This window comes from Eublepharis macularius, chromosome 1 (genome assembly GCF_028583425.1).
Source record: "Eublepharis macularius isolate TG4126 chromosome 1, MPM_Emac_v1.0, whole genome shotgun sequence".
In the NCBI taxonomy this organism is placed as follows: domain Eukaryota; kingdom Metazoa; phylum Chordata; class Lepidosauria; order Squamata; family Eublepharidae; genus Eublepharis; species Eublepharis macularius.
In genome coordinates this window covers 72,695,467-73,272,182 of record NC_072790.1, presented here as the reverse complement: position 1 = coordinate 73,272,182, position 576,716 = coordinate 72,695,467, and the positions used below count along the sequence as shown (strand labels likewise).

At 42.5% G+C, this 576,716-nt stretch overlaps 1 protein-coding gene across 4 annotated transcripts; it reads right to left on the bottom strand.

The window, feature by feature from the left end:
- Positions 1–142,903: 142,903 nt before the first annotated feature.
- On the bottom strand, positions 142,904–575,749 carry RIMS1 (regulating synaptic membrane exocytosis 1). Of its 4 annotated transcripts, XM_054998012.1 has the most exons (36): positions 575,577–575,749; positions 439,647–439,860; positions 432,866–432,877; positions 385,483–385,823; positions 382,767–383,638; positions 312,798–312,865; positions 312,299–312,409; positions 309,821–309,920; positions 308,707–308,830; positions 304,131–304,177; positions 302,528–302,640; positions 301,339–301,469; positions 299,708–299,879; positions 299,428–299,584; positions 296,301–296,372; positions 292,791–292,947; positions 286,749–286,874; positions 284,489–284,551; positions 282,958–283,035; positions 282,297–282,413; positions 281,698–281,787; positions 272,556–272,639; positions 268,657–268,734; positions 260,188–260,259; positions 253,779–253,961; positions 252,213–252,325; positions 246,932–246,961; positions 229,592–229,704; positions 212,922–213,088; positions 207,056–207,199; positions 185,133–185,368; positions 162,715–162,856; positions 160,508–160,620; positions 157,525–157,626; positions 151,803–151,942; positions 142,904–143,237 (listed from the first exon to the last, which is right to left on the bottom strand). In XM_054998012.1, exons 1-36 carry the CDS (start codon positions 575,747–575,749, stop codon positions 143,019–143,021), a joined length of 5,274 nt encoding a protein of 1,757 aa, XP_054853987.1. In that variant the 3' UTR covers positions 142,904–143,018. The 4 variants fall into 4 exon arrangements, with proteins under 4 accessions (XP_054853987.1, XP_054854064.1, XP_054854150.1 ...); XM_054998089.1 differs by lacking the exons at positions 253,779–253,961; positions 282,297–282,413; positions 282,958–283,035 and adding an exon at positions 401,449–401,502 and having other exon boundaries at positions 301,336–301,469; XM_054998175.1 differs by lacking the exons at positions 185,133–185,368; positions 207,056–207,199; positions 212,922–213,088; ... (1 more) ...; positions 246,932–246,961; positions 253,779–253,961 and adding exons at positions 302,879–302,905; positions 306,802–306,858.
- Between the last annotated feature and the right edge of the window lie 967 nt (positions 575,750–576,716).

The following is a 576,716-nucleotide window of genomic DNA, read 5'->3' as shown; positions in this document are numbered from 1 at the left end:
TTTACTTATCAGTTTTGCACAGAAATGTCACAAAGCAGTCCTTTCAACCCAGTGTTCACCCCTCCCACACACCTTTTCTTTTTTATTATAAAAATCTGGTTTCCAGCAGGTTTATTTCACTGCATCTGATGAACCAGTCTCAAGCCCACACAAAGTTAAGTTACAGTAAATTTATTATTACCGTTTAAGGTGCCACAGAACATTCCATTCATTTTGCTAACATGGCGATCTCACTGGAACTTATTCTTCCTAATGTATTTTCCTAAGCTACCAGTGATGGCAATAGAATTGTAGAGGAAAGATTGGAAATCTTCACTTCGGCCGTTTCCACACACGTTGAATAATGCACTTTCAATGCACTTTAGTTATCCTTTAGAAGTGGATTTTTTGTTCCACACATGGAAAATCAGTTACAAATGTGCACTAAAGCGTATTAAAAGTGGATTATCTAACGTGTGTGGAAACGGCCTTCTTGTAATAATTCAAATTCAGGTGGGAGTTTTTCTTACCTTCTCTTTGTACCTTACTAAGCATGGACCAAATTAGAGTTTATATGTAGGTGCAGACACCTCCGTAATTCCAAATTCATAAAAAAACTTTAACTTTTGAAGGAATGGCCATTGCTGGTTATCAGTCAAAAATGCTAAAAAGTGCTACATGTCATGAAGGAGACCTGAGCATCTATTTGTACATGTCATGAAGGAGACCTGAGCATCTATTTGTACGTCAGGATCCAACCACTTCCTCAGATTATGAACCTACTCTTTCTGAGGGAATGTTCAACCTTCTCAGAAACAGGCTGACTCCTGGCCATCATCCATTCCATTATCTTTTCTAAGTATTTGTTCAGGACCTCCATTGAACCCACCAGTTAGGGAGAAATGAAGTCGGGTATTTTCTACATATTGGTGGCACATCTCTCCAGATCCCCTGGCAATTTCTTCCAGCAGTTTCATGTAGACATTAAACAGTGTGGAGAACAGAAGAGAATCCTGGACTCCATAAAATGCCTTAGGGCCAAGCAACAGACCACAAGCAGCACCTTTGGAAAATAGCTAATCAAGTAGATACAGAACTAGTGAAGAATGGTGCCCACCACTCCTAATTCAGAGCATACATTCAAAGAGTACAAAGAGAATTAGCTGCTCTAGCTTCTAGGCAGAAGCAGTGGTGAATGCCATCAAACAGCAAAATATATTAAACTGGCATTGTTATCCTTTGCACATCATTACTCAAACTAGCCACATTCGGGCTAGATTTTTGGAAATATAGATTGAACCTGTAACTTGGAACAAGGAAAGGGAGTAAGGGACTGATGAAAATAATCTACCAGGTAGCCTAAGGCTGTTTCAGTCCCAATCCCAGGGTTGAATCTAGTTTAGATAATATATCTCTTACTGAGCCATAGCCACCCTTCTGCTACCATATACCAGTTTTTCTCCCAAAAGTAGCACTGTTCCTTATAAAGACATCACCACGGTTCCATTCACACAGAGGCTCTACCCCATAATGAAACAGAAACACTAAGTTCACTCATACAATCCTATGTTTTGATTCAAATATCTCTTCATCTCATGTCAATACTGGAACATTTGCTAGTTTGTATGCACTGCCATCCAGATCAAGAAAAACAGATTAAGGTTTATTAAGCTGTAGCCTAATTTAGATGTTGTCAAACTACTTTTTGGCAGGTCTTTATCACTTGCTCTGTTCTGCAGATATTGTGTGTAATGGAAACGTTGTGGGTTTCTGTCTTTGCAGTATCAGTACTGAACTTCCATAAAATGTTTATGCTGCATTTGCTGTTATGGCAACTGCAACCAAGTCTTAAAAATGACACTACAGAAATAAAGGACCCTTGTATGTCAGGGTTTCTATGGAAACACTTTTTCAGAAAGTAGCCTGTTTAGGACAGCCAATCCCTCGTGCCACACATCCCTTCGGGAAATATCTGTATTATGACCTTGTGAGCATTCACAAACTGGACAGCATAACTTCCATAGACCTTTAGTGCCATAAAAGTTTGCTTTGATGGTTAACAGCAGAGGACAATTAATTTGAACAAGGAAATCCTTAAGGCTAACTCATCTAGGAGGGATGCCATTTTAAAATTCCAGCAGAGTGGGGTGGGAGGAGCAAAGTGGTGGGAGGCTAAGGTCCCGACAAAGTGCGAAGGTCTACTCTTTGACAGACGCATAATAAAATGATTGCTCCGCTCCAGTGGAAATCATGAAAGGGAACCAGGACTTGCTCACATAGCCATTTTTAAAAAGTTAAAGTCACATTCATCTAATGTTTGGCAGGAATAAGGAAGCAGGAAGTCAAATTCTTACTCTCCCTGATACTATCCCTCATCACCTGTCCCGAGACCACACATCATATCCCCTGTCCTCTAGTTGGTCTAGCAAGGCCACCACTTAATGCCAGTTGTTACACATTCACTGCCAAGTCTCTCAAGGAGCATAGTGGATGTAATCCTAAGCAGGTCTACTTCAGAAGCAAGTCTCATTCTGTTCAATAGGCCTTACTCCCAGAAAAGTGTTCTTTGGATTGCAGCCAATGTCAACCATTTGAACATTTCCCCTTCATCTGTGGAGTCATTTAAAAAAATGTTTTTGTAACAGAAACCCCAAGAATCCATACAATGGGACTAGTTATATACAGAAAGAAGGAATGTTTCTACAAATCTGAGGGAACCTCCAGGATTCTAGAAAAAAATTATTTTATTTATTTATTTTATTTATTTCAAATTTCTATTCTGCCCTCCCCACGAGAGGGCTCAGGGCGGATAACAACACATTAAAATGCAATAAAAATCCGTCTACATTAAAACAACAGTGTATTAATGCACATTTAAAACAGGATGGTGGACAGCCTTCACAGGGAGGGTTAAGATTTTATACACCCCTTTTTTCAGGCCAGCGGAGGCTCAGCCTCAGCCATATGTCTGGCGGAACAACTCTGTCTTGCAGGCCTGGCTAAAGGATAGTAGGTCCTGCCGGGCCCTGATTTCAGCAAACAGAGCATTCCACCAGGTTGTAAGTTTATGCTGAGGGAGATCTATGCTCTCTCCTCTTTCCTCAGTTAGCCTCATGGAAGTACTGGCTGTGGACAATAACTTCTTAAATTTTATCTTCCATAGACTGTTAAAAACTCAGGGCCAGTTCTCCTTAAAATCTGGGTACCCTATGGACACTGAGGGTGGAAAAAACATGAGGCGAATTATACCTGAAGAGCACAAGTTGGGTTGCGCAAGCTTCCCTGGGAGCTGCAGTCTTACCCTCCCCCCTCTCCATTTCCTGGAGGAAAACTGAGCTGAGTGGATTTTCTTACAAAGAAGAGCCACTTGACTGGAGAAATTCTCTGTTTCAAAAATCCATTCTGTTTTTAATTCAGAAGCTCGGAGACAGGGTGGGGTGGGTGGGGGAGAGGTGAGGGAATCCCTGCTGTGATTCCCTGCTGGGAGAAGAAGAATGGGAGGGACTGGGTTTCTCTCTTGCTCGCAAAACACATTGGCTTTTTTCCTGCCTCTTGTTCTCCATCCCCTCACCCTCATCCCAAGCTCCCAGAGGATTTTTGAAAGAGAGAAAGAGAGAGAGTATGTGTGAAAGAGAAAGTCCCTCCAGTTGCTATTCTCTCTGGCTGAAAATCACATTGAGTGGCTGGATTTTTTCAAAAGACTACATTTTCCAGGGATCCTTGCGGGATTCAACACGCACCTATGCATCTCATGTGGTTCCACTCTGAAACATTCCCCTACACAATTCTCTGGCTACCAGGGGCTCTACATTTTAAATATACTTGGTTTCTGCAGTGGCTGGCAACTCCTTCAGGATTTTTGTGATAATTGCCAAATTCCTGTGTCAGCAATAAATATCAGAACTGCAGCAATCAAGCAACAAGATAGACCTAACCAGCACCTCACAAAATGAAGACATTAAAGCAGAGCTGAAGTCGAATAAGTGTTCGATACGGCAGATCCATGTGTTTGGAAGGAAAAAGCAAGGGGAATAAAAAACAAACAAATCACAGGACTGATTTTATCACAGAAGTTTTTAAATTACATTTGGACACATTTATTGAGTAAAATTATTTTTTTCTGAACCAGAACAAGCAAAAATCAAAAAAGATAAAGTTACAGCTTTTATAGGTGAGAGCCATGAATGAAAAGTTCCACAGAACTTTTAATAGCAAAGAATCCAGCGTTGAAATGTTATCAACAAGTTGATAGGCAGAGTATGAACATTGCATATCATCACAGAATCAAGGAGACAGATTTGATTTGGGGCTGGATTAACCTTCATGCCCTGATCTGGATAGCTCAGGATAACTTAGTCTCCTTAGATCTTAGAAACTAAGCAGTGTCAGCCCTTACTTGGAAGGCCGACCACCAAGGGGGTCTAAGGTTGCAATGCAGAGGCCAGCAATTGAAAACCACTTCTGAATGGCCTCTTCTGCACGCTCACTTACAGTGGTGTTTTGGGCATTCAGCCCACGGGGATCAGATCTGCATTAGGCTTCTGTAATGTTGCATTTTAGGCAGTAGATCTCAAGTGGTGTCTGGTTTTAATTTCTGCACTTAGAAGAGTGGCCAGTTTCTGCTACAGTCTTTCTGACATCAGCGGTTTTGTCAGTGTGTTGATTGGCTGAAGAGTTCTGATGGGAAACTTTAAAATATTAAATAGGAGTTTCTGATCATCAGAAGACTTCAAAAAAAATTTTAAAGGGAGAAAAACTGGTCTAAAAAAAATAAAGGAAACACAGAGACTCCTGATAGTTTTTGTTAGTGAGAAGACAATTTACTGCAAAGATTTAATTAAAAAAAAATTATTAGTGCAAAATTAAACAAAAGAAAAGATTAACTGCCAAGGTTAATGTGCACACACAACAAATAACAAATGATGGTTGTTGTTTTTTTAAAGTTGAGGGCTGAGAATGGCGGGGGAGAAGGGTGTGATTGCACATGGCTATTCTACCAATCAGGAGACAGGGTTGAAGGGGAGGGTGAAAGGCAGGGCCAGGCTTACACGGAGGAAAATATTTTGCATAATGTTGCCAACTTCCAGGTGGGGCCTGGAGATTTCCCAGAACTATAAGTGATTCCAGATGACAGAGATCAGTTCCCCTGGAGGGGAGAGTCTATGGCATTATAGCCTGCTGAGCTCCCTCCTCTCCCCAAACCCTGTCCTCCCCAGGCTTAGGCTGCCAGTCCCTCAGTGGAGGTGGGGGATTCCCTGTTTCCAGCTTCTGCCCTGTGCCACCATTCACCTGGCTGGCAGGGCGGGGGGAGGCCTGAGGTATGGGCCCAGGAGGCAAAAAGTCTCCTGTGCCCACATTAGCGGCTGTGCTCCCGCCGATCACAACAACGTCACTTCCAGATGATCAAGATAAGTGCCAGGTCCCCCCTCCTCCTACCAGGAGGGTAAGGGGACTCGGCAACCCTACCTAGGCTCCACCCCCAAAGCTCCAGGAATTTCCCAAACCAGAGTTAGCAACCCTAATTCTACACTTCAAAAAAGCTGTCTTTTAATTTTGCTATAAAAAGCCACGAGTATCTGTGCAAGGAGAAATGTCGCAGAAAACCCAGGGAAAGATCATTTCTGCAACAGATGCAGCCTTTCAACCATGAGAACTTGAAAGGCTATGGGGAAGTAGTCTGAAGACTGAATCAACTGCAGGCAGAGCTCAGGGGATAAATTGAAGCTATATGGGGGCAGGAACAATGAAAAGCCCAGTACAGAAAAGGCCAACATCTCTTGCCTTGAAAACCCTACAGGTTCACCAGAAATTGCTGGGTTTGACAGCAACCCCCGCCCCCGCCCCATCCTTCATATTAAGTATTCTACAGTAGATAACCCTAGTCAATAACTACAGTAGATAACCCTGGTCAATTAACCCTGGTCAATACAGTAGATAACCCTGGTCAATGAGAATAACTCATTTAATGGAAGTGTTAATTTCCTGTTTTCTTCTCATGTGACAGGAGAGCAGAGACGCAGTCATCTCTCTCTCTTTCTCTCTCTTTCTTTCTTTCAAGTTACAGTACAGGAAATAGCCTACTCCAGTTTAATTTTAAGAGCCTTTTCCTCATTAAAAATCCATTCCTAAACAAAGTTATACCCTTCTAATCCCATTGTCTTCATTGAGTTTAAAAGAGTATAATCCTGTTTAAGGCTGCACTATAAAGTTGCAATCCTAAAAATACTTTCTTGGGAGGAAGTCTCATTGAATGAAATGGGACTTTATTCTGAGTAGACCTGCTGAATATTATTCTTAAACTATTCACCTTCCTCAACTGTAGTCAATAGTACCTGCTATCTGTATTTGAAGGGTATATTGCTAGCCGAAATTCCTGTTGCCAAAAACGCCTATTGCTAAAAAAGTAAAAATAAAATCATAATATAAAGTATTACAGCTATGGCATTCTGAAATCTGATTCTAGAACATCTAAATATTTTTATTCTAATTTGATTATTTGAGTTAAAGTTGTTTATGCCAGTGAGTGTTCCCTGTAAAGTGCCCTCGTGCGCAATCGCACAGGAAATCTCACCTCTTGGCACACAGGATTCCTTCTGGAGCTCAGAGGAGATTCCTCTCCAGTGGCCTCGTCTTCCTGTTCAGCTGGCTCCCTCTGAAAGGTAAGGAATGGATGGGGCAGGATTGTGCCAGGGTAGGCTTGGCCCACACCACTGAGGGCCCATAGGGGAAGGATGGCAGAGGATTGTGCCTGGGCAGGCCTGGGCCGTGCCTCTGAGGGCCCATGGGCAAAGGATGGCACCGGATTGCACCCAGGCAGGCCTGGGCCACGCCGCTGAGGGCCCTTGGGCGAAAGATGGCACAGGATTGTGCCTGGGCAGGCCTGGGCTGTGCCTCTGAGGGCTCTCAGGTGTAGGATGGCATAGGATTGCCCCCTGGCAGGCTTGGGCTGTGCCTCTGAGGGCCCTCAGGCGAAGGATGGGACAGGATTGTGCCCAGGCAGGCAGCCACGCTGCTGAGGGCCTGTGGGTGAAGGATGGCACAAGAGTGCACCCAGGTAGGCTTGGTGTGGACCTGTGTGGTGCATTCTGCGTGCAAAGCAGTTGTTTTCTCCCCAACATACATCCTTCCCCTTTATGGTTGCCAGCTCCAGGTTGTGAAATTCCTGGAGATTTAGGATGTGAAGCCTGGAGAAGGCAGGGTTTGGGGAGGGGAGGGACCTTAGCAGGGTATAATGCTATAGAGATCACCTCTCCCCCAAAGCAGCTATTTTATCCAGGGGAAATGATCTCTGTTGCCTGGAGATCAGTTGTAATTCTGGGAGTCTCCAGTCACCACCTAGATGCTGGCAACCATACGTCTCCTGCTCATGTAGAAGAAATTCTTCTTCTACCACCTTTGAGTTTGAGCATAAGGGCATTTCTCTGAGCAATTTCTTTCCCCGTTTTTTACCTGGGCCGATTCCAGACGGGCACAAATAAAGCGAGTGCTTTCGCTTTTCCAGCGACCTCACTCGTAAAAACCCGTAATGTCCTGTCCCTGCTTACCTCCGGTTCATGGTGCTGTGTTGCGCTCCAGAAGCGGACGGTGTGAACGCCGTATTGCGGGTTTGCACACTTCTGGATGCTTCGTCGCTGTGGAGAGGCCCTCCCCTTTCCCTCCTTTCTTTGCTGGCTGGCCGGCAACAATATTCCCTTAATTTTTTTTTTAAAACCGGGTGCCATTTGCGCAGTTGCATGTTTGCGCACATCAAACTGCGCAAATGCACACAAATGCACAAAAGTTGACGCTGCGTATTCGCATACCTGCACATTTGCGCATTTGTGCATTTGCGCAAAACACGTAAAAATTTTTTTTTTTAAAAACTGAAATGCGAACCAATGAAGGCTCCCGACGTCAACTGTGACGGGGAGGAAACAACCAATCCCGGGTACCTCAGTTGGCCGTGCGAACATCCGGAAGCGGGATGGCACGGCACGCTGCGAGACAAAGCGGATGGAGACGAAAGTGAACGTGTGGCTGGTAAGCGATTATTTCCGCAGAAAAACCGCAATTTCTGGCCATCTGGAATCGGCCCTGCATAAAACGGACACCTTTGTTTAAATTTAAGTAAAAATGCACCTTTTGTGGCTTGTTACAAGCACAAAGCAAGCTCTCCATCTCTTTCTCCCTCCTTTCCTTTCTTCTTCATAACATGAAATCTCAGGATCTGCCTCACCAACAAACACCCCTGAGTTTGGGTTGAGGAGGGTTGCCCTAAAAGTTGAGCATTCTGGGAGAAGGAAGGCATGTGAAATTCTAAACAGGCCCACTCTCCCTTGTTTCTCCTTTGGTGGCAATGGTGGAGGGAGGGGGCTGGGGTGGGGGGAATAATCCCAGGTGAGCAAGGGAAGGGACCAAGGACGGTTGGGCTTCAAAGCCCATCAGATGCATCATCCTTGGGCCCTTTGCTATAGATCTTGGCTCCCTCCCCCCTTCCTTCTTGCTCCACTACAGTTTGGATTCCATTCAGAAGCAGCATCTTTATTCTCTTTGACTCACCCATATCCCCTCTTAACTCTGCTGCCAGGGAAGACATTTGTCCTGTATTTTATAATCTGGCCCTTTTCACCCCTTTCTTCTACATGTCTTTTTTTCTCAGCCCTATTTGGCTTGGGGTTCATTTTTTCACATGCATAGCTGCTCCAGACTCCTTTGGCTCAATACCAATAAAATACACACAACATAGGTAGGACAGGGTGCTTGGACTCAGTGTGACCCACTGCTAACCCTAACCCTTAATTCTCAGGTTTTTTAAAGGCTGTGATTATAAGCTTCTAAAAACTGGTTTATGTGATAGTCAAATGTTTGTTTGTATATTTGTATTTTTGTATGTTTGTGGACTGCATTTTTTTTTAAAAAAGGCACTCTCAAAACTTTTATGCAAGTCAGCTCACAAAATAAATTTTTATGCAAGTTTCAGCTCACAAACTAAATTTTTGGCTCACACTGCACACCTTAGAGGGAACATTGGTTACAACATCATGTAACTAGAACTATAGACTGTAGCTTCTAGTTTTTTCCCCAATAAAAGAAGTTATGGAATTTCAGCCATATGTTATTTTATTTTCCTCTACTTCCTAGTATATTCAAGTATATTAAATCATTATTAGTATTCTCATTTTCTTTGTATATCTGAATTATTTTCCTTTTACAAAGAAAAACGATCATAATATAGAAGTATGTATGTGAACTATTACAGTCACATAAACAATAGCAATTGACATCCCATAGTTATAATAATACTCTGATTGAGGGAACCACTTAAATGGCCAAGGAAAGTACTCTTATTAGTTGTGCTAACTGCACAAAGTCAGTTTTAATGAGATCTCTGAAGATTTGGTCTCTAGTTAACGATTTTAGGCTTTAAATCTTATCTGCAAAAAGCCTTCTACTTGTCTCAGTACTTGCTGACTTTCTAGACAATCTATTCAATCCATTTCCCAATTTTCCAATCTCACTCATACACAGTGTTTTTTTTAATAAACAAAACAGTGCCAATCTATATATATATATAAAGTGTCCTGACTGACTAATCAATGCCCAGACCCCTGGACCTAGAAATGTGAAATTTGGGGAGAACGTTCCTTTTGTAGTGTAGAGGCTCACTAAGAAGGGATTTTAAGAAATTTGCCCCCTAAGGGGGTAAAAAGGGATAAAATGTGTTTGCCCATAGGGATAGAGCTTCCCTGTGTGGCTGGGAGGCTGCTCATCCCCCTCCCTGCCGCCAACTGCCAACTCAGCCACTCTGCCCTGAGGTCTTTTGCATATGCGGCCTTGATTGGCCATCAGCCCAACATTCTAAACAGCAGGCAGGACACATACAGTACTCAGGACACATTCAATGAGGTCCTAGTCATTGAACGTGTCCTGAGGTAAAAAATACACCTCCCCTCTAGGGTAGCCAATCTCCCTGTGGGGCTTGGCTTTCCTGTGTGGCTGCCAGGCTGATGGATCAGCTGTGGAACTGTGTTCTGAGGTAAAAATTACATCAAGGAAACTGCAAACTGTTGAAGAAAGACAGTACAAGACTCCTGAAAAGGGATTTTATATAAAAGTCAGTATGGCAGCTGAGTTTTTACATGTTCATGGGGAGATGGTACGCAACCTTTGTAGGGGCTATTTGAATGCAACCTCTCACATGAATCTGCTGAAGTGCCCACCACACCACCCCTCCCTCAATCCAACTCCACCTCACACCTCTTGCTGCCATCACCTCTTGGTGCCGCCAAGAAGCCTTCTGGCAGATGTTGTGAAAGATACACCAACGCTAAAAAGAGTAAGCAACTTAGAGATGCAGCAAGGAAATATGCACGTCCTGCTCCTGTGGTGCACCAAGCAGTAGTGGCCAAGTACCAGCAAGATCACCCCAAGGTGCACAGAGTGGCAGAGTCTCTCTATGAACAAAGCAATCCTGGAAGACAAGTAGAGAGGTGCTCACTTCCATGAAATGTCAAGGCTCACTCAGGCATGGCATATGATCCTTCACTACCTTCAAGATACCTCTTAACCTCATCCATGCAGAAACACCCCTGTTCAGCATCTCAAAACAAAGCAACATGGCCCAAGTGCTGTGGAACTGTAAGCTCATTGTTTGGGATGAGAGCACCATGGCACTTAAGGGGTGTTTTGAGGCACTGAGCATAACCTTCAAAGATATCAGGGGCAATGAGAGAGCGATAGGGGGAGTCACAGTGCTGTTGGCTGGAGAATTCTGGCAGTCTCTGCCAGTAATCCCAAGGGAAACTCAAGCTGACGAGCTGACGAAGTTACTGTGTGTGTCAAGGCATCGTATCTGTGGCCCCACATCAGGAAACTCACTAAGAAAGAACATGAGGGTCCACTTGAGAAATGAGGTGTCCGCTGGGGAATTCTCTGAACTTCTACTAAAAATAGGGGACGGAGCATATCCCGAGTCCAAAGGAAAGGTGACCATCCCTGCAGGCCTGGGCACAGTAGTGACGACCCTAGCAGACCTAACAGCCACAATATACCCTGATATGGTCACTATCATGGAGAAGCCCATGGACTGTCTGTGCAAGCGTGCCATTTTGACCCCCCACATCGACAAGGCTGCCATCATTAATGAAACACAACTTAACTCACTCAAAATGAAGTACAGATCTGTGGACTCAGTGGTGCAAATGGATGATGCTGTCCACTATCCTGTGGAGTTTCTCAGTATGCTCAACCCACCTTGCTTCCCAGCCCACAAGCTTCTCCTCAAAGTGAGGGCTCCAGTGATGCTGCTGCAGAACCTCAGCCCACCCAAACTCTGCAATGGCACCAGACTATGAGTGGAAGCCTCCACAGGAACATCATTGAGGCCACATTGTTCACCGGCAGACCTCGGGGGGAGGGGGTCAGTGTTCATACCACGTATACCACTCATACCATCAGAGAACCCCTTCAAATTCAAGAGGTTGCAGTTCCCCCCCAAGGCCTGCTTTGCTATGACGATGAACAAGTCCTAGGGGCACACACTGAAAGTGGCAGGAATTGCCTTGAGGGAGGACTGCTTCTCACATGGGCAGTTCTATGTGGCCTGCTCCAGAGTGAGCTCACCCAGCAGCCTGGTGATTCTAGTACCTGAGGGGAAAACCACCAATGAGATCTACAAAGAGGTCCTTCAGTAGAAAAAAAAAGGTTGCACGCATTTTTCATTTTATTTATTGCATTACAATCTTTTCCTTTTAAAATATCTTCGAGAAATGTTATATTTCGAAATTGACTTCATCAGTTTTCGGCATCAACATGCTTCGCTTTATTCAAACACCTTTGTGAAGCCCGAGTACTATGATATTATACTACAAAACCAACTAACCCCCCCCCAAACCAAAAAATGTTACTTACCCATAAGTTTTATAACTGGATTTAAAGTAGTTAAATACCATAACAAAGCATCAAGCTAGTCTCTATATATAAAGACAAGAGTCCTGACTGACTCATCAATGCCCAGCCCAAACCCCTGGACCTAGAAACGTGAAATTTGGGCAGGACATTCTTTTTGTGATGTAGGGGCTCACTAAGAAGGGATTTTAAGAAATTCTCCCCCTAAGGTAAAAAGGGATCAAATGTGTTTTCCCATAGGGATAGAGCTTCCCTGTGTGGCTGGAAGGGTCCTCCCCCCCCCCCGCCAACTGCTACTCTTTCCTGAGGTCATTTACATATGCAGCCTTGATTGGACATCTCTCCAACATTCTAAACACTATGCAGGACACATGCAGAACCTCAGGACACATTCAATGACTCCCAGTCATTGAAAGTGTCTTGAGGTAAAAACACACCTCCCCTCTAGGGGAGCCAGTCTCCCTGTGGGGCCTGGCTTTCCTGTGTGGCTGCCAGGCTGATGGGTCGACTGTAGAACTGTGTTCTGAAGTAAAAATCAGGTAAAGGAAACTGGAGACCATTGAAGAAAGCAAGTACAAGACTCCTGAAAAGGGATTTTATATAAAAGTCAGTATGGCAACTGAGTTTTTAAATGTTCATGGGGAGATGGTGCATGACCTTTCTAAGGCCCATTTCAATGCAAACCTCTCACATGAACCTGTCAAAGTGCCCACCACACCACCCCTTCCTCAGTCCAACTCCACCACACACCTCTTGCCACCATCAACTCTAGATATACCAATGCTAAAAGGAGGTAGCAAAGAAATATGCACATCATACTCCTGCGGTGTACTGAGCAGCAGTGACCAAGTACCAGCAAGTCCCAAGCCCAAGGGAAAGGTGACCATTCCTGCAGGTCTGGCCACAGTAGTGACAACCCTAGCAGATCTAACAGCCACAATACACCTGATATTGTCACTATCATGGAGAAGTCCATGGATGGGCTGTGCAAGCATGCCATTCTGACCCCCAAGAACGACAAGGCTGCCATCATTAATGAAACACAACTTAACTCCCTCGAAGGGGCAGAAATGGGGTACAGATCTGTGGACTTAATGGTGCAAATGGATGATGTGGTCCCCTACCCTGTAGAGTTCCTCAACACGCTCAACCCTCCTGGCTTTCCAGCCCACAAGCTTCTCCTCAGTGGGGGCTCCAGTGATGCTGCTGCAGAATCTCACCCCACACAAACTCTGCAATGGCACCAGACTATGAGTGAAAGCCCTCCACAGGAACATCATAAGGCTACATTGTTCACCAGCAGTGCTGGGTGGGGGGGGGAGTCGGTGTTCATACCATGCATACCATTCATACCATCAGATAACCACTTTGAGTTCAAGAAACTGCAGTTCCCCCTCAAGGTCTGCTTTGCTATGATGATCAACAAGTCCTAGGGGCAGATACTGAAGGTGGCAGGAACTGACTTGAGGGAGGACTGCTTCTCACATGGGCAGTTCTATGTGGCTGCTTCAGAGTGAGCTCACCCAGCAGCCTGGTGATCCTAGCACCTGAGGGGGAAACCACCAATGAGGTGTACAAAGAGGTCCCTAAGGGGAAAAAAGGCTGTACATTTTTTTCACTTTATTTATTGCACTACAATCTTTTCCTTTTAAAATCTCTTCAATAAATGTTACATTTCAAAATTCACTCCATCAGTTTTCAGCATCAACACACTTCACTTTATTCAAACACCTTTGTGAAGCTCGAGTACTATGCTATTATACTACATAACGAACTCCCCAAAAAAACCCACAAACCAAAAAATGTTACATACACTTAAATATTATAACTGGATTTATAGTAGTTAAATACCGTAGCGAAGCACGGGCATCAAACTAGTATTCATATATAAAGTTGCACTGATTTCGACCAGTTACTCCCTCTGGACTTGGGAGATCCCTGAAAAAAAGGTGCCGATACTCAGCAATGGTGAATATACCATCACATACACACAAAGCCCTCTCCATACAAAAGGAGAAGTTTCAAACACTCTTCATCCCAGGACTTTTTAAATAAATTGAATCTGATTTTATAAATTGAATCTAGTTTTATTATGGTACCTGTTTATATATTATGATATAATCCACTTTGAGCCTGCTCTGCAAGGAGAGCAGAATATAAATATAATAATAAATAAACAATAAATAATGAAAAGTGTTAGAGAGGTAAAAAGTGAAGAAGTACAGTGTTCACTTGGTATATGTCTACTCACCAATGATGGCCTGATTATTTAGCTAGATCCAAAGTTGTTGACTCTGTAATGTTATGTATGCCCAGGCGTGGTAATGATTTGAATATGTCATTCCAGATTAGGGGAGCCTTTTCCTTCTTCCAGTGTTTTGAATAGAACAGATGTATTTTAGCTTGCAGCTACATCTTTAATGATATGCTAGCTTGGGGTCTAAAACATGAAACATGGTGGGCGTGGGGGGTTCTAAAACATGGTTTTTTTAAAACAATGAAATTTAAAACTTAGTAATACTTTTCTTTAATTTAAAAACATTTTCAGTTTGGTGATAGGAAGTTATTTTGCGTTTAATTTTGCAATATTACATTTTGTCTTGGAGCAGTTACCTTGGAGCAGTTTATTAGATTGGCAGGATAGAAATGTTTTAAATAAACAATTAAAAAAAACCAAACTACTTCTCTTTCTACTTTAAAAGTCTCTTATGTGAAGGCAAACAGCATACCTACTACCTTTTGTGGTAGCATCCTTCAGTGTAGTAGATTTTGAAGTTCTTAAGTATTATATATATCCACTGCTTGTTTTCTAAAGCTGCAGCCCTGCATTGTAACAAATATTTTACCATTTCACTGCATAGTGGTAGACATGCTGCATCTTGCAGAAGCTTTCTCAAGGACATAATATGCTCACAACTATTAAAGCTACCTATTAAAACATTGTGCTAAAAAACTGAGCTGTAAAAGCAGACCATCAGGCAAATTAAATGTAGTTGGGGGGGGGAGTAGAGAAGTCCAACAAGGTTTATGTAGTTTCCTAGACTGTTTAGAAGCAACAGTTTTTTCTGATGACACTTCCCCATCATAGTGTGCATTGAGGAGAAAGGTCAGTTCCGGTAGATTTCTTTACGCAAATACTTGGTTTGTTTTTAAATAAACATGTATTGTATCATCCAGTAGTTTAACAAAAATAGTCAGCCTACTGGCAAGGTTCCCACATCTCCCATCACTTTCCGTCCCCCAACGCTTTCCATGTTTCAGCAGCAACACAATTCAAGCCATGCACATATCACATTATACAGTCCTAGCAAAGAGAAAATAAAACAGAGAAAGAAAGACTGTATACAGATATAATGAAGAGGAACCCATTTTCAACTAGGCTTCCCAAATATAATTTGAAGTAACAATAGGAGTCGTTGTTATTGTAGAAGTTCAGTCATGTTGTACCTGGCAGAATTCCTCTGTTTTGGAGCTTTACAGTACAAAAGAGTCCAGGCCTGAAAACAGGTTAAAAAAGAGAATACATTTTAAACCAATTAATATTCTTCATTTTAATGATACTCAGAATAAAAAAAAATCTATGCATCATTTCCTTGATATAAACAACTCCTGGGCAGTAGATACTTCATTTTTGAGAAAGCCTGCAAAGTTGCTTTTCAGCTGCTTTAGCCTAGGAAACTGACTATTGAAATATAAGAGTATGTAAGACGGTAAGAACAGTTGCTATCTTTGGAAGCTAAGTAGGATTGGCACAGGTATCATGGTGGGAGACTGTTAAAGAATTTTTAGGCCCCATTTAATAAAATCTTATTCTGAGCATACATTCAAGTACAAGCACACAAAAACATGTAAACAAGCAGTTGGGCCTTGCTACAGTGTTAAATAAATAAAACTTCGACTTTGATTACATTCTTTCCTCTAGAAAACATCAGACATATGGCTCCAGCTTCTCAAATGTCTGTATATTTCATTTGTCACTTAAACTTGTAAGATGCCATCTTCTCTGGGAAAATGTCATTCTACGTCACTTTTGACAGGTGTATGCGTCATTATATCATAGTTTTATCCTAATCTCTGATCTTTCATTCTGTAAACAATTAGAAATTATTCTGTAAGCAATCAGTACTGAAAGTATATAAAGCCCTCTAATCCTACTGGTCTTTATACATATGATCCTAAAGAGAGGTATTATGTGACATGGGGTTATTAAATAAATAATAAACCCATTTTTCTTCTGTAATCACGGTGTTTGGTGTCTTAAAATATATGTGGGTAAGTGGTAATATGGGATTTAGGAATTGGCAGCAGAGTATTATTACAAAAATTCCCCTATCAGAGACCGCCTAGAAGACCAGGGTTACTATGCAGAGACAGACAATGGCAAATCTCTGTTTGTCTCTTGCTTTGAAAACTCCATGAAGTTGCCATAAGTTGAGTGCAACTTGATGGCAATTTACACTCAAGCAAGGGGACCAAGTCTGAATGTGTTTCTCCTGGAGAAATGATATAGTACAGTGGGAACAGAGAACTAGGGCATCAGGGAGTGTTACCACTAGAGTCAGATTTCTGGACAGCATGGAGATGTAACTTCCAAAAAAGCTTCCTTTTGGAATGCATGATTGATACGTTTTTGCTACAAACGCTGTAAACTTCCCTTACCTTCAGGATCATGATTGACTTCCTTGCTTTTTACAGGTGTGCCTATTATTCTGCAAATATAATTTCTATGGCTCTGTACTCCCATGTTTGTTTTTTTGGATTGAACATACAATAATACCCTGACCTGGATCTTGTTAGATCTCAGAAGCTAAGCAGGATCAGCCCTGGTGATGGGAGACCACCAGGGAAGTCTAGGAGTCTATGCAGAGGCAGGCAATGGCAAGCCACCTCTGTTTATCTCTTGCCTTGAAGATTCTAAATCACAGCTAGCTTATGAGTCTCTGTAATCAGACTGCAACTTGATGGCACTTTATATACACATACAGATGTGATAATGATTTAGAGTTCATCTGAGGATTTTTCTCCACCAGGAATCTCTGTGCAGTGAGAGTGAAGTACACTGCACCCTTTCTAAATTCCAATTTGCTTCATTGGGGCTTGAACTGGAAGCACTGATCAATCATACATACTGAGGTTTGTCTGCTAGATTCAAATCCCTGAGTAGGGTTAGGAATATGTCAATATATACAAAATAATAAGGGCTTTTTGTGTGGTATTCACTGGTACTCACTGAGTACCAACACCTTTTCTTGGGGATCTCCCGTGAGGGAAATTGGTGGAAATCAGTGAAACAATATCTATGAGTGCTGATACCAATTCTGATAAGAAAGCACTGGTGGTGGTGGTGATGACGACGACGACAACAACAACAACACCCTTTAATTGAATACGTTTAGAAAACCATCTCTCAATGGCAATCTGCTATTTCAGCAAGGATTCCTGTTCTACTTGAAATTCAAACACAGAAAAACATTTTCTGTTGAGGGTGTTTTTTTTGTTTGTTGGGCTGTACAAAGACTGGCCAGTACAAAATACAGTGGTTAGATTTATTTTAAAAAATTGTAACCTAGCAGGTCATTTTCATATGAATTCCTATTTGTACAGTTCTTGCCCAGCTTCTTGATTAAATTGCCTGTAGTGTATGAAATTGCTTTTTAAAAACGCAAAGCAGCCCATTAGCTACATCCATCTTATCTCACTGACATTTTGCGCCCTACATTCTGAGCAGTTTTTTCAGTCTAACAAGCCGTCTTTAAAATCTTCCAATACAATGGAAAGACCTTAGCTTGTTTTTATGGCAACTGAGGTAACCTTTTCTGTTTGGTTAGAAATGTTTATACTTTTTGAACGAAAATTTTACTCAGCTAGCTTAATGGTGACTTTAAAAAAAGAAACCTGAGCTTGTTACCCCGACCTGGGCTTTAAATACACAGAATACTATGTGTAATAATTATAGCAACTCTAAAGGTGTTTTAATCACATGTAATGGTAGATCTGACTTGTGTATTGGCATAAGGTGAATATAAACCATATTTTGATTGGAATATATTTTTATTTCAAAACATCTTCCTTCTTGTCTCAAATGGTGGCTGCTCATCTTTGACTCTTCTTCCTGAATCACATCCCCCAACTACAGATGTACTATTATTTCAACCTAAAGAGTGTTTTTGCTTTATTGACCTTTGTAACTGATTTTGAATACTGGGATTTTGCAAAGAAAAGTCACAAGAGTGGCAGATGAGAAGGTGCCACCGTTTGTAGACTCCACCCCTAGGTAACTTCAAAATATGAGTAGATACTTCCCACTCTGGTGGGTGAGGGTAAATATAGTCTTATGGGAATAATTTGGAGCGTATAAATGGTAGTCAGGAAAAAGGTTAACTATCTACACTATCTCCATTAAAAATCTCCTTAAGTAATTTTTGTTTTATATAACATATGTCAAGTCCCACACCAGGACCACTGTGTAGGTGAAACACCTTCCCTTCGCTTCAGACACAGTAGGGCAGGGATTGAGCAGTACTACTCTATTCCACCTTCTTGTCTCCAGGCGTGCTCCTTTCTGTGCTGAGAGCCAGGCCTGGTATGTTGTCCTCAATCTTCTCCCTAAATGCTTTTAAAGGACCTAGCCATACTCGGGCACGTTCAGTGGCCTCCTTTGATCTAGAAGCCCCATGATATCATGTTCAATCCCACAAGAAGTCAGTAACAGCCTTGGAACAATCTCTTTCCTACCACTCCCTTTTCCTGTCCTGAGGGTGAAGCTGCAAAATAGCTGATTGTCAGACAGTTGGCTGTTGAAGGCCCAACTGTTGTTGATCAGTGGGTGGATCTTTAAAGGAACGTGTCTACAAGGTTCATGGGGCTTGGTGGACATTAAGTTTGGCACTGTGGGATGCAAAAGAGAAGGTTTGTCCAGTATCATCAGTGATCACTACCACACCTCCCACTCAGCAACACACACACACAAATCACAGAACTTTAAGGCTCGTCACAGTGAAAGAATAGCTGTTAAATTAAGCAGTTGCACCATAAGTGAATTTGCTAAAAAGTCAAATAAGATTTAAATGGAATAACCTTTTCTTAACTTCATAAAAGAACAATAATATGTCATGTTTCGAACAGATACTACTTCTATTAGTACTAGGTATGCTTCAGAAGCTTAAGGCTGTGAACAATGAGGATGGAATCTGGGACAGCGTTGTGATTTTTTGTAGCAGACCCAGAAATGCTTGATGTATCCTAGAAGATGGGAAAGGATCTAGTTGCTGAGATAGCACTCCACGATGGCAAGAACCCATCGTGGCTTTAGTACTAATTTGGAAGGCAGTTTTGAGCTATCTCACTTGCCAGAAGGAAGTTACCAGGGGAGAGAGATATTTTAGGATCTTGATACTGAATCTTTCATGATGTTCCATTTATGGCTGATATACGCTTTAAGTCTAGCAGTCATCTGTTCTGTGAAAATACTAACTATAAAGTCTGCTTATTTGATTAACTTCACTTCTTTTATATTCAGGCAGAGCTCAAAGAACTCTAAATGGTGCCAGTAGCTCTACTGCAACAACATGTCACTTCACTCTAGCCCTATGGCTAGATGGGTGCTCTGATAAATTGATCTGTAGCTTTGCTTTACTTTGATTACTCCTGTCTTCCCCTTTATGATGTAGAAAATCTAGATTTCCAGATGTCATCCACTCATGTACATGGGAGAAGTTGTTCCAGAATATCATCTTTTCCTCTAGCACAGGCTGTTGCACTGTGCAATATTGTCACTTTTGAAGAAAAGCTGCCCTATTGTTTTGTGCATGGGGCATATATTATGTTTATTTTATCATTTATAATCCTCCCTTTCATCCATAAAACGGATTCCTAAGTCTGGTTACAATGCTCTAAACCAAATAAACAAACCTAGAATTATAATAAATCCTCAAAAAGCTGGCACTGTATAAAAAGCAGCAATAGAATCAACATCAAGTTAAAAATCATCATTTGTTAAAATGTCATCAGTTCATCAGTATCAATAAAAATCAGCAACAAATAAAACTAACATCAAAAAATTGCAACCAGTCCCAACCAGTTATGCAGCTGTATAAAATACAAAATGTAAACATGTGTCCTTTACTTTGCAACACTATTTTTGGATGACCATCACTTTCTTTTTCATGCATTCATCCCTCACCCTGCTACTGTCATGTTAACACTAGAGGTAGGCACGATCCAAAAAAAATTACCGATCAAGCTGATTGGGGATTGGCGCCGGCAGCAACCCCAAATCACCGATCCACACCGGTCATCTCCTGTTTCTGATGTGTGGATCGGGGATCAGGGAGGCCAATGCGGAGGGGCGCCCCGCTGTTCCCAGTTATGTGGGAAGGTGGGCGGTGGCGGCGACCGCCGGGTATGGCGGGCATGGGGAGGCGGCAACGAGCTGCCTCCCCTCAGGGAGGGGAACGTTCACACACACACACACACACACACACACTTAGAGCAGACGGGGGGGAGTTTTTAACCCGGCGACGAGCCGCCTCCCCTCAGGGAGGGGACGTTCACACACACACTTAGAACAGAGGGAGGGAGTTTTAACCCGTCCCTGCCTCTCCAAATAGAGAGAGAGACACCCTGTCAACATGTTTCAGCCAGCTTTTTAAAAAAAAGCAGGGACAGAATCCTCCATTCCTCGCCACCCAATTTTAAAAGCAAGCAGCCAGTCTTCCAAAAGCATATTTTAAACACACACAGAGCCGTGAATGAGGTTTTCCCACAAAATACAGTGTTTTAAAAGCAGGTTAAACACAGAGAGTGACAGACAGAAGAACAGCCATTCCTCCTACAAAGCCCCATTTTTTAAAAAAGCAAAAAACGTTTGGAGTGCCCATGGCTACAGAACACCCCCTTCCCCCTCCCTCCCCTGGCTGTCTTCCAACTGGTGAGTGCGTTGCTGCTCCGTGGTTGGAAGGAAGCCCTGCTGATCAAGGCAAGCTGGGCTTCTATTCGGGTTTCCAGGATGACAGAACGAGGGCAAACTCAGCTCAGGCATTCCCCTGGCTCCATTGCCAGGGGAATAGATTACTGGCGCCAGAGTGACTGGATCTCCAATCAGATACCGATCGCCCCGATGAAGCGCCCCCCCCCCCCGAACGCTGGATCGGTTGCCATGGACAGCACCGATCCGCCGGATCCTGATATCGTGGGTATTTTTCTATCGTAATGCCGATCGTGCCCATCTCTAGTTAACACTGCAGCTGAAATTCTTGCACAGCTAAGTCTGCTTTCCTATTTAATCACACTTCTAGTGTTGGCATAGCTAAACTGCTCCTCTCTCGAGCTTCCTCCTCCTCCATCAAAATTTTAGATCTCTTCGTGGCTGATAGCCGCTCTGTTGTTTTTTTTAAAAAAAAACACCTTTGCAATATCAATGCAGCTCATAGAATCATAGAGCTGGAAGGGATCTGAACAGACATCTAGTCCAGCTCCCTACAGAGTACAAGAAATTCACAGCCACACTTCCCACACTTCCCCAGTGACCTCTGTTCAATGCCCAGAGGAAAGCAAAAAATCTCTAGGATCCCTGGCAAATCTGGCCTGGAGGAAAATTCCTTCCTTCCTGACCCCAAAGTAGTGATAGGAATGGGCACATGAGAAAGTGCCATGCTCTTGCTTATTCCTTCCTTCCCTCCTTCTCATAATCTGCCTAAGTTTATACTGCATCATAGAATAAGCATTGTTGACAGATGGAAAGTTGGAGCATGCTGTATGCATATAATGTACTGGAACTGTTGAGTTTCTGAACATTTGCCCGATCTATTTTTTATAAATGATGGGATTTCCACTGTCTTCTCTTAGAGAAACTTGTTTCTTTATTTAACTACTGCAGTTTAGGACATAAACACTTCCCACTAGAGATGGGTTCATCACCTTTCATGAACCACGAACTTTCATGAACTTGACCTAGTTCATGAACTGGTTCATTCAGTTCATGAAAACTTCACTTCTGGGTTAGCAGCAGTTCTTCAGAGAGCCCGCCCCCCCATTGCCTAGAAAATTGATTGATTGTCACCAGGCTGTCTGCAGTGATGAACCAAAATATGAATCAAACAAACCAGGCTAAAATTCATCACGGTTTGTGAGAAATGAGCTCCCATGAACTGGCCCAGTTCTTGACAAACTTCAGTTCATATTTCGGTTTGTGACCACCTCTATTTCCCACCCATTTCATGTAATGAAAACCTTGCAACTCTTTTCTTTCCCATTTAGACCTTGTGAATATAGCTGTGTTTTTGTAAGCCTTGTTATATATTCCACTTAGAACCATAATGGAGATAATTTGGTTTCTTAAGCTTGTGTAGAATTTAACTGCTCAGCCCCAGAAGGGTGACCAAAAGCACATAATGTGCTCCAGCATGCACAGTGGATGCCTTCGGACCATAAAACAGAATGCTGATTTTAACATACTGTATTATGTTTCATTGTGAGGCTGGTTATTAATTAAGATAGTGCCTTTTTATCTATACCACTGATAGACTCATTTCAATTCCTGGTGGCTTCTTGACAATTACGCAACAACCTCTGTCAAGTAGCCAGTCCATTTCCAGAAAGCCCCTTTTATATGACTATTCTGTTCAAGCTAGTTTTCACTGGCCAAGGCCATGTTGGGAAATGGAAAGCTGGTGGGAGAGAGGATTCTCTCTGTATGAGGACCAAGTTTATGCTTCCTCTGCTATGTCTGGACTCCTCATTCCTATTTCAGCTTCCATGGCATTGTATTACTTATTTCCCCTTTTCCCTTTCCCATCTAATTCCCTTTTTCTCACCCAAGATCTCTCTATTTAATTTTCTGTGTGGATCTAGTTTTCAGGACAGCTGTCCTCCTATCTGTCTGGATGCAAGTTGGATTTCAATTGTTACAGCTTATTATCTTCAATCAAACCATTTAATATAATATCTTCTAGAACCATTTAATGTATATTTTATGCCGTGTTGCAAGTCACCCTAATTAATCCTAAATAAATACTTTGTAGTTAATACATGGTTCTTGTCGCTGTGCCTAAAGCTTATAGGAATCATCTGATCTACCTTGTTCCTACATTTTTCAAAACCTAATCTTTCTCCCTGTTCCTCTTTGCCATTAAATCAGTAAAGTTGTTGCAAATCAATCTACTAAAACCTTTCTGGAACTCAGCTAACATTTGTAACCAGTGAAATTGGAAGATGCCACATTTAGAGATCATACCATTCTCCCACTCCCCAAACAGATTTAATCTGGGAGAAAGTCAACGAGTTTCAAAGAGTTCATTACATGCAGCAATCAGTGAAGCATCCTGTAGTCTGACCCCGAAGCATGGTCAATTCCATTATCATCTGACTCTCTATTATTCTCCTTGCTAAGGCAATGATTTTCTGAGCTGCTAAGACTGGAAACTTTCACTGAACCTGCTTACGTTATTCCTTCTACCAGAGACAAATCTATTCAGTTGAATGTTATTGGAATGAAAACCAGAGCAATTGAATAACAAAATTACAGAGGGCTGTAGAGTACACAATACTTCTCAAAGATGAGCCTCTTCACCCACATTATACAAGCAAGCCCTGTGAACATAAGCCACGGTTAGGGTCAACCTACACATTATATGGAAATGTGTGCAATTCTTGCCTGGTGGCCATTTTTGAGAAGAAACTGACATCCACTAGACAAATAAGAAACAATGAAGTGATAAATGGGGGAGAGGGTATCTTTGCCAATATACAATTGAAACTCCTCAGGTGATGGGAGTAGTGAAACATTTGGAAGGAAGATGAAGTACAGTCTGGAAATGATTGATTAGGAAAGGGTTAACCCCTCTCCCCCAACCCATTTTTCCACTGGTAATCTTCTCGTCCGCTGGCAATCTTCAGTTTTTCTTCCTCCAAAAAGAGCCATTGGACAACAGCCATGTGCATTTATGTACAATGTGTATTTTGCTCTTGTCAGATACTGGAAGCTAAGCAGGATCAGTGTCGTGAGTCAGCCTCAGCCACGACTGGCCACCTTACCTCTTGCCCCAGAGTCCTCCTCAGAAGACGTGCAGGAAGAGCCAGTAGAGGCTACTCTAGAGCCAGAGCCAGCCATGGAAGAGCTAGCAGGGTCTACTCTGAAGCCAGAGCCAGCTGCTGCTCTAGAGGAAACTCAGCAGGAGCAGCCAAAAACCTCTGTGCAGGCTGGTGGAAACAAAGACTCCCCCAGAGCAAAAGAGAAGCCTGAGCTCCCTGGGCCAGCAGAGAAGAGGAAGAATAAAGCAAAGGCAGCTCTGTGGGAGTGGAGGAGTGCTCATTTGCAGGCTCAACACTGGCTGGAGCTGTCAGGCAAAGAGACAACACCTGCTCCTCGTTAGGTCAGTATAAGAGAGAGAAGCTGAAGAAGCCAAGCGTGGAAGCAAGTTTGCTCATCACTCCCTGCAACTGGAGCCCTGTGCCTGGAAGCTGCTTGCACCTTGCCCTGCTGAATGACTTACTGGACTCTGACCTTGGCCTGCCTCCTAGACTCTCCCTGCTGCCTGCTCCTCCATCTGACGGGCTCCTTGAATCTGACCCCTGGCTTGTTTGTTGGACTCCCGCCTGTCTGCTCCTCTGCTGGACTGACACCTTGGCTCTGACCCTTGGCTTGCTGTGACTACTCGCCTGCCTGTTCCTTAGTTGGACTGCTGCCTCTGGCTAGGTTGTGACAATCAGCCTTAGTTAGTAATTGGATGAGAGACCTCCAACAAAGACCAGAGTTACAGAGGCAGGCAATGGCAAACCACCTGTTAGTCTTTTGCCTTGCAACCCCAGCAGGGGTTGCCATAAATCAGCTATGACTCAATGGCACTCTCCATCACCACTGGGCACGCACAAATCCCACTGACATCAAGCACATCCTTACATGTAGCTAACATGTTTCTTGGGTTTTCTTTTGCCTTATTTAATAATCTCAGCCATATTAGTTTGGAAATGGTTATTTGTGCATTTAAACTATCTTTCACACAGTGCAAAGATATGTCTCTTATCTTCCTACATCCGACCTACGCACCCAGATATAAGAAAAAAATTGAAATAAGTGAATAGATGTAGCACTTGTGAAAACAAATTGGATGTTAATGGTGAGAATTATCTATTGAATAGGAACCAATGATGCAAAATGCTCCTATAAAAGAAGCAAATATAATTTTCTATCTGATTAGCAGGAACATCTTTGAATCAGAACATAATTGTTTCAAACCCATTGGAGATGCCTCATTTAAACAGCATCCATTTCTGAAGATTTTTAAGAACAATGCTGACAAATTGGAAGTATTGAAAGGAAAGCAATAAAGATGCAAAAAATGTTTGGGTTAAATGAAAAAACTTTGAAGAACATGGAAATGTTTAGCTAAGAGGATAGATGATAGTAGTAGGTGCTGGGGAGTGATACCAGACATGTATATGAATACAAGGTAAAGGTAAAGGTAGTCCCCTGTGCAAGCACCGAGTCATTACTGACCCATGGGGTGATGTCGCATCATGATGTTTTCTTGGCAGACTTTTTACCAGGTGGTTTGCCATTGCCTTGCCCAGTCACCTACATTTTACCCCCAGGAAACAGGGTACTCATTTTACCGACCTCGGAAGGATGGAAGGTTGAGTCAACCTTCAGCTGGCTACCTGAACCAGTTTCTGCCAGGATCGAACTCAGGTCATGAGCAGACATGGGCACGAACAGCATTACGAATGAAACCCCCCCCCAAACAGCCCGTTTGTTCGCGAACAAGCTGTTCGTGAGGCTCCATTCTAAACGAACAAGTGGTCATTGCAAGCCTCGTTCGTTGCCTTCGTCAGCCGTTCATCAAGCCAGACAGTCTGGGACCTTTCAATCAATTCCCTGGCAATGGCAGGGACTGAACTCTGTCTGAACTCCTTCTGGCTTTAACGCTTCAAAGTACTTCCATCAGAGAGTCCTGTTTTTGCCACTGTGAAGAGAAAATAATAACAAAGGGGGAGACCCATGCATCATGCCTTTCCCGAGGTGCAATCTTTCTGAAACTTGGGAGGACAGTGAGGACTATGTCGCCTGCAAATTTGGTGGGTATTGGACATTAGGAAGGTCAGTTTGTAACACCTCAAAGTAGCTTCCACCAGAGAGTCCCGTTTTTGCCACTGTGAAGAGAAAATGACAACAAAGGGAATGACCCATGGATCATGCCTTTCCCTGGGTGCAATCTCTCTGAAACTTGGGGGTCTTTGAAGGACAGTGGGGACTATGCCCCCTGCAAATTTGATGGGTATTGGACACTGGGAAGGTCAGTTTGTAACCCCTCAAAGTAGCTTCCACCAGAGAGTCCTGTTTTTGCCACTGTGAAGAAACAATGACAACAAAGGGAAGGACCCATGGATCATGCCTTCCCCTGGGTGCAAGCTCTCTGAAACTTGGGGGGTCTTTGGACGACAGTGAGAACTATGCCCCCTGCAAATTTGGTGGGTATTGGACATTGGGGAGGTCAGTTTGTGGGGTGTTTAAAGGGCCATGCCCCTTGCACGTGGCAGAAAAGGGCCCTTTAAACTATCAGCTGTCAGGCAGCAGGGGGGAATTCCCCCTGCCACCTAATAGTTTAAAGGGATCTTTAAGGGGCCACGAACAACAAACATGTTTGTGAACAGGGTCATGTTCGTTACTGTTCGTTGTTCGTGGATGGCAACAAACAACAAACAGTTTGTTCGGGGTTTTTTCCAGTTCATGCCTATGTCTAGTTGTGAGCAGAGCTTGGACTGCAGTACTGCAGCTTACCGCTCTGCACCACGGGGCTCCTAATATGAATACAAACACACACAAAAGCAGTAGGTTATTTGTTAGGAAGAGTGAGGTGTAAAGAATAATAAAAGTTAGGAAATGGAGAAAGTAAAAGAATGTGGTTATGCAATGCAAACTGGATTAAAATCCTTGTACCAAAAAGACTGATCCAGATCTGTGATCCAGAGTTATTATGGGAATAGTCTTTTTTCAATCCACCCCAAACCCTAGATGGCTGATTAATCTTGCCTAAATTTAAAAATAAAATTTTAATGAAAAATTCTAGGCCAGAATCCAAATAACTATTTTTATCCCTAAGAACTTGTGTTTATCTAATAGAATCGACCACCACCCTCTGCCACAAACAACAGGCTCACACAAACTCTCACAAGAGGTTTTTGTTAACTTTGAATTACTGTTATAGAGACACAAGCCCAAAGCTTCTGGAACTTATGGGATAATTCTTTAGACTTAGACTTTTTAACTTCTGCTTGTTGTTCTATGCTCACTCTTTGTGTTACCTTTTATTCTTACTACCTCTCTTTTGATATACACAGGTGCCAACATTTATGGAAACTCCCATCTGGCATGCAAGATGGCAGTCCTTGCTGGAGGAGGGAAGGATGAGGGACAGACTGTGCAACACCACAACCAGACAGATGACCAGTGCTGTCATTTTGGACAATGCCAATCACCTGTTGGGGATAAGTGAGAAAATTCAATGCAAACATCTCCCCCCCCCCCCCACTTCCAGTGATCAGCATTGTCAAAGTTCACTGCTCTGGTCATCCATCTGGTGTACAATTGCTCAAGTGTAACAATGTGCTCTGAATCAGCTATAAATTAGGATCTCCTGGTCAAGGACCAGGATGTATGGCTACATCAGTATGTAATTTCTGATATTTGTACATCAGAATACAATTACTTGTATATTACTATTATTGCACTATATTCTGTCCTTTGACTACTAATCCCTTTACTCCTGGATGCCTTTTAATAACATCTCTTGGAAACTTTATATGGATAAAAGTCATTATAGGAACCTATAGTAAGCAGGAATAAGAAGTTCTAGATGTAAAACAATTCAAGAAAGATTTGGATTGTTTGTACCCAGTGCGCTTTACCTTGTGCATGGTGGTAGAAAGTGCCTGCACGTCATAGCTAACTTACAGTGATCCCCCCCTGGTGGGGTTTTCATGGCAAGAGACTAACAGAGGTGGTTTGCCATTGCCTGCCTCTTCATAGCAACCCTGGTCTTCATTGGAGGTCTCTCAGCCAATTACTAACAAGGCCAATGCTGCTTAGCAGCTGAAATCTGACCAGATCAGGCTCACCTGGGCTATTCAGGTCAGGTCACCTTATACATATCAAAATGCAATTCCATCTTTTGTTGCCTGATAGTCTGCTTAATACTCAAAGGTCTCAAATAACTGGATCATATGCAACACTTGCCACAACACAACTGTGAAGCTGATTTTCAGCAATAGAGTATCCTGACCTTGCCTCTGGAAAGTACCGCTTTGCATGTGAAGTATTTAATGACAGAAGGATGTGCGTATCTGTTTGTAGCATGCATAACTCATTAGAAATTAATGCTACAAGTTTCAAAATTGGCCACCAGCTTCAGGATGAGCATGGGAGTTGCAATGCCAAAAATTAAGGGAGCTCCTGGCCCAGATTATTTCTAGGACATTTCTCTGCTTCGCAATGGATGTGATGGTTTACTCACTAGAAGCCAGGAAAATAGAGGCAGCACAGACAGGTATTGTAAAGAATATCCTTTACAAAACAAATGAGGCTTAAAAACTTCTCTGATGAATACTTCAGAAGCCACTCCTCCCTTTGTGACTGCTGCCCTGGCAACCACTCTCCCTGGTGCCTGATTTTAGAGACTTCTCCTGAGATCAAACGCTTCCCGCAAGCTGAAGTGAACCCACAGCCACAGCTACATAGATGGGGAAGAAGGTATGCTGATTGATTTCTTTATAGAATAGTTATTTTTGTCAAACAAAATGTATTGAAAATACTTAACAATCTAGGATAAAAATATGGCTAAATATTATTTTGGGATTAGCCCACAGAGTGTGCAAAGGCAAAGCCCCTATAAAATAAAATGGGGAAACAGTGCGCTATGAAGTTGGGGAGCAAAGGGAGCAGGGCCTAGCTTCTAGTCTTACTATGTAATTGAGTAAGCATATTTCAGACAATTCACTTTATACCCTGGTGCGCCACCAGAGGGCACTGCCATGAAGGGAAGCCTAGGCAAGGCACCATGTCCCGCCAAAAAAAAGTGCCATGCTGGGAAGCCCAGGCCGGGAGCAGGATGGGAGCAGGTGGCAATGCCACCCCCTGCCTTCACCCAGCTGGTATTAGGAGCGGAGAAGGTGGCAATGCCGCCAACCCCCACCTTAACCCAGCTGGTATTAGCAGCAGAGCAGGTGGTAATGCCTGCCCCTGCCTTAACCCACTTGGTATTAGGAGCGGAGCAGTTGGCAAAGCCCACCCCCCACCTTAACTCAGTTGGTATTAGGAGCAGAGCAGGTGGCAATGCCCGCCCCTGCCTTAACCCAGCTGGTATTAGGAGCGGAGCAGGTGGCAATGCCTACTCCCGCCTTAACCCAGTTGGTATTAGGAGCAGAGGAGCTGGCAATGCCCGTCCCCACCTTAACCCAGTTGGTACTAGGAGTGGAGCAGTTGGCAATGCCCACCCCCACCTTAACCCAGCTGGTATTAGGAGCGGAGCAGGGGGCATTGCCTACACCCTCCTTAACCCAGTTGGTATTAGGAGCAGAGTGGTTGGTAAAGCCCTCCCTCACCTTAACCCAGTTGGTATTAGGAGTGGAGCAGTTGGCAATGCCCACCCCCCACCTTAACTCAGTTGGTATTAGGAGCAGAGCAGGTGGCAATGCCCAACCCTGCCTTAACCCAGCTGGTATTAGGAGCGGAGCAGGTGGCAATGCCTACCCCCGCCTTAACCCAGTTGGTATTAGGAGCAGAGGAGGTGGCAATGCCCGCCCCCACCTTAACCCAGTTGGTACTAGGAGTGGAGCAGTTGGCAATGCCCACCCCCACCTTAACCCAGCTGGTATTAGGAGCGGAGCAGGGGGCATTGCCTACCCCCTCCTTAACCCAGTTGGTATTAGGAGCAGAGTGGTTGGCAAAGCCCTCCCTCACCTTAACCCAGTTGGTATTAGGAGCGGAGCAGGTGAAAATGTCCACCCCCCGCCTTGACCCAGTTGGTATTAGGAGCGGAGCAGGTGGCAATGCCCATCCTCTACCTTAATCCAGTTGGTATTAGGAGCGGAGCAGGTGGCAATGCCAGCCCCCCAAATAACCCAGTTGGTATTAGGAGCAGATCATGTGGCAATGCGCACCTGTGCCTTAACCCAGTAGGTATTAGGAGTGGAGCAGTTGGCAATGCCCGCCCCCCCACCTTAACCCAGTTGGTATTAGGAGCGGAGCAGGTGGCAATATCCATCCCCCGCTTTAACTAAGTTGGTATTTGTGGTGAAGCAGGGGACAATGCCCACCCCTGGCCTTAACCCAATTGGTATTAAGAGCGGAGCAGGTAGCAATGGCCACCCCTCGCCTTAAACTAGTTGGTATTAGGAGCAGAACAGGTGGCAATGCCCACCTGCACCTTAACCCAGTTTGTATTAGGAGTGGAACAGTTAGCAATGCCTGCCCCCTGCTTAAATCGAGTTGGTATTAGGGGCAGAGCAAGTGTCAATGCCCAACCCCTGCCTTAACCCACTTGGTATTTGGAGCGGAGAAGGTGGCAATGCCCACCCCTCATCTTCATCCAGTTGGTATTAGGAGCGGAGCAGGTAGCAGTTGCCACCCCCCCCCCACATACCATCACCCATTTTGGATCAGGAGTGGAGCAGGTGGCAATACCCCCCCCCCCCCCGCGCCTTAACCCAGTTTGTATTAGGAGTGGAACAGTTGGCAATGCCTGCCCCCGGCTTTAACCAAGTTGGTATTAGGGGCTGAACAGGTGGCAATGCCCACCCCCACCTTAACCCAGTTCGTATTAGGAGTGGAGCAGGTGGCAATGCCCACTCCCTGTCATCACCCATTTTGGATCAGGAGTAGAGCAGGTGGGAATGCCCACCTCGTGCCTTCACCTCTCTGGGATCAGGCTCAGAGCAGGAGGCAATGCCCTTCTTCCCTTCACCCAGACGGGATATGAAGCAGATCAGGTGGCAATGCCCGCCCTCTTCAATCTACCGGAATAAGCCACTGAGCAGGCCACAATGTCCACCCTGTCTTCACACTGCCGGAGTCAGGAGCCAAGCATGCAGCAATGCCTGCCGCCCCTTCAACCTGCTGGAATCAGGAGCAGAGCAGGTGGCAATGCCCGCACCCGCTTCACCCAGCTGGGATCAGGAGCAGAGCAGGTAGTAAACCCCTCCTCCCATCTTCACCTGTCAGTATCAGGCACAGAGCAGGAGGCAATGCCTGTTCCTCTTTTCACCCAGCAGGGAGCAGGTGGCAATGCCCACCCCTCTTCACCCAGCTGGGATCAGGCTCAGAGCAGGCGGCAATGCCTGCTCCCCTTCACCCAGACGTAGTCAGCCGCAGAACCGGAGGCAATGCCCCCTTTACCTGGCATGTATCATGCATGGATCAGGTAGCAAACCCACTACCCCTTCACACAGCCGAGATCAGGCAGATTAGGCATGGAGCAGATGACAATGCCCACCCTCCTCCTTCACCAGCTGGAATCAGTGACAGAGCAGGAGCGAATGCCTGCCCGCCCACCCTCCCCTTTCTAGAGCCCGTTGTATTTTTTTTCTCACAACGGGCTTTGTTGCTAGTATACAATAAATCACATGACACACAACCAAGTCAGTCAGCCAAACAGTACCTTTATTGGCATCATGGATGTTTTGCAGAAATAAAGCTGCCTGACTAATTTGGCATTTGCACTAAAGAAAGGACTTTGAGGAGGGGCAATTTCAAATCCTTTTCTGAAAATCTTAGTATATAATATCAGTAGGACCACCTTTTTGTTTCATTTGTTTATTAAACTAGCCAATGACATTGAATCAATTCCACACTTTAATTGTAACAGTCAACAGCTTATATTTAATGTTTATAAACTTTGAAAGTTCTTAAAGTGCCAGTGCAATATACAGTGCAAACTTTTAACATGAAAAGTATCAAATTCATTCAAATTACATTCATATACAGAAACATAAACATTCAGATAAACTCTACAGTAGTAGTTATAAACATTCAGATAAACTCTACAGTAGTAGTAATAATAGCAGCATAGACAGAAAGTGTCCAGAAGTATGCACAGACTACAGAGGTAAACCCCTCCTAATGACGATATTCTTGCTGTCCTTTATTCCATATTCCTCCAACAGGGATATATAAGAAGCTAAGACCTTTTTCCTCCACGCTCAATCTGGGGCCGGCTGCAAATCACAGATTTCGTGCCCACTTCATCAGGAGCGTGATTTCTATCGTGAAAAAGATTATATCAATCACTCCCCTCAATATATCAACCTAACCCAATTCTCACTGTTCCCAATTCATTTCCATACTCACATATCCCATCCATTATTCTTATTCACAATAAAGATTGCTAATTAGTCAACCTGGAGTCTGGCTGCTGCCTGTTCTTTAACGCGTGCATAGTCCCCTCATTAGACCTTTTTGTCTCTACTCCTTGATTGGAGACTCACAACTTAAAGGTACAGGCTTACAAAATACAAGTCAACTATGATGTGCAACTTACAGGTAACAGTTCAGTAACAGCTCATTATTCAAGCCCTTTGGTTTCACACAGTCAAATTTGAATATCCAGTAAGCCTCCCGTTGGAGAAGCCACGATTGTATTCCCTCTCGTTCACCCTTGGCAGCCACTTCTAAAATTACAATCTTAAGGCTATTAGCTTGGTGCTTTTGCTCCTTAAAGTGCTGAGTCAGTGGTGCTTCTATGACATTATTCCGAATACGTGCCATGTGCTCCAGTATCCTGACCTTGACGGGTCTGAGCGTGCAGCCGATGTAAAACAAGTTGCAGGGGCATTCCAGAGCATAAACCACTCCTTTACTCTGGCAATTGGCAAAATGGCCAAAACTATGCTTAAATCCCCTGATGGAGATCTCTTTACCCTCCACAAACAGATCACAAATCTGGCAGTGCCCACATTTGAAATTCCCCTTAGGGAGGCGGCATAAGTTGGTCACACTGCAAACATCAGCCCTAACTAATACATCCTTAAGATTCTTAGTTTTACGGAAGCCTACCCTTGGTTTCAATTCACAGCCTTTGATGCTCTCTATAATATTCCAATGGTGAGAGATGATCTTCCTTATCTGGTTAGCCCTGGGAATGAAGTCCAAAGCCCAGACTATCCTATCTTCCTGTGTTTTTCTTTCTGATTCAAACAGGGATCTTCTCTCTCTCACTCTTGCTCTCTGCCAAGCATGCTCCACCACTTTCTCTGGGTAATTCCTCCTCAAAAACTGCCTACAGAGGGATCTGCCATCTCTGTCAAAATCCACTGCACAGGACGAATTCCGTTTAATCCTGAGCAGCTGCCCAAAGGGGATGTTCTCCCTTAGATGCCGGGGGTGAAAGGATTGGAAATCCAAATATGAATTTTTATCTGTCTCCTTACTGTAGGTCTTAATTTTAACCAAATGGTCCCCACTCCTGTATGTAACCACATCCAAATAGTTAATTTGTTGTTCATTATGTTGCCACGTGAACTTGACATTAGGATCCTGACTATTCAGCCACTCACAAAATTCTTCCACTCCCTCCATGTTCCTATAGATGAAATAAAGGTCATCTATGAAACGGAAATATTGGACAATATGTTCTCTATATGGGTTTGAAGGATGTAGTATAAAGTGATTCTCCCAGCTGCCCATGAATAAGTTGGCTATACTGGGTGCCACAGAGCTGCCCATCGCTACCCCTCTCAATTGAAAATAGAAATCTTTCTCAAAGCGGAAATAGTTTTTCTCAAGTACCAAGTCCAACAATTGTAACAGGAAAGCCCTAGAATGCCCATGGCCCTGCTCCCTAATCAGCGCATCCTCCACCACCATTCTAGCTGATTCATGCGGGATGATTGTGTACAAGGAGCACACATCCATGGTGAGGAATCCAGCCCCTTCTTCTAGATGCGTGCCTTCTATACGTTTAATGAAATCTCTAGTGTCCTGCAGAAGGGGACGTATATTAAGCACTGCTGGACGAAGTACAGAGTCAATCAATATTGCCAATGGCTCCAAGATGGATCCACAACCTGAAATAATTGGCCGACCAGGGGGAGGGTCAATTAAACGTATAGAAGGCACGCATCTAGAAGAAGGGGCTGGATTCCTCACCATGGATGTGTGCTCCTTGTACACAATCATCCCGCATGAATCAGCTAGAATGGTGGTGGAGGATGCGCTGATTAGGGAGCAGGGCCATGGGCATTCTAGGGCTTTCCTGTTACAATTGTTGGACTTGGTACTTGAGAAAAACTATTTCCGCTTTGAGAAAGATTTCTATTTTCAATTGAGAGGGGTAGCGATGGGCAGCTCTGTGGCACCCAGTATAGCCAACTTATTCATGGGCAGCTGGGAGAATCACTTTATACTACATCCTTCAAACCCATATAGAGAACATATTGTCCAATATTTCCGTTTCATAGATGACCTTTATTTCATCTATAGGAACATGGAGGGAGTGGAAGAATTTTGTGAGTGGCTGAATAGTCAGGATCCTAATGTCAAGTTCACGTGGCAACATAATGAGCAACAAATTAACTATTTGGATGTGGTTACATACAGGAGTGGGGACCATTTGGTTAAAATTAAGACCTACAGTAAGGAGACAGATAAAAATTCATATTTGGATTTCCAATCCTTTCACCCCCGGCATCTAAGGGAGAACATCCCCTTTGGGCAGCTGCTCAGGATTAAACGGAATTCGTCCTGTGCAGTGGATTTTGACAGAGATGGCAGATCCCTCTGTAGGCAGTTTTTGAGGAGGAATTACCCAGAGAAAGTGGTGGAGCATGCTTGGCAGAGAGCAAGAGTGAGAGAGAGAAGATCCCTGTTTGAATCAGAAAGAAAAACACAGGAAGATAGGATAGTCTGGGCTTTGGACTTCACTCCCAGGGCTAACCAGATAAGGAAGATCATCTCTCACCATTGGAATATTATAGAGAGCATCAAAGGCTGTGAATTGAAACCAAGGGTAGGCTTCCGTAAAACTAAGAATCTTAAGGATGTATTAGTTAGGGCTGATGTTTGCAGTGAGACCAACTTATGCCGCCTCCCTAAGGGGAATTTCAAATGCGGGCACTGCCAGATTTGTGATCTGTTTGTGGAGGGTAAAGAGATCTCCATCAGGGGATTTAAGCATAGTTTTGGCCATTTTGCCAATTGCCAGAGTAAAGGAGTGGTTTATGCTCTGGAATGCCCCTGCAACTTGTTTTACATCGGCTGCACGCTCAGACCCGTCAAGGTCAGGATACTGGAGCACATGGCACGTATTCGGAATAATGTCATAGAAGCACCACTGACTCAGCACTTTAAGGAGCAAAAGCACCAAGCTAATAGCCTTAAGATTGTAATTTTAGAAGTGGCTGCCAAGGGTGAACGAGAGGGAATACAATCGTGGCTTCTCCAACGGGAGGCTTACTGGATATTCAAATTTGACTGTGTGAAACCAAAGGGCTTGAATAATGAGCTGTTACTGAACTGTTACCTGTAAGTTGCACATCATAGTTGACTTGTATTTTGTAAGCCTGTACCTTTAAGTTGTGAGTCTCCAATCAAGGAGTAGAGACAAAAAGGTCTAATGAGGGGACTATGCACGCGTTAAAGAACAGGCAGCAGCCAGACTCCAGGTTGACTAATTAGCAATCTTTATTGTGAATAAGAATAATGGATGGGATATGTGAGTATGGAAATGAATTGGGAACAGTGAGAATTGGGTTAGGTTGATATATTGAGGGGAGTGATTGATATAATCTTTTTCACGATAGAAATCACGCTCCTGATGAAGTGGGCACGAAATCTGTGATTTGCAGCCGGCCCCAGATTGAGCATGGAGGAAAAAGGTCTTAGCTTCTTATATATCCCTGTTGGAAGAATATGGAATAAAGGACAGCAAGAATATCGTCATTAGGAGGGGTTTACCTCTGTAGTCTGTGCATACTTCTGGACACTTTCTGTCTATGCTGCTATTATTACTACTACTGTAGAGTTTATCTGAATGTTTATAACTACTACTGTAGAGTTTATCTGAATGTTTATGTTTCTGTATATGAATGTAATTTGAATGAATTTGATACTTTTCATGTTAAAAGTTTGCACTGTATATTGCACTGGCACTTTAAGAACTTTCAAAGTTTATATACTGATTGGTGTTTTGTTTGGTTTCCGTGGGGGTTTCCCCTCTATGTTGCTCAGCTTTCATTACGGAAACGGCCATTCTCTTTAACTCCTATATTTAATGTTTGTCTGAAAATAAACAGCTTAGGAAGGAACTCACCATCACCATCACCATCACCATCACCATCACCATCACCATCACCATCACCATCAATAATAATAATAATAATAATAATAATAATAATAATAATAATTTGATTTATAGCCCTCCCTCCCCAAGTGGGCTTAGAGCGGGTTACAATAAGAAGTAAAAACAGAGAAATACAGTAAAATACAGTAAAATCACAGGTTCCAAACACAAACATATCAGTAAGTCCACCTGTTCATCATATAGAAAAAGGGTGGAAGACTGGATCAATGTCTTATGACTGCTCATGCATGGAAGGGCGGATGGTCATATAGCCCCCCCCCAGTAGGAGACCGGCAGGGAGGCTCATTGATGGATTTAATGTTGGCCTCAACCATATGCCTGGACATCATCTTGTGCTTCTTTGATTGTTCCTGATAATCTTGAGAACAACACCAAAAATTATTATTATTATTATTATTATTATTGTTGTTGTTGTTGTTGTTGTTGTTGTTGTTGTTGTTGTTGTTGTTGTTGTTGTTATTATAGAGCAGAGAGAAAACTTGGGGGCTTCAAGAACAATTTTTACAAGGATCTGTGTTCTCAAGTGGCTAGAAAATGAATTCCAGTGATAGCTGTGCTTACATATTATAGTGTCTCTTAACCAATCTGCATCTGGTTTAACATTTCCATAGACTTCTAGAAGCCTCTGCATGCTTGGACCAAGGCCACCAATGTGATGATAGTTGACTGTGAAATATTAATGGAATTTATGGAGGTGCTTTAGAGGCACTTTGACACATCTAGACAAGTGAATGAAGTGGCGCAAAAATATTATTTTCTTTCTTGTCTACAGATCTTCTTTCCAGTTACTCTCAAGAGTTCTCTCTATTAGTTTTTCCAAGTATCTCTCAATTGATCCTTCATTTACCTCTCAAGACAGATGTCGTTTCTGAGTTTTCTCCCGCTTCTCACTGTTATTGGCTGAAACTGTCATTCTTAGGCATAGCTATACATGGATCAACAGAGACCCAAACTAAAGGTGATGGAAACTTTGTGGATGGGTTTGCTGTCATCATTTTAAAGTGATTTTAAAATGCTGTGAGGGCCTGATGCTGATAAAGCCTATGACATGGAGTTGCAGGCGAGTGCTGAGTGGGGGAGGAGAGTGGAGAGGAGGCACGGCGACAAAACACACAGACACAGTGCTGGAGGTAAAGAGGCCACAACTTTATTGAGATTACAGCTCAGGGAGCAAAGGCGCGCATAGGGCACAGATTCGAGCATCGGCTGACCCGTCTGCCAAGCCGATGACCCACACACCCCCTCAGACCCGTGCTGAGTGGGGGAACCATGGGATGACAGTCAGTGGGATGCCACATGGGTGTACACCCCTCTGTGAACCATCCCCTGCCACCTGGGAGTGAGGTGGACTGACAGCCCCCGACTGGGCATGCACCGGCCATTCCTCCCTCCCCAGACCCCTTATGGGGATCTCCATAATAGGGAAACTGAGCCTGAGGGCCCTGTTTCCCCCCAAACGGATCGGTGCCCAATGCCCAATACGCCACAAGAGCCACAAAATGGCTCACCGCCAAAGCCCCTAGAGCTGCAAAACCAAACCAAGAGGGCCCCGCCAGAGCCCTGCAACCACATGTCCAGACCCCAGTCGGACAGTCTCCACCAGGTGAGAACCATCGCTGTTCCACTCCAGCTGACCAGGGAAGAATCACCCTGCAGGCTCCACTGGCCACCCCACGGGCTCAGCCCCCAGCATCCTGTTCTATCGAGTCTGGGCACTGTGATCTGCTCCAGTCCCTTGTCCCAGGAGGCACAACTCAAGCTGCAGGCCCCTGAGGAGCTCCCCTCTGTTGGTCCTGAAGAAATGCAGGATGCCCCTTAGGCCACTGTTAGGCTCCACTGTGCTGTTGCACCCCTCGAGGATCTAGCCACCTTGTCACCACTGGACCTGGCAGCCGCATCCCCTCTGGCAAGTCCGCACTGGAACCAGCAGCACCTGCAGCTAAAAGAGAGAATCAGCAAAGAGCTTGGTCTTCATCACTGCAGCTCGGTGCCTCTGACTATATGAATCCCCTATCCACAGCCGGGGGAACCCCAGATCATTCCACCGGTGACCATCTCCCCCAGGAAATATAGGAGAGGATGGACCACCCCAATAGCAAGGACAAGCCATCCATGGTGACTCCTGCTCTCTGCCCAGAGGAAGGCAAAAAACCTCCAGGACCCCAGAGCCAATCAGGCCTGGAGGAAAATTCCTTCCTGACCCCAAATTGGCGATCGGCATTACCCTGGGCACATGAGAAAGGGCCACATGTGTTACCCTGAACCCACCTCTTTTGATGTTGGAGGGCAAGGCCCCGTGCCCTCCCCCGGGAAGATCAGCACATGCATAGATATGGCTATGGACGTTGGGTAACTGAAGCCAAATACTAAAGCCTCATCTTAGACGGTTGCCGGGTGGAGGAAGCAAACAGTCCAAGAACCCTCTTGCACCCGCGAGTGGTTACAAATTCTGCCGGTCCTTGGTAAGTCCCGCCCATAGCTTCGCCCAGGATACCCTTGAAGCACCAATCCCTTGGCTTCCGAAGTGCGGAATCTGCATCCTGCCACAAATTGGACTGAAGAACACTTTTGTTAGCTGACAAAGTAAGATGCACTTGCGCACCATGTGCCTGAATAAGACTGCAGGGTGTGCACCATTGAACAGCGTCGAATTGTTCCAGACTCCCCGAGAGCATGTTGTTACCATGATATCCCATTTCCAAAGTAAATCATTTAATGCACATAGAGGCTGCATATCTATGTCTACCTGTCTCTATAATTATATATCTAACTGCCTATACAAATATTAGACTGATCCACAAAGGAATCTTGGAGGTAAGAAAAGAGAAAGCTGGGAATTATTTACTTACGCTCAGAGAACAAGGAGAACTGGCAGTACGAAGGGAGGAATGAATATGGCGGCAGAAACCCCACTGCGCTCCGAGTGAACTCCCAGCCTACATTTTATTTATTTAAACATGTACCCCAAACCACGTACCAAGGGCAAGCGCCTTTACAGTAGGCTTGCTGGACTGCAACCCAGTGCTCATGTTCCTGACATCAGTTTACCGTTCTGTGCCTGTTCTGCCAGGAATCTGTCCATGGAATGGAATTAAGGCTAAAGCACTAGCTCACCATAAGTTTTATGTGCTACTATGGAGCACAGATCGCAGAAGGGCCTGACGCTGGATACCTAAAAGGGGTATGGGACATGCTAATCCATTATTTCCATTTTACAGGGCAAAACATGCTGCATCTGATTGCAATGGAGAATCAGCACTTCCAGCCAAGGTTATGAGGATTTCAGACCCCTCCACGGCAGCAAATACTGAGCCATTTCTACATTGAAGCTTACCGTAATGCTCCCCACCAGTTTGGAGAGCAGCAATGTGCCATTACTGGCCACCCCACGCACCCCGAGATCAAGACATGCATGCTGAGGGCAACTGAGTTAATCAATGTGCATTAATTACCTTGCACCAAGTGTGTTCTACTTATTCTGGGTATTATACTATAACGTAAGGAAAAAATTGAGAGACTATGTCACCGTAAAATCTGCAGAGACAAGATGGAGATGTGTGTTGGAAAAAACTATGATCCAATCCCCCATGTGGGAATGTGGCTGTGGGTGCAATAGACAGAGATGGGTCCTCCTAGCACCAAGCCACCGGGCATGGGATCATGCCTAGCCTAAGTAGTAGCCCTGCAATGCGTCCCACGCACAACTGTATAATCTAATCACTTGTGATTGTGCTCATGCTTCCTGGCCAGCAGCTAGTGTAGCCGGGAACAAAACAGTAGCGCCAACTGCCTGTGTTGAACCTTTTAGGTAGCTAACCAGCTTGGAATCTCTTCTCTAGCCATCTACCCAATAAGGGCACAGAAACATGCCAGACATTTTACGTGAACACGTCATAACAGAGGAACAGAGATGCTAACTAGATACTGCAACTTTAACAAGAAGCTCGGCAGCACGTTGGTCCCCAACCAGATAATTCCAGCACAACTCTGATCTTTTTGTTTGTTTGTTTGTTTGTTCTGTTTTTGTTCTTGTCTGTTAGTTGCTATTCATTTATGTATTATCTAATTCTTTAATTAATTTGTCCCGGAACTCCCTTCACTGAGCTGTACCCTCTGACTCGTGCTGGAAGTTGAAGGTGCCACTGGCTATCTGTTTCATTTTATCTATACCGCATGCCTGCATTTAACTCTGCCATTTCCTGGTCAGCATGACTGCTGATAACTTTTTTAGCAAGTGCCGTTCAGCCTGCCTTCCCCGTTGGTGACAGGAGAAGTAAACCCCCTCTGAATGCTGGTTACAGGTTTGACTCATTTTATAGCTGAATCTGAAGAAGTGAGCCGTGGATTACAAAAGCTCATACCCTACCACAAATTATGCCAGCCTTATAGGAGCTCCTGGACTCCTGCTCTTCCCACTGCCACAGAGATTAGCTCGGCCACCCATCTTGCCAAAGCAGTCAAAGTGCATCTATCCTCCCCTGAGAACTACCCCGTTTTACCTTCCTCAGTAGTCTGGGACACAAAGCTGTTTTCCAGCCTGTACATGAGTGTCATATCTCTCCAATGTGACTAGCGTTGTAAATAACTGCAGTAGTGTATATGAAATATGTGGCATACCGAGCACTACAAGAGCTGATCCTTAGCAAAGTCCAATGCCCCATGGTCAATTGTTGTACCAGGGGGTCACCCATTTAATACCTGGGAACTGGCTGTCTCATCATTAAGACAAACCTGACTGCAATAAGCCAATGGCTGCTTCTCAGCAAATAATGACTCTCAATTGTTTAAATAGCCTTTCTCTTTTCAGTACTGACCCTTTAGCTACCAATACCAGAGGTTGGGAAGAATAAGAATCTAGCAGGTATCCTTGAATACACTGCCTTTGTAGTTTGGTCTAGCATGCACGTAAGAAAATAAAAATCACAGCCTTATTCTCTGACGAACTGTGATTCTCAAAAGCTTATGCTACTGTGAAGTTGGCCAGCCTCAAAGGTCCCACTGGACTCTTCTCTACTTTGCTGCTACAGATCAACATGGCTAACTCCTCTGGAGCCGTACTTCTGGATTTAGTGCCCCACCCAGAGCAGTAAACAAGGGATGACATGTTATTTGCCGTTCATACAAAGGAGGCTTGCCTCCCCCCCCCCCCATTAAGACAACTTAATCTAGTGGCACTTGTGGGACTAATTCTCCCTTATTGCCATATGAGTATGGGTGGAGTGCCACCCACTGCCTCAGAGCCCTTCCAAGCACCCTCTGTGATTGACCCAGGAAATGGAACTGGGCACCTCGAAGTTGCTGAGAAATCTTCTCACTGCTCCATGAAAACTGAAGTGTGCGTGTGGGGGGGGGATGCCTCTGTACTGCTACTCCCACTGAGAGGCCTCCCGACTGCTCGAGTGAATGGGTGGGCAAGGCAGGAGGAAGGAGAGAAAACTTCTTTTACCCACCGCGGCAGCTCCCCTCCTGACAAGGCAATCTCCTCTTAAGTGCATGGCTGGGCGAGGCAGGAGAAAGGAGAGAAAAAATTCTTTTACACACCGCGGGAGGAGAGCCAGCGCTGCGTGAGACGGAGGCGCTGTGGCCTCTGGGGTTTCAGGGGAGAAGAACCCGCTGCCCGCCTGCACGCACGTGTGCCCAGCCCAGCTGCTACCCCCTCCTGCCTCCAAAGTACGTGCTCCTGAGAGCCTGCCCCAATCGCTCCCATGCTGCCGCCTGCTTCGGCTGAGCACGGGCAGGAAAGCAAAACCCCGCAGCGTGTGCCAGCGAAGCCCAGCTTCGCTCCCGCCCCCACTCATACCTTTGCGTCTTGCATTTGGAGAGATGCCTGGCCTCCTGCCTGCCTCGCCGCAGGTCAGGGCTAAGTAGCCAGGCTGGCCGCCTCACAGCCCAAGCACCGTAGCCGGCAGGGCCTCGGGGGAGCAAAAGCCGCTGCTGCTGTGAGCCTGCACAGCACCACTCGTCCTCCGCAGGCCTGCTCTTGTCGGAAGGCCAGCTTTCCTCTCTTGCCACCGAGGCGCCGCCGCTGGGGCCTGCCTGCCTAGCTGCGGCCTGGCTGCCCTTCTACTTGGCCCCAGCACGTCTTGCTTCCTTGCCGCCATGGGCCAAGTGCTGAAGGGCGGGGGCCAGCTTCCCAGGCCTGGGGCTGCACCGGATGAACCTGGGCATGACCCCTGGCCTTTCCCCGCCCCTCCACATCATGGCGGCCACCATGCCATCTCCCCACTCGCCTCCCCCGCAACGCCCGCAATCCAGTCCCCCAGGTGAGTCTGGGAGCCGTTGCTTCTTACCCCACCTGTGCCTTTTCAAGAGCCCAAACAATCATGTTTAGTTAAGCTCAGAGACACAAACCCATAAACCAAATCCTGAAACAAGCCTAGATGCAAACTTTGTCCCAACATATACTCAGCCAATATTATTACAGGGTACCAAATTACAGGACATCATCAGCCAAGCCATCTCGGACTCATCCACTTGCATGTCTTCCAATTCAATATATTTTATTTATTTATACCAGTTGTATGCTGCCTTTCTATGCAAAATAGGGTCTCCAAGGCAGTGAACATTTAAAATACTAAAAAACAATTTAAAGCAACAGTTCAAAACAGTTAAAATTTAAAACAATATTTAAAATAGTATAAACATCAATTCAATAAACACACACACAAACACAAAAAAATATATGCCATTACGTATCAACAATGTCCTTCTATTCTCTACACTGTACAAACAGCCAGTTCTACTCTCACTGGGCAAAGAGAAAAAAATCTAAACATGCACAAATCTGACATTAAAAGCACATTGTTCTGAAAACAATGGGGGAGCCTTTTAACCTTTCAGGACATACTGTGAGTAGGGTTTTTTTTCCCCAAAAGAAGTTCATAGATAGGATCTAATGCAAAAGTGCTGAATTCACAAACTGAAGACAATGTACCTCTCAGGGCTGAACATGGAGTTTGAATTCCTAACCCATTATGGCGCAACTATCTTGCATGACCTACTCCTTGCATTTTGTTCCAGTATCTCACTTCATCCTGCATTAGGTATGACATTTATTCTCTCTGCAGTTGTTGTCTGGGAGTGTCTCACATCTGCTCTGGGTGAACTGATTTGTCTTTTGATTGCATCTTGTATACACCACTCTATCTTTGTAACATTTCTCCATCCCTTCTGCTGAGTATTTAACTAAGCCTAATGGATATACACTTCTAGCATTTGATGAAGTAAGTGCTGACTCACAAAATCTCCTGCTGAAATAAATCTTATTGTAGCATAAGCTTTCGAGAATCAAGTTCTCTTCGTCAGATGCATGATACAGAGACTGGTCAAATACAGAAGAGGAGGGAAAGAAGGGGAGGAGAGAGCATCTGACAAAGAGATCTGTGGTCCCCGAATGCATCTCTTTGTCAGATGCATCTGGCAAGGAGAGCTGTGGTTATCGAAGGCTCATACTGCATTGGAATTGGATGGTCTAGCTGTTTGGCTGCTACAAACTAACAGGGCAAACTCCTTTGAAGCCAACTGATCCACACACCAAAAGGAGATGTTTACATATACTAGTAAAGGAATGTTTTGGTTTCCCCCCCTAATTGCCTCTTCTCTCTCCTCCCCTTCTTTCCCTCCTCTTCTGTATTTGACCAGTCTCTGTATCATGCATCTGACGAAGAGAACTTGATTCTCGAAAGCTTATGCTACCATAAAATTGGTTAGTCTTAAAGGTGCTACTGGACTCTTTTTGATTTTGCTACCACAGACTAACACGGCTAACTCCTCTGCATCTGCTGAAATAAATGTTAGACTTTAAGGTGATACTGGAATCCTGTGCACTTTTTGCTATCACAAAATAACATGACCACCCCTCTGGAATTATTACCGCTTTATATATTGCTCTTGCTAAGGGTGACAAAAAGGCCATTGGATTCTGAAGTAAGGCTCACACAAATATTTGGTTGGCAAAGGGAGAGTTCCAAGAAAATTCATACAATGGAGAAGTATTTTTATGTCATCATACTTAAATTAATTATTCACTGGACCTTTAGGTCAAATGAACAGTGAACCTACACTGACAAAAGGCACATGTGCAAGGTGTCTAATATTAAAATATAACAAGAATATTAACACAGAGATGACCATCAATCATTCCATATACTTTCAGTAGCAGAAAAGGCCTGTTTGTCTCACTGCCAGTTCCATGTGCCTGCCCACAAATAAACAGAGCCTAGAAACTTCCAGCATCTCTCAAGTTCTTTATTTCTATCTTCCATTCACAGTGCAATCCTTAGCTGAGTTACTACTTTTTAAGTCAAATGAAGGCAATCACTTAGGAGGATATAACTCTGCTTTGAATTGCACTGTCGGTCCCTGGCATCTCCATTTAAATGATATGAAAGACCCTTCTCTGTCTCAGACTTGAGAAATCCAATTTGATTCAGAGTAGACAATGCTGTGTTAAATGAGTCACTGATCTGTCTAATGAAGGTGTTAATACTAATGATGACTTTCCTCTTTCTTTCACACAGGAAAAGTCTCGAGAATGGAAGTTACAGAGAAGGAGACAGACCCTGCACTATTAGGGTTGCCAGCTCCAGGTTGGACAATTCCTGGAGATTTAGGGATGGAGGCAGGAGAGGGTGCAATTTAGGGAAGGGAGGGAATTCAGCAGGGATGTGATGCCATAGAGTTTACTCTCTGAAATTGCAGTTGTCTCCAGGGAAACTGATTTCTTGCCTAGAGATTGATTGTAATTTGGAAAAAAAAATACATGGCTCACCTGTAGTTTGGCAGCCCTAGCTACTGCTGGTATTTGTAGTAGATTTAAAGTTTACTCCAGAGTTTCTAGGTACTCTGATTCCTCCTACTGTGAATCAGAGTAAGGAGACCACCTCAAATGATGCACTATGGATAGGGATCCTAGGTGCCAGCTGGTGGCAGGCAATTTCCCAGTCATTTGCCTCCTTGTTCACCAGTTGCTGGTGACAGCAGAAGGTTTTGGCTGCCTGGAGTTTGCTCACAGCAGGTACCTTGGGGACACGCACAGTGCGTGCACTCACGGGGGGCACAATTATGTCACTTCCTGAAGTGATGTAATTGCACTGTCTGCAGCATGTTCCTGTGCATCGTTGGGGTCAATATTGGCCCCAAATGGTCCAGAATTAGCTCTGTGCAAAGTACAGGAGCATGCCCGTAGCTAGCATGATAACATCACTTGCCTGGAGCACTTTTGCACAAAAAAAAGAACCTAAACAACACACGAGGTAAGTGCTAGATTTCCCCCCTCCTGCTGGGAGGGTACTGGGACTAGAGATGGGCACGAACAGAAAAAAAAGGAACATGATTTTGGTTGTTTGTTGCCATCCACGAACAGGGACTCACAAACAACCACGAACATGGCCCTGTTCATGAACATGTCCATGGTTGGCTGTTCTTGGGGGCCAGCAGGCTCTCCTCCAGCCATCATCCAAGTCAAGATACCTACTGCACCACTCCCAGAAATCTGACCTGAGCAGGCACCAGGAAAGGTACAAATAATAAATAATAGCTTGGCCCCAGAGCCTGGCAGCAGCCCTGGAACTTGAAGAGGTAGATCCCTACTGCACCACTTCCAGAAACCTTACCTGAGCAGGCAGCAGGAAAGGTACCAATAATAAATAATAGCTTGGCCCGGAGCCTGGCAGCAGCCCTGGAACTTGAAGGGGTAGATCTCTATCCCACCACACACACAGAAAATTCAAGCTCCAATGCACTCTATCAAAATGCCAACAGCAACTGTCTCTCCACTGTCTGCAAAGTCAGAGCTGGGAGCCCCCCTCCCCCCTGCTCTTTGCTCCCTTGTTGTAACAAATTTGGAGCTCCACACTTGATAGGAAGACCTGCCTATCAAGCTCAATTGGGCTTAGATAGGGGTTTCCAGGGCAACAGCAGGAGTTCAGACAGAGTTCAGACAATCCCTGCCTAAGTTGCCAAGGGAATTGATTGCAGGTGCCAGACTGTTTGGCTTGACGAACAGCAACAAATAGCAATGAACGAGGCTTGTAATGACCACCTGTTTGTTTAGAATGGGGCCTCACGAACAGCTTGTTCACAAATAGCAGATTGGGCTGTTCGTGGCTTTTTTTGGTTCATATTGCTCTTCGTGCCCATCTCTAATCGGGACCTGGCAACCCTAACTATGGGCAGCACTTAAGGGAAGGAAATCATATGTGCATCCATCCAGATCTCAGTCAGGGCTGGCCTTAGGGTGGATGAGCTAGTGGGCCAAGCTGCAGGGGGTGCCAGGCTGAGCTTGGTTGCTCACAGCCAGCCCAGAGAGTCTAAATGACAAACAGCAATTAACATAAACATTTAATAACTTTTAACAATATTTTAATCTGCATTTTTATAGAGATATAATGGCCAAAAAAGGAAGTGGTCCAAAAACCAAAAAGAAACCACTGAAAGTAAAGCTAATTATTTGTATGTTACATAATCTGCTTTTGAAGCTTTCTGTTAAAAAGGAGTATATGAATATAACAAACTGACAGTTCCATGGTATTCTCTAGTCCACTGCCGCTGCTCATAATGAGGTTTTTTGGCCTTTGCTATGTGCAAACTCTAGTACAGTGGTTGAGAGATCAAAGTTTTCAATGATGTCATTCTTGAGGTATAGGATAGCAAGTGAAGTGAGTCTCTCATCTCCCACAATAAATCGTAAGTACATTTTGATGGGCTTCAAGTTTGAGGACCTATGCTCACCACTGACAAAAGTGTCAGGAGAATTCCTTGTGCTACCCAGACATTTGGGAAGGCATCACTCATTTCAGTATCACAGGGGTACTGCAGGGCATCTTTTGGTAAGCCTTACCTAGGAGGTAGTAGGTGTTGGAAATTGTCCAGCTGTAAACAAAGATCTGCACCACTGATGTCAGAGTTGTCAACATCACTGAGCACTCTGTATAGATCCATACAGTGGATGATAAGTAGAGACGGGCACGAACAGAAAAAAACCGAACATGATGTTGGTTGTTTGTTGCCATCCACAAACAGGGACTCACAAACAACCATGAACATGGCCCTGTTCACGAACATGTTCGTGCTTGGCTGTTCGTGGGGGCCAGCAGGCTCTCCTCCAGCCATCATCCAAGTCAAGATCCCTGCTGCACCACTCCCAGAAACCTGACCTGAGCAGGCACCAGGAAAGGTACAAATAATAAATAATAGCTTGGCCCAGAGCCTGGCAGCAGCCCTGGAACTTGAAGGGGTAGATCCACACACAAAGAAAATTCAAGCTCCAATGCACTCTATCAAAATGCTGACAGCAACTGTCTCTCCCTCTCCACTGTCTGCAAACTAAACCAGAGCTGGGAGCCCCTCTCCCCCCCTGCCCTTTGCTCCCCTGTAACAAATCTGGAGCTCCACACTTGAAAGGAATACCTGCCTATCAAGCTAAATTGGGCTTAGATAGGGGTTTCCAGGGCAACAACAGTTCAGACAGAGTTCAGACAATCCCTGCTTAAGTTGCCAAGGGAATTGATTGCAGGTGCCAGACTGTCTGTCTTGATGAACAGCAAGACGAGAAGCAATGAACGAGGCTTGCAATGACCACCTGTTTGTTTAGAATGGGGTCTCATGAACAGCTTGTTCACGAACAGCAGATTGGGCTGTTCATGGCTTTTTTTTTGTTCGTATTGCTGTTCATGCCCATCTCTAGTGATAAGTATCACCTATGATAGCTTTTCAAGGTTGCGCAAGAATCTCCATAGTTTCTTGAGAAACTTGAGCTGCTCAAATCACTCTCAGCTGAAAAAATGAACAATATCTAGAAGAGTGTAGAATAACTTCCATTGGAAGATTTCTTCTGCAGTACATGCATTCACCAGGAGTCTGACTCTTGTAGTCAAACTGCCTCTTCTTACAGTTCATATGCAGGGCTCCTTCAAAGTGGCATCACTTGAAAGTGACATCAGTATCAACAGCTTCTACAAGCTCTTTTGCAGTAATAACTGCTGCTGTATAGCCACTTTCTCTATACGATGTTATGAACTCTACACATTTCTTCATGGGGGAACAGTAAGGCATTGCATAGCCTTACTTCCCATAGCCACACAGAACAAAAAGTCACAGCTGATGTCAGGAACAAAAGATATGTTACTCACTTCCACAGTAGTGGAATAGTTAAGAGGCAGAATAAAAAGGTGCAACTGGAACTTGAGTTTTAAGATGACACTGAAAAAGTAAGGTAGGATAAATTTGGGGCTAGAGAAATGAAAAATTTATCCAGCTTTTAAGATAAGTGATCTTCAAGAAAGAAAGAAAAGAACGTATTGTCGAAGGCTTTCACGGCCGGAGAACGATGGTTGTTGTGGGTTTTCCGGGCTGTATTGCCGTGGTCTTGAAGACCACGGCAATACAGCCCGGAAAACCCACAACAACCAAAGAAAAGAACCTTGATGCAGCTAATTTTCTTCGGCAACAGATATAGCCTACATTTCTGAACAGGCTCTGCTTCCTCAGCCTTTTCTTGAAATAAGGAAGTTTTCTTCCATTGGTAAGTAGGGTTGCTAATTCTCACTAAATGTATTCCTACAGATTGTTTTTTCAACTTAATGTAATGTTGGAAATTCCTGAAGCCCAACAGTGTTTAATTCTTTAGAAGGACTAGTTTTAGTAGTCTCCTGGAGATTTATACTGATTCCTGGAGATTCCAGGCCCATCATAGAGGGAAGGCAACAGGATTGTTTGGAGATTTCTAGAGATTTGTGAGAGGAGCCTGGGGAGGAAGGAATTTTGAGAAGGGAATGAGTTCAGCAGGGATGTGATGCCTGTCATTTTCTTCAAGGGATCTGATCTCTGTAATCTGGAGATCAATTTTAATTCTGGGAAAGCTCCAAGACCCACTTGGAGGTTAGGAACTCTAGTTGGCAACCTTACTATTAAGGGTTGAGCTGGATAAAAGAGATGGCGGAGAAGACTTGAACAGAGAGAAGAAGAATGAAGAAGCTACAGGCTGGGAAGCTTCACTGGGATCTCAGAACTGAAGCAGGAAGAGAGCATTGAAAGGAAAGCAGCATGTGCTCCTTTTGGGTCTTTTTCACAGCCGTTGCTGGGGAAACCTCAGAGGCATTGTCAGGGGCGGCGCAAGGTTTTTCGGCACTCGTGGCCGGCCGGCTGGCTGGGTGCTTCCCTGTGTGCACTAGCGTGCGCTCCAGCCTACATGATGATGTCACGCGTGACATCATCATGGGAGCGTGCGCACCGCCACCAGTCATTGCTGCGGTGGGCGGTTCTGATGGCGTGCGGGTAGCACAGCCGACGCAGCCTGTCGAACTCCTCCTGCGGGCGAAGCAAAGGGCAAGGGCAGCCGACGGCCTCCCGGGCCCCCCCAACACACACACATCCCCCCTTTACCTGCCCCGCTGTGTTGCAGAGCTGCAGCTTCAGCGGGGCTCCGTCCACCTCCACCACGGCTGGAAAAAAGAGACTGAGTTGGAAGGTGGTGGCGCAGGGCAGGAGGGATAGGAGAGCTCTGTGGTGCGTGCTCCCACCCCCTGCGCCTCCTCCGGCACTCCCTCCGGCACCCCGCACCTGAGGCCACCACCTACCTGGCCTCAATGGGCATGCCGGCCCTAGGCATTGTAGGGCCAGTTACTAGGGTTGCTAATCTCCAGGTGAGTCCTGGAAATCTGGAATTACCATTAATCTCCAGACTACAGAGATCTGTCTCCCTGGAGAAAATGGCTGCTTTGGAGGATGGACTTTATACACCCCACTGAAGTCTCTCCTATTCCCAAACCCCACCCTCCCTTGGCTTCTGCCCCAAATCTCTAGGATTTTCCCAACCAAGTATTGGCAGCCCTACCTGTTTCCCTGCTAGGTTTTGCAACTTTGTGCAAGCTACACAACATGGCAATATTGCAAAGCTAACCAGGGTGATGGTTAAGTTCCCAAGTGCCCGCTGCTGATGGGCAAACTCCTGGGGGTTTACTCCCTTGTCCACCAATCTGACAGTGATAGATGGGAGGTGGCAAACCCCTCAGAGGTTGCCTGCCATTGGCAGGCACCCCAGGAACACATGCAGTGTGCGAGCTCCCAGGGGGCATGGTGATGTCACTTCCAGAAGTGACATTGTCGTGCCAGCCATGGGAGTTCTTCCATGCTTTGTTTGTGGCTGATTTTGCCCCCAAATCGACAAAATCAGCCCCGCACAGATCACGGGAGCACTCTCATGGCTGGCATGATGACATCATTTCCAGAAGTGACATCATCACACAGGTGCTGGACGAGGTGCTTAGAGTCCCCTTTGGTTAGTTATTTTGTAGAAAAACAACATGGGGTGAGGGAGTTGAAAGTTTCAGTATTACATGTGCTGGATTCCAAATCGCATCTAGACCACGCGCACAGACTGTTGCAGCTGGAAATGACATTTATCCACAAATTCAAGAGCCTTACCCCTCTTGGTTTAAATCAAGATCTAGACTTATCTTGCTTTCTGTGAACAGGACTCATATGTGCTCTGAGTGTTATAGTAATTTCTGGGTAGTGTTCCTTTAAGAGATCTACATAAAGGGGCTTGTTAGAAAAGGAGCGGTTCGGCATTGTTCCAAATCGACCAAATCAGCCCCGCACAGATCACAGGAGCACTCTCATGGCTGGCATGATGACATCATTTCCAGAAGTGACATCATCAAACAGGTGCTGGAATGTGCACATGCAAATGAAGAGCACACAACTGGCACGAGGTGAGTGCCAGGAGGACCCTCCCTCTCCCACTAAGAGGGTATAGGGACCTGGCACTCTTTGCCTAGGATTCTATATATCCTAGGGCTGTCCCTGCTAACACGTCAGGGGCATCCCATTTGAGCTAGGCAAAATGAGCTAGGCAGGCAAGTCTGCATCTTATTTACTGTAAGACAACTCTGTAAAGAAGAAATCTAGCAAAAAGGTGGAAATTGCAAGCTCTTGCAGAAAGCAACCTTGGTTTGGAATAGGAAAGAGGAACAATTCTTGGCTTGCAGCTTTGGCAGCCTCATGGAAAAACCTTTACTTTCTCTACAGCTCTGATTTATAAGGAAGTATTTGGCCTGCTAAACTGAATACATTGGAAAAATAAAATTTAAAGCAGCCATATGAAAAATTCCCGTGTATATTAATACATCATCTTTGCTTTCCTCCCTGCTCCTTTAAATTCTTTTTTAATTAACTGCATTAATTATGTTGCAAGGTGCTTCCTTAACTACCAGCAACTAATCCTTTGCCACACCACTATAAATAGTTCAATTTCATTAAGAATGACTAACAGAGAGGCAGTTGCTCTCCCCCATCTCCCCCATTATTGCTGAAGCTTCCACCTACACCTCAGCTTTTTCCCTCAGTTTTTAAATTGCTTACATAGAACTTTCCCCTCTCATATCATTAAACTGTGTGTTGCACTTTTTCAGCCAAGTTGAGCTCCTGACACTTGAAAATGTTAGCTATATTCTTACTATAGTGTGCAGTCCCTGGTTGTGGTTGTTCTTTACAGAAAGGCTGTGCTCCAGATGAGAGCACATTTGATGATCATAACACGTCCGCCTCCCCCTTGGGTATTATGTAAAAAAAACCAAAACCCCGAACTTCTCACTATCATCTCATTTTTGTAAAACTGGCATTTTTTGATGGGGCTTTCTTTTGGTGTTCTACTAAAACAGCTGGATAGGTCAATCTGGAGTCATTAAGTTCATGAGATTATATCTCACTATGTAAAAGAGATGTGCTAGCAGTCCACTCACCCACATGAGCACCAATATGGAACCAGAGTTGCCAGTTCTGGGTTGGGAAACTCCGAGAGCTGTACAGGGCACAGCCTGGGGAGGGCAGAGTTTGGGGAGGGGAGGGACCTCAGCAGGGTACAGTGCCACATAACCCCCAATCCAAAGCAGCTATTGTATCCAGGGAATTGATCTCTGTAGTCTGAAGATCAGTTGTAATTATGGGAAGGCCATGTCTTGTGTACTCACCAGATGAACTTCTTTAGTTGAAAGGAGGGCTCCAGGCAGCTGGGAGGAGTTGAACACAGAGGAAGTGGCACCAGAGCTACCAGAGGCCTGTTCAACAGAGACCAAGGGAGAGATTGGAGACAACAAGCCCACAAGGCCTAATGCAGCCTAGGGGGAGTGCAGGAAGGCAGCAGAGCAATTAGGACTACCAGAGGCAAGGGCAGGGGAACAGCCTAGAGGCCAGGGAGAGGCTGAACCCAATTCAACTGATAGGATTGCCATCCCCCTGGGGCGGGGGATCCCCCAATCCCACCCTTTCCCCCCTGCACCCATTTACCTGGCCAGCGGGGGGGGGGGGCACGTTCCTGTGCCGTGAAAGCGGGTGGCGGTGGCAGAGAGAGAGCAGGCAGCGGTGGCAAGAGCAGGCCACTCTCACTGCTGCTGCTGCGGCCACTGCGGCCCGCTCTCTTGCCACCGCCACCGCCCCTGCCCCTGTACAGCCCACGCCAGCAGTGACAAGGGGCATGGCGGTGGCGGTGGCGGTGGCAGTAAGAGAACAAGCTGCGGTGGCCATGGCCCGCTCTCCTACCACAGCCACTGCTGCCCCTCTGCAGCCCGCATCGACAGGGACAAGGGGCACGGCGGTGGCAAGAGAGCGAGCTGCAGTGGCCACAGCCCGCTCTCTCGCTGCGGCCACCCCTGTGCAGCCTGCACTGGAAAGGACAAGGGGCACGGTGGTGGCGGCGGTGGCAAGAGAGTGAGCTGTGGTGGCCACAGCCTGCTCTTTCACCGCAGCCATCACCGTCCCTGTGTAGCCCGCGCTGGCAGGGACAAGGGCGTGGCAGCAGCGAAAGAGAGAGAGCTGCCTGCTCTCTCTACCCCTCCCTAGCATGCGTGACATTGTCACACGGGGCACCCTTCGACCCTGCGTGATGATGTCACTCCCGGAAGTGATGCCATCATGCATGCAGGGAGTGCACACGCTCTTCGCGCGTGGGGTGGAGAGATCCAGAGCAGCGACAGAGTAAGAGCTAGTGTCCCAGTGTCCTGCATTTACCTGACTTGAGGGACCTAGCAACCCTAACTCCTGAAGGGGTCAGCAAGGCAGCCAGGCTTGGGTGGACCTGAAGGCCCTGGACAGGTAGGAAAGGTTTGGGAACCCCCAGCCAGAAGGAGGGGCAAGACCCAAGGGCAAGAGCCCTCCATGAGGAGGATACTGAGCAGAGTGGCAGGCAGACCTCCAAGGGTTAAGACACAGAAGTGGGAGGAAACAAAAAATATACAATAAACAAAAACTAGAAGAAAAATAGTAACTTGTGAGCTAAGGAAGAACTCATGGGGATCAGTATCTAGGACTTATTCACGCAATAGAGAGTGTGAGACTGACTTTGGATCAAGTCCATATGGATATTCACAATCCCAGTTCTTAACTACATGTGCAAGATGGCCTAGTAGGGTTCCCAGGTTCCCACCAGTGGTGGACAAACTCCCAGGGGTTTGCCTCCTTGCCCGCTGACCTGCCAGGGGGAGGTGGGAATCCCCCTGTAGGTCACCTGCCATCATCAGGCACCTTGGAAACATGCGCGGTGTGTTTACTCTGGGGGGGGGGGCACAACGATGTCACTTCCAGGGTCAGCCATGCAAATGCTCCCATGCTTTGTTTGGGACCAAATTTGGAAGTGATGTCATTGCACATGTACCCAGAAGTGTCATCATCATGCAAGCACTGGGAAAGTGTGCATGTGCTTTCTGCATGTGTGAAGGACAACATGCTACCAGCACAAGGTAAGTGCCAGGTCTCCTCACCTCCTGCCAGGAGAGTAGAGAGATCTGGCAACCCTATGGCCTAGCAGTGTACTATTAGTTGAAAACCATTTTTCATTTAAGCACTTTGGGGGCCTAGATAAGAGAAGGAACAAAACTAGAAAAAATGGTTTCTCTCCCTTTTTAAAATCTGGTTTTAAAAAAAAGGGAAACATTTTTATCTACTAAAAACATCTTTTAGAAAAGGGCATCATCTTTCATATTTATGTAGCACGTGCAGATAAATAGTGGTTCTTTCTCTGCAGAGAAGTTGGAAGAAAGGCTGTGAGTTTATTTTTTATTTTATTTTTAACATTTTTTATTCTTTTTATTAACTACATTAACAATACAAAGGAAAAGAAGGGAAACAAGGGAAGGAAAGAGAAAAAAAACCCAAACAACAACATATAACATCTACACTACACAGAATGCTTTCCCTTCATACTGCCATTATTAAAAACTAAAGCTTTGTATAATATTGATGGAGTGGTCGACCTTACATAATGCAAATTACAATTCAAATTCAAATTAAGTTTTCCTCCCCCTCCTGGGTCCCGGACGCAGTTCTCTCTGAGCAACTGCAGCCGCAGTGCTCATTTCCTCCCCCCGCCCCTCAGACTTCTCGTTTTCTTCTTGCTTGGTGTCTCGCTGGAATTCCGGATTTTTATCCTCAAAATCCCTTAGTTGATCTTCTGATAATATCTTGTAAGCTGGATCTTTGTAACTAAACCAGATGCCTTCAGGAAATAACCATTTGTACTTTATTCCACGTTCCCTCAGAAGAGCTGCAAGCTTTTTATACTTAAAACGTCTTTTCCGAACTAAAAATGGGACGTCTTTCAGTATCTTGACCTTGTTACCCAAAAAGTCCAGATCCGCATTGTATGAGTTGTATAGGATGATGTCTCGGATCCTTTTAGATGAGAAATCAATGATGATCTCGCGAGGCAGCTGACGCTTCGTTGCATATTTTGAAGAAGCCCTACGGACCTCCAAAATGGCGCTTTTAACCTCTTCTTTAGTTGCCTTCGCGGGTGTCGCCAATAGTTCCGAGACCAAACCCCATAAATCCTCATTTTCCTCCTCTTTCACATTCTGGAGACACAAAATTGTTTGTGTTCGTTCCACTTGTAGCCCGATCAGCTGGTTCTCCACCAGCTTTAACTCTTTATTCGTAGCCTTCACGAGTGATGCACTTTCCTGAGCAGACTTCTCTGCCCCCCCGCTGCTTCCTTAATGGTTTTCACTTCGCTCTCAATTAAGCCCACCCTTTGATCTGTTTAATTCAGCTTGTCAACAAAGGGTTTTATGGCTTCGGTAACCGACCTCCGCACCAGTTCTTCGAGCGACTCTCCCTTCCCCTGCAGGGCAGCCGAGATTGACTTGCCCAGGGCGGGACTCTGTTTTTTCGCTGCCATTTTAGGGGGGGGGACCGTCAGCCAAATTCTGAGACTCAGCGAGGGGGAAGAACTAGCCTTCTTAGCTTCAGATCCCACCACTCCTTCGCGAGCGCTTGTAATAACAGAAGGGATTCGCTTACTTGCAGGCTTCCGCCTAGTGCCGCTCTTTGCCGTTTTCCATGGCCCGGCAGCACACGAGGCGCTGCGCACGTCTGCCGGCCTCCATAGGGACAAACGGGCAATTTACCCCCCGCATAGGTTTTCGGAGGGCTCTTCCCGCAGCGTCCCGGACCCTGCCTCCCTCACAGGGAGTCCTGGGGGCTAATCTTCGCAGATCAGCCGCCCGGTCAGAGTGCTCGGGCGCTTCCTCCCGGACCTGCGGAGAGGAGCGTCCGACATGGCCGAGAAAACGAAACCGACGGCTGTGAGTTTAGATGTGTTAATTTATATTAAAGCTAAGATGGTAAAAGTAATGCCTATATTCTTTTGAAGTTATTTACCTAGTACACTTCTTAAGCAAGGGTGTCTTAAGAAGGGAGGTTTAACTCTCAAAAGCTTTACACCCTGAAAATCTTGTTGGTCTCTAAGATGCCATGGGAGTCAAATCCTGCTGTTCTACTGCAGACCAACATGGCTACTCAATTAAAACTATTTACCCCACAATGTGATGTTTTAGTGCCAACAACAATACTGGGTGCTCCCATGACATGCCAAACTGTTTTTAAAAACCCAAATATTGCTATTTTAGCATTATCACAAAGCTGAGCAGCAGTATTTTGCTCTGGGCAGCTGTAAGTATTAATGTATGTCATAAGCACCAAACTACAAGCTTATAAAATACTGACAAGGTGGTACCTTACCCCCAAGAAACTAGCAATAATTACTTCTTCACGGTCACCTTTTTGTTGGAAGAATTGTGGGGAGGTAGGTTCCTACGCACACCATTGGTGGAGCTGTACATACATATTAAAGCATTCTGGAACAAGGTTCTTTCACAAATATCTCAAATAACAGGAAATACAATTCCATTGCTTCCTGAGCTTATTTTTCTAAATCCCTGGCAAGGTATCTCTATACCCAAAATTAGATGTGAATTAATCATCAGCCTCTTAGTAGCAGCAAAAGCAACAATTGCTCAAAAATGGAAGTAATAATTTGCTTCAGCTATATCCACATTGTATATGAAAATACGGGTTCATATAATAATGGAAAAGATTTCAGATGGTCTTCTCCAATCTGAAATTTACCCTAGAACAACTGGGTTCATTAAGAAACAGCTCCTATTTCTTGAACACATTACCAAAGAGGATATCCTACCCCCAAACCCAGCCTATCTGAAACTCATATCCATAAAATTTAGCTATCTTAACAGTCTATCTAAGATGTATTGTCGAAGGCTTTCACGGCCGGAGAACGATGGTTATTGTGGGTTTTCCACGGCACGGCAATACAACCCGGAAAACCCACAACAACCATCAGTCTATCTAAGGTTACTCTCTGTTGTGTGCAATGTTCAGCTGTGTGGAGTACATATTGATATCATTAGTAGAATGTTACTGATCATATCTCTCTCATTTGCTGCTTGTTGCATTAGCTTAAACGTAATATGTTTAATTGGCTCTGATAATATGACCTGATATCTGTAATTTATCTTCAGTTAACTCATATGAAATGTCAATATGATGTGTTGAAAATTCTAGAATCAAAAATAAAGTTTGGGGGGGGGAAGTATTAATGTAGCAGAAAGCAAAATTAAAGATATCTTTACATTGCTCTAGTAACTATCTCTTTACTGTGCTCTGTTAGAGTTGTGCAAATGTTTCATTTTCATTTCACTTTAATTCCCAGTTTCAATGGGAAACATGTTCCCCAGATGTAATTCTGTTTTTTATCCAATTCAGATGAAATTTTCAGAGGCTGTTCCACTCATACAAGGAATCTTCCCTATCAATGAACAATATATGGCCCTGAATGTTGAGAGAAGTAAGGAATGCTTCCTCTTCAAAAACTCAAAGATATGTTTGAAAAAGGGAGGTGAGAGAATGGGAGGGGAAAGGGACGGGGAAAGGAGAACAATCCATCTCTCTACCTCAGTCTCTCTCTATGGAAAAGAATATTATCTCTAAGCACTCCTGGAGGTTCCATCAAGAGAAGAGAAGGGGGGAGAAAGTGAAAGTCTACGTTTGACAGATAGAATAAATTTAAAATGAGTAAGGGAAAAGGGACAAGGGGTTGGAAAACTGTTGGAAGTCAACAAAAGGGGGGGAAAGGGAGGGGGTTAGAATTGGAAAAATTAAAGGAAACTGATTGTAATGTACAATTTAATGACATCTAATCCAATAAAAAATTTTATAAAAAAAAAAAAGAAGAAGAAGAGAAGGGGTATTCTCTCCATTTGTGGATAGTCTAGTGCTAGGTTAAGACAAAAGTCCTTGCAGCTAGAAAATCAGTGTAGGAAGTTGAGAGCTGGGGAACCTTTCTCCCCGCTATGCTAGATTTCTATTTGAGTGGAGGTCTTTTCTTTTTTTTAAGGCAAAGGAAAATTTAAAATGGAAATATGCCATCCATCTGCAGTCTGAAATGGTGCAGTCTGATTTATCACCTCAAAGCTCTGAAGACTCATCATCATCCCATTTGCTTACATGACTGTGAAGTAGCCTGAGATGGAACGTTGGAAGAGCCTGACAGGAACAGGCTAAATATGATGATGGTAGGTAGATAGGGAGGGAGACAGGCAGGCTTGTAGGTAGGAAATCAGGGAAGCAGATATCATCAGCATTGCACAGGAAGAGTCACTATTGGCATCTTGTTCAGATTTCCCTCCAAAATACATCAGCTGCAGATAAAACAAATGAAAAACACTGTTGCAATATTTATAGTGAATTTTTAAAATAATACGTTGAACGATAGATGAGCTACTTCTAACTGCCTTTTTTCAATTGATACTTAATGCACGGGGGGGCGGGGATTTAACTGAACATTCAAAGTAAACTTTGCTGAGCACCTAATTTTTATGATGTATTTCTAACCTAGAAGACTCTGCCAAATGCCCTGTAGTGGAACTGAAAGAGCCTTCTTTACTGACATTTTTTATTATTATTATAAAAGGGCAGATCTTCATTTTCAGTCAATTTTTGTATAGACAGCTGAAATAAATTGCCAAATGTTTGAGAGGAAAGGCCAAGATCTTTAGCAAGAGAAATGAACCACAATGTATCTGTCTCAGGGCCAAACTAGATATTACGGTTGCCACGAGTCTTACTCATGCCCACTAATGTCACTGTAGAGACAAATTCGGCTATTTAAAAATGCTGCAAGGGTCCAGTCCTGATTGAGTCCACAGCACAGTGGGAACAGTGGATCATGCCTTCCCCCATTGAAGCAGCTATTTTTGCCCTTGAAAATGTGCAGGGTGGGGGCACAATTTCCTGTAGCGCTACTAAACCTTGTGGCATTTTTAAATGATTAAATTTGACTAAATTTGTCTCCAAAACGGCATCAGTAGTCATGGGTAATGTCTAGTTTGGTCCTCACTGATCAAATTATTTCTTCAGCCCAACCATTGATTTAATAAAAGTTATCACTGGAATATATGTTATAGGGAATTTGGCCAACGCAGTTCACTTACCATGAGTATTGCAGAAAAACATAGGCTGGGCTTGTTTCTTCTAGGGTAGCTATGTTGAAAGTTAAGTTGATGTGCTTGGTTTAGAGGTTCATCTCCAGGGTAGATCAAAGCCAGTGATTGACCATGGCTATCTTTAAAAAAAATTAAAATAGTCATGCCTATTCCACAGAATTATTCCTAATCCAGAATCCCGGCTGTGCTTCAATTCAAAAAGGAGCTACTTTATTTCGTTGAGAAAGGGGGAGATCATCTTCTACTAGTGAAATATATGGGGAAGTCCTCCTGGGCTGATTTCTGAATGTAGACTCCAGCTCCTATATCTGGAAAAACTTGGAACTTTTGGTACAACCACTTTTAGTAGCACAATAATTAGTCACACGGGTCCTGTGTCTTTTGATAGGATTCAGAAACCATTATTAACTTTTGCTTTCTTGGGCCTATTTTTTAAAACATTATTTTTAATATTGAAATTGATTAAATCTCTCTCCATTTGGACCCTGAACCACAAGTCATGGAATATGCTAAGTATAGAAGGTGAGGCTATAGAGTCAAGATACTTTTTTTAAAAAAGTGGAATTTAAGGGAGAATTTTATGTAGTGCTGTCAATTCACTATATTCCAAATGATAAGTGATTGAATTTTCATTGACTAATAAATTATGTTTACACATACTAGAGCCTTGACATAGGTAACTTTTTGAGGATATTGAAGACATTGCATAGTTTCTTTTGAATATCAGATAAGCTACTACTGAATTAATAAAAATTACCACTCTTTGTCAGAAGAGAAACACATTCCCTTTTTCATCACTTTAGGAATCTGAACTACTTCCTGTTACAGTAATTCATGACCAGAGTCCCAGGACGAATGTAAAAAGGGACTCATGAGTAGACATGGTCACGAACAGCATTACGAATGGAAAAAACCAATGAACAGGCTGCTCGGCTGCTCGTGAACGGGCTGTTCGTGAGGCGCCATTCCAGCCAAACAGGTGCTCGTCACAAGCTTTGTTCGTTGTACTCGGCTGCCGTTCGGGAAGCTAGACATTCAAGCGCCTTCACTCAATTGCCTCGGCAGTGGAGGGAGGGACTGCCTGAACTCTGTCTGCACTCCCTCTGTTGCCCCAGACACCCCAATCAAAGCCCAACTTAGCTTGATGGGCAGGTCTTCCTTCCAAGTGTGGAGCTGCAAATTGATTACAATCGGTATTGTGGGAACAGACACCAGGGGGGAGTGAGAGAGGAGGGGGGTGTTCTGTGGCCATGGGAACTCCAATCTCATCCCTGCAAACCTAGTTAGGCAGTTCTGACTGCCAACCACAGGTCTCCTGTGTTTCTCAATGAGACCTCTGCTTATAAAAGGGCACTGCGCTCCCAGTTCTGGTTTTCACTTTCAGCAAGCAGTGGAGTGGGACAGAGCTGTTGATAGCCTTTTGGGAGAGAGAGTGCATTGGAGCTGGGCTTTTTTCTGTGTGTGATGGGTGGAATACGAAACTATCCCCTCTGGTTCCAGGGCTGCTGCCAGGCCCTGGGGCCAAGCTCAGTGGGCACCTCGGCTGAGGGCTCACCCTGACTATTATTATTATTGGTATCAGTGACTGATCTGGTGGTCAGGCTTGTGGGTGTGCTGGGCTAGGTCTCTAGCCTCAGCCTCCGGTTCCAGGGCTGCTGCCAGGCTCTGAGGCCAAGCTCTGTGGGCACCTTGGCTGAGGGCTCACACTGACTATTATAATTATCAGTGCTTGATCTGGTAGTCAGGCTTGTGGGTGTCCAGGGCTAGGGCTCTAGCATCAGCCTCTGGTTCCAGGGCTGCTGCCAGTCCCTGGGGCCAAGCTCAGTGGGCACCTTGGCTGAGGGCTCACATTGACTATCATCGTCATCATCATCATCAGTGCTGGATCTGATGGTCAGGCTTGTGGGAGTGCTGGGCTAGGACTCTAGCCCCTCCCTCTGGTTCCACCAGGGCTGCTGCTAGGCCCTGGGGCCAAGCTCAGTGGGCACCTTGGCTGAGGGCTCACCCTGACTATTACTATTATTAGTATCAGTGCCTGATCTGGTGGTCAGACTTGTGGGTGTGCTGGGCTAGGACTCTAGCCTCAGCCTCTGGTTCCAGGGCTGCTGCCAGGCCCTGGGGCCATGCTCAGTGGGCACTATGGCTGAGGGCTTACATTATTATTAGTGCCTGATCTGGTCAGGCTTCTGGGTGTGCTGGGCTAGAGCTCTAGCCTCAGCCTCCAGTTCCAGGGCTGCTGCCAGGCCCTGGGGCCAAGCTCATTCAGCACCTCGGCTGAGGGCTCACATTATTATTAGTGCCTGATCTCATCAAGTATCTGGGAGTGCTTGGCTAGGGCTCTAGCCCCAGCCTCTGGTTCAATTGCTGCTGGTAGGCTCTGGGGCCAAGCTCTGAGGGCACCTTGGCTGATGGCTCACAGTGTTCTCTCCTTTTCTGTCCTCCTTAATTCTAGTTTTGTGGCACAATGAGTCTTCATGTTGTGGTGGCCGCCACAGGTGGTCATAGGGTGAAGTGCAAAGGCAGTCCTCCTGGTTTACTTGTGGAAAGCAGTACTGGGTGTGGCTTGGGGGCAGCAGAGAGTGCTCCCGCTCCCCCAGATTTACCTTTGGGGACTGTAGAGGAGGCCAAAGAGGTCTTTCCGCTGGGGGAGAGAGGATCTCTCTCAACATTTTGAGGAGGAGATGAGTAACGGATCCCTGGTTTGTGTTTTATGAAACATCCCTCCTGTCCCCATCCCAAACTCTCGATGCTGTCCCTGCCTGCAGACCCCTCTCTCCGTCGTTCGTGGCCAGCTCCACAGCGCAGCCTGTAACTGTTTGTCCTCCTTCCCCTGTGACAGCAGTCCACGTTTCAACACCTCCATATGAAGGCACTTTTGGGCCCTTCCTAATGACCCCTGTGTGGTGCGGTGCCGTGCCTGTGATGTCCTGGTGCTCAGGGGCAAAACCCCGAAGCACCTGTTGTCGACAGCCCTGACTAGGCACCTGAAGATTCACCACCCGAGCCTGTGGTCTCCATCCTCACCCAGCGAAACATCCATTGGGGGGAGAAAGGGGGCGACCAGCTCTTCTGAGCGGGGATCAGTGGGAGGGTCACTAGAATCCACCCCAAGCAAGAATCCTTGCACTTAGGGTGACGCTGGTGGGAGCGGAGCGCTCAGGCAGGCCATGCTTGTGGAGGTTGTCCCCTCGGAGTCTGGGACACTGCCGCTTACAATGGCGAGGTTGAGAGCTCAGGAGGTGGGCCTTCACGTCTTGGCTGAGACAATTGTCCTACATGGCTTGCCCACATCCATTGTGGAGTGCGTGGGCTTCCACAGGCTACTAAAGCATCTTGGCCCTTGGTTCTCCATGCCATCGCTCTGCACCCTTGCCCATCAAGTCCGGCGGGTATCTCAAATGAGGGCTGGCACTTTTGGTCAGGTTTAGCCAGGCCCACTCCCACTGCTAACAGGCTTCTGAGGCCTTGCTAGGCCTTCCTGGTACAGCCAGATCATCATGACACCTCCTTTCTGTGAAGGCAGGAAAGTGGGTGATGCTGGCTGCAGCCTCCTTTGGGCACTTGTGCAACAGCTCAGAAGCTGTTGCACATGTAGTTGAGCCACACGGTGGCCCTATCCATTGCAAACGTTGTGCCCTCTGAGTGGGGGGGGATGGGTCCCTCAACTCATGTCCTTTCCGCAAAGGCAGGAAGGTGGCTGATGTCAGCTGCTGCTGCTGCCCTGTTTCTTTCTCTCCCTCTCTAGAACCACTCTGACCCGTCCAAGCAACCTCTCCTGTCCTGTCCATCTCCTCCTTTCTGCGAAGGCAGGAAGATGGATGATGCTGGTGGCTGCCTCCTTCGGCCAATTGTGCAACAGCTCAGGAGCTGTTGCACATGTAGTTGAGCCACATAGTGCCCCCGATCCATTGCAACCGCTGTGCCCTCTGTGCAGGGGGGAATGGATCCCTCGACTACTGTCCTTTCCGCAAAAGCAGGAAAGCCTCTAGTGCCTGCTCAGGTTAGGTGTCTGAGTGGTGGGTAACCGCACTACCCCTCCTCAAGTCTCGGGGCTGCTTCCACTCTAACCTTTTCTAGCAACCTCTCCTGTCCTTTCTCTCCTGTTCTTTCCATGAAGGCAGGAAGGTGGTTCATGTCCTCGCATTTCATTGTCATGGACCAACCTGGCCCAGCGGGGCAGAGAGACTCAAAGGACTCTTCTGAGGAAGAGGCAGCTGATGAACCTGACCCAGATCCACAGCCAGGGGTAGAGGCACTACAGGAGGAGGCAGGCCCTGAAGGCTCAGATACTGATCCACAGCCAGGTCCCAGCACATCGGTTCCTCAGCTTCCCAGCCCTGGGCTGGCAACAGAAAGCCAGGTGCAGGCCAGCTCTCCCCCTTCCTCACCAGAGCCTTGGGAGCGCTGCCAGAGGAGGGCTAGAAGAGCCCTCCAAGCCAGAAGGCGCAGTGCCAGGCTAGCAGCACAGCACCGGCCCAGCATCGTTAGTGATGATGAGTGCTCGCAGGAGCAGGACTGAGACAGCCGGCAGGTGCTTGCTGTAGCACAGGCAGCTGAGCACTGTGAGGGTTAAAAGCAGCCAAAGAGGGAGTGGCTGCGTGGAAGCAATGAGTCTGCTTACTACTGACCTTGCTGCTGTGTTTTGAACTGATTCTCTTGTCCCTGACCTTGGCCTGTTCCCCCCTTTGGACTTGAAGCCGTGAGTGTGCGCAATTGGTGCCTGAACCTTGGAACTGGGTGCTGCCCTGCCCAGACAACTTGGGAGTTTTCCCTTGCCTGCTGCCAGTGTGAGTCTGCATCGGGACATTCATCATCAGCCACACGGTCCCCATTTCTCCTTCTACAAACCCTTTGGAGACCTCTGCTGTCCAGTCCATCCCATGCTTTCCACAAAGGCAGGAAGGTGTCTGGTGTCTGGCGGTGCCGCCCAAACTGTTATGAGTAGTGCCCGTACTGCCTGCTCAGTTGAGGTGTCTTGGTGCAGTGTGGAACTGCTCTGGCCCCCCTCATTTCTCGGGGCTGCTGGTCCCTCTTTCTACCTCTCCCTCTGTGGAACCACTCCAACCCTTCTGAATGACCTCTCTTGTCCTGCCCATCCCCTAATTTCTGCGAAGGCAGGACGGCAGGTCATGTCAGCCACCGCTTAACAAGGGACTATCCTGTTACTGCTGCCTTCTTGGTCATGAGGGACAGCTCAGCTGCGATTGCACATCTGATTGTACAGTATAGGGATACAGTATGGTTGCACAGCATGGCGGCTCCCCTGTCAACAGGACTGACTGGACAGCTTTGAGGTGGGGGGGGGGAATGTGTCCTGCGACTCCCGTCCTTTCTGCAAAGGTAGGAAGGTGGGCGATGGCAGCTACTGCCACTGCCCTGTTTCTTCCTCTCCCTCTCTGGGACCCCTCCCAACTACCTCTCCTGTCCCATCCATCCCATCATTTCCACTCACGCAGGAAGGTGGGTGATGGTTGCTGCCACCACAGAGTCCCTCTGTAGGTTCCGCGGATGAGGACTTCGAATGCTTGGGAGCTTTCCCGGTCCATACCTCTCCCTCTCGGGTACTAACATGACCCTTCCCAACAACTTGCACCGCCCCGTCCCCTCCTTTCCGTGATGGCAGGGAGGTGGTTGATGCCAGCAGCCGCTGATTCAGGCTCTTTCCATCCCCCTCACAGGATCTTCCAGGTATGGCTCGTTGCCATGGCTAGAACTCCTTGGTCCCCCTCTCCCTGACCACTTCGTGTTCCCTCTTTCCACCTGTCCCTCTCGGGTACTGCCACGACCCTTCCCCACCACTTGCACCACCCCATCCCCTCCTTTCTGTGATGGCAGGGAGGTAGTTGATGCCAGTAGCTGCTGATTCAGGGTCTTCCCATCCCACTCACAGGATCTTCCAAGTATGGCTCATTGCCACGGCCGGAACCCCTTGGTCTCCCTCTCCCTAACCACCCAGCAGTCGCAGTCATCAACCACCTTGCTGCGTAAGTGGATAAGTGTCTGCCTCCAAACCGGAGGCCTGGTGGGTGGGCACATGGAGGTTGTCACCAGTGAGTGGCCAGACCCCCCGCACTCAAGAGGGAAGGCAGCCCGCCACCTCCTCCCTGAGCCCGCCAGGCCCAGCAGCCGCAGACATCAACCACCTTGCTGTGTAAGCGGATAATCTGTCTGCCTCCAACTCAGAGGCCTGGTTGGTGGGCACATGGGGGGTGCCACCAGTGGGTGGCCAGACCCCCCCTGAGAGGGGAGGCACCCCACCACTGACTCCCCGAGCCTGCCAGGCCCAGCAGCCACAGGTGTTACCCACCTCGCTGTGTAAGCAGATAATCTGTCCGCATTCGACCCAGATGCCTGGCGGGCGGGCACATGGGGGTACCACCGGTTTGCAGCCAGACCCCCCCACCCCCAAGAGGGGAGGCAGCCCACCACCACCTCCCTGAGCCCACCAGGCCCAGCACCCGCAGTCATCAACCACCTTGCTGCGTAAGTGGATAAGTGTCTTTTTTTTTTTTGTAAAAATTTTTATTTTTAATATCTAACATAAAAAACTACAAAAGACTATAAAGATATAAGGGAAAAGGGGGGGACTGGGGAAAAGGGAAGAGCAACATATAAACAAAAAACGCACACTACTCTACATGTCTTGTATTCCCTTCATGCTGCAATTTTTCTTTAAAGTTAACTTTCTAATATGCTATCAGATTGGTAGATCTTATACAATACAGACTATATTCAGAATCAGGTCTTCTTCCCCCCCCCCCTGCGTCTTGGTCTCAGTTCTCTCTGCGCAGCTGCAACAGCTGCGCTCGTTCTCCCCCCCCCCCCACTTTCCCCTTCAGACTTTGAACTTTCTTCTTGCTGAAACTCCTGATGGTTGAACAAAAAGTCTGTCAGCTGTACTTCCGATGTAATCTTGTAGGTTTGATCCTTATATCTGAACCAGACGCCTTCCGGAAACAACCATTTGTATTTTACATCACATTTCTTCAGGAAAGCCGCAAGTCTTTTATACTTAAATCTTCTTTTACGAGCCAGAAATGGAACATCCTTCAATATTTTAACCTTGTTGCCCAAATAGTCCAAGTCCACATTGTACGAATTATATAAGATGGTGTCCCGAGTCTTCTTAGATGAAAAGTCAGTAATAATCTCGTGAGGCAGCTGACGCTTCATCGCATACTTTGAAGATGTCCGACGGACTTCCAAAATATCGCTTTTTAACTCTTCTTTAGTTGCCTTTGCGAATGACGCCAAAAGTCCCGACACCAGATCTTTTAAATTTTCACTTTGCTCCTCTTTTACATTCTGAAGACGCAGTACCGTTTGGGCACGGTCCACTTGCAATCCTATTATTTGATTCTCCAAGAGCTTCACTTCTTGTTGCTTTCATGAGTACTACGTTTTCGCGTGCAGACTGCTCTGCTCCAGACGCTGTTTCTTTAATGGTTTTAACTTCGCTTTCCACTGAATCAACCTTTTGCCCCATTTCATTTAACTTTGCTACAAAGGGCTGCATAGCTTCAAAGACCGTTCGTCTGACCATCTCTTCCAAAGTTTCCCCCTTCCCCTGTAACATCGCCATCACCGATTTACTCATTGCAGGGCTCTGCTTTTTCATCGCCATCTTGGGGGGGGGGGCGCCAGCTAAGTTCTGAAACTCCGTGAAGGGGAAGAAATCCACACCTTCTTAGCTTCAACTCCCACCAATCCTTCGCATGCGCTTAGAAATCAGAAGGGATTCGCTTACTTACAGGTTTTCACCTTAAATCTGCTTATTGCCGTTCTCCATGGCCCGGCTGCACGCGATGTGCTGCGCAAGTCTGCCGGCCTCCGTTGGAGCAAACGGGCAATTTACCCCCTGCATTGCTTTCAGGGGGTTCTTCCTGCCACGCTCCGGACCCTGGCTCCCTCACTGGGAGTCCTGGGGGTTAACCCTCGTGAGTCAACTGCCCGGTCGGGCTGCTCGGACGTTTCCTCCCGGACCTGCGGAGAGGAGCGTCCGACATGGCCAGGAAACCGAAACCGAAATCGTAAGTGGATAAGTGTCTGCCTCCAACACAGAGACCTGGTAGGTAGGCACATGGGGGGGGGGTGCCGCCGGCCAGTGGCCAGACCCCCCCGCCTATGAGAGGGTAGGCGACCCACCTTCAGGACCACTGCACAGGGCCAAAGTGAACTGGGGAAGGTGTTTCCATTTATGTTGAATGGGCGTTTCCTGGGGGCATCGAATTTGGGAATGTATAACTCTGAGATCCATATTGCAATCTTGACCAAACTTTGGTGATGGCTGGAGAAGAGCCTGATGCACATTCCCTGCGGGTATGGGCTCTCTAAGTGCTAAGGGGGGCACTCTGGTGCTGACAAACACCGGACACAGAACACGTTTGTTAACGGGACATGTTCGGTTCCGTTCGTCTGTTCGTGTTCGTCGTCGGGAATGAACGACGGACAGCCTGTTTGGTTTTTTTTTTCCTGTTCGTGCTCATATCTACTCATGAGAACCCCATCAATAATATAACAAAGCCTGAATGATTTCAGTAAGTAATGTGCACCAAATACACAATAGCAAGAGAATAGAATTCAGTAACAGCTTTATAAAAAGTAAAAGCAGCACAATATGCTCCAAATGCCTCCTTTTAACAGGGACATATGTATCCTAGATATGGTTCCCAGCAACCCCATCTTGTCCACCACTTCCACTGTCTGGTTCATAGTCTTGCAAAAGGTATTTTAGAGCCAAACCTAAGGATAGCTTTCACTTTCCTTCCACAAAGATCCTAATCTGTTTATAGCTTTCAGGGGACCCAAAAATGTCAGAAACTCTCTCCTCAAATCATTTCAAGGTGGATTGTATGGCTCATCAAAACCTGTTATGCCCAATTCAACCAGCCTTGCCTGCTACAGCTCTGGAGGACACACTACACAAGCCCCTTCTGCATCTTCAGCATTCAAGCAAAGTATTCTGCTACTGACATCTGTAAAGCGGTCCCTTGGTCAACACGTCAACTTTCATTAAATATTGTACCATCTGTAGAGGTTCCCAGCAAGCCTGCCTGGGTCCTCAGAGGGGCTGCCAGTCACCTTTAGTGGTGACAGAAGGCAAAGTTCCAAAAGATTTGGCAGTGAAGCCTCACTGCCAGGGTAGAAAGCGGTCACTAGCCTCTCTTAACTAAACCTTCAGCTGTGTAACTGAGGTGCAAGTTCCCAGCCCTACCAGTTTTTAAACAAAAAGTCAACCCAGCAAGTTAGACTACTTTGCAGATTGAGTTCCTCTAAACAATTATTTGGGTAGCTGTGACCAAAATGGGTAAAAGTACTGAGTTCAGATTGAACCTTGCAAATTCCCAATGAACACACAGAGTTATACTCACAAGAGTTTATTAACAAATGTGCAAGAAAATACAAATATACAACTGTGCAATAGAGAGAAAAATAACAAAACTAGCTTGTCTACCCTAGCACACATAAACAGACTTGTGGTTTTCCCACACAAGGTTACCTAGAGTCCAAACAGAGTTCCAGAGTCTCAATCCAGAGGCACAAATCCTGGGCTGGCACCAATCTAGGTGATCAGGTCCAGAGCACAAAACAGGAAACAGACATTTCTTCAGCAACCACAAAGAATCCAAAAGCAGTAGGTATCCAAACAGCTCAAGGGCACAAGCTAGAATGAGAATCCTTGTTTTACCCAAAACTGTTGCAACCGGCCCAATTGGCCCAATTAGCCAATCAATGACAGTGCATGTACTCCCACCCAAGGTCCTTTGCTAGAATGATGTAACATAGGTACAAGACCTTGAAGCTATGACATCCTTGCACCTGTTTAGTTCAATCCCAGCTCTAAAACTGCAGAGTCACGATGACTTTACAAGCTTCTATCAGACCCAAAGCCTGAACTGAACCAAGAATCAGACTGGGACAAGTCAATCTCTTTGACTCCATCGATGTAGATGCCAGACAAGATGGGGCAGTAGGTAGAGCTGTCCTGAAGAGTCTTTTCAGTTGATGAGCATCATGTCCTCTTCCAGGGTAAATCAGCATGCTCATCTCCCATATGGGACTGCACAGAAGCTGCAATAATGAAAACAAGATTGCACTTGCCTTTGCCTGTTGTTTGTTGAATGGTCCAACCCTGCAATGAGCTCCTTTTCCTTCTCTGGTGGCAGTCGGTAGAACTGAGGGAGGGAGCCACTTGCCCACTCTTTAATAGGCACACTGAGGAGGGGAAGGCGCATGAAAAAGATGGGTGAGCATCTCACACTTCTAGGAGCTTTGGAATGTTCATGGCTGGCCTGCACTTGTACAGTTCTTTTGTGTGCCTGCACAAAAGACCACTTGACAAACAACAGTTACCAATATGAGCAATCTTGTTTTTCAAGTAGCCACTTCTTTTTGCTAGAAGCTACAGTAGTTTCATCCTGCAATATAAATATTTTGCAAGGTTTAGACACATTAGAGGGAAACACAATCTTTAAAGATCTTTTCTAGCACTGTGCTATAGAGAGATGAAATCTGGAATATGTATGCATGAGCTGCAGCATATTATCATTAATCAAAATCCCATTAAGATATTTATTTATTTACTTCATTTATATTCCCCCCCCCTTTCTCCTCAGTGGTGACCCAAAGTGGCTTACCTTCTTATTTACTCCATTTTATCCTCACAACAACTCTGTGAAGTAGCTTTGTCTGAGTATGACTGGCTGAAAGTCTTCCAGCAAGCTTCCATGGCAGAGTGGGGTTTCAAACCTGGGTCTCCGTAATTTGACAGTTTAACCACTATGTCACACTGGCACATTGGTTGATAAACTACTGATTATATCAGTCAAAGTTATAATCCTGATTTAATGCAGGTGATTTGAAGAACATCACACACAAAATGTTATTTTTCCTCCCTTAGAAAAGACAGTCAAGTTTCTTGTAAGTATTTTGTAACGCTTAAAGGCACCCATAAATCAGCTGTAGCTTCATGGCAAAAAAAAAAAAGAGAGAGGCTCACAACCATTTACCAGTGAGCTGAAACTTTCAAACATCCCTGCCCTGACTGCAGGACTTGCACAATTAATTAGCAGGAGAGGTTGCTACTGGCACTCAAATCCAAGATCTTCAGTTATAAAAGCAAGAGCTATGTCATTGATCTACAGGGAGTTCTCTATTAGCTTTGGCCAGCAGGCTCTCTATTATCCTTAACCCAGATTTTGTGAAAATCCATTTCCTTTTGCACTTTGCCAATGACAAACTCCTCGATACTGAAAAGGGAGTCAGACATAATGAGAGGAAGTTGCTAGAAGGGGGAAAAAAGCTGATCACAACTTCGGACCCCACAGAGCCTACTTCTCTTTTTCTCACTTAATGCAAGACTGAAAACAGAATGTTTAAATCTCTCAGAGGAGTCACTGCATAGAACTAATTTAACTTAGTATGCAAAGCACTCAGTTGACTGGCTGTCATTAGTGATCCATAGATCAATGAGAGCCCACAGAGTCATCACAGCTGATCCTAGGAGAGGTAACTAGCCATATGGTTGAAACTCTCCTTCTTGCATCCATCTGCTAAAATCTCATCACTAGATATGTAGATTAAATACCTCAGCACTCAGTTTAATTTTTTCCCAGGTAAACAATCGTGGTAGTTGGCAGTAGAATGATACTAGACAGCAAATTTGATAGTGGGAAGGATGTATATATCAAATAATGCAAGTAATAAAGACATGTAATGAGAAGGCTTATTCTGGGGGGTGGAATTAAGAGCTCTGGGTTAAACGCTTTAAAAGCCTTTATTAATTTTTGTCAGGGGTAGTGGATAATCACACATTTTATGGTGTGAGAATTAATTGGCCACTGAGAAGCAATAAAGCAAACTCTAATACCAATAATGAATTGCCAGCAAATGCAGCAGAAAATGAGTAGATTATGATATCTCATTTTTAAAATGAACAGACTTTTTGTTAGGAAGCTGATATGGTATCAATTATATTCTGTCTAACTAAGAAAAAAAGTAAATGCATTTTTGCTTTGCAGTGCATCTGATTGTACAAAATAAATCAGTATTTTAAATGGAGGAAAATCCATATATTTTACAAAAATAATCAATTGTGCCTGAAATATTTTCCTTTATTATAGTTAAATAAAAATCCTATAGCAATAGTGTTTGAGGGGCAGGGATGATGCAAACTTTACACTGCGCATGTGTTCCGTTTCAGTAGCCCAATCCACTTTAAGTCAAACACCCCATATGCCTGTGGATGGTTCATCTTCAATAGCTGTTGAACGGCTTTGCTGCTATGCGTTAGCTGTGCTTGAAGAGAATTTTGCATCTGTGCTATAGGTGAGCTGACTCTATCCATGGTATTGGGTCAGGTCAGGTAATGGGGGAGGGGGAATCTTACCTTAAAAAGAACAAAATTAAATATGCACAATATAAAGTTGATAACATTGATTTCAATGAGCACCAAACGGAAAGCCTTTTTTATTGAAAAAACCCTCCAATGTTTATATATAAACACTGGCTGACTGATTGATTTGTTCTCTGTTTATTTACAATTGGCTGCTAAGGGCAGTGGACTCCCACTGGGCTGTGTGGGAATCACTACTGATGATGACACTGTAGTGTACCACCTCAATAAGTGACAAGTCATTTGATAAACATGTTTCAACTGTTTGAAAATGAACAAACTGATACAAAAAATGGCTCCTTGTTTAAGACTGGCATACAGACAGTGACTGGAATCAGTGACTGAGCATCCCTAGTGTGGGTTTATCTCCCTTCATTAGCTTGAATAAGTTACTCTTTCTGATATGATTGTCAGATGGGGTCTGGAGAAATATCAGACCTCAAGTGGGGGGGGGGAAAGCACTCGGCTCTTAAAAAGTAGTAGCGCACAGGCTTTGCACATGTGTTCCCGCCCCTCTGCATGATGGTGTCACTACTGGAGTGGTCATCACACTGTCCCTCTTCTGGAGTGGCCAGCCTGGTCAGCCACTCCTGGGTGGTACTGAGGAAGAGGCTGGGTGGCTAGCCAGCTACTCCCAGGTAGCACCAAGCAAGAGGCCAAGCAGCCAGCTAGCCACTGCCAGGCGATGCCACACAGGTGCCCAAGTGAGTGGCTAGTCACACAGCTGCACCTGGTAGCCCTGCTGTCTGAGCCTCAGCTTTCCATCTATTAAATGTGAACAGTAAATCCTTGTTTCAAAGAAGAGATAAAAAGTGGTCTGTATTGTAAGCTTAGACAAATTTTATTTAGCAGGTCCATAAACCAAAGTTCACAGCAAAAGAACATATTACAAACACAAACATATAAAAACAAAAAAAATGCATAACCAATCATCACAAGTTTTGTCATAGAGCTATAATTACAGCTAATGACTTACACTTATGTCTCAGTTACCATTCGTTTTAGTTTTCTGTATATGGAAAATTTTATATAAATTATTATTCCGGCACAGAACTATTAGTATGCATATTGTAATCAGTCAACTATGCCTCAGTGTACAATATAATAAGATCTTGTTGTACTTCTTGTTCCTACAAAATAAAAACAACAGGTTATTTATGTCTAATGATATTGTAGGTTGATGGTCTATTTAAAAACATCCTGCAATTTTCAGGCTTTTCAGTCACACCTTTCACTGCTTAATACCAACCTTGTTTTCTTTCATGGACATTCTTGCAATAGTACAGGGACACACTTGATTGTTAAGGGCAGCCACATCTTTATTTAGCGCAGGAAGCTGGATGTGTAAACTGTTACTGATAGAACAAGTTGTACCTGAATACCATTCTTAACAGAAAGAGTTTTCCATTATGATATCAAGTCCAAGCAGAGCCATGATCAGCCATATTTAGACCTAAGATCTTCAAATCAGGATCCCGATGGTGAATGGCTTGAACTGAAATCTGGGACCTGAAGCACAGCAAGCTGAAGCAGACAAAGGCAGAAAATCGGCCAGCAGGGTCACCAGCACAGGTACCAGGCCCTGCAACAGACCCAGATGCCAGCTCTGCCCCTATATCTACCCAGGGAATACAATTACAGGACCCAATGGCATCAACTACACTGTCTCTGGCTCTTACAGCTGCTCATCCTCCAATCTGATATATGCCCTCATGTGCCAACAATGTCCTTCTGCTCTGTACATTGGACAAACCAGCCAACCTCTACGCAAAAGAATAAATGGACACAAATCTGACATTAGAAATGGAAACGTCCAAAAACCAGTGGGAGAACACTTCAATCTACCAGGACATTCCACCAAAGACTTAAAAGTCGCTGTGGTTCAACAGAAACCCTTCAAAAACAAAATCCAACGGGAGGCTGCTGAATTGGAATTCATATGCAAATTTGACTCTGTCAAGCTGGGACTGAATAGAGACTATGAATGGTTATCACACTATCACAGGTAACAGATTTCCTTTACAGAGGCATGGTCTGGGGGAGCCCAGAGACGCCTGGTGTGGGCTTTGTTTGTCAATTATCTCAGCCTGAGTACGTGTGGGCTTTTGGGGACCACAGTTCTCTTTGTCAGATGCAGCTGGCAGGGAGAGCTGTGGTTATCGAGGGCTTATACTACATAGGAATTGTATACCTTCACTGCGGCAAACTAACACGGCAAACTGACTCCACACCAAAAGGAGATGTTTACATTTACAAGCAAAGGAATGTTTTGATTGCCTTCACACTAATTGCATCCTGTCCTCTTGTGATATATGTCCCGTTCTTTCCCCTCCCCTCCTCTTCTGTATTTGACCAGTTCGGATCAGGCATCTGATGAAGAGAACTTGATTCTTGAAAGCTTATGCTACAATAAAATAAAATTGGTTAGTCTTAAAGGTGCTACTGGACTCTTTTTGATTTTGCTACTACAGACTAACACGGCTAACTCCTCTAGAAAAGCTCCTAGTTCTCTCTATCCACTTTCTCCATGCGTGATTGCATATATCTCTTACCATGTCCCCCTTTAGTTGCCTTTTTTCTAAACAAAAACATCCCATACTCTAGTTTTTCCTCATAGAAAGAGGTTCCAATGTATTAACCAATACCAATATAACTGATAGGAGTTGAGCAGTTTTTGATTCCTTTGTTTTGCCTTGTTAAGTGGAGTGTGTGACTAAACAGATCTACAAATTGTCTTCAGAAGACTGAGAAAAGTGGCTCTACTGGTTGTCCTAATATCTTGCTGAATTTGTCAAATGAGATCATCCGCTATACTACAAACATGACTATGGAATTGGAAACTGAATTATTTCATCTAGGGCTGCCACTCTTACAATTAGAAACACATTATGATACCATATGAAAAGTATGTATTATATGTGCCATTTATAGTACTTAGAATACACCACGCTTGTAAATATATGTGTGTGTGTGCATGCACGAGTATGTAAAATTACTTTTTGCTGGTACAGTGCATCTCTCCTTTTCCCTGAGTATTTCTTATTCTATAAATAAGGAACACTTCCTTGAAATAAGGCACAGGGGGCCAGCCTAATTTCATCCCTCTTTGACACAGTCTTGTGCCAAATACAATATCCTTTGATAGAGTAGATCATGCCATCTTCTTGAAGTGTTTCACGGCTGAAATGCCTCAAATGTGCCTTGGAATGGTTTAAATCATTCTTCTTGGATCAGACTCAAAGGGTTGCTGTTGGAGATCAACTATGCTCAGTATGGAAGCTGACTTGTGAGGTTCAAGAGGGTGCAATCTCAGCTCCCATGCTATTCAACTGCTAGGTAAAGCCTCTAGGAGAAGTCATATGTAGTTCTGGAATTGGATGTCATCAATATGTAGATGACACTTAACTCTGTATCTCGTTATCGAAATCCCTTGGTGATTTGATAGAGGACTTGAGCTGTTGCCTGACTATGGTAGTCCAATAGCTGCAAGCAAATAAATTGAAACTGAATGCAGACAAGACTGAAGTGATACTAGCTGGGAAGCCAGGGATTTTGAAGGACATTGTGCTTTCTACCTTCAATGGGGTTCAGCTAACCCTCGCTAACTCATTTAAGAGCCCAGAGGCTCTTAAATGAGTCCAGCATTTGGTCCAGCATTTCTTTTGGACTACAAATAAATGCAGTTGCAAAAACCACTTTCTTGCAGCTCATTCTGGCCCACAAGATACCCCCCTAATTTGACTCTGCATAAGTCTTCCCTCAGACTCAACTTGGAGACTCCAGTTGGTGCAGAAAGCCACAGCTTGACTATTATCAGGAACCAGGTGGAATGTGCATATTAATTCCATTTTGCAATTACTCCATCGGCTTTCCATCAGTTATTGAGCTCAGTTCCAGGCATTGACTATCACATACAAATCTCTTCATGGCATTGGTCCATCATATCTGCAGAACATCCTTTCTCCCTATGCTCTGCCAGGACAGATTCGCAGGGCCTTCTGCAGATGCTGCTCTACAGATGGGCAAAATCAACAATTGCATGTACATGTGCTTTCTCTATTGTGGACCCCACATTGGAGTGGCCTGTGCAACAAGGTTAGGACGGCTCCCACTCTTCTAGTTTTCCCCAAGCTATGTAAAACTGAATTATTCAAGAGGGCTTTTTTACATAGGTAAGAGTGGTAAGCTGCAGTACTGCAGCCCAAGCTCTGCTCATGACCTGAGTTTGATCCTGGCGGAAGCTGGGTTCAAGTAGCCAGCTCAAGGTTGACTCAGCCTTCCATCCTTCTGAGGTCAGTAAAATGAGTATCCAGTTTCCTGGGGATAAAGTGTAGATAATGTAAGTGTAATGTTGTTATCCGCCCTGAGCCTGCTTGTGGGGAGGGCGGAATATAAATATGATAAAATAAATAAATAAATAAATAAATGATTGGGGAAGGCAATGGCAAACCACTCCATAACAAACAGTGCAATCCTAAGCAGAGTTACACCAGTCTAAGCCCATTCATTTCAATGGCCTTAGACTGGAGTAACTCTTCTTAGGATTGCACTGAAAAAGTCTGCCAAGAAAACATCGTGATGTGATGCCCCCCATGGGTCAGTAATGACTCGGTGCTTGCACAAGGAACTACCTTTACCTAAGAGAGCCATACAGAAATGAAATGCTTCTGAAAGATCCTTTGGCAAAGGCATAGGGGCTATGGTTTATACTACTGTGATCTGCCTGTTATTGCAAGTATGCTCCTACTATTTAATTTTACCATTGTTTAATGTGTCAGATGTAATTGTTTATGCTTAATTTCAGGTTCTTTTGAATTCTGTTTCAGACCATTGCTTGTTTTCAGATCTCTACAATCTAAGGTCTGCTGCTATGCTTCATTGGATGTCCCATGGTGTTGATTGTATTTAACCTCCACTATGTGATCAGAATCTCAGTACCAAAGGTGGACTATAAATAGAGTAAATAAATAAATAACGATAATCTTTGGAAGCCAAGGGAACCTAACTCACTTATCAGCTTCAGGGGTTTAACTAGATTTTCACTGGACACGTTATTTCTTTGAAGATGTTTTTCCAGATAGTACAATTACAATTTGAACAGCCCTTGTCTCTTGTGTAGAATAGCATACAATTGCGTGACTGTGCATCTTTCCCCCACTTTTGGACACATTTAAGCTCTTCAGAGGTAGATAAATAGTCCATCTAGTGTTTGGCTTCCATGATCGCTAGTCAGGAGCAGGACATGAGCCAAAGCAGCAAGTAACTGTGTGTCCCTGGTCCTGATGACATGGGCAAAACAACAAGAAAACATCTAAGGGACCTAATTTCTAAAAAGAGTAACCATGGAAGTAAAAAATGACCAGTTGCTACTGCAGCTATTCTAGATGTATTGTTCCAGAGCCTTCAATGTGCAGTATAGCCCAGCTATGAGTTAATGGTATATTGTTTCTTCATGGTGTCATTAAGAAAAATTCTTTACCCATTTTATCCCTCAAATCCAACAATATGTTTCTTTCCCTCTTCTTAGGAATTTGGGGTCAGTTTTGATCTATTCAGTTTTGATCAAACAGAAATTTGAAGAGATGAGAGGCAAGAAGAGAGGTTCTGCAAAATTTCAGAATTTCCTCTATAGGCAGGCAATGTTTTCGCAGAACTTCCTAGCCTCCTGACAGAGCGCCCCCTTGTGGTGTGTAAAATAAAAAAAACTGCAGGGGATGAAGTTACTAAAAGATGCATTGATTTCTTTATAAATAGAAGTCAAAGAGACATCCCCCTTCATAAATAGAAAAAAGAGCAATTAATGTCTATATTTAAAAAAGTGAATTTTGGAAAAAGAAGTCCCCCTCTACTTCTTCATCATTGCTGCCCATTATTAGTCAGTAAGAAGAGCCAGGGGAAGCTTAGAAGTTCATGGCTGAGAATATTTGTTTGTTCTAAGATTGTTTGTTCTAAGATTTGTTCTATGTAAGTTAACAGCCCCATCTTAAGGCCCTGCCTGGCACCAGTGGCCGCACATCAGTGTAAATGCAGTTCCATTTGTTTGCTTTCTAAGGACTTTTGCAGGAGAGCTAGGCCAGCCAGCGGAACCCAGCAAGGTGCAGCCAGGTGTGAATGTGCTATCGTTGCCCAGACAATGCCGCTAGGATCGACCAATTGCAGGACAGCAGCAGTTGACAGCACCATTAATGGCAGGGGAAGGCATAGCCAGTCCTGGGCCGTGTTTCCTGTCCCCAGCTGCCATGCCCCCACCCCACAGGGAAAGATCCCCACGTTCGGGCTTGCTGCACCCCAACAGAAGCACCTGCCTTAGAGGAGCCCTGCCCCAGGAGGGTGGGACACTGATGGTGCAGATCAGGTGCGCACCCACCCACTCATCCAACCCCATTCCCAACAAGGGGCACGCTGGCAGTGGAAACACCACTTGTTTGCAAACTTCACCACCACTGCTACAGCTCCCCCAAGGAATATGGCCCCCTCCCTGAAAAGTGAACCCAGAAAGGTGGCAGGACCCGATGAGGGCCACACTCACAGCCTGCAGCACTCAGGACAAGGCCCCAGGTCCCAGAGAGGTGGGGGGTCCTTAATGAGTGACAGGAATGGCCATTGGAATCCACATGAGAACCAGAAGGCCCATTGGATGTGATGGGAGCAACAAACAAATACCCGCAAACTTGTGGCAGCTCCATTTGAACACATCTCTGCATCACAAAGATGTGAGAACATGGGTTGAATCTCGAGAGCCATGGGTTCCTGGGTTGATAGCCTGAGTTCCTGGGATGACCCCCCCCAAGTGGAATGACGGCCTGTGGGACCAGAGAAACTGCTTCAGGGGCCATTATCTACCCCCTGGCCAGATTTCCCAAGTCCATCCCTGCCTCTGCAAACAGCGAAAAGGAGGGTGGTCCATCTTCCCAGAGGAGAAGCCCCAGAGATCCCAAGAAATTGCTCCACATCCCTCACCTCCTGGGAGCAACCCCCTCTTCCCCTGCATGCAGCGGTCATCTGCCTGGCTTATCAGATGCCAGCAGCTCTGTCTATCAGAGAACCCCACTATCTGCAGTTACATTGAGGGGGCAGGGGGCAGGGAAGCTGGATGGGGCCACAGCACATCATTGGACACATGGTCCTTCTGGCAGCACAGCCCACCCCATCCATCCCAGCTCTGAGCCAGGAATCATTCACTAGGATGTGTGAAAAGATATCCCTATGGGGAGTTGTAGGTGGGGGAGGTAGCTACTGTCATCTATAGGCAAGCAAACAGATAGGCTGTTAGTTGTTTTTCAACACATTTTATTAATCTGGAAAAGGTGAAGAGGTTGTCTGGACACGAGTCTTACCAATGTCTTTTGGCTGGAAAGGGAGAACAGGCAGTTTGTGCAGCAGTCAGAGCCGCAAAATCCATTCCTTTTCCTGCCCTCACAGGAGCAAAGTTGAGATGCGGGCTGCCTTGGGGAAGTGCTCCCTGTGCTGAGCCTGAATGGCACTTGAGGAAGTTTACCTGGGGCTGAAACAGATATGCTCCTTGGACTCCCTGATGAGTTGCGACCTGCCTGCAAGGGAAAAAGACATATGTGTGGCAAGGGACCAAGCCCTGTCCGAGCACCAGCCCAGCCTTCCACATTCTGGGAGGGTATCTATGGTTGGGAGCTGCCATTCAGGAGGGTACAGGTGAGGGGGCCAGCTGGCAGAAATGAGCAAGTCAGGGTGGCTGCCGACCCAGCTCCTTCTTACCTGTCAGTGCTCCCTTGACACCTTCCTGAGCCAGAACTCCAGTGTCAGATAACCTGCAACGGGACTTGGGTGGAAGTTGTTACTCAGACATTCTGGGAGGAAGTTAGTCAGACAACTTGAACCACACTTATGCCTCCATTCGGCTGCCAAGCATGGCCGCTGGTGGTGGCCCGGAGTGGTGGCACACCCCGTCCAACCACCAGCAGCGGGGGGGGGGGGGTTACGCCCGTGTAAGTGCAAGTTACGCCTGCATAAATAGTCTTTTCCTTGAGCAGTTTCCACCACCCCACTTAAGATTGCTCAAGAACAGTCCTAAGCAGGTCTGTTCAGAATCTTACTCATCTCCATTCAATGGGTTTACTTCCAGGAAAGTATTCCTAGGATTACAGTGTAACTTATGCAATAACCTGTCCGATCAGACTATTAAATGCGTCAGAATGTAGGCATTACTCTTCCCTCGCAAAGTCTTCTCATGCAACTTTTTAATATAATATTCTATCACTCTTTTGAAAATGCTTAGGTCTAATGACAAAAACTGTAAATCAAGGGAAGTGGTAATTGGATTATGTAGAATAATATATATGACTGCAGATGTTTTCGAATAAATGAAGTTTGTGACATTGTGATCGATGTTATATTCTTAAAATTAAATAAAATGTTCTTTTACAATTTTCCCTTAATGATTCATTTGGAAGGAATAAGAAAGGTAATACACTGATCTAAAATAAACTTGTTTCTGAGAAGGAGAAACCCAGAGAACTGCAATACTCCTGAGGGGCCTGGAAGGTGAGATGGGTCTGAACAGAACAGTGCTGAATATATTGTCGAAGGCTTTCACGGCTGGAGAACAATAGTTGTTGTGGATTTTCCGGGCTGTATAGTCATGGTCTTGGCATTGTAGTTCCTGACGTTTCACCAGCAGCTGTGACTGGCATCTTCAGAGGTGTAACACCAAAAGACAGAGATCTCTCAGTGTCACAGTGTGGAGAAGATGTTGGCAGGTAATTTATATCTACTCAGGAAGGTGGGTTTGGGCTGAGTCATCCTGTAAGAGTTTCCCAGGGTGTGGAATGCTAATGGGGGGAAGCTTCACTGTATCCTGAGGAGGTTCTTTTGCATATGGATTGGTGCTTGATATGCTAATCTTCTCTGCAGGGCTATTGTAGGATGTAGAGTATTTTGTTAGCCTGGTGTTTTTCAGGACTGGAAACCATGCTCTATTCATTCTTTTTTTAAAAAAAATGGGGGGGGGTATAGTAAACGGGGGGTTACAACAAGACGTAAACATTTAGCAGATTCATATACAAGACACATATCCATCCGTCCAGATACAAAAAGCCACTATATATGTAATTAGCACCTCACATACCTTCAAAATTCCCTTTTATTTTCTATAGTCTTTTTAAAAATTTCTGTACTTTTTAATCCACTTGCTCTGTTCCTTATATCATTTCTAATAATTTTTTCTTTTGTGCATCTTATAGATAGATCACATTTCACCTCTTTTACCTTTTAATCAGGGATCTTAAATCCTTAATCATTCCAGGAGTGGGAGATGGAAATAGCAAAACATAAAGTATCCGCAGGACAGTAGTATACATCAACATAAAGAAAAGAGCAATTTTAATGCTAATTTCCCCTCTTTCTTGTATCTGTTCTGGCCATGCCTTCCAAACTTGTCTACTTGAATTTTCATAATAGTAAGGGTGGAGAGGCCAAATCAATATTTAGTTTAAAGACAATTTTATATTCTATAAAAATATCTCTTTCATCTATTTTGTTCCAGCCAAACTTATTTGCTTGGGTTTTCATATTGATAAGGCTAGGGTGACCACATAACTATATAGCTAAAACACAGTTTTGCATTTTAAAAATAGTAGCTCCTTCATCTGTTTTATTTAGACCATCTGCACTTGTTTACTTGGATTCTCATACGCGTAAGGTTAAGAAGAGCAGATGGTCATTTAGCTTAAACACTAGTTTGTATTCTGAGAAAGAGTACAGTCTAAGAACAATTAATACATTCCAAAGGCCCATTTATCACATTATCACTATCACTTTAACAGTAGATATACGAAGTCTGTTATAATATAGAGCCTCCAAAATTTTCACTAAATCTATATTGCATATCATTAAACATATAAAGGAAGTCTAAATCATAATCCATATTTCTCCTTCTTTCTTACTTTCAAAATAAAAAAGGAAAAGAGAGAACAATCAAAACATATACAGAATATATATATATATATATATATATATATATATATATATATATATATATATATATATATATAAAAATAATAAAGAAAGAAGGGAAGAGCTATAAAAGTAAGAGGTTAGGTCTGCGTTATTGGGTCCTAATCTGATTCTGATTCTTGTTTTTTCTTTTTTCTTCCTGTAAGTAGTACATCCAATCCTTAATCCATCTGGGCCACCAAAGGTAGATTCCCTTGTCTTCCAGCCATTTCTGAAGGGGGTCGATATGAATGTTGTTACTCCTCTGCTTGTTTTTCTGCTTTAAGATCCGCTGGACTCTTTTTTCCCCTTTCAGTAGTGGCATGCTGAGTTCTCTCCATGCAGGTCTGTTTCGTGGCTTCGCCTTTTTGTTGTTGTTGTTGTTTTGTGTTTTTGAGGAGACGTCCTGGTAGAATCGTCCATTTTGTAGACTGTGTCGCAGACTGTTTCCCCCCTCATTTGGCTCTATTTTTCTTTCAGTGAGATCTGTCCCTTTAGAATTTTTTTCTGCATTGTCATTTCTTGTCATCCTTTTATCCTTTTCCACTCCAAATATCCCGTCTGCTTTAATTAGTAATTCAGTCATTAATTTAGATATTTCTTGCAAATTAGAGAGTACTTCTTCTCAAAAAGCCATTTCAAAAAGTGGTTAAAAGCTTTGTTTTCATTAATTATGTTCAAAGATTTGTAGCTTTCCAGCAATCTGCTGAGAGAGTCTCTTTAGAATTCCTCTCCTGTCTCTGCCCCTCCCAGCTCGCTCGAGCAGCTGTCTCGCAATCAAGCTGGATTGCCCTTGTAAAACCATAAAACAATCTCCTTACTTGATGGAAAGCTGTGGGATCACTTGAGCTGTCTTGAAGTTATTTTTTATCTGTCTTGTTAAGAATCTACTTTTCACTGTGGTTCATTTTCGCTTGCCAGACTCTCGGTTTTGCAGCTTTGTAGCCATATTGGCTCCTTCGTTGGTCCTCGCTATCAGAACCTGTATCAGGGCTTCTGGGGGTTTGCCGGACCCCCTAAGCTCTTCTACTTTGTTCCAGCCTGCCTCCCCTCTCCAGGGGGAGGGCTTGGGGGCTCGATCTCTTGAGTCCCAAGGAACCAGGAAGGTCACGGCAGAGAGCTCATAAAACTCCCCTGTCGTAATTTCACTGCCTCATCCCGGAAGTCGTTCTATTCATTCTTAAAGTCTCTTCTTTCCTGTTGAAATTGTGCTTATACTGATGAATTTCAATGGCTTCCCTGTGCAATCTGACGAAGTAGTTGGAAGTGTTGTCCAGTATTTTAGTGTCCTGGAATAGGATACTGTGTCCTGTTTGAGTTAGGCTATGTTCAGCCACTGCTGATTTTTCCGGATGGCCAAGTCTGCAGTGTCTTTCATGTTCTTTTATTCTTGTCTGGATGCTACACTGTGTGGTCCCGATGTAAACTTGTCCACAGCTGCAGGGTATGTGGTATACTCCTGCAGAGGTGAGGGGGTCTCCACTGTCTTTTACTGATCGTAGCATCTGTTGTATTTTTCTGGTGGGTCTGATCAGATATAAATTACCTGCCAACATCTTCTCCACACTGTGACACTGAGAGATCTCTGTCTTTGGTGCTACACCTCTGAAGATGCCTGTCACAGCTGCTGGTGAAATGTCAGGAACTACAATGCCAAGACCATGGCTATACAGCTCGGAAAATCCGCAACAACCATCAGAACAGTGCTGAGCTGGTTCTGGTCTTTCTTAGCAGGTTGGAATGGAAGATGCTGACAAGGGGGAATTGGTGGATGCCACAAGGTTCTGTGTTTGATCCCATGCAGTTTAATATCTATGTAATGCCCCTTAATAAGATTGCCTGCAGTTTTGAAGTAGGCTGGCATCAATATGTCAGCTATACATTATTCTGAATATGCAATTAGTGGCTGCTGTCTCTGTCTTGGTCCACTGTCTGAATGCTGCTGTCAAGTGGCTGAGGAAGAACAAATTAAAGCTGAATCTAGATAAGTTGTGGGTGATGTCACAGCTTTAAACAGGGTTGTTCATACTGTTGATGGTTTGCAGCTTTTGTGGAAAGATTCTGTTAAGAGCTTGGGAGTCTTGCTGGATCCTATTCTCCTGCCGAACAGCAAAAAATACCTTTTTCCTAGTTGCATCTATTTCAGAAGTTGGCTTCCTACTTGCAGTGTCTGATCTGGCCACATTGATCCATGCTTCAGTAACCTCAAGGCTAGATTACTGTAACATAGTGTACATAGGACTGCACTTGAAGATTATCTGGAAGCTGCAGCTGGTGTCAACAGTAGCTCATCTGTAATCTGGGACTAGCTAGTAGAAACATTTACTTTTATTCTGAGGTCCCATTCTTGGCTGACAGTTTCCAGGTCCAATTCAAGATGTTGGTGCCCCCCTCCTTTAAAGCCCACATACTTGAAGGACTCCCTCTCCCTCATGTTCCTATGTGATAGGTCCACACTTCACACCAGATCTCTTCCTTTGAAACTATCTGTTGTCTAACACTGGCTCTACCATGGTCTGTGCTCAGGTTTTTTCACTGGCTGCCCCAAGATTGTGGAACCTCTCAGAAGATGTCAAGGGGCTCATACTCTCCTGAATTTCCAGTAAGGATGCAAAACAGAATTGTAGCCTAGAGAGCTTTGGGGGCAGCTGGAGCCTGGACAAATGGGAAATATTCTGCAGGAGGCATAAGTTGTTTTAGAGCCAGTTTGGTGTAGTGGTTAAGAGCAACAGGACTCTAATGTGGAGAACCGGGTTTGATTCCTCACTAGACATGGGCACGAATGGGAACAAAACGAACACCCTGTTCATCGTTTGCTGCCATCCACGAACAACGAACATGGACGAACATGAACTGTTCCTGAACATATTCGTTGTTCGTGGGGGCCAGAACCCCCCCAACCCCAACCTCCCCATGTAGCCCCCCTCTTCTCAAACCCACTTATCTGGCCCTTTAAAGATCCCTTTAAACTATCAGCTGGCAGGCGGCAGGTGGGGTTACCAACTGACCTTCCCAATGTCCAATACCCACCAAATTTGCAGGGGACATAGTCCTTACTGTCCTCTGAAGACCCCCCAAGTTTCAGAGAGACTGCACCCTGGGAAAGGCATGATCCATGGCCCCCCCTTTGCTGTCATTTTCTCTTCACAGTGGCAAGAACGGGACTCTCTTCTGGAAGTACTTTGAAGGGTTAAAGCCAGAAGGAAAGCCAGATGGAGTTCAGACAGAGTTCAGTCCCTGCCTGTTGCCAGGGGAATTGATTGAAAGGTGCCAGACTGTCTGACTTGACAAACGGCTGACGAAGGCAACAAACGAGGCTTGCAACGACCACTTGTTCATTTAGAATGGGGCCTCACAAACAGCTTGTTCACGAACAGATGAACAGGCTGTTCGTGGGTTTTTTCCATTCATAATGCTGTTCGTGCCCATGTTTATTTCCCGCTCCTCCACTTGAAGCCATATTGGTGACCTTGGGGCTTGAGCTCTCTCAGCCCCACCCACCTCACACGGTGATTGTTGTGAGGATAATAATAACATACTTTGTAAACCATTCTGAGTGGGTGTTAAGTTGTCCTGAAGAGCGGTATACAAATTGAATGTCATTACTATTTTGTTTTATAACATATTATTTTTAAGGTTTGTTGTATTCATGTGTTTTGTATTGTTTTTACACTGTTGTTACCCACTGATCATTTTTTAAATTTCAGTTTAGGATTTGATTATAATGTTACATTTAATCAGTGCTGCTCTTGTTTTGATTTTTCTAACGTAGCTTCCTGTCTTTTATATTTTATATTATTTTGTTGTATTCATTTAGATATTTAGGTCCTGTTTTTCTCCCCAACAGTGACCCAATGCTTACAACAGTTTTATCCCCTTCTCCATTTTATCCTTACAAAACCAGTCCTGTTAGGTAGGCTGTGACTGTGACTGGCCCAACGTCATCCAGAAAGCTTCGTTGGCAGAGCACGGATTTGAACCTGGGTCCCCCAGATCTTATTTCACCACTCTATCTACTACACCACAGTTGGTTTCAAAAAGTATATTTTTATTATTATTGATAACTTGGATCATTAATTTTAATTCTACATATATGTTATGCTGCTGTACTTGGTTCTAATGCTGGTATTTATATATTTATCTGCTTGTGTATTTTATCATGTATTTCATTTTAAATTGTAAGGTTTTATTCTATTATTGTTTGTTGCACTTAACTTTTTTTGAAAAGTGAGATATAACCATTTTAAATATAGAAATATTTCTTATGATAGTTTTATTTCTGTCATGTCCTGATGAGGTTTTGCTAGTATAATGGCAGCATCATTATACAGTATGGAAATCTTGTAGCTGCCCTGTTGTGTTTTGATAATTTTATGAGTAATCCATTTTAATATTTGTATTGCACAATTTTGATTTTAAAACCTTAATCTGTCCTATTTCCTCATGAATTCATCTTGCTTTCTCATGCTCCCATAAGGAAAACAATTCTATTGGTGTCTGGATGTGCAGGAGGGGAGCTAAGGGAAGATGGCTGCCAGCTTGAAACAGCATTTTTCTCTTTCCTGCTGCAGGTATTTATATAGGGATACCATATCCCCAGTGGGGGTAGGGGATCCCCCACCCCTCACACCCCGCCCCCACTTACCTGGCCGGCAGGGGGGCATGCACCTTCTGTGCACGCTCTCCTGCAACACTGTGCACTCCCGTGCGCAGCAGCCACCTGCATGTGGCTGAGGGAGGGGAGCCAGAGAGCAAAAGCCTTTTAGCCTGTGGCTCTTAAATTATGGATCACTGCCCATTTCTTTGGACAGAAGAATTACCTGATGGACATCAGTCCAGGATGTCTTATTTACTTTTTGCTTTTTATATTGCATCGTACATAAATGTATTTAAAATGTATTTTTGTAAACCACTCTGGGTCCCCACTTGGGACAGAAGCAGGATAATAATACATTAAAGAAATAAACACATATGCAAATGCTTTTCCATAACTATTGGAGAAAAAAATATCAGCAATTGGACATGCAGGATCTTGTTCAAGCTTTAGAACTTGTGCAGCAGACTAGCCAAGAGCAGAAGTAAACTGACAAAACTCTCCTGTCACCTCTGCAGAGGAGTCTGGAGAAGCCCTTTCGATGCAAAGGTGGAGACATTTTTACCATAAGCCAGCAGATTGGCAAGTAACAATAAACACAAAACCAGGGAGAATAATAATTAAAATAAACATTGTAGTTGGGTTTGGAATCAAGGAGATTGTTCATGGCTGGTGCTTTTTATAATCATTCACCAGAAAAAGAAGAATATGCCATCGAGCTGCAACCAACTCATGGCGACCCCATCTATGGGACCTTCCAGACAAGAGATGTACAGACATGGTTCACCATTGCCTTCTTCTGCATAGCAACCCCATCTTCATTGGTAGTCTCCCATCCAAGAACTAACAGTAGCCAACCCTGCTTAACATCCAAGTTATAACTTGCTTGAGCTAGACAGAGCTAATCCAGCTGCTATCACCTAGCAATCCACAAACATGTTTGCTTCAGCTGAAGAAGTCCCAGTCAAAGGATCATCTGAATGTATTGTCGAAGGGTTTCATGGCCGGAGAACGATGGTTGTTGTGGGTTTTCCGGGCTGTATTGCCGTGGTCTTGGCATTGTAGTTCCTGACGTTTCGCCAGCAGCTGTGGCTGGCATCTTCAGAGGTGTAGCACCAAAAGACGGAGATCTCTCAGTGTCACACTGTGACACTACACCTCTGAAGATGCCAGCCACAGCTGCTGGCGAAACGTCAGGAACTACAATGCCAAGACCACGGCAATACAGCCCGGAAAACCCACAACAACCATCGATCATCTGAATGTTCATCATTTCTTCACCCTTCATCATCATTTCCATCATATGCTATAGCATACCCTACAATGCCTCTGATTTCAAGAGGAAAAATGATCAAATCCAGAATATTTGTTCATTACTAGCCCTTTTCAGATGTTCGCTTTAGGTGCTCAAACTGCATAATGAGAGTGTGGTAGTGGAGAAGTAAAACTTTTTCACTGCCGTCATTGCCACCTCGTAGGATTTTCAGTGGGCTCTATACTGTGTTCCGTCATGCTTGACCCAGGTTTTCCATCACCATGTCTAGCAGCCCTTTTTACACTCCCGACTCCCCTGTAAACCTATCATAATTAGACTATCCTAAATCAGTCCCTTGCAGTGATGAGGTGCCATCATCAACCAAGCCTTCAGCAAGGGCACAGGCTGATTTTTCAAACCCTAAATCAGAAGCTTTCTCAGTACAGGGGATTAGATCAACCATGTGACCTTTTTCCATGTCTTGGGCCCATTACTACCTGGGATAGCTCCATGGTGGTCCTGGTGAGCATGGAGTATATAGCCAATCATGACAAGAAAGCATCTGCATGGATATCGAAGTCCCCCAGAAAGAACCAACAGCCTTGATTATTCCAACATCAAGTAAGAGATCATCTCTGCCACCTCAGACATGGTATCCAGTATCAAGCTAGGCAGACAGTAAACCAAAAAGATAAGAGCACACAATCAGTCTGCATAGTGAGTCTGTACAAGGAAAAAGTCTCTCTGAGGACAATGGTCAGCTCACCAATTTGAATAACAGGCATGTATCCCAGTAAATGAAATACTGAGTCAAATGCCCCTCCTTCCATGTTCCAGCTGGGCTGTTAGCTATCCTTTTATATATCCATCCTTCGCCTTATTGATTTTTACCGAAATAAACTGCAAATCAGCTTTGAAGATGGAAAGATGTCTTGGTGACTGTTAATGTAAATAAATTATAGTCTGCCTTTCTCAGTGAGACTCAAGACGGATTACATAGTGTAAGTCAATATAAATTACGTCTGGAAAATCCAATAAACAATATAATGGGTTAACAGCAACAGTAAGCCCCTATGCCTTTTCAGAAGTATCTTTTTTACATCGGAATGATGGAGAGAAATCTGGACTTCAAACATACTAAACTCAAAAATAATCGCATCTCATATTCAATCCTATAAAATAATTCATAGGTAGTATATGACACCAAAAAAACTTTCACTGATAACTAAAACAAACTCACCGCTTTGTTGGAAAGACTGTGGTAATATATGGACATTCGCACATTGTTGCTGGGAGTGCCCTTGAGTAGAAACTTTTTGGAACAATATATTGGATCACATAAAAGAAATAACAGGCTACAGAATCCCTTTCGATCCGGTGATTTTATTTTAAAATCAATGGAACACAAATGAAATTCCACAAATTAGAAGAGAATTGATCAGCAACCTTTTAGTTGTAGCTAAGAGTTTGATAGCTTTAAATTGGAAATCAAAGAAGGTACCTTCGACAGACAATTGGCTGGAGAAAGTATGCGACTATTATATACGAGAAAAAATATATGACAGAATATATCAAACTGAACACTATCCAACAGAAACTGACTTTATAGCAAAATGGTTACCATTCATTGAATTCATAACTGTTACAAATCAACAACCCCCTAAACATTTGCTCTTTAACACACAAGACTGAAGAAATGGACACTAAGTTTGTAATTAAGCTTTAGTTTTCTTTGTATTAGCAAACTGGTTTATTGATCATCATTTTTTTTGTACAAAACTGTTTAGAAACAATAAGTATATATTTATATATGTATATAGTTAACTATTCATTTACAGTTATTTATCAACTTTGTATATTGAGTTTGAAACATTAAAGGTTAAAATTTCAACAACAAAAAAAGTATCTTTCTGAATGCCTCCTGAATAATTTAGTTTTGTATAGTTTGTGAAAAGCCAAGATAACTTCATTAGACAGTCCATTCCACAAGCTGGGGGCCACAACAGAGAAAACATATGTACGGGCACTTGTTGATATTGCTCATATGCAGAGTGGTACTGTCACGGGCTGGGCTAGCCCAAGCAGGGTGATCCAAGTCCAAACCTTAAGGCCAAAGTCAAAGGGGAGTTCCAAGAGCAAAAGCAAAGTCAAACCGATGGTCAGTCACCAATAGCATCAGATCCAAAAGCAGGCATAGGCATGATTCACAGAACACAGACCGGTTGCAAGCAATAGACACATTGCTTCCACGCCCAGCAGTTCCTCCAGACTGGCTCTTATAGCCAGGCGTGGTTTTCAGCCAGCTGCTGGGGCTCCATCCTGACGCTACTCATCATCACTCTCCAGCAGCTGGCGTTGGCTCAAGAGGCGAGCACTGCGCCATCTCTCCTGCAGTTCCAGTCTCTGGTGCTGCCTGCGGCGTTCCTTGGGCATGGGTGAACCTGGGGGGGTGGAGGCTCTTGGTTGCGCTGCACCTGTAGAAGTCCCTGACTGAGCTTCCCCTGTGGTATTGGAGCTAGAGGGTGCTGGTGTCTCAGCTGCTGGCTGCAAGCTCTGAGGAGCAGCTGTTGCTCCTGATTGCTGGCTTCTGCTGAATCAGGGCTAGGGAGCTACACAGGGCTCCTCTTCTCCTGAGGAGTCCTGGCTGGCTACACGAGGCTCCTCTCCTCAAGAGGAGACCTCACTCTCAGACTGGGCCATGACTGGTACCCTCAGAAGGCCCTGTTCAGATGAGCAAAGCTGATGTGGCAGGGCATAGGGAGAGAGGCAGTCTCATAGATATGAGGAATCAAGGCCAAGAAGGGCTTTATATGTGATAGCCAAAGCCTTGAACTGAGCTTGGTAACTGATGGGAAGCCAATGGAGTGACTGCAAAATGGGAGTAATATGCAAGCTCTGCCTAGCACCTGATAATAATCAAGCTGCAGCATTTTACACTAACTAGAGTCTCCAAGTTGACTTTGAGGGGAGACCTATGTAGAGTGCACACAGTAATCTAGTCTCAACGTTACCATGGTGTGGATCCAGGTAGCCAGATTGTTGGTGTTAAGGCTATCTTTTGGGCTAGACAGAGCTAGGAGAAGGCCTTTTTTTGCAGCTGCATTATCTTGCTTCTCTCACAGCAGTGCTGGATCTAGGATAGCCCCTACTTAGTCAGCAAGGGTCATTTGAACCCCATCAAAAATGGGGAGAACAAATGCCAGCCAATCAACACTGTCCAGAATTAGTAGTTTGTGTTGCAAACTTGCAGCTGAAAACTCTTTTCAGAACTTGACCTACAGATGACAGGAATGTTTAGACTGAATACAGTGTGGGTGTTTCCAATTTATACTATAAAAGGTTGCATTTATTTTTACCCAGTCTGTCTGAATAAGATGCTTGAACTTGCTGATTGTGTGTTTGCAGCAGGTATCCTGCCTTGAATCACGTGAAGATCCTGCTCCCACTATAACTGCTATATAGACTTGTCACAAGGACCCAGCTAGACTTCATTATTGATGCCCTTTCCATTTTGCTGTAATGTCGAGCTCCTTCTGACCTTTCTGCTGCCTGCATCTTGCTCCTCCTTTCCTCACTCCCTTTTCTATTTCCTTCTTATGTTTGTTCTTCAAACTCAAACTTCTTTTTAAAAAGGTGTTCTTGTAAACCCACTTGTTCCTCATACAACTCTTTTCTCTGCTCTTCTGGCTGAAACTCGTAGCTGCTAATGCCATCTGTTTAGCCCTCTTATCCATCTATCTCCCTATAAAATTTCCCCCTTCGTTCTTGGTTTCCCATTTGGATCCAGTTTTTTCTGTCCATTCCTCTTTTCCTTTTGTTTGTCTCTCCCTCCACCCTTGTTTTTCATTTCTTAGTCTTACCTGCTTCTGGCAAACTTGCCCTTTCCCTTCTGTCTTTACTTTCCTCCTATTTTGGTTTCAGTTAAAAGCTGAACCTGTGAGCAGAGACATGTGAGTTCCAGTGTTCTACAAAACTAGTATGTGTTTATGTATTCAAAAAATATTAGGAACTCTTGATATGGAATATAGTTTTTCATCTCTGTAGCAGCTTATAACGATAATTTGAACACAATAGAGATAATGGGGATCAACATAAAGATCAGGACTAAAAATATACACAAACACACACAGGTAGCAAACAGACATAGTCAAATTTTTATACATTTTTTTCCTGAAAACTGAACAACATTCTGTCAGATGGGAAACAAGTCATTCTATTTAAAATAACCTGGTTCTTTTATTCTGTCATTTTAATATTGCTTTTTTCAATTAAAAATTGAGTGAATTTGTTTATGCTGTTTATTGTATTTCAGTAATGCCAGAGGCTGCTTTCTAGCACAAAACAAAGCCCATTTATTCATGCCCCATTGATTAAAATGGGATTTATGCACGCATCATTGCATTGGATTGTGGCAAATGTGTCTGTCATTTTGATATTCCCACCCCTAACCACATTGTCCAGCCTTAAGGCACCCTTCCATATTATGATTGTGTTGATTAATTTCTCAGGTAGCAGGGCTTTGTTTTAGGAAGCAATTTATTTTAGAGATATTTCATACAGCTATGGTGTAGTTTTAAAGGGGCATGGTTGAAAGAATTCAACGAAGATGAGTCAGTACAGATAGAGGGGTTTTTGCATCCATGTAACTGTACGGATGTTCAAAACCTGCTGATTTGATGTCCTGTTTGCTGGTTGTGAACTTGTGAACACTGAGCTGATTTTTCAATGATTGGTTTGACCGTTCATCAATCTCTTCACAGCTGTTCAGCAGGTTGCTTAACTGGATTCCTTCCTAACCATGCAATAAAGTGCAATTGGCTTTTTGCACGTGTGTTGTCACATAGCCTGATTGATCATAGCCTGATTGTGTAGTAACATAGCCTGACTCCTCCCACCTGTCATTTCTGCACGACTGCTCTGCTCATGAGGCAAAAAAGTCACAAATCATATAGTCATAAATAAATACTGTTTTTTCATAAAATCCTACTCATCGGTGTTTATCTTAGTCCTTAGTGACCTGGGCTGTTTCCAGATGGCTTACTTGCACCCGGTACGTCATGCCATGTTGCGGGGAAAACGCGAAATATCGCGCTTTCTCATGTGAGTTTTGTGCGACGTCGCGCAAAACTCACACAAGTTTCGCACAAGTCACAATGGCCCAGTTTGAATCAGCAGCATCTTTAAGCCTGCATGCATATAAAACTCCAATGCAAGTTTGTTTGGCATGAACAGTTCACATCTGATTGACACTTTCAGACACCATCAAGTTCAACTGTTGAACACGTTTGTGGTGAAATTTGCAGTATACCTAATTTCGTGCACTAAAAATGTGATTGGTGAGCTTAAAAAAATATGGTTCATTATAAGAATGCTATGAGTGGTCAGCTGCACAGTCTTACGAGTACACTGGAATCAGGAAAAAAATTATATTGACTGAAGTATGATTAACTTTCTTTTTTATTCTTGTGACTTGTACATCAAGCCTTCCTCAATTTAAATAAAGCCCACTCTAAATGTTGTGACTTGGAATTAAAAAAACACCTAGTCAAAACCCTTTCTATATGACAAGATATATCAGCTGTCTAATATGTAAACTAACATATACAGCACTAGCACATTTACCTGTACAATGGCCACCAATGAGCTGCCTCACTGTTTTTCACAGTGTAACTTTCTGCCACTGAGGTGGGTGTTCCTGAGCCCAGAGTAGCTTAAGGAGCTGACTAACACTCCGCCCCACCCCCTACACTAGCACAGGGACTTGTGCCACACTTGTGTCTGCATCTGACCACTGAGCCTGGGTGCCCGTGGGAGGCCGCGGCAAACTGCCACCACAGCCATGCATCTTCATGGGGGGGGTTCATGGGGGGGGGTTATGCTGCTGTAAATCTGGAATACACTGGTGTAATCCTTAGTTCGCTTCCTGAGCACTTTCACCCCCCTCCCCCCTGGATTAAGCAGAACATGTCCCTTAATTTTTTTCACATTTCCAACATACAGTTGGGATATTTGTATACATTTTAGCTAATTTCTCTGGTGACATATACCATCAATCCATCATTTTGTAAAAATCCTCTATAAGAATGGATCCTAGGATAAATTCAAAAACTTTCATCCATATATATTATCATTGCTCCATTTGTATATTATATCCAAAATTTTATCCTGTTTTATCTTAGATGCTTTTACTCATTCTTCCTCTATCTCAAATGTCAACAAAAGTTTCTAAATTTTAGCAATAACATAGTCATCATTTGTACACAATTCTGATTCAAATTCAGTTTTTGTTTTTCAAAACCATAAGATCTTTTATCTGCTTTAAACATTGGCAAATATATCCTTTTATCAAATCTTCCCTTAATTTCATTTTACAATTACCTTAAGAGAAATCTAATATGTCACAATATGTTAACCATATGCTTAATATGCTTAGTTATCATTAGAGGTGGGCATGAACCACAAAAAAACCTAACCATGAGGTTCGTGGTTCGTGGGTTTTCACAAACCAGGAACCATGAACTGGCACAGAACTGAGCCCAGTTATGAACCAGTTCGTGGTTTGTGAGGTTTAAATGCCCCTTTCCAGCTGCTTAGCAGTGGCAGGGAAAGGGGCATTTGACAGTTTAATTCGGCTCTCCCAGCCGCGGCTCGCCGCGTAAGCTGGGAGCCGGCAATTGGAGCCCTTGGAAGGAGAAGGAGGCAGACTCCCTCCCTCTCCATCCGGGTTCTGGGAAGGGGCGGAGCTTGGCGCTTTTGTGCGCGTTCTGCCCCTTCCCGGCGTCAGTTCTTTCAAGCGCTCGGAGGACTTGCTTCGTGCTCCGGCGCTTTGCAGCACAGCAGCAGGGAGCTTGGCCGGGCCGGCTGGGCCTGCTGCGGGCTGTGCACGGCCCGGAGTTGTTGAGCCGCCGCCGTGGTAACGGCGGCGGAGTGTGTGGGGCGCTGCCGCCGCGGTATCGGCAGGCTAGGCGCGGATCTTTGCGGGCCCTGGGGTTTTGGGTGGGCTAGCCATTTCAGGGCCGTTTACGGGTAGTGGCCCTGGTGGGCTTGGCTTTGCCCGCGGCATTACTCTTTGCCTGGTGTGCTTTTCGGGCCCGCTAGGGCCTCCCCCCCGGGGCTTTTATTCCCCCCATTGCCCCTCCCCCATTGCAGAAGTCCGTTGGCTTTGTAAGTGGGGGTCATTTGGCTGGGTGTGTGCGGCTGACACCATCTGGTGGGTGCTAGCCGCACTGCAGGTGACTCCTGGTCCTGTTGCTGGGGAAAAGTGGTGTGACATCTTTGGGGGTGTGGTCACTGCAGCCTTGGCTTGTTGCTGGGGAGGTTTGGGCGACTCCTATTGGAGAGAGCTGTAACTGGTCTGGCAAGGGCTCCTGGTGACACCTACTGGGACAAGGCTGTTACTTTTGTTACTTGTAGTGCATCTTGAGCTTGCTAAAGCATGCCACCCAAAAAGGGAGGGGGCCCTGCTAAGGGCAAACAGCCGGTGAAACGGCCTGCACCCAAGAAACCTCCTCCAACTCTGTCCTCATCGGATGATGAGGATGGCCCTAGTAGGCAGGAGTTGATGGAGCGCATGGCTGCCCTGGAAAAACGGGCAGCGGGTTTGGCTGCGGGTGGGGATTTACCCCAGCCGCGTAGGGGTGCGAAGCGAGTCGCAAAAGTGGGATTTAACAAAGACTTTGCCTCTCGTCTGTTGGCACTAGAGAAGATGACAGCCCTGAGTACAGGGGAACCCAGCTCCAGTCATCATTATCCTACTGCGCCTGAAGCGGAAGGAGAAGGCTATCTGCCTGGGCCTGGGGACTGTGGACAGGTGGCTGTGGCGGTGGACTCTCCTCTGGCTGAAGGTACGGAATATCAGGCGCACTTGCACACACACCAGAACGCTGTTTGGCCGTGGGGGGCTGGAGGGCAGTCCACTCCTTCTGGGGTGTCGCTTCCTTCTACCTCTGGCGGTTATAACGCACAAGTTTGGCCCCCATTAGGACAGCCCATTTGGCCTTCGTGTGCCAGTGGCTCTTTGTACCAGCAGTTGCCGTCAGGGGCCGCTGCCTGGGACGGGCAGGGGCATAATCCATCGAGCACTGGTTGGCCCTATGGTTACGGGACTCAGCCTGGCCTGCCCCCCTATGGGATGCAAGGATTTGGTGTAGTTCCGTATAGGGCCCTACCTACGGGGGATACGGCGCTGCCATTGGGGGATCACCTGACGCAGGCCACCCGTGAGAAGATTTTGCGGGGAGAATATGTCGATGTCTTTACCCTTCTCTTCAGGGAACTGGAGAAGAAGGATAAAGATGATCTTGAGGATAGGGACAAGGAGCGGATCCGCCGGAGGCGGATCGATAGAACCTGGGCCCACTGGCTTCCAGGGTTTTTGGTGTATGCGGGTGTTCTCGCCAGGGCGCAGCCGCATAGGGCCCTTCCCCTGTTTCAATACATGAACATTATTTACAGGGGTTATACTGATTTTGAGGGTGGGGCCTGGCTGCGCTACGATGAGGAATTTCGAATGCGGGCCGCCTTAACCCCTAGTTTGCCGTGGGATCAGATTTGGGTCCAGCTTTGGGTCCAGGTCATGACTCCTTCAAAGTCAACGGTGGGGGATAGGACCGATAGCGGTCATTTGATTATCAAGCCAGTTCAAGGTTTGGGTCCCCGCACCCCTGCGGGGCAGCTGGTTCAATCACGGCTGCTCTGCTGGGACTTCATGTCCAAAGGGGTCTGTTTTAAGCGAGCATGTAAATTCCGGCACGAGTGCCCCACTTGTGCTGGACCCCATGCCCACTCTGCCTGTCCCAAGGGACGGCAGGGTGGCCAGGGAGGAAAGCGATTTGGGGGCGGCGGCGGCCAGCAGCCTGGTGCTGGCAAAGGGTCCCAGCCCGGTAAGGCTGAGGGTACTTGAGGAATGGCTTCAGGTTTACCCGCGGCGTCGGGACGCTGAGTATTTAATTTCGGGTTTTAAGTTTGGCTTTCGTATTCCGTTTCACGGCCTTAGGACACCTTTCATGGCAGCCAACCTTAAATCAGTGGCTGGCATGGAAGATGTGGTGCGTGGTAAGATATTAAAGGAATGTGCTGAGGGTAGGGTATTGGGCCCTTTTGATGCCCCCCCTGTCCCGTCCCTCAGGGTTTCTCCTTTAGGGGTGGTGCCGAAGAAGGCGCCGGGGGAGTTCCGCCTCATTCATCACCTCTCTTTCCCAAGAGGGGGCTCGGTGAATGATGGCATACCCGAGGAACTCTGTTCAGTGCATTACACCTCCTTTGACCAAGCAGTCAAAGTGGTGCGACGCTGCGGGGTGGGAGCCGAGATGGCAAAGTGCGACATCAAGTCTGCCTTTCGCCTGCTCCCCGTTCACCCGGGAGACTTTGATCTCCTGGGTTTTGCATTTGAGGGCAAGTTCTATATGGACAGGGCCCTACCCATGGGGTGCTCCATATCTTGCTCTGCATTTGAGCGCTTCAGTTCCTTTTTGGAATGGGAGTTGCGTCGCCGCTGTGCCTGCAAGGACACCTGTCACTATTTAGATGATTTTATGGTGTCTGGGCCTGCGGGTTCGGGGCAGTGTGCCCGGCTGTTGGCAGCCTTTACTGAGCTTGCTGAGGAGCTAGGGGTCCCCTTGGCCCATGAAAAAACGGAGGGACCGTCGGTGATCCTGACGTTTTTAGGTATCGAGCTCGATACCATGCAACAAACTCTGCGGTTGCCACTAGAGAAGGTGGCAGACCTTAGAGCGAGACTGGAGGACTGCTTGAGTAGGGACGAGGTGTCCCTCCTTGAGTTGCAGCAGTTAGTTGGCCATTTAAATTTTGCTTGCAAGGCCGTTGCGCCCGGCAGGCCCTTTCTCAGACGGCTGTGCGATGCTATGGGGAACTTACGGCTACCTCATCATCGCTTACGAATTAATAAAGGTATGCGGGAGGACCTGCTAGTCTGGAAGGAGTTCCTTGCCGCATTCAACGGGGTGACTTTCTGGAGGGAGGATTTGTTGCTAGAAGCTGAACTCCAAGTCACCTCTGATGCCTCCGGTTCCACTGGTTTCGGAGTCTTTTTTAGGGGGCATTGGTGTGCTGACCAATGGCCCTCTGATTGGGTGGCCCAGGGATTGTCCAAAGACCTTACGTTTTTGGAGTTTTTTCCCATGGTAGTGGCGCTTTGGCTGTGGGGGTCTCAGTTGGCAAACCACGCTGTCCACTTCTGGTGTGACAACTTGGCGGTGGTACACGTGGTCAACACCATGACCTCCAGATCCCCCAGGGTGATGCGGCTGGTGAGGGCCTTTGTACTTAAATGCCTACAGCTGAACATACTTTTTAGGGCCAGGCACGTTCCAGGCGTTAGCAATGGTGTGGCAGACGCTTTGTCTCGCCAACAGATGGAACGATTCTGGCAGCTTGCCCCTTGGGCCGACAGGCAGCCCGCGAGGATGCCATGGGAGCTGTGGGAGCTTGGACGGCAGAGGTAGATAGAGCAATCCAGCTGTCCATTGCTCCTAGCACACGCCGGGCCTACGACCGTGCGGTAGGACAGTTTCATCAGTTTAGGTCGTCAGCCAACCTCCAGCATGTTTGGCCCATTCCGCAGGAACATTTACTGCACTTTTGCGTCGTGCAGAGGGACAGGGGACTTGCAGTTAAATCTATTAGGGGCCAACTGGCCGCTCTGGCTTTTGCCAGCAAATCACGGGGCTTAGCGGAATTTACAGGGGCCTTTAGGATTAGGAAAGTGCTGGAGGGATGGTCTAGGGAAAAAAGGACGCCCCCTGACCCTAGACAACCCATATCTCCTTCGGTCTTGCGGGGACTTGGGGCGGCATGGGCTGAAGTATGCTCATCCAGGTTTGAGCATAAACTCTTCCATGCAGCAGCGTTAACTGCATTTTTTGGGGCCCTGCGAGTTAGTGAGTTGGTTGCTTCATCGCGCTCTGATTTATCGGGTAGGGCCTTGATGGCCAGGGATATTAAATTTGTGGGAGACAACGTCTCCATTTGTATCAGGAGGTCTAAGACGGACCAGCAGCAGCGCGGAATCACCTTCCACTTGGGCCCTTGTTCTGAGGCGGGCTTGTGCCCGGTTAAAGCCCTCAAGGAATACACCGCACTTAGGGGTGATGCCCAAGGGCTGTTGTTCTTACACGAGGACCAAGCCCCTTTGACCAAGTATCAATTTTGGACAGTAACTGAGAGGGCGCTCAAGAAACTAGGCTTGTCGGGGGTCAAATTCGGCACTCATTCCTTTCGGATTGGTGCGGCCTCCACGGCAGCAGTTTTGGGATACCCCCCTCAGGCTATTCAGAAAGTGGGTAGGTGGCGGTCGAGAGCTTTCAGGTCTTATGTCCGACCCCTACAGCAATTTTAAATGGCGAACTAATTGCTCTTTCTCCAGGTGCCGTGTCGGGCCATGAGAGGAGGAGGATCCTGATATGTGGCCACAGCATGGTGTTTTGGGCGGCCAATCAAGCTAAGAACACGCCGATTGGATCCCAGTTGGGCCTGAGTGCTGTGGCCACAGTGGAGTGGCAGGGACGGCGGGGCCTCAGGTGGCCGGGCCTCTTGCCTCTCCTGTTTAGGGGGCGGTTGCAGCCGCCCCCGCACATTGTGGTCATCCACCTGGGTGGGAATGACCTTGGCATGGTACAGGGTAAGGCCCTGTCAGTGCAAGTAGCAGTGGACCTAGCATACATAAACGACCGATGGCCTGGTGTGCTGGTTATATGGTCCGAGATGCTACAACGGCGAGTTTGGCGGGAGGCTTTGAATCCCAAGGCTATTGAGAGGGCCCGCCGTAAGACCAACCATGACATCAGGAAGGCCTTGGGGCAGGGCTTGGGCATTTATCTGCCACACCCCAGGATTAGGGCCGAATTTGCCCACCTCTACAGAGGAGATGGTGTCCATATGTCACCTGAGGGCAATGATTTATTTGTAGATGACCTGCGGCAAGGGCTTCGGGTGGCGCTATGCCACCTGTGGGGCGCGAGGGTCTAAGCAGAGGCTTGACCCTTGCGTTGGCAGGAGTTTTTGGGAATAGGGTGCGGGCTGGTGAGCCCCTGTGGCATTCCCCAAGGTTGGGGAACAGGGTCTGCTGTTAGGGCGGTATGCATGGGCGGCTACCGTCAGGGAGGGCAGACGCCTGAGGGGATCCCCGGGAACAAGACCTCACCTCATGCTTGGCGGCTGGGGCGCAACAGGTGCTTGAGTGGGATCCCAGGGCCTAGCTGGCCGGGTTGCAGCCATTCAGGAGATGGCCTATACCCGGGGCATTGGGGGCTCGCCCAGACAGGCAAGGCGGTGGTCAGCTGCTGACCCCAGGGCTTGACCTGTACCGCTCAGTTAGCCCTTGCCGAATGTTATTGTTATGGTCATTTAATAAACGGCCCTTTTATCCAAGCCTGTGTCTGTCTCTTACTTCCGACTGGGGGTACAAAGGGCCCTTTCCTGCCTTGCATGTTCGGCCTCTTCTGCATGTTTGGCCGCTGCTGCATGGGCCCAAAGGGCAGCGGAGCAGGCAAAAAAATGTCCTTGCCGCCCCTCAAATGGCTGCTGCGGTGGCCATTTGAGGGGCAGGGAGGCCATTTTTGGCCTCCTCTACCATCCTATGGGCCCATGCAGCGGCAGAGGAGGCTGAAAATGGCCCCCCTGCCCCTCAAATGGCCACCGCAGCAGCCATTTGAGGGGCGGCAAGGCTGTTTTTGGCGTATTCCACTGCCCTGCGGGCCCACACAGTGGCAGAAGAGGCTGAACACGGCCTTCCTGCCCCTCATGGGAGGGGGAGGAGGATGCAGTAGGCCTGCAGGCCAAGGTAAGTGTGGGGCTGGGGGCAGGTGGGGGGCTGGGGTGGGGGTTGGGGCTCGGGTTTTTGGGCCATTTAAAGGGCCCTGCCGATTGCAAGCAGCAGGAAAATTTTAAATGGCCATTTCCTCGGGGAAAAGGTCATTTAAATACAACCCAAATGAACCAGTAGACCAGTTCATGGAAGTTCGTGGAAACCAGCTTCCACAAACCACTGTTTCGCGACCCACAAACCGGGCTAGTTCATGGGTTTTTTTGGGTCGTATTCAGGTTCGTGCCCATCTCTAGTTATCATTTCTTGTATGTAGAGTGCTTCTTGTATAGAGAGCCACAAAGGTGTTTTTGGACACAATCTACATTTATATTTATTCCATATTCTCAAAATAGCACATCTGATATAATGGTTTTTGAAATCTACATTAACCTTATCTTTGTCATAACCATGCCATCCAAATCTCAAATCATGATCTTCTAACTCCAATAACCTTCTATTTCTCATCAGCACCCATTTTTTCATTCAAATTAAACAACAAGCAGCAAAGTAATCCTGTCCTCTTCTTTCCTTTGCACCTTGTAATACTTCATATTTCACTCTTGATTCCCCCCCCCCATACAAATTTAGATATATCTTTCTGCCATTGTTTAAATGGAGCAACAGTTGTCAAAACAAGTATAGTCTGGAACAAAAATAACATTCTAGGTAAGACATTCATCTTAATCACGGATATTCTCCCTAACAAAGACAATTGCAGTCTGTCCCATCTTAACATATCTTTTTAAAATTTCATTCCATGTCTTAATATCGTCATTTTGAAATAACATGTAATTAATATTTGTCAACACCAAATCATCTCCAAAGGCTCTTAGCTTGTAGGTTTCTTTTTAAATCTTTATTCCCCCAATACTCTCATTCCATCTTATATCTCTATTCAATATTTCAATAACCAATATAAACAAGAGAGTGAATAGTGGACAACCATGTCTTATTCCTTTTTGACTCTCACATTGTTTAATCAAATTGCCGTTAACAATTATTTGTGCTGTTTATGAAGCGTAGATCGATTTCAGCCATTTTATAAAATTCTCTCCAAAATTGGGTGGGGCATGGTTTCCTGCCTCTGGGCGGGCTAGGCCTGTGTCAAGCTCACTGGCTCCTGGGGATCATGGGTCAACCATGGCTATGCCTTCCCTTGCCCTCCCCTGGCTGTTACAGGGCCACTGAGCCCATTGGCTGAACAGGGTAGGGATGCTGGCAGAACATCTGCCAGGCCACCTCCTGGAATGGCTGTAGCACTCCTTTCTGGCCTCCACTGCCACTTGTTCAACAATGTCCTCTGGGAATTGACAGGTGGTGTCATGGCCATATTGACACCCTGCTACCATGGCAGACCTAGCCCTTTGGATGGCTATTTATCATTTATGGTGGGTGTGTAATAAATCCAAAAAAGTTTGGGTACAAATTTATTCATTAATCCAAATTCATCATTAATGAAAACAAAGGCTTTTCTTTGGGGACTAACGGACAGACAACTAAAAAAAAAGTAATGGAACTTTATTTTTATATATGACAACAGCAGTAAGATTATTATATGCACAAAAATGGAAAAGTTCGATATTATATACAATGGAGAAATGGTTGATGAAGATGATGGAATTTGCAGAGATAGCTAAACTTACTTCTTTTGATTAGTGATGTAAAGAATATGCTCAGTCAAGCCCTGTATTCCTGTCAAAAGTAATGGAACTTTGGTTCAGGCTGTAAGTTGCTGCAAGCCTGGTTTTGTCCTAGCTAGAAAAAATGGTGCTAGCTTGTTAATTCTGAACACCTGCAGGCCGTTTCCCTGGAGATTCAACCTTGGGAGACCAGCTCTCACAGCTCTTCTCTTTACTTCCTAATTTCACATGGCCAATTAAGCAAATGAACATGTGAGCAGTCATAGACCACTGAATCTAATGTGCTTCAAATCGCATTAGCAAGCCGCCTGGCTGAGCAAAGTGTTGCCAGCTCCTGCCCAGGAGAGTGATACATGAATGGAATGCGAGTACATGCTGAGTGACTGGGTGTGATTAGTTTCTGCCCTCCCAAGCTGTGGACAGTTGATAAGAAAGGTGCTCATGAGTCATCTCCCTGTAAACATTCCAATCTACCCTCTTTCCATTAATTAGATCCTGCCTGGCAATCAAAGGCCATCAATCAGCTTTGATAAGTTTGAAACTCTTCCTGGGAACATATAATCAAAACCCTAAATTCATCAGTAAGCTCTAGGAACATTTAATAAACTGCCATTTCTTTGTAAAGCACCAGTTGCAACCAATCTAATTCTTTTGTCATACCCCGACAGCACCAGTCAAGGTACTCAAGCCTTTTGTCCGTCTCAGGAGACGGACAAAGTGTCTGATTTGCTCTATAAGAATACGTGCTCAGCCCCACTCATATTGTACACGCTTACTTGGATCCAAGCTCTGTGCCCGCAGAATCTATCTGAGCCTCTCCTGGTCGAGAACGTTGGCCATTTGAAGCCTTCTTCCTCTGAGGACTACTCTACTCCTCTGATAGGTAATTATCACCTAAAAAAACTGAAATCTATTCCCATTTTCACCACTGCTTTCTTGGGAATCCTGTGTGCCTGTGATTTGCTTCTTGTGTGTGTGTGAGTTTATCTCTTTAAATAAAAACTACTCTTTGTTTTCAAAGAACGCTTGTCTCATCAGTTTCATTGGGGAGGGAACTCCGTAAAAATTGGTAGAGGATCTTGCTTGTTACCACTCTTGCATAGCCTTCTCCTTGCTGCTATTCCCCCTACTCACCAGGAAACCAATTCCAGTAACAGGCCCTGATTGTTTCTTGGTTGATAGGGTGATGTTGGCAGGCCTGAAAAGATGGCTGCCTAGCACATAGTTCTTGCCTTCTCTAACATTATTCCTTTACCATCATGTGAGAGAAAAGACAGGTTCGGGGCCTCTTGTAATCAATGTGTCTCTTGCTGCATGGCATGGAAATGGACTTCTTTGCTTAGTTTAATGCTGAGAGCCTACCAGCTAAGAAGCTTCATCAAAGAAGCAGAAGAAGCAAAATATAAGTGTTTTTAGACAGATAGCTGTCAGCTAGCAATATCAATGTTTATTTGTTTCCTTACTTATTGCTCGAATTAGATTGTTTTATGCTCAACAACACTCTCTGTATTTTGTAACTAAAAATATTTTATTCAAGCTTTTGTCTGGAGTTACTAGTTGCTCATGGATACAACCTCATAGACTGAACCTCACAGACTGAAAAGTCTCACAATTTAACTGGACAGGCACCCTCCTGCTGCCTAAGGGGTCTGGTGTTGCTGTTTTCAGCACACAGAGTAGGAGTTTGAAGGTGCCTGGTTCATACAAGTGAAAAGACATTATTTATATTTATTGCTACCTGGAAATCCCTTATAGACTTTTTTCATGAAATGGGAAAATGAATTAATGACTTGTGATGATGGGGGGTAAGGAAGAAATTGGATAATAGAAAAGGGAGAGCCTTATTTTTTGTAATGATAGAGTAAGTGTTAAGCTTGTGATTTTACTTGTATTTGCCATAGAGAAAATCAAAAACCACCTCTGTATATTTCTTTATATTTTTCTTTTTGTATTTATTGGGAGGGAGTGCCAAGTGGTGGTGGTTGTGGTATAGTTTGGAGAGGAAAATAGTAGGTAAGTTGCCCCCTTCCTTTTCAGTAATAAACCATTCTCCTGCCTTCTACTTCTCCTCCAAGGGAAATACCCCCATGGCAGTTCTATGATGGCATTCACTCCTCTTTCTCTAATCCCCAAAGGCTCCTGCAACAATCCTAACCTTTTGTAGTAGAAAATGAGCTGATGCTCTCAAAAGAATTTGGCTTGAGGCAACTAAAAAAGTTAAAGGTAAATACTGATATTCTTTTTGGCTTCCTCATATGCATAATCTGTTTATGAGAGGGCTGTTTGTCCTAGACATGATTTACAGCTCTATATTGTAGTTGCAATAGTGTTAAAGAATCTGTCCATCATACATCACATTGCAATAACATAAAGTGTGTTATTTGTATTTTTATATGTTTTCCTTTTTTGAGACAGAGAGTCAATATTGCCTCGATATCCTGTGTGAGTTATAGCCAACATTAATCTCTCAATTAATTCCATAGAAAGCATAAATCTCCCCATAGTTATGACAAAACATATACCAAGAAAATGGTAAGTTACAAAATCTCTGTTGACTTCAATTTAAATTTAAGTTATTTTCACTTTGTTTCAAGAGGACTCAAAGGGATTACAAGTGAATGTCTTTTAAAAAAAATGCATACATCAGCAACAGCAGCAAAGAGTTTTGGCACTGCAGTGATGACAACAACCCACATACAGTCATATTTGTGATTCTGTTGCCTCTCCCTCAATGGAGATAAGAATTGGGGAGTTCCTGCCTCATATTTTGGATGTACAAATATACTCTTGTTCATTTCTTTTTGAATGTTTTCTTTCTATGCCTTTCTGTTTCACACATTTTTATTGCGGATGTGACCAAATAATTTTTTCTTTTATGGCATTTTATGCTACTCTTGCAACATTTTAATGCCATTTGTACACTGCTGTACAATACTAACAAAGTATTTTTGCCATTTGCAAGCAATTGATGAAAAAACAGAGACTGTCGTTTCATGTGGGGTATACTCCCAGAAGTTTACAGCAGGGATATGGAGAATTCACCACAGGCATGGCCATTTTCAGTGGCATTAACAGCATAATAAATAGCCTGCTGTTAGACACAATGTCACACTAAGACTGTACTTGTTTTAGTCTGTCTCACAAATTATGGATAAGTGTAGCAAAAAAAGTTGCTCTCCAGGCATTTTTCGCTTGTCCAACCATTGTTTATTTAGTTCAGCTTGCTGAATGTTTAACCTACCCAACAATGATTGCCAGCCACTGTCCACCAATATGCCAAATGCCATAATATCTTTCTCAATTGCTAAATCGTTCATTATCACAACTCTGTCTACTATACATGTTCTCTACCAACAAATTTGCTCTCTGACAGTTTTCTCTGATGTATTCCATTTTAGCTTACATTTTTCTAGCTTTTACCCAAACTGGTGATAATCTGCCTATTATTTGGTGATATTTTCAAAAGAATGCAACAGAAGACTAAGATAGGTTGAGCATATGTTGAGCATTCTGCTGAGCTAAGTTTGTATTTGAAAGGCAGTACGAATTCTTCAAGCGTAAAGAAAGAATAGACCTCTTCCTCTTTCTTTCATATGTACAGTACTGCATCAGCAATAATACCTGCAAACATCATTCCTCCATGAGGATTTGTAGGCTGCATGCTGCTGCTTAGATTGAGCGACAACTCCTAAGCATGCCTTATGTCATTGTAGTTTTAGTACAATGAGCTCTGTTACCTGTTCGACTATGGCCTGAAACAAAACAAGCTATATGTTTTTTTATGACAGAATGTGTGTTTACTGTTCACCTAGGAGACTGGAAGAAGCTGGGCAACATCTTTAAACTTCTCCAGTATTTGTTGAACAAATGAGACACAGTAGGATGTGTTTGTTCTCATATGTTGTCCAAGACGGAAGTTGTAGAAGAATATGGGTAAGGAACATTAGCTTTATGGAAAAAGAGAATTAAATGCTGTGTAATTGAATTGAAAATGTATGAGGACACGGGGAAAATGCATGACTTTGTGTGTATAAGAATGTTTCATCCACAAAGGGAGTTCATTTTATTATGTATGCTTTAAAAAAATGTATCTATGTTAAAAATTGCCTTTGGCAATTTCCAAATACCATTTTTCAATGCAGTCGGAAAACTTGTTGCTACAATGAGTTGGAGAAAAGGGAATTAAGATCCAAAATGGTTCTCTGTTCTCATTGTGTTTAATATTCTTAGAAAGATGAACATGCAGATGATTATCCATTATTTATGCTTTTTAAAAAATATGGCATAAGAAGATTTATTCAAGGAAATGATAACAGAGTATCTAAATTAAAAATCAACAGCAAGGCACAAAATATAATTATTATTCATATGCCACAATATCTATCTGCACAATAATATGGATAGGTAGAAGTGCAAATAAAACATGCCCCATTTGTCAAATTTTGAGGAACTATAATACTGTTTTGTTTTATTTCATTTATACCCTGCCTTTCTCACCAAAGGGGACCTGAAGTGGCTTGCACATTACTTTTTAACAACAACAACTGTGCTCATACATTGTTCTTCTAGACAGATTAGTGCCCCACTCAGAGTAGTGAACAAAATCAGTGGTATTTTTATCCCCAAATTAATGGGGTAGAAAGTTTCTGAAGGAGCCAGACCTTAGGCCTAATGGCCCAATAGAGACTTAATGATTCGTCTCTTCTTCAACATGTTAAAGAGACTGTTAATTGGCCAAAGATTCATGTATTCTTTTCACCTCCATGCTTGCCCTTCTCATATGAATCCCCCCTCTCCCTTGTCAGCATTATCAATGATTTTGTGTCATTTCAGCACAAAAATGAACTAGGGTTTGCATATCAGTCTTGAAAGAAGTTGCCAGGCCCCCTCAACCTGCCGGTGGGGGATAGGGACCTGGCACTTATCTTGAGGGAGAGGGGCGTGCGTGCACATGACGTGCGCATGCACGCCCCCACAAGCACGATGATGTCACTTCAGGAGAGATGTCGTTGTGAGGCCCCTGGGAGCGCGCCCAGGCTCCACAAGGGCTCAAAATGGGCCCAATTGATGCCAAAATGGGCCTGTTTTGAGGTGCTGTGGAATGTAGGAGTGCTCCTGTGCTCTGCAGCACCCAAAAACGGGCCCGTTTTGCCATGGATCGGGACCATTTTGAGGCACTGTGGAGCGCAAGAGCCCTCCTGCACTCCACAGTGCCTCAAAATGAGCCTGATTTTGGCCGAAATGGGTGTGTTTTGAGGCTCTGTGGAGTGCAGGAGTGCTCCCATGCTCCACAGTGGCCCCGATCTGGGCCAAAACGGACCCAATACTGGCAGCTTCTGTGCACGGGAGCATGCAGCGCTGCAGGGGAGCACACATGGAAGGTGCGCCCCCGCTGGTTAGGTAAGTGCAGGTGGGGTGTGGAGAGTGGGGGGGGGGATCCCCCACCAGGAGTCTGGCATCTCTAGTCTTGAATCATGGATTCAGACACTTAGTCTCTCAGATAAGCATAAATCTTTGTTAGTATTGTTGCAATCATAACAGTAAGATGTAATCAAGGATGGAGGAAGTTAGTATGCAAGAGAGGTAGTAGTTATGATCCTGTAGTCCCAAGTTTTCAATAATGCAGAGTTCTCAGTAACAAGAAGTAAAAACCTTTTGAGAAGTTTGTAAAATGCTGGATTTTTAAATGTGTGGAAGCAATCTTATCTGTAAAACACTGTTATCGTAAAGTTAACCAAGAGATTTTACTTCTAGTGGAGCACTTTTTCTTTTGAATGATTTCCTTTATGAAAAATCAAGTTGACCAAGTACCAGCATTGTCTCGAAAATCCATTAGCTACATAAAGAATGAAAAAAGAACACTGAAAACAGTACCATGCATTTCGTTAAAATGTCTTTATGGGTTCTAAATGTACATGGTAGAAAAATGTGTGTGAAAATATAACAGCAACGATCACACTGATTCCAATTGATTATCATTTTTGTTCATTTACACAGGGAGCTCTGTGTAGTTCCATCTGAACTTCTGGAGTTCTATATTTGGTATTAAAGGAGAACCATTTTACCTCAACATCAGCATTTCAGTCACATTCAGCACTGTTCATTGATGTCTAAAGAGTTCGTTCTTTAAGAGCTCAGGGACGACTGTGGGTTCTGTCTTCTTTTAGCTGCAAGTCATTATCAAGCTCTTAGAACATAGGAAATGAGTGCTTACTAGGAAGGTTGGATGGGGAATAATTACTCAGTACAGGCAGTCCTTAGGGCTAGCACTTGTCAATGTGTTCTTGAGAAGTTTTCACTTTCAACAGTTATAGACAGTGTTTGCTACTGAAAGATTTCAGAGTCTCTTTTCCCCTTCCCAGTACTGTGTGCTACTTGTCAGGAATAATTTTCTACTTGGAATTGCAAAATGGTGTGTTTCTTGTTCGTAAGATCTTGCAAAATATTCACTTACTACATATAAATTGCATATGTGTCTGTGTTATGGATCCCTGGTCCCCTGGTGGGAGCGGGAGATCTCCCACTCCCACCCTCCACCTCTTGCCACTACTCAACTGGCCAGCAGGGAGGGAGGGTGGGAGAATAGGCCTCCTGGGCGGGCTCCTGGGGCACTGTGACAACATCACTCCCAGGACTGACATCATTGTATGGGGGCCGAGAGCACTCCTGCACAGTAGGCTGTTTGGGGCCCAAATCAGCCTGCTGTAAAGCGTAGTAGCTCTCCTGGCCCCCAAGTGATGACATCACTTCCCAGAAGTGATGTCATCATGCCACTCTGGTAGCACGTGTGCGCTCAAAGTGTACATGCAAAGTCTTCCAAAAAGGTGAGTACCTGGTCCCCGTTTCCCACTGGGAGGGTAAGGGTACCTAGCAATCATAGTGTGTGTGTTAAGTGCCATCAAGTTGCAGCCAACTCATTGTGACCCCATAAGGCTTTGAAGGCAAGGGACAAACAGAGGTGGTTTGCCATTGCCTTCTTCTGCATAGCGTCTCTTGGTGGTCTAGCATTTTCTTATGCTTTTTGGGATGTGTTGCTAGGGTAGATTCGGCTGTTAAACAGCCCAGGAGCAAACTGAACTGAGGCTGACAGCAACAATGAATACCTCCTGTTGCCTCCTTCCATGCTGCTGCTGGCTGAAGCAGCTACTCTGTCACAGCAGTAAAGCTTGGCTTGCTCCTGGCTGCCAGCATCCCTCTAGGGCAGTTTCTCTTTTGGACGTTAAAGGACCCCTGCAAATTGTTATGGATAGAGATTGTCACAATTCAAGGGTCTGATAGAATATATGTAGAAATTATATAGAACAGGAGTGGCCAACTTTTTTTTAACAATAGCTACTTCATAGTAATAAAAATATCTTGAGCTACTCCCCCCTGGCATGCTACCAATATTTGTTGTGACCTAGAAAAAAACTCAGATTAGGGAAAAAATTAGAAAAGAAGCCATTAGCTAAGCAGCACAGAGAAAAATCCTATGAAATAAAAGTTTTTTAAAAAATGCAAGAGCAGATCTTTTCACAATCTTTTCCTAGGTCTTCTAAGGGATGCATGAACTGGTTACTCTGCAGCAGCGGGCAAGCTACCAGTAGCCCATATGCTGCCTGATATAGAAGCTTCAGACCTAGGAAGAGAGAATTGCATTGTTCATTTTATTTTCTGTTTCCTCAGTTGACTTTTGTTTAGCTCAACTGTGTAATTTTTCCCCACGAATGGTCTTGTTTGCAGGCACACACTGGGAATACATACACACAAGCCAGCTATGGAGAAGATTTCCAGAGCTTTCTAGAAGCCTAGGAGCACCCCTCCTCCCCTTGGTGCTTTCCTGTCAAAATCACCACATGACCAGGAGGAGGGGCGCTGTTCCCTGTTTTTGCCACCATGGAGAGAGGCTCTCCACTGCTTTGAGGCTGAGGAGACATTTTTCTTAGAAGTTTTTTTTTCACTATCAATAGCAGTTCTAGTGAGGAATAAAACTACATTTAAAGAAGAAAAGTTTGTTTTTTCCTTCATTGTTATAGTCCAAGAGGAGCCACGATTATGCCAATTGTGCCTTTAAAATGACTCCGAAAAACATCAATTCTGTGTGCCTTATCTGACTGGAGATGGCAAAATACAGCTGCCCGCTCTTTCTACTACCAATTTACCATGAAGGCATGATCTGACAGAGCCTTTGGCTGGCTGCCAGCTTGAATAATGGCCTGTATTGTTTTGCATGTAAATAGGTTTGTGTGTGCTAGTGTGTGTGTGTGGGGGGGTGACTATTGGTTACTGTGGGTTTAAATGCAGGCCTCTGAGGAAAGAGGGAGGGAGGCTGGATGGGTGAACGGAGTCTGCTGTGATTGGAGGGTAGCTGTATCCTAGAGAGTGAACTGTAGTTTTTAACTAGTGTGCTGTGAGAAAGTATTCATTCTGGCTAAGTCAGGCAAACTGTGTGGGAATCTGTGTGTAATTCTGGCTATCCGTGTAGAACTTGAGCTGTCTGTGTGTATGGCTTAGCACTCTATCTTTACTTTGAAGACTTCTGACTTGGCCTAAGGAGATCTATGGGCGAAGGAAAAAACTTTCATCTTGATGTGTTGCCCATACTGCAATGTAAGGTGTTTTGTGGGAAGCCACTTTGAGTTTCCATTGTGGCTGAAAGTGGGGTTTAGATAAACTCCACACCCATCTTTTTAAAGGACATCTTATGTTTCTACTCAGAAAGGATATCCCAGGGCAAGAAGTCCTTGATACACACAATTTCATTAAATTGGCTGTTGTCAGGGCCCCTACTGCAATCCTCAGGATAGTGCATATGTTTTCTGTGTGCAAGAGGCCAGATTATATCTCTGGCATCTCCTCTTGGAAGAGTTGCTGATACCAAACTTGTGAAAAATCCTTTCAATTCATTTGTCTTTCCTTACTAGTGATTTACTCTACAAGAGAAAGTAAACATTCAGTGGTCCTCTGCCTTGTCCACCACTCACAGGTGTCCTACAATTCTTTTTCATATCTGTATTACTTGTGGGCTCAGACCCAAGGCCTTCCCCTTCTCAGGGGCAGTCACCTGTCCTCCTATTAATTGAACTATTCAGCTCAGTTCTTTCCTTGACACAGAAAAAAGGGTGTTATTTTTTATTGCTCCTTACTTGTTAAGGAGGACAAGTGAAAAAGCCTATTTTAGGTCCAGGTAATCTGTGTCTTGTAATCTTTATAGTTTTGCTTGGCTGCCTTATTCATACATTTCTCTACTGTTCCTGCAGAAAGCCCTCTGCTGTTGTGGGTCCAGACTGCTACTGAAAAAATTCTAGTGCTTTGGCTGTTCATAAAATGCATGACAGGCCCTCCGCCCCCTCCTGGCGCAATACCCTATCAAGCTAGCGGCCACTTTTCTGATGGAAGGCTTCTCCAAAGGCTTCCGGATTCCTTTCACGGGCCCCCGTGTGGCCACCTCCTCGGGCAACCTCAAGTCCACCAGGGAGTTGCCCGAGATGGTCGCTGCTAAAATTGCCAAGGAGGTGGCGGCTGGCCGGGTCTCCGGCCCCTTCTCCTCCCCCCCGTTACCCAACCTCAGGGTCTCCCCACTGGGGGTTGTCCCCAAGAAGGCCCCAGGGGAATTCAGACTCATACATCACCTGTCATACCCGCGGGGTTCTTCAGTCAATGACTGCATCCCCCAGGAGCTTTGCTCAGTTAAATACTCCTCCTTTGACCAGGCGGTCCGCCTGGTTCAATCATGCGGGTGGGGGGCCCTCATGGCCAAATGTGATGTTGAATCCGCTTTCAGGCTACTTCCAGTTCATCCTCAGGACTTCTGCCTCTTGGGCTTCAGGTTCAGGGAACAGTGGTACGTGGACAGGGCCATGCCCATGGGGTGCTCCGTTGCCTATGCCGCCTTTGAGGCGTTCAGCACCTTCATTGAGTGGGCCGCCAAGGATCGCATGGGTTCCCCCCATATTACTCATTACCTCGATGATTTCCTGATCATGGCGCCCCCTGGTGGTCACACTTGTGCCATCCGGCTTAGGATATTCCAGGACCTGGCCGACGAATTGGGGGTCCCGCTCGCGCCAGAAAAGACGGAGGGCCCTGCCTCCCGCCTTACTTACCTGGGGATTGAACTCGACTCTGAGGCTGGCCTCTCTCGCCTCCCCCCAGACAAATTAGTCCGGCTGCGGGCCATCATCGCGGCCACGCTCACACGGGAAAAGTGCACCTTAAGGGACCTCCAGTCCATCATCGGGCATCTCAACTTTGCCTGCAGAGTGGTTTCCCCGGGCCGCGTTTTCTGTGCTCGCCTGGCCAGGGCTTGCAGAGGGGCATCGGCATCGCACCATCACATATGGCTCACTCAGCCATCTGTGTGGTCTCTGTTTGTCGCCGTGCCTGCCGCCTCCACGCCATCAGCACTAGGTTGCGATTTGGCTGTTCATAAAATGCATGACAACTAGGACATCCCACTTGAAGCTGAAATATAGTTTTTTCTCTGCTCTGTCGATGGTTGGTTATTGACCATTTCCAGGACAACCCCCTCTTTTCCCCTACTAGTTGAAATAGAGTTTCCCTTTGCCTTTTCATTCTTAGACAATCCACATTTTACTAAGGTTGTTGAGTTTTTTAACTTTCACAATTGCACTCCCTGTGTTCTTACATACCTGTATGTGACACTTCAGCAGAATTTGGTCTTTGGTTTAAGTTTCACACTTCGGAAGATACCCAAATTTGTTTTCTTCTTTCCTAGACAGAGCATATGTGCATCATTCTCATGCTCCCAGCCCTCTGTTCTTCCCAGGGTACTGTTTTGATGCTGTGCCTCTGGAACTTAGTATCATCTCAGGGACCATTTCTGCAGTACAGGAACCCCACTATGACTGTGTGTCTTCCAGTGGCTCCTGTCTTCTGCAAAATTAGTTTGTCATACTACTACTATTACTACTATCAACCAGAACACCAGATGTACGTTACTTTTCTTTGTCATTTTTAATTGCTAATGCTCCACATCATCGCAATGTCTTGCAATTATGTTTTCCCTTAACTAAGTGGTGCCAACTGCTAGTAGATACTCTGATTGGAGGCATGGGCTATTTGGCCTTGCCACACACTGTAATGGTCCATGACCTGACATTTAGTTTGCTTCTTTGCTGCCAGGGACCCCCTGTCATTGGGTAATGCCCTTGCTAATCTATGGGCAAGGTAATCTGTTTTTATGATTTTCCCCATGGCTGTTTTTGTTATGCAACCTGCTCTGCTAGGTGTTCACTGTCCATCCTTTTATGGTGCTTTTATTTATAGTGCTTACTGTCCATCCTTTCTTTGGCTCCATCATGCCTGCTTCACTGTTTTCATTATTCTGATGCAGATCTGCTGTTTTCACTCCCCCTTACAACTCTGGCAATTTTGGTCAGCTCTTTTTGTACCTCCCCGGCACTTCATTTTTAATGTGCAGGACTTCCACCTGAGAAAACAGGATAATGTGGGTTCTACCTATGTCCCCCTTTTATAAAGTTTCACAGTGTTAATATGTTCAGTGCCCTAGCCAGAATTCCCTACAAGGAGCTGGTTTTCAGCCCTCATGTCTTACAACTCTATCAGTTGTATTAGTCATTCAGGCTCCAAGAGACACCTGGCTGTATCCTGACCTAAGCCTTCCTTTGTGAGTTGGTAGAGGCCATCACACTCTCTTGAGCACATGACTGTTCAGTGCCCTTTATCTAGCACAGCTCTCTCCACTAGAGTGCTGTTTTTTTCTATAGTGCTATAACATTATAGTGCTATAACATCGTAATGGTGGGCATAGCAAGTTCTCTGAATTCTGAACATTCATTAAAAACACACACACAGGTTAGTCTCTAGCCCTTTCCCTTGTGGATATTTTTTAAAAAGGCATATTTCCGAAAGGGAAGGGGCTATAGAATTACCTTTTTGTTAAAAAATGAAAGCTTGGAATTCAGAGACCCTGCTACACCTATCATTACAATTCTACCGTGCTCCAGTGCTAATCCATTAAAAAATAGAACACGCTGGAAATGGGCAGGAAATGAAAAAAGGGGCACTGGTGAAAGCACTGCTAACATTTCAAACTGCACACTTCAGTGAATCAGAAGCACACAGAACACTTGAGAACAGAAAAAAAGAGGATATTACAAAACCCCTGGCTCAATCCTGCTAAAGGAACACTAGAGCCTTTGTCTGGAAATGTTTTTTAAAAAATCCATTGCCGACCAGCAGTCAAACTGGTTGTCTCTGAAATGGCACAAAACTCCAGTCGCAGCTAGCAGCCAACACAGTTTACAAAGCAGTGTGAAAAGGGTGTTAAATGCGTCATGTTAAACAATGCAGAAATTATAGAATAGTAGCATACCTACAACAACAGGCAGATCACAGGAGTATAGTCCACAGTCCCTATCCCTTTGCCAAAGCATCTTTTAGAACAATTTCATTTCTATGTGACCTCTGTAAAAAAAAGCCCTCTTGAATAATTCAGTTTTGCATAGTTTGCAAAAAAATCTAGGAGAGTGGGAGCCTTCCTAATTTCATCAGACAGGACATTCCACAATGTGGGGACCGCAATGGAGGAGACCTGTGTACGGGCAGTTGTTGATTTTGCCCATCTGTAGGGTGGCACCTGCAGAAGGCCCCGCTTCAATGAGCAAAGCTGTCGTGACAGGGCATAGGGAGAAATGAGGTTCTGCAATACGGTGTGTTACCAGAACTGCTATTTTATGGGGAAATTAGCTGCAGTCTGGGTTTAATTATTGCAGATCTTAACCAGCTATACCAGAGTCCCTCTTCCAGATTACTCATGCAATAAAGAGGCAAGACTAATAAAGATCAAACATGTTTTTACTAATAGTGTTGCGTATGCCTGCAATAACACACACAAGCAAGGTACATACAAGAACTAGGAAATAAAGAGTAGGAAAGATAGAGCCGTTTGCATTAGCAGGAAAACCCACTTGAGATCGAAGGAACTGGGCAATACGCACCTGGTCACGGCAAGGAATAAAGATGTAGCAGCGAAGCGTGGCGATATCTAATGCCTGTACTAGACATACAGAGTGACAGTTGAGGTTCAGGATAGGAATGGCACGTGCACCTCATGGCCGGGGAAGCCCGCTTTAAGTACCCCATAACATACCCTGAGGCGGGTGCCGTCCATGTGGTTCTCAAAAGGGGAACAAAGGTTTAATGGGTCTACAACTATCCCTGATGGGCCATTTTAGTGTCTAATTGTGTGATAGTGACACCTTGGGAAGAGGGGACAAAGGAGGGGAGGGGAGTGCCAGGCGGGTTGATTGAATCTGCCAGGAAGCTGGAGTTGTCTTGATGGCATCAGCTCTGGAATGCCGTGGTTGTATTGAGATGCGTCCATTAGGTGCTCTGTACAGTCGGCACGTAGCTTCCATTCCGGGGCGGCTTCCAAGATATGCATAGCAGGGCGAGGCTGGCCGCTGCGGACGTGACAGGCATGCGTTCACGAAATGGCAACTGTCCCTGTTGGTTCCTTGCTGCCTGGGAACATGGCTTCTTCCTTGGCACGGCTCGGGCTTGCAAGCAGGTTGCCCAGTGGTGAGGGCAGACCCAGTGACCGTCCTGCAAGGGGCTCTCTGCAGGAACTGACCAGGGGGCGCCTGGCCAGGCCCATGGAGATTCCCTCCGGCTGGCACTGTGCTGCTGGCAGCATGGCTCTGGGCCCAGGTGAGGTAGGTGCCCAAGGAGGCAGGAAACAGGCATGGGTGGCACAGTCCATTACAGCAGAGAGAACAGGAAACAGGCATGGGCAATGCTGCCCTTAGACAGAGTCTTTGGTAGATCTTTAAAACAGCAACACAGGAAACTGACACAGTTCATGGCAGGCCCCATAACAGGAGGAGGGGGGTCCCTGGCAACAGGTGGACCATAACTTATCACTTTGTGATTCATTTGTAACACTTTGTTGTACATAGGTTACCACTTTGTAACGACACTAATTTGGAGGTGTAAATTACCAGACATCTAGGATGAAAGTTGAAAACAGGCAAGACAACATTTGCAGAATGAATGATAATACATACCAGTGCTCACCAAAATGAAGCCAGCCTTGTCTTCTGCACAAAATAGAGCATTGAGTCCTTTAGAACGGTAAATGGGTGGCTCATTAGAGGGACGGTAATAAAACAGGCTGAACATTACAGCCTGTTCTAAATGAAGAACTAAATAAGGAATAAAAAATGATTGAATGTTTCATAAATGCTAAATTGGGAACCATTATAAATCTGCCTTGATTACCAGATGTGTTTGTCTCTTGATGTGAGGTTCAATTCAGCTCTAGGTCTCTAAAATGTACATTATGCTAATTGCACACGCACACTACAGTCATTTTATTCTCTCCCACATCCAGAGTGAATCCTTAACATCAAAACAATATTTTATTCTTCTTTAAACATATTCAAATTCCTTTTGGAATTTTAAATATAATCTGCAAAAAAATGCACATTACTTATAGTGCTGAAAATCAAAGCACTCTCTGCATGTCAATGTGTTTGGGGATGATTTAAAGTGCCTTTGTTTGTATTGTTACTTGTGCCCCACTTCTCAAGAGGTGTGAAGTTCTGGGCTAGTGCTGGGCTAGTGCTGCTGGGTTTAATTTCCTTTGCACTGGAGATTTATCCTGCCTATAATCGTTATTTATTTACAAATATAAAAGGATATCATAAGTGGAAGCAAAGAGGTGCTTTTAGAAAGCAGCTAATCTACCACCCCACATCAGGGCCCCACAAAGACGCCCTTTGCGGTGTCCTGTCAGGTGTTCCCTTCCTCCTTCCATTTTCCCTCTCTCCATTCAGAACTGCAAAGCACGTAACTGCAGGGGCTCATACACAATCTACCAAGCACTCTCTTCAGTTCCCATCCCTTGCAGGTGAATTGGCCATTCAAGGAACATTGGCAAACATGAAAGGAGCATGATGTTTAAACTGTGATCCATAAAGGCAAACTTAGGATGTGATCATACATGCATGGTGAGTTGGGGTAACCCCAACACAATTCACATTTAATGTGTGACAGCACTCACCTTCAAAATGGGGTGGGGGGAATGGGCCCCTAAGGGTGCATAGAGACAGACGCAACATCAGCACTCCCTGCAGTGCCCTTTTGCCGATAGAAGAGCACTGCAGGAGGCAGGCTGTCCATCTTGCTGCTCAAGACATATCTGGCTAGCCCGCATCAGATTCAAAATGAATCTGCTAACAAGCCAATAGCCAAGCCAAATATCAGTCTAACCAGAAAAGTTTAATCCATTCTCCTAAAAACCATAGCTACCGGCTACATTTCACAGGGTATACATTGCACAATCTCAATGTCAACAGTGAAAATGCCATATCATACACTGCAGCCCACCAAACTCTCAGTGCAATGGCACACAAAGGAGAGCTTTGCTAGATGAACTCATTGACTGTATTGACTCATACATGAGAACTATTGAGGGATTTAAGGATCAAAACCAACTCTTTGAATTGGGCCTGGAAGCAAACCAGTAACAAATAAGAGTTGGATTAAAACTGGTAAGACATAATTCTATTGAGTAATTGTTTAGCTATATTTTGGATTAACTTTTCAAGGCAGCTGGGCATAAAGTGTGTTATAGTGGTTTAAACTGGAAGTTTCCAGGGTATGTGTTATGGGGAACCTACATCCTTAAAGGTGACATCATCATGGTCACTACAGTGATGGTGACAGTGATGGTGACTGACCAGCTAGGAGGAGGCATCATGGCTGGGAGAAGCCTCATCAAGCCTCATTGAACTGTATGGGTTTGATCAGCAGAGAAAACAACATGGCATCTTTTTGATATGTTAGCACTTTTTTATTGGGCAAGCTGGGCTTGCTGGGCTTTTGGGCTCCAGAACCTAAGCCACAGATTGGTTAAGGCCTTTTTGACACACCTGGGAAGAGACCTGAAAAGGAGCTGTCCTTTCTGTCTGTGTGTGTGTGTGAGAGAGAGAGAGACAGACAGACAGACAGACAGACTGTGTAGAACTGTGTGGAAGCTGCGTGTGAAGCTATGCAAACAGACCAGCATCCACTCCATGCAAGCTCCCATTTGCAACTCCCAGCAAAGAGGAGAGGGCGAATGCTTGGGATTTGTAAACCTTGACTAGAATAGCAACCTTTCTTTGTTACTTTTCTTTTCATAGTCTGTATACTAGTCCTGAAACTGTATTTTCTCTAGAGTTATGTATTGTAGTTTTAAAGTTGTTTTAGTTGAGACACATTGCTTTGATTCCTACCCACAGCCTTGGCTGCATGCTCACGTTACACAAAATTCCCCTAGATCATTGTGCCTCTTGGCAACAACCAAAGAAATGGGTGGGGAGGGTCAGAGACAGGCAAAAGGTGGTGGCACATTACCCAAGAGGAAGCTCCAAATCCTGCTTGATGAGGATTTGGGGAGGGAAGGAGTGACTTCTGTGTCAGCCTCTGAGCTAGGATGTGTGGGGAGTGAGAGTATCCCAATGGGGAGCTGGGCAGAACCGTCATAAACACAATTAATTTCCTTACCAGTTGCACAAGTGCCCACGGTGCTTTGGGCCAAAATTGCTCAGGGACGTTGCTCATCTGTTGAGTGTTTTGCATCATCTTTCTCACTCAAATGTAGCCATTGCTTCAGAAACCTAGGCTCATATTTGACTTGCAATTTCCCAGGAATTAGGAAGTCCATGGTCTGATTATTTCCAGGTATTTGTTTCTCAAACTGTGGTATTTCTCGCCTTTCTACCTCTTCCAAAATTCACTCAGAATTCTCATGTGCTGTTGACAATGTATCTATCCAAATTCCAGCTTATTGCGGTTACCTAGGCAACCAGCACTTGGGCACAAAAAAAAAGCTTATAAACAGAATAAACCAACACACCTCTTAGGGTTTCACCTATTCTCATTTTGAAAAACTTGGTCATCTATAAAACATAAATGGCACAAAGAAACAGTGTCAGCACTGTTCATTTCTCATTGATTTTTTAACATATCTCTGAGAGAGATTTTCTTCACCAAGAAAAAAATAACAACTCCCATTTTATACCCTCTACCCCACCACAGCTCCAGAAATTAGACCCAACGAATTCGATGGGCAGCTAAGGAAAATTCTTCACACATATCTTTAGAGGCATTTTTATTAATTCATATGCTTCATATATTGCAGGATTCAGTTATTTTATTGACAGCAAGTTCTATGACAGAAAATTCAGATTCAGCCTTCAAACATTCACACAAAGCAAATGTGAGAGTAAGCCATAATCAACACATTGGGACATACGGAAAATGATGTAAGCTGTTTTGGACCCCCACTGGGGAGAAAGGCAGGGTATAAACAAAATAAATCCAATTTCCAGCTAAACATGCTAGAATTAGAGTGCATGAAACAGATTTGTATATGTTATGTGCCGACAAGTCATCTCAGACCTATGGCGACCCTATGAATGAAAGACACCATATCTTTAACAGATTTGCTCAGATCCTGCAAACTGGAGGACGTGGCTTCTTTTATTGCGTCAAGCCATCTTGTTTTAGGTCTTCCTCTTTTCCTACTGCCTTCCACTTTCCTAGCATTACTGACCTTTCCAGAGAATCTTGACTTCTCATGATGTGTTAAATTTTATTGACAGGTAAATTGTTCAAAAATGTTCTCACAATTCAATAATTACAAGACTTTAGACTTACATTTTAAAAAAGAGTAAAAACCAGAAAACTCCCAAAGCAGTAGTGTCTGGCTTAAAGCGAGCCTCCAAGATTCTGAGAAGGTATCATCAAACACCCAATATGACATATTAAATGTTGACTAGAACTCAGCTTAAACTAGAGAGATAAAAGCCTGGTCCTCTATAGTGTTTCAGGAAAGAGAATTAGCTGTTGGGAGAGTGTTAGCCCATAGAAACCAAATTTTAAAACAAATGATTTCTGACTGTCAAATTGGCACAGAAGGCACACTAATATGACTACAACAAACTGGATATGCCAGCCACAGAATTAATTACACACCTGTTAAATAAAACATGATCACAAGAAGGGGAGGGTGTGGGAAAGTGGGACTAAATGTATAATACATGGGAAGCATGGGATTAAATACACTCACAATAGGCAATGATGTGACCAAAGTATGATAGCCTCAGTTTTGTCATTTTGGCTTCTAGGAAGAAATCAGGCTTGATTTGATGTAGTACCCACTTAGTTGTCTTTTTGGCCGTCCATGGCATCCGCAAAACTCTCCTCCAGCACCAGCACTTTTGACAACAGTCAAAGCCAAATAGTTTTAATAGGAATGGAAATGGTCTCATCCATAAAAAGGTTTTCAATTCAACGTATTGAATCAAAACATGAGTATCCAAGCCCTTGTTACCCTAATGGCTACCCAAAGTTGTCCTCTGGCCTATTAGCATGTCCAAAGTAAAAACCAAAACAATGCTACCAGGTGAATTATATTGGAATCCTACCTGTGTATACTAGGTGGGTGCACCAAAACATTTGGTTGAATCCAGATGTGGGTCTCAGGGATAACAAAAAAATTTAGTATCCCTGAAATCCAGGTCAAATTCTCTAATCCTGTTCAGGAAGATTAGAGAATCTCAAATTTATCTTGCCATTATTCCCTATGAGGAAATCTATTCTGGGATGGGGGAGCATTTTTCAATAAAATTCCACCAGATTTTCAGGGAACTTTTTCCTTCCTGTCCACTAAAGAACCCCCTCCCCCCCAGGTTTCAGGAAGAGTGTACCCTAGGGTCCAGTTCTATGGGCTTCTGAACAAGGTGCCCAGCCATACTCCATTGTTTCCTACAACAGGAAAAAATTCCAAGCTGGCTGTCAGGCAAAAAAAACCCACAGGGAAAGGCAGCTACTGGACAAAGGCACCGTCTCAAATGGAAGATGAACCAAGAGAAAGCTCAACAGAATAAAATTGAAGCAAGGGACAAAATCCCCTCCAAGAACCAAAGTGAAGCAAGGGGACCGACATCAAACCAGAGAATCATGTCAAACCAGTGAATTCCACCCAAACCAAAATGAAGCCAAGGGACACTGTTGCAAGCCCAACAGAACTAGTGCCACCCACAGAATCCAAGCAGAATCCTTGCCCAATGGGAGAACACCGCAGAACAAAACCAAATACCTAGATCATCAGTCCTACAGCAGCTGAACCACCAAGCACAAGGCCACTGTCTCAAACATCTCTCGCTGAAGCTTCCCATTCCAGTGGCAAAAGAACAACATTTCTGGTGCTGCACTTAATTTTCTGCACAGATTTGTGTGAAGATTCAAGAGTGTGCTGGCCGGGTTGGTGTTCTTGGTGTGTGTGGGGAGGAAGAGAGATTCCCACTTGGAGTGTGCATTTTATGGTGTACCTATTGCTCAAGCTTCCCTCCTGCTGGTTTTCTACCTAAGTTTGACTTTGGGAAAAGCACATTTCCCCACCTCCTGACACAGACTTTCAAAAACCTTTTGAAAAGTTCATCTAGTTCTCTGAACAATCCAAGAGCACCCCAAAAGCCAACTAGTGGCAAAAACAACAATAACAACTGGAGTAGGACAACACACCTCTAATTGGTGAAAAGCAATTCCCCTCCCCTCCAAATCAGAACAGGAACTCTCAACAACAAATAGCAAGCAGTAACTCTTGCCTTCAAACCAGAAGCAGCAGCAACAAGAAAAGAAAAGCTCTGCCCCCCAGCGCAAGAACAGCAAGTCTCTTCAGTAAAAAATGGCAAGTATCAGCCATTTGCTTGCCTTTAAACCAGCATGCAATCAGCAACAAGAGGGAAAAAGATACTCCTAGAAGAACAGTCAGCAAATACATAAACAGCAACTGCTGGTGGTGGAAAGTGCTGTCAAGTCATAGCTGGCTTATGGCAACTCTTCTGATGCTTTCAAGGAAACAGAGAAGGTTTGTTGTTGCCTTTCTCTGCAACCCTGGTCTTTGTAAGACTCCCTTCCAATTCCTAATCAAGGCCGAGCCTGCTCAACTTCTAAGATCTGACAAGGTCAGGCTTGCCTGAGCTATCCAAGTTGGGGTGAACAGCAACTAACTGCAAACAAACAATTTAGAAAAAGCCAAAGCGCACACACACTCCACTACAGAAAAAGCAATTATTAAATATAAACTGGGGGGGGGGAGTGTCCCTTCCCCTACCTTCCCCTATTCCTTCCAGATCACCAGGCCAACCCCATACTTCCAAAGACAGGAAAAAATCAGAGAGTCTGTTCAACTCTTAAACCAGATAGAAGTCCTCAAGGCAGGCACCACAGGCTCTCAAGTCATTCTCCAGGCAGGCAGCAATCCAAAAGATTCATGCAGGCAGTGCACCTAAGATAGAAAGCAGCCAGAGGCTAAGCAGTAAGCACTCACAGCAGTCGTTCCAATTTATGACTCAAAATGGAGTCTACTCTGAGCCAATGCTACTTTTAATCTCCTTTGCAGAATTGAAAGAAAGCTCTGTACCATCAGAGAATCCCGATTGGCCAGACAGCCAAGCTCTCTCTCACCATTGGCCACTCACTCCCCCCATCCCACTGGGAAACCAAGGAAATGCCAAGAAAGAAGGATGGGAAAACCTGGATTTGATGGATTTAACCTAATTAATCTGGTTAATTCTAGCCATCCTTTTCTGACTTCCCAGATCCAATCTGGGATTCTCTCATGTGAATGGGCACAGCCCGATTATATCAAATCAGCATAAATCCAGCTATATCACCAAATCAAAAAAGCCAGACTTCACAACCCTAGTGTGGACCAGGGCCCACTGAAATGGCTGTTCTTGATTGTCAGGGGGTAACACACCACTTGGAAAAGGAGAGAAAGATCTCATAACTCTCCTAAATTGTAGCATTCTATTGGGGAATTAATATCCTCTGACCAGCTTCAAAAAAGCCATGTAGACAACTCATGAGCTGCTGGTATAAAATGTTTACCAATGCAAGATAGACATATACAGGAACAATAATGCAAGCAATAAACAAAAACCATATTATAACAAACACAGAACAACAAAAAGGCCAATCTACAGTACAGTTCCCTTTATGTGTAGATAGAACTGTAAGACCTGTCCTGAAGAGATGACAATTGGGAGATACTTTTCTGCTATTCTTATTGATGGTATTCCAAATATGGTGGGAGGAAGTAAGAAGTTGAGCATCACAGCTGCCAGATAGGGAAGGATGATCCTGGAGGTGGTAAAAGTGAGACCAAACTGAATTTATGAGAAGACTAAAAGTTGCCTTTCACATTTACAATGAAAGGTAATCAAAGAGCAAAGATAGAAAAAGCGAATTACTTAGGAAAAGAAGTAAAATATTTCCAGAGAATGTTGAGAAAGTGTTAGGCAGGAATGCAATAAGGTGGATGTGCAGAAGGGAAAGCAAGCAAGCAGATTCCAAAGCGACTGGGCATAGACACAGTTAGTCACAGAAATATAGGATCCAAAGGACTTGATCCACAAAAGGAAAGGACAGAAAACCTGATTCACAAAGAGGTGGTTTGCCGTTGCCTGTCTCTGCATAGCAACCCTGGACTTCCTTGGTAGTCTCCCATCCAAATACTGACCAAGGATGACCCTGTTTAGATTCTGAGATCCAATGAGATCGGGTGACCTGAACAATCCAGGTCAGGGTAGGATTGGATATAGACAGGTTTAATATGTCACGGGAAAAGTTCAGAGTCTCTGAGTTACGACATCTGATATTTTGTTGGAGAAAAGTCTGTGTGTAAATGTAAGATGTTTTGAAATCCCTTATGTGTAATGTCTTATCTAATGGCATTGAAACTACTCCAAAAACCCTTTTAAATGAAAGATCTACCCCTTGATTTCTCTGGGATGAGGATGAAGAATCAAACTCATAATGTGCATAAATTAACGTTCTTTATAATGTTACTAGAGGTAGTCTCTAATAGGTATTATGACAGTTTGATATGCAAAAGACAAAATAGCAACTGGTTGTTGGAGGGTCTTCTGTGTCAATAGGACTCAGGAAGAGTAATTACTCTTTTAAATCAAAACAGTGACCAAGTATGATGAACGTTTGATCTCTAAAACGAAGCAGTTTCCAGTTCACTCTTAGATATAGGGGGGGGGGGAATCCCTTATAAAAATAAGACATCTAGCTATCTAAAGTGACCAGATTAATCTTTGTGCTCTTAAATGAAATATGCTTTGATTATGAAATGGGGGGCAGTTGAGGTAGCATGCACAACTGTGTCACAATGCAGGCTTCATACTGCCTTGCTCACAGAAACAAGTGGGTGTTTTTTTTTTTTGAAAAATTTTTATTGGATTAGAAATCAATCAATATTATATTCATTACAATCCATTTCCTTTAAATATTCAAGTTCTAACCCCCTCCCTTTCCCCCCCTTTTGTTGACTTCCAACAGTTTTCCAACCCCTTATCCATTTCCCCCCTACTCATTTCATATTTATTTTATTCTAATAATCATATACTTTCACTCTCTTCTAAGCTTGTCTATTATAACACCGTGCTATCTCTGTTCCCTATCCCACTTAACTTATCAGCTAAACATTACATTCCTGGCATATACCCTTTAATAATAATAATAATTTATCTGTTTTTTGTACTCTATATTTTATCTCATACATTCTAGTCTCATCAATATGGGACAAACAGTTCGTCTCACATTCTACATAACTTTAAGTACTTCTATAAACATAATATACATTCGACATAAGTCAATCAATCTAACCTGTACTCTATATGTTACTCTTTACTTCCTTCTACCTATCTTATGTTCATTATATTTTAATTATATAATTTCTCCATTATACAGTTATCTGCCAACAATAATCAATCAATTTGACCCATACACTGCATATTTCTGAGTACCTCTATGAACACAATGTACATTCGGCACAGGTTAAACAATTTAACTCATATTCTGTATGTTACTGTATATTTCTTTCCACCTTTCTTATATTCATTCTGTTTAATTATATAATTTCTCCATTAAAGAGTTATCTGCCAGAAATAGAACTAATTAATTTCTATCCTTATAATTCTTTATAATTATTATAATAACACCTCTATTGCTTAATACTATATTTAATAGTCAGATAATATAATTGCTTAGAATTTCTCCTTTAACTTTCCTCCCCCCGGTAAAGTCACTTCCCCCTTCTTTTGTTATATTTCAGTAATTTTCAAACTGCCACAGTTCTCCTCCCACCTCCCATTTTTTCACCAAATATTGTTTCAGCTTCTCCCAATCCATGTTGAACTGTCCTGGATCAAGGTCTCTCAGTTTCCTTGTCATTTTGTCCATTTCCGCCATGTACAGCAATTTGTAAATCCAGTCCTCGATAGTTGGCACTTCTTGTACTTTCCACTTTTGCGCATACAAAAGTCTAGCCGCTGCTGTCATATAAAATAACAATGTCCTGTATTGTGCCGGAATATCCTCCATTCCCAAGTTCAGTAGCAGGAGTTCTGGGTTCTTATTAACTTGAAATTGTAAAATCTCACTTATCACTCTTATTATTTCCCCCCAGTACTGCCTAGCTACCTCACAAGTCCACCACATGTGATACAACGATCCTTCATGCTTTTTACATTTCCAGCATTTATTAGACATGTTCAAATTCCCTAATGCAATTTTCTTTGGTGTCAAGTACCAGCGGTAAATCATTTTGTAGACGTTCTCTTTAATATTAGTACATGTCGTAATCTTCAATGTGTTTTTCCACAAGTATTCCCATGCCTCCATTGTTATTTCTTTATTAAAATTTATAGCCCACTTCACCATTTGCACTTTGACTATCTCATCTTCTGTGTACCATTTTAACAGCACTTTATAAATCTTAGAAATTTCCTTTTTGTCCTCTTGTAGAATTACCTCCTCTAATTCCGAATTCTCCATTCTTACCCCTCCCTTCGCACAGTCCGAATTGTAAAGATCTCTGATCTGTCTATACTGAAACCAATCGTAACTTGGAGACAACTCATCTTGCGTCTTTATTCTTACTTTAGAAAGTTCTATTCGTATTATCTCCTTGTACGTTGAGCGTTGTTGTTCATTATCGACAGTTCTCGGATCTATTACTTCGTAAGGAACCACCCAGGAGGGAATTCCTTCCTGTAGGTAATCTCTATACTTCTTCCAAATTGTGAAGAGGCTTCTCCGAATATAATGGTGTAAAAACATAGAGTCTGCTTTTACTTTGTCGTACCACAGATATGCATGCCATCCAAATATTTTTTTATATCCTTCTAAGGCTAGCAATTTGCGATTTTTCAGCGTCATCCAGTCTTTCAACCACACCAAACAGATTGCATCATAGTAGAGTCTTAGATTGGGCAGTTGCATTCCACCTCTCTCTTTTGCATCCTGTAGTACTTTCATTTTTACTCGAGGCTTCTTGCCTGCCCAGACAAAGTCCGATATTTTCCTCTGCCATTTTTCAAACTGCTTAGAGTCCCGGATAATTGGTATTGTTTGTAACAGAAACATCACTCTTGGCAACACATTCATCTTCACTACTGCAATTCTTCCCAACCATGACAAATTCAATCTATTCCATTTAATCAAGTCTTGCTCTATCTGAGTCCACAGTTTTTCATAGTTATTCTTGAATAGATCTATATTCTTTGCAGTCAGTTCAATTCCCAGATATTTCACCTTACTTGTTACTTCACAGTCTGTAATTTCCATTAATTGTTGTTTTTGTTTGGTCATATTCCTACATAATATCTTTGACTTCTTCTTGTTTACATAGAATCCTGCCAAATCTCCAAATTCCTTAATTTTCTCTATTACCTTTGGCATATTCTCAATTGGATCTTCCACAATTAACATTATGTCATCCGCAAATGCTCTAACCTTATAGGAAAAATCTTTTATTTTTATTCCACGGATTGCATTATCTTCTCGAATCTGTATCATCAATATTTCCAAAACCAAAATAAACAACAGTGGAGACAACGGGCAACCTTGTCTTGTACCTTTACCTATAATCAATTTCTTAGTCACCTCGTCATTCACCACAATTGCTGCACTCTGGTCTCTATAAATTTCTTTCACTGCTCTTATGAATCTTTCCCCCATTTGTAGCTGTTCCATGGTGGCAAACATAAAGTCCCAGTTCAAATTGTCAAATGCCTTTTCAGCGTCCACAAAGAAGAAACCAACCTCCTTGTTGCAACGCTTGTCATAATATTCAATAGCATTTATAACTGTCCTTAAATTATCTCTGATTTGTCTGTTTGGTAAAAAACCAGCTTGTTCCTCCTCAATAACTTCGGAAAGCCATCCCTTTACTCTTTCCGCCAATATCTTCGCAAAGATTTTATAGTCATTATTAAGTAACGAAATAGGTCTGTAGTTTTTGACATTGGTCAAATCCTGTCCTTCTTTAGGGATCAATGATATATTGGCTTCACTCCAAGTCTCTGGAATCCTTTGATCATTCAAAACACCATTGATCACTTCTTTTAGAAATGGCACCAGTTCATTGGCCAGTACCCTATAAAATTTGGCTGTAATTCCATCAGGTCCTGGCGCCTTTCCCAAATTTGTTGACTGTATTGCTTTCTTTATCTCTTCCTCCGTTACTTCACTATTCAGTTTATCTCTCCATCCTTCCGAAATTATTGGGAGCTTCATTTTCCCCAGATATGTCGCTATTAAGTCTTTGTTCACTTCTTTTTTGTTATACAATTTAGCATAAAATTTATAAAAGGCTCTACTAATAGCCGTCTGTTCCAGATGTACTTTGTTGTCTTCACATATTTTATTTATTGTCTTCTTCTCCTTTCTCTTCTTCAGTTGCCACGCCAAATATCTCCCAGGTTTATTTGCACCTTCAAATGACTTTTGGTTCATTTCTTTATTATTCATTGCCGTCAGCTGTTCTTGAAGGATTTTAATATCCTGATATATTTTCTTTTTCCCTGGTCTTTTCTTTAATTGTATTTCTTTGGCTTTTATTTTCTCCATAATCTCCTGTCTCTTCTTCTCTCTTTTTTTCCTGGCTCTTCCGTTTAAGTCCATTAATATGCCTCTAATTACAGCTTTGTAGGTATCCCAAACCTTATTGGTTGGTACTTCTCTATTCATGTTGTGTTGTATGAAGAACGTAGTTTCCTTTCTCAACCTCTCCATATTTTCTCCCTCTTGTAACAAGTCCTCATTTATTCTCCATCCTTTCCTTTTAGTTCTTTTTCCAAACTTCCACATGATCGGGTTATGATCTGAGCCTACCATGGGCATTATTTCCACATCCTTAGTCCAAAGCGCTAAGTCTTTCGAGGCCCAGATCATATCAATTCGTAATAACGTAGAATGTCTCGCGGAGAAAAACGTATATTGTCTACCTTTTGGATTCTGTCTTCTCCATACATCTTCCAAGGTTTCCTGTTGCATTAGTGCAAAAAAAGTCTTTGGTAGCAGTCCTCTTTTCTTTTGTGCAGTTGCTGATTTTTTATCCAGTTCCACATTTGTAACTCCATTGAAGTCTCCTGCAAGAATTATCTGGTCATAAGAAAGTTCATCTAATTGCTTCCTCAAGTCCTCAAAGAAGCTTTCTTTTGCTCCATTAGGTGCATAAATTCCAATCACCAACACTCTCTTTAAATTCCATGTACATTCCACTGCTAAAAATCTGGCTTCCGCATCTCTCATCACTAATTTTGGCTGTAGCTCCTCTTTTATATACAGTACCACTCCCCTTTTTTTCTTCTTTGAGGCCGCTACATAGTCATTGCCCAATTTATTCAATTTAAGATATTTTACATCCTGGTTTCTAATATGAGTCTCTTGCAAACACACAATATCACATTTCTGTTTTAATAGCCAGTGGAAAATACTTTTTCTCTTATTCGGTGAATTAAGTCCATTTACATTCCAAGATAAAACTTTACACTCCATATTCATAACCTTGTTGCTGGTAAGTCCTTTTCATTGTCCCTCAAAAACTTTTCCATTTCTAATTCAGATCTGATGCGCTTTTTCACTCCTCCAAATTCAAAGGATATTCCTTCCGGTAGTTCCCATCTATACCTTATTTTCATGTCCTTCAGGATCTGGATTAAGGCTTTGTATTTTTTCCGATCTAGCAACACCGATCTGGGTACCTCCTTCATGATAATAACCGTCTTGCCATCAACCTCCAATGGTTCTTGAAATTGTTTACTCACAATCATTTCTCTTATGTTTCTAGTCGTAAATTGCACAATCATGTCTCTTGGTAATTTCCTCTGGGTCGCAAATCTTGAATTTATTCGATACACCACATCTAGGATAGCCACAGTTTCCTCCTCCTCCTTTCCCAGGTATTCAGCTAACACCTCGGTAATCTGTTCTTGGGCCGTCTTTCCTTCTACCTCTGGCAAGCCGCGAAACCTCAGCTGCTTCTCCATATGCTTGCTCTCCGCAACTGCCATTCTTCCCCTCATCATCTTCATCTCTGTTCGTTGCGTGTCTGCAAGGTTCTCCACCGCATTTTCCACTACATTGACTCTTTGCTGTGTCGCCTGCAGGTCATTCTGTATTGTTTCCATTCCCTTCTTCACTTCTGCCAGTTCATTCTTTACTGTCTCTTTAACCTCTTTAACCTCTTTCACCAGCTCAGGTTTCATATCCCTGAGTTCTTTAATCACTTCTAAGAGCTTTTTATCCAAGTTCTCTATGGCCGATTGCCACTCTTTTTTCGACATCATGGGGCTCGCTTTACCTCGCTCCCACGAATCCGCTCGCTTCCTTAACTCCATGGCACTTGGCTTAGTGTCCTTTTATTTTAAATGTCCCGGTCTTTTTGCAGAAAAAAGTGTTTAAAGAGTCCAAAATGTTGGGCGTCTTTTCTCTATGGTTCCTCTATGGTTTTTGTAATCCAATATGGCTTACTTCCTCTTCCGCTGAAGCTGCAGCTCTTCCCCTTTCAAAGATGGCGATTCCCTTCTTCCTGTCTTCCGGTAAGGGCCGCTTCTCTCCAGCAACTCTATCACTGTTACGAACTTCCTGTTTCCCGACTTCCCCCAACAGTTCTCGCGATGTTAAAGCTTTCTCACAGCCTGATATCTCCTTGCAACCACAGGTATGCAAAACAATAGTCCAATTTCTTCTATAACTCCTTTTAATTTAGTCCTTTTTTTAGTATAGTTCTTGCCGGATCCTCCCCTCCTTATAATCTGTTGCAGTTTAAAAGTCTACTTTAATGCTTCCTTGTTTTAAGTAATCTGTCCCGTTTCAAGAGATAGTGATCTTTACCTTCTCCAGCACTTTTCGCGGGTTGTAATCGCTGTTTCAATCTCAAAATCCCATCAGTTCTTCTTGCCCCTGTTGAAGCTTGGGCATGGGGGTCTTATGCCAACCGCATTGGCTCCAGGACTGCCGCAGAGATTTTAGCCGACCTGTCTTCGGGTGGGACCTCAAGGGACGGGAGAGAGTCCGTTGCGCAGGACCCCCCCTCGCCCGAGATCAATGCGCCCTGAGGTTCTTGAGCGTTCTATGCCTGTTCTCCGCCTGAGAACAGTTGGCCGCGAGCTTGATTTGCCTCGCCGGCCGTTAAAACGGCTGCCTGGTCAGCTCAGCACTTAGAGCTGCGTTAGACCTCCATGGATCCCAAACCGGAAGTCAAAACAAGTGGGTGTTGAAAGGTTCCCTTTTCTCTTTGGCTGCTTCCTACGCTCATCTTCCTCCACAGATCTTCATGGCCCATTCTGAAGGGGGAAGGGTTTCACTGCAACTGTGCCCTGTTTTCCCTCTCTCCCTTGCACTTGCATTGGACTACACTTTGCCAGCTACAGAAGCAAATATGAATAAATGTCCTTCTCTCTTGAGAGCATAAGGTAGCAAATAAAATGGCAGTGATGACATCACAGCCCTCAGGCTTTCCAAATTAGGCCCTTTCAACTTCCATGGAAGTGAATCCAGGTTGCCAAATAGCCAGGGGAGAAAAAACAGCCTCTGTCTCCTGCTCATCTTCTTTTAACAGAAATCTGAGCTAAAGAAATCAGAAGCTTTTCCCAGTACAGAGCTAAACATTATCACCAAATAATTGTTGCATATCAAACTGCTGTTAAAGGGATAGCTACAGCAGTCACTTCAAAAGTTTTGTAATGCTAATATATGTGAAACAATTTTCAGTCGGTACCTGATTTCCAGTGTACCTAACACCAGTTAGGTACACAGTGGCCCTTGGTGCTGAAACAGTTTGCTGCTGCTGCTGTTACTGGTTTTATTGGAACAAGTTCTGCGTCAAACCCCTCTGAACACTCAGTTCTCTTCACCATCGTATATGTAATATCCCGGATCTAGATGTGCCCTCCTCCTTTATTTTAATTGGGTAGTTTTAGCCATGGTTTCTCACTAGCCTTAGTGACATCTTGTGGCATATCAATCTAATTACAGACTCAGTTTTGTTGTAAGTCAGTTGTTTCCAAATATCAGAAAAAAATTAAATAATGAAATACTCCTGAAAGGCCAAAGTACTCAACCACAGCAGGTGACTTCTTCTGAAAATAAGTCATCCTGGTACAACTCTGTATCCTTTTCTTGTGTGGTGAGATCATGCCCAATAAAAAAAGTATTGAGCAGGGGCTGCCCATTGTGTCTATGCATGCCAATGCTCCTGGCCTAATTCCTTCCAGCCCAGGGGATGTGATTCTCTAACGGCAGATAATTCTGACACACGTAAAGCAAACGCTTTCAGGTATATTTTTAGTTCAAGAGTAACAATGAAGTCTGCCTTGATTTTTAAGTCAATAAAAAAGTGTGTCAGCTATCAGAAGTTCAGAAATACTGTTCCACTTAGCAGTTCTCCTCACAGATAGGATTGGAGTCCAATATTAAGAGAAGTAAGATGAATTTATAACTTGCAGAAGTGGCAGTTTTATTCTTTTGCTATTGTGCATTTCCTCAGACGTAATAAAATTATTTGCTAAATAATCTCTACCGATTCTGCTAGGAATTCCAGCCATTTATTGGTTAATGACAAAAGCACGTACATGTAATAAACTGTCGGATTGTAGCCTCTGGTGGTTTCAAGTAGCAAATATTTCCAATGGATTGAGTGAAGCTGGTTGGCTTTAAACAAGGAAAAGAACTTCATGGGGCATTTGTGCGCTTGTAAGTTAAGCACACACACACTTTTTTGAGAATATGATGTTCATCTGCTGGGAAATTATCCTTCTATATCTCCCAGAATGAATCTTATATGCCACCTTGTGGCAATATTTGGAAAATTCTGTCTTGGATTGTATTTACAGGTATGCTGTTATTTATAGTTTTGATGAATATCTATTGCTCTGTAATTACTGAAGAAAATTTACATTTGCAGGTGGGCCTTTACTGGAATAAATAAAACATAAATGTAAGCCCTCTGGAGGCACGAGTGCTAGCTTCTGGTTGTCCGTCATCCTGTCCCACAGGTCCCTGATGGCTCCTCGCAGGCCACAGATATGGGAGAGTGGGGGTAGGTTCACTCCACCTTCATCCCCCGCCCACTGGCTCCATGGGTGCTTGCTTGCCTTGGGAGGTGGCATGGCAGCATGCCTGAGCCATGCTAGCTCCAACTGCCTGGGATGGATTGTGGCTGCATGCCTTGGCGGTGAGGCCACTGGAGGCCTCAGTGGCACTGGGGCTGGTTGCTCAGGCACAGGGAGGGCCACTTCCCTGGGTTCCAAGCGGTAAGGCTAGGGCGAGCGGAGGCGGCTGGTTCTGGCTGTGAAGGAGTTTCCCTGTGCACTCCTGAGTCGGGAAGGCTGGAGCGAGAGCCAACTCCCTGAGGCTGTTGGGTGGGGAATGCCCTCAGTGGCTGCCAACACCATCAGTAAGTTCCCTCCTTCATGGCTGCAGGGCAGGGTACAGGCCAAGTCCGGGGAGCCCATGGTGGGCATCCTCAGACAATAAAAGCCAAGTCAAATTCACTCTATACTTTACAGTCCCAAATCTAAAAATCTTTCTTCAACTGGAAGAAGTTTCATTGAGCTAAGGCTTACTGCCAAGTAAATGCTGAAAAATACTAGACAAGGCTTTACTTTCTTCTTGAAGGGAAGACTGTTTTGGGGAAACAGGGAGAGAGGAGGTGAAATGGATTAAATTTCCTTTCCACATATGCATAATCCCTCATTGTTTTCTGGTGGCAATGATAATTGTGAACCCGTTCCACCATTGTGGGTACTACCAGTCCCTGGACTGTGTGTGTTTTTCCTAATGTTTAAATGAAATCTACCTTCTTGATCTTGAGACAGAGAAAAATATGTTTTGTAATGAAAGTTGTTTTATGAGCTGTATACTACTTTGCTCCCCTGTGACAAAAGCTCTGTTCCCTAACAGTCAGCGTGGCTTACTTTCATTCAACAAACTGTGCTTGTTGCATCATGTGGTCTTTTATGCATGTTTTTTCCCCCACTTGGCCCCATACTGCATTGATTTATCTCCAGAGTACTGCACACAAGGTCAAAATACCCCAATTCAGTCTCCAAACTGCTTCCCAGACTTTTTTGCGTTCTGCAAGGGGAAAAAGGGTACATCTGCTGCAGAATCAGCCTTTCCCCGGCTTTTCTGCAGCTTTTGCCTTTGCACACATGCCCCAATTTTTTTTTCTAGCGACGTCAAACATGGCTTTTTTGACGTGTAGAATGCTTTCTTCAGTGTGAGGCCTGACCGTGGCCCTGCTTTTTGCCCTCCCCTTTATTCACTGCATCCTGATTAGTTGAACAGCAACCAATCCAGTTTTTTTTTTAATTACACAGCAATGTTGCGATATTGGTGCTTTAAAAAACAACAACAACCTTGCAACTGATCTGGGGAAAAGGCTGCAATATGGCTCACACAAAAAGCCCTGAATCTCAACTGATATTTTAAAATTTCCCTCTGTGCTTCCTGTACTTTTTAGTCCATTCTTTTTTGGCATTTTTAATTTTTTTAAAAACAGCAACAAGAACCCTGCTGAGTCCCCTTTCAAGAATGCAGAGTGTGGGGGGTGTTAATCTCAAGTCCCTGATCATTTCCTATACCTGACTGAAAGCCCTGTGAGTTAAGGGGGATTGAACTCCAAACTTAAAGTTAAACCTGAATAACTGGTTCCATCATACTCAAGTATGAGAATTCCCCTCTGTGTGCCGTATGTCACCACTGTATAATAAATCATTCAGATTGCATAAAATATTCTTTCAGATATGTTATACAGGTGCTAGGATTTAACACTCCATTACTTTGAATGATATTTTCATCCCTTTTCTTCTCCTCTCAGGAGTATTGTTAATACCTTTCTGATAGCATATCATGTTCCTCTCAAATATAACTGCCTAGCAAATTACATTGCACATAATGGCCTTAATGAAGCTGTCAATTATACAAGCATTACTGAATGTTTCGTTCTCATGTTAAAAGGCATTTCCTCAAACCATCCAAGGTCATCTTTGGCTGTTTCACCCCAAGCACATAATTCAAAACTAAATGTTGAATAGTACTTTAATTTGGGAGATTACGTTATAATCTTTCTCTGTATGTGCCAAACAAGATGAGACAGGCATCCCCAAGTTCATGCTGTAGATGCCCCACCAATTTAGAGAGTGAGTTTTGACGTAGAAATTTCTTTTACCCAATTAGAGGTTCTTGGGAACGGGTTCAAATGAAGAAGAATGATATTGAAGATGTCTCTTTAATAGCAATGATATAACCACCCCAAAAGGGTCCCACTGAGGGCTTTCAGTTTCAACAGCACATACTGTTAAAACCGTTTGCTCAATGCATGCAGCATTTGTTTCAACATCTTTTAAACTATCATTTACATAAAAAAATTGATGTTTAATATATCAGCATGATTAGCATCTCCCCCCGCCCTCCAACCAAGTTTTCCCTGGAGCCCTGCAGCAAATACAATTATAAGGCAGTCATTTCAGATTCTACACATGAAGTCTTTTTAAACTGCGTTGTGGGGACGCAATTCTGGTCAGGACCACAGTAGAGCAGGGGGAGGAGGGGGTCGTGTACCCCCCATGCCATTTTCCTTACCCAAAATAGCTCTGGGAATTTACAGGCAAATAACACCCCCAGTACCTTTTGAGATCAGAAAAACAGCATGGAGGTCATAAGACCCCCTCCTTCCCCTGTAACTTATGTAGGCTCTGGTATATCTTAGGAATGATCTTGAGTCTGATTAAGGAGTGAATGAAGAGAGTTTATTCAGGAACTACAATTTGGATAGAAAGCAGAGAAACAGAATAGATACTAAATACCTTACTAAACTGGGAGACAGGGACTTCCGGGAAGAAGCAGGAAGTAGCGTAAGAATACAAATCTGGAGACATGCAAGAAGGACAGAAGAGAGGCAGAAAGGATCTTATTTGCTATCTATCTATCTGTCAGATTTGCTGCCCCCAGCAGGTATTTTGTGTCTTCTACCTTCTCTGTACACAAGACATTTTCAACACTTTAGTGATTCCAACCAGAATTGGACTCCTGTGGTGCAGTTTAAAGGAGTTTCCACATGGGAATTCACTCTCTAAAATGGTGGTGCATCCCCAAGAAGCACTTGGGGACACCCATCTCATCTAGTGTGGACCTGTGATTGACTGTACATATGAAAATGTCTGCAAGTGCTGTACACACAGCTGAAAGACTGTTAAGGGTTAATCCCTTGCAGAATCAGAGAATTTTGAGTGACAGGCTATTCCAAAGGATCTGATTCGGTAGCATGAGTTGGAAAGAGGAGAGCCTTTTTTCAGTCCTAGCAGAGAGAGATTGAGTATGGGAGAGGAAGTTCTAATGAAGAGCAGTTTTAACATTGGCAGGAGAACTGGGGAAAGTTGACAAGGATGTTTGGGAAGTACGTGCAGACTCCCAAACAGGCCAAAGAAAGGGGATAGATCTTCTAAGGGGAGGAGATTTCCCCTACCCAGTCAAACAGAAAGGAGAGTGAAGAGATCCCTGGTTGGGTGTAGTTGAAAACTGCCTGTGGAAACCTTCAGATTCAGTTAACAACTGAAGGAAAGCACTGATGTGTGAAGAAAAGGGGATCGGGGGTACTAGAATGTGGGCACCAAAATACCCAGCTCCAAAAGAGAATACTAAAAGAAAGTATACTACAGTGTTTGGGGAAAAACAAGGGAACCAAAGTCTCAAAACATAAGCTTTTAAAGTATCTGTGAAGAGCATAAAAATTAAAGACTGTGCATGTTCTCATTTTACCTCATATGAAGTAAAATATATATGAGGTAAAAATATATATGTTATGAGGTAAAATATATATGTTGAATTACCTCAGAAATTTTCAACCCCTGATTTCATCTTACCTTTCCCCACAAAATCACTAAACTAGTTAGTGATTTTGGAATTTTAAAAATGCCTCTGGTGTCATTTCTGTTGTTTAAAGCCAAGGAACGTCATAGGCCCCAAGAAAAAAGATACTCTTCTTTACACTCTGTTTCATTTTTGCATACAACCAAGGAATAAGTTGCTTGAAAGGAGCAGTCTAAGACCATAATATATATATTCTGATTTATAGTCCTGTCTCTGCATCAGTTAATACTATGTGTAATGATTTGCCATTTGTTTTTTAACCTTTTAAAACCTTTGCTTTTGAAAAACTACCATCTATAACAAGCTTTCCTATATTACCAGTTAAACAGATTTCAGGTGGCAGCCTGACTAAAGCAGAGAACACCTGAAGCTCATGGAAATATAAGGAGTGTTGATTGAGACCAGGGTTCTTCTAAGGAAAAATTTTAAGGATAAGCTGAACTCAAGGGGTTTCAGAATAGTTCTTAAGCTTGTCAGTTTCAAAAATATTTATATCCTCTTAAAGGTATATTCACAGACTCAGTCACATTGGCTAATTTTCAACACAGATCTTTACTAACAGACTAAACTCTCTTTTCATCTACACAGACATAGATTCACTCAGGCCTTTCCACACAGCTTGCCTGGCCTAGTAAAATAATCTCTCCCTCAGATATATACAAACTGGCTCAGGCTCATATATGGTTTGCCTGATATAAATAGAATTAGGCTCTCAGTTTGCCTGATTTAGCCAGAATCCTTTCTCAGAGCTATACAAAGGTTGACTTAACCAGAATTTCCTTACTGGTTAACTTTCTTTCAGAAACACACAGATTCTCTTTTAGGCTCCACACAGTTTGCTCAACTAGAATAACCTTACTCTAAGATATACAAAGGCTGACTAAAAAGCTTTCCTTCTGCACTGACTAAAAACTGCAGTTCACTCTGCCTCCATGATACAGCTACTATCCAATCAGATTATACTCCACTTACCCATCTAGCCCCCCTCCTTCTTTCCTCAGAGGCCTATATTTAAACTCACTACAACAATTTTAGAAACCTCACATTAGCAAGCAGAAATAAAATCCAAATTAAATACATCATGTGCAAAACATTACACTATAGATGTGCTGTTGGAAGTTTACTAATGAAGTGCCAGTGTGGTGAAAATGATGACCAGGGAAGCCAGGATTCTAATTAGGGATACTATGACTTTCACCACAAACGTGTTCAACACAGTCAAACGTACTGTGATCAAAGGTGCTGATCAGAATGATGAACAGCTGCAAATGCCTGCTAAACAGCTTTGTACTGGATTTTTTTGCAAAAATGTGCAATTCAAATACTTTTCAGCCACTGGCATCACGAGGAACTACTTAGATGAACACCAAAGAGTAGGATATTATTTAAAAATACAGCCTTTATACATTTTGTATAATTTGTATGATTTGTGACTGGTTTCATTGTCCATTTAAACAAATGCTTCCTGAGTGAAGCATTATGCAGAAAGGATGCCTATCAAACCAAACACCCCATCTCAAGCCTATCCCATGAGAGCATCCACTACACATGAAAACCCCAAACCATGAACCCTGGAGTAAAAAGGGGAAACTTTCAGTCTGTTGTACACACAGTTCTCTGCTTGGCATAATACTCTGTGATGATGAAAGGATGGAAAGGATACAAGCACTTAAGCAAGAAGATACAAACTAGAAAATGAGAAATCTGTATGTAAAGGCAAGATAGAAGCCACTCATTTTGCACAATCCTAATGCGTATCTGCGCCCTGACATGGATAGCCCAGGCAAGCCTCATCTCCTCAGGTATCAGGAAGCTAAGCAAGGTCAGTCTCGGTTAGTAATTGGATGGAAGACCTTAAACAAAGACCGGAGTTGCAAAGGCAGACAATAGAAAATTACCTCTGTTAGACTCTTGCCTTGAAAATTGCAGCAGAGGTTGCCATATATCATCTATGGCTTCATGGCACTCTCCATCATCAATGTGTGTCTGTATTCCTTTTGCTAAATACCTAACTAAAGTTAATTCCCCCCCCCAACATTTCCAATTTGATGGTAGGCTACAAAAAGAAGCCATCCTTTCCTTGGGGAGGGGAATTGGGTGCTATGATCTGGGGCAAAGTGTTCACTCAATTTACTGGCACTACTGAGAAATCGTATTGCTGCTCAGGTACTATGCTTTCCACCTTTCCCCTTTACACAATAACAGAATGATGGTGGGAAGCTTTAGCATCCCCTGTCAGATTTAGCATCATGATTATGTCACATAACCAATCAGACTTAACTATTTGATGATGTGTCAAAGCCAGTTTGGAAGAGAGGGCAAAGATCAGGCTTTGTGATAACATCACATTGTCATTCACACTGGCTATGGAGCCAAAGCAGAGTGAGAACATCGCTTCCTGTCATCACTTAGGCATTGTGTTATGATTTGGGGGGGGGGGGGGAAGGGCAAATGGCACTGATTAGCATAGTCACCAGTGCCACCACTACCAGGATCTCAAACAGGCAGCCAGTGGAGCAAAAAAAAAAATAATAGGAAAAAAGGAATCAAGAAAGTTTTCAATAAACTTTTTGCTTGTGAAATTTTTCCTATTATGCTGGAGGTTAACTGTAAAACATTCAATGCAAACTTATGTAAAATATTACTTGGTTGTAAAATACAAGGAAGTATTTGTAAAATACAAGTAAATACAAGGAATTATTTGTAAAATACAAGGAAGCTTGTTCTTTGTTTCTGGTTGCTGCCTGCTGGAATTGGTCAGCAAAATGCCAAGTTTACACATCTTAGCAGAATACATAGATGTTTTGCGCTTGAACGGTTTACTCAGAAACTTGTTCTCATGCAATGTGTAACATATGAAACAGTACTTTGGTGCACTTGAGAACATGCAACAGTAACAAGCTGCATATTATTCTTTAACACGTTTGTGCAGATCAGAGGTTTCAGGATGGCTTGAAACGTGTAGCCAGGAGAAGTTTGGCCTGAGCAGGGGCTGCAACGTCAGTGTCGTCTTGCAAGCTAGCTTTCCCAAAACAGCCTAATGAACTTTATGAACAAAGCGCATTCCACAAGAGGAAGCATGATTCTATGAGTTCACTTCTTGCACACTTAACACAGAGAATTTATTTCCATGAGAAGACCACCTGCAGTAACATCTCTGCTTAAGCTCTCCCTTCGGGTTGGACTTTAAAAAAAGAAAAGCAATATGTAAAAGGTAAAAAATAAATAATGATAAGAAGCCATGAAAAACAATGAAGTCAAGGGCCTCTCTAACCAACCACATCTACTTTGTCTTATGAGCCCTTTTATTTTTTACTTTTTTTACTTAATTTATATCCCACCTTTCTCCCTAATGGGAACTCAGTAAGAACCCCTTATTTTCTCATGATATAAATATAAAGGCATGCTGAGAACTTCACCATGAACATGATTGCCTTTTATGAATCTTGCAATGATACTTGAAGAGGGCTCCTGCTTGTATGACCTCACTGTTCCCTTGTGAACTCTGACTTACCGGCAGCTCTGGGTCAAGCAGCTTTGTGGCTGTACAGTAGCCTTTTACTGCAACTTTTGCCCAGTTCAAGAACTCAATATTCTAGCAGAGAAGAGGTAGTATTGCCCAGAATTGTGGTGTTCATTCAAGTCATTAAATTGACTTGTGTAAAGTATACAATTGCTTGCCATTCAATCTCTCTTTCCATCTGTACCATCAGATGCATCTTTTAAGTGAGACACTAGACTGAATGCATTTCCTGCTTTTTGCACTTAACATAGCAGCATCCATTCAAGAAGTAACGAGAAGAACTGATGATGAGATCAAGTTAATGGGCAAATGTTGAAGGAACACAGAAACACTTCAATTGAGATTTCTTATGTGCCCTTTTATTTTTTATTTACTTAATTTATATCCTACCTTTCTCACTAATGGGAACTCAAAACAGTGACCCAATTTGGAAGAGGTAACCATGCCAGATAAAACAAAAAAAAAAGTTGTAGTCATGCAAATGGACCCTGCCAAACTCATTTGAATGTAGCTTAGTAACGGACCAGGCTCCACTTGACTGGTGAGCAAAAAGCTAAACTGGTGGGTGTTAGAGTGTGATACAACCATTCCACTAAAGGGGGGGGGCGGGTTGTCCTTGGGGCTGGTCCAGCCAAATCTTCTAGGCCTGAGGGTCATGTAATGCCCTTGGAACTGATTAATGCGGATGAACTGATATGGCCATGTTAATTTTTTTATGCCGTACATTATAATTTTTATCAGTTTCAGCCAACCTCATTTTAAATTGCTTTTTGTTCTTTTTCCTTTACCTCATTTTTATGCCATTTATACAGTCATGCAAATTTTATGACATAGATGTCATTGAGGCAAAAAATAATATTGCAAAAATGTATCAATTTTTAAACAGGAAAAACTCAGTGTGAGAAAACAGAAGTGGATAAATAATGACTTGTGGGAAGGAGAATCAAAGTCAAAATGCAAATGCTCCAACTGAACCCGCAAGCTTTCAAATTTCAGTCTCATCCATAACAATGCTGCCTGACTGTATCCTTGGAATCTCTTAGTTTGCCCTGCTTTCTGTTGCTTTTGCTCTGATGGGTATGCCACTCAGGCTTCAGATTGGATTTTTTTTTCCGGACCAGAAGAATGTTGGAATTACAGAGTGACTCACTCCCCAATCACCTCTGTCTTTTTCCCCTTGGTGTATGGAAAGAGTAGAAGCAGGCACTGGGAAGCAGCAAAGGGGAGAAGTTAACAAGAATTCTAAGTCTAGGAAAGAAGATGGACCACAGCCAGAATGAAGATAACACTGACACAGGTATTTCAGTGGTGAGGACTGGTCTTCTACGCAGTATAGCTGAGAGAATAGGAGGGAAACCCCATTGTTCAGGCTTGTAGAGAATCTGCATGGCCTTCCTTGTGGGATAGAAGCACTTCATTTTTGCATGGATGAGAATACTCGGCAGGAGCAAATCTAGATGTACCTGTGTAGGCCACAGAAGCGCAATCCAGGGTTGAGACAAGCCTCCTTAAGTTCTGCGCAGACCACTTTCACACACATTGAACACAAAACCACAACTACACTGAACATGAAAAGGAAATTTTATTAAACATGTCTACATAACATGAGTTGGAAGTTTCATTTAAAAGCACAGGGGAATGTTAAGACAAGTGGTCAAAATAGAAAGGTACTACCGAATTATAATTAGTTCATTTTTGGCCACTAGAAGACGGAACGGAATCTTGTTAGTGCACCAGTGCTCCAGTTCTTCCTGCTCAGCAGGTCGAGCAGTAATCAATCTATGCCCCATGGAAACATGGGCAGAATAGTTCTGGCAATGTTAAATAATAATTATAATAGTTAATAAATAGTTCACTTGGTGCAGGCAGTTATGTCTATGAAGGAAAACCTAATTGTGTACACAGTTTCTACATGTGTTACAGCCCCACAGTAGGAATCTACACCAAAATATTTATTAGAAGGAATTTGGTCCGTACTACGTCACGTTTTCCATAGGGTAAAAAATAAAGTCCATCTATAGACATTTAGCGCCAGACTGACTGGCACAGCCTGGCTAAAACCTGCAAAATGTCTATAAGAAAAAATGGATGGCTTAGATTTCTTGGTTACTTCATTAGAGTAATTACGAGCAAACTGTACAAGTACATGCAACATACAATCTGGCCTATGTAGAACTAACATACATTATTAAATAATCTCTTCTGTTTCTTTTTCCTTTTTTTCTTTTTTTACAAAACGTGCATGCAGCTTTGAACAGTTCCACGTCATGCTGCTCTATTTTGTGAGATCACAAAATTAATGGCCCATAAAAGGAGGGATAACTTCTCAATGCACCTGCACATTCTGCAGTTTTTAGCACATTTACAGAAAAACACAAGGGATTTCAAGGCCAAGAAAGAACCAAAATGAAACAAAATGCAAGGTTTTTTTTTTACTGCACTTCGCCACCCTCCCAACTACCCTTTGTTTAAAAAAATCAAGCTTTGTGCTTGCATCAATCTCAAATAAGTGTAAACTGAAATCTAATAAAAAACATTAGTAAGTGCAGAGTATTTTAACTGGAATTTCCAGTGACAAACTGAACAACTCATACCATGCTCTAACCAGGTCAGACAAATGTGTCAAAAAGTGACACATTATTAGAGAAGCCTGGGTACAGCTGAAAGTGTCAGATGCTCAACTCTATTCCATGTCACTATTTGGGAAGTCAGTTGCACGTTTAAACACATGAAGACAATGACTTAGTTCTCTTCAGGTCTGGTTAGACTATCTTATTACAAATATCTTGTCGAATGTCCAAGAGAAAACCAAAGCTGTTTTTTTAAATCAAGTCCCCTGCATTAGTTGGAGTACAAATCTCCCTCATTCAAAATGTTCATAAAACATAAGAAATTATGATATACAAATGCAAATATATTCATTTTTACATTGAATAATGATGAAAAACTCTAATAAAAAAGAATACATTAAATTACATGTTGGTCATTTATTCTGGCTTTCCACACACGTTAAGATTATGAAGAACCAGAACTGAGGAGCAATTAACATATAGTTGGCATATCATATGGCATTTCTGGCAGGTGAACACTTTTAGAGATGCTTACAGAGATGTACTTCAGCCCTTTTTGGTTCGACTTAGAAAAAGAAAGGAAGGGTCTCTATTAGCATCATGAAGACTTTCACCAAACTGGCGGAATAATACAGCAAAAAAACAAGTGGAAGTAACATGTACAGGAACACTAGGAAGTTAACACTGTCTGTGGTCTCTGTAAAGAAAAGAAAAGAGTGAGCATTTCCAGTTTAATCTAAAATATCCCTCCTCATTACAATTTTAAGCATTAGGGACTTTATGCCAAGTGGATTGTATTTTGATATAGTGCTTTGTTAGGTCAACTTAAGCCACCTTGTAACAAACAACTCAGACATATTTTTGGATAAACTACTACAGGCAAAATTGAAATGATTGTCTCTTTTAAAAAAATGCTCCTCATTTGTTGTAAATAGCTTTCCCCCCCATTGTTATCCTGGGTGATAACGGCTTTGTTAGAGAGCACCTGCTGTTTTGTTTACTAAGACCGGATGCAGGGAGGCCCAGTAGAACTCTCCAGAGACGACTGAGAAGCCCTGCGAGTCAGAGGAGTCAACGTTGGATCCACCAGGGAGGAAGGTGGAAATAATTTATACCAGCCTATTACAACACTGGACAAATCAAGTTCTTCCAGCAGGATCTGTGCAACTCCCATGAAGCATTTGTGATCCATCCGGCCATAGTCTCCCCAGACTATCACCTGCAAGGAAGGACAATAGACAGAATCAAAGCATGTTTGATAAATATATTACTATGTCCCCCCGCCTCCTGAGCAGTAGAAAGGTCATGGAATAGCATTACTGAGTTTAGTTTATTTTGTATGAGATAGCATAGCATAGTACAGTACAGACAAATGTATCACTATAAGAAGATAACATATTTGTATGAATTTAAAATGGTCACATCATATTAAAAAGCTTAAAAACAAACTTAGTGTGGGGAAAGAGCAAAGTAATCCTCCAGATCACACTGGCTCCCCTGATATATGACTGAAAATGCTAGAGACAGACAACATTCACATCTTGCTATAACAACATTGAGTATCCAAAGAGAGCCACAGCATCCCAAGCGTCATATACTCCAGGGGTGGGGCATGTAGGAATGGGCTTACCTCAGCACACAGGAGACTTGGGCAGTTCCAACATAAGGCTTCTTTATTACTTCCAATGAAGGAAGAATATTGGCACTTAGAGCCTCCTATAATTATAACTCACATACTTAACTGGAACCCTAGTAAGGCTGCGGCCCTACATCCTTTGGGGAGTGGAAACCAAAATAGTTTACAAGGGTTTATTTAAAGGCATACACACATATACACATCACACCGAGGTGGGTGGCTGTGTTAGTCTGTCTGTGACAGGAGAAAAGAGCAAGAGTCCAGTAGCACCTATAAGATTAAAAAAATTGTGGTAAGGTATGAGTTTTCGTGAGCCACAGCTCCTGTATCTGAAGAAGTGAGCTGTAGCTCACGAAAGCTCATATCCTACCACAAATTTTGTTAGTCTTATAGGTGCTAATGGACACTTGCTCTTTTCTACTGCTACAGACAGACTAACACGGCTACCTATCTTGATGGCACCACATTTAGCTGTACAGAATAGAAATCCACCAACCTTGTGAAAAAGCCGTATCTGAAGAAGTGAGCTGTGGCTTATGAAAACTCATATTCTACCACAATTTGGCCCTCCCAGACAGCAGTGTAGCTACTTAAGGCTGGGGGCCACCTTTTGCCTCCCCGCAGGAAGAAGAGCTGACAGACAACTTCCCAGCCAATCTGGGGATTAAGGAAGGGGGAGAGCCAAGAGCTTTATAAGGTGGCTCTGCCACTGCTCCCCTGCAGTTGCCTTGAGTTCAGCCTGAGCAGAACATACTTCAAGCTGAGCTCCTCTGAGGCTGGTTTTATTGAAGGTCCTCAGGTCTAGGCAGCAGTAGCCTCCAGGATGAGAGCCAGGGCCCAGCGCCAGGCTCAGTGGTTTGGCAGGGACTTTTTCTTATTTACATTTGGGGCCTGTTGTTTATTAGTCAAGAGGGCTAAAGCAGGGTGAGGCCCAGCCCCTGTAGGTCTCTGGCCTACCTAGGCTCCTCTTCTCCCCCACTTTTCACTTTGTTGGGAGGGAGTACTTCCAGCAGCATCAACAAGGGCTTTGCTGTAGGCTGCAGGGGTGAATTGCAGCCATCTGAGGGGAAGATGGCTTCATATGTAATTGCTACTGGCCTAGCAGGGTGGATACTGGTAGGCCCCCCCCATCTAGGCTACCCACCAGTTACACTTACTTGGGAGGGAGTATTTTCAGCAGCAATAGCTCAGCCTAAGGTCTTCAGGCAGCAGGGGCCATTTTGTGGGAGGGCTTGGCAGTTTATTCAGTTGGGTATGGCCATTTTGAGAGTAGCACCTGGTGGCTAGCTTAGCCTCCTGGCAGTGATGGTCATATTGTGAAAGAATCTACAATATGTACAGTTCTGGGGGTGGCCATTTTGAGCATGGCATTTGTGTGGCCTCATTTGCCTTCTGCTTACTGGCAGTAGCAGCCATTTTGGTGGCGCTTTTGCAGCTTATCCTGTGCTGGGGGTGACTATTTTGAGAGTTTTGGGGATGCTGTGTTCCTATTGGGCTTTGAAGCTCTATAAGCAGTCATTTTTTAGTACATTACATTACTGTACATTTCCATCATGCAACCCAAAAAGGGTAGTAGCCCTGCTAAGGGCAAGCAGCCAGTGAATAAGCCTCCTGCAAAGTGGCCCTGCAGGCTCATCCTTTGAGGATGATGTAGTGGCTGAAGGAAGGAAATACTGGGCTATCAGTCAAGAGGGCTGAAGCAGGGTTAGGCCCAGCCCCTGCAGGCCTCCAGCCTATCTAGGCTTCCCCAACTGTTTTCACTTTATTTGGAGAGAGTACTTGCAGCAGCAGCAGTGAAGGCCTGGCTGAGGCTGGGGTGGGTGGGGCTTGCGGTCATCTAAAGGGTGGATTGCTGCACACATTATTTCTACTGGCTTAGCAAGGATCTACAGTCCCAGGGTGGTGGCTTGTTAAACCCCTTCCACCTTTTCCCTGCTCAATTTTGTAGCTTTGCAGGCCTAAAGAGTTGTTTTTAGATTTTGTCACGCCACCTAATGGCATGCTGTGTTTTTGCATCTGCTGAAATCTGCAAAGCTGTCATGCAAGGCACAGAAGTCTAATATGTGATCTGATCTTTCTAACAGATTAGCACAATTGGAAGGACAGTAGCGGATATGGCTGAAGCTGCCGCAATCTTGTCCTGTTCAGGTGACAGTGGACCTGATTGACAAGGTAGGTAAGTCCACTGGCCCCTAGTGTATGGCTATGGGGGCTCCAGGGGTCAGGTGACAGTCTCCGGACTCCCATGATTAGACTCTTGGGTTATATTGTCTTGAGTCTTGTCTTTGGGTTTTGCAGTTTGGCCACTGAGTTACTACTTGACTTAGTCCACTAGGGACATAGTCATAAATGGAGCAGCATATCAGGGGTTAACCTCCTCTTCAGGAAGTGGAGGAGAAGGATGAGGTGGACCTGAGGAGAGAGACAAGTAAATAAGACTTAAGAGGTTTGCCTCACTGGGCCAGGTGGCTGCTAGCTGACCTCCTTTGGGAGCTACAGCAGCTGGTGGGGCACCGAGCCTTGTCTACAGGGTGTTGGCACCTAGAAGTGGAGTTTCCTTGGAGTTTCCACTGCCTTGGGGCCCAATGGCTTCTGGGTTTAGTTCAGGGGCACTGGTGGGCTGAGCAGTGGCCCATTGACCAGTCAGAATGGGGGACTTACTATAGACCATATATGCTTGGAATTTTCCAATCCTCATGGCAGTTGGATTGTGGGGGATGGAACTAGATAACCCCTCAGCCCTCTTCACGTGGATGATTAGGCAGTGGTGCCCATACCTAACCCTCTTTCATCCAAATGGCATAGGATTTGGAGACCGGTCCTGGAGACTGGTCCTGGTGTTTATGTTTTGAAGCAATTCCTGGTCTCGCCTGCAGATGGAACGGGCAGCTTGTCCCTTGGATTTTCTCTGAGCTATGCTTGCAGGGAGGGCCATGGTTGCTTGGCAATCGGGTTCCATCGCCCCCAGCATGCAGTAAACCTATGACCAACTGGCCAGCAGTTGCTAGGCTGCGGTGCAGGTTGGTCTGTAGGAGTTATGGCTGAACTGGTGCATCTCTCTCTCAGTTATGGGGGAGTGGAATATTATGGGGCTTGCCTCATATCCATTGGCAGCTATCAGGTGACTTAGGCACCTTTAGGTTTGCCCATAAACCTCTCAGTTTGATGTAAGCCCAGGCTATTTCCGGGATCGCACGACATTAATGGTTGGCACGGGAGTTAGATTCTGAGGGTTAGCACAGCGATGGCCCAAGCCCTTAAGGAAGGGTCTGGCATCTCTGCACTTAGCCACTGTGCCGGTGATGGCCAGGCTGCTACTACTGTTTGATGGGAGGTGAGGTCCCTTTGCCTTACTCCTGGTCCTTCATCTGGGGGTAATGAGCTGGGCTTCTCAAGGACACAGCCCTTCCATTACAGACCCCACAGACATGCATAAATAGGCAATGTGGCCTGGTGCACTCGAGGGTAGGAGCAGTCCTCCAGCTCACATTCTAGTCATTCACCTGTGCAGAAATGACCCTGGCTGTGGGGAATGGCCCTTCTGATATAGGCTCACGCAGACTTGCACTTTCCTCACAACAATAACATGTCCTGGTCATTTACCATGTGGTAATGACCTTGGCTCACAGGGCATGGCCCTTTCCTTACAAGCTCAAACAGGCTTGCAGCCCCCAGGCAAGTAGTGGTCTGATGGTTTGAGGGGAGGTGTGGTCCTCTGCCTCACGTCCTGGTCATTCACCACATGGTACTGACCTTGGCTCACAGGGCATGGCCTTTTCCTTACAGGCTCCCACAGGCTTGCAGCGCTGAGGAAAGTAGTGGCCTGATGGCTCAAGGGGAGGTGCAGTCCTCCACCTCACATTGGTCATTCACCGTGTGGTAATGACCTTGGCTTACAGGGCATGGTCCTTTCTTTACAGGCTCACACAGACTTGCAGTGCACAGGCAAGTAGTGGGCTGATGGCTTGAGGGGAGGTGCAGTCCTCCCTCTCATGTGTGGTCATTCACCTGGGTGGTAATGACCTGTTTCCAGCCTTTGCAGGTACACACAGACTTGCAGTGATAGGCAAGTGGTGTCCTGGTGTCCTGAGCCAAAGGGGTAGGCGTAAGGCCAATAGAGCCTTATTTAAAGCATTAGAGGGTGAGCTAGGGATTTATCTGCCCCACCTGCAAATAAGGGCTGGATTTGCTGACCTCTACAGAGGGGATGGTGTCCACCTTTCGGTGCAGGGCAATGACATTTTCTTAGAAGAATTGCAGCAAGGGCTCCGGTTGGCAATAGGCCTCCTGTGGGGTGCAAGGGCCTAAGCAGAGGCTTGGCCCTTGTAGTGGCAGGATTAGGAGGGGGAGAAATGAGCAGAATGAGAAATGAGCACCTTTGGAACATCCCCATTTGGGGGGAATTGGGGTCTGTCAGAATCGTTGGTACTGCTTGATGGCTGCCAGCTGAGAGGGCAGACTGCTGCGTGGCTCCCCCTGTAAAAGTAAGCCCCTCCTACTTTATGGCGAGGTGCTATAGGCTTGGAGGGGGGAACCATTTGCCTGGTCGGCTGGGTCCCAGCCATGTGCTTGGATGACTCGCGCCTGGGGCAGCGTGGCTCACTCAGACAGGTCAGGGCGGAGGTCCAGGGGTGACCCCAGGGCCTGACCTGTACCGCTAGTCAGGCCCTTGTCATGTATACATGTTCAATGATATGTTGTTGCAAAATAAATATGGGTCATTAGTTCCCTGTCTCTTCTTTCCATCTGGGGTGGCAAATTTTGCGAGTCTTAGAGGTGCTACTGGACCCTTGCTCACATCACACCAAGGATGTTTTGCTTCAGTGAGCTTACAGCTCTTTCTGCCTTTCTCTTATTTTGAACTTCAAATAGTTACAGATAATTTCTTTGCCCTGGAGTGTGTCACCTTTCCTAACCTCTGATGGGTATCATGTTTTTAAAAGGTGGAGAGAAATTGTTACTATCTGGAGAACACTTTCTGTAGCTCCCACTGACATAAACAACCACTGATCATCTGTGATACCTAATGACATATTCAGAAGCAGGATAGGAGGCTTATTGACAGAGCACACAGTTTACATGCAGGGCCGTTTCCAGATGGCTTACCTGAAGCCGCTCCATGCCGCAATGTTGTGGATCATGCCGGGGAAAACGCAAAATATCACGTTTTCTCACGCAAGTTTTGCATGACGTCGCGCAAAACGCGTTTTCCCCGGCACGATCCACAACATTGCGGCATGGAGCGGCTTCAGGTAAGCCATCTGGAAACGGCCCAAGTCTCAGATGTGATCCCTGGCATTCCAGTAAGAACAGCTTACTGAGCAGCAGGAATTGGGAAAAGCATCTCTGTAGTTTCCAATCATAATAGACAATACCACTGTAGACGAATGGTCTGTCTCAGCTTGTAAACCTTTGAAAACAAGATTAAGGCTGTTGCTAGGTGGAGAGGGATAGCAGATTTCTTGGTAGGGTTCAGAGAAATGAATGGAAAGGAAATGATTTCCTCACAAGATCAAGGTTTTGTATTTATCTTAGCATCTTTGACTTGCTGGCAACAGAACACATAAGCTGAATAAGAACAGTTAATTTTATATACAGAAACATCTATGTATAATCAACGCTTTCCTTAAAAAAAACTTCCTAAAGTTATTCTTATCCCTCCTTAAGTACTTCATTTCAGGGCAATTTAGTAAGAGTGATGATTTCAGAAAACCCACTTTGAGAGACTGTTGGGTGAGTCAGATGTTTACACTACCATTGATCTGGGAGGTGTTGTTGTTTTTGTTTATAACCAGAAATTTTACTATTCTAAAAACACGGTCTCATATTCAAATGAAAAAAATCACATCGCACATTAAAAGGCCTGCATTTTTTAAAACTGTAGGTGGTTAAAACCAGTCATCTTCCAGATCTATGGCCCTGAAATGCTGAGAATAAACAACAGTAAAGGGCTATTTTAAAAAATATTTATTTTACCCGCCTTTCTCCCAAGCATCTCAGAATCCAAGGCAAGTTGCAATATAAAAACAGTTGAGTAAAAAAATTAACATTAAAACAACAAATTTAAAATACATTAAAATCATATTAAATAAGCAGCCTAAAAATACCATATTTTTCAAGAGCAGAATATTCTTCCTAGCCCAGGCTCGTGCTATGCAGTTTACAACTCTGTTGGTGATCTTTCCGGAGGAATTTGTCTGAATATTAGTCCTGTGTGGACATTTGATTTTGATACTCTAGCCATGTTTAACAAGAACACATGCTACCTGCAATCCTCTTAGAGTTGCCAACTCCAGTTTAGGAAATTCCTGAAACTTAGGGATGGTGCCTGGGAAAGGTAGAGTTTGGGGAAGAGAGGGAGCTAGTGCCATAGACTCCACTCTTCAAAGCTGCCATTTCCTCCAGGGGAACTAATTTCTGTAGCCTAGTTAGTGCACCAAAATCAAACGTCTGAAAAGGGCTAGTATTGAAAACAAAATGCTGGACTAGTTGGAGACAAGCAATGTCCACAGAAAGCAACTGCATACAAGGTAGTGGCTGAGTCCTGAATCCACCTCCTGCAGCCACGGCTTTGTTTTACAGAAACCATCCTTGGAAGGCTCAGTAAGATTGTTCTGGTTGCCTAGCTACTGTGAGATCAGCGGGCATTCTTTTCTTAAAGCTATAAGTGCCGTTTCTATTCTTTTGGGAAGTTTTAATCCTCCTGGGATTTTTCTTCTTAGAATTCAGCTATTTTTGCAAACTTGGGACTTCCTTCAAGTGTGTATAGATTCCACACACACACTCACACACCGCCCCAGTTTCATTTTACAGATCTATTGATGCACACTCTATTGCCTGGCGTGAAAACAGGTATTTGATGATAAATTTCCAGTGCACTGAGATAGTATAATCTTAGACTCTGTTTTTTGACAGACAGTCCTATATAAAATTTGATAGACTATAGCCCTGGTTATTGCTACACCAACTGTCTGAAGGAGTATACTAATATTTGTTGTTAAATATGTATGCTTGCCATATCCCTATTAGGGCACGGGGGTGGATTACCATGATCACTTATTTCTAGGAAGGACATTAAAATTCTAGATTCAAATCTGCGTGTTTTGTTGAGTTCCATAGTTCAAGACAATTATTTAGAATAGGGAATATATACAAAGGCCATTTTCACATGGCCATGCGCCCGGAAGATCGTGCGAAACTCATGGCATAAAAGCGTCTTCCCAGCGCGATTTCCTGGCACAATCCTGATTTCCTGGCCCTTTTTCTGACGGCATCAGGCCATTAAAGGGGATTGTGCCGGGAGATCATGCTAGGAAGACGCTTCATGCTGTGAGTTTGCACGATCTCCCAGGGCGCGTATGAAAATGGCCAAAGTCCTTGGGCAGCTCTCTGTGCACAGAACATGGCCCTCCCTCTAATCTAAAGACCTCCTAAATTTCAAGCAGATTAAAAAAAGGGGTTCGATTTTACAGACCTCCGAATTAGATGCCTTTCTGCACATTCATATGTCTCTCTACTGATTCCTAAAACAGCCATCAAGGAGAAGCATAGCAGGAGAGCTCTAGCTGTATTCATTTCATTTTCCTCTTCTTATAATGACTGGCAATAATATTTGTTTGCCTTTTTGCTGAAAATGTTGCATTTGCCATCCTTCCTTGTTGTGTTCTGTTTGTTTTATTTCACAAAGGGAGAGAGGCTTCCTTTGCAGACCTACCCTGTTAGTCAGCTGTTATTGCCTATGTTAGACATTTTCTTGGGGGGGTGGGGGGTGAGTGGAGTGATTGTTTTCTAACCAAAAGACACCAATATTGCAGCACAGTGAAAGTTGCCTGTCTTTGCAAGGATCTGATTGGAAGGGAAACTGCCATTTCCCAATCCCAGGATCTCAGCAGAATCAAATAAACACAGCAACATCTTGGAACTTGGCGGGAGGAACATACATGAATTCTTCAGGGGAGAGGATTTTGTAATTCCCAAGCATCTTGGATTTGTGCTACCATTCTGGAAAATCAAGGTAGTGACCTGCAGCAGTTTTCCTTATGTATCTTTGGTTCAGGAATTTTGTTGTGCACACCTCTAACCCCTGTACTTTAGCAGTTCTTACAGTGGCTAAATCGGAGGATGATACAAGATGTAATAATTACTGACCTGAAGGACTTTGCCGTGTGGACTTTCATCAAAAACCAGCGTCTGTTGGTATAAAGGATCAAGGGTTTTCCTTGCAATCCTTGTCTTCTTCTTGGCTATGCAAGCCCCATTTTCCAACAGATATACTTTGACATATGGAGCTGTGAAATGTGAGTAACATCAGTTTTAAGTGATGTTTTTACTTTCAAGATATCTGTATCTGAACAAGAAACATTACAGAGAAGAACTGATAAACGATAACTGCTTAAACAATCTATTTAAATAGTTAGCACCTGTCATAATATGATCTGTCATAATATTTTTCACAAAGCTCCACTCACATTTGCCAATTTCGGCCTATTTTATCCACATGATGATGTAAATGGGTGGTATGTACTGTATACATACCGCTAGAATCTTCTGAAAAACACACAAGGCCCCTGAAGTTAGTTGTTTTTCATTACACTGGGGATTCTGATTATAAGGTTTTGAACTCCTAGGAACCTTTCCATATGGCAATGCTTTCCTCTGGAAGCCCCAAGTGTTATTGTGGCAGCAAAGCTATCAGATACTAGGGTTTCCCTACATTTTTGCTGCTTCTGTCCCCATGGGAGTCATCCCTTCCCCTACACCACCTACTCTTAGAAGGCTTTTCCAGAAGTTTTTTTTAAGCTGGCAGTTGACATCCTAATATACCATTATACTGTTATGTGAATTAATGATTTTAAAATCCTGAAAAAGCCCTGGTAGGAGGCTCCCCACCCCCCACCAGCCTCTTGAACTGGATTCTACGTGGAAGGTGCTTGCAGTAGAAAGGCTGGAGTAAGGCAGAAGAATCATGAAAAGTCATCCCCACCATTCTCTTGTGCTAACTGAAACCATGGCAGAGAAATTATGGTGGAGCAAGAAGATGATTTTCCACAATTATCCATCCTCACTGCAGCCGCCCCATACCTGATGGCTTTTTACCCATGCATTCCTGCACCCCTGGCAATGCCTTTTTGAGAGTAACAGAAGACTGCTGTGAGAAGGAAAAACCAAAGAAAGATCCACCACTATGAGTGTTTTCCACTCATGCAAACATAAGATACTTCCCCCTGTGCCTCTATTCCTCTCAGATACCATAAAAAGCATCTGAATATGGTTTTATATGTGTGTGTGCTACACACAGACAAAAGAAAATATGCCGCAACATGTAAACATAAAGGCCCTGGTTGTATGACCCTTGCCCTTCCTGGGTAGCTGACTGGGTCTGAGAGGTAGAAACGCCTCCTTGAGAGAGGGGGTGGTTGCTACAGCCTTGAAACAGGCTTGAGTGCATTCACTTCCAAAGAAGCCTCGCTGGGATCCAGGAGATCTCATTTACTACCAATTAGACTCAAATGTTCAATTTTTTAAATATTTATTAACATTGATTTTAACCTCTTATAAACAATAACATTAAAGATAACAATAACATTAAAGATAATAAAATCAGCTGTTGCAAGGTACAATATTGACATTCCTACGGTATATGTCTGTTGAGTCAATAACTCAGTTATCTGCATGGATTCTTTCAATGTTACACAAAATTGAAAGCTTTATTTTGTATTTGATTGTTCAGGAGGATAAGATGCATCATGATGAACCAAACGATTGAATAAGTTGCACATGTAATTTGTTGTTCTGCGAGGTCTGACTAAGGATGTATAGCCATGAGTGTTCATAGATTTGAAATTTTCATAACATCATGGTTTGGTACACTGGGGTTTTTTTGGTTGTATGTCATTCTTGGCTATATGTTCAATGAAGGGGAGCCATTTTTCTGTAAAATCTCTTGTTCTGGAGTACATTTCAGCTTGAAGGAGGCCATCTGTAATTTTATCTATAATGTAGTGATTCCAATACTTAGAGTACCAATTTTCTAATGTAGGAGGTTTCTGTGATTTCCACTTTGAAGTTATTGCACCAAGTCACTGCCACCAACATCCTTATGAGATCACGCCTGATGTGTGGTACAGTTGAGCTCTGCCATTGGTCCAGAAAGATTATTTCAGGGCTTATTTTGAACATATAGCAATGAGTATAGGTGCCCCTTTCTCCACATCCTTTCCAACATAGAGGGAATTTTGCTGAAGATATTGTGGACAATTAGGTATTATGTATTATTTTGTAAGTTCGTAGCTTGGTGTTAACCACTGGTGAATTGAGAAGATCTGAGGTCCATATAGACTTCTATTTAGAGATGGGCACGAACAGCAAAAAAACACGAATATGATGTTCGTTGTTCATTGCCATCCACAAACAGGGACTCACGAACAACCATGAACATGCCCCTGTTCACAAACATGTTCATGATTGGCTGTTTGTGGGGGCCAGCAGGCTCTCCTCCAGCCATCATCCAAGTCAAGATACCTACTGCACCACTCCCAGAAACCTGACCTGAGCAGGCACCAGGAAAGGTACCAATAATAAATAGTAGCTTGGCCCCAGAGCCTGGCAGCAGCCCGGGAACTTAAAGAGGTAGATCCCTACCACACCACTCCCAGAAACCTTACTTGAGCAGGCAGCAGGAACGGTACCAATAATAAATAACAGCTTGGCCCAGAGCCTGGCAGCAGCCCTGGAACGTGAAGGGGTAGATCCCTATCCTGCCACACACAAAGAAAATTCAAGCTCCAATGCACTCTCTCTATCAAAATGCCAACAGCAACTCTCTCCCTCTCCACTGTTTGCAAACTAAGCCAGAGATGGGAGCACCCCTCCCCCCTGCTCTTTGCTCCCTTGTTGTAACAAATTTGAAGCTCCACACTTGAAAGGGAGACCTGCCTATCAAGCTAAACTGGACTTAGATTGGGGTTTCCAGGGCAACAGCAGGAGTTCAGACAGAGTGCAGACAATCCCTGCCTAAGTTGCCAAGGGAATTGATTGCAGGTGCCAGATTGTCTGGCTTGATGAACAGCAACGAGGCTTGCAACGACCACTTGTTCACTTAGAATGGGGCCTCATGAACAGCTTGTTCGCGAAAAACAGATTGGGCTGTTTGTGGCTTTTTTTTTTCGTATTGCTGTTCGTGCCCATCTCTCCTTCTATTGATGGTGTGAGTTCAGATTTGTGTACTCCTACTGCCATTTAACTTGGTATGTTGGAACTTTATTGTTACAGGTAAGGAGGATTGAACTGTACATTTTTTAAATTAAGCCTTTACAAACTGGCATTGGATTATCTAAAATTTGCTCAAATTCTGATTTAGGTTTGGACAGTATGTCAGTTGTTTTAATCTGTGTGGTCATGTGTTTAAGCTTTAGATAAGAGTACCATGGGATCATTTTTGTATTTTCCTTTCTAGTTCTGATTTTTCAAGAATCCCTTTATCAGTAACAATATCTATCAAATGCATGACATTCGGATGATTCCAGAGTTTTCTAGAAGCTGGATCCTGGCTGGGTGGAAACCAAATTTGAGCTGTGAATGTGGAAAATTGGGATATTTCCTACACAAATTTGTTTCTATGAATATCCCATGCTTTAAGATTGGACACCAGGATGGTATTTTGGGTGATTGTCAGGGGACATAAATTTGCTTTACTCCAGATCAGCTCTTTTATGGATAGAGGGCAATGGAGTGGTCATAGAATGTTCCATTCTTGGGCCAGGTGATTGAACAGGTGGTGGCTGGACAACCTCAAGCATTCCTGGATGAAGTGCATTGTTTGCATCCTTTCCAATCTTGTTTTAGATCTGGTTATTTCAGTGGTTTTCAATCCCATCTATCATGGTATCCTTCTGGACTGCTTTTCTGGGTTGGAACTGGGAGATATTTTTTACAGGTGGTTCTGGTCATATCTGGAAGGTAGTTTTCAGAAGGTGGTGCTGGAGGACTACTGCTCAGCCTCTTGGCTTTTGGCCTGTGGGGTCCCACAAGGTTTTACCTTGATCCCTGTCGTTTTCAACATCTTTACATGAAACTGCTGGGTGAGGTTATCTAGAGATTTGGGCTCTGCTGTCACCAATATGGGGATGACACACAGCTCATATCTTGCACTTCCAGCCAATCCTAAGGAGGCTGGACTGAACTGGTGCCTGCAGGAAGTTCTGGAATGAAAGAGGGCTAATAAACTGAAGCTTAATCCTGACAAGTTGGAAGTATTATCAATGAGCAGACAGTTTTATCTGGGACTTAAGGTGCCACCTATTCTGGATGGGTTGCACTCCCTTGGAACAAACAAGTCCTTAGTCTGGGAGTGCTCTTGGACTCAGATCTACTGCTGGATAAGCAGGTGGAAGCTGTGGTCAGAAGTGCCTTTTACCAACTTCAACTGGTTAGGCTGGCTGCAGCCTTTCCTGGGCATAAAAGATCGGGCTACTGTGGTGCATGCCTTTGTTACATCTAATTAGATTTCTGCATTGCATTCTACACTGCCCTTGAAAAGTGTTCACAAATTTCAATTGGTACTGAATGCTACAGCCAGGATGTTGACTGGAGTGGGTCACAGGAACCATATTACTTCAATGTCCAGCTATGCTGACTCCTAATCTGTTCCTGAGCACAATTCAAGGTGAAAGATTGAAGGACTTCCCACTCCCTTATGAATGTATCTGACTGCTACCCAGGGGCGGCGGGCCTATTGAGGCCAGGTAGGCGGTGGCCGCAGGCGCCGGGTGCCGGAGGGAGCGCCGGAGGAGGTGCGGCGTGCGGGAGCGCACGCCACAAAGCACCAGCCTCCTATCCCTCCCACCCCACGCCGCGGCCGCCGCCAGCACAAGCCCCCGGCCAGGCGCAGCCACCGCGGGCAGGCATCTGCGGCGGCGTAGGCAACCGAGCGGGAGAGCTCGGAGGCCGCCCACCGCAGCAATCGGGCCGGTGGCAGCGTGTGCGCTCCTGTGATGATGTCACGCGTGACGTCATCACGCAGGCTGGTGTGCGCGTGCGCGTGCGCACGCAGGGGCGCCTGGCCAGCCAGCCGGCTGCGAGCGTGGTAAACCCTTGCGCCGCCCTTGCTGCTACCTCTTCCAATGCCCTGCTTTGGGTGCCTGTCCCCACCTTCAGAGCACCAAAATTCAAGAACTCTCTCCCCAGAGATACTCATCTGTCCCCTTCTGTTGTCATCTTCTGCAACTAGAAGATTTGTGTGTGTGTTGTCCTCAGTGATCTTGATTTAGCTTGATTTAATTGTTCCTGGGGGTAACGTGTAGATGACTGGGGAAGGCAACAGCAAACCACCCTGTAAAAAGTCCGCCAAGAAAATGTCGTGATGCGACGTCCCCCCATGGGTCAGTAATGACTTGGTGCTTGCACCTTTACCTTACTTTAATTGTTTTAATTATGTGGTTTTGTTTGGTTTTAAAATGTTTTTATGTTAGCTGTTTATGTAATTTGTTAGCTGCCTCAGTGACACTGATGGGAACGGAAAAGTGTGGTATAAATTTTGTAAATAAATAATGAGAGGTTGAGATTATCAATCAGCTAAAATAATTAATACCATTATGGTAATTGGCAAGAACAGCAATCGTTTTGTTTCTTTGAAATGTTATTACATGGATCCAGAAAGACCAGACTCATTTTGGAGGCAAAGTTTGAGTTGCATTTTGATGAAAATTCAAAATAATAACAGATAAGTAAAGTGCGAGCAGAAGAAATGTTGGAGTAAACACATATTCAATGAACTGATAGTGATTTGAGACTCAGTAGTTATTACAGTGCTGCAAAGGAGGGATAGGAAGTATATATTTTGCATTATATTGTCACACAGAATTGTTCTTACCTGGGGTAGATTTAGAACCAGGCTTTTGTGTGAGGCTTCGTGCTCTAATGACTTCTACTTCTAACTGGCCTTTCTTATCTACCATTCCAATCTGAATGTCACCTGCAAAACAGGGATGTTAGTAAATATCACATCGTGCAGTTATTCACAGAAATAGGCATTTGTTTTATTTTTTAGGAACTTGCATTATTTATTAATTTATTTAAAAAGCGCATCTCAGCTTTTTACAAAAGTAGCAATATCTGTATTCTGATACAGTATAAAATGGTCAAAATCACAATATTGTTTCTGATGTGAGGAATGAAAACTATATTACCAGAGCCCCATATTATACAGTCATTCTGAAGAGTTTTTTAAAAAAAAATATTTTTCTAAAAGCCTTTTGAATACAATTCTAGCAAACCTCAGAGGTCAATGGGACATATATTACTGTGTACTGTCTGCTGCTATAAATATGCTCCTACTGGGTAGATTCCACATTGTCTAATGTGTCATGTCAAATTGCTTATGCTTTGCGTCAACATTGTTTCAGCTCTGTATTCAGATATCTGCTTGTTTTCAAATTTCTGCAATCCATGCCCTATTGTATTGTTTATTGAATGTCCCAGCCTTGGATCGTACTGACTTACACAGTATAATCCACCTTGAGTTTCAGTGAGAAAGGTGGACAATAATAACACAAATAAATAAACCTGCATTAAGGTCCTAACAGAAAGTGATCTTCAGTGTTCCCTTACAGCTTAGCCTTGTAGTGCAGAGATTCTATGACAATGCCTCTCTAGTAGATCTCAGAAAGTGAGAACTGTGAGTAAAGATGCTTTCACATGTGCGTAAGTAAACCATAAGTAGAGGATTTATAGGCTAAAATCAGCAGCCTGAATTGTACTTGGAAGCTGGTGGGATTTTTGCAGAATATGCTGAATATGAAACTGCCATCCTGGTAGACAGGCTGTGGATTTGTGTATTGCTTGAAGCTTCTGAATAGAGAAGATTCGAAATATGAATCAAAGTTCGTGATGAACCAGGCTGGCTCATGGTTTGTGAACCAGAGGTTTGTCACAGCCCATTTCTGAAGAACTGCCACGAACTTTAGGCTGGTTTGTTTGGTTCATTTTTTGGTTTGTCACTGCAGACAGCCTGACACCAATCAATCAGTTTCCTAGGCAACAGGGGATGGACTTCCTGCAGACCTTCTGCTGGCCCAGAAGTGGCGATTTGCTGACCTGGATGTGACATTTTCACAAACCAAATGAACTGGTTCGCGAACTGGAGCAAGTTTGTGAAAGTTCGTGGTTCATGGTTTATGAAATGCAACAAACCACGAACTGCACGGTTCTTTTTTTTTCCCCCAGTTCATGCCCATCTCTACTTCTGACCATCTTCAAGGACAGCCCAATTTTCAGCAGTCATTCCTAAAAGTTACAGCAGCAGGGATAACGATAAAAGACTTGTTTTTCAGAAAAGGGCCCAGTCCTCCAAATCCCTTTTTTGCTCAGGCAAGGTACTAAACTGAACTCCAGTTTACTGGCAGCTTGGTCCTATTCTTGTCTATTTGTTCTGAATTACACAAATGGAGGAGAAGAGACAACTGGGATTTACTTTCTAAGTCTTAAAATTGCAGCCTTATAGTCTTCTACCTACAGATCACTGTAAAATAAACAGAACAATAATAAAATGAAATACACTGTTGGGTACAGGTGGTTTCTGGACTTGTGTTTGAAAGTAGACAAGGGTGAATATCCTTTTGCTATTAGGCAAATGTTTTTTATTGACAAGCCAGAAAACTTAGCATCCTTGCTTTAAAAGTTTTAGTAAGTGAAATGTCTAGGACAGTAGTAGTGTACAGGGATCTGAGATATCAGCAGCAGTTTTTAATGCAAAAGTCATCTCAGCAGTAGGCTAAAAACAACAGAGGTGTAAATTACAACCATGGCCCAGGAATAAACTCTAATTTACATGCATCAGCACGGGGTGCCATAGCACAGACATTTCCCATAGCACAGACAGAGAATTTATTTGTATACCCCAGATAAATCTTCAAAGCATTAGTTTACAAAGCTAAGAAAACCTGCTAAAAACTAAAGGTAGCAGAAATGAAATATCAGCCCCAAAGTCTGATTATCTGTTTTTCTGCCTAAACCATATATGAATTGAATTTAAAACTGTATTGACTACAATCAGCAGGTTAAACTGTGATTTTACGTGTAATATTATACATAGTTTATATGCATTGCAGTTCTATTCAGTTAGATGCAATTTATTTTGGAATCCTCCCAAATTCCACTATCATGTCAATTTGTGTTTCTGTGAATAAATGAGGGAGGTTAAAAAAAAACCTGTTGATAGATAACTGCTCAGCTGTAATAAAGCAAGCCACTGAGAAGTTAAACACTTGGTTCACAAGAAATACAAGGAACTGAGACAGAGTCATAAAGAGAATTCAATCCCACAGTGTCAAATTGAATAAAGCATCTGATGTTTCATTATACAATTAGCTCTTTAATCAAAGCTTCAAAAACATCCTCCCACTAAGGTCACACACATCATCCCACCATGCCTAATGGAACTGAAAAAGAACATGATATTCTGAGGTAAACACCACAATCCTTGGCTTTGGCAGACGTATTTACAGATTTGATGTTCCATTGAAAATGGAGGCATTTCTCTTTGACCTAACTACAGTCATCAATAGATAACAAAAGGGTGATACTAGGATAAACATTAAACATGGAAAAGATCTTTAAAATCAAAGTATTTTCCTTTCACAGTCTGCTCATTAAAGGTGTCCCTGTTTATCAGTGTACATGTAAGCGTCTAAATAAAACGAACGGAAAGATCACCTAGGGTTAAAAATCATCAATATTATGTCAAATAGGACAGGGAAGCAATAGTTTGAGAAAATACATCCTATTAAAGCACAGTATCTTAAAACAATGTCTGGATTTTCATATGCCTTCTTAAATGAAAACAAATCGACTCTTACCCATGGCAGGAGTTGCTAAGGTTTGTCGACCTACTAGCTGGGCAGGTCCAAGCCCATCAAGAAAATCACTGAACTGACTGTCAGCACCCAGCCGAACTCCTGGAAATATTAGGCTGTAGTACAACAAATAGAGAAAATTAGAAACACTTAGCTTCTCTAACTACACAGCCTTGAAGAATATGCAGCTGCCAAATGAATTAAAGAAAAAGAATTATACATGTACAGTGTTCTTGAATCTCTAGATCTTACTAGGGACAAGAAAAGGGTTAATTCATTCAATTTCTTCACATGGAATCTGCTATGCTTCCAGACAGGGTTTTTTTTCTGGGAAAAGAGGTGGTGGAACTCAATGGGTTGCCCTCGGAGAAAATGGTCACATGGCTGGTGGCTCCACCCCCTGATCTCCAGACAGAGGGGAGTTTAGAGGGCAATCTAAACTCCCCTCTATCTGGAGATCAGGGGGTGGGGCCACCAGCCATGTGACTATTTTCAAGAGTTTCCGGAACTCCGTTCCCCTACGTTCCCCCTGAAAAAAAGCCATCCTTCCAGCAAAGAGCTGGTAAATGTTGTTAACCTGCTCAAGCTGAAATATTGTGTAGGACATAATGTATCCTAGCTTTGGAGTTTTACTCCTTGCCTGGAGTGATCTCCTCAAAATATGTGACATGTGTTGTATGCTGCATTCATTAGTGATGTCTAGGGCATGGCAGAAGTGGATATGTAGTTGATAATTTTTGACCACATCATGTATGTTACAAGCTGGACAGCTGCAGCTAATTCTGTATTTAATTGCATGTAATTTTCCTATTATTTTCATAGATACTGATTTAAACTACTGAATAGAATGATATGTTCAAAATTTAACTGTTGCAAAATGAAAAACAACATTTCCATATCAACTGTCAGATCAACCATCACTTATATATCTTCCTTATGCTGAATATTTTGTACTCCTTAACACCCTTGATGGAAAATCATTCTGTATCAATAACAGACCTTGAATTGGAGTGAGTCAGATTTAGATCATAGCCTCCATGCAAGGAAAAGCTTCAGTTTTCACATATTAAACCTCTTTTAAAGGGGCAGAACATTTTTCTCCAGGCCTGTTGGCAAACCTAATTAAAAGGCAGGGATTCTAGGTCCAAGGCAATTACAATTCTAGCTTCTCTTTCTCCCAGTTCTTCCTTTCCTTTCCCTGCCCTTGCTCTCACCTAAGGGGTAAGGCACTCCTGCTGCAATGATGAAAAAAAAACTGGGCCTGTTTAAGTCTTACTACTTGGCTTCCTCGGGCAGACCTTCAGGTTGCTGATCAAGATCCTCCTCACAAGCCCTGTTCTTCATGTCCCACCTCCAGAGATGAGGCAGATGATAGCCAGAGACGGGCTTTGTGAAAACCCAAGACAACCATATTCAGGTTTAACTGGCTTAGTTAAATGGCAGATCTCTATAAAGCTATTAGCATATTTAAAAGGATGAGCTAGGCAGGCACAAATACCATTTCTTGGGCAACTCCTCTAGCTCTCCATTTGACAAATGATGCTGCTGGCTTTGTTTATACTTGCTTGCACTTGAACTTTGCTGGGAGGTACTAAGCCTCATCTTCCAGGTCTGGTTCCAGGTGTTCAAAAGCCCTGGGCATGGGTAATGGTGCACTCACAAACAGGCAGGGGAAGGACATGTGTGCAGGTGTCAGGGGAGGTATGCAAGTAGGTGGGCAGGCACCAGTGGGCTATGCCAGCTGCCCCACCTCAGGGCATGCTGATGCCAGCCCTGCTCATCCCCCTCCTCGTACATGACAAACAGACAACGACCTGCATGGGAGGAGGTGGAGAGTTTTTTTTATGGCCTCCTTATATTCCTGGAAATTAACAGCCACAGCCAATCCAGTCTTGTGCATTCTTGACAATGAAAGGGGCAAGGACAACAGCATCCCTGGCACAAAAAGCCACGAATAGATTTTTCCGTAGTGGCAACTCATCTGTGGAACGTCATTCTGTTTGAGGCTCATCTGGCACCCACCTTACTCCCTACTAGGTGCCAGGCCAAAACATTTATTTTTATTCAGGTTATTAAATAAGGGATCGATCTTTTAAAAGTGTTTTTACAGCTTGCTTCTAGCTTAAAGGTTGTTTTAAAAGAATAATTTTAGATTGCCAAAATGCACTTAAGAGATGAAAGGCTCCTGATTACATGAGGTTCCAACTTACTTTCCCTCAGAGCTGTAACTGTTGATGCTGCCATCATTTGACTCCCGACTTGGCTGCCGAACCATACGACTTCTCATTTCCGCTGCCATACCTGTTTCTGTGCTTCTCTGGATCGTGCTTTTTAGCTTCTTGTTGCCTGTCTCTAAAAGACAGAGGAAAGAGAAGCAAGTGCTGAAAGCATGTCGGTCTTTTAAAAATGCATGTTCATTTATAGGTTTATAGAACATTAAGTCCTAAGAATGTTACCACACATGCCATGTCCTGCATTATCAAGATGACGGCTTTCATGAGGGATTGAGCCATTCTGTATGTGAACTGTGATCAGACAAGGGAAGAACGGCTGCCAATGGAACATTTCTTCCATGCATTTTTAAAATAAGTCATTAGTGCTATAACCTCCCAAAAAACCTGTAATATTTTCTACAGAGTATTTGGGGGCGGTATACAAAAATAATTTTGTTATTCCTACTACATTCCATTGAATGTCCTTCTATTGTGAGATAAAATGCAATAGTTTTTAATTCAGCCTTCCTCACACTCACATGATCTAAATATTTCAGACATCATGCTGAAGTTGCCAGCACAAAAGAAGCCAGATCTCATGGTTTCTGAAACTTTTAATATCTGTTTAATATGTAATCTAGGGTAGTACTTCACCTGCTGAAATTAATGGCAAAACTTTTAGTTTTAACAGAGCAGAATTATTGTGCTCCCATGAACCTTGGCACTTCCCAGAAGCTTCCTGGACATCCATCTTAAAATATGGAGCTCAGCCCAAATAACACAAGATGTTTTTAAAACAAGTGGGCTCCAGATCTTCTCAACTCAATTCACTTTCCTTGCAGCCATACAGCAGGGAAGATTCATTTAAAACTCTGTGGGGATCATGTTTGGCTTGGGACTGCAGTGCAAGAGGAGGAAAGACTCCTGCCTTCCTCCTGCACTATTTTCTGGAGCTGAAAATGGTGGGGAGCTCTTTAGAGCTGTACATGCAGCATTCCGTGCAAAGGAGGGAAATAAGGGGGAAACTCAGACCCAACTTGTGCAGTTTGTCCCTCAGTAACAGCAGGCAAGCTGAAAGATTACTTGCCTGCTACTATGGATCTTCCCTGGTGCTGCGAAGCCACCCAGAAGTGTTGGGTGAGATCTAATTTGTGGTGCGATGGTAAGGGCCAACAAGCCTAGTAACTTGAATGATAGGGATGTGGGCCCAATGATATGCCCAAGAATCTCTTGAAGCATACATGGATTCCATAGCTGACATGAAGATATTTACATAGAAAGCACCGACTGAAGGTAGAAAACTTGAAAAGCATTGGCCTAGAGGAAATCCTCATTTCCAAACACACACATCCTAGTATCCTGCACCTCCCAACTGGATCTATGTTGTCACTTTAACTGCTACAGTACAAACAACCTTTCACTACACCAAATAAAGTGGCATGCTGTGTAAAGCAAGTAGAATAGAACTGCCTAGCATTGCCCCTCTTACCTGTAATATATGCTGAAAAATCTCTTGCTTTGTTAATGTAAAGCAAGGGCTAGGGAGATGAGGATATTCTAGCATTAACCTACTATGGCTTTATAACAATACTGGGAGATATGTTAGACTGGGAGTCATTTGCTCAAGGTTACCCAATAGCAGAATTGAGATCCAAGCCAAGATCAAAGGCCAAGGGATAAGCTGTTCCCTTGCATTAGGAATGGAATGCAACAGAACACTCTTTCTGCAAACATTCTGCAAGTAGCATAGATAAATAGTAAAAGTGTGTTAAAATGCATTTTTATGAGTAAAAATTCAATGATACAGAAATTAGACTGTGGGAGTAGTTTAATTAATTGGATGACAGATGGGTGAAAGGCTGTTCAAAACACTTGACCAAATATTGCCTTTTCTGAGCATGTCATTAACATTGTATATGCAATACTTTTGTCCACTGTGGTGACTGGGATTCCATTCCCTTTTGTGTATTTGGTTATGTGACTGTAGGCACAAATTCACAGATATTGCTATACAGATGTTTGGTCCCAACTGCTCAATAAACCAATCTTTTCCACCACTCTGGCAAATATTACTTTGTCTGTTGAAATTCAATGCTGTATGAACATAATGATATTCAAAAACAACTGAGTTGGTGTTACACTGCTATTGTGAAATGCTTCATGTGCTGCAATAAAGAATTGAAAATAAGATGAAGAGAGAACAGGAAGGGCACTAGAATCAAAATTCCAACCAAGGTTTATCACTGGGATTAATGTATGTCAACAATGTTCTTTATATAGAAAATATGGAAATTTATAGAAATAAATAAAGCCTACTAGATTTATAAGACTAAAGAGCAAATGAACTTCATATATGCATACAGAATGCAGAGTACAAAAGGTTAACCCTTCTGAGCCTAATTTGTCTTCTGTTTCTTTATAGGATCAATGAATCCCTGTGGACCATGAGAGTCTACAGCAGTATTCTTTGTCAACAGAAATAATATTGCATTGCATTTAACAAACTCGAGCACTTTGCTACCTTAAAGTGGTTAGTTTTTTCTTTCTCATCCACACACACAGAGCATGCACAAATCAGGACCTACCCGTGTATCAAGAGAACCTTATTAAGAGGATTGCCAAGATGGTAGTGGTGTGGAATATATAACAAGATGTTGGAAGATTATTGTCATATTAGAAGTTCTTATTTTATTTAAGGAAAAACTCCATTGGCAGATCCCTTCAGTAAAATATTAAAAACCACTGATGTAGAAGAACTCTATTATTACAAATAAATATTATGCACCTGCATAAATAACCCCATATTAATAAATTTAAAATATCCAAAGGGAAAAGATAAAAGCTCTATACATCTCTTACCCAGGCAAGTTTTTATTTTACCTTTTTCTCAGATACCCAATTTCAAAAGATATAATGCAACAATTAACAATGATGTAGAGATACTATGAGGTGAATGGTACTATTAGGAACATTCTAAAAAGGATTATGAAAAAATGACACATTTTCCTTCATTAATTATTGTTCATACTAAAATAACTCCGTGGTAGTTCTGTTGCACATATATTCCAGCGACAGGGATGGGGAGGGGCTATAAAATAGCAGTGCAAGTGTTTTTTGCTATTCAAACTGGTTTTAGCAGGAAAATATTCATATTAAAATCACCATCTAAAGATCAAATACTTTGGTATATCAGCTGATTAACAAAATAAATCACCAACAAAATGCCAACATTAAAAACACATTTTATCATATATCCTTAAAATATGTATTTCTTGGTCAGCAACTCATATGAAATAGAGATTAGTAACTGTGAATCAAGATATAAAACCAATATAGAGAAGTCTATTCATGCAATAAACCAGGTGTCTATTATCACAAGACAAAACCATCATGACACTGAGGGACCGATTCGTAAAACCGTATTTTGTCAAGAACCTGGAAAATATTTTTACATGTACATTATTGTTATTTCATATCTGTAGTTCACTCAACTTACCTAATCCTTACACCAATTCAGCCAGTACTGTGATTGGCACTGGATCACAAGAGAGATTTGTGAAATGGGATAGGAAGAGTAACACATTTTGGTCCATTTAATGCTTAATTCAGCATGACATATACCTACTTCATGTGAAAATTTTAAAAATCCAAAGTTTCCCCTTGGATCTGAAATGGGTTTAAAGAGGAATATCTTAATTTTCGCTTGTTTATTGGTTCCCTCCCCCTCCCCCGCATGGCACAAATTACATTATGCTTCAATTGTTAAGTGCTGTGGGGAAAGCAATTTGTAAAAATTATACAAATACAAATGGTCTGAAGACACATGAGCTTTACCTTGAAGCTACTTTCTCAATGAAGTTTGTAAATTTATGAACTAGATTTTTTATTATTTAGTTAGAAGATTTTTTCCTACTCTGCCCTACTAGCAAAATTGAACACAGGGCACCTTAAACATTTAAAAGAACCATAATATAATTTTTTAAAACCCTGAACCCAGCAAACTAATACATAAAGAGATTTATTTATATTCCTGACTTATGGACTTATTTAAAACTACAGCAAGCTTGTCTATGCTGCAAAACCCTTCATATCGTAAGAGGAGAGAAACAAGTATCCCCCAGGTATTCGAACTAGAGATGGGCAAGAACCAGAAAAAAAAAGAACTGTGCATTCACAAACCACAAACTTTCACGGACCTGCCCCAGTTCACGAATTGGTTCATTTTGGTTTGTAAAAATGTGACTTCCAGGCCAGCAAATCACAACTTCTGGGCCAGCAAAAGGTCTGCAGGAAGTCCATCCCGTTGCCTAGGAAACTGATTGATCAGCGGCAGGCTGTCTGCAGTGATGAACCAAAAAACAAACCAAACAAACCAGCCTAAAATTCGGGGTGGTTCGTCAGAAATGGGCTCTGATGAACCGTTGGTTCGCAAATCATGAACCAGCCTGGTTCATGCTGAATTTTGGATTGTATATCCGTTCATGCCCATCTCTAATTCTAACATGGGTGGCAAAAATAGCATACAATTAACATATTGTTTCCAAAAGGTCATAGGACAAGGAAACTTTTGTGCAGATAATGGAACCAAGTCTCAGAATGCTTCAACAAACTATACGATAAAAGCAGTTTCATCTGAGTGATGGCTCCCTAAGGTTATGTCTATGATCACCTGTCTTTTCATTCTTATATTATCTTTCTTCTGATATCACACCATTAAAATATGAATCTCAGGTTTACTTTCTCAGGTATACAGTCTAATCCTATGCAGAGGATCAATTGGTTTATATGACATAATTCTGCATAGGATTGCACTGATAGTCTCCTCCAACTGTATGGGAGATAGCAATTTGATTGAAGAATTGACATTCTTTTTATCTGTACATTATACACACAAAGACAAATTTATTTGAACAATGCGGTAGTTGCAGACCTTAGTTTACTTTTTACTCATGGATGTGTGGACTTATTTTACTGACACTCTTTAACAAGCTGATTAAACAGTTGGCCTATGCAACCATTTAATCCTATTATTAATTAAAAAAATATTGGGATGTTTTAGGTTGGATTCCAATGTGGTGTTTGACATGAAAAACATACCCGTTTAACTAGCTTCATTTTAACCAAGCTTTCAGCTGCTATGTAAATATAAATAGTATGCAAATACAGTTCTTATTTGCATTATTTATTAGTCCACCTTTCTTACTGGGACTCAAGGCAGATGATACAATACAATACAATACAATACAATACAATACAATACAATACAATACAATACAATACAATACAATACAATACAATACAATACAATCAACAGACTGGGACAACCAATAAATAATGCAATAGGACTTGGATTGTAGAAATCTGGAAACAACCAGACATCTGAAAACAGAATTGAAGCAAACCATTAAGTATTACCATGATGTGTTAAACAATGCAAAAATTACATAGTATGATCCTACTTACAGCAACAGGCAGTGCAAGCTATAGACAGTAGTATATAGACCATTATTCCTAAACCTTTATCCAAGTAACTTTCTAAACCACTTTGTTACAGTAAAACCCTCTTACTCATGCAGAAAAGCCGTCTTGAATAATTTAGTTGCGTATAATTTCTGGAAAGCCAGGAGAGTGGGAGCTTTCCTGATCTCTTCAGGCAGGTCATTGCATAAGGTGGGGGGCACAATGGAGTCAGCACATGTATGGGCAGTTGTTGATTTTGTCCATTTGCAGGCTGGCCCTCAGATGAGTGAAGCTGCTCAGATGAGTGAAGCTATCTTGGCAAAGCATGGGGGAGAGACAATTCTGTAGATATGAGGGACCAAGCCTGTGCCTCACAAACAGTACCTTTGGATGAACCAGCAAACAATTCCCAACCCATATTACTGATTTTGTTTGTTTTAGTTCATCTATAATGTATTTGTTTGTTGTAAACTGTTTTGGGTCTCTGGGGACAAAAGTGGTATATAAATTCTTAAATAAATAAATCTGTAGTAGTGACTCGAAGATGAAAGCAATAAGCTTCAGCTGATGAACTTTCAGGAAAAAAAATGTATCAAGCCTAACCACGCTAGCCATACTTGTCCTGCTTTTTAACATTTTCGTGACGCCATTCAGAGATTTGGTTCGAGTTGCCACCAACATGCAGAAGATGACACTCAGCCCCACCTGGCCCCACTCACTTTCTAAAAACACTTGGGGAGCATGTAGGGAACCCCAGGCGCATATGATATTGGATCTATGAAGGCTTGGTCACTCAACAAGTATTTTGCTTTTCTCAGGACATGACAATATTCTTTGTTAAATTTAGACTGAGCCAGTTAAGATGGCACTTCCATGGTCAACATAACCTACTATACACTGATTGCAGTAATATTTTTTCAGCCATCTGTTTTAATTTTCTATGTATCTCTCTGTTGTGCCTTAAGAAAAAAAGTAGCGAAGGAAAAGGAAGGCAAATGACACAATTTTAATACATGGTTACCATGGTAACAGTAAAAGCTGTCCAGTCATAAACCGTTATGATGTCTTTTACCAGATAATTTACAGGATTAAACTGGCATAAATCCACATTAGGCAGGGTGCCAGATTGTACTGTCAGTGAATATTTGAGGGGGAAAATGATGTTAGAATGGAGTAGAAACCATTTATCCAGTAAACCAAATTAAAATATTTTCTATTTTAATACTTTATATATTTGAAAATCCTACCCACCACCAAGTGTTTCTTAAGTAATCTGTGGGCTATATTTCTCTTTCAATATATCAATTTAGAAATTGGTTAGAAAAAGGAACTTATAGCAGTGAAAGTAGTAAAAGTACAGTATACAGATATCCACTTCTAGGTATGTATATAGATACAACTACAGTTCTTGTCCAGATGAATATATTTAAACAGTCTAAAAGATCAGTTCACAATAAGAAACTTGGAACAAAGACATGCCATCAAAGTTTCCACACTTCTTATAAATGCCAGTGAGTTATAAAATCAAGATGGAAAACCTTATGAAGCTAAGCTACTAAAACTTGTTTGCATAAAGAAGAATGTACACAGACTCTTTTGTGACAGGGAAAGCTCCATCTAACATCCTACATTTACACATAGCTGCTATCTGAAAACTAGTTTCATCATCTATCATTATAGCTTTCTGTGAGATTCTTACTTTGAACCATCAAAACTGTACTTGCAGAGATTGTTATTTTACTAAATCCATGGTGCAACTGTTGTTACTTTAAAACAGGTTACTGACTCTAGTTCATTTACAAGGTCTGTGGCTTCAGATTAATGTAGCATACCAAACCTGTTTTCATCTATTATTTATTTCAGAAGTAACAGGTTTGTATATAGCATACTTTAAAATATTCCAAAGCAAAATGAACAAAATACAGACTTACCTCTTAGACTTAAGCAATGTTAAACATCAAGAGCGTCAGTGAATTCTCAGAACAAATTAAAGCATAAACTTTGTTTAAGTGTCTTCTGGAGACTAAGTTCTGGACTTCCTGTGCAGTCTTTGTTTAAACAGAGAAGAGCACTTGGCACGAAACACTATTAGGGGTGTTCAAGCAGTTTCAGTCAAAAGTCCTTTTTTGCTATAGCCTAAATTTGGGTCCTTGGAGAAGAGGAGGAGAACTGAACGAATCATCAACCAGAATTTTACTAAAATATTGTAGACTGGTTTACAATTTTGAGTAATAAACATACAGAAAAACACACAGTAGTGGGCTATAACCTCTGGTACCTGTCATGTTGAATGGTAACATTAGAGCTCTAAAGGTAGTTGCTGATACTTGAATTTACATCTGGTAGGATTTTCAGTCTTACCAAGAATATTCAACATGCCACTATTCAATTTTGGTTTCTGGTTTCTCCAGCTGCTCCCGACAACACAAATTCCTTCACCAGTACCTTATTTAGAGCAATTTAGGCAGTTATGCATAGACATGAATATTAGGCATCAAAGAAAGGAGTGACAGTTCAGTTTTATTTTACTGAACAAGCTGAAATTTGGAAGCATTCAAGACAATACAATGGCACTGCCTACATTGCCATTGATGATTTAGCAAGTCTGTAGAAAGAATTTGCTTAGTGGTGAGATACTCAGACTGGCTGTGTATATATTCCATCCTCCCATGCTATGGAAACCCACGGGAATAGAAAAGAGAATACAAAGAGCTTTGACTTTTCTGATATTACTACTGTTTACTCATAGTTTGAATCCAAAAGTATCTTGCTGCAAGCAGAAGGCATCTTCCACTCATGACAGGATTAGTTTACGTCTTATGCAAGAGAGTTGCGGTTGTGGAAGAGAGACTAAATCCAAAACTGTTCTCCCAGATGCTGAAGCATGAGAACATACTCTATTACCTACTTGATTAAGAATTTACATTTGTGTAACAGTACTTTTATTTTCCTTTTGCTTACGGTTCTTTGGATTCAACCCCTTATACATATCAATATACAAAGTTTATTTACAAATATTTTTAATAGTAACAAATACAAGTGAGAATGTTGAGATTACAGGAGAAGGACCAACTATTTAACTATAAATACTTAAGCAAAAGAAGCTGAGAACTATTGAATTGATTCTGTGATGTAGAAGCAAGAGTGGAGATCATGTGGCAATAGGTTGTAAAAAGAGGAATTTGGCAAGTTTCTAGTCATACTTCATGTAGTTGAAATGGGAACTGGCTAAAGAAAGAGAGTTGAGATCTAGTCTCAAATTTTGGGATTTGGAAGAGAGGTAGGAAAAGGTTGGTTGTAAAACACCTGGAATATCCTAGTGAGTCCATAAAGTTCTCTTGACCAACAATGGGCTGTAAATCAGATAACTAACCTCCCATTTTAATCAGTAGTAGAGACAAATAAAATGAGGTTTCATTTATTCTTAAGATGAAGTCTGCATGGTTCACCTCCCATTCTGGAGACTTACAAGTGTATTAGTTTACTATTGATGTCTACTCAGCCTTTTGAGCTGTATACCTCTCAATTCCAGGTTAGGATTCTATTGGAAGTATTGTCGAAGGCTTTCACGGCCGGAGAACGATGGCTGTTGTGGGTTTTCCAGGCTGTATTGCCGTGGTCTTGGCATTGTAGTTCCTGACGTTTCGCCAGCAGCTGTGGCTGGCATCTTCAGAGGTGTAGCACCAAAAGACAGAGATCTCTCAGTGATCTCTGTCTTTTGGTGCTACACCTCTGAAGATGCCAGCCACAGCTGCTGGCGAAACGTCAGGAACTACAATGCCAAGACCACGGCAATACAGCCCGGAAAACCCACAACAGCCATCTATTGGAAGTGTTTGTTTCCTTACACAAATAAATGCAGTTCTGCTTCAAATGGGGTGGGGGGAACCCTCAGAATGGGGAAAAGTACAGTGGACCAAAAGAAACTTTAGGACTCCTAGTGACCCCCCCCCCTCCAAAGGCAGAGTTTGTGAGAAATCAATAAAGCATCTCATTTTTGGAAAGAACCCCTATGACCAATGCAAACAAAGACTCGGTCTTTATAAAGTAGGGAGCAAAAAATGTATTTTTAATCACCAAAATGCTTTGGCCCAATCAAAAAAAGGTATGGAAATAATAATCTTATCCTATAGATTTAATAATCTTATCCTATAGAATAATCTTATCCTATAGATTTAATACAACATCAATATATCTAACATGACCCAATTGTGGATACTTAAATCCAGAAACTGGAGCCATGATGACACAAAAAAGATCTTTCTATAAACCTGAGAAAAGCCCATGTTTGCAGAAAATCTGAAATAAAAAAAATGTGAGGAAACATAACTATACTGTTAACAAAAGTATGTTGTTTGAAATCTCAGTGGCCATTATTGGATTAGTATTGTAAATCAGCCTCAATCTGTGCTCAGTAACGATTCATCAGGCAAAGAGCTGCCTGCAGTTAGCCCTCAAATTGACCCAGCTGCAGTTGACCTCAAGTCAGATGAAGAGCAACAAGAGATTAGGTTACCAGCTAACCAGAAAGCACAGCCTACAGCTGAAACTGAGTCAGTGTCACAGAATTCTGAAGCAGTCAATAAAGTTGCAGAAGCCACTCTCAGTCCACACACTTCTCCCACACCCTTGCAGTACCGATGCTGTCAGAGACGTGTCAAGCTACAAGAACATAGGAGGAGTGCAAGACTCATGAGCCATCATCAACTGTCAATTACCGAGATAGATGAGTACATAAGAACATAAGAACATAAGCAAAGCCATGTTGGATCAGGCCAGTGGCCCATCCAGTCCAACATTCTGTCACACACAGTGGCTAGAAATCCAGTGCCATCTAAAGGACTGTCAGTGAGGCCAGGACACCAGAAGCCCTCCTACTGCCTTCCTTCCAGCACCAAGACAACAGAGCACCACCTCCCCACAAAGAGAATACCATCTATCTCCTGTGGCTAATAGCCACTGATGGACCTCTGCTCCATATTAGTTTCAAGATGACTGCAATTGGCTAGGAGTTTAGCTCATTAGGACTTGGCCATAAAAAAATGGCTGGAAGAAGCAGTAGTTTGTGGATGTGACAAGTACACTTTACGGTTGTTCCACTGTTCTTGCTGTCACCCAACCTCTGGAACTCTGACCCCGGGACTGGACCTGATTTTTGACATCACTGGAACTCTGACCATTGAACTGGATTGGACTTTTGGCTTCTCTGGAACTCTGACCTTTGGACTGGATCTGACTTTTGACTTTTCTGGAACTTCTGACCCTGGACTGGACCTGTTATCTGGATCTCTTGACCCTAGACTGGAGCTGGACTTGATAACTGGATCTCTTGACCCTTGGCAAGCTGAACTAGCTTGCCAAGGTTCCTGGAACCCCTAACATTTGGACTGGACTCTGATTACTCTTTGCTCTTTAATGTCTTAGTTGTGACTGGCCTCCAAACTCTGGCCCTGGCGGACTACACCAGTACAGCTAGCTAGGCAATCATAATAAGATAAAATGGGAGAACAATGTAAGATGCTTTAAGTCTCCACTGGAAAGATGGTACGGCTAATGTTTTCTACAGTTTGCCAAAAAAGGATGATCACTCTTGCTGTTGCTTCATCTGCTATTGCTACAACTTTTTTTGCAGGAAGCAGAGCAGCTTATTCAGTATTTAAACAACTATTAAATATTGCAAGCAGTGTGAGCTACAGGTATTTTGAGAAGAGTGAGCAGGGGCAGTCTGTGACCTGCGTGTTGGGAGACCTTGGGCCAGCCACACACTCTCAGCCTAACCTACCTCACAGAATTGTTGTTGTGGGGATGGAGGAAAGGAAAATGATATAAGCGGCTTTGAGTCCCCATTGGGGATAAATGAAGTAAATAAATATGGTCTAAGCACACTTTTAAAAGCCAGCAAAACTGGACATGTAGTTGGTCTCAGACTAAATTTTCCAAGAACAGAAAGGGTGTGGTAATTTCCACAAAATTCTCTCTTACTGCTGTACACCGTCAATTTGCCACTCATGCTTTTCCTGAGTCCCGTTTCCCACAAGTAGTATTGTGTTGCCAGCTTGAGGGGAGAGGGCTCAGGTGGAGGAAGGAGACTCAGAGACCACGTGGAGGTATAAAGGCCACAACTTTATTGCTTACAGCTTGATAGAACATTGATGCTGCATAGGGTAGTATGTTAGCCCAATCGGCTAACATACCTGTCAGCCATTTATTCCCTTACCACCTCAGGCCACCAGCTGAGCAGGCACTATGAGATGACAGTAAGCAGAAACACATGTGTGCATACACCTCTGCATGGTTCCCGTTACCAGGAAGTGAGCATGCCCAGACAGCCCTCAAGCTGGACTTGTCCCTGCCCTGATCTGCTCCCAAGATCCCATAAGGGGATCCCCACTATGGGTAAACAGAGCACACAGGCCATGTTAACCCCAAATTTATCCATGCCCAATGCCAAATCACCAGTAAAGTTGTGACAGTGTTAACAACTAACAGACAAAGTAAGCCCAAAAGAACCTGCATGCAAGTAAAGCTCCAAACGAAAGAAAGGGATGGGTGGGATATCTGGCTCACGGTGAAATATGAGGCGGCTTGAGTGGCTGCTCAACAAAAAGGGGCACAGCATGACCCCTGCCCCAGCCAGCTATTCCTGATTGGCTGGGTTCTGGCCTGGAGACAGACTTCCACCAGGACACATGGAGCTGAAAAGAGCTGCCTAGGCTGGCCTTGGCAACTGTAGCAAGCTCTGCTGGCTGCCCTCACCTTGCGGCCCTGCAAACCACCCTCCCGGTAAGTTGGTGGGCCGTAACTTTCAGCGACTGGGCTGCAGTGGGGAGGACAACAGGGTTGTTCTGTTCCCCTAACAGAAGAGCCTCTCCTGAGTGGAAAATTTAGTTTGGAGCCACACCATTCTTCACTTGGCACAGTATTCCAAGAAGCTGGAACCATCACAATTTTCACACCTGTAGTATTGAAGAACAGTACTTCCATAGCAATCTAGGAGTACAATCAGGGCTTTTTTCCAGCCAGAATATGGTGGAACAGCATTCTGGCACCTTTAGAAAATGGTCATGTGGCTGGTGATTGTTAAACTTTAAAATCCCCCCTTGCTCCAGCTGACTGGTGCTAGTCAGCTGGGGCAAGGGGGGAATTTAAATTGCCAGTGCGGAGGGCAATTTAAACTCCCCCCCCTTGCAGAAGCGCTGACAGGTGGCTGCACCCTGCGTGATGACATCACTTCCCAGAAGTGATGTCATCACATGGTCCCGGGTACCCAGTGAGTTCCACAACCTCTTTTCCCAGAAAAAAAGCCCTGATGATTACAACTTCATGTATCAGGAGAATGGCAAATGGATTACAGAAGAGTGAATTAGAAATCAGTGGCTTTCTAGAGAGGCCACCAACCTGTCCACCAGAGTGATACAATGCTTGGCCAGTGGTTACAGAAGTGCGACAAGATGCAGTAAACATCACTGCTACTGAGCAGGACTTAACCAGAAAGCATTTGGCTTTCAAACTTACCACTCTGCTGCTTTTTCCCCCATGGGAGGGGGGGGAAGAGTTTCTGTGGAGTCATGTTTAGGACCCAACATTCGGTATTGTCTCAGTTGTTCTTCATTGATGGTGTTTGGCTTTTTAATGAGATCACCCATAGCTTTTCTGACTGTTTGCAAATGCAACCAGCCAGAAAAGTGCTGTGGGATGCTCCCGCTTGACCCGAAGCTTTCTGAAGCGATCCAAATAGCTTCAGAAAGCTTTGATTCGGTATTTCCAAATTGGGCCAGCAACGCTGGGCCTGATTCAGGAATATCGAATCTTTCTGAATCAGGCCTGATTCAGCCCCCCCCCCCCATCGGAATCCCGAATTGCACCCCCCCACCACTGACCATTCATTAAAAACACACTATGTGAACTTTTCCTTGCCCTGCTTCCCTCCTACTTGGGCAGTGCTTAGTGATGGCAGCCATCACCAGATAGCAGTATGTGGCATCACAGTTTAGTTTCATTTGATTCAGTTAAATCCCAATCCCCTCCCTTCAATAATCAGAGAAACTGAGTAAAAGAGCATAACTTAGGCAGTGTTGAATATGTGCTACCTTTAAAGAAGACTGTTCAGGTAGCAGGCAACTGTACATGAGATGGAGCATAATTTTTCAAGAGCCTCTTAGCATCTCCCACCCAAGTAAAACTGCAACAGCAGCAACTGAGGGCCAAACTACTTGTAACATTTTTTGGAAAGTTGAGTCTTGGTTTCCCCAACCCAACTTGACTTCCTTGCAGCCACAGCTATTTTTAGAAGCTAAAGCCATTTCAGCTTCTGAAAACAGTTTAGGGGAAGCAGGAGCCCCTCCTCCCCTCATGCCACAGTTCCAAGCCAAAAATGGCCCCTGATCTCTAAAATGATATTCCCTGCAGCTACTGTGTGGCTGCAAGGAAAGTGACTTGAGTTGAGGGAACATAAACCCAACTTTCAAAAAAGTGTAATGAATAGTTTGACCCTGAGCTGCATAATACTGGAAAACCTAGAGGGTTAGTTATGGTTTGTAGTTCCAAAGGACTATTGCCTTTTTGCCTTTTTCTAGATGATCTTAAGCTTTCCAGCACTTGCTTTTAGCCCTTCTTTTGGTCCTCTTTCTCTTGGTTCATTTTTTTGGCCTTCTTTTTTGCCTATAACAGTTTTTGCATTCTTTTGCTAAGTTCCTAAAGTGCATTGTGCACTCTGTGTGCCCATACACTAGGCATCTTTTCAGCTTATGAACGCAGCCAGACACCATCCCTCACTTTTTGGAGCTGTTTTTGGAGAACTTCCATTCCTTTGCTCTTCAGAACAGGTCGTTTCATTTCTGCACCCACACTTATACACACACTAGCACATGTAGGAACGTCTAAAATCACCACAGTTAGATTTGTGCGTACAAGTGAACATCTCTTTGTTTTGCTATGTGTTTTTCATTGTATTATTTTTAGTCTGTGCCTTCATAGTTATTTCATTGTTTGTCTATTTAATAGTAGTAAAACCTCATTACTGAACTCAAGTATTGAGTCTTTAATTCCCCACAATCACATTAAGAGTATAACAGAGACAGCCCATAGCTAGTCCTCCCCCGCCCTCACCCAGTTCACCTTGGCCTTGTGCCACAGCAAGGGTCAACACCATTCATGGGATCCTGGTGTGTGTTTGTATAAGAAAAGATCCTGGATTATATATTAACTCTTTTGCTGCCAGTTTGCTCTCTGGACATGCTCAGAGGGACATCTGTTAGGGATAGGGGGTAGACATAGATGGCCATTTGGGTAACATAACCCATAGGTTTCACTCTCTAAAGCTCCAAAAAAATTCCATGGAAGATCACTGGAGTGATTCTTCAGGAGTACATACAGAATTCACCCCAGACATCATAGCTGGGGTAATCCACTCCTTCCTAAATACAACACACCTCTATCTTGGTTTTAGGAGGGAAGGTAGCATGATATAGCCCAGTCTTGTGTGATCCTGGAAGCTAAGCAGGGTTGGTACTTGGATGGGAGACCAATTAGGAAGACTCTGCAGAGGTAAGCAATGGCAAACCACCTCTGCCTCTCACTTGCCTTGAAAACCCCTTAATGGGGTTGCCATAATTTGGTTGCAACTTTATGGCACATACATACATAGTTTGGATTCCTAGGCCTTCTGGCCTTGCTTTGTAATAGCATCGCCCCTTCTGTTGCACCCGTCTTCATGTCTGATGCATTTAACATTTCATGAGTTGACAAACCGGGCTCTGGATCACAAAAGCTTAACCCACAATATATGAATTAGTCTCTTAGTTGCATGGCTTTCTTTAATAAAATGTAGAGTTGCTAGCCTCCAGGTGGGGCCCAGACATCTCCTGGAATGACGCCTTCCAGACTATAGTGATCAGTTCCCCTGGGGGGGGGGGGCAATGGCTGCTTGGACTCTATAGCATTATACCCTCAGGCTCCACCTCCCAACTCTCCAGGTATTTCCCAACCTGGAGGTGGCAACCCTAATAAAATAGATTAGAACTGAAACTGCTTTGTTTGCTCTAACGAATAACCTCCTCCAGTAAAGAAAGAGTGGAATTATTCCCATCAGTTTTCCAGGACATTTCATTTCAAGATATCATGGTAACTTTCTGGGTTGGTTGGAGGAAATGGGGACCAGGAGCACTGTGTTATCTGTCCCAAGGTACTGCTGGGAGAGAACTGCTCAAGTTCATGGCAACTGAGCTGCAGAGTGCTCCAGAATTTCATTGTATTTCCTCTACTTTTTAAAACATGTCTGAAACTGGTGGGCAAGAACATTTGGAGATTTGAAGAGATGGGAAGTAATGTCCTCTACAGGGTGCTAGAACACACTTCTATATGTTTTCCTATCTAAGCCCAAATTTCACACTAGGATAGGTGTAAAACTTAAGAGAACAGTTTCTTTAGCACATAAATGAGAGGAGACAGAAGACAGGAATTCCTGGGTTACGTTTTATACTTGGCTTAGGCAATGCATCAGATTTGGGCAATTACACATACAAATGACACAAAAAAGCAAATTTGGACAAAATATTGAAAACCTTGGATAGAAACCACACTTTACTGAGAAGAATACTTGCCAAAACTCAAGTAGTCATATCAAGTATACAATATTAGAAAGCCCATGTTAAGAGTTAATATTACAAATGCCCCCACGCACCATCAAATGTGCATCACTTCAGAAGGAAAGGCTAAAGTCCAAATAAAAAGAGTGGGAAGAAAAAATGAGCTGATTATAGCTTCCTATTTGTGTATATTCCAGGCAAATGTCCAAATCCAAAGCCCAGATCCCAAACATCTGTGCAGTCAATAAAGAGAAGAGTAGCAGAGACACTTGATGTGTGTTAACAATTGCTCTATATTGTGTTTATAATACTTCTATTTTAGGCTACTCTTTAACTGATGCTACTATATTTATATAAGCCTGTCTTACAGCAGCTTTTCAACTTGATAGTCTCTGAAACTATACTCAGTAATCAGTTTGTGGTTCTTGGATTTCTTTAAATTACATACTAGCTTTGATCCCCATGAACATTTCCACTGAAATGGAAGGATTTCCATCAGCGTAGCATAACCTCCTTGTCTTCTTTCTCCTGCTGCACACAAAACACTACTCTTGAGGGACATGGGATCCTCAAGAATACTATGAGCGGGGAAATGGAGATCATTCCCTTTCTGTCAGTGAAAATCCTCCTATTTTTCGTATCGTTTTTCATTGATAAATATTTCAATTTTGTTGCATGCTATCCAAGAAGCGTATCTGTTTGAGTGGCAAGGTAAAAATATTTAAAATAGAATTTTAAAAGCCCTCTTTTCTGGTTTAGTTTGACATGGCTGCTCTTCTAAACTTGCAACGAATGGGTATTTAAAGTGCTTTGATTGTGGTCTTGTATGCTATTAAACCACATACATGAAGTTATACTAAAAGCCCTTTTTATATTATAGCGTTGAAGTTCTCATTGATTTCAGACAATGGCCTGCTAGATATTAATAATGGTGGTGAATGCATAGGGTTGTTAATCTGCAGTGCTATCACTTAAGGTGTTAGGGAATGGGAAGTTTCAAATCCCAAATCCCAGGTATACAGACTTCTGTATCCAGAGAATTCTTATGGTTCATCAATCAGATTCTCTGTTTTCCCGCATATAGAAACACTCCAACTGCCTATCTTAGCCTGAATTAATTCAGAGCACCCAACTGATACAGAGACACATATCAAGTGCCCATATTAAGTGACCTCATTTACACAGGATATGGGCTACCTAGGTATACAGGAGGCTCCAAAAGAAATACCTAGCACATGTTTTGTGCCATCCTGCGTGCCTGCATTGACCATCCTTTCTTGAGACTCCCAGGGATGATCATTCCAATGGCCTTTTTCTTCAAGACAGGTTGTATAATTTTCTTTCACACCCACATTTCGGCACCATAAAGAAACCTATGATTCACAGCCTCATTTTAACTGAAATCCATTGGTGTATGGCAGAAACAAATATCTTCTTCTTATGAAATGCATGCTGGTCAACATTCCTCTTTTTGCTTATGTTTTGTACTTTTATAGTGTTTGTCTGAGTAACTGTTCCTTTGCTTCTGTATGTAATTTTGACAAAACTTTGTGTTAGATTTTAGAGGTCAGAGATTGCCATCTACATCTGTCTTATTGATGAGAAGTTGGAAGCCTGATTGTTCCAATTGTTGTTGTTCTATTACTGCGGTAGTTTAGGTGCTGGTAGTAGTATTTTTAGTTATTCCATTGTATGTATATCTGACCTTCGTAAACCCTTTTTACCATTATTAAATAAATTGACATTGTGGTTTCTTTGGATAGGTTAGGTGATGTTAATTAGAGATGGGCATGAACAGACACCCCCCCCCCGAAATGATGTTAGTTGTTTATTGCCATCCACAAAGAGCGACTCACGAACAACCATGAACATGGCCCTGTTCACGAACATGTTTGTGGTTGGCTGTTTGTGGGGGCCAGCAGGCTCTCCTCCAGCCATCATCCAAGTCAAGATCCCTACTGCACCACTCCCAGAAACCTGACCTGAGCAGGCACAAGGGAAGGTACCAATAATAAATAATAGTTTGGCCCCAGAGCCTGGCAGCAGCCCTGGAACTTGAAGGGGTATATCCCTACTGCACCACTCCCAGAAACCTTACCTGAGCAGGCAGTAGGAAAGGTACCAATAATAAATACTAGTTTGGCCCAGAGCCTGGCAGCAGCCCTGGAACTTGAGGGGGTAGATCCCTATCCCACCACACACAAAGAAAATTCAAGCTCCAATGTACTCTCTCTATCAAAATGCCAACAGCAACTCTCTCCCTCTCCACTGTTTGCAAACTAAGCCAGAGCTGGGAGCCCCCCTCCCCCTGCTCTTTGCTCCCTTGTTGTAACAAATTTGGAGCTCCACACTTGAAAGGAAGACCTGCCTATCAAGCTAAAATGGGCTTAGATTGGGGTTTCCAGGGCAACAGCAGGAGTTCAGACAGAGTTCAGACAATCCCTACCTAAATTGCCAAGGGGGTTGATTGCAGGTGCCAGACTGTCTGGCTTGACGAACAGTAACGAACGAGGCTTGCAATGACCACCTGTTCGTTTAGAATGGGGCCTCATGAACAGCTTGTTCACGAACAGCAGATTGGGCTGTTCGGGGCTTTTTTTGTTCATATTGCTGTTCGTGCCCATCTCTAATGTTAATTCTCCAAAAGAATGGGTTGTAATATGGGATGGTTGAGACACCTCTCTTCCTAAGTAAGTTGTTCTTCCCCCAGCAATGAGTAACTGCAACCCCATAGGACCCCAGAACAGACAGAAAAAAAAAACCTGGTGATATCATTTAGTTTGCACTTTGGACTCAGAGGAACACCTCTAGAAGCTAGGGGACAAACTTGGTTAGCCATTTAGGTAACAAGGAGAAGGAGGCTATTAAAACTGCACATCAAAAATATTTTCATTTTATTAATATACTGTATATGCAAAATGCAAACTGAGTGTAAAATAATTCACTATAAAAGTATCCTTCAGTAGTACTGTTTAGAATAGAGGCTAAATCCATGAGATTGGATCCTGTGATCCTTTCCAACTTCTACTAAGCTGGATCATATGACTCTCTACCATTGAGTTTTCCTTCAAGGAAGAAAGACTTCTTGCAATTGAGAATGACTTTTTCTGATGGAAAATGGCTTCCTCTGATGGAAGTCATCTGATGGAAGAAAGTCTTTCTTTATTGAAGAACCAATCTACTGTTGGAAGGGAATCCTAGGATCCAACTTAATAGAAGGGAATCATAGGATCCAACCACTAAAATGCAGCCTATTTGTATAAATCCAATGGCAAGACAATTCATTAAGATATAGCACTTCCACCTTACCCACGACAAGCAATACTAGAGACTTGGTGGATGAAGCACTTTCTGTTATTGGAATTAATCCTTAAAATCCTCTAATCTTTATTCTAAATAATTCTTGGTCACAGCTGTGTTAAATTGATTATATGCATACAGTGTCATCCAAGTAACTGAACATAGCTATTTTCTAACTCCCTCTAGTAGTATATGAGGACAATTAGAAAAAAATAAGAGTGGCTACATTATTTTAGATTAACATGTTATTTAGAAGAGCAGTTGTCTGGCATGCTCTTTTAGCAGTAGTATTCCAAAACTTAGATCCTCACAGGATATTCACTGCTTCCCTACTAATGTGCATTTTGCAGGTATAAAAAATGTATCACGTGAGGTTATCCACCTCTAAAGTACAGACTGAGTAAATTTTTGTAAAGAAGGTAAGGTGGGGGCTAGAAAAATCAGAACTATGCAGTGAAGATCTATAAATAAAAAGATGCCCTGATTCTTTCCCCCAGATTACATAGCTTTGATTTTTTTAATATAATGTGTAAGATATTGGCCTTGACCTGGATAGCCCAGGCAAGCCCGCTCTCATTAGATCTCACAAGCTAGATAGGGTTGGCCTTTGTTAGTAAATGGATGGGAGACCTCCAAAGAAGACCATGGTGGGAGAGGCAGAAAAAGGCAAACCACCTCTGTTAGTCTCCTGCCTTGAAAATTCAGCAAGGGTTAAGTAAACAATGTCTTAACAGCACTTTCCACCACCGTAAGAGACTGAGGTCAAACTTATAATCAGGAATAGTTAGCATCATTGTGATGCAAGAAAGCTAACTGTATCCCTGGCATGTTCAGGCTCTACCAGTGATGGCAACTTTTGCATTGTATACAAAAGGTATTTGTAGCATGTTGTTCGCAACATTTTATCCTGGCAGGATACACACTAATGACTGTATGACAAAGCTGCTGCTTTGTACAATTTTCATGGGCAGATGTTCAGAAAGGTTCAGAAAAAGAAGAAACACACTTTCTCATCCCTGTCCCGGAAGACAACTTCTAACTACATTACATTAAGGTTGTGTCTTGTAATAAGGATATAGATTTTTAAAAAAATACAGATCTAAGAAGATTTAAATATTATCCAATATAATCTGAAAGCATGACATAAAAGAAAGCTTTTCATCCTAGGAGGGCTACACAGCAACAGCTGAAAATAAACTTGTAAAAAAGAACACTAAACTTCATATAAAAATCAATATAGGAGCTATCTGGTTTTCTGAGTATCACTCACCTATTTCATCAGAAGAAATACATGAAATTTGCTGCCTGAGGAAAAAAATCTTCTAGAAAATACCCAAGAAGAACTCTTAGCACGCAAAACTGAGTAACAGAAACACAGTAGAGCCAGGGAAGCTTAAAATGAATACCAACTTTTTCTTGAATATTCTTTCCAGAAGAAAACAATGAATGATGCTCATTCACTTTTGTTTCATTTCTAACCTATTAACTTACAGGTGATTAACATGGACTTCATTACATTTTTTCCAGATAAATATGTGTATCATTACAATCTTCTAAAATGAATGCTAAAATTGAAAAACGCACCAAAGTCCATTGAAGACACACTATCTTACCCCTAAATTAGCTTATTTCCAATAGTATTGCATGGATTTTTATCCACACTATAACCTATGAAAATATAAGGAAAGACCAAAGTATCTAGAACTCAGTACTTAATAACTGCATATATATTTATATGCAGGTTAGAACAGCAAAGAAAGGCAGCATATAAATGAAGTAAGTAAATAAATAACCCATATATCTGTAGTTTTTATGTAACAGCCTAGGAGACAGGAGAAACATAAAAAGCAATGCAATGGAAATGGTTCTTGCTTTAGAAACTAGGCTGCAAGCAATTTTACTCAAAAGTAAATTGTCTTGAAATCAGTGGGACTTAATATGTATCAGACTGAAATGCTGGAGATCTAAAAGGGAATTGTTTAATTTAGAATAACAGAAATTTGGTTACATTTAATTTTTGGTATGATCATAAGAAGCCTTAGGTTTAGCACACCTCTATTATTAACCATCGCCGGGACAATAGTTTAAATGCTATTATAATATGAGGCTAGTGCACAAAAGCATTTAGGAAAATTGATCCAAACAAAGAATACATAGAGTGTATAATTAAATATAGAAATCAGAATGAAATGAGTATTTCAAATCCAAGTGATATAAGAAAAGTCTAACTTCAGATGATTCCTGCATTATTTATCCAGGAGTGTTGTTTATTAGCTATACGAGCCATATGCTAGTATTTAGATAGCTTGATTGCATCTTCCAAAGGTGAGTGGGATAGGATGGGAAGAAGACTGATTTTAAAAAGCGCAAACAAAAATAACACAGATCAGAAATATTTGACATACCTTCAGATTTTGCTTATCTTGATCATGAGACTGAACTACCGTTGTAAAGTCTAACTGAACTGTACCTTGGCATCAAGTTTTTATTATCTTTTTTTAAAAAAAAGAGTAATTTAAGAATGTCTGCTCTTTCAATGAAAGACAAGCCCTTCAATGGTTTCAACAGAACTGTGATCCTTAAAATATATCATTCTCCCTGTAGCAGCTTTGCTTTTTCTTTAGGCTATAGAGAGAAGGCTTTTAAGATTTGTGAAGTAGCAAGAAAGGAGCTTTAAAAGCCTGCATTGTAGCATCACACACTATGCTTTTATTAACTCACTTCACTAAGCCCATTTTTCAGGGATGTTTTTATTTAAAGAAAGCAGACCATTAGTTATTTTTAAAACAGATATATTTCTTGAAACTCATTAGAATTGTTACGTATTGTACATCAACATTCTGAAGTTATTATAACCAGCCCTCTTTCAAACTGTACTTCCTCACTGGAAGGGGAAAAAGAAGATTATCACAAATGTTGACGTTCTGGTGAAAACAGAGACTGTACCATGCTTGATAGCACAAAGTTATTCCCATGAAGAAATGGGTTTTCCTGGATTGGCCACATCTAAACACTGATCTGATGTGTGTGTGTAAACGGTCATGTTCTTACTGAGTACATGTCACTCACCTGTTTGGCTAAGCTGGGATGTGCTTCGGCTTCTTCGAGATACCATGGCAACCACTTTGGCACTGAGGCTCGATCGTCTTTTCTTCCCACCTGTTCCAACTGTACCAACTGCAGTGTCTGATTGACTCCCATCATTATGTTCCAGCTTATACACCTCTCCACTCACACTTGTGCTCTTTGTGATAGTTCTCCCTGAAGTCCCCATCCGTCTGCCTTGCATTTTAGGAGTAAACGTACTATATTTAAGAAGCAAAAAAAGTGGACATTTAAATTATAAATGTGTGTTTAACAAAACATTCAAATCTTAAAAAAATATCCCTATCATACAATTTTTTAAAAACTTTATAAAACAAAACATTGCTGAATATATTTTCAAATGTTTTGAAAACAAAATATAAACATGAGTTGGCTGTGTACAAATTCCTGAGGTTTACGTTTTTCTTAAGTTCTAATTAGTATACTACTTTTGAGTTCTTCTTTTGACAGCGACCTGCCATAAATCACAGGTTTTCAGGTTCTACATCCCAGTGCAGTGAATAGATGGGACTTTGCTCACTGTGAGATGTGAGTGGTACATCTAGCAGCTCTCACAAATAAAAATACTAATAGTTTATGATGGATTTAAAAAAAGACCAAAGATGTGTTCTTAACTATAAAGAGCAAAATGTTATGCAGTTGTTAGAATGCTGGACCAAAACCAGAGAGACCAGGCAGGATCCAAATCCATACTCAGCAATAAATTTCACTGGGTGTTCTTAGGTAAGTCATTAATTCTTTGTCTAACCAACCTCAATGGAGGTAGAAGTGCTGGTGAGAAACCATATCTCATGCCATCCTAAGGTACATAGAAGGATTTGATGAACGTATAAGAAATACAATAATGCAAATACATCAATATATATTCTTAAGAATATGTTTTGCAATGACTTAAAATGCAGCATGTTAATTTATTTAAATAGTTTAAGTATTGCTGATTATACCAATATGGCAGAAATAAACTGGTTATTTCTGAAGAAAATGCACAGAATCTTCATTAAATGTATGATTTATATATTTAGTTTTTTCCAAAAACATTTATGCTTGCGCAGTTTATCTGGTTTGGTGGGAAATCAAAATTTATTCTGTATTTTTATTAAACTTTTCAGCTAAAAAATTGTTTCCCAAAGCAGATAACAGCAATCAAATATCAATACAATATCAAATATAATAAAAAAGTACACAGACAGGGATTCTTAGTAGGATCTTTGCCCAGGCAGTATGTTCTTATTTCTTATGTAAATGCAAAATGTATGATTGTTTACTAATTTAATTAGTCTTATTTGGATTACTAGCCCATGGGCCAGCTAATAACAATACAATGAAAATTCATCTAAATTTGGTATATGATGAACCTACAATATCATGAACCTACAATATCAAAAAATACCCTTCTAAGTCCATTGAAGTCAATGGTATTAGAAGGTTGCATTGTAAATTACCTCATAACTCTTGTCACTGAAAACTAGTTTGGATAAATCCAAAAATAAAATCTGTAATATTATTTATTAAGCTTTCAACTATGAATCTCGAGATATACTTCTAGTGTAGCAAGGGAGGCAAATGGACCAAAGAATCATTTGCAAGTTTATAATTAGCTAGAAGTAGTTTGATATTATTTTATAAGTTCTATATTTCCCTTCTCTGGTTCCCTTCACATTTGTGCACTTAAAATAGCTATGTGTTGGCTTAGAATAAACTGTTAAAAATCAGATCCTAGCCTTGAGACTTTCATAGGCTTCTTCCCCCATGGGACAGCCGCTCAGCTCACACTGTTTTACATACAGGAAAGTTTGAGGAAGGGGTAAAGTCACATTGCCGGAGACAAGGGACTTTGTCTCCCTCTCTCTCACACACATCGGCCACTCACACTAAGGACTGTATTATAGCAGGTAATTAGGGCCATAAAGGATCTAAAGATGTAGGACCTCTTGCATAAAGCCTCTTTAACTGCATGCACCTCAGTAGCGGATCCTGTACTCCTTTACATGATTTGCAATTTATATCATTTGTATATATAATTTGTTAACATAGGCCAAATCCACATTACTTCTTTTTTTCCGCGTTTTCCCCGCATTCTCCCCGCAATCCTGAGTGCCGGTCACATTACCTCATTAAACAGACGCATTTCATTCGCATTTCTCCCGAATATGTGGTCACAGTTTTTCAACGGGAGTTTCACAGTGGCCGTGAACGGTCCAATGCGCAATTTACGCGGTTTTTTTAAAAACCACCCCCCTTCCTGTCTCTCCGGCCGTTCCGAGAGTTGCTATTGGCTGATTCAACTTGCAAGTGCTCCGTAGTCTGCAAAAGACTGTTTTTGACTTCATAGCATTGGATGTATTGATTATGCTTTTTCTGAATCAAATCTGGTAGTTTGAAAAATCATTTTGGGGTGAATCCATCCTCAGAACGGACTCGCAAAACTTCCTTTTTAACTGTTTTTTATTTTTTTATTTTATATTACTGTAATATCGAAATTACAGTGAATCAATCATTCAAAATAAAGAAAACAGTCGCTGCCGAGGGCCGCCCCAGCGGCGGGGCTGGAGGCGCTGGGAAGCCGGCGGGCTCATCGCTCGCCTCCTCTCTCGCCGGGGTCAAGAAGGTGCCCGGCAGACCGAGTTGAAGCCCGGGCACAGCTGGAGGCTCCCGGCTCAGAGCGGAGAAGGGACTGGCCGAGGCATCCCCGGCTGAGCCGAACGGCGGGGCTTGCGGGGGCTGCCGGGACAGCAAAGGTGGCTTGGCCCGTGGGCTGGCACATCCGCGGAGGGGGGCTGAAGACCAACAGGGATTTTAAAAACTGCTGCCGAGTGAAGCGGGCGGCGGCGGGCCGGGGATGCCGGCCGAGGAGACAGCCGTGTCCCTCCGAGCCTCTCTCTGCAGTGAGCCAGTGCTGCGCTGCCGGGGGGCGAGGGTGCGCTGCGCTGCGAGGCGCCCTCTCCACTGTGGGCGCTCCGGCTCAGGCACTCGCCACGCAGAGGCCCAGCTCGCGGGGCGCCTGCCCCTGCGAGGTCGCCCATCAGCGCGGCGGTCCGCGGGAGGGGAGGGGGCGCAGCCTTCCCCCCTTGGGGTAAACGGCCCTCTGGCCACCAAGCCGGCTTGACCCCGCAGGCGCTGCCGCTCCAGTCTTGGAGAGGGGGGAAGGGGGAGCGGACGGCTGGGTGGCGTCTCGGCACGCTCCACTCGCACAGACATGCAACCCGCACCTTTCAAACCAGCCTTTCAAACTGCACCTTTCAAACCACCTTTCAAACCAGCCTCTTCATCCAAAGTGACTGACCGGCCTGAACCCGCCCAAAGCTTGGCTTTGTGAAACTTCAGTAAAATTCGAGCACTGAACTGTCCTGCATAGGAAATGCCCACGAAAGCTTCCCGCATGCTTCAAAATTTCCAAAAAAGAAACGGAAGAGCCATCAGTGCTGTCAGTGGGGGAAAGAGAGGCATCATTATCTTCAATGATGTTTCTTTATAACACAAGATCGAAATAACGGAAAAGTGAGCTCAAAAATTTTTTTAAAAAATGGGCGGGGAAAAAAGGTCCCGCCCAAAAAAGCAGTTTTCGAGCGGCCGTGTGACCGGAGGGACGCGCGAGAAAGGCGAATTGGAAGCAGGGATGTGAACGAAGAGGAAAAAATCACGGATTGGAGGCAAACGGAAGATATCCGATAAACATGCGGGTAATGGGTGAATGTGGATTCGACCATAGTTTGGAGAAATATTTCTTACGATGCTAGTCTCCAGTAGTAAGTGAAAAAAATGCACCAGCAGGGGAATCATTGAGATTATTTGTACCTGAAATTAAACATCATGGATGGGATCTAATGGACTGTGATCAGAGCTCTGTTTTTGGAATGTGCTCCAAAAAGACAAGAGGCTCTTGGGAAGAGCAGGGGATCTAAGGCAATGCAGGGTGCAATCCAAGAAGCTTACTTGATAAATGACAATGGAATCAGTGGACTTTTATTAGGCTGGACGTGCAGGTCTCATCAATCAGTTCAACAAGTCCTTTGAACTGGGATATGAATTAGGGTTCCTGAAAACAACTGGTAAGTAAAGGGATAGGAACTACAGACTTTACTACTATGTATTGTTTGCTTTCTTACTTTTTTATTTACATAGAAAAGTACAAGCAGGGGACTCACAAGGACTTGCAGAGGGCATGTCTCATTTCCCCCTCCACCACTATTTTCTCTTTCCCTTTCCTAAAAGCCTCTATAGCTTCTCCTTTTCCTGTTCCTGCTTTCCTGTTCCTATCTTTTATCTGCCCCCCCATCTTCAGCTATATTTATTATTTATTTACTACATTTATTCTACAATGGAAACTGAAAGCAGCTTATACTCTTCCATTTTATCTTCACTTATAATGTGTGAACTAGATTACCCAGCAAGATTCTATGACAGAGTAAAGATTTTGAACATAGGTCTCCTAGATCCTAGTCTAAAACTCTAACCACTGCATCACACTAGCTTTTGTGGGGTGGCTGCTGTTGAACAGTAGCAAGCAGCAGTCCTGGGTGAATCATGGAAGTTGCATGGTATCAAGCTGCCTGGTGGTCACTGCCAAGCCTGGCCTTGTTAAGTCCTTCTGTAAAGGTCTGGAAATGGCCCTGCTCCCTCCCCGTGCTTTCTACTGACAGAAACCAAGGCTGGAAGGTTGGCATGGTAATACTGTTGTGGTTGCATTGCAAAAGCCACAGAAGGCATTTGTTTCTTAAAGTTACAGGTGCAGCTTCTATTATTTTGGTTTTTTTTTAACCCCCAGTATATTTTGAGAATTAGATACATTGACAAGCAGAAGCCCACAAGAACTTGGGGGCATCTCATTTCCTTGACAGAAACCAAGTGTTGTAGGACGGCAATACTTTTTCTGTTGTCTAGCAATGGCCACAGAGGGCTTTTTAAAATGCACAAGCTCTGCTTCTATTATTTGGGTGGTGGTAGTAAACTTCCAGTGTATTTTATTTTCGGTATTATTTATTTAAAACACTTATTAGCAGCCTTTCCACCTTAGAGGAACTCAAGGTGGCTTGCAAGATAAAACAGAAACAAACATAAACAAACACTGAGAGATCTCTGTCTTTTGGTGCTACACCTCTGAAGATGCCAGCCACAGCTGCTGGCGAAACGTCAGGAACTACAATGCCAAGACCACGGCAATACAGCCCGGAAAACCCCCAACAACCATCGTTCTCCGGCCGTGAAAAGCCTTCGACAATACAAAACATAAAAGTACATCAACAACATAGTTAACAACAGTGATATATTAAAAAGCAGCTAAACAAAATCCATCTAAATAAAAGAGTCATGAGCTGCCTCCTGAAGATAGAGTGAGAGGGCCTGGCATACTTCCCTGGGGAGATTGTTCAATAATTGTGGGGCTGGCACTAAAGAAGCCCTTTCTTGTGTGCCACTGAGTTTCTTTGGTTGATGAGTCAATCAGGACGTCCTCTCCCTATGATCTTAGCTTCAGGGCAGGAACATATGGGAAAAGACAATCTTTCAGATACCCTGTTCCCAAGCCATGTGGGGCTTTAAACAACAGAACCAGCATCTTGAATTGGGCTTGTGAGCAGATGGGCAGCCAGTGTAGTTGCTGTAATATCAAGGTCACATGCTCCCAATGGTCGGCCCCAATCAGCTGTGTAGCCTCAGCATTATGCTGAGTAGTAGAAAGGCTTTCCATCCTTGTTCACCCTCATCCAGCCTATAACTGACTACAAGCACCAATTCAGAACATCTTAGATGGAAAAGAAAGACGGAACTGGGTATCATCCACATACTGTTGACACCCCTGCCCAAACCTCCTGTTAAGTACTCCCAGTGGCTTCATGTAAATATTAAATAACATAGGGGATAAAACTGAACCATGTGGGACTCCATAGGTCAATGACCATGGGGTAGAACAGGAATCCGCTAGTATCATCTTCTGAGAATGATCACCCAGATAGGACTTGAACCACTGTAACTTGGTGCCCTTAGTCCTGGGGCCAAGAAGCAACTCAGAAGGATACCATTGTTGATGGCATCGAAGGCCGTGGAGGGATCCAGCAGGACTAGTAGCAGGGTCACACTCCCTCTGTCTAGTCCTCAATAGAGGTCATCAACCAAGGCAACCAATGTAGTCTCTGTTTCAAATCCTGACCTGAAGCCAGACTGAAATAGATCCAGAAAATCTGTCTCTTCCAAGAGACCCTGGAGCTGAGAAGCAATCACCCACTCTAACACCTTATTCAAAAATGGAAGATTGGTGACTGGCCGAAAGTTCTCCAACAAAATTTAGGGCCCAGGAAGGGTTTTTTCAACAGAGGTCTAATTACTGCTTTGTTGAGCATGGGTGGTACAATTCTTGCTCTCAAGGAAGCATTTATCATTCCCCTTTCCCAGTCAGCCAGTCCTTCTCTGGCAGCCTTTATCAGCCAGGAAAGGCAAGGGTTGAGAACACAGGCAGAAGCCCTCATCTTTGCAAGGATATTGTCCTCATCCTGACCTGAAGCCAGACTGAAATAGATCCAGAAAATCTGTCTCTTCCAAGAGACCCTGGAGCTGAGAAGCAATCACCCACTCTAACACCTTATTCAAAAATGGAAGATTGGTGACTGGCCAAAAGTTCTCCAACAAAATTTAGGGCCCAGGAAGGGTTTTTTCAACAGAGGTCTAATTACTGCTTTGTTGAGCATGGGTGGTACAATTCTTGCTCTCAAGGAAGCATTTATCATTCCCCTTTCCCAGTCAGCCAGTCCTTCTCTGGCAGCCTTTATCAGCCAGGAAAGACAAGGGTTGAGAACACAGGCAGAAGCCCTCATCTTTGCAAGGATATTGTCCTCATCCTCGAGCTCCACAAGCTCAAAGGTATATCCATATAAATTTATTTTTATTTTATTTATTAATTTGAATTTTAACCCGCCCTCCCTGCGAATGGGCTCAGGGTGGGGTACAATAAAATGCTCAACGAGCATTTAAAATATATATACGTATATGGCAGCACTGGCAGGAGACCGGTAGGGAGGCTCCTAAGCAATCAGAAAGTCAAAGACTGGCCTCAACCATATGCCTGGTGGAACAACTCCGTCTTACAGGCCTGCTGAAAAGACATAAGGTCTTGGCGGGCCTGGGTGCCCTCTGACAGAGAGTTCCACCAGGTTGGGGCCAGGACTGAAAAAGACCTGGCCCTGATCGAGGCCAGCCAGGACTCCCTGGGGCCAGGGACCACCAGCAAGTTCTTATTTGCCTTATTTGCCATTGGATCCATTAGTCTCCACGGGCGAGCATAAATTAGCTTGCCACCTATGCTGGGGGGGGGGGGGAACAGGCGCTCCCAAATGATCCTTCAGGACAAAGTGGTCTGACCATGGTACCGCTTCAATGGCATCAAGGTCCACCTGTGTCCCCATCCCAAAGATCAAACCTAGCGTGTGGCCTGATTGATGTGTAGGAACTGAAACAACTTGGGAAAGTCCCAGTGCTGCCATGGATGACACCAGGTCTGAAGCCTGTGCAGAGGTGGTATCATCAACGTGGATGTTGAAGTCACCCAGGACCAATAACCTGGAGTGCTCCAAGGCCCAACCTGCCACACCTCCAACAGGCTCGACAGAGTAGCTGCTGGTGCACTAGGTGGTTGGTACACCAGACCGACAGCCAAACTCTCCTCAGTATTCCATGTCGGGCCAACACAATCAATGCCAGTAATCTTTGGTGTGGGGAGTGGCCTGGAGAAAGACCCTCGAATGAGTATTGCCACCCCTCCCACCAACCATCCATCCAGGACTGGTGAAGGACTGGTGAAGGGTGGGGCAGTTCTTTCAAGGCAACTGTTTCACCATCCCTCACCCAGGTCTCAGTCACGCATACGACGTCCAAATTTTTGCTGCAATATAACCTTGCAGTGTTTTGGTCTTGTTATTTATCGACCTGGCATTACAAAACAACAGTGCAGGAGGAAGGCATTTCATCCTCCTAGCCCCACAACCAGCATGCCTTGGGATGAGGTGCAGGTTGGAAGGACACCAAGCCCTACCATGTCTCTGTGGCCTTCCTTTCCAGACCCACGCCCCACTGCCATACCTCCCTCGGCCCCGGAGCACTGGAATCCCTAGCCCCACCCTGGTCTCCACCGTCTCACTCATGGACTTCCCCACTCTCCACCCCATCAACGAATACACGGCAGGATAACAATCTGACATATACAATCTGAACCCACATTTGGTCCTAATTACCCTCAAATACCTCCCACCATCAGCTACCAGGCATAATTTCCATTTTCAGCCCCGGTTAATTACAGCATAACACAACATATACTCAATTAATCACTCCAACTGATATACCATGATTATACGATCATTTCATATCTATAGTTAACAATAACATAACAGGACCAGGGACAGAAGATACCATCTCAACAATTCATTCCTATCCTGATAGAAAATCTCCAATGGCAACCTAGGGATTCTTGGCTGCAGCTGATGGCCATGCCACAAGCCAATCAGATTCATATAAGGGATCAACAGTTTTGTTCTGGTCTGACAGAGGACAAGGCGGCCCAATTTCCAGAGACAGCTGGCAGACCCACAACTCCAATCTCCACCAAGCCTCCTTATGGCCCTGAGTCTATAATGATCCAGTTCCAGGAAGAAAGGTAAGTAGTCAACAGAAGACAATGCATCTACTGCCCAACCACCACAAGCCCGACATCAGGTGGTTTGCTCCAGCATTCAGGCAGACAGCTGTTAATGAAATGATCAATTGCAGGGTATGCAACTGGTTTCTTCAATGTCTCCACATCTCCTACACTCCAGATTCGAACCTCTGGCTCCACCAAGGAGGCCCGCAGCCTCCCGGGGGCCGGGCTATTGGGTAGCCAGCTGTGGTTGGATTGCCAGTTGCTCTGTCCTGCTGCTCTGCTGCCACAGCCGGTCCTAAGATCAACATACTATAAGGGTTTATGACGTACACAGCTCGGCATTAGGCTACACAGGCTGCACAGCTGCTCCTCTGCTGCCAACGCTGCTCATGCCAGCACCCTCTTACTCCCTTGGCATTCCCAGTGTTTCACAGGTCGGCTTATCCATTTTTTATCTCTTACTGTTGCTGTTTTATAGAAGAGAGTTAAATGTCCCTCATAAATTTGCACTGCCAAACAGGCAGAGAAATGTTAAAATAAATTTAAACGGCAGGAGCCAGCAACTCTGCCCCTGTCTGTGCCGCCATCTTAGCTCAATATTCGACAAACAGATGCAAGAGGTGCATCATCAGACCATGCATCCATGTCTAATTATTTACAATTTTAATTAATAGGACAGAGACTGAATTTATAATAAATATCCCCAAATATCTGTAACATCTCTTTAAAAATATTTTTTTAAAAAAACTATTTTGACTGTAATGACTTCTGTTGGGACTAAAACCATATTGAGAAGAAAATCAGAAGTAGGCTTTCAATTAAGGGTCCCTCGAGAGGAATGTTGGGGGGGGGGGACAAACTGTTTGCTCCAGAAGTGATGATGAACCTGTCTAATTTCAGATGTATTGCAGCAATATTTGTCTATTTTCTGTTAATAATCAATAAACTGTGGATAACAAAAAAAAACCCTCACCTGACTTTCAGTAACATTCTGCTTTAGTAGTGTATTATGCAGTAGTGCCTTCCAATAAACCATTTAATTCATATCAATAATACTTTGGATTCTGTGTCTTCCTCTTGACAGTTGTGTACTCACTTGGAGGGGGGTAATGGTTACCAACATCCAGGTGGGGCATGGAGTTCTCCTGGAATTATGACTGATCTCCAGACTGCAGATATCAGTTCCCCTGAGGAAAAAAACGGCTTTGTAGGCTGGACTCTATGGTATACCATAAGAGTCTGGGAGCAACTGAAGTCCCTCTCCAGGTACCACTCCAAATCTCCAAGAATTTCCCAAGACTTAGGGCTAAGCTACAAGTGACGAATGACACTTGAACGGCAAGTGTATTTTTCCCTGTTCACTTGCGCTCCACATGATCCACTTGCCGTTCAAGTGTCATTCGTCACTTGTAGCTTGGCCCTTAGTTGGCAACTCTACTGGAATGACTCACAGGAACAGAGACCTTCTCTTAAGAAGACCGAATTAGCATACACTCATGCATAATTCTCACCAATTACAATAAGGCAAAAGCTAAATTGCAGTGCTTTACTCCAACTCAGCATGACACCTTTTCTTAGGGCAAATGCTATCCACGGACTTCCCCCAGCATCAAGGGCTTTCCATCAAATTCACTGGTAGAGATGGCTTTATATGAATGTCTTTTTGAAGTGAACGGGGAAAGCTTCTGTGCAGCAGGACTCAGTGCATGCATTTGGCATGAGCTCTTTGCATCCTGGCCCATGTGTTTTGGTAACTATTGAGGGTGTTGTCCAATGAAAATCATTAGAGACTAAATGCATGTGCAAACCCAACAGTTCTTTATGCGTTGCCGATTGAACCTGTAGAGTTCCTACACAGGGAAGACTTCTCCATTCCTTTAATGCCAAGGTGCAATTCTGAATGGTTCCCCAAATTTGCAGTGAAGCCCTTACCATGGTCTTAATGGCAATACAAATGCAAATCTATGGAATAAAATAAATAATGTAAACTCGGCTTTTTTATTTTAAAAAATACCCATTATTAAAAAATGCATATTGCTTTAATTAGCGTTTTTCTTCTGAAATAAATAGAAAAGTGTCCTTTGTTTCCATTCAGGATAGGGTCAGTTTTTACAGGTACATCTCTGGGGTAGTGCCTCTCACTGCTGTTGGAAAGGACAGCTAAGATGTTACTTTTCTTGAAGGGAACACCACCTGGAGTACTTTTGAATTCTACCTAATGAATCACAAATTTCCAGTGGTATTAGCACTGGAATGCGAACTGCTTAAAAACGATCCCTCCTGATAAAATAAAGTTTCTTCCTTGTCAGAAATTGAGTTGTATAATTTCAGTAGCTTGGATAACATATGAAAGTGCTGGTTTCGAATTACAGCCTTACCTGAAGTCTTATCTAAAGAAGTGACCGTTAACTCATGAAAGCTCATACCCTACCACAGATTTTGTTAGTCTTATAGGTGCTACCGGCCTCTTGCTCTTTTCTACTGCTAAAGACAGACTAACACAGCTACCCATCTTGAACAAACTTCTCTGCAGTTTTCCTAACATGATACTTCAGTGATATAATCAGCTGAAGTGAGAATAAATTAAAAGGGGCATACTCCATTCATTAACTGGTACTAAAATTAGGCAGCTGGCAAAAACTTCCCTAGATCTTTTACATTAGTGAGGTCATATTTAGATATGTAGGTCAATTATATATTATTTATTTAAGTAAAAGCAACTAACATTCCTCTCCATCATGCCTGGATTTAGAGGAGATACCCCTCCTCCCAGTTACCATATGCTATCTGGAAACAGCAAGCACGCCTCCTTTGTGTCCTTTTATTACACTTTATAATTTCTGTAATAGATTTATAAATATATATAATATAAATGTGCATGTGAGTATAAATTTTCTTGTACACAAAAATCACATTAATTTTGAAAACACTAACAAAGTATTAACAAAGGTCATGGTAGTCTTAGTTTGAGAAATGTCTATCAGTGGTACAGAAATGACCCCAAAATGAACGACGGTATTATGCAATTACTTATCAGCTACTTTGCAAATAAACTTACCTATGTACTTTATGAAAATACATCTCATTCCGTAATCAAGGTAGTCACAATCACCTTTAAATTAGTAGCTTTTATCGTGATCTCTCAGATATGTTGATCTCTTAGCAACAGAGATAATTTTGTTCAGAGTAGGTCATTGCAACTCCATAGATTTCTTCAGAAAAATAAGGAGCCATACGTAATTTAATAATCCATAATCCTTCAGCCTTGCTGTCAACATACAGGTTTAGCAGCTCCAGTCTTTAGCCAGAATCATTGACTTTCAGCAGAGCCCGTTAGTGTGGTTTCTGCCTGCTCTGTCAAATTCAGAATCACATACTAATTCTGAGCCCCAATGGAACCCTTTTGCGATGAGGTAGCTCATGAATACTAATAACTTCAGAGCATGTAACACTCCTGGACCAAAGGAAAAGATAATCACATCTTTTTAATGAGGAACAAAATATTTCTAAAAATAAGCTGTCCACTGTTATTCAAAGTGTGCCATCTTTAAATGCTACGGCAGATTGTCTACAATGGGCCCTTTTGTCAGCTGCACAAAAACCCTTAGCTAAGAAAAATTATCAGCCTGATCTATAAGCCAGCTACGTAGAATTACTTTGATTTAACCAACTGAATGCTTCAGTGGGATTAGATGTTTATTCTGCCCTTATTGTTGAGTCATTAGAGCCCAATCATTAGAGATCTGTGACCTACTTCACACATACAGGAGGATGGGTTGGTAATCAGGTGGTTGAGCCTTGAGGTGGTAGAATGGACTGTACCAAACTGTAGTAGCGGGTTCTATTTTTGAATGTTCTTTCGCATAAAGAGTTCTAAATTGTCAGTTTCAATAGCTGCTTTTATATTCCTACAAACATAAAAATGCAGTTCTCTTATAAGAAAGTGTGATTATTTATTTATTTCATTATAGCTGACATTTCTCCCCAATAGGGACTCAAAGAGGCATACAAGTCTCTTCTCCTCCATGTTATCCTACAACAACCCTGTAAGGTAGGTTAGGCTGAGAATGTAACTGTAAGGTTACATAGCAAGCTTCCATGACATATAGCAACATTCCATGACACAGTGGAGATTTGAAATTGGATCTGGGAGACAGGCTCAGCAAAGCGTCATGAATCACGCAATTTCCTGACCTGCCTAGCCGATAACTTCCTTTTTCAAAAGGTGGAGGAAGCTACAAGGGGCTCAGCCATACTAGACTTGATATTAACCAACAGGGAAGAATTGGTAGATGAGATGAAGGTGGTGGGGGCCTTAGGGGGAAGTAACCATGTCCTCCTTGAATTCCAGTTGCTGTGGGGAGCCAAAGAAGTTTGTAGCCAGACTCGTAGGTTAGATTTTCGTAGGGCCAACTTCGATGAACTCAGAGGCTTGATGAGAGTCATTCCGTGCGGGAGTGTGCTGGAAGGGAAAGGAGCGAGTGAAGGGTGGGCCCTTCTCAAACACGAGCTTTTGCAAGCTCAAGCCCTCACTATCCCAGCAAGACGGAAACATGGTAAGGGCTCCAAGAAACCGATGTGGATGCACAGAGAGCTCCAGAATAAGCTAAGAGAGAAAAAGGAAATGTTCAGGAAATGGAGAGAAGGACAGACCTCTAAAGAGGAGTATATGAGGGTTACTAGGCACTGCAGATCAGCCATCAGAGAGGCCAAAGATCAGTACGAGCTGGGTCTGGCCAGGAGGGCTCGCTACAATAAGAAAAACTTCTACAGATATGTGAGAAACAAATGCAAGGTAAAAGAGGCAATTGGACCGCTGTTGGGAATGGAAGGAGAAACTCTGATGGAGGACAGAGAAAAAGCAGACAGGCATAATGGCTTTTTTGCCTCTGTTTTCTCCCTGAAGAACTCAGGCACATCTAGAGATAGTAGAAAATGTGGCAGGACACCTGAGTGGCTAATTGACATTGACAAAGAGGTTGTGGAGAGGCATCTGGCTGCACTGGATGAATACAAATCCCCTGGGCCGGATGGGGTGCACCCAAGAGTGCTGAAAGAACTTTCTAGAGAACTTGCAGAACCCCTGTCCATCATCTTCAAGGCCTCCTGGAGGACTGGGGATGGGCCACAAGATTGGAGAAGAGTGAATGTTATCCCAATCTTTAAGAAAGGGAAGAAGGATGACCCGGGAAACTACAGGCCGGTCAATCTGACTTCTGTTGCTGGGAAGATATTAGAACAGATTTTAAAGGGATCAATCTGTAAGCATCTCAAGGACCATACATTGATCCGGGGAAGTCAGCATGGTTTTGTTCCTAACAAATCTTGCCAGACCAACCTGGTTTTCTTCTTTGATTGAGTGACCAGCTTACTGGATCAGGGTAACTCTGTTGACGTGATTTATCTGGATTTCAGTCAAGCTTTTGATAAGGTCCCCCATGACATTCTGATGGGCAAACTGGAAGACTGTGGAGTGGACTATAGGACAGTTCGGTGGATAGGGAACTGGTTAGAGGACTGCACTCAAAGAGTGGTGGTCAACGGCATTTCATCAGATTGGAGGGAGGTGTCCAGTGGGGTGCCGCAGGGCTCGGTTTTGGGCCTGGTACTTTTCAATATTTTTATCAATGATCTGGAAGAAGGAGTGGAAGGGCTGCTCATTAAATTTGCTGATGATACCAAATTGGGAGGAGTAGCAAACACACAAGAAGATAGAATTAAAATTCAACAAGACCTGAATACTCTGGAGAAGTGGGCAGCTGTGAATAGGATGCAATTCAACAAAGACAAGTGCACAGTATTACATCTGGGCCACAAAAATGGGAAGCACAAATACTGGATGGGGGACACACTTCTGGGCAGTAGTACATGTGAAAGGGATCTTGGGGTAAGAGTGGACTGTAAACTAAATATGAGCAGTCAGTGTGATGCGGTGGCAAAAAAGGCTAATTCAATCTTGGGTTGTATCAAAGGGGCCATAGCGTCGAAATCGCAGGAGGTCATAGCCCCTCTCTTTACTGCCTTGGTCAGGCCACACCTGGAGTATTGTGTGCAGTTCTGGAGGCCTCACTTCAAAAAGGATGTGGACAAAATTGAGAGGGTGCAGAGGAGAGCGACAAGGATGATCAGGGGTCTGGAGACTGAGCCCTACGATGAAAGGCTAAGGGCGTTGGGAATGTTTAGTTTGGAGAAGAGGAGGTTGAGGGGGGACATGATTGCTCTCTTTAAATATTTGAAAGGCTGTCATTTGAAGGAGGGCAAGGAGCTGTTCCAGTTGGCAGCAGAGGGTAGGATGTGAAGCAATGGGCTTAAATTACATGCACAAAGGTACCGGCTGGATATTAGGAAAAACTTTTTCACGGTCAGAGTAGTTCAAAAGTGGAATCAGCTGCCTAGGGAGGTGGTGAGCTCCCCCTCACTGGCAGTTTTCAAGAAGAGGCTGGATGAATACTTGTCAGAGATGCTTTAGGCTGATCCTGCACTGGGCAGGGGGTTGGACTAGATGGTCTGTATGGCCCCTTCCAATTCTATGATTCTATGATTCTATGATCTTCCAGATCTTAGTCTGATACTCTAAGTACTAAACTACTCTGGCTCTAATTAACTAGAGTTGCCAGTTAGTTGCTGACAAATGGTGGATGTCATGGGAAGGTGCTGTCAGGTGACAGCATGATGTCACTTGCGGAGAAACTCTGAAATTATGTCATGCCTCTCTAGGACTCACCAGAAATTCTATGGTAAAACCATAGCTTCCAAGGGTTCCTAGAACAGATTGACATCACTACTGGGTTTTCCCTTGAAATGGCTTGATGGTAATTTTCCCCCTTCTCACTGGCTGCCAGAGAAGTAACTGAAACAGGAGCCGGAGATCCTCCTCCCCAGTGGAAACCTCGTAACACCACACATTAACAAATACTCATTACTTGAGTGGAGTGGCGAGGCGAGCAACTTCAGGTCAGCACCATAAACTTCAGCTGAGACCTAAACTACAACTTACATATTTAATGCTTGTAACTACCATTAATAAATATGATGGATGACAAATTATGGCGGACATGCTGCCCATTTTAGTCACTATTATCATCATTACAAAAATGTTGGTCTCAGACATGATAAAAAATGAGTCCCAATTTGACTCACATGAAGTAGTTAACTGACAGGTATTAAATGTGTTTTCCTATGTATGATGTTAGACAAGATTTTTAGATCCATCCTTGTCAGGCCTGGCTAGGGGATTCGCTCAGACTCCCCATGTCATCAGCCACAGGTGAATGAGTTAAAGGTTTTTATTAGAGATTTGTTCCCTAGAAGTACACTGTACATAGCAATTGCCTGGAATGCCAAAGCAAAGTTCTCCCAGAAAAGTTATACCCCAGTCTCCTCCCCTCCCCCAGTTCAAATGACAGTCAGTTGAAGAAGCCGAGAATCCGGGCAGAGATGCAGAGCTGAGTTTCTCAAGGTCGGTCGGTTCCCAGACGTTCAGTCCCAGCTGCACTGATAACACTGCTCAGCTCAAACGGCAACGAAGCCTAGCAGAGACATAGGGAAGCAAGAAAGTAACTACACTACTACCCATCCCCCCCAGTAGCTAGATATTCACAGGTATGGCAGGCAGGTATGGCAGGCAGGCTGGCTTGTCTGTCTAACAATCCTATGCCCACAGGCATATAAACTACTTCTGGACACTTCTACATCTGCGTGTATTCTTCAGGGTGGAGTGACATATATTCTAAAGTGTAGTGGACATGGTTTGAACATACATCCACTGTAGTCTGAGGCATCTAGTTTTCAGGGCAGTGAATGTTCTATCAGGCCTCCTTCACATTGGTATCTTTTTCAAAAGTTCCAGGTTGCTGCATCATTTTTGCTGCATTATCCTGATTGAGATTACTTAGGGGCAGGGCTCATTTTGAGGGGGAACGCACAGGAACGCAGTTCTGGCAGTTCCCTAAGGAGGTCACATGTCAGGTGGCCCCGCCCACCTGACTCTTGGCTGTTTTGGGCCCGTTTCAGCTTGGATTGGGGCTGAAATGGCCCAGATCGGGCTTCTGATGGGTGGTGGATCACTCTCCCACTCAGCAGCAGCCTGATCCTAACTATTTTGGGCCCCTTTTTAGCCATTTTCAGCTCCTTTTTGCCATCTTGGGCCCAATTTTGGTCCTGAATGGCCAGGATTGGGTCCAAAACAGCTAGGATAGGTGATGTCAGGGAGTGTGGCATATGCAAATCAGTTATGCCAATGACACACTTCCGGTGATGGCAAGGGGTGTGGAATATGCTAATGAATTATGCTAATGAGTTCCTCCAGCTCTTTTTCTACAAAATGACCCCTGCTTAGGGGTGCAGGAACTATATTCTGTGCATATCCATAGACAATATTTTTGGTAGGGATGTGTGTTTTGGTATTTCTGGTTTAAAAATATACTCACAAAAAACACCTTATTGGTATTTCTTGGGTATATTTGGGAATCCAAATCTATATCCGAGATTCTCAGATTCTCAAATGTACTAGTATTCTGATCCTGATTATTCCCAGAAATTTTTGGGAATAACTGGGGGTGGTGTTTTAAAGGTCCCACACCTTGTTTTTCTTGCTGTGGAAGGTCTCCCAGGGGAAAAAGGGAAGGGGAGGGAAGTGAGGCAAATAGCATTGCACATTAGGGGGAGCTCAACTGTCTGTACTATCATAGCTCACAGAAACACTGGCCTGGCTGCAGGCAGCTTTAGGATGAGATTCTTTGGAGTGTGCTTTTGGCTGCTGTGGTCTGTCTGTCTAGTCTGTTGCTGCAAGGCTGGTTCTGCTGGGATTCTCTAGGTCTGTTGGGCTTTGTTGGTTCTTTTTGCATTGGGAGTATTTGGGTTATTGGCTGCTCTTGTGTGTTTAGCTAAGGCCTCTTTTCCCTGGAGAAAGCATTGGAACTTCCCCTTATTAAGCGACAAGGGGCCTGTAGAATTGGATCCCTGGACCTAATATATTTTAAACTCAAAGAGTTTTTAGCAGATGGGCAGCAGCTGCTCTGATGTAACTTTGGTGTAACTTGCATGAAAAACAGCCCCTCCAGCTCCTGAGAAAGATTCTCCCAGAGGGAATAATGGACTCGGTTAATTTCAGAACCCCCTCCCGCAACCCTGGATCTGAATACTAAACTAGTATGGGAGTACCAGAATATAGGGAATACCAGTATTTATGGACCTTCCTAATACCAGGGCCTGAAAAATACTGATTTTTGTTTTAGTGCACACTCTTAGTCATATTTCCAGAACAATCATGGAGGAATATGAAGAAGAAAAATGCTCCCATCAAAATACTTTCTTCTTCACAACCATTTTTATCACTGAAGTCCTTAGTGGCATTGTATCAGCGACCCAAGAGACTCATCTGACATTGGTAAAATCATTTCCTTCTAGCTTTTCTTGCCAAACAGTGTAGGCGAATTAACAATAAGTCACAGACTAGTTGTGTTTAAGCATTTTTGGCCTCAGTAATCTGTCCATGGAAAAATCACTTTCCCTCAGTTGTTATTGAAGGGCAGGAATGTAAGGAAGGTTCGAGTGGAAGGAGTCACCTGTGGGGCAGATAAGAAAAGTTGGCACAGTTGGAGGGTGGGGCAGAGAGGCAGAGACCTCCACTGTCTACTACACAGAGAATTTCTACTTGTCTTCACTTGTAGTGAAGCGACTTTTTACATTAAACTTTTGTTTCCCCACATGATGGCAAATACTATGATGCCATTACACAGAGATTCTGGAACCTATTAAAAGAGGTCTGTTTCACCAAGAATACTGTTTTTTGTACTGATGTTGAAGGTATCTGACTGGTGCAAGAAGATGAAAAGTTTGGTCTGTTTGTAGTCTTGCTGAAACAAACAGGCCCTGGAGTAGCACAGCCAGTGTATTGTAGCAGTTAGAGGACTAAACCAGCATCTGGGAGATCTGAGTTCAAACCCTTACTCTGCCATGGAGATTGCTGGATGACATACTAAGCCTAACTAGCTTGTAGGGTTGTCATGAAGATAAATGAAGAAAAAGAGAACAATGTAAGCAGCTCTGTGTCCCCAATGAGAAGAAAAATAGGATAACAAGGAAGGAAGGAAGGAAGGAAGGAAGGAAGGAAGGAAGGAAGGAAGGAAGGAAGGAAGGAAGGAAGGAAGGAAGGAAGGAAGGAAGGAAGGAAGGAAGGAAGGAAGCTGTCTCGTGTCAAAGAACCTTTGATACCATACTGTACCACACAATTCTATACCACCTTTCTTTACACCGAGAAATGGAAATGTCACAATTCTATACTACCTTTCTTTATACCGAGAAATGGAAATGCCACAATTCTATACCATCTTTCTTTACATTGAGAAATGGAAATGCCAACAGCCATTAACTGAAAAGAAAGTTATAATAATAAATGAAGGTTATACTTATAATAATATAATAATGCTAGGAAAAGTGGAAGGCAGCTGGAAAAGAGGAAGACCTAAAACAAGATGGCTTGACTCAATAAAAAGAAGCCATGTCTTCCAGTTTGCAGGATTTGAATAAGTCTGTTAAAGATAGAACGTTTTGGAGGTCTTTCATTCATAGGGTCACCATAGGTTGGAGACAACTTGACAGCACATAGCACACACACAATAATAACTGCACTTATATATGGCTCTTCTAGACAGATTAGCACCCCACTTAGAGCAGGGAAGAAAGTCAGCATTATTCCCCACCCCCCACAACTGGGGAGCTGGGGCTGAGAGGAGCGGCTTACTGTAGGCCACCAACTGAACTCATGGCAGTGGTGGGCTTCAAACCGCCAGAGTGCTGTCCAACCACTTATCCACTATGCTACATATGTGCCCAGGAAATCCACAGAGGAGATTCTGGGCAGGACACGTATACCCTGTGGCTATCAGGACAACTGACACAATGGTGTCCACACTCCCACATTATTTTTTCTATATTTTTTAAGAGAATAACATTTTAAATAGAGGAAACAACTACAATGATCCTCAATACCATTTTTTACTCACCAGTATATATTAAGGTTGCATTGTTGTCCTTAATGTGCAAATAAATGTATGTACCTGAAATATGTGTTAAAGACCAATGCAAAAATCGCAATCATAACATGCACACGTGTTTCTTACAGTATGCAATTCTGGTCTGATTCTAAAAAAACAAATCAAATTTTTGGCAATCAATTCTAGTCAGTGAATAAGATTTATGATACATGTGATACAGAAGAAATCTTTGCAATATTTATAAGGAAGATGGCACAGTACAGTTCAAATCTCAAGATATCTCAATGGGCCTAAATGCAAAGGGAATTTGGCAATGAGCCATGGAAAAAACTGCAGCCTGCCAGGCACATACTTTAACCATGAAATCCTAAGAATAGTTACTCCAGTCTAAGCCCACTGAAGTCAATGGGCTTAGACTAGAGTAACTCTGCTTAGGATTTCACTGTAAGACACTTACAGCTAATTCATCCTTTTAGGGCAACAACAAGCTCGACTGCAACCACTGAATATTCTCTTCCTGACCTTAAACCCAATGCAAACCTAAAAGTAGATCATCCTAATATTCCTTTATTTGGTTCTAGTAAAACAAAACATAAGCAACACCAAAATGCCTATAAACCACATTACAGACAGATGATGAACTCCTCAGCTCTTTTATATCTTCACGTTCTCTGTTTCCACATCAGATAAAAGAAATCAAACAATTGCTCCCACTATTTTCACACAGGAATCTCATACATAGATGCTTTGCGCCCGAAAATGGTAGTGGCAGAGGAGAGGCAATACAGACCAGAAGTCTTATTCATTTGTTGTGGGGGGTTTGTGGGGAGGGTGCCATTTAGATAAAAACAGCTGCTCTGGAAATAATTTTTCCCTATATAGGGTGGATGGCCAAGGACACCTTCTTCAGGAAGCTGTAAAATCAGACCATTTTGTCCAATTCATTTGAAACCTGGGGAGGGGGGTCTTTAGTAGATAGGGACACTGAAATTTTGGTGCCATTTAGTGGGGGGAAAGTTGCTCTGGAAAACCCACCATTTCCCTGCCATTTTTCTGCATGCTAGAGCCACTTTTTCAAGTGGTTGCAAAGTTCAACCACTTTGTCCAATTCAACTGAAACTCAGAGATCCTTAGTAGAGAGGAAGGACTAATTTTACTGAAATTTTGGGGCCATTTAGTGGGGAGGGGGAGCTGCTCCAGAAAATGTGCCATTTCTTCCCATTTTAAATAATGGGCAGATATCTGATCTGACATTAATAAAAATGGAAATTTTCCTTGACATGGTTTTCCAGTATGATCAACACACTCCCAACATTTAATTAAAACAATAATTTAGCCTATTCCAAAATTATAATATGAATTAAAATGAGCATTTTCCGTGTGCACATTCAAAATTCCAAAAAACGTTGTAAAAAGAGAACAAAAGGATTAACTGACTGTGCCAAGTGAAGGCAGAATGACATCTAATTATTCTTGTTCAGAAAGAGAATACTAACTTCACAGGCAGTTTTTAGACTAGAGAAAATAGCTATTCCAACACTTTCTGCTAAAAATAGTTTGCAGTATACCTTTTAATAGGCTAGTAGTACTGAAGACTAATAAACTTTCAAAGTGCATAGAAGCCTTCTTTTCCTGCCACAATTCTGTGCTAATTATTATTTCACTGCCTGGCTCTTCCAGGACTCGGGTTGGGCCAATAAGTGGTATTTGGTACTTGAATAAGTGGTACTTGAATCACTGTGGTACTTGAATAAGTGGTACTTGAATCACTGTGGTACTTGAATAAGTGGTACTTGAATCACTGTGATCAATTTGGAACATTACTAAAATTCACTTTGGTTAACCATAGCTAGTAGGCGCAGAAGAGACAATTATAAAAATGGTAAACTAGAATTGTATGCAAGTGTTTATACTGCTTTTGGGTATGATATGGTACCACCTGTTATGGATGAAGTGGTAAAGGTTAACTAATCTATCCACATGGATAGGAGCCCATGTGACTCTGTCTTCTGTTACTCTCCCTCCCTGAAATTTAGGATATCCAGATGTAACAGAACACACACTATTGGGAGAGATTCAGTTGTTTAAAATCAGAAATTTGGAAAATAAATTTTATACAGTGGTGTTGCCTTTCCCCTTATCTCTGACAATAATGAAGAAATGCATAAAAAGCATAAGCTAGGACAACAAGTGGGCCCCCAGGCGACTCAACTAAGGATGAATGGAATACTGACAGAAATGCACAAGGGAAGGAAGCTAACCTTTACCTCACATCAGCCACAGAATGCCTCCTCCTTTTCTTGTCTTCCACATTCATTTTTTTTCCATTGGACCCCGGCTTGTCATCTAATTCCCATGATATCCTTCTTTCTTTTTTGCCATCAGTTTTGCAGATCTCTAAGGACTTTGACCTTTCCATAGTCAAAACATGCAGGCATGCAAAATTAAATGTAGACAACTCAAAATGAAAATAATGTACTATAGGCACTAAACTCTACATTCACAAGAACTAACAAAAACACACAAATTTGGAGTTAAAAAACTCTACCTGGATAAAAACCACAGCATGTTTTAAACAATTACTTAAATAAGAAACCTTCATTAAACCATATGAGCCCATATTATTGAAGTGAAGGTGTTCAAAAGTCATTAAATTCCTCAGAAGCTAAGCAAGAATTTATTAGATGGTATAATGGTGTGTTGTTTTGCACATTTTCAGTAAGTACACACTGCTAAATCTTTCTTCTAATTCTTGTCTTTGAATATTATGAGAGTAAGATGAGATAGCTAATGATTTCAAAAAAATTACAAAATCTGGCCATAATATTTCAACAAGGAAACCTAGCTCTTATTTCTAATTTGAGAAATGTTTTATTTGAGTCAACCACTCTTTGGAAAAAATGAATTAAGGTAGTGTTTCTGTGAACAGAACAATTTCTGACCCTGGAAAGTGACTTTCTCACCTCCCCCTCCTTACGTGGCAGCTCAAAATACCACCCCCTAGTGCTGCTCGTGGTCCCCATTTTGGGTTGTTAAAATGGTTCAGGAGCAATCCAAGCTGGGCAGATCTGTAGCACTGTAGCAACTGTGCTGTACCTGGCTGGCAGTTATGGCAATGATGGGCATAGGTTCACCCACTTCTTCCTCCTGGGCTGCTGCAGGTCAGAGGGGTGCATGCCACAGGGGCCACTCAGTTCAGATTCAGATAGTGGCAGTGGGAGGAAGGACAAGAGAATCTTTCCTAGTAAATTAACAGTGGTTAGTTCTTCCTTGTTTCTGAATTACTTAAATGGTTAGTTCTTCCTTGTTTCTGAATTACTTAAATGGTTAGTTCTTCCTTGTTTCTGAATTACTCTATCTTCTAAATGCCACATTGGATAGATCAGTGTCATTACAGAATTAAGAAGGAAAGGATTAGAATTAATATAGGTTCTCTATGCTCATATTTAAATTATGTTGTCTATCATTGAAATAGGTGGCAGTGGTAACATGCCTGTCATATTGAAAAAAAATTGAAACTGCATTGCAAAATAGATTAACTCTACTTTCTCACATAGTATGGTTCTGAAGAGTAATGGGTGAAACATTCTAGACTCAATTTCTTTAAAAAAAATATGCAGGAACCCCAGCTACAGCCATTGGATGCTATAGCTGGGTGCTGTCCTTTGCCACCCTGGAAGGAGAAGGGGCAGCCTCTCCTTCCTGGGCATTCAGGCACTGTGAGAGGGGGCAGAGCCAGATGTCTTATAAGGCAGCTCCACCCCCTCAGTGCTTTCAGTCTGTGTCTCGTGATCGGCCCACCCACCACACCCTGTAGCAGTGCAGGTTTAGCCAGTCGTCATTTACAGGGCCAGGTAGGAATTTTTTCCACCTTTCACCAAATTGGCTTATGGTGAGGGGTGGTTTTTCGTCTACCTTGCACTGCACACAGAGGTTGTGGTAATTCGACTTGGTGGAGCTGTAAATAATTTGGCCAGGTTAGAGTTGGAGAAATGAGAGTGGGCCAGTGAGCAACCTTGGTATCTCCCCATTGGTGGGGAATTGGAGTCTGTCAGGAGCAGCTGTTGTTTCACGGTCCAGCTGCAAGGGAAGACTGCTGGATAGGACCTCCTGGACAAGTCTTTCCTTCAGGCTCCATGGCTTGGGGTGTTCGGAGCTTTAAGGGGGGAACCATTTCGCCTGTCTGGCCAGACCCAAGCCATGCCTCATGGATGGCTCGCACCTGGGGCAGTGGGTCTAGCCCAGACAGGTTCAAGGAGGAGGTCCCAGTGAGACTGCTGGCTTGACTTGTACCACTAATTAGGCCCCCTTTGCCACATTAACTGTTTATGTTGTTGCTTTAATAAAGTGGCCCTTTAATACCCAACCTTGTGTCTGCCTCTTCATTCTGACTAGGGTGGCAATGTGTCCATTCCGGGGAAAGGGTGCCTTACAAATTATCTCAGCCCTTTGATCCTTCAGAATCAGAGTTTCTCTCTGTTTACAGCAGAGGGCTCCACGAAGTAGCCACCAATGTCTTTTGTCCTAGACCTGCACAAGATGGCAGGGAGGGGGAGCAAAAATTGAGTATTTGTTGAACTACATCCCATTCCTAAAAGTTGTGACAAAAGTAATCTTCTTGAAGATGGTGAGCTTACAACTTTAAAAAGTTGTAACTTCTTCCAAGCATTCTTTTAGTCAGCTTCTTGGAAACAGGCACAAAAGAGAAATGTTTCTGTTTGCAATTGGTTTAGCTGTTCAACAAAATGTCCTCCATAATTAAATTTCAACAAACAATTAAGATTATATTCATGAATAATCAGCTCCCCTCTACTAAGAAGCCCAAAATGCTGGCAATGCAATGGATCCAGGGCTTGTCTTTTCCTCTGAGGAGACTTGTTCCTAAGTGTCTATTGCTTTTGCAGCTTGCTTGAGACACAAGAGCACAAAAAATAGCAGCTACCCAAGTCAGCTACCTTAATTTCTCAGATCCTAGAGGGCAAAGATGGAAGATTTCAGAGAAATATGCTTCCTGCTATCATTGATTCAGCTATTAGTGATATCTGAGAAGTCTTCTGGTCAAAGGCTTGAGGACATTACAATGTTGATCAGTGGTCTTAAACTTTTCCAGATACAACACCCACCTTTAAGTTCCAGGAGGCAGCACTAAACCCACTAAACTGTAAACACGTGACAGAAAGTCAGGTGACATACAGCCACATGATATCAGGGTCATTTGACAGTAAAAGGCGGTGCCAAGGTTTTGACCTTATCAGAGTCAAAGCCAGGACTTTGGGAAACAGACCAAGCAATTCAGGAATAAGAAATAGGAACTAAACACCAGGAGATACGAAAATGAAATCCTGCCTGAAAGTCATAGTTGTCTTATGGCGACCCCTGGTGGGATTTTCATGGCAAGAGACTAACAGAGATGGTTTGCAATGCCTGCCTCTGCAACCCTGGTCTTCGTTGGAGAGCTCCCATCCAATTACTAACCAAGGCCAACCCTGTTTAGCTTCTGAGATCCGACAAGAGCAGGCTCTCCTGCACTATCCAGGTCAGCATACCAGGAGATATAGCAAAAGCTGTTCCTTGCCTTTTCTCACTCTTTTGTCATTCTCCCCCTGCCCCTCACCTGACCAGGCCATCTGCCACCCAGTTATACAGTGCTCTTTCCCTGTGCTAGCAGTACACAGCCCTCCCCTGCATGAAAGACTAACTTTTTCTGGGAGAAGGGACTTCATACTGAAAAATACAGTGGAGACTGGTTACGCTGGAGAAGAGAGAAGACAAGGGGTATGTTTTACAGGGTCTCTTGCCCTACCTCATTTTGGGGGGTTTGATCCAGTGCTGTGCTTCTGTGAGTGAAAGGGCTTCTACCCATAGAGAGACAGTTTTGCAGCTCCCCTCTTCCACAATAACCTAAAATAACCCCTGAAATCTTGCTTTTGGATGAGAGAGGATCCAACTCTTTTATTATGAGGCTTCAGCCATGGGTTGAAGTCCACTGAAATAGATGATTCAGTATGAACTTAGATGAAGATTTGCTATAATTCACAAATGTAAATTATTCATTTTATATTGGACCATTAAATCCAAAGGAAATTTTGACATAGAGCCTGCCTTTGCAGTAAACCACCCCAATTGACATGGTATGTACCATTAGATATCTTTTGAAAACCTCTAAACTGAATCAATTGACCATCTTTTTGTCAGAGAAGGATGACTCATGGAAGTGTTGTTTTTGAAGCGGTCTTTAAGGCTGCTACCAAAAGAGAATCCAAGGACAAGGATCATTGATCATATTCAGAAAACTGTTTGGAATAGTAATTGGTGAGAATTTAATTTTAATGGGAAAATTTTGGCTTAAAATCTCCCAGAGACTTCTGAATTCAGTGGAGCTGTGATCCTTGCCATAACTGGGATGTGACAGAATGTTCCTATAATGTTTCAACCTTTGAACTACCACATCATGACAGAATGTACAAACAAAATCAGTTCATGGTGGTTCCACTATGTAAATTATCTTTTTTCCAATTATCACTTTGAATAGGGGTTTCTTGTATGTTTTGTGAGCAGCAGCATTCTAGAGGTGCTTTTATCAGCATTATGTTAAGGGCTGACTCACATATTGATTGATTTAAGAAGCAAGCCTAGGATGCTCCATTTTTTATTGAGAGTATGATATACCACTACGTGGAAATTTTTGAAAAACATATCAAGATAGGAATTTAAATATCACAATCTCAGAACATGCTGAATACATATTAAGCATGAGCAGTACAAGACCCACATAAAAATCAACTTTCAAAGGCTTCATGTAGAAGAAAGTTAAAGTGGACAGATTCTCCTAAAACTATAAAATATTCTAACGTGACAAAGGGATAGGTAGGCTCTAACGATTGATACCCATACCTACTTCTTCTGATACTCTCCAAATACGGTCCATTGGGGTCCTCCTGGGATCCCAGACAATTAACAGTGAAATCCTAAACAGGGTCAATGGGCTTAGACTGGAGTAACTCTGCTTAGGATTTCACTGTAAATATATCACTTCTGCTCAATGCTGACTTTTCAACCAGTATTACTGTTATTATTAGGAAACAGTATGAAGACCCCTGGAAGCTGAGGTAACATTTAAATGAGTCAGCTATGTGGGTGGGGTGGTCAGTTTGGGGGCGGGGTGCCAATCTGACAGGCAAGACAAATGGACAACCTATTTGCAAAAGTATGGATTCCACTTGGCTCAGGTACCACTTACCTAATCCCAATTTCAGAAAAGGTGAAATGCAGTGTCTTCTGAAGTGATAATAAGGTTTTGTAATGCATGTACTATGAGTAAGTATGTAGATCAAATCACACCTGAATTATCCCTAGAAGCTAAAAATGACTAAACTGAGACTCATCATCAGGTCACATCATGAGAAGACAAGAATCGCTGGACAAGACAATAATGCTAGGAAAGGGGGAAGTCAGTAGGAAAAGAGGAAGATCCAACTAAGATGAAACGGTTCAGCAAAGGAAGTCATGGCCTTCAGTTTGTAAGACCTGAGCGAGACTGTCAGTTTGGAGGCTGTTAATTCATAGGGTTGTCATAAGTCAGTAGTGACTTGATGGCACACAAAGACAATGTGTATAAACAAATATTACATATAGTTAACTGAATTGCATCACAAAAGCTGAGCTTGCCTGTAGTAAATGCCGCCCTTATCACCTACACTATGATAAAAGGCTTAAAACTGTGGTACTATTTATGAAATATCTTCTAAAGGCAAAACTAAGATTGCAGCTGCATCTCCAAAACCTTTATTTCCCAAAGTTTTCTAGATTGTGAACTCCTATACAGCACCTAGCCACATTTAATTCTTCTTCATATATTTGCTAAAATTATTTTAATATTATGGTTTTACAAAGATCAGCCATATGAAAGCCATAGTTGACCAAATATTTACACTGTTTCAGGTTCATTTTTGCTTTGTTTACTGAACTGTTTTCCAAGGAGATCAGAATCCAAAGGATTTTTCTTTTGCAACTGGGAATTATCATTTGTATATGTATTACAGAGAAATAAATTATAGAGAAGTATATACAGCTGCAAGTTTCAAATTTCAGTCCAGAAGAACTGACTCCTTTAAAACTGTATTTCAAACTCACCTGATTCTGCCCCGAGGGCGTTCAGATTGCTCTGACATAAAGCTTGTGCTGCTGAGGCGTGAGGCACTGCTGGTGCGGGAAATGGCTGACACATCACTGACATCACTATCGGATGATTTGGCAGAGACGTTATCACAACTTCTGTACTGATCTGCTTTTATGTTATACTAAAGATGAAAAGAGAAAGTATGAGAGCTCTTGACAAAATGTAAAAAAAACATATTAATCAAATTACAAATAACAGTTGTGACACTGATAACATCAAAGAATATTTATTTAGAAAGTCAAAATTGAGTTGGTACTTTCAGGCAGCCCTGCCATTTCTAGGAATACTTCTGTTCTTTCTTCAATACTTCCATATGAACAAAGGGCTCCTATGAAGTTTCTACGTCTTCAAAGTAGATTGGCAGGTAGCATTTATGCCAAGCATAACTACTAGATATTTTTATTCTGTCAGCACTAATACTAGTGTTCAGAGAACTTTCATTTAGCTGAAAAAATACAGTTAAGCAAGATCAAGTGACAATGTGTTATGTTTGTACTCTTAAATTACTTCCACAGTCTTCTGCAAATGACAGCTGTGTACAGTTAGCAAGCCTGATGCCTATAATTCATTAGACAAAACAAGTTTGCAGAAATTCACACAGCAACTGTGGGGCACAACTAGAGATAGTAGCATCAATTTCTAGCTCTAGTAGATATTTCTTCAGTGAAGTTCTAATTTCTGTCTGCCTCATCTCTTGTTTGGTGCTACAGTCACTGGGGGAAACATCCTTCTTGAAGCACTTTCCATTTCAAATGTTCATATTACCTCTAACTTCAGTTATCAGTTTGTCTCAGGCACCATCTGGAATTAAGTTGAAGAGGTAATATGTTTAGGTGAAATAAATGGATGCTGTTTCTTCATTCTACACGCAATGGTCTGAGAACCATTCAACAGTCCGGCGCCTTACATTTCCTGTAGCCCATATGAATATTTCCTTAATATGGCAATGGTTCTACCAGAGAAATCCTAAGCAGAGTTACACTAGTAACTCTGTTTAGGATTTCACTGTAAGAGACTTAAGGAGCCTGCCAGCATGTACAGTCCATGGCCCTTCTTCATTCCAAAATCCAGTTGACCCACAAACACTGGTCAAAATATGGGCTAAGAACAGCGATACTACAGTCTACAAGTTTCAATTCAGTAAGATTATAAAATGATCTTAATATTCTAATTTATGTTTAGGTGGTTTTGCTGATTTAACAGTTTCCTTCTTAAAACTAATACATTATTTAAGGTTTCATTTACTTTCTGTTAAAAATAACGGAAACCAACTCTCCCTCTGGCATCATTTACAATGACTAAGAACATTTTCTGTTAGGTTTGTGGGCTAAATCTGGGAGAAGAATGACACTGACTTCACCAGAGTAAATAGAAATCCAGAATGCCAGGGCACTTATTACTATAAAAACCCATATATTTATGGGGAAAGGAAGGACAGATATAAAAATTATGGAAGAATATTGGTAATAATGAGGTTATATCAATGCACAAAACAAAGATTAACAGATAATGGAGTAGTGATAATTTTAAATGCCATATACCTGTCAGTATGATCAGACTATAAAATATTTCTGGTGAAATTTGTCCAACATGTATTAAGCAGTGTCTTTTAATACTTTATAATCCACCTTGAGTCTGTATGAAAAAGGTGGATGAGAAATGAAGTAATTAAATTTAACTTTTACAGTTATTTTTATTTGGTCAGGATAGTCCCTATACATGAATTAAAAAAACAGGGGGGAAAACGTGCACTTATATTCCCCATATTATATCGATTCTTTTTGTTGGGTCAAAAAAGATAGCTATCTGATATTAGCGGTTTGTCTCACACGTAGATTAAATATTGTGGTCAATTTCTCTCCTTCAGTCTGAGCTTACATTAATGACATTTTAACAGAAACCTTCTTAAAAGAAGGTCAGGGTGCTCACATAATGAGGACTTACTGGTTTCTTCTGCTGCAGAAAGTGGAATGCTGTGGCAGCGTTCATAGAGTTCATGAGAAAACAGGCAGTCTATCTACACTCACAATAGCAAAGGGTAGAGGAACTTTGGTCAGACTTAGAAACCAGTATAGCTTCTGTGTTAGTGAAAATGTTTTATATTAGGAGAACAACCAGTAGCAATTTCTTTTATGGGAAAGGATCTTTGAAAAATTATCATTTGGCCCCAACATGCAGTATGTGTATGGGCAGGGGGTGGGGGGAATGCTTAACCCTGAAACCACTGATTGCTTTTTCCTGCAGTTCCTTCTCACCAGTGCTCTGCCTATGAGTTTCATGTGCACAGATAATCTCACAAACATGTGTCTAAACAAGCAGCTTTATGGTGAGGAAAAGATGGTGGTTAAGGGACAGTTATGTATCTCTTTCCACTTCCCAAAGCTGCTTTACCCTAAAAGAGGGTAAAAAGCCATTAGCGTTTTTTAATACTAATGTTAAGTATTACTATTGTTTTATGTATATTATACCCACATAGGCTACATTTTAACACAATACACATACAATGTTACAAACTGATTGCTTAAACTCAAGATGCATGACGGTAGTTCTTAAATAAAAACTAGTAATGATTTCTTTTTATTTATATAGTCTTCTGTTCTTCCTCGGTATGTCTCTGATACTTATCAAATTCCTTAGTCAATATAAAAGAAATTAACTGCTGTTTCTCATTAAGTCAGAATATTTTCTTTAAAAAATCACCAAGAAGGGCCAAATTACAAATTACATTTTTAATGAGGTTGGGTCTGAGTTGTTCAGATCTGAGTTGCTTTCTTCTCAGCCACACAATAGCTGAGGGAACTGTTTTTTAAAGGGCTGCAGGGGCCCAGTTCTGCACGGCACTGTACCATGAGAAGTGGAGGGGCTCCTGCCTCCCCCATCCCTGTTTTCTTAAACTGAATCGGGGACCGGTGATCCTTTAAAAAGCATGTTTTTGCAGCTGCTGTCTGGCTGTGAGGAAAGCATTAAAAATGTAAACTGTAATATGGCTCTGAGACTTAAAAAAAGAGTGGCTTGCATCCTACATGCCATTAGCAGACTGTCACTTGCAGAAGTAAATTTCCATCTACCCCTTTCCTTCTACTGCCTACTGCCCCCACCCTCTCAAATCAAATGGCTCGAAGGACCCCTGGAACAATGTGAAATGGAAACAAGGCATCTGCAATGAAGAAGGGGGACTGATGACAATCAGTTCCACCCTTCCATCAACAGAAAACATGGGATCCAAACCAGTACATTAACTGACAGTTGAATTCTAAGACTGTGTGCAATGTCTTAGTAAAGGAACAAATAGGAGGTACACCTGTGTAATGCTTCAAAACAGGATATTATCCCACCATTAGCATTCATAACTATAATGCAACGTATAATTATAAACATGTATCGAAATCATTTGGAAATTGCATCGGTCAGACTCTGCGATATAGATTGCACCTACTATTTAATACTTACGAGTACACAGGGCTTTTTTGCAGCTGGAATGCAGTGGAATGGAGTTCCAGAACCTCTTGAAAATGGTCACATGGCTGGTGGCCCCGCCCCCTGATCTCCAGACAGAGGGGAGTTTAGACTGCCCTCCACACCACGAGCGGTGTGGAGGGCAATCTAAACTCCCCTCTGTCTGGAGATCAGGGGGCGGGGCCACCAGCCATGTGACCATTTTCTCCGAGGTCAACGCACTGAGTTCCACCATCTCTTTTCCCAGAAAAAAGCCCTGGGAGTACACACATATTTGTAAATAAATTGTTGATGTATGAAGCAAATCTGAAATAATATGGTAGTGCTTGTGACAGCATTCATTAGACTGAAAAGCAGTTCAAATTCTTGCTTGCATACTCTCGTAGATGTTGTACCCTCATTTGCTATTTTGTACATCATCTCTCTTGTTTCTGAATACCACAACCTTCCTATGTACTATGTGGGATAAAAATTAGCCCATTCTTCTTCATTGTAATATTAGTAAGTGCTGGTTCTTTTGTTTTAGCCAGCTAGCCTAAACTGTTTGAATGACCTTGTCCTACTTTTTCTTTGTTTTTTACTTTTTAAAAAAGTACAAAAGTTAAAAAGTAGTTTTAAAAAGTACACTCAAGGCCTTGCTGATCTGGGAGTCACATAGTATAAAATATACAAAGAGCCCAGATGTATTAATCCAAAGGCCCATGTGGTCCATATAAATATATAACTTTTATCCAACTTAATGCTTGAACGTTCTCTTGGTGACTAATAGTACAACCCAATGGAGAATTACTCCATCATAAGATCATTGTGTACGGTTGCACGGTAAATATTTTTCAGCTCCCCACTTGCCCACCCCTCATCTTACACTAACATATAGTAATTTCAGCATGACTTCAGTTACTAGCTGTACAATCCATGGAATTCATCTGATCAATCGATGAAATTTTTAGTGCAATCCAAACAGTTACCCCCTTCTAAGTCCATGGGGGGGGGGGTGTCAGTGGGCTTAGAAAGGTATAAGTCTGCTTAAGATTCCATTATTTGTTTTCTATCCCACTGATACCATCATGATCTCAGTGGTCAAATGGTTTAAGATGGAGTAGCCTGTTTTCATAAACAAGGCATTACATTAGCAAAGAGTCCAGTAGCACCTTTAAGACTAACCAATTTTATTGTAGCATAAGCTTTCAAGAACCACAGCTCTCTTTGGGCCAAACTACAAGTGACGCCTGACATTAGTTGGACAGTTGTCAGCTTCCCTCAAGTTTTGATGGGAAATGTAGGCAGTTGAAAAGTCCATTGGACAGCAGTCAGACAGCCAAGCTGCAAGACCAGGATGCCTACATTTCCCATCAAAACTTGAGGGAAGCTGACAACTGTCCAACTAGTGTCAGATGTCACTTGTAGTTTGGCCGTCAGTCAAAGTGATTAGTGGTGCTGGGGACAATCTTAATCTGAAGCAGGTTATTTGAATATGGCACTATTTCAGTGCAGATGGGAACTGGTAGATATGTGGATGGGATTTTTTAAAGATTTGTCAAGGATGCTCATTGCCTGTCTAAGCTCTATAGCATTCTAAGAGCTTACAATGCAACAGTCCCGATTTCCTCCACCTCTTGCCTAACACTGTGCAATTCCAGAATCAGTGAGGCACAAAACTGCACACCTCTCTGGGATGTTAAAGAAAGAGAAAATTATCATGGCTTGCACAACAGAGAAATGGTTAGAAGAAAACGACATGGTGTGTCTGGTTATGTGGTCCTTCCCCAACCCCACAGGGAGGTGGAGTGGCTATTATCCTCTATGAGTCCTTCAACTTCTGCATGTTCCCAATGCAAACTATCACTGGCATTAATTGTATGCTGTTTATGATGGGGGCTAAAGACAAATAGGGCAAACTGCTTGTTTACTGGTCACCTAGTTCCACAGTAAACAACCTGTCTGAGTTGGTGGCAGTGCTCTCCGCAGGCTTTGTTTCTCTATACGCCTAATAATTCTATTTTGGATTATAGTTTCTAATAATTTGCCTGGAACAAACATTAGGCTAACAGGCCTGTAATTTCTTGGTTCCTTCCTCTGGATCCCTTTTTAAAAATCAAGTTTTTAAAATTGTTTATTTTGATGCTTTTTAATAATCACTTCCTCAAATTCTCTTCTTGCAAGCCTAATTTGCCCGACCCTGTGTTCCTTTATGTTCACTTCATTGGGACAGACCTTACACTTTTTGAAAGAAATCTTAACTTGGGTCATTAACCATGCAGGCATTCTCTTAGACTTGTCAGTACCTTTCCTAACCTGGGGAATGGATTCTCCCTGGGCTTCAATTAGGGTGGTTTTAAATAGCTTCTAAGCATCCTCAAAGGATTTGAATCTGTGTTTCCTTTTCAGTTTCCTTTTAACTATTCTCATTTCTGTAAATGATGGCCCGAGAGAATCATCGTGATAGAAGAGACAGAGCTCCCTCTTCCTAAATTGCTGCCTAAAAGTTGCCTCCCCTCCCTCCTTTCCCCCAAAGCCTTCAAAAAACCAAAGGGAAAAAAGTTGGTGTAAATGGCTGCCAGCGAGTACATGCCTTGTGTTCCTTCTGCTGCCAGGTTGGTTCTGCTGGGATTCTTGGGTTCTTTTGGGTTTTATTGGTTCTTCTTGGCTGGTTACTCTTTGTGTGTTTGGCTTGGCTTCTTTGCTCTGGGGAAAGCACTGGAACCTCCCCCCTCCCCAAACAATGGAAACCGGCTGGGATGACCTTGTTCAGGGGCTTGTAGAATCAGACCCCTTGACCCAATCTTCTTAACACTCAGAGGGTCTTTTCAGGACAGCAAGCTCTCACTCTGCTGCAATTTTGGTGTAGTTTGCTCAAAAAACACCCTCCCAGTCCCCCTGGAAAGATTCCTTCATATGGAATAATGGACCAGGTTAATTCTGAATATATTTGGGATTAATAGGGAAGCCAATTTTTTCAGGTATATTTTTGCACCATGTATCCCAAATTGTACATCCCCACTGTGGACTATACCATGGAGTACTGTACATACTATCTATTTCTATATGTATTATCCTACTAGGAAATTTCTGCATCATTTAACATGTCTTGTTAATATCTATGGCTTGTTGCTCCTTTGTCTTAGATTTCTGCAATCCTAATCCTATTACATTGGTTATTGGAGGTCACATCCACCAATAATTGATTGTACAATTGGCTTACAGTGTGTAAACTGTCTTGAATCTCAGAGAGAAAGGCAGAGTATAAAAAACTTAAAATGAAATAAAAATAAAATAAAATGATGACAGAAGCCTCAGCAAGGGAAGGGGCTGGACCAAGAGGGCATAGGAGAGGAAGCAGAATTTTAGAGCAAGGGAGAAAACAGAGTTGCACTTACCTGTAACTGTTGTTCATTAAGTGGACTTCTGTGCAGGAACAAATGAGATCTGCGCATGCACAGGCCGGTTGCAGATGTTACACAGATCTTAGAGATGCGAGATGCTTGCCTAGCCTTTTCGCATGCTTTTCACCCAGGCATGGCTATAAAAGGCATGGTGAGTGGCTTCCTCCCTCAATTTTCTAAGCCGCTGGTGCAGAAGGAAGGTAAGAATAAGAGTTCATGGTGAAGGAGGAGGGAGGGATGTGTGCTTGCACAAAAAACCACTCGATAAACAACAGTTACAGGTAGTGCAACCTTGTTTTCATCATTGTGTCTCCTGTGCAGTCCCACATGGGAGATTAGCAAGCTGACTTACACAGTAGGAGGATGTGAAGCTCTTTAGATAAAAAGACTATTCAAAACTGCTTTGCCTACAGCTGAATTCCATTTGGAGTCCACATCAATGGCCTGATGCTTGATGAATGTAGATGGCATTGACCAGGCCGCCTTACACAAGTCGAGTAGTGGAATTCCCAGCTTAAAGGCTGATGAGATGAACTATGCCTTTGTGGAACATGCCCTTATGTACAGCGGACATGGTGGGTTACATTCTGTAACAAGCCTTAATGAGCCACACTATACATTTGGAAATAGTCTGTGGAGAGACCTTCTGACTTATTTTGTTCCTTTTAAATGATATAAAAGGTTAGGGTCTTTCCAAAAAACAGCTGTCCTATCTAAATAGAAGCACAAAGCATGTTTAATGTCAGGGTGTGCAAAAGTCTTTTTGTGTCATCCTGATGTGGTAGAAAAAAGACAGGTAGGACAATGTCTTGGTTCATGTGTAAAGCAGAGATGATCTTTGGCAGAAAAAGGAAGGCTTGGGCAGAGAATGAACTTGTCCGAGATCTCTTAATAAAAGGAGGGGCAGATCTGTAGAAAATGTAAAATAATAATAATAATAATAATAATAAATAAATAAATAAATAAATAAATAAATAAATAAATAATAAGGGCCTGCAGTTCACTCACCTTCCTAGCCAAAGTTATGGCCATCGGAAAGGCTGTTTTAGCTGGCAGAATATTTAGCAAATAAGTTGCTAAGGGCTTGATAGGCTTGTGCATAATTAAGGTGAGAACTAGGGAGAAGCTCCACTGAGGGATGGACTTGGATGCTGGGGGATATAGGTTAGCTCTAAGGAAAGAAGTGCATTCTGACTGAGTGAACAGAGATTTCCAATTTATAGTGTCATGGTAGGCAGAAATGGCTGCCAGATGGATTTTAATGGATGAATTAGCTAAACCTTGGTCTTTTTCCTGAACCAGATAGCAAAGGAAGGCAAGTAACAAGTGGTGGGATTCAGCTTGTTATCTTTTGTCCAAAGGAAAAACTCTTACTTTTAGCTAGATAAGTCTTCCTGGTGGAAGGCTTCATGGCATCTAACAGAATCTTTTAGAATGAGGAGGGAAAAACTAGTCCAGGGGAGACATGAACCATGCTATGAGCTTTAGAGTGGCCAGGGCGTGATGGAGAATCACGTTGTCCTGAAGCAGGTCTGTGGCTAGAGAAAATTGATGGGTTTGGCCTTGTGCCATCCGAAAAAGACTGGCGAACCAGGTCTGCCTTGGCCAGTATGAAGCTATTATGATTGCCAAGGAACTTTCCCTCATCATTTTGCTGAGGGTTAAAGTCATAAGGGGCAGGAGGGAAAGGTGTACAGCAGGGTGCCTGACCAAGGAATCTGAATGGCATCCCCAAGAGATGCCTTCCCTTTCCTTGTCCTCAAGCAATACAATGCACACTTTTTGTTGAGGTATGTGGCAAAGAGGTCTATGGTTGGATAGTCCCACCTTGAAAAGACAGGGCGGAAGAACTTCATGTGGATACACCATTCGTAATTTGAGTTTGGGACTGACTCAGCATCTGCCAGAACATTGTCCTTGCCTGCTGTGTGTATGGCAGAGAGAGAGACTTGATGTTAGATAGTACACTCCCATATGATTGAGGATTCCCAGGAGAGAGCAAGGGAGGCTGCCCCCTACCTGTTTAAGTAATGCATGGCAGTCATACTGTCCATGCATATCTGAACATTTTTGCTGTGTACTAGGCAAACAAAAGCCTTTGGGCATGTCCTAGTGCCCTGCATTTGAGAAGGTTGATATGCAGAAATGGTTCCTGAGGGGACCACACACCTGATTAGTCTCAGAACAAGCTCCCCAACATGCCAGGGAAGCATCTGTACTGATGCAGATTTTAGATTGGGGAGGAACCAACCTGGGTACCCACTAGAAGATTCTGTTTGTTGCTCCACCACTTCAGGTACCAGAGGATGAGTCTTGGGATGGAGAACCACTTGTACAGGTTTTGGCTGTGTGGGTGAAATACTCTGACAGTTTTGGAGGGGACAAAGCTTCAGTCTGGCAAATCGAACTATAAGGGACAGGGAGGCCATAAAACCTAACAGCCTTTGTTATTTGCTTTGGTGCCTGCATGAGAGGATCTTGCTTAGGATGAGAAGGATTTTTGTTACTGTGTCCAGAGTGGAGAAGGCAAGGCTGTGAGAGAAGTCTAGGACTGCCTCCTCAAAAACCACCCTCTGTTGGGGAGCAGGACGGACCGTGAAGCCCAGGTGGTCCATTTTGTTCAGAACAAGAGATATGTGTTGGGACAGTGATTCACTGTTCTGGCCCACTAGAAGCTAATTGTTGAGATAGGTGAAAATGGTACAACCCTTTTCTCTGAGGTAGCTCACAATTACTGCCATGACCTAGTTAAGATCCAAGGGACAGAGGAGAGACCAAAAAAAGAACCCTGTATTAGGGTTTTTTGGATCCACATTGGAAGCAAAGGAACTTTCTGAACTGAATATTTATTGGAACATAAAAATATGCATCTTCTAAATCCACAGTAGCGAACCAAACTTGAACTTCCAACAAGGATAAAATATCTCTTAATGATACCATCTGGAACTTTTTGAACACTATGAACACTTTGAACTTTTTGAACACTTAAGGAATGGAGGTCTAACATAGGGGTGAGAGCCCCCTGACTTTTAATCTACAATAAAATAATGGGAAAGCACTCCATCTGTGCCAGTGGATGGAACCTGTTCTATGGCCCCCTTTGCCAGTAATGTCTGTACTTCCTCTATGAGCAAGGCGGGGGTTGAGCAAGGGTGGAATATGTGGAGGGGTGTCTTGAACTCCAGGCAATAACCCTGGCTGATTACAGACAATACTGAAACCTCCTGAGTGATGGACTCCCACATCCGTAGAGGAAGGGATGGATTGCTTGAGGGAAGAGGGGTGTGTGTCAAAAAACTCTGTTCATTGGAATCAGATTGATCTTTAGGGGAACGAGAACCATCCTAAGACTTGATTCTGAAATACCTCTTTCAAGGTTGAATAGAGGAAGAAGATGAAGGCTATTGATGGCCTCTTGAAGACAAATGCATCAGTTGGGAATTATACTGATTGTATCTATTGTACAGCAGATATGGCCAAGGTAGATATCTTTGCTTAAATGGATTTGGATAGAGGGGTGTGATACCAAGGGATCTAGCTATCATCTTGTCATCCTTAATCTTTTTCAGTGCCTCGTCCATAGTGGATGAAAATAGGTCTGAGCCCAAAGAAAAGGTCTTCCAACCTCATCCTATGGTGAGGGGCTAGTGCTTTGGATCTAAGCCATGCATGTCTATGAATGACTATAACAGAGGCTCTGGCTCTGGATGAGCAATCACTAATATGCCTGGCTTTGTTAATTTGTTGTTTAGAGAGCCTTAGAACTTCTCCTTGCAAGATCTTAGCTACCCTTTGTTTGTTATCTGTAATCAAATTTAAGTAAGGGCCTACCTTCTCCCATAAGAAGAGCTGGTAGCAGGCCCTAATGGTTTCATAATTGCCTATTCAAAAAGTTAACGCTGCAGAGGCATATACATTTCTACCTAATACGTCAAGTTTCCTTCCTTCTTTATCAGCTGGGACTGAATGGCCTTTGGAAGCCTTTCCTTAGAAGAGATTCTGTAACAATGGAATTAGCAGGGGGGGCAAGTGAAAAGAAAACCGGACCATTCTTATATGGTTTTATACATATTATCCAGCTTTTTTGACATTGCTGGAGTCGGAACTGGTTTTGCCCACACATCTTTGGTCACAGCAAGCATCCCCCTGCATAGCTGGAAATGCTACAAGGTCAGCAGCTTCTGAGTGAAGGACCTTGAAGACTGGATTCCAGCAGGTCAGAGCAGAGCAATCTCTAAGGACCTTGCCATTTGGACCAACTGTTCGGTGTATAAATGGAGATCTTCACTTGGAGAAATGGCAGTCTTCTGCAAGGAATTCTGGTGGAGGTGGTTCCAATGCAAAATCAGAACTGACATTGTTGTTATCATTGGACTGTGTGAAAGGGTCCAGTGTCAGTTCCATATCAATATTATCTTCTGGAACCATAGTAGGAACTAATGAGGATGTTGCTTTAGGTCTTGGTATATAAAGACTGGCATATAAGGATCTTTGTTATGGAAAAAATAACCAGGAGGCAGGTACGTACCTGGTGAGCCTTTGTAACCCTATGCATAGTAAAGATGGTAAGGAGAACCATATGGAAAGTAATGGAACAAATGGCTTCTTCAGTGATGAACCAGTTCCAGTTGGTTGTTATTGTCAGACAGAACCAAGGAATCCCTACGACTTTCAGAAGGCCGCATGGAAGAAAGTGGTAGCAGGGGGAAAGCTGTGGACAATTCAGGAATTACTTCAGGAATTTCTCCCTTGAAGAGAGACAGAAGTGAAGTGAAATGATGTCTCAGAGCCAGTAATGGAGTTATCAGAACCCTGGGCAGACCCAAACGAACCAAAGTAGTTGGGTCTGAAGAAGAAGATTGCTTCCTCTTATTCACCTTCAATGTAGATGGTTTCTCAATATGCTTCACTTTTTTGCAGGCGGTTCTGACTGGAGCTTAGGAGGCGCCAACAAAGACACAGCTGTAACCAACTGGTCTTTGGAACCTGACTCAGTTGCTGAAAAGCCAGGTAGAACCGAGGAGGACTGCTCAGGGCACTGGGGTTCTTTATCTGCGGCTGTCTGTTTTGAGCTGACAGAGCTCTTCAGGGCTGACTCCCAAAGCACTGCCTTAAGTCATGATGCCCTTTCATCTCCCATTTCTGGGTAAGGTGATTGAACAGGCGGTGGTGGAGCAGCTGCAGGCTTTCTTGGAAGATGCATCAGTCCTGGACCCATTCCAGTCTGGCTTCTTCCCAAGCCAAGGGACTGAGACAGTGTTGGTCACCCTCACAGACGATCTCCGTGGACATCTGGATTGAGGCAGGTTGGTGCTGCTGGTGTTATTGGATCTTTTGGCAGCATTCGACATGGTTGACTATGAATTGTTGACCCAACGCCTTGCCGATGTGGGGATACAAGGGACTACCTTAAAGTGGCTTGTCTCTTTTCTCCATGGTCGTGGACAGAGGGTGGCACTAGGGGAGAGGGTGTCTGCATGCCAACCATTGGTATGCGGTGTCCCCTAGGGGGCAATTCTCTCCCCATTGTTGTTCAATCTGTATATGCGCCCCCTCACCCAGCTGGCACGGCATTTCAGAAGTTGCCACCAGTACACTGATGACACCCAGGTGTATCTGTTGTTGGACAGGTGGCCTGGCTCGGCTCCAGAAGTCCGGATTAGAGCTTTGGATGCCATGTCTGGTTGGGTGAAGCAGAGCAGACTGAAGTTAAATCCCATGAAGACGGAGGTCCTGTACTTAGGTCATGGGACGTTGGAGGGGGGGATCCAGCTTCCGGCCTTCGATGGCGCACCACTTGTGCCCGTTTCGCCAGTCAGAAGTCTTGGCATGATGCTGGACTCCTCTTTATCAATGGAGGACCAGGTCATGGCAGTTGCCCAGTCTGCTTTTTTCCATCTTCGGCAGGCCAGGCAGCTTGCTCCCTATCTCTCAACCCATGACCTGGAAACAGTGATCCATGCAATGGTCATCTCCAGATTGGATTACTGTAACTCACTCTACACAGGGCTTCCCTTGAGTCTGACCCAGAAATTACAGCGGGTCCAGAATGCTGCTGCCCGTGTCTTGATGGGTGTGCCTTTCAGGACACATGTAACTCCAGTTCTGCAGCAGCTTTACTGGCTTCCTGTGGAGTTCTGGATCAGGTTCAAAGTTTTGGTATTAACCTACAAAGCCCTAAACGGACTGGGACCAGCATACCTGAGGGGCTGTCTCTTTCCATATACTCCCTGGAGGGTGCTGAGATCAGCCGGTAAGCACCTACTGGTGGTCCCTGGCCCCAGGGAGGCTCAATTGGTCTCAACCATGGCCAGGGCCTTTTTGGTCCTGGCCCTGACCTGGTGGAATTCTCTGACTGAGGACACTCGGGCCCGCCAAGATCTTGTCTCCTTCAGGCGGGCCTGTAAGACAGAGATGTTCTGCCAGGCGTATGGTTGAGGCCATCAGGGTTTCCACCAAATGAGCCTCTCTCCCGGTCTCCTCTATGTCTGTAGGGGGTATTGACCATCTACCCTCCATATATGAGCGACCACACATGGTTAAGCTGCACCTCCACCTCCGTCAGATGTTATATGGTTTTTATACGGTGAGCAGGTGTTTTATTAGAAAGCTGTGTTAATTTATTGTGATTTTATCTTGCATATTTTATCTTTTGTTGTAACCTGCCCTGAGCCCTCTTGCGGGAAGGGCGGGATATAAATATAATCAATAATCAATAACCAACAATCAACAATCAACAACAACAACAATAATTGGTGTGCTTTCAGCATGAATTGCTCGCAGACCGCACAAGTGTCATGGCCCTCACCTAAGCAGAACAGGCATTTGTCGTGCCCATCAGACTGGGCCATCTTTGTCAATGGGAACACTTCTTTAAGAGAGCCTTCAACACCATGGAATCAAAGGCCCTGACTCACATACAGAAGATGGATCCAAGGAGCAGAGAGAAGAGATGTCCTCCTTCAGCAGCAGCAAAAGAAGAACTGAGGAAGGGAGCTGCTCACCCTGCCTTTTGTAGCTGCGCCAGGATGAAAAGCATGCAAAAAGGCTAGGTGAGTGTCTCGCGCTTCTACGAACTCTAAAACATAAGCAGCTGGCCTGCATGTGTGCAGATCCCATGTGGGACTGCATAGAAGACATGATGGTGAAACTGGTGCTCTCCATCTACACAAAGCATCCTTCAAATTGGATGGTGGTGGTGACAAGAACTGGCAGAAGGATTTGTTAGGGGAGAAAGGATGTTTGAAAGAAAAGCTGAAGTTCTCTTTTCATGATCCACCAAATTTGTTAGGCACTTTTGCAATAAATTTCGGAATTTTTACAAATCTCCCACATGGGATCTGTCCCTTCAGACGCTATGAGTGAAAGGTATCATCTACTTCGAATATTTGGTATGAAAGCTACCAGCTAATTGTTCCAAAATTGCAACCAAGATCTTTGCAGCTCGTGCATATGTGAATGTTACTTTAACATTTTAGATTAATTCATTTGAAAATGAAAAATATTCTAAAGCAATCATATCAAAAACTCCATTATCATCAAACATATCTACCACATGACACAGAAGTTGCCCAAAACTGCCTCTAATTTCCCACAGTTTCTCTCTGTATTTTTATACATCATTTTAAGTTTCAGCATCTTACACTGATTCCTTATGGGGCCAATCAAAATCTTCAACTTCTCTCTATGACCAAGCAAAGTGGTTGACAATCACCCCACTCATAAGCACAGTAGCTGGAAGTACTGCTGCCTATGGAAATAGCTAGTGAAAAGGACCCTGCTTCTAAAGGTCCAGGACATGCTCTGAAGACCCAAGATGTTGTAAACTTGTCAAAACTAAGCAATTATACATCTCCTGTGTGCTTGGATGGGAAGCCTCCTAGAAACCATTTGTATACTTCCATGGTTGAACAGAAGTGGGATGTAAATGGAATATAATTTTTAAAACTTCTAATAGGGAAGAATTAATCTCAGATTATACTGTTTTAGATGATAGATGGGCTAGCAAGTTGGCTACCTATGGCTAACTGGATATCAGCAAGGAAGGTTTTATCATGGCTTTCTCCCTGAAGTTTTCTACCTTTGGAATTCTCTTCCCTTGATAGAGCATTGCTTCCAATTGAAGTTAACATAAAATAAAGGTATATAAAAAACTAATGTTTGGATCCATTGGAATAGATCTACTTGTAGAATGCAGCTAATGGGGCGGCGGCAGTGGTGGGGGAGAGGCTGCAGAGGGAAGAGAGAAGTGGAGTAAATAATTGCATCTCTTCTCTGAGCAGAAGTACTGTTCTGCATAAGGAAGTGAGACTTTGGAGCTAGCCCTATCATTCTTTATGACCCTTTACAAACAGAGTAAGAATACTGTTTTCCACAATCAGAATAAAAATCTGTTGTAACAGCAGCCAGCTTCTTTTACTCTATAAGGTTCTCTCTCTTCTTTTCTTTCATCACGATGCTTCTCAATATGGAGGAAAATGCATTTTCAAAGTTAACTACCCCCTTTTATTTGCTATAAAAGTATGGATGAAAACCTTTATATGACACCAATGAAAACAAGTATGTGTTTGTGTGCTAATGAAACATGCACCCACACAGAAAAGAAAACAAAACAAACCTGATAAAATACTATGAAGGAGCACAAGAAGGCCGTTTTCACACGTCTTACTGGCTCTGGCACGTCGCGCAAAGCTCTTGCAAGGACAGCGTCTTCCTGGCATGAGGAACTGCACCAGGAAGACACTGTCTTTGCGGGAGCTTTACATGACATACCAGAGCTGGTAAGACGTGAAAATGGCCGAAGTTGGCACGTAAATTAAAATAGCCCCCAATGGTTTTTTTTATAGAATTCTTATGTATACATTTTCATACTAGTTTTGGCCTGTTCCTGCCATTCTCAAAAGGATTCATTTTTTAATGCCCATGTCATAATTTAAAAACTATATATCAGGTTTTGCTTGTGGAGACAATGGAGCCATTCTGGGAACTTAGTAATTCAGAGTCTCCTTAGTAGTTGCAGGCCTGAAAAATGAGGTATTTTGAAAAGAAGCATCAATAACTAATTTGGCAAAACATTTAAGTAATAGCCTGAGACATCAAACTCATAAATCTGTTAAAATATTAAGCCATGACATAGTAGCTTCAGACAATGGGCTGGATCCAAAGGCCCCATAAACTCGCTTGTGGACCAGATCTTCCCTGCCTCCCCCTTCCTGCCTACAGCTCTTTACATTCCTTGAAATGCTGAGCTGCGGGGCGGGATTCTGAAGCACAGCATGGCATTTGGTACAGAGGGTTGCAGTGGGAGGATGGGATTGGTAAAAAGCACGCGTGCTCTTGCACTAACTGATGTGCCCGTCTGCTTCCAGAAGCTGCCTTTGGCTCCAACCCATCTTTAAGAAGGAATGAGAGCTGACACGAAAGTGACTTGCACATCTGCTTTCCATGCTCAAAGTGGAAAATTGGAAATCTTCCCCAAGGTTTGATGCTTACACACCAGATTGAATATGAAATGGAGATGTACAAGTCATTTGCAAATCTGCCCTTTCTACTTTCATGCAGTTAGGAATCACTTTTGCTTTCAGAACAAGGGGAACAATCTTGCTTTATCTCTGTAAGGGCTTTCTTATATATTATTAAAACAATTTAGCCAAACTTATGGACACAACATAAAATCAGCATTTTTAGTAGCTTCACTACAGGCACTTTTGTGTTAGATCATATTTTAACCATCATGTTAGTCCTTCACCTTTCCAAATGAAGTATCATTTTAATACTATCTTTACCTTGGAATATTGCTCACGTTCAAGTTCTTGACTAGAACCAGACCCTGTTGTCTGATTATAACGGTGCATTTTCATTTTCATCTGTCTCGTTCGCTCCTCCACTACTAAATTTGCTGCAAAACACATAATGGAAGCCTATTAAAAGAGATGAAAAACTTTTCAAAACATAAATGGTTCAGATGCAACTTTGACCTTATTTCAGCCTGAATAAGAAGTATTCAAACAACAACACAAGCAAGATGTGAACACAGGAATCTAATACTAATGTAATTACTTCAATTTTCTTGCAATGTGTATCAGACAAATTTTCTAGTTTGTTACATATTAGATCTGAAAACCAGAAAAGAATGCATGTGTATTAATTATTCTTTGATAGTGATTGACAATGTGGGTACAGAACTGTAGCATTGAGCGATCTGAGCATTTAATATTTATTAATGGAAAGGGATGTAGATCAGTGATAGAGAACATATTTTGCATGCAGAATTTCAAATTCAGTTTCTGGCATGTCCAGTTAAAAGGATCCACAGATAGTGGATGTGAGGGGAAAATTCCCTTCTCCCAAAACAGACATTCTGGAAACAGACATTTTAATATGTTACTCTATTGAAAATAATACCATCATGATGTACACTACACTATCACAATGTGCACCATTTTCTGTATAACTGGTTAACCAGAATCCACCAGAAAAAATCTTGTATAAGTTTTCGTGGATAACTAACCAAATAGGATATTCAGATGTCCCATTATTTCAATACAATTTGTGTAGTTGAACACTCTGATGAGCTGCGCCAAATTTGATTATGGAGTTTTATATCTGTTATCCAGTCACTTTGCCGAGAATCTTACATTTTTATTATTTATACACCATCAGCATATATGTCAAAGTCAAAAAATAGATACCTGCCACCTAAGAGATTAAAAACCAAACAAACAATGAGGAAAACAAAGGGAGGAAAGGAATAGACAAGGGTAGTGATGGCTTTGGGTTACTGCAATTCCATGTGCTTGGGAATGAGTATTAAGGGTTTATGCCAAGAATAAGTTGTAAGGTGGTGGTTGGAGAGAGACGTGATTCCACACACATGTTCTGTGAACAACTTTCATGAATAAGCAGCACTAAGGGACAATGGGCACAGCTGTAATAGATAAGAAAGGACTTTCAAGCAACTGAGGGTTTTTAAGATATTTGCACTGTGGCTTTAGTTCTGAATGGAAGTTTTCAGGACTAATACTGATTTTAGCAGATGCATGAAATGGATTTAGAAACCTGGTGCTTGAGTAGCAAAATCTTTATTATTTGTATTGCTCTTTTATTTATAAAGGCTGTAATTTGTGTGTATATTTTATTTTCTAGTTTAAAAATTCACAGTAAAATCCATATAAACATCAAAAACATTATTTGCCAGACATTTTCTTCACTATGGCATGAAGCTCATGCTTCCTTGAAAGTAAGTTCCATTGTACTGAATGAGAATATTTCCAAGTAGGTAGGCATAGGTTTGTAGCTTAAAACACTGTCACCTCAATCCAAGGAAGTGATGGATAGCACTTCTGGGATGTACACATGGAAACTTTTCAAAAGGGTTAAAATTTCACTGATCAGGTTTTGTTGTGGAATCATGTTTTTGCTTCCTCAAAGGAAGACATTTGTAATTCTTTCCTCAGAAACATGACAAATGTGTTCCCAAATAGGAGACACCAGGCTTGAGATACAGGTTTGTCTCTAAAGAAAAGCAAGCAGAACTCTCCGGAATGGAACTTTCATTCCACCTTCTTCCCTTCCTTCTTCCCCGGACACCGCCCCCCCCCATGCTGTTCCAAACTGCTCCCATCGGCAAGAGCTTCAAAGGGCCAGGACAGGTGCTGAAAGAAGAGTAATGGAGGGGGGTGACATCCACTCCCTTCCTGTCCTGCTTGTGTGATGCTCGCAGCGGCCCTAGACCCAGTCTTCACATAAGGAGTGATCAAAGGGTGGAAGGAAGGAAAGCCTGCAAGTCAGTTAGAGTTAGGGGTGGGCACCAAAAACAAATGTGGCCAGAGGCCAAAGGCACACTCCCAAATGCAAGAGGAAGCCCAACATAACCAAACTGAAGCAAGATAATGGATAGAATCCTTGCAGAACCAAAGTGAATCAAGGGGACCAACATCAATCCAGAGAATAATGTCAAAATTCCACCCAAACCAAACTGAAGCAAGAACCCACAAAGCAAATGAAGGTGATCAACATTAAACTAGAGAATCGTGTCAGAACAAAGAATTCCACCTGAAACAAACTGAAGTAAGAGTCACTATTCCAACCTAGCCCAACTGAACCAGTGCCACTAACAGAAGCCAGGCAGACAAGGAGATCTCCTGCACCGATTGGCCACTCACTCCCCATTCCCTCCTCTTCCTACATCACTCCCCCCTCTCCCTCCCTTCTTGGAAAAAAGTGGGAGAAACCCAGGAAAAAGCCAGCCATGTTTTCTGGATTTATCCGGATTTATCTGGGGGTCTGGATCTGGGTTCCTATACTGGATCCCAGATTCTCTTACTTGATTCAGGAAAGCCGTATTTAGACAGATTGGCTAAAATATGGCTTTTCCCCCTGAATCCCAGATCCAGATTCCACACCCCTAGTTAGAGTATCTTTCCTTCCCTTTTCACCTGCATATTCACCTCAGTGAACTCTAAACCACATGACACCAAGTTGTATCTGTTGATGAGTAGCTGGCCTGACTCAGCCCCAGATGCCTTAGCTAGAGACTTGAAGGCCGTGTTTGGATGGTTGAAGCAGAGTCAACAGAAATTGAGTCCCACTAAGACAGAGGTCCTGTACTTGGGTTGTGGACCGTTGGTTCAGGGTTCTCCTGACACTCAATGGGTCTCCACTTATGCCTGTTCTAATAGTTAGGAGTCTGGGAGTAATTCTGGATGCCTCCTTATCAATGGAAGCCCAGATCACAGTGGTGGCCAGGTCTGCCTTTTTCCATCTGCGGCAGGCCAGGCAGCTTGCCCCCTACCTCTCAACCCATGACCTAACAACAGTGATCCAGGCAACGGTCACCTCCAGATTAGACTACTGTAACTTGCTAACAAACTAACAAAACAACTCACTAACAAAATTTATTCCAGCATAACCTTTTGTGTCCAAGTTCACTTAATCAGATGTGCTGAAGTGAACATTCACTTGGCTGATGATTCACAGTTGAAATGTGTGTGTGTGGGAGGGGGAAATGGTATGTTATAAGCTGTCTTAAAACGGGATCCAATCAAAAGAGTCATCAATTCAGTTGAAATGGACAAGGGAAAATACCAAGAGTTGTTAGGTAGACAAAATAGGACTTACATAAACTCTAGTACAAGATAAGCAGATAAAATAAGAAGTTACACAGGTTTATCTAAACAAATTGACATTGCTAAGCTTTAAACTGTAACTGGGCTGTTTTATTTTGGTTATTTACAATGATCCTCCAGGTACACAGTTTAGCAACTTTCAAAATTAACTACAGCAAACCCCATTGAAAGAAATAACTTCAGAACCCCCCCCCCAAATATAGAAGTTAACTTACAGCCACACCAATAAAAAAAACATAAAACACAAAGAGATTTGCATTTACCTTCAAATTCCTCTGAACACTAGAGCTTTTAGAACTATAAAAAAACAGCTTTGATTTCTGTCTCTCCTTTGCTTTTAAAAAAATTATTTGTCATTCTTGAAAGATGAGAATGAACATTACTGGAGATTACTGAAGGAGTACAACTCACAGAGAAGTGCTGAGTTAGCCACACTCTTAAATTACACCCTGACAAATGGAACATATATGAAAACAGTACAACCTGAGAGTTTAGGGCTTTTCCAATTTGAGAACATTATATTCCCCCTCCCCCCAATTGAACTAACTAAAGTTTGGGTCCCTGTAACTAACGGTTGCTTCTGCAAAGGAGAACATGGCTATTTCATAATGTTTCACACAGGAGTTTGACAGAGCTCCCTGAAACTACACAACTTCCAGAAAGCTCTAAATTAAAAGCATCAGAACTGTAACATTGCTAGCAGAATGTAATCTAGTCCAGAGCAAACTTTCAAAGCACAGGTATTGAACTACTTTGTCATGGAGACCTCAAGGCTTGACTATTGTAATGCACTCTCCTTGGGTATACCACTGAAGTTGGTACAGAATTTGCTATGAGGAGCTAAGCGGAGTATGTGTGTAATACCCATTCTGCAGTCATTCAATTTGTTACCTATCAGTTACTGGATTCAAATCAAGGTAGTGATTTTCACCTACAAAGACCTTCATATCTGCAGGACCTCTTCACTTGCTGTACTTTGCTATGACAACTTAACTGCTTTCTGCTTACATAAAGCTGCCAGAATGTTTTTACTGTGGTTTAATTATCTTGAGTTTCAGTGAGAAAATCAGGTTATACCTATCCTGTGATAAACCTGTGAAGAAGTGGCTTTCTTGCCCTTAATAATTCTGCCACCATAAATAATAACTTTAAAAAATTACTCCCGAAATGACCAGTCATGGAAATAAACTAGAGCTTTCCATACATCCAGAAAATCCCAACGCAAATATTGGTAGGATTAAGATTGAAAGATGGCAGTACTAATTCTTGAGACTGGTGAGAAATGGTGTTTGCTCTAGGTTGAAAACCCAGGCTGGAACTATTCTGTTTCTAAGGGGGAAGGGGAGTATTATACCTGGGGTCAGGGGTCTTGAAAGAACCAGCTCGGACACTACTTTCTTCACAGGTTGCAGAATTTGAGCTCATGCCTTTTATAGTAGCCTATGGATTTTAACATGTGGAAATGAATTACTATGATTGGTGATAACTTTTATAGTTTTATGTTTTTTCAAGACTGTATTTATTGATGTTTTGTTGATGTTAGCTGTCCTGAGCCTGTTCGCAGGGAGGGTGGGATATATGAAATAAAATAAAAAATAAATTGATGAATTCACATACTGAAGATGTGGTTAACTTCACCCACCTCAAGGTTAAACAGCATTACATAGAACAAGAGCTGCAATGGTATAGTCTGCTTTTCCCTCTTCTCTTGGGTGGCTTATTCTCCTTCTGCTCCTGGGCTCTCTCCCTCCAGCCAGCCCCCTTCCATTTCCACTTCCCCCTTTTTATAGCCCCAGTTCTATTCCACAGCCATGCCCAGCCTTACACCACTTGGGCCAGAAAGCCACTGCTTCTCCATCTAGGCTTGCTCATGGCCCTCATGCCTTCTGAGCCACTCTGTGGCAGACTGCCAAAGCTGTTCTAAGGCTACCCTAGTTACAGCCTCCTGCCCCCGGTCTTACCCTGTTATACCCAGATAAGCTGGGCCCAAAGGTGCATTTGCCCTGCCAGGCAGGCCATTGCCGGGTAGTCCACTGCAGAAACACACACACACAATCCCAACTTCAAATCTTCTTGGCCACAGTGATCATTTTAAGGCAATGGAGCATCAAATGGTAGACTGGTAAGTTTCATTACCAAATGTAGGTTCCAAGAGCAAAGTCTGTGCACAACTGGAGAAAAATAAACTCATCATATATGAGGATGCACAGATGTCTTCTATGGTTAATTACAGGAGATCACACTTGCCAAGTCCATCTCCTGTCTCTTCAGTGCCTTATTTACCTTGTACAAATCTAAATTATGGGAGGAATTGACTTTGAAAGGGGTTGATATCAAGGCACAAAGGTCATCTAAGCAGATTCATAAATTCTACTGGTCCCCTGTCAAGGCTCTGACGATAGCGAACACTATCTGGTCTGAGTACTCTGGGGCCTACTATACTCCCTTCTTAGTTGTCTGGTAGTCACAGAATGTACTGGTTTGGGTTGACAACTGGGCCTTTTTGCAAGGCTTCTATTTCTATACACAGCCCTAAAGTGGTAACTTGCTCAATTACAATCAATATAAGACAAGATCAGTATGGACAAGAATGCAGACCAGAGTGCTGAAAACAGATCTCTCTAGAGGCAAAGAGATGCACCTATACATTTCCAAGATGTTGATATTGGGGAGGAAAGATAGGATTCTTGAGTGACTTCCTACCCATTTATACTGGCATCTGTAAGACACTCCTATCTATTTCTGCCACTGGCATAGATCAATCCTTCTCACATACTCAAGGACCTTTTGACTTGAGATAATTTCCTCTCATAATTTTCACAATCATGTCCTGATACATTATCAGAATATTAATCCAAGGTGGTGCTGAGAGCACATAATAAGTCTGATGCCATAGACTAACAATACCGGAAGGCTCAGCAATATCCTGATCCAATGGCCTACCTGACCTTGCAATGAATGGCAACACCTAGCAGCCCGTTGATAGACTGTTGATGCATAACTGAGTCTATAATTGAAGAGAGCAGGGTATAAACATAAATGATTACACTCTCATGGAATTTGTTCTAGCATTTTCAGTTTATAATTAGTCATGTTCCTCCATCTTTTTTCCAGAACCAGACTCTACTGAACAGATGCCAGGACTAAAAATGTGCTATCTGGGATTCACAATCCATTTTTATAGCCAGATTTATGCCAATCTTGCATAAACTGGCTATACTGGATCACATAACAGAATCTTGGACCAGATCTCAGGAACTGAACTCTGCTTGGATGGATTATTCAGCCACAGAGGCAGCTGCAGCAGAGGTGGAACAGCAACAGCAAGTGAGAGGGCAATGGGTGGTGCAAAGTGGAGGAGAATGGGGCGAGGCTGGCAGGCAGGAGAGCTGGCAATTAGGAGGAGAATGGGGCGAGGCTGACAGGCAGGATTGCTTGTGGGTAGGAGGAGAGCAGTACAAGGCTGTTGGGCAGGAGAGCTGTGTGAGGTTGATAAGGGACAGGAGACAAGATTCCCATCATGCCCCTCCACTCCCTCCCCAGCTCCAAAAGCCACTGGCAGCCACCTTTTAATCTTTATGGCTCCAGCAAGCATCACCCCTCACTTCAGTTTTGGAGTATTCTCTGGTTTGACATTGGGATTCTCTATTGCGACACTGGTTCCTTGCTTCACTTTGGTTCCATTGGACTTTGTTGGTTCAGCTTGCATGGGAGTGGGACTTGCAACTGGGTCTGGCTTTTGTCCATGATTTGCCTTTGCTTATAGTGGTGAAGTTGGGTTGCGAATCAACATTCTGCTAGTTCGAATCCCACTATTGTCATGAGTTCAGCCCCAGCACCTCAGTTGCATTGTGGGGATAACAACAACACTGACTTTGTTCACCACTCTGAGTGAGGCACTAACTTGTCTAGAAGAGTTGCATATAAGTGCATTGTTGTTGCTTGCCTGGAAAGCTTGGAAATGTTTCTCCCACAAGAAAAAACTGAGAGTGGCTGGGACCAGCCTGTTCAGGGACCCAGAGAATTGGACCCAGGTTCTAATCTTCCTGAAACTTGGTGGGTCTTTAGAGGACAGTCACGAATAGGTTCCCTGCAAATGTGGCAGAATTTGTGTGAAAAATGATCCCCATAGTTTCCCCATCATTCCCCATAAGGAGTAATTGCCAGATAAATTTTGGGTTCTCTAACTGGATTAGAGAATCTAACCTGGATTTCAGGGATACAGATTTTTTTTTTATATCCCTCAAACTAAGATCCAGATCACCCATTTTTTTCCTGGTGCAGTACCCCAGTCAGTACCCTAACAAATGTCTGCAGTCTGGTCCAGATTCTGTGGTTGTAGTAGCTTTGGAGGGCAGCTGCTGCCGACTCTCAATTTGTTCAATTCCCTGGAAAGGTAGAGAACATGAAACACTGGCTGGTGCCACTTTGATAAAATAGCCTGTGAAGAGAATAATGATAATGACTGTGCTTATATAGCACTTTTTTAGACAGATTAGTGTCTCAGAGCAGTGAACAAAGTCAGTGTTATTATTATCTCCACTACACAGCTGGGGAGCTCATGGCAGTAGTGGGATATGAACCGAGAGAGTGCTGATTTGTAGCCCAGCCACATAACAACAGCTCTGGTATCTAGGACTCACCGTGTCTCTGAAGAACCATTCCAACTCTCCCTCCATATACACAGGGGTTTGAAGTGACTGTATGTGCTGATGGCTACAGAAGTTGTAAGAGTAAGTTCACATCGCTGCTGTTGTCACTGCCCTACTTAGGCTGGCATTTAATTTTGTTATGGTATTGGTAGCTAGAGCTACAAAAGGGTTGGTGGCTGGTGTGTTTGTAAGCAAGAGATACATTCATATTCTGTTTATTAAGATTGGAACTGTTTAAAAGATTCCCTGAACAGCTTCTATCAAATTCCATTCCCTCTTTCCTTGCTGTTTCCTATTGTGGACCATGGTGTAAAGACAAAGCAGCAGAAATAAGATCTACGCTTTTGTCTGCTGGAGCCTCTCTCTCTCCCTTTCCCTATTTTTCCCAGATTGGGTCATTGGTGCAATAGTGAAAGGTAGCAGGACAATGACCGTTTTCACACTGTCTATAAATCGTGGGAGACTCACGGAAGGCTGCCGGCTTCCTCGCACGATTTTTAACACCATCCGATTACAAAACGCTGTAAATCACTGTTTGTGGTGTTTTGTAAACAGATGGAAATCGCGCGGGGCAGCCTTCTGTGAGTTTCGTGTGATTTATGGACAGTGTGAAAACGGCCAATGTTTCTTAGTTATATAAAGATGGCAGCTGTTGGGAGACTAATCAAAGAAGCCAGTTTGGAGGAATAACTGCTTGCCTTGTAGCCTGTCCCTGGAAGTGTACACTAGCAGGCCAAAGGAGATCCTCACCAATTCCCTATAAAGTTGAAGTTAGAATTAAAAAGCAAAAATACTGTAGTTGATTCGTAAAGAGCCAGATTCTGTTAACTGAACACTGGAATTCAAAATTTCTGGACACTGTACAGCCCTATCTATTATTTTCTTCGATATAAATAAAACATTAAAAAATGAGATATTGAACTAAAGAAGGAAGTGGTAAAACACTAAACTGGGAACATAATCCATATATTCTGGAGTAGTACTGAAGATAATTGAGAGAATCTTAGACTAAATCTTGTGTAAAGTCAATCTTTATAAGTCATTTGTCTTGGTTAATATAGAAGCACAGATTCAAACCCCAATTAATTGAACAACATTTAACAATAAACACAGTTTAGGCCAGGCCTGGTAAGCCTTCCTAATATGCTGTAGATATTTGGAAGGGAAGGAAAAGCTGTTCAGGGTTAGATATGGGAAGAATGTTACAGAAGACACTGAATCCATAAAATAGTGTCTTGCAATGGAATGAGGTTCCCAAGACAGCATGATGAATTTTATATATTAAAAACAATGAGGACTTCTAGAATGATCTGCGTATGGCATCAACAAGAACAAAGTTAGGCAGGAATCCTAAATTAAAATTGTGGTACTAGGACAGTAGGATTTGAGTCAATGGCACATTAGACACCAACAAGATTTTCAGGATGTAAGCTTTTGAGAGTTAGAGCTCCTTTCTTCAGATATGCCCTCTCTTGAAAATCTTGTTGATTTTCTAAGGTGCATCTGACTCAAATCCTGTTGTTCTACTGCTGACCAACACGGCTATCCACTTTATCCTCATGGAAAGCACCATATTCTGTTGTATTAGGATGTCTTTCAGTTTTTTTTTTAATTTGGGGAAAGAAAGCATAGTACAGACATTTTCTAAATATTTAATATAATGAAAATTAAAAGTAATACATGTATGATCCATTTGAATCCTGAAGTTTACAGTGAGAACTAAACATGCCCTTTTAAAGATTTCCTAGAATGCCTAAGACAAAATGGTAGCAAATCTTGAAGAAAAAATATAGTAAATATTCAGAACTAAATAGTGGATCATTTTTTTGTTCATGATCCATAATGTCAGTAATTCACAGCTTCATACTGCTTGCTCTAGCCACCAGCCCACTGTTACCATGTTAGTTGGGAGATATGTGCAATCTAGTTCGTCTCTTAATATTTTCCTTTCCTCTTGAGGCCTGCTACAGCTTCAAACTGAGAGTAACTTGAGAGAAAAAGAGTCTGAGAGCAGAACCACAAGTGACAAAAGGCACAGATTGGACACTTGTCAGCTTCCCTCAAGTTTTGATGGGAAATGTAGGCAGCTTGGCGGAATGTTGGACAAGTGATAGTTGAAAAGTCCATTGGACAGCAGTCAGAGAGTGAAACTGCAAGACCAGGACGCCTACATTTCCCATCAAAACTTGAGGGAAGCTGACAAGTGTCCAATCTGTGCCTTTTGTCACTTGTGGTTCTGCTCTGAGATTCTATCACTTTACTGTGAAAAAGAAGTCTCTTCTCTGTATCAGCATCTAATTTGTTTCTGTATAGCGTCTTACAATAGAACGCATATATAAGCCCTGTTTGGGAGAAAACTAACACTTATCCTATATATGCAGTCTCAGACCACTTGCTCCTGTCACTCACAAAACTCTACATAGCTCACCAGCTGATTATTGTGGTCTGTGAGGTTCATGATAAGCCCAATTTTGTCATCTTAGCAGGGCAGCAAAACCAGGAAAACCTTAAGCTACTGGTGGCTATCATAACTAGTCAACTGCATTTGGCTGGGGAGGTGTCCCAAGTTGCATGATCCTGTACCATCATTTGAAAGGAGGCCAGTAAAATCATTATGTCATCCACATAGCACCGTGAATTTATATCCTTTTCAATAACACCATCAACAATCATTAGGTTTATTAGCAAACTGGAAATTTAAAACTGCTTATCTGATAGCAAGAACAAGTGATTGCAGCCACGGTGGTAGGGATTGGGGGCGTTAAACTCTTCCCTTTATGCCATTTCAATGATTTCCATCCTTCCTCCAAGCTAGTACTTGCCTTTGGGAAAAAACATACTGGCACAATATGGGCATCTATGTATTTTCCCCACTGGGGAAAAAAGCAGTCTCAGTGGGTTGAGGTCACAAAAGCCAGCTTTCAGTACAATTCTAAACTTTATTCTTCCAGGTGCTATCTACCAGCAACCCATCTATCTAATTAAGACCTAAGAAGCATTTGTTTTAAAGGTATTGGTTCAATTTTCTACCTGACTTCATCAATAATTTTAAAAATGCTATTGGCTGCTTTGATAACTATCTTGATCAAAAAGCAGCGTATGAACTCAATATAGCATTACTTTATATGAGCACAAAAATGCTTCGAAAAACACTAATCTCTCACTCCTAGAGATGGTTCAATTTGATGTGACTAACTATTTCTCATATAAACACATACACACATATCAGGATTCCTCCTGCAGACAGTTATAATCTATGATAAAATGTGGTTCAGAAAACTGGCTAAGAATATAAATAGATTTTATGAGTAGCAATCATCAGCCTTCATTTTAAGGACTCTTAGGATTACTTTATACTAGACATGGGCACGAACAGAACCCCCCCACCGAACAAGTTGTTCGTTGTTCGTTGCCATCCATGAACAACAAACAACGAACAGTAACAAACATGACCCTGTTCACAAACATGTTCGTTGTTCATGGCCCTTTAAAGACCCTTTTAAACTATCAGCTGGCAGGTGGCAGGGGGGATTCCCCCCTGCTGCCTGCCAGCTGATAGTTTAAAGGGCCCTTTCCTGCCACATGCAAGGGGCAGGGCCCTTTAAACACCCCACAAACTCACCTTCCCAATGTCCAATACCCACCATATTTGCAGGAGACATAGTCCTCACTGTCCTCCGAAGACCTCCCAAGTTTCAGAGAGATTGCACCCCGGGAAAGGCATGATCCATAGGTCTCCCCCTTTGTTGTAATTTTCTCTTCACAGTGACAAAAACAGGACTCTCTGATGAAAGCTACTTTGAGGGGTTACAAACTGACCTTCCCAATGTCCAATGCCCACCACATTTGCAGGAGACATAGTCCTCACTGTCCTCTGAAGACCCCCCAAGTTTCAGAGAGATTACACCCCGGGAAAGGCATGATCCATGGGTCCCCCCCTTTGTTGTCATTTTCTCTTCACAGTGGCAAAAACAGGACTCTCTGCTGGAAGTACTTTGAAGGGTTAACGCCAGAAGGAAAGCCAGAAGGAGTTCAGACAGAGTTCAGTCCCTGCCTCATTGCCAGGGGAATTGATTGAAAGGCACCAGACTGTCTGGCTTGACAAACGGCTGATGAAGGCAATGGACGAGGCTTGCAATGACTACTTGTTCATTTAGAATGGGGCCTACCGAATGGCTTGCTCGCGACCAGACGAACAGGCTGTTCGTGAGTTTTTTCTGTTCGTAATGCTGTTCATGCCCATGTCTACTTTATTCTTTATCAAGTGATATAGCATATTCTAGATTGTAGCTTTTTCTAGATTGTACATATGTTTGTTTGAGTGTGTGTGTCCATGTTCATATCTGTACAGGCAGAATACTGTCAATACCAACAACAACAACAACAACAACAACAACAACAACAAAAGCTCCTTGCACAAATACAAGTAGAATACTAGGAAAATGGAACTGGCCTACAATTTTGTCTAGCATGTTGTTTTCTTATGTTCAGTAAAGATCTTTTTCCCCCGAGGAGAAGTACTAAAGATGCAACCTCCCTAACCCTTCCCACTGGAAGCTTTTAATACAGAAAAAGTTGTATATATGGAACTGGGAAAACTGCTGCTTTTTGTTTTTATCAAGACCAAATCTTATGATTCTTCTCACAAGAAGAAAACAGATTTGTCTTATGACCAAAGGAAATTAATTGAAATGGTAAATATGTCAGGTTACTGTTTCAGCACACATAAGCATTTAGGCTTGATTTGCCAAAACATAATGAAATTTTTGAAATGGAAATGCAGATGTAGATAATCAGCAGATTTTTTTAAAGCAGAAAAAATGAGAAAAGATTTAGACCCAAGCCATGTGAGGAAAGGTTAAAGTAATAAATTATGTTCTTAAGATTAAATTTTTTCTTTAAGAGATTTTGTCAGAGGAGAGAATGGACAACAATTTGTCTTTCCTGTCTTTGGTACAGAAAATTATAGAATAAGGGTATTTGCATGGAAAGAAGCTTGGCCTGGGGTGTGTGTCAAATCTGGATACCACTCTTTCAGGTTAGGCGCTGCATCTACGGCTGCAGTGATGGGCTTTTCAGGGCCTGATATTCAGAGGGTGGGTCAATGGCATTCTGCTGCTTATAGAATGTATGTGCAGCCTTTGAACAGTGGTCAATCGTTTTGACATCGTTTCTCTTTTAGGTGCTGTGGTTTGACAGGAGAGGCTGCGGATCCTCATCTGTGGCCACAGCATGGTCTTTTGGGCAGTGCACCAAGCAAAGAGGACGCCAATTGGGTCCCAGCTTGGACTCAGCCAGTTGGCCACTGTCGAATGGCAGGGCAGAAGAGGCCTGTGCTGGTCTGGGTTGCTGCCACTGTTGTTCAAGGGGAGGAGTGCCCCTCTGCCTCATATCCTGGTCATATACTTGGGAGGAAATGACCTTAGTTTGTTGAAGGGCATGGCCCTGTCATGGCAGGCACAGGATGACTTGCTGGAGATTAGCAAGCATTGGCCTGGCATCCTGATTTTCTGGTCTGCAATGCTTCTGTGCCAGGTGTGGCGGGATGAATTAGACCACAATGCTTTAGAATGGGCTAGGCAAAAGGCCAACAGAGCCCTATTCAAGGCAATGACAGTGGGGTTGGGGATTTATTTGCCCCATCTGCAAATTCAGGCTGAGTTTGCAGACCTCTACTGGAAGGATGGTGTGCACCTCTCTACAAGAGGCAATAATATATTTTTGAATGACCTGTGGCAAGGGCTTAGGTTGGTCTTAAGCCATTTGTGGGACACAGTCTAAGCAGAGGCTTGGCCTTTGCGGTGGTAAGATTTAAGTTAGGGGGAAATTTGAGCGGGCCGGTGAGCACCCTTAGCACCTCCCTATTGGTGGGGAATTGGGGTCTGTCAGGAGCGGCTGGCTGCTGTATGGCCCAGTTGCGAGGACAGATGCTCTGGTGGGGAATCCCTGGACAAGCCAGTCTCCCCCTGCTGCTGTACGGCTGGGTAGGGGAACTTTAAGGGGGTAAACCACTTCACCTGGCCAGACTGGGTCCCAGCAATACGATGGATGGCTCGCACCCAGGGCAGCAGGTGTCTCACCCAGACAGGGCAGGGCAGGGTCCAAGTGTGACCCCAGGGCCTGACCTATACTGCTAGATAGGCCCTTGCTGTAGTTGATGTTTAATTGTTGTAATGTTAATAAAGTGGCCCATTTTAGAACCCAAATACTGTGTCTGCCTTTCATTCCGATTGAGGGGGCATTCCGGCCATGCCAGCCAATGGCAATAGCCACTCAAGCCGGTGGCCGCTCTTTGCCTCCTCAGAAGGCACGCCCTGCATCCAGGGCTTAGCTCAAGGGTGGCATTTGTAGCCTTAGCTGGCTTCTCCGCCCCGGTTGATTCAGTCACGCCTCATGCTCAGCCCACCCACCTCACCCTATTGCAGTGCAGGAGTAGCCAGTCGCCTCTTTTGGGGCCAGGTAGGAATTTTTCTCTCCTTGTCCCTGATTGGCACTTGGGAATGGAGTTTTTTTGCCTACCTTGCATTGTGAGAAGGAGGGGGGGTAATTGGCACGGTGGGTCTAAGGTAATTTCCCTGGTGGCAGGATTTAAGTTAGGGGAAAAATTGAGCAGGCCCGTGAACACCCTTGGCACCTCCTCATTGGTGGGGATTTGGGGTCTGTCAGGAGCGGCTGGCTGCTGTATGGCCCAGTTGCAAGGACAGGCGCCCTGGTGGGAAACCCCTGGACAAGCCAGTCTCCCCCTGCTGCTGTATGGCTGGATGGGGGAGCTTTAAGGGGGTGAACCACTTCGCCTGACCAGGCTGGGTCCCAGCCATATGATGGATGGCTTGCACCTGGGACTGCGGGTGTCTCACCCAGACAGGTCAGGGCAGGATCCAGGTGTGACCCCAGGGCCTGACCTATACTGTTAGTTAGTCCCTTGCCGTAGTTGATGTTTAATTATTGTAATGTTAATAAAGCAGCCCATTTTAGAACCCAAACACTGTGTCTGCCTTTCATTCTGACTGAGGGGGCAAAGAAGTTTAGATTACTCTAGCTACAATATTCTACAGCATGCAGAATACTTTGGAGAGGCTTTGAAAAAGGTTGCCTAACATCATGCCCTTGTCAAGGTTGCGGATACCTACTTAGTATCTTCTAATATTTTTCTGATATATATGGGATCCCATAAAGTTGCCTGGCAGCACTGTCCAGGCTGCTTCCTAAGATCCCTAAAACCATTTCCCATATACGTCCCATCAAAGTACTCCAAGATTTGGTCATCATTGAAATTTGCCATGGCATAGTAGTTAAGACCAAATCTGAGAGGCCCTCATTCAAAGCCCCACACTGCCATGAAAGCTTTCTAGGTGACACTGGGCCAGTATCTCTGAGTTTAACATGTCTCATAGGGTTGTTGAGGGTAAAGTTAGAGAATGGTGAACTGTGCGTGCTGCTCTGAGCTGCTTGGAGAAAAACATGAATTAAAAAAATGCTAGATAAATTTGGAATGCTGGGACCCTCACTGAAGGTTTATCCATTTTTAATGCCCTGCTGTGAATCAGTTTTCAATCACTCAAGTAACAGGGTCAGAAGCTTGGTAGGGGATCACATTCAATACCTTTCTTCCTGACTGTTGCTGTGAGGTCCCATCACAGCATTCCCTCCCATCCTCTAGGGCCTTCCATGCAACTTTATTTCTTGCTAGACACTGTTGGGAAGACAGCTACATCCCTGTCAGCTCTTTCTACTTTTCTCTCCCAATTGATAATTCTTACTATCAATATTCTGCCTCCTATGCCCTAACCTCAGTTTGGAATTCTGCAGATTTCTTCACTTGCTCATGTTCATGTCAACAAAATGAAGCCAAAGGCAGAGCCATTATCAGCGTTATAGAGCAACCTAAAGAAAGAGAAGGCAGGATGTACCAGAAATATCTCATTTTTTCAGACATGCAATGACTTACACAGGAATTTCAGAAATGGGATTTTGGAAAGAACTTCCCCAAGCTATTACAAACCATGCCTGATTACTTTGCCATGGTTTAGGTGGGTAGCCATGTTGGTCTGCAGTAAAACAGCAGGATTTGAGTCCTGTGGTATCTTAGAGACCAACAAAATTGTCAGGGTGTAAGATTCTGAGAGTGTGAGATCTTCAAAGGTGTGTCTGAAGGGAGCTCTGACTCTTGAAAGCTTACACCCTGAAAATCTTGTTGGTCTCTAAGGTGCCATCTGACTCAAAATCCTGCCGTTTTGCCATGATTTATAATAACTTGAGGCTATTTGTAATAACTTGGTGCTGTTAGTTTCCCTCTCTTCCACATTTCTTACATGCTCACAACTTACCCAAGTGGTATACTCTGTGTGTGGAGAACACCAGTCAATGTTTCTTCTAAGCTGTTCATGTATTAATGATGTAAACTATGGGAAGTTGTAGGTCTTTTTATTCCTTTTTATTCCTTCTGACCTAACATACACTTTTCTAAGTTCCGTTCTGCTATGAAGTGTCTGAAGATGTTCAGTAACTTTTATCTCAGAGAGCTGAAAATTTAGGAAGAACTTTAGCCAAGTGCAATCCTAAGTAGAGTTACACACAACTAAGGCCACTGACTTCAACGGACTTGAAAAGGCGTAACTCTGCTTAGGAGTAACCTGTTAGTTGCCATTTTCTTTCCTTCCCCTATTCTCCCCTACCCTACCCTCCTGGCAATTTCATAGGTTTGAGAAACAGAGGGGCGAGGAGACAAGATAGCAGACAGGGGACTGATGATGGTGGATATTTCCCAAGGTTAGTCCTGTACTTTGAAAATTTTTTGGATAAAGTCTGAGATTTTTCTGAGAATTATCAAAAAATGGTCATCCTATCCCAAATTCTAATTGTTTGGCTTTACTCACCTCTAGCAATGATTGCTCACTCTTATTCTCTGTCACTTTTTATAGGTGGCTAGTGAATTTAAGAATTTTAAGATGGTATCCATAGTTGAAGCTCATACTTTAGCACATTTTTGATGATCCATAAGAGGTAAAGATTTTGTTGTTGTGAATAACTTGGTTTGTATTTAACCTGAAACTGGCCATATTCACATGATCTTAAAGATGATCCTATCCAAGGATATATAATTAGAGGATGACATCCAAGCATGTACCTAGTTGCAGATTAATATTTTATTAATCAATTTGATAGTAAAACCAGTTTTTCAATGAAAGACGCATGGATAGAGTGATGTTTAGGTACATGAGAAATAACTTTTTCTATGGATTTACATTCTTGATTGAATGTAATCAAATGAGTTGACATGAAATTAGAGCAGAATAAAGGTAAAAATAACATGACGAGAGTTAGTAAAATTGACATGAATATTTACCTTTTGATGATGTGCTATAATTCTCTTGTTCTTCAATGAATAAAATGCACGGAATGATGGGAACAAAAGAAAGATATCAGCAAATTTAAAGTTAGACAAAAAGGTGTTATACATGAGAATGACAAACACTATAGGCTCTGTCACAGCATGCATAAATCAATGTGGGGAAACTTGGATGACAAAACCATGAAAAACTAGAAAATCTGAGCTCACAATCCAATACACATTTAAGGGCACTGAACACCATTGAAACCAATGGTTTTTAGCGCACTTAATTCCATGTTGGATTGTAGTTGGAATTTTTACAGACTTTAATGTTGAAAAATGAAAAAGAAGGTCATTCAAAAGCTTTGTCCCTAAGTGCCATGATGAGCAGTTACGAAAGCAAGCAGATCCATTAGAATGAAAGAGGTTACTCATGTGTGCAAATGCTCATTCACACACACATTTTGCATGTCATCTGACATCCTTTCACAATAAAATGAAAATAAAGTGTCCTAGAAACCTAAAATGCATATTGAAGTATCTTTTTATCCATTCCAAATAAGAGCACATTCATACTGACCTTAATTATACCAGTATTTTAACATATGCTATCATGTCAGAAAACACTTGCTAGTTCAACCCTCCATAAATAAAATCAAACTCTCACTGAACAGCAATAGAAGCACATAGTCATACTCAGAAAGGGTGAAGCATTTTTTGTCTATGTATTAACAACATTTCAAATGAGTCCACTAAAGAATAAAAACTGAGCAATTTCATTAAATTTGATCACTCCCCCTCCAATGGCAATTAAAATACTTTTATTTATTAAAAATCTTACTTTTATTTTCCTTTTGAAAATCCACATCCAGTTCTTAAAATACACTGTTTTGCTTTAGCCAGATATCTCCCGTATAACACTCCCCAACAAAAACTGGCATAGATTTAAGAAAAGATTCCAAGAGGCATTTTGAATAACAGTATGTGAATAGCAAAGAATCCATTTCAATACATGCAGTTGTTCTTTCTGAAACTGTAGAATACTCCATTTAATTGATTCTTAATTCAATGTAAAAAACTGTGGAATCAAAAACTTCAGAATTAAACATTGCATACCTGCTTTTCCAGTCACTGAACCAAGCTCTACTAATTTTTCAGGTATAAATGTGTTAAACAGCTTAGGTCTGTTTATATTAAAATCTCTGCAAGTTTAATTACTATTTTTAATAGCCAAGTTTTGGTTCATGTTGTACATAAAACCATTGATGTTTGTGGAAGAAATCAATGAAGCAACTCTTGTGGGTAACCTCCATTAATAAAAATGAGACTTCTGTGTGGTCCCCTGAGATAGCTTGGTAGGCTGAACTCTTTCTTTTTTCAAAGAATGGGGGACCAAAGGAAAATGGAAACATCCTACATTACCATTAATACAGACACTCACATTGGTTTAAAATTTTCAAGGAACTCATTGGTTGCACTCCAGTGCATCATTACAAGCAAAAATCTAGTTTCAAGGTGCCCAACATATTGCAAGGTAAGATTATTTTATACTCTCAAACATTTCTGCATCACTTACTGCTATTTCAGGTAAAAGATACTGCAGAAGAAATAATGTAGTATATTTTTCCACTTGTGCAATAAAAATGAAAAATTCAGATTTATTATTCATTTTCCTAAAATTAGTCTAAATTCTGTAATGTTTTTATGTTTGCATAAAAAGAACTAGGCAACTACATTGGAACTGGCAACATGTTCTCAAACAAAAACAGTGCTAGCTCAAATGTTCTTCACTTAATGATCTTCTATAATTATTGCATCCGTGTTATTTTTACATTAAAGAGAGCCACATGCCTTAAACATATATGCAAAACAGAGAACATGGAGTCAATCTTACCATGTATTGCCACACTTTTTGATTGACAAAAGCCATTAACTTTACAAGTTTTAAGAAACAATACTATTCCAAATAATATGTCAATGTAACAGCCCTAAACTGTACCACACATGAGATTCATAAACATAGCTTTTAAAAAACCTGAAGATTTCTCTGATATGATTCTATAGTATCATTACAGAGGAAAATAGGGAATTTGAAGGACAGCAGTAAGTTTTTTCTCCAAAAAACACATTATTTGTTTAAAACTCTAACACTACTTACCAGCTAATTCTACTGAAATTAGTAGGACTTAAATTCAACAGGGTGTATCCAACATTGCTGTTTTTCCTTTGTCCAATACAAGGAGCATTCTGCTACTCCTGAGAGACACCTGCACTGGCACAACACACATCTTCTGCCTGTGGAATGATCCTTGTACTGGAGGAAGGCTTCACCATTACCGGAAAAACGGAACTGCTAGATCCAACTCAATATGTTAAGTATAAGAGATCAATCCTAACATTACAAATGTCAGTAGTGAAATCACAGGTTGTCAATAGATCCAGGTCTAGAGATCCATGAAAAACCTCAGAATCTTCTTTGTATCATTCTCTATCCCTCTCTTTTTCATACTCTTGTATGCACTTTCAAACATCTGCAGTACTAGCATAATTATTTCTCAAAAGACTGTTGCGGATACTATGATATTCTATAAACAGGCATGCAAGTCAACAGAATAATTTGTCAGATCATTTTCTATGGGTAATTTCTACATGAAAATTATTTTTCATCACTAGCAAAGTCACCATACATTCATTATTTCGCTATCAACACCCCCTCTTCCTTACTAACAGTCAGTGAATTTTTTTTTACTAATGTAACTTTTTCTAGTTTATAGTAATAAGTATTTGTTTGTTACTTGCAACAATTATTATGGACAATGTTTGTATTCATATGCATATGACCAGACAAATTACGTTTTGGACACCATGTATTATAGAATCCATCAGTTGAGTTTTATGCAATAAAAGCATCATACCCCACAATATTCATTCGTAGTTATATAAATGCTGATGTTCTTTCTTGGTTATCTAAGTAATGGATGATAAATAATGAAAAAAGCCACAATTTGTAACCATTGCAACAAAAGAAGTTTGACATTTTGTTCCGCCATCAGCTAGGGATATATATGTGAATGAACCACAGCACATTAGAAAGGAAGTTGCTGAGAAGCTAAGGCCCAATATATTCAATAAAATGCTCCCACCAACTTGCATTAGCCCTTAAATTAAAACTATACCATAGGTTCCCCACCCCGGAACCTCTAAGACCCCTGGACCAGAAACACAGGCTTCTATCATGCATGTATTCAACATGTTGAAGACAGCCAGTTACTTGATGCCTTTTTTCTGCTAGAATGAAAGCTCTTGGGGAAACTATTCCTTGCCTGAAATTAACAAATGTTAAATACTAGCATACTAGCAGTACTAGCATAATTATTTTGTATTTTGTTTAGTTCCACTGAGATAATTGGAAATACTTGGGTAAATGAGAACCCCAAGGTTCAGCTCTCCAGGAATCATATCATTGCTACCCAGCCACATCTACTATACTGGGAAATTTAAAAGTTGCCAGATCTATATTCCTACCAGATTAATGCTGCGTTGACAAGAATAACAAATGGCAAATGTGGCTGAATGTATCAAAACAAGGTTCAGTCATAGTAAAACAATTGTTAATAGCAACACTTCCATAGTTTACCAACTGACCTTCTCTCTAGAAATCTTTACCTAATGGACGCTCAGAACAAGTAGGGCATGCACAAGAAGGATGTATGAACCTAAGCTCAATTACCACTAGTTGTAAAGACTGCCCAAGAGGAAACAGAATATCACTTCACCAAAAGCAGATATTTAAAGAAAGCAGCCAGCATACCTTCACTTAGATTCATAATACACGATTTTTACCAAAATGAATGTAAGCGTATTTAGTATATAAGACTGTAAGAATATTTTCAGAGATTTACATTTTTCTTGTTTACTTTACTAGATACCTAAAACCAATCTAATTTTTAGCCTTGCAGATTGAAATGGGTTGATCACAGATTATGAAATCTTGTCAGCATAACTGGAACTGAAATATTATTATAGAAAATATTTTTTCCAAAATATAAGGAATGCTGTGAAAAATTCTCTATGGTGAAGGAAAAAAATCGTATTTTTCTTACTATGTCACCAGAGAAATTGTATAAGAATCCACACAAAGATACTATTTTTTTTAATAATCAGCCTGCATATTATTGGTATTCTAGGGGAAAACAACAGATTGATTTAATCTGCAAAAAGTTATTAAAATAATGAAACCTTAACTCATGGTAATATAACCTAAAAACAAATACAAAATATATCAAAAACACGTGCACCTAGTAGAAAATATCCGGATGAAAATAAATATATGGAGGGGAATCATGTTCCAGTATAGTTTGTGCATATTCAGTAACATATCAGTGACTGATCTTTGAATTTATGTAGTCATCAATACAATAATTACAAAACTCAAATCTGTGAAATGTACATATTGGCAAAGAATGAGCATTTGACCAAAAAAAATTCCAACAAGTAAACATATTAATTTCAAGAAGAGTGTACAGCATTTTGTTTTTCAATTCCAAATTATGTTATACAATTAAAATATAAACAATTTGAACACGTTATGATGAATTCTAAAATAAGCCTATATAATTGTGGATTTGATTCATTTTGGAAAGATAGGTAAGTAATAGTTTTTGTCTGCAATCCAGTAATTTAACTGTTGTAAATATAATGAAGAGATAAGGATATTAGTACTTCTTTAATATAGTAACTGTTGCCCCTGGCTGTCTCAGGTTTTCCTTGAAATGTCTTTCTCATGGATTTGTTTGTACTTACAACAGTTGATTCATTATCTTTCCCTATTTAGCACATTAATTCCCTCCACTACCACCCCATTTTGAACTTGATCTTTGACATGCTCAGAAAGGGATATAATTAGCACTGTTCACACTCTGTCAGCGAGTTACAATTAGTTATTTCCAGTTAACACAGCAGAATTAATGGAATGTGAATGAACAAAACGGGTTTGCTGAAACATCTGTAATTTGCCCTTTGCATGGAATCCAGAATAAATGTGATCATAAGTAAATACTACATCTATTTTTAAAGGTGCATACATTGCCAAAAATGTGAATTTTTTTTTAAAAAATACAGTAATCTATAGCACACCATTATAGTTTGCAATCCACTTCTATATAACCAGTCTGTTTTGTCAATAGAACTATAGCACTGAACAGCCTGTTAAACAAGACAGAGATTTTTTTCGGAGATGAAGAAGAGGAAAGAAAACAAACCCAAGATTTTGAACTATAAGTTTGTGATTTGATACCTTGCTCTATACTGCCGCTCCTGACAGGAACTTGTGGAAGCTGCCTCCCCCTACGACTGCTGAAGGGCGTGTCTGCTGAAGAGGACTGCATGGGACTTCCTGGTTGGTGCATTCTGCAGGCAGAATTAAGATTAAATGGAATGATGTAATAGACATCTGGTCCCCCAAGAGAAGTTACAAGCACCAATGTGAAGTGCTTTTATTAAAACGTGTGTAAAAAGAAAGAGGAAGCATCTTGCTTTGTACATATGGCCATACATTCATAATTTCTGATCCGTTTAGAAAGCATTAATTTTGGCACGTTTTAAGTATGCACAACTCAGAAGCCATTTGTGAGTAGCTTCTTTTGATAAGCTACTAGGCTGGGGGGCGGGAAGCCACTCAATCACTCAACTGTGCTAACTGAAATAATTAACACCAGTCTAAATTTGGAATAAATGTTTTTCCTTGAATGTCTTAGACTTGCAAAAAACTAAGGTTAACAGTAGTTTGAGACAACCAAGCAAAATATACAAAACAGGCAATCTATATGTTACATCCACATAATACTGGTGTTAATGTTTTTGCTTAGTGCATTTCAATGGAAAATTGAATACCCAAGACTACAGATGTACATGAGTTTTGGTAGTCTGGTAGTACTTACAAAGTCATAGAAACAGAATTTAAGACTTCTATTCAATTGGAGGCTGACATATTTTCAGATTTATTATCCATGTATTGTTAACTATTAAGGTGATTTTATAGAACTAGAGAGAACTAGAGAGGTGAGTGCTATTATTATACAGGAAAACTGATTTTTAAGTTAGGGTATGTTCACACATCACAAGCAGTGAAATCTCTGTGAATAGGATTCTAGGATGTTCTCTCTCTCCTCTGTGCATATTCATTATTCTCCTTTGTTTGTTTTCTTTTGACATCATGGAACTGGAGAATTAAGTGGATCTTGTATTTCCCCATGCTGTGAAGAGTAACAGGTTGCATCTTTGGAAAAGTCCTGACTAAAGTGAACTAGGAACACATCACAGAAGCAGAGTGTACCATAACGAAAACTACCACTTGCTTCTTATAAGGTGCCAGTGGGGAACATTTCTAGAAGTCACTCATAGTGTACCACTCACTGATCTTTCTTTATATGAGATACACACAATAAGAAATCCAGAATTTTGTAGGGATTTACTTTTCTATGCTTAGTGTGAAAAATGAGTGATGTGAGAACACACCCTTTGTTGTATAAACAAACTTTTGTGTTGCATAGTCTATCTTTTTAAAGTGAAATATTCTGAAAATTTTCATATGAATGCATAAACACAACAAAACAATGGGAAGACAAAACATGGGCAGATTTTTACTACTGTGATAAGCTCCTTCGTATGACTTAAACAATCGAGATAGTGGTGATAGATTGAGTGGAAGATATGAGAGAAGTGTAGGTATCATGGGGGAGAAACAGATTGTACTGGAGTGCCAGAATGAATGAATGCACTGCATGTACTCTGGAAAGTACACCACCACATTAACATCTGGGAGGCAGAAAACAAAATGCTGTGCTGTACATTTAATAGCAACCTTGTCAGAAGTGGAGAAGGTGGCGCCGACCCTCCAGGAACTAGGTGATGTACAGAACATAATGGTCTGATACTAGAATGCTCACTCGACCTTGAGCGAGTGTGATGTTTTCCCCTAATGACTGGCTGATCATTGATTCTTGGGGTTGGAAGTCCCCTTCTAGAAACACATGGCAGTAGAACCCTAAAACATTAGGGCCAAAAAAAAAAATCGGTTCAGTCATTAGCTGTATAAAAGGCTTTGCCCACACATACACACTCACACAGACATACACCATTGCCTTCAACTTATATAGTAATAATTTTCATATTCAGCAATATTATTTTCATAAATAGCTTAGTAAATGATCTCACAGAAAGTTCATTGCTGACTACACAGAAGTATGCTTCTAATTACAAAGTTAATAAAATGACAAAAAAGAACTGCAAGTAGCTGAGTACAGATTTTCTTCCAGTTAAAATATGTATTAAACTCGTCATACATCTCAAAAATCATATTGTGAAGATAGCTGATCACAAGGGACTAAAGCCCTCCAGACTGTGTTCAATAATAGTAGGCATCCATTTGCAATACACTGATATCTGTTTTTCTGCAGCATAGTTTTAGGATGCAGATTTCCTTTGTTATTTTGAGGCCATTTCCTCAGAGGTCTTAAAGTGAGAACCCTAAGGTGGGGGACGGAGGCTTATCTGCTATTTATCTGCATGGAGGCTTATCTGTTGAGCACCTACAGAGGTGCATTTTGGTTGTAGAGATGGGCATAAACCGAAATATGAACCAAAATTCAGCACGAACGGGGCCGATTCGTGGTTTGCGAACTAGTGGTTCATCAGAGCCCACCAGAGCTGGTTCATTTAGTTAGTTTTTCAGTTCATCACTGCAGACAGCCTGGCGCTGATCAATCAGTTTCCTAGGCAACGGAGGTTGGGATTTCTGTAGACCTTCTGCTGACCCAGAAGTGACGATTTGCTGACCTGGAAGTGATGTTTTCATGAACCAAACGAACCGGGGCAGGTTTGTGAAAGTACGTGGTTCATGAAACGTGATGAACCATGAACCTCGTGGTTCATTTTTTTTCTGGTTCATGTCCATCTCTATTTGGTTGCCTTCGGGAAAGACCCGCTGCTAGTGCACAGGACTATCACGCTTCCTGTTTCTTTGCAGGTACATTGTGAAAGGGAAAAGGATGGTGAGGAAAAGTCAAGTCAGTAGTGGGAAGGATTTCATAGCTCTGAACCTGGTCTTCTTTCTCACAAAGGTACTTGGCTTGTGTTTCCAAACCCCAGCTCTCTTGGCTTGCTACCCATGGCCCTGGCCTTAACACTGGTGAGAACAAACTCTGGATCCCCCTCTTCCTTTTATGGCTGACAATTTTTAAATGGGTCCCTCTAGCAGTCCATTTAATCATACCAATTTGACAAGCAAGCAATTATCAGGTAATGTTTTTTAACTTCATGTCATGAAAAGTTTCAACTACCCATTTCCAAAGGACAGAATATTCTTTCTTGCTTAGGTGGCAAAGTTACTTCCTATCATATGGCTCTGAAGACATATGAACTTGCGTTTCATGTTTGGAGCACAATGAGTCTCGGGTTTGGAAAGGCTGAAGACCACTGCTGTTTGTAGGACTTCCATAGCCTATATTGTCCAAGGCAAACTTCTAAGTTCATAGACGTTAATGGAATTAGAAGGATGAAGTCTGTTTAGGATTGCTCTGAACATGTCTTTCTTTGAGTTATGTATAATGCTTAAGTTCTCAAAGGAACTTCCCCATCATATCGTTTAAAAAGTTAAAAATGCCCTGTGAAATGACATTCAGCTTCAACAAATTAGTTCGTATTTAGGTTGAGGTTGTCATGGGCCAAAGAAGAGTGGAAGTGGACAATCACTTCCTGAAAATTTGCCACATAAAACACTCAGTATGGTTACTCAACAGCCAGTTGTAGACAACTTCTACTCACTCTGTGAGCAAGAATTACTGTTCCAATTACTTGGGGAACAGTACATAATGGTTATGCTGAGCTCATCACAACTGTGATGAGGATACTTATCTTGACAGAGTATAGCAACACAGTGCCTAATGGATTACAAATTTACTGTTGTTAACCAACTCTGTGAAACAGTTGCATTATAGCAAAGCTATATAATTGTATATAACAGTTGTTGCAATACTCCTAGGAAATGTAAGTAGGTGTAAGTAGGTGAATAGACTGAGACTGTGCTGATATTTTTGAATGCACTGTTGAACATAAATGTAGTGTTTCATAAAATTATAGTGATAAATTTTATAATAAAATTATAGTAAAAACAATGGACATACACATTCTACACAAATTTCATTACATCTGTTTATACTTCCTGTGCTAACAGCTTGCCACCAGTAGGGGGCTCATCATTCTCAGTAAAGCCATAGCTAAATGTAAAACCTACATAATCATTTGACAAAACTATAGGCAATTATTCTGTGAGACGTGGTAGGTACTACAGAAGCTTTTCACATATTTTAAAGTAGTTTGAAGGTTTGAATGATTTTCCTTGGAAGTATTTTGTATAAAAAGCAAACATTTACATGTTAGTGGTTCAATTTTAAAGTCATTATCTAGCTGGTATAAACACAATGATGTGAAAAACTAACAACTCCTAACACAAAAGAGGATTTGAAAAACAAACCTCTCTCTGACAGAAAATAGTAATAGACCCCTTCAAGATAAGCTGATGGCAAACTATTGAATAGAGTTTTGTTGATCTTAATGTTTCGAAATTTTCATTTTTAGCTACATTTAAACAAAACAAAATATGTTAACCATGATCAGTTTTTTGCCTCTGATAAAGAAATAGTTTTATTGCTACTATACAAATATCTGATCACTAGAACTATATACATTAAAATATGTCAAAAGACCACAATCCAAACCAGAGTTAAGGGCTCTTCAGCCCTCTAAAATAAAATGATTTAAACATGCTTTACTCTATGTTGGACTGCTGCCTAAATAGATATGTAAGATGCGCATCTTATATGCGCACCCCAACTGGGGTAGTCCAGGAAATAGGGCTATATCGACCCTACCAGTAGCAATTGGTACTGAGACGGAGAGACCACCAAAAAGCCAAAAATATTGCACACAGCTAAAGTGTCTCCTTACCAATTCAATCTTCATGAAACTCCTGAGGCAAAAAGAGGGTGGGTGGGTTTTCTTGATTATCCCTATCTTGACTAGCCTACTTGTAAGTTCCATCTTTTTCTTATAGAACTAAATGTCAATATACTAGTATCAAAAATGTTTACAATGATAAGTTATTTTAACATAAGAAATAGTGTCTATTAACTGATATTACAAAAATGAATTATAATCAATATATTTGATGGAGTTCAATATGTTTAAATATACAATATAGTGACAAATCAGAAAGTGAGGAAGGAGAAGGGAAACTGTAAACAGCAGATGAGAAATTCAATACAATATACAGCATGATTAATAAAAGCGCTACAGCTCATATTTGTCAATGTAATGTATACATTTCAGTCTTTCTTAATCTTGAATTTTTTATATACTGCACACTGTATACAAAGCAGCTCCTTGTTTTAGTAATGATTGTCAACAGCCCCTCCAAAGATGTTAAGCATTTTTGTCTTCCTTGGAGGAAAAAGAATGTTCTCCTGTTCAACTCAACCACATCTGATCAGAGTGACCTGAGACTATACTGATAAACCTCGCTGTGGCTGTGTCACTGCACCATTCCCTGAGCTTGCATTTCTTGCATTCCTTAATGCCACTCCATCATACTTCATCTAGGCTAATTGCAGAAGAAGTACCCTGCTAGATCAGACAAAAGGTCCATCTAGTCCAGCAACCTCTTCACACAGTGGCCAATCAGCTGCAATAGGAAGCCAATGAACAGGACCTGTAAGGCAGGTATGGTGGCCAAATACCAGGTGGGACCTGGAGTTCTCCTGAAATTACAACTGATCCCCAGACTATAGAGATCAGTTCCCTTGGAGGAAATGGCAGCTTTGGAAGGTGAACTCTATGGAACCAAATTCCTGCTGAGCAACTCAGCCTCCCTAAACTCTATCCTTTGCAAGCTCCATCCCCCAATTTCCAGGAATTTCCGAAGCCAGAGTTGGCAACCCTAAGGTTTTCTCTTGCTGTTGCCTCAGAGCACTGGCATGCAGAGGTTCGTTGCACAACTAGAACTTGCACACCTTTACCTTGTAAAGTATTGGTGACATATTAGAAATGGAAGTAAAGAAACCTGGAAATAGGAGATGAGTAACTGAGTCAAGCATTGCAGTAAATAGAGGAAGAAAAAAATGTTCTATCGGGGAAAAGCCATGGGAGAAAAGTTGTGTTAAAAAAAGTAATTTGTGAAAAGCAGAGACAGATGAATCAGTGTAGAAATAGAGGAGGAAGGAAATAACTTCCGTTTACATCTGTACAAAGGATATATATTGGAAACCATACTCGGCCAAGAACAGAAAACCATGGATTGACCATCAGACTTCACATTTAGGAAAACGTTAGGCCACTCCAGGAAGTTCATACACTTATAACAGCACATTTACATAATTTATTTTTTAGAATTCTTCCTTGTAAATGGAAGGATGTCTTTCTATTACCACAATAAAGAAGCTTTTGGACAACACAGAAAGATTCAGTCTCAGCTTTTCTGTTTCATACCTACTGCTATGAACTCCACACTTCAGCATTTAAAACTGTGATATGTTCATAACAAAAAAGCTTTGATGCATACTTGGAACTGCAATGGCTCCCTTATGCATTGTAACATTGGGCACTGATCTATGCTAAGGAACATTCCTTTTCAAACATGGACTAACTCCCACAATGGAGATTAACTGAGGTCCCGGCAACTTCTGAATGCCCTTGTGGGCATCAGTCAGAGCACACACAGATTTCTCAGTCTAGATGATAAAATCCAAATATATATAATGTAATGTATATAATTTTCTATTCGGCAAGGAAGGAGAAGCCGTACAGCAACACAGCTGTAAAATATAAAGAAAATGGATGTTGGCACTTATTTATTTATTTAAATTACTTATAGTCCACCTCTCTCAGTGAGACTCAAGGTGGATTATATAGAGTACGTATAATTAAAATAATAATTTAGGAAAACTATTAGAATTTTTATTTCAGGTAATATAAATAGCTCATATATTTTCAATTCCATTAAACATATGGCTATGAAAGGAGCATAAGCAATTCCTGTTGTAAAAAGTAATTTGCACAATATTGTTATATCTAATTCTCAGTGTGGCTCCAGATGCTGATTGCTTTATCCATAGATCAGGACCATATCTGCTGAAGAGAGATCTTTCTACAAACCGGGGGGGGGGGGAGACACCCACGTTTGCAGAAAAATCCCAAACCTTAATAGACTGATATATAGATAGATATTATTTATACTCCACCTTTCTCTGTGGAGGGGACCCAGTGAAGCTTATATCATTCTCTTTTCTTCCATTTTATCCTCACCACAACCCTGTGAGGGTGGTTAGGCTGAAAGGGTGTGATCTGCCTAAGGTGATGCAGCAAGCTTCCATGGCAGAGTGGGGATTTGAACCTTGGCCTCCCAGATCCTAGTCCAACTCTCTAACTACTACAGTGGCTGGACATGACGAGACAGTCACCTCCATGCCCAGGGGATCTGGGTGTGGCCCCAAGCTGAGGATGCAGAAAGGGCAGGGTTTATCACCTCAAGCTCCTACTTGCAGTGGAGGCTGCCAGAGGGCCGTGCCTGGTCTAGCATGGTGAGTGCATGTGGGAGAGGGGGGAGGAGTCACCACCACTATGTCAGACAGTGGGGAGGGGGAGGTGCTGTCCCTGTCCCCCTATGTACTTCATGTAGACGGAGGCGGCAGCACTGCAGGCAGGTGGGTGGCAATCCTGTGAGGTGGGTGGCAATCCTGTGAGGGAGTGAAAGTGACAAAAAGGAAGGGATCCTACTACAAGTCTTATGCCCCCCCACACGTTGTTATAATTTGATGTTGTGCTTTAAACTTGATGCTATCTTTTCACATTTTTCTTATGAAAGCAACATGTAAAGAAGAAAGAACCTTTATACTAGTACAAAAAAGCTGGAAAATGAGGACAGCAGTCCCTATTATTATGTTCCACTTCCCATCTTTCTGGAGCTAAAGACGGGTGGGTACAGATCCTCATTGGCTGCACAGCAACTGCCACAGATGAGACCTCCAGCAAGTTGTATTTCAGAATTTCTCTCTCCACCAAAGATAGATCAAGTGTTGAACAATACTGGCAATAGTTTTCAGTTATTTTGTAATATAAAATTTAATGAGTGTTTTTGTCAGACAGGCTAGTCTACACCATTCTAATAAGGCAGCTGAAATGTGACACATCATTGTCATGTATTATAGAATCAATCCTACCTTTCTGTTTCTGATGCAGAGCCTTTCCTAGTCTGTTTTTGGGTGCTATATCTTTCCACTTTTCTGGACTGCCTGTGAAATGAGATGCCAAAAACGAAAGAAAGCAAGTATTATAGGAAATACAGCACAAAGTTAAGATAAAATGGCTTATAGATGGAAGTGTAAAAACTAGTTTTATGAAGTTAATGAATATGGGCTTTGAATAAAAGTTTCTTTTTAAATTCATGACACTGAAGTTCTCACTACAGAGGGAAACAAAAAGATATTTGACTTGATTTGACATGGCTTCCTGCACCATTTTCAGAACCTCTTATGCCTGATAGGTAAGGAAGTGTCACAAAAATTCTAAAAGTCTCTGCAGAACAGATTATCTGTCATTTTTGTTTAAAGAAAAATTATATACCTTTAGGTTAAAATCTGAAGGACTGCATTATGCTCACCAGTCAAATTAAATAACATTTTAACTTATTTGAGAATGTAAAGAATACTAAGAATTTTAAAATGTTCTCTGGTTTTCAAATCATCAACTATCACTTAAATACTTCTTGATTAGACTTTCATGATATCTCAACCACTGTAAGGAATAAGAAGGATTGAAGAAGGACTTTTCAACATTTTGGTCAAATACAATACTACACGTACTTGGACTAATACATTCCAGAATTATCTACCCTAGAATATACTCAAATTAACTGTAGCTGTCAGACTCATGGTAGATTTGGATACTTCTTTACTGTTTTTATTATCTGAGATGCCTTTTAGGTTTAGTTGGTATTTGGCACCATATTTTAACACAATAATATTTATTATGATTTTTCCAGAGACTTCTTGGTATTGCTCTGATGTGAGATTGAAATGAATGTTTATTTGCATAGACAACACAAGATGCACTCTGAAAGAATTTGATGATTTTGGAAAAAAAACCTTAGTGGGTTTTTTTTGTGGAAAGTTTTGGAGTGGCATGAAGAAGGTTGCATTCACAATACGAGGCCAATTTTATGCCATGCATCCTTAGTATGCATATGGCACAAAGACAACTGAAAGCAAGCTTGATGATAATCAAATTTTTGAATTGTTTATTATAATCTGATTGAGATCTTGCTTAATTAGTTGTTAACATTCCTGTAGTCCATGAAATTATTTCAGAACCATTCTTCTGACCACGTTGATCAGAAGAATTTGCGTGTAAATATTATGGATTATTTTAAGTGCTGCTTTTTTCAAATATCACAGGTTCTATAACAGACACTAGTATCCAAAAATAATATTGAAATTCCTTTCTCATAGGCCCATCCTTATGGCTAAAGATCTGGATGTTCTGCGGCTGACAATGAATGATGGGAAAGCAGGTAACATGCACCTCTCTTTCTTTATTCTCGAGCAAGAACACAACCGCTCATGAAGAATGCCATGTAGGGTTTGAAAGCTTGCTATCCTTTCTGAGCCAAAAAATTGACTTCAGTAGACTTAGAAGAGTGTAACTCTGCTTCGGATAGGGATGCCTACTGCCCGTTTTGTGTGGGCATCCTCCAGCTTCTGGGTCCCCCCACCTGCCCTCACCTCTGGGGCTCATGGAAGAACAATGAGGGATGGAAACAAAGTGGCACTATGCGTTGACTGATGTACTGACCACATGTATGGGTTTTCGCCCAGACATGATATTGACACATAGTGCCAAGTCACACCTATCTCTTGCCCACCACCAAAGCACTGGTATCCCTATTAGGATGACATCACAAGTATGTTAATTGATCATTATATGAATGATACTGACTTCAATTATTTATCCTCCCAAATAGCCCCAACACAGTGTTGCATGTCAGAGGCTTATAAAGATCAAGGTCTTTTTATCTGGTCTTCTGTGCTGTAGGCATCATCATGTCTACTATAATTACTGATCTTTCATTCTCTGGAGCTCAAACACTGAGTGACTACACTCTTGGGTAGGATGTTGCCTGATGGACCAGTACTCTGGGTTACAAAAACAGATGTGACTAGCGATTGCTGCTTCCTGGCCCTCCAGCTCTGCTCTCTTTGTTTTACCTCGTCCTAGCTCCTTTGGGTTTGAAAAGATACCTTGGAAAAACAGGGTTTCTCACCTGTAACTGTTGATCGTCGAGTCTCTTCTGTGCAGACACACATTGGGACTGCGCAGGCGCAGGCCAGCCGCGGAAAAGATTTTTCTAGCTCTAAGAGATGTGAGGGGGACGTTCGGATCCACCGCGCATGCGCGCCGGTGTTCCCGCCAATTTTGAATGCATATATATCCGAACGTCCCCGGCATTCCCTCAGTTCACCTGAGCCGCCGGAGAAACAATGGAAGAAACCAAGCACTCACAGCGGGGCAGGCGGGAGGGAATGTGTGTCTGCACAGAAGAGACTCGACGATCAACAGTTACAGGTGAGAAACCCTGTTTATCGTCTTCGTCCTTCTGTGCAGCCCCACATTGGGAGAGTAACTAGCATCTCACCAATGGGGGCGGGTGTGAGTGTCTACTTGAACAAGGACTGCAGGACAGCTGTGCCCACAGCCGAGTCACGTCGTGCATGCACATCCACAGAATAGTGCTTGATGAAAGTGTCTGCAGAGGACCATGTCGCAGCTTGGCAGATGTCCTGGAGCGGCACTCCTCGCAGGAAGGCAGCAGAAGCAGCTTGCGCTCGAGTGGAATGAGCGGTAACCAACAAGGGACACTGGACTCCAGCATGCTGATAGCAAAGTTTAATCGTAGACACAATCCAGCGAGAGATGGACTGGGCAGAAGCAGGTGAGCCCTTGCGAGGGCCAGAGTAACACACAAACAGGGCAGGAGACTTCCTGAAACATTTGGTGCGGTGCAAATAAAACAATAAAGCACGCTTTACATCCAATGTGTGTAGTGCTCGTTCCCCTGGGGATGAAGGTGTTGGAAAAAAGGAAGGGAGGAACACCTTTTGCTGTAGGTGAAACCTTGAGACTACCTTGGGCAGAAACTCCATGCTAGTGTGGAGCATGACAGTACCAGGGAAAAACTGCAGGAAGGGAGGGTCACACCGCAGGGCAGACAGCTCCCCAACACGCCTAGAGGACGTGATTGCTACCAGGAAAGCCACCTTCTGAGTGAGCAAAGGTAGGGGACAAGAAGATAGAGGCTCAAAGGGCTGGAGCATCAGCCGGGAGAGAACCAGGGAGAGACTCCATTGCGGAATGGGATGGGCCCTAGGAGGGAAGGTCTTGAACAGGCCCTTCAGGAACTGCTTGGAAAGCCAGTGAGTAAAAACTGTCTTCCCATCAATCTGCTCATGGAAGGCAGAGATTGCAGCCATGTGGACCTTAACACTGGAAAACGCAAGGCCCTGGGAGCAGAGTTCCAGGAGGTAGTCCAGGATGACAGGAAGCGGGCAACTAAAGGGAGAAACCCCCTTCAGGGCCAACCACCGGGAAAAACGTGACCACTTCCTCTGATAGGACAACCTGGTGGACGGTTTCCGGGCATTCAAGATCACCCCAAGCACTCCAGAAGAGAGGCTCACTCCCGGGTGCCCAGAAGCCAGGCAGTCAGATTCAGTACAGCCACATCGTGATGCCACACCCCGTCCCTGGTTAAGAGGTCCGGGGCGTGAGGCAGGGGGAGGCATCGCCCCTGGGACAGGGAAAGTAAAAGGGGGAACCAATCCTGGCGAGGCCACCGAGGGGCAACGAGGATACAGTGGGTTCGGAAGGCCCTGACCCTGGAAAGAACCTTGTACAGGAGCGGGAAGGGCGGGAAGGCATAAAAGAGCCCTGGGGACCAAGGTATTTGGAAGGCATCCCCTAGGGAGTGGCGGCCAATGCCGGCCCGGGAGCAGAACAGCGGGGCCTGTTTGTTGCGGGCAGTGGCGAAAAGGTCGACCAACGGCGTGCCCCATGTGCGGAAAACCTGGTCGAGGTAAACCCTGTTTAGGGACCACTCGTGCTGAGGCAAAAACACCCTGCTCAGCGCATCCGCCGAGGTGTTGAGATCCCCGGCAATGTGCACGGCTCTGGGAAGGACGTTGTTGACCATGGCCCAATTCCATAGAGTCGTTGCCTCCTTGCAGAGCTTGAGCGAGACCGTCCCTCCCTGCTTGTTGAGGTAGTAGCAGGCCGTGGTATTGTCCGACAGGACCTGAACCCTCCTGTTCCGAATGGCATCTGCAAAAGAAGCGAGGGAGTAACGGATCGCCCTAAGCTCAAGAAGGTTGATATGCATGGATGCCTCAGATGGGGACCAGATGCCCTGAGCCGAAAGCTGTCCACAGCGCCCTCCCCATCCCAAGTTGGAGGCATCGGTATAAACCGTGACCTCAGCTAGGAAGGGGCCGAAAGGACAACCTTCAGACAGGTTCCCAGGGACAGTCCACCAGGCCAGAGAGCGCAGCACCACCCTGGGGATGGAAAACCTCTGGTGCTGACCCATGGTGAGGGGGTTGTACCTCCGGACAAACCAGTTTTGCAGAGGCCTCATACGCAGGCGCGCAAAGAAAACCACCCCTGTGGTGGAGGCCATAAGGCCCAACAGAGTCTGAACCAAAAGGGCAGTCTGATACCGGCAATGCATAAAATGCCGGGCCAAAGCGGAAAGCCTGGCCAACCGGTCTGGGGGCAGGTAGGCTCTACCCAGCAGGGAATTGAAATGGACCCCGATAAACCTAATGGCCATGCCCGGGGTCAGGATAGACTTATCCCCATTAACCACCAAGCCCAGCCTAGCCAGCACGGACAAAGTGAGGGCAATATGGGCCTGGAGAGAGTCAGGCGAGGGTCCCACCAGGAGCCAGTCATCCAGGTACGGGTAGATAAAGCAACCCTGGGACCGCAGGTATGCCACTACGGTGGCCATGCACTTTGTGAACACTCTGGGTGCAGAGGCTAGCCCGAAGGGCAACACTGTATATTCATACACAGAATTCCCATACACAAACCGCAGGTATTTCCTGTGGCCCTCAAATATAGAAATGTGGAAGTAGGCATCCTTCAGGTCTAGAATGGCCAGCCAGACGCCCACCTCCAGGAGTTCCATGACTCGCGCCAGGGTCAGCATGCGAAACTTCTCAGCCTTCAAATAACCATTGAGGCCTCGAAGGTCTAAGATAGGCCGGGAACCTCCACCCTTCTTATCCACAAGGAAGTATCTGGAATAAAATCCCCATGGGGAAGTAGAGACATTGACCACCCGGACAGCACCTTTGGTAACCAACTCCATAACATTATTGTGTAACACAACATCACAACATGGAGAACAACGGGGAGGGAGAGAGAGAGGGGGTGCATCCGTAAACATCAACTTGTAACCATGGGCCACAATGGACAGGACCCAAGCGTCAGAAGTAACACGTTGCCAACAGGGCAAAAAAGGTCGAAGCCTGTCCAGAAACTGGGCAGCAGAGGAAGCACCCTCGGAGGCCAACGGGGGAGCGTTCAGGCGCAGTCAGAAGACCGAGGGCTTCTGCGCCGAGGTCAAAGGCTTGGGTGAAGAGGGCTGTTGCCTGCCCTTGGACCGGCCGGAGCGCCTGGAAGGGTGACGCTGCTGGGCAGAGTAGGACCGGTGACCGTAGGACTGGCCCGAGAAGAAGCGCCCTTGACGCTGCTGGTAAGGCTGGTAAGGGGTCTGGTAGGATCGGAACCGACCATAGCGATACCTCGGACCCGACGACTGGGCTGAGGGGGCGACCCCGAGGGACTTGGCCGTCTGCTGATTCTTCTTCATCAGGGAGAGGGACTCATCCGTCTTCTCCGAGAAGAGCTGGGGCCCCTCGAATGGGAAGTCCTCCACCTTCGCCTTCTTCTCTGGAGGCAGGGCCGTGGACCGGAGCCAGGCGTGCCGACGCAGGACCACCGAAGTTGCCATCGCTCGCGCTGCAGAGTCGGCGGCGTCCTTGCCAGCTGTCATTTGCTGTTTTGACAGCTTCACGGCCTCGGCTTGGAGGGCCTTAACCAGGTGGCGGCGATCCTCCGGGAGGTCGGAGAGGTAAGAGGACAGCCTCTTCCACAGGAATAGATTATAGGATCCCATTATGGCCTGGAAGTTGGCAATACGGAATCCCAGAGACGCGGATGAGTAGAGTTTCCTGCCCACGCCATCCAGCTTTCTGCCTTCTCGGTCCGCCGGGGCCGACGAGGAACCGGAACGGAACCGAGCCTGACCCTCCTCAGCCACGATCGACGAGGGTTTCGGGTGATTGAAGAGGTACGGGCAATCATCTTGCTTTAAACGGTAGTACCGTTCCACCTTCTTTGCCGTCGCGGACAGGGACGCCGGCGTCTGCCAGAGCGCGAGAGCGTTATCAACAAAATCCTCCACAGGGGGAAACGCCACCGACGCGGGGGACCCGGAATACAGCGCCTCCAGCAGCTTACTCTTGGGCTTGGAGGTCGTGGAGGAGACGTCTATCTCCAGCGCGGCGGCCATCCGCACCATTTGTTCGGAGAATAGCCTGTAATCGTCATTCGGGGACGATGAGCGGGGCCCACCCACGGTATCATCCGGGGAAGGATCCGAGGCCGCGTCTGAAGAGCACTCCGACGGTGACGCCAGACCTTCATCATCCTCGGAATCCGAAAACTCCGGCGAGGTTTGCGTCGGAACCGAAGACCGGTGAGCGGTCGGGGCCGACGGATAAGTTGCAGGAACCGGCGGTCGCAGAGGCAAGCCCGGAGGTGGAGGAGCGGGTGCTGGGAGCCCGACTGGCTGAGCCGGAACGGAGACCATCGGAACCGACGGATGTTGCAGGAAGGGCAGCGACTGCTGGAACCACGCCACAAAATCCTGCCAGGAGGTCATGTTCCCAACCCCCGCGACCGGCTGGCAAGGGGGCAGAGGAGCAGGCACCGGGGCAGGCCAGCGAAGAGGCATCGGAACCGACGAGGTAGACGGCAGTGGAACGGAGGCCTCTGAAGGCGCCGGGGCGGACGGCAGGGAGCGCTCAAAAGATTGGAACGGTTCCGGGAAAGGCGGAAACGGCATAAATTCCTCGGGAACCGACGGAGGAGGCGTGCAAGGAGGCGACGGGGTGTGGAGACTCACCACATCGTCGGGTATCAGGACTGGTTCGGCCGGAGAACCAGGCAGCACAGTCGGAGCTGGGGACAATGCACGGCCCTTGGCCCTCGACTTCGCCTTGGCCTTCTTGGACGGGGGCTCCGAAACAGCCTCCGGAACCGAAGGCTTGGAGGAGGACTTCGGCTTGGGCGCGGAACGCTTCTTGGCCTTCCGGCTCGAAGGACGATCCCCGGAACCGGAATCAGGTCGGGCCTCCGGAACGGGTTGCCCCGTCGGTTCCGAGGGGAGCGGCTCTGGCGACTTACGAGACGGCGCCGGTGACGGAGCGGCGGAGCGCGGCCTATCTCCCGAAGAGCCCGATGGCTTGGGGGGGAGAAGGTTGGCATCCCACAAGAAGGCACGGAGCCTGGCCTTCCGATCACTCCTTGCCTTCGGAGTGAAGGACATACAAATGGAGCAGCGCTCGACAACATGCCCCTCGCCCAGGCAGATGAGGCAGAGCTCATGGCCGTCCGAATGGGTCATCTTAGTGCCGCATTTATGACACTTTTTAAACAAAGATGTCTGCGACATAATGAACGGTATCTCCCGACAGATGACAAGGGGAAAATACCGACCAGCAGAAGAAACGATCCAAAACTCCGAAGAGACGCTGGAAACGAACGCTAGACAATAAGAACCTTTTCGACGGCGGCGAAAAAGGAACTGAGGGAATGCCGGGGACGTTCGGATATATATGCATTCAAAATTGGCGGGAACACCGGCGCGCATGCGCGGTGGATCCGAACGTCCCCCTCACATCTCTTAGAGCTAGAAAAATCTTTTCCGCGGCTGGCCTGCGCCTGCGCAGTCCCAATGTGGGGCTGCACAGAAGGACGAAGACGATCCTTTGTTTGCTGAGCCTTCAACAGATGCTATGCATTCAATTACTGCATTTCAGGAAATCCTATAGATAGTTTCCTTTTCTAACATTTTTACTGGGAAATTTAGGAAGACAATCTGTGTCAAATATACAGTTTATGTGATAACATTGCTAAAACTTACATTACCCCCTTATGAATTTCCCCATTTCCCAACAGAAATTTCAGATTGCTTTTTGGACAGTTACTTTATAACCTGCTATATTTCAATATATGTTCTAGGATAGCAGCCTGATTACATATATATGTCCTGGGTAAAAGTATGAATGCAGCTAGTCTATGAACTCAAATTAACCCATGAATTCAACTACAGATGCCAAAAAGTTCTTGGTCCTTTCCAGAAATAAAGTTCCAGTTAAAAAACATGTAGTTTTTCTGAATTCACAGAATTTAGAGTATTTTCTAAAATGCACTTAACATATTTAAAGGAAATGGAAAATCATGCTAAGTAAGACACATGGCAGCGTACACAGCTAGGAAATAATGGTTTATAAACATTACTCAATATTTTATGCACAGGGTACTTGGAGACAATTTAGTAAGGATACCTCTGTGTTGTTTCCGGATTAGCACTTAGGTGGTTTAAACAGTCTTGTTTTGGAATGCAAGACTCCATCGCTGTTGTTCTTCACAGGTTTTGGAAACATGGAAGTGAAATTTGAACAGAATGGATAGAAACAAATAGAAACAGAGAGATGGTCACATGCAATGAAGATGGATACATGCAATCAAGTTATCTACATGAACCAAGAACAGTCCGGTGCTAAAGCACATCCAAACAACATGTTTTTCTGTCCTTCTCAATGTTTCAGAAAGAGATTTTCCCTCAAAAAATCTGTTATAAAAATGGAACAATTCATAAAGCTTATGACAGAAATAGTGATACATATTTCACTGTAATTAGTTACACAGTCTCAGAGTTACTATTCTGTTTTTGAAATGAATGGGATTTTGCAGGTGTAGTGTTTGGCAAAATTGGGTTTCTATAAATAAATATTTGTGAAAGTTACTTTATGATATTATATATTGACTTCATATGTAGCATATTTCATATGTTATATTTCAGGTGAATTTACAAATGGATCATAAGAGTTTGGTTCCTGATTCCCCCACCCCCATCTCTTCCAGTACTTCACAAATTAAGAGAATAAAACAGGTTGCCATGTTTCCACCATGTATCAACTGCATGCCTAAAAATATAACATTGACTGCTGTAACTGGCAAAGGTTCCTTGATGTGTGTGTCTGCTATGTGCTTTCAGACATGTAACTATCTTCATATGTTAAAGAAAATAGATGGTTGACCCATAGTGGAAATAGAAAATCCACTATGATGTGTTATGTGAAATGGCTCTCATTGGAAAATTGAAAATTAATGAATACATTTTTCTAAACTAGTTTCTTAGTTTGAGCTACTGCCAACAGTTTACCACTTAGGAGACATGTTTGTTTAATACTAATTTGCTAGATGTTGCTCCCTAAATGTACACATCCCTAAGGATTAATTATAGCAGGAAGCCATTGTATTTTGATCCAACTAAATAAGACAGAACAGACAAAGTCTTCTGTTTTTTAAAAAATCCTTTAGAATTGGGGTTGCAAAATGTCTACCTATTCAATCCCTTATTAGTATAAAAGATACACAGTGTGCATGTCTTTTTTCTTACTTCTTTTGTCAAAGAATTCTCTTCATTAGACACCAGCTATGTATGAGAGGAGAAGGAATGTCTCTGCAAGTTGTATCTGAAATAATTAAACTGATAATTCCCTTGGGTTGTGCTGAGTGAAATATATATTATCTCAGTATTTTAGAACATAATGCCTAAATTTGGTCACAAAAGAAGCTAACAATCCCTATCTACTATCATGATAAGTAATCTAAATATGAAATGGCAACTGACTAAACTAAATATAATTTAGGTGGTGCTTCAACCTGTATATGATGTTCCAGATTATTACTTCAGCAAGCCTGCAAAAACTTTAATAAGGACATTGCAAATACATTTAAATCTTCTGACATAAGTTGGTTCATTAAACTGACATTCAGGTCCAAAGGAAGGGAAGTCATTAATGGCTTGCCTGAACAAAGAAAACAATTTTATTTATCATATGAATTCTTGATCCGCATTTCCCTTTTTTCAATTTCAGTTATTTTATGATGAGAAACTTTTAAGGGAAGCAAAAGATGAAGGAAGCATGGACTCCTGAAAGTGTGACAATACTTTATTGCTTGTGCATAAATGACAACAGTCATAAAACAAAAGTGAAACATTCTGCATTTCTCAGTCGTGGATTTGGTGGGTCTATTGTGATAAATGAGAAAGCAGATAGCAGAACAGCAGCAAATGGGGAAAAAATGGGAATAACTAGTTGACACAACTAATTTTGGTCACAGGCTAACAATTAAATAGTCTCTAAGCAAAGTGAGGAAAATTACAAGGCTGGGAGAAATTCCTGTATATGAAACTAGTAAAGATCGACACAAATCCAAGGTTAAACCTGTGGATAAAAGTATTTTTGAAGTTGGTGCTAGCTGTTAGAGTTAGGACACTGGTACATGCAGGTGGAACAGGTGGATGGCTTATCAACAAAAATTCACAAGTATCTGGGTAATGGGTCTCAGACAGGTACTAGACACTTGCTAATTAGATACTAATAATAGCTGAGGAAGCTGAACAAAATTTCCCAAAAAATCTGCTTATACATTTAAACTGCAGTTGGTTTTACCAGAGCAGGATAGGTCAGCTGTCTGTCACGAATTAGAATCTTGTATCAAAAAGGATTCTCAAGAATTACGTCGTCCTGGGCCTGAGACGGGTGATGAACTAGGGCTAAAAATGTCTTTCCAGGCTTTAACTTTAAACATTGGAAGGAACAGCCCCCTCAGCCTTTTCAAACAACTAGCTACATGTTTCAATTGTTTGGGAACTCCCACCTCACCCCAGTGTTTAATCTCTTACTTTCCTGTATCTTAAACCCATTGGCCACAATCCATTATTGAGATCAGAGAGCTATGATTTCAATGGACTTAAGCACACTTAACTCTGTGTTAGATTGTGGCCATTGTTTCTTGTGTCGGTGAATAGGATGGACCATAGTTCTGACTCTCTTCTATCAAACGTATCCTGCCCCCTTAATCTTCTTTTCTCTAAGGAAAATATAGAAGTTTCATCAGCCTTTGTGGAAATAATTTCTAATCAGGGTAAGATATTAAGTTTGAAACATGAACCTATACTTTTGCCTAGCGTATGTTTCAGTATCTTTCACAGAATTACAAAGTCTGCTGTTTGTACTGAAATAAATGGGAATGCTGTCAAGGTGTGGCACAGACTAAGCAAAGTGAGGAAGAAGGATAGGAAATCTAGATATTTTAAATTATATTTCAGTGGCACACTTAGTATGTTCAGCTTAAAGAATCAGACATTATAGAACATCCAACATAAAACACGATGTTCATAATTGAAGAACAAGATGGAACCAGGATCCAAATAAAAATTACAGTACATTACAAAATAAAATGCCAATGAAAGATGTTTACAGGTATCATTTGGCTAATCAGCATATAAAGAGAATCCAAAGCACTGGCATTGTTTAGCAAAGCTGACCTTGTAAAGAAAACCTGTCTTCAGTATTTTTATTTTGTAAAAGTTCAATTACACAAAACATGCTATGATTCAACTAACAGTCTTCCCCTCCCCCTTCAAAACACAGACTACAATCCAACACACTTTGTGGCAATTTTCAAGCCACTGATTTAAATGAATTTAACATGCCTGCATGTTGGGTTGCAGCTTCTAGGCACCCCAAAACAGAAGGCTGAATTCCACATTAGTATATTCTAAAGCACCAGTCTCAAAGTCAAACAATGCACAGCCAATATCGTTTTGGTAAGGAGGAGGGAGGCACAATGCTGTTACATTCCATGTTACCAAAAATAATTTCAGGGACTAAAGAAAGAGGAACAAAAAGCGGTCCAATTACAGAGATAAAATAAACTCACTTTTCTTTTAGGAGTGCTCCTAAAAGTATTCCTTAACAGTTGGATACTCCAATGCAATTCTAGTTCCTCCTAGCTCTTCTCCCTCAAATCCCTCGTGTCTGACCTCCCCATTCTTGCTTGAAGTTCCCCAACAGCCACTGTGGAGTACATGGCTCCAAGAAACAAGGCTTTATTTTATTGGGTCTATGTTGGCAAGCAGGAGTCAGAGCCTAAATATATCATCAGTACCCACTTTTTGTTTGTTTTGATGGACTGGGCTAAAACAAGGCTGCACATTGTCAACATGTGACCACATAGATATCAGAGGTGCTTTATAATAACAGATTGGAATCCATGCACAAAATGTGATATTTTAGCCTATGCTAGATTCCTGGAAATTAATTTTTTAAATACATGCTTTTAGAAACTCTCTGCAAGGTTCATCAAGTTAGGAGGAACTGACCAGTACCTGTCATCCTCCGGAGATGCATGTTGGATATGAATCCGGGGGCTAGTGGGTCGTCTCCTATCTAGTGAGGGGGACCATCTATCTCTGCTTGGTCATTCAACAAAACAGGAAGAAAACAGAACATTTAGTGTGTGATATTTTTCTTTTAGTTTTGGGGCTAGGAAGTAGAAAAGTACCCCAAAAAGTCAGCAGTTGCTTTTTATAAACAACGTTTGTTTATAGCTATTTAAACTTGAATTTGGATTTTCTGGCACATAAATTCACATAACGATACTAATGTACATTAGGTTTTTTTTTTTTTAAAAAAAAAATCAGAATGATACACTCAGTTTCAAATGTCTATGCATCTGAGCATATTGTAAAAACTAGTGTGTATTCTTAAGAAACTGACCTTAATTTAAATTTGAAAGGGCATTTAACTTTTATCAGTTATAGGTTTTTGCTTGTTTATTGAAACCTTATTACCTTGACCAACATCTTGGTTAAGGCAGAATTTGAGCACCACGTTACACTGCTGGATACACAGCATGGCTCTGAAACAGCCCCTTCCCCCAAATCCCTAGCTACAATGGGGAAAAAATTATACTGAGCTTTGAAAAGATTCAGTTAGACCAGTATTGTCTGCCTTATTTGGCAACAGCTCTTCAAGGTGTCAGCAGAGGTCTTTCCTAACCCTGTTATCTGAAATCCCTTAAATAAAAATGCCAAGCAGCAAGCTTGTGACCTTATTCTAGCTGTGTCATGTCTCTTCTAAGTAGCCTTACCATTCCCCTGATCAGGGCAGGGGATACCCTGCCACCAGTGGGTGCTTGTCGCCACCACTCAGCTGGCTCATGGATATGTCCAGAAATGGTCTTTACAAACATGACTTGTAATCTTTTCTCTGTGTTAGAACATCTAGGCCCACCCAACTCACCCTATTGCAGTGCAGGATTAGCCGGTCGCCTTTGTGGGGCCAGGTAGGAATTTTTTCTCTCCTTGTCCCTGATTGGCACTTGGGATTGGAGTTTTTTCACCTACTTTGTATTGTGAGAAGGGGGGGAAATTGGCATGGTGGGTCTGAGGTAATTCCCTGTGGCAGGATTTAAGTTAGGGGAAAATTTGAGTAGGCTGGTGAGCCCCCTTGGCACCTCCTCATTGGTGGGGAATTGGGGTCTGTCAGGAGTGACTGGCTGCTGTACGGGCCAGTTGTGAGGACAGACACCCTGGTGGGGAACCTCTGGACAAGTCAGTCTCCCCCCCGCTGCTATATGGCCGGGTGGGGGAGCTTTAAAGGGGTGAACCACTTTGCCTGGCCAGGCAGGGCCCCAGCCATACAATGGATGGCTCTCACCTAGGGTAGCGGGTGTCTCACTCAGACAGGTCATGGGGGGGTCCAGGAGTGACCCCAGGGCCTGACCTGTACTGCTTGTTAGGCCCTTGCCATAGTTGATGTTTAATTGTTGTAATTTTAATAAAGCGGCCCATTTAGTACCCAAATACTGTGTCTGCCTTTCATTCCGACTGAGGGGGCAAATGGTCTTTACAAACACGTCTTGTAATCTTTTCTCTGTGTTAGAACAGAGTGTTATCCTGATCAATAGAGAGAGCTGCAACAAAGATGGCATCTAGCCAGTATGGAACTGGAAATGCAGCTTCTGGTCAGAGAATTGAGAAAGGAGTTATAGTTGTTGCCAGTTTGTTCTGTAATTGTTTACAATAAACCTTCCATCAATGAAGCTAGACCTCTGTTTTCTTTGACTGAACCATTTTGACCACTGAAGAAGGCTCACAGGGTCAATACATATGTATATGTTAACATCAGTGCTTTTTTTCTAAAAAAAATGTTTAGGGGTACTCTCAGTTTGACTCAAGAAAATCACAATTTTATAGTTCAAATCGAAAAAATGGAAAAATTGCACAAAACGTACACAAATACACAAACTGGTCACCGCCATCGAGGATAGCAAGAAGACTGACCAATCACCGTGCTAGATTCCAACTACCAGAGCTCCAAGTGGCTTAGAGAAGACTTGTCTGCACCCTAACGATCACCGATTATGCCAGCAATCTCGGTGGCGTGTTCGATGCTCAAAGACGTTCCATTTTTTGTAAGATGAACAGAGCTCCTAGTGAGTTTAAATATAACTAAACATCTTTGTTGCCAACATACGCTACATAAAACTTAACAAATCACATAAATATCCATAATACGTTTGGAGTTGGTTTAGTGGGAATTCCAACAATTTAAAATTTTTACTTTCTCCCATTAGATTCAAAAAATATTTAGGGGTACGCGTACCTCTGTGTCCCCCCAGAAAAAAAGCACTGGTTAACATCATTGTGATTTTGTTGTGATTGGTGTGTACATGGAGTTTTTAATCTTATGAATCTGTGCACTGTACAATAAATTGTTTTACTTATTTCAATTTTTTTTGTTGCTCAACCTTTTGATTCCTGAACTGACTTAGTATGTGTTCAGGCTAGACATGGGCACGAACAGCATTACGAAAAGAAAAAACCCACGAACAGCCCAATCTGCTGTCTGCAAGCAAGCTGTTCGTGAGGCTTCATCCTAAACAAACAGGTTGTCTTTAAAAGCCTTGTCCGTTGCCTTCAGCAGGCATTTGGCAAGCCAGACAGTCTGGAGCCTGCTGCAATCAATCCCCTTGGCAACCAGAGGGAGGGACTGAACTCTGTCTAAACTCCTGGCTTTTCTTCTGACTTTAATCCTTCAAAGTACTTCCAGCAGAGAGTCCTGTTTTTGCCACTGTGAAGAGAAAATGACAACAAAGGGGGAGAGCCATGCATCATGCCTTTCCCGGGCTGCAATCTCTCTGAAACTGGGGGGGGGAGGGTCTTCAGAAGACAGTAAGGACTAAAGGGAGAGAGCCATGGATCATGCTTTTCCGGGGTGCAATCTCTCTGAAACTGGGGTGTCTTCAGAGGACAGTGGGGACTATATCCCCTGCAAATTTGGTGTCCCCCCCCTGCCGGCTGCCAGCTGATAGTTTAAAGGGATCTTTAAAGGGCCAGGTAAGTGCGTTTGAGGGGAGGGGGCTAATTGGGGGGTTTAGGGTGGGTGGGGGTGGTTCTGGCCCCCACGAACAATGAACATGTCCGGGAACAGTTCATGTTCATTCATGTTCATTGTTCGTGGATGACACCGAATGACAAACAGGGTGTTTGGGTTTTTTTTTCCATTCATGCCCATGTCTAGTTCAGGTACTTAGGAGAATGTTTGTGAGTGCACTGTAACCTCAACTGAGCTATTTTTCCCTTAGAGAAAAATATATAAAGAAATTAATGGCATTGGCTTCAATCCCATTGAACCATGACTGGAGTTCCACACACAGAATGCAGCTTCCCCTCACTTCCCACTAAATCATCTGTGTCTCTGATAAGCCCCTCCTGCCTTAGGAATGTGGCACAGTGAGTCTATGAGCCAAAACACACGAGAAGAAATACCTAGATTCAGCACGTGTACTCTTACCTCAAGGTTTGCCGGGATCTGTAGGCGTCTTGGAAGCTTAAAGTTTAGCATTTACAGAGCAGCAGGAAGGGAAATACATGCGCCTGTATTTCCCTTCCCCTTCCTGCTGCTCTGTAAATGCTAAACTTGTTCTCTTACCTCAAGGTTTGTTGGGAAGTGTAGGTGTCTTGGCAGCTTAAAGTTTAGCATTTACAGAGCAGCAGGAAGGGGAAGGGAAATACAGGCGCCTGTATTTCCCTTCCTGCTGCTCTGTAAATGCTAAACTTTAAGCTTCCAGGACGCCTACAGATCCCGGCAAACCTTGAGGTAAGAGAACACGTGCTGAATCTAGGTATTTCTTCTCGTGTGTTTTGGCTCTATATCATGAACGGAAAAAACAGTAAAACAATGCCCTCTGATAGGTTCCCACAAAGTTTGGATCCAAGAGATTTTATAATATATAACCCAAGAATTAATTAGCTAGCATCAGACAGGAGAAAGCAAAATATTTCTTAAAAACTCAAACATATTCTCTTAGCAGTGTAACATTTATGTGAATGATTCAATATTTACTGAACTGTACTTTTTCAGGTACATTCTACTTCATGGATTTTAAGGTACAGGTTTTTACATTCGGAACATGCAAATTACAAGACTCCAGAGAACTTAGCACTGCAAAATATCTGAAAAGATATCTGAAAATATTTTAGGCGTTTTATAAGGTTGTTAGTAGGAAGCTGCTCCCCCACTGCCAAGCCAAATATTAAGAGGAAAAAAATGTAAGACACCAGTGCACTCAAAGCCCTTAATATGCTGATATCCTGTATAAACATTAACATAATAGAAATAGAAAAATGTAATTACTTGCTATCATGCATTATAACATTTAAACACATAATCTTACTCCAATATGCTTTAATGGGATGAAACATAGTATACACACTAAAATGTGGATAGCATGCAACAGAGTAGTTTTCCAGGCTGATTGAAAGAAAAGACTAGAGGGGGGGGGGATCACAGCACAATGCATATCCAGCATATGTACCTGCTGTCATAATTCCAGTAAGGGCCAAACTACATGTTTGGGTTTTTAAAGAGTTCTAACTCAAGTTGTTTGTAAGCACACAGCAGCTGTGGGGAATGGCTTTTAAAAAATAAAGGAAAGCCCGAGTGGGCTTTAAATGCCATCATTTGGGGGGGGAGGGCTTGTGCCTCCCCCCCAAGCCATTTTCCCATGCCCAAACAGTGTTGAGGAAAGTTATTTCCTTGTTTATTTCTGTCCCACATGAACTATTCTGTGCATATGCAGTAGCAAAAACAGCAATAACTCCATTCCAGGGCTGTTTCAGTGTGAGAGAACAGCTGTGGGGGGGGGGGGGCGGCGGTCAGGAGCTCTCCCCCTCTTCCTGCCATGGCAGCATTCCAAGCTAGTTTGGACTCTCGTTTACTTTTTAAATGTCATTCCTCATAACTGCTGTGTGGCTGTGAGGAACCTGATTTGGGTCTGGGGAACCTGGACCCAGCTCTTTAAAAACACGAACACATAGTTCGTGTTTTACATCCAATGTAATTACATCCAATGTAAACAGTCACATTTGGACAGATGTTTCCTACACATGTTGTATAGATACAGAAATGGTCTTCTTGTTATACAAATCAGTTCTTCAAAATCTGAATAATCATATTTGGAAATGGATTCTGTCACTTCAACTGGTTCATTGTTTGCAAAATACAGTCTCCAGAGTTCCAAATACGGTCATGACTAGCCTTTTGGGGCTCCTTTGTCCTGGAATGTCATTCCCAGTTGGGAGTCAGGACTCCCTACCATCTTGCACAAGGTCACCCGGCTACAGACAAATGGTAGTTAGGGTAAGAATCAGATTGGGAGATTACTGCTTAAAAATGAATGACCCCCTGTTTTATAGGCATTCCAAAAATAATGACAGCACATCATGGAAAACAGGACAGCATACTGAATGCTCAGGAGGCAGTAAGACTGATTCATATATTATAATTTTTAGGTGTATACCATTTTTTTAATAAAGTGAAAATCTAAAAATACTGTGCACAAATGTATTTGGAAACATCAGAGAGCCAGGATTAGTTTTATCTCACTGTGGAACACTCACTCTGTAGCAAACCCAGTTTTTGCTACCACATAATGTATAGGAAACTTGCTGAAGGCAGTGCCTCCAGAACATACCTAGACTGTGATTTCAATGGTTCTCTAAGAAGAAATGAAGAATTGCTAATCTCAACCTTCCAAGCGCTAGTCAATGAAGTGCTACATCAAAATAAAAAGATGGCACAGGATTTGGTGATCCAGCTCCTGGCAAGATAGGAAGCTGGGATCATACAAACAGCAGTTTTCCACATTCTCATATTATTTTGAGAAACTCTTCAAATTTCAGACCTACATTTTGAAGTTTCCCTACAATTCAGAACAACAGGGAGCCCTATGAGAAATCACTGGGCAGAGGGTGCCCTCCGTGCATTAGAATACTACTGCTCAGCTCCAGGGCGAGATAGTTTTTGGCCTTGAACCCTAGGAGCCTGCAGCTGATTCACACATTACAATGTACACAGATTCGGTACTGGGGTCACCACATTGTGCAACAGTCAGATTTGAATTGTGGACATGGTGACTATTTTGAAACAGACTGCAGAGCATGTGGGAAAGGGACTTTATCTATCCCTTGTATTATCTGCCTGACCTGAAACAGTCCTAGGGGGTGCTAAATGGAACCTCCACATTTAGAGGCAGTAAACCTCTAAATACCCCACCTAGAAGGTAGCATCAAGGGAAGGTCTTGGTCTCTTTGCCCTGTTCTCAGACCTCAAGGGTAACTGGATGGCCAATGTGTTAAAACAGTCTGATATAGCAAAGTTCTTCTTTCATTCTTATGAGAGGAGTTATTTTTACCTCTCCTTCCTCATGATGAATTTTACAATTAGGAAGAGAAGCAATGTGGGGGGAATGCATGCTAAATTGTATGCATTTCTTAGTTCTCCTAATTTGATTCCCATTCCAGGATCTCATAAAATGTTAGGAGTGATTAATGCACTTCCATTTGTATTTCCATTGTCTACATCAATGGCATCAATGCTTTTATGTACTTATTCTTCATAGAAAAAAACTGAGTTCAACATGTTCAGCCAAGTGCTGACTGCTATCTGCACTGACCCATTACCATATATAGTAATAGAGGGAGGCCGTAATTTTTTTAATGGGAAGGCAACGCTGGTGTCAGTGCCATCATTCCACATGAGAATACAGGAACATAGCCATGTTAAAGTAGCTATTGCATAGATGCATTTAGACCAGTGAAGTTGAATTTATACATTGTATAAAAGGTTAAATGATATTTTGAGCTAACATTGCAGAATGCCCATGATCTATTATACTTGCTGCTGAAGCTAGCCAAACATTAGGTAAAATGGTTTAAGGATCAGCATCAGCACTGCTTCCAAAATTTATTACACAAGGGAAGAATCTGCAAGAACTTGTGGAGGACATCTCACCCCCATACACACTATTTCTCTTCCCTGAAAGCCCTCACGGATTCTCCTCTTTTTCATTTCTTTCCTTCCCAGCCACCTGTCAATCTACCCTTAAGACCCCTCTGTCTTCAATTTTCCCTCCTTTCCCCCTCCCCCCTCCCCGCCCGACAGCATCTCCCTGGGAAAACTCTGCTTGGTTCCAGCCTTGCTTTCCTCTGTTTTCTCCTCCCCATACCATTTCTTCTTTCCGTCCTCCTGGCAACTCCCATATCCTCATCTCTTCCTGTTTTCTCCTTCCTACCCACCAGCCAACCCACCTTTATCTGTCCCCCTTTTCAGCTATATTTATTTATAGGGGAGGGACAATATGAAATATTCTGTTTTCATCCCATCAGAAGCCTAGAAGGTTTGAACTGGTTCTTTGGAAACTGTAGTCTTATTCTGAATAAAGCCATGTTTTCTCTAGCATCCCAGCAGAGAGGTGCATGTAGCCCATTCTTTTCCTGTTGCAAATATTGTCCAGATATTTCCAGATGGGCTTGGTAAATCTCAGTTTGAACTAATACAGGCTTCATTGGGGAGGTCTTATCAGTAGCATCCTATAGTTCCTTTGCTTTAAGCACATAGTCGATTCTGATCAATAGTTCCATTAGATGGTGATACTGTGAAACAGATCTTCAAAGAACAAAAACTGGCTGAATTGCACTGATGGCAACTTGCTCCAACAAGCTTCCATCGCTAGCTGGAGAGGGAAGAAGGGTGATTACTCCTGATTTCCCCTTTTCTCTGCAATCCCTGGTGTCATAGAGTACCATTATTCATGATGACTTCTAGGTCCCTGGGATCACAGGGGAATGCTGGAGAAAATCTACCTCCACAACTGTATGAATCCCACCCTAGGTGTTTTTTCACTTTTTCTTTTTCACCACCGTTGCCCTTTTCCTAAGGGAGGGGGAAAGTGCCACAGTCTTCTTCCAAAGAGCTGTGAGTGGCTTAAATGTGGTTACCAGGCAATGACCTATCCAGGCAGCATGCAAGGCATAGCTTCGAACAGAACTATGACAAGTGTTTGCCACCCATTTTCTAAATGAAAATATGCCAGACTCATGTTTGACCACTTGCGAATGACACTGTAACAACCTGTTCTCTTCTCGAATCAGTTTTTCAGGACACAGTGTGTTGAATTATAGACTTATACTATAAAATCACAAACATTTAGGAAATGTTACTGCCAACATGGAACATTTCCACACAACACAATGACATTCAACCATGAGCCTGCTGACAGAGTCCACTTAAAAAAAATTACAAAATATCAATAAAACTTTGGGCAAAACAACTGTATTCAAATATTGCAAAGAAAGTATTATTTAAAAAACATAGTACAGAAAGGTAATGAAAGACTATGGCTCTTATCTAACGGGGTCGGAACACAGCAGCTGGAGCTACACACTCAAACCCTTTAAAGGAAGCTATAATTGTGCTGTTTGTTTGTGAGACAGCAAGAATGAATCCTGCTTCCCCCTCCCTGAAAGAAGGCTGATAAACAAGGTCACAGAAGTAAATTAAAGATCTATTTTATTGCAACCAGTGTAGTCTTCAAATCATATCTCTGAAAAAAGGAAAGTCATGTTTTCAGTGTTCTGACTGAATCATACTACATCTTTTGCCATTCACGAATTGGGTAAGAATGGCAAGTAAATAATTATCTGTACTTGATATTAACAATTGTTCTTCATGATGTTAACAATCAAGTGAAAACAGAGTGGTGGTACCATAGAGATGAACAAATTTGTTGTAACATGAATTTTTGTGAGCAAGTGACAAACTCACTTAGTCAGCTGCAAAAACCATAAAGTCGTAAAACTATCTCAATTAATACTGAATGTTGTTATCAGCATACTGAGGACTTTTGCAAACTAATGACATTAGCTTGAACTTCAAAAGAAAGTGAAAACTAGAGGAAAACAGAGAGACAGAGAGAGGAGTGAAGAAGCCAAAAGCTGCTATAAGCAACATCAGCACACATTAAGCATGACACCTATGGATACAGGAGCAAAAAAAAAATGTATACACATATCAAAGCAGATATGAACAATACAGGCAGCTAAGACTCATATGGGAAAACTAACAAACGGATACAGACCACCAGCACAGATGACAAGAAATTGAGAAGTCTTTATTTGATACCTTTCTTGTTCTGGTGAATGCAAACTAGTATCAGGTCTCAAGCAGTTGGTACTAGCACTCCTAGCCCTGTCAAGTGAGGGCTGCAGTTCACTAGTGCCAGTGCATTGCATCCAATGGAAGAAGGAAGAAGAAAAACAAAAAGAAAAAACAAAGAAAGGAATACCATGTTAGATATCAAATCATAAGGTAATGTCCTCTTTACATAAGATGTCAAGTCACAATGGTCTAATAAAGATATAATGGAAGGAACTGGCTGAATGAATAATGCTAAGATTTATTTAAAAATAAATTAAAAGAAAAAGTTGGAATTTGTATAAAAGGAACAAAGGCTGCAATCTAGAGTCCAGCAGGGCCATTCCATTGGCTTTAATAGGCAAGATTGCACCACATCTGTGTGAAATGAAACTGGCCCATACTGACATGAAAAAGTGGAAAAATACAAAACACAATATTACTATTAAACTCCAGTTAATCTGAGAGGTACTACCACAGGGGGAATAAGATGGAATACAAGTAACTTGAAATGAAAATACCTAACAATGAAATTAATCAGCTGAACTAAACTAACAAGCATAGGAAAGGACACTTTGAAACCTTACCTAACCCATAATAGTTCATCTGCAAATCTTGGTATTCGCGAGTTAAGGGAATTATGAAGAAGTGAGATATCCTGACTAAGCACTGATTTGGCCTTAATAAATGCAGGCAGAGTTGAGCTTAACAAAGGAAAATGATTCATAAAAGAAAGAAAACGTAAGTTTCACATAAAACATATACTATAATGTAAAAAATAAATAAATTAAAAATCTGTAACATTGTCAGGTCTAACATTGATATTTCAGTGACTTTTAAGTATCAGGCATTCAGGACTCAAATGGGAATGATTTATAGTACAATACTAATCAGAGATACTTTTCTAAGTTTACTGAATGGATTTGGAATGGTGTTACTCAGTTTAGGACTGCATTGCTAGATTCCTTTTATTTCTGAGGTAGAAAATGAAACATTTGCTTTGAGCTGGCAATGGTATTATGATGGTGGAGTTACAGTATGATCAACAAATTTATGTTATTTTGCTTTAAATAATTTTATTTTATCATATAAGAAAATAAGAAACTATGGATGCAATTCTAGGAACAATTTCCTGTGAGTCAGCTCCGTTGAATAAATGGGACCTGATGCTTCTTTACAAGAATCATCTGTACTATTTTATTTTCCTGGAATGTATATTAATAATTTTTCCAAGAACAGTTTTCTTACCTGTAAATATTCCAGTAAGTGCCATTCTCTAATAAAGGCATCTTGGGTGGTAATGTTTTATAGTGCTTAACAGAATTTCTTGAGTGTGGCAGAAAAGAAAAAGACCCATGCGAGAAACAAAAATATACAAGTACTGATGAAGCAATGTTTAATTAAATTTCAGTTATGTTTAAGTTATATTATAGTAAACTCATTCAAATTTAATTTTATCAAGCATTTGCTGTATTATTAGCAGAATCACTTTGTAATATGTTAGTTCTAAAACTGACAATAGTGGTTATTTCTCCCATTATCGGTAAGGTATTGCTTTAGCCTGTTGTAAAGTCAGTCTCTTGCAATTAGAAATTATTTTGTTAACGTGTTATGCCTTGGGTGGGATCAAAAGAGCCACTTTAGGCAAATCAGGGGAACCTCCCTCTTTTTTTGAATATTGTACCCTATTGTAACCTAACAGCTTTTGAATGTCTCTTCAGTTTAAACAATGATTTGGCATAAAATAGTATGTGAGTGGGGGGGAGGGTCCTGTTCAAGAAACACAAACCCTTCAGTGGGTGGAATTAGGCATGCAGTTCTTTGGATCCCATCCTCTGATTCCAAGAGAGATTATGTGCCATTTAACAACGCAAAATCTTTTTGGGGAAAAGTTTAGGATTTCAAAGACTTCAGTGAATTGAAACTGCACTTTGAAACTTGGTGCCCCACTTCAAAGCCCCATGCAAGCTTTAATATACATGCAGTGTTTTAATCTCACAAGGGAGAACTTCATGGGTTGGATCATATCAGCTTTTCTGCTGGGGAAAGAGGGACAAAGGCCCCCTTTTGACTACCAAAAAGGCCACGCCAAGGATCACAGACCCAGGTGGGCAAAAGGGTTATGCGACAGGATTTGTAGTGAACTGAGAGGTTTGCAGTGAGGAGTGAAATCAGGTAGGATCTAACCCATATTTTCATCTACTTGCTTTCTCAATTGAAACACTTTATTTACCACGAAGCCCTCTATATGCATTGTAATGTAATCTCAATGCCCCGAAAGGACAAATGAATAAGGGCATGGGACTTAGCACCTAGAATGGCCAGTACATATAAAACAAAATGTTAAAATATAGTTTTTAAAAATATAATAAGCACAAAAGCACAAAATAAATGAATGATACTGCCATACAGTGAAAGGCCTTATGTAATGTTGCTTAAATTACTTGTTTTCAATCTATATGGATGTTCCAGTTCTAGGAGTTAAACTCTTCTACAACAGAACTCTGTTTATCTAGACCCAGTAGGAGAGGTGAATATAAGGACCACTGCTTTAGGATCCACTGTAACACTACCTACTGAAGCTAATATATAAAGAAATCTTTCAAAAATTAAAGAATATCTAGGTCATAGCCTTTTACTTGCAATACTGCTTATGTAGGAAGGAATACTACTGAAAAGAACTAAAGGAAACAAAATGGCTTGTAAAGTAAAATTTAAAAAAAAAACATACACCAGAACTACCCATAAGCAATCTTGGTTACTAAATGCCTGTATTTACCTGGTGGTATGTAGGCACTCTGCACTTCTTCCTCGTTTTGCCCTGGGCAGCATAAGAAGCTCACTGCACAGACAGGATGGATGATGAATAACAGATATAAATATGAAGCATTAAATGGCATGAATTATGCCATGGTATGCCAATGAAAACATAAAATAAACCAGAAAGCTTGAACTGAGATAGTTACCTTGATAGGAAAAGGCAGACATATTAGAATATACCCTTCTTTAAATAAAAGGTACTTTTAATTATCTTGGTGATATCTTTAAAGTAAAGGCTACAATAATGTGCAGAGTTAGGGTGGTTAAATCCCACTTGTTACAACTTGTTTTAAGCAGCCTAGTGCTATACAAAATTATATCTGGTACCTTTAGCATTAGCGGTGGTCTTCAGATTTTTTATTTCTCAATACACAATTGGAAGTGTATACAGAAAACAAAACTATACAGAAAACAGTTGTGACCAAAATTAAATGCTAATTAAAATAAAAGAATCTTTCTGTTCTTATCCAGAGAACTGTGGAAATTTAAAGATTGCTAACAATTTGACACAATTTATGTGTTATGTATTCTAATCAACTTTTGATCTGTTTGTGGGAAATACACTGGTGAATAAAATATCTGAATAAAAGGTTTTTTTCTTTTTTTAAAAGGAATAATAGATTTTCAAAACCTCCTTTCGATATGTTTTGCCATTGCAGTTCAGACCTATGTTTCTTCACTGGAACGAGTCATAGATGACAGGAACCAGTGACTCAACAAAGAGAAGATTTGCTGTCTAATGTGTGATAACTAGGACTCTAACAAACCAAAAAAACTGGTATGTACATGCATCTGCCTCAACAGAAATCACAAATATACATTTCCATGGTTCCCAAAGTAAAGCTTGCAAATTGTCCATGAAGATGTGCCATTTCAAAATAATCAAATAATTATATGAAATACTATGGGAACAGAGAGAAAGAAAGGTTTAAATATTATCTAAAGTGGTAACATGGGTTATCTGTGTGCACTATCATAATATCAGGAAAGCATACTTTTCACATTATCAGTAACATCTCAAGGAACAATTCTATGATTAATTCACATAGCTATCTGTTGGAGTGTAGATTAGAGCCCCACTGATATTAATAGGAGTCTGATGGTACTTTCTTCACAAAATTGGGCCTAAAACTCCATATGTTAAGCTCAGAAATAGGCTGGGAAAAAGTAACTTCAAGGGGGTCCAATGTAAGTTTCTTAATATCAATGAAAATGAAATAGCAGTGCTATTTGCTAATTTCACCCATAAAGGGGAAAGAGATAACAGCTTATATATCCCCCAAGAAACTTCTTGCCATAGAATATCTACAATATCCTCCAGTGGTCTACACAACTGGAACAGGCAGGATCCAGAAGAGTGAAGAACCTTTTCAACTGGACCACTTTCTGTCATCTTGTCCAGCCACTAAGTGGCTGAAAGAGGTGAATGAGAAGGCACAAACTCTGGTTTAGAAGGCATGATTAGGGTTGTTTATGATTATGGGCACCACTAAGTGTCAATGTGAACATGGAACAAGGAGGATTTTTGGCACGTGCATGTGTGGGATGGTAATGATAGAATAACTCTGAATGTGAGAGTAGAAAGTTGAGGTATATATAAGGAGTCTGGGAAGATTAGGAATACTGGGTGATGGAGCCTCCATTTTCTATGAGATTAATTTATGAATGTGCCACCAAATGCCATATCTAGACCAAAGAGTTTTAAAGACAGTCTCTAACCATCACAGTAGAAAATGAAAGGAAGAGTTGTGTACTACATTGTACAGCAACAAGAAGATACAGCTAGCATAGGATGGCCCAGTATTCCAGTTGGGTGCTGATAACAGCTGTTGCATTATTTTGCTTACAGAAAAGTGTGGCCCTTTAATATCAATAACAGCATATTTCTCCCAATCAAATATAGTTATTTAAATATACTGATAGCCATGGTAATATATGCAACAGGATCAAAATTATTTTTCCAAACTCTAAACTATAAAAAGAAACATATAGCTAAACAAAGAAAAAACCATCCCTGCCCTCCCCCTCGCATCCTATGCTACTCAATAGATTTGCACTACTATATTCACTTCTTATACACATACTGGATTGAAGGATGATGTATTATATAAACTCAAATTGTTTTGGGTACAATATACAAAAAAAATATTATGGAGTATATTCCAACACCAGCCTAAACAATGCAGGTATTTTACTATAGATTCACACACTCAACATACCTTTCTTGATCTGACAAATATAGACTATCCATATCTCTTGACCTGCGGTCAATCGGGCTTCGGGAGGCATCATGGTGTCTAGTTGGAGAACGCGATCTTCTCATTTGATGAATTTCATCTAAACTCCTGAAAGTGTTTATAGAATCACAAAGATGCAAGTCAGTGCTTTCTTTTCTTGGATACTGCTGTTTAATTAAGGTTCCTCAGACATTTAACAAACACTCAGGGCAGATGATTTAGATATAAGGGTATTTCCCCCCTCTAGAGGGATATCCAAAAAGACTGCAAAGCCCATTCTGGTCAAAACAATTGTACTGATAAATCATTCGGGCAGCTAAGTAACTCCCCCAAGACGATGGTTTCTATTGTTACATTGAAAGCATCACAAAAGGTTGCTTTAAGTTGCACTTATGCAAATTAAAAGTCTTATTACACCTGTGACAAAAGTCGAGTCTGAGCTCACTTCTTCAGATGCTATGAAAAGGAAATCATATTCCACATTTTTATAGGAAAAATTACCAAAGGGGAGGGATGGGGAAGGAACATGTCATGGACAGAGACAGGCTTGGTGTGAACCTCAGCACACATTTTCCCCGTGTGACTCTCTGTATAAGGAAGTAGAATGGATTAGGTTGTTGCACATAATTGATGATGAGAGAGATTCCAGCCATTCTCTCATAAATTATAAATAAGCATGTGTAATCAAGTAGGATAAACAATAAATTAAGGATGAAGCATAAAAAATTAACTGACATCAGTAAAGGGTTACGTATAGTATGTTACAACATAATAAGAAAAGCCCATTGAAGTTTGTAAAAAGTGCCCCCTCTTGAGCTACTAGAAATCACAGGGAGTAAAGATGGCCCAGGGAAACCTGATTTAGTCAGAGCTCAGAAACTAAGTAGGGTCAGCCCTGGTTAGTACTTGGATGGGAGATCACCAAGGAAGACCATGGTCTCTATGAGAGGGGCAATAGTAAATCCTGTGTTAGTCTCTTGCCTTGAAAACTCCAGTAGAGGTCGCCATAAACTGGTTGAGATTTGACAGTACTTTAACCACACAGGATGAGAAGTAGGGGTGTGTGATCCAGCATTTATATACCAGTTAATTAGCTAGAGTTATGCCGATCCAGCAAAACCCGGCTATGTTGAGGATTCAGGATCAGATTCAGGGAGCCAAATGTAATGGCCTGGATTAAAGTTTATTTGGTTTAGCCCAGCAAACACTGCAGGCTGGCATTTTTCCCCTTTCCAGATGTGTGTGGGGGGGAGGAAAGAATATCTCCTTCACCCGTGCCTTCATGGCTCCCCATGCTCCTGGCTGTCTCCCAGCATCTATGCCTTCTGTCTCCTGCCCCCTGCTGGTCTCATGTCTCCACCCCCACCTGAGCTCCAAAAGAGCTTCAAACCACCACTGGCTGCCTTTTACACTCCACAGCTGGTCTGGCGAGCCTCACCCTGCTTTGGCTTCAGTTTGGGATTCTCTGGTTTGATTTCAGGAATTCTCTGGTTTGACACTGGTTCCCTTCCTGTAGTTTGGTTCTGTTGGGCTTTCTTGGTTCAGCTTGCACTGGGAGTGTGTATATATATATATATATATATATATATATATATATATATATATATATATATACACACACACACACAGAGAACATATATTGCTGCACACTCTTAATGAGAAGTAGCATTTAATTACTTAATGAGTTCTAATTCCTCACTTTGTGTGACATATTCCCTTTGAAGTTTTTTTCTGGGGGAAAGGGGTAGATCAGTGACTTTCAGATCTGCAAAATATGCCTAGGAAGATTAAAATGTTCCCCACTGTTTTCTGAATATTGCTATGCTAATGCCAGCCTTAAATGCTAAAGAAAAGAGAAAATTATAATTACTTTTCAGAACCTGTCAATTAGAATGTGGAAATAATGGCCGTCATCACACGGCCCCTTATTTCATCAGTGTTGCGCTAGAAATCGTTTCCTCTGTTATCGTTATCAGAACAGATTCTCCCATCTTTTGATGACTGCTTACGCTTCCAGTTGGTCACATTAACAGGGAAAAGCACAATTTGATGGGCAGTCAAAGTGTTTCTGGAAACAGGACCAAAAAATCCCACTCCCCTTAAAAAAAATTTTTCCCCGCATATTTGCGCTATATTGCACTTCCGTTATACCAGTGTTGTGCTGGGCCAACATTGATATATAAGGGGGGCCAAGACGGGCAGCAAAGCAGAGAATCCACGGCTACTTGGCACTAAAATTTTAGAGGAAATGTCAGTGTACTCAATCGGTATACACTGCTTCAGTTGTTCTTGCATGACGGAATATCGTAATGGTGCTATAAGGCTTACCTTTAAAAAAATTACTTTGAGGCTTAATTGCGGGTCGCGCTGGGGCTTGTGGGAGTGTGGGGTGGGAGAATCAGCATTAGGTGGGACAGATGATCGGGGAAGTGAGCGCTTTGGCGTTGCAAAGCATTCACAGTCGATCCAGGACATTCACATGGAAGCAGATGAGGATGACAAAGAGTTACAAAGCATGATTTGGGGAGAATGGCGAAATCGCAACAGAACCAGAATAAGGTGAGCATTCAGTGGGAGATGACGCTAGTTTGGTGCTAAATTATGGCTGTGTGACGATGGCCAATATCGTCTTCCCTTCAGACAGTTTAGGGTGATGCAATTTCCCTCTTAAGGGTGAGGTGAGAGATAGCTCAGCCAGTTACCCTGATATCTAGGGTGATTTGAACCTGCCTTGCCCTAAGTCTAACACCCACTACATTACAGAGGCTCTCAGTGCATTCGTGCATACTCAGAAAATATTGTATCTATGGTCAGTGTATCCCCCTTGATTTTCACAATGGCACAGATCATTTGTGTGAAACATTTATGATGTATATCATCAACATGATCACAGGCAACAAACAAGCAGGAGAAAAGGCAAACGCTGTGATAATGATGTTAACTATTTCAAAAGCATTTGCATACAAAAACAAGGATCTAAATCCTGTAGCTCGCAAATATTATTTTTTAAGCAGAGTTCGGTGATGGAGGCTACCTACAGGTTCCCTGGCTTATGGCCCATTTGTGGTTGCAATGGGAGAAGTTGAGCAAAGGGGGACCTTCCCCATACGTGTACCTGCAGGCTGCAAGAACCTTTGTGCCTTGTACAGGCTTGTGTAGCAGTGGTTCCAAGTCAGCCATTCACAGGTCACAGGGGAGGGCTTTCCAGGAGGATCAGAAAAAAGAATTCTCACTCTGGTCTGCCCTGCCTCCCTATAAAGAGTCCCCGCTGCAGAACATGTGGTCATTTGGCATGGAGGCTACTTACAAAAAGTAATTCCTTTGCAGTCACTTCTTTGATTTGTACTGGAAGGGCTGCATTTCTGTGGTGAGCTGTATATTTGGAGGACCTGTCAGCCTAATCTTATCCCGCTACCACAAACATGGACATGCACTTGTTAGCAGATTGCAGAGACCCCATATTGATTTGCACTCAAAAGACAGCTAGTCTAAAATATTAAAGCCATTACTGGTTTAAGGCATACTTTATTCAGGAGCTGTCTAAAATCTAAAAGCCTATAGGCTGTTGAAATTTTCTATTACATGTAATATCTTTCTGTAACACTAAAACAGGAGACATTTAACAACTAGATTAAGACATATTAAGTGCTTCTCAAATAAATACAATTAGTGGAAAGAACATAAAAAGCAAACAAGTATTAGATAAAAACCATTTGATCCAACATAATTTTTATAATTAAAATTCAAACTACAAAACTAACCAAGAGATATCAGAACTTTAGCACAAATTTTCAAAGTTTCTGATATACACTTAGCAACAGCTGTCTATGACCCTTTAGTTTTTACCACAATCTGCAGAATGAATGGGAAAGTTAGCCAGGTCAGGAGCTAGGATAGAGGATCTTGACATGGCATAGAGCTTGCAAAAAAGTGGGTGATACTTTCTATTATCTAGGCTCCACATAGGCACTCCACATAAGCACTCTTTCTGCTCCCAAGGAATTGCCACAAATGAAGTAAATTAAAGCGTGCCAATGAGAATATAACCACAACTTGTTATAAAACACACACACAAAGGGGATAAGGGGCTGAAAATGAATAGCGTTCCATGAAACTAGCTTGCTTTCCTAAAAGAAATAGATAGGCAGCAACATTTGTTGTGCAAATCTTTAGGTGATTTATGACCTACTGGCTGAGTTAATCAGGTCTTATATCTGAGTTAATCGGTTCCTGGTTATAGTAAGTACACATCTCAACCTCTTCTTTCAGTATCTCTTGTCAAGAAACTGGCTTCTTTTATCCTGTTTCTTGGCATTCAAAACTTTAGTTCAGGCTTTTGGGCCTAGTAAGGCCACAGAAGAGAAACTTCTGGAAACTTACTGCAACTTTGAGCTAGCTGTACCCAGAGAGATAAACCTAGAGATCATGTGACTCATAGCACCCAGGTTCAGATGTGATCATGGAGATCAGATGCCTTAAAGGCCAGGAACAGGAGAGAGGCTCTTCCCTGGCATTCCATCTTATTCGTTCTTAAAACACTGGTGGGGGCAAATTGCACTGATCGGGAACATGTTTCAGCAATCCCTGCTTGGTTCTGTAGGATTATGCCATGTTGGAGGTGAAGGTAAAGAAGGGTCTTCAGTTTGTTCTTTGCTTCCAAGTCATATTGAGCTCTTGAACTGGCAACAAGTTTAGGTGTCAGCTATAAGCCAGTTTGTTCCTGAACCTTTCAGACCTTCACTTACAAGGGCCAAAGTTCTGTTTGGACTTTTGGGGTTTGACCTAACAAGGTAACATCTTGGTTAGTTAACCAACGCCTGTAAAGCATTTTAGAGTAGGTATTTGGATTGTATCAATTTCTTTCCTGTCTTGCACAGTTTCTATATTTGTAATTTTTTACACAATTCTTAATAAACTTTATTAATCATACTTTTGTGGTGTTATCGGGTTTGGGAGCTTCAGTATGAATCCAGTATCTTAGCCTGACTGACCTCAGCTACCAAGTAACTGTTTTGTGGAATTCTGTCTTCAGGCATCTTCCTTGCAGGGCTGACTTCTTGATTATCACCTGGATAGGCCGGAGATTTTGTTCCTTGGCCTTTAGGCTTAGGGTTATTTAGAAGGAACTAGTGGCAACTTGTTACCTTGGGTGGCAAGGGCTCTTGCCCCCAGAAGTATGTTTTGTTCTTTGACCCTCTTCCCAAGCCCCTTGAGGACTTGAGGAACCTGTGACATTGTCTACTCCAGAAAAACTGGAAAAATTACTCTCTTCCCTACTCTTGTCTATCCCTCTCCCTCTTTTGCTTCCTATCTTTCTTCTCAGATTCTTATTCCATCCTCCTTATTCTGCAATCTGGGACATGAACCAAACCACCCAGTTTCCCTCCTTTCTAAATAAACATCTCTGAAAAATACTCAATGACTTCTCTCTTCAGCATGTCATCTTCTTCTCTGTCCTACTTTTCCAATTTTTTTAACTATAACCACAAGATAAATCTAAGGAACATAGACTGTTCTCTGTCCTGCCATGTGAAGGATTTCCATTGCACCATGATGGGTTGCTCTGTATGTGAAATATTCATTTATTCCTTGGTATAATACTAATCACCTCAGATTTATGTCATAGAAGAACAACTGTTCAGTCTGTTCGCAAATCCTCAAGAAATTCACTAAGTAAAATGCAACACTAAATACTTACTTTGTATGCTAAGTTGCTTTAGATAAATGGCATCTGCCATGACATGCAGGCTTCCCAAAAGTAGCATCATCTTCATACATTTGTATTCAAAACAGATATAATAAATCCAAAGTCAAGCACTTGTAACAGTAAATAGATTGACATCCTTCTACATCCATTAAAATCCATGAACCTAGAAGGACATATCCCTGCTTAGGACGGCATTCTGTTGCTTGATTTTAATGGGAAAGTGTTAAGCGCATGCTTAATATTCCCACTAATTCCAGTGGGGTTTGAAAGTGCACTATGTGTTTCAATGATAAAAGCAGCTACATGGTGAAGCCTACCTCTGTAATGGCACATTTGGTAAACGAGAACGGGTCCTGCCCTGATCGTCACCACGATGAGGAGATACAGATCGTGAACGATGATGTGTTGTTCTTTGCTGTTCTGGCACAGTTAACGTTGTAGATTTACTTTCTCTAGTGCCAGACCTATAGCCTACTGGCAAGAGTACAACAAAATGAAGTTAGTGATTTCCAGAAATGGCAAACTGTTCATATTTGGACTAATTTTCTAAGAAAGTATCTTTCATTGATTACAAGATTTTTAGGAAGTTATCTAACTAGTGAAAATTCCAAAATATCATGCAGCAAGGGCTAACAATCAGCATTATCTTAAATGTAATGCAAATATAAACGGGTGGGGGTGAAGAGAAGTACAAACATTCAAAAACAGGAAATTTACGTGCAAGACCGCAACATTTCCAAAGACAAAAAAGTGAATAGGGGCAATTATAATATCTAAAGAATTAGATATTATATGCCACAAGAGTCACTTTTTCAACTCTTCTGTATTTTTAAATGAAATCTGAGGCTGCAACACTGAAACAATGTTATTGTGAACATTCTTGTAACCAATGGGATTGAGAATCAATTGCTTTAGGATTGAAGCCTGTGTTTCAGTTTCATTTAAATTAACTGCTGACATGTATGGGATAGAGATTTGATTCAGTATGGCTGTATTATAAAACTATTCACAGAATTTGTTCTACTAAACACAAACATATCATTACAAACAGTTGTTAGCCAGAGAGCCCTATCACCACAGAACAAAGTCGGATGGGTAGAAAGAACCAAGTCAAAGAGCAACATACCAAAACATCATCAAGACAACAAATTCTTTGCATAAGCTACGCACTTCAGTTACTTTCCATTTTATCTGTAGGACCCTTACCACCACCCCACCACCCATGTTTTAATTCTGGAAACATTTCAACATTCTGTTTCTCATAAGAAAACTGTCCATGCAAATGATGTATTGATAAGCCACTGAACTGCATAGAAAATCTTCCAGAAGGAGGCAAAAAAAACACTAGCAGTCTCCCACCAATAAGAGGAATATTAAATGAAGTCTTGAGGACATATATGCTTGAATGCCTCAGACCAGGTAATACCATGAGCAAGCAGTGGATTGAATCTCTAAATCAGTCCCGTTTCAAATAAGGAATAGCTAAGTGGATTGAATGTCAATAATCCTTAGAATTTTTTGAATTCCACAGCAGGGAACAAGGGAACCATTCTCACAATGTATACATCCCAAGCGTACTGCATGCATTTCTCTCATAAATACTTCATGGCTGCTTTGTGGAATGGAAGATGGACTGTGGCATGTGTAGAAAAGTTGCTTAGAATGACAAAGGGAAGGGATTCTTTTACTGTTTTAATTACTTTGATATTAAACTGAATTCTTATCCTAGAGGTAGCCAAATCTTTTCATACAGTACATAACAAGCACAGGAAGTTTACAAGTACACTGCTTCTTTAAAACTGTGTTGCAGCTGAGGATATTAATACTTCCAGGGATACAGAGAAAAATTCAGGTAAGGCAGATAACAAAACACAAATAATGTCATTTAGGTTCATTGCTGTAGCGAATGGGGTTATTAAGGTAGTTTTGCTCAAGTGCCATTTCAGAAAGAACAAAAGATCACAAATAGCTGATTTTGTTCTACTTGAATCTCTATCAGTGAAACCCTTCACTTACTCAAATCTAAACCCAGTTACTTCAATTACACTGTGATTAAAATAAATTTTCTACCATCTTTAATGTGTTTAGTAACCTCCATAACTTTATTTTTTTAAAAAAATTACCATTTTATTTATTTTTCAAAAATATTTTTATAATACAAACAATTGAACAAACTTTTTTTGATAACTATTTCAACATTAAACATTAAGCATTAAACAATAAATATGTAGAGTAGGCAGACTTAGTAAATGTTTTGATTTAACCTATCATTACTCAAAGTTAACAGCATTTGTTATATAGTGACTTCAAAAAGATATCAGTGCTTTAAAATAATCCACGTTTGGAATTGTTGGGTTTGTTGGTTCATTGTCGGTAAGAATTTCAAGGACAGGTAGTCATTGGCTGAAAAACTTTTCATTCTATTTTGATGTTTCTAGTTGAGTGATGTGTTTTGCTAACTTATCCAGTATAAAATACTCCCAAAGTCGGCTGTGTCATGTTATGATTGATGGTGGGTTGTTAGATTTCCAGTTGGAGGCTATAACAGATTTAACTATGGACAACAGTATCATGATAAGGTTTTTCCTAATATTTGGAATTGATAGATCATTCCAGTAGTTCAAAAGCACTATTTCAGGAGTCATTGGTACCTCATATCCTGTAATGCTTTTAATAGCCTTGATTATTGATTGCCAGAAGATTTGTATATACTTGCACTCCCACCAGCAGTGCATAAAACTACCTATTTCCCCACAGTTTCCCCAACATTTGGTGAGTTTGCATGGTTTATGTGATGTATTTTAAGAGTCATATACCAATGAGTTAAGATCTTTATTGTTTGCAGCTTAACCTTGAGAATCTTAGATGTAAAGCTGTGTGACTTCCAAATTTCTTTCCAGATTTCCTCAAAAGTACTAACATTGCATTCTTTCTGCCAGATTTTTTGATATGATAGCAGCTTATTCTTTTGTTTGAGATCTATTAATAATTGGTATAATTTAGAAATTAGCCCTTTTTAACTCCTGTTTTCATTCTTTATTAGTCTTTCAAAAGTTGTAATAGGTTGTTTTATACTGTCACTGATTTGCTTATCTTCTATTAGGTGCTTAATTTGCAGACATTCATAACCTCCATAACTTTAAATAAATACCTCGTTTGTTCACTTTTTTACAGCATGTGATATTGTGACAGAGACTGGAAATCTTTGGAAAGTTTTTACTGCAGCTGATCAACTGGTCAAAAATACAATTTGTTTTTCCATTTTCCTCTTCAGACAGGTGATTAGATGCAGAAAAATATCACCATTATCGTTTTGTCACACTAGAGCTATCTAGTGTGTCTCCCTGTGGTAACTGAGAATCACTTTGTGTGCAGGTTTTGGATAGTGACAACTTACAAATGCTTATGAAAAGTATTAAAAGATATAGCCCATGCTTCATGCACATTAATATACGGTCATGCATTTTCAAAATATTCCATGGAGAACCTGTCATAATTATAAACAAGAGTTAGCAATCAAAATGGAAACAGCAAATTTAAATTCTGTTTCAGATATTTAACACTTTGTCTTTCTTTTACATACAGAACAATTGCAAATTAATGCAAGTATCCAAACAAGGTTTGCTGCACAACAGAAATATTAAACATTGCCACACTACAAACATTGTGCACATTTACTAAAGGGTCACCATGGAATAGAAGAGCCAACTATTTTCTAGAAAACATAATCTCTCAATTCATTGTCACTCAAAACCCAGGAAAATCCAAAGTGAAAGAAGGAGGGAGGAGCAAAAGAAAATGCAGGACCATGCTCTTCACACACGCACCTGAAGGAACTACTCCAATACCATCATCAACATCATAATCTGAGATGTCACTATCACTGATTCGCTGAGATCCTGTGCAACAGTAAGGCAAATAGATACCTGTATACTTTGTTCTTTTGTAAAAGGGTAAAAATATGTTTCAATAAAAATTCCAGTTACTCTGGAGATTCAAATATGGGGTTGCATTCAAATTTAAAATACAAGACTTTAGTAAAACAATTACAGAACAGCTCAGAAAGGGACACTCTCTGGTTATGGCCTCAGCTCTATGCATACTGTTGAAATTAAAGCAATGACCAATGTGACCCTGGACATGGACATCTGTTATAGGAGTGCAAGCATTAACAAAGCAGCTGTGACAAAAGGAAGATTAAATGCCTGTCACGATGGGCACAGCAAGTGAGCTCTGCCCAGCTTGCCCGGAGAATTCTCTCCTGATATTAAAAAATCAAAAAGAGGAATAGCACTGCAGTTTTTTTTATTTCTCCTGGCACACTAACAACTTTTAGAATGGCACATATGCTGCTGGCTCAGCCATCTCGCATCCCATTTTGTCTCAATCGAAGCCACATAAGCATTGCACCACTGGGCCACAGGAGGGGAAACCACTGGTGCAGTACCCATGGAGCCATATTTTGTTTACTGCCAGTTCTCCAACATCTTGTGATTGTGCAGTAGGTCAAAGATTTTAATGTTTGAATGTTTGTCCAGGTTTGCATTATTCAGTTACAGTACACTTGAGGACTGCCAGATGAACATTTAAAACTGATCCACTGAAAAGCAGTGTGTGATTATGGGAGCAAAAATTGTAGACCTAAATTAAGTCTCTTGAGTTTGTCCATTTCCAGTGGACTTTTGACTGCATTCTCAAAATGTTGTCTTTTATATTCAGATCTTGGACACTAGGAGTGCAAAAGCCCATGAAGTTTGAGTTTTATGGCTGGAAAGAACTGTGCAGTCATCTCCTCAAGTTAGCAGTAGGGCTGCAAACCTCCAGATGGAGTCTGGAGATCTTCTGGAATTAAAACTGATCTCCAGACTAAAGAGATCAGTTCCCCTGAAAAAATGGCTGGTTGGGAGGGTGAGCTCTATGGAGTTATATCCTACTGAGGTCTCTCCCCATACCAAACTCTGCTCACCCCAGACTCACCGCCAAGTCTCCAGGAATGTCCCAACCTGGAGATGGCACCCCTAAGTTACCAGAGAAATTTCTGAGCCTTGGGAACAAAAGTCACTATGTAATCCCTGAGCTTGTCTGACTTTAACTAAATTTAGAGAATACATGAGATAAATTTAGACATAGTTCCTGAATATAAAAGATACTGCCTTGGTAGGGTTGTCAGACCCTTAGTGGGGCCATGGGATTCCCTGTCCCCATCTCCTCTTTCCCGCTCCCACTTTGAGCAACATTGGGAGAAAAATAAAATAAAACAGCTGTCGGCTGAAAACATGATGTTACTTTTGGAGGAACCCCATAAGTGACATCAGTACTCTCTAGGAATTGCCAGAAACTCTGTGGTAAAACCACAGGTGTGATGTTATTCCTTGGAAGTGAATTCATACCATCACTGATGGCTGTTACAACATGTCCCTGCCCTTTCCCCCCACCCCATCTCCCACTGATTGCCAGGCTTGACCTGGTAATGCTATCCCCTAGCTGATGTAACTCGGAGAGCCCCTACAGGCCAATAGACACATTTAATGGCTGAAAATAGTAAGTTTTGATTTATGAAGAGCTGTTTGAAGCTTCCAAGTTCCTTTCTTATATTTTCAACAATTTCTAAACTTTAATTTTTCCTATCCCGTTAACTACTCATTTCCCCCCCAAAAGTGCTAAACTCATTTAAAAGTCAAAGCATCGTGGATCTTTTGTCTGACTTAAAATCTCAGCATAGAGGTTGCATCAAATTGTTACAATGCAGTAAACAAATTTAGAATAGCAAATATTTGGTATTGGCTGAGTTACTTGTACTGAACTACAAAATCGTCTAGCTTGTTCTACTCAGATGTATTCCAAAATCAGTATCACTTACTTGAGATGTTTTTCTACAATTCAAAATGATGCAAAATTCTGTATATGTACAGATTGTGTTTTTATTTTAAGCCTCCATTTTGTCCAAGTCCTGGGTACCAGACGCATCTCAAACAGACCCAAGTATATTAAAATTATTTTCATCTAACACTGAGATTTGTGAATGATTGTTTCCTGCTTTGCTCTATGCTAAAAGAAGCCAAGAGACTAGAAGCCAGATGCAGGGGGAGAAACAGTATAATTAAAAGCCATGGATATATCTTTATCAAACAAGCTCAGGTGTTGTACAGCTGCTTTCCCCAAAGGTTCTAGAGCTTCCAGGAGGGGTCCAGAGTTCTATGGAGCTCTGCCAGAGCTGCGATTAGAGTCCAGAGTATAAACAAAAAGATAAGAAATTTTAAGGCAATATGAAAAGATGCATCCAACATAATAAAGTTTACAGAAAACTGTAAAAAAATCACGGTTCTTTTGATAGTCATAATTGCAACATTCTAAATAAAACTAAGAGGTATTCATCCATCACTATTTAGTACTGGAAATTGTAACCACAATTTCCTCCTCTCCATCCCTTTCCACCTCCCAAGTTGGGAGCAGTTGTGGCTAAATGGTAAAGCATATGCTTTACATGCCATGTATAATATCCCTAGCAGTAATTAAACAATCTCAGTTTGTTGAGATATGCCTGTGTCTGCCTGAGATCCTGGAAAGCCAATCACAGCTGACCTAAATGAATCAACAGTCTGATTCATTATAAGGTAGCTTCATAAGTTCCAGTGACTTGTACAAGATAACATTTTCTGAATTCAGTGGGACTGCTTTAGAATAAATGATCTGAAGATTGCATTCACATTTTTTGGGCAAAAAATCAAGTTAGCATAAATTAAGTGAAATATTATGCAAGTTGTAAAATCACAGGGCAAGTATGGGAAAAAATAAGTTGTCTTCTATGTTTTCACACACAGTTTTATTCACATGTCTTTGAAAAGCAAGACTTTTTTAAAAAAGAGAGTTATTTAAATGCTTGGTTATTCATTTTTGTATTATAATAATAATGTCAAAACTATTACTGAAAATGAACAGGAGTTTGGAACCTACTTTGCAATTTTTTGCTAGAGTTTTCTCCACCATGGGCATGTCTCCTTGGCATGAAAGGTGATGGCTGAGGCAGAGGTAGTGAAGATTCATCATGTGTCTGTAGCTTATACCAATGTGGTTCATCATCTAAAAGTGCTGTCTCCAGCTCAATAAGGATCTGTAGGGAATGTAACCAAGTTCATCTTAGTTTAAAACCAAGAGACCCCCAAATGCCTTCAGCTTACTTTGAAATACCTTGAAAGTACTACATTTACTTTACAGTTCTAACATGTCGTATCACCTCTCCAAGAAAGTCACTTTCTTCTTCTTGTACTCTTGGTTGATCCCAAACAGTGATTTCTAACATCCGTTCTCTAAAATCTCTACGATGCACATGGGAATAGAGAAACGTTTGGTTCCATTTTGGCTCTAAGCTTTTCTTTACTGTTTTGGTCCTCCTTTTACTTTTATCACTGAAACAGAAGACACCACTGTAAATTATCAAGCAGAAAGCAAGTTACATACTACCAATCTCACTCCTTAAGCTTTACAATGAATAATTGACATTGAGGTCTCATCACTGCCTCCTTGGTTCCCAAGCTATGGACAGTCTGTGGCTCAGTGGTAGAGCATCTGCTTTGCTCTCAAAAGGTCCCAGGTTTGATCCCTGGCATCTCCAGTGAACCTCTACCTGAGATCCAGGAGAGATGCTACAGTCAGAGTGCACAGTGTCCACCATGATAATACCAATGGTCTGACTCAGAATAAGCAGCTATACTGCCTATATTCATGTGTTTATGTTTTGTAGCCTTCTGCAGGCATTCTGCCTTCACAGCAAGGGGAGGGAGCCACTCCTCAACTGATTGATGGCCTTGTTACTCAGTTGCACAGCAGTGCTGCCAGGCTACAATTAGGTAGCCACCGAGGTGAGGAGAGATAACAAGGTGCTATAAAAGATCCATCAGCAAATGAAAGTTCTGACCATGCCGCAAACAACAAACGAAGCAACTAAGACAGATCCTCAAATAATTTACTGTATAATAGCCTAGGGATGGAGTGCTTCATACAAAAGCTACAAACATTGGAAAATAATGCTAAGAAGATAATGGGGTAACTGGGAAAGAATGGGAAAAGAGCTAGTATAGTATAGAGCAATGGTTGTGGGTCAGTCATCGTCTCTCATCCTAAGCTACCTTACAGGTTTGCGGTGAAGAAAAGGAGGCAGGAGAAAACAATGTCCATTATCCAGAGCCCTTTGAAGGAAGGGTGGGATATAAATGAGGTCATATATAAATTAAGGACAATGCTCACCCAGAAGGATCATGAAGTAAAGGAAGATAAATATAGGAAGGGAAGGTATGGCAAGGAGGTGAATAATTTCTGGGGCACTTCACCTATTACAGACATTAGCTACCTTACCATAACTAGTAAATGGTCTTGAATTTTTCTTGATTAGATATGAGTTTTGCATAATTGTATTTCACTGCACTTCTCGTGTACATCTTGCATTCTGTGGGACTTTGATCCTACAGATTATTTTTCCGTATCTCCTACATAAAACTCCTACATAAGTTCCTGTATTGTTTAAAACAGGCCAACACAGCTACCCCTCTGGAATTAATATTCAGGAGCAGAGTAATTTTCCATATTGAGGAACAGATGGGATTTCTTACCCCCTCCCCTCAAGATATCGTTCAAGATATTAGCCGGATGCAGAGATAACCCTTTAATTTCTATTCATTTGACTCTCATCTGGTGATCCCTACAACAAGCATGAGGAAGGTAGAGTAAATTACCTAATTACAGGTATAGTCATAACTTTATTTTTATGGCTCATATGCAACAAAATATTTTTATACATATAAAGAAAAAATCTAATAATATGTTCAATTTGTTCACACAGTAGGCTATATGCCTCATCTGAAGAGTTACCTTCTGTCTGGAAGGAAATACATTTTCACATAAGGGTTCCTTGGTCGTCCATCTATTCTAGGTGGCAGATCTGTTGCTTGAAGAACATTCACTATTAACTGATGTCCCACTTTGTCATACCATAGCTTAACCTATGGTAAATTATAAATAACCATATATGAATAATGAAAATGTATTCTATTTGGATTAATATATTATCCTACCCTGCAGAACTGGAGTTGGTATAAGAACAATATTCATTCTGAAAGAACAAAAAAGTTACAATCTATCATAGGTAAATTCCCCCTTCCACTTAAGCCTCATCATGAAATACACTGCCAAAAAGAAAGGTCTTGGGCCTGATTCACACATGTGTATTGTCACTTGATTCCAACATTAAGGGTTGATTTGCATGTGTGAGTTAAGCCTCCAGAGAACAACTTATAATTCAATGTTTTTCTATTAAATAAGTGCTGCTCACATCCAGCTGCCACTCATTAATGGTACATGTGTGGAGTTATATCTGGGATGGCTTGTTCATACATAAAAATCCATCACTTGATGTTCCAGTCATCAATTGATATATATATCGCTTCTCGTCCTTTTGGCTAAGATCAAGTGTATATATACACTGCTTGCAAAATGTAAATGAAAATATTTTGTGCATATAATTTCAGCTACATGTATGTCAACTCAAAAATAAAACACATGCTGTATTTTCAAATACTGATCTGAAATTTTTCAGAAATTCACTTTTCAGAACTAAGGGTTGGTGGTTGGGAGGTGGCTTTGCAGCCTGGTTGTTGTATGTGGGCACTGAGATAAATTCAACAAGGAAGGTAGTATACCTGAAACATCTTGCACAAACACGTGGGACAATCAACACATGGAAACTTGTTTCTATATACCTTGCAAGTCAATCATATGCATGGTTGATGCACTGATGCACTGGTTCTGGTGCTGATACTAAGAAGCACATAACTTTTCAATGCTGGATTGTTGTAATAATAGATCAATGACTTTTCAAAAAGTGAAATGTAGAAACATACTTACATAGAAAAGGGAAATGTAGAAACATTCCCTAATTAATGTAATAACTATGTAATGTAATAACTATGAAGATTCCATACTGCCCCCCACACATAGAAACAAAAAAGTTGGCCTGGAAGCAGATCAAATATGTTTCCTATTGACACAACTTTGCACTTACAGAAAGTTGACCTGGTAGGACTTGCGGGGCATCTTTTAGGGCTCCAGGGCTAGTAGGGGAAATAACAGAAATTGATGGCCGTTCCATTTTTTGAGATTCAAATGAGCTAGAACCTGTAAAGATGGTGGAAAACCAGGCATTTAATGCTGGATATAACCAATTTTATTACTATTGCTATCACTTCATTTACTCAATAGCCACCAAACCAACCACTCAAGACACATCGACCAATGGTTTATCCATCAATATTAGAAAGGGAACCCTTACAAATGAATGAGGTGAGTGTGACGAGTGGCTTACTCTATTGACTACTAGTACTACTACTAATGATATGAAAAAGAAACATAGTACCTTCCCTTGTTATCCTATTTTCCATAGCTGCAAGTTTTTTAAAAATCATGGAAGAAAGGAAAAATGATAGGAGCAGGATAGTAGGGAGACAAACACGAACATTTCAAAATTCTAAAAGCTCACATTATATTCTCAAAAATTCTAAAAATGCAATTGCTTTAATTTTTAGCAAAATATTTAATTTTAAACAGAGGCAAAAACAAGACAAGTAAACTCAGAATATATAATCAGACAAAGAATGGCTCAACCACATTTTTGGCACTATGTGCCAAAAGTCCATGTTCAATGTCAATATGCTGTCTTCAAATTATCACTGGAAAGGATTCTAAATAGACAGGATTAAGATTGTGCTATATATATCTCATGAATAATGTCCAATAGAGGTCCTTAATACATATGCAATCGCAGAACAATTGAAATTTTATTTATCTGTTTAACTTACATATTGCCTCTCTACCATGTTTATTGCTTGAGGCATTTTACAGCATACATGTTCAATATGTATATGTAGCCTGTGGGGAGAGTGGGCTATAAATGTAATTAATTAAATAAATAAATAATAAAACATTAAATGGCAACTGAAAGTGTTACGAAGAGGAAGAGAGGTGAAACACTGAACTGACTGTTTTGGGAATATATATATATACATTGCTGTGAACCACTTTTGTAGAATATCTCCTGGAAAAACTCCTTTTCAACATTTATTTTATGTGGAACACTACAAAGCATCTTTATAGCTCAGAGGAAATAAATCTCCTTCTTGTTTAAACTACTAAATATATTCAGGCAAAGAGTTTAGCCAGTGATTTTTGGGAAAGTTTAACATTCAGTGTGCAAGCATGCCACATTTAAGTGGTAGGATAACACTATAACAATTCCAAGAATTCCTCTGAACTGTGGGATGAGCCAGGAAATGGTAAGCTGTCGTCTCGCCTATGTGATATTTCAAATGCTGTACATGGCTTCATTTGGCATCATTCACTACTCCTGTTCATTGCTCCATTAACTTCAAAGGGAACTGGCACACATCACCCATACAGCTCCCACTGGTATGAATCAATGATGAACAGAATCAAAGTTATGACGACTGCACACACTGTATTAAAAGCAGTTACTGACAAAGGCAGTACTAGTTAGTGTCCTGTATTTGGAAGGGTTCATACCAGTCATATCTAGTTTATTACTGAATGAACACATAGGAACAGAGTGCTGTTTTGAGCCAAGTACAGACAGGAATGAAGCAAATACTCACTAGACTCCAGTGGAGGATGAGAAGTCTCGGGAATCCTTGGAATGTCACTGAAAGACAAGTATGTAGAGAAAAAATTACAAAACCTTGAACTGCTTCTCCATAGAACAGAATAACCCAAGATGAGTCATGCTGGATCATGCCAGGGGTCCATCTAGTCCAACATCCTCTTTCAGTGACCAACCAAATGCCCTCAAAAAGCCTACAAGTAGAGCATGGAGCAAAAAGTCCCCCCTGGGTGCTGGTATTCAGAGGTTTCTTGCATATGGACATGAAGGTTTCATTTATTCAAGATGGTTTAATAACAAGTGATGGATCTGTTCTCTATCAGTCTGCCTAATCTCCTTTTAAAGCCAATTGAGAGCCAAACTAGATGATACTTTCATCCATGGGCATGAACTTGTTTTTATGTGCTCTGAGTCATAACCACACACTGATGAAAAAGAAAAACACCACCGTAACTATCTAACTGCTTATACTTTTTACTCTCAGTTCAAATATTCCAACACAAGTCATTCGAATTTATAGCCACTTATCAGTCTCTTAACCATATGCAAGTCATACAATGTCACTTTTCCAAATCCACAATCATAAAAGGATCACCCATATTGCTATAATTTAGTAAGTATAATAGTATTAGTCAGTCCAATAATATATCTCTTGTAAGAGAAATTCCTCATTCCAGACATCATCTGATGAGGGACCTGGCTTCTTGTTGCCTCGTTTCCCGCTGCTTTCTCAAGAACGTGTCTGTAAATGGAGTTACAGACACTAGTAAGTGGCTATAAATTCTAATGACTTGGGTTGAAATATCTGAACGAATAGTAAGCAGTTAGATAGTTACAGTGGTGTTTTCCTTTTCATCAGAGCATTCTGGCCGTAACTCTCCCTCTTTGTTGTGTATTTCCTTGTAACCACACAGCAGGAGTTATTTCACTGATTTTGCTGCTGCACATACACAGATATTCCACAGCAGCAAAATGGTAGAAATAACTCCCGCCAGAAAACTGCTTGTAGCGGAGGCAGGAACCCTCCCTCCCCCTATGGCACCACTCTGAGCCGGTTTGGGCACCATCCCCTTTTTAACAAGCTATTCCCCACAGCTGCTGTGGAGCTGTGGGAGCATGTAAAAATGAGTGCATGCTGAGGAAAAAAGTATTGTCTGGTTCAGTTCTAAGCTAGTGGCTAACACTATACACTCCACAAGTTAATTCTTTATTCAGTGAAGAAGTACTTCCTTTTGCCTGTCTTCAATTTACTTATTAACTGTACTGGATGCCCATGAGTTCAAATATTATGTGAGAAGAAGAAAAAATTCACTCTATCTACTTTCTCCACCCTATGCACAACTTTATAATACTCTTTTGTTCCTTCTCCACCCTATGCACAATTTTATAATACTCTTTTGTTCCCCCCTTCCCCTTAGTTCTCTTTCCTCTAAATGAAAAATCCCCAGGCTCTTTAGCCTTTCCTCATAGGGAAGGTGCTCCAACCCCTTGAACATTCTGGTTGTACTCTTCTGTATTTTTTTCAGCACTGTAATGTTGCTTTTGAGATAAGGCCATCAAAACTGTATACCATATTCCAAATGTGACCACACCATGCAAGGGTATTGTGATACTGGACATTTCCTCCATGCCCAATTCCTAGTTATCTCCACCCCTGAACTTTCCCTTCCTGCAGAAATACACTAAGTCCACATTTTCATTGAGCTATGGACTACAACCCTAGGTTTTCTCTGGTCTGTCATCACCATTTCAGACTCTATCAGTGTATATTTAAAGTTATGATTTTTCACGCCAATATTTATCTCTTTACTGTTCATCTTGAGCAGTATTTGCAACACACACGGGTTAATTTTCAGTAGTACACGTCATTAGGTACTTGGTTCTTACTTATAAAATTCCGTAAGAGGAAAATGGCACACACCTTTATGTAGCACCTTGAAAAGTCCCAGAAATAAGATATTTACACAGCCTGGCTGGACATAATGGCAGAATTCAGATGGAAAGCTAAACTGCAGTTGGGCACCACATGAACAAACCCTACATGTTTGCACTTTCTCCTCCTCTCCTTATGTGGTTGGAGTCAGTTACTTCCAGTCAAAAGGTGCCATTACTGCACCAATTTCCACCAATTCCCCCATCAGGACTTGGAAGAGCCCTGAAAAAGGTGCTGGTAAACAGTATCAGTGAGAATTGCCACACAAAAACCTTGCTTCCAGTTTTGTACAAACCATAGCTTGGTATTACATCCAAATCATGAACTTTTTTGTTCCCCTAGCAAACTAGTATTCCAAACAATGGTTGTTCATGGTGCCTGAGCATCAGGCTCATTCACATAGTGTCAATCTCTGGTTTGGTGTTACGTCTGAACTATGCCATTCTTGCTTTTACTTTAATTTGTTAGAAAAGATTTATGGTAGTGGAAAGTCACCACTTGTATAGGATATATATGAAACAAAATCACAATACTACTGTAAGTTTTAATATTATTATTCACAAATAGCAACTTCAATATCAGCACCATAATGTTAATATTGTGGTTGGAGGTTCCACAATATTTGTACAAACACAAACAGGAGGAAGTGTTTTGGACAGGAGAAAAGTGAGAGCTGTGGCTCTAGCTACTGAAGCTAGCAGCTATTCAGAATGACACAAATTGTTTAACCCACTAGAAGGGTTTATACACACATCTGAAGGAATTTGCAGAATGAAACTGGCAAAAAAGTCTTACAGTAACAAAAAGAAAGAGAAGGCAATAGGAAAAGGTTAAACAAAAAACTTTTACAGAATGTATTATGCTATGATATGCAAGCAAATCACATACCTATTAGATTTACATACATTCTACCCTGAAATTAATCAAGCATGTTCAGAAATTCAGCTAACTGCCATTAGGCAAGAGTGATCCTTGCACCTGGGAATGGAGTGAGCAAAGGTGTAGGAAGATGCTGGGCAGCTGCGTCTCTCATCAGCTCCGTAGTGAAATTCACTTATTCAATTCATTTCGTTTTGAGTTAAAATATTTTGGGTTAGGCTTTGAGATTTTTTTTCCCTTTTGGGAGACTGGAGCTGGTAGACTGAAACACTCTTAAAAGGCCTACCATACGCAGACTCCCACTTTTCTAGCATTGGAAGCCATATTGCGCATTCCCTCTAAACCATGACTTTATTCAATGAGAAAAAGAGAAAAAGAATGTAACTTTGTATACACTAGGTTGGATCTTACAAGCTTTGCAACTTAATCTCACTTGATTTCCTGTCTTAATGGAGCTCCTGTCCCACATTGTTCTTTGTCTATGTAAGTCTCACAATTCACAACATAGCCTTTTTAGTAGTTTTAAAAGCGACCCAATCTCCCTCTCTTGCAGGCAGAAAAGATGGAGGGATCCAACCCAATTTATTTGCATATGCTGGAATTTATATTATTTTGTAATATGTGCATGTGAATATTCCTATGCATCGAAGAAGTGAATCATTTACATGCGTGTTTCAGAAGACAGGGCAACATGCATATTGATAGTGATATAAATAAAGGATGCCTGTTGGGTAAGTAGGAGGCAGCAATGGCCAGAGGTGCACTTCATCGCTCAAGCCTTCCCTGGACAAAAAAGTTCTTGCCATTCTGGCACATCTCCTGGTAACATCTAGATTAGACTACTGCAATGTGCTTTATATGGGGCTGCCTTGAAGAGTGTCCAGAAGCTGCAGCTGGTACAGAATAAAACAGCCAGAATGCTGGAGTGAGCTTTAGGGGCCATATCACTCCAGTGTGTTTCACCTACCCTGTCTCCCAACCAAGCTTACAGCTTTCAGGGTGCTAGTATTGATCTTTAAAGACCTATATGGTTTGGGATCAACATACCTTTAATGACCGCTCCCATATGAACCTATCTGATCACTGTGATCGTCTTCAAGGGTTCTTCTGTGGGTGTTCTTGCCATCTGAGGTTAATGGGTGGCAACCCAAGAAAAGGTTTTAGGATTTTCTCAGTTCTGGCACCACAATAACAGAATTCCCTCCCCAGGGAGATTCATCTGTCCTCGTCTGTTATTGTCTTCTGCCAGTGGATGAAGACTTACCTGTTTAATTTCACATTCCTTCACTTTCCTATTTATGTGTTGTGTGTGTGTGTTTTATGTTTTGTTGTTTTTAATTGTGTGTGTAAGTATGGGTTTGTATCTGTAAGTCAAAAGGAACATGTTGCAGCAGTAGACCTCTGATTATGGTGGGATCTGTATCCAAGCATATCACAAAGAATTAGGACCCCCCTTTCCCTCCTTATATTGTCCATTTTAACTGCAATTTTCAAACAGTGCTACAGAACTTCTATTCTTTATTTCAGCATAATTTCCCCAAGAAGCCAATCCAATTAACAGAGGTTCTGCAGCAGGAGTACTGAGTGGCACTGCTTAAATCTTATTATACTTCAATTAAAACTAACAACTGTGTGTGTTTACATTTAAACATGAAAATTGTCATCTAATGCTTTCAGATTAGTTACATGCATATGAGACTGGTGAAAAAAATCTACATTCAGTATTGTGCATTTGCAAAGGTAGCTATTTATAACTTACCCTATGGGCCTTGAAACAATAATTTCAACTTGAGGTTCTGATTTAGATTCTAAAATAATGTTGTAAACTTCTTCATTTGTAGCTCCTGGAAGGGATTTTCCATTCCATTCTAGAACTTCATCACCTTGAATTTAAAAAGAAGACAGGGTTTCCTTTTTGCCATTTCATACTTACATACACACACAAATACAAAATGTTATTTTCTTTCCTAGGCTAGATATATGGTTTCACATTCAGAGATAACAAACTCTCAGTTTCAAACCAAGATTTAGCACAACGTATTTTCACTACAATTCTGCTAACACAGTAAACACAAAAACATATTCTGTGGAAGTAAAACCCACTGTTTCCTATTGATCCACACAATTATTTTTTCTGTAGAGTACTGCAGTTCACAGAGGGAATTCCCTATGTGCCAAATACAGTTGCCAACCTCCAGAATTACAACTGACCTCCAAACTTCAGAGGTTAATTCCCCTGAAGAAAAAAGCAGCTTCAGAGGCAGACTCTACCGTATAGCATAAATACTAAGTAAAATCCCTCCTCAAATTCCCTCCTCCACAGACACTACCCTCATATCTCCAGGAATTTCCCAGGCTAGAGCTGGCAATCCTAGTGCCAAAGTTTCCCTCTGCATAAAAATAAATGCCACCAATAAAAAACACCCAAATCAAAACTAGAGTATATAGGCAGATTTCTACATTTGCCATGGAGGCCCCCAAGCATGTACAAGTTGCCTCTTCTAAAGTTTATGGAGATCTCCACTCATTTAGGTAGATCAGTTTATGGTCTGGATGTTAATTTTGTTCAAGTAAGCTTATATGTTATAGAACAATATTTTAATGAATATATCATTTTTTAACTTTTAGATATATTCATTTTGTCTATATATAATTAGCTGCACTGAGGGTCTGCCTTTTATTACATATTAGTGCTGATATGTAAGCCAATGTAATTTCACATTGTTTTCACATACAATCTTGCAGTGTGGCCATCATGTTAGACGGAAATATTTATTGCAAAGGAATGATGTACACATTCAAACTGTTAATATGAAACACAAGGAAATAATAACACAGAGGATGCCAAAAATCATTTCAGCTATGCAAGTTACCTGCTCTGAGATGTCCTACCACATCAGCCAAGCTACCTTTCTTTACTTTGGTAATGAAGGCACCAAGTCGTCCTAAATCAGTCATTTTTCCTCCTACAACCTGAGCAATAAATGTGTCAGATCTCAGAATACAACAAGCTGCATTTTAAGAAATATAATTGGGAACAGTTAGATAATCACAAGCACTTAATGAACCACGGCTTTCTGATAAGAACACTGACACAATATGAAACACAAACCTTACCCAGGTCACAGTAAAAATGGTCAACCAAGGTGAAATTTTATGTTATTTATAAGATGACTAGCCTAGGGAATATTCCTGTAAACCGTCTCATATACGTTGCCAGTCATCTTGCGAAGATTTTGGTTTGAAATCAAAGATGGCACTGCTGATTGCACACAGGAAAGTGCAGATGAACATCTGGAGCCCGTTCTCAGAGGCCATGGGGGCTACTGAGGGATGAGGGGAAACAGCAACCTCCCATGTGTAAGAAAAAATAAATACTACTTAAAAAGGAAATATTTATGGCTGATTCCTAAGGCCAAATGCACCTGGACAGTAGTTGTTTTTGATACCTACAATGACACAGTGTATTCTTGTGAAGGATTATTCCCATTCCCATCACAACTCTTATTATGACTGCCTCATCCAGAATAAACAAAACAATGCCACTGTTGAGTATTACAGCAATGCAAACACTCTATCCAGGATCAGGCAAAGTTAACAACATTTTACTGGTGTTCTGGAAGGAAAAGAGGAGGGAATCTCTGGCTATTGGCCACTTGAGATCAAGATGGGACCCTTCTACAAAAGGACTGTATGAAGCTGACTGTAATGGCCAAATGACATGATATGCCTGACATATTTCAGTTCATGGGTGTGTGACCAGACTTGCAGTCAGATATCATCATCATCATCATCATCATCATCATCACCACCACCACCACCACCACCACCACAACAATTCATTTGTATACTGCTCTTCTGGACAGATTAGTACTCACTCAGAGCAGTGAACAAAGTCAGTGCTATGATCCCCGCAACGCAGTTGGGGAGCTAGGGCTGAGAAGAATATCTTATCCAAGGCGGCTTGGTGAGTTCATGGCAGTAGTGAGATTTGAACCAGCAAACCACTGCATCAGAGCTCAGCTACTTAACCGCTATACTTCACCAGCTCGCAAACATACATTGGGGAACGCATCTTAAAAAGCACCATCCACTTGGCACTGTGATGGAGGAGGAGTTTTCAGTTTCCTCACACCCAGCTTTTGCCAGTGGAAAATTTGTCAGATGGGGAATCATGTGGAACCAGAACAAGAACCATGTGGAACCAGAAAAAAGGGAAGAAAAGCCATTCCCTGTCATCCTTTCCGCTGGCAAAAGCAGGATGTGAGGGAAACGGATAGATCCTTCTCCTCCCTTGCAGCTTTCTCTCTTAGCACTGAACAAATAAGCACTTTTTAAGGTGAATTCCCTAATGTATGTCTGACTGCGAGTTAGGTTGCACATATGCAGGGCTCATTTCGAGGGGGAACACGCAGGAACGCAGTTCCAGCAGTTCCCCAAAGAGGTCATATGTCAGGTGGCCCCGTCCACCTGACCCTCGGCCATTTTGGGCCCATTTCAGCCTGGATTGGGGCCAAAACGGCCCAGATCGGGCCTCTGACAGATGGTGGATCACTCTCCCACTCAGCAGTGGCCCAATCCTGTCCATTTTGGGGCCCTTTTCGGCCATTTTCAACCCCTTTTGCCATTTTGTGCCCAATTTCGACCCCGAATGGCCAGGATTGGGTCCAAAACAGCCAGGATGGGTGATGTCAGGGGGTGTGGCATATGCAAATCAGTTATGCCAATGACACACTTCTGGTGATGTCAAGGGGCGTGGCATAGGCTGATGAGTTATGCTAATTAGTTATGCTAATGAGTTCCTCTAGCTCTTTTTCTACAAAATGACCCCTGCACATATGTGACCTGACACATGCCAGATGTATCATGTAGTTACACCCTAAGTGATTATTCAAAGGGACAGCAATTATTTTTCGTCAACGAATCACCCTGAAAAAACTTCGTGGCATTTTCCCAACTGGCAAGGAATCTAGAATTCTTCTTTCCATATATCGGAAGACAAGGCTTTCTCAGGAAGGAAAGAAGCCTCCCAATAAGACTGCTGGGCTCACCTTCAAACTATAAAATGATCTGCATTCCTCCCCACCCCGCAGATGCTGGTATTCCTCAGAAGGGGCAGGATGCAAAGATAAAGCCATGGATTATGCTTCCACTTCATCTTTTGGGATATAGGAAAGTGCATACTCACTTAACTTCCTATCTTTTTTCCACTTCTAGGTTCAACAACAAAAGACTCAACAGATATGTGAAGGAGGCATAACTGCTCTCATCTATCCCATTGACAAACCTTTTGCATTAAAATTACTGGATGGATGGAAATGAATTTATGGCAAAATATCTACAATACTTACTTTCAGTCCCAGTAATGCACCAGAGTCCTTTGGCATGGTTGTTCTCTTGTTGAGAATAACACGTCCAATTAGGCGATCTCCCTCTTTGGATGGCTGCCACGTTACAGGGTGCTATTTAAAAAAAAATCACAAAAAAAATGGAGATCTCTTCCTGTTTTACATATACAAATCTAGCTTGTGAAACAACTGCATCACATGAGAGATCAATCTGAGTTTTTTCTGAACTACTTAATGTATATCCCAGTCCTTATATCCATAGTGATTCCTTATCACTAAACTTAATATTCATCATTATATCTTTGAGAGATCACATAAAGCTATGAACAAAACAGTACTAACATGATACAATTTTTATTATTTTAATTACAGTGAAATTACAGTAATTTTTAGCATGTTAAAAAACTATTAGCAGGTTTCTAGCCAGTTACCATAACAAATAAGTGCTAAACAAGTTAATATTTTATTTTATGCACCCAGACTTATTTCCCATATTTCTTACCGAACTAATAGGAGATGTCTCCCTACTGTGCCACGTGGCAGGATCCAGCCAGTAATAATCCAAGTCACCTGGAAGATACATGAATGCAAAAAAACGTGTAATCTCTCATACTAATGATGTTCTATGAACGAGTTGTATCAGTAGGCATAAATTTAAATTTAATATTTCTCTGTAGCAAATGCATTCAAGACTAAGTTTCTTAGTTTCATCATCATCATCATCATCATCATCATCATCATCATCATCATCATCTCCTTATCCAAATAGAGCTCCTGCATCAGAGTTCCCAGTAGCAAGGGTTGCCAGCCACTAGATAGTGGCTGGAAATCTCCTAGAAATACAATTGATCTCCAGGCTACAGAGATCAGTTCCCCTGGAGAAAATGACTCCTTTGGAGGTTAGACTCTATGGCATTATATACCACTGAGGTACCTTCCCAGGCTCCACCCCAAAATCTCCAGGGGTTTTCCAACCCAGAGCTAGCAACCCTACCATTAGCAGTGGGCTGGTTGAATTGCTGATAGGGTTTCTGGGGAAAAGTGGGTCTTTAGAGTTTTAAGGTGCTGATGCCGCAGTTAATAAGGATTTTACATTGGGTACGGTTCTTCTAATCCAGCGCTGTCTACTCTACCAGGCAGCAGCTTTTCTGGAAGTTAATCTTTCCTTGCTGAGATTCATTTTTGCTGGAGGTTCCTATGATTGAAATTGGGACCTACTAATCATTATTTGGATGAACACCATTTCACTATATGAGAATCCAGCTCCTACTGGTGTGAATCTGGAGTACCAGCAGGCACACCTTGGTGTCTCCAGAACATCCTCTAACATGAGCATTTGTAATAATTTTTTTAAAATGCATTATAAGTATCTATTTCCTTCTTCTTTAAAGGCTGCTGATCATTGAAAAGCTGCCCTGACTTTCTTACCACTCTGGGAAGAGAACTTTCGAATAGTCAAGGAACATGAAACAGCATAAATTCCAAACATATGGTTAATGCTATTAATGTATCATTAATAGTAATTAAAAAGCAATGTTGCCTTGATTAATGAACAGAGAGCTAGAAAATTCAGAGAAAGTGCTGGATGACAAGTAGGTGGAAGGCACAGACAAAAAAGATAGATGAAATACAGGATGGGAAGGCACAGGGAATGATTGATACACTTGTATATTAATGCAAAAAAAGTGAATGGCTATAGTCAAGTGAGTCACAGAGAAAGCAGGACACTGCAGAGAAAAGGAATGTAAAACCTAATAAAGAGGTAAAATTTGGGGCAGGGAAATGCTCTTGAGAGTCTGTTCAAAAATAGCAGAGTCATCATTGTTCGCTGTCTATTGCTCACTTCAGACTTCATCTGTACTTTTAATGAATGTGCATACAAAAAGGATCAGGATCATGCTCAGAAGCTCCCCATCAACTTCTGTGCATTCAGCCAGGTTGAAGACTCCCCTGTTGCACAGCATTTCTTGAGAATGGTCCCCTAACTCACAGCAGTTACTTTTCAGGGTCAAAGGAACCTTCTTGGTTCAATAGGGTAAGATCTGTTTCTGCTCATCTGTCTCTGCTAATTCTAATCATTGTGTTGTAGGAGACTCACAGCAAGCAAAGATAAAGAAAGGGGGAAATGAGCACTGTGGGAGGGCAGCCCATCATTTTTCTGCACAGTATTGTCATGCTTATTTTTCTAAATAATTATATAAGTCCAGAAAGTTTCAGTTGCGGGGAGGGGATGAGTACAGTGATGGGCAGCCCATCATTATTTATTTACTTTAGTTATAGTTTGCCTTTCTCACTGAGAGATTATATGGTGTAAAATGTTGTAATCAAACAGCATGGGAGATCTATTAACTTGCACAAGTCTGTTAACTTGCATATAACAATGCAATAGGACTAAGATTACAAAAATTAGTAAAATGAAAAAAGGATCAGATTCTGCTTTACAGAATGGCCTGCCTGAAGAGTTCAGGAAAACTCCCACTCTTCTAGCTCTCTACAAACTATGCAAAATGGAATTATTCCAGAGGGCTTTTTTACATAGTTAATAGGACTGTGCTGAAGGAAAGGATTTAAAAAGATGTATTGGATAGGGAGTGTAGACTTTACTACTATGTACTGTCTATTGCTGTAAGTATGCACCTACTGGTTAGTTTCCATGTTGTTTAATATGGCATGGCAATTTGGTTGCATTTTGTTTCAGCACTGTTTCAGATTTCTGCTTGTTTTCAGTTTTCTGCAGTCATTATTCTATTTCATTGTTATTGAACGTCCCAGCTATTGATCATATTGACATACACTGTGTAATCTGCCTTGAGTCTCAGTGAGAAAGGCAGACTATAAATAACGTAAATAAAATAAAATAAAAAGGTCAGGCTATGTAGAAAATGGAATGGGAAAAAACAAAACAGTGCAATAAGGGCATGATAGTAAATAAATAGATAATGCATAGCATATATGGTGGCTTATAGTGGCTTATAGGGGTTTGCGCTTCGGGTTCCCGGTTTGGGAAAAAACCGAATTGGGCCCGATTCGTAAAGATTCAGTATTTCCAAATCGTGGCCAGTATGATGGCCCCGATTCAGAAATATCGAATCAAAGCTTCCCAAAAACTGTACTCACAACCTCCTATTCTCTGTTCTTTGTAAATTTTCTGCAAGGGAAACAGAAAGCTCTGTCACTTGAAATAGAGTGCTGCAACCAAGAATGCCCACCATACTAGCTGTAACTAGAACTCTACTGGGTGCGTGCAAATTTTGTTGGTAATTTGGAAGCCAAGGGTTTTGGGGACCTAGGTCTGGAGGACAAATTGCTTCACTTCTCAGCGAAATCTATTGCAGTTCTACACTTGAAATCAAGCAATTCTTGGTGTCCAGTTCTAGTTTCTAAGTCAGAAAGGTTCCCATGCTTCTGTCATTCTGCAAACTACATAAAGCAGAATTGTTCAGGAAAGCATTTCTATAAAGGTAATAGTGCCATACTATAACTGAATGGTTTAGAAAGGTGCTTTTATAAGGGGGACATGACTGTAGACTAGAGATGGGCACAAACCGGAAAAAAAATGAACTGTGCTGTTCGTGGTTTGTCACATTACACTAACCATGAATCACAAACTTTCATGAACCTGCCCTGGTTTGTGAACTGGTTCATTTGGTTCGTGAAAATATCACATCCAGGTCAGCAAATCGTCACTTCCGGGCCAGCAGAAGGTCTGCAGGAAGTCCATCTCCTGTTGCCCAGGAAACTGATTGATCGGCGCCAGCCTGTCTGCAGTGACGAACCAAAAAACGAACCAGCCTAAAGTTCATGGCGGTTCATCTGAAATGGGCTCTGACGAACCGCTGGTTCACGAACCACGCATCAGCCCAGTTCATCATGAACTTTGGTTCATATTTCGGTTCGTGCTCATCTCTACTGTAGACAATATCACTGTGTGTTATATATTATCTCTTTGTTGCATGTGTTATCCTACTCTTTTTGCATTGCTTTCTACCTTTGTAATACAATGTTCTGGACCATTTGACCTATCATATCTAAGAATTTTGGCTCTGTTTCAAATTTCTGTAATCCTAGTCCTAGTCCCACTGTATTGACAGTTTGGTGTAGTGGTTAAGAGTGCGGGACTCCAATCTGGAGAGCTGGGTTTGATTCCTCATTCTTCCACTTGAAGCCAACTGGATGATTGTAGATCAGTCACAGCTTCTAGGAGTTCTCTCAGCCCCACCCACCTCACAGGGTGTTTTGTTGTGGGGATAATAATGGAATACTTTGTAAACCGCTCTGAGTGGGTGTTAAGTTGTCCTGAAGGGTGGTATATAAATCAAATACTTTTTTATTTTTTATTATTATTATTATTATTATGTCTCATTCTGTGTCCTGAGTATCAGTGAGAAAGGTAGAATGCAAATAAAGTAGATAAAATAATATGCACTGAAACAGGCTGTGAGTAGGATTGTTTTCCCAGTGCACATGCATAGGGTCAGGCAACAGAGGCGTAATCCTAGAGCTGCCCACAGATGAGGGATCCCTTCCCAGTAGGGCTGGTAGGTCCCTTTACCCTCTGGGCAGGATACCTGACACTCACCTTTAGGTCATCCTCACATGCACACTTTTGGGAAATGAGATCATTGTGCAGCATTTTGCCGCCTCCGCCCACTCTCGCTGCCAGCACCACCCGCTCTCGCCACCACCGCCCCTTTGTGCCAAATGAGAGCTGGTCGCAGCGGTGGTAATGAGAATGGGCTGCGACCGCAATGAGAGCAGCCCGCGCCAGACAGGAAAGGGCCCCCTTTGACCCGGGGGTGCCCTTTGACCCCTGCATGATGCCGTCACTCCCGGAAGTGACATCATCATTCAAGCCGGGAGTATGTGTGCGCACGTTGTGCGCATGAATAAAGAAGCCGGGGTAAGTGCCAGCTCACAATCCCCCATCGGGAGAGTCCAGGGACCTGGGCATCTCCCAACGAGGGACTACAGGTCCCTGGCAATCCTAGCTTAGCCCTTTATTATTTGTCTTCTGACCTCTCAAATAATTTCCTCAGCAATAAGAGTGATGTAGGACTATTATAGAATGCTGTCCTTTTAACTGGAGATATCAGGGATTGAATGTGGAACCTTCTCCACACCAAGCAGATGCTCATCCACTGAGCCACACACCCCAGCTCTCTTACTTTGTCTGTGAGAACCCTGCTGTGCAGCTTTCATAATCATACAAGGAATAAGCTTTTGCTGCTAGAAGGACTATTAAAAGACAGTTAAGAACATCACCAGCTTTCCTCAAATGGTTGAAAACTTGCTTACATTAAAAACCATGTAATATTGCCTGAAGATGCTTAGGTTTAGTGAGATTACAGAGGCTGAAGATTCCAGAAATAAAAAAACAGCTACTGGAAGACTTTTTCCATACATGATTGTTATCTGAACATGGCCCGTGAGTGCTGAGGACATTTCTGGTGGGTTGCATTCATGTTTGTTGTGAACAAACTTCTTTTAATGATGTATGAATACAGCCAACATTATAGTGGAGCGCTAGACAGGAAGGAGGTAGACAGGGGGATAGAAATCACTTGCCAGACAATATATACTTATCTCCCACATAAGTGCTCCCGCACTTCCCTGTTGCACCCAAAAATGATACTAATGAATTGTGATTCAGCATGACCCACAGGTCCATCACAGTAGTAGTAGTAGTAGTAGTAGTAGTAGTAGTAGTAGTAGTAGTAGTAGTAGTAGTAGTATTTTATTAATGTAGCCATAGGCCGTAACATCCAAACAAACATATCTAAAATATGACATAAAAATAAACATCAAAAGTGATGTATAAAAAACATATTATAATTTAGTTAAAATTCTATTGGGAACCACCAAGGGTAATTTCTTCCTTAATTTGATTGATAAAAAGATAAAACTAGCCACCTTAAAAGTAACCTCTGGAATGGCATCAGCCAATAAAAAGTATAGACAATCCTCCTCTGTACCAGAAAAGTTAATAAGAAATGAGTGCAAAAATTTCTTACAGATACATGTTAAGATGTAGTGGACAATATCATCTACCTGTTTTAAATTGCAGGAACAAATGCAGTTCCAGAGGTAGTTTTAGAAATCTATCCTGGAGGTAAGCAGACAGAATAGTTTGAAATTGGGCTTGTATAAATGTCTTTCTCAAGGAGGCATTAGAGAGATCAGCCAGATAACGGGAGAAAAAATTATTTTTCTTGAACCGTAGGTACCAAGGTGAAAATTTAGATTGCCCAGCATGAATTGGGCATCAATGCAACCTGCAGCTTCCTCATTACACCTGAGAATGACACCATTTTCCAGCATGACAGAGGAGCATAGGGCCAGGTGTTGGTAATGGGAGACAGGCGGCTAGCAAGCCTAGCCCTCTCTTCTCCTTGGCCTCTTATACTAGCCCGTTTTTAAAAAGCTGTCTCCACTCAGCCTATTTCTGGGGCATGGTGATTGTTCTCTCCTCCCTCTTGGGTCTGACAGAAGAACACACTTTGAAAATAGTTGCCTCTTCAAGTTCTAGACAGCCCGCCTGATTCTGCCCATGCTCCTCTGAAACAACCATGAAAAATACTCCTCCACCCTCCAATATTTGACTGTGATTCTAAAGGCATTTTACTTTGTAGTAAGATCCATTGAAACCAATGGGTCTTAGAAATTCTTTGGTGTATTTCTTTCTTTCTTGCAAATACTGGAAATAAAAGCTAAATACAAAATCTAATCTAATTTTAATACTAGCTCACCTATGAGGTCTCTTTTCAATATCTGGAAAATATAAAATAAGACAAAGTTATAAAATAGTCTGTTATAAATCAGTTTCTATAAGATGAATGTTGTTTAAATAGTTTAATAAAATAAAATATATTGTGATATCCTTACACTGAGAATGATTTTAGCTTCATATTAACAGAGACATGGCTCTAGTTCACACAGTTTAGAAAACTGTTATTGATCATAGAACTGTATACTGTGCTCATTTTCTCCTCATTACTTAAAGTATGAACCTTCAGACCCTTCCTCATTATTTATTTAAGGATGGCTTCCCCTCCCCAGATCTACTCCACATTTTTATTAACAGATTTCTAACAGAGTGTAAAATGCTATTGATTTGTTGTTGTTGTTATCCTTACTATCTCTGCCAAGCATATGCATATTTGAGGTGTCCTACTGCTAGAAACACAGAGCACTTTTTCTGAGCTCTTTTGCAGTTGGTAGAAGAGACGATGTGAACATCTTACATCTTACTTACACCACGAAAAGTCTGGTTATTTTAGATGCAATCCTAAGATTACTCTCCTGGAAGAAAATTCCGTTGAATTAAAAAATGACTTACCTCTAAGCAGATCAGCTTAGGACTGCTGCCTTTCCCCCCCTTCCCATAATGATGGCATATGAATACAGAGCTAAATTCTTCGGTTCTAGTAATTATTTTCCTGGAATGATCTGCCATCTATTCATATTGCAGTTCCCTCCCTCCTTTTAAATAAGCTAATTAAAAAACTCATGAATAACTATATTGTTAGCAATATTTTTTCTGTATTTTTTTCTATCAGAATAAGAAGTTTCCTACAAAATTATCTCCTGACTGAAATACAAATATTTCTTTGAGTTTATTTTTTTATTTTCTTGCTTTAGTATTTTTATTAAGCTTTGCTAGTCATCTAACATAAAAAATTGCATATGTCTAAAGGGTAACATGGTAGGCATGTCCCTTTATTGGTTGTGCTATGTATATTCTGGAGTAGAGATGGGCATGAACCGCATTACAAACCTCAAAAACCCACGAAAATGGCAATCGCGCAATCGTGACCCGGCAGATCGTGATTGTCCATGGACAAACATCCAGCGGTCAGGAGAGGCCTGGACCGTGGCTTTCGGGCTCGGTTCGGGAATCCAGACACTCAAGCACCAGCAATCTATTCCCCTGGCAACGGAGCCAGGGGAATGTCTGAGCTCTGTCTGCCCTCCTTCTATTGCCCTGGAAACCCAAATGGAAGCCCAGCTTTCCTTGATCAGCAGGGCTTCCTTCCAACCACGGAGCTGCAAAGCAGTTACAAGTTGGGAGAAGACACCCAGGGGAGGGAGGGGGAAGGGGGTGTTCTGTAGCCATGGGCACTCCAATCTCATCCCTGCAAACCCTGATAGGCAGCTCTGACAGCCAAACACAGACCGCCAGTGAGTGCCGCCAGCGAGCGGGCAGACCCCCCCCGCTTCCTCCCCGTGCCTGCCAGGCCCGGCAGCCGCCGGCATCAGCCACTGTTCCTGTATCGCTGGGAACAGCAGCGTGCCCCGTTGCATTTTCCATGATCCACGATCCGGGTTCGGGGACGGGAGATAATCATTGCTGTTCGGGAATTTGGGATCATGGTCCGCACCGAACCACGATCCACTGGTTCAGTTTTTTTTTTTGGTTCGTGCCCATGTCTATTCTGGAGCGTACACATGTGCTTGAGAGGGATGCAACAGGCCCAGCAATACTTTTTAATAGGTTACCTAGTAGGGCCTGCTAGGACAGGACGCCTCCTATGGCAGCCATATTTGCTGCCAGGATCAGCTGCACCTTTATACTACTTCTGACACTTCAGCAATTTCACCTGGAAGTGATGTAGGGTACTCTAGAAATTGCTGAAAATTCTATAGAAAAAAACATAAATTTCTGACAATTCCTAGATCTACCCTACATCACTTCCAGTTTTTCCCCAAAAGTGATGAAGCAGCTCACAGGAAATTGCAGCCCCTTCCCATGTCTCTACCTCCAAGCCTCCCACCTATTGCCTAGATTCACTCCCTCTTATGAAAAAGAGGAAAATCAACCAGCTGGATCCAAGCAGCTGCAGCATTTTCTAAGTTTGGTAACAAAAAGATTTTCACAGATGATATAGCCCTGAAATTAAGAAGACAATGAATGTTTGTATTCTCTTATTCAAGAGCCAGTGGAAATACCTATTCTGAAACCAAGGGCCTGGTAAGGTGTTAATTTCTGAACTGGCATGAGGACAAGTACAAGTCATTTGGCAGTTTCAGCCACATTCTCCCTGCCCCATTCTTCCTACTTGGTGTCAGGTCCAGTGTATATATGAGCTGTACTGACACCATTTTCTAATGCTTCTAGTGTTTAAGTGCTTTCCCCACAGGTGCACCCGTTCCCAAGCAGATTTCTCACCGGACGAGATTGTTTTGTCTAACACCGTTCCACCCAGGATTGGCCTTGAGAGAGCCCAGCTTCCCAAGACTGAAAGATGTTGTTTTGAGAACTGTGGGGGGAGGCTGGTTCAGCTGGGAACTGTTACTTTGTACCTCATGCTTCGCCCTTCATTGGTAACAATGATCTTGTACCATCCTGAGTCTCCTATTCAGGACAGTGGACTATAATGAACCATTTCTGCAGTAAAGTTTCCTTATTCAAACAATGGACTCTTGTTTGCTTGTAAAGGGGAACCTGTAGGAAGGGCATTATTTAGCCACAGTCTGACATTTTGTTACCAATCATGTCTGAGTCGGGCCCAGCGGAATCCAAGGCAGTCCCGGACAGGGATCCTTTGTTTGATCCGTATGCGTCCCCCGGCGATCAACAAGTGCAACCCCAAGAACCTCAGGAACCTGTGCCAGCAGGGAACGGAGCTTCAACTACTACCCCGCCTCTCATCGATCTCGGCAGTGGGGGTGAAAAGCCGACGGCCACCACCCTCCCCTTATTCTCGTTACCCACACCTTCGGAGTGGGGACCCAGACCCCGAGAAACGAGGGAGCGCAGGGCCAGTGGGGTGCATCAGCAATTATCCATGGACGGGCACCGAAGCCTAGAGACAGTCCCTGAATTGGACAGCAGCCAACCGTGGCTGTTTTGGAATAGGACGACCGAGCACACGGAATGGGACACGTCCCGCCGCGGCATCCTAAGTTGGGATTATTCGGAACTCACTCCGTGGTCGGAGCAACCAGAGGTTCCTGAACAAAGTTGGGTGCAGATGCAAAATCGCACCCTTGCTGTAGATTCCGGCATTTCGGCAGTTACGGGCCTAGCCAAAGGAATTCTAGCAGCGAGATCGCAGGACGATCAGGGAGACCCTCCACCCTGGGGGCCGTTTTCCCCGGTAGCAGCAGCCGCAGGAGGTTCCACGATGGGCCAACCGGGTCCAAGTCGAATTCAACTGCTGGAAGCTAGATTGGTCGACATGGAGGAAAGCCTAGCTCATGCCATACATCTGCTCTCGGTGATGGTGGCAGGAGAGAGACCATCACCCAAAGAGATGGCCATACAAATAGCTACACTACAAAGCATTATTTCCCATCCGAGGGAACCCGGCCCGTGGCAGCCACCGCCCTCAAGTAACCCTGGGAAGGAAGGGGAAGAGGGATCCTGCACCACTGGCCAGTGCCCTAACGACCCTCCCGAATCGGAAGAAGAGGGAGAACCCCGCCCTGGAGAGCCGGGAGAGCCGGGAGAAACTCCAACGGAACCCCCTAGACCGGACGAAGTTCCGCCTTCCGGGGATACTCCAGTTGAGGTCCCTGGAGAGAGTGGAGAGGAGCCAACCCGCCCGACAGAGTCGCCGGTGATACTCCCTCCAGCTTCCCCAATAACGGTCCGGCCGGATCAGTTAGAAGAGCCTCCAGCTCCCCCAAGGGAGGGATCGCCACATCAAACGCCAGTAATTATTCCCATTCAGCAAATCCCAGGGGAAGGTCTACCAGTGCAGGTCGTGCCACGGGAACAACCTCCAATTCCCAGCTCAACGACGCCGGGAGGGGCAAGCCCGCGCGGCCCAGCACCCATCAGGCCTTCGCCGCTGCGGCCCCTCCCGCTTCGACCGCAACTAACACCTCTACAGCAGCCGGTAAGATTGCCTCCAAATCAACCGGTATTACCGCCTCCTAATCAACCAGTGCGGCCTATACCACTTCAACCCCGCCGACCCGCCCCGCAGCGACCAATCATGGCCCAACCTATTCGGCCACCTCCAACTCAACCGTTACGGCCAGCGCCACCGGTGTTGCCACCGCCAGCCCAGCCGCTGTTGCCACCTCCAGCCCAGCCGGTGCTACCGCCGCCAGCCCAACCGGTGCTACCACCACCAACCCAACCAAGGCTACCGCCGCCAGCCCAGCCGGTGCTACCGCCACCACCGCCAGCTCAGCCGGTGATGCCGCCACCAGTCCAACCGGTAAGGCCCCCTCCGGGACTCCCTGTCCCGTACCTACCACCACAACCGGGAGGCCCCGGGCAACCATTACTGCCGCCACAACCATGGCCCCAACAACCTCCTCCCGCGCCGCAGGTGCCATTGACGATTCCGATGGACTATTACCCTGCACCAGCCCCGAGACAAGACCTTCCAATGGGCTGGGTGAAACTGGAAGCTACTTTTGACGGAGATCCATCCAAACTGGGATTTTTCCTAGTACAAGTAGTACAGTTCTTCAACCGGTGGGGACATCTTTTTGGAAGCGAGGCCAGCCAAATCGAACATCTCGGTTCTCGTTTACAAGGCAAAGCGGCAGACTGGTATGTAGGACTATACAATATTGGGGCCCCAGAACTCAATACTTTACAGGGGTTGGTGGATGCCATCCGGGCACAATATGAAGACCCCTTGGAAGAAACTAGGGCCCGAACAGAACTGCAAGCCATTAGACAAGGCAGCATGTCGGCAAGAGACTATGTTACGAAATTCCGACAGCTAGCCGCTAAATGCCCTAGGTGTGAGGAATCCACCAAAATAATTCTGTTCAAACAAGGGCTGAACCCGAGACTTCTGGATAGAGCCCTTATGCAGGACAACCCTCCTACTCTGTTGGGCTGGATCCAGCTTACATGCGAAGTTGAAAATCGCATATTAGAAGTCCGTTTGGTTGAACAACAACAACAAACGGGACAAAGACTATCCTTAACTTTACAGAAGGGAGGAAGGGGTACTGGATACGCTACCCGCGGAGCGAGAGATGCTAGATGGCAGCAAGGTTTGTGTTTGCAATGCGGACAAGCCGGCCACTTTGCGGCACAATGCCCCTATCGGCCTGTGCAAAGACCTCCGCTCCAACTACGGCGTCCAACCCCTACTCCATTCCCTACATTCCAACGCCCAACACCAGCTCCCAGATCGGGCAGGAGTCGTGGCACTTCCCAGCGACCTGCCTCAGACAGGGGGTTGGAGGCGGAAGAACTCATGGAATACGACCCCTCTACCCCAAATGTAGAGGGGAATCCAGAAAGCCCCCAGTCGGGAAACGAAATGGATCTGTCGTAAAAGGGCCCAAACGACAGATCCACCCCAAGCCCGTCCCAACCCGGGACCAGCCGCATGGGTCCATATTATTCATGCCAGTGACTTTGCTTAACCCGGAGAGGAAGATGCACATCCGTGTACAAGCACTCATTGACTCAGGCTGTTCAAGAGACATCATCGCCCCAGCCCTAGTCAATGGACTGGTCCTGCCAGTCCGGGAATTGCAAAACCCAGTCATTTTTGAACAAATGGATGGCACCAACATGAACCCAGTCACCACAGAAACAGTTCCAGTAGCGACGGGCATGGGCCAACACTGGGAGAAAAGGTCTTTCGTCATCAGCACCACGGCCAAATACCCGTTAATTCTAGGCAGCAAGTGGCTATGTGATCACAACCCCTACATAAATTGGGCAGAAGGATGTATCACCTTCAACCACGCCAACTGTAAAAACCATCGATGGAACCAAAATTGGGGTAGTGATCCAACCCACACCAAAAAAGCTCTTCTCACCCAAGAAGAAATAAATCAAATACCCGAACATTATTGGCCCTTTTTGAATGCTTTCTCCGAAGAAGAAGCTGATACTCTACCCCCACACAGACGAACCGACTGCGCAGTAGAGATCTTACCCGGAGCCTCACTACCCAAAGGCCGACTCTATCCTATGAGTTTCCATGAACGGGAAGAGCTCCGGAAATTCATCAACACCAATCTCCAAAGGGGGTTCATCCGCCCAGCCAATAGTCCCCATGCGGCTCCGGTCCTCTTCGTGAAGAAAAAAGATGGGGGACTCCGGCTATGCACGGACTTTAGGGGACTTAATGCTGTGTCAACCAACAACGCCTATCCCATCCCGCTCATCTAGGACCTTCTCAACGTCGTGGCACAAGGTAAGATCTTTACGAAATTAGATTTAAAAGATGCTTACTTCCACGTTCGTATCAAGGCAGGAGATGAGTGGAAAACCGCGTTTAATACACCCCTCGGACAGTATGAATACTTAGTTATGCCTTTTGGATTGACAGGAGCCCCGTCTGTATTCATGTCCATGATAAATGAAGTTCTACATGAATTCCTTTATAAAGGTGTAGTGGTGTATCTTGATGATGTATTAATTTATTCAGACACCGAGGAGGACCACATTCAACTGGTTCAGAAAGTTCTGGCCACTCTAATGAATAATAAATTACCCATCAAGTTGTCCAAATGTGAATTCCATAAAACTGAACTCACTTACCTTGGTTACTGTATATCCCAAGAGGGTTTAAAAATGGATCCAGCCAAAATACAAGCGATCCAAGAATGGCAAACTCCCACCACCCGTAAAGAACTGCAGTCCTTCTTGGGTTTTGCCAACTTTTATAGAGACTTTATTGCAAACTTCGCGCAAATCACGCTCCCCTTAACAGAACTGTTAAAAACCAAAGATAAAGGGGACCAGGCAAAGAAACCCTCCTCCAAAATACAATGGACACCCGATTGCCAAACAGCTTTTGAATGCCTGAAAGGGCAATTTGTAACAGAACCCGTCCTCTGCCACCCCAACGAGAACTACCCTTTCATAGTGCAGGTCGACGCCAGCGATATGGCGATTGGAGGTGTATTATTGCAGAAGGGGGAGGATGGGAAACTGCGGCCTTGTGCATTCCTTTCAAGGAAGTTTTCTGATGCTGAAAGAAATTGGAATGTGTGGGAGAAGGAAGCCTTTGCAGTAAAAGCAGCCCTCACTAACTGGCGGCATTGGCTGGAGAGGGCGCGGCACCCCTTCGAGGTTTGGACGGACCATAAAAATCTGGAGGCCCTTCGAAGCCCTCGCAAACTGAATGCCAAACAATTACGATGGGCAGAATTCTTTTCCAAATTCAATTTCACTTTGAATTACCTCCCGGGCAAAACTAACTTTCTTACAGACGCCCTATCGCGCATGCCCCAACACAAAAGCAAACGGGAGGAGACTATAGACACTGTCTTCTCACCTACGCAATTGGGAGGCGTGGTAACTACACGCAGCCGAGCAAGCCAGCCCCTCCCACACAGCCAAGAGTGGAAATCGAAACTTAAATCTGAGGTGGAAAAGGAGGGGGTTAAAGCACCTAAAACCAAACTGAATCAATCCCCACAGGGGGATTGGCTAGCCGGGAACAAATTTTATGTCCCAGACAGCCTCCGACGGGAGGTCTTGCAGCGGTGTCATGATGCCCCCACCGCCGGACATTATGGGTACTTGAAAACGTTACATTTAATACAACGGCAGTTCTGGTGGCCGGGCATGCGCAAGGACATTTCCCAATATGTAGGCTCCTGCCCCATTTGCCTCAGCGCCAAAACTCGGAAAGGGAAACCTCCGGGTCTTTTACAACCATTGGAAACACCTAACAGACCTTGGGAAACAATATCCATGGACTTTATCACTGATTTACCTATTTCGAAAGGACATAATTGCATTCTGGTGGTAGTAGATCTGTTTTCCAAACAAGCGCATTTCATTCCATGTACTGCTATACCCACCGCTCAAAAATTGGCAGATCTATTCTTAAAACACATCGTAAAATTACATTCTTTTCCGTCCAAGGTGATTTCGGATCGCGGCGGACAATTCGTTGTCAACTTCTGGCGGGAGCTTTTACAGATGTTGAATATTGAACAAGGAATCAGTTCAAGCCACCACCCGCAAACCGACGGACAGTCCGAAAAAACTAATCAGATCTTAGAGCAGTTCCTTCGTTGCTACATTAACTTCCAACAGGATAATTGGGTGGACCTTCTCCCTCTAGCTGAATTTTCATACAACAACAGTGTGCATGCTTCCACCGGGGAGGCTCCTTTCAAGGTTGTATATGGAGCCCACTTCAACCCTTTTCCGTTGGACGCTCCCCCTCTCTATTCCTCTAGTTCGCCGGATGTGTCTTCATGGTGGGGGGAGGCCGCTCAACAATGGACTCTTATTAAAAAACACCTCGAGAAAGCCAAACAGGATTACAAAAAGTACGCAGATCGCCATCGTGCGGCCGATTGGGATTTACAACCTGGGGATCATGTTTATATTTCCACCAAAAATCTAAAACTAGCCCAGACCAGCCGCAAACTAGCGTTAAAGTTCCTTGGACCTTTTACTGTGCGCAAAGTAATCAATAAAGTGACTGTTGCAGTAAATTTACCCAAGAATTTGCGCCATGTTCATGATACATTCCATGTCAGTCTCTTAAAAAGAGCTCCAACCGATGACAAGTGGCATGTCAAAGCTCCACCCATCCCAACTTTAATAGACGACCAAGTACACTATGAAGTGCAACAAATTCTGGACTCTAAATTCAAACGTAATCAGCTTTTTTACCTCATCAGGTGGAAGGACTTTGACTCTGGTTATGATGAGTGGGTGAACTCTGTGCATGTTCATGCTCCTAGATTAACCAAAGCTTTTCATACTCGCTACCCATATAAACCAGGGGGGGATTTATTTTAAGGGGGGCAGAATGTCAGGTCCAGTGTATATATGAGCTGTACTGACACCATTTTCTAATGCTTCTAGTGTTTAAGTGCTTTCCCCACAGGTGCACCCGTTCCCAAGCAGATTTCTCACCGGACGAGATTGTTTTGTCTAACACCGTTCCACCCAGGATTGGCCTTGAGAGAGCCCAGCTTCCCAAGACTGAAAGATGTTGTTTTGAGAACTGTGGGGGGAGGCTGGTTCAGCTGGGAACTGTTACTTTGTACCTCATGCTTCGCCCTTCATTGGTAACAATGATCTTGTACCATCCTGAGTCTCCTATTCAGGACAGTGGACTATAATGAACCATTTCTGCGGTAAAGTTTCCTTATTCAAACAATGGACTCTTGTTTGCTTGTAAAGGGGAACCTGTAGGAAGGGCATTATTTAGCCACAGTCTGACACTTGGGCTGTTGCACAGGGTGAAATTTCTTTTACCAAATTTTCTTTTTTAGATATAGTAATTGGTTCCTTTTATTCCCTTTCCCTCTTTTAAAAGAGGAATTCTCTTTGATTTCTCATTAATTTATCTCTGGTCATCACTAACCTCATATCTGGAGGTATGAGCACAGAAAGCAGGCTCAGTTGGAAGGCAGGATAGTATAAGAGAAGATAGTCTTTCAAGCACCCTAGCACTAAGCCATGTAGGGTCTTAAAGGTAATAACCAACACTGAATTGTGCCCAGAAACAAATGGGAAACCATCCAGATCCTTCAGCACTGAAAGGATATGATCTCTGCATTCCATCCCAACAGGATCTTGGATGTAGGGTTGCCAGCTCCCCACGGGGAAACCCAGAAGTGATGTCAGATTTCTAAAGTGGCCTGGGGTCACTTCTGGGTTTTCTTGGAAGTGATGTCATTCCATTGTTGACAGCTGCCCCATGTACCTGCTCCTGGTTTCCCGCTGGTTGCAGGCTGCTCAGCTTGCTAGCAGGGGAAGAAATGGAGGAAAGTGGAGGGGGGGACTTATTGGCTGCCAGGGCATCCACTGGCATTGTAATGATGTCACTGGTGATGAGCTGACATCACTTCCTGTATGCCCAGTAGTGACATCATCATATAACCGGGCGAAGCTCGGGTATTTGGGCAAAAACTATAGAGTTTTTGCCCAAATGCCAGAGCAGTTCCAGTGGGGTGGCACTGTGATGAGCACATTGCTGGTGACATAATTATGTTGCCAGTGAACACCCTAGCAGTAGATAAGTACCATCCCCCCACAGCCTCTTGGTCCCCCTGCCCCCTGCCCCTGGAGGGGACCTGCCAGTCCTATGTGTTGATTGATACCAGTGATGTGTGTGGTAGAAGAGGTTAAATCCAAGTTCCTCCAACACCACTGCCCTGAACAAATCTGCCTCTTTCCCCAGTAGCTGTTTTTAAATAAAATTAAAAACATCAGAAGATCCAGTCATAGGTCTTCTACATCACATTTAGTTTGGCCTTCTTACTGTGTTCAGAAATGAACTCCTAACTGCCTGAGCAACCAAGTACTCCAAGCAAAGGAATTAATAAGCAAAACTTCACAATGAAACTAAGATAACACAGGAAGGATAAAATGCAGTACATAATGAAGGTGAGGTAAGCAATTTGTCACAAGTATAAACACTGTAGAATTTATAATTAACAAAAAGATAAAGAAAAGGGTATATTCTTAATACCTGACCACCATATTTTTAGTCATATATGATTGGTCCCTAATTGCCATGTCCACACTACTCACACACTCACACATGCCCCATCATCATTCCCATCTGGTTCAGACTTCTCCTGTCCTGCTATGTCATTCACAATACTATCTCACTTAATTTCTATTGGCTTTATCTTCTATGAAGATGGGCAGTCATGTTAGTCTGCAGTAAAAAAGCAAGACTCAAGTCCAGTAGCACCTTAAAGAGCAACTAGATTTTCAGGATATATATTCCCTCCCATCTTTGGGCTGGGATATAAAGGATCAGGGATTTCCATGCCTACTTGTATCTAATGAAGTGAGAGTTGACTCTCAAAAGTCTATATCCTGAAAATCTTGTTGGTCTTTAAAGGTTTTTTTTAGAAATCCCTCCCTACCAGTCTTCCATCAAGAAGGAGCTACATAACCATCTGCCCTCTCATATGTGAAGTCACAGTGGCGACACCAGTTTGTACCCCCCTTGTTTCTATTTTGGTTGTGAAAGAGTAGAGGGGGCTGCCATCTGGGATTTTAGTTGTATATATATTGATGACCCTGGTTATAATATATTTAAATGTCTATTTAAATATAACCTGCCCTGAGGCTGCTTGCAGGGAGAGCAGGCAATAAATTGAATAAATAATAAATAATAATAATTCTACTGGGCTCAGATCTTGTTGACCTTCTATGGTTTCCCTCCCACAATAGTACCACCATTTTCCAGATTACAAAATGAACACTTTCTCTTCATCAGTACTCTTTCTACTCTGTTGATGGCCATAATTTTAGATTACCATAAATTTTACCACCTCCTGTGACATATATTCATTTCTCCTAGAACTCCATCTTAGAGTTGAACTATAAGTGCTCATATTGGTCAGCTTGCTGAGAATGTTGAAAGATGCTGCCTGATCACACCTGCTGGCTGTGTTGGATTGGTGATCGCTAGTCTAATTACTACTTTATTATTTTAAAACTAGCAACAAAGCCCGTTGTGAGAAAAAAAATACAACGGGTTCTAGAAATGGGACGGTGGGCGGGCAGGCATTCGCTCCTCCTCTGTCACTGATTCCAGCTGGTGAAGGAGGAGGGTGGGCATTGTCATCTGCTCCACGCCTGATCAGCCTGATCTCGGCCATGTGAAGGGGTGGTGGGTTTGCTACCTGATCCATGCATGATACATGCCAGGTAAAGAGGGGCATTGCCTCCTGTTCTGCTCCTGACTACATCTGGGTGAAGGGGGGCAGGCATTGCCGCCTGCTCTGAGCCTGATCCCAGCTGGGTGAGGGGGGGGTGGGCATTGCCACCTGCTCCCTGCTGGGTGAAGGGAGGAACAGGCATTGCCTCCAGCTCCACGCCTGATCCTGACAGGTGAAGATGGGTGGCGGGCTTTACTACCTGCTCTGCTCCTGATCCCAGCTGGGTGAAGAGGATGCGGGCATTGCCACCTGCTCAGCTCCTGATTCCAGCAGGTTGAAGGGGCAGCAGGCATTGCTGCATGCTTGGCTCCTGACTCCGGCAGTGTGAAGACAGGGTGGACATTGCGGCCTGCTCAGTGGCTTATTCCAGTAGGTTGAAGAGTGCAGGCATTGCCACCTGATCTGCTTCATATCCCGTCTGGGCGAAAGGAAGAAGGGCATTGCCTCCTGCTCTGCACCTGATCCCAGAGAGGTAAAGGCGCGAGGTGGGCATTCCCACCTGCTCTACTCCTGATCCAAAATGGATGATGGCAGGGGGTGGCAATTGCCACTTTCTCCACTCATAATACCAACTTGATGAAGACAGGGGGTGGGCATTGCCACCTGCTCTGCTCTTAATATCAACTGGGTTAAGGCAGGGGTGGGCATTGCCACCTGTTCAGCTCCTAATACCAACTTGATTAAAGTGGGGGGCAGGCATTGCCAACTGCTCCGCTCCTAATACCAACTGGGTTAAGGCGGGGGGATGGGCATTGCCACCTGCTCCACTCCTGATCCAAAATGGGTGATGGCGGGGTGTGTGTGTGGCAACTGCTACCTGTTCCGCTCCTAATACCAACTGGATGAAGATGGGGGGTGGGCATTGCCACCTGCTCTGCTCCGAATACCAAGTGGGTTAAGGCAGGGGGTGGGCATTGACACTTGCTCTGCCCCTAATATCAACTTGATTAAAGCAGGGGGCAGGCATTGCCAACTGCTCCGTTCCTACTACCAACTGGGTTAAGGCGGGGTGGGCATTGCCACCTTCTCCGCTTCTAATACCAACTGGGTTAAGGCAGTGGTGGGCATTGCCACCTTCTCTGCTCCCAATACCAACTGGGTTAAGATGGGGAGTGGGCATTGCCACCTGCTCCACTCCTAATACCAACTGGGTTAAGACGGGGAGTGGACATTGCCATATGCTCCGCTCCCAATACAAATTGGGTTAAGGTGGGGGTGGGCATTGCCACCTGCTCCGCCACTAATACCAACTCAGTTAAAGTGGGGGGAGGGCATTGCCATCTGTTCTGCTCCTAATACCAACTGGGTTAAGGCAGGGGCAGGCATTGCCAACTGCTCCACTCCTAATACCAACTGGGTTAAGGCGTAGGTGGGCATTGCTACCTGCTTCGCCACTAATACCAACTTGGTTAAAGCAGGGGGCGGGCATTGCCAACTGCTCCACTCCTAATACCTACTGGGTTAAGGCAGGGGTTGGGCATTGCTACTTGCTCCCATCCTGGGCTTCCCACCATGGCACTTTTTTTTGGAGGGACATGGTGCCTTGCCTAGGCTTCCCTTCATGGCAGCGCCCTCTGGTGGCGCACCAGGGTATAAAGTGAGTTGTCTGAAATACGCTTACTCAATTGTATAGTAAGATTCCTGATTATACCTTTTATTCATTAAATAGAGTTTCATGTCTTCATCAGAGTAATATTTTGTGGGGAAGTTAGAGAAGGATTATAAAATCACCATCTTGCTTCATTGCATAGGAGGAAAATTTCTTCTGATTTATAATAATATGTAAGGGGTGTTTGCCAACCTTGACAATAAAATTTTAGCAGAGATTTTAACAGCCTTCAAATCTTCCTACAAACCCAGAAAAAAATCCTGTTTTAGAGATACCAGTTCTGACAATATAACAAGGCTGCTAGAATAGATAATTTTGTCACTGAACTAAGATAAACAGCCTAACATTGCAAGTTTGGCTAGGATTCCTGGGTGCCTTCTCATGGCAAGCAATCTCCTTGGGATTCCAGCCACTGCCAGTCATCATCATCATCATCATCATCATCATCATCATCATCATCATCATCATCATCATCATCATCATCATCATCATCATCCCTTTATTGGCATAATAGAAACATGAAATGGCATTCACAATCAATAAGAAGTTGAAATCATATACATAACATAAAAACACAAAATTAACATAAAACCTCATTTTACAGCATATTTGGATTTGAAGTATTTCCTCCAAAACTTTTGCAACTTCTCTGGTAATCTCCGTTACCGAATCACTCAATAAGAACCAACAGTTGATCACACTATTCTGAAAGGCTAAAAGAATAAGCCCTAGTAAAACACTGTTCCTTCCAGGTCACACCACAAGTGACATCATCATCACACAGGCAATGATGATTGCATGCCCTCTGGTAGGTTCCCATCTTGCCCATCTCCCACCAATTGCCAGGTCATGTCTGGCAACCCTAAATTTGGTTCATCTCAGGACCTTATGCTAAGGGACAGGACTGTATTCAGTACAACTGACTGCAAGCTTAAGAAAAAAAATTGTGGAAAACCTGCACTTGCTCTTGAACTGGCTGTGGAAATTTGCTGAATGAAAGTTCTTATCATTCAGTACCAGGCCATTGCTATGTCTGCACAAGCAACACTGCGTGCAATTCAGTAAACACAAAACTATCCCAGCTCCCTGCACAGAGAAGGAAACTCCCAGAAAAATGTCCACTGCAAGCAACTGCTCAAGCCATAGGTGTAAACTACGGGGGGGCTGAGGGGCTCGAGCCCCCCCCCAGATTTGGCCAGGAGGGGGATTTTCACACTAGCAACAATATATGCGCCAAACAATGCAAGAGAAAATTTTTATGAAAATGTTTTCCAATTCTTTTTTGATTTTTAAGCAGGTAATGATCTTTGGAGATATGAATGGGGTAATGGATCTAAAAAAATGATAGGTGAAAAAAAAACAAAGAAAGCAAACTTCCCAAAAATGTGTTTAATTACATGGAAATGTTACAACTGGAAGATGCTTGGAGGATCAAAAATCTGAATACTGGAGACTATACTTTCTTTTCTGACAGACGCCAAACACATTCAAGGATTGATATATACTGGATATTTAAAAACCCTGAGTTATTTATATTGTTTATTATATGTTTACTCTTTCACTTCTTTTTCTTTTGATGTAATTATAATTTTGCTGTCATTTTTATTTTATTTTCTCTGTTCTGTTTATATTTATTAAAATAAATTTTATATTAAAAAGAATTTATACACTGCCTTAAAATGCCTGTGGCTATGACCAACACTAAGTAGTTTAGGCCTTAACTGTAGGCTGGCTCCACCCACTTTCAATGTAGCAACAGTCAGATTGCAAGGCCTCTGTTGGACATAATTGCAACATAATTGCTTGGCTCCAATTTACATTTTTTAAAAAAACCAATGGCCCACAGAGTGGAAACGCTCAGTCTACATTATAATTCCCCAAAAAGGGGATGCCAAAGAGTGCAGCAACTATCAAATTATCGTGTTAATTTCCCATGCAAGCAAAGTGATGCTCAAAATTCTAAACCAAAGACTCTTACCATATATGGAACAAGAAATGCCAGTTTTCAAGCTGGATTCAGAAAAGGAAGAGGCACCAGAGATCACATAGGAAATTTACGATGGCTAATAGAACATATCAGAGAATTTCAGAAGAACATCAGCTTGTGTTTTATAGATTACAGAAAAGTTTTTGTCTGTGTGGATCATGAAAAGCTATGGAGACTATTAAAAGAAATGGAGGTGCCATAACATCTGATTGTTTTGATGCGCAACCTGTACTCGACAAGAGGCTACTGGAAGGACAGAACATGGAGAAACAGAATGGTTTCCAGTTGGCAAAGGTGTCAGACAAGGATTCATATTATCTCCCTACCTGTTCAACCTCTATGCAGAGCATAACATAAAGAAAGCTGGATTAGATCTAGAAGAAGGTGGAGTGAAAACTGGTGGAAGGAACATTAACAGTTTGAGATACGCAGAAGATACTACGTTACTGGCAGAAAATAGTGAAGACTTGAAACAACTACTGATGAAGGTTAAAGGAGAAAGCGTTAAAGCAGGATTACAACTGAATATCAAGACAACAAAAGTAATGCTACTGAGGAATTACACAATTTTGAAGCTGACAATGAGGAAATTGAAATTGTCCAAGTTTTTCTATTCCTTGGCTCAATCATCAACCAAAAGGGAGACCACAATGAAGAAATCAGAAGCAGATTGAGACTTGGAAGAGCAGTTGTGAGGAAGCTAGAGAAGATCCCTAAAAATAAAGATGTCTCTCTGGGAACCAACATCAAGATAATCCAAACTGTGATATTCCCCATTACTATATATGGATGTGAAAGTTGGAGAGTGAAGAAAACTGACAGGAAGAAAATGGATTAATTTGAAATGTGGTGCTGGAGGAGAGTTTTGCCGATACCATGAACAGCCAAAAAGACAAATAAGTGGATACTAGATCAAATCAAGCCTGAATTTTCCCTAGAAGCTAAAATGACAAAACTGAGGCTATTGTACTTTGTTTACATCATGAGAAGATAAGACTCTCTGGAAAAGTCAATAATGCTAGGAAAAGTAGAAGGCAGTAGGAAAAGAGGAAGACCTAAAACGAGATGGCTTGACTCAATCAAAGAAGCCACATCCTCCAGTTTGCAGGATCTGAGCAAGTCTGTTAATGATAGGACATTTTGGAGGTCTTTCATTCATAGCATCGCCATAGGTCAGAGGCAATTTGATGGCACATAACAACAACAACAAGACTTCACTTCTAATGCTGTCCCTTCCTTCAAGTTTCAGAAGAGGAGAGTTAGAAAGATAGAAAGGTCAGGGCATCTATTTACTCCTTTACTGCCTTGAACTATCCTTTGTTGTGTAGATTGTTAATCTCAGGAATAGATCAGTATTTTCTCTCCACTTTCCTATCAAAGTACAGAAATCCTTACTTCTTTTCTAAAACTAAGGCAAGTAGAAGTTTGTTATTTTCTCTTTCTCTTTTACACTGACACCAGCCAGCATGCTCCAACCACCCATAATCACGTTTTCTTTGCAATCAATGCTACTCTGTTAAAGAATAGTTTGTTCCTTTTAATAGGGAAAAATGAGTCTCTATGTTACTTTTCAGTTACTTTATCATTACATTGTATTTTGGAAATGGAACACTGGGAAGGGGTAGACCTTCTGTTTCCTTGCTAAAATAGCTTTGTTTGTTTGCTTGCTGTTTTTTTTGTGGGGGGGGGGGGGCTGGGTGTGGGAGAACAGTTAGTTTTATCATGGTAGTGTGTGGGGGTGTTTCAGCTACTCCTAAGCTCCTCTTTCAATTTCCATTCCATTTTTAAATGGAGAGGTGGTATTTATTGCTGAAAAGGACAATTCCTAAAATGGCAGCCTGAGTGCTGTCTCTCTGAAACAATGAAAAAGCCCATCTGCATGAACAAGATTTGGGGTGGGGGGATGCAAATCAGAGGCCTTTTAAACATTTCCTTATGCCCTGTGTGTAACCCGGAGAGAACATTGGCAAAGAATGTGCACTTAATTATGTGATTTTGTTAATAATGTGTTCTGAATGTCTGTGTTTTTAAGGTGGAGTTTTTAAGCAGTGTGCTAAGAAAGCAAGGTACATACAATCCTAGGTAGTATAACTGTGAGTTTTCTTTGGGGTCATGACTAGCACTGTTCTGAATTGCCTCAAAATGTGCTTAGCAAAATGTGCTTAGCGGATATGAGTTTGAAATGAGAAGGAGATTGCTATTACTCTGAACTCTGCACATTGCTCAGAAATCGAGTGCACAGCAACTGTTTTGTATTCTGCCCTGGTTCAAACTTCAACCACACATTTACCAAGTGAAGGCATCTGCGATGCCACAATTTAGTAAATTTCAGTACTAAGTGACCCTTATGAATAAGGCAGAATCAAGACTCCTGTAAATGAATGTCCAGGAAAATGTAAAAAATTTTCCCCTACAGGCTTTTCTGTGTTGACTTTCTTAGTGTCAAATTTGTGACCATTAGTTTGTCCTATACACATGGCATGTATATTTGTAAATCTTAAAGTGACTATCCTAAAAGTGAATTTCAAAAACAGAATAGAGCGGGAAATTGCTGAGATAGCACTATAACCACTGGCCAACTCCCACCTTTTCCTAGGTTTGGCCCAGCCTGGGGGATTGTTAGGAGGGTCCTCATGGGTGGGTCCCCCTAAATTTGTGAGGAGCCCCTCCCTAAATCTTCCATGGCCCCGCCTCCATAGATGGTGGCAATGGAAGCCCCTCCCTGTGATGTCATTGGCTCCTCCCTATAATGTCACTGGACCCCGGTTCTTTTAAGGACCGGATATAGCAGTGTCTCTGGCCCAGCCCCCCCCCCTCGGGAAATTGGAAAGTCTACGCCCCTGGCTCCAGCAAGCACAAACAAGATTTGAAATAAACGTGGAACTACACACAATACCAGGCCAGCCTTTGAAGCACCTTATTATAAATGCTCCAGGAAAAATCATTTTTCAAAAGTATGCAGGTTAAGGCAAGCAATGCAAAGCTAGAAAAAGGCACAAGCATGCCATTTATGGGTTCTGTGTTCAACCAACCCCTTTCCAGGGACCGTGATCATTCTAATGCATAGTACAGCATTACAGTATAGTAGCAGGCTTACCAGATGCTTTTCATTTGGACAGTGGAGCAAAAGCAAAGACCATTCTAGCTGCAGTAGCCAAAATCCTGAAGAGCCAAGTATACCATATTCAGATGCAGGCTACACTGGTTGCTTTTGGAAGTGGCCGCAAGAAACCAAAAGCAGCACTTCTGACATATTGCACAGTAGGCCCTAAAAAAGCTGAGTTGATATTCTACATAGCTGAAAATGATGGTCCTCCATTACTTGTTATGCATTACACTTAGGGTTGCCAGGTCCCTTGAGTCCCCCGGCAGGAGACTGAAAGCCTGGCATTTACCTTGTGGAGGTTGCAGCATTTTTCCTCACTTGTGCATGCTCCTGCCATGCCTGATGACATCACTTTCTGGAAGTGACATCATCACATGGGTCAAGGGGTGGCACGGGAGCACTCCCGTGCTCGCCAAAGGGCTGAATCCCCCCTGTGGACCCGATTTGGGCCTGTTGCTGGGCACGGGGGTGCCGTGCTGCCTGGGGTGCGCCACAGGTGCCACCCAGAGGTGTACTGTGCCACCTGGGGGTGTGCCACGCCACTGGGGGGTGCCCCGGGGGGCATGCCCCCACTAGCCAGGTAAGTGGGGACAGGGAGGAGGAGGTGGGAGCAGGGGATCCCCCAACCCGGGCAGGTGAATGGCAAGCCTAATTACACTAGATTTACTTTGGCGAGTCCATGGAGTGAGTTAAACACAAAGCAGATGCTTTTGAAAGACTGAGTAAATTTCTGGCACTCATCATATCTATTTGAACACAACAACGTCACCCAAACATTCATGATTATCTAGGATAAAAACTAGGATAACACCCTAGTTATCCATGTGTGTACAAAGATCCCCTGCTCTGTACTGGAAAAATTAAAGGCCATAATTCAACCACTGGAAACTTGGGACATTATCACAAATGGGACTAAGCCCACTCCTTGGGTCAACAGTCTAATGATCACACAAAAGAAAAATGGATCACTATGAATTTTTTGTGATCCATGGGATTTTAATAAAGCTGTGATGAAACTTTTCTCGATTCCCACTGTTTAGGAGGATTTTGGCAGTAAATAAACTGTTTACTATCCTTGATGCAAAAGATGGCTACTTTCAGGTAAAACTGGGCAAAGAATCAGCACTTTTAACCTCATGGGGCAGATATGATTTTAACAGACTTCCTTTTAGCATCTGGTCAGCAAGTGAAGTATTTCAACAAAAGAATCATGAATGCTTTGGTGTCCACATCATTGCAGATGACATGATCATCACAGCAGCAACCAAGGAAGAGCATAATGCCATCTTAAAATGTGTTCTTGACAGAGAATAACAAAGAGGGGCAAAGGACAATATCCTGTTCTTAGTGGAAAGTGTCAAGCACATGAGCCATGTTCTTACCAAAGATGGTATCATGTCTGATGATGACAAACTAGAGTCTATCAATCAGATGCCCCTACCCAGGGAAAAGAAAAGCCTTCAGAGACTCCTAGGAACTATACAGTATATAACACAAAGTTACATACCAACAGCTAAGTGACCTTGACCTGTGAATACTTAAATTCAGAGACTGGAGCCATGAATGGCTAAGATGGATTTTCTTACACACCTGAAAAATGCCCCAGGTTTTCAGAAAAATCTGAAATCTAAAAAAACAAATATTGAAGAGTTTTAAGAACCCAAAATAATAAAAGGAGTGCTTGTACCTTTAACCAGATGCCTCAGTGGCTTTTGCTAGGCAATATAACAGTCCAGCCAGTATCCTAGGTTTGGTTTCTGTCAGTAAAAGCAAGGGAAGGGGGCAGGGCCCCTTCCAAGGCTGATTTGGCCTTTGAGGGAGGACTAATAACAGCCAGGCCCAGAAGCAATCACTGGGCGACTTGATACATGACTTGCATAACTCATCCAGGCCCGGCTGCTTGCTATTGTTCAACAGCAACCACCACCACCCCTCAAAAGCTACCCCTCTACAAAAAAGCCAGCGTAACATAGTGGTTGGAGGTTCAGAATAGGATGCGGGAGACACAGGTTCAAACCACAACTCTGCTGTGGAAGCTTGCTGGATGACTGATCTAGTCACACACTCTCAGCCTAACATGCCTATCAGGGTTGTTGTGGGAATAATATGGAGCCAAGAGGAGTGATGTAAGCTACTTTGGGTCCCCATTGTGAAGAAAGGCAGTATATAAATGAAGTGAATAAAGAAATATAGATGAAAATGAAGGCCAGATAAAAAGTAAGTTGTTTAGTGGGTTTGATGGAGAGGAGGACATAGGGAAATATGAGCATATGGAGGCAGCCAGGAGAAGGGAAAGAGGAAACAGTGTGGGGAATGTGAGAGAAGGGGAAAAACCATCAGTAGGCCAAGATGAAATCATTGTTTGCACATCATGGTATTCCTTAAAAAACTTGTTTATGACCATGTTCGTTTTGCTAGTTCTGTAATGAAACAATTTGCTTGTGATTGGTGGTCTTCTTTACATACTCCAATCCTGGCTACCCACAGTCCCATCCATGGTCCAAACCATCAAACAGATGTTCAAAAAACTTTAATAGATGGTTTGGACCTCAATTTGGCTTTACACAATCTGAGAAACACTCCTATTTCAGATCTTGAATATGTCCCTGCACAGCTCCTAATGAGAAAACTTTCATGCAGCACTCTGCCAGCCACATCAGCAACACTGACTACCAGATTACTGACTGATATTCACCTGAAGTTAAAGAATCTCCAGGGCTGACAAAGGAACTACTGTGATAAATGGGCTGTGCTCTTCCACCCCTATAAGAGGAGTAGAGTGTGCAAATACAGACACATGAGGATTGGCAGAAGCATCAATCATGGAAACAATGGCTGAAACATATTATTAAACATTGGAAACATCAAGCAGAAATCAAGATGAGGCATCTGTGAAAATACTGTTCTGCAGTACCTACAGAACTTGCTGCAACAGCTCTCTAATGAAGTTTTCGAGCAGCAAGAACATGAAGGTGATTACAGTCTAGGTATCATTTCAACATGATACTCCAGCTGAAGAATGGGCGGGTGGTCAAGTTCTTTGCTAAGTTCAAAGACTATGTGATTGGGTCAGTAAAGGTACTTCCCTGTGCAAGCACCAAGTCATTACTGACCCATGAGGGGATGTTGCATCACGATATTTTCTTGGCAAACTTTATGTTACAGGGTGGGTTGCCATTGCCTTCCCCAGTCATCTACACTTTACCCCCAGGAAACTGGGTACTCATTTTACCAACCTCGGAAGGATGGAAGGCTGAGTCAACCTTGAGCCGGCTACCTGAACCCTGGAGAACAAAATGGCTATTCCCTTGCAAAACAGCAAAATGGAGGAGGAAAAAATCCACAGGGAATACAATACTAATTTACAAAATTACAAAGCTGTATTCAGAGTTTAAAGGCTACAAAATTTCATCATTGTATTCAAATAAATAAATAACAATCTCTTGATGCAGTTTTCAGGCACACACATCAACAATACAATAATCTTTTACATAATCATACAGGGCAAGTTACAGTAGACACACACAATTCCCAACAGTCTTCTTGGAATAGTTATAACAATTCTTTCCAGGGCTCCCCTCAGCAGGTGAATGGTGAAGCCCAGCCGTGAAGCAAAGCTCCAACCCACGCTCAATCTGGGGCCGGCTATCTGTAGCAGATATCGGAATCCTTCATCAGGAGCGTGTGGAATGCTTTACAGCAGAAAGGGAAATTTCCAGTGTGTTTAAATCTTACATGCCCAAAGCATAGCCTTGAAAATCTCTTATGCGTGTGTCAATGATGAAATTTTGTAGCCTTTGCACTCTGAATACAGCTTTGTAATTTTGTAAATTAGTATTGTATTCCCTGTGGATTTTTTCCTCCTCCATTTTGCCCTCTTGTCTACCTGAACCCAGCTTCCACCAGGATCGAACTCAGGTCGTGAGCAGAGCTTGGACTGCAGTACTGCAGCTTACCACTCTGCGCCATGGGGCTCTTTAATAATGGGTCAGTAGAAAAGGCAAACTCCAATACTGAGTCAAGTGTTGGTAATTTCTGGCTACATATCTTTGTAATGCTTGAATTGTGCTAAGTGAGCACCCTAAAGTAAAGAAGGCTAATATGTATTTATTGTATACATTACAATGGAACACATTGATATTTGTATGAATTGGTTTCGTCTCACAAGGTGAAGTCTCTGTTGGATACTGTTTGTTAAAATTGTAGACTGGATGAGCTCCCTTGTCCTGAAACCAGTTCCTCCCATTCTCTATCTTGCTAATAAATATATGTTCTGGACTCAGTCCTGCTACATGAAACTAAGAGCAGGAAACTGAGTGAGTGCCCTATTCCTGATTTGTAAACAAAACTGAACATCACAATGGCCATGCATACCAAGAGGTTGGCAATAGAAATGGGCACAAACAGCATTACGAACAGAAAAAACCCACGAACAGCCTAATCTGCTGTTCTCAAAGAAGCTGTTCGTGAGGCCCCATCCTAAACTAACAGGTGGTTGTTAAAAGCCTCGTTCGTTGCCTTCGGCAGCCATTCATCAAGCCAGACAGTCTGGCACCTGCAATCAATCCCCTTGGCAACCAGAGGCAGGGAGGGACTGAACTCCGTCTGAACTCCGTCTGGCTTTCCTTCTGACTTTAACCCTTCAAAGTACTTTCAGCAGAGAGTCCCAGTTTTGCCACTGTGAAGAGAAAATGACAGCCAAGGGGGAGACCCATGGATCATGCCTTTCCTGGGGCGCAATCTCTCTGAAACGTGGGGGGTCTTCAGAGGACAGTGAGGACTATGTCACCTGCAAATTTGGTGGGTATTGGACATTGGGAAGGTCACTTTTGTAACCCCTCAAACTAGTTGACAGCAGACGCTGCTGTTTTTGTCAGGACAGGGCCCTTTTAACTATCAGCTGGCAGACGGCAGGGGGCAATCCCCCCCTGCTGGCTACCAGCTGATAGTTTAAAGGGATCTTTAAAGGGCCAAGTAAGTGGGTTTGAGGGGAGGGGGGCTAAGTGGGGGGGTTGGGGTGGGGTGGGGTTCTGGTCCCCATGAACAACGAACAACGAACATGTCCGGGAACAGTTCATGTTCATCCATGTTCATTGTTCGTGGATGGCAACGAATGACAAACAGGGTGTTCGTGGTTTTTTTCCTTTCGTGCCCATGTCTAGTTGGCAACCATGCATATGGGGAACATCCTGATACGTGCAAGTAGCCAAGTTGTCTGAATGGGGCACCATGCTTATTTGGTATATGCAAGCCAATCATTGGATTTTTCAGCATTGTGGTTCATACACATTGAATCTGTACATGCACGCAAAATGATGCCACCATTCAGAATACATTGTGGCCACACATATCATGAGCTGTGGACTCCCAACAGACACAATTGTTGGCCTCTCAGTATGTGCAGGCACAAAAGTATGGATCCAGTGGAAGTTCCACTTATGTTGAAAGAAGGCACCTTAGAGTAGGAACAGGCTTCAAATGTTGCTCACTGAAGGGATCGGATGAGGTAGGATCAACTCCAGCATCGGAAAAGGGCTTACCTGATCTCACAAACCAAAGTCTCAGATTGTTATAGCTGTTGGAACTAGCAACAGTTGTACTCTCTCTAACACTGAGACTGGGAGAAAGGATGATGAAAGTAATCTTAACTGGTTACACTGAGGTGAACTTGGAAACTGGGCCTACTAACACTTAAGCTTGTTGTGATGGACTGCTCTTTTTAAAAGTCTGGAAATGCTATACAAACAGCTGAAGGACTATTAAGGTTTAATACCTCACAGACACAGAGTGCTCTGAGTGGCATGCTACTCCAAGGAAAGCAATTTAACACTGACAGGAGAACTGGGGAAAAGTTGACAAGGAAGTTTGGGAAGTAGGTGCAAACTCCCATTCAGGCCAAAGAAAGAGGATAAATCTTCAAAGGAGAGGAGATTTCCCTACTCAATTAAACAGGGAGGTAACTCTGGAGAGTGAAGAGATCCATGGTCGCATGTGGATGGAAACTGCCTTTGGAGACCTTAAGATTCAATTAAAAACTAAAAGAAAGCACTGGTGTTTGAAGAGAATGGGTTTGGAGTAGACATGGGCATGAATGAAAAAAAAAATCCGAACAAGCTGTTCGTTGTTCGTTGCCATCCATAAACAATGAATAGTAACGAACATGACCCTGTTCACAAACTGTTCATTGTTCGTGGCCCTTTAAAGATCCCTTTAAACTATCAGCTGGCATGTGGCAGGGGGGATTCCCCCCTGCTGCCTGCCAGCTGATAGTTTAAAGGGCCCTTTCCTGCCACTTGCAAGGGGAAGGGCCCTTTAAACACCCCACAAACTCACCTTCCCAATGTCTAATACCCACCAAATTTGCAGGGGACATAGTCCTCGCTGTCCTCTGAAGACCCCCCAAGTTTCAGAGAGATTGCACCCCGGGAAAGCCATGATCCATGGGTCTCCCCTTTTGTTATCATTTTCTCTTCACAGTGGCAAAAACGGGACTCTCTGCTGGAAGCTACTTTGAGGGGTTACAAACTGACCTTCTCAATGTCTAATACCCATCAAATTTGCAGGGGACATAGTCCTCACAGTCCTCCGAAGACCCCCCCAAGTTTCAGAGAGATTGCACCCCAGGAAAGGCATGATCCGTGCCCCCCCTTTGCTGTCATTTTCTCTTCACAGTGGCAAAAATGGGACTGCCTGTTGGAAGGCAGCTACTTTGAGGGGTTACAAACTGACCTTCCCAATGTACAATACACACCAAATTTGCAGGGGGCATAGTCCTCACTGTCCTCTGAAGACCCCGCCCCCCCAAGTTTCAAAGAGATTGCACCCCGGGAAAGGCATGATCCATGGGTTCCCCCCTTTGCTGTCATTTTCTATTCACAGTGGCAAAAACGGGACTCTCTGCTGGAAGTACTTTGAAGGGTTAAAGCCAGAATGAAAGCCAGAAGGAGTTCAGACAGAGTTCAGTCCCTGCCTCTGTTGCCAGGGGAATTGACTGAAATGCGCCAGACTGTCTGGTTTGACAAATGGCTGACGAAGGCAATGAACGAGGCTTGCAACGACCACTGGTTCTTTTAGAATGGGGCCTCATGAACGGCTTGTTCGCGAACAGACGAACGGGCTGTTCGTGGGTTTTTTCTGTTCGTAGTGCTGTTTGTGCGCTTGTCTAGTCTGGAGTACTAGAAAGTGGGCACCAGCATTCTTAAACTCAAAAGAGAAAGAGAATCCTAAATGAAGGTGTACCGGAGTGTTTAGGAAAACACAGGAACAAAAGCCTCTAAACATCAGAATTTAAGTATCTGTGAAGAGTATAAAAAAAGTCTGTGCATGTACTGATTTTTACCTCAGAGATTTCTACACTGAATTACCTCAGAAATAGTCAAGCCCTGATTTCACCAGGCCTTTTCCCTCTAAAAAAAATAAAATAGTTAATTATTTTTGAAGTTTTAAAAAGCCTCTGGTGCAATTTCTGTTGTTTAAGGACAAAGAAGATAGAAAGAGGAGGAGGGAACATCATACTTATTAGAGGGGAATTGCATCTTTAGAAATCTCACATGGTACTACTGATCTTGAAATGGTTCACCTAATTAAATATTCCCTTCTTAAAACACACACACACACACTTGAATTTTGAAAGCTAGCATGTCAGCTACTAGTCTTGGATAAACCTTTCTTGCTAACAGACTTGCTTTTGGTCTTCCAAAATTCCTACTTTCTTCCTTTATTCTCTCACAGACGTAAACAGATTTTCAGAAATAATCATATTCACGATAGTCACTTTGTTCATTTCTATCTGAAGGGGGCTTTCCCCTAACAAAGTTTTCCTAACTTAAAGCCCCTCTACTCGGTGGCATCCTAAACCAAACTGAGGGTATGCATACGTATCTAGTTAAGAAAAACCAGTGCAATTGTCAAAGGATGGCACCACTGCGTGCAGGAAAGAAAAGTATAAGGTGAATTGAAAGAAAACAGTATTCAGCAAGGAGCCCCAGTATATACAAACTTTTAGACGCAAGTTTTTCTGTGTCTCATCTTTAACTACCTTGTCTAACTTTTAAAAACACAAATATAAAAACCTTTGTTCATAATGGTCATAAGACCCTTTAACAATAATGTTGTATGACACATACAACCTCTATATTTTTATATATTTTTCTGTAAGGTAACTGTGGTACTTACACAATCACTGTGCTAATGGTATTGGGTTGGACTAGGCAGAGCTTGGCTTCAAGAAGGCTCAGTTGCTTTATAGCGTCAAACACCCCAACCCATAAATTCTTAAAATGGAAAGGAGATTTTTTAAGCAGACACATTGTATTTAAAAGATTTCCAGCAGTATGCCACATGATAATAAATAGGCTACGTATCGCAATTTGGGTTAAAGCTTTGAAATTTACTAACCACAACATGACTCAGGAGATGCAGGGCACATCAATTCTCTTCTGCCAAAAAGATTAGCTAAAAATAATATATCTGAATGATTATTTGTTCCTTGACCATAAACACCTCCAAAATCTTTACTCATTCCATTCTGCAACATGCAATATTATTTACAACTAAAAACAAAATTTACAACAATTTAGAAATGCATTTAACTACTTTATTATTCTAAAAACATTCCTGGTCAAAAGCATCATACAGAAAATACCAGTATATATAAACTATATATCTGTATCAATCAAATCTGGAATAAATACCTTGAATTTAAGAAACTGACTCCCAAATAAAAATGGCTCTGTGCTTACGACCCAAAAAGCAACTGCTGATACCTCACATTTGCAGAATGAGTCCCTTTCCAAACTCAGACTTATTGATGATATTATTTTGTGCAGTCATTTACAGCAAGCATCTCATTCCGGCAGTACCGCTGAATTACCTGTCCCTGAATGCAACGTATGGAGAAGAAATTGAAGGAAACCAGCAAACATAGCCGCATCAGCTCGGAGTGGCTAAATAAGCAGAACCAGCTTCAAGCAGGTTGCTGAATTCCAGCCTGCAACTGTAGCAAGCTCGTAACCTCAACAGAGGGGGCAAAAGCCCCGCACAGCCAAAGCAAAAGCTGCAAGAAAAGTCTAGTAGTCCTTGTCTCCTGAGTCTATGCCAATTTTTTCTGCAATGTCAAACATTCTACACTGACACTAAACAAGGCCATAAGAGCCACTTCCATCAATACAAATCTCTGCAGTACCAAGACAGCATCGATCCCCGCATTCATCTATGCATGCTCAGTGCAATGCTAAAGAGCCACTCTGGCTGCGGAGAATCATTAATGATTTTAGGAGACTTGAATTGACTGTCTTCTGAAACAGAATGCAAAACATTGCTTCTTCTCCAAAGAAAATGGAAAATAAATATTTTATCCGCTGGAACCTGACACAGAGTAATGCTACACAGAAGTACAAGCCCCAACACACAATCAATAATAATGCTGCAGCCATTCTTTCTGTTTATCACAGATAGGCTGGATTTTACCATGCAATTTAATCACAAGACAAGCCATTAATTCATAGGAAGTTGCCAATGGTTAGCACCAGAAAGAAGACAAGTCCCTATGGATGAAGACCACCCCCACTTCCCACCACTACATACTGCCTGTTTCAAAAATTATAGGAGGGTTGGGCTATGGACAAATGTTCAATGGTTATTTCTCTAAGTTATTGATCAAGACAATCAAAAGATAATGGATATAAACTTTTGTTTCGCACCAGCAAAGAAGGAGGCAATTTATGCTAATTCTCTCTCCCATTGCTGACCCCATATCCCACTAAGTGCTGTTCCTAGGCATCCCACAACATACAGGGGCGGCATAAGATGGAGAGAGAACACAGCAGTAGAGGGGAAATGGGAACTTCCAAGTTTTTTCACTGAGCTCTACTTCAGTAGTTTGGATCTAAATCATTGTCCATTAGGTACTCTTTTAGGACTTGGGGGGACATTTCTATGCACAGTGAGAAAGAGCAGAAACAGGTGTAAGGAGGCTGGAAACTGCTGCTCCATTTTGCAGGCTGGCTACCCCCCCCCCCCTCTTGAGCCCAACCAAGCCCTGCACTAGAGAAGGAAGCAGCTGTTGAGGAGACTTACATGCTGTGGTAGAATTACTGTTGCCTTATAAATTACACCTGGCTCATCTGCCCCCTTGAGCCTCCTCTGCATCTTTTCTTGCTTTTGGAGTCTTGCATTCAGGCTTCATCCCTGGGTTACTCTCTGCCACGTTCTACTAGCATCCAGAACCATGGCAGCACTTATTCAAGCTTTCCTCCCTACTGTATCTCTCTTCACCCAATCCCTCACATCTAGAAAGTACCCTCCTCTGTATAAACTTTTTTGACCCACTGTTCCATTAAAATGTTAACTCCACTAGTTCCCAACTCTTACTTGCATTCTTATTCGCCCTGTATTCAATACTTCTACGTATGTCTTGGGCTGCTGAACAATTTCAGGAGAAAAAAATTCAAAAAGTTTGTCTAGTCCAACTTTGTACTTCTACCTACCACAATCCTTTCCCCCTCCCCCAAAACTATTTAGAAATTTACTGATACTCACAAGCTACAAAGGCAGCTTCTAACAAAAATATAAAGCAATTAAAATAATATAAACTAAAGCTGGTGTAAATATCATATCCCCCTACTCTATGCCCTCCTGATAATCTCTTCTGCTGAGTCCTGGTTGCCATCTTGTCATTTCCATTATTATTTTCAACCAATTCTGACTAATTCCCCGCCACAAACATGCTCCAAATCCCCTTGGTCAATTCTTTCTCCCAAGATTAGAGATGGGCACGAACAGAAAAAAAAAGAACATGATGTTTGTTGTTTGTTGCCATCCACAAACAGGGACTCATGAACAACCACGAACATTGCCCTGTTCACGAACATGTTCGTGGTTGGCTGTTTGTGGGGGGCAGCAGGCTCTCCTCCAGTCATCATCCAAGTCAAGATCCCTACTGCACCACCCCCAGAAACCTAACCTGAGCAGGCACCAGGAAAGGTAATAATAAATAATAGCTTGGCTCCAGAGCCTGGCAGCAGCCCTGGAACTTGAAGGGGTAGATCCCTGTCCCACCAAACACAAAGAAAATTCAAGCTCCAATGCACTCTCTCTATCAAAATGCCAACAGCAACTGTCTCTCTCCCTCTCCACTGTCTGCAAAGTCAGAGCTGGGAGCCCCCCCTCCCCCTGCTCTTTGCTCCCTTGTAACAAATTTGGAGCTCCACACTTGAAAGGAAGACCTGACTATCAAGCTAAATTGGGCTTAGATCGGGGATTCCAGGGCAACAGCAGGAGTTCAGACAGAGTTCAGACAATCCCTGCCTAAGTTGCCAAGGGAATTGATTGCAGGTGCCAGACTGTCTGGCTTGATGAACAGCAACGAACAGCAACGAACGAGGCTTGCAACGACCACCTGTTCATTTAGAATGGGGCCTCATGAACAGCTTGTTCGCAAACAGCAGATTGGGCTGTTCATGGCTTTTTTTTGTTCATATTGCTGTTCGTGCCCATCTCTACCCAAGATATTGTCAGATCTCTCTTCACCATTAAATTTCTACAACATATCATTCCCTTAATTTCATTCTCCTGGCTGTATCTTGGATCTATATAACATGATTTGTTGCCTCTGTTTTTCATTGAAACTTTCCCCTCTAAAGCAAAGATTAATGATCTTCGCACCCAAGACTTGAACTTTTTCCATGTCCTCTTGACCTCTGCATTGCCACTGACACGCAATAAATTCTTTTACTTCACTGTCACCAACCTTTGGATTTTTGTAACTCTGATTTCTAATGAGTGTTTTATCTGCTGCTTACTCAACACTTCCACTTAAAGACTCTCCTCCTAAGTCATTCTCTCTACCAGTGTTAGTTTCTTGGTCCCCAGCTATTTTTTCACAACATACTGTCCATGGTTGACCTTATCAAACACTAAGATTTTTATTCACTAATGACAGTCAGATTTCTCACTCTACCACAAACCTTTCCCTTCCTATATGAAATTGGATGTTCTTACACATGCACTTCAATGTGTCATCACTATTACAAACTTAGTATATCTGAGAGATTTCTGATTTTATTTATGTCATTTATACCCAACCTTTCTCCCCACTGGAGACCCAATGCAGTTTTACATCATTCTCCTCTCCTCCACTGTATCCACCCTGTAAGTGGGTTAGGCTGAGTGTGTGTGACTGGCCCAAGGTCACTCAGCAAGCTTCAGTGGCAGAGTAGGGATTCAAACCTAGGTCTCCCAGATCCCAGTCTGACACTCTAACCACTACACCATACTAGTTTTCAAGTTTTTTTCCCTCTAACTTTCCTCTCCTCAATTATCTCTATATCTCTTGGTTTTATCATCATCCCCCACCCTATGGATCTGCCATGCAGCTATGACCCTCCCCCCCCCTTATTTTCCTGTCAAAATTCAGTTTGCCTGCTTCGGCTTAGCAGCCCCAGATAGCATGTTTGTGGTTTGAAAGTCTGTTTGTCCCACCCTGACAGTCAGATACAATTTTGGCTTTTTAGCCCAGCCCAGGAACTTGATGGGGAGAAACAGAAGCCCTCTTCCTTTTTGTGGGAAATGGCACTGGAGACTGTATAACATTCAAAAAGTAAATAACTTTATTTAACAGGCAGGGATTGAATAAGTGTAGTCAAACCTAGGTCTCCCAGATCCCAGTCTGACATTCTAACCACTACAGTGAAAGTGCTGAGGTAAAATGTTGCTGGTAGTACAGAATAAACATTGACTAACAGGCAAAGTCGTTTCTTTGAAACTTTGTTTCTTATATTCTTAGCAGTGAGAGGTGTATTACTTAATAATTTAGTTAAAGCAACAATGTTTCTTCACAGAGTTTCCTATGACATCTCTGGTTTCCTGGAGTTAATTAAAAACTGTTTTCCCTTCTCAACAGACCCAGGGATCTCCTCAGAGCCACACACACCCCTTTAGAAACTGGGCAGGAATTAATTTTCCTCTCCTAAGAAGATACAACTCTTCTTCTTTTAGCTTGAAAGAGAATCTCCACCTACTACCCAATCGCTCTTGCCAAAACACACTCCCAGTTCTATGGTGTCTGTATTAAGCAGACGCTTGTACTAAGAATACTTAAATAGAATTCTTTTTCAGGACAGTGATGTTACATAGTTAAGGCAAAAGATTCCTCTTCTCTCTCTCCAGAGGGGAACATGTCTGATCTTTCCTGTCAGACTCACTCACAAAGTCTCTTTGAACAATCCTGGTCAGAAACTATCAGCCCTTCAGATGGATTCTAACTGGCCAGTCAAAGAGGAGGCAGCCGTCCGTCACTCAAGCTCTCCATTTTAAGCAATAGTTAACTCTTTCCCTCCCAGTTCTCTGATTATTATTATTATATTATTATTATTATTATTATTATTATTATTTATTACTTAGGAAACCTGCTTTCAAGTACAGTCCGTCACAGCAGCCTTGCTTTCATCTTTGATTCCTACTTCTCCTTAGCCCCTCCTGTTCAATTCATCATCAGTACACTGACATCTAAAAAAAAAGGAGGATCATATTCCAGTCCACTGATTTCCAAAGGCAAGAATAACTTTACTTCAAGCTAACCACAGGGAAGGAATCCTAAATCATACCAATTCATTCATATCTCTAGGAAGTAGAAAAGTTTTGAGGTTTTTTTTAAGAGTTCACAGAAAGGAACATATTTTAAAAGTGGATAGCTAACAAACTAAACATTAAAATAGAAGTATAAAACAAATGCCATAGTAGCATAAAAGAATAATCCAATCTGCGTAGCATAAAGTAATAATCCAATCCAATAGGCAAATCTGAATGCATATTTTTAAAAGTCATATATAACAAAATTTACAACTTCCCCAACAACCAGGGCTGGATCGAGGGGGGCAGGGGGGTAGCCTGCCCCTGGTGCCTCCAAAGAGGGGTTGCCGGGCGCTGCTGCCAGCCGCCAGAAGCGCACCATGGCTTGCCACGCAGGAGGCTGAGCGCAGGGTTGGGAGGCTCTCGCCTGCCCCGCCGATGGGGTGGTTGGCTTGCCGTGCACGCAGGACCTCCCAGCCCTGCGCTCAGCCACCCACATGGCAAGCCAGCCGCCCCAGCGCATGCCCACACCGCCGCCGCCAGCTCCGCAGCGCACCATGCGCTGGGGTGGCCGGCTTGCTGCACGGGCAGCATGGGGCAGGCGAACCAGGCCGAGGGCCTCCTAGCCCTGCACTCAGCCGCCCACATGGCAAGCCAGCCACCCCAGCACCCGGTGTGCCGCAGAGCTGATGGCAGCAGTATGGGCGTGCGCTGGGACAGCTGGCTTGCCGCGTGGGTGGCTGAGCGCAGGGTTCGGAGGTCCTGCTGTCTTGGCAAGCCAGCTGCCCCAGTGCATGCCCACGCCACCGCCACCACCAGCTCTGCGGCGCACTGGGCGCTGGGGCAGCCAGCTTGCCACGTGGGCAGCACGCCTCCCACCCCTGCGTGACGATGTCATGGAAGTGATGTCATCACACAGCGCTAGGAGCGCACGCGCACACACACACAGGACCAAAGAAGGGTTGCACTGGCCACCGGCAACCCTAGATCCGTTCCTGCCAACAACTCAGAACATTTAAAAAGCAGGCCACTCTGAACTATTAAAACTACACACTCTGAACTACACACTCTGAACTAACCAAAGTACTACAGTCAGATTGTAAATGAACATACATGTTTCAGCAAGAGTTCTGTTCATTTGAAATGGACATTTAGCTACTGGAAACACTGTATTACTTACTGGTGGTGGTCGAGGAGAGTGTCTTCGAGTCATAGCTGACTTAACCTCTGGCAGGGTTTTCACAGCAAGAAACTAACAGAAGTGGTTTGTCATTGCCTGCCTCTGCAACCCTAGTCTCCAATGGAGGTGTCCCATCCAGTTCCTAACCAAGGCCAATCCTGCTTCTGATATCTGACAAAATCAGGCTCATCAGGGCTATCCAGGTCAGGGCATATTATTTACTGTTCAATTTTAAAAGCAGATAATAAAGGGTAACTTTGGTAATGTGTATAGTAATTGTAAACAAGTATTTTCCTGTTACATAACCAACTCCAAATGATACAGACCAGAGAAATGATGGAGGCAGAGAGGGACTGTACTGACTGTGCAAGGTCAATTTTCATTACACAGCACCACTTCTATTCTTCTTTTGACCTGATTTGCCCTTACTGAAAACAACTGGCAATTTTTATATAATGTTTAATACTTTTCTAATAGCGCCACCAGCAACATGACCTAATCCTTATCACTGTTTTCTAGGCCAAGCTATGATTAGACTCATGATGGCACTGATAATGGAAATCTAGACAACATAGGTCAATGTTTTTTATTTCTCCTCATAAAACAAAGAATGCAGGACAGAGAGGTACAGAAGGTACTGAAAATTCCCATACAATATGTACGTTTTTAACAGCATTACGCTAATTAAGAAAAGAAATATGTTTCACAAATGGTATCACTGAAAATTTAAGTTTTGGGATGTCTCCCAAAGTAATAGAAAACAACTACCAGAAAGTTTAAATGTTTGCTGGATTTAGGTTTTGAAATTTTCCTCACCTTCCCTCAAGATATTTGTTCATGCCCCACTTCCCAGCTGGATGCAAAGATTGCAAAACTGAGGTTGAAGGGCTAATTACTAACATATGCCATTGTCACAACGACTACTTTTCCTTACCAAAGTGTATTAATTTTACAACAGAATTAGGAAGGCTGCAGGATGAATCCTTCAGCAATGTACAACTTTCTCCCACACTGTTAATGTTTCCCCTGTAGAAATTTGCTGAAATTTCAAGTTAACATCCTTGACAAATCCTTTTCTATCCACATTTTATCTGTATTAACCACTTAATCTCACAGAGAAGCTATGGCTAATGCAGATAAAAATATTCAGTTCTCCCTATCTGATGCCCTCTGATGGGACAATTGGATGATTGCCTCCATCCAGTAGGAGGCAGATTCTTTCTTTGAGGAATATATTATTAGCCAAGTATGGATTAGACACCTCATACACCCTGTAGGGCAAGTCTTTTTCCTGCCTCTGTGGCAAATGGTGAGGGTTCCAGTCCCATCTGTTCCACTGGTTTAAGTCACCTGATCTTTACTTTGGGCTTTGGACACTATGACTGAGTGGATGAAGCAGAATCAGCTGAGGTTGAATCCTGTGAAGATGGAAGTCCTGTATCTGATTCAAGGGTTGTTGAGCTCGGGCATCTGGCCCCCAAGCTTAGATGGGGCGCCTTTGATGCCTGCGTTGATGGAGAGGAGCCTGGGTGTGATTCTGGATGCCTGTCAATGGAGGCCCAAGTTATGAAAGAGGCCCAAGTCATGTCAGTCATGTAGAGACGCCCTCACCTCTGCAGGAGTATACCATATACCCTGCAGCTGTGGACAAGTTTACATCGGGACCACAAAGCGTAGCATCCAGACAAGAATAAAAGAACATGAAAGACACTGCAGACTTGGACAACCTGAAAAATCAGCAGTGGCTGAACATAGCCTCACTCAAACAGGACACAGTATCCTATTCCAGGACACTAAAATACTTGACAACACTTCCAACTACTTTGTCAGACTGCACAGGGAAGCCATTGAAATTCATAAGCATAAGCACAATTTCAACATGAAAGAAGAGACTTTAAGAATCAATACAGCATGGTTTCCAGTCCTGAAAAACACCAGGCTAACAAAACACTCTATACCTGACAATAGCCCTGCAGAGAAGATTAGCACATCAAGCACCAATCCATATGCAAAAGAACCTCCTCAGGATACAGTGAAGCCTCCCTCCATTAGCATTCCACACCCTGGGAAACTCTTACAGGATGACTCAGCCCAACCCCACCCCTCCTGAGTAGATATAAATGACCTGCCAACATCTTTTCCACACTGTGACACTGAGAGATCTGTCTTTTGGTGCTACACCTCTGAAGATGCCAGCCACAGCTGCTGGCGAAACGTCAGGAACTACAATGCCAAGACCACGGCTATACAGCCCGGAAAATCCACAACAACCATCTTTCTCCGTCCGTGAAAGCCTTCGACAATACAAGTCATGTCAGTTGCTAGAACTGCGTTTTTCTGTCTTCAGCAGGTCAGGCAACTTGCTTCCTACCCCTCCGCCTATGACCTAACTACAGTAATCCACACAACAATCACCTCCAGATTGGACTACCATTACTCACTCTATGCAGGGCTACCCTTGAAACTGACCCGGAAATTGCAAATGATCCAGAATGTGGCAGCACATGTCCTCATGGGAACCCCATTTAGGACACATATTCAACCTATACTGCACCAGCTGCACTGGCTCCTGGATGAATTCTGGGTCAAGTTCAAGGTGTTGGTGTTAACCTTTAAGGTCCATAATGGACTGGGACCTGCATATCTTCGGGGCCGTCTCTCCCTGTATGTTCCTTGAAGCATATTACTCTCTGTAGAGCAACATCTGCTGGAGGTCCCTGGCCCAAACGAAGTTTGCTTGGCCTCAACCAGGGCCAGAGACTTTTTGGCTCTAGCTCTGGCCTGGTGGAATGCTTTCCCAGTTGAAACCCGGCCCCGTGGAACTTATTACAGTTCTGTCGGGCCTGTAAAACAGAGATGTGCCACCAGGCCTATGAGAGTAGTTGAAGAGCTGGTGAACTATCCTGCTAGGCCCTTGCTTATTTTGCTTTGTTCCACTCCACTTTTTAATGTGATTTGTTGATTTTATTTTTATGATTTAACTGGTATTTATTTCATTTTGAATTGTGGTTTTTATGATGTTGTGACCTGACCTGAGCCCACTTGCAGAGTGAGCGGGATATAAATCCAACAAAATGAATGAATGAATGAATGAATGAATGAATGAATGAATGAATGAATGAATGAATGAATGAATGACCTAGGCGTCAAAATTAAGCAGAATAAAAGAGAAATTCTGCATTGCCTATGAACAACAGTGCTGTATGAATTATCTGCACCAACCTCACAACTGGTTTCACCTTTTCTCCAAGTGCCAGATATCAGTTCCCAGGAGTTGAGTTGAGGACAGTGCGCCACAAAATGCCTTCAAAGCACAGCCAAAGCACTTGAAGAACTTGGGCTTCAGTTGCTCTGGGAATATCCTCCCTCCTCCTCTCCAATTCCTTCCCCAAGTTAACTATGATGAACTTTGTCCTTACTTTGAGGCAAAAATATAGAAAAATCAGAGGAAAGATAGTCCTCTGATTTTATAACACATTGCTTCAGTGGTATGACATTTCTCAAGTCATTTGACTGACCAAACGTCATGACATACCAGGGGCACAGGAGTCATTGCACCTAAAATGATATACTTACAGTACTATCCTAAGAAGAGTTACTCCAGTCTAGGCCCATTGGACATTTTTGTAAGTTCGACTATGACGAGAGAAGAATTTTTCGTCATAAAACTTCAAATGTAAAAAAGGAAATAGTTGTGAAGCTGGCTGCTCCTCACAAGGCTCACTTGCCCATGCAAGTTCTAAAGATAAATTTAGCCCCACATATGTATGTAAATTCTTGGATTTTCCCACAATGCATAATTAAAAATCAGTAACATGATTTTATACAGAAGAATGACAGAAAAACCTGAATATTAAAATCTGAATATTAAAAAGATAAAACAACACAGTTATTAGGCAGATACTTCAGTGTTGTGCTAAATAAATACCAATTAGTTAAATAAGTATTAATGTTAATTAGTATTACTATCTTCATTACAGACTAATATGATTAAATATTAATATTAATTAATATAAATTAGTACCTTTTTGCATTTTGAAAATTTAAAGTACCTGATGGCCTGATCAAATTACACTTATGTCATATCCAGTCCTCATAACAAACAAGTTAAATTCTCCTGTAGTTGAGTGTATTAAAAGGACTTTAAAAATTCTCCCTCTATGACTTCCTGTCACTGACTCTTTCAAATTCATACCAGTGAACAAAAGTGCTCTGTATTTCCATATAAGTACGAAGTCAGTCCATATAAGTACAAAGAATTTAAAACTCTTGTCAGCGACTGCATATCAAATATGTCTACTCTAATAATGGTGTTATGGGATTTGGAAATGTATTAGGAAGATGCTTCTGGAACAGCAAATAAAATATTTAGGAGCAAGAGGAAATACTGGTGAAAATGACAGCTAAAATTGACATTCCATAGACTCCAACAAGTGGCTGATTTACCATAACCATGGGGATCCACAAGGAGTTGTGAGGGGCATTTCATTTCCTCTCCTTCACCATGTCCTCTTTCCCTTTCTTGTCCCCCCATTGCCTCTTCTCTTTTACTGCTTCCTTCTCTCCTTCCCACCCACATTTCTCTGTGCTGTCTTCACCTCCCCTCCCAGCAGCCTCTCTAGGGTTGCCAGGCCTCCTCAACTTCCCGGCCTGGCAGTCACCTTTCCACGGATGGGGTATGCGCGCACTCCCACAAGCGTGATGACGTCACTTCTGGGAAGTGACGTTATCATGCAGCCCCCCCTCCCCCGAAGTGCGCTCATGCTCCGCAGGGGCTTGGATCAGGGCCGCTGCGGAGGGCAGGAGCACTCCTGCCCTCCGCAATGGCCCAAAACAAGCCCAATCCGCATCAAAACATGCTCATTTCGGGCACTTTTTGGCACAGATCGGGCCCCTTTTTTTTTTTTTTTGAAAAATTTTTATTGGGTTAGAATCCATTATTTTTACATTTACATTCAATTTTCCCCAATTTTTTCATCTCTAACCCCCTCCCTTTCCCCCCCTTTTTGTTGACTTCCAACAGCTTTCCAACCCTTTGTCCCCTTTCCCTTACTTTTATTAGCTTCCTCTATCTAAAACAAATATATATTCTCCATTATTCTAAGCAGTACATCTTTAACTATTTAACATTATATGCCCAAACTGTAAGTCTTTGTTTCCATCTTAGATAAACAATTTATCCCATTTTTCAATTTCAAATATTTCTATATATCATAAACCATATAGATCATACATTCGTTTATGTCAAACAATTTGACTTATTCTCTATATATTACTCATTCTATCTTTTTATAATAATTCTATATATCTCTCATCACGTAGTCAATCAATTTGACCCATCTATATCTTCAGACATTCAGTTTGGTACAAAACTTACCAGAAAGAAAGAAAATATTGTTAGTTAATCAATCCTTATATTTAGTCCTTATAATTAATTATTTTCTCTATGTTCTGCTTGTTAACCTATATATATATATAGGATTGATATATATATATATATCAATCTATTAATCTGACTGCTTATTAATTCGCATTTATCTCTTCTCCCCCCGGTAAAGTCTCCCCCCTCTACTTCAATGCTTCAGTAGTTCTCAAACTGCCACAGTTTTCCTCCCACCTCCCATTTCTTCTCCAGGTATTGTTTCAGCTTCTCCCAGTCTGTGTTGAACTGCCCTGAGTCCAGATCTCTCAGTTTTCTTGTCATCTTATCCATTTCAGCCATATACAGCAATTTGTAAATCCAATCTTCAATAGTTGGCACTTCTTGTACTTTCCATTTTTGCGCATACAAAAGTCTAGCTGCTGCTGTCATATAAAATATCAACGTCCTGTATTGGGCTGGAATTCCCTCCATTCCCAAGTTCAGTAGCAGGAGTTCTGGGTTCTTATTAATTTGAAATTGTAAAATTTCACTCATTTCTCTTATTATTTCCCCCCAGTACTGCCTAGCTACCTCACACGACCACCACATATGATAGAGGGAGCCCTCATGTTTCTTACATTTCCAGCATTTATTAGAAGTATTCAAATTCCCTAGCGCAATCTTCTTTGGTGTCATGTACCAACGATAGATCATTTTGTAGATGTTCTCTTTAATATTAGTACATGTCGTTGTCTTCATTGTAGTTTTCCACAAGTATTCCCATGCCTCCATTGTTATTTCTTTATTAAAGTTTATAGCCCATTTCACCATTTGTGTTTTGACTATCTCATCCTCGGTATACCACTTCAACAGTACTTGGTATACCTTGGATATTCTTTTCTTATCTTCTTTAAGAAGGGTCTGCTCTAGTTCCGAATTCTCTATTCGTATACCTCCCTTTACAGAGTCCGAATTATATAAGTCTCTGATCTGTCTATACTGGAACCAGTCGTAGTTAGGTGATAGTTCCTCTTGTGTCTTTATTCTGAATTTGGATGCTTCAGTTTTAGTTATTTCTTTGTACGTTAAACATTGTTGTTCATTGTCAACAGCTCTCGGGTCTATCACCTCATATGGAACCACCCACAAAGGAGTTCCTTCTTGTAGATAAATTCTGTACTTCTTCCAGATTATGTATAGACTTCTCCGTACAAAGTGATGCAGGAACATCGAGTTGACCTTTACTTTATCATGCCATAAATATGCGTGCCATCCAAATATTTTTTTATATCCCTCTAGGGCTAATAGTTTCTTGTTCTTTAATGTCATCCATTCTTTCAACCAAACTAGGCAGATTGCATCATGATAAAGTCTCAGATTGGGCAGTTGCATTCCGCCTCTTTCCTTTGCATCTTGTAAAACTTTCACTTTCACTCGAGGCTTCTTGCCTGCCCAAACAAAATCTGATATTTTCCTCTGCCATTTTTCAAATTGTTTGGAGTCTCTGATGATTGGTATTGTCTGTAGCAAAAACATTACTCTTGGTAACACATTCATCTTAACTGCTGCAATCCTGCCCAACCATGACAAATTCAATCTATTCCATTTAATCAAGTCTCTCTCTATCTGAGTCCATAGTTTTTCATAATTGTTTTTGAATAGATCTATGTTCTTTGCAGTTAATTCGACTCCCAAATATTTCACTTTACTTGTTACTTCACAATCCGTTGTTTCCATTAACAATTGTTGTTTCTGCTTAGTCATGTTTTTGCATAGTATCTTTGACTTCTTTTTGTTAATGAAGAAACCTGCCAAGTCTCCAAACTCCTTGATCTTATCTATCACTCTTGGCATGTTCTCCAATGGGTCCTCTACAATTAACATTGTCATCCGCAAATGCTCTGACCTTATATGAATAGTCCTTTATTTTTATTCCACGAATTTCCTCATCTTGACGTATTTGTATCATCAGAATCTCCAATACTAGAATGAACAACAATGGAGATAACGGGCAACCTTGTCTTGTTCCTTTACTTATCGTCAATTTCTTGGTCAATTCATCATTCACCACTATTGCTGCAGTCTGGTCTCTGTAAATTTCCTTAATTGCTCTGATGAATCTTTCTCCCAATTGTAGCTTTTCCATAGTGGCAAACATAAAGTCCCAGTTTAAATTGTCAAACGCTTTTTCAGCGTCTACAAAGAAGAAACCAACCTCTTTGTCACAACGCTTGTCATAATATTCAATAGCATTGATCACTGTCCTTAAGTTGTCTCTTATTTGTCTGTCTGGCAAAAAGCCTGCTTGTTCCTCCTCTATGACTTCCGAGAGCCATCCCTTCAATCTCTCCGCCAATATCTTCGCAAAAATTTTATAGTCATTATTGAGTAGCGATATAGGTCTATAATTTTTCACATTAGTCAGGTCTTGGCCCTCTTTTGGGATCAATGATATATTCGCTTCACTCCAAGTGTCTGGAATCCTTTGATCCCTTAAAACCCCATTCATCACCTCTTTTAGGAATGGTGCCAGTTCATTAGCCATTGTCTTATAAAATTTAGCCGTAAGTCCATCTGGCCTTGGCGCCTTTCCTAAATTTGCAGATTGTATTGCCTTATTTATTTCCTCGTCAGTTACTTCACTGTTCAACTTATTTCTCCAAGCTTCCGAGATTTCTGGAAGTTTGGTTTTCTCCAGATATGACGCTATTGATTCTTTGTTTACTTCTTTTTTATTATACAGCTTAGCGTAGAATTTATAAAAGGCTCTACTAATGGTAGTCTGCTCCAAATACGTTTTATCTTCACAGATTTTATTTATTATTTTCTTTTCCCTTTTCTTCTTCAATTGCCATGCCAGGTATTTCCCAGGTTTATTAGCACCCTCAAACGCTTTTTGATTCAGTCTTTTAAGATTCCACTCCAATTCTTTATTGCTCATTGCTGTTAGCTGTTCTTGAAGTATTTTAATTTCCTGGTATACCTTCTTTTTCCCTGGTCTCTTTTTTAGCTGTATTTCTTTGGCTTTTATTTTCTCCTCAATCTCTTGTCTTTTCTCCTCTTTCTTCTTTCTTGCTCTACCATTTAAGTCCATTAGTATGCCCCTTACAACCGCCTTATAAGCATCCCAAACTTTATTGGTTGGTACTTCTTTATTCACGTTGTATTGTATAAAAAACTTTGTCTCTCTTCTCAATATTTCCATATTCTCTCTTTCCTGTAACAAGTCCTCATTTATTCTCCATGCTTTCCTTTTTCTCCTTTTTCCAAATTTCCACATAATTGGGTTGTGATCTGAGCCTACCATCGGCATTATTTCTACCTCCTTAGTCCATAACGCTAAGTCTTTTGAGGCCCAGATCATATCAATTCTTGATAATGTAGAATGCCTTGCAGAATAGAAAGTAAACTGTCTACTTTTAGGATATTCTCTCCTCCATACATCTTCAAGAGTCTCTTGTTGAATCAACTAAAAAAAAAGCTTTGGTAATAGTCCTCTTTTCTTTTGTGCCGTTGTAGTCTTTTTGTCTAGTTCCAAGTCTGTCACTCCATTGAAGTCTCCAGCAAGAATTATCTGGTCATATGCAAGATCGTCTAAATGCTTCCTTAAATCCTCAAAGAAGCTTTCTTTTGCACCGTTAGGTGCATAAAGTCCGACTACCAACACTCTCTTTAAATTCCAAATGCATTCCACTGCTACAAATCTAGCTTCCACATCTCTCATAACAAATTTCGGCTGTAGCTCCTCTTTTATGTACAACACCACTCCTCTTTTTTTCTTGTTGGAGGCCGCTACAAATTCTTTGCCCAGTTTTCCAGATTTTAAATATTTTACATCCTGTTTTCTAATATGGGTCTCTTGCAAACAAACAATGTCACATTTTTGTTTTAGTAGCCAATGAAAAATATTTTTCCTCTTATTCGGTGAGTTTAGTCCATTTACATTCCAAGATAATACTTTACACTCCATACTCATAGTCTTGTTGGTAAGTCTTTTTCATTGTCCTTAATAAATCGCTCCATCTCTCGCTCAGATCTGATGCGTTTTTTTGCCCCTCCAAACTCAAAGGACACTCCTTCCGGTAACTCCCATCTGTACCTGATTTTCATGTCCTTCAAAATCTGAATTAGCACTTTATATTTTTTCCGGTCCAATAACACTGATCTGGGCAGTTCCTTCATTATAATGATCGTCTTGCCATCAATCTCCAATGGATCTTGAAACTGTTTTGTCACAATCCTCTCTTTCATATTTCGTGTTGTAAACTGCACAATTACATCTCTTGGTAATTTCCTCTGGGTTGCAATTCTCGAATTCACACGGTATGCCACATCTAGGATAGCCACAACTTCCTCCTCCTCCTTCCCCAGGTATTCAGCCAACACCTCAGTCATCTGTTCTTGCGCTGACTTTCCTTCCACTTCTGGCAAGCCACGAAAACGTAGCTGCTTCTCCATATGTTTAGTTTCTGCAACTGACATTCTCCCCTTCACCAATCTCATCTCTGTTTGTTGCGTGTCTGCTAAATTCTCCATCGCGTCTTCTACTGTTTTAACTCTCTGCTGCGTTCCTTGTAATTCACTTCGTATTGTTTCCATACCTTTTTTCACTTCTGACAGCTCCGATTTTACTGTCTGTGTAACCTCTTTAACCTCTTTTATCAGCTCCAATTTCGTGTCCTTAAGTTCTTTAATCATATCTAAAAGTTTTTTATCCAAGTTTTTATCCAGGTTTTCTATTGCCGATTGCCACTCTTTTTTTGACATCGTGGGGCTTGCTTTAGCTCGCTCCCACGAATCCGCTCTCTTCCTTAACTCCGTGGCGTAAAATTTAACGTTTTTCTGTTTTAAATGTCCCGGTCTTCTTATAAAAATTAAATTTTAAAGAGTCCAAAATGTCGGGCGTCTTTTCTCTATGGTTTCTCTATGATTTTGTAATCCAAGATGGCCTACTTCCTCTTCCGCTGAAGCCGCGACCCTTCCCCTTTCAAAAATGGCGATTCCCTACTTCCTGCCCTCCAGCAAGGGCCGCTTCTCTCCAGCCACTCTATTGTTATTACGCACTTCCTGTCTCCCGTCTTCCCACAGCAGATCTCGCGATGGTGTCTTTTTCTCACAGCTCCAAAGCCACAGGTATTCAAAACAATAGTCCGATTTCTTTAATAACTTCTTTAAACTTAGTCTCTTTTCAAATACAATTCCTGCCGAGTCTTCCCCCCCTTTTCACTAGTCTGTTGCAGTTTAAAAATCTACTTTTTTTCTTCTGTTTTTATCAATCTGTCCCGTATCAGAAGATAATGATCTTTACATTCTCTTCACTTTTCTCGGGTTGTAATCGCTGTTTCGATTTTAAGTTCTCCTCTCAGCTTCTTCCCCCAATCGAAGCTTGGGTATGTAGGTCTTATGCCAGCCGAATTGGCCCCAAAACTGCCGCAGAGATTATAGCCGACCCGTCGCAAGGTGGGACCTCAAGGATCGGGAGGGGACCCATTGTGTAGAGCCCCCCTCGTCCGAGATCTAGCTCACCCTAGGGTCTTGAGCGTTCTTTGCCTGCTCCCCGCCTGAGAGCAGTCGGCCGCGGGCTATTTTCACCCCACCGGCCGGTTAAAACGGCAGTCCGGTCAGCTCCGCAAGTGGAGCTGCGTTAGACCTCCATGAATCCCAAACCGGAAGTAGATCGGGCCCCTTTTGAGCTGCTGCAGAGTGCAGGAGCGCTCCTGCCCTCTGCAGCGACCCAAAACGGGCCCGATCTGCACCCAAACAGTGGCTGTTACTAGACAACCATAACAGTTTAGTTTGTATCCACTATCCAAATCTCTGGATTTAAATATCCTCAGATCAGGGCAACTCAGCTATTAGTAGATGAGGGTTTTTTTCAATGGCAAGGAGAGTTTTACGAATTAAAATTGGTTGCTTTTTTCCACATTGTGATTTTGAAGATACACATTCTCAGTAGCTTCTAACTTGTTCATGACTTCTTTTCCTTGTTCATATTTTATACATATTACAAAGTTTAAATTAAAGGTACATAAGGAAAATGTTAAAAATTTCAATAAAATAAAATATTAGTGTCAACTATACACAAAAATATCCATCTAAAATGTAGCATTAAAATGTAAACTTTGTTTTTCAATTTTCTCCTTTGACACTGGCAAAATTCCCCTCCCCCTTCGGCAGCCTAAAATATTCCCTGAAACGCTGCTCCAGGGTAAAGGAGATTCCCAGGAATGGGAAGTGGGAGGTCTTCAGCAAGAGGGAATTGTTAGTGCAAATGGCTCTCCCCATTTGTCTGTCAAAATCCTTTATGAGATCCAAACTTTTATATACATCTTTTGTGAAGTAAGTGCAACTCTGGGAATGCAATTATGGGTCAATTATAGCATGGAAAATATGAATATCTTAATTGTTCAAAACTAAATACTGAAGTATATTCCCACTCCTACGAAGGTAATTTCAGGATGAGAGTAAGCAGTTTTTTCCTGTCTCATCTTCCCAGCTGTGCCAAATGGTTCTAAAGAGCTCAGCATTCATGGCAGAGTGTCCCAAACCTTCCTTAAGCAGGAATGTTTGGAGCTAATTGTTAGCTTCACCCAGGGATGGTCTACCACCGTTCAGGAGTGCAGGGAGGTTTATCCTTTTAAATGCTATCCTTTTCACTTTCCATTCTTCAGTTCCCCTCGCCCCCACAACTCCCTCCCTTTTCTTTCTACTTCTCCTTCTATATGCAATACTGGAGAGTTCAATTCAAACCTTGAATTGTTGCAGGGGCCTCCAGGACAGTATCTAATTTTGTGCAGGGAGAGAAATATGACCCTGTTAATACTGCCATGTCGAAAACTCCCCTCACTCCATAAATAGGCAACTTGTGAGGTGGTCTTCCCCTTTTCAGCTTAAAGGGTCTATGAGGGATTTTCAGGGTCACAGAAGGAGCCTTTCCTTTCAGGCTATGTAATTCCTTCAAAGGATATTTAAAATGTCAAGCTGACCCCCACTGAAAAGCTTATGCCTGTGAGCATGGCATCCTCCTTTGCTAGGCTTTCCACAGTGAAGGATGATGTTCTGCATTCCTCCTACTGCAGAAGCAGTGCTAAGATATCTGCTAGACCAGTGGGTCTCATTGGGTATACATGTATCTCCAGTGGGACCCAGAAGTAGTCTACGTGAGACACAAGGTTTTCATTGCAAGCACTAAGAATTTTCTCTCTCTCTCAATTTCCATGTCCACCAGCAAGTATGATGTGCCATCTCCTGCTGACCTTACCGGCCATGGATTATCTATATGTGATCTCTTACCATATATCAGGGGTGGCCAAATGGTGGCAGCTTTTCAAGCCTTATTTGGCAGCTCCCGGAGGCTTGCAAGTTCACTCCTCCTCCAGGCTCCTTTAAGGGGCAGAGTGGACCAGCTGCTCTCCCCATCTATGCACCCAGCATGCTTCCCCTTTCTTTCCCAATGCTGAAGCAAGGAAGGGGCAGGCCAGGGCTGAGGACAGCCCACCCTTCCTTGCCATGCCGAGTGCTCCTTTGCAGGCACCGAGCTTTGCCAGCCCAGTGCTTGCTGTGAGCACCCGGGAAGGGCACTTGGGGGGAAGGGGAAAGGGAGGAGGGAAGAAACAGCAAGGAAGCACCAAGGCAGAAGTGGCCCAGAACTTCCTGCTTGCTGGCTTACTCCTGAGTAGGAAAGTGCACAGCTAGCGAGAGTCGCTCATGGCATGAAGCGCAGCCTGCATCGGGGTGCTTTTGCATGGCTGGAAGCCGCATTCGTTGCACGGAGGACTGGCTCACCCATAAGTGTGTGCAGGACAGCTGGGATGGAGGGGCAGAGAGTGCATTTGCTTCAGAGGACATGTGCTAGCTTTAAGACTGTGTGGCTTTGCTTTTGTGATCCATCCTTTCTTCCTTGATTTCTTCCTTGATTCCTTCCTTCCTTTCTGTTCCTTCCTTCCATGCCTTCCTTCCTTTTTACTTCTTTCCATATCTTTCCAAGCCTTCCTTCTTTCCTCTTTTCTTCTTTCCATAGCTGTCCATACCTTTCCATATCTTTCTTCCTTCCATTCCTTCCTTCCTTCCATGCCTTCCATCCATGCCTTCCTTCCGTTTTACTTCTTTCCATATCTTTCCAAACCTTCCTTCCTTCCTCTTTTCTTCTTTCCATACCTTTCCATATCTTTCCATACCTTTCCATATCTTTCTTCCTTCCATTCCTTCCTTCCTTCCATGCCTTCCATCCATGCCTTCCTTCCGTTTTACTTCTTTCCATATCTTTCCAAGCCTTCCTTCCTTCCTCTTTTCTTCTTTCCATACCTTTCCATATCTTTCTTCCTTCCATTCCTTCCTTCCTTCCATCCATGCCTTCCTTCCTTCCTTTTTACTTCTTTCCATATCTTTCCAAGCCTTCCTTCCTTCCTCTTTTCTTCTATCCATCTTTCCATATCTTCCTTCCTTCCATTTCTCTCTTCCTTCCATTCTTCCTTGATTGTGATCCTTCCTTTCTTCCTTGATTCCTTCCTTGATTCCTTCCTTTCCATTCCTTCCTTCCATGCCTTCTTTCCTTCCTTTTTACTTCTTTCCATAACTTTCCAAGCCTTCCTTCCTTCCTCTTATCTTCTTTCCATATCTTTCTTCCATCCATGCCTTCCATCCAGGTCTTCCTTCCTTCCTTTTTACTTCTTTCCATATCTTTCCAAGCCTTCCTTCCTTCCTCTTTTCTTCTATCCATCTTTCCATATCTTCCTTCCTTCCATTTCTCTCTTCCTTCCATTCCTTCCTTCCTTCCTTTCCATGTATTTCCTATTTCCAATAAAACATTGGGGTTGCCAAGTCCAACTTAAAAAATACCTGGGGTCTTTGGAGGTGGAGCCAGAATACTTTGGAGGTGGTGCCTTGCAACGATGACATCACTTTTTGTGATGTCACTTCCAGGTCAAAGGTCAGGTGGTAATCCTTCCCAAGCCCCACCCCTTCTGATGATGTCACTTCCAGCATACTGTGCCCAAATTCCACCCCTTCCTGTCATGTCAATTTCAGGGCACTCCCGCAAACCCGCCTCTTCCTCTGAAGTCACTTCAATGCATCATGTCTTGTAGCTCTCAAACATCTCAGGTTTATTCTATGTGGCTCTTACATTAAGCAAGTGTGGCCACCCCTGCCATACAATAACAAAATACCTGTAAACATGTAAATGTCTTTGGAAAAAGTGGAGTTTTTATTTCTATCATTTCAAGTGCCCTTGACACAGTGACTGGTGAGACGTAAGATACAAAAGTCTGATGACTACTGTGCTAGATCGCATGTCAAGCTGAGGAGAGGCAGGCAAAGGAAAGAGCCAGCTCCCATTCTTCTCCCTATTCTAGAGAAGGACATGATAACTCAATTTCCTCTCCCCGTTAGGCTAGCCAGCAGAGAAAGCTTGCATGTGCTCTGGGTCTAAATGCTGCCAGAGGGGGGGGGGTTGGGTGGGGGGGGGTTGCACCTTTGAGGAAATGTTAAGGAGAAAAGGCAGATTCTTTTGCATACCTAGGTGTGCAACCATTTCCCTCAAGCTTATGGACAGTCAGGTTTTGCTCCTCTTGGGATCAGAAAGGGCCAGTTACTTTAGAACTAGAGAATGATCAGGTCATATTAAATATTCAAAACATTCACAACTTGAGCATTTTGTTTTAAATGGTCAGTTCAAGAATGGTTGGTGATAACTGTTAAGACTCCCATTGGCTTTTCCACAGCATCAGCCAATGTATCCAGTCACATGAGAGAGAGGCTGATATCTCTTCATCTCCCAGCTATAGCAAACCAAGTAAATACAGATAGAATATTCAATTTAAAAAAACAACCACGTAATTATTAAGGAAAACTACAGTGCAATCCTAAAAACGTTTTCCTGGGTGTAAGATCCATTGATAGGCTTGTTAGGTGTTTGCCCCTCTGCCTGCTGACAGCTAGAGATCGAAGAGAGGGGGCAAGCCACCCAGCAACCACCAGCCACTAGTAGACAACCCAGGTAAATGGGTGGCATGCGCACTCCCAGTCAGCGTGATGACATCACTTCAGGAAGTGATGGCTGTGGGAGTGCTTCTGCACTTTGTACAGGGCCAACTTCAGCTCCAAACAGGCCAATTTTTTAAAGAATCAGTCCTGTGTGAAGAATAAAGTCTGTTAGCTACCAACACCACCCTGTGCTATTGCCAGGGAGAACTGGCAACTCTACCCATTGAATAGACAAGAACAGGATTCTGAGTAAACCTGCTTTGAATCACTCCCTTAGACAACTAATATGATTTTCATTATGTTCACAAGGTTATGTAAGGTACAAAGAAAACATGTCCAAACTAGAAATGGGAAGCTTAAACATGCTGAGGTCATTTAGTTGTCTTAACAGTACAACCTTAAAAGAGGCTTACATCCTTCAAAGTCCACTGGCTTCAGTAGACATAGAAGGATGCAACTTTCCTTAGGACTGCACTGTAATTTTGTCAGCCCCAGCTACTTGTAGCATATTTTTTAAGATACATGGTCATAGTTTACTAGGCTACAAATACGTAAAGAAATGAGTATGCATACAATCTTAATATTTGAAGATACTTTATGACTAGAAAACTAATCCTAAAAATATCCAGCCATATTCTGGAAAATATCAACAAGCAGCAACATGGAACTACTGACTTACTGAGGTAAATATATTGCTCCAGCCTTTCATTTCCCAGAATTCTTACTCATGTCCCATTCTTTCTCTTCCTTCAGCTCTTGACACATGCCAAGCAAGCAAGAGGCCCTTCTTGATAGCTCTTCCTGTTAGAAATAACAATGTCTGGTGTACTGCAGCAGCAAGAAGTAAGAAGAGCCTACCATGCAGGGGGCAGCAAGGATCACTTAGTTAGGACAGTGAGAGTAGCACCTCTCTTGTTTCCTGGGGGTCATTTCCTTGTCTTGTCTCCTATTGGGCTAAACAGGGCAATATCCTGCTTCTTCTCTCTCCTGCCACACACCTTCTCTGTCTCTGCAAGATGTAGTCAGATAGCTAGGATCTATCTCTCCCCCTTTCCCTCAAGTATGTAACTTCCTCAAATAAAGCTTTTGCCTCTCTGACCAGCTCAGCGTTTAATTCCGCAGCGTAGTTTAACACTCGCTCTAACAGGGTAATGGGCCACAGAGGCAATTAACGCAAGCTGAAGTTAAGAGAGAGCAATAAAAGTTCTGCTGTAGCCGCAGGCTAAAGCACAGAGGACAGACAATAGAGGAAAGATGGCTGACTCCTACAGTGCACAGAAGGGGTTCCAGATCGACCGACTAGGCGACGGGAGGAACTATGATCTTTGGGCAGAAAGAATAAAAGCCCATCTTATTCAACTGGACGTCTGGTCTGCAGTAACAGATGAAAAACCGACTGGAGATCCTCAGAAGGAAGCCAAATGGGTCAAGCACGACAATAAGGCAAGATCTATTATCATTAATGCTTTAAGTGATAAACAATTGATAAGAGTTATTCATGAGCCCACTTCTAGACAAATGTGGACGTCTCTTCTAGAAATAAACCGTCAAGAATCAATTAAAACTAAAATTTTGCTAATGAGGCAATTGTATCGGATTCAGATGAAGCCTCAGGAAAAACTAAAAGATCATATTGCAAATTTCATGGAATTAACACAGAAATTAAGATCCCTTGGAAAGGAGATCCAGGATGAGGATCTAGCTATAATTTTGCTATCTAGCCTTCCTCAATCTTATACAAACATAGTACATGTTTTGTAAATGAGAGAAAATTTAAGCTTAAACTATGTACTTGCAAGACTGCAAGAGGAAAGTTTTAGCAAACTGGATCATATAAGTGAGCCAAGAGAGCTAGCTTTAAGAGTCAGTTCAAGAAATGATTTCTCCTGCAGCATCTGCAGAAAGAAAGGACATTTAAAGGAAGACTGTTGGTTTCGTGATTCACAGAGAGTAAGCAACCCGCCACGAGGGATGGGAACAAAAGGCTTTAGGAATGCTAATGCAGCCATTAAGTCACCTAATGCCGATGGTCAAAGGAAAAGCAGATCTGATAAGAATTGTTTAAATGTTGGTAAAAATGATCAAAGCATATGCAAATGGGCAATTGACAGTGCATGTACTAACCATCTTTGCAACAACGAGAAGTTTTTTAATGAGATGAAAGAAAGCCACGACAAATTGTATACGGCAAATGGAGAGGCTTTAACGGCTCGGGGACAAGGGACCGTATCTGCATGTTGTGCGCTACCCAGTGGCCAAACTAGAGAAGTACAGATCACTGATTGTCTATACGTACCTGAAGTTAAATCTAATTTAATATCGGTTTCTGCGATGGCCAAAAGAGGAATTGAGACTGTATTCAAAGGAGAGAAATGTTTTATTAGCAATGAAGGTGAATTAATTGCACAAGGCACATTAGAGGATGGCCTGTATATGCTGGATTGCTCTGAAGGCGCAGTGAATTTAATTGAAAAGTGCACTCACAAGAATTGTACTAGTCTTATCCATAGAAGGCTTGGACATGCTAATATGGATTATATATATCAGCTTGAAAGGCAGAATCTGACTAATGATTTGCAAATGAGAAAATGTCCTGATGCAGAGAAATGTGTTTGCTGTGTTCAAGCCAAAGGCACAAGACCTTCTTTCACCAAACAGAGTGAGAAGCAGACGACAAGACCACTGGAGCTGATTCACAGTGATGTCTGTGGACCCATGGGAACAGTAACACCCAGTGGAAGTAAGTACTTTCTGACTTTTACTGATGATTTTTCAAGATTTACTGTGATTTACCTGCTCAAGGAAAAGAGCCAAGTACTGGAAAAATTCAAGATGTACCTAGCAATGGTGCAGAACAGATTCCAGAGAAAACCAATGGCTATCCGCACAGACAATGGAGGCGAGTACGTGGGGAAGGAGATGACAAGCTTCCTAGCAGATGAAGGAATAGAGCATCACCTGACCGTGCCATACACCCCCGAACTCAACGGGATCGCAGAGAGGAAAAATCGTTCTCTCACAGAGATGTGCAGGAGCATGCTGCAAGAAGCACAGCTACCTCAAAAATATTGGGGAGAAGCTATCAACACTGCTGCCTATCTGCAGAACATGCTACCTACAAAGGGTGCAAGCAGCACACCATTTGAACTGTGGTACAACCGCAAGCCCAATGTAAGGCATCTGAGAGTGTTTGGATCAAAGGCCTACACTTATGTTCCGAAGAAAAAGAGGTCTAAGATGGATCTCAGAACAGAAGCAGGCATATTTGTTGGATATGCACTGGGATGCAAGGGATATCAAATCCTCAACCCAGAGACAGACACGGTGAAGATCCGCCATGTGGTGTACATTGATGAAAAAGAGAAGGCAAGCAAGCCTGACACCAGAGAGTCTACACCAAAGGAAGCTGATGCAGCACAGCAGCCAGAGATTGTGCAACTCTGGGACCTGACTGAGATGCAAGAGACACCTGCAGAGCCCACAGAAAGAGAAGGGGAAGCAGAGCCAAGTGTCAGACGCTCAGACAGAACAAACAAAGGAGTTCCACCACTGAAATTCTCTTACCTGGCAAAAACAGAAGCTGTACCAGAACCTTCTAGCTGGGAAGACATAGAAGGAATGCCAGCAAGAGAAGCAGAGAAATGGAGAAAAGCTGCAAAAGAAGAAATTGACTCTCTGATCCAGAACAAGACATGGATTCTCACAGAACTACCACCTGGAAAAAGGACAGTAGGATGCAAATGGATTTTCAAAACCAAACTTGATGCAGATGGAGAAGTACAAAAGTACAAAGCAAGACTAGTTGCAAAGGGATATTCCCAGAAGTATGGAGAAGACTATGATGAAACCTTTGCACCAGTAGAGAAACACACTTCAGTAAGAACACTACTGAGCATAGCAGCCGCAAGGAAGATGCATGTGGAGCATCTGGATGTGAAAACTGCTTTTCTTCATGGAGAGCTGGAAGAAGACGTGTATATGACACAGCCTCCTGGATTTGAACAGTCCAAAGACAGAGGACTTGTATGCAAACTGCAGAAGAGCATTTATGGACTGAAACAGGCTGCAAGGGCCTGGAATCAGAAACTGAACCAAATGCTCATCAAAGAAGGATTCAAGCAAGGCGGGGCAGAACGCTGCCTGTACTCAAGAAAGAAAGACAACAAATGGACTTTTATTCTGATTTATGTAGATGATATTCTTCTTTGTTATGAGGATCAACAAGATTGTGATGAAATAATTCAGCACCTGAACCAAGAGGTTGAAGTAAAGCGTCTTGGAAATGTCAGCTTTTACCTTGGAGTTCAAATAGAGCGAGAGGAAGATGGAAGCTATCTTCTCAATCAAAAACAAAAGATCATGGATTTCCTAGACTACATGGACATGAAAGATGGAAAACCAACATGTACTCCAATGGAAACAGATTTCCTGAAACAAAATGGAAACAATGAACCTCTGAGAAACATCAAAGTATACAGAGAAGCAATTGGAAAACTGCTCTACATAAGTACAGTAACCAGACCTGACATAGAAGCAGCAGTTGAAATACTGTGCAGGAAAAGTGCATCACCAAGTGTGAATGACTGGCAAGCAGTCAAAAGACTGGCAAGATACCTGAGAGGTACTGCACAACTGAAGCTCAAGCTACCAGCAAGCGACAATCCCAGACTAGTGGGATTCATGGATGCTGACTGGGCAGAAGACATCACAGACAGAAAGTCTACCAGTGGACGAATATTCTTTTATGGTGGAGGAGCAATCAGTTGGACAAGCAGAAAGCAAGACCTAGTAGTGGCATCAACTACAGAAGCTGAATACATATCAGCAGCAGAAGCATGCCAAGAACTCAAGTGGATTCTACAACTATTAGAAGACTTTGGGATAAATGAACCCAAACCTATACAACTCCTTGAAGATAATCAATCTTGCATAAAGCTTGCAAATACAGAAAGAATTGGATCAAGAACCAAGCACATTGACATAAAGAATCACATTGTGAGAAATATGCAAGAAGAAGGGCTTGTTGAGCTACAGTACTGCCCTACAGAAGAAATGATAGCAGACATCCTCACCAAGCCACTTGCCAAAGAGAAATTTCAAAGTCTACGTGAAAGACTGAACTTTGTGGACTTTGTACACTAGACATTGAGAAGGGGTGTTAGAAATAACAATGTCTGGTGTACTGCAGCAGCAAGAAGTAAGAAGAGCCTACCATGCAGGGGGCAGCAAGGATCACTTAGTTAGGACAGTGAGAGTAGCACCTCTCTTGTTTCCTGGGGGTCATTTCCTTGTCTTGTCTCCTATTGGGCTAAACAGGGCAATATCCTGCTTCTTCTCTCTCCTGCCACACTTCTTCTCTGTCTCTGCAAGATGTAGTCAGATAGCTAGGATCTATCTCTCCCCCTTTCCCTCAAGTATGTAACTTCCTCAAATAAAGCTTTTGCCTCTCTGACCAGCTCGGCGTTTAATTCCGCAGCGTAGTTTAACACTCGCTCTAACACTTCCCACTGACTTGTACTTAGACTGCTCCAGCCTAGTAGAAGTAAGGAACCACAAGCTAGAAGGTGCTCTGCACTACACAGAGTTACCTGCCGTTTCCTATATCCTGGCTATGCCAAGGTGAGAGTTATCTCCTCTCATATTCCCACTCTCCCATTCATCACTATCATCATTAAATAGTTTTCTAGAGGGAAAACAATAGATGTGATAATGGGTCTCTACTCATCTTTTAAATAAAAATCGCAGGATCATGCAATCCTAGTTTGCTTTGAGACCATATGGGGAAGGGAGAGATGTTTAACTCTTCAACTTCGTTCTGATTGGCTTTGCTAATAATCTCCCTGCACTGCTATTAGCATGTTTAAGGGGGAAAAGACATTTCTGTTAAAAACACACACACCGCCACCTTTGAAATGAAAGCAAGATTAAAGGGGCAGATTGGGGCAACTGAACTTATCATGGAAATGATTTCCAGAGTGGCCCAATACATGCTCCTGATCAGGTTGAAGGTACAGATTCTTAGAGGATCAAAAGAACTGACTAGATCTTTGAGGAGCAATCCTAAACAGGCACCCATAGAAGCAATCTCTTTTCTTCCCACACACTTTATTAATTCAGTAGCATACTTAAAGATGCAGAAGTAGCAGGAGGACCACTGAATAATATTTTCAAAAACCTCTGTAAAAATGAGGATAGGTTATCTACATGCCTGATACCTTTCATAATAATAAAATAAGAGTCTTGCTGGATCACACTAGAAGTTTCTCTAATCCCATGTCCTATTTCTCACACTGGCCAGCCAGATGCTTCTGGGAATCCCACCAGCAGAGAACAAAGGCAAGAGCCGCCCTGAACAGCTGCCCCCCAAAATTGGCATTCAAGAGTAAATTACCCCAGAACATGGAGGCTCTATTTGTTCATCGTAGCTAACATATTTAAGCTTAAGTATTGTTTGCCTTGATATAACTGGAACAGACATTCACTATTCCACATTTGAAATCACTAATTCAGAACCAATGCATGCTAAGAGTGGAAGGATAGGATTCATCCCTTCATCGCTTTGACAAATTCTTGGGAAATATTAACGTGATACCTCCCCCCCCACCCCCATTCATACAGGTTTTCTGTTCTATTGCCATATGTTTTAACTCCCCACCCAGGAGTGAGAAGGAATGAGCCTGGAAGGAGGTGAGGTGGACAAACACGGAAGAATTAGATGGTGGAGGAAGAGAGAAATGAAGGCAGAACAGCTTGGCTGGGCTTAGCAAGTATCTCATGATATGCAAATATTTGCCTCATACCAGAAAGTCAGAGCTTCCGTCTATTTGCTCTGCTCTTCCAGTCCTAGTGGCTGCAGGGCAGAACTGCACCAATAGAAAAAACTGAAACGCATTTGATGATTCCAGCTTCCTGACTCCCAAGCTGACTTGAAGCCCATCTCAGCGGAACCTGCAGCCCTCCCATAAACACCTTTAGACTTCTGTTTCTCTGAAATATTCTTTGTGCAGCACATGTGTGAGAAAGAGAACATTGGCAACTGCTTATTATACACAGAGAAAACAGGCTTAACCTTTTCTGCTACAGGTTTAGTTTTTCTCTCTGAGAAAATGACAAGGAAGAAAAAGAACAAATTTGAACACCACAGACAAGCTCTAAACCAGACTATCCCACTGCAGATTTTATGCAGATTTGTTGCAATTATGCTGTATATTGTATAATTCTGCTTATCCTTTCCACAGTTCTTCTCCGTTCTAAATTCACAAAGGAAAGGAACAATTACAATTGATTATTTGCAGAGTACAGTTGTTTAATATAAAATATACAAAATGACAGCCAATATTAATGGAGCTAAATCAACCATGTTCAACTTACATTAGCATGCCAACCAAATCACAAAGGCTGAAAAAATTATAATACCACCCCAGTTACCAAGCCTAGGAATAACAGTATAACTTCCACAAAGGTAAAGCAAACAAACTACCAGAAACACTAAACTATATTCTGATCTCTACATATTAGGAAAAACGATTTAACTTTACAAACAGCATATCCACAAGTGACTAAAAACAAGCAGAAAACAGATGGAAGTAGTTGAATAAAAAGAGAGTATAGAGAAAAAAGAAAACAACTGAAAATGTGCAAAAATTGAGATTTTTGAAATTGATGGGAATGGTTTGGCTGGCTATGAGAGTATCTGCAGAACTGCCAATGGTAGTTAAAGCCTTGGCCTGTGGCTGTACCTGGAGGTGTAGGAATGAGTGATGGCAGCTAGTAACATTGATCTTTGAAGTCATGCACTGATCCCTGATCCTTCTCTGAGCACTAGTAGGTTAAAGGGTTGCCCATAAAACCATTCCTACAGATCAACCATCCAAGCAACACGACAAGCCCATGAACTGAGGTATTGAGGAATCCAGCCTCAGGCCCATAGGACCACATACATGTCAGAGAATCACTTGGAAGATCTTATTCGTAGGTCTTTGCAGACCTGGGGCCTATCTTTTATACCATGCAATAGCATGGGGCCCAATAGCTTGAAAATACATTACTGGAAGATATTTGGCATTATAGCCAGGTGACAGCAAGAGGAGACAATCTCTGAACCTGCCTGTGCTAAAAAATAATTCAGAGTGACCTTGCCACTTTGCTGCTCCTCTCAGCATGTGTACAAAGAGAGACAGGCTACACGACACTCTTGTTTTCTATGTATCTGGACTACAAGTGGTTCCTTCCAAAAATCCAGACAAAATGGCAGCTTTGTAGTAGATTATGACCCAGGAAATGGGGCTCTGTGACCTAGCTGAGGGCTCTAGATGCAGAAAACATACATCAGAAGAACTACTCTTGATTAAGTGATGTTTGGTATTTTCCAGGGCATTGTAAGGATGCCAGGCAACTCTCAAGAGACTTCACTTTGTGAGTAAAAGTTCTTTATTGATAAGATGCCAGTATCATACACTTATGCCATCCTTGCTAGAACTGGGGGCTACAGAAAAGTATCACGCAGATATAGGTTCCCCAAGGCTACTCCTAATCCCCCCCTTTCTCCTAACAGTTCTCTAACTCTGCAGACAGGAAGGCAGGCTGTGTGATTCATGGACTGCTCAAGGCCAAGCAGGCTCCCAGACTCAGGAGAGATTACAACAGGAACAAACACCTCCCGTTCTCAGTTTCCCACCCCTGGTTCAGATAACAGAATCACCCCAACAGCATCAGCTTCAGCTGCAGGGGAGTATTGAATATGACAGGTGATCCTGAACACCTGACAGGCATGACTGAGTTTCAGTTTGAAACAGAATAGTTGAAGCCTTGTTAGAGGTAAAAGAGAACAAGTAAAATGTCAATCCTGGTTTTGACAGCAAGAAAGAATGTTGTCTTAGCCGAAGGCTGCCTTCATGTATTACTTACATTTAACAAAATTTATAAAACCATGTGATCAGCAATTTGGGTGTGAAAATAGTGCACATGTATATTTCATTTTGAGTGCATGGACTACAAAGACAAATTATCTCACCATGGGCACACACAATGACATATATGCACATTCTACCATCTTCACCGCACTTGGCAGCTGGCTCCCTACCTCTCTTGATTGGATCTAGCCACAATGATTCATGCCACAGTCACCTCCAGGTTAGACTACTGCAATTTGCTCTACTCAAGGAAGCCCTTGAAGATGCTCCAGAAACTGCTGTTTGCTCAGAATGCAGCTGTTAGACTCCTGACCAATTCATCATGGTCTGACCATATAGAGCCTACTTTACAGTAGCTGCACAGGCTTCCAATGGGTTTCCAGATCAAATTCAAGGTGCTGGCTTTAACTTTAAAGCCCTACACCGTCTGGGACCATTATACTTGAAAGATCGTCTCTCTCAACGATCCCCCACAATGTTTGTGTTCTTCATCTCACAGCTTACTGGTGGTGCCCAGAACCCAAATAGCTCATCTCTCTTCCACCAGGTCAAGCCCTTTCTCTGTGGTGGCCACATCCTGGTAGAATGCTCCTTCTGATTCTATGCGTGCCCTGCAGGCACTGCCGGCGCCAGGATTTCTGGTGCCCGCGGCCACCCCCACGTGCGAGCATGCGCCCCGGACTGCGTGATGATATCATCACGCAGCAAAGCCGGGGCCATTGGCTGGCGGGGTGGCCGGGGTGGCACGCGGAGGCTGCCTGCGCTCCACATGCTGCCCCGGCCGCCTGCCATGCCTGGCCCGCAGCTGCTGCGCCCGGCCAGGTGCATGTGGTGGTGGCGGCGGCGGCGGCAGCATGGGGCTGGCTGGCTGCAGCAGCTGCGGGCCAGCCACGCCAGCTCTGTGGTGCGTCTCCACCCCTGCACCACCTCCAGCGCCCCCTCTGGTGCCCTGGCACCCACCTCACCACCTCAATGGTGGCACCGGCCCTGCCTGCAGGACCTTTCTAAGTTCCACAATGTATGCCAGATGGAACTGTTCCAGCAGGACTTTAACCAGCCATGATATATCACTGAAATTTTTGCTCCTGGTTGTTTGCTTTTGGATTGTCCCAGTCTCTGGAATTGTGTTCTTTTTATTGGTTGTGTTCTTGTGGGACTTCTCTCAAATTTGTTGATTTTTTTTAGTTTTTTAATGCGTAATATTTATTGTTGATTTTAATGTTATAAACCACGCTGGGCCTTGTTTGAGGGAGAAATTTTTAAAAATAAAATAAATAAAATCATATAGTCATCCCATATGATGACTTATACATAGGCTGCATGATCATTCCTACAATAAAGTATTTTCCTCTAGGAAAAGCATTAACTTGTGAATATGCATCAAGATTTGAGTTCAGTGTGGTATCTTAGATACCAACAAGATTTTCAGGGTATCAACTTCTGAGCATCAAAGCTCCCTTCTTCATATACACTATCTCACTCTCAAAAGCTTATACCCTGAAAACCTTGGTGGTCTCTGAGGTGCCACTGGACTCAAATCCTATTCTTCTACTGCAGACCAAAATGGGTACCTATCTGAAACTCTCTTTGTGAAGGTGCAGTGAACAATTCAGCCTTCCCTGCCAACTTCCCCCAAGAATGCATGAATCAATGAAAGAACCTGCTCTTCCTCCAAGCCTATTTTATTGCTAGATTTTTATATGGGTATCCAATGCACAGGAAAACTGTATGCCCACCAAATTCTTGGTATCTAGACACTGCTGTAGTCGTATTCCAGTTGCCAAGTAGGGGTCTGCTACCACACTTGCTGTCTCCCAGTCACCACAGGGTTTAGAGTCTCCTGGTGACGGGTTTACAGAAAATATTGCTATGCTCTCAGGAGTATGATGAGGCTTCTGGTTTGGGAAAATATGAGCTATTTTCCTGGGTTTGGATGGATGGGTGGGGGAGAAACAGCTTGGTGTCCAAAGCCCAGTTCACAACAGAACTAGAGTGAGGTTGCTCATCAACTGGCAGAAACTTTTCCACTTCCTTATGTGGACACAACATGCTGATTTCATTGTCATGTTTATTTTTTCGGCTAGATTATGGCCATTGTGTAGAAATCAGAGGGAATTTCATCCAAGAAATGTGCTTAGATAGGATCTGGATTGATCCTCATTTCAGTTTCTCCATTTTTATTGCACAGTGCTTACATACCAATTGGACTCTCCTTTGAATAGTTGTATAGTGTGATTTATACCTCAGAGTGAAAATGTCACTTTGCACTTCCAGTCTGCAGCTGTTGTTCTCATTTGCAGGCATTCGGACTCCCTAAGACAGCCCTCTTTAAAGCAGAGGAAGTCAAAAGAAGAAACTGCTCCAGTTAAGGAAGAAGCTGCTTTCTGATACAGATTCCTGTTTGGGTTAGCCTGACAGACTCCTTAGTTATTCATTACAGAAAATCCACAATTACCATTTATTTAACCAGGAGGACAATCATTTTAAGTTCACTTTATCCATGAGCAAAGCTAATGCTTCAATTAGACTGATGTGTTATATATTAACATTGGTGTGTAATTTGGCCATTAGGTAGCAATGATTCCGTTTAGATCAGAGCGAAATAAATAATATACAGGGCTTTTTTTCTGGGAAAAGAGGTGGTGGAACTCAGTGGGTTGCCCTTGGAGAAAATGGTCACATGGCCGGTGGCCCTGTCCCCTGATCTCCAGACAGAGGGGAGTTGAGATGGCCCTCCGCGCCACTCGGTGGCGCGGAGGGCAATCTCAACTCCCCTCTGTCTGGAGATCAGGGGGCGGGGCCACTGGCCATGTGACCATTTTCAAGAGGTTCCGGAACTCCGTTCCCCCGCGTTCCCCCTGAAAAAAAGCCCTGATAATATATATGACTGAGACAGAGTGAGAAGAACTGGCTTGGGGGGAAATGGACAGAGGATGGTCACCCATATCTTTCTACCTCAATTGTTGTTAAGGAAAACATAAAAGTACCAAGAAGGTGCCTGCGTATCTTACCTTAAAGGGCAAATGGAACCTTTATGAAAATGGTATAGATCAGGAAAGTTAATCAGATCCCTTGATTCAATTCACTGCCCACTGTGTCTGCTTTGATCCAAATAATAAAATCCAGATTATTCTGATCAAAGATCTCTTGTGACATTTTGGCCCTTAGAGCCTTCATTTTTTTAATATTAATGGGCATAAATGGATCTGAATGTTGTAAACATCAAGCATCAAGTGTTGATTTGTTTATCCTGAAATTCAAGATTTTACCTATAAAACTTAAGTATTGTGGGATATAGTTTTGAAGTTTCCCTCTGTTAAACTTATGTTTTATTTCAGCTAAACATTTTTCAAAATGACCATTCAAAATTCCAAATTGTAGCATATATTTTTCAGTGTTCAATAGAGCTTTACATAACTAGAATTTTTGTGCAGCATAGCTATACAACACAAATGAAGGCGTGAAAGCATTTGCATCTAAGACAACAAGCTGGATCACTTACATGCCTAGAAATCTTTCAAAAGGGGAGTTTCAAAAACAGCTTGCAATGAGTTATGAAAGGCTGATGTTCAAAGTCCAGGGGGAGGGCAAACTCCTTCTGGATACATCCGAGATATTTTAATATCAAGATTTTTCAATATATCTCAGACCAAGATGTTTGTTTATCAGCCCTATATCTGTAGCAGAACAAGGTAATAGAATAGAATAGAATAGGCTAGCATTGCCAGCCATTGGCCGGCAACCAGCAGGAGAGAGGGGGGGAAGGGATGAGGGGAATTTCCTGTGAATACCAGGAAGTGATGATGCCATGTTGCATCAGCACAGCAACACCATTAACAGGTATTTGCCAGAAGTGATATCATGCTATTGGTGTGACACCAATTTTCCCAAACATTTCCTCTCCCCTGCTACCTCGTTGAGGCTGAGAGGTGACCCTAGGGGTAGTACTTCAGATTGTAGCTGGGGATATCATATCACCATATACCAAATAGCCATGTGGCCCCAATCTGTGGATACTTAAACCTAGGGATTGGGGCCACGTGGGAATAAAACAGATGTTTCTGCATCCTTGGGGGATCAGACTGACAAGACAAATATTTCTACAAACCTGAAAAACATTGCTAAAACTGAACAACTATACCAAATAAAATGACCCAGGTTCACAGAAAATTCTGAAATCTAAATCTGAGGTTACTAAAGTTCAGAAATTGGAACCATGAAAGGACAAGAGAGATCTTTAGATCTTTCTACAAACATGAACGGAACTGTTAAACCTGAAAAAGGTTTCCAGATAAATATGAAATCTAAACAAATAAAAATTGCTTTTTTATTTTAAAAAAACCCTTAAATTGATAAAAGGAGCACCTATAGTTTTAAGAAATGGATGCCCTCAATGGCTGTTGCTGGGCAACTGTAATAGTAGGGGAGGTTGGGGCATACTGTTTGAAGGGGGATGATGGATGCCTCCAGTGCAATGATATCACTTCAGGTGTGATGTCATGCTGAGAGCAATGCTCTAGCATTCACCCCAATCTCTATGGTTTAACCACAGAGTTTGGGGTGAATATTAGAACATCACCTGGCACCAGGGACCAACATCAGGATACCCTGAGGTGGGGCAGATGCCATGACCCAGGGCGTCTGGCAAGACAGGTGAACCAAATGGAACCACATAACCACATTGGCTAAATGATCCCAGTTAGTATGATTATGTAGCCAGAAAGGAGAACTACCATTGTTAAAAATTTGTTACACTTGTTTTAAAATACGTCACCACAGTTAGGTTCAGCAAAATTGTGTAAAAGCTAAGGTGTGTGTTTGTGTGTGTGTGTGTGTGTGGGTGTGTGTGTGTGGGTGTGTGTGAGAGAGAGAGGGGGGAGGGGTGGGGTGGGGGTGGGGAGGTCTTTCAAAGACTATTTGGTGTCTCTTCTCTTTTCAGGTGACTTTTCTCTAGTTTTGACATATACTGCAATCTAGCCTCAAATTAAGTTCCACTGTTGACTTCAGCATCAGAGGTGAACAGAAAAACATGCAGAGTTCACTGGTGATTGCTGGCACACAGAGGCCTAACAATTCTGAAACAATCTGAGACACGCAATCTACATTCCAGGGCAAAACTAGAGAAGACACCTTTCTCTTTAAACTTTTCCAAATAGCAGCAATAGGGATCAATTTGGATTGGGGTCGCTGTGCTGTTTTTTAAAATTTTTTCCACCCATGCCCTTTTCCCAAAGTACATCATACCCTGGAGTCCCCAGGTACAGAAAGAGGAAGTATTCTTTCCCTGCCAGGACAAATATTACCTACAAGGGACTAATTTATATGAAGCAAACAACACAGAGAGGAGAGGGACATTCCATCAAAGACTTAAAGGTCGCTGTAGTTCAACAGAAACCTTTCAAAAACAAAATCCAATGGGAGGCTGCTGAATTGGAATTCATATGCAAATTTGACTCTGTCAAGCTGGGACTCAATAGGGACTATGAATGGTTATCACATTATCACAGGTAACAGATTTCCTTTACAGAGGCTGGGTCTGGGGGAGCCCAGTGACACCTGGCATGGGCTTTCGGGGACCACAGTTCTCTTTGTCAGATGCATCTGACGGGGAGAGCTGTGGTTATCGAAGGCTTATACTGCATTGGAATTGGTTTTGCTGCTACAAACTAACAGGGCAAACTCCAACTGACCCCAACACCAAAAGGAGATGTTTACATTTACTAGTTGCACCCTCCCTCTCACGCCCTAATTGCCTCTTCTCTCTCCTCCCCTCCTCCTCTTCTATATTTGACCAGTTTCTATAACATGCATCTGATGAAGAGAACTTGATTCTCAAAAGCTTATGCTACAATAAAATTGGTTAGTCTTAAAGGTGCTACTGGACTCTTTTTGATTTTACTCACCCTCTTACTCACTACTGGGGTCCCTGTCAAAACTGCCCCCCAAAGGTTGCTATTTGGAAAGATTAAAGAGGTGGGAGATCTAGTCACAGATCTCCATCATCTGACGTAGTTTGGTCCTTATAATTAAATGCTACAGAGGAGGGGAAACTATAATGCTAACTTAAGCACCCTTTCTTTTGACATAGTTTCAGTAAATCATGACAGGAGACAAAATATTTTCCACACATAATATATACAAATTTAGAACATTTTTTTTAAAAAAAGGAACTCTTACCTTTTTCACTGACACTTTCACTCTCTATTTCCACGTCATCACAACTGGTATATTCAGGTGTTGACGCTCCTTCTTCCTCAGAGCTGCTGACTGACATTTGCCTTTTCTTTCCACCCCGTTTCGATCTATGAGGCTTTGGAGGAGATGGTCGCACTGATTCTGACTGGTCAGAACTAAGGGAATCATTCCTTAGCATGGTCTCCATTTTCTCCCGCTTTGCTTTCCGAATGAGAATAGCAGAGCTAGGATCTAGGCTTTTTTTAAAGGGATCATGGTTTTTTGATTCTAAGTGCTCTGGAGGAACCACACTATGCCTGGGAGTTGGTGGGCTATGATTAGCTAATTGTTTAGAAAGAGAAATTCTTACATCACCTGTTCTTTCTATCGAGTATGCTCTCTGAGTATCCAAGTGAGATTTTGTGTCCTGAGTTCCTTGCAACTGAGAGTGATTTCCTAGTTTATTCTCAGATACCTCAGATTCCTCGACTTCTGTATGTGGCAAAGCAACATCACTGTGTCTTCTTTCATGCCGCGCTTTTGAAACTTTTGCATGAATACGCATCTGTTGCTCCTCAGGGTGCGGTTTCACAGGATACCTTGCTAGATTGGGATCACTCCTGTATCGGGTATGATAGTCATCTTCTTTCCTTTGCTTCTCTTCCTCTATAGCCTTGCCTTCCTCAAATTGTTCTGGAAAGTCTGAATAGTCCTGAGACCTCCCTTTCTCTAATCTTCTACCATCACGTCTTTCTTTACATTCCCTCTCATCTGCTTGTCCTTCACCCTGCTGAAGTGAGGATTTGGGCACACGTTTGCGCTCACCTTTTAGACCTCCTTTCCCATTCTGTTCAGAACCCGTGGATGCCTTTTTCCTGATGTGAAGGAAAAAAGACAGAAAAAGGTGACAACTTCCAGACACCAATAAAATGGTAAGACACAAGCAAAGGCTACACATAAAACAAAAACAAAGAAACTTTAGAAAAGGTTAAAACAAGGTTTTTGATTTATTTAAACTTGTCCCAATAACGTATTTCTAAAATAATAATGATTTTCCACAGTAATTACTGAATTGTTAAAAAAAAAGTTCAGCTTTACTTTTTAGAATGGGTAAAGACAAAATCTATTAAAAGTCAAGTCATTAAAAATTATTTAAGACTAGGCAGGCACTATGAGTCTAAATATTTGCACCAGAAAATTTCTCTGCTCTGCTATCCATATAAACAAATCTACCTTCAACTTCCAGATACATTTAACAGGCCTTTAAAAAAAAACCCTTGGGCAATCATTCTCACATCATGACATGCATGCATCTTCACTACACAAGCTTTACTTGTGTATATGAAATTGTAAACTAAGAATTAGCACTTATCTTTGGATAGAAATTTAACAGTGACATTCTAAGTTGAGCCACACCCTCTTGACTTCAATGGGTTTAGAAGGCTAAAACTGAATTTAGGAAGGTACTGTTAATATCCAAATATTATAATAACATTCGATGTATATACCACCCTTCAGGACAACTTAATGCCCACTCAGAGCAGTTTACAAAGTATGTTACCATCATCCCCACAACAAAACACCCTGTGAGGTGGGTGGGGCTGAGAGAGTTCCAGAGAGCTGTGACTAGCCCAAGGTCACCCAGCTGGCTTCAAGTGGAGGAGTGGAGAATCAAACCCGGCTCTCCAGATTAGAGTCCAGCGCTCTTAACCACAACACCAAGCTGGCTCTCAAATACTGAATTTCTGAGGACCCAAAGCAAGAAAGCGTCCACTGTTGGTCAAAAAGCAATGTTCCTGCGTCTGAGTTAACTCGTACTTGAACACAACTGCTCATAAAGGAAGAGAATTAATCTAAGAACTCTCCCACCTTACCTTAATAGCACTGAGAAACTACTGGATCTTCCAATCTCCTCATCATCTTCCCAGCTAGTAAAGAACAATTTGTTCCTGGCTGGCTAGCCACCTTCAAGCAGTGGCTAAGTTCCAAAGCAGCAGTATGAGCATGCAGTACAGAAGAGAGCGAATACAGCCAAAGCACTGCTTTTTGCTGTTTCTGTTGCAGTTTCCACCACCAACGGGAGAGCCACTGTTCATTTTCAAAAGAAGCTGCTCTGGCAGAAACAGCCAGCAAAGCTTTTGAAGCACATGCATGGTTCTTTAACAAGCCTGCATGCTTGTTATTTGGATTCCAGCCAGTCTTTTTTTCTAAAGCAGCAGATTTACCATTAGTATTCACGTAGATCTATTTCGGATTTATCCAGTTCGTTTTAGACAAATATCATCAAATCATTTTCAAATAAGGACTATTCATTTCTTAGAAATTTAATTATGCATAGAAAGAAAATGGAATTTGTGCCTTTAATATTCTTACCTATATGTTTGTAAATTAGCTTTTAAAGCCTAACAGTTTGATACAAGGGCTCAGATTCCATTCTTTGAAAGTTTCCTTTTTTCCACCCTCCACCCTCCTTACAACTCTTCAGTTCTTGGTAGGACTTGCAGCTGCTATTACCAGCCTGAGACTCCCTCTTACGGCTGTTATTGCTGCAATATAAAGTGAGCAAGAACAGGGAACAGTATCCTTACCTGCCTCCCCAACGTGTCTTTGCATGTTGCATGACCAAAATACATTTTGATTTTATACTAATGATTAAAAGTCCCCAGTGTTTAATAACATAGCTGCAATCCTCCCCATAGTTATGTGGGCAGTCCATTACCTCTCTTTTGGGGGTTCACTTCTAGATCTTGATGAAGTTTGCTTCTGCTCAAGGCCCATAGCTTGCTGCGATAGCTCTATGCCTTTCCTTCTGTCAGGCTGCACAACTGAGGATATTTCCTGCAAAGAGGCGGCTGCTGTGCTTAGGGGTGTTTGAGATCTTGATCGTTCTTGAAGCCTTGCTTTCTTTTCTCTAGGTGCATCCGAACTGCCACCAGTAGCTGTATCACTCAGTGTTCCATCCTGACTGGAAGGCTGTTGTGGACCACTTCCAAAAAACCATGCTCCAGATTTCGTTAGGATCTCTTGTTGCTTTCGGCATAAATTGCATACCCACATAACCTAGGTTAAAAAAGAAAACAACAGTCTGAGTACTGATTTTTAAAATACTTGTTTGGCTAAATATTCAAGAAGAGGTGATTTTCCTTTGGAATCGGTGCTCATGCTCAAAACATGCTTGTGGAATGTGCTAGCCTTACTAACCAGAGCAGGACATACTAGACGCACGTATATCATCTTGATTGCACTGGACATTTATCACTAATGCAGTAGCCCTTTTACCTGAATTGTGCAAAGCCCTTGTCCTTGAAAATTGCACAATTGTAGGATGAGATTGTTTGTATTTGTTTTTTAACACCAACAGACTTAAGGATGAAAACCAATTTTCACATATGATGTGATATGAAAGTGAATTTTGAGTTATGATATTCAAACCAAACATTTTATCCCAATCATTGGTGATGGAGAGTGCCTTCTAGACAGAGCTGACTTATGGGAACCCCTGGTGGGGTTTTCATGGCAAAAGACTAACAGAGGTGGTTTGCCATTGCCTGCCTCTGCAACCCAGGTTCTCATTGGAGGTCTCCCATCCAATTACTAATCAAGGTCGACCCTGCTTAGCTTCTGAGATCTGATGAGATCAGGCTTACCTAGACTATCCAGGCCAGGGAATCCCATTCATTAAGGGCTATTAAAGACCAAACAAATGTAGATAAATTTTTGGTACCCATCCAATCGAACATCATACCACACTAATACCCCAAATCAATTGTCCATTTATGTTGAATATACTTCTGTCTCTTCACAATGTGATGTGCATCAAGCCTATAAATTCTTCTGACATAGATAATAATGAAATTAATAGACTGAAATTACATTTTAGGAAGAGAACAACAAAAAGGCCTTCCTTATTACATAAACCTTTATATACACCTTTGTGATGTGTGTATACACACACACATACATATATGTATATGTATATATCAAATACACATCACAAAGGAAATACACATCCTGCTACCAGGAAAGTTTAAAAACATGCAAGTACTTGAATCCTAGGTCATTAGCAGTAGATTTTAAAAATAAAAGTTGTTTCAACAACACCAGATAGAGGCAACACACTTTAAGGGCAGCTGCTGGACCAGAGGATTAAAGAGGAATGAAGGCAGCTCAGGACTATAAGTGAAGATGCAGAAAGGCAGGAGTTGACTAGAAATTCTATGTAGACTTACTTGGCAGTAAGTCTAATTAAAAATCAACGGGGGCATACTCACCATAAAATATCATTTGTGTCAACATGTTATTAACATAAACAGAAATAAACAGAAACAGAAACTTAAAATAATTCCAAACAGAAAGCTCTTCTTCCAGCTAACATTTCTATAAAAACTACAAGAGTAAAAATTATGATGTACACAAATCGCAAAACACAAAAAGAAAACACATAGTATAGTGAGTAATAAGTATATTAATGTAAGTATAAATTAAATCCAATAAGAAAAATAAAATGAGAATTTTGTAACTGTTATCCATGGCAACACATGAAATGTATAAGAGTACTGTTTCCCAGAAATGTAGTATAATCAAACATGTAGTACAATCTCAAATTACTTCAGTAATGATTGAAGTGGCTGTAAACGTTGCACAGTAATTGCAAATAGCAGGCAACGAGGTAGAAAGAACTCTGCCTTTGGTAAGGTTTGTAGAAACATTGTGTCCCCCCACCCCATGCTCAGAAGTAGATATTGTTTTATTTTTTATTCTCACACATGAAGATAGTATTTATGATATGAATTCCAATAAAATAGAAAATTGGAAATCTAATCAACAGTTTAGCCCAGCAGTGATGCTAACAAGTTTTATTTTTAACTTAAAAGAAAATCAAAAGCCCTGACACAATAATAAGGACAACATCAACAAGGAAGCTAAAAAAAATTCTAACTGTCCTTTATTCAAGATAACTTGAGACTTTGAAACATGTTAAAAGAACAGAACGCTTAAGTTTTTCAGGCTGAACAAATGAAAATGCATAGTTTGACATTTACGTGTAAAATAAAATCAAAACTACTTAACAAGCTAGCAGTCTCTGGATTCTGTACATAACTGTATATAGCCTGCATCTAAAGATACAACTTTTCACTAATATCTGATCACACATTCAAAATCTGATGAGCCAGGGACAGAATAAAAACAAAGGTGGCATCCTACTCTGTTCAGATAAATGGGAGTTTTGTCACTGACTTCAGTGAAAGGTTAGCTGTACCCCTAGAAGCAGAGACCCAAAAATTCACATGTTCAGTGCTACTGCACACAATACTAATGTGTTTACAATGAAAAAATAGTAAGTGGGAAATACGTTCATTTTGAAGCAAATTCTAAGGCTTGTATGCTATTTTGAATAAACAAAGTCTAAAAAACAAAATCAGTTTAAAAATTATTGATACAAATTGGGATTTAATCTAAGTGTTATACACTCAATATAATGCCATTCCTAATCAATGTAAAACAAGCTAATCATTAAAAGCTACACATGTTCATTTGATACTTAATTTAGTTATATACACTTACGTAGCTTCTTGCTGCTTTTTTTTTACTAGGCGTAACTGTGCATCCCAAAGAACTATAACTGAAATCCTATGCAGAGTTGAAATCTATGAACTTAAACAGGAGTAACTCTGTGTAGGATTGATGGCACTGTATAACAGCCACACCACAAGAATGTGCACCACTTTACACATGTAGACAAACACTCAGTTCTAAAAGATCTATAGCCAAAAGCTTTATCAACAGCCATTTAGAGCTATTAATTGAAGATTTTTTTCACACAGCACAGAAATTAGATATATAGGTACTCACATGGAAGCTATGCTTCCTTCTCTGTTTAAAATTCTCTTCAGAGCTTATTTAAAACATGCTATGTTAGCCTTCAGTTACATTTAGTCCAAGAGGGGGTGGGGAGAGAGACACAAGTCCTTCTTCAAAAGAGGAAAAAATAAACCTTGAAGTGACATAACCGTTTCAGTGAGAAAGCTGCTTACTGAACAACATTTTAAGGCAAGTATGTGGAGCAGGCAATCCAGCAGCTCGCAGGAATTATATCCTGATTGAAAATACTGGGCTGCGGTCCAAAGTAATCTAAACTAAAGCAGGTCTGTGTAATAACTTATCTTAACAATCCACAGATGTTAGGCAACCAAACAAACACGCTGGTGATGGATTATGGTCTTTTAAATGTGGCTTCTAGACCTGCAATGCACTGGGACTATGACGAAAGATCATACATCCCATAGTAAAGAAGACAGCCTTGTTATGCTGAACAGGGGAGAAAATGGCATCATCCACAGTGAAGTGATGGCTTTCTGCATACTCAGGGGACTCCCCTGCTACATGTAAGAATATTAGTTTGTCAATTAAGAAAAGAAACTACCACAAATGGCCTAAAATACGGACTGAGCTTGCTTACTGTTCTCCAGTGTTGCAGGCTGGGGAAACGGTAATTCTGTCACACAAATGTATACCTCAAGGAATTTTTTAGTAGCTTTATCTGCTTGTTAGTATGTACATGGATTTTAAATTAATGATTTTTTTATCATTGTTACCAAGTTGGAGTCTGCTCTTCAGAGAAAGGTGGAGTAAAAATGCTCTAAATAAATATATAATCTAAGTTGCAAAGATAGAAGAATACTTAGTAGCTTAAAATAATTTTATTGATATGGTCTATGACCAGCACAAGTCGTATAAATACCATTCTTAATAAATAAAAGAATCATACAAAAAGAGATACAGTTCTTAAAAGAAATACAGTTCTTAAAATATAGAAATCTTACCAGGATTCACCAGTTAAAAAATTTTGAACTGTGCAGCCAGAATCAGGGATTAAATTGCTTAAAATTTTTGTTTCGTGCATAAAATTTCCTGGCAGATTTTACAGATAGTTGCGAAGAACCTCACACTGAGTCCTGTGACCTGTGAGTTAAATCCCATAAGAAACGTCCCGGTAATCTGTAGGTCAGAGAGGCCAGGATCCTTTCTAAGTAATGGGGAAATGACCTTTACGTGAGTTTCTTGGCAGAGTGGACGACAGAGTTTTGACTTTTCTGTTGCCACAGGGGCAGACCCTTTCCAACATGGGGATCAGTGAATAGCTTAAAGAATCTTGGTATTAGTAGTGGTGAAATTAGGGTATGGAGTAGGATTGCCAGGCCCACATAGGCAACCAGTGGGAAGACCAGGTGGGGTGAGGACATGGGAGAGGAGCCATCAGCAATGGTGTGATATCACTTCCAGGGAAAACCACAGATTTTTCAGGATTTCAGGGACAGCATTGACATCCTTTCCGGGTTTTCCCAAGAAGTGATATCAATTCTTTCTAGGAACAACCAAAAATGTTTTGGTTTTATCACCAAGTTTCCAAAGATTCCTAGAGAGATGTGACATCACATCTGAGTTTCCCCAGAAGACACATCACACTATGTCAATTGCAATTTTAAAAAAAAATCTTTCTCCCACCGACTGTTGGTCAGGGGGCACATGACAACCTTAATCTGGAGATGTGAGACATAAGATACGCATCCCTTATTCCTAGTCCCTTACCTATACAGCATGGAGTGTGAGAGGTTAAAATACTCATCCTGAACTGTACTGCTGAGACATTTTCTCAAGTATATCTTGAATGCCTGTATAAATCAAATGCATATTTGCATATGTTAAGTGTTTAAATCAAAATACTAGCCCGGTTTAGTAACAATGTGCAGCTGGATACTATCTAAACAAAACCCAGGCTGAAAATCCTGTCTGTTACTACAGCTATTAAAACTAAAATTAACTGAAATATGACAATATTTTACTGTTTTTAGAAATGGCTGTTATTCTGGTGCTTGTCTTTCTCTCGTCAAGTTTATGGAGGTCAGAGGTGAAGAGAAGAGGAACTCAGCAGATATGTAACTGATGGGTACTCTTACTGATCAGCAAAGGTACATGGGTCTTGCTAGTAAAGAGGATTGTGCTGATAGCTTTGGGTTGTTTTCCCCATAGTTTTTATATCACTCACATTGCTCTCATACCTTGTGGAAGGATGCAATTCTACATAAGCAAGGGCTTCTGATTATTCCTTTTATTAAGTTATCTCATACTGTGCAATCTAGACACACTTTACTTTTATACCCTGACACAGAGACCCAGCACCAGATAGGTGAGGGGATCAAAAGGAAGAACAGGTGTTCTTTGAGTGGTTGTCTGATGGGCTTTGCACCTGCGCAGAGCTAGGATTTGGAAACTTCCAGAACTAGCTTTTTGGCATAGAGATCCCCTTCCCCCATGCTTACTGCTTGGACTAAGCATGCCTAGAGGAGGAGGAGCCACATCTTCTCACTCAATTCCTTCCAACATGAATAATTACATTGCAACAAGAGCCCCTTGGCACAAAGTGGTAAGCTGCAGTACTGCAGCCCAAGCTCTGCTCATGATGACCTGAGTTCGATCCTGGCAGAAGCCGGGTTCAAGTAGAAAGCTCAAGGTTGACTCAGCCTTCCATCCTTCCGAGGTTGGTAAAATGAGTACCTAGTTTCCTGGGGGTAAAATATAGATGACTGAGGAAGGCAATGGCAAACCACCCTGTAACAAAAAGTCTGCCAAGAAAACATTGTGATGCAACGTCCCCCCATGGGTCAGTAATGACTTGGTGTTTGCACATGGGATGACCTTTTAATATGTTAAAAAGGCACCTGTTGAAGGTGGGCAGGCTGTGTGAATACTTGAAGAACATCACATAAGCAACCTGTTTTTCTTGATCTCTGTGCATCACACTGATGGACATATAGATTAGCAAGCTGACCTCCCTGGAGGTGAGTACAGGTATTCCAGTTAAAGAGAAAACACAGTACCACTTGGACAAATAAATCATCAGCTGTAGTCCAAATGTCTGAATGAAAGCAAATGGCAGAACCTAGTTGGCATGCCTAACTGTGTTGTGGAGATCCATCACTGGATACATCTACATCTCTGGTAGAATCAAGTGCTTCTGTGACAGGAATGGCCAAGTTTCAGGTCATAACCAAGTTCTATATTATGTGAAAACCTACAAGTATCAGGGAAGAGTTATGTCATTTCTTGTTTTACCCAGAATGACAGAAGAAAAAGGCTGTTTCTTTACTGGACACAGCCATTATGTCAAAATAGAGGGAGAGAGCTCTCTTAAACATTTAAAAAGTGCCAAGTGCATTCTGTGTTTGTAAGAGAAGGGGGGGGGGAATGTAGGAATAAGAATCTGACATAAGAAAAAATGATGCTGTTTAAATCTGCAACGGGGTATCAACAATATCTTGTCCTTATTGAAGTGGCAGTATGGTGGCTCTCCTGAGAGAACAGAGGACAGTAAGAGAAAAAAAACACCCTGAGGTGCAATAAGCATAGCCCACAGGTGGTATGTAGTTCAAAGCGTGAAGACACTGAGATGCAAAGACAAGTTGTAAATATGCATCAAGGATTAGAGACTGAAATGGAGAATACAGTCGAACAGAGCCTCAGAACAACTACTTCACTAACGGTTTGAATGAATAGTGATATGGCAGCAAAGTGATAAGTGTTCCAAAACTAGAGACTGAAGATGGGGTAGGCATTATATGATGGAAATGGATACTATCCATGATGGAAAAACTGGGTTGCACCTACCTGTAACTGTTGTTCATCGAGTGTTCTTCTGTGCAGGCACAGCTGTGGACATATCTCTAAAAAGCACAAGATGCTCGCCCAGGCTTTTTATGCACTTTTTGAGTGGGCGCAGCTATAATAGGTGGGGCGAGTGGATCCCTCCCTCAGTTCACTAATCCGGCAGTGAAGCAGAAATTAGTATATTTAAAGAGCATATGGTGGGGAAAGGAGGAAGGGATGTGTGCCTGCACAAAAGAACACTCAACGAACAACAGTTACAGGTAATGCAACCCTGTTTTCATCATTGTGTCTTCTGTGCAGTCCCACATGGGAGAGTAGCAAACTAACTTACCCAGGAGGTGGGTGTGTTACTCATCATCATCGAAAAAGACTCTTCGGGACTGCTTTGCTGACTGCAGCATCCCTTTTGGAGTCTATGTCAATTGTACAGTGTTTAATAAAGGTGAATGTAGTCGACCAGGTGGCCGCTTTGCATAAGGCCGCAAGTGGAATGCTGACGAAGTCAACTGGGACCTTGTTGAATGTGCTCTGATGTTCAAAGGGCAAAACTGTTTGGATTGTCCATAGCACTCTTTAATGAGCCACACCAAACAGCTGGAGATGGTTTAAGTGGTGACTTTCTGTCCTTTTTTTAACTTCTTTGAAGGAAACAAATAGATTAGGGTCCTTTGTGAAGATATGAGTCCTGTCCAGGTAAAAACACAGAGCACATTTGACGTCCAATGTGTGTAAGAGCCTGTCAGCCTCTGTAGAAGGTGAAGGACAAAACACTGGTAGAATCATGTCTTGGTTGAGGTGAAAAACAGAGACCACCTTAGGAAGGAACTGGAGGATGGGACGGACAATCACCTTGTCTGCAAACATTGAGGAAAGGTGGATCATGTAGGCTGTGGTATATCTTAGGAAGGATCTTGAGTCTGGTTAAAAAGTGAATGAAGAGAGTTTATTCAGGAACTACAACTTTGACAGAAAGAAGATAAACAGAATAGATACTAACTACCTCACTAAACAGGATCAAAAAGAGTCCAGTAGCACCTTTAAGACTAACCAGTTTTGATCAGGCATCTGACGAAGAGAACTTGATTCTCGAAAGCTTATACTACAATAAAATTGGTTAGTCTTAAAGGTGCTACTGGACTCTTTTTGATTTTGCTACTACAGACTAACACGGCTAACTCCTCTGGATCACTAAACAGGGAGAGAGGAACTTCCAGGAAGAAACAGGAAATAGGAAGTAGCCTAAGAATACCAATCTGGAGACATGCAAGAAGGACAGAAGAGAGAAGGAAAGAAGGATCCCATGCTGGCATCTATCTAACTGTCAGACCTGCTGTCCCCTGCAGGTATTCTGTGTCTTCTGCCTTCTCTGTACACAAGACACTGGTCATTTTCACACATCCAAATATTCCGCTAATTTTGCACTATAATTTTTGCACTCCATCTGTTTTTTTTTAAATTTGCATAGTGAGAGGGCAATTGTGCAAATCTACTGAACTAACAACAAAGCCCGTTGAGGGAATACAATGGGCTCTAAAAAGTTGGGGCTGGGGAGGGCTGGCAGGAAGGTGGGCCAAGGAGGGCTGGGAGTGGAGGCAAGCTGCCGCCTTCCTGGCCCAGCTGGTGAGCAGGCACAGATGGGAGGCAAGCGCTGCCGCCTTCCCTGCCTAGGTGATCTTTGGGGAAGGATGCCAGCTTTCACCCTCAGCAGGGGGGGAGTCTTTGTGTGGAAGGGGTGCTGCAGCCTCCCAAGCGCCTTCACTCCCTGTCCCTTTTCCTCCCTGCTCCATGTCACCAAGGGCGGAGAAGGCCATGAGGGGTCAGATGGGACATTGGGGAGGGCGAGGCTGCCTGCTCAGAAGGCTCTTTGAATGTCTCCCCCTCTGCCCTTCGTGTTTCCACCCCCGCCGCCTTCTCTGCCCACTTTCCCCTCTGGCGGTGGAGCGGCATCTGTTTCCATGGAGGGGTTTTGTCTGCTTCTCACTCTTCACCATTCAGAAAATAGGGTGGGGGAGCAGAACCACAGTACTCTCCCCCCACCACCATGTTTTCTGAAGGCAGAGGAGCATTTTTACACCACCATCATGGCAGTGACCTGAAGAATTTCACTCTGCCCCCTCCCAACCATTCTTGCTGATCTTGACTGTCTTTCATTTTGGGGGATGAGGAAAGGTTAGGAGCTGTCAAAAAGCACCTCGACCTCATAAGTGGAGATACCCCCCTCCACCTTTTTGTCTCACCCTCTTGATCTCTGCACATAACAGACCCAGCCCTCATGAAAACATGCTGCCCACCCTTTCTGCCAGCCTCTTGAAAATGGGTTGGCAGGAAAGCAGGCCAAGGAGGGCTGGGAGAGGAGGTGAGCTGCTGCCATCCCTGCCCAGCTGATGAGCAGGCACGGAGGGAGGCGAGCCTCTGCTGCCTTCCCTGCCCAGCTGATCAGTGGGGAAAGAGGCTGGCTTTTGCCCTTGGCAAGGGGGAGGGGCCTTTGCCAGCCCACCCATCTGCCAGCCCTCCCCAGCCCGAGCTTTCTATAGCCCGTTGTATTCCCACAACAAGCTTTGTTCAGTAGATTTGCTCAATTGCACTCTCACTATAAGACATTTTTTTAAAAAAACAGCATGGAGGTGTTCCAATATTTTGAAAGTGAAACTTTAACAGTTGGCATGAAACAGTTAATTTCTATGGTTGTCAACTGTCAGCTTTGTTTGAGGTTGATTCCTTTTTATTGCTTTAGCGCAATAAAGGTGTCCATTTAAAAAAAATTGTAGTGTCACTGTTGCCAGGAGCCTGCAAAAGCTTGCGTGACTTCTAGTCTTGGGTGGGAAAATCTCTTCCTAGGGTGCAGAAACCGAAAAAGGAAGAGGGGTTGAGTATGTGGTCTCTGAAGAACAGTTTCCAATTATCCCCATGCAGGTGAAAAGCACTAAAGAAACGTCATGAAGCTGAATAAATGGGAAATCTGTATACTTGAAGAGAACTCAACAATTATGGGAGAATGACGGGTTTTCACAGGTGGACTACAAGGATGTGCAAACAGCTGTGAGTATAGCAGAACAACTGCGATACTATACGATACTATGGCACTACAATAAAGACATGTGAAAACAGCCATTGTATTTCCAACAGATCACACCTCAGGGCTTGCAGTTCACTCACCCTCATGGCTGATGTAATGGCCACTAAGAAGGCCATCTTAGCTGTCAGAAATTTGAGAGAACAGGTAGCTAATGGCTCGAAAGGCTTATGAATGAGAATTGTTAGAACCAAAGACAGGCTCCACTGAGAAGTGGATTTGGACACAAGAAGGTAAACATTAGCCAAGCCTTTAAGGAAAGGCTTGCATTCTTGTTGGGAGAAGACCTACTGTTCACCCCCTCATGACAGGCTGAGATGGCTGCCAGGTGGACCTTCACAGAGGAGTTAGAGGGTCCTTGGTTCTTTAACAGGACCAGATAGTCTAAAGACAGATGGCAAGGAAGTCGAAGAAGGGGCTAAGTCCTGTTCAACTGCCCAAAGGAAGAAACGTTTCCACTTCCCAGCATATGATTTCCGGGTGGAAGGCTTTCTAGCCTGTAAAGTTACGTTTCTGACTGGGGAAGAGAACTCTAATCTGCAGGAGACACTAATTAAGCTGTCAGCTTCAGAATATCTAGATTGTGGTAAAGAACCACGTTGTCCTGAAGAAGGGTTGGTGACAGCAGAAACTAATACGTCCTTCCCTGTGACATTCTGGATAAGGTGGAGAACCAAGCCTGTCTTGGCCAATAAGGGGCGATTATAATCGCTGATGTCTTCTCCCTCATAATTTTGATGAGTGTTAAAATCATGAAAGAGAGAGGAGGGAAGGCATACAGCAGACTGCCTGACCAGGAGATTTGGAAAGCATCTCCTATGGAGGATTTCCCTATGCCTGCTTGAGAGCAGTATTGGGGAGACTATAAAGCATAAAAGAAGTGAAATTAATTTTTGTTTATGCATACCTGTGGTTTTGGAAGAGATAACTGGCAGTGAGAAAAGGGGAGGAGGTTGAGAAGCTGCGGAGCAAACATTGCGAGAGGCTAGAATGCAAGGAGAACAACGAGTGACACTACCTAGAGGGGCTTAATCTGGAGAGCAAGAAGGAAGTGGAAACAGCAAACAAGACCTCGGAAGGAAAACAAAGGAAAAAACGCGAGATATAGCAACGAGAGGACAAAAGGAAGTGGATACCCACCATTCCGGAAGGGAAAAGGACGAAGCAAGCTACCATAGAGACTCTCTGCCCGATATCTGGTGAGATTAAAGTAGTCTGGATTTTCAAATAAAAGATAAAAAGGATATCTGGGACGGGGAAGAATCTAGTGTAGAAGCATGAAGAAAGTAGAGAAGGAATGGCAGGTTGCCATAGGAACGGCTATAGAATCGCTGAGAAAAAAAGTTACAGAGGGCTATGAAGAATTGAGCCAATCTATGCAGAAAATGGAACAAAATTTGATTAAAAATATAAAGGATTTACTAAAAGCAGAAGAGGAGGTGAAGAATGAGCTACAAGTAACAAAGCAGATAGCTCAAGAGATGGTACAAAAAACCACTGATTTGACATCGAGCTTAAAAGTTGAAAAACAGGTATTTCAAGATCGTGTGGCAGAAACTGACTACAAAACTACAGGCATTAAGCTGGGAATTCGCGATATGTTAGGGGAAACAACGCAGAGTGTGAAGGAACAAATGACTGAAGTTCTGGCAGAATTTTTAAAGAAGCAATCAGAAGAGCCAACAATAAACATGGAATACAGAATCAACTCCAGTTATGTACAACAGAAGAATTTACCAAGAGACAATATTGTTCAAGTGAAAGAGGAAACCCGGAAAAGAGGCAGAACTGCAAGATTCAAGTTACAAACTTAAAGGACTAAGTTTTCAGCTTTAAGCTACAAGAGCTACCTAGTGGACTGAATTTATGGTTAAAATGTAAAGTTAAAGGAACAAATTGATAATGTAAGATGAATGAACAAATTGGAAAATGCTAAATGTAAAGTTAAATGGATTAATTGATAAGAAAATAAGAAGAACAAAATTTAAGTAATAAAAAAAATGTAAAAGTAAAATTTATTTGTAAAAGATGTGGAGAGAGAGAAATATAAGAATGAAACTACAGATGGAATTATTTGAAGGAATAAGTTTTTAAGTTCAAAGTTAAAAGTGCTATCTAAGGGACTGAAGCTAAAGCAAAAGTGCAAAGTTATATGTAATTGGTTAAAGAAACAAATTGTAATAGGTTGAAGATTCGATTTAAACTGTTGTATATGGTAGCAATGAATAGTTTGATAAGGAAGTTATGAAAATAAATTTAGGTGAAACTTTATAGAATGGGGGAAATTTAAAATCAAATTTAGGTGGAATTAAGGGGGATCTGATAGGATAAGAGTATTCTATTGATAATTATAGAAATGTAACGCTAAAGAATAAGCTAGAATTTTGCCTTTAATAATAGGGACATATGAAAGTAATATAGAGTTAACGATAAGAAATAAAGGAGTCATAGTGCTGTTGGGAGTCAACATAGAAAAGGGGGGAGTCGGGTGGGCTACATATATCAATATATGGGGAATTATGTTGTAAAATGATTGGTAGAATGTATGTTAACCCATCCAATAAAAATTTCTTTAAAAAAAGAGAGAGAGAGCAGTATTGGGGACACCTATTGTTGAATGCAGTAGCAAAGAGGTCTATAGTTGGAAACCCCCAGTTTTGGAACAAAGTTTGAAGGAATTCCATACGGAGAACCCATTCGTAATTGAGATGCTTGGACCAACTCAAGGCATCTGCCAGAGTGTTGTCCTCCCCAGCGATGTGGATGGCTGTGAGGGAAACTTGATGTTGGATTGCCCATTCCCAAATCATGGTGAATTCCCAGGAGGAGATAGACTCTGCTTGTTCAGATAATGCATAGCAGTTGCGTTGTCTGTGCCTATCTGAACATTCTTGCCCTTGACAAGGTGGAGAAAGGCTTTTAGAGTAAAGCTGATAGCCCTTAGTTCCAGAAGATTGATGTAAAACTTTGACTTGAGTTGAGATCAAAGGCTATTCACCTGATTGTCTCTAGAGTAAGCCCCCCACCGTGACAGGGAAGCGTCTGTGTAGATGGAGAGGTGAATGGGGCTGGAACCGAACAGGGTCCCTACCATTAGGTTCTATTAGGCGTTCCACCATGACAGGGTTTTGTGAATCCTCAGAACTGAGAACCACTTCTACAGGTTCTGGCAGTACAGGTTCTGGTATCTTCCAGGGATAGTTAACCTATCTTTGCACTGGAACTGAAGCAACAGAAGTTGGTAATGAAGCAATGAATTTGTGAGAGCCTCCCACAAGTAAAGATTGGCCTTAGTTACCTAGTGTAGGGTTCCCACTTGTGTGCCACTGTGTCCCCTGCTGCATGAGAAAGAAGTGTACTTTTGCTTTAAACATGTTCCCCACAGGCATCTGCTTGTTGATGTAGTATATAGTGGTAGTGTTTCTAGTGGCCACCTGTACTAATTCACTTTGCATCCTGTGGAGAAAGCATGAGGTGATTTGTAAACAATTAGGGGTTCCTAATGATTGTGGAGCATTCTCTTTATTAGAATGGCTGGGGTACCTAAGAGTGTCCTGTGTCACAGCAATTATACCAACCCTCAAGAAATGTGGAGTGGAGGAACGTCCTAATCCAGAATGTGTAAATCCATGAACCACCCACCCTCAGTAGGATGAGCAGAAGAATCTGTCATAGGTAAGAAACAACAGATGGATCAATCCTGCAGAGATCAAAGGCATAGCCTTGCACAGAGGACTGTATAGATAGTGGTTGCTGTTATAGCAGGAAACAGAATCAGATGATGATGTAGCCAGATCTCGATGTGGAATTCAGCCTCCTTAAGGATGATAAGAATAAACCTACCTGTCCACCCCCATCTCAGTAAGGACAGGATGGATGCTAGGGTCACCATCCAGAACCTCTTAGTGCATGGACTCATTGCTGCTCCTAAATCAATCATATGGAGAGCTCTGTCCTTCTTCAGGATGTTGGACTACCTGAAATGGGACCCAAAGCCACTTCGGAAGTGAAACACAGCCTCTATTAGGTTGCTCTGCAGGACGTAGTCCCTCTCTTGAAGGAGGACTTGTTGGGAAGGGAAGATACAAGCATACTGAATGGTAGGAAAGAGGAATCTTTGGTGAATTACATCCTGCTGATGGTAAAGACTCAGAAGTTGAATGACATAACCTCCCATGCTGAGAGATATTGACAAAGGCAAGAAGTGGGAGGCAGAAGGAAGTAGCACAAATCCTCAGAAGCCTGAGGAGCCACTTGCCTAGTAAGAGGAGCAGTGCGACATAGGGCTGCAAACCCATGGACTGTTGGGTGAGGCTTACTGAAGGAGGATCAGTGAGAAGCAACACAGGTGGAGCTTGGTCATTGCAGTGTATATCCAGGATCTCGACTGAATGGAGATGGTGATGGAATAGGCAACTGAGCATGCCGTGGACATTGAGGGGTGCTGTGTGTCTCTCTGTGTGTATGTGTAATTCTCTTGATAGTAAACTGCTTCTCTTTATCTAAGGTGGAAATGCCTCCTGACTCCTCCTTTCTCTATTTCCTTTGGAAGATTCTTCACTTATTGCCTCATAGCCTTCCAAAGGGGAAAGATGTTATTTTCAGAACTCTTGCCATGAAGGCCTAATCCACACACCCACATCAAGCCTCGATGCTGAGCAAGGTGGCCGTGGTAATAGGGGAAGTGATTCTTTAGACAAAGACTTTTTTCTCTCTACTCTGGGATATTGCTGTGAATAGAATATACCTCAATAAACTATAAGTTCTATCTTTCTATAATTTGATTGCCTAAAGATTAATTACTGCATGTTGCAGGAAACATTTCTGACTCTGCTACCAAATGAAATATAACTATTTCTAACAGGTGGTTAGGTTCATCAACCCTGAAAAGTGCATAATTTATAGGTGTAAAGGGACTAACCATGGTGATTGTAAGGATACCAGGCAACTCTAAAAAGACTTCACTTCAGGAGTTAAAGTTCTTTATTGATAAAATGCCAGTTTCATGCTCTTATTCCGTCCTTGCTAGGACTGGTGGCTACAGATAAACCTAAAGCAGATAAAGGTTCCCCACGATTCCTCCTACTCCCCCGCCTCCTTCTAACAGTCCTAAACTCTGCAAGCAAGAAAAGAGGCTGTGGGACTCATAGACTTCTCAAGGCTATGCAGGTTCCCAGGCTGTGGAGTTCCCAGGCTAGGGAGAGATTACAGCAGGAATCAACAACCACTTCCTATTCTCAGTTTCCCACTCCAGTGACAGAATCACACACAGAATCACTACAACAGCATCAGCTTCAGCTGCAGGGGTATGACAAGTGCTCCTGAGCACCTGACAGTGACTGGTACTTGACTACGTTTTAACATTTTTTTAATGATTTGTGCTCCTTCTGCCATACTACCTGCTCTCTTGGATTGCTATGTCAAGTGTTCTTCTATACCCTTAAAGTGGGGGCACATTTTCTTATCTGTCTGAATTTTGGCAGACAGGATCCATTAAGCAGAGGGGGTATAATCCCTGAGACTTCTGTTCCAAATGTATGGGAGGGGGAGTTACAGACAGAAATGTGCTTTCTACTGAAACTGATCAAAATGAAAAAATGAACTGCAACTGAAAATGAATAACAAGATGGCATTCTTTTTTTTTTAATTGACACTCTGCACAAATGAACATCCTAGAGTTCAGTCAATGTTCCACTGGACTAAAAGTGTGCATTTACACTATGTGCATTCTCCATAACACAGCCTGAGCTATCTTTGTGTTACAACTCCTTTGAACTAAAAGGAAAAAACCCACAAGATTCATCTCAGATTAATTCATGATTCCCGCACAGAATAATGTGAAAATATTAGGGTAACAACACGTACTAGAACAGAGAAAGAACCCTGTGCTGCCCTCTAGTGAACTGTTTATGGCATCTCATTCAAAAATGCAAACTTTACACTTACTGTCCCTTGCCCTTCAAACAGCGGCCCATGACCAGAAGATACATTAATTCTGTGCTAACACAACATGAAAGCAAACCTTGAAAACTGTATTTCTGTTATGCAACTAGAACACACAGCACAAGATAGCATTCACACATTTATCAATATTAAGTACTCTGATGGGAAGAAAACAATTTTGCATTTTTATTAATCAGTAGTCCCTAGAAAGCTGTTTTGTACACATCATGCAGATGTAATAAGAGGATTGGCCTGTGCCTACCTCCAACTACATATGCAAATTAATATAGGATCCATGTCTACATATGTAAATTAACACAGGTTCCATGTGCTTATCATCTTCTCCCTCATTTTTGAGAAAGTATACTACACAATGTGCACATATCTCTATTAATTAATACTACACAGTCTGTACAGGGTTGTACAAGAAGGAAATAGGAGAACACCAATTTCATTCACCCCACAACTCCTGGCCGGAATGTAAGTAAACTGACCCAGTTTAGATTATATTTCAGGTCAAACATTCTATAATGTAGGTAGGCTAAACCTCCACTAAAACACTGAGAAGAAACACCAAATCTGCTTTGATTTACCTATCAGATCACAGTTTGGATATGGGCTCTTGATTCACATTGTAATAGGATTGGCACCAGTATCTTTATACAATAGATAACTCTGGGATGCTCTATTTTGTTTTATTTATGATTAGCTATTACTTTGTCTGCTTATCTCAAATGCATTACTACTACTAATGCCACTAAAACCAGCATAAAGCCAACTCATATAACAGTAACATGCAGGGATATAATCAAGTTCATATGCCATTTGACATGGTGTTCAGTTTTTATAATTTCACTCTCTGAAGGCTCATGTAATTATGCTAATCTTATACAAATTGGGTGAGTTTGGAATATGGACTTGCCTAAATAGAGAATGGTCACCTCAATGGAAAGTGCATCCAGGCCTTTTCCACTTAAGGCCTTGACTCTCACTAGGGTTTCCAGGTCCCCTGCACCCCCCACCCCGCCCCGCCAGAGGGAGATCAGGAGCCTGACACCTACCTTGCAGCGACCCCGGTTTTCTTTTTGCGCACATGTGCATGCTCCCGGGCTTGCATGATGACGTTACTTCCTGGAAGTGATGTCATCGTGCAGGTCAAAGGGTGGCCTGGGAGCACACCTGCACTTAGCAGGGAGCCAAATTAGCTCACTAAAGAGCATGATTCAACCTGAATTGGGCCTGCTGTGGGCATAATTCAACCTGAATTGGGCACGACAGTGCGCTGCGCTGTCCAGGGGTGGACGCCCCAAGAAGCGCCCCCCCCCACTGGCTGGAGGGTGGGAGCAGGAAATCTCCCACCCCAGGTGGGGGAATGGCACCCCAGCTCTCACAAGGGCTTACCAAACCACCATCTCTCCCTGCCATCAGGCCTCTCTCCTTTTACAGCAGATCCTCTCTTTCCAATGTCTAATGTAAGTTCATGAACTTCAGTCTTAAAATTCCCTCTGTAATCAGTGGGATTAACTTGGTTGGATCTTGTTCTATATGTTTAAAATATGCAAATACTACAAAGACATACCCTACAATTAAAGGGATCGCAAAGAAATTGTTTTACATTTTTGAGAACCTTCTGAACAAGTATCACAAACAATAATTTCAATACACATGGAGTCGTAGACCAGGATTACACATTTCTGCTTTGACTTTTCCTAGAAACAGGCAAAAAAAATCTACAAAAAACTCCACAAAGCATCTATTGCAAGTCAGTAGCCATTTTTGTTTCCAACACCAGCCATCTGTGTAGAAGAGATCATTAATAATGATGACAGGCTGTCAACAGAATTACACAGGAGGATAACATCCAAGACCAGCCCCAAAAGCCCCAAACCCTAGAATCATGCCTCTTCATTCCCTTATTATTCACTATAGCTACATTTATTAATTCCAAGTTTGATCTTACATCACTGGTAGCAGAATATAATTTTGGGGTTTCTTTAAAAAAGTGTATTTCCTGGCTAATAGCAAATTCATACCATGCCCACTTCTCCACAAAAGTTCTCTTTGCTGTGCACAGCACATTAATAATGCTGCATAAAGCTAGGAGTACTAAATAAAAAATGGCAAACATTCAAATACTGCCATAGTAAGATGTGCTGCAATCTACTTTTTAAAAAACTTCAGCACTTGTCTTCACAGATCCTACAAAAAAGTTGCATACCTTTTGTGAAATTTGTGTCCACCAAAAAACAACAAATGTGAGAGATAGAAAGATACAGAAATGGATAAAAAGAGGAAACTGCACAGCTCTGAGAATTAAAGGTCTAAGAAACTATCAGTCCACCATCAACAGGACTTAGAAGATCAATGACTGTTTTAAAACTGACCCTTCAAAAAAGGATGTACACAGGCAGTGAGTGTATCAACACCACCCCAAGCACAATGAGATGCAGTAATTATTTAATTCTCAGCATTAGACAAAGATCTGCATTAGGGGGATTTATTCAGAAGATTGTCATATATTACATCTCTGCTACATATCGTGTGCTTTTTGCATTTTTTTTTACAAATTACATTTCAGATAAGGGGAAATGTTCTCTACTTCATTCGAACCACAAATACACCAACATATGCAGATTGGTTTTAGAAGGGTCCTGCCACATATGGAAGTGGGTCCTGCCCACATCTGGAAGGGTCCTCCCACATATGGAAGGGTCCTGCCCACATCTGGAAGGGTCCTGCCACCTGACTTAACCACTATGCTACAGCAGCTCTGGTATCTAGGACTCACCATGTCTCTAAAGAGCCATTCCAACTCTCCCTCCAGATTTGTGGGTCCTACATGAAATAACAACCAGGAGGATGCAGAAGGGAGAGAGAAGAGGTTGCAACCTCATTCCCTTCCAACAGAGGAGCTCTGCTTCCTTCCCCCTCTATACTGCAGCCACCTGACTTGCATTCTAATTACTCCACATGGGTCCTGAAACCTCACAAATAAACTTTCTCAAGGCCAGAATTCTATGGTAGTAGAGGGTGGGGTTACAACAACTAGGAATATGAAAGAAGGCAAATAGATTTTTCTTCTCCCACTGAAGTTTCCCTAGGGAGACCCTTTACTCACTTATAGCTGGAGGGCTCCTGGTGGTTGGGCCTTCCCTCCAGCCCCTGCTCCTCTGAGCACTGGGAGAAAAGGCCCAGGCCAGAAATTATCTCCTGTGACATCACATCTGCCTGAAAAAACAGTTGTGACGTAAGCATACCTTGCCATGGAGTTTTTGGTGATAGTGAGATTGTCACCCAATACACTTACATAGATCCAGGTTTTGGAGTGGATGTGACATCACACGTCACTGGAAGTCATCTCTACCCATCACCCCATTCAGAAAGCTCCTGGGAAAGCTGCCCAATGGCCTGGCATCCCTCTTCAATTATTATTTTCACAGTTGTTAAGTTATCAATATAGGATCAGGGATAATTCAACAGTACTATAATGTATCAGCAACAGGAAAACAAAGCAGAGAGAAACCAATCTCTGTCTACAATTTAAATTTTAGAAATTGTACAAAGGAGTAACACAGCCAATGTTATAACTTTCATCCAAACAAACTCTGGGCCTCTTCATGTGTTACAACAGCTACATAAAGACCAACAAGAAACACTATAGCGTGGGGACATCATATTGGAGACTCTTTGTGCAATAGGGAGAAACGGTAGCTCAGGCGTAGTGCACATACTTTAAGCAACAAAGTTGAATTTTGAACACCTGGTTTCTCCCAGTTAAAGCACTGCAAGTAGCAGATGTTGGGAAAGATCTTCATGTGCTTGAGATTTTGAAGGGTAGTAGCTACATCACGTAGGCAATGAGCTACAAACCCCAATGGTTTTATGCAATATACAGCATGTTCATATATGTAACAAACCACTTAAAACATCCTAGCCATGATGTGTCATGGCATATAGATCATCTTTACATAGAAGCATTTCTCTGTGACCGCCACCTGACCATTGCCATGCATGAAGCAACTCCTAATTATTTATTTTACTAACAGTTTGATTAAGGTAAAGGTAAAGGTAGTCCCCTGTGCAAGCACTGAGTCATACTGACCCATAAGGGGACATCACATCATGACATTTTCTTGGCAGACTTTTTTTACGGGGTGGTTTGCCCTTGCCTTCCCCAGTCATCTAGACGTTACCCCCCAGGAAACTGGGTACTCGTTTTACCAACCTCCGAAGGATGGAAGGCTGAGTCAACCTTGATCCGGCTACCTGAACCCGGCTTCCACCAGGACTGAACTCAGGTCGTGAGCAGAGCTTGGACTGCAGTACTGCAGCTTACCACTCTGCACCACAGGGCTCCTTATAACAGTTTGATTACTAAATACTTTAAAGACATGACCATACCTCTTATTTTTGAAAACTAACATGAAACTTGTGTTACAGAGTTTTCTTTGCTACAAAAACATAAGCTGTAATTCCTTTTTCTGAAAAAATATGGCAAGAATATTGGGAGGGATCTACTTGTACATTGCATAAATTAAACAATTATAAACCGTACTGTAAAGGGATAACAAAGGGCTTCCCCTCCCGAACTTTTATCTTTGTTGCTCCTACCTTCCGGAGTGTCCACGGTCTTTTCATAATTCTCCCACCTCTTGTTCCAGATGCAAAGGTCTGAGGCTAAGTTGGTTAAGTCTGCGCTATCTGTGCTAGCAAGCTCGAGCACAAAGGCAACTCAGTAAATCTGGGATGGAAGATTTGAGGAAGGGGGAAAGAAAGTATCAGTGCTCTACAATAAACGTGTGTGGATATCTCATAGTTTAAAAAAGAAAGCTGGAAAGAAGCAATGTATTTTGGGGGGAAAGGGGATGTTGAGGGTTTTGGTTAGTTAAATTTGTTGGGAAAGCTAGGAAAAGGATAGAGAGTTGTGAGATTAACATGGAAAACTTGGACATTAAGAAAAAAGGAGAACAGGATAGGAAAATGCTGTGGTATAGGAATATCAAGTATAGGAATATCAAAAATATTTTTATGATGCATCAAAAATACCTTTGACAACCAACCAGTAAATTGTCATTTGCAACAACTTAAGAGAAAGTATGGAACCTTGATCTTAAGTTACTACACTGGCAGGTCATATATGGAAGAAGGAAAGGACTTCTAATCAGGCAAGGAAAAAATTAAAAGAAGTGCAGAAGAATGGGATCTGGAGAAGTTAGATGGTAATGATCATCTCAAAAATCTAATTCTATAATACTAAGTTTAAGTGAGAAAGACTTTTGCTTTAAGCTTTAGCAGTTCATTCAGATCTTTAGACACTTACCTGTATATTGACAGATACTAACGATGCTACAAATTACCAACAGAAGCAGAAAACTCTCACATACAGTGGAGGCACAGAATAGGGGTTCTTATGTCCTATCTTGTCGCTTTCAGAAATAAGGACGTGTATGTTCTAGCCAGACTTGAGGCAAGATGTTAGCGATCATCTATCACTAAAAAATATTACCACCTCTTTCAAGCTGAGCATCTAATGCATGGACAACAAGAGCCTAGTTGACACCAAGAATAGATAAGATCCTTTCCTCAAGAAGTTGCTGGTAGCCACAATGGTCAAAAGAAAAATCCAAAAAAATAGTTCTATGGTATGATTTTTGTTTTTCATTTTCCTCAAAAAAGTTAATGATCTTATAAATCTGAGCGTAAACCAAAGTTATTTCCAGAAGCTATAGATCAGAGCTTCCTGAAAAAGGCCTAGAATAACCAAACATACTGTGTACACCTTTGAAAACAGCAGTGTTTCTTAACTATATTTCTTGTCTTGTGGTTTGTTTCCCACCATAGAATTTTCAGAGAGAGATTAAACTGATTAAGAAACCTGATGTATGGCAATGATTTGGACCCTACCGTATGTGAAACATGGGAATATAGTTCCTTAGCAAACATCCATAAGAGATTTATTTATTTATGTCTTCCACATAGATAGAAGAACATTAAAAGATATGGTAGAAATAAGATGCAGGTCTTAAAGTCTACAAAGACCGTTCCTCAAGGCTACAAAGACCGTTTCTCAGTAAAACCTGCTCGCTTAAATAAACCCAATGAAATTGTACATTGCAGCCGTTATTCATTTAAAGCAGGTAGTTTCCATTTAATAATAAATACTTGCATGGAAAGATATGACAGATTTGCTCTACAGAATGACCTTTCAAAACAGGCTAACTGGGAAGAAGTAACCTAAAAGATGATGTATAAAATACCACAGTCCACAATAGATCCAAGATCAAAGTGAAGTGTACATGAAAACTCTTTGTCAATAGAAAACTGGGAAATTCTCAGGCTTATCCACATCAGGAAGTCTGGCATTTTCCACAGTGCAAGAAGACAAACTGGTACAACTAATTTTGGGGAAGGGTGTAAGATTGTTAACTCAGACAGGCAAGAGGTTTTTTACATGGTTCCAATAGAGGTCTAGAGATGGAAAGACTGATTCCAATCCAACAGGAGAACCAAAAAAGGATCCTGAATTTGTTTCAAAAAAGAAAGAAATGGGGAAATATGGTGGAGGACAGTAGACTGTGTAAATATTTGAATGATGTTTGCTTTGATTTTATTACTTTATTTTTCATTTCTGGAAATGCAGTGCTTCTACATCTCCAAATATTATCCCTCAAGTATAACTCACCAGTCTCTCTGACGTCTCAAACTACCATGTACTGCTGATGTTTAACAGTCAATGTGCACTTAAAGAAAAAAAATAGATAAGGCAGGAACCATCAAAGAAATCTTCAATTTACAGTATTAAGTTAACCCTCACCTTGATTTGTTTCTTGCCCTATTTTGTATTTATATGACATGTTAAAAAACAGAATATTCACTGATACATATTTGTTCATTTGCAGTATCATGTCTTCATATGTGACATTTATATTCACCGTGTACAAATAACCCAATTGCACTCTATATTTACCCCAATGGCAATGCAATCCAACAAAAGTTACTATAGTCTAAGGACACCAAACAGCTAACTTTGAGTGAAGTAACTACATAGGATCACACCATTACAGTCTTTTACAAATGGACACGGAAAAGGAAGACCTGACACAGATTTTAGATACTAAATGGGTGGCAATTTCATCACATACATTGCTGGGGCAATGCAACTAATTCAGCTCCAATACAGTGTGGCTAATAACTCAACACCATGAAAGGGCAACACCTGGGCAACTCCACCCTGATTCCAGGCCTGCACTGTTCAGGCTTTTCCTTGTCAGATGCTAACTGATGTTTCAGGAAACTTTGCCAGATGCTTTACCCTAGCCATGAGGTCTCTGGGTCACGGCAACACTAAACGGTGTTCTGGTCCCATTTCTTGCAGCCACATGAGCTCTGAGGTCCTTGTCCCTGAAACATCAATTAAAAAACAAAGCGGATGTTCTGATGATGTTTCATTCTTGAACTGATGCTTCAGGGTGGTCACCAAACTTAATGCTTTTAGTTTAACTGCTTCACCCACACTGTAATTGCAACTTGTGATGAAGGACTTCTGCCTACACCACTAGGGACCTATGAAGCTCTTCTCATGGCCTGCAGAATCAAGCAGGCAGGGGGACAACTCTGAATCAAAGACAATTAGATTATGAGATTAAAAATTCTTATTTGGTCCCAGCCCAGCTTGAAGCCCACTGCACTGGCCTAGGCCAGAGGTGCTGCATCTGAGGAAAGGGCCTGGAGGCATCGCTATAGCTTCATTAGCTCTATTCATTCTGCAGCTGCATCTGTTCAGTTAACTTTTAGTGTCATTTAACTGATATTTTATAATGTTAATTTGCAAACTGCTATGAGAATTTTTAAAATCAAAACACTAGTATTAAAATATTTCAAATGAATAACTTGAATTAAATGGGAAGAACCAAGAGCAGAGGCAAAGAACAGTAAACAGAATTGATCTTTGCCACATTGTCTTCTTGCTACAGCTCCTTGTGTCCTGAAAAACTGCTCCTGATTACGGCTGCAAGAGCATGTACATTTTTCATTTTTGGGTATTCTTTAATGTTTGAGGACCATAGCTTGGCCACTCCAGATTATTTTTTACAAGATAGTGACATTTGTATTTTTTACCTTTCTGCTTCAAGCCATGACTTTTAATTGATTAAAATACATTTCTTTATGTGAAGTGTTAAAATACTTTTTCTGAGCAGTACTAAATATCTTCTTTTGCCCTTTCAAAAAGGTGGGTATTGCCTAAAGATATCCTGTTGTTTAGGTTTCCCTTAGGGTTGCCAGGTCTCTCGGCTCCCCAGGCGGGAGATTGTGAGCCTGGCACTTACCCTTGCTGGGTTCTGTAATTTTATCTTTGTGCATGCGAGTGCTCCCAGGTTGTATGATGATGTCACTTCCAGGAAGTGATGTCATCACATGGGTCAAAGGATGGCCCGCAGGTCGAAGGGTGCTCCCTGCACTCCCCAAGAGACATGATTCAGGCCAAAATGGGCTCGCTGCAGGGTGCTGCGGGGTGCGATTTGGGCCGCCGTGGGCGCAGGAGCCCAGTGTGCCACCCAGGGGGCACCTTGGGTAGCGTGTCCCCCCTGCCAGCCAAGTAAGTGGGCACGGGGGAGGGAATGGTGGGAGCAGAGGACCCCCTGCCCCGGGCAGGGGAATGGCAACCCTAGTTTCCCTATCTATGCAAACAAGATTTTTCTTCCTGTTAGGCAATTCCTATATGACAGTGGATATTATTTTTCTCTCAGTCTGTTCCCCGTAACCAGGAAAAAAATGTCCATGCTATTTGTTCTCTCTTTTAGAAATCACACTGCTTCTTATTGTAGACTCATAGAATTGGAAGGGGCCTTACAGTCCAGCCCCTGCCCAATACAAGAACAGCCCAAAGCATCCCCAACAAGTATTCGTCCAGATGCTCTTTCAAGACTGCTAATGGGAGGTAACCCACCACATCCCTAGGCAGCCAGTTCCACTGCTGGATTACTCTTAATGTGAAGTTTTTCTTACTGTCCAGCCGGTACTTTCCCTCTTGTAGTTTAAACTCATCCTCTGTCCTATCCTCTGTTGCCAACAGGAACAGCTCCCTTCCCTCCTCTAAGTGACAGCGTTTTAAATACCTCCTCTTCTCCAGACTTAACATTCCCAGCCCCCTCAGTCTTTCCTCATAGGACTTGGTCTCTCCCTATGAGGCCTAATCATCCCGGTTGTCCTCCTCTGCACCCGTTCCAATTTATCCACATGCTTTTTGAAGTGAGGCCTCCAGAAGTGCACACAATACTTCAAGTGGGGCCTGACCAACACAGTACATAGTAGGACAATGACATCCTGTGATGTGGATATTATGCCTTCGATTTGATATTATGCCTTTGTTGATCCACCCCAAGATTGCACTCACCTTTATTGCTTTTGCATCACACTGTCTGCTCATATGTAGCCTCCATCCACCGATCATATTTAGCTTCCCATATTGTTCACAAACACTGCTACCCAGAAGTGTATCCCTCATCCAGTATTTACGCTTTGCATTGTTGTTACTGATGTGGAGAACCTGGCACTTATCCATGTTAAATCGCTTTGGTCTCTCTGACAGCTGCCCTACAGTGCCTACCTACCCCTAGATACTCTTCTTTGGATGCATTTTCTTCCATTCATTTCTTAAACATCTCCTTTTTCTTCCTTAGCTCATCACAGAGCTCTCTGTTCATCCACATAGGCTTCTTAGATCCTCTACTGCATTTCTGTCTTGTTGGAATGGTGATAGCTCGAACCTGCAAGAGCTTTTCTTTTAGGAGAGCTTATCCTTCACTTGGTCCTTTCCCTTCCAGAATTCTTGTCCATGGAATAACTCTCATCACATCTCTAATTTTATTAAAGTGTGCCCTACTAATCACTTCTCCATAAGTTTCCACCACCTTTACACCTTTAACCAACTCTTACTTGTTGGTTAATATCAAGTCCAGTATATCTGAGCCCCTTGTCTCTTCCTCTACCATTTGAGAAAGGAAGTTGTCGGCCAGGCAAGTCAGGAAGTTGTGTGACCCTAGAAACGGAGCAGAGTTGGACTCCCAGGCAGCACACATCAGGGAAGCTGAAGTCTCCCATAACTACACGGAACTATTTCTTGTATACCCTATTAAGCTGCTTCCCTCCCTTATCTTCACCCACTTTCCACTAGGTGGGTGACAATCAAGCCCTTTCCTCTCATACAGCTCCACTCCACTTCCTCTACAACACTTCCTGTTTTTCTTGAATAACTCATACCTATCCACTACTGTATTCCAGTAATGGGAATCATCCCACCAAATCTCTGTAATACCTATTAAGGCATATATTTCCATCTGAATTAGTAGATCAAGTTCCACCTTCTTATTGCCCAAGCTTGTATTTTTTTGTATATAGGCACTGGAAGGCTTGCAACATGCCCCTCCTTTGACGTAGATTTCCCAGATAGGTCTCTGCTATTTGCTCTCCTTCTTCCCTGAAATCCTTATGCCAGTTGTCTCCATTCCCCTATGATATCAGTTTAAAGCCTCCCAATGGCTCTCCCCAGGTCCCTTCCAAACATATTCTTCCATATCCTTGACAGGCCATCTTCAAGAAAACATAGTCCATGGTCCCGGAATCCAAATCGCTCCTGCCAGCACTATCATAGCCTGGGTGTATATTTATAGCCTGGGAGAAGCCAATGGTGGGAACCAGAGTAAGAGCCTAAGGCCTCTTTGCCTGTGGTTCTTAGATCCATGAATTACAGCCTATGTCCTTGACCAGTTGGATTGACCTAGAAGACATCAGCCCAGGTTGTCTTGATTACTTTTTGGATCTTGCTTTTTTATATACTATGTTTGTAAATTTGAGAATTTTTTTTGTAAGCCATTTTGGGTCATTTTAGCTTCTAGGGAGAATTCAGGCTTGATTTGATCTAGTACCCACTTATCTGTCTCCTCCAGCACCATATTTCAAATTATTTATTTATTTATTTATTTAATTACATTTTTAGACCGCCCTCCCCATCAGACGGGATCAGGGCGGTTTGACAACAAATTAAAAACAGTAAAACATTATAAAAACATTAAAACATCGTATAAAAATCATTAAAATGAATAAACTTTCTTCCTGTCAGCTTTCTTCACCATCCAACTTTCTTGTATTTCCGTGTTGATCTTTCAGCATCCCAAGCCATGGCTTGAATTTCCCTTTGATTTCTCGGATCTTTTGGAACAGATCACTTGTTCTTCGTTTTTTGTTGTTGTCTTCTATTTCTTTGCACTGGTTATTATAATAGATTTCGTTGTCTCTGCGTACAAGTTGCTGAAAAGCTGCATTTAGAATGTTCACCCTATTTCTGTCACCTTTTGCTTTTGCTTCTCATCTATCTTTAGCAATTTTAAGAGTTTCCTCAATCATCCATTTAGGCTTCTCCTTTCTTTTGGCTACAGGAATAGTCTTTGCACATTCTTTCTTGATAATATCTCTGGTTTCAGCCCATAGTTCTTCTGCCTCACAATCAATTAAACTTAGAATTGCAAATCTTTTATTTACACAGTCTTTAAACACTTCAGGAATATTATTTAGATTTATTTTGGCACTATGGTTCTTTTAGCGTTTCTCTTCCGCTTTATTCTAATTTTTGATATTAGCAACTCATGATCTGTATCACAATCAGCTCCTGATCTTGTTTTAGCAGAGAAAATAGCGCTTCTCTACCTTCTGCTTCCAATTATGTAATCTATTTGGTTCCTGTACTGGCCACCCAGCAATTTCCATGTATTAGAGGTGGGCACAAACCGGGAAAAAATGAACCGTGCAGTTCATGGTTTTTCCCATTTCACGAACCACGAACTTTCACAAACTTGACCCAGTTTGTGAACCGGTTCATGATTCGTGGTTCATGGGGTTTAAATACCCTTTTCTGTGCTGCTGCAAAGAGGCACGGAAAGGAGTATTTCACCCCCACAGGCTTGGATCAGCGGCTTTCGGTGATCTCCTCGACAAGGAGCTGATCTGGGGGTTGAAATGCCCCTTTCCCTGCTGCTGCAAAGTGGCAGGGAAAGGGGTATTTCACCCCTGCAGGCTTGGAGCAGCTGCTTGTCGAGGATATCCCCAACAAGCAGCTGATCCAAGGGTTGAAATGCCCCTTTCCCTGCCGCTTCGTGGCAGCATGGAAAAGAGTATTGGGGTTTAATGTGAACCAAACAAACTGGCAGACCAGTTTGTGGAAGTTCATGGAAAACAGGCTTCCATGAACCGCTGGTTCGCAAAGCACAAACTGGCTCAATTCATGACAAACTTTAGTTCGTCTTGTGGTTGGTGCCCATCTCTACCATGTATACCTTCTTGTCAAGAAGGACAATGTTAGAGCGCCCTATCTGGTCAACATCCTCCCTCACAACCTCAGAACAGCCTTTACCTCAATTCGGTTCCAAACTATGCCCACAGCGCTGCTAGCTGAGCACTATGCCAAAACACCTCAAGACCTCTGCTACTGTATTTGTGGTGCTCACGTTGTGGAGGATTTACCACATTACCTACTATCCTGCCCACTTTATGCAGAGCCAAGAATAAATTCCTAGAAGAGTTTTTAATTGGTTTAAACTCCTCTTCAGACTCTGAGAAATTGTTTTTTCTCCTGTCTGACTCTGCTGCATTTGTTTCTTATAGAGTCTCTCTGTTTGCCTTAACAGCCAAGAAAATCCGGGCTAGAGTTGTTTCCAGAGACAGCAATGGTTTTATCTGACTGGTATTTTCTGCCTAGATCATTTTAATCTTTTAATATTTGTACATATGTTTACATGTTAGAGTGCTTTATGTGTTTTATTTGTGTGGGTTGTAATGGCCTTTGGCTACAAACAATAAACTTACCTATTACCATGTATACAATCATCTTTTTGGGGGTTGCCTGAAGCACGTGTTAGCAATGACCAGGTTGTTGGCTTCACAAAATTCTATGAGTCACTCCCCTGCTTCATTTCGTGATCCTAGTCCAAATTTTCCAACTATGTTTGATTCTGCTTTGTCTCCTACTTTTGTATTCCAGTCACCTATGATTATCAGCATATCTTGTTTAGGTGTATGATCAATTTTTTCTTGGACACTTTGCATAAAAGTTTTCCATTTCTTCCTCCTCAGCATCTGTAGTTAGAGCATAAACTTGAATGATGGTAAAAGGCCTATGGTAAAAGGCCTTTATGTAACAGTACCTAATCATTTTTAAGATGCCTGCTAGTGTATGACATCCCTAATTGTATGGGTGCAATTGTTCAAGAATTTCTATACTAGGGGAAAGTACTTATATATAGAACCAGAGTTAAATTATTTTAATCAGACAGTTTTAATTCTCGGAATTTCATTTAAGAATTTGGTACTTATTTTGGTTTTTTTAGCATTGGTCTTGGCACTATATATATATACTATACTATATATATATATATATATATATATATATATATATATATATATATATATATATATATATATATATATATACTCGCACATCAACTTCTTATCTACTTTATATTGCTGATGTGACAAATAATGGGTAACCAAAAAACTTAAAAGAATATATATATATATATATATATATATATATATATATATATATATATATATATATATATATATATATATATATATATATATATATATATATATATATATTCTTTTAAGTTTTTTGGTTACCCATTATTTGTCACATCAGCAATATAAAGTAGATAAGAAGTTGATGTGCGAGTTCATTTCACCAAATATAAAATAGTAATTATATCCTAGGATATAATAGTAATTATATCCTACAGAAATGTATTCAACTTGCGGGTGGGGCAAGCAGGGCAGTATTTCAATCCCATAAGACGCTGTGCTATTTTCCTTATGCATCTTTCAACAAAAAGGTTTCAAAGGGATACTCTGTGGTGAAGCTGTTGAGTGAGTTTTATTTAAACTGTAGATTTCAGGTGCAGTGAAAAAATTGTATTTATGTCAAATTATATGTTATTAAGATATTGTTTACTCCAAACAAGTATAAGGACGCTACAGGGTCAGATAATGTATAATGATCATCACACCATGATATGACATCTACAATAGTTTCTCATCAATAGGAATTAAAGAAAATGTACTCCACCATTATGATGAGGGGGATCTGTCTTTGTCTACATTGAGTCATAGTGAATTTTGTATGTATGTGTTTATGTGCATTTTTCTGGGGAGGGGGTCCATAGCTTTCATCAGATTCTCAAAGGGGTCCATGTCCCTCCAAAAAGTTAAGATGCAAGTTGTGCAGTGCATTATTTATTTATTTATTTATTTATTCAATTTATATACCGCCCATCCCAGGGGCTCTCATTGAAATGTGACATACCTGCTACTATCTCTTGAGGGTTGGGCTTTGAGGTTTCTTTTGACCTTTTTGACTCCAATAAGTTGAGTTTCCTCTGTACCCATGAATACTGACATACCCTCAATATTTGGGAGAACAGACATCTGAAGAAGTGGTCTCTACTACCCAACAGCATCTTGTGGCACAATAAATGTTCTGATCAACATAGCTACTCCTTTGGAATCTGTTACCACAATATATCCACATAGCTAGAGATTCACTGATTAGTGTCTAGGTATCTAAAAGACATTTTAAATGTAATTTACTATCTGTAATGAATTCAAGTAACAATTTTGTTTCAGTAAAATGTTATATTACAAAAGATTTTACTGATGTAAATATTTATTTAAAATATTTTTATGCCCTCCTTTCTCCTGAGTACTCAGGGCCTGTAAATAAAGTTATTTTCATTCAGTAAAAGTAGAAGAATGGAGTTCTTGGTGGACCATACTAGCTGACAGGAAATTTTTTTAGTAACTTCAGGCAGATGCCCATAAAACAGACCTGTGCAAAGTTTGAACTTACGAGCATTTAAGGAAAAAAAACAATCAAAAATGTCTAAAAATGTAATTCTCTAGCTGAAACAATGTCACCAACCATGTACTATGTCTACCAAGATTTTTTTAGAGAACTCCTGTTTCTGAAGTCCCAGGCAGAAGAAAAACACAACCAAGCCCCGTTGAGCTATCATACATGGCTGTGACTTGCATTCAGCTTGAAGGTCACATTATACTGGTCTGGTTTAAGTCTCTCCTTTACGGCTTTAGTCAAGAATGAGCAAAAATGAATATCCTGTTAGCACAAAATTTTAAATTACTTCATAAGACAAAAGGAGGAAATAACTTTCAAGGCCCTAAACACAAATAAAGACAAAACTCAAGACATAAAAGGGTTTCTCCTACAGGATTCCTTAGCATCCCTGAATATCTGTAGAGCTAAGAACTAAAAAAAAAAAAACTTGGAGGAATGCAATGCTAAGATACAGATCATCAGACAGACACTGTGCAAACAAATATTTGCAAATGCTATCAGACAAGTATAAAATGCACTGGAAAGTAAAAGCATCATTTATGTAGGACATAGCAGTGCTAAAAATACACCATTTTAATCCTGGATGAGGATTAAAGTTCTTTGTAACAAAAAAAAAAGAAAGAACAGATTAAAACATCCATTCCTGATAATCACTTTGTTATTTGGAACGTATTCTGCTTTTTTTCAGTTTTCCTCACTGTCTAAAAAGAAATAAACCACTCTTAATTAAAACTTTTAGCTAGCAATGAAAATCTAGCTTTATCCCCCCCCCCCCAATTACGTTCTGGTAAATGTGAAGATATTCAAATTTGCCTAAACTAGATGTACACCACTGTTTATCCCCCTTCTGAGGAAAGTGACACCCTAACAACAGATGGAAGAAATCAAGGCCTTTGCTGTCTATAACCCATTGAATATGTAACCACTGAAGCAATTCTTTGAGCTCACCCAGCTGCAACATTGTGCAGAAAGCAAAACACAGCATTTTACTATTGTCCAGATTATCAGTCTTCTGTAACCCCAACCCCACAATGGGGTTCTTTATTTATAAGTGACAGTTTTGCTACTTGGTGAGTGGTAAGTGTCATCAAGTTGCAGCCAACTTATGACAACTTCGTAGGGTTTTCAAGGTAAATGAAGTTCAGAAGTGGTTTGCAACCTGGTAGCTCCCTTGCAACAACCCTGGACTTCCCTGGTGGTCTCCCATCCCATCCAAGTACTAATCAGGGCCAATGCTGCTTAACTCCTGAGACCTGATGAGATCAGGCTAGCCTGGGTCAGGACAGATTTACTATTATCAACCCATCATAGATACTGCACCCCAGTCGGAAAGAAGAGGCAGACACAAGTGTTGGGAATTAAAGGGCTGCTTTATTGAATTAAAACAACATATTTTTCAACACGGCAAGGGCCTCCCAAACAGGTCAGGCCCTGGGGTCACTCCTGGACCCTGCCCCAACCTGTTTGGGAGATCCACCAACAGCCCCAGGGGCGAGCCATCCATGGTATGGCTGTGACCTGGCCGGCCTGGCAAGCTGGTTCACCCTCTTGAAGCTCCCCCCGCCCGGCCGTACAGCTGCAGGGGGGACCGGCTTGTCCAGGGGTTCCCCACCCAGGGCATCTGACCTTGCAGCTGGGCCATACAGCAGCCAACTGCTTCTGACAGATCCCAATTCCCCACCAATGGGGATATGCCGGGGTGGTCACCAGCCCACTCATTTTCCCAACTCCTAATCTACCACCATTAAGGCCAAGCCTCTGTTTAGGTCTTCGCAACCCACAGGAACCGTAAAGCCACCCAAACCCTTGCCACGTCTCCTCCAAATAGTTGTTCCGCCATCCCCTCAGTAGAGGTCAGCAAATGCGGCACAGATCTGCAGGTGGTAGACATTACTGTGCCCAATCCCAGTCCAAGCTTCTTGTGTACCACAGACGGGGAGCATTGAACAACAAAACCCGGGGCCCAAGCTTCATGCCACCCCCAGCAGAGAAGCCTTGGGCCCCACAACACAGAACTTCCCACACCCAGGCACCCAGGCCATGGGCCCAAAACAAAACAAAAAACAGCTTATTGGCACCCCCACCAAGCTGAGGGCCCAACAAAACTTCTTGCCACCCCAGCAGGGAAGCATGGCACATACAACCCTGGTCCTCACCATGAAGAAGCCCAAGGCCTTGATCTGCAACAATAAGCAAATGGAACATTCTGCCTATCAATGCCAGGCCCTCTCCGGTCTTATGACCGACCTAGGAAAAAACACAACATTACCCACGAGAACTGTAATAACCTGCATTAACTCATTGGCTAGGGCTCCTTGTCCACCTGCTGTTGAGAAGAACCAGAACCCTCCAGCCCACGCCTCTTGCCCTGACTTGCCCACTTACATGCTGTAAAGGCATGTAGACCCCCAGAAACTGGGCACGCATGGCGGAACTTGCAAGGCTCCCTAGTACAAAACCCCTGGTATGCAAAATCCCAGCAAAGTGTATGAGCCACAGGGGCCTGATCCCCAGGAGGGCAGGTGCCTGTTGGCGCGGAGGACCATTGAACCAAGTGACCGTTGTCGGAGCGATCACCAGCATTGGGCCGAGCCGGGGACATGACTTGCAGCCAAAGGTGCTGGTCGACCTGATCCCAAGGCAAGGAAGGGTTAACAGCGGCTTGCGCACGGAACTCTTCATTGTATTGCAGCCAAGCTGCACCAGCAAAGTCCTCCTGTATATGATATCCATATACTGGAACAGGAGGGCCGCCCTCCATGGCTGATCTCAGGCGATGACTCCTGCATAAATGAGGAAGTCCGGCAACCAGTTCGCCCAAGTCCTGTCTACCTTGCGGTGTTTCAAGTGTTCCTTGTCACGCTCCTCAAGGTCCTCCTTATCCTTCTTTTCTAATTCTCTAAAAAGGAGGGTGAACACATCCACATACTCCCCCTAAGAATCTTTTCCCTGGTACCAGGTGTAAGGTGGTCCCCAAAAGGCATGGCAGTATCCCCAAAGGGGAGTGCACTAAAAGGTAGCAACCCATAGGTTGACCACGAGGAACCGTAATATGAGCCCCAAGGGGCCACTGTGCCCTTACCCGCTTGTGACTGGATGACATGGGCGGCCAACCGGCCACCCCAGGCAACGGACCCACAAAGGCGGGCTGGCCCCACTGTGGCCAAAAGGTACTAGGACACCCTGATTGTACTGTGTTCGCCTGTGCATATGGTGTGTGTGACCTGCCAGGGAGCACGGGGGCAGCAGCCTGGCCCCAGGGCCCCCATGGCTATGTACCCCTCCGGTTGGGGAAAAATAACTTACCCTCCATATCTGAAGGTTGCACTGCAATGACCACCTGCCCAGCATCTGTTGACGCTCCAGCCTTGTCCAAAAACGCACCTGCATGCGTTAGAGGTGAAGCGCTTGCTCAGTCACCTTCTGGTGTAGCTGGGGGACCTCCAGTGCTGGACGGACCCTCAAGTGCAGAAATGCAAGACAACAGGTTATTAAGGAAGGCAGAGGTAGATGCTGCCCTCACTGGCATCTTGTGTGCCGCTGCAGAGTTGGCATTGGCCACACTCCGGGCCTGCTCCAAAGCAGCGATCCTTTCCAGCAGTTGCTGCCGACTAGGGCCCCTGTCCTCATCATCAGAGGATGAAAGGGTGATCAGAAGCCACCATGGGGCGGACATCTTGGCAGGCTGTTTACCCTGGGAAGGGCCATATTAGCCCCTTTTGCCAACTGCCCCAAACAGGAGCCCTGCATTCTTAACCACTAAATCAGATTGGCTGCTCAAGACCACGCACAGAGGGCACCCCAGAGCCTGCGATATCACAAAGCCTTGGAAAGAGTGCCCAGGGCCAATATAAATGGCCGCCAGAGCCAGCCCTAAAAAGGGCCACCAATGCAAGCACACAAAATGGCCACCAGACAGCCTAAAATGGCCACCAGCCCAGTACCTGCAGTGATCCCAGAGTATCAGCTACTCGAAGCACTGGTAGGAGCGGGGTCAAGGGGCCAAAGGCTAAAGCCCTCCTAACAAATCACCCCCCAAATATCAAGCTGCCCGAGTGGGGTGGTGGGTGGCCCCCGCCACGGCCGCACATGCTAGAGCGCTCTGCAAGCACGAGCTCAGAAGCAGCAAATAGCCCAAGGATGCCAACCCACAAGGCACCACTTAAAGCACCTTCCAGAGTGTTGCATGGGGAGGGAGAGGTGAATCACACACAATGGCCAGTAACCTGCCAAGAAAGGTGGCGGAGACAGGAAAGCCATGTCAGGCGATGCCCAGCAAGCACCCCCAGCACAGAGACGAATTTTGAGGGCCAGGGTGGGCTCCACGCAGCCACTCAACCACACAGGGAGCCACACTGGGGGGGGGGGAGTATCAGCCCATGCAAACGCTGGCGGGGCCCAACTCATCTGAGACCCTACCAGCAAACTGACTTGCGCTGCCAGGAAAGCCCACCCAGACTGCCCCAAAAGGCATGCCGGCAGAAGGAGGCTCCATGACCTGAAGACCCTGCAGCCAACCACAAGCCTTTCCCGCCTCCGGACCACCTATCTGCGGGACAAACCCCCGCACTCCTCTGAAGCTGCCTTGAGTGCCGCCACCAAACCGGGCTGCCAGGAAGCCTCCGTGCTGCCGAAAAGCCTCCTTGCAGCCGTCTCCACTCCTCGTGTTGGGTGAGCTTAGCAAAACGCTGCTGCTTCACCCAAACACAAGGTGCACTGAAGCGTTGAGGGGTGAAGCAGCAGTAAAAGACCCTCCATAGATCCACCCCTCACGCATGTTCCCCGTGGGAAGGGAGAGCACCAGCGCTGCCTCGTCCTCCTCTGGAGAGGCAAAGCATGGCCCCTGGTTGTAGCGGCTGTTGCCACCAGCCAGGAGTGCCATATAGTTGGTCAGCAATAAGTACATGCATCCCATAGCAGTATGCAACCGTAAATATAAGTGCTCAGAATAAGTAGACTGACTGACTGTTACTCTGGCTTGATGTCACACAATTGTGCTCATTTGGCAATATTACCTATGAAAGCTATATAAACATTCAGAAACAAATGAGACATAAAGGGGATCAGTATACAGGTTCCTGTTCAAAATGTACACTTGTTTATTTTTTTCAGACCAAAGAACTGAACGATGGGCAAGAGTTGCTGTTTATCAAGATGACTAAGACAATGCCCATTCAGATGATACTGATTAGATGATAAACATTCAGCTCCAGGATTTGTGCTGTTCTCTCTTCTGGACACTTTCATGTGATGTCCCACCAAAAAGCAGGCCGTGTTAGCTTCTCAGAAGACCATATAACAATATATGTGGCATATAAAGCATTAATTACAACTATCTTCAAAAATAAAACGGCAGTTTTCAAAGACTTTGTATTGAATAGCACCAGGTAACACATTCTACAAAATGAGCATGCTTTATAACAAGGTGTCTAAGCAATGACAGTTAAATATGAATCTGAAATAAAGCAACTAGGTTGCTATAAGGACAGACAAATGGCTGGAAAAAATGACAAGTGGGGCTTCTAGGGAGCTGTTGATCATAAAGTGAAACAAGCCCAAAAATCTGTCCAAACTGAATTTTAATTTAAGTTGCAATGCAACCTCTGATCTATGGATATCAAATGCTTCTAAAATCTAAGTATCTAGACCTGGGTCCAAAGAACCCTGTGGCAAGAACATGCATTTAAATGTGAGCTCTGGTTCAACTTGCCTCAATTTCCCAACATGTGCCATACTCAAGGAGCTCTCAAAGTCTTCCTTACTTTTCATTAGATACTGCCAGAGGCAGATCTCAGAAAGAAAGACTACATTGTTGCGGCAAAATCTCACAAAGACAGCCCTTTGGATGTAAGTATGTTCACTAGTGATTGTCCTTATTGTCCCAGATTTTTAAAAAACTTGCAGCACAATCTTACATTGTCTTACATTAAAAACTTCATACCACATTCTGAGTGAGTGAATCATAAATTTACTTAGAAGATGCATCTTACTAAGTAATGTTTACTTTCTGGTAAACAGGGTTAAGATTGTAGCCCAAGTTATTTAGATATACATATTTTTGTCACCATTTTAAATATCTGATTAATTGAAATTAATTAACCTGATCAATTCCAAAATATATATTTAACTGTTAGGGCACAGTGTTATTTAGGAATGATCTAGATATACATTCACCAGGTACCTGCCAGTGGCAGGCAAACTTCAGACAATTTACCCCTCTACATGCAGATCGCTGGTGATTGGCAGGAGGAGGTGTACCACCTGGCAATCATTCACTGATGGCAGGAAGCCCAGGCAAATGAGTGACAAGACATGGGAGGGCACATGCATTTTCTGCCCGGTCTGATTCTTTAAGAATCAGCCCAAAGCTTCACTTCTGGAAGTGACGTCATTGTGCTCAAGGCCCAGGGGATGGTGCAGGTAAGTGCTGCACCCCCTGCCCTTGCACTAGTTGACAGAAAAACCTGGCAACCCTCTCTAGGTAACACACCAGTTTCTAAATTGGATCTACACACACACACGCAAATACACACACACACAATGGCAAGGAAATGTGTGGTATGGATGATTAGTAATTAATTGAGAATGAACAAATTTTACAAAATTCAAATGCCAGTCTGTAAAAGACAGAACTGTCACTAAGGCTTCAAATTTTCCAACTGGGAATGTCTAACTGAATCTCTATCATTAACACAGAATACATTTTATTTTATAAATTGGACTTCAGAGAAATACTGCAGAGACCTTTTAACTTATGGAAGTATAAATAGTCAGTGGCTAAATTGACTAACATAAAGAGGGTGATCATTTTTCTAACACCATTTTCATCAAACTGTGCTGCTAGGAATCCTGAAGTTCTTTGGAAGCTAATCAAACATTACAAGCTGATGGAAAAAGTGGCAATATGAAGGCCCAGAAAAAAACAACATAGTGTTGCACTTACCTGTAACTATTGTTCACCGAGGTCTTCCGTGCAGGCACACATGGAACTGCGCACTCACAGGCCTGCCAATTCAGAGGTTACTATACCTAAAAATCCAGCCAGGGGCACCCTCACCCTTCTTTGCACATGCACGGCCATCTTCCCACCTAAACGGCACCTAGGAGGGCGGGGTGCCCCGATACCCTCAGTTCCACCGCCATACTCCCCAATAAGGTAAGACTTAGTGGGAAAGGAGGGAGGATATGTGTGCCTGCACAGAAGACCTTGATGAACAACAGTTACAGGTAAGTGCAACACTGTTTTTCATCATCAGTCTTCCTCTGCAGTCCCACATGGGACATTAACAAGCTTTATTTACCTGGGAGGTGGAAAAAACTCGCTGTCCTCTATGAAAAGATCAACTGAAGTACTGCAGTTCCCACCGCAGCCTCTTTCCTGTCCAGGATGTCCAAGGCATAGTGTTTCACGAAGGTGTCAGCCGAGGACCAGGTCACCACCTTGCAGATGTTGTGCATCAGTACTACTCTCAGCAGAGCTGTGGATGACGCCTGTGACCTGGTAGAGTGGGCACGCACCTCCAGAAGGCACAGTAAGTCAGCATGTCTGTAACACAATCTACTTGCTTGTACCACCCATCATGCTATAGTCTGGGCACCGGCATTTTTCCCTTTATTAGGGCCAGCAAAACAGACAAAAGCTGTGACTCATTTCTTACTATAATGAAAACTCAAGTACATAGGTTTGGAGAGTGGGGCCAGAACGGAGATAAGAAAGAGGAAAATTAGCACAAAAATATTTCCTGCTTATCTAGATATAGACTTGATTACTTGATTGATTGATATATATTGTTCTGCTATTCTTACTTTCTGCTCTTAGAATGGCTCATCTATAATATATATAAAGGAAAAGAATGTTAGAAATGATATAAGGAATAGGATAAGTGGATTAAAAAGCGTAACAAATAATGTCTATCGAAAACAAATGTCTATAGAAACAAAGGGAAACTTGAAGGTATATGGGGCATTAATTATATATTTAGTGGCTTTTTATATTTGGACTGATGTATCTGTCTTGTGGTGAACCTGTTAAAGATTGATTTCTTGCTGTAACACCTTCCCCCTACTATAAAAGCTCAATAAAAAATGATATGAAAAAAAAAGCTGCGAGTCAGTTCTGAAATTCCTAGTGCGATCTGAATAAAAAAGGATCGCCCATCTAACATCTAAAAGTTTGGAGGGCCTTTTCTGTTTCATTAGACTGTTCCATAAAGAAAACAGGTAGAATTATTTGCTGTGACACATGAAATTTAGATGCAACCTTAGGGAGAAAATATAACTTCGTCCTCAAAACCACCTTATCAGGGTATATTTTAAGAAAGGATGGTTCAATACATAGTGTGGCTATTTCGCTCACCCTCCTTGCTGATGCAATCACCACCAATAAGGCTACCTTCAAGGAAAGCAGCCTCAGGTGACAGGTAAGGGTTCAAAGAGCTTATTCAGCAACTTAGCTAAGACTAGTTGAAGTGACCATTGTGGAACTACCTTTTTGGCAGGAGGAAACAAGTTATTAAGGCCCTTCAAAAACAGCTTAAAGGTATGGTGTGAGAAAACAGTCTTATTGTCTATTGGCGCATGGAAGGCAGAAATTGCTGCTAAGTAAACCTTGACAGAGAAATTGGATAACCCCTTGTGCTTTAACTCCAATAAATACTCCAAAACCGTAGGTAGTGGGCAGTTAATTGGATCCGAGTGTTTCTTTTCCACCCAATTTCTAAACTTATCCCATTTCAGACTATATGACTGTCTTGTTGACATGCGCCTGGCATACAGAATGACGTGCGTCACAGCTTCCGAGAGTGACCTACCGGGGTTATCAACCAAGCCGTCAACTTGAGTCTCTGTATGTCGTGGTAGAGTATTCTGTCCCACGACAGGAGATCTGGAACCAGAGGTAAGTGACAGAGTTGGCTCTTGAGTTTCATCAGCCCCTGGAACCATGGCTGTCTCAGCCAGAAGGGTGCCATGTCCGATTGCAGTTTGCTGACCACTCTGGTCAGTAATGGTATGGGAGGGAATGCGTAATAAAGCCTTCTGGACCATATAAGCTGAAAGGCGTCTCCCAGGGAACCATGACCCTGACTGCCTCTTGAACAGTAGGATTCTATCTTCCGGTTCCCTTCTGATGCAAATAAATCCATGTCCGGAAATCCCCAGTCTCAGAAAATAGTATCTAGATACATGTCCTTTATGGCCCATTTGTGAGAATCCCTTCCTACTCTGCTGAGCCTGTCCGTGATCACATTGTCCACCCCCGGACTGTGTACTGCTTGCAACCAGGCAGAGTGTTCTACTGCCCAGGTCCAGATGGCTAATGTTTTCATGCACAGGTTCCTCGAATCTGTGCCTCCCTGTTTGTTGACATAACACATTGCCGTAGAATTGTCTGTAAGGATCAACACCGACTTCCCTGCTACCACATCTGCAAACGAGATTAAGGCGTAATGTATAGCTTTCAGTTCTAAAAAATTAATGTGGTCACTCTCCTCAGTCGCTTCCCATGTCCCATGGATATAACGACTGCCGCAATGTTCTTCCCAACCTAGGTTAGAAGCGTCTGTGGTAATGGACAGATCTGTACTTCTATGGCCAAACTGAACCCCCTCTAACAGGTGTTCATTAATTACCCACCAGTGCAACAATCTCAGAATCTCCCTGGACATGTTCAGTTTCCTTTCTTGCTTTCCTTTCCTTTCCTCTCTCGCTATGAAAAATGGAAATAAACCATAACTGCAGTTGTCTCATTTTCATCCTAGCCAAAGGCACCACAGCCATGGTGGATGCCATGAAACCCAGTAATGTCTGTATCTTTCTGGCGGACTGAAACCAGCACCTCTGGAACATCTTAACCATTCCCTTGATTTTTTCAACTCTGTCAGGCAGAAGGAAAGCTCTGTTCAAAGCTCCATTAAACACCGCCCCTATGAACTGAACTTCCTGAGAAGGCATCAATTTGGACTTTTTTGATTTACAAACAGTCCCAAACTCAGACAGGTACAGAGTGTCAACTCAACTTGCCTACTCACATCTGCCTCAGACTGACCTACAATCAACCAGTCATCTAGGTAAGGGTACATGCATCACCCTAAAGTCCTCAGGTGAGCTATGACCACAGCCACGCACTTGGTAAAGACCTGCGGGGTTGTCGAAAGACCAAATGGCAGGACTTGGTGCTGATACACTTTTTTGTCATAAGTGAATCTTATGTACTTCCTATGTGCCTCACATATGTGCCTCCTTGAGGTTAAGAACTGCGAACCAGCAACCTGATGTGAGTAGTGCCATGACCATATGTAGTGTAGTCATACGAAACTTGCGAACATAAATAAACTTATTGAGTTCCTTTAAATCCAAGATTGGTCCACGGCCTCCATTTTTTTTTATTGACCATAAAGAATCTGGAGTAGAACCCCACTTCTGGTTCCCCCTCCATAACTTGTTGTACAGCCCCTTTGTCCAACAAAGCCTTAAGTTCTGCCCCTAGTCGGGGCTAGGGAGTGCGTCTGAGATTTTAGGAAGACTCAGGCGAGGAAAACTTTCAAATTCAGTTTTATAACCTTGATAAACAATCTTCAAAACCCACACATCAGAAGTAATATTACACCACACAGGAAAATAACTACACAAACTATCCCCAAACACTGGCTCTGATCCTTGTACTAGTCATAATTGTTTCTGATGAACATTATGCTCTTTAGACTGCTGTGACTGCACCTCTTGATGTGGTCTGTGATTCAATTTCATTTTCTGAAAGGAACTTTGATTGGTTTGGTAAGGCCATTGATTAGGATATGCATACCCTAGGTAGGGTTGGTAGCGGTATGCCCCGCTCTTATATTGGTGCTGTCTAAATTGGCTTCTTCCTTGTCCCTGCTGAGCATGGGGACTCACACAGTAGGACCTAGCTGTTAAGCGATCTTTACACTTTTGGGATAGGTACTCATCCACTTTTTCGGAGAATAGAGTCTTTCCCTTGAAAGGTAAGTCCTCTACTTTATTTCTGGTCTCCACGGATAACACCATCGCTCTTAACCAGGCATGTTGTCTCAGAACCATGGCTGAGGCCATTATTCTCACTGCTGTGTCCGCAGCATTTCTATTGGCATTAATTTGGTGTCTAGCCAGGCATACCACCTCCTCTGGGATGACCTTCGTGAAAGATCTCTGGTCTTCTGGTTAACTTAGCATGAAAGGCCACCGCCTTACCCCATAGGAAAAGCTGGTAGGCCCACATCATGGCGGATTAGATGGCAACCTTGATGCTCAGAGCCGCTGATGAGTAAATTTTTCTACACATCACATCCAACTTGTGGCCCTCTTTGTCAGATGGAGTCGAAAAGGCGTCTTGCCTCTGCCTGGTCTGCATTTCCTCCGTAACAAGGGAAGATGGGGGAGGATGTACAGAGAGATGCGGGCATGCCTCATCTTTAGTTCTGTATAGAGTTTCTGCTTTTTTAGTGGTGGCGGGAGCAGAGGCTGGTTTCGAATTGACCGAGTTCATTAAATCCACAAACTCTTCTATAATATGCAAGGCCACATTGGATATAGACCCCAAGTATATGTGCTTCAGGATCTTTTCCGTTGATCTCGGCTCTGTCGATGTAATCTCTATCTCAAGAGCTTTAGCCATTTGCATTAGGAGCTCTGAGTAGGAGCAAAAATCATCAGTAGAGGAGGTTTCCCCCATCTCTCCCACCGTCTCCTCTAGCATCTCCGATGGTGGACTGGAGCTCTCTCTCCCTTGGAACAGCTCCTCAAAGACTTCTGGTTCTGACAACTGGAATGCCATCCTAGAGCTGGAGAACGAGTGTTGTCTGCGGACAGGTCCAGGGGATGGATCTCTAGGCAGAACATTAGTGAAGAAGGTTCTCCCCATGTTCGGTTCATACTTGTACCATCTCCCACGGAACCAAGAGCTCCCTTCTCTGGAGTAATAGCTGCCATCTCTCAGGGATCGATGATATCTCTGCCTCCTGCAAAGAAGTTCGCCTTCCTCCTCCAAGGACTGGCCCAACCAAGACTTGGAACAAGTAGAGTGGGACTTTGTGTGAGCGGAAGGCATCCAAGGAGGGTCAATAATAAGTACCTCCTGTTCCAACCATTGCTCCCTCGGGGTCGATGGTACAGGCTCCCGGGTATCCAGGTGCTTCGACTCCTTAGTCTTCTTCCAAGGAGGTTCCCTTCCTGTTGTCTTGGTCCTCCCAAGACTCTTTTGGTCTTTTCTCCTTCAAGTTTGATTTCTAAGCCTCAGTGGTCAGATCCGATCTGGACGAAGGTCCCGGTTCTGGACTTGGTTCCCTGGGTGATTCCAACAGACCTGCAGTGGTAGTAGTCGATGCTTTGTGCAATCTTGGGGTTTTTGAACCTGACCAGGTTGGATCTGATCACCTCATTGTGTCGACGGATCCAGATGGTACTTGGCTCCTTGGCATCTTTGAACCCGACAAGCTCAGTCTGGCAGTCAACGCAGGTGCTGGAGCCAAGGTCGGATCCGAGGTCTCGGTACCACCAGCCTGGGCAGGCTTTTTGGCCTCTACCGGGGTCTTTGCCGCATCCAATGCCCTCTTCCACAGCAAAGCCTTCATGCAGCCATCCCTCTCAGCTCTCACTTTAGGGATGAAGTTAAGACAGTGCCTACACAACTGAGTGTTATGGGTTTCCCCTAGGCACAGTAAACATAAATAATGACCATCTGTCTTGGTCAACTTCACATTGCACGAGGTGCAGCACTTGAAGAGAGCTGTGTCAGACATTGTCACCAGTCCCAATAAAAGTAGAAGAAAACAGACTTATCTCAAGGAGCAATCTAGCTAGAACCTCTTCCACCGGTGGCAAAAGAGGAACTGAGGGTATCAGAGGGTGCCCCACCCTCCTAGGGGCCGTTTAGGCGAGAAGACGACCGTGCATATACAAAGAAGAGCGAGGGCGCCTCCTGCTGGATTTTGAGGTATAGTAACCTCCAAATCGGCAGGCCTGTGTGTGCGCAGTCCCATCTGGGACTGCACAGGAAGACCGACAATGAACTAATGCTCCTAAGGACATTTCTATCAGTTTTTAAAATGGAAAAAATGGATAATTTCAGAAGCATGGGAAAAAACCCTATGAAATAGTTTCTTTTTGGGGATAAGTAGAAGACTTGATAGCCAGATATTAAGCAGCCCAAGAATCCCAATACAGTGGGAGACCTCCTGCTGGTTACCCACATTCCCCACTGGCACATCCAAGGTCAGTAGGAGAAAAATGGGGTGAAATGGGGAAGTGTGTTTGCATTGCCCCAGTGTGCAATGTCACTTCCAGTTTTCACATCAGGGGGCAACGCTTTAGGATTCAGCCAAAACTGTAGCCTCACCCCTAAAGTAATGACATTCTGTTTTTTGCTGGCACGCCTGTCCCTGCTCCCCAATTACTCCTGAGGTTGGGGGTTCCAGCTGCAGCTGGCAACCCTACAACATATGCTATTAGCCATGTTATGACTGTATGGGACTATTGCTGTCCAAACACATCTTCTTTTCCTTATTATAAAATTTGTCTCTTTATTTTCAATGTTTATTATTTCCTACCTACCAAATGACAAAAACTAAGATACATATGCTAAAGTAGCATAGGATGCAGAAGTATGCAGTTCTCTAGCTCTTTAATGTTGAATGTATTAACAATTCTGCCTGTAGACAAGCAAGGCACTGATACCTTTAAATTCCATAAATATACGAAATACAATTTTATATGATGTTGTCAATGATGCATTTTATGCCATTAAAGTAGCAAAAGAAGTTTAGGCTTGATAAGAAAATAAGATTACATATATTTCAATTTTGCCCAACATTTCCATTTTTCCTCTCTCTAGAAGATAAGTCCTTTTCAAGGCTTCATAATTTCCAGAAATTTGACACCTCTAAAGAAGAATGAGGGAAGTTGACACGGCATAACCTGATCTCAGCCTTTGGAATCTAAGTAGGGTTGGTATTTGGATCGAGGGACCACCAAGACAGACTCTGCAGAGGAAAGCAACAGCTTTTCACTTGCCTTGGAAGCTACTTGCTGGGGTTGTCATAAGTTTTATTTTATTTATTTATTTATTATTTTCTATTTTTTATTCCGCCCTCCCTGCACAGGCAGGCTCAGGGCAGATTACATCCAATAAAAAACATTCATAATAAATTTTTACTTTAAAAGCAGTTAAAACCACACAATAACAACAGTACAGTATAAATATTTAAACATTCACAAGATGGTAGCAATTGACTAATAGGAGGCAATCAATCTGCCATTTAGGACTGCCACTTAAAAAAACTGGATGGTTTAAACACCCGTTTAAACCGTAAGAGTCTTGGGTGAATCCCAGTGTTTCCCCTAATGTAATGATGTCACTTCTGGCAACTTGATGACACATACGTATATATATAGAAAATAATAAAGACAAATTGCCTATAGGAAGGTTTGTACATCTTTACTGACCTTCCTCTGTAATACAACATAGCAGAGGAATTGGGGCATGTTCTAGGGCACACTTTCAACTTGCATGAGGCAACAGGACCCTGGGCCTGATGGCTAGCATACATAAACTGATACTACACCTACTATAATACATACAGATGCCAGGAGAGGCACACAGGTAGGGTTGCCAGCTGTAGCCTACAACTCCTTAGCAGGAACTGGGGAGCAGAAACACCAGTTTAAACCATAAGAGTTTTGGGTGAATCCCACAGTGTTTCCCCTAATGTAATGATGTCACTTCTGGTTTTTCAATAGAAGTGATTTGCATGCCCCCCATTTCCTCGCAATATTTCCTGTCAATCTTAGAAGAATCAGGGAGGAATGGGGGTAAAGTGGCAAGTCTGTCCTATACACAATAGGGGGAGAAGGGGGGGGCAGCACTCACATTTATGAAGTAATGTTATCGTGCTGGCTGTGGGAGTGCTCCTGCGCTTTGCACAGGGCTAATTCTTAAAGAATTGGCCCATTCAGGGCTCAAATTGACCCAGTGCAAGGGGTGGGAGCACCCCCGCGGCCTGTGTAATAACGTCACTCCTGGAATTGACATCGTCACACCACACTGGGAGTATGCCCTGAGAGGCCCATTCCCGTACCTTTCCTCCCCACTAGCCAGGTGAGTGGTAGCGGGGGGCGGAGGCTGAGAGCAGGGAATCCCCCTCCCCCTCTCCCTCTCCCACCGGGGGACTAACAACCCTAACACACAGGAGTTTCAACAAGAAAGGCAATTGCATGTGCAAAAGACCCTCTAGGAAAAGGTCAAAAATTTGAAATCTACTGTGCTAGCATTAAAAAAAATGAAATCTAGGCCATTTTCACACACTCCCCGGGAGATCGCGCAAACTCACAGCATGAAGCATCTTCCTAGCACAATCTCTGGGCACAATCCCCTTTAATGGCCTGATGACATCAGAAAAAAAGCCATTAAACAGGATCGTGCCAGGAAATCGCATTAGGAAGATGCTTTTATGCCGTGAGTTTAGCGCGATCTTCCAGGTGCGTGGCCGTGTGAAAACGGCCCTAGTAGCTGGGATCTAAAGTTCGACACAACTTTGTAGCATATACATTGCACAATAAGGGACTCAGCACACAGATTAGAAGCCTAGCAATAAAACTGCAGATTGTAACCAGACATAACTTCACACTGAATAAGTTCATCATGCAAATGTACTTTATTCAACATCCATGCTTGAGTTGAACCTTAGACCAGCAATCCCCCCTGCAACATTCGGTACCCAACTTGATTTCCAAGTCTGACAGCCATGGCTGAGAGGTTCTATTTTCTTATAATATATAAATACCCATAAAGTAATTAACTTAGAGTGTAATCCTAAACAGAGCTACACTCTTCTAAGCTCATTGACTTCAGTGGTCCAAAAAGTATGTTACAGTGCTGTTTAGGGCAGCACTGTAATTGAATAATTAATCACCTTCATGGATTCTGATATTATTTTTAGGCCAAATAAATCAACGTTCTGAAGTATATATTTAAGAAAACTATCTTAAATGCTAGCTGGATTTCCTAGAAAATTCACTATAAAAATGCAACTCATGGAAGTGTGGTTCTAATAACTATAGATTTTATTTGGCAATATAAAGAGTAAACCATATGAAATAGAAGGTATATTTCAATGACAGAACTCTTACTCCTCCTTCCAATCAAACTCTCTATTAATTTACTACACTAACTTCCCATATACTGTAATAAGATATAGATTTTTAACATACAAGTAAATGGATATAAATATGTTTTTCTCCTCCAAAAGGATGTCTTATATGATTCAGTCAGCTGTTTTACTATTAAAAACAAGTTTTCTAATGGAATAACTGTTTAAGAACTATCTTTAAATTTTTAATTGCTAATGATACCCTTTGTCCTTATCTAGACTCTATCAGCACATACAATCCAGAAGAACAAGTTTTTCCTATTGAATAACTAAACCTTTAGCATAATGGTTCACATTCATAAGTTTCACATATATTTAGCAACATTAAAATGGTATTTAAAGAAACATGGATTCTAACCACTTTGTCCTCCTTTTGGAAAGCGTCCAGGGAAGCAGAGGAAAGAGGAAAAAAGAAAAGAAAGGAGAAAGGAGGGGGAAATATTAATTAGAAGATAAAATGAAATATCCCCATTCTTAACATGAAAATATTCATAGAACTACATGCACAGAACAGATACATTTCAACAATACCCAACACATTTTAATAGAAAATATGAAATAAAAATGGAATGGATTGATCATATTTCCTGTTTCTAGTTTTGATATCCAGAGGATCCATCTCCTTATTCAAAGTGGGTTAGACACATTCATGGAGTGTAAGTTCATCAATAGATATTAGCCTTGATTACTAAATGGTAGGCTGCTAGGAGGCAATAATGAAGGAAGCTTTGGTCTCTGTGCCACTGCTTGTGGGAAGATGCTGGATTAGATGAAACAATGGGCTGATTCAGCAGGACTGTTCTCATGTTGTGGGCCTGGCCTCCCACTATAGCCCTTTGCTAAAACTGTTTTTGAAGGTTCCACAAGACATGAAGGAAAAACTGGCAACTTATGATTGTGCACATGTGACACTTTTTGCTTATGACTTTTTGCTTATGGTCAGAGTTCTTCCGATTCCAGACAAAGATGTTCTAAAAGTTACCTGTGGTATCCCACTAAATGAATATACAGTATCATATTTAGGGATCTTCTGGAATCTCAATACCACAACACTGTACACACAGCTGCATCCAGTCCTTTATTTAGTACAGGAAGAGTCACCAGCACTGTTCTCTTAAGAGTCATCATCTCTTGCCACACTTATAAGTCTATGAAGGATTACATTTGTCCTGTACCATTTATGGAGGAAAATGGCACAATTCCATGTTTAATTCAGATGAAAGTAAGGGGGTTCCTTAGCAGGGGAAGGAAAGCCAGCTGTCTCTACTTTCCTATTCAGAGATTTGCAGATCAATAGGATCAAATCATAAATATTTTACTGAAGCATTAACATTTCAATAATGCCTTTATTAGAGCTGACATTGGAAAGTACTTGACTTCAAGAAGTTATAATACAGTTTCTGGCATAGGATCATAAATACAACAGACAGGATTATACATTTGCCCAAATGGTCTGTCTTTGTCTAGTGCATGCCAGCATTTCGACTATTTCATTTTTATACAAATGTCCAAAAGTCGCACCTAACTGGTTTTTATGCCTTTCAGAAACACAGAAAATGTTGGCAATGCTGCAATTTACCAACTCATTGTGATACTTCTAGAGGGGTTGCCATGTTAGCCTACTGTAGCGAAAAAAACAGAACTCTGACTCATGAAAGCTCATGCTGAAATAAATGTTGTTAATCCTTAAGGTGCCACCGGACTTCTGTTTCATTTTGACAGACTTGATGTTGGTACCAAGATCAGGATATATTTTCTGTAAATGAGCTAAAACATTTTTTAATTTCCAAGAATGTAGCCCCATCTTATGGCCTGGTTTTCATAGGTTTAGGAGTTATCTGCCATTGATATTTTAACTGATGTGAAACTGAGTCAAGGAGCAAACAAGTAACTTGTGGTGCAAATATTTTATTAAACAATCTTGCTTTCTATAGTCCAACATCAGATTTGTTAACCAAACTCACAGTGCAACCCTATGCAGCGTTACTCTAACCTCACTGAAATCAAGGCTTAGAATGGAGAAACTGTGCATAGGATTGCACTGTAACTGGCTTAACTGAAAGTTATAGCAAGACTAAAACAGGAGTCCAGAGTTAGGATGTGCACTTTGGTATTTCTGGTTTAAAAATATAAAAATATATGCTGAAGCCAGCGCCAGGGGGGTTGAAACAGACAGCCCCCTTCTCCTGCTGCTCACGGCGGCAGAAGAATGGGGCTGTCACTATCACACACCTAAACCCAGCTTCAGCCCATCGGCTGAAGCCAGTGCAGAGTGTGTGAAGCTGACAGCCCCATCGGCAGGAGAACAGGGCTGTCAGCTTCACTCACCCCACGCTGGCTTCAGCCCATGGGCTGATCCTGGCGAGTGGTCTGTGAAACTGAAAGCCCCATTCTCCAGCCACCTGGGTGAAAATGACAGCCCCTGTTCTGGAGAATGGGGGCTGTCATTTTGACAGACCCTGTACCAGCTTCAGCCCATGGGCTGAAGCCAGTGCGGGGTGAATGAAGCTGTCAGCCCCCGTTCTCCTGCCACCCAGGGCGGAAGTACAATGGGAGCTGTCAGTTTCACAGACCCTGCGCCGGCTTCAGTGGGAGCTGACAGCTTCACTCACCCCACACGGGGTCTGTCAAACTGACAGCCCCTTTCTCCTGCCGTCCCAGCCTGTCTGGCTTTACAAATTGCTGACAACTTGCACGAACCGCATTTTAAAAAGTTGTGGAGTTCGTGGAAAACACAGTCCCACAAACTGCATTTTCATGAACCACAAATCAGCCTGGTTCGTGCATTTTTTGCTTCATATTGTGATTCATGCCCACCTCTACTCAAATCCTGCTATTCTACTGCAGACCAACACAGCTACCTACCTGAAACTATCAGCTATACTGGTATTCCAATCTAGAGGTGTACATAATGGAAAAAATGAGCCAAAATACACAGAGAAATAACTGGTTCAGCTCATGAAAGTGGTTTCTGGAATGTTGAATGAAATCTGGAAAACTAAATTGTAATGAGTCCTTCTTACCAAAAGGTTTGTATGTTTTGTTTTGTACCTTCCAGCAGCAGGCAGGCACTGGTCTCACTTCACAGAGCAGCATCTTGTTTTCCTGAACAGCTCACCAATCAGATTCCAAGGGGAGAAAGACTTTACATTATTAATTAACTCTGCTAGCAGGAAGGGGGAATGAAACTAATGCATATGACTGCATCTCCCCCCACTGCTGTCCAGAAAATGGCATTTTTCCCTCTCTGCCAATCAGGTCCTCGCAAGAGGAGACGTCTCCCCTCCTATCAGCTTTGGAAATCTTTGGAAGTGATACTTCAATCACAGGCTTCAAAAGACACTTCCCTGAGATTAAGCACTATTGAATAACATGGGACTTACATCTGAGTTGATCTGTTTAGGATTGCTTCCATAGTATTTCAAGGCTCTCTCTTTTTCTGAATCACCCTTTCAAAAACAATCCTGCCTGCCCCCACAGCAAAAGGAAAACTTATGGGGAAAACATAGATCTGTTTGAGTGGGTGGGTGGGATTCAGACAGTCATTCTGCCTGCACTTGGGCAATGGAGAAGATTGGCAGTGAAAATGACCCATTTTGCAGTGGAATGCCGAGCATCAATAGGAAGGATTTATATTCACCCTGAATTTTGGGAACAAAATTACAAAGAACAAGGAAATATAGCAGCAAAAAGCAAGATCAGAATGCAAAAGTAATAAGTTACTGCTTGGGAGTGCAACACTGCCTCACATCCCAACCTTCCTCTTCACATCCCTCACCTTCTATAGGTCCATTGTTCTCCGTTTGTGTTATTGTGCTTAAGGAAAAACTCAGCGAATCAATGGTTTAGACTAGGAGGGAGACTAGTGGTTGATGCAGTTTTTGGTTAAGTGTGAAAACAACTGCCCCACAGTCTCCTTTCCCCACCCCTCCCCCTTGAAAAGAACACTGTGCATTTGCACGTGTGGCCAAGATATGCACAACGGGCTGAAACTCATGAAAACAGAAAAAAAACCCAAATGGATCAGTTCTGAGCTGCCATCTGTCCACCTGGAACAAACCAGTAACAGAATGTAATTGTTCCAGGACCCCTAGAACCAAAACTGAAACAGAAATTTTCTTGGTGCATACCACTATTCCAATCCTGATTATTCCCAGAAATATTTGACATTTTAAAGGTCTCAGCAACATGTTTATTTTGCTATGGAAAGCTTCCTGGGCAAAAAAGGGAAGGGGGAAGTAGGCAGCTCTCATAGGTTCTCATAGGTGAATGGCATCTCGTTAGGCGGAGCTCAACTGTCTGTCCCATCGTGACAATTCTCTCATAGCCCACAGAAACACTGGCCTGACTACAGGCAGCTTCAGGACAAGATTTTTCAGAGAGTCTGCTTTTGGCTGTTCTGGTCTGTCTGTGCCTTACTTCTGCTGCCTGCTACAAGGTCACTTCTGCTGGGATTCTCTGGTTCTGGGATTCATTTGCTTTGTTGATTCTTTTTGCATTGGGAGGCTTTTGGTTAGTGGATACTGTTGTGTGTTTAGCTAAGTCTTCTTTGCCCCAGAGAAAGTGTTAGATTTCCCTCCCCCTATAAGAAACTATGGAAAGGAGCTGGTGGCATCTTATTCAGGGCCCCAAAGAATTGAATCCATTGACCCAGTGTACTTGAAACTTTGGGGATCTTTAGTGGACAGGCAGCAACTGCCCTACTGCAATTTTGGTGTTTGCTTGAACAGCTATTCCAGAACCCCAGAAAGATTTCCTCATGGAATAATGGACCCAATTAATTTCAGAATCCCCCCAAAACTGTTCCTGAATATCAAACCAGTATGGATGACCTAAATATAGAGGAGTAACGTTTAATCCCCCCCTTGCTCCAGCTGACTGGCAGGCCCATCAAGTCAGCTGGAGAAAGTGGAGGGGGGTTAAAGCACTCCCCGTGTTACTGGCAAGCAGTGCCAGGAAGACTTTAATGTTTAAATCCCCCTCTTGCTCCGCTGATGGGTGGGCCCGCCAGTCAGCTGAAGCAAGGGGAGGGGGTTAAAGTTCTCCCCGCATCACTGGCAAGCAGTTCCAGGAGGGCTTTAACATTTAAATCCCCCCTTGCTCCAGCTGACTGGCGGGTATGGACCCACGAATCATACGGAAACCGGTGCAGGTCCATGAAAAGTTCATGGTCCATGGTCTGTGAAACGCGACGGCCCACGGCCCAATGGTCCGTGGCTTTTTCCCACTCCGTGCCCACCAATAGTATTGAGGGATAGTTCTGAAGGGGTTTTTTGTTTGTTTCTGTTTTGCAACACATAGATGTGCTTTTCTTGGCCTCCAAGCATCTCATGGTATAGATGTATGTACTAAGCAAAAAAGTTTCCCCAGTGTTTGCGGTAAAAACAAGAATGTCAAAAAGTGCAATCAACACTACAACTGTTCATTGGAGGACCAAGATTTGATTGCAAGATCTGTCCTAATAAAATTTCACAATGATTTCTAATTAATACATGTGATCAACATGCAGCATTAGAGATATGCAGCTAAACACTAATATTGTTTAAGGTATCAGGGCAAATGTGGATTTTTTCTTATGGTAACTAGATAGAAGCATAGAATCATAGAGTTGGAAGGTACCTCTATCATCATCTAGTCTAAACCCCTGCACAATGCAGGAAATTCACAGTTACCTCCCCCCCCCCTCAATGACCCTTACTGCATGCTCAGACGATGGCAAAACACTGTCAGGATCCCTAGCCAAACTGACCTGGGAAAAATTACTACCTGACTCTAAGGTGGCAATTAGCCTTACCCTGGGCATGAAAGAAGGGGCCACGAGAACTAAGCACTGATGTAACCCTTCCTGCCCTTCCTCTCATTATCTGCCTAGGTTCACAGAATAAGCATTGCTGTCAGATGGTCATCTAGCCTCTGCTTAAAAACCTCCAAAGAAGGAGAGCCCACCACCTCCCAAGAAAGCCTATTCCACAGAGGGACTGCTCTAACTGTCAGGAAGTTTTTCCCTAATGCTGAAAACTTTTTTGATTTAATTTCAACCTGTTTGTTCTGGTCCGACCTTCTGGGGCAACAAAAAACAACTCTGCACCATCCTCTATACGACAGCCCTTCAAGTACTTGAAGATGGTTATCATCATATCACCTCTCAGTCATCTCCTCTCCAAGCTAAACATACTGAGCTCCTTCAGCCTTTCCTCATAGGACTTGGTCTGTTGTACAGTTGTACAACAGTTGTACTGTTGAACCCTGCAGTGGATAAAATGTAGCACAATACTTCAACTTCTGAAAAAACCCACCAAATCTTACCCTTAATTGAGTGAAAGTTAACTATAGATAGCTGAAATGTCTCATCATTTGATGGGTAGATTTTACTCTACTATCATTTTGTCCATTGAGGAAGTACTCTGTCCAAGAATTGGGAAGAGGAAAGAACAGGTGGTTTGGTGTGAGCAGAAAGAAATGTCCCCTCCCATGCACTAACTCAACATGTCCCCTCTAGTGGCAGACCTCAAGGTGTGCCTGAGGTCCAGGGAGATATATCTTGCTAAAAGATGTTTAAAAGGTGTTACTGCTCCCTACCAGGAAAGGCCAGTTTAGGGAGACTATAATAGAGTCATTATAGCTCTTGCATCCTCTTCTTACATGGGATTTCACAGGGTGTAAACTTCAATGTGATGAGTGTAGGAAATGCCAAACTACTTTTCATAAGAATACTGGATTTTTTATGGATACTATAAATAAGAGCAGAACTTTCTGTAATATATAGTACAATCCTAAACCGTGTTACACCATTCTAAGTCCACTGAAGTCAATGGACTTAGAAGAATGTTAGTACACTTTAGGATTGTACTGGTAAATACAGAATTCAAGGAGAAGTGCATCAAAGTCCATTGCTGTGGAAGAAACTTATAAAGTAAATAAAATTGAATTCTTTGCCTGATATACTGTTAGTAAGAGACTGGATTCACAAAAAATAGAGAGATGAATTCTGAAAATGAACAAAATGATGAAACAGAAGTGGCTGAGGGGGGAGGGGAAAGTTTAAAAACACAGTAGAAGCCAATAGCAAAACCTATATAAACTGGATGTTTCAGTAATGAATCGAAGAATGTTTTGTTGACCTGTTACAGAAAACTTACATTGTTTGATCGTAGGGAAACACGACCTCCACATCTAGCACAAAACTTTGTCCGGCAGTAGGAGCATAAATGGCCACAACCATCAGCAAACTTTGTTTTGTGACAGATTCCACACATTGGTGTGTCGTCCTTGTGCTCTCCTTGGTAACGGCGGGATTCTTCACCTATTTTTCTTACTTGCACTTTGTAACTTTCAAATTGTTGGTGCAATCTTCTGCAAGGAAAAGAAAACTGTTGATAACAAGAACACCAGGACAATACCATCTTTAAGTAGCATGTTGCTCTAAGATCATACTTTTATGTGCCTTCAGCAAATTATAAATACAAACCCTGAATGAGTTAATCTGACTTGTGGAACTGCAGCCCTGAAGCAACTTTCCTTGTCCTCAGTAAATGGCTGCTCCTAACTCTTTAAAGAACTGCAGGAAATTTCCCATCATCAGGTCTAGTTGCTTTCCTAACACAGAAATCTGACTTCCCAACAACAGTAGACCCAAAAATATTTCCTTGTTGTTCAGGGGATGGATCCATACTATCCATACTGCATTGCCTTGCATACCACAATGCATTTCATACTTACACATTCTAGCTCACATTTTAGTGAAGGCAACACAGTATGGAGAGCATCTGCACAAGGGTGCATATTTGAATACACAATATATGAAAACTGCAAAGGTGTCTGGTGCTCCATATATATGACACCACAAAAAGGGGAAGGGGTGCTCAACTAAAAGAGAAAAGGTAAACCAAACAGAAGCTGCAAACAACAGATTGAATCCCCAGGATACTGCCGACCACAAACAAGTATGTTGTTAGGAGGTTCCTAGAGATTTGGGGTGGAGACTGGGGAGGGACCTTAGCAGGGTATAATGTCATACAGTCCGCCCATCAAAGCTGCCAACTTCTAATTGGGAAGGATTAAGAAGAAATAACCAACATCAGCAGCACAATCATCTTGCAGCAGAATGTTCCTGCCCTCTTTTCTGAGTTATACAGTGGTATAAGATCAAAACTCTCTAAACCTATTCCCAAATAGAGATGGGCATGAATCCAATTATGACCCCAAAAATGCATGAACCAGGCCAGTTCGTGGTTTGCGAACCACGGTTCATGGAAGCTCCTTTCTACAAACTTCCACGAAGGGGTTACTGGTTTGGGTTCATTTGGGTCATATTGGGAAAGGGACAGTTCAAACTGTCATTTCCCCGAGGAAATGGCCATTTAAACTTTCCCCTGCAGCTTGCAAGTGGCAGGGCCCTTTAAACTATCAGCTGGCAGGGGGGATCCCCCCTTGCCGCCTGCCTGCTGATAGTTTAAAGGGACCTGCCGCTTGCAAGCAGCAGGGCCCTTTAAACGGTCCACAAACCCAAGCCCCAGCCCCCAGCCCCCCAGCAACCCCCAGCCCCAGCTCCTCACCCCCCAGCCCCAGCCGCACACTTACTTTGATGACTCCTGTGGCCTGCGGCCTCTTCTCCCTCCTCCTGCTAGGGGTGGCAAGACTGTTTTCGGCCTCCTCTGCCCCGGTTCAGGCCCGTAAAGGGACGGAGGAGGCCAAAAACAGCCTTGCTGCCCCTCAAAAGGCCGCCGTGCATCCCTCTGCAGGCCCACAGGGCGGCGGAGGAGGCCCGCAGAGGGACAGAACAGCAACCATTTGAGGGGCAGCAAGCCCGTTTTCAGCCTCCTCTGTCCCTTTGCGGGCCTGCAGGGTGGTGGAGGAGGCCAAAAATGGCCTCCCTGCCCCTCAAATGGCAGCCGGGGCTGCAGGGGAAGGTAAATATGGGGCTGGGGGCTGCGGGGATGGGGATGGGGATGGGGTTTGGGCAGTTTAAAGGGCCCTGCCATGGCAGGTCCCTTTAAACGATCAGCTGGCAGGCAGCAAAGGGGGATCCCGCCCGCCACCTGCCAGCTGATCGTTTAAAGGGACCTGCCACTTGCAAGGTAGGAAAGGGCCCTTTAAACTATTAAATGCCCTTTTCCCTGCCGCTGCTAAGCAGCCAGAAAGGGGTATTTAAACCCCACGAACCATGAACCACGAACTGGTTTGTAACTGACCCCAGTTCTGTGCCAGTTCGTGGTTCCTGGTTCGTAAAAATCCACGAACCTCATGGTTTGGGGGGTTTTTTTGGTTCGTGCCCATGTCTATTCCCAGGTCCTGATTGGTGTGTGCTTGGCTGGGGTGGGGTGGAGGATATACTTCAATCACAGACCCAAATCATTTGTACTTTAGGCTTTCAATGAAACAAGCACATTTAGATGACAATTACTGCCCCCAACTGAGTCCTCCTCATGTCTTAAAAAATCTGAAGTGCATTATTCTTGCCTAGCAGATTAATGATGGATAAGGTGACCAAGGTGGTTGCTGTGCTAGAGGACCTACCTGACAGAGACTGTTGGGGAAGGGGGATGAGATTGGGCAGCGAGAGAGGCTTCTGAGGTCAGTGCCCTCTGGATTTATGGCTGTTCACTCCCACATTCTCTGGTCCCTCCTTGTATTCATTTAAAACCCAGCAGCCCACAATCAGTAAAAAGGGGGAACATGAGTTTTGATTAACTAGTTAGTAGTGTGTAAGCTTTGGGCTTCCTATAGGGCTCTCATTTGAGACCCTATTATAGTAATATACTTAATTGTGAGGTAAGTATAACTCCCTTTTCACAGCTCTTTTGACTGGGCTGACAAAACACAATTGGCGATGAACACCAACCTTATTTATAGAAAATAAGATGTAAAACAAGCTAAAGGTTTTATGTGAAATACTTTAGTAAAGAATGTACAACTGGCTCTCAACTTCACTCCCCAGAGATTGTAAGTTTTCCCAATGGGAGTTAATACATTGAAATGGAGCCTCAGTTAACATACACAAACACCAAGGGGAGATCTGATTTCATTTTTCTCCAGGCAGGTTTTCACAGCATTCAAGGCTCAATGGAACTTATTTCCTCAACTGACAGGATTACTGTTCAGGTCCTAGGACACTTCTTTAACTCGCAGAACCCTGCGAAGAAAAAGTTTCCCATTGCCCTTTATAAACTGAGGCTGGCTCACCACTTCCCATCCAGTGGAGTTCCATGGAGTCTGTCTGGTGGACAATCTTATATACTAACAGCCAAGTGGCCTTGATCTGAGGATATTCAAATCTGGAAATTGGAACCATGAATGGACAAGACAGATCATGTCTTGATGGATAGGTCTTCCTACACACCTGAAAAATGGCCCTGGTTTGCAAAAAAATCTGAAATCTAATACACACAAACAGACATAAAAATATACATTAAAAAAAAACCAAAATGATGGAAAGAGCTTTCTCTAATTTTAACCAGATGCCTCACTGCCTGTTGCTAGGCAACCACAGCAGCTTAGCCAGTATTTCAGAACTGCTTTCTGTCAAGAAAAAGGCAGGGCCCTTTCCAGGGCTGTTTTGGCCTTTGAGGGAGGACTCATGGGGGTAGGGTTGCCAGTCCCCCACTGGGTGCAGAGGATCACCACCCTCCTCTGTGCTGGTGGGGGGAACGTGCCTCCCGGGGTGTGCTCCAGGGCCACACAGCACACTCCCGGGCCCAAATCAGCCTGAATCAGGCTGCTACAGAGTGCAGCAATGCTCCCGTACTCCATAGTGGCCTGATCCATCTCGAATCACCCCCGAATCAGGGCCGAATCATCCCGAATTGGGCCCGAATCGGCCAGGATCGGTTTACTTTGGAGTACAGAAGCATCCTGTGTTCCCCAGCAGCCTACTTGAGGATGATTTGGCCCTGATCGGGCCCAAATCAGCCCAGATCAGGCTCCTGTGGAGCAATGAAGTGCTCCCAGAGTGGACTGCGGCCTCCACAATGACATTACTTCCCAGACGCATGCGCCTAGTAGCTGCCGGGCCTCCCACCTCATGCCCGGGGGGGTGGGTAGGGGAACTTGGCAACCCTACGTGTGCTCCCATACTTTGCAAGGGGAAAATTCAGCCCATTTGGGGTCAAAATTGCCCCCATCAAAATATGAAAACATGCCTGCGGTCGGTGCAACAGCATCGCTGAAGGAAATGATGTCGTTGCTCCCTGCTGGGATTGCGCCCAGAGCATGCTTTCCTGGTTTGCCTGCTAGTGGTGGGCAATCGCCTGGGGGTTTACTACCTCCTGCCAATCACCTGTGGTCAGTGGGCATGGGAGCAAACCCCCAGGAGATTGCCCACCAATGGGGAAGCTTAGCTGCTGTTCAACAGCAGCCCCCCAAAAGCCAGTTTGTTGTAGTGGACAGAGTTTCAGAATAGGATTTGGGAGACATGGGTCTGAATCACTCTGCTGTGGAAGCTCACTGGGTGACTTTCATCCAGTCATACATTCTCAGCCTAACTTACCTCACAAGGTTGTTGTGAGGATAAAATGGAAGAGAGGAGGAGGATGTAAGCTACTTTGGGGCCCCATTGTGGAGAAAGGCAGTATATACATGTAGTAAATAAAGAAGTATTGATGAAGATGGGCATGGTTAGAAGTGGTGCATTCCTATCAGAGCGGAGCCTGTCCCAGCTGTGAGCCACTTCGAAAGCCAGTGGCTAAACACCTTCAGGGCCCTGGGAGAAGGCCTCACTTCTTTCTGGTGCAGCTGCTGCAGTAGTAAGCCCTGCCAGGACTAGCCTCCACTGTGATGAGCTTCGCCAGCTCTGGCCATCACCCCAGACTTCCATGTTACTCTGTCCCTCTCTCCCACCCTTCCTCCCTTCCCTGTCTCTTAGCGGTTGCCTCTCTTATGGGCTTGGTGGGTCTCGCCACACTGTGGCAGCAGATGGGCCTGGCTTGGCTTGCTACACCATTGTGGAGAGCAGGCCTGGCTGGGCTCGCATGTGAAGCAACTACTAAGTAACAGGAAAGGATGAGTGCATGGGAGGGGAAAGAATAATAGGGAAGGGAGGGGAGGGAAGAGTAATAACAAAAGGAAAGAGATAACTGTCTTCACAACCTGCAACGTTTTGTTGCGTGTCCCCACTTGTAAATTATAATAATGAAAGATGGTGGCACATAATGAGATTTATGTCCTATTTGTTGCTACTGGGAAATATTCCGATATCAATTTTAAAAAGATAAGAGTTCTCACAAATCTTTGAAAACATCCACCCAGTATGTTTAAGCCATCAAAATTGTAGTTAAATGTAAGTCAGAGAACCTGGACTAAAATTCTTGACTGGCTACAGCCAATTGTCATATTGAATTAATTCACCAATTTCATTTTAGAATAAGCTAAGCATGTTGCCATAGCATTAATTTTACTCTAGAAATAAACTCCCACAGAGGGTTGGATCCAAATTAATATAGAAAAGACTGTAGCTGCCTTCTCCGCATAGTTGTGAAATCATCAGGAACATAGTGGGATGAGATTGTGGGGGACTACAGTGAAAAGGAGGAATCAGCAATCTTTACACACACACACACACACACACACACACACACACACACACACTTGTGCAAACTCTTCAGCAAATGGAGCAGGAGCTTACAAAAACAGAGGAGATTATTTCAATCGATTCCCCCTTCAGTCCCCACATTGCATCCATCATTGTTCCTGCAGGTCCCCAGACATTTAGGAGCAGAAGCTGGAGAAAGAAAGGGGAGGTAGCTTAAGATGTCTTCTGTGAATTCCATAATTTACAATGGGTTGGATAAGGACAAACATTTCAGTGGGTGCAAAGACCTGGGGAACATGATTCTCTTGCCTACCCTCTCCCACAGCAGTCTGAGATGGCTCCCACAAAATTCTGTTCCTGAAGATCCCTTCTCCCTCAGGATTTTGAGGGTCATTTCAGGCTAGTATGGAAGAGGGGAGGAAGGAAATCCATACTTTGTGGGCAAAACTCTTTGTGCTAGTAGACAGGTATACTCTAGATTCAAGCCAGTGACTCATTCTAAGCTTGTTTTGAAGCAAGTAGTGGACTGACTCAGAAGTAAGAGTCTCTCTACACAAGACTGTGTTCTTCATGTGTCAGGAGATGCAATGTTAGCCAGGAAGCATAGTGACAGAGCCAGCGGAGATCGCTGCAGAGGGGACAGATTCTCTCATAGCCCTCTGCTGCCTCTGATGTGCCAGACTGTCTCTCCTTCCGGAGCTTTTGTCCTGCCAAGGCTTAGTTAATTCAAAGTTTTAAGCAGAGAAAGTAGCAGAGCAAAGGCTCTGAAAGGGGAGACATTCCAGTATGCCAGAGGTGGCGCAGGGCTGTGAGAGAATCCGTCCCCTCTCTGCTGACTCTGCCATTTAAAACTACACTTCCCAGCGAACACTGCGTCTCCTGGCACTTGACAAACACGCGCCCAGGTGTCTCGTGTAGAGAGACTCTAAGACACAGTGCTCTACTAAGCAAGTCTTCTCAGAATCCTGCTCAGGTCTATTCGATGGGGCTTAATTCTCAGAAAGTATTCTTAGGGTTGGCAGTCACTTGGGACCTGGCTCAAGGATGATAACTGCTTCCATTTTCTCCTGCTGTTCCCTAATTTACTGTTTGTTCTTAATTATATTCTTTAAGAAGGTAAGACATGGTTCTAAGACTGGAAGGCACATGCTGTTGGAGATACCAGAGAGTAAAGAAAAATAAAGAAAACCATTAAAAATGAGTTGGTGGCTGATAGTATATTCAGCTCTTTTACAATCTCAGTGAAATGCTCAGCATCTATCATCAGGTGTGATCTGAACCAGAACCCTTTCACTCCTTCCTAAAAATAGGAAGTGAAGGTGCCCTTCCACAGAAAATGCTCCAGTACTGACAGGAACAGTCGCCCTGTGTTTATAGATATAGATATACAGACTACATAATGCATTCCATAATGATGATTAAGAAGAGTTTTTAAAAGGAACTTTTGAGACAGTAATACTATTGTCTGAGGAGCCGTGTAGCCTCCATACTGCTTTTGAAATGTGTATTTTCAGGCTGAGAATTCATTAAAAAGAAAAAGTGGAAGATTGTATTGCATTTCTTAAATGAAAAAGCCAACCAATCCTGTGAATATGAAGTATTAACAGATTCCGTTATTAAAGGTCAAGTTTGAGGATGCAATTTTTAAAAAAATACACGAGTGTTAATTAAGAAAAGTGATATGACACTGGAAAAGGCAATCAACATATGCCAAGCAGCAGAACTGGCAGATATATATGTGCATATTCTGGAGAATAACACAACTGTAGGCAACTGTGAATACCATTAAGAAAATGGCAAGAGAGAGGCAGTTTGGATACAAAGCCAAAAAAGACAAACAATGAACAAAAAACGGCAGATAACTGGCTACCACGATGAGTGGTCAATATTAGGCATATTTTGAACTTTGACACCAAAACAAAAGGAACATTGCTGGAATTGCCCCAATCGCTCACAAGGTGAGCCTCAATGATCTGTGTAGCTGCTTTTGCCCAGCCAGCAGACTGTCTTCTTGACCGACACATATCACCCAAAGTCACAGATACGTCATTAGAATTTAAAGCACAAAATTGCTTAAAGTTCACCCCCCTCTGCGCCTACTCAGCCAGATGCATCTTTTCAATGACTGACAGCAATTGCACTGATTGCCCTTTTTCGTGCCAGTTTTGTCAATGGCATCTTTTTGAGAAGTGACCACAGGAATGGATTGCAATATTAACTGGGTTCATGGACAAGCACCAAAATTACACAGACACACTTAAGTAGTAAGTCTCATAACAAAGCCTGTTGAGAGAAAAATACAACAGGCTGTAGAAAGGGGAGGGACGGCAGGTGGGCATTGCTTCCTCCTCCGTGACTGATCCTAGCCGGGTGAGGGCAGGGGCAGGCATTTCATCCTGCTCCGTGCCTTATCCCATCCGGGTGAAGGTGGGGATGGGCACTGCCACCTTCTCCGCTCCTGATACTGGCCAGGTGAAGAGGTGTTGGAGATTGCCTCCTGCTCCGTGCCTGATCTTGGCTGAGTGGAGATGGGGTGCAGGCACTGCCATCTGCTCCACTCCTGATCACAGTTAGGTGAAGGAGGTGGGCATTGTTGCCTACTCTGCGTCTGATCCCGGCTGTGTGAAGGGGGGTGGGCATTGCGACCAGCTCTGCACCTGATTCCAGCAAGTTGAGGGGGAAACAGGTGTTGCCATCTGCTCCACTTCTGATCCCAGTTGGGAGAAGTCAGGAGGCAGGCATTGCCACCTGCTCTGCTACTGATCCCAGCTGGGTGAAGGGGGGGCAGGCATTGCCACCTGCTCTGCAACTGATCCCAGCTGGGTGAAGGGGGGCAGGCATTGCCACCTGCTCTGCTACTGATCCCAGCTGGGTGAAGTCAGGAGGCAGGCATTGCCACCTGCTCTGCTACTGATCCCAGCGGGGGGGGGGCAGGCATTGCCACCTGCTCTGCTCCTGATCCCAGCTGGGTGAAGGCAGGGGGCGGTCATTTCCACATGTTCTACTACTGATTTCAAATGGATGAAGGTGGGGGCAAGCATTTCTGCGTGCTCCGTGACTGATCCCAGTCTGGGTTTCCCCCGGTGGCACACTCTCTGGAGGGATGGGCTGCCTTGTCTGGACTTCTCACCATGGCAGCGCCCTCTGGAGGTGCACCAGGGTAGGAGATGAATTGTCAGGATACAGTTTGCCTTATATATATATAGTATACAGGGCTTTTTTCTGGGGAAAGAGGTAGGAGAACTCTCACCCGGGGCAACTCCTGGGAGGAGGTGGTGCACCTGTCAACATAAGCGCGTATGGCATGCGCACTCTCCTGGGACTGCATGAGGATGTCACTTCCAGGAAGTGATGTTATCACACAGGCGTGCCCCCCCCTGGAGTGCTTCTGTGCTCGGGGGGGGGTCTAATTCATCCCAGAACAGGCCGCTCCACCAAGGCGGAGCACTCCACCACCCAGCAGGGGCTGGATCTGAGCCATTTCAGGCCCAAATTGGGCCAAAATGGGCCCAAAACAGCCCAGATCAGCCTGTAACAGGCTGTTGCCACAAGGGAGAGCACTCCCCCGCAGGGAAGCAGCCTGAACCTGGTCGTTTAGGGCAAGATCCAGGCAGTTCTGGGCCCAAATTTGGCCAAAACTGACCAGAAAAGGCCCAGATCAGCCTGGAGCAGGCTGCTGCCACATAGGAGAGCACTCCCCTGCCGGGTTGTGGCCCAATCCTGGCCATTTTGGGCTTGAATTGGGCCCCAAATGGCCAAAAGGGACCCAAAATTGCCAGGACTGGGCAGTTGCTCAGTGGGGGAATGTTCCCCCACTTGGCAGAAGTCCAATCCTGGCCGCTTCAGGCCCGATTCTGGCCTTCAGATACATCCAATTGGCTCCTGCACATGACTGGCAAGGACGACATGAGCCAAACCAACAAATATGCAAGCATCCAGTGGACACTTTGATCAGGTGACAAACAGCTGCTAGTGGTCCCTGGCCCCAGGGAGGCCCGCTTAGCCTCGACCAGGGCCAGGGCCTTTTCAGTCCTGGCTCCAACCTGGTGGCTCTGTCCAATGAGACCAGGGCCCGGCAGGATTTGTTACCCTTCCGCCGGGCCTGTAAGAAAGAGCTGTTCCACCAGGCGTATGGTGGAGGCTGAGCTGGGCCCCTACCGGCCAAATAGAGATGAACACCCTCCCTGCTAGAGGCACCCACCACCGACCTTTCTTTTAATCAACTACGCAAGAAATCTTAATATGGTGGATTGGTGGCGGACTGAAATTGATAAACTCATTACTCCTGCGCTGCCTTCCTTGTACTTTTAAATACTATTGTACTGTTTTTATATTGTTGTTTAATTTTAAAAAATTTAAATCATTGTTATTAATGTGCTGTTTTATAGAATGTAATCTGCCCTGAGCCTGCCAGTTCGGGGAGGGCGGAAAAGAAATTGAAGGTAAATAAATAAAAGCATTTGTCAGTATTTGGAAAAATCTGTAGAAAGTTCAGCAGACTTAACCATTATGCCAAAAAGTACTGAGAAAATAGAAAAGATCATATGCTGATGAACCATTTTAGCAAATGAACCATTTTTAATCATCATAAGGGAGGTATTCAAAAACAAACAAAAATGGATAGCCAACCTCTAATGGCACAAAACAGATATACCTACTCAAGAGCGCAGGCAAACATATTAATAGAAAAACAAAAATGTAAGAAAAAAGTAAATTATAAAAAGTAAAATATGTCTTTGAAATATTTGAATGTAAGACTCATGTCTGTTTGTGGATTATATGTACACTGACTCTTACATAATTAGAAAAATACTCTTGTAAGATTTAGAATTGAAATCCTATCAGTGAGTCTTGGGCCCCAACAATTGAGAAGAATCTGGTCCGGTGAAGAAAATATTCACTCAAGACAGCTAGTGAGAGAAGAGATAAGGAAATACCAACACTCTGGTAGAAAACCTATAAGAATGTATTTACAGATCAAGAATGACTCCTTATAATGTATAAAATAAACCTTAATGAAGATGTGATGACATATTACATGTTGTATTTTCTATAAGCCTTAAGAACAAGGCCACAGAAGAACCTGTGAAAATATGACAGCAGAAATCATAATTAAATGAACAGAAGAACTAATTGAATGGGTAAAAGGCAGAGGAGAGAACAAAAATGGAAAACAGTGTCTGGATCCTTAAGAGGTGAACTGAGAGGAAGACAGGGAAATAATTAAGTATGAAATAAAATACTGTCCCTTAGAATATCACACCAGCTATATCACACTGAATACAAATCACTGAACAAGGCTTAGAAACTGATGCCACAGTACCATCCATTGGCAAATTAAGATACCTGTCCCTTGAGAAAGGATAATACTTGGTAACAGAAATCCTAGAACATAGCAGCACAATGTTTATACACACAATAGCTTTTTCTTAATCACAGCCAACCTGTGAATGTTTCAGAAAAGTTTTCGAGCACCTCAATAACTATTTCTAATTTTCCCCATCATGCATGTTTAAATAGAGGTAGAACTGATGGTGTGTGATCAAATTCAAAATCAAAAAGAGTCCAGTAGCACCTTTAAGACTAACCAACTTTATTGTAGCATAAGCTTTCGAGAATCACAGTTCTCTTCGTCAGATGCAGGGTGTGACAAAGAACTGTGATTCTCGAAAGCTTATGCTACAATAAAGTTGGTTAGTCTTAAAGGTGCTACTGGACTCTGTTTTTGCTACTACAGACTAACACGGCTAACTCCTCTGCATCTATGATCAAATTCAGAGGCAAACAGGGTTGCCAGCTCCAAGTTGGGAAATTCCTGGAGATCTGGGGAGGGAAACCTGGAGAAACATGGAGAAAATGGGGGCTGGGGAGGGAAAGGACCTTGGCATGGCATAATTCCATAGAGTCCACCCCCAGAAGTAGCCATTTTCTCCAGGTGACCTGATCTCTGTGGCCTGGAGACCAGTCGTAATTCCGGGGATCTCCAGCCACTACCTGGAGGCTGGCAACCCTAGAGGGAAATGATATTTTTCAGTAAATCATTGTGCTCAGGGTCTATCACAAACCACTGAGTGTCCAGTTTGGCCCTCCATCTTATAGTTTTAGCATTCCTTTCCCCCGAGTTGCCGAGCTGATTCTTCAGAAGGTTCACAAAAAGGATAAGAAGGGAATGGCTTCTCGTATTGCTTCTCCCAAGTATTTGGAAGGTACACTGCCTCTGACAACAGCGAGTTGCTTTAGCTAGTAGCCATGATAATGTGCAAATTAATTTGAATCAACATTTTGAATACACGTTCACATACCACCTCTCTTCATTTCTTTCTTTCTTTTTTGGCCAAATATGCCAGGATGTGGGATCCAAAATAGAACAAGTCTCAACTAGGACTAAAAATAACAACCATGAAAAAAGATGCAGGAATTAGCATAAAGGAAAGTTTATTAATTTCTGGTTTCCTCTGATGATACATATTGTACTGTACAAAATGTTAATAAAGAACTTGGCACTAGCACCAAGGTTTCTTTCTTTCTTTCTTTCGCTAAACCACATAAACAACATTTGCAGTGTCAGATTAGACAAAAGAAAAGTGAGTTGAATTAGGGGAAATACTTAAAAACCAATGGACTCATTATTACTGAGTTTTACCTGTGCCATAGAGCTACTGCCTTTGGAATGCTTTAAAAGGTATTACGATGTATCTTTTCCCCCAATAAATAAACAGATATATGCAAATAAAATATTTAACTATAAAGATGACTGACACAACCCAATCCTCTGCATGCTTTCACAGAAGTAAGCCTCATTTCATTCAATGGGTCTTCTTCCTAGCTGGAAATGTGCATGTATGCTGCTTACCTCATGTCATTAGCTGAAGGATTCTATCCGCCCTCCCTTCACCCCCATATTTAGAGAACAGGAAGCTTCTTCTAGGTGTTGAGTATCATGAAGAAGAGAACATGCCAAGAGTTCATAATGAACAGGTAACCTTATTGTAACCACAACAGCATACCAAGTCGAAACTTTGAACTGGGACCTAGTAAAAGCCAAGTTCAAATGGAAGTTGAAATTAAACTTGCTGAGAGCCATAATTTCAGTACTTTCTAGTATGGCAAGCCAGGAAAACCACACATTACCTTGTAGTAGTATACAGATAATCCGTATGCATGCTGAGGTGAACTTTATTGTTCCTGTGACAGGCTACAGCCTGGAAATGGTTTGTGGACGATCCTTCACTAGAGAAGGGAACTAAACCTCAGCCTGTTCTTCAAGGAATAACCACTTTCACCAGTTCTTCAAAGCAGAAAGTTAAAGGACACATGGAGGATAATAGCAACCCCTCCTGTGGTTGCTGTGGGGTTTGTGCAGGATCATATACCCAGGTGGAGTTCGTTGGGACAGACACACCACAACATTTTCCCCTAACCATGTCTCTGTTACGCAACCTATATCAACATCCTTTTCCCGCAACATTCCAGTGAGGCATGCAGTTTTGATGCAAACATCTGGAATTACATAGTATTAAGGTAGCAATGGAAGAGGTGGTGGCCCTTGCGTCGTCATCTCTAACGATGCTAGAGAGGTTAAATAAAAAACCAACAAATTTGCCTGGTATTGGCCACCTTTTATAAATTCCACTCCCATATCAACCAGCTCCTATCTGCACTGGAATAATACACAGACCAAATATAAATGACTGCGGAGAGAAAGTTCAGAAATGCACCCAGAAAAGCTCAATATTAAAAGCTGTATGTTGATATAAGCATTGTCCTACAGGTGATTTTTCATGCCAGCTGCCCCTGGTGATTAGGCTAAGTCACTGGTGGGCCTCTTTTCGAGCATCCTCCACTTGGAACAGGTGATGTCTGCGCCCCAGCCGTCCTTCAGCCAGCTCATGCAGACATGAGTATACCCTGGACTGGAATTCCCACCCTCCATTCAGAGGCAGGAACAAGTTTTCTACATCCTGTCTTTCTAGTGGGAGTCACCCTTTCTTTCAGTTTTGGCAACTCCAAAAGCAGTTATAGCTTCATAATTATGAATACAACACTGTAGAATTGAATAATAAGGGGAAAGGTGAGTAACAACATGATAAGGGGAAACAACAGGACAGAAAGTGAATTTGTCAGGCAGAAGAGAGTGAAAAGACAATGACTTTGAGAGGAACAAGATGTCCTCCTTTCCTCAGAGGAGGAGGACCCTTCATGGGTCCATTCTCCCTCTGAGGCAGAGGTCATCTTGATGGGACCTCCCAGAGCAGTGTTCCTATTTTCTGGGTGTGTCATTGTCATCTGGTCGTGAGATATGTTGTAATACCCTTCTGCCAAATACTGCATCAGCTGAGTAGTAAGTGTTCAGCTTATAGTGTTTAACAAAGGTAGCTATGGACAACCAAGTCGCTGCCGTGCAAACATGCTGTAACATGTTTGGCAAATGCTGTGCTGGCTGCAACACTTTGTATTGAGTGAGTAGTAATCCTAATGGGTATGTCTAGTTTTTGAATTTTGTGTGCTTCAATGATACATGCCTTGATGTTACTGTATTGGCTATCACCCACAAAGCTTTCCACAGTCTTGACCCATTGTATCTATGGGACCATCTCTCTCCCTATATTCCACCACAGCAACATCACTCATCTGAACAGGGCCTTCTGCAGGTACCATCCTTCACATGGGCAAAATCAACAGCTGCCTGTACACAGGCATTTTCTGTGGTGGCCTCCACTTTATGGAATGGCCTGCCTAAGAAGGTTAGGAAAGCTCCCACTCTCCTGGCCTTCCGTAGATGATGCAAAACAGGATTGTTCAAAAGGGATTTTTGCTCAAATGGAAGGGCTGTACTGTAAGAAAGTGGGCTCAACAGATCCATCAGTAAAGGAATAGGGAACCCATCAGAAAAGAGATGAGGGACCAAAGTCTTCATTACTATTTCTGTAAACAATGAGGGACTATAGAGTTCACTACTATTGCTAGAAACGGTAAGGGACCACAGACTTCAGCATTATTGCTATAAGTATGATCTTGCTTGGTAGTTGCTATGTTGTTTAATATATCAGTCATGGAATTTGTCCATGCTCTGTTTCAACACTGTTAAATCTTTAAACCTTTCTTTTCATTCTTTCTTTCTCTTTAAATCTTGCAAATTGCATGTATATTGAAATGTCATGATATTGATTGTACTGACTCATATCAAGAAATTTGCCTTCTCAGTGAGAAAGGTAGACTATAAATGACATATGTAAAATAAATAAATAAACTAACTAAAATTAGGCTATTTATTCAATGGTGCTAACATATATCATTCGTATCTTCCATAGATCCAGAGGAGTTAGCCATGTTATTCTGTAGTTGCAAAATAGTAAAAAGTCCAGTAGCACCTTTAAGATTAACCAACTTTATTGAGGCATAAAATTTTGAGAACTACAGTTCTCTTCATCTGATGCATCTGATGAAGAGAGCTGTGGTTCTTGAAAGCTTATGCCTCAATAAAGTTAGTTAGTCTTTAAGATGCTACTGGACTTACTATTTTGCATTTGTATCTTGAAATTACAAATCTTGTCCAGCAGATGGCACCAAAGATCACACTTTTATATTTTTTTAAACAGTACTTTTTAAAAAAACAAGGATAAATCTTGCATTTTGCTATAACAGTAGCATTACCCTATGATCTTGTAAAATATACACTGGCAAAAATGTGCAAGTAGTGTTGCGCCATGCCGCAAGGAGACCACTGGCCAATGTATGTGTCTGCAGAGTATCAACTGTGCATGCCACTCATCTCAAACTGGGCTGAAAAGAAGAATCGTAACTTCTGCTTATGGTGGATATTTGGCTGATTGGTTCATATTACCATGCTTGGCTTTTGATAAGGAAAATACTGGGCCATAAGAACACCTAGTACTTTCCACTGAAAGGGGATTAGATATGTCAAGGGCCAGAGGAAAAACTCCCAACATTTGGAGGGAGGATTCCACCAAGGAAAATTTGTCATCAGAAATTTGTGAGATCACTAAATAAAACTCCTATCAAACGTTTTCTGTTTGAGAATACTTTTAAAGAGATTTTATTCACTTAAAAATGTAGCATGAAGATTATTATGTGTAGCAATTTACATTGGACATACACAACAGCTTTTCTAGGATAAAATTACTGCTTAAATGTAATTAATTTTGTCTACGATTAATATGCTGTGTTTGGTGATAATGCTTCATTAAAGAGTTTGACATTTTCTATTTTATAAAATTTAAGTTGATATTCTATTATTGTAATTGTATGAGACTTTTCCTGTTCAAATAATACACTTCCTTTTATTTACCATAAAACCTCATTTTCTATTTTCAACTTTTATTTTTTCCTAGCTCTCGAAGTCTCTCTACACAAGACATCTTACACAGGGACACTCAAGTGAAAGATCTTACACTTGTTCTCTCGCTGTGGATATACACGCACTGCTAGGGGGACAGAGTACACCACATAGAGAGTAAGTCTCTTGAGCATTCCCGTGTAAGATGTCTCTCAGATGGCAAGAAAAAAGGCAAGTATGCTAAGGAAGCACAGGTTGCCATATAGTACTTTGCAGCTGTCTCTTATGTAGAGGATATATTCACAATTTTGCCAGTAGAAAACTTTCCAAATACCATAAATATGCCCAGTAGCAAAATTTTATATGCTACATGATAAATGATCATAGATCCAGAGGAGTTAGCCGTGTTAGTCAGTAGTTGCAAAACAGTGAAGAGTCCAGTAGCACCTTTAAGACTAACCAACTTTATTGTAGCATAAGCTTTTGAGAACCACAGATCTCTTTGTTAGATACAAATGTGAATTCATCTGATGAAGAGAGCTGTGGTTCTTGAAAGCTTATGCCGTAATACAGTTGTTTAGTCTTTAAGGTGCCACTGGACGCTTTACTATGATAAATGATGTTTCATTGTTTATTATAATAAGCAATAAAATAAGTATTGGTTTGACAGGAAGGTAGCAGTGTTGTCCTCACCAGTTACATCCTTCTAACTGTGCAATCCTAGGTAGAGTTACTTCAATCTAAACCCATTTAAATCATTTGGTTTAGACCGGAGTAAGTCTCTTGGGACTGTATTGTAATCCCATTGACTTCCATTAATTTAGAAGGGTGAACTGTAAGTCTTGCATATATTTAATCCCCGCCATGTCCACCCCCCACAATCTTCCCTCAAAATAGTTTTTTCTCCACGGCTTCAAACATTCCGGAAATTCTACCTCTCTAGAAGGCACATCCTAATATGGTTAATTTCTAATTTTATGTCAAACAAATTGAAATCTATTTTATTATATAAATCCAGGCCTTACATAAGAGATACCCTTTTTACATAAGAGAGGTACAATTACCATCCCTTTTGATGGCAAAATATTTTCAGCCATTCATCTAACTAACATATTAGCAGTGGGTGGGGAAGAAATTCTATGATGTCTTGTATATTTCACTATAACAGGTTACTGAGACCCTTCCAAGTTTGACCTTTCTATATACCAACTCCAACTCTTGCCTTAAAGAAATAGGGATATCTACATGTTTCACTGCATACTAACCCTGGGACCATCCCCACTTCTGTAGAAAGAGTTTGGAACCCTGCCAGCATGAACTCTTGTTGGAAAATTAATTAAAGCATTTTCACAGGCTCCCTGATCCTAAACATATTTGTTCAGAAGTCAGTCTCATTGATTTCGAACACAACCAGAACAACTGATACGATGTTGGATTTTAGCAATGAAACCAAACAGATCTCCTGTGCAAGTCACTTATCTCACAGGATAAACAATAAGCATAATAAAGTACTCCAAAAGGAGTGATCTAAATAAATAAAAGCATCCTCCCAAATGTGCATAGCAATTGCTTGGACTGTCATTGTCCTGATTCTGGCACAGAGGTGTGAAGGAAGCATCCATGATGTGTTGCCCTACTGGCGACTGCCCCCCTGCTATGGCAAAGCAGCACATTAGAAAAGGCACTGTGAGACTTCCCTGCTAGTCCCATTGTCCGGGAATCCTACACAACTCTGCAGAAGCCTCACCTAAGGGCCACTTCCTACGTTAAAAGTCACTATTTGCATTTTTTAAAAGATGTGAGAGGTTTAGAGAGGGAGCCTTCCCGACCTAGGAAATAACACAAAGTTATTAGCTGGATCTAAATGTTGGTACTTGAGGGAGGGGGACGGGGGGGAAGGCAACAAAAGCCTAACCAGCATGCTGCATTTTCATCTACCCTGAAAACTGCAAAAGGAAACACTGGCTGAAAGATGAAGGCACTTCAGAACTGGGGTGACTCAAGAGGCACAACTGGCTGATTATGAATCCGTGATTTATGACGGCTAAAATAAAGGAAGCTGAATAGGCAGCTTCCCACTATTCCTCCCCACAGGATCACAGGCAGCTGCTTAACCAGGAAGCTTCTCTCTGACCAAACCAGCAGGAATTATTATTGCCATTCTTTTTTATCTTGAAGCTTTTATATATCAAAGATTTTTTAAAAGCACTTGTGAAATCTGATCCTCACACAGGCTCTTCCACCCCGTCCCCTTTCATGCTCTGAGGCTGCCCAAATCCACTACAGAGTCCAACCATGCACTTCTAAGACTGTTCTGCTTATGGGTTCAATGGGACTTCCTCCCACCCTTGCGTAAAAAATGGATTTGAGTTTAAAATAGCTAATGTGCCTCTTCAAGAAGAGGCTGGATGAATATTTGTCAGGGATGCTTTAGGCTCATCTTGCATTGGGCACGGGGTTGGACTAGAAGGTCTGTATGGCCCCTTCCAACTCTGTGATTATTTCTGAGACCATCATGCCCATTGCACAAGAACTGGGGGGGGGGATCTGAAATGCCCCCCTGTAAGGAAGAAACCTTACAGCTGTCTAAGACTATTAGAAGCTCCAACTGCATGAATATACCAGGACTGTCCAAAGCCCCAGACACCCAGACCTAAGCTTACCATCAACATATGATTGGTAACACAAGGAATGTAGTGCGGGGAACTGACTGTGCTCTGTAATTCTTAATTGGCTTTGCTGTGCCAGAGCGAAGTCAGGAAGAAGACATAAAATCCTTTTAAGTTTGGAAGTGAGAGTTGCCAAAAGAAAACTAAAGCAGCCGACAACTAGTGATGTTCATGCGCTAGCCCATACTCACACTACTCTTTGGAATATGGTATTCTCTCAGAGTTTTCAAAACTCAAACTGAGGGACAATGAGATGTGATGCTGGGAGATGTGTGGACAGACCTAACTGCATTTTTTAAACCGGTAAATGCCCCTCCCCATCATTTATAATGGGGTGTGTGACACATGAAGGTGGGGATAGGCATATTCCTCCAGAGCCATTTACCCTGCATAGTATGTGTCTATGTTTTCCCCATGGGAAAAATAGCAGATCACTGGAGTGGGGAGTAGGGTGTCAATGAAACTAGGACTGGAGTTAACTTCCCTCCCTAATATCACATTTACAACAGGAATTATCCCCTCCCCTTTGGTTGCTATTTACCTTTCTAAAAAAAAAACCCTCACAGATCTGTACACAAAGCTCCCAGTATCATCTCTGGCTTCCTCCTGAGTGAATGAAACAGTCAGTTCTTTCATCTGCTCCTTGCCCCACCTTCACAATGCCTCTTCAAATACTGTGGTAGGGTATCTGTTTTGAACTCAGTTCAGTGATTCCTAGAATGGCATGGCTGCACCAGGGCAGTCTAAAACTGCACACACCCAAGAAACCTCAGATAACACAGTTCATTCTCTGCTTCATGGAATTTTTCATCTTCTGAAATAGTACAAAACTAGGTTTCCTCAGCAGTTTCCAAGTTTTAGATTTTAAAAAGGAACACGGAGAACAATATGTCTGAATCAATGAAGAGCATTTTTCATTAAAAACTCACTAGCATAGCTATTAAGATGTGAATTATTACTATAGTACAGAATGAGCTAAATTCAGTTCTCTGTCTTACTTAACATACACAACACACAGAGAGATAATCCCATTAGGGATCAATTCCTCGTAAAATATCGGAACAAACATTAATATGCTGTACCACAGACAAAATTAATTGTTTACCAGTCACTAGAGCCAGATTAACCTCCTGGTCTGTCACGGTTTGTATCTGTCATTGCTCAAAATAAGGAATCAGATTTCCTTTCAGAAGCCAAAAGTGGTCAACAGCCATGAGAAGCTAAATACGGCAAATAAAGCCAACTCAACTGTTTCTTTAATAACAAAAACACCTAAAAACAACTGAAGTCTTCACTTTTGGTAAATAAGTTAATAAAGCGATTTACAAAATCTTTCACATTTAGCAAAAGAAAGAAAAGCTGTTGCTACTGCATAGATTTCAATTCAAAGCTTTAGTTAGGCTTTTACTCCCTGCACCAGTCATAGGATGGATGATTCTTATTTCTGTTTGGATTATGTCCCTGACTCAAGTTGAATGTTATTTTTTTCAGCTATTTTTTCATTCAAAAATAAATTTTGTAACTCATTTGAGTACAGTGGCCCATGTTTACTGCTGGACGTTGGGGATAACTACGCAACTCACCCCCACATTTCAAACAACCAATCTGAGGAGCATCGATACCTCTGGCTATCATGCAGTAAAACCAAAACAAATGCTCTTACGATACCTTGTAGTTTTTTGCTTTTTTAATGAATTTACAGTGCAATCAGTGGACTCAGAAGAATGTGGGTCTGCTGCAGTTTGCACTGTTAATCTTGAATACGTCCCAAGCCAGACCTTCAGACTTGGTTATGAATCTTTCCCCAATTCACCCCCAAAAAAATTTAAGTGATGTCTCAGTTTACTACAAAAAAAAATTCAAGTATACCTTGATAATGATGCTTCGATAGGGATAAAGCTACTTCTACACATTTTGGGTTTTCTGGCACACTCCTTCAGTGCATCAGAGAGCCATTAATTGAATAGCTTTCACATTTATGAAAAGTACTAATTTAAAATACTTATTCCCCATACTTCCAACTATCAGATTGCACCAGATAGCTTAACATCAATATAAAACAAACACAATAAAAACATCATCGTTGCACAGCTGCAATGAAACAAATTTAGGTAAAAACCAAGAGATAATAAAGCCCGTGGAAATGGCAAGATACAGTTGGATACTGTAATGTTTTGCCATATAAATAAGTTTGCGTGTTTTATTTGCAATTGTATTGGCATGTGTGAGGCTAGTACAGTGGGCAAATAAGACACGTATTTTGGGGAAACATTGGCCACCACTTTATTGATTACAGCCACTCGAGCAATGGGATGGAATAGGGCTTAGATCCATGGCATCGAATGACCTGCACACCATTCAATGATACATCCCCTGCTGTATACAAGATGGCAGGAGATTTAGCACCCTGCCCAGGGCTTGCCCTGGCAATTCCCTGCCACCTGGGATGAGTTACCCAGCCAATCTGGACTCACCTCAGTGGATCTGGCCCAATGTGCCAAAACCTACCACCAGACACACATACCCTGTCCGGCTCCCCCCAATGGCTGTTGCTAGGTTGGAGCCACAACCACTTCTAGTGATCCCTGTGAGATCCAGGAAAAACTACAAGTCCAGTAGCCAGGCTCCACCTCCCTTTTATTCACATGCCCCAACAGGGTGCTCAGAGAAGCTTGGGCAATTTTTCCATTCTGCCTCCACACCACAGAAGGATCCAACTCTCTACCTCACCTTGCTTTCCTGCTGCAACACAGTCCACTGGTGAGTTAGGATGAGCCCCCTTCCCATGTATTAATGTGTGTGGGGATGTAGAACAAATGTTTACTGTGGTATGAAGTGCAGGCCTCTGATATGAGGAGATGGGCTAGATGGTAGCTGTATTCTAGGAGGCAGAGTGAACTGCAGTTTTGTGAGAGGGCAGAGGGCAAGTTTATTAGTCTGTCTGTGTGTATCTAAGGGCCAAGCTACAAGTGACAAATGACACTTGAACGGCAAGTGTATTTCTCCCTGTTCACTTGCCCTCCACTCAATCCACTTGCCAGGCAAGTGTCTTTCGTCATGTGTAGCTTGGCCCTCAGAGGGAGGCTATTCTTTCTAGGTCAGTGATTCTGTCTAGTTCAGTCAATCTGTGTGGAAATCTGAGTGTTCTGCTTTGTGGATGAACACAGCCTAAGTGGCAACAGAGTTCAGCTGTGTGGAAACCTTAGAGTGTCTGTGTCTGTCTGGGTGAGAGATAATTGTTCTGTTGAGTGAAGAACCTTGGGGAAAATTAGTCTTTGTGACTGGATCTATGAATACACTTTTAAGAATATATAGCTATTTTGAAACCACCAAGCTCATACATCTATTCTGAAACTAATATGCTTATAATACTTTGTAGCCATCGTGCATATATACTTAGAAATAAACTCTGCTTCTGGTTAAGCAAAACACCTGGAATATAGGATTCCTTTTTAACCTCACAGCCAGGGCTTTTTTTCAGCGGGAACGCGGGGGAACGGAGTTCTGGAACCTCTTGAAAACGGTCACATGGCTTGTGGCCCCGCCCCCTGAGCTCCAAACAGAGGGGGAGTTTAGATTGCCCTCCGAGGGCAATCTAAACTCCCCTCTGTCTGGAGCTCAGGGGGCAGGGCCACAAGCCATGTGACCATTTTCTCTGAGGGCAACCCACTGAGTTCCCCCACCTCTTTTCCCAGAAAAAAAGCCCTGCTCACAGCCATCCCCACACGCTGACCATTCTGTCATACTACCATCTATAACTAAGCAGTAATATATATGTCTCACACAAGGGGCAAAAGGCCACAGGTGGAGTTCAAAACCCAAAAGGAAGGTGTTCTTGAGGTTAAAAAACCTGGGTAAAGTAGAAAACACCTGAAGCTTGGGGGGAGGGATTGTTGGTTGTGACCAGGGCTTTCCAAAGGCTACAGTTTACGGTAACATAAGGGGAAGCTGTAATAAAGGTCCAAGGCAGGAACAACAAGAAATGTCACAGCAGAATGTGATCTGCTGTACTTCTCCAAGAACAACTATTGAATCTTTTGCGACTAGCTTATTAATCCAGCTGCAGGCTGCTCTAGTGCTTCTAGGGACCAAAGCAACTCTTGACCAAAGCTGGTTTATATTGGACCATCAGGATAAAACAGACAGTGCTCATTGTATATTTAAAAGCTAATGCTTATTTGGGAATGGAAGAATGTCAGATCCTATGAACAAAAGGCACACATAACAAGCCATTAGCACTTCAAATAGTTGTAAAGAAATGGCTACCAGTAGAGGTTACATTTAGGAAGTTCAGATACCGTTTGAATAAATTGCCAGCTCCAGGCTGGAAAATTCCTGAAGATTTGGGGGGTGGAATCTGGGGAGGGCAGGATTTGGGGAAGGGAGGGACCTCAGCAGAGTGTAACCCCATAGAGTCCACCTTCCCAGGCAGCCATTTTCTCCAGGGGAACTGATCTCTGTCACCTGGAGATCAGTTGTAATTCCAGGAGATCTCCAGCCACCACCTGGAGGATGGGAACCCTATGTTTGATGCTTTTATCAACTTATCTTCTGTGGACATTAGTACATACAGTATGAAACTGGATTGCTATTTTAGTTGATTTTCTAAACACCAAACTTCCTGCTTGATTAATACATAAATTGACTGCTTAAATGGCCTTTATCAGGTATTCCATAAGCTTCCCCATAGCCACAGTTTATGGAGCGGCTGCTGCTTGACTAGCAAATATGTTCCAGTGGCATGAAATGTGTCCTTCTAGTACGGAATTAGTGAGAAGCTCACTGTTATGTGCTTTATGTATACGAACAGGACATAAGCATACATGTTACACCTATGTACCATAATAAAACCTTTTGTGTATTGTGTACCATAATAAAACCCTTTCTAAACGGATTGTTTTATATTCAGGGTCATTCTCCTTTAGGTTAATACGTACAACATATGATTGACTAACGTTGGCAACATATTATTTGAAAACTAGTTGAATTAATTCAGCAATCTCATCTGGATGCAAGGTCCTCCTGAATTCACACCTCTCTGATACTGAGTTTCCTGACATAAGGCATCCTACTTGTATGTTTCTATTGAATGCACAGAGATCTGTAGAAGGAAGTTTAAAAAGTATACAATTCCTCAAATCAGCTAACAGTTTTTATAGAGGAAACATACCAGTGAAAATCCACTCCATATAAGGATTTTGAAGAGCTGTATTATCCTGTGATTTACTTATTATGAATCAGCATCAAGCAAAAAGTTCACTTTCATTTATATTTGAAATAAATAAATTATATTTGACATAAATGCAAAAATGATCAAATCCAAATGTAGGCCACTAATTTCTTTTTTGCATTATGTCCTGTCCGCAAAATCTTTTTGAAGAAAAAAAACACATGTTGGAAATTTCATTCAAAGGTGGTTTAGGATTCAGAAGGAAAACACATTATTTGTCTTTTGCAGCCAATCAATGTTAAATTAGATGACGAACCCCCTCCTTCTCAGCCCAAGCAATATGAGACAACAGTGTTAGCAAAATAAGAGTGCTTCAGAATACCTGGAAATCAAGAGCACTGATTAGCTAGTGGGAAGGCAGTGATTTATAATATAGGGACAAGCGCAAAACGACTCAGTGAACATTTTGTTGCTGCTGGTATTGAAACATAGTCAACTAACAGCTGCAAACAAGGAGAGAAAGAATGAACATAAACACCAGCAGGGTGGGTTTCATTTAAAAATAGGCCCAAAAAATTGAGTCACTGATTCTGAGATAGCCTTTTGCTGCTGTTTTTCCTTCTCCCCCACTCCTCCTCTTTACAAAGTAGTCATGTGATAGATTTTTGAACCCTGCCCTTATAACTGAAGATGGCATCCATCTGTTATTTAAATGCAGGGGCTTTAGCTTTTTCCCTGGTCCAAGGGTATTCCTGGTCTTTTAGCCAGTTTGGTGTAGTGGCTAAGAGCGGCAGGTCTCTAATCTGGAGAACCGGGTTTGATTTCTCTGTTTGAACCCAGCTGAGTGACCATGGGTCAGTCACAGCTTCTTGGAGCTCTCTCAGCCCCACCCACCTCACAGGGTGATTGTCATGAGAATAATAACAACACACTTTGTAAACCACTCTGAGAGGCCATTAAGTTGTCCTGAAGGGCAGTATATAAATCGAAACTTGAAAACAGTCTGTTTTCAAGTTTCTTGAGCATAATTTACATTGCCTCAATTATTACACAAATATCTCTTCTGAATGGGGCCTACCTGCTCTGGATGTTCAAAATAAAACATTGTACTGTAGTTAGCAGGAATAATGTGTCATATTTATGGTGGCTTAGTAAATATGATTTTTTTTTATAAAAGACAAATCCATACAGAAAACCAGTTGCCCACATTTTACCCTATATTTACCATACATTTGCACCTGATGTTTGATTAAAGCCCTTGGCTGAAAGATGTTGAAGCTACTCCAGGGTCATCTGTATAGGCTTGAAGTTTACTTCTAGAACAAGCTTTTACAAAAAAAAAACCCTACCCTATACCAAAATATCTCTCAAAACACACTAGCTGACTGATTGAAGGATACTGTACTTCCTTTCCCATTCACAGTTATTGATTGTACCTCTTGAATACAGCACAGTATCTATAAACATATATGTCATGTCCCTGATCCATAACAAAGTCAGTACTACATTTTTTAAATTATGTAGTTTGGGCAGGGCTTTTTTTCAGCAGGAACGCAGTGGAACAGAGTTCCGGAGCCTCTTGAAAATGGTCACATGATCGGTGGCCCCGCCCCCTGATCTCCAGACAGAGGAGAGTTTAGACTGCCCTCCACGCCACTGTCTGGAGATCAGGGGGCGGGGCCACCGACCATGTGACCATTTTCGCCAAGGGCAATTTAAACTTTAAAAAACTCCCCCCTGTTCCAGCTGACCCAAAGTGACATCATTGTATGGTTCTGAGTTCCACCACCTCTTTTCCCAGAAGCCCTGAATTTGGGTAATATTACTAGAAACGAAAGTAGGCTTGGACCCCCCAGTGCTTGAAACTATAGTCAATGGGAAACCTTAGTATCAGAAGCTAAAATATAGCCTAATGAACCACCAAGTTCTGCATGTATTTGCCAAAAAGACTGGAGGTGTTTAACATAAGTGACACTGGACAGAATGCATACAAATTGGCCAGGCCCAGTACTAGGGTCCTTGTGTTCTGCCTTTTCCTGGCCAATATGGCACAGGCTTGCCAGATCCCTCAGCCTCCACTATCCTGTCTGCCACTGCTGCTCCCTTGACCAGTGGTGGGAAAAGAAACCTGGAAAAGCCAGAGGCAGGCCTGAGGCACATAAACAAAGTGTGCATCCACCTGTCACACCAGAAAATGATATAATTTCCAGCACAACATGGAAGTTGTTCGTCCTATGTGTTGGGGAAAAGTGTGTTAAAATAGTTTAAAATTCAGAGGCAATGGATCTTGATTAACAGAGAGTCAAATGTTTGTTTGCTTTTAAGAAAACATTTTATCTAAAGGAAAAAGTTACACGGGATTGCTACAAAAACAAAGAACTCTATTCCCTACATGTTTACTGTACAAAGTCCACACGAGAAACATGGAGAACCTGCTTCTTCTTGACCTTTAGAGAGGAAGTCACCTGACCTATTAACCAATAGTAGTTTCTAAGTTTCCTGGACTTTCAGACAGATAAGGCTATTGGCTAATGACCTGGTTTCCTTCCAGGTCATTAAAAACAATAGAACACTGGGTAAAGACAGTAACCCCCTAATGGCTGAATGTCAGACCTTGCAACCTATATTCCAACACTCTGGGGGCTGATTCTCTAAAAATTGACCCAAAGCACTAAGCTTTGGGTCTATTTTTAAAGAATCAGTACCCAGAAAAACCATAACTTCTGCGTCACACTGGAAATAGCATCATTTTCTGGCAATGTGGGAGTATACACCACCTGATTCCCAAGTTTGGCATGCAAGGACCTGTAACCCCGATATAGCAACACCTTCTTTCTGTTCTACATTTTCCAGCTCAAACCATGGGTTTCAAGGATGCTGACTTAAAGAACACTTCCTCTACATCTAGATTTTGGAAAAACCACCCACAGCCCCAGCCTTACCATGATACATAGGTACATTTCAACAATGTTTATGTTAACCTTAATCACATCATTATTTCACAGTCACAAGTTACTGTAGTCATTCATACACAGCTCTAGCCTCTTAATGCTCTAGAAAAGCTTTCCAACCCAAGCAAAAAGGATCATGCATCTTATGTTTTCCAGATTGCCAGATGCTAAAAGAAAAAACGGAGAAGCTAAAGCACATTCTAACCTTTAGAACACTGTTGAATTTTTTAAACGTTTTGATTGGATAATAACAATAACTGCACTTATATACCACTCTTCTAGACAGATTTGTGCCTCACCCAGAGCAGTGAACAAGTTAGTGTTATTATTATTCCCGCAATACAGTTGGGGAGCTGGGGCTGAGAGGAGTGGCTTACAGAGCGAAAGTGTTAAGCCCCTCCCAAATCTGTCCAGGAAGGCATCCTAGAAGCATGGTGCCATCTCTAAAAATGCTCTTTTCTTCATTGCAACCCAGCTAATTTCTGATGGCAGGGGCACCTACAGACGGGTCTCTGAAGCAGATCTTAAAAATCACGCAAGTTCAGAAAGAAGAAGTATGAAGATGTATGGCTCTTCAGGTATGTCTCCATTCTAGAGGGGAAAGAAAAACTCATGATTGCAGTTTCAGCAACAGCTGTCATTTTCTCTGAGGTTAACTTTGGCCCTCAGTAGGCTCCAAGCAGATTGTTAATAAAACCATCAATAGACATACATCACCACCACAAACCACAACAGCACACAAGGAAGGAGATGCAGCTTAGAGTATCAATCGAATCATCCTTTGTCAAAAGACATGAAAAACCATCATTCTTTATTTCTTACACTTCATTAGTCTTCTACATGTTCCCTCTGTGTTTACTTGGCATCCAAGAGGCTAGAGAAATATATGCTGAAAATGAGGTGAATCACATCTTGCATTCATGTACTTGGACTGAGTTTTTAAAACAGATATGAGTCTGTTTTATGTCTGGCAGTGACAGAGCGTGCATAAAAGGAAAGTGAACTAGATGATAAATGCAAAGGGCTTTCACCCAGGTTGTGTCCTCAGCATCAGGCACACTGTAAACACCAGGTCTTGGTTATAGCAAGCGTAAAACATTATCACTGTTTGTTTTACCTGCAGCATCAGTGAGCTTTTTCCTTTCTTTTTTGACTCTCTCTTCTTGGTCCCATCATGCCTCCTGGTGTGCAATATTTTCCTGCTTTGCACAAGTCCTGATTATAAGTACAACCATGTTACGATTTCAGTTGTTTTTGTTCTGCTTACAGACCACTGTGCTTTGCATATCTTCACTGCTCACCCTGTCTTGCCATCTGATTATCTGTTAAGCACACTGCCGGCCAAAAGCACTGACTTCTTCATTCAAATGCCTATGGGAAGCAGCAGTTGCCATGCTCAGTTGGAGCCCTGTATGCCATACTCTTACTCTCCAAAGAAAATCAACTCAGCTGCCAGAGCCAAGGCCAAAGCTGTCTTTTGTAGGATCAAGTTTAATGTGATAAAATAGTTAAATCCACAGAAGCTGCGTTTAGGCTCCACATTTTGTTAGTGATGATAATTACCAGTCTTTCAACTGGGTGGAAGAGGAGGACTCAGGACCTGAAAATATTTTGCAGTTAAGTCTAAAACAAGCATAGGATATTCAGTAAATTCTTGGTATGCTTTGTTAATATTATTCTTTTTCAAAGTGTGAGGGAAGGAATGAGGGGATCTGCTATCCTTGATATGGTACTAACCAACAGGATAAATGTGTTGATGAGATGAAACTAGCAGGAACTTTGGAGGAAAGTTAGCACAAAGAGATGGGGTGCAGGCACATCAGTAGGAACAAATACAGATCAGTAGCATGACCTTGTAGAGATGTTATCAGGAAAACTGTCGGGAAAGGGACACAAAGGACAACAAAAGGGCCTTTCCAGGTATATGTTCAAAGAAAGGAGAAGGAAACAGTAGGATGGTTGCTCAGGGAGGACATACACTGACAAAGACAGAACTACTCAGCTCCTGTTTTGCCTTCATCTTTTGCCCAAAAGTGGAACTGAGTGCAATCTCTCCAAAGTAGCACGAAGGGACAGAGTATATCGCCTGCCTGCTTAGAAATTCTCTCACACTGTCACAGGTTATCAGCCAAGTGTGAATCTAGATCTTCCTTTCCTTTTGGCCACAGGCGTTTTCAACCCATAATGGTTATAATTTTTCCATTTGCTCATTCTTGCACTAAAGTTACTTGATCCTTCAAGGGGGAGATGGTAGTCAGTAGCTGCTACTGCAACATTAAAATCTACCCATTGCCTTTTTATTCCTGTGAAATGCTTTGGGACCCAATTAGGCTTAGCAGGAGGGGGGGGACAGTCTTGAACATAAGTCTGATAGAATCAAATCTGCACATGAATGTCAGCCCAATAGATTCACATTTGATTTTTTTTAACTTAAATATGGCAACTTTCGAATCTGCTATGATTTTTTTCATACTTGGATTCAACAAGGGCAGCTGTCAGTTCACTACAGGCAGTAACTTTCTCTGAGCAGAGTTTATGTTCATTATTTATCTTGCTTTGCTCATTCATTACCAGTTGGGAGTGGCCATAAATGATCTGATTGGATCACTTATTCTTTATGTGAACCAAAAAGATATAAGGGCAGCAACATACTTACAATGTACATCCTCACAATTTTTTTTACTAATTTTTTAAAAACAGTTTATCAAACTAAACGTCTGAAATTAATTTCATGCTTCCTTCCACTGATACCAACAGGAAAACTTTTATAAAATGTAGTGGAAGCAATACAGTATTTTAATGTACATATGGAATAATCCTCAAATCTGTTTTGGACAAACCACAGAGAACTGGCCAATTAATAAGTGTTTCAAGATTGTGCTTCCTATTTATACATTTCAAATGTTGGCAAGTTAGTAAAGCAAGCTATTTGCAATACTGAATTTCTACAGAGCATTTTCAATGTTTTGTTTTAAACTGCCAATTAGCTTATCTCTGCTGTCAAAAAAGGCTCTTTAATTTAGCTCATGGAAAGGCTTTAGAATTCTTGACACAAAATAGAGCACTTGTTATTGTGACCGAAGTCATATACAGATATGTTCGTATTCCATATACAGGTAGGTAAAATTTTATTTTATTTTATTTAAAGGAAGAATGTAGCACCAATTTCTGAGATGCTACCTAAGATACAACTATGTTTTTGGAGTTAGCCTTTGGCGTTGTGCCTTATCCTGGAATAGGCTAATTGCATACTGTACTTGGATTCAATACTGTATGTCATTCAATATATACTGTTGCTCATGACAAACTTCTCAGCTCTAATTAATAGCACATTTACAGAGATGTGAACTTTTGTCACTATTTATTTCAGTTCCTAATAGCTAAACATTCATGTTTTGCTCAGTAACATTTTTTCCCACTCTGCTTACCCATGAATTGTAGTTTTAACCTTCAAGTATTTGTTCTGATTTCACTGTGATAAGTGTTTAGCTCTGGCAAGGATATGATTTGCATTAAGCCAATACAAAGTCACACAGCACCAGGCATTTAGAATGACAGGAACTGAGTAAAAGGAGATAAAAAATGTCCTACAACTATTGCAGGTGCTAAAAGGGAATAGATGGCAAGAAAGTAGAAACCAAAAGTAACATCAGCTGAGCTCTGCTCATGGAATAGAACTTTCCCCTTCCTGCTGCAGATCACCAAGACCCCCAAAATACTGTTGTGGGGGTCAGGGACCCACAGAAACAGCACTGGGTGTGATGTTATGGTTTGTAGTGGGCGGGAGGAATCAACAAAAATCCTGCCTCATCTGCCTCTTAACATGTTCTTCCACCAGGCTTTGGAACCAATTCAAAGGGTCTCCACCACTGCAAGATCTTTTTTTGGGTCATATCATCTGTCAATCTGTCCCAGGACCCAAGCATAGGTGCATGTGTGTCTGTAAACTCGGAGCTTCAAAACCACTTCCACATTTATGTCATTTCAGATACCGTATAGAATTTTGTATTAAGCTTACATAAAACCACCTGCACCTTATGTCATTGTCTATTTTAAAAGATAAGATTTTATTAAGAGATAAGGGAGAAAGCAGTGTGGTATAAGCTCGTATTAGTGCCAGGTAAATGTTGCTTTGGCCTTAATGAGAAAAGGTGAAAGGACATATCGAAACAGCAAACTTTTCTGACTATAAAGGGACAAGATGTGCTCTTTTATTACTGTGCCTGCTCTAGTAATATCACAACAGGAGAGATTGCATGTGAGGGGGTAACTACATGCTTCCTTCAAAACCAGCATTTTACCCTTGGGGGTCATCTCATTGTCCATTCTTCTCACATACTAGAAATCTGCTGTTTTCGGTGGAGGGCATCCCCCTCCTGGAGAACCTGACCCCTCATTCCTTGATGAGTTTTATTATTGACCAACAGCACCTCAGTCTTGAATAGACTGATCCTCACCCATTAGATATTTATGAGAATTTGGGCAGTTTGTCAGACATCTTTACAGAACAGAAAGGATTTTTTTTAAATTTAACTTTTAAAACTTGTCAGTGAGCTCAGGCATTCTGAAATGCTTGAAATATAAATAAGAGTTTTGCTTCTCTCTCCTCTGTTATTGGTTTTGTGTCCGTGTTGTTTTCACATGACTGCTTTACAAACTTACATGACCTCTATTCAAACTCTTCTCTCATCTTGCTGTTTTCTTGTGACTTTTCTGGCTATTTTCTGCTCAAATTCTGATAACACTATGGATTCATAATCCCATGCTGAATGCAGGCAGGGAAACAGACACAGACCTAACTTGAGTCCAAAGTGTACCAAAGCCGTCCAGGGAACAATGAAGAAAACGTAGTCCAGAAAGCTGAGTCCAAAGGTCAGAGCCAAGAGAGCAGATATAAGAGAGAGCTGGGTCACAGTAGAGCCGGGTGGGTCTTTGCACAGGTGCTTCTGCAACGAGGGAAAGGGCGTCCTGGCTTAAAAGCAATCACCTCCAAGGCAGTGCTGCATCCTGGCCGATTCCACACGGCTTACCTGAAGCCGAGACGTTGCGGAACATGCTGGCAAAACCGCGGAAGATCGTGTTTTCTTGCGTGAGTTTTGCGCGACATCGCACAAAACTCACGCGAGAAAACGTGATCTTTCGTTTTTTTGCTGGCATGTTCCACAATGTCCCACAACGTTCCGGCTTCAGGTAACTCGTGCAGAATCGGCCCCTGCTAGGACTCAAGGTCACTACGCCGCTGTTTCAGTGCCTGAAGCCTTGCACTTCATCTCCTTTCCTGTATAACAAGATGCTGTTGCACCCTACGCTGCTTATCAGGTTCAGGGTGGGGATGTTGCCCTGGTCTCAACTGCTGGTGCAGGTAAGGAAACAGCTTCTGTCTCTGATTCTGCCAAGGATTCCTCAGCCTGCTCTGGCAAGGGTTCCTGCTGTTCCACTCCCTACTGGTCCTCCACGTGCCCGACTCCTGAGCAGCTTGGAATACTCTGTCCCCTGTCATCCTCCACGAAGTCTCATCCTCAGAGGAATCAGAGCCCATGACAAATCCGAACTTGTTTCAGACAGCCTAAAATAAGTAACTTCAGAGATTTTACTTAAGTCATATATCTTCTTTATAACTGTGTATTGATTATTAGATACTACAAGGGCTTGGGAAAAGAGGCAGTGGAACTCAGTGGGCTGGCAGCACATGGGGCAACTCCTGGCAAAAGGTGGTGCCTCTGGTACCACATGTGCGCATGTTTTGCACGTGCTACTGGGACCACACGCTGATATCACTTCTGGGAAGTGACGTCATTGCACAGGGCGCAGCCACCCTGGGAGCACTCCCTCAAGGGGTGAGTTTAAATTGCCCTCCACACTGGCAATCTAAACTCCCTCTTGCTCCAGCTGACTGGCACCAGTCAGCTGGAGCAAGGGGGGACTTTAAAGTTTAATGGTCACTGGCCACGTGACCACTTTCTCGAGGTGCCAGAATGCTGTCCCACCACATTCCGGCTGAATAAAAGCCCTGGATACTACAAAGCCCACAATATCAGAGAAAAATTAACATAATGCTCATTTCATTACCTTCCCTATCCATATATAACAGCAGATTTTCCAAAGAATATTCTACTTTATCAAGGACCTTTGTCTGTGATTTTTTGCTCTGCAGCTTGGAAGATGAGTGATGTTGGTTTCCTGAAATGGTCTTTAATATGTCTCTATGGGGGAAAACTCTACTTGAACTGGAAGAATGTAATCTCCAATGAACTGAATTATTATATTAATAAGTGTAGGTGTAGAAGTAAATATTTTCCTGTTCTGATTTAACAGGGATATTAATCAAAATGATTTTAATTGGGTGGCATATTTTTTACATTTTAATATTGTGACTCTACAAGCTATTTTTCATGTAGGAATTCTAGGATGAATAAGTAAGCTTTACCTTTTTCATAAACTCAGTAGGAGACAGTAAGTTTCCAGGGTTTCCATTCTTAAGCATTTTAATATGTCTTATAATTAAAATAAGTTCTTAATTGGACTATCCTCCTGTGATGGGTTAGTCTTCTTAATTAAAAAAAACAATACTCTACTTAGACAGGTTTGTTGTATATGAGTTCATAAAATTTTCTGCAAAAGCCTTCACCTCTCCTAGAAGTACCAATTTTTGGTTTTCACCTTACCTGATTATCAAAATTGAATTATGTTTTTATTACTTTTCTAAGATGAATTTTCTAGAATGATAGCAAGATAGTTCTGAATTCAGAATTTAACATATCACATTTCTGTCCCATGCCCTTCCTTTACCATTCTTTACCATTCTCATCTAAAGAAAGCAGTTAACGGTACAATCCTAAAAAGAGTTACACCCGTTTAAATCTGTTTAGGACTATATTGTAAAGAAATCAGCTTAAATTTCTACCTCTATTTTTGCTCCTCTTTATGCTATTGCTACGGTTGCCAGGTCCACTTACCCTGCCCCCCTGCCCCTGCCAAGCAGGACTTTTTCTGGTGTGATCATGTGTGCATAAAGCATGTGTGCGCTCCCGGGGGTGGTGTGATCACTTCTGGGAAATGACATCATTGCCCAGGGCTGGGAGCACTCCCGTGCTCTGCAATGAGCCTATTTGGGCCCCAAACTGGCCCGATTCAGCCCATTTGGGGCCCAAATCAGTCTGCTGCAGAGTATGGGAGCACCCCCAGAGCAGGGCGATTGTGTCACTTCCTGAAGTGATGTCATCGTGCCACCCCAGGAGTGTGCCCAGGACGTCTGTTCCCCTGCCTTCCTCCCTGCCGGCCAAGTGAATGGTGATGGGAGCAGAGGGTAGGAGTGGGGGATCTCCTGTCCCCACTGGAAGACCTGGGATCCCTAGCTACTGCACATGAGCAGTCCTAAACTGTTCTTGATGAGAAACAGAAATGTGAGCTAGTCATTACGTGAAACAAAAATGTTTTATAATTTTATTATCATTGCAGCATTACTCCAGTCAACAGAATCACATGAATCGTTTTAGTCTATACTAGGAAATAAAGGACACAAACTTGAGAGATCTGTATTAGGGGCCTAGGAACTGCAGTGAGGAAAAGATATGACAGCTGTCAGTCTGGAAGGAGTTAGAGCACTGAGAGGCTCCAAAAAGGATATCTACTGTTAGAGGCAGTTTCTGATAAGATTTTAAATCTTGCTTGACTATCCTCAGCCAGCATAAGATGGTGTGCCAGACTGTGACTGGAGAGATCTGGGTTGAACACCTCTCAGCCATGACAATCACCCTGGGCCTGTTGCTCTACCTCAAGGGGCTCTCGTGAGGATAAAATGAAGGAGTGGATAATCATAAATGCCATCCTGAGTTAAATGGATGACGGGTGGGATAAAAATGGAATAAACTGACCACTCTTGAAATTTTGGTAAGGAGCTTTGAGCCTTCAGGACAGAACAAGATAAAGCCCTAATTCACTTATGATTAATATACTCTGTTCAAAATTGTGTCTTGTTTTGAGTGCTTTGTCTGGAAAGCAGAATATAAACTCTAGAAATACCTAGTTTTCAGTGTTCAACCAGATCCATTCCTTCATTTCTCCAGAATTGTAGGATCTAGAGATTGTATAGTGCATGATGTATGTCCGCTTATGTCTTTGATGTAGCAATTTGTTGAAGGTTGAACTGTCAGCCTGTCACCCATACAGTTTTCTCTCATCCCACCACCTTGGGATTCCAAGTGCACTCCAATGTATTTGTCTGACAGATTAATGCCCTGACTAAAGCAGCTTATTAAAACATTTTACAACAAAATGTAGTTTAGGGATTTCCTAATGTGAGCATGATTTCCTGAATTACTTTAACACTAAAGATTTCTTTTCACTGCAACATTTCCCCAGACATCCAAGTAACTGCAGCATTGCAAGACGGCAAAGCATACTTTCAATTTTAATTTGTAATTCTTGAGCATCGCAAGGCTGCTTGAAAGGAATAAAGCTCTAGTAAGTAGCTCCACTGTCTGATGGCTCTATTCAAATCATCCCTAAACTGTAGAGGTAAGCAAATGAACACCACAGGGCATGTATTAGTGATCGGAATGACAGCTGGACGAGGAGAGCTAAATGCTCCCACCTACTGTGCAATATAGATGAGAACAAAGAGAAGCAAATTTATGGAAAATAGACTGCAAGAGGCAGGTGGAGATAAAGGGTAACTAAGGCTGCAATCCAATGCAGTTACCTGGAAAAAGCTCCACTGAGCACAGTAGGACTTACTCTTGAGTAAACATTCATCAAATTGGGCTGAATGTATAATTATTCCACACAAATATAGCAATTTAGCATTAAACTAGAATTCCTGGAAAAGGACATCATATGATGTGGCATAGAAAAAATCCAAGTCGGACTCAACATCATAGATAACTTATGAGAGCTGTACAGACTTTGCTGAACCTGAAATGAATGTAGATGAGTAGGAACTGAACACCCAGTGTTTCGTCACTTATGGGTATCAGATATATTTAAAACCTTAAAAATTGATGCCTTAAAATGGAAAGAACCTCCTAGGATTATCTCTATATTGGGTATTGAACAATCACATTTTTAAAACTATCTTACCAACTTTACTAAAGTCATGGAGTGAAATGGTTCCTTCCACTAATTCAACAATGTACAGATCCAAGAGACTGGACCTTTCATGTATTGCAGGGGACCCCAACATAGCACCCATAGGCTATGATATCTGCTGATACCTTTCCTTGTACCAGCCAAGAGTTTTTAGAAAGTGGCCAGGGACAGGTGGGCCTTTTACCCAGGAAGGCTTCTGATTGGTCACTGGACAGCTGATTGGCTGTGTAGATTTTTAAAAACTTGTCTAGGAAGCATCCACAACAGGAGGATCTTTACTGGGTGATTGAATGTAAACTGTGTGCAGTGTATGCAAGAAAATATTTTAAATTAGTATGTTCATTTTTAAAGGTATTCTATTAAAGAGAGCATTTGCCTGAAATGTTCAACAGTTACTATCAGATTTAATGCATGACTTCACCCCCTGACATTTAATGGTTGGCTCTGCCTCTTGTGGCAACCATATCGTGGTAGGCTCCACTTCCTGTGGCAGCCATTTTGTGGGTGGCTCTGCTTCCTCTAGCAACTATTTTGTGCCACTTCCTATGGCACCTTCCTGTGCCAGAATTCCAAAGATGCCCACAGGCTGAAAAAGGTTGGGGAACGGGGACCCTTGAAGTATTGGGTTTCTAGATGTGATTCCTGAATGGGATCTCACCTACAAACATTCTAATTATGGTAGAGATATCCTGTGTATGTCATTACAAAGTTTCTTCATTCATTTAATTATTTATTTTATTCAGCGTATATACCATCTCTCCTCCAGGTCTGATGCTCAAGGCAGTTTACAACATATGTATACAATATAAATATTATGATCAATAATTAAGTATTAAAATGAAATACAGATATATCTTTGTCACAAATGGTAACAGTTAACTTGATGATCTGCCTCCCTAGATTCATGCCACCATAACATCAAGACTTGGCCACTGTAATTTCCTGTACATAGGTCTCCCCTCTATGTTAACTTGAAGACTCCAGTTGGTACAGAATGCTTCAGCTTGGCTATTATTGGGAGCTAGGAGGACCATGGATATTACCCCCATTCTATAACCACGCCATTGACTACCTCTCAGTTATTGAGCCCAGTTCAAGGTACTGGCTATCACTTACAAAGCTCTTCACAGCCTTGGTCCATCATATGTATGGGACCACCTCTCTGCCTATATTTCATCATGGCAGCTTCACTCATCTGGACAGGGCCTTCTGCAGGTGCCACCTTGCAAATGGGCAAAATAAACCGCTGCCTATACACATTTCTCTGTGGTAGCCCCCACTTTATGAAATAGTCTATTTGAGGAGGTTAAGAAAGCTCGCACTCTCCTGGCCTTTCTCAAACAATGCAAAACTGAATTATTCAAGAAGACTCAGAAGGGCTGTACTGTTAGGACATGTTCTCAAAGAGATCCATCAGTAAAGGGTTAGGGAGGGACCACATATTTTACTACTATTACTGTAAATACTGATGAACCATAGACTCCACTACTGTTGTTATAAATATCTTCCAACTGCATATGTTGTTTAATATGTCAGTCGTAGAATTGCTTATGCTCTGTTTCAGCATTTTTTCACCTCTGTATTGAATTTCTGTTGGTTTTTAATTTTTGCAAATTTGCATGTATATACCCATTAGATGTTTATTGAAATGTCTTTGATATTGACTCACACTGTGTAATCCACCTTGTGTTTCAGGGAGAAAGATGGACTATAAATAATGTAAATAAAATAAAAATAATTCCAGCCTCAACCAAGGATAATTTCTCTTAAAACCCACTAACGTATGATCTCTGTCAACATTATTAACCCTGCTCTGCATGCTAGTATTAATTCTACCAATTTTTTTCCAGGGTTTTCATACCAGCAGCAGGCCGTGAAACATAAATAAGGTTTTCTTGTCACCTCTGCCAAAAGTATAGAAGAACTTGAGATGTCCTAGAAGCCTTCCTATTTAAGTGCCATTTCTCCAGCTTCTCAAAGAGGTAAATACTACCTAATGAAAGGTCTACATAGACCAGTTTCTACTGGGAAGCAGCTAAGTTTTCATAGAATTCAAGCCAATTCCAATTCCAATAACCTTTATTGGCATAGTATACACATCGGAAAGAAAAGAAAATGGCAGTACAGCATAATTTGCCAGTTTGTCAGCATGAGAACAGAGTGAATTTCAGGTAATTGTGACTATAGATGGGCACAAACAGCAATATGAACTTTAAAAAGCCATGAACAGCCTAATCAGCTGTTTGCGAACAAGCTGTTCGTGAGGCCCCATTCTAAACGAACTCTAAATGAACAGGTGGTTGTTGCAAGCCTTGTTCGTGTTCCTTGCTGTTCGTCAAGCCAGACAGTCTGGTACCTACAATCAATTCCCTTGGCAACCAGAGGCAGGGATTGCCTGAACTCTGTCTGAACTCCTGCTGTTGCCCTGGAAACCCCAATCCAAGCCCAATTTAGCTTGACAGGTAGGTCTTCCTTTCAAGTGTGGAGCTCCAAATGTGTTACAAGGAAGCAAAGAGCAGGGGGGGACGGCTCCCAGCTCTGGTTTTGCAGACAGTGGAGAGGGAGAGACATTTGTTGTTGGCATTTTGAGAGAGAGGGAGAGTGCATTGGAGCTTGAATTTTCTTTGTGTGTGGTGGGACAGGGATCTACCTCTTCAAGTTCCACGGCTGCTGCCAGGCTCTGGGCCAAGCTATTATTTATTACTGGTACCTTTCCTGCTGCCTGTTCAGGTAAGGTTTCTAGGAGTGGTGCGTTAGGGATCTACCCCTTCAGGTTCCAGGGCTGCTGCCAGGCTCTGGGGCCAAGCTATTATTTATTATTGGTACATTTCCTGCTGCCTGCTCAGGTAGGGTTTCTGGGAGTGGTGTGGTAAAGATCTTGATGGCTGGAGGAGAGCCTGCTGGCCCCCATGAACAATGAACATGTTCGTGAACAGGTCATGTTCGCCAATGTTTGTTGTTCATTGTTCGTGGATGGCAACGAACAACGAACACCATGTTCAGTTTTTTTTCTGTTTGTGCCCATGTCTAATTGTGACTCAGACAGCTAATAATCAGAAACAATCCCCCTGCCCGAACCCAATAATAATAATAGTAATATTTTTTTTAAAAAACCCTCAGGTGTAACAATTAGCCTTCTCCCTTCAGTTTCTCCCCTTCCCCTCTCTTCCTTTTTTTTCCAGTTTTTCTTTTTCTTTCATCTCAAAATGACTGCCAAAAACTCTGCCACCTGCTCAGTAATTTCAGGAAGTCTGTCCACTAACAGAAATTCCGCACCTCAGTAGTTGCTATCTCAAAGATTCGGAGAAGGGGACTGATCAATCATGAGCGCAGTTGAGTAAACAGCAGGCAGTGTAGAAGAATATGCTGAATAGAGTCAGGTTCCCGGTAGTAACACCTGCACAGTCTTGCCTCGTAGGGAATGCCCTTGTATCTGCCGGAAACTATGACTGAGGGGAATATGTTAAATCTAGCCAGCATAAAAGCTCTACGATGAGAGGGGATCACTAGAGCTGTAAAATACTGGGCTATAGCATTTTGTGAGAAAAAAAGGCCTAAAGCCCGAGGGGAGCAAGTTCTCACTGCACCAGTGTTTATTGCCTGCAAGTCAATATCCCAAATTCTCCTCCGGATTGTTCTAAATATATAATTTTCACTTGAGTTAGCCAGAGAGTCTAGGTCAATGCCCAAAGTATTAATTTTTTCAGAAATTAGTTTAGACCACTTAGAAATGAACGAGGTGGCCTTTAGGGAGGCAATAAGTCTGTTGGGGGGGGTCAAAAATAAAGGTAAAGCCAGTATTTAATGGTAGCAATCCAAGCTCTAGCTTCTATGGAATGCAAACCCAACTCAGCGCACAGAACAAAATATCCAACCAAATTGGGGATACCAAGCATACGACGCAAAAGATTGCGATAACTTGTTCAACCGGATCCACACAGGTATCCCATATAACAATTGGGGAATCACTGTAGCTAGAATTCAAACCATTAAGCTCAGGTAAAGATTAAGGTATTCTCCATTTTAGGCAGAGTTGTTCTCCTAAAAACCAGTCTTTATGGCTGGACATTCGAGAGAAGCTTTGGCAAAAGTATAGCATACCCAGCATGTTAAAAACAAACACTAGCTAATTTCACAAGCATAATAGAGGGGACAACAGGGGACCTACAAGGACTTGTGGGGGCATCTCATTTTCTCCTCCCCTACCATGTCATCTTTCCCTTCCCTGCCCCATAGCCTTTCACCCTTTTCCTGCTTCCTTCTCTCCTTCCCACCTACCTTTCTCTGCCCCCTGTCTTCATCTCTCCCCCCCCTGCTCCCCAGTAGCCTTCCCCTTATTGCATGGTGACAACTGAGCCAGGCCCTGTTGCTTGGTAGGAAACCTGCAAGGATTTGCAGGGCATACTTCATTTTTCTTTGCATCCCCTTCCCTACACTGTTCCCTATTTCCCTTCTCCTGGCAATCTCCATATGCTCACATTTCCCCTACATCCTTCTCTCCTTCAAACCCACTAAACAACTTAAGTTTTATTTGCCTTCTGTCTTCATCTATATTTCTTAGTTTACTTCATTTATAGATGCCTATCTCTACAATGGGGACCCAAAGCAGTTTACATCATTCTCCTTGCCTCCATATTATCTTCACAACAACCCTGAGAGGTAGCTTAGACAGAGAATGTGTGACCCAGTGAACTTCTATGGCAGACTGGTGATTCAAACCTGGGTCTCCCACATCCTGCTCTGAAACTCTAATCACTACACTACATTGGCTATTGTGGGGGCAAAGCTGCTGTTGAACAGTAGCAAGCAGGCAGACTTGAGTTATGCAAGTCATTGGTATCAAGTTCCTGGTGGTTGCTTCTGGGCCTGGCCCCAATAAGAAAGGCCCAAACAGCCCTGAAAAAAAGCCCTGCCTTTTAGTGACCAAAATCAAGACTGAAATACTGGCTAAACTGTTATGGTTGCCTAGCCACAGCCACTGATGGTAACTGATTGAAGCTACAGACACTTCTTTTATCATTTTGGGGTTTTTTTTAACACCCAATGTATTTTTTTAAGTTTTCAGGTTTTTCTGCAAACCTGGGGGATTTTTCAGGTGTGTAGGAAGATCTGTCTTGTATGTTCATGGCTCCAATGTTCAGATTTAAGTATCCTTAGGTGGTTGCTCGTTAGCTATTAGTATATAAGATATTTTCTCTTCCCCTCTCAAAATCACTTCTCTCTTCTGATAAGAATCAAAATAATACATAATTGTGATACCACCAGAATTGTGTTCATGTTGACATTTTGAGAACCACATATCTAGCTTTCATGTTGTTTTCACAGATTCAGATGCATATAATAGTTTTAAAAAACCAATAAACCAAACATTACAAGGCAACAGAAATCTTGGTGTTTTCTTATCCAAAGGAAACCAAACATCAATAGTTCTGCTTCTTTAACTTATCATGCTTTGGAAAGAGGGAGCACATGCAACAGTATTATAAATTAAACTGAAACTGTAATGTACATCTCTCTAAATTGCTAAGATTTCAATTTTTAAAAAATTAGTTTGAACTGATTGAACAAATCTGCAAAATCTCTATTCCTGTTAAGAAAGAAAATATGAATTCCTGTTTGGCTCTGGGGAAAATGCAACTGTTCTTCTGCAATTATGAGTGTTGAAATAGGGATATTTTAATTAGATCTGGCCAACAGTCAGTTCTGTCCAGAACTGTGCAATCCTGTAAACTGTATACTATCCAGCTCTGCATGCACAGTTTTCTTCTTTTTTTTCAGAAATTGCTTTATAAAAGGTTAGAGGGTTTCATACAAAGCTTGCAAAGAAACATTTAAAGCAAGTGCTTTCCTCTTTTTTACTACAAATTATTTTATAGATTGACATTTATTTCCTTTGCAATCTCTTTGTTAAGTATATCACAAAATAGTCATATCTGCTGGAAATCACTTATGAGTCACAAAACACAAATCTTTACACACAGAGAACAACAGAGGAGTAATTGTAGAAGAGCCGTCAGTAGCCCAGCCAGATTTACATTAATGGGGAAACACCTCATTACAGCCAATTTTGAGAATTCCCAACATGGCTCATGTCACACCTGCCTACACTTTATTCCCATGAGGATCCTGCAAAATGCAGTACTTCAGGAGATGCCCTCATTGTGCCATGAACACTTGGTTACTGAACATCATGCTTGTAAGGATAACATTCCTTAGCTCTGACTTCAACTAATATCAGTCAGCTCTGCCTCCATTGCATGTGCAATTTACTACTAGGCCTAGTTGCATTGTGGAGAACTTGCAAGGGACAGCTCAGTTTCCTCTGTATTCCCCTCCCCAACATTCTTTCTTCTTTCCTGGCAGCCTGTATATCCTCATGTTTCCTTGCTTCCTTTTTTCCTTCCTGTCCACCAACCAACCTACCTTTTATCTGCTCCTATCTTCAGCTACATTAATTATTTATTTACTTGATTTATACCCCACTATTCTCCACTAGGGGTATACGATTCGGGTTTCCGATTCAGGATTAATACCCAAATCAGACCCTATTTGTAAAGATTCAGGATTTCCGAATCGGCCGGAGCATGCTGGCCCCAAATAAGAAATGCCGAATCAAAGCTTCCCAAAGTGATTCAGGTCGCTTTGGGGGGGCTTTCAAACCCTGCAGCTGGCTCCAGCTGACCTGCAAAACACCAAAATGACCGTTACCAACTAACTAAGCACTATGAAAGAATGTTAAACACGTCTTATGCAAAAATATGAAATTTACTCACACTGTAAATATGTCACAAGGTTGTTCTAGCCACTACTATTAGAACAACTGGAGCAATCTATATATTTACACTTCAGTAAGAAACCTCAAAGGGGCAGTAGAACATTCAATAAGAGCCCCTGTTGTTTGCAGAAGCATACAGACTTATCGAAGCTACCAAGAGCCTCTATGCAATTTCATCCAATTTCATATACAAAAAATCAAAGCACCCTTAGGTTGCCTAATTCAATTTTGACAGAAAATCAACTAGTAATTTCAAACAGCCATATTCCAGAATTGTAACTGAACGGGTCAGCCAGCAAGAGGTCCCGTTTCCGGTATCCCCTTCTTCAGAGCAGTTACAACTGTAAGAAATACAGGACAAATACGCCCCGCAGCCCAGCTGAAGCTCGGAAAGGTCCCTTTCCCTGCCGCTTGTGAGCAGCAGGGATAGGACACTTTAAACTTAAGCTGGCCCATGGGGGGATTCCCTCCTGCTATGGGCCAGCTGAAGCATGGAAAGGGCCCTTTCCCTGCCGCTTATTAGTGGCAGGGAAAGGGCCCTTTAAATCTCAGCTGGCCTTCACGGGGAGTCCTGCATGGAAAGGACCTTTTAAAGTTCAGCGGCCCACAGGGGGATTTCCCTTCCTGCGGGCCAGCTGAAGCACGGGTCAGCTGAAGCTTGCGGGCAACACGGAAAGGCCCCTTTAAACTTGAGTTGGCCAGTGGGGGGGAACCCCCCCCCCCGTTGGCCAGCTGAAGTGCTGGAAGTCTCACCACCACTTATTTCACCCGATGGGAACCCCCTCCTCCCCCTCCTCCCCCTCCCATTGGGTGAAATAAGCTGTGGGGCGGGAAGTTTTGGTGTGCTCCCAATCTTCATGGAGCATACCGAAGCAGGTTGTTGCAACAACTTATAATATTGGGTTGGATCCAAAGGAACCTTTCTGTTCATGAAAGAAATCTCTCTCTTTCTCTCTCTCATAATTAAAATCTACATCGATTCTGAAATGCTCCTTTGTGTAGAAAAGAACAGTTTTCTCAGTTCAATTGGAAATTACCCATTTTAAGAGTAATCCAATTTAATTAGGGATGCCAGCCCGGGGCGGGGGAAATGGCGGAGAAAGGTGCCCCCCTGGAGGCATGATGTCACTTCTGATGAAAACTGGAAGTGACTTCATGTTGCAGGCATGATGTTGAGATGATCCACTAGAATCTAGGCCTTCACCCCCACCTTTCATGGCCCTGCCCTGCTCATTTTGCCAACAGGGAGGGAAAGGAGGTGAGGAACCAATGGAGCATGCAGTGAAATGGTGTGCACACATGTGCTTTGGAAGCCCTGATTAAGCACCTTTGGTGGAAAACTGAAAGCTATGGTGTCTCAGTGTGTCCAAATTGGCCCCAAATATAGCAAAAATGCTAGGATTGGGGCCGATTTTGTCTCACTGAAACCCTGTAGATTCTGGTTTTCAACTGAAAGTGACATCATCACAGCCTCTGGGGAGGACTCACACACTTCATGTGTGTGTAAGGAGCCTGGATTTGGCACCAGTGCCTGGCTTGTGACCCTCCAGTGCCCTGCTTTTGAGGTGTGGTTGGCAACCCTAATTTAGGCAAACCTTTAAGTAAACCATAGAGGTTTGCCAAAATTCTAGAACATTTCCTTGTCATTATATTGGCAACATGATGCCACTTCTGAGTTTTCACCGGAAATGACATCATGCTGCCAGTGTGGTGCCATTTTAAATAAAACTTTTTCCCCACTGGCCAATTAAGGGAGAGTAGGAGACATGATCTACTTAAATATAACTAAAAATTACATGTGGTACAGCAAAAGCTTTGCATTAAAATTTCACCAACCAGAAGTTTTCCAGGCAAGGGCCTAATGTAGGTGCCTACACTTTAATGCATTCATTAGCAAATGTTAGTCAGCAATGCATGTGTGATCAGAAGAATATGTAAGACAGAGGTGGTAATTTCTGCCAAAAAATGTAAGTAACAAGTTTAATGCAAGTGCTGCTCTTAAAACTTTGGGGGAGGCATAATCTTGTTTTTTTCTGTTTCCATAACTGATCATTCCCTTTGGGAAAATTGGGATACAAGAGTGGCCTTTAAGAACTAGGCCAGGCCTGTCAAAGATAAAGGGTCCCCTACTAGCTACTTATGATGGCTAGCATTGGCTTGAATAAGCCTCCTATTGACAGTACCTGTCTAGGACTGCAAAAGTCAAAACGTAGGGGCTTCAGCACACAGCTATTGGGGTTGACATTCATTACTGATGACAGAGTCCTGGAGATAACATAAGAGCAAATGATGCAAAGTTTGTTGTCCTTGAAAAAGTTTCTTGTCTGAAGCACATTGGGGTAATTCCCACAAATGGTTTCTTAGCCTCTCCTGGATACACTCGACTGTGTGTGGGGGGGGGGGGTCGGTTTTTTTTTTTTTGCCGTTTCATTTTTGTTATTGGCCAGAAGAGAATTTTGTTTTACACTGCTATTTATTCTTAGCATGTATCTTAAACTAGCAATAATATTAGAGACCAGTTTGGTGTAGTGATTAGGAGAACACAACTCCAATCTGGAGAACCAGATTTGATTCCCCACTCCTCCACTTGAAGCCAGCTGGGTGACCTTGGGTCCGTCACAGCTCTCCGGAGCTCTCTCAGCCCTACCCACCTCACAGGGTGTTTTGTTGTGGGGATAATAATAGCATACTTTGTAAACCGCTCTGAGTGGGTGTTAAGTCATCCTGAAGGGAGGTATATAAATCGAATGTTATTATTATTATTATAAATATTTTATTGTAAAAAGAGCAATACACAACAAGTTAAAGATGCCTTTTCATCTTCTGAACTGTGATCAATGGTTAGAAATCTACTGTATGGCTTGTAGCTGTTCTAGTATATAAAAATTTAGAGCATTCCCATTAAGGTCTTTTTCAGGGAGCAAGCACCTTCAGATGGACCTGACCTAGTGGCCATAAAAGATTCTGGTAATCCTAACTCTGTTCTGCTTTTTTGTTTCTTTTAAACAGAACCATTCATCATTCATACTATACATCCTTTTCTGCATGCCACTCCCCTCCCTACCCAAGAATGGTCTCTTCTGTGGCATTTGTATTTGTGGGAGAAAAAAGGATATCCATAAATCTTCCCCATCAAGTAAACATAGAATGAAGGCAGTGACTTTAGGGAAAGATGGGGAGCAGTTAAATATCCACATACAAGTTGCCGGGAAAAGTTAGCCCTCTCAACCCCAATAGCTACTGTCAACTATAAAAAAATTAACTGATTTCCATGATAAGATTACCCTTCCCATGAATCTCACTAAGGTGGTTGCCAACTGCCACCTACAAAACAGTGACACAATAATCCACCCTTTGTGCTCTGCATTTATCATTATGATGATGACATGACAAAGGCAATTGATGACAGTAATCTACGTAGGTCTATCAGAACCTTCTTCTCAGGACCATTCAGTGGGTTTACTCCCAGAAAAATGTTCTTGGGATTGCAGTGGATGAAGAAGCTAAGAGGCGTCCAAGCAGCAAGCTGATAAAGGCAGAAAATGTGCTTCCTTAGTTTTTACAGGAAATGATGTACCTCTGTCATTCTGTTCGGATCCAATGCATGCTGACTGCCTCCCACACTCCTATTCAACTTGCAGAACACAACATCCTCTCACTCATTTCCAGAGCTGAGCAAATAAAAAATAAGCTGAAAAGTCAAGGAACAGATGACTATGGAAAATACTTTGGGTTAGTTGTCACTTATCTTTTAGTAGTGCTAGCAGGTGCAAATTTCTAAACAAATAAATACTGGAAAATTTTCATTTGAAGCATTTGATTAGGTAGCTATGACCGACCCCACTTCACTTCCCCACTCTGAGGTAGATTTTCCTGTCAAAATCTAAGTTTGCCTGCTTGGGCTGAGCAGCCCCAAGTAACGTCTTTCTATTTGTGGTTTTAAAGTTCTTTTCTGTCCCACCCTGATAATCAGTTATAAGTTTGGCTTTTTAGCCCAGCCTAGAAACTTGATGGGGGGAAAGCAGGAGTCCTCTTCCTCTGTGTTTGAAATAGCACTGAAGACTGTATAACATTCAAGAGAAACAATAACTTCATTTAACAGGCAGGGATGGAACAAGGGCAGTCACGGAATGGCTGAGGTAAAATTTGTAGGTTAAACAGAATACTCTTTAAGTCTCAGGCAAAAAACCTGTACCTCTAATTAACCCTTCTTCACTTGGCTTGAATGGGAGTTTCCACTTACTAACCACTCGCAGTTTTCTTGAAGCTAAGTTTCTATGTTCTTAATCCTTAACAGTGAGAGGTGTTACTTTGGTTGCAGCAACAATGTTTCTTCATAGTTTCCTTTTACAACTCAGGTTTCCTGATCTTAGTTCAAAACTGTTTCCCCCTTACAAGAGACCTGGGGCCCTCCTCAAAGCCAAACCCTCTTTAAACACTGGGCAGGAATTAATCTTCTCAGAAGAATGAACCCTTCTTCCCTTGGCTTGAATGGGATTTTCCACTTACTAACCACTCACTCTTGCTAAAAACACCCCTAGTTCTATTGTGTCTGGGTTTCAGCTTGTGCTGGCTTTTCTACTTAGAATTCTTAACTAGAATTCGTCCTCAAGACAATGATGTTACAGTTAAGGCAAAAGATTTCTTTTTCCTCACTTCTGAGGGGAAGCATCTAACCTTCCCTGTCAGACTCTCATACACACTCTCCACAAAATCCTGTCAGCAACCATCATCCTGAAGGCTGGTTCTGATTGGACAACCAGAGGAGGGAGCTGCCTGTCAATCAAGCTCTCATTCCAGGCCACTGTTAACTCCTTCCAGTTCTCTGAGGGCTGCACTTAGGAAACCTTCTTTAAAGTGCATTCCATCACAGTAGCTTTGCAAAGTCCAGTGATACAGTCAAGAAAGGACAGCACCACATTATTCTGCAGCAAATTCTAGTTGGATTGATTGATTGAAGGATATGGACTATTGCTGCTTGAACATGTTGCTCTTAAAGATCATGACAGAACATGGCAGTAGGCTGTTTCTTAAGCCACTTATGGCTTTATGTGTCTAAACTGTGTGAACTTTTGGGTTGTGGCTGTGTAGTGGGTAGAATCTGTGTTCTGTCTGCAAAAGATCCTGGGTTCTCTCTGGGACTTTTACACATCACGTTTTTACTACTGCTCAGCTTCTTAATTACATTATCCTGCTCCCCCCCCCCCCCAGTATTGTTTGCTACTTGCTGCTATCCCGGGTTTTTTTTAGCTTTTCCCATGTTTTTTTAGAATAGCTTTGTGTTGGTCTGAAAAATGTGGGAAAAACTAAAAACAAAAACGGGAGAGCAGGGGGAGCAACGATACTCTGTAGAAAACTGCAAAAAAGCCTTTGACCTTTCTGGCTGAAGGATTTTAGGGAGAAGATGTTGAGAAAGCCCTTTGTCCCTGATTGAGATCTTAGAGACCTGCTGCCAGTCAGAACAAAGGGTACTGGGATACATGGCCTAAAGTAAGGTAGATCCACGTGTATGTAGGGAAGCCAGTCCCCCGCCAAGGACAGGGGATCCCACCCTCCACCCCACCCACCCTGTTCCCACCCTACCCCCCATACTCCCGCTTACCTGGCTGGTTGGGGGGGAATGAATCACACTCCCAGGTGGCAGGGCATGCTCCCACATGCTGCAGCAGCCCAATTTGGGCCACATTCAGAAATTCAGGGCACACTCTCGCTCTGCAGCAGCCGGATCCAGGCCAATTCAAGCCTAATTTGGCCCTAATCGGCCCAGATTCAGGCTGAATTGGGCCCGAATTGGCCTGGATCTGGCCACTGTGTAGTGCAGGAGCGCTGGGGTGCTCCACAGTGGCCCAGTTCAACCCCGTGCAGAGCGCAGGAGCACTCGCAGGGCAGCCCATGACTCACGTGATGATGTTACTTCTGGGAAGTGATGTCATCCTGCAAGATTGGAGCTTGTGTGCGCTGTGCACGTGTGCACAAAAAGGAAAAGGTAGGAGCCAGGCTCCAGATCTCCCGCGAGGGGGCCTGGGGGACCTGGCAATCGTATGTATGTGTGATTGTGCATTGTATTTTGATATAGGCATATGCAGAAATATAGAATCCTTCTAAGCATATCTTGAAGAGCTGGTGAGGTTTACTGGTTAGCATGTTGAACTGGGATCTTAGAGATCCAGGTTCAGTGGAAGCTCTCTGGGTGCCTTTGGGCCAGCCACTCTCTGTCAGCCTGACTTACTTCACAGGGTTGTTATTTTTGTGATTAAATGAAGAAGGGGCCCTTTCCAGGGCTGTTTTGGCCTTTGAGAGCGGCCTCACTGGGGCCAGGCCCACTAGCAACCACCAACTGTAGAGTTGCCAACCTCCGGGTAGTGGCTGGAGATCTCCAGGAATTACAACTGATCTCCAAGCCACAGAGATCAGTTCCCCTGTAGAAAATGGCTGCTGTGAAGGGTGAGCTTTATGGTGTTATATCCTTAAAATCTCCAAGAATTTCCATACTTGGAGCTGGCAACTCTAAATGACTTGTTATTCTGCAGCTTACATGACTCACTGAGACCCACTACTGTTCAACAGCAGCCAACCTATGAAAGATGGTGTGGTGTAATGTTTAGCATGATGGACTAGGAGCTAGAAGACTCAGGTTCAAATCCCCACTCTACCATAGAAGCTTACTGGGTGACCCTGGACCACTCATACACTCTCAGCCTGCTCTGCCTTACAGGCTTATTATGATGTTAAAATTGAGGGGAAGAAAATGATGTAAGTTGCTTTGGGTCCCCATAGTGGAGAATACGGGTGTGCAGGGACTGAAAGATTCGGTTTTCCTGCTTCGGAATTACCGAAGTGAGAAAAAGAAGCAGGTTGTTACATAAGTTGTTGCAAATCAATACTACATCAATTTTTAATTATTAACATACAGGTTTACTAATGGGAGAGTAGTGAAGTTTGCATAAGGTTATACAAATATTGGAAATAAATCTAAGCAGATATAAAATAGTCAGGCCAGATTTTTCCTCCCTAAAATAGCAGGCATGTGCAGATGTAATTCAGGCTGGGACTGTGGCATGGGGTGTGTGTGTTAAGTCTTCACCAACTCTATTTTCCCTACCTAAAATGATCTTCACCAACTCCATTTTCCCTACCTAAAAAAGTGCTGTTCGTGCCACAATCTGAAGCCACAGTTCATGCCATGCATACCTATTACATAAAAGAACATAAGCTTGGATCTCCTTTCACAAGTTTCTATTGTCACTTCTGATTAGACTCTGATAAGGGCATTTTCCAGCCAGAAGAGTTAGCATATGCTTCTGCTAAAAAGGACAATCCTAATGGGAAGTTCTATGCTTATCACTTCTACTGAAAGCCAGTACTTCAACTAGCCCAATAGCTTAGCCTTTCTTGAGTATACAAACAGTGGTAACATGTTTGCTTGCTCTTTCATTCTCTACTGTGGGGCCATGCCTGCCCGTCCATTTGCTTGCCTGCAAGGGGACAATGATTTTTATTGCCATGCTTGGAATGCAGGGGCTGCAGGGCAGGGGTAGACTAGAGATGTGAAGATACCGGGGGGGGGAGTGGGAAAATTGGGGAGAAACTTTTTTTACAAAGACTTTCGGGGGGGAACACTGGGGAAAAGCTCATATGAATCATTTTTTTCTCTGAAATGAGTGTGTTGTTTTTTAAAATAAGATTTTACTCACTCAAAATGAAAATTTGAGGATTCCCACCCCCCCTCCATTTTTCCAATGGAAATTTTAGAGACCACTGGGAAAAAAATTCCCATTGGACTTCTTTTCTCATTTGAAATTAGTTACATGCTTTTTAACACAAGGTTTTATTCACTCGAAATTTGTAGCAGTAAATTTTTCCAATGGAAAAATGAGGACATGTTGGGAAATGCTGAAAAAAAGTTACAGAACATTTTTTTTCTTTTAAATGAGTTTTAATACAAATGCTTTTTATTGATTCGTAATGGATAGCAAGAAAAAGCATGGGGACTTCTGGAATGTCTAAGGATGTTTTCAGTATTGTTAAGTTTACTTGAATACTTACAGCTGCTGCGTTCTCCATATTACAATATGAGCACGAATAATACGGCCAGGGTCAATGGTACACCCTGAAAATTTCATTCAAGCTGTATGGGGAGAAAAGCTACTTTCCAAAACTACTGGCAATAAAGGGAAAAAATCTATAAGCCCATCAGTGTCAGGTCTTGCCAGGTACTTCTCCCAAGCTGCATCACTCCAGTGTATGAGTTAAAAATGTTTATTTAGAGTAAATACCAGTTTCAAGATACTGTAACAAAGGAATTGACTGGAATGACTAACAATGCAATCCTAAGGAGAGTTACTCCAGTCTAAGCCCATTGAAATCAATGGGTTTAGACTGGAGTAACTCTGCACAGGATTGCGCTCTAAAGGTAGTAAAACAGGATCAATTATAGGTCAGTGTCTCCACACACACCCCTCCAGTGGGAAGGAGAGGCCTTTAGAAGTTTTGGCACGCATCGCCTGGGAAGAAGGGATGGGGAGGAAAGAGCTTAGCTCAGTCTCTGTGTTAAGTCCAAGGTCAGGTTCTCAGGCTTCAGCAGGAACTCGTAACCAAAACACCTTGCCTGGAAGATAAGTAGTTAGTAACAAAGCAACAGACCTCTGGTTCCACTCTGCACTGACTCAGAGGCACTACAGCACAATACACCTGAAGCATGGCAGATATGCTGAGGGCATATCTGACAATCAGGGCCTCAAAAATCTCCCTCTCCCATGCAAACTATTAGATTTTTCTTTTTTAAAAATTAAATTTCATTGGAAAAGTTCTTGCTTTACCAACAAAATAACCCTAGGCAAACACATGAACATCATAAAAACATAGTATGGAAATCCATCAGAATAGAAATGCTAGAAGAATCATCTTCATTTGAAAAAGAAGTGATGCTGCTTAGAAAAGCATTCATGTGCACCTAAATAAGCTCTTACATACCCACACACCCACCTTCAAGCTATTTTCAGTGATATTGCAGCATTGTATTGCTGCAAAGATCCAGGAGAGAGGGAAGTCCAAGGGTCCTATCAACTCCACTAAGGTTCCTGGCTTCTTCTCAATATGCTGCTCCTTGACCTACTACAACAGAATCCATTCCAGGTGAGATTCTTATGCCTGGACCATGTTAACCCTGATTTTGCAAGAGGAAAAAAACTCAATTACTTTACACTTATTCTGTTCATAGGAGCTCCTAGTTTTCCAAAGCTGTGGAATCAGACCAAAGTGGAATCCAATTGCATTTGCTGGAGTCACACAGGACCTGTCTCCTGTCTAAAACGTTGGCAGATTGTTTGAACATACCCTATTGACCAACTGCATAGATGCTCTGCTGCTAATAAACCTTCATATGAAGAACCTCTGAACATATGATGTTTGCTTGCAATTGGAAGCACGCTCCACTATCCAATTGCCACCACCACCAAGAGGTTCTTTTAACCTATGAATGGAATGCCAAACAGTTTAAAGGACTGCAGAGGGGGGAACTGGCCATGGTGGATGTGAACCTTTAGGCATGCACTATTTTATCCACCAATGGGCTCCTTTAAGCTGCGAGGGGGAAAGTGGCAGCATATTCTCTGCAAAGGGCGCTCCCATGCATATTTTAATGGATACAAGGTATATCTGATTTTCTGAACACAATTGCTTGAGGTTACTTTCCTCTTCACCACTGAAATTACTGCAATACACATTCCCTTTTTTTTAAAGATCTCCATTTGTCCCTTACAACTCATTTTATACAAGACTTTTCTTGATTTAGCCCTTAGATGTGTGTACTGTACTAATTAATTGGAGACATAACCTTCCTTGTAGTATTCCCGTTTGGTTTTGAGAGCAATACAAAGAAAACTTTGAAGCCAAAGCAGAGCTCTGAGATGAAGCTTCCCCCTTTCACTTTTTATGGGCAAGGCTTGCAATCATGTTTCAGCAACTTTTCTTTTAGATTTTTCTCACCATGGAGATGTTCTAACTAATTTTAATGAGATTACTGTAGTCTACTGTTCTAAAATATGTTGGAATTTTGTGGTTCTTTGCTTTCTTTCAAAATCATGAATGCTCACCATTTTATAATTGCTTTTCCCTCTAGATGCCTCCTACTTTCACTCATTCCATCTGTTCTTCCATATTATAACACAGTCTAAAATTGGCAAGTCCCTTGGAGGAACATAAATTACATACATAAAATTTCCTCAGTACATACCAAGGACTTTGTATGGTCACAGTTTGCCATGTATTTCATCCAGCAACTTCCAAGGACACTGTAGATCCCATATTATTACTGATTTAGGTCTCTTGGATACTTCTTTCATGTGATCATGCTTTCCCTACATGATTCTCATCATCATGATCTTCCCCTAATACATTGGCCCAGTTTAGACATTTGGTGTCATGATCCAAGCCATGACCCAGTACATAGACAACCAAACCCAGGTGGAAGGAAGCAGGTTGGGTGTGGGCTCGAGATAATGGCATGTGCTACAGAGACATCAAACCTGAATCCATCACATGAAGCTCTGAGTCAATACTCCCATGACCCTTATTCCCCAAGATGTCATTACTCACACTACTAGTGGCTTCATGATCTTCTACCACAGATTGCCAATGGAGCAATGTATGTAGCAGGAACCAACAGGTGAAAAAACAATAGGCCCCAAGCTATGAGCCTGCTCCTTCAAGACTATTTACTCTAGAAAGGCAAGCAGAGTCAGAGATTAGTAGTCATACTATTGAAGGATAGAAGGATTCAGTTAGACTTGGGATCTGGAAACTCAGAGTGGCAGTGCAATCCTAAGCAGAGTTACACTCTCCTAAATCCATTTGAGATCAATGGGATTAAGAAGGTGTAACTCTTTAGATTGCCCTGATATCTGCTTGGCCTGACCTGTCTGGGGTACTGAAACTCCCGTCTTGGCTATTTTTATTTTTATTTTTATTACGTGGCCACCCCTCTAGTTCTTGACATAGCACTTAGTGTAGCCTTCTCCCTGTATCTGGCTTTGCTTGCTAGTTACACTGACCTATGGTTGACTTTGTTTCATCCAACTTCCCTGTAGGTTCAGCCTTAATAGAATATCATGCTCCAATCCTCCAAACCGTTGTTTGGCAGATTATGAATTACCAGAGGTTTCCATGTGCTAACCCCTATTTCCTGATTCCCTGTAGTCATAGATAGACATGACATCTGAACTGGGCAAAGATTTCAAACTATAACTTAATCATAGTTCAGATGTTATGCTAACCATAGTTGCCTGACATACACCTAATGACAAATACCTGCTAGAGCAACCCAGACACAGAGAAAGAAATGAGACAAATGAAAGAAAGATGGAGAAGGGGGGAGTGGAAACTCTCCAAGGCCTCAGACTGAGGTGGTGCTAAATATTTAGGGTCCAGGGGAACTAGAGGGCCCCAAGTCCAGTTTACAAGGATTTGGCCATGATACAACCCATTTATGACGTATCAGAAAAATAGAAAAATAGAAACTTTTCTTTCATGACTCATGAGACTGTATGTATGGGATGGGAGGGGAGCCCATGTTATAATTTTGTATCACGCACAGAAAAATTATTCTTGAATTCTGGAACATACCATGGTCTGCACTGAGTCACTGTGATTATTTTAAGCAGCAAGTTGCTGTATTGGAACAGAATAAATAGCTCTGTCATATGAAGTACACCGTGATCCATTTTCTACTTTTCTGCTTTACATTCTGTTCAGATTACTGGCCTTCAGTTACATTACTACCCGATTAATAAGTCACAGAAGTGACTTTTGGACAAATTCTACCCCATTATCTCATTAAAATCAGTTGGTTTGCTTAAAGCGAAATGTTTGGAGCTATATTAGCAATTTCATAATCAGTAGTTTGCAAATGCAGCAAGTATAAGCATGAAGATTAAAGATCAAATGACCCACAGCATAGAAGGTGACAGCCATTCCCTTCTCAAGACCAAACTCTAGTGTAGAAGGATTCTACTGTCCTGTGGAATATTGAGGCAGAGTGTGATGGGAAAAAATTAAGGTTTAAGACCAATTAGACAAGATGCAAACAAATGAGAGAATGGCCAGATTAGAGGACATGCTGGAAGAAACTGACCTCTTAAACATTTTTCATTGCAGCGATGGGTGAGGAGGCTATCTAGATTACAACTACAGCTCAGCAAAATATTTCCACCACGGTCCTTTTTCTGGTCTCAAATGCTGCTCATCTGATATTTGCCCTGCTGGTGGACATATACAGGTTACATAAGACAACCTGTATGTTTCAGCAGTATAGCCAAGAGCAGCTCCACAGGAGTTGGTAGAGATTGGGAAAATGATGAGAGAGAAAGGACTTAAAACTGTCCCTTGAGCTATGGGCCCTGATTTGAAATCAGGAGAACAAGACCTTCTGTTAATAAAAATTCTGAAAGATATGTTTATGATCTCATAGCAACTTGTTTAGTTTAGCCTTTATATGCACAAAGGTTGGACCTGCATTTAGCTAAGTATCTCTGCAAGCCAAATTTTAGCATAAAATAGATATGTGAAATACTGTACTAATTTTTGTATATAAACTTTTTAAAATGTTTCCACAGGAATTAGCCTTAATTGTTGGGCTTTCTAGAATGTCACTAAGTCTCTGTAACAAATTTCTACATGTTAAATAGATAGTTTAAGAAACATTTTTGGCCATTTCTTATATATGTATGATGTCCATGAAAGGAAAACATACACTAGCAAATAAAAATGCCCAAACCATAATTTTGTACTCAGTCAGAAACAGAATAAAAATGTATCAAATGTTACAGAGCCCCCAAGCGATATCCAAACATTTTGGAAGTAAACTTGTTGCATTTTCCTAGCCTAAAATGAAACAGCTGAACATTAGTTCGTTTATTCAGCTTAAGAGCCCATAGGCCATATGCTATAACAAAGTTTAAGAATTAAAAATAACAGTTAAAGAAAAGGTTGCCACTCTCACAATGTAGCTTTTGCATTAATCTTAAAAGTATTTCCTCTTTGACAAGAAATCCCTAAATCTATCACCCTACAGGATGGATAAATGGGGAACAACATTATGTTATAGGATTCATCCATCTCCTTGTGGTTTTATGGATCACTGAAGGTGGCAAGAGGATTAATCTGCTATATGCAAAAAGTTGATTCTTAAAAAATGAGGCAGCAATAATAGTATGTGCTGCAAATTAAACAAGTTATATTTTTCATCCTACTGTGCCAACAAAATACATTGTGACAATGCCACAACTAATGAATTGAAGATTCTGCTAATTTCTATGGGGCTGTTCCTGAAACTCTAACCACTATAATGCGCTGGGCTTTTGTGGGATGGCTACTGATAACAGCACCAAGCAACTGGGCCTGGCTGAGACATGGAATTTACATGGTAGCAAATCACCTGACAGTTGCTGGCTGGCCTGGCCTCAGGGAGTTCTCCCTCAAAAGCCAAAACTGGCCCAGAAAGGGCCCTACTCATCCCCCATGTTTCACTGGCAGAAATAAAGACTAGAAGGCTGGCAGTGCTGTCGTGGTTGCCCAGCAATGGCCATTGATAGGGTTGCCAGACCCCTCAACCTCATGGGAGGTTGGAGCCCTGGCATTTATCTGATTCTTTTTGTGCATGCGCACATTGTGTGTGTGTGTGTGGTCCCAGCCTGCATGATGGCATCACTTCCGGCCATGTGCCACCCTGGGACTGTTCCTGTGCTCCACAGGGGGAGGCAATTTGGGCCCAATTCGTGCCGGCCAGGTAAGCGGGGGTGGGGGTTGGAGGGGACTGGCAACCCTAGCTATTGAGGACACTGATTTTCTAAAGCTACAGGTGCTCGTTCTAATAATTTAGAGGGGTTTAACCTCCCAGTGCTTTTTTTCTCATTAGGAGATCAGAAAACTAGGGTTTTCCTTAGGTTTGAGGAAAGATCTGTCTTGTCTGTTCATGGCTTCAGTCTCCAGATGTAAGTATCCATGGATGGGACCAGATTGAAAATTAGATATATTGATAAATTGTGAAGTAGTTCATACTGACTCCAACCTTTATTAGCCATGTATTCATTCTGCATAAAACTTAATGGGTTAATCCAAAGTGCCCATCAGCTCATGGAAGAACTCCTTCTATGAGCAGAAGGGAATCCTTGGATCCAACCCATTATGTTTTGATGTTTCATCTTTTCCTTTCCCTTAAGCATTGTCTTCTGTCTTCCTACATGTTCTTCATTAAAATACTCAAGAACTGCCAGTTCTGTGGTATTCTTAGCTGACAATGTAGAAAGGTTGGGGAAGGACGAGGTGCCCACAGCATTGCCACCCTCCTTCCTGGCAGAGACTACGTGCCTTTAATAAACATGGAAAGTCCGTGATGAAACTTTCCTTCATCACTACACTTCTGTGCTGAGAAAAGGCTTGGCTATTGGGGAGGTTGGGCATAAGAGGACCCGAGGGTGAAGGGAAAACCTTTTATTTCTGCAACACATTGAGAAAACACATTTATTTCTGGATTTGCAGCGATCACGCAGCAACACCTCCTTCACATCACTTCACTGCCCAATCTGTTAATTTGCTTCAGTAATTGTTCTAAATTTGTGCAATTGTATTGTATTTACAGATTCAGAACACCATGCGGGAAGGAAGCAATTTCCAAAAGTGCAGAGAAGCCTGCTTCATAGCTCGTCAAATGCAGTTACAGGACATTTTCTTTGAGACCATGTGCTAGTAAACCAAGTTTCTAACCTGACAGCGCTTGTTTTGCTTTTGTTTTTTATCTCTGTTGTATAAAAATTTATACCATGGTTGCATCCACTGTCCAAAGAATACTAGCATCAATCTGGCCAGGAGAGGCGTTAAGGGGGAAAACTAGGGGCTCCTTTTCAATTCCTTCCCTCTTCCACTGGTAAAAAATGGAAACATTAGAAATGCTGAAGAAATATTCCTAAGGAAATATTTTCTCTTTCAGAAAGCTGAAAGAGTTAAAATGTTATTTTAAAATAAAGCCGCCATCCTAAACAGGCTCACAAAGGGGAATAAGCCCCACAGAGCTCAATGGGAGTGACTTCTGATGTAAAAATGCTTAGGAAGGCATTGTAATAGTAGTGATTCCTACTATTGCAAAGTATTTTCCGGTTTTGTAGAACACCTTCTGTTCTTTGGATCAGGACTATAGTCTGGAAGCCCGCCAAGAATTCTGCTCCTACATCATGGTGTCAAGGCCTATGCATAACACGGCTTCTAATTCCTCTTCTCGCTTGCCTCAGATTCGGCCACTGATTTCATTTGATTGCTTTCATATGCAACCAAGGAACAGTGCACAAGCACAAGACTGCACTCCAAAATTACTAAGCAGCTGAAAATCAAGCTACCTCAAAGATGGCCATTGTTAAAAATAGGTTGTTGTATGCACTAGTTAAAACAAAATATAGCAACCTATAGTTCCTACAAGAGCCCTATGTTCAAAAAAGAGAGACAGACGAGGGTTTTCTCCATTCCTTTTGTATTTTAAGGTACAGATGTTGGTTATCATGTCTTCTGAAAAGCAGTATCTGAAGTGATCGTGACCAGCCTACTCTGTGATCCTAACCAGTATTCAGTAATGCAGTCAGGACGACTTGCCTCTAAGTCAGTTTCACCCAAGTTCTGTATTAACAACTAAAGAGATAGGAGGTAATGATCTTTGATCAGTTTGTCTGAAATACGTTCAAATCTTTTCCAAATCTACTTTTGGCATTTATTATTTACATGAGATGGTTTATTACTACATAATTGCCCTTGAATGCCCATAGCTATTCATAGCTATTACAAATATGAACATAACTTTTTAAAGCAAGCTACCAAGATACATCCTCTAGATGCACCTTAAAGACCAACTAGATTTCCAGGGTATGAGCTGTCAAGAGTTCCCTTCATCACATCTGACAAAGGAAGCTCTGACTCATGAAAGCTCACACCTTGGAAACCTAGTCGGTCTTTTAAGGTGCTGCTGGACTTGAATCTTGCCCTTCTACTACAGACCAACATGGCTACCCACTCTAGTTAACAACTCTATATTCCTTCTGCTCTTTTCCAGTTTGCAATTATTGTATGATTAGTTATAGCTGCCTTTTCTTAAAGTGAGAGGCATAGCTTTTATAACGCAAATCTATATAGACCACTATAATTACCTCAGCTGAATAACTTGTTCATGTAACTGCTCCCTTGAGTAATATGACACAGGACTGAGCTGAAAGAGGGAGCACCTGTAAATATCTGCATCATCTGAGAAAAGATGTCCCTTTTGGCATGGGGGCGATATGCAAACAGGTTCAAATGTGTTTGCAGTGTTCATCTTTTCCACACCTAGTCCATGAGAAAAACAATTCCTGCCCATATTATGAATTCCTTTTGTAACATAATCATACATTCAAATTTAATAGATAACGTGGCATCAACATGTTGGTCAAAAGGTAGATACTTGTGTGAAAAAATGGCATTAGTGGCACCACAGCAGTTGCCAAGAGGAGCAGGAAACACAGACAAGGAGAAACCTGAGAAGGGCTGGAGGCGATGATGGTTCTGGGAATGCTGGCTTTTCTGCATGCTTTATTCCTGATCTTCTTGGCAGTCAGTCGACAAGCACTGGGATTGGTTTGGACACAGTTCTGAAAATCTGCCTTCCTTCTGCATGTTAACAATTGTGGATCTGTCTATTTTCTTCCTTGTGTGCCTGAAATAATCAGGATTTTCAATCGATGGTACTGTAATCATCAGTGGCTGCATCAGTGCTGTTACAGCACCCCTCCCTTTTTTAGTGTGTGCTTAAGCCCCACCCACGGGGCTGTTGCAATTTTTTAAAAAATCATCAATTTCATACTGTTATAATGATCTTTTAAAAGTCTCTAGCTCCTTCCATTGCAGAGATGTAAGGAAAAAAGCATATCTCTACAAGAGAAGTGGCTAGACTTACTTTTCTTTTCAAATGAGAGCTGGAAATTCAGAGAACCTGCTGCATCTATTGTTTCAACAATAGGTTGTTATAACAATATAAAACTGACAATTAAAAAGACTGAAACAAGGAGAGGGAAGGAACTTGTAGGGAAGGAGGTGTTGTTTGACTATGACAAACAAACAATCATCAGAAAGTAGGTTGGAGATGGGTGGGAATGGGCGGACTAAACGAAACTGAAATAATCATTCTGCACAAGGAACAAATCAGCTTCCAAAAAAAAAAAAGACTGAGGTAAAAGTGGTCTTAAAAGAACCTGGAAAAAATTGGAAACAAAAAAAAAAAATCAAAAGTGAAAACTAACGGCAAAAAAAGAGTGAGGAAATCAGGGGATAAATCAAAGCTGTATGGGACCAGCACCAATGGAAAGAAATGTGCAGAAAACCCCTTTTTCAGTATTCATCCCAGGTTCCCCTCAATCTCCAAAACCAGTCATTTTCAAGCATACAGCAGAGACCCAGTATACTATCAGAGAGGGGAATTCATGAAGATTATCCTTCAGGAGCATGTTAAAATTCTCTGAAGCTATATATCAGTGCCTAAGTCACAAAAAGCCAGGGGAAGCCTGGCTCAATACCCATTAGCAGTGTTTTACAATGCTTCAGGGGGGTAGTTTGGGCCCTTTATCTGTATCCCAGCTACAGATTCACACAGGCTGCAGGCAGGGGGGAGTTCCCAAGCAGTCAAAGCATGACAGATCACGGTTCCAAGGTTCAGGCACAGGTTAGACAACACTCACAGCTTTGAGTCCAAAGGAGGTATTCCAGAATCAAGTCCACAATAACAGGCCAAGGTCAGAGACGAGGGAATCAGTTCCAAACATAATCAGCAAGGTCAGTAGTATTGCTTCCACACAGCCACTCCTTTCTCTGCTAATCTTAAATCTCAAGCTGCACAACCACTTGTGCTGCAGCACGCATCTGCCAGCCATCTCTGCCCTGCTCCTGCAAGTAATCATCACTGTTGATGGTGGGCCGTTGCTGAGTGGCTAGCCAGGCACTGTGCCTTCCACATTGAAGGGCTCTCTTTGCCCTCTTCTGACAGCACCCCTGAGGCTCTGGTGACAAGGGGGGGGGAGCTGGCCAGTGCCTGGCACTCTGTTGCTGGTCCAGGGCTGGGAAACTGAGGGGGAGAGCTGGCTGGGACCCAGCTGTGGGTGTATGTCTGATCCTTCAGAGGCTGCCTTCTCCTGCAGTGCCTCTGCCACTGGCCGTGGATCTGGGTCAGGTTTTCCAGATGCCTCTTCCTCAGAAGAGTCCTCTGCATCTCTTTGCTCTGCTGGGCTGGGCTGGTCCATGACAATCTGTACTGAAGATCCCACCCATGCCATGATGTTTCCAAGTTATTCTGTGGCTATGTGCCTGGCTGAAGAGGAGAGCTTGGTCTTCAGTTCAGCTCTGCTTTTTTCCTATAGAGATTACCATTTCAAAATCTCTTTTTAACTCGCTAACTGCCTTCCTGCTCTTCATCCCCCAGGTACCTGGTTTGTCAAGAGTTTGTTTCCATGCCCCAAGAGGCCCAGCTGCCAATAAACTGTCCAGCCAAGTGTAAAGTGACTTACTGTTTGAAAAATTACCTTTTATCCAAGACAATGGTAGGATCTAGTATCTCGATCCAAAAGGGATCAAGCACTTCAGGTATTTTGCACTCTAGTAGAATAGTAAGAGCCCCATGGCACAGAGTGGTAAGCAACAGTACTGCAGTCCAAGCTCTGCTCACAACCTGAGTTTGATCCTGGCAGAAGCCAGGTTCAGGTAGCCGGCGCAAGGTTAACTCAGCTTTCCATCCTTCCAGGGTTGGTAAAACGAGTACCCATTTTAAAGCGTAGATGACTGGGGAAGGCAATGGAAAACCACCTCGTTAAAAGTCTGCCAAGAAAACATTGTGATGCGACATCCCGCCCCCCATGGGTTAGTAATGACTCAGTGCTTGCACAGGGGACTACTTTTACCCTTTACCTACCAGGAGAATAACCAAGAGAGGGTTGGAGGGTGAGTCCAACTCAAATGGTCACCAGAGACCACACAAAGGACTACTGGATCCTTTCTATTTGGGCTGGACACCTGGCTGGGAAAGGGTCTGAACAACTGAAGAAATGCTAAGGCCTACCTGGTTTCTTTTCTTTGTGATGATTCAGAATGGAACATGAAAAACATGAAAAAAAATCCTGAAAATTGCCTTCTGACATTAGGTGGGGAAGCCGGAGGATAGATTACAATAAGATGAGACCTCTGTGGGCTGAACTACTTGATGCAGCATCCCAGGAAATACCCAGCCATTTTGAAGCAGTGAATTCTCATTGGGGAACTCCTTTTAATTGTGCCACAGGGACCAGTTCTGATCAGGAGCACGGTGCTGTAGGGAGGAGGAGGAGCTCCTGTCTTCTCCCCGTGCCATTTTTCTAATATGAAATGGTGCTGTGGGAGTATATGACCAAATATCATCCTCTACCATTTTGGGTCAGAAAAGTGGCATGGGGAAATCTAGAAGCCCCTCCTACCCCTGGGCCACAGTGGTCCTGGCCAGAATCAGGCCCCACAATGAATTTAAAAGAAGGTCCCTGATGGGAACTCATGGCTTCAAAATGGTGGGGCATCCCCAAGGATGCCCGCATCATCTAATCAGGTCTCTGTGAAATTAACTTTGTCATAGTGAGGAAAGGAGGCAGACTGATGTAAAGATTTAACTAGCCAAGGGGGAGGGGATTGATGGGCAGAAAGAACCATCTACTGAATGCATCATAGCCACCCACCCTTTCTCTCAGTTGGTATCCCTTCTCTGGGGGAATTTCTGTTTGGTGAAGCCAGCATTGAGGTACAGGAGTATTTCTCTTTCTGGCCACCACTTCTAATAAGCATAATTAAAACAAAAGGGAAGAACAATACTGCTACAGGGTTTGAAAGTTTTCTGGAACTTAAGGTAATAAGAACCAAAAAATAATGCCCATGAAAAAACACAGATTGAGAGCATTTTCAGTCAAATCAAGCAGGAATGGGTCGGTCTTGGTACAGTTTCTGATATGAAGAAGACTTAACACTCCCAAGAACTTACCTGATTATTGTGTGTACACCCTAATAAGCCTGGCTCATAACAAACCCAAAATTTTAACAATAATTTGTACCGCACCCTGTACATATGATGCTAGGAGTATGGCTTATGAGGACAAGTGAGAGGGGCTAAAATTGAGGGTACTTCTACCTTTTCCTCTATTTATTTATTATTTATTTATGATTTATTTGTTTAAATTTATATTCTGTCCTCCCCACATCAGCAGGCTCAGGGGGGATCACATTTATAGACATTAAAATTACAAGCACAATTTAAAACATAATAAACACAATATAAATACTTAAAAACAAACACAAGAAGCACAAACAGTTCATTAATCCATTTCCAACTGTCACTGAAAAATAATTAAAGAAGAAGGAGACTTCTTTGTTGGAGGTGAATGTTCTAATAGGGGGCACCCGTTCTACCCTATTTCAGCTGGCGGGAGGGAGCCCTACCCAGCATCAACCAAATGCCTGGCGGAACAGCTCTGTCTCACAGGCCCTGTCTTACATAATTCAAACACTGCGGAAACCCCTGCTTATGAAAACGGATCTGCTCTTCTGATGTTATATGCTTACATGACTATACCCTCTTATGTGCCTAGTTAACTATATCATCCTAAGAAGAATTACAGTCTCCTAAGTAGAGTTGCCAGGCAGTGTCTGGAAACTAGTAGGAATCCATGGTGGGTTGGGGACATAGTTGATGATATCAACATGACTATACCTTCTTATGTGCCTAGTTAACTATATCATCCTAAGAAGAATTACAGTCTCCTAAGTAGAGTTGCCAGGCAGTGCCTGGAAACTAGTAGGAATCCATGGTGGGTTGGGGACATAGTTGATGATATCAATAATGGTGTGACATCTCTAGAAATCACTGGAAACTCTGGCAACACCCTAGAAGTGACGTCATATCACTTCCCCAAAGGAGATTTTAAAAATTTACCTCCACCCACCACTCTGAGTAGAAAAGAGGAGATCCTGTGGGAGGTCTCCTGCCATAATGGGAGACGTGGCAACCTAAGTTACGTCAACTGACTTCAATAGACTTCGAAGGTTGTCACATTGCTTAGGATGGCAATGTAAATTCATAAAAGACCCAGCTGAGGAAATATATGAACTAGTTCTCAGGTTCTTAGCACACTGGGCTGAAATGACTTATTTGATTCTTTGAACGTACACAACACATTGCCAATGTCTGGAAGACTGGTTCTTTGAATATATTTCCATTTCATAAAAAGGAGCCTGTACTTTAAAGGGGTCACGTTTATGAATGTATATTCTGAGGCACGTCATTTTACTCATTCAAGCTCTCACGGAAACTGTTTGTTTAAATAATTTATTCACAAGCTCATTGCTTTAAGTATGAAGACCTCTAATACACCTACCAACAAATATCACGCCTGATCTATTTGTGGATCAAATGATGCATAGTAAGAACCAAAGAACATTTAGTCCTGGTATTTGTTTAAAACAGTCCATCTACAGATACAATTTTCTAATGTGCAGATATTGGTTCAGATGACTGATGAAAGGTAACAAAATAAAATATGATTTGTAACTACTTACTTTCATTGGACCAAATCCTATGGTAGTACAAGTGGAAAGAACTTGCAGAGGGCAATCTTCCCCCTTTCTCATTTCCCACCCAGAATATCCTCAGCTGAGGGCTGGGCTGCCGTTGCAAAAAGATAAAAAATGCAGTGTGGTACAAGGGGGCTGCTGCTGTAGTGAGGAGGATGAGTCAGGCAAAAATATCTCTAATAATGATGGAGGAAGAATGGCAGAGCAATCCTCCCATGTCTGCAAGAGGGAAGTGAAGCTGATTTTGCTCTATTTTCTCTCCTTACTGCACTCCTTCCTCCAACTGCCACAGTGCATTTTGTCTGCGAGGGTCTCTCATGGGGAAAGGAGAAAGAAAGGAAAGTTCTCCCTCTTCACAGTATGGTAGGATACAGCCCGTTGTGTCCAAACTTGATATTCACAGAAAATAAGTCACTTACCCTTTCTGACAAAACACCAATTAACACATCTTTAAATAAAATTGCCTTAATTAGTAGTGTCATTGAAGTGTTAAGGTTTTAGGGGGGGGGACTCAAAGTGCTTGGAAAACAGAACATGCACCACTTACAAGCGAAGGATAAAATTTTAAGACACAGTACCCAAAATATTTACAGATACCCCAATTAATAGGGTGTGAAGTTTGTGTCCCCCTCCACTCTCTTACAGCAGCACTCCTTTTATAATGTTAGGAATGTTGGAGCGTGTTCAGGCATTTGATAGCTGCTTGCCCACTTAGTGGGCATTTTCTTTTTTATAACTCCCACATAGGAGAAATGTATCCATTAAATCAGAAACAATGGCTCAACTGAACATCTAGAACAGTGTCTGCATAAGCAAACTTGCTAAAAATAAACTCATGCCATGCATTATCTATGCAATCTTCTAATTTAGTATATTTTGAATACCTTCCAAGTATACCAATGTCCGTTGATTCTTTGGTCCATAATCTAAAGGCAATTATGAGTGCTCTCCTGTAATAATGCAATTTCATGGAACATTTTTTGGCTGGCATCAAAGGGTAATAGCCTAACATTTCCTCACAAGTTCTCTTTCTGCTTGAGGATGATTGTTGCTTTGGTAAAGAACATCCCCATTTCGCTTCCTGCTAACAAGTACAGTCACGGCACGGAAGGGAGCCAGGGGCCAAGATGGTGCCACAGGCAGCTGGTTTGTCATTTCGCATGTTTATATTTTGTAATACAGGCTTTTTTGTGTGATCGATTTTTTGCTGCTTCTGGCCCCATACCTCTTTGAGTTTTCTTCCGAATTCTGGATAGTTAAACCCCCTTCAGATTTCAATGTGGCATTTCAAGGGTTCTCTTCCAAGTTCTTTCTTTGTGCAGAAAAAGCACAGACAGAAAACTCAGAAGAGAACCCTTGAAATGCCACATTGAAATCTGAAGGGGGAGTTAATCGGCTGGAATTGAGAAGAAAATCCAAAGCGGCATGGGGCCAAAAGCGGCAAAAGTTGCCTGTGCAAAAAAGGCCACAGACAAGGAGTTCATGGAAATGTATATCAGATTATCCCTTTTCGCCCTCAAAGTCCCCCAGTTGCAGTGCAATCCCAGCCAAGTTCCATCTAAGCCCACTGACTGCATAAACTGTGGGCCTCAAGCTCACATGTTCATTATGATATTCCCTGATTTGCCAGGGTTTGGGTCTCTGTGGCCTTCTTAGACCCTTGGAAGGAGGACTCCTCTTTGACATCTGAATTCCTTAACAGGGACCATGTGTTCAATGGAGAATTTCCCTCTGTCTGGAGGAGAGACTAGTCCTTTTTTGGTCTTGAGTTCCCAAGGGATATTCAGGACTCAGGATTCCTCCTTGTCCATTCTGGAGGGGAAATTGTAACCGATACTGAAGAAAAGAACAGGGATCTGTGGAAACATATACAACTCTATTTCCTAATAACTTTTCCTAGAGGTGCCCAGCAAAGCAGTTGCTGTGGGTAGGAAACTGTGCTGGGGCCTGGATCAAAGAAACAGGCAAACGAGAGACTAATTCAAGGTAGTTGCATTAGATAATTGTGTTTTTTTTTTGCATGGTTTCCCTTTACTCTGTTATCCCAGGAGGATATTTTCTGGGACTAAAGTTCTGGGATCAAATATTCAGTGCTTTTGAAAACAACAAGTTATGAATAGCAGTTTGTACTTCCTTGCTTTTCTGCTAAATATCTTTTTTATAAATCCTTTAAAAACTCTGCTGGGGTTCTCATGTCTCAGACTCCATTACATGTCCGGGCTGCAACTAGGACTGTCAGGTCCCCTCACCCCCAGGCTCCCCCTCCCACCACCACTCACCCAGCCAGTGAGGGGATGGCGAGGGAGAAAGGTGAGGACAGGCAGGCTGGAGTACACTACATGCACTATCAGAGGCCATTTCTTAGGAATTGCCTCAAAATACAGCAAAAAAGTTGTCACCAGCACCCCCACCCCCACCAATTTCTAGGGGGTACTAGGCAACCTTAAGCAACCACATCGTGCAAGGAAATACTGCCCAGGGAATTAGAATGCAAGGAAAGCAATCTGAGCCCTCCTCAAGCTACAGTAAAATTCTAAAACCAGATCAGGGCAGCAATTACTTGGTCTGCTCTACAGGCTAACGGGGTAGAAAAGAGGACTGAGAAGTGCAGATCTGTCAGCATCTCAGGAAGGGCTGCCTTAGCTGCATCCCCTTTTAGGGTTGCCAACTCCCGTTTGGTGGTGATACCTAGTAAAGCTGGAGTTTGTGGAGGGGTGAGAGCTCAAAGGCTATGTGATTCCATACAGCCCATCCTCTGAAACTGCCATTTCCTCTTGGGGGACTCTTCCGTGTAATGTGGAGATCAGCTGTAACTCCAGGAGAACTCCAAGCATAAACTGAAAGTTAGTAACCCTATCCCCTCTTCATTCAAAAGGCTCCCCGCTTATATAACAATAGGACTGCCTTGTCAGGCAGGTAACTAGTGACTTACTCAGCAAAATTCATGTCCAAGTCCTGTGCCTCATCAGCTACTGGTTCTCCTTAGGCTAGCGCAACCCTACAGTGCTGTTTAGGCATGAAACAAATTTAAAGTGAAAGCAAAAAATACTTGCAAGCATACTTTTGTAAGTGATCTAACGGAACATGCTATAAAAAATGCTTGGCTTTTAAAGCATAGCATTATGCCACTGACAAAGAGTTCCACACCATGTATCGACCATACAGTCATTCATAGATTTAAATCCATACATTCCCTTTTCTTTAACTTGCTTGCAGGCATGATTTTTTAAAAAAAAAGTCACCTGACCATTCCTCATCTGACAATGCAGAATCAAACCTATAAGTACTCATTTTTGTATAAATACAGTTTTAATAGGCTGGAAAAACTAACAGTAAGCTCAAAGAAACGTCACATTATTTCTTTTTCTTATATGGCTAGCTTTTCCTTACATTTCCTTTCCTTTCCTTACATTTCCTTCAGAGAAAAAAATCTCCTTTACATCATCAACAACAAAACCCCAACAATATTCTAGAGGAAACAGAATCAGTGCCCTGACTTGATGACTACTATCTCAGATGCATAACTGTACAATTTTTATATGTTTTAAAGTTTTCCCAGTGTTTTTCAAAAAATCCCACCAACTATATAGTACTCCAGTGTTAAAATTTCTGAAACATTCTGGGATTGGGGGGCGGGGGAAGGCAGTGACAAATTAGTATAAAACCAAGATACATTTGTAGCACAGATATCATTTTAGGAATAATAAAATCATATTACCTGATTACCCCCCCCCCCCCCATTACGTAGATACAAAATTTAATGATCGCTTAATATTTCTAATATTTTCAGCAAAGGTGCTGGTGTAGATACTCAGAGCTATGACTGTGGGAGGCTCAGTTTACACTCAAAACAACAACTCAGTTTACATTAAATTATAGCATAATTTTCAGTGAGCCTCTACCAATTTAGTCAGATCCATCAGTCCTTAATAGCGTTGCCTAACGGTAGGGGATCCTCCACTGCCCCCTGCCACCACACATCTGGCCGGCTGGGGGGAAAGGCAGGGGAACAGGGCATGCTCTTGTGGTGGTGCAACAACATCACTTCCAGGAGTGATATCTTGTGCCACCACAAGAGTGCTCCCACGCTTTGCATGGGGCTGAATTGGGCCCTAAATGGGCCGAATTGAGCCCGTTTGGGGCCCAAATCAGCCTGGTGTGAAGCGCGCGCACACACGCGCGCACCAGGAGGGCAAGGGGACCTTGCAATCCTAGTCCTTAAATTGCCACTAGACTCTTTGGTGCAGTAGATTACCCCTCTGAAAGCCGTTAACATTACCACTCTACAGACAAAATCTATGCATGCACACAGGGAGCAGGCCTGAGCGCGCAAGCCCACCCCCACCCCCTTCCCACAAGCAAGCACTAGAATGAGAGCACGGGAGTTTACATGGTGCAGTGGTTAGAGGAAGGGCCTACAAGCTGGGGGAAATAGGTCCGGATCCCCACTCTGCCATGGAAGTTCGCTGGGGGACCTTGGGCCAGTTGCACACTAATGTACCTTACAGAGTTGTTGTGAGGGTAAGAAGGAGAATGGGGGAACAATGTTCTAAGTAACTCTGAGTCCTTGTTGTATATGAGTGGAGGCCCCCTGTCCTTGAGCAGGACTGTCCAAAAAGGCAGTGTTCCTGATCAAGGGAAGGTATCCCATGCATGTATGCTCCATGCTCATGATGAGCAGTCAGTCATGCAAAGGTGGGGGGGTAAGGGCAGTGTTCTTGTTCCCCCTCCCCGCCTGTGTACATTGATTTTTAATGTATGTAATATCAGCTGTAGAAGGCTATTGTATCCTGCCCTCCGCTTTCGCTCGTATCTGTGCTAGCAACCTGCTTTTTAGTCAGTAATGGGAATTCCCTTTGCCTGTCATCTGTAGCTTGGTGTGCATTAGGCAATCCTAGCACACGCTCACTCCCTTCATTAGGATACCATTGCTCATGTAGTAGCCGTTCCATATGGGACCCTCCCTACTCAAAGGAGCATAGAAAAAAAGGTGAAAATTCTTACTAATAATAACAAAAAGAAAAAACAGATGAAAAGCTAACCCATGCTGTTAAGGTGGGAAGTCACTGTTCCTCATCCCCGCCCCCTCCACAGCAGTCACACATACAGCATGCCCTAAAATACAGCACGTTAACATATATCCATATGCCAACAAGGGTCAATTTAGCAGGTTATCATCATCATTAAAAAAACCAAAGCCAATGTATCTAAGGTTTAAAAAACTAAAATGTCACCCTGCTGTCCACATTTTCAGTCACTGTCCTTTCATTACATCAACACCTCCCAAATTGCCTGAGTCATATGCTATGTTTGTACAGAGAGACTGGAAAAAAATTGCACTTCTTATATTAAAATAGACCTCTGTTTCCAAGTACTTACTGTCCCCCTCTCTCACCTCTTCATCCTGTCATATGTTTCCCCCCTCCTGGGGGAGGGTGAGTACTAGCTAAAGTAACTGTGACTGTGCATAAGCTTGCTGTCACCCCTGCTCTCTCTTTTGTGGCAAAACCCCCAGACTGCAGCAGTTACTTCCCCCCACACACTGGCAGAAGACAGTCACTGAATGCAGTGCAGATTCTCAACCACTCGTTAGAGGCATCCCCCATTCTACCGTTATCAGGAGGAGGGGAATGCACTGGAACATTCTGACGCCACACTTGATACAGCACATGAGAACTGAAGAAGTATCCCACTGCCCAGAATGTACTGTATCATTCCTAAGCCCAGGCTGATGAAAAAAGGGAAGGTTGCCAAGAAGCAACATTATATGGCCCACCTCATGGTTGGCAACATGCAGGATGCAAGCTTGCATGCTCACTAAGAAAATATGCACATGATGCCTTAAATGAACGTCAGGATTAGACATGCTTGAACAATGTATCCAAGTATGTGTAGGGGGAGACTGAGTAATATGTGCATTTTAATGACCTGACCTGACTGTGATCCTGTAGGGAAAATTATTTCCTTACTCCACAGGTGCAAAAGCAGCTTAATAAAAACTTATATACAGAAGCAGTCCAGCTTAGTGTTTGAGTCAGATAGTGAATAATAATAGGATGAACAATTCAGAGGCTTGACTCGAGTGTAGGGTTTGGAGGCTGAACCTGGTATGTTTGCCTGGTAATTATATTCCTTGCAAGGTTCTCAGTGTGTCTTACCAGAAGAAAGCGGCCTTCAGCTGTAATCTAGGGGGGGGGGGGCATTGTGTCCCAGGTATCAAAAGCTTGGAGAAACTCTAGAATGCAAACTGAAACAGATAGTTACAATTTTCCTCAGACCGAATGATACAGATCAGAATGCAGAGGTTATTCTTTGCTTTCATCAAGAATCAGAACTACAATAACTCCACCACATACACTACACGTGATCAGTCATTAAGAAACTTTGTCTTACATTTTTTAAAAAACCAACTAAATTTAGAGATGGTCAGGCTTCCACAAGATGCGGTACACATTTCCTGGTCGAGTTGCCAGGTCCAGATTGGGAAATTCCTGGAGATTTGAGGGGTGGATCCTGGGGAGGGTGGGATATGGAGAAGTCAGACCTCAGCAGGGTATAATCTCATAGAGTCCATCCTCCAGAGCAGCCATTTTCTCCAGGGGCTCTATGGCCTGGAGATCAGTTGTAATTACAAGAGATCTTCAGCTGGAGAATGGCAACCCTACCTCCTGGCCCCATAGTGAGTGCCAGATAGATTTGACAGTGCAGAAACAAAGACTGACAGCAACTATTCATTGCCTGACAATACTAGGCATGTATCTCATCACTGGATCCACATGCATGCTCCATGCTCATGAGCAGTCAATCATGCAAAGGTGGGGGTAAGAGCAGTGTTCTTGTTCCCCCTCCCTGCCTCTTATCATTTTTCCCCTTTTTAGCCAATTCCTAGTCATTCTGTGATCAGCTTCCCCCTCCCGCCCCCCCCCCCATGATGCTTGGACAAAGTTTATGGATGGTCTCCTACACAAGTTAATTAAAAGAGTCCTATGTAAAATCTTCTTTAGCTGCCAACTCAAGACCGGCAGTGAGGGGGTTTGGTGCACCTCCCTGGGGATGCTGTTCCATAGTTGTGGGGCTGCTATCAAAAAGGACCTCCCTCGTGTACTCCCCAGGTGAGCTTCTTTAACCGATGGGACAGTCAGGAAAGCCTCTCACTGTGATCTATGTTCCCAGGCAGGAACATAGAGGAGAAAATGGTACTTCAGATACCTTGGTCCCAATCCATGTAGGGCAGTAATGGTGAACCTTTTTGAGCCCGAGTGCCCAAACTGCAACACAAAATCAACTTATTTATTTCAAAGTGCCAGCACTGCAATTAAACCTGAATACTGAGGTTTTAGTTAAGAAAAAACAACTCATACAGTAGTCCCAACTAATTAACATATCTCTCTCTCTCTCTCTCTCTCTCTCTCTCTCTCACTCGCTCAAGAGCCACGACTGAAAGTAAAGCAAGTTAAATCAAAGCAGTTTGCCCTTCTTTGGACCAGCAGCCCCGCTTGCAAGCACTCTCTCTCTCCCCCTCTCTCTCACTCACTCAAGAGACACGACTGAAAGTAAAGCAACTTAAATCAAAGCAGTTTGCCCTTCTTTGGACCAGCAGCCCTGCTTGCAAGCACGCACGCACGCACACACTCTCTCTCTCTCGCGCAAGAGCCACGACTGAAAGTAAAAGCAAGTTAAATCAAAGCTGCTTACTCTTCTTTAGAAAGCCAGCCCTAGCAGCCTGGCTGCTGCCTCCGCTTCCTGATGCTAAAGAGACGGGCAGCAGGGAGGCAGCCTTGAGGAAAAGGAATCACGTGGGCAGGGCCAAAACCCATGTGATCTCTGCTCAGAGCTACTGGAATGCTGTTGCAGGCGTTCCCCCTCCAAATGAACCCTGGACCTAGCGATCGGGGACTTGGCTCACGTGCCCACAGAGAGGGCTCTGCGTGCCAGCTGTGGCACACATGCCATAGGTTCGCCATTGCTGATGTAGGGCTTTAAAGGCCCAACCAACACTTTGAATTGTATTTGGGAGCAGATTGGTAGCCAGTATGATTGCAGTACTATCAGGGTCACAGGCTCCCAGCCAGCAATCTAGCTGCAGCATTCTTCACCAGCTGCAGATTCTGAACAGTCTTCAAGGACAGCCCCAAGTAGAGCACACTGCAGTAGTACAGTCTAGATGCAACTGAGCCATCAGTCACTGTAGTTAGAACTGACCAAACCGGGAACAGGCACTGTTGCCACACCAGCCAAATCTGGGCAAAAGCATTCTGAATTACAGCAGCCACCTGGTTTTCTAAGCTGAGCAGCACTCCCAAGAGGGGAACCAGGCTTTTCAAGGAAAGTACAACCCTAAACAAGACAGGAAAGAGCTCAAGTTCCTGGTTTGTCTTCTAATAACCCAGGGAACCTTTGTCTTGTCAGGATTCGGTTTCAGTTTGTTCACACTCATCCAAACCTTTACTGACTCTAAGCACCAGTTCAAAACATCAACAGCATCTTTAGACATAAGTGGGAAAGTAGAGCTGGATATCATCTGCATATTGGTGACACTGCAGCCCAAGTGTGGTTTTGTTTGCCATCATAAGAGAAAAGCTGGACTGCACACTGAAGATTCCCTTTCCCTCGTTCAAAGCTCCTGGTACTTTCCCAGTCTCTCTGCATAAATCAGGATCTGTGGATGGGAACTGTAATTTCCTTAAATGTTTGTAGTTTTATCCATTCAACACTAGAGGTCACTGTGCTGCAAGCAGCCTGACCTGTTGCTGCAATACTCCCCATTATTATTAGGGGGGGGGGGGCAAGCAAACTTAAAAATAGAATCTGCCAGTTAGAGATTTTGAGATGCTTTTCACTGATGAGAAAAGCTTTTATCTGTTTTATTTTTTATTAAAGGAAGTAGCATCCTAAGAAAAAAAAAACATGTTCTTCTTTCTCTAAAGTCTTGATGTTATTATTGCAGCATTGAACACAACCAAACCGACACAGAAATGCACTAAAAGCAAATCGGAAATATAGGTCACTGAATGGCAGAGTGCTAAATGCAGCAGAGGGTCAGCTTGCCACGATTCCCTCCAACTGCAGAGGAGGAGAGGAGAGGATTAATGTCACTTGGGAAAGCAGGAAGAAACCCAGCAGGAGAGAGAGGTAAGCCATGTTTGCACAGGTGCTTGGTACCCCATAAGTAATAAACGTATCAGCCTGCAGGGCCATGCAACGCTATGCATTCACCCACACTCATCTACACTGCAGGTGGAACTAACCACACTTGGGGTGTACAGTCACTATCTAGGAACTGTCCTGTGTGATATCATTCCTTCTCAATCAGCTCACAACCATTTCTCCCAATTTCAGCATCCGACCTGGGGAAAGCAACAATGAAGAAACTATTGAGTAGCCCTTCAAAGAGAATCAGCTCCCTCCTTGGCTAGGGTTGCCAGGTCTGTCACCATAGCAGCAGCCACTGCGTGTGATTGGCAACCCTATACCTGTTTTTGTAACAATCAGAGATGCACATGAAATCCAGAATTACCAGGGATTTCTGCTGGGGATTCTGAAACCAGGATACTTTTAACTTTTCCTGACTCCACGCCATGGGTAGGGGGTAGGGGATAGCTTCCCTGGGTGAAAAAAAATGCGTAATAGACTGTGAAAATCCTCTTCTTATAACAATTAAGTTGCCAGATGGGTTCACCAAAAATACTGGATGCGCTTGATAAAAATGTGTCAACTTTGTGAGAACTACATGGTTTGGCAAGATGGTCTGCTAAGCAAGAGGCAGAGAAAGAGGCTGGCCACGAAGTGTCACAACTGCTGTCTGTGCTTCACACCACACCAATGCTGGCAGGCAGATCCTCCACCAGATGGGGCAATTTAGTGATTCTGGGCCCCCGGAAAAAAGTCACAAATGCCCCCCACTCTTTATTTATTCCTACCCAACTCACTGATTTAACCTACCTTATAGGGTTAATTTGAGGATAAATGGATTAGGGGAGAACATTGTATGACTCTTTGGGTCCCCATTAGGAAGAAAATGGGGATAAAATAAAAATTTACACTATTAAGATGCACGTGCCAAAGCGACTCCCCCTCTTTCACACCCTCGTTGCCTCTGGAGATGGGGCAGTGGGGGCTTTAGGGAGAAAGCTGCTGTTGCTGGTTGCCAAGGGAAGGAGGAAGGCAAGGAGTAGAATGGGAAAAACAAGTGCCTTCTGGAGAGATTTTGGGAACTGCTTCACTGATTTTGAAGCAGTGAGCCCCACCCCCACCCCCCACTGGTCAGCCAGGAGTGCCACCATGGTCGGGCCAACTGTTACAGAGCACAATGGGAATTTATGTTCGTAATCATGCCTGCTCTTGCTTGAACTGCCCTCTCCTCCTGTTCCTTTTTGGAGCTGCCTCCCAGTGAGATATAAAAAGTAGAAGCTGTCTGTTTTTCCCAGATGGGAGCCACAAGGGGTAGCCAGCTTGGAGGGGATGGGTGAAACAGGTCAGGCAAAGATCCTCCTCAAGTGAGAGGGAGAAAGAGAGAAATGAACACAAAATGAAAGACCAAAAGTTAACTGCCAATTTTGCAGAACAGCAGAGAGCTACATGCCTTGCAGCACAGAGGAGAACCTCAACACATGGACAATAAAACCGTACCCACCCGTCAGGAAAGGGGAGAAACCACTTAGCTGTTTGAGGAGGGAGAGCTTCATCTTTTCCTCCTATCAAATGGGGAACGATGGAAATGCTAGCACCAGCTACAATTTGCTTTCCACCAGCCCACCCACCCTAGAGCCGAACTCTAAGGTTTGATTTCTTGTTTTGCGTCTTTATTTTTGTCACTTCTTTTCTATTTTAACCCTTGGACTCTCTCCCCGCCACCAACTGCCTGTTTCTTGGACCTCTTAATTAGAACGTACCCAGTGTTTACATTTTTCTCAATTTATTTCCTGGGCAGCAAACACAAATACCTGACTATGCATGTTAAAGCTGGACAACTAGCATTCCTATGCAACAACAGGACTGGGTCAGGGCCACACATGCGGCTCCTATTCTTGATATGCACTGCTATTCCCAAGGCCTAAAAAGCCCTCATGCTCTGTAATGAACGTTTATAAAACTTCCCACCAGAAGTTAAACAAGATTCCCACTGAACAGGGACATGAAGGGGAAATTGTGGTCTTTGGATAGTTGTTAAGGGGGAGATAGAAACTTACTTAAGGTTAAAAGGGGGTATATTTTATTATATTTTATTGGATTACTATAGAGTTATAGTATTATAGTATTATAAAGTTAAGAGTAAGACAGTGTATTCATATGGGAAGTAATAAGGTTGAACAATAAGGTTGTATAGGTAATAGAGAGTATATACAATATTTTAGTGATGTAACAGAAGCAATAGATTTATAATATAGATAATAGGTATTTAAGGATTAGTGTGTATATATATATATATACACTAATATATATATACACTAATATATATATATTAGTTAGTTAGTTAGTTAGTTAGTTAGTTAGTATATGTACCTATTATATACTTATATATATTTTTATACTCTTAATTTAGATAAGTATTATATTAAGATAGTTAATACAACTAAATAGACTAGATTAGTATGTATTATATAGATATATATTACATATATTATTATAGATTTTAAGAATTTATAGTATATATTCTTTAGATTAAGTTGGGTATGGAAAACTGTTGGGAGTAATTAGAAAAGGGAGGGGGGAAAGGATGGGGAAAATGCAATGGGGTGGAAAATGATAATGATTATTATGTTTATGTTTGTAAACCCATCCAATAAAAATTCTTAAAAAAAAAAAAAGATTCCCACTGAACAGGATCTAAAAAACCCAAAAGCCACCCGGTATTTAGGTATTCAATAACATTATTGCCTAAGGTTGCCAACTTCCATGTAGGGCCTGGAGACAGGGTTACCAGTCCCCCAGTGGGAGCAAGGGATCCCCGCTTTCACGCTCTGCCCCCCACCACCACTCACCTGGCCAGAAGGGGGAAAGGCATGGGAACAGGCCTCCTGGGTGTGCTCCCAGGGCGGTGCAACGACTTCATTTCCCGGGTGTGACATCATCATGTTGCCTCATGAATACTCCTGTGCTTTGCAGGGGGGCAATTTGGGCCCCAAATGGGGCGAACTAAGCCTGTTTAAGGCCCAAATTGGCTCACTGTGAAGTGCTCTCATACGCCTACGCCTGCGCAATGATGTCACCCAGAAGTTACCTCATTGCGGAAGCGTGGAAGCACACACAAGGACACAGAGAAGGTGAATGCCTTCTGGGAGCGTAAGAGGACCTGAGTAACGCTATCTGGAGATTTCTCAGAATTACAGCTGATCTCCAGAATACAGAGATCATCTCCCCTGGAGAAAATGGCTTTTTTGGAGGGTGGACTCTATGAAATTATACCTGCTGAGGTCCATCCCCAAACCCTGTGTTCCTCAGGCTGCACCCTCAAATCTCCAGAAATTTCCAAACCCAGAGTTGGTAACCCTATTTTCACCAGGAATGAGCTGTAACAGTCAAACAGGAAAAAATATCCAAGCTTTTAAAGATGAGGTCAACTTTGAACTTTGTGATATTTCTCTTCAACATGCTTTAATTACTGTGAGATCCAACAACAATAACAATAAAATGAACACTGCTGATAGAATATAATGTTGAATACAAAATGTTTAAAGTTCCACCTATACTGAATCCCCTCTCAAAATAACCCTAAAAATAGTTTATCAGATACATTTAGAAGTATTATAGCTCATACTTTCCCCCCTTTATAATAATGGAAGTGAGGGAGAAGAGAAGGACTTTTTTTGAGGGGGAATGCTCTGGAATGCTGTTCCGGAAGCTCTAGAATCTACCCACGTGATTCCTTCCTTCTTCGGCCCAGCGGGATCTGCAGAGGAGGCTTAGCTATGTTCATTTTGCTTTTTTTCCATTCCTCTGTGAGTGTGTGTGTGTGTGTGTGTGTGTGTGTGTGTGTGAGAGAGAGAGAGAGAGAGAGAGAGAGAGAGCAAGCAGAGCTGCTGGGGCCGGCTCTGCAGAGGAGGTTTAACTGCTTTGAGTTCATTCTGCTTTTTTCCCATTCGTGAATGAGAGAGAGAGAGAGAGAGAGAGAGAGAGAGAGAGAGAGAGAGAGAGGTGGGGCCCGGCATGAGCTCTGCAGAGGCCTAACTGCTTTGAGTTCATTCTGCTTTTTTTCATTTGTGAGTGTGAGAGAGAGAGAGAGAGAGCAAGCAGAGCTGTTGGGGCCGGCTCTGCAGAGGAGGCTCAGCTGCTTTGAGTTCATTCTGCTTTCATTTAATTCAGGGGTTTCTGTGTATGTGTGTGCTGTTTGAGTTCATTCTGTTTTATTTTCATTGGGGGAGTGGGTGGGTGGTGCTGTGTGTGTATGTGTTCAGCTTTGAGTTCATTTCAGGGTGTGGGGCTCTGTGTGTGTGTGTGTGCTGCTTTGAGTTCATTCTGCTTTCTTTTCATGGGGGTGGGTGGGGCTGTACATGTGTATATGCGCACATGCACATGTTGCTTTCATTTTTTTGTTGACTGAAGTTGACATTGTTATTGTTCCCACAGCTTTTGAATGCAAATTGGTTCTGTGTTAGTTAAATATATCAGTTATGGTTATTAGTATTAGTTAAAATATCAGTTATGGTTATTCCAGTTTTATACTAGGAATGGATAGCTGTGTCCAAGTCACAGAAGGCTTTCATCAATATATTCATCAGCATATAAGTGTTCTTATATCTTAATAACTGTAACTCAAATGGTTCTCCCCACCCTCAGCTGATTAACATCACTGAAACTGCATTGGACATATGGGTGTGAACATTGTTTGTCTGGGACATTGGAATATTTATGAGCATTTCACAATGTCACAATGGCTTAGCCATTGGCAAGGTAGAGTTGGCAGGCAACAAAAAAAGGCCATTTTAAACTAAGTATAACTTTAATGCAGCTAAATTTGTGTATCTAATTTTGAATTGTTCCAGTAAAGCAAAACCCTCCCTGAAAATTTGAAAATTCAATATTCATTAGATTAGGAATTTTAGACTGTGTGGAATTTTGAGAAAGAATTTTGGATTTTTGCTACACTGGCAGAGGGAATCGATTAGAATTTGGATTTGTGAGATGGGTTTTGGATTTTTAGAGGCCCTCTTATTCTTGCATATTTTAAAATATGATTCCAAAGAAATAAAATGTTTGGGAAAGGGAATGGAAAATTTCACTTTTTGTAGAGGATACAGAAAGGAAAAAAACCTCTCTCGTAATAGTGTAATTTCCCAAGCTTACTAACATTTATCTCGTCGTAATGCATTGTGCTGGGTTCCGGGAAGCAGCATCACTTCTGAGAGTGATGGCACTTCTGAGAGTGACATCATCGCGCATTTCCGGGAGCGCACACATGCGCTTCACATGCACGCATGTGATAATAGAGAGTTTCACCACCTCTTTTCCCAGAAAAAAGCCCTGGAGAAGAGTAAAAGTATGCTGTTCAGTTATGTTATATATTCTGATTATATCTGTCATGTAGCTCAAATCTATTACTATATACTCTATATACTCTTTCTGATGTAGCCTAATGTACTTTGTATAAGGTTCTATGCACTTTCAATTGTTATTTTTATCTCTTTTTCTAAATAAAATGTATTTAAAAATAAAATAAACACTGAACTACAGCAAAGAACTACACATCAATAGACTTGCCCATGGGACCAAATCTTCTGAACCCTTCATCTGTTGCTTTGTTGGACACCGGCATGAACACCTGGATTGCCAAAAGCATCAGCACAATTACCTTTGAATGGTAAAATGTGCTTGTTAAATTCTGGGTATTCAATGTGTTTGTCGACAAGGAAAAAGCCACTATCTCCACCAACCTGCACTGCGTTTACTAATGATTTTGCTTGAAAGGAAACAAACACCACACGGTCCAGATCTAAACAGGAATTCCTCCCTTACCTTTGCAACCTTTGTAACAATCAAGCATTTGATATACCAATAGCTAAGTGGCTCTGATCTGTGATACTTAAATCCAAAGATTAGACATACATACCTTCCTACATATCTGAAAAATCCCCCAGATTTGCAGAAAAATCTGAAACCTAAAAAAAGTTGTTTTTTTTAAAAACCCAAATGATAAAAGGAACATCTATAGCTTTAACCAGATGTCTTCAGTGGCTGTTGCTAGACAACCATAACAGCTTAGCTAGTAGTCCAGGCTTTGTTTATGTCAATAAATGGCAGAAGAAGGGAGCAGGGCCCTTTCCAGGACTATTTTGGCCGTTTAGGGAGGACTCCTTTAAGCAACCTGATACCACATGATTTTCATGACTCACCCAGGCCTGATTGCTTGCTGCTGTTCAACAGCAGCCCTGGGGTTGCCAGACTCTTGGGAAATAAGCAGGTAGGGATGCCAGATTTCCTGGTGGGGGCAGGGGATCCCTTGCTTGCAGCCTCTGCCCCTTGCTACTACTCACCTGGCTGGTGGGGGGAAAGGCCCAGGGAACAGGCCTGGGAGGCAAAAACCCTCCCAGGCCACAGCGCAGCAGGCATGCTTGATACTCATTGGAATTATGATCGTCACACACACGAGCTCCCGAGCTTGATGTGACATCACTTGCAGAAGTGACATCATCGTGCTAGCTACGGGAGTGCTTCTTCGCTTTGCGCAAGGCCAATTCATTGAGAAACAGCCTGTTTGGGGCCAAAATTGGTCCCACGCACAGCACAGGAGCACTCCCACAGTCAGTTCAACAATGCCACTTCTGGAAGTAACGCTGCCATGCTGACTGTGGAAGTGTTTCTGAGTGTTTCCTTGGGTTACATGCCAGTAGCAGGTGATCACCAGGCAGCTTGCCACACCAGGGCAAATTGCTGGCAGTTAGCCTGCCACCAGCAGGCATCTGGGAACCCTAAACAGCCCCTCCAGCACAAAATCCAGTAAAGTGTAGTGGTTAGAAAATCAGAGTAGGATCTGGGAGACTCAGGTTCAAATAACCACTCTGCCGTGAAAGCTCACTGAGTGACTTTGAGCAAGTCCTTGAGGGTCCCCTACTTGTTTCATTTATAATTCTGTTAAGACTGCTACTGTAAAGCACATCCCTGTGGTCAAATTTCATATGCCCATAGTATATGAAAGAGTATATGCACCTTGGTATAATCCTACTAACGGCACAAATATATACTGTGGGCACAAATTTAACAGTACATCCTTTGCTGATTGAGCAGGTACTTTCAGAGAGTCCCAGGCTACTTCTAGCTTTTGAGGTCCTTAGCCATAATAAAAATAAGATGAGACAGTATATTAAATTTTGGTCTAATTGGGATGCCCATAAAACAAAGTAATGTGTCATTCTCAGCCTCACAACAACTATATGAGATAATTTAGGCTAACTACAGACTGGGTCTTTCCCAAGGTCAACCATGATTGTGTATAGACCCAGGTTTCCCATATTCAAATGCAACATTCCACTATGTCACTCTATTTATACGAGGAATCTAAACCTCAGCCAAGGAGTAAAAATGAACAAAAACGATCTCTGAGCTATATTGAGAGGCTATGCATGCTTTGTATGCAAAAAGGACCCAAGTTCAATCTCCTAGGTAAAGGAGCTCAAGTAACAGAGTTGGGAAAGATACCTGCCTGAAGCCTGGGATAATAACAGCCAGACCTAGGACTCTGGGACAGGTGATGAAGCTTGAGATATGTTCTTAAAGCAATCCTTTGCTTTAATCGTTTGACTATCAAATCCAGTTGTATCTCTGCAAATTATCAACAGAAGTCCTAACACTGTGGTAATGTTACATTTAAAAAGAAAGAGGAAACAATGAGAAAGACAGCTGGGATGCCAAGAATCTGGAAAAGAAAGAAGTTGCAAAAACAAGATTCCACCCAAGTAGCAAAAACTGGGAAACTACAAAAAAGGAGAGCAAAGAATTTGCAAAATGGGAGGGCATTGCCATGTGAAAAGGCTGCAACAAGAAAAAATGGGTTAATGTAAATTAAAAGAAAACCAGTGAACAGTGCAGCAAGGAAAAATAGACTTTTACAAGAATAAGAGAAGCTGATCTTGTAAAGCTGAAGAAAAGCTGGTGGATGATTTTGCTGTGTGTCATGTTATGACTTTTGCATGAAAAATAAAAATATTACTTTTTTATATTTTTGGAAAATTACCTGATCCAGGGGGAAAATCGACAAGCAGATTGTTTTGCATATGAAATTGTGATGGTGAAGAATTAAGCTATATTTTATTTATTCCAAGCATTTCTAATTGCTCACAGATTTATCAAACATCTTCTCATTATGTTCACAATGCTCTTTTTGAGCAGTTTCTAGAATAACTTCTGATTATGCAAATAAGTAAGGATCTTCCATTCCAGCTTTAAAGGCTGCTGCTTCTGGCTCCACCTCAGCTCTGCAGTTTTTATGAATGACTAGCAATCACTGACAATGAATGACTGCCAACTGCCCATTCAACCCCTTTTAGCTCTTCCCTGCACATGCATACTACCGAAGCAAAATGATGATGCTCTATGACTACAGATGAGATTTCAGTACATTTTACAATGAAAAGCATTTCCAAAAAAGGAACTTAATGTCCTCCTAGCTAGTTCAAATATAGACTTTAAATACCACTAGGTTTTATCAATATCCAGTTTTATTGAATTATCTTTTAAATGTGCAATGTTTCTTTCAAGACATATGTTAAGCAGTCATTTTGCTAGTATTATTTTCTTTACTGAAGATTTAATTAGACATCACTACAACAATGCTTTCTGTATAGAATTTTTAAGTGCTGCTTCCCACATTACTTTTGCACACCGAAGATGCTAGGATAATGTATCCTCAGGAAGGCAGCACAGGAGCCTATATCAGAGAGTTGATTGGCCTGAATCTAGACATCAGTGCTCACCAGTCACAGCATCTCATGTACATGATGATTCAGTCCCTCATTTTGCTTGTTCAAATAATTTCAAAGACAAGCTGCAGACTAAAGTTAAGCACAAAGAGTATTAAATTTTCATTCTGTCATCTAGAAGTAATGAGTAATGTTTACTCTGCAATCCTACATAATAAACCCCTTTGCTTTCACTGGACCTTACTACTGCATAAGAGCACTTAGGACTGCATTACTAGACTGACTAGTTTTTGGGTCCCACATGATTTCCTGCAGAAATATACAGGACAACCAGTGAGCTTTTGATCTGGCTGAACCAAATTGAACACAATGTTCACCCCCACCCCTGTGGTGACAGTCGATTCAACTGCAGCTTCACACCATGCAACTTGGATCACAAGTATGATCGCTCTCACAGGAAATCACATGGGAGCCAACAAATAAATAAACCTGGCCAATAATACTACACCATATATGACAGTATAGTAGTCTTTTTAATGACCTCCAGAACAGAACCAAATCCAGAAATTTTAAAAAGACACACCTTAGAAAGGATGTTTGGAGATATACATTGCAAATATGGAAGTTTTCTTCACTGCTGCAGCAAACAGAAAACATATTTCAGTTTTTTAAAAAAAAAACCTGGAAACAACAAAATGCTGTGTTAACATATTGCTACATATATTAAATACCTTGTCTTGTATAATACTATATTAAGTACTAGCTTTGTTAATTTTAAAAAAAATATTTTTTGAATAGCCATAGCCTAAATATTTGCACATTACGATGGTGGAGGTGGCAAAAGATCTTAAATTAAGAACTATATATATAACTATAACTTTATAACAATAACTATATATATAATTATATATAACTCTATATATAACTCTATAACTCTCTCTCTCTCTCTCTCTCTATATATATATATAACTATATAACTCCATATATAACTATATAACTCTCTCTCTCTCTCTCTCTCTCTCTCTCTCTCTCTCTCTCTCTCTCTATATATATATATATATGTAGCAAGCAGTTTGGTTATACTTATAGTTATATATATAACTGCTATTTATATATATAGTCACATAGTTATATACAACTGCTTGCTACATTGTGGCTCAAAAACAAAGGTGCTGATACAGTTGGCTCCATTCATTATATTAAAAATGCAGTAATTCATCTTCTTTTGATCTATCATTTGTTAATGTTCAGGTGGTGGAATTATTAGGCTGAGAAAACTAGGGGGAGAGGGTCTGGAAGCAAGTCTGACAGAGGCATTTGAAGAGGAGGAGGAGGAGGAGGAGGAGGAGCAGGCTGCGGTGACGGCAGTGGCATCTCAAAGACCAGCAGTTTTTAAAGAGAACAATGGTCCAAAATATTTCAGTTTAGGATTCACTGAAAGGGCATTAGCAATCTCTATCCTCATTATTTCTTCAATGTTCCTCAACAGATTTTAGTGGGCAGTGAATGGAAACACAGACATCCTTGTCATCTTAATAGTTACACAGACATCATTTTAATCATAGCTGTTATGTTCCCACTGATTGAGCTAATTTACTGGGAACTTTTAAAATATATTCCACAGCATACAATACTTGTGTTCAATGAAACAAATCCCTTGTGTTTGCACTATACAACATAATGTTAGTTCAGTTATTCTTAATTACTTCTGTCCAGTGGGAATTCACTCAAAGCTGCATTTAAATGCCTATATGAGACATTTACTCTATGGAATGTTAGCAAGGTGATGAATGTTAGCAAGGTGCTGTTTGCCAAGTAGCATCTGCTTCTAGAACCATTATATTTTACCTACTAACAAAAACAAAAAGTTGAAAAATGCAAAGTAATTCATCTGTGAATCTATGTTTCCAAACAGGATGCCTACTTCTATAGATCAAGATGGGCAGCCGTGTTTGTCTGTAGCACTGAAGTGAGCTGTAACTCACAAAAGCTCATACTCTACCACAAATTTTGTTATTCTTATAGGTGCTACTGGACTCATATTCTTTTCTACTGCTACTGTTATACTGTGTGTGTGCATGCATATGCTTCACAGCGTCCCAATTCTGAGGACAAATGACAAATACAATTCTTGAGACAAACGAATAGTATGTGCTATTTAATAGATTGTTGAAAGCATAAACATTCATCCATGAATCCATCCACGTTGAACTTAAATTCATCTGGTATTATCTTCTTATGATTTGGATGAAGCTTGCCCATCCTTCTGGTAGTTATGATTTTCCTCTCTTTCTTTTTCCTTTTTATGAGGAGAGGACATCTTATGCCTACTTTTTTGGAATCTCTTTTGGGTAACTAATGTATATAATATAGTAAATGTTACCTACAGTTTACTTTTTTGTTTTTGGCTGCAGAGTGCTTTTAACTACTGTGGGTAATTTTTTTTACTTTTTATTAATTTTGTTAATTTTTTTAGCAAAAGATGCCTGGCAAACCTCTTGCTGGAAAGGCAACATATTGAAATTAAAATAAATCAACAACACAAAATAAACAAAGTAACTTTATCTATTCTTTAAAGATATTGGTGGATGAATTTTGCAATGCCACTGCTACACACCAGATGGCAGGAAAACTCAAAATGAACTTTCAGCTTCCACCCTCTTCTGATCTTCAAGATGCCTTTAGCTATCACAATCACTGTGTGTGTGTGTGCGCGCGCGTGCGCACCATCACCCAACAAGTGGCTTTCAAGACAAATGAGAAGCAGGAATGGTTCACCAGCGCATTCCTCTGCAGAGTCTTCCTGGGTGGTCATTCATCCAAGTTCTGACCCTGCATAGCAGCCAAGATCTGACAAGATCAGGCTATACCATGCCACCTCCCCTCTCACCACAATCACTATGTACCCCTTATTACTAATGACATCTCTTTGTTGATGCTAAACATTGCGTTGTCTTCTAATATGACTAGGGTTGCCAGCTCTCTGTAAAGTCTAGGAGTTTCAGGGAATCAAGCCTGGGTAAGGCAATGTAGCACATACTATGACATAAGTTCTAGGTAATTTCCTAGAGCTGACATCACAGTACCTCCACTGCACATAATGCTCTAAGAATTATTCCAATCTCTATGGTAAAGATAACTCACTAAATGAATTATATTTTCATATAGCTCATTTTACTTTACAGCTATACAAACCATGATCATCAAGTCCATTGTTTTTGTTTGTTTGTTTTTGTTTGTAGTCTGCCTTTCTCACTGAGACTCAAGGCGGATTACACAGTGTGAGATTAGTACAGTCAATATCAAGAACATTTCCATAAACAATTCCGTAGTATTTAAAAATATATAGCATTAGCAAGAATCCAATACAGAGTTGAAGAACGGCTGAAACAGAACATAAGCAATTCCAGAGCTCACATTAGACAACATGAAGCACAGATAGCTCACAGGAGCACATAGTTAAAATAATAGATAGTATGTAAGGCAACATAGTGGTGAGAACAATGTTTGTTTTGAATTGTAAACCTTTTCCTCAGTTGCTAGATGTTTATTTGTTTTATTTATTTATGTCATTTATAGTCTGCCTTTCTCACTGAGACTCAAGGCGGATTACACAGTATGAGATTAGTACAATCAGTATCAAGGACATTTCCATACAGTATCAAGGACATTTCAGTAAACAATGCCATTGGGTAAATAGATACAAGTTTAAAAAGATACAGCATTAGCAAGAATCCAATACAGAGGAGAAGAAATACTGAAACAGAACATAATCAGTTCTAGGACTGACATCAGACAACATAAAACAACAGATAATATGCAACATAAAGCAACATATTTAAAGCAACAGATAATACGTAAGGCAACATTGTGGTGAATTCTATGGTCCCTAAATTATTTGCGAAGCATCTGAGAGACCCCCTCCCTACAATACAAAAGCCTTTTTGAATAATTTAAATTTTTTTAGAATAGAACTTCAAATAAATTAAGCATATCTGCTAGCTTTACCAACACTATCATGCAATTGTCACCAATTGCACAAAGTCGCCAATTGCACAGAAGAAGCCTGTGTTTAGAAAACTAATTTTTTGAATGTTTTAATATTTTGATGTTTGGCACCTTGGAGACTCTACTTGGATGGAAAGACAGCACAGAAATGTTTTAATTAATTAATTGGATAAACAATTATTACTATTACTATTACTATTACTATTACTATTACTATTACTATTACTATTACTATTACTATTACTATTACTATTACTATTACTATTACTATAATAATATACATTACATTACACAGTCAGAGACAGGAAGCATAAAGGGGTTAAACACAACAATACATTACAAATCACAAGAAATGGATTTGTAGAAGACACAATATAATTTTGGCTATCTTTGCCTTTCTAGGCTAAAGTGCTAAACTTCAACTGCTCCCTGCCATTTGGTATTTCTACTGAAGAAACACTTGTATTTTCAACACTTTTACACATTTTGATGACCCAGATTCAGGTTGCAACCCTGGCGATAGCAGCACACACAAAACTAACCCTTATTAAAGGGAAGTTGCAGGCTACAGTTCAGGGCTGATTTGCATTTTTGGTGGAATGAAGCACAGTTGCCAAAGTATATTCTTATTACTACCAATGGAAAGAAAAAATATCATACAGTATGATAGTTCTTTTATCTATGTACATATAACAACAACAAGTGCCACCAGTAGCAGGGAATGAAAACCTATGTACAACACTACTTTCAGTTGTAAATACATGGTATGTAGTTACAAAAAGGTACATACCTTCCCATTATGGAGCTCTGCATTGCCATTCTAAGCAAAGTTACACCTTTTTAAGCTCATGAGCTTAGAAGGATGTAATTCTGCTTGGGATGACACTGCTAATAATGTATGTTATGTAAATATGCTCTAATTCCTAACTGTGCTTAACATACTATAAGTCTCTAGTCTCAGTTGGAAAGTTTTCATCTTAAAAGATATTATGATGGGCATTTATATGGTATTCTTGAGTAAGATTCAGGCATTATCATCTCTTGAGCATTCAGATATTAGTTTAGACACCTACTTAAGTGTAAGGCTAGGGGGGACATGAATCAACACATAAAACAACAGACTGCAGTGCAGGAGTCCAACCTGACCTATTATTAAATATAATAGGTCCTCCCTGCATGGTAGGGTTCTCAGGTTCCTACCTGCAGCTGTAGGGATAAAAATAGCTGTCACCCATGGAATTTCTGGAAACTCTATGGTTTTACTTTAGAGTTTCATGGTTTTACCAGAGTTTCTGATGATTCCTAGATATGTATGATGCCACTTCTAGGTTTTCTCCAGAAGTGACATCACACCATCACCAATGGTGCTCTCCCCATGTCCCCACCAAATTTCTGCTGGTTGTCAAGCCAAGCCTAGTTGGAGTACTGGCCATCATGTTGGTTTGACAGGGAGTGATCTAGAAAAGAGGAAATAGCCTATCTTGTTAAATCTTTTTTAAACAGTGCATAAAATGTGTGTACGTGTGCCCTCTAGTGGTTTTTTAGTTGCAGTACTACTCTGTAACTAGTTTTATCAGCTGCTTTTACTGCTGTTTGTTTTTATTGCAGCTTATTATTTTTTGTATTTATCTATTGTGTTTATAATATGAATTGCCTCAAGCATTTTAGTGAAGAGTAATTAACAAATATGTTAAATACAAATAAATTGGCTAGAATATTTTCGTTTTGTTAGAAATGGAAATTGTTAATTTAGAAAAGAGGCAAGACTTCCTACAGCTCCACCCCCTCTCCCATGGCTTTGTCAACAAGTGCCGAAGGAGAGAAAAAATGAATTTCAGATATGTTTTATAATAAAAACAAGCAAAGTAAGGATGAGAGCAAGTGACAAATAATTAGAGAAAAGATAGAGAAGATGAGAGGACCAAGAGGACACCTGAAGAGGGAAGATACCCAAGGAAAAGCTGCAAATAAGAACTAATCGGGCCTACGTCTTGAATGGAATAAAAAGTCAGGACAAGATACGGCACTCCCAGCCAGCAGCAACAGACACTTTGGCTGGGGGCTGCAATTTGCCTCCCTGAAGGAGGAGGAGGAGACAGCTATGCTTTCCTGGCCATATGGGAATGCAGGAGAGGGTGGAGCAAGAGGCTGCTCCATCCCTCAGTGTCTCATTTGTGCCTCGTGCTTGGCCCACCCATCTCACTCGATTTCAGTGCAGGTTTAGCCGGTCGCTGTTCATCAGGGCCAGGTAGGATTATTTTCTCCTTTCCCACAATTGGCAACAGGGTGAGGAGTTTTTTGCCTACCTTGCACTGTTTGTATGGAGAGGTAATTGGCTTAAGTTGAGTCTGTTAGGAGCTGCTTCTGGCAGGTTAGAAGTTGGGGAAAATCAGCAGGCCGGTGAGCCCCCTTGGCATATCCTCATTGGTGGGGAATTGGGGTCTGTCAGGAGCGGCTGGCTGCTTTACGGCCCAGTTGCGAAGACAGATGCCCTGGTGGGAATCCCCTGGACAACCCAGGCTCCCCCCCCACAGCTTTACGGCTGGGTGGGGGAGCTTTAATGGGGGAACCACTTTGCCTGGCCAGGCCGGGTCCAAGCCATGCACATGGATGGCTCACCCGGGGCAGCTGGGGCTTGCGCAGACAGGTCAGGGTGCAGGTCCAGGAGTGACCCCTCTACCACTAGTTAGGCCCTTGCCGTGTTGACAGTTATGTTGTTGTAATTTAATAAAGCAGCCCTTTAGTTCCCAACTCTTGGGTCTGCCTCTTCATTCCAAATAGGGGGGCAAATGAATTTATCAGGAGAACTTTTATCCTAGACTGATGTCTCTACAAGGTCATCCTAGAAATTGGTAGTTGTTTCAGGACTATAGTACCACATGCTTATTTCAGAGATTGCATCTTAACATAACTACTCACATTAGATCTCTCAGCTGTGTTTGAAGCCTAATTATATCAAACTCAGTAGTAGGTAAAATCTTATTTCCTTTTAGAAAGATATAAAAGTCATTAATATTTTAGCAGTAACTACAGTGCTGCTAAATAGGCTCAATTAATCCGAACAGGATCTTGACATACGGCGTTGCCTTCTGATTTTATTCATTTGCATGGCAAGGCTGCCAGATGCACATTTCTTTACAATATTCTCCGGCTACATATTTTGTTCTTATTCGTTGTGCTTTTTAAAGGGGATGGAAACCGCAAAAGGAGACACAGACCAATATTTTGTGTTTACTCCTTAAAAACCTATTGCGAAAACAGTTTCCTACAGCTTAAACTTACTTAAATTATGCATGAATAACTACACTCATACCAAGAAGACAGAAATCTAATATGTTACTCAAAATGGCTGTTTGATGCAGTTGAACAAAAAGTTTTGATCTTTAACACTGCCTAATACTGCTGTCACTTTTCATTCCTAACAAAATTTAAAGGAAGTGGACTCCATTCAGAAGTTCCACTTAAATATGAACAAAAATTTGCCATTATAAATACTCATCACTGGGTTTTGTTTCATTTTAAAGTCTGCTATACTAAACAGAAATTACTTTTAGTACAATTCTTGGCTTGGTCACTCAGAAACAAAACCCACTTTATTGAGTGGAACTTCCAGGAAAGGATATGTAGGATTGCCACGTTAACTGGTAATAAAAATTTAAACATTAACCTTGTCTGTCAGGAATGGGATTTATATCCCATTTATATCCCATTCCTCCAAAGCAAGAGGAGAGTAATAGTAATAATAATAACCACCACCACCACCACCACCACCACCACCACCGATTTATATACCGATTCAGGTATATAATCGATTCAGGACAACTTAACACCCACTCAGAGCGGTTTACAAAGTATGTTATTATCTCCAAAACAATCACCCTGTAAGGTTGGTGTTGGGCTGAGAGAGCTCTGGAGAGCTGTGACTGACCCAAGGTCACCCAGCTGGCTTCAAGTGGAGGAGTGGAGAATCAAACTGAGTTATCCAGATTAGAGTCCCATTGCTCTTAACCACTACACCAAACTGGCTTACAACAGTAAAACTAGTAAACTATAAATCCCCCAACTAAATCCAAGAATACCTTATCAGTTGCCCATCTACCCCCTGAAAAAGCAAAAAACATACCATTTATAACAGTACCAACAACATTTTAGGTATTACCTAGTTTAGGAAAATAGTGAGCTTGCATTATCACCAATTACTGCAATTGTGAATGGTCACTGTCACTGAGTTCATTACATATTAATTTTAGGCAACACGTAGCATAGGGTCATGGCTCAGTGATAACACATCTGATTTGCACATAGAAGCTTCCAGGTTTAATCACTGGTATTATTATTTTAAAAAAATACTCAGGAGGTGTGAAAGATCTCTGCTTCAGTCCATAGAGAGCTGTTACAGACACAGTAGGCTATACTGACTTGGATAGCTTGGTGGTCTGATTCAATACCAAAAAAGAGAGGCCACCCTGGAACAAACCATGGACGAGAAACAGAAGCCCCCCCCCTGCAAGGGCTACTAAATAGTTAAACCATAATAAATTAAAACTTATATCCCAAAACAATTAGAAATATCTAGAAATATTTTATGGATTTTTATAATATTTAAACAGTACAATGAAGAAAGTGCAAAGTGCTCCTACAAATCCCCATGATCAGATATTCCAAGTACCATTACAAGATTCTCACAATAAATATTTAAAAGACATCATTTCAATAAATAGTTCAATAAATATAGCAAGAATAATGGCCGCAAGAATAGTAATGTCACTGATACCAATCAACGTCCTCTTTTGTGTTGCAGGTAAGCCGAAGCAAGCGGTTCTTCGAAAGACTGTAATAGCAGAAGGTAAGTATGAACCCAGTCATCAAAATTCTAACTTCAGGTATAGCAATATAACATATTCCTTATCTTTTCAGGTAGGATCACAGATGAAAATCCTGGAGCACAACACCAAGATCCCCGCCCAACGAGATGCAAGCAGAAGTGACTCATTTCACATGTCAGCTTTGTCAAGGGCAAAGATTTGATCCTATATTTAACTCACTCAGACTGCATTTGACGAAGAGAACTGTGATTCTCGAAAGCTTATGCTACAATAAAGTTGGTTAGTCTTAAAGGTGCTACTGGACTCTTTTTGATTTCACTCAGTCTGTTTCCAATATTCAAAAGAGTGCACCCCCAACTGATGGCCGTATACTGAGCAAGGTTTTGATCCCTCCCTCCAGACATACTACAAGCCACTTTTCAAATCTGGGGACAATCTGTTTACAATGACACAGAAGACAAAATCTTTGCCAAATTCCACAAAAGCCCTTAAAATATTCCTAGATAAACTCTGGCCCTTGTCTGCAATTTTATGGGGACTGTATCTTTCTGGTGAAACCAGTGGGATGTTTACTGGCAAGTGAACTGGAGACTGGAGTCTCCAGACTGAAGTTCTGATTCAAATTGAACGATTGTCTCTATCACTATTAGCATCTTGTCATGATTGAAGGGGTACAATCACAGTCAAATCATGGCAAATAATGAGAAAAAAATCTGAAATAAATTTAATTTTCAGACAGTGATTAGAATTTTGCCAGTAACATACAGAACTTTAATTCAGTGAACTGCATAATATAACCAATCAATACTAATTACATTGCTAATGAATAACATTTACATTACTTTTCAATTGACCAAATCTTCTACAGAGAAGACATGCAGTGACTGAATAAACAGGAGTATTCCAACAGTAGTATTGAGAAACTGACCTAAAATTAATGTTATTAATTTTCATTAAATGCTCCCCCCACCTCCACAAGGCTGGTGATATGCTACTAATTCCCAAGAAGGATAGAAGCCAAAATAAACTTGGCTGGCCAATTTGAATGACTCAGTATCGCATCTTAAAGCACTGTTAGACTGGTCTTTCAAGGCCCCATTCACTCTTAATTGTTTTCCTGAATTGTGGCTTATGGTGCCGATGAACCGGCAGTGAAAGCCATTCAGCTCTGTCCCATTTCCAGAGAAAAATTCTTGACCAGATTACTTTGCCATACAACCTGCCCTTGCTCCTTAAGGTGCTGCACCCCAGGTCTGTCACTGATTTTGTTCTTGCCATAGCTGTGTATGCTTCTAGTGCCAAGGTACCACCCAGATTTTGCTGGCAAAGGCAACTAGTACAAGGACAACAGTCACTAAGCAAGATACCAGGCAGGTCATCATAAATTAGTATATGTAGGCTGCATTACACTTAGTGGGTAACAACTTGCATAAACTTGCTTTAGCGGTGCAAAGGAGGCACCTGTACAACAGTACTAAACTGCAGGCATCAAGTTAAAGAACAAGTACAAAAATACACTGTGGGCCATTGACCCCATTGATTATTGTAAATTCAGGATAGATTTTTAATCCACACTTTCTACAAAAGGATACAGGGAACCATTTTTCTCAAGCTTTACAATGGTAATGCTATATTTTGGTTCAACTTCTAACCAAGCAGTTCTCATCAAGGACTTTCCAGTACACTCAACTTATTCTTGATTATTTTAGCAGTTGATCTCCAAGCATTGGAACCTATTTGGATACATTTCTTCCACACATCTGCCCTCCCTTTGCATTTGTACAGTTACAGTGTCAGTTTATTTTGTTCTGCATGTGCTTTAAATAATCAAGATTTTCAAGGAAGGGTGCTGTCATCAGCTGTGATGGCACAGACCCTCTCCTTTATATTTTGTACACACTTATATTGATAGATCAATATAAGGGCTGGATTTTTTAAAAGTTTGAAAATGGGGAAGTCTCTGCATGGGGTAGCCTAAAAGGAGAGCAGCTCCACCACCCATACTAAACTCATTCGCCCCTCCATCCAAACCGGAGAGCCCTGCCCGGGCTGATCCAGATCCAGGAAGTGGAGGCTGGCACTGGCAGAGGAAACCAACATCTGTTGGGATGGAGCCCAGAGCTGCAGCAGCTATGTGCGTTTCACACTATGCAGCTTTTTCTGGTGCCAAAAGCGTGGTCACAACATAGGGATACCATACCCCAGTAGGGGCGGGGGATCCCCTGCCCCCACCTCTCACACCCCGCCCCCACTTACCTGGCCAGCGGGGGGGGCACACATCTTCTGTGCACGCTCCCTTGCAGCACTGCGCGCTCCCGTGCACAGCAGCTGCCTGGATCGGCCCAGTTTGGCCTGGATCGGGGCTGCTGCGGATTGCGGAAGCGCTCTGCAGCGGCTCAAAACAGGCCCAATCCGTGCCTGAACGGGGCTGTTTTCAGTGCTGCAGAGGGCAGGAGCGCTCCTGCGCTCTGCAGCGACTCAAAACCTGGGCCCCTGCCCTCCACAGCGGCCCAAAACGGGCCCGATCCGTGCCAAAACTGGCCTGAAACGAGCCCATTTTGGCACGGATTGGGCCCGTTTTGGGCCGAGCCCCGATCCAAGCCCCTGTGGAGCGTGGGCGTGCTCGGGGGGGGGACACGTGTTGACGTCACTTCCTGGAAGTGACTTCATCACGCTTGCAGGACCGCGCACACACCCGGAAAGGTGAGTGCGAGGCCCCAATTCCCGCCCCCCACCGGGAGGTTGAGGGGGCCTGGCAACCCTATCACAACACCCCATGCCACCAGGACTTTTGCAATTTTAAAAATCATCATTTTCATAGCATTATATTGGCCTACAGTTGTAACAATGCATGCAGAAGTTTCTCTGAATTCCTAGATTTCATTTTTTTTAAAGTAAGTCTCTCGCTCCTTCCCTTGCTGAGATATGAAAAGGACATCTCCCTGCAAGGGAAGAGGCTAGAGACTTTTTAAAAAAATGAAAGCTGGCAATTCAGAGAACCTGCTGCATCTATTTTTACAACAGTATATCACTATATTGATATGAAATGGATGATGAAAAAGGTCAAAACAAAATCAGAAAGGATGGAAAGGAAGGAGGTGGGGAGTCGTTTAACAATCCAATAATCAAAACGTGGGTTGGAGGTGGATGGGAATGGGCGTGGGACAAACAAAACTGAAAGAAACATTACACATGATGATGAAAAAATTGACTCAAAGCCAGCTTCCAGAAAAACATAGGTGTAAAAGTGTTCTCAAAGGAACCAGTAAAAAAAACGGGAGAGAGGGGCAGGCCTTGAAGTAAAAAGCTAAAGGCTAAAAAAAATGTGTGCAGAACTCTGCGGATAAATCAAAGCAGAATGGGGCCAGAACCAATTTAAAAAGCCCATGTGGAAAACCCCAAAGTCTGATGTAGTGGTTAGAGTGCCAGACTATGATCTAGGATACCCAGGTTTGAATCTCTACTCTACCATGGAAACTCTGACCTAGATAAACCAGACAGGCCTGATCTCGTCACATCTTGAAAATTCAGCAAAGTTGACCTTGGTTAGTAATTGGATGGGAGACTTCCAACAAAGACCAGAGTTGCAAAAGCAGGTAATTGCAAACCACCTCTGTCAGTCTTATGCCATGAAAATCCCATCAGGGTCAACATAGCTCAGCTATGACTTGATGGCACTCTCTACCACCAGTACCATGGAATCTCACTGGGTAACCTTGGGCCAGTCACACTCTCAGCCTCACCTACATTCACAGAGTTGTCGTTGTGAAGAAAAAATGGAGAAGAGAAGAGCAATGTTGGGTCCTACCTGGATAAAAAGGGCTTAAATCTCTAATTAAATAAATAGCCCTCAAGTTTACAGACTTTAAAAACATGACACACAAGAGGAGTGGAAGAAAATGGGAGAAGATTGGTTTGACTGGGTCAGAACAAAATTAACAAAAGCCATTTAAGCCAGGCTAATCTTCCCTCACTGATCTCCTGCCTGGAGAGAGGTGCTGTAACTACCTTTGGTTCTTAGTGCTCGGTGGTAAGGCTGGAGCGTCCTTCCTCTCACTTCCTCTACCTCAGAACAAGCGGAAGAGTTCTAACCCCCACTGTCAGGAATAAGTGGATTCAGACTGAGGAGAAACATTTGGGGAAGGCTTGGCATCCCCTGACATATTTAAGTCTTCTACTTTATAGGAATTTGGCCTGGTTCACATTTTAACATTTGATTTTACTGACCATATCATCTTCCCCCACAACAGTCAATGAAACATAAGAAGAGGGAGACTTACAGAGAGGGATACTCTGTCTTCTAGTTTAAACTGGGCTGCTAGGCATGCCATGTTAGCATGCCAGTGTGAACTAGTGCAGATTATAGAAGTGTGCTCCTGGTTGCACAAGCAGCACTAACAGCCCAGTTTAGTCAAGGCGCTGGGTACGTAAGACATTGCACAGTTAAGTTCCTCTTGTTCATCAGTGTCACATTTAAACCAGACCTTAACTATTGAGAGTGAGCAAAGAAGTTCCTTTAATAGCAGTTATATACAAAGGCATTATCTGCGAATGGTAAAAAATACATAAGCACATATGCGAGACAGAAGCAACATTATAAATTGTACAACAAAACTTAAATATTTTACTCCACAATGCCACACCTTTTCATAGAACTACGTGCTTAAACAGAAGCAGTACTCCTCCAAATCACATAGCAACAGCCTATACATGTCAAATGAGTAAATATTGCAACATCCAAGATGGAGAAGATGGTGAAGAGGAACATGCGCTGAAATCTGAGGACGCCATTTACTAGCGTGGTCTAGTTCAAACAAGTAAAAAGTTGCTGCTGCAAATCTCTCCAAGGATCTTATAACATACTATCACACACCTAAGCATGTGTGCATACACACATATAATGTGCTATATACAGTATGTTCACAATTTTCTTTATCATTGCTACTAATGCTGTTATCCACCCTAACATTATGATAAATGTGTGCTAAGAAAGGAAGGAAGAAAAGAAAGAAAGAAAGAAAGAAAGAAAGAAAGAAAGAAAGAAAGAAAGAAAGAAAGAAAGAAAGAAAGAAAGAAAGAAAGAAAGAAAGAAAGAAAGAAAGAAAGAGCAGTATTGGAAACCAATATTTATCAAATGAGGTTAGCGCTCACACTGGAACTGGCTTCGCTGCATAGCAAAGCTTCCTTCAACCAATTTGCTTCTAATTTCAGGACTTTACCACAGGCAAATGGCTTGGTATACCCATCATGGTAATTAAACCCAACAGGGATTTTTATTTTTATTTATTTATACCCCAGCATTCTCCCCAATGGTATTTAATCTGTAGCTGTTCCGCCTACAAAGGGGCAAGAGTGTGACAGAAACATTCCACTGGTGAAGGCTGGAGGAAAGGGGAAGAAATCAAGAAACAGCTGTGAGTAATTCAGCCGAAACTCAATTTAATAGGCCACAGACTTTCCCCTCTTCTTCTGAGAAGTAAATTCCACATTATAAATACTGACAAACATTTCAACTAAAGTATAAGTTTGCCCATTACAAATTGGATGCATTTGCTTCATGCCACAGAATTGGATTTCTATGAAGCAAGGTATGTATCAATGAGGCACAAATTGAGAAAAAATAACCAACAAGCGTCAGAAAGTTTTGAGATTATATGAATAGAGAATGGATATAATATGAATATTAAAGAGAATGGATATAATACGAATATTAAAGAGAATGGATATAAAATGATCTACAGATGGTATTTAACGCCAAAGAAAATTGCGCTAGGGAATACAAACATGTCAGATAAATGCTGGAAATGTAAAAATCATGAAGGAGCACTGTATCATATGTGGTGGACTTGTGAAGTAGCTAAGCAATATTGGGGAGATATAATTGAAGGAATTAATGAGATTTTACAAATTCAAATAAATAAGAACCCAGAATTGTTGCTACTGAACTTGGGGATGGAGGCTGTACCAAAGCAGTATAGAACATTGTTATTTTACATGACTACAGCGGCAAGACTTTTGTATGCGCAGAAGTGGAAAGTACAAGAAATACCAACTATAGAAGACTGGATTTACAAATTGCTGTACATGGCAGAAATGGACAAAATGACAAGGAAGCTTAAAGATCTTGACCTAGGACAATATATTGCTGATTGGGGGAAATTAAAACAATATTTAGAGAAAAAATGGGATGTGAAAGGAGAATTGTGGCAGTTTGAGAATTTTTAAAGGGTGGTGGTGTAAATGGAGGAGAGAAGTGACTTTACCATTAAGGGGGAATTTAATTATGATAATCTAAGCTAATATTATGATTAAGAAAATCTGAAGTAAAACGGATATATTAGAAGATTTATACTATATATTATATATATTATGATGTATGGTGTTAGTATAGGCACTATACACTATACTGAGATGCTACATTATAACGCATGCTAGGTTACATTGTATGGAATAATATATAACAAATACCATATTGATAGTATACTATATTGATAGTATATTGGATAGAGAATATGCATAAAAGAATTAGAATATGGCTAGAGCAAGAGATATTATAATTTAAGTGCTATAGATAAATACATGTTATGTTATATTATGTTAGGTTATGTTATACTTTAATGCATGCTATGTTATGTGGCAGGGTACAGTATACAGTAAATATTATACTGACAGTATAGTTGGAAGAGTATTTGTATAAAAGAATTAGAATATGCTTAGAGTAAGAGATATTATGATCTGTGTGTTGAAGAAAAATATAAATGAAATAGTATTAAGGGGGGAAAAAGGGGGTAAGGGTTGGAAAGCTGTTGGAAGTCAATAGGGAGGGGGGGAGGAAAAGGGTGGGGAATAAGACTAATTAGATATGAAGGGAATGTATGTACTAAATTTTAAAGTTTCAACTCACCAATAAAATTTTTTGAGATTAAATAATAGAAGTGTGACACAATAACTTGGTTTCAGATTCCATAGGCTTCATTCCAAAGGGAGATAGGACATTTTGTCCATTTCCCTTCCTTCCTGTAGCTCCCCATGCCACATGGCATTTTGTTTTGTAAGGTCTCCCAGTAGGATTGCCAGGTCCAGGTTGGGAAATTCCTGGAGATTTGCGGGGTGGAGCCTGGAGAGGGTAGAGTTTGTGGAGGGGAGGGCCACAGAATAGTATAATGCCATAGAACCCACCCTCCAAAGCAGCGATTTTCTCCAGGGGAACTGATCTCTATCACCTGGAGATCAGTTGTAATTCTGGGAGATCTCCAGCTACCAACTGGAGGCTGGCAACACTATCTCCCAGCCTGATCCTCACTCAGCATTCGCTTTAAGAGAAGAAACAGGGGGCTACCAAGGAAAGAGAAAGGAAGGGAAAATTTGCTTCTACTAACTTGCTGTTTATAGAAGTTTGGATTCAATACTCAGTATTACAAAGTTTGGATTATAGTAAAGAGTCCAGTAGCACCTTTAAGACTAACCAACTTTACTGTAGCATAAGCTTTCAAGAACCACAGTTCTCTTTGTCAGATGCAATATCGTCATACATCTGACGAAGAGAACTGTGATTCTCAGAAGCTTATGCAACAGTACAGTTGGTTAGTCTTAAAGGTGCTACTGGACTCTTTACTATTTTGCTACTGCAGACTAACATGGCTAACTCCTCTAGATCTATGGCCCAAGTCTGGATTGAAAACTTTATATATACTCCAGCTTTATGCATCTTTTCCTCAGCCATCATATAAATAGGACAACACTTATAATTCTTATTTTTTGTATAATACAAACCTGGAGTCCATGGGCTTTATTGACATGTGACATTCAAAGTACTTTTCAGTTCTTCTGTCACAATTAGTGCATATTTGTTAAGTGTGGTGTAATAGTTTGCATTAGGACAAGAGTAACCCCATGTTCAACCTCTCCCCCTTAACTATTAAAGACAACCTGGGACCTGTTATAAACTTTCAGCCAGGCCTATCTCTCTGGGTTGTAGTAAGGGAGGAGATGGAGCAGGTGAGATCCTTTTAAAGATAAATTTGTGAAGAACAGCCACTTTAAGTCTACTTCTTTATGAAAAATCTGAAAGGTACTCTTCAATGCGCTTCCTTCAGGTGTTTTAACTCACTGATGTCCACACAGATAGACTGATTCACAATTGCATCTCAGCCTTCCTGCGCTTTACAAATGGATTCAGCACTAAACAACATATGAATAAGTTAACTGTGCACATTTTATACTTCACTCATTTGTGTGCCTATTAAACACTGGTCACTCTCAATGATTAAAGCTAAGCTTAATGTAAATTACAACAGTTTGAATATTAAGCACTGCACTTGGAGGCCATTTATGTGAAGCATTTTCAAAAGACAACGCATGCTGAGAAAAGCACATCAGACTGTTTTGCTTGACAATCAAGGCCAGATCTCTATCCCAGCAACTGAGGAACTGCTGGGGACAGCACTGCAGGACAAAGCAACAGGCGTGGCCTCCCAGCCCTGCATATCAGCCACCAGCCAAGTCCAAAGTGAATGCCTGAGAAGCTGGCAGCACTGCTGTAGGTTGGCTTGCCAACTACAACCACTGTCTCTCCATCTTCCTTTTGTTTGTCAAGGCACCAATATTTTCATAGGTAAATGCAGGGGTCTTTTCATAGAAAAAGAACTGGAGGAACTCATTAGCATAACTCATTAGCACATGCCACACCCCTTGCCATCGCCAGAAGTGCGTCATTAGCATAACTGATTCGCATATGCCACACACCCCTGACATCACCTATCCTGGCTGTTTTGGACACAATCCTGGCCATTCAGGGCTGAAATTGGCCTGAAAATGGCAAAAAGGGGCTGAAAATGGCCAAAAAGGGGACTAAAATGGTCAGGACTGGGCCACTGCTGAGTGGGAGAGTGATCCACCACCTGTCAGAGGCCCGATCCAGGCCGTTTTGGCCCCAATCCAGGCTGAAACGGGCCCAAAATGGCTGAGAGTCAAGTGGGTGGGGCCACCTGACATGTGACTTCTTTGGGGAACTGCCGGAACTGCGTTCCTGCGCATTCCCCCTCGAAATGAGCCCTGGGTAGCACTTAGGTCGAAAGGGTCACCTACTCCTCCTGGCATAGGTATTTTATTTTGGGTGGGGAAGAGAATGAAGCAACAAATCTCTGCAATACAAGCTAGAGACTCGCAGGAAATGAGTCCAGTGGCAGCTTAGAGACTAATAAGATTTCCAGGGTGTAAGCTTTTGAGAATTGGAGCTCCCTTCTGTCTCTCAAAAGCTTACACCCCGAAAATCTTATTGGTCTCTATGTTGCCACTGGACTCATATCCTGTTGTTCTATTGTAGGCCAACACAGCTACCCACCTAAACTAGACTAAAGACTGTTCCAGGTTTCGCCACTTGCATGCCATCACCAATTACAGTCCTTAGGAACATATATGGTTCACTATAGGCTGGCCATTGAGAACAGGATTGAAAGAAGACACTCCAGGAGTGAAGGAAGACACTGTCCATATGCTAAGCCACTGTTCAAATGTACCACATTTCCCAGTGTTGAGTCCTTAAACTGAAAGTAGGTTCTGGAGCTAAGACAATGTTCTGCCACAGCTAGGGATGCTGCAAATTTCATTGTGAACGCATCTGATGGTCAAACGCATCATGTTCAAAGGTAGCAATCAGATGTAGGACAATCACCTGGTTTTAAGTAGGTAGCCATGTTGGTCTGTAGTGGAAGAGCAAGATTCGGGTCCAGCGGCACCTTAAAGACCAACTAGATTTCCAGGGTATGAGCTCCTCTGAAAGGAGTCAGAGCGCTTTTCATTAGTTTGTTTGTTCAATTCATGCTGAGCAGCCAAACCATTCTGCCTCAGGTTTTCCCAAAACTGTGCACGTGCAAAGATGCCGCCAATTCAAATTGATCAGCTGCCATTAGTATCACTAAGGCTATTTAGACTAACAGAGAAGGGTGGGATTTCATTAAAACATCTACTGATCATTGATTTATAGGATTGTTTTGAATGATCTAATGGTCTGTTTTAAAAATTGCCTGTGGAGCAATGTAGTTATGCAGCAAGGATGGGGGTAGTAGAACTCAATCAGGTTGTGTCAGATTGTGCATGCATGAAAAGTCAATTGCGCTGTACTGCAGCTATCGAACTGATCATCAAAACTCAGATCTCTGTTTGCAAGTGGTGGACAGCATGCAAGCAGGCAGGGCTTTTTTTCAGCAGGAACGCGGTGGAACAGAGTTCCGGAACCTCTTAAAAATGGTCACATGGCTGATGGCCCTGCCCCCTGATCTCCAGACAGAGGGGAGTTTAGATTGCCCTCCGTACCACCGAGCAGCATGGAGGGCAATCTAAACTCCCCTCTGTCTGGAGATCAGGGGGCGGGGCCACCAGCCATGTGACCATTTTCTCCGAGGGCAACCCACTGAGTTCCACCACCTCTTTTTCCAGAAAAAAAGCCCTGCAAACAGGTATTCATGCATCCCTAGCCACAGCGTACTATGACACTTAAATCCATTGCAGAATCAGTGTATTTCAAAGCGTAAGAATCTTAATGATGTTAACTGGTGTGTTTTTTAAAGGAATGGACTGCTTTAAAAGATGAAATGCTTTACAAAATCTTCAAGTTGTGTATCAAATAATTGTCATTTCTAACTATCCACCTACAACATTGTATTAATAATGTGTTAATGCAAATGTAATGAGTGCAAGGAAAGCATTTTGATATTCTTCGTTGGAAAGTTGGCATAGGCTATGGGTTTGGGTTTGTTTGTTTTTTAAATGAAGCTAAGTGAATTTTTAAAAGAGAGAAAGTATGATACAAAGTATAGATGAATGTCATGAGTGTACAATGGTGAACAAAACAAACAAAAGGAACAAAATTGTGTGGGCACACAAGTGATTGTATCTGATAATTTTTTTATTCTTCTCACTAGTTTGTCCCAATTTAAGAGGTTTAAAAATAGTTTAATATCATAAATAGGCCTTGTTAGAATATTCTTTGGACCTAGTACACCAGAGTAGCAGAAGCCCCACATCCCATAAGCTCCTGTTAAACGATGTTTAGTTTCTAGCCAAGTTATTTCCTGTTAACTTCACAACTTAGCTTACACCAGAACTTCCTTCTACGCTCCACCTAGAAATATTTCTGATCTGCTCCACAATAAGAAATCCAGCCCATACACTGGCAAAAAGTTTGGATAGCAGACCAAGCCAGGTACCATGCTTCTAAATACAAATACTAGGAAGCCAGAGACACCATGTAATCATGACATGGCCAGAGAGAACTGAACCAATTCACTTATACAAAAGCAATATGCATATGACATGATAAGCAACATGCAAAAGACATGACAATGGATTCATGGAGCAGCACAGGAAATGTCAACCACTAGTACAAAAACAACCCTCCAATGCAATTATATCAGTAATCTATACAATTCTGAAGAATCCTTTCCATGTAAAGGTGGCATTATCATGGCACAAGTAGTCTTTGCCTATGTGAAACACTGCTATGCCAGTCCAAATATACACCTATGCAAGTAGCCAGTAATATCACAGGGAACAGAATATAAACACCAATATCACACCAGAAAGTGCAGAGGGATAAAAGAAGAAATTATAGACGGGCAGCTGCATCAATCTTTTGCAACTTAAAAATCACTAACCAATTTATCATGGCATGAATTTTGTGGCGTAGACCCCCACTTGGTCAAATGTTTTTGGCAAACTGGGCTCTAGCCCATGAAACAAGAAGTGTCAAACACTGTGGCAGGGTTGCCAGATTCCCCCTAAAGGAACAAAACTGTGTGGGCACACAAGTGATTGTATCTGATAATCACTGCTTGCTCCACCTGCCTCCCCATGTCTTCTCCCACCACCAAGCATGGGAGGGCAACAGCTGAGGGCAGGGCATCATCTTCCCCCAGAGGGGGCTGGCAACCCTACACTGCGACTCTAGCACACAAATGCTTATGCTACAATAAATCTGTTAGACGTTAAGAGAACGGAAGAATCGATACAAAATGCTGCCAATAGGAAACCAAAGGCACACACATGAGAGCACTGTAGGGTGGTAGGGAACAATAGGAAAGTGCTCCAACAAAGCTGACTTGAACAACAGGCACAAAGAAAAATGGGGAGGGGAGAAGCTGTACAGCAAATCAGTGGCTTTAATAGCCATGGTTAAATCTAGGCTGGACTGTGTCCCCAACAAAAACCTCTTTGTTCATCAGGAAGGTAACAACTGAATTTGCATTCAACTTTTTCAATTTTATATTGAAAGTCAATGTTGTTGACTATCAGCTTAATTCAAATGAACCTTCTTTTAAAGTGCTTTCAAAGAATTACAGGGACAGATAGGTGATCAGATTAATATTCACAAAAGTTATTAACACAGTGTCTCTTTTCCGTCTTGATTTTGTCTTCACACATTACACCCACATTCTGGGTTTTCTGTACCAGAGGCTGGTAGCAAGATTTTCAACAAAAATATTTTTTTTAGGTATGAAATCAGCCAGCAACTGGGTTTTCCATAGTTAGGCAACTGACTTTCAGGGCATTAACACAACTGGTAAAGAAGCATCCTTCAAATCAAGCCCCAAGTAACTTTTCCCCACTGATTCCACTAACCATAATTGGAATATTCCTGAATAATGGTGCATTAACCTGCCCCTGCAAAACCTAGACTATTTCATATAAACATATAATTTTCTTTTTTAGTTATTGCACCAGAGATGTAGCTGGTGTCAAAATGATACTGGAATATTCCCTCCAGTCTGTTCATATTAATTCTCTTTTGTTACCATTCCATGTGTGTTAGCTCCTTGCCCATTTTTGATGCCCAGTTTAGGGAATAATATTCCATACTCAGTTCAGTTCAGTTTATTACACTTATATACCACCCTCCCTGCAAGCAGGCTCAAGGCGGTTCACAACAGAAATTAAATACAAAGTTAAAAGTACAGTTAATACACATAAAACCAATCATTACATAAGGCGTCAAACTCCAGATCCCTGGAGGGAAAAAAACCCCTAGACTTTGAATGATAAGAAAACTAACTTTGTATAGTACCTGCATCAAAATAAAATTTTTTATTACTTATGGATGTTGAGGGTAAATGTAGAGGGTGATTATGAAAAGTAAAGAAACACTATAAACTAGTTCTCAAATAAAGAAAAGTGACTTAGTCCAAGGTATGAAAACCTGTAATTCTCCTTGCATAGGCTATAAACCTTTGGCACAGACTGGGCAATTCCTGTGTTTTGTATCTATGCCAGTATTGGGGTTTCAAAATATTTAGAAACAAAGAAGAGATATTTGTGGTATATAGGAAATCACAGTTCTTGTTTCTGTAGTTAAAAATATATTGGTAACAAGGTAAAAAAACATGTCTGTAACCATGCAGTACCTCTTAATAGCTGAATAGCAAAACAGATGCCATTTGAATTGGTTTTCAGGCTACTGCAGAAGAAATGTTGGCCAGAATATCAGAATACTGTTGCTGTTCTAGATATTCAGAGATTAATTTCATGACATGTAAATCAATTACAATTATATGTAGTTTTTAGTTCCTAACCCACAGGATTCAGATCTTTATAACATGAGCAATTTGGCTTGGCACACCTACAGAGAAACATTTTAAATATCTTTACATGAAAACAGTTGGCCTGTTAGCAAATTACTTACAAGTAGGGGTGTGCAAGCCAAAAATTTTCGGCTATAGCCGAAAGTAGAAAGCCGAAAGAAGATTCTCTATCGTTAAAGCCGAAAGCCGAAACAAGAATCTCTTTCGGCTTTCGACTTTCGGGATTCTTTCGGCATTATTTCGGCATTCTTTCGGCTTTTTTCTATGGGAAAATGCCTCCGTCTTCCAGGACGCCTGGAGGAGGCATTTTCCCACCAAATAAGCCCAAAATTGGTGGGGACCTTCCTCTAACCCTTCTCTAACAACCACCCAAGTTTCAGACAGATTGGACTTTGGGGGGCCATGTTATGGCCCCCCAAAGCAGGTCCCCCCATCCTCCCATAAGAAAGCGAAGGAGCAGCATATTGTTAGCATGCTGCTGCTGATCTTTCTTCATTATTTCCTATGGGGAAAAAATGAAGAGGCAGGCTTCCTTTGCCAGGGGTGGCATTTTGCATGCAAAATGCCCCCCAGCCCTCAGGGGCCCTTCTCCCACCCCTCCTCCCACCCCCCACCAAGGCTCAGCCTGCTCCCACTTGGGGGGGGGGCATTTCATGGCCTCCCCAAGTAGGTGCTCTAATCTCTACCACTGACAGCTGGGGGAGGCTTGTGTTGCCAGGGGTGGCATTTTGCATGCAAAATGCCCCCCAACCCTCTGGGGCCCTTCTCCCACCCCTCCTCCCACCCCCCACCAAGGCTCAGCCTGCTCCCACTTGGGGGGCATTTCATGGCCTCCCCAAGTAGGTGCTCTGCTCTCATCTCTACCACTGACAGCTGGGGGAGGCTTGTGTTGCCAGGGGTGGCATTTTGCATGCAAAATGCCCCCCAGCCCTCTGGGGCCCTTCTCCCACCCTTCCTCCCACCCCCCACCAAGGCTCAGACTGCTCCCACTTGGGGGGGCCATTTCATGGCATCCCCAAGTAGGTCCTCTCAGCCCCTAAAGTCCACCCCTTACAGCCCCACACAAACCCAATTCCCCCCCAGCTGCCACACACAGACCCAAATCCCCACATTAGCCCCTCACAGACCCAAATCCACCCCCACCTGCCCTACACCCATAACCCCAGGAACAGGCTGGCAAAGGCCAGCCCTCTCCCTTTGTTCCCTATGCTGGGAACTTCTAAACTCTCTTTCCCTGGGCAATTCTGCACAGCCCAGGGGTGCCACAATGGTGGGCACACTTCTGAGTGCCAGCTGGTCCCTGTGAAAGAGCACCTGAACCACAGACACCCTCCCTCAAATTCCCCCACCACCTACAGAGATGGCTGGCCAGCCAGCCCCATTGTTCCCTATGATGGGAACCAACTGCACAACAAAGAATAAAACAAGAACAACACAAAATAAAGTTTTAAAAAAATTATTTTCTCCCTTCCAAAGTACAAGTAGGCAAAGCATTATGACACATTACACCAGCAGTCCCCCACACAGAAAAATTAAAACAAAACTCACTTAACATCAGAGAATCACAAAGCATGATTCCTGTCAAAAACACTTTATTTCTTGAACAGCTTTAGGTTACACAGCAGGGGGGAACACCAAAGGGCATGGCAGCACTATCTTACACAAAAATAACACAACTCACTTATCATCAGAGAATCACAAAGCATGATTCCTGTCAAAAACACTTTATTTCTTGAACAGCTTTAGGTTACACAGCAGGGGGGAACACCAAAGGGCATGGCAGCACTATCTTACACAAAAATAACACAACTCACTTAACATCAGAGAATCACAAAAGCACAATTCCTGTCAAAAACACTTTATTTCTTGAACAGCTTTAGGTTACACAGCAGGGGGGAACACCAAAGGGCATGGCAGCACTATCTTACACGAAAATAACACAACTCACTTAACATCAGAGAATCACAAAAACACAATTCCTGGCAAAAACACTTTATTTCTTGAACAGCTTTAGGTTACACAGTAGGAGGGCACAACAGGGCATGATAGCAATGTACTACAAAAAATAATACAACCCACTTCACCGTTTTTGACAGCAATTGTGTTTGTGTGATTCTCTGATGTGAAGTGAGTTGTGTTATTTTTGCGTAGTACACTGCTTTCCTGCTCTGCGGTGCCTTCCTACTGTGTAACCTAAAGCAGTTACAGAAATAAAGTTCTTTTGACAGCTATTTTTGGGGTGATTCTTTAATGTGAAGTGAGTTGTGTTATTTTTGTGTAAGATACTGCTTCCATGCCCTTTGGTGCCCCCCCCCCTGCTGTGTAGCCTAAAGCTGTTCAAGAAATAAAGTGTTTTTGACAGGAATTGTGCTTTTGTGATTCTCTGATGTTAAGTGAGTTGTGTTATTTTTGTGTAAGATAGTGCTGCCATGCCCTTTGGTGTTCCCCCCTGCTGTGTAACCTAAAGCTGTTCAAGAAATAAAGTGTTTTTGACAGGAATCATGCTTTGTGATTCTCTGATGTTAAGTGAGTTGTGTTATTTTTCTGTGTGGGGGACTGCTGGTGTAATGTGTCATAATGCTTTGCCTACTTGTACTTTGGAAGGGAGAAAAAAAATTTAAAACTTTATTTTGTGTTGTTCTTGTTTTATTCTTTGTTGTGCAGTTGGTTCCCATCATAGGGAACAATGGGGCTGGCTGGCCAGCCATCTCTGTAGGTGGTGGGGGAATTTGAGGGAGGGTGTCTGTGGTTCAGGTGCTCTTTCACAGGGACCAGCTGGCACTCAGAAGTGTGCCCACCATTGTGGCACCCCTGGGCTGTGCAGAATTGCCTAGGGAAAGAGAGTTTAGAAGTTCCCAGCATAGGGAACAAAGGGAGAGGGCTGGCCTTTGCCAGCCTGTTCCTGGGGTTATGGGTGTGGGGCAGGTGGGGGTGGATTTGGGTCTGTGAGGGGCTAATGTGGGGATTTGGGTCTGTGTGTGGCAGCTGGGGGGGAATTGGGTTTGTGTGGGGCTGTAAGGGGTGGACTTTAGGGGCTGAGAGGACCTACTTGGGGATGCCATGAAATGGCCCCCCCCAAGTGGGAGCAGTCTGAGCCTTGGTGGGGGATGGGAGGAAGGGTGGGAGAAGGGCCCCAGAGGGCTGGGGGGCATTTTGCATGCAAAATGCCACCCCTGGCAACACAAGCCTCCCCCAGCTGTCAGTGGTAGAGATGAGAGCAGAGCACCTACTTGGGGAGGCCATGAAATGCCCCCCCCCAAGTGGGAGCAGGCTGAGCCTTGGTGGGGGGTGGGAGGAGGGGTGGGAGAAGGGCCCCAGAGGGTTGGGGCGCATTTTGCATGCAAAATGCCACCCCTGGCAAAACAAGCCTCCCCCAGCTGTCAGTGGTAGAGATTAGAGCACCTACTTGGGGAGGCCATGAAATGGCCCCCCCAAGTGGGAGCAGGCTGAGCCTTGGTGGGGGGTGGGAGGAGGGGTGGGAGAAGGGCCCCTGAGGGCTGGGGGGCATTTTGCATGCAAAATGCCACCCCTGGCAAAGGAAGCCTGCCTCTTCATTTTTTCCCCATAGGAAATAATGAAGAAAGATCAGCAGCAGCATGCTAACAATATGCTGCTCCTTCGCTTTCTTATGGGAGGATGGGGGGACCTGCTTTGGGGGGCCATAACATGGCCCCCCAAAGTCCAAGCTGTCTGAAACTTGGGTGGTTGTTAGAGAAGGGTTAGAGGAAGGTCCCCACCAATTTTGGGCTTATTCGGTGGGAAAATGCCTCCTCCAGGCGTCCTGGAAGACGGAGGCATTTTCCCATAGAAAAGCCGAAAGAAATCCGAAAGAATCCCGAAACGTTTCGGCTTTTTTCTTTCGGCTACCCGAAACGTTTCGGCATTCCCCGAAACGTTTCGGCATTCCCCGAAAGAAGCCGAAACACTTTTGTTTCGGCATTCTTTCGGCATTCTGAATGCCGAAACGCACATCCCTACTTACAAGTAATCACTTGGTAAACTGTCCTGTCCTGCCAGACTAGTGGTTTACCAAGTATTTATAATCTGATCTATTGTCCAAATCTGTGAGTTACATTATATGCAAATATTTACAAGTTGAAGTGGAAAAATACTGAGATAGGCAACTGTCCCTCCCTGCTGGCACTGGAGAAGAGTAACCACAGGACCACAGCCATCAGCAGCACTGCTGCACTGCTTCTTCTGTACCTACTTGGCACACATGTGCAGCACAAAGAATGGATGGGAAAATCATAGTTGGGAAGAAGAATGAGTGCTCACAACTTGGCCTTGATATCTGCTCCAAGATTTTTTAATAAAGGAAATAAAAATTTGCCAAGCATCTGACTTGTCTTACATAGGATCACGGGTGGGCATTACAGTCTTAAGAACATTCGCTTGGAAAAGAGTTCTGTTGAAATCAAGGACACCCATATCCCATTCCGTGTTTAGGCTCAGGAAACCAGGTAGCACTGGCCTCCCGGGGAGGAAAGCAGCATGTACGTACAACTTCAGTTAAATAGTACCACCTCCATCACAGTGCTTTTGCCAGAACTACACCAGCTGAGGTACAGCAGTAGAAATTTGTTTAAAATCCTGCTGTAAACAGGCTGTCCCCTAACACAGCTTTGAATTATTTTTAGTTATTACAATGTGTTCTCAAGGATTTAAATAAAACTACAAAAAAACCCCTAGCTGACATTATGATGGTTTAACAACACATAATCAGGCTGCAAATTTCAAAGAAAGATGAAAGAACTAAGGTTCAGGGGCATTTAGAAACCTTATTCTATTTGTATATTTGTGGGGAGGGGTGCCTTAACTTTTAATAAAACTTCCCCTTGCTCTCAATTGGCAGTCCCAATTTTAAATAAGGTACAAGACCACTATTGGTTTTTGAAGCGACCATAGGTTGGATTTCTATTTGCTGTGTGCCTCTCTCTTTTAAAAGTCTATGGAGAAAAAGACCTCCAATCTGGGGCAAACAATAGGAAGAAAACTATTCTCAGCTTGCTTTCAAAAGCCATTACAAATAGGAAGAAAGGATTCCTAAAATCCTGCATGTCTCCCCTGAATTAGTGCAACTTGGTGCTATCAAGTAGTCTACCACAGCTACTAGCATTTTTACCAAAGCAAACACTACCACTTTGTTCACCCTCATCTACATGTAAAACAATGCTGAGAGTTGTTAAACCTCATATCCCATCCCCCAAGTGCCACTCAAACAACTAAGCACTCAGTTGATGCTGTTCAACCTCCAAGATTGTTCCCTCCCCAGCTCATCAGGCCATGAGCCAATAATGGTCTAGGCATGTTTGGTTGTGTGTGTGTATAAAAAATTCTCAATTTAAATCTGGAGATTAGAGCCATGAACAGACGAGACAGATCTTGCTATGAACCTTAAAAATGCCCCAGGATTTGCAGAATAATCTGAAATTTAAAAAATAACCGGGGGGGGGATTAAAATCCCTAAAAAGAAAAGGAACACCAGTAGCTTTAAGAAACAGTGCCCTCAGTGGATGTTGCTAGTAGACATGGGCATGAATGGAAAAAAATAAACCAGGAGGTTCGAGGTTCGTACAATTTCACGAACCATGAACTTTCATGAACTTGCCCCAGTTCCCAAACTGGTTCATGTGGTTCCTGAAAATGTCACTTCAGGGGCAGCAGAAGGTCTGCAGAATAGGGGTGTGAGCTTCTGGTTTCCCCCTTTTAAACGCCAGCCGCTTTTGAGCTGATGGGAGAGGAATCCCTATCAGCTGAAAAAAGCTGCCGGCTGTTCGGCTTCCCATGTTTGCAGAAGTTTGTTTATTCCCTGCTGGCTTTAAAAGCCAGGAAAGGGCTAAATGGCTGGTTTTCCCTTGCTCCTTTGGGGTATGTAAACACTCTCTCTTTTTTTTCAAAGGCAAGAAAGCATAGCAACATTGTAACATTGCAGCATTGCAACATTGTAACAGTACTGCACTTGCCTCCTGGCTTTAAAAGCCAAGGAAGGATTAAATAGCTGCTTTCCCCTCCCTCCAAGGCATGTTTCAAGCTTTGCAAAGAGGGAAAAAAAACAAGTATTTTGCACAGCCCTTTGGAAACAAAGTGGCAGGGAAGCTGCAGATAACAGTATGTTGGATGGTAGGTAGAAAATAAAGAAGGCAGCAGGAAAAGGGGAGAGGCCATGGGGGCTTTCAGGGAACAGAAAGAGGAACTAGTATTGTAGGGGGGAATGTGATACCCCTGCAAGTCACTGCATTCCCCTCTTGTGTGTGTGTATTTAGATAAATAGATAGCATCTGATAAAAATATTGTGTATTTAGGACTCGAAGTAGTAATGAATTAAAGATTAGGAACAAATGTGGTAGACATATACTTTTTCAAGCTATACGATTCCATAGTATTTTTTTAAAGAAACTACAATACCTCCTTTCTCTGAACCAGAAAATCCTCTTGGAATACTTTCTCAAAAATCCAGCACACAATTCAAATGATGCTTCAGTTACAAAATGGTTGTATACCCACTTCAGATGCTAATGTATGCATTAAATGTGACTCTATAGCCTGCTTTTGAGGTATGCTTTTTAATCCCATGAGCTGGGGCCTTGACAACCCCCTCCCCCAAAAAAGCAGTTGTGATGGCACTACTGAATCCAACTGCTCAAATGCTTGATTTCAATTTCCTTCCATTGAAAAGTTGCAAGAAAAGCATCTTGCATGAGCAGAAAGCACCTGATGCTGGAAGAATGTGCTCCAAATCCACAAAGTAGGAGAATGCTGTGCAAGTGTAGGGAAGGCATAGGATTGAAAACTTTGTGTGTTGGTTGTAGGATACACAAACACACACAACCTATTAGCATGACATTCTAAAGATCTGAAGAGGGCACATAAGCCTACATACTAGGTATCTAGTATGTAGCCTACATACTAGGTATGTAGTATCTAGTTGTAAGGAGCAGGCCCTATTCCACCATATTCAGAGAAAAACTTTGATTCAGGCTTCATGCCTTGAGAAATCTTTCTAGGCCCGTTTGCTGAGACAGGCACAGCCACTGTTAATTAGCTGCACCTGCATTCCTATCTTCCTTGAGAAAGCGGCCTTCAGAAGCTCAGTGCCTAGCGCTGCTCTCAGTTCTAGCCATACTCCCTAAACTTTCACACTTAGGTAATGTCCAATTAAGGAACGAGCCCTGATAGGTTCCTTGAGTGAGCTGACGGTCCCCACCACTCTGAAGAGGCCTCACCATTTCTGGCCAGGCTATCTCTTTCTACCATTCCTATCTTGTCCAGCTATGCTACCTTGTAGCCACTGCCAGCAACCAGCTATGGAAGAGGAGAGCTTCTAGCTCCATGCCAACTCCAAGATGCCTAGAGTGAGCTGGCATGGATGGACTTTGGTAAGAACCTGCCTTGGAACCAACTCAGAGAATGTTTAGACAGACAGACAGCACAGTAGTAATTTTAGCTAGATAGAACATAGATAGAATTAGCAAGCTGTTACTTGTTTTTGCCTTGCCTAAATGTTTATGAGTGATTTCTGCCCAGCACACACTCTTATGTTCTTTCTTTAATAAATTCCTTTATATTTTACCAGCCTGTGTCCAGTGTTGCTTGCTAAGGAAGTACACACACTCAAAAAAGTACCCAGAAGCAAGGGTGCTTCAAACTAATGGCCAGAACTCTTAGAGGCTCCTAGGTGTCTTGTGCGGTCAGGAGAACCAGCAGGGACGGGAAATGAGAGGCTCTGAGTTGATATCTAGTATCTAGTATACTACATACTAGGTATCTATGTGACGTGTTGCCTAGAATTGCACTCTACGGAACTAGAGCCAGGACATGCTAATACACTGATCTTTAGTGTTAAAAGGTATTGAATATAGAAAGGGTATGCACAGAACAAGAGCAGTAAGAATAAATGTTCAGCGAGTTATCAATAATGAAAGAACGGCCTCTTACTAAATAAGCAACCGAAGGTATCAATAACATTGTAGCAAGTGCAGAACCTACAAAATATTTTGACAAATTGTCTGTGGTGGCAGTGAGTGTATATTGGTGCAACCAGCAATCCTATAAGATAGGAATTTATAAAAGTCCTATAAATAGTCGTAAGAGACCAGCTGGATAAAACAACCGCAATAATTTTTACCAAGACAAATGAAACAAAAAGTTTCAACATAAAATTATGGAATATTGTTGATCAAGTGATATTCCCTCTTTTCTAAGTGCTGATTGTGGAACAAAATGGCTGTATTCAAATAAAAGTGAATTAATGCAACCTCTCAGTTGCCAGAGCATCAGTTACACAAGCGACAACAGATAATTTTTGTGGCAGACCTTGAATTATGTGTAGCATAACAGGTGCACCTGCAGCCCATAAAATAGCCAGAAATTATTCCAACAGTCACTTTGTACTTAAAAAGACAGAAAACACTGTTTCAATACAAATAGAGAAGCTGAAGTAAGCATTTTCTGTCATGCTTAAAATTACATAAGGACAAGGTTGGTGGTTTCAAATTAAATAACCAAGCATACAATAAAATACATGAAAGTAGCGTAAACCATGAATGGTTAATTTGGACACCGGCAATCTTGCCCGTGCATTTAGCAAGATCAAGAAAAACAGAACACAAAAATCTAAAGTAGTGTTGCATCTCGGAATGTAGCAACAATTTTCAGGGTTTTGAAAATTCCTGTTTGTAGCTAACCAGGGTTACAAGGACATGTGCTACCTGCTGATGAACTCAGGCTTCTGGGTGGGTCAACAATATAATTGACGAGAGCTGAAGTACACAAAGAGAAGGTACAGCACAGAATGATCTCTTTGCTCTTAAGAAAGGGTGTTCTACAAGCAGCATACAGGTAAAACCCATCTTTTCAGATCTGGTTCTAAACTTCTGATTAAATTCCACCACCCCCACCCCCACCACCCAAGTCAACTGCTACCTATTTCCAAGTGGTGAGCTACATCTTGGAGTCAGAATATGGAAAACAATCTGGTACCAGAACCTGGTAGGACACTATGATTGCCAAATACCTTTCAATTATTCTTGCAAAGAGTAACAACTTTTTATAACTACTGACAGTTTGTTTATTAGGGCAGCTGGTTGTTGTTGAATCATCAACAGGCTGTTCAAATACTGTGTATATATCATGTCTTCACAGGATCCTATTCAATTAATGTCAAATAACAACCACAATCAGCAACTTTATATTCTGTGCTGTGGGAATCAGAGCACAGATTTGGGGGTCCATTTAGGTGGCTCAGAGAGGCAGAACACTAGGGTCTCTTTGTATCATACCCTCTACTTTGTTTAAGCAGACCTCCACCCCCCCACCCCCCAAAACATGGCGGACTGTAGACAACAAAATCTTGGATGAAATTAATCCATCAAAAACTTGCCAGCAATGATAGCAGCTGCAGAGTGGAAAATTTTTAGCTCATCACTAGAATGTGATCTTGTGTAAGTTGGCACCATTCACACACCGAACAACAAAAACAGTCTACTGCGAGCAGGTTGCTATGCCATCAGTGCAAAAACCCTACTTGATACAGAAGCAGTACCATATATCGTATGGATGGCAGAAACACAAAGGTTACTCTCTAGAAACATAAATCCCGCTTAAAATCATGCTACCCAATATGGGATCAACTATATGAAGGATGACATTCTATGGAGCAACTTTAATGCTTCTGCTAATCCTGTATTTTGGCTCTAACACCACTATTTTTATTAACAGCAGAAATTTCCATCCAACCTGCTTATGGATGGGCAGCTGCAGCAGCTGAGTACAGATGGTGAAAGCACATAGGTGACTCTCTCTATGTTTTCCTGTGTTTTGGCTGTACCATCTTCGATTCCCTTGCACTATTAAGATGGTCCCATCCACGATGCTGTTCTAGGGCACAACTTGAATGCTCTTGCTCAGGGAGTTGGATTCTTAGCAAGATCCAGCTGGACAGGTACAACATACAGGTCACACCCATTCTACCGACACTCAACTGGCTACCAATCAATTACTGAGCTCAAATCAAGGTTATGGTTATCGCCTACAAAGCCCGTAAGGGCCATGGAACCACATACCTGCAGGAACAGCTCTCCTATTATGCTGCACCACCACAGCTTTATTCGTTTTAGCAAAGCCTTCTTCTAAAGGTGACTCTTTGCAAATGGATAAGACTATCAGCTGCTCATTCACATGTATCCTCTGTGGTGACTCCCATCTTGTGGGAGTCTGAGGAGGCCTGGAAGGATCACACTTCTATCATTCTGCAGAATGCACAAAACATTTATGTTCAAGGAGACATTTTAAAATAAAGATTAGAGCTGTAATAGAATGGAACAGCTTTATAATAGTATAGGATTGTAATCACTGCACCGTTTATTGCAGATTATCACCTGCTTTGACTGCACTGTCTTATGTGTTGTAATCCTACTGCATTGTTTATTGGTTGACTTATGCTGTCTGCTGCAGTTTTATATCCTGTAATCCCCCTTGAGTCTCAGTGAGAAAAGTGGACTCTAAACAAAGTAAATGATGTCTCTATTTGGGGGAGAACATGCGTTGGTAGAGCTTGAGGTTCCAGATTCAATCCCTGACCTCTCAAGTAAAAGGGCTGGGAAAGAGTCCTGCCTGAGACTGTGGAGAATTGCTGTGAGCCCCAGCAGACAGCACTGAACTACAGAAGTCTGTATTCATGTGTGATCAGTATTCATATAGGAGAGGGAGGTTCGCAAGAGGAAATGAAAATGGCAGGGAATTTACTAACCTATTAATAGCTTGCTTGGATTAGAAGAATTGTTAGCTACTCATTACTATACAAGATCTCTCTTATTTGGAGAACTGCTTTCAATGAATAGTCCCTTGGATGTTTCCTGTTTCACAACATTACAACTCTACTGAAATTATCAGAATATTAAAACCGATCTTCCTACAATCTTCTATTTTGGAATGGCCTACTAATGGTCGCATCATTTCTTAGGCAAGACAAATCAATAGCAAAACATAACACAGAATTTTTTTTAAAAATCTCAATCTGTAATGAAAAACTGCCTCCAGAGGTTGCAATTTTAAGTAGTGAATAAAGCAGAAGATATGCTGATGAACTCTTTGTCTGCTTGTTCTGCATAAAAATCAGGCCATTTGAGGGCATATTATCAGCATAGTCAGCTGGGACAAAGCTAAGCAACCTGTCACTGCTTCTCTGGTCAAAACATGGCCTCCCATGCTGCTCTTCCTGTATAAAGCAATTAGAAATATCTTTTTTTTTCCAGTAGAACCACATTATGTGATCATGTATACAAGTAAAACATTGTGTGAAAAACTGGCTGTGTTACACGAGGTAAACCAAAAGTCATTCCTATTAACATGGCTGCATCTTTTCCAGTAGTTTTACAGTGCAATCCTAAATTAAGTTATATCCTTCTAAGTCCACTGAAGGGTTAGAAGGGTACAATTCTGTTTAGAATTGCACTGGTAATCTCCAAAACTGCTGCCAGATCATCTTCTATAACAACTCAACAGTGAAAACCTATTGTGTTCTGTCCCAGGGTGTATGCGTGTTATGTGCCGTCAAGTCACTTCCAACTTATGACAACCCTATGAACCAAAGACATCAAAAACATCCTATCATTAACTAGCCTTACTCAGCTCTTGCAGACTGGAGGACCTGCTTCCTTTATTGAGTCAAGCCACCTAATTTTGGGTTTTCCTCTTTTCCACCTTTCCTAGCACTTTTCCAGAGAATCTTGTCTTCTCATGATATGAACAAAATACCAGTTTTATCAGTTTAGCTTCTAGGAAGAATTCATGCTTCATTTGATATAGAGTCCACTTATTTGTCTTTTTGGCCATCAGTGGTATACATAAAACTCTCCTCCAGTACCACATTTCAAGTGAATCAATTTTCTTCCTGTCAGCTTTCCTCACTGTCCAACTCTCACATCCATACGTAGTAATGGATAATGGCATAGTATGAATTATCTTGATCTTGCTCCCCAGTGATACATCCTTATCCTTAAAGATCTTTTCTAGTTCCTTCATGGCTGTCTTTCTAAGTCTCAATCTCCTTCCGATTTCTTGCTTGAGATCTCTCTTTTGCTTGATGATTGAGCCAAGGAATAGAAAATCTTTTAACAATTTCACTTACTTCATTGTCACCTTTTAAATTGTGTAACTCTTCAGTAGTTATTACATTTATCTCATTGATGTTCAGCTGTGAACCTGCTTCATCACTTTCTTCTTTAACCTTCATCAGTAGTCATTTCAAGTTTTCACTATTTTCTGCCAGTTACGTGGTGTCATCTGCATATCCCAAACTGTTACTGTTCCTTCCACCAATTTTCACTCCAACTTCTTCTAAATCTAATCCAGCTTTCCTTATGATATGCTATACATATAGCTTGAATAGATAGGGAGATAATATACATCCTGGCCTAATACTTTTGCCAACTGGAAACTATTCTGTTTCCCCATGTTCTGTCCTAACAATAGCTTTTTGTCCACAGTATAGGTTGTGCATCAAAACAGATGTTGTGGTACACCCATTTCTTTTAACATCCTCCATAGGTTTTCATGAGCCACACAGTCAAAAGTTTTACAGTAATCTACAAAACACAGGCTGATTTTCTTCTGAAATGTCCTGGTATGCTCAATAACCATCATAAATTTGTAAAGAAATCTCTATGCCTCTTTCTTTTCTGAATCCAGCTTGAACATCTGGCATTTCTTGTTCCATATATGATAAAAATCTTTGTTGTACAATTTTGATTTGCTTACATGGGAAATTAATGCTATGATCTGATAGTTGCTGTACTGTTTTGGAATTGAAATGTAGATTGAGCATTTCCAGTTTGTGGGCCATTGTATTGTTTTCCATATTTGTTGGCAATTTGATGGACTGTGTTTCTGTATCTTGAAATAGCTCTATTGGTATACCATCTACTCCTGGTGTTTCTCTCAATTTCTTGAATGTTGCTTTTACTTCACTTTCTAAGATTTCAGGTTTTTTGTCAAACAATTCTTCTTTGAAGGAATCTGTCATCCTCCAGTTTCTTCTGTACAGTTCTCCAGTGTAATGTTTCCATCTTTCTGTATTTTGTCCTGATCGGATACTTTATTTCATTCTGTAATCCTAATCCAATTTTCCCACAATGTTTAATTCTGCTTTGTCTCCTACTTTTGCATTCCACTCTTCTGTGATTATCAGTACATCTTATTTAGGTATATGATCAATTTTTTCTTGGACACTTGTGTTAAACCTTTTAATTTCTTCCTTTTCAGCATCTTTAGTTGGGGCATAAAATTGAATGATGATTATGTTGACAGGCCTTTAATGAAATCCGATTGATATTAATCTGTCAGACTTTGTGTTCTAGATCTTGATTGCTGGTGCTACATCTAGCCTCTCTATTAGAACAACACTGGTTCTTCTGATTTTGTCATTTCCATAGTAAAACACTGTAATTTTCTGGCAGAAAATGTCCTAATCCAGTTCACTTTAGTTTGCTCACACCCAAGATTACAATGTTTAAATGCTCCATTTCTTATTTTATGATTTTGAGCTTATCTTAATTCATACTCCTCACATTCCATGCTCCTATTATATGTGTTCCACAGCTTTGGATGTTCTATTCATATCTATTCACATCGGCAAGTAGACTTGCTTTCGGCTTTAATCCAGTCCCATCATTAAGAACAGCACTATTTGTACTTGTCCTCCGCTCTTCCCCAGTAGCCAACTGAGGACCATACAACCTGGGGGTCCTGTCTTCCAGTACTTGGTACCAGCATACCTACCAAGCTTCCAAATATAATCCAGTCGTGACAAATGGACTGGATTTAAGCAGACAGTAAGGACAACTTTACTTATATTCAAGTAGTCTACCAGAGCTGAATTGTGCAGCAGAGCAATCAACTCTTGTGTTCCTGCTGACTCCAGTGGGACTATTCTCAAGCAAGATGTTTGATACAAGAGGGTTAGGAACAAACACATCCAATCACAATTATCTATCTGGATTTTTTTAAAAAAAATCCTACCCCACATTTTCTATTTAGCTCAAAGCATCTTAGAAATAAATGGACACCTGAAGCTACCTGATACTAAGTCATATTAGTCTACATAGTACTATCAACGCTGACGGGCAGCAGGTCTCTAGAGTTACCTGACCCTTTAACTGGAGAGAGCAGGGATTGAACCCGAGACCTTCAATGCAAAACAAGTGCTCTCATCATGCCGAGTCCTTTCCCTATGGCCACATGGAAAGTAATAGAATTAAAACACAAATGTAAAATTACAATATAGGCTACCAAAAGTAACAGCTAGCACATACAAGAAGATTATTCAATAAAAAATATGGCTGTGCCGTATCTGCTTTTTGCAGAATGAGTAGCAGAACGCATTTTTATTTACAAGATAGAAAATCATGCATTCAAATTCTTGGGCACAAAAAAATGACTTTCACCTGGTAACTGAAGTTTGAATTTTATTCATATTAATATCACAGAAGTCACAATCTCTAAAATGGAAGGAAAGCTTTCATCCAATCTAATGATGGTGTTTGGATGTCCACCTGAACGTGGAACTGTATGAGCAAGAAGACCTTGTGTGCGCAATTCACTTCTAAAATCCAAGAAAGGAAGCTTCATCCTGGTGATAAAATCAGTTATACAACACATAGTGTGTTCACATAGATACTCAATCTTTACAACAGCCCTTTAAGGTAAATCTCTTATAGTTCCACACTGCAGATTGCAGGAAATGCTCCCCAGAGTTCAGGCAGCAACATATGATGATGAATGAAATAATTGCTATTTATATCTACATAATGACAGCAGTGACTGGGTGTGTGTGTGTGTCAGGGCAACAAAATTGTGTTTCACTGATGCTGGCATATCTCTTCTAGCATGAACCTGGGAGTGAGGCACAACATTCTAGGGTTCACTTTTTCCCCCATTTTGCTCCCGCTGCTCCATGAAGCATCAGCAGGTCTTTTGGCAATAATGAATTCTTTCAGTATTTCTCCCACTAATTCTGTAGTGTTGCTACACTTTTAGAATTGATTCCTAAGGAGGTTTTAAAAACACATCCTTTTCCTTTCTAAATAATGCTATTCTCACTCAGGTCCGGCACAGGAAAGAATAGGGTTGCCAGCCTCCAGATGGGGCCTGGAGATCTCCTGGAATTATCTCCAGACCACCAAAATAGTCTCTTATGGAGAAAATGGCTGCTTTGGAAAATGGATAGTATAGCATTATACCCTGCTGAGCTCCCCCCCACTCCTCAAATCTCACCGTCTCCAGGCTTCACTCCTAGATCTTCAGGAATTTCATGACTTGGAGTTGGCAATCTTAGGAAAGAAGAATAAGCTTATTTATTTGTTTAAGTATTTATACCCTGCCTTCCTTTTGTGGCTCCTTACAATTCCAAATTTTAAAACATACAAAGTAGAATAAAAAAACAAAAATTGCCTTGAGAGGCCTTGTTATTTATACCAGAAAATCAGATCTTACTCTGTAACCAGCTTTGGCCTACAACTACTCACAAGATTTCTTTGGTGGTTACTTTGACATGCTTTTTCTTCCAACTGAGGGAACTCACACAGCCTCCTATAATTTTAGGGAACAATGTTTATTTTGAAATGTAAACTTTCTCCTCAGTTGCTAGATGTTTATTTATTTGTTTTATTTGTTTTATTTATTTATGTCATTTATAGTCCGCCTTTTTCACTGAGACTCAAGGCGGATTACACAGTATGAGATTAGCACAATCAGTATCAAGGACATTTCAATAAATAATGCCATTGGGTAAATAGCTACAAGTTTTAAAAGATACAGCATTAGCAAGAATCCAATACAGAAGAGAAGAAATACTGAAACAGAATATAATCAATTCTAGGACTGACATTAGACAACATAAAGCACAGGTAGTACATAAGAATACATATTTAAAGTAACAGATAATATATAAGGCAACATAGTGGTGAATTCTATGGTCCCTAACACATTAGCGAAGCATCTGAGACCCCATCCCTACAATACAGCCCTCTCATTTGAGCAAAAAGCCTTTTTGAATAATTTGGTTTTGCATCGTTTGTGGAAAGCCAGGAGAGTGGGGGCTCTCCTGACCTCCTCGGGCAGGTCATTCCACATGTTCTTATGGTAGCAAGTGGGTTCTCTGCTGCAAGGTAAGTTTTGTGGTGAGTAAGAAGAACTTAGATCACTGAAGCAGGAGATTTATAAAAATGATGATGATGATGATGATTATTCCACCTTTCTCACTAAAATTCAAGGCGGATTACACAGTGTGTATAAAAATACCGTACAATTGACAGCTAGGACATTCATTGTGCAAAGGAAAAAGCAGGAGGGACCTAGAGAAACAGCTGCGCCTCAGGGTGTGCGCTTTGAATGAGCTGCTGAAGACGCAAATCCTTCTTCCAGGCACAAGCCTGCTGCACGCGAGGGCACCCAAAGACCCTGCTGCTGCTGCTGCTGCTCTCTCCCAGGGTGCCCTCGTGTCGGGGTGGGTGGGGAGGGGGGCTTGTGCCTGGAAGGATATGCATCAGCAGCTCATTCAAAGCGCACACCCTGAGACGCAGCTGTTTCTCTAGGTTCTTCCCGCTTTCTCCTTTCCCTTCCCCTTTGCTTTCCTCTGTCATTATTCCATCCCATCCCCCCACCAGTCCCCCAAAAGAAACTTATCACTTTTCCTCTGCTCCTTTTCAGTTTGTGAGGTAACAGGCAGGAGATGGGGGGGGGGAAATGCTTTGGGATTCTACCCACACACACTAACACACACTTTCAGAGAGGGCAGTGAGCAGCAGCAGAGAGGGGAAGGCATCTCCTACATTTCCCAAGAAAACTTGCGCGACCCTTGTCTCATTTGGTGCGGCTCTAAGTTGCCCCATGCTGCTGCCACCGCCGCTAGCACACAGATGCGGGCCAGGCGCAGCAGGTGGCCAGGGCATATCCGGGGCAACTGAGCAGTCTGGGTGTACATGTGCGCTCGCCGGGGCAGCAACAGCCCTGAAGCTGCCCCCAGCCTCAGGCGCCAGAAACTCTGGCCCCTGCCTCCTCTGCCAGCTACATGGGGTTAGTGGAGGACTGGATAATGAGGTGGAGTCAGCTCGGACAGGCACACCATGTCATTTTCTTCCAATCATGTCTCGGTTATTCAAGCTAGGTCCATTCCCTCCTCCCGCAGCAACGCAGTCAGGTGAGCAGGTTTGTGCCTTACCAATCTGGCATTGCACAGCATTAGAGACAAGGTGGAGGAAGAAGACAGGCTTGCATCATCAACTTTAGGGATGTTACAGCGGTTGGACAGGCAGCAAGCAATCTTGCCCAACACTGGACAACTTTAATAAAGCCCACCCCCATATCTACCAGCTCCTAGTTATACTGGGATGCTGCATACCTCATACATTCTGGTCCTTTATCATCTTTATCATTTATTGTGTATATGCAGCCGTAGGCCTTAAGCATAATTTAATACAGTTAAAATCAAGTACAACTATGGAATTAGTAAATAACAATAGTTTTAAAGTACAAGATCAACAAAAGGGAGAATGTATGGTAAATAGGATATTTTATGTTCTGGCCCAGGTAGAGACAGCCCTCACAACAGGAAAAAAAAGCAAGCCTCAATCAGCAAGCTAGTGTCCACAGATAACCATGTAACAGCCTAGGGCTACAGTCATGATGTACTGAACAGTTGTTGCTCTATGCCTGCTGCTCCTGGTCTCCAGGCACACTTTCTGGTGAAGGTCTCCATCTTTTGAAAGGGGGGGGGGACTTTGTAGACATTGAGCACAGTGGCTGGGCCCCAGCTTCATGCCTCAGGTTAAGAGCCATGGGCCAAAAGCCCTTGTGTTCTCACCCTTTGGCTCATGCCTCCAGAGCACACCTCTATGTACAGGTGTGTTTAAAGAACAGATCAGCAGCCAGGTCTCCTAACATTCAAAGGAGAAACCTGGCTGAGGCACATCCTTGTACAATAGTTATGGCTTCAGATTGTGATTTTAATTCCCTTTAATACATTCAAATACAAACAGGCTCTCACTGACTGGCCACCAGGTTAGAACTATTCACACACACACAATATACCCACATCCATCTGTTCTTTCCCAATAATCAGACTAGGGCTGCTCATCACCAGACATGGTCTTTCAACTGGGTACTCTGTCCTTTCCCAGAGGTAGAGCTAAACCTCTCTGCCAGAATACGAGGAAGAGCTATACGTGACACTATCTGCTCTCTTGCTGAGCAGCCATGAACTGAACTGCTGCTTTGTTTCCCTCCAATCTTCCTTCCCCCCTATGAAAAAAGATTAGGTGCTGGGGCAGCACTCCCACAGGCTCAGAGATGAAACAGCTGAGTGGCTGTTCTGTCTCTCGGGGGCAGGGCATCCTCCTGCTCATCACACTTACCTTCTTGTCTCTTCCTTAAACCCGCATGGGGGGGGGGGTGCACAGGCTGATGTCCATTTGAAACCCCTGTGGCCCATGATGGATAGAATTCTGGCAATGGAAGGAATGCCACGCTGCTTACTTGCATAATGACAACCACGTTACATGTAACAAGTCATATGCAGGTTCCCCAAACTCCCGAAGAATTTTGGACAGGGCTATAAAAAAGTTTGTTTTGAAATTGTATGTATTCCATTCGTTTTCTTGAAGCCTCACTTAGAAATGTGTATCAACCTCATTTAACAAGGAAGGCTTTGGGCCCTGCTGTAAATATTCTCCTCCTTGTTGCTGATACTTTGTTTAGAATTTATACTGTTCCACCGTTTCATTGCACTTTGGGGAACAGCAGAACTCTAAAGCTGCCATCAGAATTGAGTATGTTGATGCAGTGTCACTAGCACATATCTTTCTACCTTGCTCCCCAATGGGACAAAGTAAGAGTTTCACTTTCCTCCCCTGTATGCTGGGGGAGACTACTGTAGGGCCCAAATTGTTGCTTTCAGAAGGATTCCTTCATTGCCAGGATCTTGTATGCAATGATTTTTTAAAAAAAAAACATTGTTTTTGATCTTTTTTAAAATAAAGTCCACTGCCATCATATTTCATTATGAAAAAGTGTTGATACAAGACTTCATATTGCAGAGAGGGAGAAGCTCTTCTTACAGACCTGCAAGAGACTTCTTTAATCTTTATTTAGTTACTAAGGATAGAGGGCAGATTTATAGTCTGCATATAGTCTGTTCAGGGGCAGATTTATAGTTTGCATACAGAAAACTCCAGATTTAGTCCCTAGCATTGCCCATTAAAAGATTTCTGTCAACAAGGCTCAGGCAGATGTGTACTTTGGTTTTGGAAAGGCACTGCTCTCAAAAGTGAAAGTAGAGAGCACAGATGGGTATGAGCTGAATCAGGAACCAAACTTCGTCATGAACTGGGCAATTCATGGTTCACAAACTGGGCCGGTTCATGGGAGCTCATTTCTCATGAACCACAACGAATTTTAGCCCTGCTCATTTGGTTCATATTTCTATTTGTCACTGCAGACAGCCTGGCACCAATCAATCAGTTTCCTAGGCAATGGGTGGGATGGGCTCTCCGCAGACCTTCTGCTGACCCAGAAGGTACATTTTCATGAACCAAACGAAACAGTTTGCGAACTGGGGCAAGTTCGTGAAAGTTCATAGTTCGTGAAACACGACCAACCATGAACTGTATGGTTCGGCGTTTTCCTGGTTTGTGCCCATCTCTAGTAGAGAGTCAATTAGACCTGTAGTTTGCTTGAATATAAGGCAGATTCTTATGTTTCCCATTCTGGAATCAGAGTCTCTCCACTTGCTTCCACTGTTGAAAAGGCAAGCTGCTTTTCAGTTTAAATTTTAAATAATATTGTGGAAAATGGCTCACTTCTTTAGCAAGGTAGCATTAACATCTAAGAAACCACAGGGGCATTTCAGCATTTTTGTCGGAAACTTCCTGAAAGTGCACCACTCTGGATTACAGTTAAAGAACCATTATCTGGACACTGTGTTATATGGACACTGCGTTAAACTTAATTATGTTTCATTTAAAAACTAGCAGTAATGCTGGAAAAAATAAACATTAAAAGATAGTTTATCATTGATTGCTTGAGTAATAACTGAGTAAGAACTCACACTGAACAAATTTGGCAAGATCTAGTAATCTAAAATTAGGGCAGGACTCTAAAATATGAAGCGGTTTTAAGGATGTGCATTTGCTCCCAAATAAATGAAAAGAACCATGAAAACGACCAACAGGGCAACAAGGTACCCCCATACCTTCTACAATAACTTTTACTACAGGATAGTTACAACAATAGGAGCAGGTGGATAAGCAGCAGCTTGAGAGGGAGGGAGAGGGAGAGGGAGGTGAACCAGCAAGTTGACTGGCACATAAAGAAGAAAGCTTTCCCCTCATGCCTTGGATACTCGTTTTCAGCACCTAAGGTGGCAACTAGTACAGTAGCATCTGGCCAGTGTGGATACCCCTCCAGGTAGCAGGTGATTTGCTTATGGGATTATTAATCTCCCTGTATTAGAATGCTACGATGGCCACTATCATAAACATTGCTCTTGTGTCTGTTTGTTTTTTTAAGATTCAGAGCATTCATAGAACAGAGGCTTGTTAGTTGTTATGATTTAGAAACAGCGCACCTCCAGTTCACATTTGCTGGGCAAGTAGCCAGTGCTGACTGTCACCATTGTGCCCTGCAGAATCTTTCCTAAATATCTGGTTGTCCAAGTGAAAGGCCAGCATTAAAGTCTAAACAATGTTCGGCCTGATCCAGCTTAGCAATTCTTACATTCCTAAGTGCAATAACCAAGGAATGTATGGAAGTTGATGCACTGGGTCAAACAGTCTAGAAAGCAACATTCATCAAGTTTATATCTCCAAACTGAAAATGACTACTTGGATTTGTATATGTCAGAATTGTATCTTTCATTGAACTGTGTGTCAGTGCCATCATGTATGTCATAATAACTGAGATAGAGCAGAAAATGTCTGGTTATACTTTCACCATGCTGGAAAACATTCTCTTTTCAGCTCAATTTCACTTATATTTTATTTATCCATAAACTTCTTATTCATTTTTTTCTGTTTACTGAAATACTCAAGGTGATGTATAAACAATGTTAGAGATTTTTTTAAAATGATGATGAATTAGTAACTGGTACATTGTAACCCAGCACATCTTATATTGATTCTCACATAAATAATCTGTTAGAGATAAGTACCAGCACAAAGCTTAATGCGTAATAAAATAAACTGCTACTGTTCGTGGGAAGTTACTAAGAATTAGTGATCTATCACATTAATTGCAAAGCTAGGCATATACACTTTGGATGAACAGGGGGAAGCTAGGGCCACCGATAGGGACGTTGCAGACATCACAGCAAACATGTTCAATAGGCAGATAGAACAGATTCAACAGCCACAAATTCATTTGTGAGCTAGCCTTCGATCCGTCTGCCTGGAGCACATGCCAAACAGAAGCTGTGGTGGCAGAATTTCATTTCCTTACCTTTCATATGTGCAGTAAGTGAAAATGATTCCACCCCACTGCCATGGATGGTCAGTTCAGGTAATTAAATAACATATGGGGAACTACGCCTCCCATACGGCTGTGTGAAAATGCATGAAATAACTTCAATAACCACAAACTTAAAACACCAAATGGTAAAGATTTTTTTTCTAAATGCAGTGTTTATTTATAAGCACTGTTTGGCTTATTAATTTACTAATTCTTTATTTAAACAATTGGGTACAGATCGGCAAAGAGCAACAAAAGGTCTGGTAGAAAGAGGAGGGGACTAGGATTCTCTCACTAAGCTGTGTGAGAATGCACATGCCTGAAACACTGTGTTGTACTGTACTGTTTGAATCTGTGAAAATTAACCTAACAATCAGGTTTGAACTGTTCACAAACAGCCAAGCAGAGGCATAAAAAAAATCAGCTCCCTGCACATGACCAGCAAACAGAACGTGAACCAAACTAGTGGGTGCCTTAGCATAACTAATGGCAGATCAGAAGATGCATTTCCATCTCAGCCTTTATATTCAGGCTTCTGTAACCTGCAATTGCGTAAGTTGTTCACAGTTATGATATTATCCTGTACACATTTTAACTAATACTTTCAGATAAGATGGGTATCTCTCAATCACAATCAACAACTATTTTTGCCCTTGTACTTTGTAAGTGGAAGGACTACATCTTCTGTAATCACTAAGAATTAATATCACAAGTTATAAAAGTGCCTTAGAGTCACTGTCGCCAAATGTAATGGCTGGGGTTTTCCACAGCACTTAATGCTGACCTCACTGCGCTCCCAGTACAGTCTTTAGTAAAACCTCCAACTTACTTCAGTTGAAAGAAACTACAGGCAATGTTGAATACTCCTGAAAATGGCAGTATTTATAGATTTCCTTGCTACAGGTGACATACTTAACAGCATAAAATAAATACACCAGCTCTCCTTGAATAATTTACTGCCAGATTGTAAAGTCACATATCTCAGTGAAAATCTGCAGCATCTTCATTACATTTGAGGAGCGATACAGGATTTACACCATAGTTAACAATGCAGCAGAAACAAAAGGAAAACAGAGCCTGTACCAGCCTGGCTTGCGCTGATGACACAAAAGATAGCATGAGAGTGGCACAATGAGATGCAATTGGGAAGCAGCTAGCTTTCCGGCAACAGAAACAACTGTTGTCTTGAATCTTCTCTGCCATTTTGCTTTCCAGTAGGAGCCAGTGTTAAATCAGGGTTCAGAGCTAGTGGCTTTTACAGGTATGCAGTGAATCTCAAGCTGGCACTGACATAATTTTGACTGACCGGAAGTCCCGACTCCTTAATCCTACTTTAGTTGAAACTCATTGAGCAGTAGAGGGATGGCATTCTGTCCAGCCCATATTTACTTTATTTAAAAAACACTTGTAGAAAATACTATCTCCACAAAAAATGGTGACTCACTTACCTCTCTAGGCAACCAACAAGCACAGAACCAAGTACAGTCCAAAGAAAGCCTCTGCCAAACGAGACCCTCTCGTACTTGGCAGCCCTGCTTAAAAGGCAACAAAATGATTTGAGGACCTGCAAACAGGGGCTGCGAAGTTTCATTCACCTTATTCATTTATAATCCACTTTTCTCCAAAATTAGGCGGTAGCAACAGAAGGCTCCCCTTCCTCCTTCCTGTTAAGTGAGGAAGCATTGCCTTTGTTCTGACTTGGTGACATTTGACCTCAGTCTCACTGCCAAATTTAATTGGCGCTTTAAAATGGTAAGATCACTGCATTTGCAACGTAATTTGCTATGGATGGGGTCACACTGAGAAGAGAAAGACGCCCTGGTGGAAGATAAAAAATGCATCAAAGCAGCTGATCAGCTTTTATTGTATGTTGGGGGGGGGAGCTATTTTCCCTGAAAGCCCCATTTTCAAACTGAAAATATTTGCCTACTGATATTCAGTGCCATTCTCATCCAAAGTAACATGTGTTGTGAATAGACTGAGAACCAATTTATAAAATATATTATTCATCTAGAAAATCAGTTCCAATCTTTCCCAGTCATGTGCAATTTACATCCACAAAATAAGTATTTGTAAAACAGCACCTATTCTCCACTTCTAATCCTTTAAAAACTGGTACTATCTAGAATACCAGTGGCCAGCCTTTGAGGCAAAGATTACAGTGAAGGTCTAAACTACAGTGTGAAAAAATGTCAAATCAGAGGGTGCTAACCAGCACGTATGCATTTGTAATACAGGTTCAAGAAACCAGCCAGAAGATGAGAAGCTGAACATTTATATTATGGCAGCAGAGCATTAACCTCACATTGCCAACCAAAGATTTAGTAGGCATTCATACATGCTTACTCCCTCCACAGGCACTCAACAAATTACAACTCTAATCTGGTAACAATAGCAAAGCAGGAGAGGGTTAAGAAGACTCATTTGTTGACTAAGGGCAGAACTTCCCAATCAGAATAAATTCAGACAGGGGTATAATGTACAAGGTGTCCACATGAAATCTTTACATCTTTGAATAAGTACAGGGTCACTAACATAAAGCACTTGTTTTGCATACAGTAAAGCAACTCAGAAAGTTTATTCCAGCAAAAAAAAAAATGTGTTCAGGGGATCTAAAAAGCCTCATGTTTTGAGAGAGATTGAATGTTACTCTGGAATTACAATATTAATCTGATATTCTCCGGGCAACATTGGAGGCTCATGTCAAAGTGTAATTAGGATAACTATATGTAAAAATAAACTTTTAAATACACTTTTGGATATGTTCTATTCAATAAAGCAAACTTCACTACTATATGTGTTTTCATTCAATATTTATTGTGATTCAAAGTTGTAAAGGTTTCATATGGACACTGTGTACATTATACCCCTGTCTGAATTTATTCTGATTGATCTACATGGCTTTATAAATTTTCATTTTCTTCCATTTATTTCTCCAGTTTCATTCCTTTCCTTATTTGTTTCACATAGCCTGCAGTCCTCTTGTAAGGCATTCTTAACTGAAGATGTAGTGCATTTTCAGAGTATTCATACCTGGTAAATTGTAATATTTTTTTTTCCAAATTGTGTTTTTATTACTGTTGAGATCACTGTATGGAACGCAGTTACAAAAATGTCAGTGGTACCAACTTGATATTCATTATGACTTAATTAGTGATGAACAACACAATATTCAACTCCCATTCCTGTGTTGTTTTATAACCCTTATTTTTTAGTCTTTAGAAGCCATGATTGTCATCAAAAATGTACATACCTAGTCAATATTTTTAAAAGAAGGCAAAAAGCACACCCACGACTCCCTCCATTACTGGAAGGACCACCTCTCCCTATAATAGGGCTGCTTGATAAATAAGGTCAACCCAGCTCTTATTTTTCTAGCCTTCCACTCCAGGGGTCTACTTGGCTTCTATCAAATCTTTGGCGTCCTCCTGTCCTGAACAGCACCCACATTGTGAAACAGTCTTGTGGAGGAAGTGTGTAAAACACCTTTCCTGGTTAAGTTTCATAAGGTTATTCTGAGCATTATTCTGAAGAAGTGAGCTGTAGCTCACAAACGCTCAGACCCTACCACAAATTTTGTTAGTCTTATAGGTGCTACTGAACTCTTGCTTTTTTCTACTACTACAGACAGACTAACACGGCTACCCATCTTGATGAGGTTATTCTGTTCAAACAGGCATGTTCCAGTTTAGCCTTCTGGAGAATAATCTGTGCTGCATTTTTAAAAAATAATGCTGATTTAAAAAAAAAATTGGAGATTTTGTTTTTAAGTTGTTTTCCTACTTTGTTTTATGATTGTAGTTTTTGGAAGCCACTGCAAGTGCTACGAGAAGAAAGATATAAACTAATACTAAATGAAATAAATTATAGACAAAATATTACATTATACCATTCACAATAGACATTCCTCAGATCATCATCCAATGGCTAAAATATACATGTGACCTGATTTTCACAATTGTGTGGAAAGTGGTTTAAAATGTGTTCCCCAATATTGTTGGAGAGAGCTGGAGAAATCCAAGAAAGTTTGTATGAACAAGACAAGGATCAGCAGCACTTCAAGTTAGCTTGCTATGAGAAGAGGTGTGGTTTTACAGACAAATGTATGATACAAGTGACATTTTTACAATCCTGTCCTGAAATGCATATGAAAGCAATGCAACTTTATTGATATTAGGAAAATCAACAAGTTCATCTCCTTCTTCTGATTTTGTGCCTCTTTAATAATCTGTAAGGAAGAACTTGCATATGAACGATGCCATAGCTTTAAATGTGCATATCACTTTTGTATGTCTCTTAGGTAAGTTCCATTATGCTAGTATGCTGGAAGCCAGATGTTCAATGCATTTGATAGGGTTGCCAGGATTGGCAACTTACCAAACATGGGGGGGGGGGGCTTACAGGCAACTTTGTTATGTCACTGGCAATGCACTGACATCACTCCAAGAAGTGATGTCATCACATCAACTGGCTTGTCAGAATTGCTCTGGTGTTTGGCAAACTCTGCAAGTTTTGCCCAAATACTAAGACTTTACCCAGAAACATGATGACATCTCTTCAAAGCACATAGATAGTAACATCACATTGCCATGCTGCCCACCTCTCTCCAGTTTCTTGCTCTTTCTTCCCCCCCCCCCCCCAGCCAGTTGAGTGGTGGCAGGAAGTAGGGCTAGGAATGAGGGATTCACCAGAAGGGATCTGGCAACCCTAGCATTTGAGCATCCATTTCTTGAAAGATCTAGCTGTATCAGTAAAAAAAAAAAAGAAACTCTAAAATTAATCAGTAACTTCTTGATTCTCCATTCTAAAGGCAGCCTAGGTATGAAAGTTGCCCAGTCAAATTTTGATGGCCATTTTAATCCAAAAATGTATAAGCCAACTAGGACTGCTCTTCTCTTTCTTAAGCACAACTACACAATACTGTCCCACTAGATATAGTCATTCCTATTAACCTTTAGGGATTGTTACTGCTAATGTTCACACAATACGGCTTATGTCCCAGATCCCCCTAATACCAGATTACTCAGATCCCTCTGACTATGTGCTAAGTGTCACCATGTGACAGATGAGCCTAAGCTTGCTGTGAACAATAAACCAGAACTGACCAGGTAAATATTTCCATAATATGAATTCTGTCATGCCTGAAAACATACTTGAGGAATTAAATAGGTGGAGAATCAATGAACTTGGGAAAGGATGAGCCAGACAGACACACAGCATACTGAAAGAATAAGGGGAAGCCTTCGACAATATAATAAGGGGAATATATTCTGAATCCTTCCTGTTGGGATATATTTTAGCAACTGTATTAATAAGCAGAAGTGATATTTTTATGTGTGGATTTATTACAGCTAAAGTTCTTAAAATTTGCTGTAATAACTCCTTCCCCACAACAACAAAAACCTGTATCTGTTTGTAACTAAGACAAAACAAAGACTGAAAGAAAAACGGAAGGAATAAAAGTTATGTGGACCCATAACAGGCTTTCCAGTTTCAAAGAATTTGGACAACTTCACGGAACTTGAAGCAGATAAATCCGATGAGGGCATATGCCATCTTATGCTGTTCAAGGCCACACATTTGTTTTTGTGGTGAAAAAGAGATCACAAAGATCTTTCTTTTCTAAAAGTTTTCCACCTATTCGACTTGTATTTTTCTGTGTGGCGCAACTACAGACAACCCTGGGTGGAACCAGGAAGAGCTAAAGTCTGCACCAGATTTAGCGGGCCTATTTCACCTATTGAGTTAAACAAACGTAGAGGAGTGGCTTCTGACACTTTGTAAAGGAATTTAATCAGTGGCATTTTGTTTGGACTTAGATTTGCTCTTGAATCTGGACTCAGGTATCAACCCAGTTGCTTCTTTGGTAATGTCCCTCAATACAATGGCACAAAACAAGTTTATGGGGTGGGGGTGAAGGGTCACTGAGCCTCTTTCCAACAGAAACAGTGACTTCCAGTGCTCAGATAATAACTTACCGTCCTCAAATTACTAGCCTTTCTCCAATGGATATTATTCCTTAAATGCCCACATTTTACTAGGTCCTGTAATATAATGTAGTGCATATACATAAAAGCTGCTGTTTTCTGAGTGGCCTTGCCTCTAAGATTAGACCTTTACACCATAGCCTAAGAGATCTGCTTTCCACCTTTCTATCTTTTAAAATCTTGTAACATCAAGCTTGATGAAGAGTTCTTATAGACTTGAACTTTTGCACAGCGTTTTGTGCAAATTTGCTTGGTTCAGTAAAAGATATCACATGGATTTTGTTCCTACTTACATTACCTTAACATCAACCGGACACACAAAAATGAAACAGGTGAACTTTTCCAGGTGTGTAAAAGTATACACTATAGGACTAGTTAAAAGTTGGCAGATCTATGGGCAATGCTAAATTATTCTCTGCTAAATGACTGAGTTAGCTATGAGGAACATGACCTCATTCCTAGAGAACAAGTTGAGTCAGTCGCTTTGCCTACGCAAAGCTTTTGCTTAACTGAGACTAAAGTTCCTAGTTCCTGAAGGGAAATGCCCACCTGATGCCACAATTCCCTCCACCTGATGCAGCTACAAATTTCTTGTTATCCAAATGCTCGGGAATTCAAGACACTGCTGTGCCAGCCTAGCTATAAGTTCTTTTTGGTTATCAAACAGCCTTTGAACACCTGTTAAAGCAACTTGCACTCATTCACCTTTCAAGCGCAATCCTCAAAGAACCATTCCTGCTGCATTCAGATGTTATTTTCAAGAAGGTACCCGGGTTCTTTTAAAGAAAAGCTTTGAAGTTTCCCTACTACTCTCAGAGAAATATCTTTCTGAAGGTCAGCACAGATCTAGAGTGGTGGGGACCAAGAAGGCCAAGCAGCAAAACAGTTCAAGCCCTTCCATGCCTTGATACCATCTTGCCTTTCCCTACAGGCCCAGACAGCAGCTCAGGATATCTGAGGGGCAGACAAGCAGCATAGCTCAGTCTCCATGCTGTAGGTATGGCAAGCTCACAAGTCTTCCGGGCTCCCAGTTTCAGTGGGTCCCAAGCCCTGCTGTTTATGCTGTTTTGGCTGCATAGATCCCCATGGTATCGATTCAGATTCAAATTCCCACCCACATATGAAAAGTCTGTTGTAGTAGGTAGAGTACTGGACTAGTTTCTGGGTGAAGGAATTCCAGCTCTGCCCTGGAAGCTCACTGGGTGACCTTGGGCCAGTCATACACTCTTCATCACCTGCCTCACAGGCAGGAGGAGAAAACAACATTGTAAGTTGATTTCAATCCCCATTGGGGGAAAAGCAGAGTATAAAGGTCTAGTTAAGTAAATAAATATGAAGTTGACTTCAGGCAAAGCAATACTAGAAAGTTGGACCAAAACCAACGGGTTGAAATTGAATCAAAAGAGTTTTTTGATAAACATTAGGAAGAACTTCCTGACAGTTAGAGCGGTCCCTCAGTAGAACAGGCTTCCTCAGGAGGTGGTGGGCTCCCCTTCTTTGGAGGTTTTTAAGCAGAGGCTAGATGGCCATCTGACAGCAATGCTGATTCTGTGAACCTAGGCAGATCATGAGAGGGAGGACAGGAAGGGTTACATCTGTGCTTAGTTCTTGTGACCCTTCTTACATGCTCAGGGTAATGCCAATTGCCATTTTGGGATCAGGAAGCAATTTCCCCAGGCCAGTTTGGCTAGGGATCCTGTTGGTGTTTTGACATCTTCTGGGCATGGAGCAGGAGTCAGTGGGGGGGGGGGTGAGAGGGGAGCGGTTGTAAATTTCCTGCACTGTGCAGGAGTTAAGACTAGATAACCGTGGAGGTCCCTTCCCATCATGCTATGATTCTACTACACTTAACCTACCTCACAGGCAGGAGGAGGAAACAATATTGTAAGTTGATTTCAATCCCCATTGGCGGGGTGGGGGGGGGAAGCAGAGTATAAAGGTCTAGATAAGTAAGTAAATACTAAGCTGACTTCAGGCAAAGCAATACATCTAACCTACCTCACGGGCGTGTTGTAAAACTAAAAATGCCGATCATCTTGTTCCTTGAAGCAAAAGCAGAATACAAACATAAGATGATAACTCCTTTTCTTTAGAAATACTTCAAGTGAATTGATACAAATTGATCAACTGACATAAAGCTGAATTCCCACGCATGCTTACAATGAAGTCAGTCAATGAAGTCACTCCATGGGACGCTTCCAGGGAAGCATGCTTAGAACCTACCTGTTCATATATGGCAGCTGCCCACAGCCAGCAATAATTCCTGAAAAAGCTTAACTACAGGAGTGGCAGAGATCCAAAGGATGGATAAGAAAGGGCTGAGTATTGCATCCCAAACCATTTAGAGCACTATGCCTATCTATTCCTAAGCATGTGCACGTGTGCAGACACACATGCTTACTGCTGAAGGCATGCTTCTCCTGTTCAGTCTATGAATGTTTTGCTGCTCCACTATATGCTCCTCACAAAAGACACCAAAAGAACAACCAGCCACACCCCAAAGGTTGCAAATAACTGACTTCCATCCTCACAGCACTATAACCCTTAAACAGTACTGAAGCCAAGCAATAAAACAACCCATTTCCTTCCCAATTGCTGGGCCTCGGTGTACATTTGAACCATTAGCAGCGGCAGCTGCCACCATAACTGCAGAAACTCAAATCCCAACACAGATCAGAGAGGGAAGAGACACCACCACAATGACACAAACAGTACCCCAGCACCATCACTTGCGAGACACTGCACAGAAGTTGAGAGTCTGCAGGGATTCCATATTTCCATCTATTATAGATGACACTGCTGGCAGGAGGGAAAGGCAGGGGACAGGCAAGCACTGGTACTTATACCTTAAAAGTCATCGCTTGGGATTCAACCAAAAGAAAAGCTTCACAATCGCATTTGCACACCTCTGTTTTGCACAATCCACTACACCAGATTCTCCTAATAAAGGCATGAAAACAGGAATCAGAGCCAGGAAAAGGAACGTTATGAGGGCCAACAGGCAGCGCACACACACAAAGATACCTAGTCTGCCATTTCCATCCAAAGCAAATAGGCCTGGAGGATGGTTATATGAAGCCTGATCCTCATTCACAGGCCCAACGGCTATCTATTTATACAAAGAGAATCTGTTTGGTGATAACATTAGAGTTGCATATGCTTATTTCATTAGAGCTGAATACACTTACTTGCAGAAAATGTGGTCATATAAGGTACTGGATAAAAGGTTGGGGCTCAGGGAAAGAGACAGCCAGTTCTAAATAGTGAAAAGCTCCCCAATATTGCATCTCTCAGCATCCTGGACCCCTCCCCAACCCTTTTGCAGAAAGACACACAAGCTATTACGGTTACAAATTGCTCAGCTCCACTAAGAGGCATATATATATATATATATATATATATATATATATATATATATATATATATATATATATCCACCAAGAGACATATCCCTTTTCTATGAGGTGAGACATGCAATTTACTGCATTTATTATACATGCTGAAATGCCTCCTTGCTATCTGAATAGATTATCTTTGCTCTCTTCCTCCCTATTACAGCGCATAAGCCCCAGTAGAAAGAGGCTCGGTTGCAGGGGGACCCAAAAGAGACCCACCCCAAAAGGAGAATTCCTGCAGGTGGTTGATGGCACAACAAGGCTCTCTCTCCCACACTCACCCCCCCCCAGTCCCACAGTGCCTCAGCTGGGCTCTGTTTAACCAGGTGGGGGCAGCATGGCCTCTTAAAGACTCTTGACTAGGGAAACCCCACCCATCAGACCCTCCCAAAATAGGCAGGGGCCTTTTTAAAAAAAATAGCCCAAAGGAATTCCTAAAGACAAGATCTTGGGCTCCCAAGGCGAAACAACTCTGTGGCTGTTTCAGGAACACACCTCGGTTCCCCCTCTGAAGACCGTGGCTTGCCTTTGTACCCTATGTTTTAGGAGTCCCCTGGCTATATGAGGGGGGGGGGGCGAGGCGAGAAGAGGGAGGAGAGTTCAGGGAAGAGTCCATGGGAGAAGTTAGCTGAAGAGTGAGGGCGGCAGGGGGGTCTTCCGCAGGAGCAGGTCCCTGCAGCTTCTTCCAGAGCGTGGCCCAGAAGCCAGCCAGCCTCCTCCCCCTCCCCTGCACCATTCATAAAAGTCTCTCCCTGCTCTAGTGCTCCTTCTGCCTCTCCCGACAGGACCGGCCCCCCCACCCTCCGGCTTACTTGAGCATGGCCTCTTCTTTCTCTTCCTCTTCCTTCTGCCGGTCCATCACTGCCATGATAATGTTCCGCTCCTCTTCTGTCAGGTGGCTCAGGTCGGGCAGCTCCTGCATGGGGGGAGGCACTGTGGGTGGGCGAGGGCCGCGGGGCCCCACCGAAGACGCGGACGAAGACATTTCGGGGGGCGAGCCCTGCTTCTCCCCCCTCAGCACCTGGCTACCTTTCCCCCCTTTTTCGCCACGCACACCAATCACGCCTCGCCTCCCCTTCCTTTTACACTGGAGTCCTCTGATCAGCAGCGGCAGGAGCAGGCAGCGGCTCTCGGCAAGCGGCAGCAGCAGCAGAAGAGGCGGAGACCCAGCCTTTCATGGTTGCTCGCGTCCCTCCAGCCCGGGCTGCTCCCTTTGTTCGGCCAGTTCTTAGGGCGATCTGGGGATGCCCCGCGGCCTCTGGCAGCCCATCCTCGGAGGCTGGGAGGAGGAGGGAAGAGCCGCGGCGGGCGCCCAGGATTCCAGCTCCGAGGCGCTGTGCACCGTCAGGGTTGGAGGGGAAGGGCGGATGCTGCTGCTGCCGCCGCTGCCGCCGCTCAGATGCTCGACTGCTGCTAGCAGGGGAGCGACAGGGGAGGGGAGGGAGTTAGGTGGCAGTTAGGCGGAGTCCAAACTGCTCCGCTCCCGGGTGATGCCGAGGGCTGTCTCTCCCAGACAATACGGCCAGCCTGCCATGCCAGGCGTGGGGATCATCCACACCTTGCTTCGCAGAAGGCGCCGCGCTTTGCAACCGAGGAGGGCGATTCTACATCCACACACCCGCACACACCCGCTTGAGGCTGCAGCCCTCAAACATACTTACCTGAGGGCAAGAGCCGGTGAATTCAATGAGGCTTACTTGGAAGTAAGCGTGGTTAGGATCGGGCCGCTGGGCTGCCGTTCTAAGTATTCTTACTTGAGAGCAAGCGCCACTGACACAAATGGGATTTACTCCCGAGTAATCGTGGTAAGGAGTCCAAGCATCCTGTCGGGAGAGGAAACCCCTTTGGGTGTTGCTTCGGAAAAATCAGGTTCCAGGGCGACAATCCTAAACATGCTGACTTGGGAGCAGGAATGATTTGAATCAATAGGGTTTTCTTCTGAGTAAACATGA

Bases quoted from the DNA above. Each gene is read 5' to 3' on its own strand.
- RIMS1 (XM_054998012.1), bottom strand. From the start codon at position 575,749: ATGTCTTCGTCCGCGTCTTCGGTGGGGCCCCGCGGCCCTCGCCCACCC. The intron at 272,640-281,697 runs GTATCAAATAAA...ATGACCAAGCAG, and splicing joins CATTCACCAGAACAAGAAAG to AGATAGATGGTCCCCCTCAC. The intron at 260,260-268,656 runs GTATCCTTACTA...CTCATTTCACAG, and splicing joins AATCCGGAAACAACACAGAG to GCAGTCCAGAAAAGTGGAAA.